This window comes from Aquarana catesbeiana, linkage group LG04 (assembly GCF_042186555.1).
Source record: "Aquarana catesbeiana isolate 2022-GZ linkage group LG04, ASM4218655v1, whole genome shotgun sequence".
Lineage (NCBI taxonomy): Eukaryota > Metazoa > Chordata > Amphibia > Anura > Ranidae > Aquarana > Aquarana catesbeiana.
The window spans coordinates 111,997,138-112,573,853 of NC_133327.1; the positions used below are offsets into that span (position 1 = coordinate 111,997,138).

The window sequence follows — 576,716 nt, forward strand, 5'->3', positions numbered from 1 at the left end:
TAAGTGTTTTACTTGTTGCGCAAATGAACATATTAATACGGAATCACACTATGGGCCCAATTATTATCATTTCATGACACAAAGCCACTGCCCGAATGCAAGCACATTTTTAGCAGCACTTATTTCACTCAGTGGATATGATTTTCAAATGTTTGATATAAACTGATGGACTTTTTTCATTGAATTTATGAGCATTAAGCATCACTAATGCATATTTGCTGTGTATTACAATTTGATTGATTTGTGCACATTAGCACTTATTTGGATGTGTTTTTTTTAAGTTTTAATTTTCAGTAAGCATATGATATATTAATTAATGCACAATTGCTACATTATAGCACTTTGATTGATTTAATGCACTTTACTTATTTTTGTTGTTGATTAATTTCACGTTTTTGGTATATACTGTGGCACACCAGATTATACCTCACACTAGCAGCGCCAATTCCACTTAACCCCAATATATATTTTCATTCAGTTGGCCATCTACCTGCTGGTGGCCGATTGTAGTGGCGGCAGCAGCTATTACTACCTAATCTAGTCCATAGAGCGGAACTTTATTTCCTTTCTTTAAAATAATACCTAGCAATCTTGTCTGGAAGATCCTCGTTCGGACAATTCTAGTTATAGAGTCCTTCTGTCCCAATTATACGTCTGCATTTTTACAGGGTCACACAGGCATCTGAAGATGCACAAGTGACTATTTTTACACACATTACACAGGCATGATCCACTGCTGTCACAATAAGGAAACTTGTTCTGAAAAATGCCATTCAGCCATTGGTACGATGCATGCATACAGAAAGGAAGTGTCTGCAAAAGGGGGCGCAGGGAATCTTCAGCACTATAGTGCAACAGAGTATGAAAATATGATGAAAACAATATTTTAAATTACAAAAAAGGCAATAGTATAAGACACACAGTGCTTTAGCAAACTAGATATCATTCAGTTAGGGTTTACATTAAAAAAAAAAAAAAAAAAATATATATATAAATATGTATAAATATACGTATAATATATATGTATAAATATACATACACACACACACAGACAATGACTTTGAAATTACACCAATATGTAAAAAGGCTTTAAGAGAAGTGGTTTAGATTTAATAAGCATTAAAAACACATAACATGCAGGCAAAGCATCTTGTAAATTAAAATTGACTTTATTTTGTGATTTGGTATTAAATACCTTTTGGATTCTGTATAGTATACTAAATTTCTGAAACTGAGAAGTATGACATGAAATACTTGAACATTGCTGTATAAATTAAACATCTGGCCTTGCTATATGGTAAAATACAAGACTAAAAGATGAATTTACTATTAGAACAGAACAGAGACATCTTCAACTATCATGACTGGTGAGTGGTACTAGGAGCACTTCTCTAAAAATGATTTACAGCATCTAAGGCACTGTTGGTAGACGGTCTCAAAGTCTTCATCGCTGCCCTGGAAACAGAGGGAGATCAAGAGGATTACATACAAAAAAAAAAAAAAAAAAAAAAAAAAAAAAAGAAGGTTCAGGTTAGTTATCACTGTTCACAATTTGTTTTGTCAACTATACAACATGTGGCAACATAGACAATTCACCATATGTAGGCAAAATCTACGATGCATTTTGAAGGACATGCAGTGGGAGAACACAATCGTTGCATACTTGTTGAAGGTCAATAAAAACAAAAAAACAAAAAAAAAACAAACCATACAAAACACACTGAACACAGAAGACATAGAACTTGCTTAAAATCTGAACTACAACCGTTGTTAGAAAGGAGGTCAGAAACAGCAGCCTCTTTCTTTTATGCTAGGTTTTCTTGAGATATTCAATAGATGTGATGGTGGTGGGGGTGGGTACTTCACTTTTTCCATATTTTATGTTACAGCCTTACTCCAATATGGATTAAATTATTTTCCTAACAAAATCCATAAATACCCCATAATGACAAAATTAAAAGTTTGTTTGAAATCTATCTATATACACAGATTTCAAACAAACTTTTAATTTTGTCAATATATATATATATATATATATATATATATATATATATATATATATATATATATATATATATATATATATATATATATATTTATATATATTTATTTCACAGCCTTTGCTGAAGCACCTTTGGCACCAATTGCAGCCTCAAGTCTTTTTGAGTATTATGATCAGATCTCTCCATAGTTGTTCAAATTGGGTTCAAGTCTGGGCTCTGGCTGAGCCACTCAAGGACATTCACAGAGTTATCCCATAGCCACTCCTTTGTTATCTAAATTTCTTTCATTAACCGATGATGGAGGCCACTGTGCTCATTGGGACCTTCAATGCTGCAGACATTTTTCTGTACCCTTCCTCAGATCTGTGCCTCAATATAATCCTGTCTTGGTGGTCTACAGACAATTCCTTGGACTTTGTGGCTTGGTTTGTGCTCTGACATGCACTGTTAACTGTGTGGGCCCTTATATAGACAAGCATGTGCCTTTCCAAATCATGTCCAATCAACTGAATTTACCACAAGTGGACTCCAATCAAGTTGTAGAAACATCTCAAGGATGATCAGTGGAAACAGGATGTGCCTGAGCTCAATTTTGAGTGTCATGGCAAAGGCTGTGAATACTTATGTACAAGTGTTTTTTTTATTTTTAATAAATTTGCAAAGATTTCAAACAAAAAACTTCTTTCATGTTGTCATTATGAGGTATTGCTTGTAGAATTTTGAGGAAAATAATGAATTTAATCCATTTTGGAATGAGGCTGTAACATAACAAAATGTGGGAAAAAGTGAAGCACTGTGAATACTTTCCGGGTGCACTGTAGGTAGACTGGGCACAGCTGATGACAATACTTGAGATAACACTGGTAACTGGCAAAACAGATATGCTTTTGACTGTATATTTAACAGCCCAAAAGTGAAAAAATAAGAAAAGTCAATTTTTAGGATATACATACACCTAAAAATATGCCGAAAAGTGTTCAAGCTGACTGCAATATTCTAATGTAATTGAATGCCTTGGGAACCTGAAATCCTGACATCAGAGGGAGAAATATATAAATAAAAAAAAGGTGCCTACGCTTCTATTTCGAGATGCTGAGGGTAAATTACCCCAGTGGGAATACAGACAGCTTTAAAAATGTGAGAGGTTCTAACCCTACACCAATAAAAAAAAAAAAAAAAAAAAAAAAAGAATTGCCTTATAAGTTGAGTGTTAATATGTATTCAGCAATTTCAGGGGTGTAAATATAATCACAAAAGATCTACGGGATCACCATCGGTGACCATATTTATGCATATTTCTCTCCAAGCCTTTGTAGTGCAATTTGAAAAAGTACTATGGTGCTACCTTCAACAGTAGCATGCTCAAGTATTTGAAAATTACAATAATTATAACTCCTCCCAATCACAAGGCTATATAAAAAACACTCTTGACCGTAGCAAAGCTTCAGTGCTCCTTGCATCAGGCAAACCGTAAATCAAGACAATTTTGGTTTTGTGCATTTTTGTCATTCAAACAGAGCTAGCGAAAGGGTTTAACACACTTACATAATATGGATCTTCAATAATGAGCCGCTTCTGTGGATCATAGCTTCCAAGAAGTTCAATTTTAGCTTTGCAGTTCTGTACTTGACCACATTTACGTTTCAGATCTCTGAAGACGAAACAGAAGCAAAATATGAAAAACAAACTGGCTGTAATGGTGTTCAACAACAATTACTTGAAAAACAGTCTGCTAAATTCTTTTTCCCTAAAAATGAAGGGGCAGGACAAATGGTAAACAAAAACGGACATGTTTTATGTAGCCTCACCAAACTGACATAACAGGATATGATATCAGTAACAGCTAACTTTAGAAAAGGAAGGGCAGATTCATATAGTCTATAAAGCAAACGTATACGTGCCATGCAATCAAAAATGAAATATATACCAATAATGAGATCCTGTGTATATATAAAACATACAAAACCTAATATAGCATATACATAAAAGTCTTATATACAGTGTCAGAATAAAACCACAACCCAGTGGACTTATTTCTTCTTGGTGAAACAGTCTCTGTCATTTCAATCCAATCTCTATTATCCTTAATCAAGCACCCGTGCTCCACCACCAATTGTGCAGAGTGCCCTCACCTTCTTATTAGGGCCCACATCACAAAGGTCTATAATGCTGAAGGACACTTCTAATGCACTCAAACAATCCAGGTCTCATTCCCTCTTCCCCATATGGCTTCTCTAGAGATCCAAGTATATACCCCTTCATATGACATCCTGGACTTTGAGTGGAGATATCTGAATGATGCCTGCAGCTACAAGCATCATTCAGATAACTTCTTTTTCTGCCGGTGATTCCATGCACTGTAAAAACAATCATAGCTGCCACTTTGAAAATCATAGCAGGTTCAGACGCTTGATTGTTTTTACAGGCAGGAGGGAACATTTACCCCCCCCCCCCGGCCTGTGCAAATCGGCGAGGCGCAACTTTATAAATTCACGTCCAGCCTCAGCAGTTGTAAACACTGCTGTTGCCTTGGCTGGGAAGCCTAGATAGTTTTTTTCCTCTTTTTGATTTTAGGCTTCCCAGCCTAGAGGCAAGATCTGGGGACTTATACACCCCAGATAAATCGCTGTAAAGAGGACCTGTCATGCCCTATTCCTATTACAAGTGATGTTTACATTCCTTGTAATAGGAATAAAAGTGATAAAAAAAAAAAAAAAGTAAAGCACCCCCTTGCAGAAGCGAATGCATACATACGTTGCACGCGCATATGTAAGCAGCGTTCAAACACCACATGTAAGGTAACGCCGCGAACAATAGAGTGAGAGCAATAATTCTAGCCCTAGACCTCCTCTAACTCTAAACAGGTAACCTGTAAAATTTTTTAAAAGCGTCGCCTATTGAGATTTATAAGTTCTGAAATTTGGTGCCATTCCACGAGTGTGCACAATTTTAAAGCGTGACATGTTGGGTATCTATTTACTCGTCTTCACATCTGTTACATGCAAAAAAAAAAAATTGGGTTAACCTTAGCATTTTTTTTTTTCCAGTTCATGAAAGTTTTTTTTTCCAAAAAAAAAAACCCATTGAAAATGCTGTGCGACATAAAAAGTTGCAACAACCACCATTTTATTCCCTATGGTCTCTGCTAAAAAAACAAAAAAAATAACATAAAATGTTTGGGGGTTCCGAGTAATTTTCTAGCAAAAAAATATGATTTTTACATGAAGGAGAGAAGTGTCAGAATTGGCCTAGGTGGCAAGTGGTTAAGGCAGGGGTCCTCAAACTACGGCCCGCCAAAATCTTTTACCCGGCCCGCCCTGTCGTTCGGGCAACTGGAGTCCCCACAATGCACATCCCGCCCAGGGTGATCCATTCCGCGTAGACCCCGCCCCATAGGGGGAAACAGGACCAATCTCAGGCACTGTCCAGGGTGGGGGGTGAAGAGACAGAGCCCGCAAGGGTGATCACAAGGATAATCCTGGCGGCTGCCTGTTGAAAACGGTTAGTCTCCCGGCGCTCCTCTCTCTAATCCCCTTGCATTGCAGGGGCCGGCTGCACTCCAGAGGGGCCAGCTGGGCTCCGGAGGGGGCGCCTGCGTGGCTGGGCACTGGTCTGAATCTGACTTCAGCTGCATGAATTAAAATGCATGAATAGTGTTTAATCTGCATTAGGCACATGGGACTATTCATTCTTATTGATATTAAAAGCGGAGGTCCGCCCACCGCTGCAAAAATTAAAAAAAAGTCAGCAGCTACACATGCTGCTGGCTTTTAATAATAGGAAACTTACCTGTCCTGGAGTCCAGCAATGTCGGCACCGCAGCTGTTTCCATTAGCTGTCGGGTGCATGCCGCTGGCATTGCGGGTAAGGGAACCCAGCAGTGTAGTCTTACAGCTTCATGCCGGGAACCCTACTGCGCATGTGCGAGGCTCCACTTCTCTCTCTCCTACTGGCCCAGCAAAAGGGGAGGAGGAGGGAGCCGAGCGGTGACATCAATATCCATGGCTGTGGGTTCGGGAAGTGGGAACAGGATACCTGTCATAGACAGGTCCCCCCCCCCCCCAAAAAGGTGCCCGGGGGGGGGCTAGACGGACGGACATTTTTTGGGTAAACTCCACTTTAGCACTTAAACTGCTACAAGAAAGATTTTTTTTGAAGAAAATGTATTACAAAGCAAAGGAGAGAACAGTAATCGCTGCAGAAGATACTAAGCTAAGCAGGGCAATAACTTCTCTGCAGGATGTGGAAACTTTGCAAGAAGATCTGAACAAATTAATGGGGTGGGCAACTACATGCAAATGAGGTTTAATGTAGAAAAACGTAAAATAATGCATTTGGGTGGCAAAAATATGAATGCAATCTAAACACTGGGGGGAGAATCTCCGGGGGAATCTAGGATGGAAAAGGACCTGGCATTGCATGATAGGCTCAGCAATAACATGCAATGCCAAGCTGCTGCTAACAAAGCAAACAGAATGCTGGCATGCATAAAAAAAAAAAAAAAAAAAGGATTAACTCCAGGGATAAAGCGATAATTCACCCACTCTACAAGACTCTGGTCCGACCACACCTGGAATATGCTGTCCAGTTCTGGGCACCAGTCCTCAGGAAGGATGTACTGGAAATGGAGCGAGTACAAAGAAGGGCAACAAAGCTAATAAAAGGGTCTGGAGGACATTAGTTATGAAGAAAGGTTGCGAGCACTGAATGTATTCTCTCTGAAAAAGAGGAGATGCTTGAGAGGGGATATGATTTTAATTTGCAAATACCATACTGGTGATCCCACAATAGGGCTAAAACTTTTTCGCAGAAGGGAGTTTAACAAAACACGTGGCCACTCATTAACATTATAAGAAAAAGAGGTTTAACATTAAACTACGCAGAGGGTTCTTTACTGTAAGAGGAGTGACAAGGATGTGGAATTCCCTTCCACAGTTGGTGGTCTCAGCGGGGGGCATCGATAGTTTAAAAAACTACTATACAAGCACCTGAGCGACCACAACATACAGGGATATACAATGTAATACTGACATATAATCACACACATATTTTGGACTTGATGGACTGGTGTCTTTTTTCAACCTCATCTACTATGTAACTATGCAATACTGAAAACAATTATGCCAAACTTTTGGAGTGCTTAAAAGAGGAACTGAACTCTGGAAGCCGTCCAAAAAAACAAAAAAAAGGCAGGTAGAGGAAAAGCCTAGTCAGCAGCATTACCTCTGGGCTCTCTGCAGCGGATCTTTCCCCATTACACACTTACCATGCCTTGTTATACACCATTGCTGTGTGGAGGCAGCAATCTTGGTAGAGGCATGGCTTTTGCTTCCTGAAGTCAGACTACAGGAAGAAGAGCAGTGGACAGTACAGCACTGACATCACCAAATCTCCCGAGACCTGTAGTCAGACACAGCAATATGTTGGATCTTACACTGCAGATAAGCAGCTAGAGGAAACAGCTGCTTGAGGCTGAAAAATTAGTCTAAAAGAAGCAGTGGCCGAAAGACAGATGCACAGCCAACCGGCATCTAGACAATGGAGAGAAATTTCCTTTTAATGAACTGGAGCTAAAAGGGACAGAAAAACAATGTCCTGGTTGAGGTGAAAGGTAGAAACTACCTTAGGCCAGTAGTCCTAGGACTCAAATCACCTTGTCCCTATGCAAAATCAAAGGGTTTCTAGCGGGAAAGGGCCACCAGTTCTGACACTCAACTCGAAGAGGTGATGGCTACAAGAAACACCACCTTGTGGGTGAAAAACAGAGAGGAATACATCTAACAGGTTTGAATGACAGTTTGTAAAGTGCAGAGAGAACTAGATTTAGCTCCCATGGAGTCACATGGGAACAGACGGGGGAAGTTATACATTATAACCCTTCTACAAACGTCTTAAAGAGTGAGAAGCCAACATTCTCCGAAACAGAAATCTGATCCTTGATACTTCTGACAGCCAAAAGACAAATTCAGATCCAGCTCTAGGAAGAGGAGGATTTGTCCAACAGAGAAACTCCTGGAATAGAACACCTGAGACTAGCTCTTAGTGAAGTATGCCTTCTATGTCCAATGATAGACCTTGTGGATAGAAGACTTCCTACCTTTTAGCATCACAGGTATCACAGACTTAGAGCTGTCCCATCCCTCAGAATCTAGGCTTCAATGGTCAAGCTGTGCCAGTGACTGAAGTAAGTTGAAAAAATTATTTATATTGATCAGAAGTTGGAGAAGACTCATGATGACCAAGTTGCCTGAACAAACAGTGTCTCCAGGGCTGTTTCTGAACCTTGAGAGGCTAGCATTCGTCATGAGAATCTTTCAAAAGATGGAAAGGAAGAACTTGTGAGTCCAGAGCCAAAAAAGAGAGTGATAAACTGGTCAACAGTGACAAACTAATTGCTTTGTAAAGAGACCAAGTCAATTTGTCCCATAATAGATATCACAGTCTTAGAGCTGTCCCATCCCTCAGAACCTGGGATGCAACAGACATGCCAGTGACTGAAGCAGGGTGACAAAATGAGTGCTTTGGACAGTGCCCGTGGAACGTCTGCCAGGACTCTTACCACATAAGCCTGACATCTGCCCGGGCCAATAGACAGCAATAGGGGTCACCAAATTGACCTTCATCTTGATCCTGCGAAGCAGATGAGGAAGACGTTTCAGAAAGAGGGCATAGATCAGGGTGTACCGATTCCACCTTTTCAGTTTGTTGTTGAGCACTCCAGCACAGGTCCAGGAGCTTCCTGCCGACTGTCTATGTCTGGAATGTACACTGAGAAAAAAAATGGAATGTGAAGATCTGCCCAGGACAGGATTTGCTCTAGCTCTGTTGCCTTAGTAAGACCTCTGATTCTTTCTGGATAATTGACACGCTATGCCACTAAATTCATATTGGATGATCCTCAAGATGGATGGTGAAAAACGCTGTAGAGATAGCGCTATCCACTGCAGTTCTGGAATATTGATCAGAAATTGGAGAGAAGACTCTCACGATGCACAGGCAGGGTGTCCAGGGCTCCTGCTGAACCTTGAGAGGCTAGCATTCGTTGAGGATCTTCCAAAATATAAAAAAGGAAGATCTTCTGACTGTAGAGCCAAAAAGAGAAGGACAGACTGGTCATCAGTGACAAGCTAGCTGCTTTCTCCACAATAAACAGAATGTTGTGTTAAAGAGGTCTAAAGTAAAACCGTCAAAAGTGGCTATCAACAGGACTAGGATTATCATGCAAAAGTGGAGAGTAGGATCTCTAGAGAACTGAAGAGTTTGAACCCGAGGCCGAAGAGTCTGAAATTTCAATTGTGAAAAGAAGTACACTGGTCTGAGCTGTGTCCAGGACAAGACCCAGATAATCCAATCAATTAGTAGGTTCCAGTGACAATTTATGAAGGTTCAGGGTCCATCCAAACTGCTGTAACATCCTGACAGTTAACATGTTGAATGACAGAGCCCACTTCAATTGTTACCTCAACAGGAGTTCCAACTACACATCTCACAATGGGGATGCCACAAGAGCACAGCAGAGCCATTACTGGAACCAGCACTTTCCAGAGGGCTTGATGGGGATCTGCTAATCTGTATGTTGACAGAGAAAATGTTGGAGGTGAGAATCTGGGGTAGGGAAAGGAAATATAACTACAGTTTGTAGTCCTGAGGTAAGAGCTGTCCATGCATCCGCAAAGGTTGCCAAATATTTCCCTCTTTACGGAAAGTGGGGACACACCTTCATGCTGAGGAAGGCTTGTCTGAGGATTTGGCAGACTGAGTGCCAGGCCCTAGGGGTGGACTTGGAGTCAACCTTGGGGGGAGGTAAAGGGAGTGGAGAAACAAAAAGGGATGTTTCTCAACAGTCAAAGAGGGAGATGACATCTGTTTATTAAAGTGGAGTTCCACCCACTTTTACAACTCTTCAGCATCCCTTACTAAACTGTGCACTGTAAACGAATTGGATATTTTTTATTTTTTTTTCTCAGCACCTACTGTATATCTGCTGTATTCATTTTTCACTTCCTCCTCCCTGGCCGCGGCCCATCGCATCATTTCTGGGAGGGGGCGGAAACTTCCTCTGAAACTGCCATTGCTATGGAAACCTGACCTGAAACCTATTACACTGCTTGTGCTGCACTGAGCATGTGCGAGATCTGCAAGGATGAGATCCAGGAAGAAATACAGTCTGGCTTCAGATGCCCACACTTAAGATGGCCACGGCCTGCTGTAAGTTTATAAAATAACAAACTACTGCTATAAACTAACAAAACAGACCTTAGTTTACAGACTAACTTTACTAGAATACATTAAGCTTGTGTATTATAGGGGTATTTTTATTTAAAAAGTATAATTTCGCCCGGAACACCAATTTAAGCTTCTTCAGAAAATGCTAGATGCTCTTGCCACCTACAGCATTAAATATTGACAATATTATCAATAGCCAGTCCAAAGAGACATTGTCCCTTGCAGGCTCTGTGGACTAAACACTTTTATGTATACATACAGACATAAAAGACAGGCGGGCGCGGAAAATTATACTAGAGGTTCAAGCAAACAGTAACAACTGAAGTTTAATGCTATAGCCATTTGCAAGCATTCCATAAGCAAGGAACCAATCACAGCAGTGGTTAGATCCCTTAAGAGATTTTGATCAGACATGGTTTGATAAATTAACCACTTGATGACTGCCTTACGCATATATACTGCGGCAAGGCGGCTCGGCTGCTCAAACCGACATACCTGTACGGCGGTGTGCATGTGGCACTGCGGGCGTGCGATCACGGTGAAGAGAGGCAGAACAGGGATCTGCCTATATAAACAAGGCGGATCCCCATTCTAACGGGGAGGAGAGAGGGATCAGCTGTTCCTAGTGATCAGGAACAGTGATCTCTCTCTACTCCCAGTCAGTCCGTCCCCTTAACGGTTAGAAACACCTCCCTAGGGAACACTTAACCCCTTGATCACCCCCTAGTGTAACCCCCTTCCCTTGACATTTTACAGCGATAAGTGCATTTTTATAGCACCGATTACTGTATTCGTGTCACTAGTCACCAAAGGGTGTCACTTGTCAGATTTGTCCGCCGCAGTGTTGCAGACCTGCTAAAAAACACAGATTCCTGCCATTACTAGTAAAAGCAATAAAAAATAAATTAATTAAAAATTCCCTAAATCTTTTCCCTATTTTGTAGACGCTATAACAACTTTTGCTCAAACCAATCAATATATGCTTATTGCGATTTTTTACCAAAAATATGTAGCAGAATATACATTGGCCTAAACTGATGAACAAAATTTGTTTTTTTTTTTTTTGGATATGTATTATAAACACAAATTAAAAAATAGTTTCCTTCTTCAAATTGGTCAGTTTTTTTCTTTATAGCGCAAAAAATAAAAACCGCAGAGGTGATCAAATACCACCAATACTCTCCCCCCCCCCCAACTTACACACTCTAAATGTACAACCCATCAACCGATTACCACCCACCTAATCTCAATTTCAACCTATAGCTCTGCCCATTCACTCTCACGACTACTTTTTCTCTCATTAGGACCTACTGAGTATTGTTTACGATTGACACTTAAACCTCTCTTTACCACACAGTTTCTAAAAAACTCCTCTCTAGCCCTAAACCAACTCTTCTCCCCCTACCCTTTCTACACAACCCCCCTCATACTCACAACCCAGTGATAGCCCTCTTCTTAGCCATATACAAGAATATATCTAGACAGACAACCATACCCACAATGACTCCACTACATCTAAACTCTAAACTAGCGAACATTAAAATTAGTTTCCCTCAATGCAAAAGCAACAAAATCTACCAGAAAAAAAAAAAATGGATCACAACTACTACTATAAATGCGCAAAATTAACGCAGATATAATCCTTCTCCAGGAAACACATTTCAGGTCCAATAATATCCCTAAACTCACAAAGACTTCCGAAAGGCTTACCATGCAATCAACATGTTAGCCAAAATGAAAGGAGTTTCCATCCTAATATCCAAACGCCTCCCCATAGAAATATCAGATTCCCTAATCGATGAAGAAGGATGCTACATATGTATCAAAGGTTCTGTATGGGGAAGACCAATAATCGTAGCAAACATCTACAGCCCCAACTCCACCCAAGTTAGTTTTTTCCCCTGACATATCAATGATCCTAACATCCTTCCAATCGGACATTCTAATACTGGGAGGAGATTTTAACATAGCCCTAAACCCACTCGAAGACACATCCTCAGGAACTTCTTCTCCACCCTACAGAGCCCTCCGCCAATTTAAGATTCAACTACAAGACTTACTCTAATGCCCTGTACACACGAGCGGACTTTGACCAGACTGGTCAGACGGACTGAATCCAGCAGACAATCCGACCGTGTGTGGGCTTCATCGGACCTTCAGCGGACTGTTTGTCGAAAATCTGACGGACTTTAGATTTGGAAAATGTTTCAAATCTTTACGTCGGGACTCCGCCGGACTCAGTTGCTATTGAAAAATCCGCTCGTCTGTATGCTAGTCCGACGGATGAAAACCGACGCTAGTGCAACTATAGGCTACTGGTTATGAACTTCCTTATTTTGGTCCGGTTGTACGTCATCACGTACGAATCCGTCGGACTTTGGTGTGATCGGGTGTAGGCAAGTCCATTCGTTCGAAAATCCATCAGAAGTACGTCGAAAAGACTGTCGGACCTTTGTTGCCGAAAAATCCGCCCATGTGTATAGGGCATTACACGATTCCTACCCTGCACCCTAGAGTAAGAGTTTATACCTTCTATTCTCCACCCCCAACCATTACTCCAGAACAAAATAACTCTTTATCACGCAAAAAGACCTCCCACTACTCTCTAAAACAACTATCAAACCCATGTTCATCTCCGATCACTGCAAAATAACACTTTCAGAACAATTACAATTCACCAAAACCTTGAAACTAGACACGTCACTACTCACCGACCCTACCCGCACCTCCACAAATCAATAAACACATTCCCGACTTCTTTGAAACAAATAATATCCCTGGCACAAACCCCCTGACCCAATGGGAAGCACACAAATGTGTTATTAGGGGTACACTCCTGAAAAAGGCAGCCATCCGTAAACGGGCCAAACAGGAGTTTATTAACGCTCTGCTGAGGCAAATACAGAACCTTGAACAGACCCACAAACTAACCAAAGCCGACGCACCCAAACAGAATTAGAACAAATGCGCTCGCCTAAGAGGGCTTTCACACTGCAGCACCGTGTCCTTAGCTCGGCTCATTTTTGCGGTGCTTTAGTGGCGTTTGTCGACTGCTATCGGGGCGGTTTTTACCAAAAAAAAAAAAAAGAAAAGCGCTTTGGAAGCTCTGCCCATTCAGTGCAATGGACAAGGGTGTTTTGAGAACGCTAAATTCAGCGATCCCAAGCTGCCCCAAAGATGCTGCTTGCAGGACTTTTCCCTAACGTCCCGCAAGCGCATCGCCCCAGTGTGAAAGCACACTGCACAAAATGCGAGGCAGTTTTCAGGCGCTTTTTAGTAGCTATTTCAAGTGTTAAAACGCCTGAAACTGCCTCAGTGTGAAAGGGGTCTAAGGGAAGAACTTGGGAGGAAAGTATAGTCCAAAACCAATCCCCCAGAAAATAGCACACAAAATAAATGGCCCCTTAACAATTGAATAATTTAAAAACAGCCGATAAACAAATGAAAGCTGGAAAAAGCCCAGGCCCTGACGGCTTTTGCATGACTTATTATAAAACTTTTACAGAATTACTAATGGACCCCTTTTTAGGAGCATTTAACCAGTTGTCACAAACCAAACATCCCACCTAACAGTTTGCTAGAAGCCCACATCTCTGTCATCCCAAAAGCTGGAAAAGACCATGAAGTGATTTCTAACTACCGCCCCATCTCACTCCTTAATACAGACTTAATTTTTTTGTTACAAAAAAACTTGGCCAACCGCCTTCACCCCTTGCTCACAAAAATTAACAATAGATCAATAGGATTCATCCCAGGCAGAGAGGCTAGGGTTAATACACTAAAAGCATTAAAACATCCACCATTGGCTCACCAAATGCAAACTCCCAGGCTTTTTCCTATCCATCCCACAGCGAAAGTATGTGTAAATGGCTTCCTGTCAAACGCCTTCTCCATCAAAAACGACACACGCCAAGGCTGCCCCCTATCCCCACTGCTGTTTATTCTAACTCTTGAACCCTATGTCGGCTATGCGAAAACACAGACATACGAGGAACAGTGGCAAACAAACATTTCAAGTTCCCACATGCCTATCCAAACTCTCTTCAAAAAACTCAGTCACTCCTTATGACCAGCACAGAAGATCTTAAAAAATTGAATAAATCACATTTTTCTTGGCTCGGCAGAGTGACAATGATTAAAATGAACATCCTACCTCGTATACTTTATCTCCTCCAAACATTACCCATCAAGCTACTGAACACTTTCATACAATCTTTCAAAAAAAGCCTGTAGAACCTTTCTATGGAACCAAAGCCGCCCTAGAATTAGATACACACAACTAATAAAACCCAAAACCAAAAATGAGGGACAGGCCTACCCGACATTCAGTACTACTACTGGTCCTGCAACGCATCGTAGACTGGCACATTTACCACTAGATAAAGGACTGGGTAGTATTGGAGAACTCTTTTTCTGTCCACCCCATAGGCAGCGTCCCATGGATCCATAGCAATCTTATGCCAAAGGACCTAACAGAACACCCCACCATTGGTCCTTCTCTACAATGTTTCACCAAAACTTGCCGCAAACTCAACCTTTCCAAGATTCCGGGCCCTCTATCACCATTACTAATGAATCCAGAATTCCCTCTAGGGATGACCTCTCACCCACTCACAAACAACCAACCAGACCTCCTCTAAGATGGTAGGTTATATTCCCAGGAAAACATGAAGACACACGGGACCGACTTACATTTAAGCACTCTGGGATACATGCAAATCAAGCATTACATAAACTCTATCCAACGCACAACTGATCTGTCCAAAGCCTTTACCTTTTAACCCCTTTAGAAAAAAAAAAAAAAACACTATGTTTAAGTCACACACATCAACGTCATGTCATTTCAACCTTACACAACATGCTGTGGGAAAACGCTCAGACCAACGATGGGAAAGCCTGTAAAGCCTGGGCTCAAGATCTTTCACATAAACCTAACAAACACTAACTGGGAAAAAAATATATCACCACGTTCATAAGGGATCCATTAATGTTTCTATCCAAGAGAACAATTATAAAATCTTATCCCGCCGGTATCACACCCCCTCTATTCTACGCAGGCTCAACCCCTCCATTTTAGACCAATGCTTGAGATGTCAACAAACAAGTGACCTACTACACATTTGGTGGGAATGCCCACTAATCCAATCCTTTTGGAAAATGGTTCATGAACGAATCAAAAAAATAACCACATGCTCTCTAGACTTTACACCTGAGCAAATCCTACTTCATCATCATGTCTCAAGAGACACACCATACCACAAATCTCTAGCCATGATGTTAGTCAACGCAGCTAAACAGTGCATTACCAAACTGTGGGGCACTCCCAAAAACCCCTTTGTCAGAATGGTACAAACTCATAGATAAAATAGTTGGGATGGAAGAACTAATTTCAATCTCACAAAACTCCCCTCTCAAATTCTCTGCTACATGGGCCTGTTGGACACTTCCAGTTCTCCAAGGAATACCATCAAACATTGAGCCTCACTTTATCAAATCAGACTTAATCATTCAGCTCATCATTTTCTCAGTGTAGCCCCTATCATCATTCCTTACAAGTCCCTCATCCTAGGACACAGAGTAAACTATCTGTTGCCAAGCTCTATCAATACCTCCCAAACTTGCTACTCTGCTGAAAACTTAATATTCACCTACTTGAATCTCATTCACACTCTTGGGTACACATTCAGATAAATAAATGTAAGTGCTCCAGTCGCGTAAGGTCTCTTAAACATCTCACCTTCCCCTCTACACCAGCCTCTTAGTCTTTTTGTCCACCCTCACCCTCCAATATAAGATCAGATCTTAATGTAATTTGTGTGCTGGTTACACACATTCACACATAAGCAAAGCACTCCACAGCAAGAGCAACCCTTCAAAAATTACACCAGACAAATTAAAGTTCCTACCTGAAACAACCTCTTCTAGGTAATAAGTCATAGAACAAACTACTTATAACACCCTTGACAGTCATACTTTGTTCTCTATTGAAACATCACTGTTGTATGGACACGTTTTCAAAACCACTATGCATTTGTTCTTGGTGAAATCAACCAAATGTTTATTACCTATTATTCACGGTCTAATTGTTTTGTTGTAACCTGATATTGTTATTGTCATATACGCTCCTAGGACATTAGCAAAAAAACTTGACATGCTGGTGGTAGGAGGGGTTATTTGTTTGATCGGGTTAGATCCTCCTGTAGGCGCAGTATAACGTGAAAGTTGGGATGAGAAAGAAATCCTTCTGAAATGTTACAAAAAAATGTGACTAGGCCCCTAAGCAATCTCCTAAGGTATTTTTCCAATATTAACGACATGCCGCCCGCCATATAGCAAAATGACGGCGGCAAAGTGGTTTCGATATCCTGACCGGACGTCGCCAGGATATCAAGCCGCGGCGATCGTTGTTGCGGTGTGTCAGTCTGACACACTGCAACACCGATCTAGGTAAAGAGTCTGACGGAGACTCTTTACCACGTGATCAGCCATGTCCAATCACAGCTAATCACAGTGTAAACAGGAAGAGCCGTTGACTGTCTTTACCTCACTCGAGTCTGTCAGACGCGAGTAGAGGCGATCGGCTGCTCCTCTGACAGGGGGGGTCTGTGCTGATTGATTACCAGTGCAGCCCCCATGGAGGATGCCCACACTGGACCACCAGGGATGCCAATCAGTGCCCACAATGGATACCAATCAGTGCCCACAATGGATGCCTGTGCCCACAATGGGCATCACTGATTGGTAGGCATTGTTTGGCACTGATTGGCATCCATCAGTACCATCTATTAGTGTACATCAGTGCCCATCCATGCCACCTATCAGTGCCACCTCATCGGTGCCCATCTGTGCAGTCTTATCAGTGCCCATCTGTGCAGCCTTATCAGTGAAGGAGAAAGCTTACTTATTTACAAAGTTTTGTAACAGGAACAAGAAAAAAAAAATTAAATTTTTTTTTCAAAATTTTTGGTCTTTTTTTTTTTCTTATTTGTTTAGCAGAAAATAAAAATCACAGGAGGTGATCAAATACCACCAAAAGAAAGCTCTATTTGTGTGAGCAAAATGATAAAAATTTAGTTTGGGTACAGTGTTGTATGACCGTGCAATTGTCATTCAAAGTGCGACAGCGCTGAAAGCTGAAAATTGGTCTGGGCAGGAAGGTGTATAAGTTCCCTGTATTGAAGTGGTTAATAAGAGCCCTTGCACACTGGGGTGGGGGGCGGCGTCGGCGGTAAAATGCCGCTATTATTAGCGGCGTTTTACCGTCGGTATGCGGCCGCTAGCGGGGCGGTTTTACCCCCGCTAGCGGCCGAGAAAGGGTTAAATACCACTGCAAAGCGCCTCTGCAGAAGCGCTTTGCCGGCGGTATAGCCGCGCCGTCCCATTGATTTCAATAGGCAGGAGCGGTAAAGGAGCGGTATACACACCGCTCCTTCACCGCTCCGAAGATGCTGCTAGCAGGACTTTTTTTACCGTCCTGCCAGCGCATCGCTCCAGTGTGCAAGCCCTCGGGGCTTGCACACTGGAATGAAAGCAGCGGCACTTTCGGGGCGGTTTGCAGGCGCTATTATTAGCGCAATAGCGCCTGCAAACCGCCCCAGTGTGCAAGGGCTCTCACAGAAACCAAGCCTAGAATAAACGAAACACTGAAACAAAAACAGACAACGAGAAGTGGATGCGACTCACTAACCTTAGATTACTTTCATCCATGCATAAAATATAATCATAGGACATGAAATCTTCCTTTGTGACCTGAAATTAAAGCCATACTTGGTTATTATTGCACTTATACATCACAAATACCCAAGTCACAGTTTTAGAAAAAAATAAATATATAATAATAACAATAATAATAAACATTTCAGACTTCCCTCTTCCACCCAGAGCCTGTTTGAACAACTTCAGGTCTCCATACACCATAAGCTCTCTCTCAGATCAACCCTCACCATTGTGATTGCTAAACTGATTGACCTACAGCTACCTCTATACTGGGAAAGGTTGAAAAGTGGAGGTTTAATCGGCAAGACAGAATACATCCCAAAAAGTATGTGTACACAATACTAAATCTGCAATACTTTAGCAGCTACACTCAGGTTAATCTCATGGCTTGCAAATATTGAGTGTGCTTGGGCAGTGAAAGAACTTATTGAAGCAAAATAAAGTACAATGAAAGCACATAATAGGCACTGAGGCCATTTACTAAAAGGAAATGAGAATCGACATGCAATAAATTGCGTGAATATTTACTTCAATCATCCAATCATGTAAAAAGCAAATTCCCATTTACCTTTTTAACTCTTTGGCGCCAGCCGCATGCAAAAATGGAGCCTCTCGGTCACTGGGCCTTGGTGCCAAGAGGCTGCATATTTGCGTGCATTAGTTTAAACAGCGATGTGCCGAGAGTCACACCCTGCGTGCTCCCAGCACAGATACCCATGGCCAACGGAAAGCTTTTCGATCATGTGACCGCTGTGACAGCCAATCACAGCGGTCACATGACCTTAAGACCCGCCTCCCTGTATGTAAAGCCCCTTAAGGGTGCCAGCTCCAAGGGGTTAAGGAATAACTAAAGTGGGGGGGGATAAAACACCTGTCAGTTTTTATTGCTGTCTGTGTCCCAGTTAGGGAAATTCACCCTTTCTATATGTCCTGTTTACATTATTATTAAAAAAGTGAAAGTAAAAGAAAATAATCTAATCTAATCTAATTTTGGGTTGTTCCCAGAGAAGTAATAGAAGGGAAATCCTCCAATAGGGACACTAGTTCTGGTGACCCGGGGGTTCCCAAGAGATTCCTTTATTGTGAAAGGATTTCCTCTCACTTCATGCTTTGGCTATGGAACAGGAAGTCGAGGCGAAAAAAAAAAAAAAAAAAAAGGGGGGGGGGGGGGGCGGCCCAAAAACCTTAGTTAGACTTACCGGTAACGGTATTTCTACGAGTCTTTCAGGACGGCACCTAGTGAGTGCAGCTCCACCCACTTCCCCAGGAAACACTGCAGTCATTTCTTTAAAGCCTGGACACTTCCACCGTGGCCTCAGTCATTATTGAACACTTCCAGCAATGCTGAAATTATATAAGCAGAACATAGGAAGAACACCATATTAACATTCATAAATAAGGGAGGGTCATTGGCACTGTCCTGAAAGACTCGTAGAAATACAGTTACCGGTAAGTCTAACTAAGGTTTTCTCACCTCGTCTTTCAGGACAGCACCTGGAGATAAGCGAGTACTTACTCTTAGGGTGAGACCACCACCTGAAGGACCTTCCTGCCAAACAATTGCTCTGCTGCCGTGAGCAGATCCATCCTATTGTGACAAGTGAAGGCGGAAAAACTCGTCCATGTGGCCGCCTTGCAGATTCACCCTGGTGAAGCTCCAGCTCGTTCCACCCAGGGCGTTGCTACAGCCCGAGTTGAATGGGCAACTACCCCTGCGGGAGGTTCTAGCCATCCGAAGCCACTTTCCAATCGTGCTTTTAGAACCTCCGTAACCCTTACGCGCCCCCGAAAACAGAACCAAACGCATCTCTTTACTTCCAGGACTATGAAATTCTCTTGCTTTAGGGCATGTTGGAAAAAACAGACAGAACGTTGGAAGAACTATTTCTCGGGATCTGCGAAAAACGGACGCGACCTTCGGCGAAACCCCAGGACGGTCCTCAGCACTACCCGGTCAAAAAAGGCTCAATGATAGATAATGCCTGTAGTTCGCTGACCCTTCTAGCCGAGATGACTGCTACCAGCAGTGTTAGTTTTAATGACCAATATTTAATTGTGGCTTCTTCTGGTGGTTCAAAATTACTGATAAATCCCATTTGGGGAAAATCTTAAATGGAACCGTCCTAGCCCTAGCTAGTGCCTTAAAAAAACCTGATGATCAAAGGGTCTAGTGATATCCTTCTTTCTAGAAAAACTGACAGTGCAGCTGCCTGAACTTAACTAAACTAAAGCTTTCGGACAAACCCTTTCTCCTCAGGATTTGCTCCTCAGAATCCAGGCTGCCAGCCTGAGATGACCTACATTAAGATGCAGAAGGGGGCCCCGAGTCAGCAGGTCCCTCTGAACAGGAAGCAACCAGCGGGGCTCTACCGCTAGTTTTAGTAGGATTGAAAACCAAGCTCTCTTGGGCCAATACGAAGCTACTACAATCAGGATCGTATTCTCTTCGTGTAGTTTCCTGGGCACTAAAGGGATCATTTGCACAGGGGGAAAGGCGCAACACAAGCGGAAGGTCCAACGTTGAGCTAGTGCATCCAGACCAGCCGCTTGGTCCTGCCTGTTCAAGGAAAAAGTAGACTGGTACTTTTGCATTTGCTTGGGGAACACCCCATCTGCCTACTATCCTCTGAAAAACCTCCGTACTTAGACTCCATTCTGATTCTAGCACCCTTCTTTTCTGCTTAAGAAGTCTGCTATCTGGTTTAGGCTGCCATTCAGATGTTTTGCTGTTAAGGATGCCAAGTTGTCTTCTGCCCAAGTCAGAATCTGTAAGGCCAAGGCTAGAAGACACCTGCTGCTTGTGCCCCCTTGCCTTGAGATGAATGCCATCGCTGTGGCGTTGTCCGACAAAACCTGAATGTGTTGGTCCCTGATTATCTGTAAATACGCATCTCTGAGATCTATAGAGGCTAGAAAACACCACGTAGGAAGAAGTTTCCTCATTGAATATATTGTGTCCATATGGAATTTTTTGTATCGGATGGACCTGTTCAAGATCTTCAAATTCAGTACTACCTGAACTTTCCCGGCGGCTTTTTTACTAGAAAAACCATGTGAATAGCACCCTAGTCCTTCCTCTTCCCGGGGCACTGGGATGATTACCTTCTGTTAAAGGAACTCCTGCAAGAGTGCTGTCATTGCCACAGATTTTCTTGATCTTTGGGGGCCGACGTCACATAAAACCGAGATGGTGGGTTTTCCTGAGAACTCCAGCGCGTAGCCCTCGGAGATAATTTTGAGGACAAAAACGGACTGGATGTCGCCCCCTCCCACTGTGGGAAAATGGACTGCAGCCCTCCTTCCACAGTCGGGAGACCGTCACTGGGTCTTTGCGGGTTGGCTGGGGGGGGTGAAACACCCCAGTCCTCCCTCGACCCCTCTGGGAACGCCAAGGTTTCTTCTGTCCCATTTCGTTTGCGTCCCGGGTCTGGTGAAAAGGACAAAATATTTTTCTTAGTTTGCGGTGCGACTTTTTTTGGCTGGAAATGCTTTTTTTTATCTGCCGTTTTGTCCAGGACAGCGTCAAGGTCAGGGCCCAACACCAGATCCCCTTCAAAGGGTAGGCCACACAGCTTCGATTTAGAGGCTGAATCGCCCGACCAGGTCTTTACCCACAAAGCTCTTTTAGCTGAATTAAAGCTGAAGATCTTGCGACATCCTCACTGACTCAGCCGAGGCATCTGCCATGTAACCTACTGCCTTTTGTAAGACTGGCAGAGTATCCAGCAAATCTCTGTGAGAGGTCCCTGCCTCAATATGGCCTTTTAGTTGTTCCAACCAGTGTTCTAAATTCCTGGCTACTACTGTTGACGCCATTGCCAGCTTGAGATTGTTAAAAAAAGCTTGGGATTTTACGCTAGTCAAAGAAACAGCCCTCTTGTCCATAGTGTCCTTCAAGACCACCATGTCCTCAAAAGCTAAGTCGATGTTTTCCGATACTTGCGAGAAAACTGTCTCTAAGTTTAGGTATCCTATTCCAAACTTGCGAGTGATCTTCTTTAAAAGGAAATCTCCTTTTAAGATACCTGGAAAAAAGGGGGCCCTCTCTGGGTCTTTCCACTCCCTTTTTACAGCCTCTGTCAACACCTTAAGCACCAGGAACACCCGATGCTTGATCTCATCCATACCCTGATACATTTTGTCGTGCAGGGACAATTGGGTCTTATCCTCCTTGATATTTAGTATGGTATTTATGGCCTTTAAAAAGGTTGTCTACCTCTTCCAAAGACAACCCGTAATGGAAGGAAGATGGCGCTTTTTCCTCAACTCCCCCCTCGTCTGACCCTGAAGACATACTTTTCTCGTCCAACTCTGATTCACTAACCACTCTCAGGAGCTACAGAGGACGTGTGAGGGCAGGGTGAAGAACCCTCTGTTGATTGTGCCACCGGACGTTTGTCTAGATAGGAGTGGAAGGACTGAAAGGGGTCTTCCAGCTCCTTCTGGAATGAAGCGAGCATCTCACTAGGTTGGGCAGAGGGTGCTTTAGTAGAAGACTCCTCCCTGACCAAATCTGCTATGCAGGAACTGCACAAAGGCTTGGCCCAAGACTCCCTAACATCTCTCAAGACTCCCTTACATGAGGCACATCGTTTCTTGGGGGGAAACATGCTTAGTCTTTTAACTTTTGCCTGAAAATACACCAGACAAAAACATACCATTAACAACATTTGTAGATTAGGGATCTGCTGAGGAGGAGATCCAAACAACAGTCAGTGAAAAAACAAAACCATATCCCACAATATCACTGCTGTACAAAAAAAACAAAAAAAAACAAAACAACACACACACACACACACACACACTTCCCAGAAAAGTCACCTGAGGAGTGTGAGGCAGGCTCCCTTGTCCCCCCAGGGGATGCATAGCATAGGTTAACAGAGGCCACTGCCTCTCCGACCTGGGTCTGGGTGGTGCTTGTGGCTCCTGCTCCCGCCACCAGTTCCTTTGGCTTCATCTCTCCCAGGGTTCCAGCAGACGTCTGGCAGCCTTTTCATTTAAAATTTTCACGGTCACGCTGCGAGGACCGGAAATGCACCCGCCAAGGCTGCCTCCCCCTTCTGCGCTCAAACGGACGCAACCGGAAGCCACTGCGCGCCACCAGAAGTCCTGCCCTGTCTGGCAGTGATGTCACCTGCCACTCGGGATCTGGAAGAGAATGCAAGCTGGAAGCCAGAGATGCCGCACTGCCTAGCGCAGCCCCGTACTCCGCCCGCGCCCCCCCCCCCCCCAGTCTGTTGGCGCGAGACCCTTCGCCGGGCTCAATAAAGTGAAAGGCACCAGAACACCCCCCACCCATCGGGGGGGGTGTTGGGCTGGCTAGCTGACAAGCAGAAAAACACCAGGTATGCCCAAACCCTTCTCCACCTGGAGAGATCGCAGCACACCCTTGCAGTGCTTCTACCATGGCTGGAAGAAACACTACAACGGAGGCCATGGTGGAAGTGTCCAGGCTTTAAAGAAATTACTGCAGTGTTTCCTGGGAAGTGGGTGGAGCTGCGCTCTAGGTGCTTTCCTGAAAAACGAGGTGAGAAAATAAACCTTACAGGGCTTATAACCCCTCCCTTACTCATTTCATGTACATTAGGGGTAGGCAACCGTGCATTGTGAGTGCGTCTGTGCGTGCAAATCCAGGAAGCGAACAGGCAGCAGCTTCAGCTGCCCACAGTTAAAATGGCTGCAGCCAGACTTAGTGGAGAGAGTTTTCTGCAGCATATTTGGCAAGTACAGAATCACAGTATATATAAAATATGCAAAGTGGTTGGAGGGGAGCTTCAGAATGGCAAAGATGTTTTATTACAAATTATGTATGCGGACTGCAGTTCCTCTTGAAAGAGGTGGAGATCTACCCGAACAACATGGGAGAAGTCAAAGAGCAGCGGGCACAGTGTCTCCTCCTCACACCCGATTTAACCCTGCAATTGCCGTACGACCATGTCACAATTATGTGCATTGCACGGCAATCATGGTTTTAAATCGGGCGGTTCATCAAACCGGCAGGATATAATAGAAGTCTATGGATAAGCACAGAAAACCCGTAGGTACACTGCATTGCACCCACGGTGTGGGTAAACATCAGTGGGAAGGCAGCTCTATACTATTATGCCCAGTGTACTGCTTCACATGGACCAGATGATCTCTTTCCTACTGCTGGCACCACTCTGGAGACGGCTAGCTGGGATAAGAGATGGAGTGCAGTTGGCATCACTCTGCATGGAACAGTTGCCAGCACTACAAAGGAGGCATCGGCTTATGCGTCTCTTGCTACCTACTACAGCTCCAACTTTACAAGTAGTCCCTCTGCATTGCACGCTGTCTGCACAGGGATGGTGGGTCAGCAAGCCCAACCTGTGGTCTCCAGGTACATAGCGATCTACGGAATTCGGTATTCAAAAAGGTCACAGGAATTTTCTTTTTACATGACTGGATAATTGAAGTGGATAGTCACACAATTTCACAACTTTGGCCGGCCATACATGGTTCAAATCCTTGACCAGTTTAGCAGGAACCGGCCGAGATTCGAACCAGTAATAGGCAGGCTGACTGTATCAAGTACCAATGTATAGATTGATCAACTTGGGTATAACCAGCCTGCTGGATTCTCTTGTGATTGCCTTCTCCCGTGAGGGGATGAGCGGGGGAAGCCCCCGCCTAGAGAAGACAATTACCGATTCCCCTGTCAACACTGCATGTGGGGCTTAAAACTATATTTCATGCTTCTGATGCGGTTTAAAGTGTTCTAAAGGCAAGTATTCTCCCATAACAAACATTCAGCTTCCTGCTGTCAATTGTGTAGTGAAGATTTAAAACCACTGTAAATAATGGGATTGGTTATTACACCCAGAACACATCTCATGGCGAGATTATGAAGAAAAATGAAGGAACAGTAGACCCTGCCCAGTGACAGAAACCAGAAATGTGGAATAGACAATCATGAAACGTTGGTGAAAAGTCTGTAATGCCAGAAACTCAAAACAAAATGCACTGTCCTATACCTGCCGTGCTCTATGCGATGTTTCAGTATCGTGGCTTTTTAAGCACTTTATTGCCCTTGAATCTGGGGAGCAATTCACGTTCCAGTGAGAGGTGGCAGCGCTGTCTATGGACCACTGCAACACAAAACATAATGGATAGGATTCAATAACAGATGAAATGGAGATACATTACCTGCCTGGCTGTGTGACTCATGGAAACATCGTGCTTCCTCATACAGCTCTGGCCCCGATAATCAGGCGGGTTTCCTATTTCATAAGTAGATGTGGCTGCGCTGTCTATTTTCCACTAGAACAGAAAGACACATGGTCTATTGCTTATAAACCCTTAAAAAAAATATATAGCTTTACAGGACAAATACAGATCTACAGGAGAGGCTAAAATCATGCAGAATTCAGAGACAAAGAAGAAACCAAAAAGTCATTATTGGCCCTATTCAGTTTCTACAGCATCAGCAAATAAAACTTCTTATGTATCACACCCCTTGAAAGAATTGTTATCAAGTCATTATGAATGGTCCAATTCCCAAATAAAAACATAGCTTGTTGCATCCAGTGGAAAACTTATCAAAAACAAGAAGGCTATTAAGTCATTAGTCTTAAGGCCCATACACACGATCGGACTTTTTGACAACAAACATGCAAATGAGCTGTTTGAGCAACATCCGACCGTGTGTACGCTCCATCGGGCAAACTTTTTCTGTTTCCATCGGACTTTTGTTGGCTGTGCGAACGCACAAACTTTCCGGCAACAAAAGTCCGATGGAGCAAAGTCCGATCGTGTGTACACAAAACCATCGGACTTTTGTACAAACTACAGTATGCAGCCGCGAGAATGTTTCCAGCGCGATCCCATCACGCTGGTTCTCGGCGACATGGTACTGTACATCTCGCTCTGGCTACAATAGGAAAAACACATTTTCCTATTGCGGCGACCGTGAGAGGGAAATCCCCTCGGGGGGCATACCAGGCCCTTAGGTCTGGTATGGATTTTAAGGGGAACCCCCTACGCCGAAAAAACAGCGTGGGGGTCCCCCCCAAATCCACACCAGATCCTTATCTGAGCATGCAGCCCGGCCGATCAGGAAAGGGGGTGGGGATGAGCGAGCGCCCCCCCCTCCCCTCCTGAACCATACCAGGCCGCATGCCCTCAACATGGGGGTGGGTGCTTTGGGGGAGGGGGGCGCCCTGCACCTTGTCCATGTTGACGAGGACAAGGGCCTCTTCCCGACAACCCTGGCCGTTGGTTGTCGGGGTCTGCGGACGAGGGGCTTATCGGAATCCGGGAGCCCCCTTTAATAAGGGGGCCCCTAGATCCAGGCTCCCCACCCTATGTGAATGAGTATGGGGTACATCGTACCCCTAACCATTCACCTAGGGAAAAAAGGGTCAATAAAAAAAAAAAAAAAAAAAAAAAAAAAAAAAAACACACTACACAGGTTTTTAAAGTAATTTATTAGGCAGTTCCAGGGGTCTTCTTCCGACATTTGGGGGTCTCTCCGGCCTCTTCTCCCGGTGTCCGGTTCTTCTCCGCTCTCTCCGGCCTCTTCTCCCGATGTCCGGTTCTTCTGCCGGGCTCCTCCGCTATCTTCTGCTCTTTTGCCGCTCTTTTGCTAGCGGTGGCACAGTCTTCTGTGTCGTCTTCTTCCCTCTTCTTCCGATGTTGACACGACGCTCTCTCCCGCTGTAATGCTGTGTGAGCGCCTCGCAATGACTTATATTAGGCATGGGGCGTGGTCACCGGGTGATGTCATCCGGTAACCCTGCCCCCTTATGACATCACAGTCCCGGGGCCCCCCCGCCCACAGACCCCGACAACCAAAGGCCAGGGTTGTCGGGAAGAGGCCCTTGTCCTCAACATGGGGACAAGTTGCTTTGGGGTGGGGGGCCCGCATGGCGCCCCCCCTCCCCCAAAGCACCCACCCCCTATGTTGAGGGCATGCGGCCTGGTACGGTTCAGGAGGGGGGGGGGGCGCTCGCTCGTCCCCACCCCCTTTCCTGACCGGCCTGCGCGCTCGGATAAGGATCTTGTATGGATTTTGGGGGGGACCCCCACGACGCTTTTTCTGTGTAGGGCATTCCCCTTAAGATCCATACCAGACCTAAGGGCCCCTGGAGGGGAACCCATGCCAGTTATTTAAAATTTGGCGTGGAGTTCCCCCTCATGATTCATACCAAACACAGTGCCTGGCATTGGCGGGGATCCAAGTCGGATCCCCGCACCAGTGTGAGCCCAGCTCGCAAGGGGTCAATCTCGCCGATAAAAGTGGTGAAATCGACACAATATCAGGCAATACAGAAGTTGACCAAATGATGGTGGTAAAGAGCTGAAAAACCATGTGATATGGTGAAAGTTGGCTGAAAAAAGTTTTTCTTACAGGTAAGCCAAAAATCCAAAGTACACATTGCTTGTGAGTACATTACAGAACACCAAGCAGCCCATTAATCCTTGCTAATAGGGTTATGCGCCATTTACTGGTGACTGGATGTTGGCAAAAAAAAAAAAAAATAGACAGGAAGTCGCCTCCTATATAAAACTCTTTCCTGCAGACAAGCCAACAGGCACCATAAACCACAAAATAGGAAAATGCCTCACACAGCGGGCTGCAAAAAACACTGACCAAAATGTTCGGTGTACTGGAACTCTACCAACCATGGTAACACATTGTAAGCCGAAGACCAACTAGCGATGCAACCTATCATTTTGCACCTCGAGGTACAAAGAGAAGTTCAATTGCTGAATGTGGCAGTCAACTATAGGAAAGCAGGCTAACAGGGTGAACCACATCCAAGTGTGGAGAGCTTTGTCCTCTGGCACCTGGAAGTTTAGGACAAGACGAAAGAAAATATAAAGTCCCGATTAAGAAGGCTAGAAGCCCCCTTAGTGGGGGAAAAAAAGAAACAAAACGAAAACGAAAAAAAACCAAAAAACACACAATGGCTGAGGTCAAAACCACCCTACCATGCTTGAGTTTCAGGAATGGCTCAAGCCTACTGTCCACTAAAAACGGGTCTGCACTCGAACAAGAGAAGGCACTGCACTCCCATGATCCATAGGAAAAATATGGCCAAAAAAAACTTTGCCTATACTTCTCCTTTAAAGCTAGTGACAGGAAGGAAGGAAGAAAGATCAAGCCCTGTAAAAGAAGGGAGATCCGGAAGGACCCAAGCACTATCCACTGACATGCTCCCAATATTCGTTCTCCTGGGCCAAGCCAGGGCATTTAGAATCTCCAGCATTCCTTCCATGCAAATCCTGCAATGTAGCTGTGGAAAATGAGTGGCTTAGGGAAGGCATAAAATTAGGAAGAACTGAATTGACTGAGGTCATAATGTCATCCACACAGCGCTTTAGCGTCGCTGGTTCTAGGGCAAAAAAAAAAAAAAAAAAAAAAAAAAAGAAGTCCATTTATGCATTGAACTTGGGTGCCCAAAGACTCCCTTTCTGCATACACAACTGGCGGCAGGGCTCCTTGAACACCTCCAGGTGGAGAGCCCACTCCTCTAGCTACAACTGTTTTGCGGCTGAGGAAGTACGCCTGCCAACTTTCCATTTCTGGGATTAGCACTATTGACAGGGTGGGAACATGAAGCTCTGCCAAAGACAGAATGAATTCTACTTCCCCCTGAGCAGCCGAAATCGAATGCCTCCATAATGATTTATGTATGCCAAGACAGTGGCGTCCACTGACTGAACCCTTACCAGGAGACCCTGCAGCTGTGTCGCTTAATGCAGAACCAATTGCCAACAGTCTGATAAAAAGAGATAGATTAAAGTGATACTAAATTCTCTTTTTAAAAAAAAACAAACAAACAAACATGTCATACTTACCTGCCCCTCCCTCCTGTTGAGTACCCCCAAAGCAAGCAGCTTGCTATGGGGGCACCCGAGCCGAGCCACAGCTCCATGTGTCCATTCAGACACAGAGCTGTGGCACAGCCCCTCCTTCTCTCCTCATTGGATAACTGACAGCAGCGGGAGCCAATGACACCGCGCTGCTGTCTCAGCCAATGAGATGGGGAGTCCTGGGCAGCGGAGACACTACTGAAACCTCGCTGGATCTAGATGGGGCTCGGGTAAGTATTAGGGGGGGCTGCTGCACACAGATGTTTTTTTTTCCCTTAAAACGCATAGAATGCATTAAGAAAAAAAACAAACAAAAAAAAAAATCTCCTTTTGGAAACCAAGTGTCCTGCACCTAAAGGTGATAAACTCTACCAGTTCAGAGACCAGAGATTGCTGGGTTGTAAGGACATTGGAAACTTAAACGACTTCATCCTCCAGTCCCATGCCAACCAGAACATTCCCCCGCCGAGGCCTGGAATGAAAACTTACAAAGGGTACCACCTCTAACAAGGCAACCAACCTGGAGACCCTCGTGCAGAGGTGACTCAAGGGATTTCTCAGCTTCCTGAGAGAAGCCACCGGATACTTCAGAGTGCATTTCTCCAGACGGAGAATCACTCTTGCCTGGCCTTATCCGGACTCAAATTCTTTGGGGAGGGAGAGGGAGAACCCAGCCAAATCTCCCCAGACCGTGCAACATTAAACCGGTAGATGAGCAGATTGCTTTCACAGAAGCAATCTTCCAGGTACTATAGAACATGCATCCTCTGGATCTGTGGATCTGTAGAGGGCCCAGAAGCCAGGAGTTTGGAAAAATATTGTGGGGGCTGGGGCCAGGCTGAAAACCAGGGTGACAAATTAAAAAAAACAACAACTTCCACCGCATGCTGTAGACCTCTCTAGTGAGGAGGAAGATCGGGCCATACAGGTAGGAATCTTTTAAGCCCCGATTCCAAAATCTACACCTGGAAAAACCTGCTGAGTTTTTTTTTTTTGTTTTTTTTTTTTTATACAGGAAAGGGACGAACATTGCCATTCGGTTCTGGAACCAGAAGAGGCCTGACTAAAACCTGCAGAAAACTCCAAAATTACAGCTTTTAGCCACAAGCTATTATGCAGCGGACCCATCAACTGCTATCTCCCCCTGTTAATTCCTTGCAAAAACCCAAACATTCCAACACTCCCATGAGCAGGGAACAGCCCTTCATTGGGAAGACGCCTTGGAGTTCAATTTAATTGGCTTGGGGGGCTTAGGATTTGGACTTTCAACTTCACAGCCAAGACCTGAGAGCAGCAATAAGGAAAGACGAAAAAGGAAGAGAGCAGCAGATCCTGGAATTTTGAGCCTACCCTTCCTTTGAAGTGATACAAGAGGGCTCTAACTGCCTGAAAATTTTTCAGGATACTGATCCGTCAGACCCAAACATACATTCCATATAAAAAGGGAAAATTTGCCAACAGCATCTTGCAAGGCAATTCTGCAACGCATATGAAAGTCAGCAAGGCTACCAAAGTACTTACTAGTCCAGCCACGGGACCACCTTTCCTGGGGAGAAGGCCAATTTTTTAAAATCATTCTTTAATTTAAAGATGTTAGGATTTTACATAGAATGCAAATGACAAAACAAGTCCAGTAAACATAGTGGACTATGCGAAGACCCACATAAGTAATCACAGAAGGCAGTGTTTTAGGGATTAGCCCAGAAGGAAGAGAAGGCAACATAATGTATGTGCTAAATCCTGGCAAATGAAGCCCAAAAGATGTTGAGCGGGTCAAAATATGAATTTTATCTCAGTTTGCAAAATATTAAACGTGGATAGATTGTCAAGTTAAAACAAGACCTTTAAACAGGTGAGGTAAAAATGGGTTTTGGTGTTCTATATTTAACTAACAGCCTTCCAATAAAGCCGGGGAAAGAGATAAGGAGAGAAAAAGAAAAGGGAACGGTGGGAAGGAAGGGCAGAAGGGGGGGGGGGGGGGTAAGGGAAACTGTGCCAAGCAGGGGGAAAATGTAGGCCTGTAAGGGGCAGATAGCATCTGAGTAATAGAAGTTCCACCACTGAAATCATGCATTGCAGATTTTTTCAGTGGTCCCTTGAGAGAGCTGGTTAAGTTCTCCAGATGATCAATTTCCTGAATTAGACGGAACAATTGTTGTAAGGTGGGAGGCGAGGGGATTTATAGGGTTGAGATGCAAGAGCATGCCACGATGACCAGATGAATAAGGACAGACTTTTTATAGATTTTAAGAGGAATATCGTTATGGTGAAGTAGAAAGAAGCTTGGGTCCTTAGGCATACAGCGGTCAGTGAACTTTTGGGTCATCGCATGTACCTTAGTCTATAAATCATGCAGATGAGGACAGGACCAGAAAATGTGTAAGAGGTCTGCTTGAGAAGCATTGCATAAATCCAGGATTGATATATGGGAGCGTAAAGGCTTATGGGTATGAGACCAATTTATATCCAGATTCCTGGTAACAGTTACTGATAGATGAATGGAACCACAATATTAGCAATTTGGACTTGGCCTGGGGTGTAAGCTCGATATTAAGGTCATGTTCCCATTGATCCAAGAACCTGGGTGTAGTTGCTGCTATTTCTGACATTAGGAGTTTGTACAAGAATGAAAGGGCATAAAGGAAAAGGCTTTCCGACTGACATGCTCTCTCGCAGAGTGAAAATGGGCATTCATGAAGTTGAGCTTTGAGAGGGAGCGTAGAAAATGGAAATGTTGAAGGAGCCTAAAAGGTCCTAATGAGGTGAAGGGGGGGGGGGGGGGGTCAATTGACATTTACTGGCAGTTATCCAAGATCACTTTTGCAGAAGTCCAATCTTCACCCATCATGGTGAGCCAAGTCCAGAGGGCCTTCAGGGAATGGATGCCCCATGATAGCGCTCACCACCCTGGACCTTTATACCCTCTACTGGAAAACATTTTGGACACATATCAATGTGCAGGGTTCCGTAAATGCAGGGTCCAGTGCAGATCAAAAACATTACAGGCAGTGCCTGCATTGCGTTAATTTTTTGTCTGGTGCAGGGTCCACGTACCATTCTTTTGAGCGATTATGGCTATAGTAATGGATCTGGATAGCACCAGTCTGCTGGTTCTGTTGAAACCATTGAGAATCTCATAGAATCTTGCAGAGAGCTGCCCAGCAGGGAACAACACCTTTGAAAACCCTGAAGTAGTGCCTATTTTTGCCAGTGTCCAATCACCTGTAGGTGGTGCAAAACTCTATTAGCAAGGAATAATAGGCTGCTCTGTGTCCCATGATGTACAATAAAGAAAGGACTACATCCACAGGTTCCCAAAACTATCAAAAAGTTCTGTGTGTTACCTCTCAGAAACACAAGTTAAATTTAGCCTTTACAATCACTTTATAAACCTGTTTTTTTTTTTCTTACCTACTCTGTGCAATGGATTTGCACAGAGCAGTCCCAATCCTCTTCTTGCAGTTTTACAAACACTTATGTCTTAAGTGCTGTTATCAATAAAAACAAGTATTCATAAGTTGCTTCTGAGACACCCCATGGTTCATTGACAAGCGCTTCTATGCTGCATCCACCCGTTTCAAGTTGTTTTTGCATTCCCTGCATTAGGGCAGAAACAGCTCTGACACAAAACAAAAGTTCCAGAAACTCTCCAGAGCCTCCCAAATGAGATTTACTGCCTGAAATATATATTCATCTGTCACGGCTTGAAGTTAGAAAAATGTGTGTATAATCTCTGTGTAAAGTTTTTTTTTTTTTCAAGCTACCATAAGAGGTACAAGTACACACTCAGATCACCTTTGATTTAACATACATAAATTCAATAGACAGGCGGTAGCCATGGATGCAATATAATCAAATGCTTAGGAAAGTATTTACAGTTGAGGCTCAAATCTCCATTGATAAGACAATATTTGCAGTTCCCACCATGAATTATATTCACTTGAAGGTGTTGCAGCATTATAAAATTCACAAAAAAAGGATAAATATAGATATTCAAGTTGACACAAAGTAAGCCACATTTATAAAAACTGGAGCAAAATATTATAGCGGTGTTCTCTACTCAATAGTCTAATAGAGAAGTAATGCTCTTCCATGATTACCTTTGGCTGCAGAAAGCACACAGCATAATAACATAACCAAACAGCTAAAGCAATATAAAAACTGGACATCATATTTTGTAATTTTTTTCCACGTTTGAGATGCATTTTTTAGAGAGACAAAAGCACAACTTTTTCCTGGGATGCTGTGTAAAATATACATAAGAGAATGAAAATGATCTGCAAACCTCATAAACCCATATTTTATTCACAAAATAAAATGTTAATTTTGAAATGAATGGCAGCACATCAGCAGCAACATCTCAAAAATTTTGGGACAGGGCAGAAGAGAATATTTAGCAACAGGTCAGTAACACGATTGGGTATAAAAAGGGCATCTTAGAGTCAGAGTGTCTCACAAGTAAAGATGGGCAGAGGTTCGCCATTCTGTGAAAAACTGCATCTAAAAATTGTCGAACAATTTCAGAATAATGTTCATCAATGTAAAATTGCAAAGACTGTAAAAAGATCATCTACAGTACATAATATAATCAAACGACTCAGAGAACCTGAAGAAATCTCTGTACACAATGGACAAGGCCAAAATGCAATATTGTATGCTTGTAATCTTCGGGCCTTCAGACCTCGCTACATTAAAATAGATAGACGTGATTCTGTGATGGACATCACTGCATGGGCGAAGGAATACTTCTAAAAATCACTGTCTATGAACACATGTTTAACCCCTTCCCGCCGACCGTACGCAGATATGCGTACTCGGCTTTCCGGGGTTATACCGGGATGATGCCCACAGCTGCAGGCATCATCCTGGTACCGTTGTTTACAGCGGGCGATTGGCTACCCGTGTATAACAACCGATGCGGCTAAAAGCCGCTCGGCTGTTATACCGGAGGAGCGGGAGGGGACATCCCCCCCCTCCCGCCGCTGTTCCTGGGCCTCCCGTGCGATCGGGAGGCCCGGTGTCCGTTCGGCTGCCTTCGGCTGCTGGGGGCGGACTGGAACGAAGCTGCGAGCGGCTTCGTTCCAGCCTTCTTGTTGTAAACGCGGAAGCGACGTCATGACGTCACTTCCCGTTTACTCAGCTGCCAATGGCGCCGAATTTAAAAAAGTACACAGTATTCAGAATCGCCGTTTTCGGCGATCTGAATACTTTGAAGTGTAAAGGAGGGATCGGGGGTCTTTTAGACCCCCGATCCCTCCATAAAGAGTACCTGTCACCACATATTACTGTCACAAGGGATGTTTACATTGCTTGTGACAGCAATAAAAGTAAAAAAAAAAAAAAAAAAAAAAAATTTTAAACACAGTTTATAAAGTACAATAATAAATAAAATAAATAAAAAAAAAAAATTTTTTAAAGTGCCCCTGTCCCCGCCAGCTCACGCAGCGAAGAAAACGCATACGGAAGTCGCGCCCGCATATGTAAACGGTGTTCAAACCACACATGTGAGGTATCGCCGCGATCGTCAGAGCGAGAGCAATAATTCTAGCCCTAGACCTCCTCTGTAGCTCAAACCTGGTAACCGTAAAAAAATTTTTAAAGCGTCGCCTATGGAAATTCAAAGGTACCGTAGTTCGTCGCCATTCCACGAGTGCGTGCAATTATAAAGGGTGACATGTTTGGTATCTATTTACTCGGCGTAACATCATCTTTCACATTATACAAAAAAATTGGGGTAACTTTACTGTTTGGATTTTTTAAAATTCATGAAAGTGTCACTTTTCCAAAAATTTGCGTTTAAAACACCGCTGCACAAATACCGTGTGATAAAAAATATTGCAACAATCGCCATTTTATTCTCTAGATTCTCTGCTAAAAAAATATATATAATGTTTGGGGGTTTTAAGTAATTTTCTAGCAAAAAATACGGATTTTAACTTGAAAACACCAAATTTCAAAAATAGGCTTAGTCATGAAAGGGATTTATAGAGTGTTGTTAAAAAGAAGAGGGGATGCTGCACGGTGGTACACATGGCCCTGCCTCAGCTTTCCTAAAAAAGGGTATTAATTTGAAAATGATCTTATTTTTTCTTAAAACAATACATTATCTCAATTTAAACTGGTTCTAAAGCCTTAAGTATTTTTTTTTACCTTAATGCATCCTAAGCATTAAAGTGGATGTAAACCCAAATTTTTTTTTTTTTTTTTTTTTATCATACTGTAGAGTATAAGATTTCCTATCATTTGAGCCCAGTCTTGCCAGTTGCCACACAAAGTTAATCCATCTCTGAGCAATCCTCTTTTATTGTTCAGTGAGACAATTCTTGACAAACTGAGAAAAACTGTCAAATTCTCCCCCTTGCTGTGAGTGACAGGTGATTTACATATCTCGTGCACTAGCCTAAGACATGCATTATTTTTTAATTCCCACCACCACTCCTTTCTTCAGCAGCTCTGCAAGGATTGGCTGTTCCACATCTCAGCATGATTTGGCATGCTGAAGTCATGTGGTTACTTTCCTGTCTTTTCACTGGATATTAGAGATCATAGCAGAAGTTCAGTGTAAGAAACACACAGGAGAACATGCATATTGACAAGGGGAGTGTAGAGGTGGGCAGGGAGTCTACTGACATCACGACTCCACCCACCGAGCTCCAGACAACAGATCCACCCACAGAATCTGCAGTTTTTTGGGTCTCATAACAGACAGAGGGGAGACATTTGACAGGTAAAAATACATTCAGGAGGCATGTATATCCTTATAGATAACCCCTATGGCAGTAGTTTAGAAAGGATGATATTGGGTTTACATCCACTTTAAAAAGGTAAAAAAAAACCTTCTCTGCTGCAGAGATGCAGGATCCCCCAGCCCCCCCCCCCCCCATCCTTACCTGAGCCCTAAACAATCCAGCGATGTGCACAGGAGCTCCGGCTCTTACTGCCGTCTCCCTCCTCATTGGGCAGATTGATAGCAGCGGAAGGCATTGGCTCCCGCTTCTGTCAATCAACTTGAGTGACGAGAGAGTAGGAAGCGGAGACAAGCTCCACTGTGTGTCAATAGATGCAGCAAAGGCCCTCGATGGCGAGCACACACACACACACAAGTGCCCCCATGAGAAGCAGTTTCCCGTGGGGGCACTGGACAGAGAATTCAGGAGTGCTGGCAGGGGCCTGAGAAGAAGAGGTTTGGGGCCACTCTGTACAATTCCGTTGCACAGAGCAGGTAAGTTTAGAGATGTTTGTTACATAAAAATAAAAAATATCCTTTACAATCGCTTTAAATATTTGCTTCAGATGCTCTAGCATGAAGAAAATATGGATTTATGAGATTGCAAATATTGCATTCTGTTTTTATGTAGATTTTACACATTTAAAATGCTAAATTAACAAAATGTGTGTCTTTCTCCATTAAATCATACAAAATCCCAAAAATCCAGGCAGTCTAAGATCTGTGAGTTGTCAGGCTAATAAATGAAACACTCAGCCAGAATGTTTGATTTCTTAATTTTTGAGTGGGGATGGGTTAAAACTTCTGTCAGGTTTTTCCAGTTGTCTAAATTCCTAATGGTTTCCACATACTTTCTGTCCTGGTGACCTGTCACTGCACAGGAAATCTCCCCATCAGGGAAACAGGCAGGAATAAAACCTGACAGAGGTTCAAAACCTTCCATAGTCTACTTAGGCTCCATTCACACTTGTGGGACATTGGAGTGCACCTTTGGATGGGTATGACTTGAATGCGACTTTGGCTTTGACCACTGATAATGGAAAACTGTTGCACAATTATTCCATGTAAAACATACAGGTGTGATTTTCATGAGACTTTTGAGAGTTAGCATTGAAGTTTATGGTCTGCAAGTCACATGAAAGTTGGACCAAAGTGGTGCATGAACTACTTTGAAGTCGCATAGATATGAACAGTACTCATTGGAAAACAGTGTGTAACTTGTCATGCAACTTTGATGTTCAAAGTAACACAAGTGTGAATGGAGTCTAAAATAAAGTGTGATTTCTATCATCCTCACTCATGTCCTGATGATCAGTATCTTTTCAATGTGAAATAAGAGGAGATTTTGCAGACAGACACAAATAGCAGCAAATCTATCCCGACTATCAAAAACAAACATTTATAAGACAAAATGTTTATAAAGCTATTACTCACCTCGTGTGATACACCTTCATCAGATACCAACTTCCGGAACACCGCTTCAGCTATTGGGGACCGGCAAATGTTACCTAAAGTGAATCAATCAGTTTTATCAGTGTTTCAGAATTAAAATAAAACCCAGCTTGAAGCTTACTTTTCACGTACACACTGGGGTAGATTTACTAAAGCTCTGAGTAGATTTACACAGAATCTGGTGCAGCTGTGCATGGTAGCCAATCAGCTTCTAACTTGTTCAATTAAGCTTTGGCAATAAAACAGGGAAGTTGATTGGTTTCTATGCAGAAGTGAGCCCGATTTTGTAATCCCCAGCTTTAGTAAATAAACCCCACTGTGTATTAGTCTAGTTCAGTTAGATAATTAAGCATTGCAAATGAATATTTTCACAGGCAGCTAGCAATTTGAGTTATTGGCTCCTTTTAGAGCTCCTCCACTAGATTGCAATCCTCTTCTAGGTTGAATTAAAGCCAGAGCCATTTATCCACAACCTGTGATCCCAGGCAGTCATGACACCTCTTGGGAGTGTGTCATCATGTTGGCCTGGGCCAGTACTGATGCAGTGAACGGCACTCGCATGACAGCCTTTCAGTGCAGGATTAAAGCTGAACACTGGGCACAAAAACTTTTATTTGAATACATTTATCAACAGCCAAGAGAGGATATAATTCCAATTTGTGTGCACCAAATACCCTTGCACACCCAGATATTACCTTGTAAAAGTAGCAGTGACATCATCACTGTGCTGTACATAGCCTGAGCAGAGCTTGGGGGGGGGGGGGGGGGGGTCCATCAGACTTTTGGCTCGTGCCAACTAACAGGAGGGGGTGGAGACAAGACCTGTCACCCTGTACAAGGAGAGAGTGCAGTAGTGACTGGTCTTTATTACAGGAAATGCACAAAAACCACCAAGACTCAGGGAAGAACACTTTCGGGTTGTCCCCAGAAAAGTATTAGAGGGGAAATCTTCCAATGGGGACACTAGTTCTGGTGACATGGGGGTCCCCAAGGATTTACAGGGATTTCTTCTCACTTCCTGTTTGGCTAAGTGAAGGGAAATCTCCGCAATGGTATACAGATGGCGAAAAAATAAATAAATGATGGGTTATAGCGCTCCCTTGCTCTACCAAAACAAAAAAAAAAAAAAGTTTTGCCTATAGTTCTACTTTAGGCTCTATACACTGCAGATGCTAACAAGATGAGGAAGGCCGGTGACCAAGCAGAAGACTGCTGCATTAGAGATACATGTACTTTTTATTTTTTCAAAAATGCGCGTGTTGGGTTGGTTAGGAACAAGGTTTTCAGACAATAGACAATTCCTCAACACCGCTCTGTTACAAACAGTTTATATTTATTCAAAGCACAAACATGATTGGGTTTGTCTCTATATTTAAAAATCATTGTAAATCTTTGCTCAGATTAGTGGTAGTAAAGGTTTTTAATATTTACAGAAATATTGTAAAAAGTAGGAATTGTTTTTCTTCCCCCAGAAAATTACTACAAATATAGATCCATACACACATCTACAACATACCAATTTCATCAAGTGCAGCATATAGAGCAGAAGGTACCACACACACACACACAATTAATTTATTATGACATACCTCATATGACCCAACTAAATGAGATTTCCTATTTAAAGTAAAAACACCCACACAGCATAATTAACACCTCTGGGGAGCTCCGTTTCAGGTAATATACAAACTTACTAACAATGAGGGGGAAGGCAGCTGTGGATAATGTACTAAATCATACACTCATCCATTAGCTGCATTTGGAGCCCAAACTCCTTGAACTTTTGGATAATTAAAAGAAAATGGTTTTGCATCCTTTGGGATAAAGATTTTTATCACACATTCTAACTTGTGTCCTGCACTTTGGTGAGTGGGCAGCTCAGGGTTTCTTAAAGTGGAGGTCCGCTGAAAAAAAAAAAAAGTAAAAGCCAGGAGCTACAAATACTGCAGCTACTGACTTTTACTATATGGACACTTACCTGTCCAGGGAGCCCGTGATGTCGGCAGCCGAAGCCGACCTGTCCTTCGGCTCTCGGCTGCTGCCGCCGCCATCCTCGGTAAGGGAATAAGGAAGTGAAGCCGTGCGGCTTCACTTTCTGGTTCCCTACTGCTCATGCGCGAGTCACGCTGCGCGTCCCCACAGGTCCCTGCTGTGTTCTGTGTCTAACAGAATACAGCGGGGGAGGCGTCGGAAGTGGCATAGGTCACCGCAAGCGCCACGGTGAGCTATGCCAGGAAGTGGGAGCAAATACCTGTATTAGACAGGTATCTGCTCCCTCCTCCCCCCTGAAATGTGCCAAATGTGACACCGGAGGGGGGGAGGATTGCAAAAAGTGGAAGTTCCATTTTTGGGTCCACTTTTAGCCTTACATCACTGATGACAACATGCAGCAATAAATCAGTTTGGCAGGTTCAATGTTACATAGGAGTTCTAGAGTGGCTCCTGGTAAACTGTTGGGCATAGAACCACTCAGCACTGCACATAAAAGTAACAAATTGGTTCCATGTTTCGAACGCATCCTTAAAAGTCAGATTTTCTCACCTGTCTCCCGCCCCCCCTTAGAATTTAACCTCATTTGTTGAATCGAATATGTACATCTACATGCTTTAGAGCTAATATGATCTATACAATTGTATTGTGCAAAACCCAATTAAAAAAAAAAAAAAAAAAAAAATCAGATTTTAACCACTTTCAGAAGATGGTTTAATTGTGCGCAGACGCCGTCACAACAGCTGATCGTAAAATCAGCTGTTGTGCTGTTCTGTACAGCACATGCGCCATTCATCCCAGGCACTTCTCGATAGCGAGCACTTCAACACAACACCGGCTAATACAAAAAAAAACGATCACTCAACTCGCAAGTCTTCTCTGAGCAGAGAGTGGCGATTGTCAGCCACCGCTCTGCCCTTCCAGTGTTCACTGAAGTGCCAAGGTAAGGAGAGGGCAGGAACAGCTGGCTCAGACTCTGGGTAGATCCTAACATTATGGTCGGGATCCTTCCAGAGTAAGTGCACTCCTATGACCCAGAAGACAAGTGTAGCCAAAAAATCTTTGGTCATACTTCTCTTAAAGTGATTGTAAACAATCACCTTGTAAAACAGCCCATTCAGTTTAAAACAGAAATGAAAGGATAGATAATAGAGAGAGATATATAGATATAGATATAGATAGACACACACGAGTATAAGCCGAGTTTTTCAGCACTTTTTTTGTGCTGAAAGTGCCCCCCTCGGCTTATACTCGAGTCAAGCACTTTTCTGCAGCAGAAAATGACATTTTTCGAACCGACTTTGGGACCCCATATCTCAAAGCATATCCAAAGGCCCCAAAGTCGGTTCGGAAAATGTCATTCTCTTCTGCAGAAAAGTGCTTGACATTTTTTGAACCAACTTTGGGGCCCCGTATCTCGAGGCCACTTGGTTCTAGGAACCCTTTGGTTTGGCTATGTTGTAGTGCCTTTTCCACTGGGTTTGCACACCAAATTTGGAGTTCCTAGTACCAAGTGGCCCCGAGATACAGGGCCCCAAAGTCGGTCAACTGTGGCCATCTGCAACAATGTCATTTCAGGACGCTTTGGGTCTAGAGACCCCAAATTTTGGCTGCAGCTAGAGGGCATCTAGAAACCCTTAACTACCGAGTTTGAAGTTCAGGGGACCTATGGCTGCAAATGGGCATTGTTGACCCTCTTTTCCACTTACAGTAGATGCGCATATCTCACCCTATACTCAACACGTTTTCCCAGTTTTTTGTGGTAAAATTAGGTGCCCCAGCATATTTTATTTATATATATATAGATATAGATATATATATATATCTATATATAGATATATATATATATCTATATCTATATATATATATATCTATATATCTATATATCTATATATCTATATATCTATATATCTATATATCTATATATCTATATCTATCTATATCTATCTATCTATCTATCTATCTATCTATATATGTTTCCCTTATTATAAAAATACCCTTTTTCACTTTTTTTTTTTATAAGTGATCACATTCCCTCTGTGAATGGCTGTGCAAGTGGTTGGGGGGGGGGGGGGGGTGTCAGGACAAGTCTGATCATTGGAGAACAAGCTGAGTTCCCAGCATAGCTAGAGAACTGACCACATTGTGCTTTCCCGATTAGTGTGGTCAGTTTTTAATAGGAAAGCAGAGGGACTGGCAGGAACACCAGGGATTTCACACAAATGAAGTATACAAAGAACAGGATACTTTCTCATGCAAGTACATGGTACAGCAGGCACACAATAAGAATACGAAGTGTTGGGGTAACAAACACTAAATTAGTTCCATGAATGCTGCTCCAGGATTTCTGTTTCAGGGTGGCTCTTTTCTCTAGGGCCATATCGCCCTACACTATGTGTGTCAACTAAAACACACAGCCCTGTAGCCTAGGATGCGAAGGCACTAAGCTTTTAGACTGACTCCAAACTTTCAGGGAAGCAGCACAGAAAGCAGAAGCTGAAAGCATTGAAAGTGGTAAACTGCAGGTGCTGAGGTTGGAATATTAACGCGGGAATATTTATTTTGTTATGCTCAATGTGATAAGCTGAAAATCACCAGGGAGTTAATACTACCTGTAACGAAATGTCCCACACTCCACTTGAGTGCTTTCGTCATAAACCGATTCTTCCCAGTCTGAATATAGATATCAGATATTCCAACCGCGAACAATCACAACAAGACAATACTCGTTTGGTTGCTGTACATGGACTGTTTATTGAAAACACAGGTAATACTCTGGACAATCCCTCCACCTTTGCATTCCGGGCAGGGTAGACTGTTCAATCAGGCGTGAGAGCTGTTGGAGGAATTCGCCCCCACCAATCTCGCAGCTAATCTACATACACATCCCATAAGATCCAAGGCAGACAGACACAATAAAATATTGGAATACAGCCACACCCCAAACGACCCAGCAAAGAGTACACAACAAAACAAGACAATATACCAACTAGAGCTGGGCGATTTTCTCAAAAAAAATAAATAAATAAATAAATAAAAAAATCACAGATTCACGATTCAAAATTTTTTTTTTTTTTTTGATGGACACCGCGCTGGTCCTCAGGAGCTGCAGGCAGGAGTTTTTAGGTGAGGCCACGGCTTCGGCCTAGTCCGCGGAGTCCGGCCTCGCAGACTAGGCCGAAGCCGTGGCCTCGCCTAAAAACTCCTGCCCGCAGCCACTCAGGACCGACGCAGTGTCAGCACCGGTCCTGGTGAAAAAAAAAAAATCAATCAATTTGCTGAAAATTTGAATCAATTTGACCTCTCAACTCGATTCAAATCGATTTTTTCCCCAGCCCTAATACCAACCACCTCAAGCTGACAGAGACCATCATGGCCTCCTTAACCCCTTGCCCACTGGGCACTTAAACCCCCTGCCTAACTAGACCAATTTTCAGCTTTCAGTGCTCTCACAATTTGAATGACAATTACGCAGTCATGCAACACTGTACCTAAATGAAATTTTTGTCCTTTTTTCACACAAAATAGAGATTTCTTTTGGTGGTATTTAATCACCTCTGGGTTTATTTTTTGAGCTATAAAAGAAAAAAAGACCGAAAATTCGGTAAAAAAAAAAAAAAAAATGCATTTTTCTTCGTTTCGGTTATAAAATTTTGCAAAATTAGTAATTTTTTTTCATAAAATTTTGGCCAAAATTTATACTGCTACATATGGTAAAAATAACCCAAATCAGTGAATATTATTTGGTCTTTGTGAAAGTTATAGAGTCTACAAGCTATGGTGCCAATCTCTGAAAATTGATCACACCTGATGTACTGACGGCCTATCTCATTTCTTGAGACTAAGACCCCATTCACACAGGGGCAACACGACTTGCAGGTCGCCTCAGCGAGGCGACCTGCAAACGACTGCCCGGGCGACTTGCAAAACGACTTCTGTATAGAAGTCTATGCAAGTCGCCCCAAGTCGCCCCCGAAATCGTACAGGAACCTTTTTCTAAGTCGGAGCGACTTGCGTCGCTCCCCTTAGAACGGTTCCATAGCACAGAACGGGAGGCGACTTGTCAGGCGTCTAGGTCGCCTGACAAGTCGTCCCTGTGTGAATGGGCTCTAACAAGCCAAGAAAGTACAAATACTCCCCAAATGACCCCTTTTTGGACATTCCAAGTTATTTAGTAAGAGGCATGGTGAGTTTTTTGAAGTTGTAATTTTTTCCCATAATTCTTTGCAAAAATCAAGATATTTTCTTCTTTTTTTCCACAAAATTGTTATATTAGCAGGTTATTTCTCACACACAGCATATGCATAGTACAAATTACACCCCAAAACACATTCTACTACTCCTCCCGAGTACGGCGATACCACGTGTGACACTTTTACACAGCGTGGTCACATACAGAGGCCCAACATGCAGGGAGCACCTTCAGGTGTTCTTGGAGCATAAATTACACATATAATTTCTTGACTACCTCTTACATTTTTGAAGGTCCTGTAGCACCAGGACAATGGAAATCCCCCTAAAATGACCCCATTTTGGAAAGAAAACAACCCAACGTATATTCTATGAGGCATAATGAGTCTTTTGAACAAGTCATTTTTTTTCTACAAGTTTCTGGTAAATATGTAAAAATGCTTTGTTTTTTTAGTTTTTTTTTTTTTTTTTTTTACACAAAGTGGTCCATTTATACAATATTTCTAACACATAGCATGTACATACCAAAAATTACACCCCAAAATAGATTCTCCTACTTCTCCCAAATACGGCGATACCACATGTGAGACTTTTACACAGCCTGGCCACATAGAGAGGCCCAACATGCAGGGAGCGCCATCAGGCGTTCTAGGGGCATAAATGTCAAATCTAATTTGACTACCTATTACACTTTTGTAAGGCACTGTAGTAGCACTGATGGGCACTGTAGTGGCATGGATGAGCACGAATGGGGATGGCTGAGCATGGCCGAGCACGGATGGGATGGCTGGGTATGGCTAAGTACGGATGGGGGTGGATGGGATGGCTGAGCATGGATGGATGGACGGGGATGGCTGAGCATGGATGGATGGACGAGTATTGCTGAGTATGGATGGACGAGTATTGCTGATTAAGGATGAATGGCTGGCTGAGCGTGGATGGAAGGCTGGCTGAGCGTGGATGGAAGGCTCGCTGAGCGTGGATGGAAGGCTCGCTGAGCGTGGATGGAAGGCTCGCTGGCTAAGCATGGATGGAGTGGGCACAAATCAGTGCTGTGGTTGCTGTGGTCATAGTTGGTAGGCAAGAGGCTAGCATTCAGGCCCCTCCAAAAGCCTCTATCCCGGGTGAGTCTGTCACACTACCTAAATGTTCTTATAGTTGCACCTGTCAGACAAGTATATTGTAAAGTGGTGCCATTGACAGTGGTTAATTATCAGAACACGCGCAAATTTAGAAAACACTGCTTAGGCTCCATGCAGACTAGCGTTTTTTTTTTTTTGTTTTTTTTTTTAAAGCTTAAAAAAATGCTGGAAAAAATGCTGGTAATAGCTTTTTGCAGTAGCGTTTTATTAGCATTTTTGCAGTAAAAAGGAAAAAAAAAAAAAAAAAAAAAAAAAAAAGCTTAAAAAAAGACTATTAGTAGCGTTTCTGCTGGAAAAACACTTCAAGAAACTCTACAAAAACTATTTTTTTTCTGCTTCTAGGACTCTAAAGCTCAAAAAATGCTAATAGCCTGAAGTAGTGTGCATGGACACCTAGGATAACACTACAGTATTTAGCTTCTAGGAGCAGATATAAAATTCTAATAACTAGGGATGCACTGAAATTTCGGCAGCCAAAAGTGGTGTTTTTGGCGTATTGCCGAAAGAAAAAAAAAAAAGTTGATAATTGAGCATAGGCAGTAGCGGTGGCCACGTCGCTGGGTGCCGCCCATTGCAGGGTATCATCCTGGCGGCTCAAGGTCCTGTCCTCCGATTCCTTTCCTTCCTCCCCCTTTCCTTGCACAGTGGCGATCTCCCTGTGTCAGGGAGCTGAATTGCCCAGGCCACAGTAACAACGTCCTGCCTCCTGTGATAGATGGCTAACTGATCCAATTCCCAGGACACTGAATCAGTGTTACATGATCAGAGGAGGCGGGACATTGTTACTGCGGCCCGGGCAATTCAAATCCAGCTCCGTGACACAGCGGGAGATCGCTGCTCTGATCCAGGCACAGGAGGCTGTATTTGATGGACACTGATGAGGCTGCATTGATCTCTTGTATCATGTCTGCAGTCTCTGACCATTAGTACAGTGACAGTGCATTTTTTTAAGCACTTATCAGTGTATTAGTGTCACTTGTCCCCAAAAAGTGTCAAAAGGTGTCAGATTTGTCCATTGCAATAAGTCCCACTATAAGTCGCTAATCACCACCATTAATAAATAAATCCCATAGTTTGTAGACACAATTAATTTTGCGCAAACCAATCACTATATGCTTATTGGGATATTCTTTCCCAAAAATACAAAGCAGAATACATATTGGCCTAAATTGATGAAGGCATTTGATTTTTTTTACTTTTTTTTATTATTCGATCTGTTTTATAGCAGAGAGCAATAAATAGTTCTTTTTTCAGAATTGTCGTTCTTTTTTTGTTTATAGTGCAATAATTAAACAGCAGAGGTGATTGAATACCACCAAAAGAGAGCTCTATTTATGGGAAAAAAGGACGTAAATGTTGTTTGGGTACAGCGTGGCACGACCGCGCAATTATAAGTTAAAGTAACAGTGCCTTATCACTAAAAATGGCCTGGTCATGAAGGGGGGGTAACAGACATATCAAGTCTCCTGCGAGCCGCGGGAGCCTCCCACATTTGGCTGCGGGCTCCCGGACACCCACAAGTGCAGGGCGATCTCCCTGCTGTGCCGGTCACTCAGCCACAAACAGACAGAGCAGCCCGAACGGCTGAATGTAGTATGGCGGCTCTGTCTGTGGCTGAGTGACAGGCTGATGTAAGGTGCTGCGAGGCGGGGGGGGGGGGGGGGGGCAGCCCATACTGCTGTCCCCAGTCTGCTTTTGCTGCTGCATGGGCACTTTTTTTTTCATCCGGTCAGATGGGGGTGGACGGATGCAGTGGTGTTCTGAAGGGGCGGGGGGTGCAGGCTGCATCCAGGTGACACTTGTGGGCAGCGGCATCGCACGATCTGCACACCCCACTGATCTGTGTCTCTCCCTCCCCAAAATTTTTCCCTGGCTCTCGGCTCAGATCGGTACCCTGCTTCTCCAGCCCTCTGCACTGCAGCTCCTCCCACACTACTGTACACACACAGCATAGATGAGGGAGTGCGTGGAGGGACACGCCGCTATGCATATCCCGCATACTGTTCTGAAGTCTGAACAGTGTACTGTATTTTTACATGGACAAATGCTGGGGGCGCTATGGGAGGGGAGACTACTAGCACAAGTGGAGAGGGGGGTTCTGCACTGAGGGGGTTTATGCTGATGGGGGGGGGGGGGGGGGGAGTCTGCACTTAGGGGGGTCTATGCTGAGGGAGGGGGATTTGCACGGGGGGGGTCTATACTGATGGAGGGGGTGTATATGCTGAGGGGGTCTATGCTGGTGGATAGAGGTCTGCACTTAGGGGGGGGGGTCTATGCTGGAGGGGGGGTCTGCACTTAGGGGGGTCTATGTTGATGATGGTGGGGTGGCTGCACTGGCAGACATCGCAAGTCTCCCGGAAGGGCGGGAGACTCCCACATTTCTGCTGCGGCTCCCGCACACCCACAAGCAAGTCCCAATCTCCCGGAATGATCGGTGCGGCGGGGATCAGCTGCGATCACGATCTCCTTTGTATAGATTCTTTTTAGCTGACAGCGGCTTCTCCTCTCCCTCCCGCGGCTAAAAAGCTATACAGGGAGATCGGTGATCACAGCTGTCCCTCCATCTGATCATCCCCAGCTGCTCTGTGTACTCCTCTCCCGACCCCATCCGTGTCCTCCGACCCCCCCCCCCATCCCCCGCAGCCGGCTCCCCTCCTCTCCCACCAGCTGTGGGGGGAACTACTAATAGGACACAGTGAGCGAGATCGCTCCTGTGTCCTGTGATTACTGAGCAGAGTAAACTGTGTTTACTCTGCTCAGTTTATGAATGGGCAGGAGCCTCTGTCTCCTGTTCATTCATCTTTAGTGCTGAGAAAAGGACTGTGTCCTCAGTCCCTTTGTCTGTCTCAAAGGGGAGATGTCAGGGTTCTGTTTAGACCCCTGACATCTCACCAAAGCCCCCCAAAAAATATATAAAAAAAAAAAAAAAAAAAAAATATATTGTAAAAAAAAAAATAAAATAAACTACTGACACCACTCTACCCTGCCCTACCAACACTGTCCCCTGCCCCAACCCCCTCCTACCAAAAAGTATTGTGAAAAAAAATGAATTACATTGTAAAAAATCAATTATTAAAAATAAAAAAACGAAGCACCACCTCCCTGAAATTAGTTTTTGCAGGTTGGGATGTCTGGGATAAAATCTTCCAGAGGGCAAGTAGCTAGCAAAGGAAAAAAAAAATAGATTTGTAGATGTACGTGAGAAGTGTCAGCATTGCCCTGAGCAGCTAGTAGTTCCATCCCTTCCCTACTACATGTACATCTCAATACAAATATGAAGCTGAAGTTAGCTCCTTATTCGGCCAGCTTCTTATTCAGGTTGGATCTTTATTCACAAAAGTGATTTTTTACTAAACAATCATCTGCAATGTTTATAATAAAATCATGAACTTTAACAACAATTCTATCTCCCTAAATGCCATGTATTTAAAGGGGTAATTCTAATGATGCACCGAATGGGTTTTTTGATGCCAAAACCGATACCGAAAATAAATCTTCCTTGATCCCGAAACAGCACCAATACCGAAAGTGACTGTTTTAAAAAAATATTTTTATACAGGAGAGGGCCAGAGACTGCAGACATTCTACAGGAGAGGGTCAGAGACTGCAGACATTCTACAGGAGAGGGTCAGAGACTGCAGACATACTACAGGAGATGGTCAGAGACTGCAGACATACTACAGGAGATGGTCAGAGACTGCAGACATACTACAGGAGATGGTCAGAGACTGCAGACATACTACAGGAGATGGTCAGAGACTGCAGACATACTACAGGAGATCAATGCAGCCTCACAAGTGCCCATCATATGCTGCCTGCCAGTGCCCAGCAACCTGCCAGTGCCCAGCAACCTGCCAGTGTCCATCATTTGCAGCCTGCCTGTGCCTCACCAGTGCCCAGCAGCCTACCAGTGCCTGTCATTTGCAGCCTGCCTGTGCCTCACCAGTGCATATAAAAACATACACATATAAAAACACACATGCATACAAACATATAGACAGCCTTTTTAAAAATTGGCAGCTGCAGCTCTGTCCCTTCAATCTCCATGCCTGGTACTGCACTGTAGGGGGAAGCAGAGAGCACAGCACACACTGCTAGACACCTCTCCCTTACTTTCACTTTCAGAGTAAACAGCGTGACCGAGCTCCTGCACAGCCGATTTACACATTGCCTGAGATTCCATATGCAGCCACCGCTCGGGGAGAGAGGGACATTACACAGAGACCCCACAGGCCGCCTGCAGCATGGACGAGGAGGGAGGGGAGGAGAGCGTATGAACAGGCGCTCAAGAATGACACCCCAGTGATGGGCGGCACCAGGGGCGGGGCCCCGCCCCATTTTTGGCAAGAATTCTCTTTCGGCTTTTTGCTGAAAGGGCCATTTTCGGCCGATAGGATTCTGTGCATCCCTAGGTAATTCTGAATAAATATCTGAAAACCATCTTGGCTCACCCAAATTGCACATGTTTTATACTCATTGGGCATCCTACTACAGGCATACCCCACTTTTAAGTACCGTATATACTCGAGTATAAGTCGACCCGAATATAAGCCGAGGCACCTAATTTTACCACAAAAAAAACTGGGAAAACTTATTGACTCGAGAGCCTAGGGTGAGAAATGCGCACTACTGTACACATGCTACTGTAAGTGGAAAAGAGAGTCAACAATGCCCATTTGCAGCCTCACTGTGCCCATTTGCAGCCATAGGTCCCCCGAGCTTCAAACTCGGTAGTTAAGGGTTCATAGATGTCCCCTAGCTGCAGCCAAAATTTGGGTTCTCTGGACTCAAAGGGTCCCGAAATGACATTGCTGCAGATGGACACAGTTGGCCGACTTTGGGGCCCCATATCTCTGGGCCACTTAGTGCTAAGCACCCCAAACTTGGTGTGCAAACCCAGTGGAACTAGCACCACAATATATCCAGCTGTGGTTCCTAGCACCAAGTGGCCCTGAGATACAGGGCCCCAAATTCGGTTTAGAAAATGTCAAGCACTTTTCTGCAGCAGAGAATGACATTTCTAAAACCAACTTAGGGGCCCCGTATCTCCAGGCTACTTGGTGCTAGGAACCCCAGCTCTGAATATGTTGTTGTCCACTGGGTTTGCACACCAAATTTGGGGTTCCTAGCACCAAGGGGCCCCGAGATACGGGGCCCCAAAGTCTGTCTGGAAAATGAAATTTTTTGCTGCAGAAAAGTGCTTGACTCGAGTATAAACCGAGGGGGGCACTTTCAGCACAAAAAAAAATGTGCTGAAAAACTCGACTTATACTCGAGTATATATGGTACACAATGGGGTTTATTTACTAAAGCTGGAAAGTGCAAAATCAGGCTCACTTCTGCATAAAAACCAATGAGCTTCTAACCTCAGCTTGTTCAATTAAGCTTGGGTAATAAAACCTGGAAGCTCATTGGTTTCTATGCAGAAGTGAGCCTGATTTTGCACTTTCCAGCTTTAGTAAATAAACCCCATTGTGTACTTAAAACTGGGGTATGCCTGTATTAGTTAAAGTTCAATTTGGCCCGAGCCAAGTGATATAAATCATAAAATATGGCACCAAACATGGCACCATGACAGCCATGCATTTCAATGGGAAATTCTGAGTAAGAAACCAAGATATTCCTATATGAAAACCATCTTGGCTCACCCAAATTCCACTTGTTTTAAACTAATTGGGCATCCTACTGTATAGAAAAGTTCAATTTGGCCCGAGCCAAGTGATGGAAATCATAAAACATGGCAGCAAACTTGTCACCCATGCATTTCAATGGGAAATTCCAAATAAGAAGCCAAGCTATTCCTATATGAAATCCATCTTGGCTCACCCAAATTCCACTTGTTTTATATTCATTGGGCATCTCTCTCTCTCTCTATATTGGTTTCTTATTCAGAATTTCCATTGAAATGCATGGCTGTCAAGGTGCCGTATTTTATTGTTTAGATCACTTGGCTCGGGCCAGATTGAACTTTTCTATATAGTAGGATGCCTAATGAGTATAAAACAAGTGGAATTTGGGTGAGCCAAGATGGATTTCAGATATTTATTCAGAATTACCCCTTTAAATACATGGCATTTAGAGAGATAGAATTGTTGTTAAAGTTGATGATTTTATTATAAACATTGCAGATGATTGTTTAGTAAATAATCACTTTTGTGAGGATCCAACCTGAATAAGAAGTTGGCCGAATAAGGAGCTAACTTCTGCATTCGAATAAGAAGACAACTTCAGCTTCATAATACAAATCGTATATCTCTCCTCCTTCTTCTTCTCTCATACAACTTTGTGGGTTGCTGACTGGTCCCCACAGGGCACAGCACTGAGTACACGGCTGGTGGAAGGAGACACCTCTCCCAGCATGCCTTGCAGCACCCCCGTCCCTCCTCCAACTCCTCACCGCATGGAGCTGGCTACTCTGCACTCACCTAAACACACAAACAGAACCGACTTGCTCCCAGCAGTCGCCATGACTTGTTCTCCAATGATCTTCCGGTCGTCTCGGTGCCGCTTCCGCCCTCACTGCGACATCGGGCACTCCGCGGAAGTGCGTCACTTTACGACACTTAGGTGACCAGGAGGATCACCTGACTAAAGACTAGAACACGTGACCGAGGCGGAGGAAGGGGGCGGCCCCAGGCTGTGGGGTGGGCGGGGTTGTGTATATGATGGGCGGTGGCGGGGGGTGACAGGTGCAGTGCCCTCCTCCTGCTCACCTGGGTGCAGCGGCAGTGTATGAGGAAGCAGCAGTGAGTACACTGCCAGGAGGGGGACGGCACAGCTACAAGTGAGTACCACACGTCTAATATTATCTAATGGGGGCTCAGAGGAAACCATGGTGTTCTATGTGGCCAGGTGAGGTGCTTACAAATGCAGCATGTCTGTGTACACTACCACAGGGGGGCACCGCGTGCTGCCTTGTATAACCCTAGTGGAGTGTCACTTTGTGACTTTTCAATAAAGTTGAATAAAAGTAAACAGTGCGATGAGTTGCATCTCCGCTCTCATTGCCCCTACACAACATACAGCCATGTTCATTCTGAGGGGCTGCTGTGAATGAAACCTGAGCGTATACAGACCAGAAACCGCTGTCCATGGCAATCTCCTATTATTATTATATGGCACTGACACCTTCTACAGCACTGTACTGTGAATACGGATGGAGATAAAAGGTGGTCTGTAACCACTTCAGCTCTGGAAGGTTTTACCCCCCCTTTATGACCAGGCTATTTTTTGCTATGCTGCACTACTTTAACTACTTGCCGCCTGCGCTATAGCTGAAAGACGGTTACAGCGTGGGCCTTAATTGCCGGGAGGGCATCCATGGACGTCCTCCCGAGCAAACGATGTCCTTGTGGTCACCGAGTCTATGAGACTCAGCTGATCATAGATCCGAGTAGGTGGTCGATCCCGGCCCCTTACCACGTGATCAGCTGTCAGCCAATGACAGCTGATCACGTGATGTAAACAGAAGCGCGGTAATCTTTTTTTTTTTTTTCCTCACGCGGTCAGCCCATCAGTGATTATCAGTGCCGCCTCATCAGTGCTTAGTGCCACCTATCAGTGCCCTTTAGTGCCGCCTTATCAGTGCCTATCGGTGCAGCCTCATCAACACACATCAGTGAAGGAGAAAAATTACCTGTTTTCAAAAATTTATAACAAACTATGAAACAGTTTTGTGTTTTTTTTTCAAAATTTTCAGTCCTTTTTTGTTTTATTTAGCAAAAAATAAAAAAACCCAGCACCAATTAAATACCACCAAAAGAAAGCTCTATCTGTGTGAAAAAAATGCTACAAATTTTATATGGGTACAGTGTAGCATGACCACGCAATTGTCATTCAAATAGTGACAGCGCTGAAAGCTGAAAATTGGTCTGGGCAGGAAGGGGGTTTAAGTGCCCAGTAAGCAAGTGGTTAACTGGCAATTGCGTGGTCATGCAACAATGTACCCAAATGAAATGTATATACATTTCTTTCACAGACATAGCTTTATTTTGGTGGTATTTGATAACCACTGGGTTTTTTTTTCTGCGATATAAATGAAAAAAGACTGAAAATTAAAAAAAAAAAAAAAAAAAAAAAAAATATATATATATATATATATATATATATATATATTTTACGTTCTGCTATTAACCTTCCCGCCGAGCGTTCGCAGATGTGTGTACTCGGCTTCCGGGGGTTATACCGGGACACCCCCCCCTCCCGCCGCTCTTACTGGGCCTCCCGTTCCGTTGGGAAGCCCGATGAACAATCCGCCGCCTCCGGTGGCTAGTGACAGTCATATATATATATATTTTTTACGTTCTGCTATTAACCTTCCCGCCGAGCGTTCGCAGATGTGTGTACTCGGCTTCCGGGGGTTATACCGGGACACCCCCCCCCTCCCGCCGCTCTTACTGGGCCTCCCGTTCCGTTGGGAAGCCCGATGAACAATCCGCCGCCTCCGGTGGCTAGTGACAGTCTGGAACGAAGCCGTAAGCGGCTTCGTTCCAGCCTTCTAATTGTAAACATGAAAGCGACGTCATGACGTCACTTCCTGTTTACTCGGCTGCCAATGGCGCCGGCTTTAAAAAAATGTACAGTATTCAGAATCGCTGAAAACGGCAATCTGAATACTTTGAAGTGCAAAGGAGGGATTGGAGGTCTTTTAGACCCCCGATCCCTCCATAAAGAGTACCTGTCACCACCTATTACTGTCACAAGGGATGTTTACATCCCTTGTGACAGCAATAAAAGTGACCAAAAAAAAAAAAAAAAAAACACAGTTTATTAATATAAAAATAATTAATAAAAAAAAATGTAAAGCGCCCTTGTCCCCGCGAGCTCGCGCAGCATAGAAAACGCATACGGAAGTTGCGCCCGCATATGTAAACGCTGTTCAAATCACACATGTGAGGTATCGCCGTGATCCTCTGAGCGAGAGCAATAATTCTAGCACTAGACCTCATCTGTAACTCTAACCTGGTAACCGTAAAAAAAATTTAAAGCATCGCCTATAGAGATTTTTAGGTACCGCAGTTTGTCGCCTTTCCACGAGTGCGTGCAGTTATAAAGCTTGACATGTTTGGTATCTATTTACTCGGCGTAATATCATCTTTCACATTATACAAAAAAATTGGCCAACTTTACTGTTTGTTTTTTTTTAATTCATGAAAGTGTCCCTAAAACACCGCTGCACAAATACCGTGTGATATACAATATTGCAACAATCGCCATTTTATTCTCTAGATTCTCTGCTAAAAATATATATATATATATATATATATATATATATATATATATATATGTTTGGGGGCTCTAAGTAATTTTCTAGCAAAAAATACAGATTTTAACTTATAAACACCGAATGTCAAAAATAGGCTTAGTCATGAAAGGGTTAAACATGTCCAATTAAAAAAAAAAAAAAATCACATGTCTTCATAAGTTTTGGCCAAAAAATCACAATAAGTGTATATTGATTGGTATGCGTGAAAGTTATAGCATCTACAAACTATGGAATATATACTGTTTTTTTTTACATTTTTTTTTTAATACTACTAATGGCAGCATTCAGTGACACTAACTGACACTGGGGGGAACTGTCTAAGGGCTCACACCATACGTGCATGGAAACTGATGGGAAAACCGACATCAGTTTCCATGCGCTTCAGTTATGTGCCCTCTTCACACCAATGTTGATTTTACAACCTGCACGTGATACCAGTGTTGTGGTATGAAGCAAGCACATAGGAAACCTGCAACGTGCAGAAAAACTGACATCTCTGCACCATAGTGTGAAAGAAGCCTAACTGCCACTGACATCATAAGTGACATACAGTGATAATACTATACACTGTCACTGACACTGGCTGGGAAGACGTTAACATCTAGGGCAATCAAGGGGTTAAATATGTGTCTTACTATGTTTAAAGTGTGCTATGTTTGCTAATTCATCTCTAAGTTTCTCATCCCTGGTTTGCAGGGATGAGAAACACAGATTTTGTTCCCTGTGCCTAGAGCTCTGTTTTGAATGTCAACAGAGCTCTGAAATGTGAATGTAAACAGCCAATCATCAGGTCCTGGCCGCTAATCATTGGTCAGGACTTGCTGATAGGGTCCCACAGTGTACAATCACAGCAGGTGCCTTCGGGGGGGGGGGGTTACCCTATACCCAGAAGTAGCCACTCATCCACAGTACATTGCATGCAGGGGGGCCACTGAGTGGTTAAAGTCCAATAAAGAAAAAAGCATCCAAGAGGTGCTGGGACTTGGATGTGTCTTCATACATAGCAGTGATAGGACAAAAACATTTGGAGAGCTCACTGGCTTAGGTTAGGCTGCTCACAACAGACAGGACTCCCCTCCACTGAGCACCCGGCAGGTTACCAGAAAAACAAAAGTGCATAAAAGAAAGGAGCGCCACGCCAAAAGATAAAGAATTAATTTATTGGTATTGTACTAAAAAAAAAAAAAAAAAAAAAAAGTTTCAAGGGTCAAAGGAACTCCCTCTTCATCAGGACTTCTGGTAAAATTAAAACCTTGAATGGACTCGAAATTGGGCTTTCCTGTGTAGCAGTATTTAAATCTTGATTGCTCATGCAGATACTGCTGACCAGGATATAAATAATCAATTTGCGCAATCCAATACTATATCAATGAAATTAATTTTAAAAGTTACTAGCCAACACCCTTAAGTGATTCAAACCTTAGTGAGCTAATATATACAATGGAATGATGTAGCGCAACTTACAAATAATAACCACCATATAATAAAAGTGCAAAAAATGTGTACAAAAAAAAAAATCTATATATACAATCCAATGTATATCCCAAAATATCGAAGTAGGAAACATTAAAGTGCAAACAATTGTGCAAAAATATATGTATATACAAAAAATAGTCCAATGTATATCCAAAAATATCAAAGGAAAAGAAAACGATATCCAATTTGATTCCACTCCAATCACCAATGTGACATGTAATTTGTGACGGACTCCGGACACCCTGTTGGATATTTCCGCTAGGAAGCTGCTTCCCAAGTCCTGGAACATGAGACCAATGGATCTGGCTATAGAAACCCCAAGGACCAGACAACACCAATCTTGGAGTACACCAGAAAATGAACTGCTTTATTTTTAGAAAAACACTGAATTTATACAGCAAACCATCAGATAAGGGCTACTCCCATTGTCTCAGACAAAGGTCACCTTACACAGTAGAGTTAGTCCTATTATCATAACAATGACCTCCTTAGACTGTCCGGCTCTACAGACTGACTTGCATAAGAAGCCACAAGCAATTAGTGACCAGCTCTGGATAACTTAAGAACACATTATAACACAGAGTTCCCCAGGCCATGGTTCTTCTGTAGCCCAAAGTCCAAGACAATACTCCCCCCTGTTCCATAGTCCGGCAGACCCAGCTAGATCCAATACGGGTCAGCTTGGGGATGTTCCGGGAGCTATAGTACAATCAAAGGTTAGTTTGCAATAAAAGTCCATCTGCGTTGCCATTTTGTCGACCTGGCTTGTACTGCACAGTAAAGTTGTAGGGCTGCAGGGCAAGACTCCATCTCAAGAAGCGTCCGTTGTCCCCGGATACTTAATTTAACCAGATCAAAGGGTTGTGGTCCGTGAGCACCATGAAGGATCGTCCATAGAGATACGGCTGAAGTTTTTTCAAGGCCCACACCAGCGCCAAACATTCTTTTTCTATGGCTGCATACCCCACCTCCCGGGGTAGTAGCTTGCGACTGATGTAGGCAACAGGGTGCTCACTGCCGTCGGCTCCCACTTGGCTTAGCAACTGCTCCCAAACTGAAGGTAGAAGCATCTGTATGTACACAAAAATGTTTGTTTGGGTCAGAAGCAGCCAAAACTGGGGCAGAAACCAAAGCATTTTTCAGGTGCTGGAAAGCATTTTCACATTCTGGGGACCACAGGACCTGGCGGGGAAGATTCTTTCTGGTCAAGTCAGTCAGGGGTTTAGCTATCGTGCTATAGTCAGGAACAAACCTCCTATAGTATGCAGTGCCTAGGAAAGCCAAGACCTGGGTTTTCGTCCGGGGGTTGGGTCAGTTGGCAACAGCCTCCACTTTAGCTGGTTCAGGACGCTGTTGCCCACAGCCTACCCGATGCCCGAGGCACTGAACCTCTGACATCCCTATGCTACATTTCTCTGGCTTTAATGTTAGTCCCGCAGTCCTGATGTGGTCTAACACAGTACCCAGTTGGAGTAGATGTTCCTTCCAGGTATTGCTGTAGATCGCAATGTCATCCAGGTATGCACAGGCATAATCCTGAAGGCCATCAAGGAGTTGATCTACCATCCTCTGGAACGTCACTGGAGCATTTTTCATTCCAAATGGCATGACCTTAGACTGGTACAAGCCAAAGGGGGTGATGAATGCTGGCTACGAAACAGATTCCGGGTCCAGAGGAATCTGCCAGTACCGTTTGCATAGGTCAAGGGTAGTTAGATTGCATCGCCCGAGGTAATTTACTAACAGTTAATCGACCTGGGGCACGGGGTAGGCGTCAGTCGTTGTGCAGTCGTTTAGACGGCGGTAATCTACGCAGAAGCGGGTAGTACAATCCCGCTTTGGAACTAACACTACTAGGGATGCCCAGGGGCTGTTGGAGGGCTCGATGACTCCTAAATCGAGCATGTCCGTTATCTCCTGCCTCATACTTTCTCTCACTGACTCAGGTACCTGGTAAGCTGCCTGCAGTCAACTGAGTCCCTTGGTCTGAGATAATCTCCTGAGGAAAACCCACCCTGGCAAAGATTCGGAGCAGGGCCTCCACTACTGTCTCTGCATGGATGTTTGTCAGAGGAACTGCCTCCGGGTAACGATTAGCATAATCCACCACTGTCAAGATATATCTCTTCCCAGAGGGACTGGGTCGGGGTAATGGTCCTACCAGGTCTACGGCTATCCGGTTAAAGGGCTCAGCTATGATCAGTAGGGGGTACAAGACCAAAAGCCCTTGACGGTAGACAAAGCAGCAGAACTAGCCAACCAGTATATTGATACCCGGAGATCTCACCAACCGGAGAGCCTCGCGGCATCTCCAGACCACTGCCAGCACCTGCCCTTATCCAACCATCCACCCAGCAGTCAGTCAGCCTCCCTGCAATGGCCTGACCAGCTATACCCATCAAGAAGACCGGGCCTCGCTGTTATGTAATCAAATGGGACACCAACGAGCTAACTGTCCTCGAAATGTCAACATCACTTCATTGAACCATGCTGTCCCTGGCCCAGCCCAAGCGGCTGCTCATTACCTGGAAGCCGCCCCACCATCTACCTTAACTGACTGGGGTGAAGAGGAATTTGGGCTACTCCATGAGGTGAACCCGATACAAGCTGCAGCCCAAAGTCCGTAACATAATGCAAAGTGTGAATCCTCCACCTTTGAAGATGAGCCTCTCACTGCCATGACCCCTACATTACCAGTAGGTCTCACCACATGTTTTTCCCTCTCTGGGGATGAAGACAAACTACTGCTGCTTCAAACGTTTCTTACTCAGATGGATGGATGGATTATTAGATTTCCAATCCCCACAGCATACATGCAAGAAGGAAAAACACACAGATCTAGTGCTCTCTGTTTAAAACTTCACATGTATTTAGAAAAAGGTATAGTATTGCATTTCCAAAAATGGCACTATAGGCAGTGCTAAGCATGGATTGCCTCTGTCATATACAATCACAGGATCCTTCGATGCAGAGATGATCACGGGATGGCACCCTCCTGCAATCATGATTGGACACAGCTGGTCAAATGGTAAAGTGCCACTGCGATTGGCTCTTTACCCCGATTTGTGATCAGCTGTGTCCAAAGGATCACAGATCCCAGATCACTGCTGATGCGTGCCGCGGGGGGGGGGGAACGTGAGGGAAGCACGATCACGGGAGGACGTCAATAGAAGCTCTCCTGAAAATGTGCAACTGTGTTGTAGCCATAATTTGGCTATAGTGCGGTCATAAAGAGGTTAAGGCAAGGTTCATACCGCTGTGATTAGATTTTTGATCTGACTTCATTCTGGAATCGCACCAAAGTTAGCACAGGACCCTTTTCCAAAACTGCACTGTGCTGAGCTGCATTGGTGTGAACAGGCACTGTTGAATACAATGTGATTTCCATTGTCATGCAATTCTGCACAACTCAAGTCGCAGCTAAAATCACACTAGTGTGACCCAAACTTTAGACCGACTTGTAATCTTGAGTGTAACAAGTTGAAGTAGAAATAGAAATAGTAGAAATGATGGGAAAAATCTGGGAGCCGTTCATAAGTTTACTGGCTGATGTATCTCTAAAGTGAAAGTCTGGGGACAGTGTTTAGAAAATGCTGATGGTATTTGACACAGTTCAAATGTTATGTGACACAAGAGACCACATGTCAATTGTCCCTGTTTGAATGTTGATTGTTCAGTTATACAATGGGGTTTATTTACTAAAGGCAAATCCACTTTGCACTGCAAGTGCACTTGGAAGTAAAGTCGCTGTAGATCTGAGGGGAACATGCAAGGAAAATAAAAAACAGCATTTTTGCTTGTACGTGATTGGATGATAAAATCAGCAGAGCTTCCCCTCATTTCAGATCTTCCCCTCAGATCTACAAGGACTGTGCTTCCAAGTGCACTTGTAGTGCAGAGTGGTAAATAAAGGTAAATCCTGTGGAATTACCTTTAGTAAATCAACCCAGATGTCTCCTAGTTGTAAGTCGTAGGCTGGATTTACACTTCACTGTTGTTGTGTGTAGCATTGACATGCTTGGTAAAGGGTGCAGTCTAAGCAGCCCATTCATTTTGAGAAGACTGCCAATGCACAGAAACAGACCAAAAACAAATATACAGCACTTTTTCTGACTGCAATACATGTGCATTGGAACTGCATTGCCTTTGTATGTTAGGGGGCTACTCTAAATAAATGACATTGCAATGCACTAACGCACAGAGCATGTGAGTTATTGCAACACACCCAGTCACAAAGGTGTATTGCAGCCCTTAAAGTAAAGGGGAGTGTATATAATATAAACAGGTTACAGTTACATAAAAGGCAATAACCTATATACAGAATGCCTGAGATGGGTTACACATAAAGGGCACTTTCACACTGAGCTGCGCCAGGCTTCGGTGGCAAAGCGCTGCTATTTTTAGCGGCGCTTTTCGGCTGCTAGCGGGGCGCTTTTAACCCCCACTAGCGGCCGTAAAATGGGTTAAAAGCGCGCTGCAGCGGCGCTGCCCATTGATTTCAATGGACAGGGGCGCTTGAGGAGCGCCTCAAAGAAGCTGCTTGCAGGACTTTTTTGAGCGTCCTGCCAGCATAGCACCCCAGTGTGAAAGCCCTCGGGCTTTCACACTGGAGTGACAGGAGAGGTGCTTTGCAGGCGCTATTTTTATCGCTATAGCACCTGTAAAGCGCCTCAGTGTGAAAGTGGCCTAACTGAGCACTGCCTTAACCAGTTTTTTGCCTGTTTTGGCATTTTTTGCATATGTTTAAAAATACATTTTTTGCCTAAAGTTTGCATAAAATACCCAAAACATATATTTTATGAAAGCAGAGACTCTAGAGAATACAATTGAGGTAGTTCCATTTTTTTTATGTTACACGATCCTACTGCTAAGATTAATTTTAGGGCACACAAATGCAATAAAGTGTGGTAAAATATGGAAAACGAGGTTGCACCAAGTAAATAGATACCCAACATATCAATCCTTAAATTCACGTGCACCTCTGAAATGGCAACAAACTTTAGTACCCTATATTTTCTGTAGGCGACGCTTTAAAACCCCCCTATAGGTAATCAGTTTAGCATTACAGAAGAGGTCTAGTGCTAGAAATATTGCTCTCACTCTGGCATGTGGGGCAATATGTAGTGATAGTGTGTTTTGCAATCAACGTTTTCAGGTGTTACATAGTAAGTCAGGTTGAAATCAGCATGCAAATCAAATCGCATGCCAAATCAGCCCAATGTGAACGTGGGCTTAAATGGTAAAATCAGCCTTTAATGATGTGTGTGATAGTAAAACCAGTTTTGGTGTAGAAATTCAGGATATTCCTGTTGTTACAAAAACAAGTAATTGACCTGAAAGTACACACAGAACGCTAACAGCTTTTCCCACATTAATTGGTTTTAATACATTAGTCCCTTTGACCCTATTAAGACACACTTCCTCTCTTTTGTGCAAAAATAATGAAAATATATTATGAAAATAAGCAGCATTGCCAGTATTTCTGCACAAATAAAAGAGAATAAAATAAAAAAAAAAAAATGTGGTTTACGTGGCCGTATTTTGCTACTCATACACGTGGCAATTTTTAATCAAGAACTTTCAATGCTAGGGGAATCACAGATAAACAATTAACCACTTGCCTACTGGGGCAATATTTTAATTTTAACATACATGTTAAAATTTTCATTATTTTTTTTTTGCTAAAAAATTAGTTAAAACCCACAAACCTTTTATATTTATGAAAGCAGAGGCACTGGGGAAAAAATGGTGGCTTTTTAATTTTTTTATGTCTTACAATATTTGCACGTTCCTTTATCAAATGCATTTATTTATTTATTTCAAGATAAAATACACTTTAATTAATTTTAGTGCACACAAACACAACATAATGCCAATTTTTTTAGTAAAACATAAAATATGATGTTGCTTCGAGTATATAGATACCAAACGTATCAAGGTTTAAAATTGTGAATACCTGTAAAATGGCAAATTGTTCATAGGGGACACTTTAAAAGACTTTACAGGTTATTAGTCTATGAGTATGAATTAAATGTGGACTATGGCACTGGAATTATTGATGTCACTCTGACATTTGTGGAAATACCTTCCATGTGTGGTACAATTACCATTTACATATGCGTGCAGGACCCATGTTTGCATTTGCCTCTGAGCACGGTGGAACAGGGGTGTTTTTTTTTACTATATATTTTTTTTTTATCTTATTCTTTTTTTTTTCACTAAACTTTAATGCTGAACAAGCCCCCCCTGTGATAGCTTTGGGCTGTGACGACACTCTTTATGGAGACATCGTAAGTCTATTAGACCGCTGATCCCTCCAAGCATCTGATCAAACAGAGGACAATTTGATCAGATGCTTCCCTTGCTGTATTGGCCAGAGAAACAACTCTGAAACCAAATGTGCTGATGTTCCTCCAACACCTCTGCGCATAGTTGACCCAACTACTTACAGCAGTGTAAGACTTCCTATTGTAACATTAGAGCCCAGGGACAGTGGTCGGGGAGGGGGGCTGTGGACCTCTTCTGAGCACTGTAAAAGTGATTGGGCACCTCTAAAGCCACTCAGGTCAATTTTACTGGAACGCCAATTGCCATCTAAAAAAAAGATGATACCAGGATTACAGCTGCAGTCTGTAAATATATATACGGCTTCTGGGAAGCAAGTGGTTAATCTACTGACCACTAGTTTGATCAACCACCATGATTGAGCTGATTGTTATTTTGTAAGTGATGTGTATTCACAGAGAAATTGGAATTTGAAGCTACACTGAAGTGATACTAAAGTCTGTTTTTTTTTTTTTATTAAAAATAACAAACATGTTATACTTACCTGCTCTGTGAAATGGTGTTGCACAGAGCAGCCGAGATCTTCTTCTTTTCAGATCCCTTTTTGGTGCTCCTTGCCCCTCTCTCCTGTTGAGTGCCCCCACAGCAAGCAGCTTGCTTTGGGGCACCCGAACCGAGCTACAGCTCCCTGTGTCCATGCAGACACAGAGCCACGCCCCTGCCCCACCCCTTTTCTCTCCTCATTGGGTCACTGACTTTAATAGACAGCAGCGGGAACCAATGGCATCACGCTGCTGTCTCAGCCAATGATGAGGGGAGTCCTGGACATCCGGGTCTCTCGTGCAACATACCTTGATATACCCCAGTGGTACAGGTCTCTTTGTGCCCCTTCCTATCCGGATATCAAACACTGATTTTCTCCAAGGTCTGGCATGTTATCCTTTCTTATACAACTCTTTTGATTAAGGTGTCTTATGTGTTTATGGGAATGTTTGGTACTGGTATTGAGGCAGCATTGCCCTTTATGCTGCATTCTATTCAATTCCTTTATGTTCCTGTATTAAGTTTTTGAATTTTTGTAAATTTTCTGAAAAAACTATAGAACCAGAAAATCTCATAGAAAGCGTTTGGACTTTGCTACCTCGTTTGACCAACATAAATTTAGTTTCATCTCTTTGTGGTTAATAAAAAGACACTGTTTTATGTCTTTGATTGCTTTACAGTTTTAACAAAAAAGTTTAACCGAAAGTTCAATTACATTGTCATGTGTATGGCCAGCTTGGATACACAGGTTGATCTTCCCTCTCAAACCTGTGTCATTTACAGGGTAAAATAATAATGGCAAACCATATGGTCATAGGCATGCACACGGGTGTGCTGGGTGTGCCTGGGTATTCCCCCTGCTGCCTAACCTCTCCCGCCCCCTGCAGTGCTGTCATCTTCCCTCCTCTCCTCTCCTGCCGGCTGCAGGGAATGTTTCAGGATGGAGGGGCTGGTAACTATATAATTTACCAGCTCCTTCGTTTTCTAAACAGGAAGAGGCTCAGCACAGAATACTTCCCATTCCCATTCATTTTGCAGTGCAGCAGAGGCTGCAGAGAAAGGGATTGGGGCATCTCTGTCCTCAATCCTATTCTTTTTTTCTCAAAAGTGAGACATCAGTGGTCTGTTTAGACCCCTGATATTTCACCAAAGCCTCCAAACAGGCTCCTAATAAGAAATAAGCGCCCCTTGTGATAAAGTTCAGTGAAAAAAAAGAATAAGATCAAAAAAAAAAAAAACACCCCTGTCCCCACGTGCTCAGACGCAAATGCAAACATAGGTCCCGCACGCATATGTAAATGGTAATTGCACCACACATTGAAGGTATTGCCACGAATGTCAGAGTGACAGCATTAATTCCAGAGCCATAGCCCACATTTAGCTCATACTCGTAGACTTAAAACCTGTAAAGTCTTTTAAAATGTCCCCTATGGACAATTTTAGGTACTGTAGCTTGTTACCATTTCACAGGTTTTTGCAATTTTAAACCTTGATATGTTTGGTATCTATATACTCGAAACAACATCATATTTTATGTTTTACTAAAAAAATTGTCATTATGTTGTGTTTGTGTGCACTAAAGTTCATTAACCTCCCTGGTGGTATTCCCGAGTCTGGCTTGGGGTGGTATTTCAGAACCAAAAGCGGTAATCCCGAGCCAGACTCGGGATCCCATCGCAGGATCCAGGAAGAGCTTACTTACCTTGTCCCCTGGATCCTGCAAAGTCTCCCCGCAGTGTGAGCGGCTTGTCCTCCGCTCGATTCATCACGGAGCCGGTTCCGTTCCCTGCGAGCGTTGCGATGCACGGGGACGGAGAACGGCGCCAAATTCAAAAAGTGAAAAACACACAATACATACAGTATACTGTAATCCACATCCCTTTTGTCCCTAGTGGTTTCTCCAGTGCCCTGCATGCAGTTTTATATTATAAAAACTGTTCTTTCTGCCTAGAAACTGGAGTTTGTCCATTGCAGCCAAAACCGTCCCTTTACATCAAACGTGGTTTTAGACCAGCTAGAAAACAGCGATAATAAATTAGAATCACTTGCAGAATTGAGTGATAGTGATTTGTGGGGAGATCTGTCATCAAACACTGAAAGTAATGACAGCGACAATTCTGCAACTGAGCAAATATCAGTGTTTTTGATTTTATTACATTATTGAATAATTTTTATTATTATTATTTGGTATAATTATTTATAGTTATTTATTATATTATAATTTATGATTTCGTGTTTCAAACATTATCATACCCGAGATGTCTACTAGACTCTTGTTTGGACAGATTTAAGTGTGTTATTCCTAAGAATTACAGGCCTACAATATAAAACACCAAATTTCCATGCAAAATAATTGTACCGCTTTCAGCATCAAAAATCTGAAATAATCATATCGCCAGGGAGGTTAGAGTGTAATTGTTCCTGAAAATTTGCATTTGATAAAGGAATGCGCAAATATTGTAAGACATAAAAAAATGAAAAAAGACATGTTCCCATGTGCCTCTGCTTTTATAAAATATATAAGGTTTGTGGGTTCCAAGTAATTTTCTAGCAAAAAAAAAAATAATAATAAAGATTTTAACATGTATGTGAAAAATAACAAAAATGCCCCAGTAGGCAAGTGGTTAATTAGTTTCTACTGATTACGTTCAAGTTTATCTGTGATTCCCCTTGCCACATGTATGACTAGCAAAATACGGCCAAGTAAACTACAATTTTTTGTGATCAAACTAAGATAATTGCTGTGTGTATACACACTTCAGTATTATTTTATCTTTCATCTACAGCAGCCTGCCACCACAAGCTTTATCTGTTTCACAAATTAAAGCACCCAGACATTTAAAATTCAGTGGAACTAGAATTAAGTGTGTTTCAGTGCTAGGTGTGGCCTAGCGGTGGAAGTACACTGTCTGTCTTCAAGCGCTAAGATCTCCTGGCTGTCATACACATGGGGCGGCATGCTAGTGTGGCTTTGTTACCGGCAGAGGAGGCACTCGGAAGTTCTGTGCCTCTGTCCTGTCTATGTCTTGAGTTCAAAGAAAAGAACGCCACTCCATGTGAGCAATCACTGCAGTCTGTCTTCAAGCGCTAAGATCTCCTGGCTGTCATACACATGGGGCGGCATGCTAGTGTAGCTTTGTTACCGGCAGAGGAGGCACTCGGAAGTTCTGTGCCTCTGTCCTGTCTATGTCTTGAGTTCAAAGAAAAGAACGCCACTCCAGGTGAGCAGTCACTGCAGTTCGGATGCGCTGGGTGCAAGCCACGGCTCGCCACCGATGATCAATGAGAAAAAAAAGAAGGCCACACAACAACAGGAACAATCCAACATGATTTATTCCAAGAAAAGTCAAATGACAGCCACCAAGACAATGACACTGGACCCAGGAGGTGACGCATTTCATACCGTCAAGAGTGCTTCTTCAAACGAAGAAGCACTGTCTGTTGATGGCATGAAATGCGTTACCTCCTGGGTCCTGTGTCATTGTCTTGGTGGCTGTCATTTGACTTTTCTTGGAATAAATCACGTTGGATTGTTCCTGTTGTTGTGTGGCCTTCTTTTCTTTCTCATATGTCTATGTCTTACCATGTGTATTTTTGCGAGTAGTTCTTTATTTCAATAAAGTGTATGTTTTATTTACGGAATTACACTATTGGGTTCCCCCTTTTTTATTGTATACCGTCCTGATGAAACCTTTGGTGGAAGAGGACTTGGCAGAATAAAGAGCAACCTTTTGCTGTCTTATGAGTGGTGGCCACTGGAATACTGGAATAGTGGAGTGAACACATATATCACCACACCTAAGCACTTTTAAAATAAAAGTTTATTTAATTAACTTTAATTAAATTGTGTATCACAAGGATTGCATTATAAGCATATAACAATATTGTTTTTAATTATATGTATTAATTGATTATTAATCTGATGCATTTTACTTGGCTTATATTATGGTATGTATGGCTTCCTTTGCATAGGTTTTGCACATTTCCTTGATCATTTTGAAGCGCTGCAATTTATATTAGTTTTATTTTTTTTTTGTTTCTAGCAGTGTTTGTTGTAGCTCTCATTACAAAAGGTGCCATTTATATGGGTGGCAATACAGAGAAAACTTGCCTTGTTGTGTGTGTGTATGTTGTCTTCTGTATTGGACAAGACACTGAGGATTATATACTAAAGGAGTTGAGAATATTCACACAATAATTGTAACACTCTGGTATTACATGTGCAATCTAGCGCCCGCATATGAAAACCACACATGTGAGGTATAGCCACGATCGGTAGAGTGAGAGCAATAATTCTAGCCCTAGACCTCCTCTGTAACGCAAAACATGCAACCTGTAGAATTTTTTAAATGTCACCTATGGAGATTTTTAAGGGTAAAAGTTTGTCGCCATTCCACGAGCGGGCACAATTTTGAAGCTGTTGGGTATCAATTTACTCGGCGTAACATTATCTTTCACAATATAAAAAAAAATTGGGCTAACTTTACTGTTGTCTTATTTTTTAATTCAAAAAAGCATATTTAAAAAAAAAAAAGTGCGCTTGTAAGACCGCTGCGCAAATACGGTGTGACAGAAAGTATTGCAACAACCGCCATTTTATTCTCTAGGGTGTTAGAAAAAAAATGTATAATGTTTGGGGGTTCGAAGTAATTTTCTAGCAAAAAAAAAAGTTTTTAACTTGTAAACAACACATCTAAAAAAGAGGCCCGGTCCTTAACTACTTCCCACCTGACCAATGTACATAAACAGCCGGGCTGGCACTCTCTCCTTCTGAGTGGACGTTCAGAAAGAGGGGGATCGTGCGCGCTCGGGGTCGCACATCGGCGTGATTACGATGCGCTTGTGTCACCCAGACACGGCGCATCGTCGATCAGCAGGAGGGCTCTGTGATTGGCCCTCCTGATCATCACATGTATAATCACAGCCATCATGTGATGTAAACACAGAGCCGGTTGCTAGGCAATTGGCTCTCCTCTCATAGTTTACATAGTAAGGTTGAATAAAGACACAAGTCCATCCAGTTCAACCTGAGTGAGCGTGGGTGCGTGTCTACAATTACCCCTATTTATTTAAGGTACCCATATAGCGCCATCAATTTACACAGCGCTCCACACATACATCGCACACTCACATCAGTACCTACCCTCAAGGAGCCCACAATCCAATGTCCCCAACTCACATTCATATACTAGGGCCAATTTTGGACAGAAGCCAATTAACCTACCAGCATGTCTTTGGAGTGTGGGAGGAAACCGGAGTACCCGGAGGAAACCCACGCAGGCACAGGGGAACATGCAAACTCCAGGCAGGTAATGTCATGCACATGCAAACTCACACAGAAGTTGTCGGTGAGGAGAGGAGAGGGGATCGCTGCAGCCGGCTGGTGATCAGTGAGTATGAGCTGTTTTTTACAGCTTTTTACTCACTGATCACCAACCTAGTGTCACCACACAATGTAATACACACACGTCCACACACAATGTCCCCAAAACACATGTCCCCAAAACACATATCCCCAAAACACATGTCCCCAAATAATAAAAACATCTGTCCTCCACATATGTCCCACTAAAATCACGTCCCAATGATGATCTGCACACATATGTCTGTGATCTCCTGCGCACATCTGTACATGATCATTTGCGTACATCTGTCCGTGATCACACAAAATAATTATTATATACTTAACGGAAATTTTTTTACCAAAAACATGTAACAGAATACATTTTGGCTTAAATTTATGACAAAATTCGATTTTTATTGAATTTCTTTTAAAATAGAAAGAGGAAAATATTGTTTTTTTTTCAAATTTCCACTCTTTTTTCGCTTATATCGCAAAAAAATAAAAAACGGAGTCGTGGATAAATACCACCAAAAGAAAGCTCTATTTATGCGAACAAAATGATAAAAATTTCATTTGGGTACAGCGTAGCATGACCGCGCAATTGTCATTGAAAGTGTGAGAGCGCTGAAAGCTGAAAATTGGTCTGGGAAGGAAGGGGGCGAAAGTGCCCAGTATTGATGTGGTTGAGGGGGTCATTTACTATAGCGCCAAAAAAATTATCCTGCAGTACCAAAAAATAGCTCCCAAAAAAAGCCAGAAAGACTTCAACTCTTAGAAACTCAGCGCTAATGCAAATGGAAAGCAGCGCTATTGCCGGCAATAATGCCTGTCAGATCACATATGCTGGAATAGTGGAAGTCAATGGGGCTCGAACCTGCAAAATCCAAAGTTCTCACTGAAGGCTTATATGCAAGTTCTTTGCCATAAAAAGTGTTTGGGGACCTGGGTCCTGCCCCAGGGGACATGTATCAATGCAAAAAAAAAGTTTTAAAAACGGCCGTTTTTTTCGGGAGCAGTGATTTTAATAATGCTGAGAGTGAAACAATAAAAATATAATATTCCTTTAAATTTCGCACCTGGGGGGTGTCTATAGTATGCCTGTAAAGGGGCGCATGTTTCCTGTGTTTAGAACATTCTGACAGCAAAATGACATTTCAAAGGAAAAAAAAGTAATTGAAAAGTACTAGCGCTAGTGCCGGCTATTAACCACTTCAGCCCCGGAAGGTTTTACCCCCTTCCTGACCAGAGCACTTTTTACAATTCGGCACTGCTAATTGCGCGGTCATGCAATGCTGTACCCAAACGAAATTTGCGTCCTTTTCTTCCCGCAAATAGAGCTTTCTTTTGATGGTATTTGATCACCTCTGCCGTTTTTATTTTTTGCGCTATACACGGAAAAAGACCGAAAATTTTGAAAAAAAATGATATTTTCTACTTTTTGTTCTAAAAAAAATCCAATAAACTAAATTTTAGTCATACATTTAGGCCAAAATGTATTCGGCCACATGTCTTTGGTAGAAAAAATGTCAATAAGTGTATATTTATTGGTTTGCGCAAAAGTTATAGCGCCTACAAACTAGGGTACATTTTCTGGAATTTACACAGCCTTTAATTTATGACTGCCTATGTCGTTTCTTGAGGTGCTAAAATGGCAGGGCAGTACAAAACCCCCACAAATGACCCCATTTTGGAAAGTAGACACCCCAAGGAATTTGCTGAGAGGCATGTTGAGCCCATTGAATATTCATTTTTTTTGTCCCAAGTGATTGAATAATGACAAAAAAAAAAAAAATTACAAAAAGTTGTCACTAAATGATATATTGCTCACACAGGCCATGGGCATATGTGGAATTGCACCCCAAAATACATTTAGCTGCTTCTCCTGAGTATGGAGATACCACATGTGTGGGACTTTTTGGGAGCCTAGCCGCGTACGGGGCCCCCGAAAACCAATCACTGCCTTCAGGATTTCTAAGGGCGTACATTTTTGATTTTACTCCTCACTACCTATCACAGTTTTGAAGGCCATAAAATGCCCAGATGGCATAAAACCCCCCCAAATGACCCCATTTTGGAAAGTAGACACCCCAAGCTATTTGCTTTGAGGCATGTTGAGTCCATGGAATGTTTTATATTTTGACACAAGTTGCGGGAAAGTGACAAATTTTTTTTTTTTTTTGCACAAAGTTGTCACTAAATGATATATTGCTCACACAGGCCATGGGCATATGTGGAATTGCACCCCAAAATACATTTAGCTGCTTCTCCTGAGTATGGGGATACCACATGTGTGGGACTTTTTGGGAGCCTAGCCGCGTACGGGGCCCCAAAAACCAATCAGTGCCTTCAGGATTTCTAAGGGCGTACATTTTTGATTTTACTCCTCACTACCTATCACAGTTTCGGAGGCCATGGAATGCCCAGGTGGCACAACCCCCCCCCCAAATGACCCCATTTTGGAAAGTAGACACCCCAAGCTATTTGCTGAGAGGCATGGTGAGTATTTTGCAGCTCTCATTTGTTTTTGAAAATAAAGAAAGACGAGAAAAAAAAATTTTTTTTTTCTTTTTTCAATTTTCAAAACTTTGTGACAAAAAGTGAGGTCTGCAAAATACTCACTATACCTCTCATCAAATAGCTTGGGGTGTCTACTTTCCAAAATGGGGTCATTTGGGGGGGTTTTTTGCCACCTGGGCATTCCATGGCCTCCGAGACTGTGATAGGCAGTGAAGAGTGAAATCAAAAATTTACGGCCTTAGAAAGCCTGAAGGCGGTGCTTGGTTTTTGGGGTCCCGTACGCGGCTAGGCTCCCAAAAAGTCTCACACATGTGGTATCCCCGTACTCAGGAGAAGCAACAGAATGTATTTTGGGGTGTAATTTCACATATTCCCATGGCATGTTTGAGCAATATATCATTTAGTGACAACTTTGCGCAAAAAAAAATAAAAAAAATAAAAAATTGTCTCTTTCCCGCAACTTGTGTCACAATATAAAATATTCCATGGACTTGACATGCCTCTCAGCAAATAGCTTGGGGTGTCTACTTTCCAAAATGGGGTCATTTGGGGGGGTTTTGAACTGTCCTGGCATTTTATGCACAACATCTAGAAGCTTATGTCACACATCACACACTCTTCTAACCACTTGAAGACAAAGCCCTTTCTGACACTTTTTAATTACATAAAAAAATATTTTTTTTTTGCAAGAAAATTACTTTGAACCCCCAAACATTATATATTTTTTTAAAGCAAATGCCCTACAGATTAAAATGGTGGGTGTTTCATTTTTTTTTTTCACACAGTATTTGCGCAGCGATTTTTCAAACGCATTTTTTGGGGAAAAAACACACTTTTTTAAATTTTAATGCACTAAAACACACTATATTGCCCAAATGTTTGATGAAATAAAAAAGATGATCTTAGGCCGAGTACATGGATACCAAACATGACATGCTTTAAAATTGCGCACAAACGTGCAGTGGTGACAAACTAAATACATTTTTAAAAGCCTTTAAAAGCCTTTACAGTTTACCACTTTAGATTTACAGAGGAGGTCTACTGCTAAAATTACTGCCCTCGATCTGACGTTCGCGGTGATACCTCACATGCATGGTGCAATTGCTGTTTACATTTGACGCCAGACCGACGCTTGCGTTCGCCTTAGCGCGAGAGCAGGGGGGACAGGGGTGCTTTTTTTTTTTTTTTTTTTTTTTTTTTCTTTATTATTATTATTTTTTTATCTTATTTTTAAACTGTTCCTTTCATTTTTTTTTTTTTTAAATCATTTTTATTGTTATCTCAGGGAATGTAAATATCCCCTATCATAGCAATAGGTAGTGACAGGTACTCTTTTTTGCAAAAATTGGGGTCTATTAGACCCTAGATTTCTCCTCTGCCCTCAAAGCATCTGACCACACCAAGATCGGTGTGATAAAATGCTTTCCCAATTTCCCAATGGCACTGTTTACATCCGGCGAAATCTAAGTCATAAATAGCTTCCGGTTTCTTAGGCCATAGAGATGTTTGGAGCCACTCTGGTCTCTGATCAGCTCTATGGTCAGCTGGCTGAATCACCGGCTGCATTCTCAGGTTCCCTGTTGAGACAGGAGAGCCAGAGAAAAACACGGAAGACGTTGGGGGGGGGGCATTCCCTCCCACTGCTTGTAAAAGCAGTCTAGAGGCTAATTAGCTGCTAGGATTGCTTTTACATGAAAGCCAATCGCTGGCTGAAAAGAATGATACCAAGATGATACCTAAACCTGCAGGCATCATTCTGGTATAACCACTCAAAGTCGTGAATGGCGTACCTGAAGACAAAAAAATGGTTAACAATAAAGCACAGTAAACGGTAAGGTATAAAAAATTGCATATCTGAAAAGCAAACATGATAAAACATAACAACAATAAAACATTGCAGAATAGAATACAGTAAAAAAGAGCAGAACAATAGAGAGAGAATAGAGAGAGAGAACAATAAAACGACAACTATTTTTTTTTTATTTTATATTTTTGTTTGTGTTTTTTTTTTTTTTTTTTTACACTTTTTTTTGTAACTAACTTTTATAACTGTAACCGGTTCCAGGTTCGGGTCTCTCAAAATGCGATGGCATCTTGGGAGACCCTGTGAAAGTGTGCCTAGTCTGTGCAATGCTGTACCCTACGCTAATACTCAACTAGTGAATGGTAGTGTTCAAAACATTCACCAATGCAAAGACCAGGATTGTCAGGACAGGAGGGACAATAATAGCGGGTGTCACGCCTATATCTGCGTTTGCTGCAGACACGACATCTTTTTTGGGGGGGGGTTCGTTGGGTAGGGGTACTCGGGAGGACATAAAGAAAATGCCTCTCATGCAGCCGACTGCATTTGGTTGGGGATGTGAATGGGGGAAGTACGGGCGCTGCAGAAGCGGTGGGTTCCCAATTAGGATTGGCGAATGCAGCAGGAAGGGCACTATGGACACGACGGGCCTGTGTTTGTCTTCTTGGTGGCAGCGGGACACTACTTGTGCTTGCCACCTCACCAGCTTGAACTGCATTTATGGGACTCGCCACGTCACCAAGTGTTACTGCAGTGCTGGTTTGACTACGACCGGGGTGTACTAGGGCGCTGGTGCTTGCCAGTTCACCAAAACACTACCAAAAAAACTGTTAGAGATTGCAGGGATCAGGCCTGACTCTGCGAACGCTGCAGTTATGCGTTTAGTGTTTTGTAAGTGTCAGTGATCGATCGATACTGCACTTGGGTGGGCTGGGCTGGGCTGGGCTGGGCAGAGGGGCAAAACGCAGGTGCTAGCAGGTATCTGGGCTGATCCCGCTAACACTGCGTTTGTGGGAACCCTAAACTGCTGGGGACGCTAGTATAGATCTGATCAGATCAGATATTGATCCGATCAGATACTATACCACTAAGGGAGGTGTACGGTGTGTGCGTGGGTGTTAGCGGTACTGGCGCTAACCTGATGCTGCCTGGGGCTGGCGCTTGCCAGTTCACCAAAACGCTACCAAAAAAACTGTTAGCGATCGCAGGGATCAGGCCTGACTCTGCGAACGCTGCAGTTATGCGTTTAGTGTTTTGTAAGTGTCAGTGATCGATCGATACTGCACTTGGGTGGGCTGGGCCGGGCGGAGGGGAAGAACGCAGGTGCTAGCGGGTATCTGGGCTGATCCCGCTAACACTGCGTTTTTGGGAACCCTAAACTGCTGGGGACACTAGTATAGATCTGATCGGATCAGATATTGATCCGTACAGATACTATACCACTAAGGGAGGCGTATGCTGCGTGCGTGGGTGTTAGCGGTACTGGCGCTAATCTGACGCTGCCTGGGGCGACGCATATCACCGCCGGGCGATCAGGGGGCTAAACCTTTATTAGGTAATAAACGGCGGGTCCCCTGACACTATAAAAAATAAACGAACTAACCAGCGTCACCCGTAACAGTTATACGGTGATCAGTGGTGAAAGGGTTAACTAGGGGGCAATCAAGGGGTTAAAACATTTATTAGGTAGTATATGGGGGTCCCTGTCACTATAAAACGCTGACGGCGAACGTAAATATTTACGCTCCTAACTAGCGTCACCAGCGACACTAATACAGCGATCAGAAAAATGATCGCTTAGTGACACTGGTGACAGGGGGTGATCAAGGGGTTAAAACTTTATTAGGGGGGGTTAGGGGGGTATCCTAGACCTAAAGGGGGGTAATATTCACTGCCCTAACACTGTAACTGTCACAAACTGACACCATGCAGTAATCAGAAAAAAAAAAAAAAAAAATACTGCTTGCTGTCAGTTTGTGACAGGGGGGGGGTGATTGGGGGGGGATCGGGGGGCGATCGGGGGTGTAAAGTATGCCTGGCATGTTCTACTGTGTGTGTTTGTGTTGTGTGCACTTACATGTCATCTCCCCTCGGCGCTGGAACGGAAACTGCCGAGCCGAGGAGAGATGACATCACATCCTCTGCCTGTGTGAAACTACACACAGGCAGGGGAGGATTCCGATTGGCTGGGAGCGATCGCGAGGGGGGGGCCACGATCGGATGGTCTCCCCCTCGCCTCCCGACGCTCCCAGTCAAATGCCGACCGCCGCTGGCACCGGGGGGGGGTCCGATCGGACCCCCCGCCCGCGGGAGGCAGATCACGTACAGGTACGTGATTCTGCCTGCCCGTGCCATTCTGCCGACGTATATATACGTTAGGCGGTCGGCAAGTGGTTAATGAATTGTCGGTCCCGACAATACTCATAAAAGTTCATTGATAAAAACGGCCTGGGATCCCCCACAGTGCATTACCAGGCCCTTTGGGTCTGGTATGAGTATTAAGGCGAACCCCGAACCAAAATAAAAAAAAAAAATGGCGTGGGGGTCCCCACAAATTCCATACCAGGCCCTTCAGGTCTGCTATGGATATTAAGGCGAACCCCACGTCAAAATTTTTTAAAAAATGGTGTGGGGGTCCCCCTCAAAATCCATACCAGACCCAGAATCCAAATCCATACCAGAATCCTTCCTCGTCCCGGGATACGGAGAAAGACGCCGCCACAACACGGGCCGCCTCCATGGGAGGAGCCCGCTGAATGACACTAGAACTGCCGTGACAGTTCTTAAAAAGCTGAGGGCGGGGCCACCCATGACGGGCACGGGTGACCATGACCCCTCTGACGCAACGGGGAAACACCGCGGGGTTACCAGTGACATGTACGGGTGACCCCGCCCCCCTCTGACTCCACGGAACCCCTCGTAGCATCAGAGTGGGGCGGGGTCACCTGGGTTTCCCCCACAGGCCTAGTAATGGACTGTGGGGGAATCCCAGGCCGTTTTTATCAATTAACTTTTATGTGTATTGTCGGGACCGAAAATTCATTACTAGCCGGTGTCTTGCCAAGAAAGTTCCCCCCGGCGGAAAAGGAAGGGTGGTAGGCGTGCTGACGTCATCGCGGTGTATTGTGTACTGGTGGGCGGGTATCTGCGAGCCGGCCGGCATTCTTTTATGAGCGTTTTTTACTCCTGTTTGATGTAAGTGCAATACTTCCTTTTAATAATAAATGATGTATGCGGATTCACACTTTGGAGAGTCTCTCTTTTTGTCCCTGTAATGCGGATCGCTGGTCCATTCTGTGAGTCCCATTCCTCTGGAATGTCCTTATTACCAACATGTCATCCACTGCTGGCGCTGGTCTGATGTCAGGATATTGATCTCCATTTACAGGCTTGCTATTCCTTGCCTTCTGGTAAGCGTGCATTTTTTAAGGTGGAGGTTCACTGTCACTGGTATTTTCATTCATCATCTTTCTCTGCACAAAAAGGATTGTTTATCAAGATTCACTTCACAGAATGTTATTTCTTTATGGGACATTTTTTTTAATGGTATCCCCTTTTATGTGGGGATTTACTACCATATTTCACGGCACATAGATTGTCACACTATGTTTGTTTAAATTTTTTTTTGCAGCGCAGCCTTCCTTTTCTTTTCCTATGTACTGTGTTTGCATATATCGTGCAAAATTGAGCTACAGCTTTTTATTTTATTGTAGTTTATTTTATTTTGTTTAGTTATTAGCGCTGTATTTCTCCACTGTTATATGTTGTATTTACCATTCTCAGGGCAATCTGGTTTGGTCATGTGATTGGCCCCCTTTGGTAGCTTCAGGGTAGAGGAGGGACAGCCAACAACAGATGCCCCATACCACACAGGAATTCCAGGAATTCCTGTTGTCAGAGATCTCTCCTTTCTCCTGAAGCCGGCCTTTGGGGAAATCATGCGCCCTGAAAATAGGTAAGTGTTATGCATCTTTCTTCTTCAGGCAGGTCAGAATAGCAGTTAGAAGGGGGTGGGAGCAGTTTTAGGCTTAGTTATAGTTAGCGAGTGGAATTCCATTTTAATGGCATTTTCATTTCTATCTTGTTATTTTTGGCTAGAGTTCTGCTTTAAACAACATAGTGGTGACACCTGCCTGAGGAAAGCATGTTGTCTTTATCCATCCCTCATACTCCACTTCGCTCAGTACTGCTTCTCCGAAGTTTCAGTGAGAGACAGCCTGGATGGAGATAGCTGCTACTTCATGTTCTTTTTAAGAAACATATATTGTATTCACCTATTACATGTTTGTTTGAAAATTGTCCTAAAAAAATAGAGTTTCCTTTTAAAATAATGAAGGCAGGATGAACTAAATGCAAAGGCAATTTATAGCTCTATGAATTTGCTGTGCAGATATCAAATATAGCAAACAGGATCCCTCCTGTACCCCAAGAAGGGTAGGAATTTTTTAGTATTTTCTGAAAGTTAACATTTAAACATTATGTAATGTCCTTAGTTTATCAGTTTATCTATCCCCCCAAAATCCCCACAATCGGTATACAGTCCTGTTTTTTTTTTTTTTAACTGTGTTACCTGCAAAAATAATTAACCAGAAAATTCCTATAGAATGCAAAAGATGTTTTCTTTATCGTACATCACGGGACACAGAGCCTCAGTAATTACTGTCTAGGTTATATAGGCACCTTTAGGTGATGGATACTGGCACACCCTAAACAGGAAGTTCAGTTCCCCATATAACCCCTCCCCTTATCAGGAGTACCTCAGTTTTTTCGCTAGTGTCTTAGGTGTTGGTCAAGTAAAGATGTGCTGTGCTGAGTTCCGCTGGAATATTCCATACTAGGGCAAGCCATGCATGTGTCTTTTCCAGGCCAAATTGAATGGTACCCGGGCCTCGTGTCCGAAGAAACGAGGTTTTGCCTGTAACTCTTCTCTTTTTAGAGAGCTGGACCCCGAGATCCAGTATTTGTTTTTTTCAGCCAAATTCCTGGTGGGGTGCTTTTTACAGGCCCAGGGCTGTGGATCCCCCGATAGAAAAAGGAGGCCCCAGTCCTTGAAGATTTTCTAAATGGAGACCACCGTGAGAGGTGAAGATTGGGTCTGTTAACACAGAACCCTGCATCTGGATAAGGTAAGGGAGATTCCTGAAGAATTTTTCTCATTCTCGTGGGCTTTTCTCCTTTAAAGTAAATGTTTGCTATGCCTATAGTCACAACCGGGGGGCTGTCAAGAGCACGTACCTGTTCCATGCTTCTCAGTCTCGCCTCTGTGTTTCAGGCTGCATGCTTCTCCGGCCCAAAGCTCCAGGAAAAATCGTGGGAAAGGGGGGTTTTCTTCTCCAGGAATGTCCCCCCACATGGATAGCTTCCTCCAGGCAGGGGGAGCATGATGCTAGATGGCGGTGTGCTGCGCCGCTCCCCCCGCCATTACAGCAGTCCTCCTTCGGCAGCTTCCTCCTCTCCTCCTCCCTCAGTCCTCCTCCATGCGGTCAGGCAGGATCAGAGCCCGCCTCACGCGGGAAATCGCTCTATTTTAAAATAGATGGGGGGATGAGGTGGGTGGTCGGAGGAAGGAGGGGGCAGGGCTTAGCGGCGTTGGCGCGAATTGAGCTTCCACAACGCGGGCTGCATAGCTTTAAAATGCACCTTTTTCAGGTGCATACAGCTAGGAGGGACACAGAGCGGATGGGGGGCATGTGAGTTGGTGACACAGGCATTTCCCAGGCACATTTACTTTAAGCATCAGGCTGAGCTTAATAGCAGCGGCAATTGCTGGACTATTGCTCAGCAGTGGGTGCATTTTTTTGGTGGTACCTCTGCGTTGTGCTCAGCACTATGATCAGAGGAGGTGGGTTAAATGCAGCAAAGATCAAGGGCGCAAAGGGGTCGCCCTCAGGTCCTAAGGACCCTCCCTCTGCAACACCATCCCGTACTAAGGAGGCTGGTCAGAGTGAGCCATCGGGGTCATCAGGGACTGCAATTGCTTCCGACACTTCAGCCCCTGTCTCTATAACTTAGCAGGTTTTCTCCTCAGCTATGAGTGGCTTAGAGGAAAGATTAGCGGCTTTAATCGCATCTTCACAGAATGGAAGAAAACGCATTAGTTCCCCTTCTACCACCCAGGCTCCCCAAATGAAGGAACTGTGGGAGGGGGAAGATGAATCCCCCTCAGGGGACCGTGAAGGGGCTGATGATTCCTCTTCCCAGGAGTAAAGTGGGGAAGGATCTTCTTCAACTTCACATGCTGAGAAGTTGCTGGTACATTTTCTTACTTAAATGGTCCGCTCCACATTTAGGCTACCTTTAATGGAGATGGTTGAAGAGCCCACTTCCTGTTTGGGTTCACTAAAGCCTCCTCAAGCCTTGCGTGTCCATTCATTGCTAGAAAAGCTTATGCATTCTTAGTGGGATCACCCAAATAAGCACTTTTTCCTTCCTAAAAGGTTTTCAACACTTTATCTTATGGAGGAAAAATTTACTAAGATGTGGAGTATACCAGCAATTGACAGTGCTATATCCTTTGTGAATAAAAATTTGACTTGTCTGGTTGACAATGTGCAAATGCTTAGGGATCCAACTGATAAAAAATTGGAATTCCTGTTAAAAAACATATTTTCCCTGGCAGGTTCAGTGGCTCAACCTGCAGTGGTGGCAATTGGGGTATGTCAGTCCTTAAGAGACCAGTTGAAACAGGTACTCAAGGTGGTCCCTAAACAGCAGGCCCAGGAATTAGATGAGCTGCCAGCAGCTTTGTACTTTGAAATTGACGCAATTAGAGATTCTATTCTTCAAACCTCTCGGCTTACACTTGGGTTGGTACATATGTGTAGAATCTTATGGTTGAAAGGTTGGTCAGCCGAAGCGCCATGCAAAAAGCTCCTGGCTGGTTTTCCTTTCCGTGGTGAAAAGCTGTTTGGGGAGGATTTGGACAAATATATCCAAAGAATATCAAGTGGGAAAAGTACCCTTTTGCCAGTTAAGAAAAAGAGTAAACGCCCCTCATTTAAATGGGCTCTTTCTCCAGTGCCAGGGGCATCAGCCTGCAGGCAGTCGTGACTGCCTCCACCGTCAGGTTCAAGAGGTAAACCTCAGGGTCAATCCCAGGGGCAAAAGAGGTCCTGGGGAAAGAAACCCGCAAGACAGAACGCTAAAGCCTCTTTATGAAGGGCCCCCCCCCCGCTCACTCGAGTGGGGGGAAGACCTGCAGTTCTCAAAGGTCTGGCAGGAAGAATTTCAGGACAGATGGTTAGTCTCCACAATAGCTACTGCACCCCGGGTGTTTACAAAACTTCTGGCCCTTCCTCTGGCCAAATTAAGGACTCAAGGTATAACATAGACCGGTCGGTAGTCTGCTTGGATCAAAGTGTAGTCACCACAATCAACCACCTGGAATACCTAGGTTGGGTCATCAACCTAGAAAAATCTTCTTTAAGGCTCGGTTCACACTGGAACCCGCTCTGGATCGCACAGGAGCGCTGTGCGTCCCTGTTTCAGGGATGAATCTATGCCTGAATTCGGCCCTGAAACTGAGTCAAAGACGCACAGCGTTTCTGTGCAGTGCGCTCCGCAGCTGCAACAGAGATATGTGAACCGGCTCCATAGGGAGCCAGTCACATTCTCCTGCTATGCGAATTAGATGTGGGGAAACCCGCATCTAATTCACATAGGTGTGAACCCGGCCTAAAGCTAGTAAGAAGATTAGAGTACTTGGGTCTGGTCATAGATACAGCCCAAAAGAAGGTGTTTTTACCCCAGAAAAAGATCAGTGCCATAAAGGAGCTGGTCCAAGGGGTCAGGGCAAAGAAAGGTCCTTCCATTCACCTTTGTATGAGGTTATTGGGCAAGATGGTGGCTTCATTCGAAGCAGTTCACTATGCTCAGTTTCATTCGAGACTGCTACAAAACAGTATCCTATCGGTCTGGAACAAAAAGATTCAGGCACTAGATTTTCCAATGCGTTTGTCACCAAAAGTGCGCCAGAGCCTCAGTTGGTGGAGGATATTCGAGAATCTGCAGAAGGGGAAATCTTTCTTACTGGTTACCTGGAAGGTGGTACCAAAAGATGCTAGCCTGTCAGATTGGGGAGCAGTCCTGGAAGAAGCATCTGTCCAAGGGAAATGGTCCAGAACCAAAAAGACCTTGCCCATCAACATTTTAGAGAATCGGGCAGCGCGTCTAGCCCTAAAGGCCTGGACATTCAGGTTGCAGAACTCTCCTGTCAGGATTCAGTCTGAAAATGCCACAGCAGTTGCTTATATCAATCACCAAGGGGGCATCAGAAGACAGGCAGCACAGGCAGAGGTAAACCATATCCTAACCTGGGCAGAAAAACATGTGCCGTGCATTTCGGCAATCCTCATTCCAGGGGTAGAGAACTGGCAGGCAGACTACCTAAGTCGCCAGCAGTTGTTCCCAGGGAATGGTCCCTTCACCCCGACATCTTCCTGGCTATATGCCAACGAAGGGGGATCCCGGATGTAGATCTGTTTGCATCCAGGTTCAACAACAAAGTCAACAACTTTGTGTCAAAAACAAGGGATCCACTCGTATGCGGAACAGATGCGTTGGTGACTCCGTGTGATCAGTTCTCACTGATTTATGCATTCCCTTCTATTCTGCTGCTACCACGACTTCGAAGAAGTCGGTGGTTCTTGTGGCCCCAGCATGGCCCAGAAGATCTTGGTATGCAGAAATAGTACAGATGGTGGTAGGGGCTCCAGGGCCCCTACCACCACATCCAGACCTGCTATCGCAGGGACCAGTATTCCCTCCTACTTTACAAACGCTAAATTTAAACACACATTTTGGCTATTGAAACCCACATTCTAAAGAATCGTGGGCTTTCAGGCTCAGTGATACCTACCTGGATTAATGCAAGGAAAGCAGCTTCCAGAGTCATTTATTTTAGAGTCTGGAAGGCATATGTTTCTTGGTGTGAATCCAGGGGTTGGCATCCTAGGAAGTATGTCATAGGTAGAATTCTTGTCTTTCTGCAAATAAGGCTAGAGATGAAGCTGGCCTTGAGTACTATCAAGGGCCAGGTCTCGGACTTATTAGTGTTGTTTCAACGTCCACTGGCTTCGCATTCTTTGATCCAAAGCTTTATACAGGGGGTAACGCAGCTTAATCCTCCGATTAAAGCACCCCTGAACCCTTGGAACTTAAATTCAGTTCTATCAGCATTACAGAAACAGCTTTTTTAGCTGATACGACAAGTTCCTTTGGTCCTTTTGACAAGGAAACTAGTTTTTCTGGCAGTCATTTCTTCTGCAAGAAGGGTATCAGAGTTGGTGGCTCTTTCTTGTAAAGAACCATATTTAATCGTTCACAAGGATAGAGTGGTATTGCATTCTCATCCTAGCTTTCTGCCAAAGGTTGATCCTTGAACCCTTCTTATGCAAAATAAGGAGGAATGGAGGGATTAATGGGATCCGTATTGGGGCAGTTGAGCATAAGGTATCGGCCTATGCGGACGACCTTTTATTTTATTTATCTAAACCACAGGAATCTTTAAAGGAATTGATGGGGGAAATAGAGAGGTTTGGAGCTCTATCTAATTTTAAGATAAACCCTGAAAAATCAATCCTGATGCCAAGCCATGTCCCCCCCAAGATTAGGAAGGCCATACAAGATGGCTTCCCTTTTATTTGGAACACGGACTCTCTGAGATATTTGGGGATAAATATAACAGCAAACTTAAAGAATTTATATGAGCTCAATTATGGCACACGGTTAGTAAATATACAGAGAGAGATCTGAAAAGCTGGAAAGGTCATTTGATGACCTGGTTTGGAAGAGTGAATGTAATAAAAATGAATGTCCTACCGAGAATTATCTATATATTATACACCATCCCTATAACACTCCCACAAGCTTTTTTTAGGCAGATAAGAAGGGCCCTTACGAAATTTGTATGGGGAGATAGACATCCAAGAATATCATATGATATACTTAGGAGACATAAAGAGGAGGGAGGGCTAGGATTACCAGACTTAAATTTGTATTATAAAGCTATGGCGCTAGTCTGAATTTTGAACTGGCGCCATGACTCTGCAAATATGATATGGGTAAATCTGAAAAAAACAATAGCTGGTAGAGATCTAGAAGGGGCACCCTGGATTCCAACTGCGAATAGGGGATTGTCAGAATGGACATCGCCTATAACCAAAACAACATTATCAGTATGGGATAGGGTAAACGCCCAAGGTAAAATTGCACCTAGGATTTCCCCACTGGCTCCACTTGAGGGATTCCCTTGGTTTCAACCAGGGGAGGATAAGAGGAACTTAGAAGGGTGGGGAAGAGAAGGAGGGGTAACCTGTGCGAGGATAGCACCATCAGGCAAATTGATCCCTTTAAAGGATTTGGTAGAGGAATGGGGGGATATTCTGATATCTACGTGGAGATACTTCCAAATTACAGATTTTTATAATAAAAGGAAGTCTCTGATTAGACCTCTGAACACCCTCACAGTTTTTGAATCCTGGAACCTGAAAATCCCAGAAGCAAAACATCTATTGTCTAAGATGTATAAATTAATACTTAACATCAATAGTACTACAATTCCCTATTTTATCAAGGAGTGGGAGAGAGAAATAGGAGGGAGGTTCTCAACTTTACAGGTAAAGAGATTGTTCAAAACAACTCATAGCTCCTTAATAAGCTCACATACTCAGGAGATGGCATATAAATTCCTGGCCAGATGGTACCGTACCCCTGCCCGCATATCACAAATGCTCCCAAAGGGAGAAGCTCGTTGTTGGAGGGGATGTGAGGAGAGAGGCACATATCTCCACATATGGTGGACGTGCCCGAAAATTAAAAAATTTTGGGAGGCGGTGGCCCCTTGGATCAGGAAGATGACGGTAAAACATATAGAATTTTCAGTATTGCACTTCCTGTTCCATGGGATGCCATCGCCGAACAAAATATACAAAAAGAGTATCACCCCCCATTTGTTGAATGCGGCAAAGGCACTGGTGCCAAGGTACTGGAAAAATAGTAGATGCCCAACAATGTTAGAATGGAAAAAAGAAGTAGATAAAATAATGGAAGCGGAAGAGTGGGTATACAGGATTAAGGATAGACAAGAGGAATTTGAGGAGACATGGAAAATTTGGAAACAACAATCAGCCGAGATAGTATAAACCGGAAGAAAGTAACTGGAGAGAACAGGGTCGCTCTGATTAAAAAGTGAGAAAAAGGAACAAAGATATTAGAGGGGGATGCCCGGGATGAGAATGGGGAAGGGGGATTGAGGCAAGGCATGGACTTGCCCTTGTCTTGGAGACTGGAGGAGAGTAGGGGGAGGGGAGGGGTTTGAGTTAGGGGTGTTTTTTTTTTTTTTTGCTCTGCTTTCTTGGAACTCTCTCCTTCTTGTCTTTTTTTTTTTTTTTTTTTTTTTTTTTTTTTTGCTATGCCCGAGTTTGACTATGATATTCACATAAAAGGAGGGGAGTGAACACTTGTGGGGGGTGAATTGATACATTGGGAATGGGGGAAAGGAAAGGAAAATTTGGAATGTTGAAAGAGTGTGAACACAAGGAAAAGGAATGAAAATAGAATCACAGGGGTAGCTAAAGAAGGATTGGGCTTTTAAAGCTATGAGCAATGGTAGATGTGGGGTGTGTACCTTTTTTTTTTTTTTTTTTTTTTTTTTTTTTTGTTATTGTTCCACTTGTAGAACACTAGGAGATTTGGTAAAAGTGAAATATGTGAACACATGGATTTGGATTGTAGATAATTCAAGGGGGTGAATGTTTTGGGTGGAGGTGATGAGAGGGGGGGGGGGGACTAAAGGAAAAGCATATGTATATTTAAATAAGTATACATTGTATACACTTAATGTTTTTTTTTTTTTTGTTTTTTATAGGGGGGGGAGGGAAATACCCAACAGAGTGTATGTTTATATATTATGTAGGTAGGATGAAAAGCTTTGTAATGTATTTAAGATTGGAATGTGATGAAAATTTAATAAAATATTAATTATAAAAAAAAAAAAAAAAAATCCCTGTAATTATTACAAAGCTGAATTAATTTGTATCTCTTATATCTGCCTAGAGTTCTGCTTTAGCTGTTTTCTAAATTTCTGGTAGCAGAGGGCTTTGGCAATTTACTATAATCTAATATACGATATTAGCTTAATGATGGCTTTCTTTTTTAAGTCACCCACAGCTATTTTAGGAATAAACCTTAACTTATTCAATTAAATAATGTCGAATAGTGTATATACCGCATGCAACATGTAGGTGTGCAGAGGGTACATTCGCAAATATGTATTATAAAATATTTATATTCATTGTGGTTTGCCTGAATTTCAGCCAAAAAAACATATTTCTCTCTTTTTTTAGTTATATGCAAATGGTACCAAGCTGACGCACTTGTCTTACAAACTTCAAATTAAGCAGTTAGTTAATGTTTCTCTCATAGACTTCCTTTTTGCTCAATACCTTCTCTTCCCATCAGCAGCCGACACTGGAAATCAGACCTATTCCCAGCTGAGCAGTCACTAATCACTATATTCGCAAGCTATCAATTCAGCAAATCCTCTGGACAGAAATTATTTCTGTATTGCTTACTACTCTATCTTTTTCCTGCACGTCCTCTGAATACATAATACACAATTGTATTTATTAAAACCTGGTAACAGTAGGCAGATCTCCTAATGGGAGAAAACATGCTGGACAGTTGTAACTTGTAAGTAGATGTCTGTAATTATGTTTACTTAGCTCTTGTACATCTGTGCACCAAGTTTATTTGTACAACAAAAATTCTATATACAAAAAAATATATAAATCAACTTTTTCTAAAAATATAGTCTTACGAGACAAAAAAAGACCTATTAGAAGTTTCCATTAAAGTGTATGTAAAGCCACAACATTTCTTTTTCTTTAGGGCTCTTTCACATGCCGCTGGGGGGGTGGAACTGTACAAAACAGGCGCCTGAACCACTGTTTTATCGCTGCCCACCCAAATCCAAACATTGCAGCCTGGCAGGGCCATACACATGTGGTGGTTGCTGAATTTTTTCTCAGGCTGCAGAGTTTGACTGGCGGCACCACCTGTCAGACTTGTCTGTTGAGATCAATGGGGCTTCACAGTAATGTAAAATTAAACAGATCACTTTTCAGAGTGCAGTAAGTTTACTGCCTGTCTGAAAGAAGTCTTATGCCCTGTACACACGATTGGACTTTCCGACAACAAAACCGTGGCTTTTTGTTTGAAGGATGTTTGCTCCAACTTGTCTTGCATACACACGGTCACACAAATGTTGGCCAACAATTACGAACGTAGTGATGTACAAGACGCACGTGATATCTCCATTACAAGCGCTAGTTATATCTCCGGCTCGTACTTGTTTTCCGAGCATGCATGGACTTTTATCCGATGGACTTGTACACACGATTGGAAAGTCCGACAATAACCATTTGTTGGCGGAAAATTTGAGAGCCTGCTAGCCAACATTTGTTGGCGGAAAGTCCGACAACAAATGTTCAATGGAGCATACACACGGTCGGACTTTCCGCCAACAAGCTCACTTCCAACATTTGTTGTCGGAAAATCCGATCGTGTGTATGGGGCATTAGAGTTTAAGATAGAGTAGGAAAGATTTGAGAGCTAAGAGAGAGTTGTAGAGATTCGATTTTGCTGCTATAATTGTCCCTCTTGTAGAGATTCACCCCTCTATTTGTTCTGGTGACCACTATCACTAAGACAGAAAATGGGGAGAAATCCCAAATTTGTCACCAGAGAACAAGGGGAGGGTAAATCATGCTATTGGGATTTCCCCTCATTTGCTGCCGTGTCTCTAGGGTATAGGTATAGGGAAATCTCCCCAGTGGGACATAGACAAAAAAAAAAAACCCACAAATAAGTCAGTAGTGGTGATAACCCTTCCGTACTATATCCAAATACTAAAATAAAGTTTATGATGTGTGTTTTGCATTAAGGCAGCTAATTCGTTTGAATGGGCTGTCAAACCATTTTTAGCAATGCAGCACACAAAACGGTAAAGCATTGAGGTGTACATGTTAGCTGATCCCTGCAATGGCCTTAATTGCTCAGTTCTCAGTGTAGAGCCAGTGGGGGACAGATGCAGCTCGGATCATGCTGCAGCCATCTAGGCAGTGCTATGTTTTGGCCTAGGCCGACAAGGCCCAGGCCTAGGGTGACAGTTTGCGGGGGGCAGCAAAAAAGCCACCCCCTGCATGAAAAAACCCCCTCCATCTCCTCCTGTCTCCTGCACAAATACAGTCCCCGGGCGGCCGCCGGCCTATGGGGGGGACTGGGTAGTGACTGACACCAGTTATGGGGTGTACTCGGCTGGGGGGGGACTGGTGCCTCCAAAAAATGACAAAGTTACTGGCAAAGGCAGTCTCAGCTCCCCTCAGCTCGGGCGGGCTTGGCTGTGCTTGGGCGGGGTCTCAGCTTCCCTTGGCTCGGCTGTGCTCGGGTAGGGGGGCGGTTTCAGCTCCACTCGGCTCAGGCGGGCTTGGCTGTGCTTGGGCGAGGTCTCAGCTCCCCTCGGCTCGGCTGTGCTCGGGTAGGGGGTGGTCTCAGCTCCACTCGGCTGAGGCGGGCTTGGCTGTGCTTGGGTGGGGGGGCGGTCTCAGCTTTGCAGGTGCTTTGGCAGCGTTTTGCAATTGATTTCAATGGCAGGGGCAGTTTAGGAGTGCTAAATACAGTGCTCCCGCAACGCCCTAAAGATGCTGCTTCCAGGACATTTTTTGCCGTCCTGCAAGCGCACCGCCCCTGTGTGAAAGCACTTGGGCTCTCACATTGGGGCTACAGGAGAGGCATCTTTCAGGTGCTTTACAGGTGCTATTTTTAGCCCAAAAGCGCTTGAAAAACGCCCTAATGTGAAAGGGGTGTAAGAGTTTAATATCACTTTGCATCTACAACAACCTTTTAACCTGCCCATAGAGAAAATTTGAGCGTCTCTTGATGTGTGAAAGAGGAGCTTCTTTGGCTAAATTATTTTGTTAAGGCAGTAGGTCTGAAGATGTCCCATAGACAGGGACGTATCTACTGTGAGGCGTTGGCCTTGGGCAGCATTTTTCACCTGTCCTTTCAGTGGTTGTACCAGGATAATACCTGCAGATGCATGCATCACCCTGTTATTATTTTTTAGAGCAGGCGGTTGGCTGTCTTGCAATAGCAATCAGAACGGCTTACTAGCCACTCGATTGCTATTACAAGCAGCAGGAGGGAACGCCCCCCCCCCCTTCCGCCACCTTCAGTGGCCTTCTCGGACTGTCCCTTCCCACCTGCTTTTATCAGCTGTTCGTAAACAGTAAACCGAAAGCTATGACATCACTTCTGGTTTACTCGGAAACCATTGGTGCCAGTTTTTACACATTTAAAGCATTAAAAAACACAGACATTGGTGTTTTGAATACTTTTAAGTGTAGAGGAGGATTTTGGGCTCTTTTAGACCCCACATCTATTCATAAAGAGCACATGCCCCAAGTCTATCGCTGTCACCAGGATGTTTACATTCCTGGTGACAGCAATAAAAGTGATAAAGAAAAATTAAAGCAACAGTGTAAAAATAAAGTAATATATAAAGTAATTCTATATATGACACTTGAACAAACAATGTTTCTTTTCATACATCAGGGGACACAGAACCAGTAGTTACTATGTGAGTTATAGGCCACCTTCAGGTGATGGACATTGTCACGCCCTAAGAGAAAAAGTGCACTCCCTATATAACCCCTCCCATTACTGGGAGTACCTCAGTTTTTTCGCCAGTGTCTAGGTGTTGGTCACGGAGTAAAGATGTGCTGAGCTGAGCTCCTCTGGAGCAATCCCTGCTCGGGCTAGCTATGCAGACGGATCCATTGAATGGTACCTGGGCCTCGTGTCTGAAGAAACAAGGTTTTTGCCTGTGAATGTTTCTCTTTTGAGAGCTGGACCCCGGAATCCAGTACTTTTTGGTATTAAAGAGGAAGTAAGCCCTGATGGGTTTACTTCCTCTTTGTTTCCCTGCAAAGGTAAAGCATAATGGGCTACTATGCAACGCACAGCCACCAGTGCATCAGCGTCACGTTTTTCCGCGCCCAACGGAGGATACCCACACTTTGGCGGTATCCCCATCTGTTGGGCGCAGTGTGTCATCCAGGCGATGGGTGGGGATCGCGAGTGCGTGCCGCTGTGGTGGCAGGCGCGCTGCGGTTCCTCCCCTTTCCACCAGACGCATGACATTAGGGGCGGAGGATGTGGCGGATGTCCGGGTATTTAGGCGGGGGGTGCTGGCATGGCAAACTTTCTTTCCATTGTGTCCCTTTAACACACAGGCGGGAGGTTCAACTACACCGGTAGGCACCTTTGATACACCTTCAATACCTACATATTTAATTTAATTGTATTTATTCCCATATGCACACCCTGTGGTTTTTGATTCACATCCCAACACATATCTTTTTCATTCTCTCTCTCTTTTTCCTGTTTTTTTCATTATACCCTCAGTCCACTTGTTTTTTTTACTTGTTTTTACTTCCCATTTCACTTTGTTGCATCTCTTCACTCCCCTACTTCTCCCTCCTTTTTTTTTTTTTTTTCCTTTTTTTTTCCTCTTTACTACTTTTCCATTTTGCTTTCCTCCACTTTACTCCATACCCTCTCTCCTCCCATGCAATACAGGACACCTTTGGATACTTTGTACTAAGTACATGTTCTTTACACTCTTATGATATTGCCATTTCAGTTACCTCAGACTTTTTCTGTAGGATACTTTTGAACCCTGTGCAACAATGTATATTATCTCATACTCTCAAGACATCTCCATTCCAGTTATTCTAATTTACATACATACTTACACTCATATATTCCATACAGTGAGTACGCCCTGCAAGACCTATGGGACCTTTCCAATTTTTGCCATTTTTTGCGTCTGGCCTCGGTCCTCCTTGCTGTGTTCTCCGTCCCTTCAGCTCCCGGGGGAGATGCCCTCTGCCGACCCCTGTTTGGGTTCAGTCTTTGAAGCCTATCGTCTGACAAGTAAATATGGGATGATTGGTTCAGGCTTCTTGCTCTTGTCCAATCATAACTTATACTGTAATATATACTTTGTCTTGACAGACATCAGATATGCACATCAGCCCCTGATGAAGCGAGGAAAGCTCGCGAAACGCGTTGGGTTAGAGATGTATCATGTATATCTGTATTACTTGTGATATTACAGTATTATGGCTATGTTCAAAGGATTATATGCTATGTTGCTGTTTTATGAATTTGTCACCCATGCTCATGTCTTATGTTGGATGATGTTGTTACCATTCAATAAATCTTTTCTATACTTGTTCACCTTTTTGATCATCATGAACACCTCATTTAAAGTCCCAGGGACGACTGCCGTTTTTCAGTGTCCCATTATGTGTCACTTACCTGACACAGGAGCCTGCGATGTCACCACTGTCCCCTCTCCTACGGAGCGTCCATCTTCTTTCAGGGTATCGTAGCTCCGGCACTGTGATTGGCCGGAGCCGCGATGACGTCACTCCCACGCATGTACACGGGAGCAACCACTAACGGCATATCGCTGTTTGCAGCGGCATGCTTGGTGTGCCTGCGCGCCACTGTCTATGGCGCATGCGCCGTAGACAGCGGTGCCTGTCTTTTTGCAAATATCTCCTAAACCATGTAGGTTTAAGAGATATTTCTTGGACCTACAGGTAAGCCTTAATCTGCCAGTGGCGCTATTGCAGGTCCAGGATTGTGGGTTTCCTCGAGGATCCCCAGCTCTTGAAGGTTTACCGGAAGCCACCATGAAGGGTGAAGATTGGGTTTGTTGATTTACCACAGAAAACCCTGTGGCGGGAAGGTAAGTGGAGTTTTTCTAAGAAATTTTTAAAATTTTCTTATGAATGGTCTCCTTTAAAGTAAATGTTGTTATGCCTAAGTGTCACCACTGGGGGCTGTATGGAGCTTTTCATGCTTTGCTCAGAGATTACGCTGTGTCACAGAAGCAGCAGACTCTTTTTCTCCAGCCAGCAGGCAGACCTCCGGTAAGTTTGGGGGGGTTTTTGCTTCCTCCAGACACCCCTACCTGGGCTGAACTCTTCCCCTATTCGTGAGGCTGAGTATAAGGGAGAACTAAAAACAATCGGCAATGCCGTTTTCTTTCACCGCCCCTACACGGAGCAGCTTCCAGGTCTCCTTCACGCCATCCCTCCCTCACACACAAGCCGATCCCGTCAGATCGGAGGCCCGTGCTTGTGCAGGAAAACTCTTTTTGAAAGAGAACGGAGGGGGGGCGTGATGCAAGGTGGGGGCGTGATGCAAGGTGGGGGTGAGGCTTAGCGCGGCCTTGGTGTCCTCCAACGCGGGAATGTTTTTGAAAAAAAAAAAAAACTCCATTTGTGCTGGCTGCAAAATTGTCGCAGAGACATGAGAGCAAAGGGAGCATGAAAGAGGTTTTGGTGACATGGGCATTTCCTGCTTAGCACATTTACTATTTGCATGAGGCTGAGCATCAATAGCAGCGGCAGTGGCTGGACTATTGCTCAAGCAGTTAGTACCTCTGCTTTGTGCATAGGGCTAAGGTTAGAAGGGGGGTTAAAACACCCCCAAAATAGAGCTAAAAGGGTCACCCTCAAGCTCTGGAAAGCCTACTCATCTCTACAAATGGCATCCTCCCCTGAGAGGGAGTGGCTGGTCAGAATGAGCATCTGGGCCATTAAATGTTTGCAACTGTTCAACACTGCAGCCCCTGTGCATTTTACCAAAAGATCTTTTTTCCCTCAGCCATGATGGGTTTAAAAAAAAAAAAAGTTTAGCGACTTTAATCGCACAGATTCCCTTCCATTGCCCAGGACCCTCAAACTGAGGAACGAATCCCCTCAGGGAACTGTGGTGAGGCTGATGACTCCTCTTCTGAGGTGTCAAATGTGGGAGAATCATCTGGTTTCAATCTTAAGATTGATGGTGCAATTTCTTGCTGTATGGTCCGCTACACATTTATGCTCCCTTAACTGAGTGTTTGGGTTCGCTAAAGCCTCCTCAAACTGTGCATGCCTTTTCATGTCCATTTATTGTTGGAAAAGCTTTTTTGTATCTGAGAGGATCTCCCAGATAAACATTATTTTTCCTCCTAAAAAAGTTTTTTACACTTTATCCTATGGTGGAGGAAATTCACTAAGTAGAGTATACCAGCAATTAATGCTGCTATATCCTCTGTGAATAAGAGCTTTTGTTCGGAAGACAATGCTTAAATGCTTAGGCATTCAACGGATAAAATGTTGGAATTCCTGTTAAAAAAAAAAAACACTTTTTTCTCTGGCAGATTGAGCAGCCTGCACTGAGAGTAATTGCTTAATCATTGTGTGGCCAGTTTAACAGGTGTTCAGGTATCCTGCTCAGCAGGCCCAGGATCTGGCAGCTTTATGTTTGCAATAATTGCTTTGTGAGTTTCTATTGTAGAACCTCCACAAGGTTCTCATGCAGGTGCTTGCTTATAAACTAGCCAAACGCACAACTGCTGAGATGCCTACGGCCACATCACCCTGAAAGCTCCTGATCTCGTCTGATCTCAGAGGCTCAGCAGGGTCAGGCCTGGTATGGGAGACCGCCTGGGAATACCAGGTGCTATACACGGTTCTGTGCACATTGTTGCTAACACAAACAGCAAAACTCATGAGTGCGGGATTGCACATCAGCAGAGGATAAACTTCCTTTCACCATGCAGAAGCTCCTGGCTAGTCTTCGTTTTGCGGTGAAACAGCTATTTGAGAATGTTTGGATAATGCATCCAAAGAAATTCTAGTGGGAAAAGTACCCCCTTTTGCCATTTAAGTAAAGGAGTAAATATATTTTTATTTTTAAAGCTCCTCGTTTTGTGCCAGGGGCATCAGCCTCCAGGCAGTCATGATGGCTTCCACCGTCAGGTTCAAAAGGTAATCCTCAGAATTAACCCCAGGGACAAAAGAGGTCTTGGGGCAGGAAACCTACAAGACACTGAAGCCTCCTTATGAGGAGGTGCCCCGCTTGCTCAATAGAGGGAATTCTTCTGCAGTGCTCAAGGATCTGACAGGAAGACGAATAGGGGACTTCCTCAATAGCTCCAAGGTACAAGCTGGAGTTCCAAGAGTTCCCATCTCCTCATTTTTTCTCAGATCAAAACGTTCCTAAGGATCCAGAGAAAAAGAAGTCTTTCTCTCAAGCATTGGACCATTTTTTTTTGGCAAAAGGGGTCATGGTGGTTCCCATGTAAGAGCAGAGGTTGGGGTTTGGTTAAATCCAAATGGACAGTCTGGATCTCAAAGTTCTAAACTTTTTTTTTTTCGCATGGAGTCTATCCGATCAGTATTCTCCTTCCTACAAGGGGGAGAACTTCTGGCGTTAATCGACATCAAGGATGCTTATCTCCATGTGCCGATCTTCCCTGCTCACCAGAAATTTCTACACTTCGAGGTAGAAAATCTTCATTTCCAGTTTGTAGCTCTACCTTTTTGGGCTAGCTACTGCACCTGGAGTGTTTATAAAGATCCTGGCTCCTCCTTTAGCCAGGTTAAGGGCTCAAAGTATAATGAAACTAGCCTACTTAGATGATCTACTCTTGATAGATCAATCGGTAGCCCGTTTAAACCAAAGTCTGGTCACCGCAGTCAGCTACCTGGACTACTTTAGGTTGGATCCTCAACCTAGAAAAATCCTCCTTAACCACTTAACAACCGGCCCATAGCCAAATGACGGCTGCAGGGCGGTTGCTTAACTCTGGGAGGACGTCATATGACGTCCTCCCGGAATTCCCCTCACGCGCGCCCCCTGGGGGGCGCACCCAAGCACATCCGTCCTTTGGACCCGGCGCATCACGGATCCCGGTAAATGGCCGCTGATCGCGGCCGTTTACCATGTAATCGCGCCGTCAAATGACGGCGCGATCACATGTAAACAGACCGGCGTCATCTGATGACGCCGGTTCCTCTCCTCCCCTCCTGTGTACCGATCGGTACACTGTGGAGGAGAGGGGGATGGATGGATGGCTGCAGCGCTGTGGGCTGGATGTGTAGTGCCCACAGCGCTGCACAGAGACATCCATCCATCCATGCTCAGCCATCCCTTCTGCTGTGCAATACTCTGCAAAGCCCCTATAATACTCTGCAAAGCCCCACATTACTCTGCAATACCCCCATAATACTCTGCAAAGCCCCACATTACTCTGCAATACCCCCACAATACTCTGCAAAGCCCCGCATTACCCTGCCATACCCCGCATTACCCTGCCATACCCCGCCATACCCTGCCATACTCCGCCATACCCCGCCATACTCTGCCATACCCCGCCATACTCCGCCATACTCCGCCATACCCCACCATACTCCGCCATACCCCGCCATACTCCGCCATACCCCGCCATACTCCGCAATACCCCGCCATACCCCGCAATACCCCGCCATACCCCGCAATACCCCGCCATACTCCGCAATACCCCGCCATACTCCGCAATACCCCGCCATACTCCACAATACCCCGCCATACCCAGCCATACCCTGCCATGCTGAGCCATGCTCGGCTGTACTCGGCCCCTGTATGTGGCCAAGCTGTGGAAGTCTCACACATGTGGTATCGCCGTACTCAGGAGGAGTAGGAGAATCTATTTCGGGGTGTCATTTTTGGTATGTACATGTAATGTGGTAGAAATATTGTATAAATGGACAACTTTGTGTTAAAAAAAAAATGTGTTTTAACCACTTCCCGCCCGCCGGCCGTCATACAACGTCCTTGACTTTGTGCGGGGATATCTGAATGATGCCTGCAGCTACAGGCATCATTCAGATATCAGCTTTTTCAGCCGGCGATTCCCTACACCATAAGAACGATCATAGCGGCTGTTCCACTGCTTGATCGTTCTTACAGGAGGCGAGAAGGGATGTCCCCCCCTCCCGCGCTTCTACCGACTCACAGCTACGATCGAAGCCAGGATCGTTTTTTTTTTTTATTTCAGGCTTCCCAGCCTAGAGGTGAGATGTGGGGTCTTATTGACCCCATATCTCACTGTAAAGAGGACCTGTCATGCCATATTCCTATTACAAGGATGTTTACATTCCTTGTAATAGGAATAAAAGTGGTCAAAAATTTTTTTTTTTGGAAAAAAGCATCAAACTAAAATAAATAAAGTAAAATGAACAATAAAAAAAATAAAAATTTTAAAGCGCCCCTGTCCCTGTGTGCTCGCATGCAGAAGCGAACGCATACGTAAGTCCCTCCCACATATGAAAACGGTGTTCAAACCACACACGTGAGGTATCGCTGCGATCGTTAGAGCGAGAGCAATAGTTTTGGCCCTAGACCTCCTCTGTAACTCAAAACATGTAACCAGGAAAAAATTTTAAAGCGTCGCCTATGGGGATTTTTGAGTAGCAAAGTTTGGCGCCATTCCACAAGCGCGTGCAATTTTGAAGGGTGACATGTTGGGTATCTATTTACTCGGCGTAACTTCATCTTTCACATTATGCAAAAACATTGGGCTAACTTTACTGTTTTGGTTTTTGTAAAGCACAAAACTGTTTTTTTTCCAAAAAAAACGCGTTAAAAAAATTGCTGCGCAAATACCGTGCGAGATAAAAAGTTGCAACGACCGCCATTGTATTCTCTAGGGTCTTTGCTAAAAAAACATATATATATAATGTTTTGGGGTTCTAAGTAATTTTCTAGCTAATAAATGATGATTTTTACATGTAGGAGTGAAATGTCAGAATTGGCCTGGGTGCTCCAGAACGCCTGAAGGTGCTCCCCTGCATGTTGGGCCTCTGTATGTGGCCACGCTGTGTAAAAGTCTCACACATGTGGTATCGCCGTACTCGGGAGTATTAGCAGAATGTGTTTTGGGGTGTAATTTGTGGTATGCATATGCGGTCTGTGAGAAATACCCTGCTAATATGACAATTTTGTGGAAAAAAAAAAAAAGTAAAAAAAAAACCTTGATTTTGCAAAGAATTGTAGGAAAAAATGACAACTTCAAAAAACTCACCATGCATCTTTCTAAATACCTTGGAATGTCTTCTTTCCAAAAAGGGGTCATTTGGGGGGTATTTGTACTTTTCTGGCATGTTAGGGTCTCAAGAAATTAGATAGGCCGTTAGTACTTCAGGTGTGATCAATTTTCAGATATTCGCACCATAGCTTTTGGACTCTATAACTTTCAAAAAGACCAAATAATATCCACCGATTTGGGTTATTTTTACCAAAGATATGTAGCGGTATAAATTTTGGCCAAAATATATGAAGAAAAATTACTAATTTGCAAAATATTATAACAGAAATGAAGAAAAATGTATTTTTTTACAGATTTTTCGGTCTTTTTTCTTTTACGGCGCAAAAAATAAAGAACCCAGCGGTGATTAAATACCACCAAAAGAAAGCTCTATTTGTGTGAAAAAAAGGACAAAAATTTCATAAAGATACAGTGTTGCATGACTGAGTAATTGTCATTCAAAATGTGAGAGCACCAAAAGCTGAAAATTGGTCTGGTTAGGAAGGGGGTTTAAGTGCCCAGTTGTCAAGTGGTTAAAACCATCAAGGAGATTGCAGTACTTAGGGCTGATCATAGATACAGTCCTGAAAAGGGTATTTTTGCCCCAGGAAAGAATCGGTTCCTTAAAGGAACTGATTCGGTTGGTCAAAACAAAGTAGAATCCTTCTATTCATCTTTGCATGAGTTTATTGGGAAAAATGGTGGCTTCTTTCGAGGCCGTTCCTTATGCGCAGGTCATTCAAGACTGCTGCAAAACAGTATCCTGTCAACTTGGAACAAGTAGGTCCAAACTCTGGACTTCCCAATGCGTTTATCCGCCAAAGTGCGTCAGAGCCTCAATTGATGGTTAATATCCAAAAATCTTCAAAAAGAAAAATAATTTCTACCGGTTACCTGAAAAATAGTAACAATAGATGCCAGCCTTTTGGGCTGGGGAGCAGTCCTGGAAGAAGAGTCCAAGAGAAGTGGTCCAAATCAGAGTTGACCTTGCCCATCAATATTATAGAGATTCGGGCAGTATGCCTGACCCTAAAGGCCTGGATGCTCAGACTACGGAATTATCCTGTCAGGATCCAATCCGACAATGCCACAGATGTGGCTTATATCAATCACCAAGGGGACACGAGAAGTCGTGTGGCCCGGAGAGAGGTGAATCATATTCCGTCTTGGGCAGAAAACAACATCCCTTGCCTATCAACAGTTTTCATTCCAGGGATGGGGAATTGGCAGGCGGACTACTTGAGTTGCCAACAATTGTTCCCAGGGGAATGGTCCTTTCACCCCGACATCTTTCTGTCAATATGCCAAAAATGGGGAGTTCCGGACGTGGATCTGTTTGCGTCCAGGTTCAACAACAAGATCGACAACTTTATGTCAAGGACAAGAGATCCGATGGCATACGGAACAGATGCCTTGGTCTTTCCATGGGATCAGTTTTCACTGATCTATGCGTTCCCTCATCTTCCGCATCTCCTACGCAGGATCAAGCAAGAGCGAAAGGAGGTGATTCTGGTGGCCCAAGGGATCTTGGTTTGCCGAGATCATAAGGATGACGGTAGGGGACCCTTGGACCCTGCCCCTGTGGCCAGACCTTCTCTCGCAAGGTCCGGTATTCCATCCTACCTTACAAACGCTAAATTTAACGGTTTCGCTATTGAGACCCACATTCTAAAGGACTGTGGGCTGTCAGCCTCAGTCGTTTCTACCTTGGTTAATGCTAGGAAGCTGGCCTCCAGAATCATATATTATAGAGTCTGGAAGGCATATGTCTCCTGGTGTGAATCCAGGGGTTGGCACTCCAGGAAATATATCATAGTTAGGATCCTTGAGTTCCTACAGATGGGATCAGTAATGAAGCTGGCCTTGAGCACTATCAAGGGCCAGGTGTCGGCCTTATCAGTGTTTTTTCAACGACCACTTGCTTCACACTCTCTGGTTCGTAACCTTATCCAGGGGGTAGCGCGGATTAATCCCCCAGTTAGGTCATCCCTGAACCCTTCGGACTTAAATTTAGTCCTGTCGGCATTACAAAAACAGCCTTTTGAACCGATTCAAGATATTCCCTTGATCCTCTTGACAAGGGAAATAGTTTTCTTGGTTGCCATATCTTCTGCAAGGAAAGTATCAGAGTTGGCTGCTCTTTCCTGTAAAGAGCCATATTTGATTATTCGTAAGGATAAGGTTGTATTGCGGCCTCATCCTAATTTTCTACTGAAGGTAGTGTCAGGTTTTCATTTAAACCAGGATATTATTCTGCCTTCATTTTTTCCAGAACCTCGTTCTGTGGAAGAAAAGTCACTACATTCTCTTGATGTGGTGAGAGCGGTCAAGGTCTATTTAAAAGCGACTGCTCAGATTCGTAAAACAGATGTTTTGTTTGTGTTGCCAGATGGTCCTAAAAGAAGACAGGCGGCGTTGAAATCTACCATCTCTAAATGGATTAATCAAGTGATTGTTCAAGCTTATGGTTTAAAGAGGAAAATTCCTCCTTTTCATATTAAAGAGCACTCCACCAGGGCTGTTAGTGCTTCTTGGGCAGTGCATTACCAAGCCTCCATGGCTCAGATCTGCAAGGCCGCAACTTGGTCTGAAATCCATACATTTACCATATTTTATCAAGTATATGTAAAAGGTCATGAGGATATCGCATTTGGGTGCAGTGTACTGAAGGCTGCAATATGAGTCCTCTAGTCTCTTGGTGCCCTACTTTTTTTGTGTCTCCCTCCCTTCAGTTGGCATTGCTATGGGACATCCCACATGATAACTACTATGGGTCTGTGTCCCCTAATGTATGAAAAGAAAATAGGATTTTTAAAACAGCTTACCTGTAAAATTCTTTTCTTTGAAGTACATCAGGGGACACAGAGGTCCCTCCCTTCTTGGTATACACGTGTATTGCTTTGCTACAAAACTGAGGTACTCCCAGTAGTGGAGGGGGTTATATAGGGAGTGCACTTTTTGTTTTAGGGCATGCCAGTGTCCATCACCTGAAGGTGGCCTATAAACCACATAGTAACTACTATGGCTCTGTGACCCCTGATGTACTTCAAAGAAAATGATTTTACAGGTAAGCTGTTTTAAAAATCCTATTTTTAGGATCTGATGAGGAAGTTGCAGCTGTTCACTGTGAATTGCTGCAGCTTCCCCATCAGACCCTGAGACAAGAACGGTATACCGTGGCTGGAGTGGAACAAATTTAGATGGTGGGGGCACCCAATTTTAGTCTTGCCTAGGGCAGCACAAAACCAAAATACACCACTGCATCTAGGTCAGTATGTATGTTTGTTTGTTTTTTTTGATCACATACTTTTTTTAAAGTGCAACTCAAAATGAGGTAAAAATAAAAAAGCAGTTCTGGCTTCTGTTTAGACCAGGGATCTTGGATTGACATTCACAGGGGTCCAGTTTGTAAAATTTGCTTATGGCAGAGGTCAGAATCTCATGTTTGAGCTATAACACGTCGCAGCCCCTTTTACATCACAGTCCCCCCTATACATCAGTGTCTTCAACCCCCACTTAACATCATGCCCCCCCTTTAACATCACATCTCCCCCTTCACATCAGTGTCCACATTCCCCCTTACATGAAAAACCCCCTTTACATTACAGTGCCTCCTTTAAAGAAGTCCAACAGTGTCCTCAGTTCCCCTTCACATCACAGTACCCCCTTTACACATCACAATGTCCCTTTATACATCACAGTGTCCCCTTTACACATAACAGTGTCCCTTGCAGTCATAGTCCCCTCTCCTACTTTACATTACAGTCCCCCTGTCATCATTCAGCCTCCCATGCACAGTCCTACTAGGGAAAAATCTAAACATAGCAGCTGGATGTTCTCTCTCTCTCTGGCCTCCCGCACGGCCGCCGCTATCATCTTCACAGCAAGCGGGGGGTGGGAGGTGCTGCATATTGGGACAGAGGGCGGTAACCAACTTATTTTATTAACAAGCAGTTGATTACCGAATTCTGCCATTGAGTCCAGATGTGCAGCACCTCCCGCCCCGCCTGCTGTAAAGATGATATTGATGGACAGGCAGGAAACCAGCGAGAGAGAACACCCATGCACAGCCGCAATCCGGACAGGACTGTCACTCAGTCCGTTTCCAGAACACGGTCCACCATTTAATGAACTTTGGTGTAGACTTAAGACATCCTGTGACTTGCACTTGCATACATTGACGCACAGTGTCATTATTACCATTCTTCATCATTACAGAATGGCTGGTGGCGTAGAAAAGAGGACCTTTTTTGTCAAATGACTGGGTTGAAAACATCTACTTTACAAACAAGCCTTCCTCTGTAATGAAAAACTGTCGTGTTTCTTGACAAATTCAGCAAGTCCAAAATGTTTAATTTAGTTTCCAATTGTTGAAACTGTATTCCCTAATGAAGTTCCTATATTTGTACTAAAACTGAAATTTACATATTTACTCATATACTGTACAGAAACAATAAGTCCATCTGTATTTTATTTGCAGTGAATAATCCTATTCCTTCCAACCTGAAGTCTGAAGCAAAAAAAGCAGCAAAAATTTTAAGAGAATTCACAGAAATTAGTTCTAGAACGGGACCAGATAAAATTATCCCAGGTACAATTGTGATTTTATATTTATTTAGCTGTTTGGTGTTGTTCCATTTCCATTTCAGATATTCAGCTGTGTTGGCAGTGTCTCTATAAAGAGTACTTGTGACCTGCCATGCTATCACATAAGGGGCTTGTTGGCGGCCTTGTGATGGCAATAAAAAAAAAAATGTATTATAAAAATAAATAGAAGTAATAAAAAAAAAAAAAATCATGCATACCTGTCACCACCTTACAGACCTCATATTAGAAGAATGCAGCGTAGGGTGAGCACATATATGTAAACACCAATGCTCCTCACATTATTGCGAATATCAGCATGAGAGCATAATTCATGGTTAACTTTAAACTGAAAACCTGTGAAGGCTTTTAAAGCATTGCCTATGAAGAGTTTTGGATACCATTGTTTTTTTGTTATTCAAGGGGTGTGCACAATTTGAAGATGTCTGGTATCTATTTAATCTATGCAGCACACTCTTTTATTTTTTACCAAATAATTTACTGTGCATCCAAAAAGTATTTACAGTGCTTTATTTTTTCCACATTTTGTTATGTTACAGCCTTATTCCAAGATGGATTAAATTCATTATTTCTCTCAAAATTCTGCAAACAATACCCCATGATGACATTGTGAAAGAAGTTTATTTGAAATCTTTGCAAATTTCTTAAAAATTAAAAAACTAAAACAATCCCATGTACATAATAAGTATGGTATTCACAGCCTTTGCTCAATACAGTGTTAAAGCACATCTGGCACCAATTACGGCCTCAAGTCTTTTTGAGTATGATGCAACAAGCTTGGCGCACCTATTTTTGAACAATTTCTCCCATTCTTCTTTGTAGGACCTCTCAAGCACCATCAGGTTGGATGGAGAGTGTTGGTGCACATCCATTTTCAGATGTCTCCAGATATGTTCAATCGGGTTCAAGTCTAGGCTTTGGCTGGCCCACTCAAGGATGCTCACAGAGTTGTCCCATAGCCACTCTTTTGTTATCTTGGCTGTGTGTTTAGGGTTGTTGTCCTGTTGGAAGATTAACCTTTGCCCCAGTCTGAGGTCCAGAGTGCTCTGGAGCAGGTTTTGATCATGGATTTCTCTGTACATTGCTGCATTCATCTTTTCCTTGATCCTGACTAGTCTTCCAGTTCCTGCCTCTGAAAAACATCCCCACAGCATGATGCTTCCACCACCATGCTTCGCTGTATTGGGATGGTATTGGCCAGGTGATAAGCGGTGCCTGATTTACTCCAGACATGACGCTTGCCATTAAGGCCAAAGAGTTCAATCTTTGGTTCATTAGATCAGAGAATTTTGTTTCTCATGGTCTAAGAGTCCTTCAGGTGCCTTTTGGCAAACTCCAGGCGGCTGTCATGTGCCTTTTACTGAGGAGGGGCTTCTGTCTGGCCACTCTACCATACAGGCCTGATTGGTGGAGTGCTGCAGAGATGTTGGTTCTTCTGGAAGGTTATCCTCTCTCCACACACAAATGCTGGAGTTCTGTTATGCCCCGTACACACGATCGGATTTTCCAACAACAAAACCGTGGATTTTTTTCTGAAGGATGTTGGCTCAAACTTGTCTTGCATGCACACAGTCACACAAATTTTGTTGGAATTTCCGAACGTCAAGAACGCAGTGAGGTACAATACGTACGATGGGACTATAAAAAGCAAGTTCAATAGCCAGTGCGCCACCCTTTGGGCTCCTTCTGCTATCTCTTCTGTTTATCTCATGTTAGTGGAAGTTTGGTGAGAGACGATTCGCGCTTTTCAGTTCGTTTCTGCTTTTCAGTTTGTGCTTGTGGGTTCGTATCTGTTCTTCAGTGCGTGTTGTCAGTTCGTTACTGTCTTTCAGTGCGTTCTATTTAATAGTTTGCTTCTGTTTTTCAGTGCGTTCTTGTCTGCTCCTTTCGTTTCTGATTTTTAGATCGTTCTTCTCAGGTTTTTTCTGATTTTCAGTGCATTCTGTTAGTTCGTTCTGACCAGCCGACCGTTTTCAAGCCATGTTGCAGGTACGTACTCTTCGTAAAGTTTGTGCTGTGCTTGGGCTCGGTGTTGGAGTTCTTGCTTTGACTCAAGTCCAGTCCACGAACAGAGCGAGGAGGAGTTCATGGACGAAGAATTGGTTGCTCTAGCATGACCAATTCTTGCACATGCCTTTGTTGTGGGAGATCCAGGAGAATAATCCTGATGATTTCAGGAATTATCTCCAGATGACGGACCCCATTTTTCACCATCTGTTGGCTTTGCTGTCCCCTTATATTATGAAGCAGGACACCTGCATGTGGCAAGCCATCACTCCCGAGCAGAGGCTCGTCGCTACCTTGCGGTACTTGGCGACGGGGAAAAGTCTCCTGGATATCAAGTTTACGATTGGAATCTCCCCCCAGGCTCTGGGAATCATTATTCCAGAGACCTGTTCTGCTATAATTCAGGTCCTGCAGAAGGACTATATTAAGGTAAGTTTTATCCTTTAACATCACATTCTATGTATTTAATGTTTGCTAATGTATTGTATTTATTTCATCATTCCTTAATTACCATGACTGTAATATGCTGTGAATGTCCTTTTTGTCCTCATGCATGCTGTAAGCTTTTAATGCTCCTTTTTTTTCCCTTCATGCATATCTGCCTTCACTAACCTCCCCAGCATGCTATCCTGGGCCTACACACCTAACCTAGTCACTTAACAATGTATTTTGTCAGCTCCATTGTAGTGCTTACCCTAAACACCCCCTAAAATGTGTCCAAATGTTTTATTGTTGTCCTTAAATTCAGGCAGAGTGCAAGAGGTTTTTTTTTTTTTTCTGGGCCCAAACTCATTTGGAACCCTCCCTCCCCCAACCGCTAAGTCAAGATACCAATCCTCTATCTGCTGACTTTGCCAAACCCATATACACTATACTTACCTCTTTTGTGTTCATATTTATGGATGGATTCACCAAAGCATGTAGTGCAAGGGCCTGCCGACATGCTTGACCAGACATATGTTGACCTGCCATGCAGTTCGTTGGCAAGCGTATTTAAAAGACCCACACCAAAGAACAAAGAGGACCTCTCCTTGCTCCTCATCAGCTGAGATCTCCAACCCCACTATACCTTCAGTCCTCTCTGAGACCTGCACTGAGAGGAATGAAGGTGTAGAATTAGGTGTGTCACAGCCAAGTACTTGTGGGCAATCTGCTTTCGGTACACCGACGTCAGATTGTACCAGGCACATTTCCCTGCCCCAGCTGCTGCACCGCTGAAAGAAGTTCACTCCCAGCCATCCACATGCCCAGCGGTTGAATGCTAGCTTGGCAAAATTGCTAGCACTTCAACTGCTGCCTTTTCAGTTGGTAGACTCTGTCCCCTTCCGTGAGTTTGTGGAATGTGCGGTTCCTCAGTGGCAGGTACCCAAACGCCACTTTTTCTCACGGAAGGCGATTCTGGCTCTCTACCGGCAAGTGGAAGGCAATGTCTTGACCTCACTGGACAGGGTGGTCAGCGGTAAGCTGCATATAACCGCTGGCTCATGGTCCAGCAGGCATAGACAGGGACGTTACCTAAGTTTCACCGCGCATTGGGTGACTCTACTGGCAGCTGGGAAGGATGCAGGACAAGGTGCAGTAGTGTTGGAGGTTGTTCCGCCACCACGCTTCCAAAATGCCACTACTAATGATTGTGACACACCTCTCTCCTCCACCCCCTCCTCTTCTTCTTCCCCCATGGCCTCTTCCTGTGCTTTGTCCTCGGAACCAGCGGTGCTTCGTAGCCGTTCAAGGGGCTACGCAAGTATGCAGGCCAAAAGATGCCATGCGGTGCTTTAGCTGGTGTGCTTGGGGGACAGGAGCCACACTGCGGCAGAGGTTCTGTCAGCTCTGCAGGGGCAGGTTCAGAGGTGGTTGATGCCACGCCAACTTAAGGCAGGAATGGTGGTTTGCGACAATGGCACCAACCTCCTCTCTGCTCTCCGACAGGGACAAATGACCCATGTGCCCTGTTTGGCTCACGTCCTTAACTTGGTGGTGCAGCGGTTCTTGGGCAGGTAACCGGGCTTACAGGATGTCCTGAGGCAGGCCAGGAAAGTCTGTGTGCATTTCCGCCGGTCATATAATGCCAGTGCTCAGCTGGCAGACCTCCAAAAGGAGTTTAACCTGCCCAAGAACCGCCTAATCTGTGACATACCCACCAGGTGGAACTCAGCTTTGGCCATGCTGCAGCGGCTGCACGCGCAGCAGAGGGCCATCAATGAGTACCTGTGCGACTATGGCACCAGGACAGGGTCAGGGGAGCTTGTTTTTTTTTCCCCACGCCAGTGGGCCATGATCAGGGATGCATGCACTGTCCTGTCACCATTTGAGGAGGCCACGAGGATGGTGAGCAGTGACAGTGCATGCATCAGTGACACTGTCCCCCTTGTCCACCTGTTGGAGCACACGCTGTGTGCAATAATGGACAGGGCACTTGAGGCTGAACAGAGGCAGGAAGAGGAGGACTTCCTTAGCTCTCAAAGCCCCCTTTATCCAGACAGTGTTCCTGCGTGCCCACCGATCACACAGGAAGAGGACGAGGAGGAGGAGGATTGTGTCAGTATGGAGGTGGAGCCTGGCACTCAGCATCAGCAGCAGTCTTTAAGGGATCAGTCCCAAGAAACACATGGACTTGTACGTGGCTGGGAGGAGGTGGCTGCGGACCATGTCGTCCTTAGTGACCCAGAGGACTCCGGACCGAATGCCTCAGCAAACCTACGCTGCATGGCCGCCCTGATCCGGCAAAGCCTGCGTAAGGATCCTCGTATTCGTGGTATCAAGGAGAAGGACCAATACTGGCTGGCAACCCTCCTTGATCCACATTACAAGGGTAAGGTTGCGGACCTTATCTTGCCATCGCAGAGGGAGCAGAGGATGAAACATCTTCGGGAGGCCTTGCAGAAAGGTCTGTGCAATGTGTTCCCAGAGACTGGGAGGTTACAAACTCCTGTTTCTGGCCAACGTGTTACTGAGGCTTCAGTCAGTCAAAGAAGGAGCGGTGGACAAGGTGGCCATCTGACCGATGCGTTCAGACAATTTTTTGGTCTGCAGCCCCAAGGTATGATCGGTTCCAGCAACCATCACCAGCGTCTGTTTTACATGGTTCAGGAATACTTAGGGGCAAGATCTGACTTGGACACCTTTCCCACCGAAAATCCTCTGGGTTACTGGGTCTTGAGGATGGATCACTGGCCAGAGATTGCACAGTATGCAATTGAGCTACTGGCCTGTCCTGCATCCAGCGTTCTTTCGGAACGCACATTCAGTGCTGCTGGAGGCTTTGTAACCGATCACAGGGTGCGTCTGTCCACCCACTCAGTCGATCGACTGACCTTCACAAAAATGAATCAGTCTTGGATCACCACCAGCTACCAAGCACCTGATGCTGATGTAACCGAATAATTTTTTTTGAAATCTCAGATCCCTTCAAAGACTGCCTATGCTGATGCTGAGTGACTATCCTGAGTAATTATCCTCTTCCTCCTCAATGATCACGCTGATAGCTTGTAAGAACATTTTTGGTTCTGGGCGCCACCACCAGTGCCTAAAGCCCAATTTTTAAGCTCCTGTTTAACAGGGGCGTGTAATTACAATTTTTGATGCAATACTTTGCAGCAGGGCTCGTTTCTGCATTCCAACTAGAGTATCTGTGAGGGTTTGCAGTGTTGTGGCACTGCACCAGTGCCTAAGGCCCAATTTTTCTGCCCCTGTTCAACAGGGGCATGTAATTACAATTCTTGATCTAATATTTCACAGCAGGGCCCGTTTCTGCGCCCACCAAGAGCGAGTGAGGACTTACAGTGTTGTGGCACTAGCACCACCACCACCAAAGGCCCAATTTTTCTGCCCCTGTTCAACAGGGGCATGTAATTACAATTCTTGATCTATTATTTCACAGCAGGGCCCTGTGAGGGCTTACAGTGTTGTGGCCACAACAACACCTAAGGCCCAAATTTCTGCTGAGTATATAGGGTAGGCCCCTACTTTCAAACATCCAACTTACAAACGACTCCTACTTGCAAACGGAAGGAGACAACAGGAAGTGAGATTAAATCTACCCCTAGGAAGGGAAATTCTCTCCTGTAAGAGTTAATATGGGAAAAACGTTTCTCCTTTCCACTGATGCTTTATCACCAATCCTTGTTTCACGAAAAAACCCAAATTTTCAAAAAACATTTGTCATTGGGGCAAAAAATGAGGTGAAATCTTCTGAAGAGGAGCACAGACAGCAAAACAAATGTCACAGGGGTGATAACCCTTCCCTATGTTTTCCAAAAAGCTTAAAATAGATTTTTTGGCTGGAGCTAAACACGTTAAAAATGTTCAAAATTACAGACTCTACTTAACAACAAACCTACAGTCCCTGTTTTGTTTGCACCGCCTGTATACTGCTGTTCAGAGTATATAGGGCCTGGTGGCCCCACGCCTTTCCTTTTTTTAATTTAGGTGCGGGGTTCCCCTTAATATCCATACAAGACCCAAAGGGCCTGGTAATGGACTGGGGGGTACCCATGCTGTTTGTCTCACTGATTTTCATCCATATTGCCAGGACCCGACATTACATTAAAGCCGCAAGCAGTTTTAAATGACTTTTTTTTCCTTTAAAAATGACATTTTGTGCAGGGACTGTTCTAAGCACGGGAAACACGCGCCACTTTACAGGCATACTATAGACACCCCCCCAGGTACGATATTTAAAGGAATATTTCACTTTTTTTTTTTTAACTTTAAGCATCATTAAAATCACTGCTCCTGAAAAAACGTCCGTTTTTAAAAGTTTTTTTTGCATTGATACATGTCCCCTGGGGCAGGACCCGGGTCCCCAAACCCTTTTTAGGACAATACCCTGCACATTAGCCTTTAAAATGAGCACTTTTGATTTCGAACGTTCGAGTCCCATAGACGTCAATGGGGTTCTAACGTTCGTGCAAATTTTCGGTCCGTTCGCAGGTTCTGGTGCGAACCGAATCGGGGGGTGTTCGGCTCATCCCTACTTAGCACACAGATATTTGAGGCAAGAAATAGGAATGTGAAACATTGCTTGGAAGTGTCGTATAATTGTCTGTTTTGGCAGAGTTCCCAGCTGAAAACATGTTTTTTTTCCCTTTTCTAAAGCTGGAATACTTACCTTTTTTTTATTAAAGTTTCACACATGAAGAGACCCCTAGTATCCACTGGAGCACCTGTGTGGGACACCCTAAAAAGGGTGTTCTGGTTTCCCACACTAGTGCTCCTGCGTTCAGATATGTAAACAGCTGCTGAATGTCCTCTCCTTACACCGAATCTAGTTTGCATTTCATTCTAGTTACAAACCCATCTAGACAACAATGTACTAAACTTATTTTAATACAAATAGGCATGAACAAATGTAGTTAACCTGCATCTGACAAGAACGTCGTATTAGTGGGCGAACGAACGATGTTTACTACGAAAGATTACTGTGCCCACGAACCTGAAACTTGCCATTTTAAAACAACAGTAAAGAAATGTACATGGAGCAGCACTAAAGTAATAATAATAATAGGAACACACAACAAATACTTACTTTTTTGCAGCACTTTCTTGATCCTTCTGTACTGATCTTGCTCCCTCAATTTCAGGTCTGACCAGCATTTCCTCAATTGCTCCTTGTAACGTCATACCCCAAAATTCCTGTGCAGACTTCTCACAACTTTAGTCATGATCTTGGCCTTTCTCACATTTTGGTTGCTGTACAGTCCATACTTCCCATTATAGTCGGCCCTCTTCAAGATGTCCACCATCTCTACAAAGGACATATTTGAGGCCTTATATCTCCTCCTGGATCGGGAACTGCCTTGCTCCGGGCTTTCTTCGTCCTCCTCATTGCTGCTATTATCACGCACCTGCTGTCTCTCTGCTATGTGCTCTTCCACTGCACTGAAAGAGAAGGGGCAGGGAATACACTAGAAAGAAGGTCAGGGGCAGAGTTTCAGGCATGTGCAGTGTATATAAAGCATAACATGCGTGCATCGTACGTACAATCTGTGAGCGGTGGACAGAGTAGCGTAAGCGCTGATCGTGCAAACGAAGGTACAATTTTAACTTGGGGCATCAGTGGTTAGTGACCTATACTGCTTTGGAGATTGAGGCCTATATTGGGACAAGATTAGGAGAGTTTAGCTTGACATTAGGGTTTGTCTTGTGTTGTGTCTTGCAGAGAAAATGGATAAATTTACTGACCCAGACTTCCTGCCAAACTTCATAGATATGTACAGGGAGCTGCCATGTCTCTGGCAAGTCAAACACAGATAATACTCCAACAAGCTAAAGAGAAAGGCAACGCTGGAGAAACTGTTTGGAATTGGTGAAGCCGGTGACTCCTACGGCAGACATCACCTATTTGAAGGCCAAAGGAGCACGTATAATAGGGAGCGCAAAAAGGTCCAGGATTCCATGAGATCAGGAGCAGCAGCAGATGATGTTTATGTCCCCAGGCTCTGGTACTACGACAGACTGCATTTTTTGTCAGACCAGAGTGAACCCAGGCCATCACTATTTCCACTTCCTTACACACTTCCTTCCACATCAGATGAGGCTTCAGAAGTCCAACCTGGGCCTTCCACCCAGGAAGAAGATGTGGAGGAGCCCAGCTAGAACCAGGTATAGCATTGTTCAACATATTTCTAGTCAAAAATTGAATGATGTTAACTAGATGTTATTATTGATTACTAATTTCTTATTTAACAAAGTGGTTTACATATCAATAGACAATAGTAGCCAAAAATGATTGGGACAAGAATGAATAATGCTGGGGTCAGAATGATAGTCTTTGCTATTTGTTAACATTCAATTTGCAACAGTCATGAGCTCAAAATTGTGTGTGATTGATGACCAAAAAACTAAAACTAAGTCCCATTTTCATACACAGGAAAGTCTCAGCCAGGAGGAGGCTGTGGAAAGTGACAGCCAGGAGGTGGCTGTGGAAAGTGGCAGCCAGGAAGTGGCCGTGCCCAGCAGCCTGACCAAATCCCAGGTTCCTCCCCTCCGCCTTCCAACAAAAAGGACCAGGAAGGCGAAGAACCTGGAGGAGTCAGCGGCTGTTTTGATTTGGCAGGCTGCTGTGGTCTTCACAACAACCCCTGGTGGCCCCGAGTCCTATGGCTGTCTGACAGACAGTAAACTGGAACAAATGCAGGAGGGCCAACGTTTCATCTGTGAGAAGGTAATAATTCAGGCCCTAAACAAGGGGATGAGGGACCAACTCACAACTAAAATCCACCTGTGTGAGTTGGACCATATTACTCCTCCACCACCTCCAGCAACACCTCCAACAACACAACCACCCAACCCACGACAGCAGCCTGGAAGAAAGCATGGAAGGAAGTGTTGAGACTGATGGCCTGGGTTTGGTGTGGTCTGGCAAAAGACGCAGGCTGTTGTAAGACCACAGCATGTGGACATATATGTCATCTGCTGCTGCTGCTCCCGATCTCTTGGAGTCCTGGACTGTATTGTGCTCCCTATTAAATGGACTCCTCAGGTTACCAATTTGGCCTGTCAAATAATTGATGTCTGCCCTGGGGTACAAAGGCTTCACCAATTCCAACTGTTTCTCCAGCGTTGGAATGTTCGTTAGGACCCCTAATAAATTAAAATTTTGTGTTTGGACAAATACTTGGCTATGTGTTTTACTTCAGAAAGGACAGTTTGTTTGTGAGTCAAATTAACAAGGGACACCAACACCAACCAACCTATTTGAGGTAAAAAAATACAAGATAATAATGGTATTGTGGTAATTTGACGCACAAAACGACAAAAAAATATTATGGAGATCACTAGAAAGAAAAAAAAAAAGAAATATATTTTATTCTGGAGATCTGGAGAAATTTTTACAAAAAAAAGGAGATCACTATAAAAAATAAAAAAAGATTATTTCGGAGATCTTGATAAAAAAACCTACAAAACAAAGATTATTCATGAGATCACGAGAAATACTAAAAAATCAGTTTGTCAGAACTCTGTGTGAATATCAGCAGCAAAGCAACTTCATTATTCTAGCATTATAAAGAAGAAGAGAATGCGCTGCATTGAAAGATTTAAAAATTTGCTGCGTGACGAATGTGCTATCTCCATTACGAACGCTAGTTTTACAAGACTGAGCGCTTCCGTCTCCTACTTGATTCCGAGCATGCGTGGACTTTTGTGCATCGGACTTGTTTACACATGATCAGACTTTCCTTTGTTGTCGGAAAATTTGAGAACCTGCTCTCAAACATTTGTGTGCGGAAATTCCGACAGCAAATGTTCGATGGAGCATACACACGGTCGAACTTTCTGACAACAAGCTCACAACGAACATTTCCCCGTTGGAAATTCCGATCGTGTGTACACAGCATTAGAGTGACCATCGGGTTTTTGGTCAACACCCTGACGAAGGCCCTTCTCCTCTGATCACTCAGTTTGGCTCGGTGGCCCATTCTAGAAAGAGTTCTGTTGGTTTCAAACGTCTTCCATTTACCGATGATGGTTAGCCACTATGTTCATTGAGAACTTCAGTGCTGCAGAAATGTTTCTGTACCCTTCCCCAGATCTGTGCCTCAATACAATCTTGTCTCAGAGGTCTACAGACAATTCCTTGGACTTCATGGTCTGGTTTGTGCTCTGACATGCACTGTTAATTGTGGAACCTTATATAGACAGGTGTGTACCTTTCCAAATCAACTGACTTTACCACAGGTGGACTCCAATCAAGTTGTAGAAACATCTCAAGGATGATCAGTGGAAATGGGATGCACCTGAGCTCAATTTTGAGTGCCATGGCAAAGGCTGTGAATACTTATGTACATGGGATTTTTTCGTTTTTCATTTTTAGAAAATTTGCAAAGATTTCAAACAAACTTATTTCACGTTGTTATTATGGAGTATTATTTGTAGAATTTTGAGGAAAATAATGAATGTAATACACTAAGGAATAAGGCTGTAACATAACAAAATGTGGAGAAAGTGAAGCGCTGTGAATACTTTCCAGATGCACCGTATATATTATTGTGTTTGCACTAAAAAAAATTCTGAACAGATGCTTTTGATAAATAACTACACAAATATGCAAAAGTACATCTCTTCCCATGCCAGCTACCAACAGCCCAGCCAAATCCAGAGCAAAAAAACACTACTTAATTTCAACAAGTGCCTGTACACATGGTACTGTAGTACAGACGCTATCAGAGAACATGTGGAGCCCATTGACAGTTTCCTAACTACTGGACAGCCTGTGCTTGAAACTACATTAAGGCTGGGTTCATACTTGTGCAAATTGGATGTGGGTTTCCCAGCATCCAAGTCACATGACAGAAGATTGTTACTAGCTCTCTAAGGAGCTGGTTCACACATCTCCGTGGCGGCTGTGGAGCGAATTGCATTGGGGTCCTGTGCATCTTTGGCCCCATTTAAGGTCAGGATTTAGGCAAAAATTCAGGCCTGATTTGTCCCTGAAACGGAGAACAGGGACGCATCGGACCCCTGCCGTGAGCCGCATGCGAATACAGTGTGAATCCAGCCTAAAGGGCATGCTTGTTTCATTGAGGGCAATTTACATAAAGATATAGTGATTTTTATGCAACAAACTAAGGCTGATATCAAAGCATTTGGAGATAGAGTGGACCATCTAGAGTCTAAGATGGGAGAATGTGCAAAAGCCCATAATGCAATGGTAGATGTACACAATGACATAGAAGATGATATGCAGAAAATTAGATTAAGGAATTGAAGGACAGATCTCAAAGAAATAAGATTAAATTCAGAGAAATTCCCGAATGCGTCCCAGCAGCTGATCTTAGGCGATATATCCAGCAGATGAATGTGCAACTCTTGCTTTCTGTTTACAAGCAAGAAATTGTTGTGGATAGGGCTCACAAGCTACCCAAACTAATCTATCTCCCAGAAAAAATTACCAAGGAATGTGCTCACAAAAATACATTTCTATAAATTCAAAGAACAACTTATGCAAACTGTGGGACACGGTGAACCTCCACCTGATCCCTATGTGGGTATAACTCTTTTTGCAGATTTGTTCCAGGCTACAACCTTAGCCCGAAAAAAGCTTCTCCCTATTACTAAAATACTCCAGAATCATAAATTGATGTATAGGTGGATGTTATCCTCTGAAACTTGTTATTGCCAGAGAGGTCCTTAGGGACAATGTTCTTGTCTTTGGGCATCAACAAGGCCTTTGACACCTTGTCACGGCCATACTTAAAGCAGGTGCTCCACCATTATGGTTTTGGCACCTCTTTCTTGAGTTGGGTATCAGCAGTCTATGACTCTCCCCAGGCCAAAATCAAATACTATGGCTTTGAGTCGCCTCTTTTCCCCATTAAAAGAGGAACCCAACAAGGGTGCCCAACTCTCCCCACTTTTATTTATCCTGGCACTGGAACCCTTGGCGGAGGTGATCCAAACCCATCCAGACATAACAGGGGTAGAAGTAGTGGGTACCCCACACAAAATATCGTTGTTCACGGACGATATATTACTGTCCATAACTAAACCTAAAATCGCCCTCCCCAATTTACTTTCTCCCTAAAACACCTTTGCGACGTTCTCGGGCCTATCCGTCAACCCTGCCAAATCTAAAGCTATGTCGATTAATCTCCCACGCTCAGAGCTGGCATCCCTACAAACTGGATTCTCTTTTCAGTGGTTGACATCATTGCCCTACATGGGGATTCGGCTTACTCCATTGTATGCAGGACTTTATCAGACCAATTTTCCTCCAATGTTTGGGAAGCTAGCGGCTATACTCTCCTCCTGGTCCCATCTTCTGTTGTCCTGATTCGGTAGAATAGCTACTGTGCTTATGACCTACCTCCCAAAACTGCTATACCTTTTTCGGGTTCTGCCAGTCTAGGTCCCTTCCCATATTCTGCGCATACACCAATCCAAGATCCTGCAGTTTGTCTGGGGCTCCAGGAGACCCAGAATTAATAATCGGGTTTTGTACGCCCGTAAGATCAACGGTGGCCTCTCGGTTCCTAACTTACAAGCTTAATATACTGCAGCAGGCATAGCCCCACTGTTCACCCCCATGAGCAACATCAAATGCTATTATGGGCCACTATTGATTTAATGGACTCTCACCCAACACCGATAGCCTCCCTTCCCTGGCTCCCATGAGCACACCGCCCGAACACGATTGGACCGTCTGACACACTCCCTTTGGCTGTGGGACTTGGTCAAGTACTCGGCGGGCCTGATTTCTCCTTACCTTTCCCTAATTCGCCTCCTTCACTGTCCATTATTCCCACCAGGACGCGATAACCCTCAACAGTTCTCTTGGTGGACTGCGAATAGTTTTATAGATATTCACTCCTTGTTCACCCCTACTAGGATAGTTTAATTTACAGCCCTATATTCCTCACATGATATCCCCATCCAAAAGCACTACAGCTACCTACAGCTTCAACACTTGCTCCAATATCTAATAAAGTTTCATCACGTCCCCAATCTTCTGGTCTAATTTCTTTAATCTATGCAGCCATAATTGGTTCCAAAACCCCCATTGAGACCCTATCACCTCCAGTGAGAGGCAGAGCTTGAGAAAGTTCCAGCTGGACCCGGAAGACTAGCAGATCATGACTATTGCACTATCCAAATGCTCCAGGAATGTTCGCTTCTTGGAAAATGCTTATAAAGTATTTTACAGATGGTATTACACGCCGGCCAGATTGGCTAGCTTTATGCCATCCTATTCCCCCTTATGTTTCTGTGGGTGCTCTCAAAAGAGCACAATGGCACACATCTGGTGGACGTGTCCAAAGGTGTGCAGATTGTCTGTCAGGGTCTATACATTCCTTCGCAATCTATTCCACAGTAATCTAAAGAGGAAGCCAATCATAGAACTGCTTCATCTGGAACGCCAGTTGGCATTGCTCCTTTTTACTGCAACTAAAATGACCATAGCAAGGGCTTGGAAGACACTGACTCTCAGTTTTGAAGCTGTTAAAAATTGTGTAAATGACATCATGGTAAATGAATAATTGATAGCCATATTATCAGACACCCATGATAAGTTCCTCCGGGTTTGTCAACCTTGGGTGTCTCATAACCACCCTTTTAGATTCGACCCAACGCTTCTTTCACTCTAGTATGTCTCTGCCCCCTCCCCCCCGCCCCCGGACCCCCTCTTTTTCTGTTCTGCATCCCTATTCTACCACTTCTCATCTCCTCCTCCTTTCCTCCTTTTTTCTCCCCACTCCTCTTTGTACTTCTCAGATCCTCCAGGCTTAGTCCTGGATGTGATGGTTACATGGTAAAAAGCATTTCTTTCTTCTTTCTTTTTTGTTTTTTGACATATAAATAGATTATCCTTTAAGAAAATATAGGTTTTGTATATTCCTCCTGATAATCGCTTCACTTATGATTCTGTAAGACTGTTATTACTTAAATCGGGTGCATCATCTTGCCAAATCCCAAGGTCCCATAAGATGACAATAACCCAGTACTGGTTATACGTATTCGCCCTCGGCCTTCAGAGGCCTGAATAATTCACTGCGACTCTTTTTGAAGTTTTCTGTATTCTTTTTTTTGTTCCATGCTATGACCATAAATGCTACTGTATTGTTATGTTGTACTGGACTTTAATAAAACCCTTTGTACAAGCGAAAAATGCAAGGCAAATGAATAGCAAAGGTGCCAAGCAGAGGACCCCCTGTGTCTTCAGTGTGCAGAGGGGAAGCCACTCGCAACAGGACCCAAAATATCGCGGCTCTCTTGCGGCTACTATAATGATTTAAAGCAACCCCGTAAGGTATCATACCTTATATACTTACAGTATATTGAGCCAAACTGCAGTGTAATATAATTTCTGAAATTCAACTTTATAGCTCAATTAAACTTTCAGTTTAAATGTGGAATGTTCCTTGCTAAAGAACATTGTTTTTTATCAAGTTGTTCTGGGTAAAGTTACATTTTAAAATCCTTGGAATGTACATTGATTACCGAGGGGGGGTGTTTTTTTTTCTTAACAAAAGTGGAGTTACTCTTTAAAGTTGCTTCTTTCTTTTCTTTTTTTGCTAGAAAATTACTTAGACCCCCCAACAATGATATATTTTATGAATGCAGAGGCCCTGGAAAATTGAATGGTGGCAGTCGCAATCTTTTTATGTCACACAATATTTGTGCTGCTGTTTATCAAACCCATATTGCCCCCTAATGAAGATACGGAATACCCCTTTTATCGACACGTATTGGGGAAGGGGACAGGACAAAACGCTAGACAGATAACCTACCGGGAAAGATCAGCACACCACCCCGGTATCGACCGCCGTATCCCGCTCATTATTGCTATTTTAGAGTGGCGCCCTGTAGCGCCATGACATTGTGAATACCCATTGTGGGGATTTTATTTTGGTTTTAATTGATGTTTTTACATACTGCACCATGAAGTCCTTTCTGTGTTAATATACCGAGGTAAAAGTGGCACTACTTTGATGAACAGAGGCACAAATGAAATCAACCCAGGATCCTGCATATACTACTGAACCCTTATGCCGCGTACACACGGTCGGACTTTCCGGCATACTTGGTCCGGCGGACCAGAGTGTGCCGGACAATCCGCCCGTGTGTGGGCGGCGGCGGACTTTTCCGGCGGACTTCTTCCCAAAAGCCCGCCGGACCTAGATTTTAAACATGTTTGAAATCTTTCCGTCGGACTCAGTTTCGGGCGGAAAGTCCGCTCGTGTGTGTGCTGGTCCGACGGAAAGCCCGCTCGTGTGTAGGCTGGTCCGACAGACCAAATACGACACGAGGGGATGGTATTGCATCTCGCGCTCGCTGCAATAGGAAAAACAAATCTTCCTATTGCGGCGAGCGCGGGGCATACCAGGCCCTTAGGTCTGGTATGGATTATAAAGGGGAACCCCGCTACGCCGAAAAAACGGCGTGGGGTCCCCCTAAAATCCATACCAGACCCCGATCCGAGCACGCAGCCTGGCCGGTCAGGAAAGGGGGTGGGGACGAGCGAGCGCCCCCCCCCCCCTCCTGAACCGTACCAGGCCGCATGCCCTCAACATGGGGGGTGGGTGCTTTGGGGGAGGGGGGCGCCCTGCGCCCCCCCCCCCCAAAGCACCTTGTCCCCATGTTGATGAGGACAAGGGCCTCTTCCCGACAACCCTGGCCGTTGGTTGTCGGGGTCTGCGGGCGGGGGCTTATCGGAATCTGGGAGCCCCCTTTAATAAGGGGGCCCCCAGATCCCGGCCCCCCACCCTATGTAAATGAGTATGGGGTACATGGTACCCCTACCCATTTACCTAGGAAAAAAGTGTAAGTAATAAAACACACTACACAGGTTTTTAAAATATTTTATTAAACAGCTCCGGGGGGGGGATCTTCCTCCGGCTTCGGGGGTCTTCTTCCGGCTTCGGGGGTCCCTCCGCTTCATCTTCTCCCGGCGTCCGGTTGGTTCTTCTCCGCTCTCCGGCCTCTTCTCCCGGTGTCGCAGGTCTTCGGCCGGCCCCTCCGCTCTCTTCATGTAGCTCTATTGCGAGCGGAGGTCCGGACTTCTGGGCTTCTGGGCTTCTTGGCTTCTCTTCTCTTCCCCCAGATGTTGACACGACGCTCTCTCCGGCTGGACTGGTCTCTGAGGGCTGCGTTGTGACTTATATAGGCGGAGACCCCGCCCCCATATGATGTCACAGTCCTTGGGCATGCTGGGACTGTGACGTTTTAGGGGGCGTGGTCGACCACGCCCCCTAAAACGTCACAGTCCCAGCATGCCCAGGGACTGTGACATCATATGGGGGCGGGGTCTCCGCCTATATAAGTCACAACGCAGCCCTCAGAGACCAGTCCAGCCGGAGAGAGCGTCGTGTCAACATCTGGGGGAAGAGAAGAGAAGCCAAGAAGCCCAGAAGCCCAGAAGTCCGGACCTCCGCTCGCAATAGAGCTACATGAAGAGAGCGGAGGGGCCGGCCGAAGACCTGCGACACCGGGAGAAGAGGCCGGAGAGCGGAGAAGAACCAACCGGACGCCGGGAGAAGATGAAGCGGAGGGACCCCCGAAGCCGGAAGAAGACCCCCGAAGCCGGAGGAAGATCCCCCCCCGGAGCTGTTTAATAAAATATTTTAAAAACCTGTGTAGTGTGTTTTATTACTTACACTTTTTTCCTAGGTAAATGGGTAGGGGTACCATGTACCCCATACTCATTTACATAGGGTGGGGGGCCGGGATCTGGGGGCCCCCTTATTAAAGGGGGCTCCCAGATTCCGATAAGCCCCCGCCCGCAGACCCCGACAACCAACGGCCAGGGTTGTCGGGAAGAGGCCCTTGTCCTCATCAACATGGGGACAAGGTGCTTTGGGGGGGGGGGGCGCAGGGCGCCCCCCTCCCCCAAAGCACCCACCCCCCATGTTGAGGGCATGCGGCCTGGTACGGTTCAGGAGGGGGGGGGGGCGCTCGCTCGTCCCCACCCCCTTTCCTGACCGGCCAGGCTGCGTGCTCGGATCGGGGTCTGGTATGGATTTTAGGGGGACCCCACGCCGTTTTTTCGGCGTAGCGGGGTTCCCCTTTATAATCCATACCAGACCTAAGGGCCTGGTATGCCCCGCGACGGGGCTAGCAAGGTGTCAATCTCGCCGATAAAAGCGGCAAGATTGACATCCTTTTCTAGTCCCGTCGCACCTGAGTCACGTTCAAAATGAACGGACTTGTCCGTGTGTGGGCAAGTCCGTTCATTCTGAAAGTCCGCCGGAACTCCGGCGAAAGTCCGTCGGAAAGACGGGCGGACTTAGCCCGCCGGAAAGTCCCGGCGTGTGTGGGCAAGTCCGTCCGTTTTAAAGTCCGGCGCACCTGGCGGACAAAGTCCGTCGGAAAGTGTGCCGGACCAAGTAGGATAGAAAGTCCGCTCGTGTGTACGCGGCATTAGTGTTTCTAATGCCCCGTACACACGGTCGGACTTTGTTCGGGCATTCCGACAACAAAATCCTAGGATTTCTTCCGACGGATGTTGGCTCAAACTTGTTTTGCGTACACACGGTCGCACAAAGTTGTCGGAATTTCCAATCGCCAACAACGCGGTGACGTCAACCACATACGACGAGACTAGAAAAGGCCAGTTCAGAACCAAGCGCGGCACCCTTTGGGCTCCTTTTGCTAATCTCGTGTTAGTAAAAGTTTGGTGAGAGACGATTCACGCTTTTTCAGACTCATGGCTTTCAGATCATTTTCTGCGGTTCAGTTTGTGCTTGTGGGTTTGTATCTGCTGTTCAGTGCATGCAAGTAAGTTCCGCGTGACTTATAGTCATTGTGTTCTTGTTCGTTCGTTACTGTTTTTCAGGTCGCTCTTCACAGGCCTTGCTGTTCTTCAGTGCGTTCTGTTACTTTGTTCTGAGCAGCCGACCGTTTTCTAGCCATGTTGCGTATACGTACTCCTCGTAGAGTTCGTGCTGTGTGGGGGCTTGGTGTTGGGGTCCTGACCTTGACACAAGTCCAGTCCATGAACAGGGTGGGGAGGAGTTCATGGACCAAGAATTGGTTGCTTCAGCGTGACCAGTTCTCTCATATGCCTTTGCTCCGTGAGATCCGTGAGAATAATCCTGATGATTTCAGGAACTTTCTCAGGATGACGGACCCCGTATTTCACCATCTGCTGGCTTTGCTGACCCCCTATATCAGCAGGCAGGATACCTGCATGAGGCAAGCCATCACTGCGGAGCAGAGGCTCGTCGCTACCCTGCGGTACTTGGCGACAGGGAGAAGTCTGCAGGACTTGAAGTTCTCGACAGGCATCTCACCCCAGGCTCTGGGTATCATTATACCGGAGACCTGTTCTGCCATCATACAGGTCCTGCAGAAGGAGTATATGAAGGTAAGATTTTTTCCTTTAATATCACATTTTATTGTATTGAATGTTTGATAATATATTGTATTTCTTTCCTTTTCTATTGTATTTCATGATTGTAATATGCTGTGAATGTCCCCTTTGTCCTCACACATGCTGGATTTTTATGTAATTATTTTTTTAGTCCTTCATACAGATTTGTCTTCAATAACCTCCCCAGCATTCTCTCCTGCCCTATATTCACCTCATGTAGTCACTTAACAATGTATTTTGTCAGCTCCATAGTAGTGCTTTACCCCAAACACACCCTAAAATGATTTTAAATATGATTTGTGCTTTAAATTCAGGCAGAGGGCCAGAGGCTTTTTTTTGTGGTGTCCCCAAATCATTTTTAGTAACCCTCCCTCCCCCCAACTGCTAAGTCAGCTGATCCCAATTCTCTATCTATCCTCAATCATCTATCTGCTGACTTTGCCAAACCTATACACACTATACCCATCTATTTTGTGCTCAGATGTATGGATGAATTCCCCAAAGCATGTAGTGCAAGGGCCTGCCTGTATACTTTCAAATGGTACTGTTTAAAGTTTTTGTATCCTATTATTATCTTGACAGGTAATAGCAGAATGTCCAAATGTCCTCAAATGTGTACAGTGTGTATTTATATCTTTGTATTATGACACTTCTTACCTGTCCAGTGGGCTGCCAATAGTGTAACTAAGGAGGGGCTGTTCCAAGTAATACCCTGTATTTAGGCATTCATCTCTCAATGAAGTGGAGAGGGTTACCTGTCCAAGATTCCCCCCCCCATAATGTTAAAAATGGCCCATGAGGGGGGGGAGGGGGAATATGATAGGTGTACCTTATACTTTGGTGTTGTTAAATTCCCCTTAATAAATGCTATCTGGAGGTTGGCCAAAAGAATGTTTCTGTCCAATCTGCTTGCCATGTTTATGTGCAAAAATACTAATTTTTTTTTGTTTTCCTCAACAGTTTCCTTCCACGCCACAGGAATGGCAGACTGTGGCCTCCCACTTTGCCCAGCGGTGGGACTTTCCTAACTGCAGTGGGGCAATTGATGGGAAACACGTCCACATCGTCCCACCACCCAACTCGGGGTCATACTATTTCAACTATAAGGGGTTCAATAGTATTGTGATGTTGGCGGTGGTGTCGGCTAATTATGACTTCTTGTATGTGGACGTGGGGAAGAATGGCCGGATGTCCGATGGTGGAGTCATCGCCCAGACGGAGTTCTACAGGCGTCTCCAGAATGGCAGCTTGGACTTGCCACCTCCAGAGGACAATGTGGAAGGACTCCCATTCGTCTTCTTTGCGGATGAAGCATTTGCGCTGGGGGACCATCTTATGCAGCCATTCCCGATGAGGACCCTCACCCCGGAAAGGAGGGTTTTTAATTACCAGCTGGCCAGAGCCAGAAGAGTGGTGGAGAACACATTTGGAATCATGGCCAGCCGGTTCCGCCTATTTCTGACACCCATCCATATGGCGGAGTATAAACTTAATCATATAATCCTGGCGTGCTGTGTTCTACATAACTTTTTACGCCAACATTCTGCCAACTATGCTGGCTCAATTGGGCCTGAGGCTGGAATTCTACATGATACAACCCTGACGGCGCTTGAAAGTGGCCGTCCTGGCTTGCCCTCCCTGAGTGCCCGTGATGTCCGGTTAAGATACCTTGAGTTCTTTGCGGGTAGGGGGGCCATCAATATGCCAGACAATTTGTGAAGCATTTATCAAATAAAAAAAAAAAGCTAATCTTTGGTGACATTTACTGCTTGTGTTTGTTTTAGCTGACCCTGACAGCAATGTGGGGAGTCCTGAAAATGGCGTGATTGTGTAACCTTTTATACAAAGCACTGTTGGGTGTTATTTACTAAAGGCGTAGACACTTTGCACTACAAGTGCACTTGAAACTGCACTGAAACTGCACTTGTAGTGCAAAGAGGATTTGCCCTTAGGAAATAACCCCCATTTTCACAGAAAACAGCAATTACATCACCACAAAAGTGTTGTAGCGTTCAGACAATAATCCACACATTCTTGATTAACAAACTTTTTAATACCTGCACAAACACATGTGCATTTAGAAAAGGTTTTTAAAACAAACCAACATGTTTGTTGTATAACAAATAGAAATGTCCATTTACGATAAAACAGGCCTGTGTAAAACCAACAAGAAAGACAAAAATCTTGAACTTACAAAGTTCACATATGGTAAAACTTGAAGGCAATATCAGACATGAGTATTTTGGAACTGTGTTTGATAATGCGTTCAGATGGGGTGAAGTCACCCCTTGAAAAGCCAAATTTGGAAGATGCACACCAATTTACGAATGTCAACATGTGCTAGCTGCCATCATGGGGGATCAAGGGACGTGTTTTGGGGGAGCAACCCCTTCCTCACCGCTACTTTATTATTGAGGAAGGGGTTGCACCCCCAAAATGCGTCCATTGATCTCCCGTGATGGCAGATAGCACATGTTGGCACACTGTGTGCATCCTCCAAGTTCGGCTTTTCGAAACATTGCTAAAAAATGTTTAAGATTGTAGCACACAAAAAAAAAAAGTGATTTTGTGGGGTTTTAAATTCGCCCCAAAACATCAATGATGTTATTATTTTTTTGAATAACATCATTGATTTTTTTCTTGAGGTTTTCCAATTCTAAATTACACACCATGATCTCCCCGATCAGGATCTGGGCACTTTCTGATGTGAAAGGATCTCGATCCACAACATCACAATCACCTAAAAAGAGAGAAACCAAACAAAAACAGGTATCAAAAATCTGCCGGCATCCATCTCTTACCTGAGTCTGTGGTCGCAGACACTCACCTGTTGTGGTGCCAATTTCCACCACATCTTCTTCCTCCTCCTGCTCAGCTTGAGTTGGGGGTATTTCCCCTTCTTCCAGAGGTGGGGGGGTCTGTGGTCTGCTCGGATGAGGGGTGTCCTCCGAGTCTTTTCTCCCCTATGTAAAACAAAAATGGTATAATTAGCACACAGATATTTGATGACAGAACTATAAATAGGAAACATTGCTTGGAAGTGGGGTACAATTGTCTATTTGGGCAGAGTTCCAAGATGTAGCATTTTTATTGTCCTTTGTCAAGCTTCAATACTTTACCTGTCTTGTACAAGCTTCACAGATGAAGACCCCCCTATAGTATACACTGGAGCACCTGTGTGGGGCACCTAATAACAAGGGTGTTCTTGTGTCCCACACTAGTGCTCCAGCGTCCAGATGTGAAAACAGCTGCTGAGTGTCCTCTCTTTACACAGAATTTAGTTTGCATTTCATTCTAGTAACAAACCCATCTACACAACCAAATATTTTTCATACAAGTAGGCCCTAAAAAATGTAGGAAAATGCATATGGCCTAAACAATGGTGTTTTAGAGGCCGAAAGAAAAATGTTTGATACGAACGAATAATGGGCCCATGAACATTAAAGTTGCCATTTTAAACTGTACAACAATTAAGAAAAGCATATGGAGCAGCACGAACGTAATAAAGACAAAAAGAATAGGAACACAGCACAACTACTTACTTTTTTGCAGCACTCTCCGGATCTTTCGGTACTGCTCGGGCTCTCTTAATTTCAGGTCCGACCACCGCTTCCTGAGCTGATCTTTCGATCGTCGTACCCCGAAATTCCGGTGCAGACTTTTGACCACTTTCGCCATGATCTTGGCCTTTCTGATATTGGGGTTGGGGTAAGGCCCATACTTTCCATCATAGTCGGCCTTCTTCAGGATGTTGACCATCTCCAACATCTCCCCAAAGGACATATTTGTGGCCTTAAATCTTCTCCTTCTTGATCGGGATGTGTCCGGATCCGGGCTTTCCTCCTCCTCCTCGTTCCTGTAATTAGCACGCACCTGCTGTGTATACGCCATGTGCTCTTCCCCCACTGCGCAGAACGAAAAGGGGCGGGGAATAGACTAGAAAGAACGTCAGGGGCGGGTGGAGTTACACGCATGCGCAGTGTGTATAAAGCGTACCACACGTGCGTATTACGTACGATCTGTGAGCGGAGGAAGGAGCATTGGAGGCGCCAATCGTAAGAACGAAGGTAAGAGACATACTTGTGCCTATACTGCTTCTACATTGAGGCCTATATTGTAACAAGATTAGGAGAGTTTGGCCTGACATTAGGGTTTGTCTTGTGTTGTGTCTTGCATTGAAAATGGATATCTTTCAAGATACTGACTTCATGGCAATATTCATTGACATGTTCAGGGAGCTGCCTTGTCTGTGGGAGATCAACCACCCACATTATCGGAACCAAACAAAGAGGAAGGCAGCGCTGGATCAATTGTTGGAAATTGTGAAGCAGGTGATCCCCACGGCAGAGATCACATATTTGAAGATCCTAATTGGTGGCCTGAGGAGCACATATGTAAGGGAGCGCCAGAAAGTCCAGGATTCGCAGAGATCCGGAGCAGAAGATGACATCTATGTCCCCAGGATGTGGTACTATGACAGGCTGCATTTTCTGGCAGGTCAGACTGAACCCAGGTCATCACTCTCCAGTCTTCCTTCCACACTTCCCTTCCCTCCAGCTGAGGCTTCTGACGCCCAACCTGGGCCTTCCAGACAGCAACATGTGGAGGAGCCCAGATTGAGCCAGGTATAGCATTCCTCTAAATATTTCTGCTTGTCCAATCAATGATGTTAACTAGATGTTAGTTTGGAGTACTAATTTATGATTGTGATTGATGATGCAAAAACTAAAACCATGTCCCTTTTTCATACACAGGGAAGTCTCAGCCAGGAGGTGGCCGGGCCGAGCAGGCTGCCTGATCTGCAGGTCCCTCCCCTACACCTGGAAAGAGAAAGTTGCAGGAGGAGGAGTACCCTGGAGGAGGCTGCCATAGGCCTCTTTTGGAAGGCTACAGAGGCCCTGGGAGCACCACACACCATGGAGGATGACTTCGCTACCATCATTGCCTGTAAAATGCAGAGGATGGAGGAGGGACAACAACTCATGTGTGAGTCCTTAATGTTGGAGGCTCTCAATAAGGGCCCATATAACATCTGATACACACCTTTGTGACCTCACACATGGTCCTCCTCCTCCTCCTGCAGGTCCTCCTCCTCCTCTTCCTTCTCCTCCAGGTCCTACTAGTCCTCCTCCTCCTCCAGGTCCTACTCCTCCTCCTGCCACATCTCCAACAGCAGAGCCACAGCGTGGAAGGAAGCGTAGAAGGAAGACCAGAGAGTGATGACCCTGGATCCAGTCTGGTCTGGCAAAAGATGCAGCCTCTTGTGGTACCACAGCCTGGGGACACAGATGTCATCTGCTGCTTTCCGTATCTCTGGGACTTCTGGACCAGACTGCACTCCCTTACATGTGGACTCCTCAGGCCACTAATTTTGATGTTCAAGAATTGAGGTCTGCCCTGGGGGTCAAAGGCTTCGCTAATTTCTGCTGTTTATCCAGCGTTGCCTCCCTCTTTGTTTGGTTCTGAGCCCTTAATAAAGGAATTTTGGTTTGAATTATACTTGCCTATGTGTGTTTTACTTTAAAAAGGACAGTTTGTTTGTGAGGATTCAGGTACATTTCAAATATACAATGTGAAATTAACAAGGGACACCAACACCAAACAATCTCCTTGAGCTTCAATAATAAAAGATATCAATGGTGTTGTGGTAACTTGACACACAAAACACACACACAAATATTCTGGAGTAAAACTAAAAATAACATTAAACAAAGATCAGCCTTTGAAAAAATACAAACATAAAATTTAAAATAAAAATGGCTTTAAAAAAAAAAATTTAAAAAAATTATTTATGTCAGATGTGACAAATAACAATATATTCAGGTAATCCCAATAAAAAAAAAGAAATAAGTTTGTGAGAAGTGTGTGTGAATATGAGCAGCAAAACTACTTAATTCTTCTCACATTATAAAGAAGAAGAGAGTGCGCTGTATTAAACCATTTTTAACATTGCAGCGTAACGAAAGTGCCGTATCCATTGCGAACGCTAATTTTACCAGACCGAGCTGTTCCGTGTCGGAATTTCTTCTGAGCATGCGTGGCACTTTGTGCATCGGAACAGGCCACACACGGTCGGAATTGACGCGATCGGATTTTGTTGTCGGAAAATTTTATAGCATGCACTCAAACTTTGTGTGTCGGAAAATCTGATGGAAAATGTGCGATGGAGCCCACATAGGGTCGGAATTTCCGACAACACGCTCCGCTCGGACATTTTCAATCGGAAAATCCGACCGTGTGTACGGGGCATAAGGCATAATTTGACCAAGCCTAACAGCAAGGTCACACGCTCTAAGGTGAGCGGTTATCACCTAGGGGGGAGCACCTGTGTGTGGACACAGCATTTTAGCTTTTATTCACTGAAACGCATGGATGATTTTTGGAATGCTTATGGACTATTAGTTTGATTATTGCACAACGCACTGCAGCACTGAATCGCATGGATGGTTTTTTGGAACACTTATTTACCGTTATTTGAACATTGGACAAGCACACTGGAGCACTTTACATTTGAATTTATGGTCAGCTATACACATTCACTGTGATGTTTATTACACATTTTAAGGATCGTGATTATCCTTTTGGACGCTATATGTATATCTAACAATTTTAAGAGTGTGCACATTATCACTTTATCTACAATATTGCATGGACTACACAGTATAATAATATTTTTATGTCATATATCACATATACTTGTATTTTTTATAGCGCATCGTTTTAGTTTGATCATTTGCATGGTATATGAGACATGTGTAATGCTAGCAGCTGATCATCTATAAGAAGCATTAGTTTGGGGACCTTATTTGGTCTGCCAGTAAGTGGAGGCTCATAGGACTATATATATTATAATTTTGAGCATATTTTCAGGATAAAATACATTAAACTGAATTTTAATGCATGCAAACAATATAATTTCCAATTTTTGGTAAAATATTAAAGATGGGGTTGTGTTAAATACAAATATACCAAATATGCCTTACATATTGTGCACGTACATGAAATGTTGAAAAACGGCAGTACCCAAAATTGTCCATAGGCAGTGCTTTAAAAGCCCTTACAAATTATCAGTTTAGACATATTGTGAATTATGGCCCCAGAATTATTGCTCTCACTCTGACGTTTATGGCAATTCTTCACATGTAACTCAATTGCTGTTTACCTAAACGTGTGCACCCTTGGTTCAAGTTTGTATTTTCATGTATGCATAAGGCAATAGGGGTGCTCTAACATTTTTCTTCATTTTTATTTTATTTTTAACACTTTTTTTTTGTGTTTAAGTTTATTTTTATCACACGGGGGCAAACAAGCCCTTCTGTCTAGTGCAGCTAATGAAACACAGATGGACTGTAGTCGGGGAATAACAGCTCTGAAATCAGAAGAGACACAATGTGCTCATCTTTTCAGGCTTTATTACATGCAGAGGAAATTGAGGAACAGATGTTCCTTGATCTCCTCCCACTCTCACTGTTGGGACAATTGATTGCAAACTTGGCTTCCTTGCAGGAAAGAGCTAGCCTGGGGACCACTGTGGCCAGTGGCCCCTTTCACAACTGTAAAAATGATTGGGCAGCTATACAGCCACCCAGATCACTTTTACTAAACAGATGATCGCTGACTGAAAGAAATAATGAACATTTCTAACAATACATAAATTACCAATAACCACAAAATATCAATATTTTTCAAATATCACTGATACTGTGACAATACTTCTTATTTTCTGTCACCATTTTAATTTGCACATGCAAATGTTTCATTAAGGCGTGTAGTCTGGTTGGCCCTCAATGAATATATCCCATCTAGTCTTCCTCCACAAAATGGAATTATCAGTGGCTACCACTAGGATTTTTATGAACATAAATGAACGCTACAAAATCAATAGCAGAGGTGTCAAACATATGGCGGAGACCAACGTGTCTACTTACTGGGGTAGAGAGTTTGCTGTTTTCAAACAAGTAAATATAATCATGAATCATGAATTTAGTATCATCCATCCATGTATCCTACCCAGCATATATATATATATATATATTTATATATATATATATATATATATATATATATAACATTCACATCAAACTCAAGGCAGGTAATGCTGTGGTTGGTATTCGAACCGACAACAATACTTGTGCCACCAGCTGAAGTACTAACCACTTAGTCATTGTGCTGCCCAACAATTTTTTTTATGTTTGGCAAATTGTGGAAAAAGATGTATAAAAAATGTAGATTGGAACCCAAAAGGGTTAGACTGATCATCTACTAATCGCCTTGGGTTAAACCACTGCTGCATTGCTGACCCCCAGCCACTGCAGGTACAGTATTAGGCACTGTAGTTCCTCTCACAAGTTAATAGGGAGATACTACCATGTGTGTTGAGAGAAGCAGGTATTCATACACATGGAAATGTGGAATACCTGCAGTGGTTAGGGAGCAGCAACACAGTGGCATTCAACACACGGGCCACCAAAATTATGTAATTATGACCATGGAGTGGCAGAGTAACTTAAATATCATCTTATGTAGGACTATGCAGAATATGTTATATTTAGTGCTGTAATATTCCATATTGTGGAGTGGCATATCAGATATTACGATGTAATTTTAATTTTGTATCTGAAGACTTGGAAAAAAAAGAGAGATAAAATAAAAAAGCCAAACATTATCTGACTACTAAGGTACCAGAGATATTTAAAAGGAATCTTTCCTATGAGAATCACGGAGGCTGCCATTGCCAACTTCTCATTCCTCTCAAATGCAAACTGCTTGGCTATCAGGCTACATTGCTATCCCAGAACACCTAAGCCAATTAGGAGTTTTGACTTTACCCTGTTCATCCTGATATGTGTAGATGCCCCGGGTTAAAAGAGAAGTATGGGATTAAAAACTCACTTAGGTGGTTGCAGCATCGCTCCAATGCTACAGCTGTCCCCCGCCACCTCTAAGACCGAGAACTGAGAGATCAAAGACCACAGATCGCTCGGTTCTCTCTCTTCAGTTTGCAGAGAGCTGGTGACTTGCAGTCACCACTCTGTGCAGTACCTTTCCAGGGCTAACTGGAGCGTCATGCTGTGGAGTGGGCGGGAGCAGCTGGCTGAGGCAGCAGCCAGTCAGGAATCTGGGCGGATCTCGACATTACAAGACAAGCAGTTATCAGTTTCAGATGAAGATCAGCAATGGCTGATATATCAATGGCAATGTATCAAAATTGCAATAGCAACCTTATATCTCAGTCGAGAAAGGGTTACTTTAACATCTCAGCGGGGACCTTTAAAATTCTGTTCAAGCAGCAATGTGTCCTATTCTGTGACATTTGTACAGAGATAAAATGAAGAATACTACAGGGCTGAAAATGAATGTTCATCACACATCACATTTAATTATACCACTTGCTGGTGTATGATACTTCCATAGTGCCTATCAATATCTGATCAATGATGATCTGATATAAAATGGACAGAGGCGTTTATTGCACACATGTGGTATAGATATTTGTTTAGTCCGCTTTTCCGATTGTCCTAATTTATTCACTCTATCTGCTTTAAATCTCTTTTGTCTTTGTACTCCTGTACAGCTCATGTCATTGCCAAAGCACAAGGCCTTGCCATTCTGTCTGTCATAAAAGCCGGCTTTTTGGTGTCTGCTCGAGGAGGAAGTGGAATAGTCTTAGCACGCCTTCCAGATGGAAGTAAGTCATTTGTAGTTGCCAAAATTGACATAATTACACCTTCATGCTAAATGGGCTTTAGGTCTTACTTTACTTACCATTACTAATAAACTGAAAACATATTGTAAAAATTGCACACTTCTTTTATAAAATACATTTATATAAATCTTATTCTGAATGGGAATGTGCTGTTTATGCCTCAATATAGTCTGCTTTGTTTCCCAGATTAAGTTGAGCTCCTAAGCAAAAAGTTACATACAGTATATGGGAGCTGTGTTACCTACCAGATGATTTGTATTTCTGTCAATCCAGAATTATACAGTTCTGCCAGATGGTGACTTGAGTTTTGTCTATTGCATTTTATCAAGACAGCAAGGTCACTTTCCTCTGCCTAGCCAATAGATTAGGAGCAGGATTTGGAAAATAATTTCTCTGCTCTCTCCTGCATCATCTTCCTTATTATCATATGTTTACTGCTGCACATCTGATTGGTTCCTAATTCTGCCCCTCCCTCTTCCAGTTTGATTGCTGTTGTACTGTGTATTACAAAAGGCTGATAGCAAAACAAATTCAGGCACTTAAAGTGATTGTAAAGTCTTGTTTTTTTTTTCCTATAAAAATAACAAACATCGTTACATAGTAGGTGAGGTTGAAAAAAGACACAAATCCATCAAGTTCAACCTATGTGTGTGACTATAAGTCAGTATTACATTGTGTATCCCTGTATGTTGCAGTTGTTCAGGTGCTTATCTAATAGTTTTTTGAAACTATCGATGCCCCCCGCTGAAACCACCGCCTGTGGAAGGGAGTTCCACATCCTTGCCGCTCTTACAGTAAAGAACCCTCTACGCGGTTTAAGGTTAAACACTTCAATTTTTAATGAGTGGCCACATGTCTTATTAAACTCCCTTCTGCAAAAAAGTTTTATCCCTATTGTGGGGTCAACAGTATGATATTTGTAAATTGAAATCATATCCCTTCTCAAGCGTCTCTTCTCCAGAGAGAATAAGTTCAGTGCTCGCAACCTTTCTTCATAACTAATATCCTCCTTTATTAGCTTTGTTGCCCTTCTTTCTGCTCACTCCATTTGCAGTACATCCTTCCTGAGGACTGGTGCCCAGAACTGGACAGCATACTCCAGGTGAGGCCGGACCAAAGTCCTAATCCCCTTTTTAATGCATGCCAATATTCTGTTTGCTTTGTTAGCAGCAGCGTGGCATTCCATGCAATTGCTGAGCCTATCATCTACTAGGCCCCCCAGGTCCTTTTCCATCCTAGACTCCCCCAGAGGTTCACCACCTAGTGAGTAGATTGCATTCATATTTTTGCCACCCAAATGCATTATTTTACATTTTACATTTTTCTACATTAAACCTCATTTGCCATGTAGTTTCCCACCCCATTAATTTGTTCAAATCTTCTTGCAAGGTTTCCACATCTTGTGGAGAAGTTATTGACCTTCTCAGCTTAGTGTTGTCTACAAATACAGGGATTGAATTGTTTACCCCATCCTCCAGGTCGTTCATGAACAAATTAAACAAGATTGGTCACAGGACAGAACCCTGGGGGACCCCACTTCCCACCCCTGACCATTCCGAGTATTCCCCATTTATCACCACCCTCTGAACTCGCCCTATATAACATATTCTGCGGAGTATATGCACAGTACCTTGCAGGCAGTTTTCCAACCATGTACTCACCCTATGGTCCATGCCAATGAACCTTACTTTGTACAGTAAACGTTTATGGGGAACCATGTCAAATGCTTTTGCAAAATCCAGATACACCACGTCTACGGGCCTTCCTTTATCTAGATGGCATCTCACCTCCTCATAGAAGGTTAATAGATTGGTTTGGCAAAAACGATTCTTCATGAATCCATGCTGATTACTGCTAATGATACCATTTTCATTACTAAAATCTTGTATATACTGTAGTCCCTTACCATCCCCTCCAAGAGCTTGCATACTATCGATGTTAGGCTAACTGGTCTGTAATTCCCAGGGATGTATTTTGGCCCTTTTTTAAATATTGGTGCTACATTGGCTTTTCTCCAATCAGCTGGTACCATTCCAGTCAGTAGACTGTCAGTAAAAATTAGGAACAATGGTCTGGTAATTACTTGACTGAGTTCCCTAAGTACCCTCGGGTGCAAGCCATCTGGTCCTGGTGATTTATTAATGTTAAGTTTCCCAAGTCTATTTCTAATTCTGCCCTCTGTTAGCCATGAGGGTCCTTCCTGTGATGTGTCATGTGGACAAACACTGCAGTTTTAGCTACTGAAGCCCCCTGATTCCCACGTGAAGACTAGGGATTGGCTGAATGGACCCCTGTTCGGTTCATACCAGGTCTTTCGAACACCGTGAAAGTTTGGACCCGAATAACAAACCCCATTAAAGTCAATGGGACCCGAACGTCAAAAATCTAAAGAGCCCATTTTGAAGGCTTATATGCAAGTAATTGGGCATACAATGATTATAGGGGTCCGGGTCCTGCCCTGGGGGACATGTATAAATAAATAAAAAAGTTTGTGAAAAATGTAATTTTTAAATGAGCAGTGATTTTTTGATTTTTAAAGTGAAAGCATAAAAATGAAAAATTCCTTCCAATATAGTGCCTGGGGAGGTCCTCTTAGTCTACCTGTAAAGTGGCAGATCTGTACCATGTGTAGAATTTGCTTCAGCAATAATTGCATTTATAAAGCCCAAAAAAATGACATTTTCCCAACAGCTGGGTAGCCAGTGTGTATGATGGGGCCACAATGTAGTGCACTGGGAACAAGATTAGAGTTTTTTGGATACATTCTGGTGTCACTTTGACTTTGGATAGAAGTAACGGGTGCAGAAAAATTGGTCTTTGGGCATTAGTAGCGCCTTCCCACCGTAACCCTATAGAGGTACTCTTGATGAAAGTAAGAATTGGCCTTGCTGTAAAAAATTGCAATGATATGCACTTGTCAAACAGGTGCAGAAAAATTGGTCTTTGGGTGTTGGTGGCTCCTTCCCAACTATCACGTACCTGGTAGAAGAGCCTGAATGGACGAGTAAGGCCTCCCTTACCACTCTGACTCAGAGCCCCTGATAGTGTAAACAGAAGGCGCCAGAGTGCAGAGTTGCACAAGCGCCAAGAAGTCTTTGCTGGCAGCAGTTGGCTTGTCCAAGTGGGGCTGGTGAAGTCACAGGAAGGCTTCAGCATGAAGACCAACAGGCAGGCAGCTGGTGCAGATGACAGCAACAAGTAGAAAGGTCAGGTGGGCAGGGTCATACACAGCTGGCAGAATCGGATACAGGGTTCAGGCAGGATCGAGGCCAGGAGACAAGCCAGGTCAAGCTGGATCAGTAGTGCAGGTGCCGAGGAGAAGACAGGAGATTAGTCACAGGACAAGCTGAGGTCAGTACAGGTGGAGTTCAAGGGATGGTCAAGACAAGCCGGATGGATAACAGGGATCAAGATGCAGGTTCACAGGAAACAGGATACATAGAAGCTGAAGACAAGGCAGCACTGGGGCTAGGTACTGGCTGGGTTTAAATAGGCTCACTTGGCGCCAGCATCAGTCATGGGTGCGCGCAAGCGCCGGCATGCATGAAGGTGTGCAACGGCTTCTGTTTTCGCTCCAGTTCACGCATGCGCACTTCTATGTGCCATAGCCCGATTCCTATGAGCACTAGGACTGCACATTCTTCTGCGCCTCAGGGTTCTTCTGGGGAGATGAATTTGTCTGCTGGCGGGTGCATCCTGACACCACCGTAACCCTATAGAGGTACTCTTTATGAAAGCAAGAATTGGTCTTGCTGTAAAAAATTGCAATGATATGCACCTGTCAAACAGCTGCAGAAAAATTACTCTTTGAGTGTCGGGGGCGCCTTCCCACCGTAACCCTATAGAGCTGCTCTTTATGAAGGCAAAAAAAATTGCAATGATATACACCTGTCAAACAGGTGCTGAAAAATTGGTCTTTGGGTGTTAATTGTGCCCATGAAACCTATACCAAAAACATTCTTCCAGATGAAATGATTAAACACCCTCAAAGCTAGGCAACCTCGAAGTCCTGCAGAGATTCCACATCCCAAAAAGACTTAATCGGTGACACCGGCATCAGGGGCTTCATAGCTGGTAATCCAGGACTGATTCATTTTTATAAAAGTTAGACGGTCCACGGAGTTTGTGGACAGATGCGTTCTATGATCAGTAACAAAACCTCCTGCAGCACTGAATGCCCGTTCTGAAAGCATGCAGGATGCAGAGCAGCCCAACAACTCAATAGCATACTGGGCAAGTTCTGGCCAGTGGTCTATTATCATGACCCAGTAAGTCAGTGGGTTGTCAGCTGGAAAGCTCTCCATCTCTATTTTGGGCCCAAGGTAATCATCCACCATGTGATGCAGACGCTGCTGATGGGATGTGGAAGCTGACAGCCTTGGACGGCGAGGACTAAAAAAATTCTGAAATGCCTCACTTAGGTGGACGCCTTCTCCAACGCTCCTCTCTTGGCCAACAGAAGACTCAAAACTATGTTTTTCACGACACTGTAACCTACTGGAGTCAGGAAAAAATGTTGAATAAAATCCCCTTCAACGTGTCCTCAATAGATTTTATCTTCTGCACTCTCTGTGGGGACGGGATGAGTTCTGAGACCTTCCCTTTATAACAGTGGTCAAGGAGGGTTGCCAACCAGTAATCATCCTTCTCCTTTGCGCCACATATTCTTGGGTCTTTTTGCAGGCTTTGAAGCATGAGGTTGCCCATGCGCCTCAAATTTGCAGAGGCTTGAGAAGCAGACTCCTCGGTGTCACTCAGGATGACAACATCTAGAACTTCCTCCTCCCAGCCACGTACTACTCCCAAGGGTCCTGGGGTTTGAAAGCCATTGCTTACAGATTGACAAATGTCTTCCTCTTCCTCGAAGCCTATGAAAATGCTAGAAACCTCCTCCTCATCCTCCTCCCCTCTCTCCTGTGTGTTCTGTGACATAGGAATGATGGTGCCTGCATAAAGTGGGCCTTGAGAGGAAAGGAAGTCCTCCTCTTCCTCCTGCTGCTCTGCCTCCAGTGCCCTGTCCATAATGACACGCAGAGTCGGCTCCAGCAGGAACACAACAGGGATTGTGTTACTGATGCATGCACTGTCTCAGCTCACTAACCTTGTGGCCACATCAAATGGTGACAATACAGTGCATGCATCCTTAATGATCAGCTATTGGCGTGGGGAAAAAAGCCAAGGTGGCCTGAGCCTGTCATCGTGCCGTACTTGCACAAGTACTCGTTGATGGCCCTTTGCTGCATGCATAGCCGCTGCAGCATTGCCAAAGTCGAGTTCCACCTGGTGGGCATGTCACAAATCAGGCAGTTTACGGGCAGGTGGATTTCCTGCTGAATTTCAGCCAACCGAGCACTGGCTGTGAATGACCACCTGAAAAGGCACAGACTCTCCTGGACAGCTTTAGCATAACTTGCAACCCTGGGTACGTATTTAAGAAACGCTGCACCACCAAATTGAGGACACGTGCAAGGCATGGCACATGTGTCAATTTTCCCTGTCTAAGGGCGGACAGGAGGTTTGACCCATTATCGCACACCACCATTCCTGGCTCCAGCTGGCATGGTGTAAACCACCTCTGGGCTTGTCCCTGCAGAGCTGCAAGAATCTCTGCTCCGGTGTGGTTCCTGTCCTCTAAATACACCAGCTGGAAGCACTGCATGGCAGCTTTTAGCCTGACTCTGGGAATAGCCCTTTGAACACTTAGGGGGTACCTGATGTTTATAGGACAGTTATGCAGAGGAGGGCATGGAGGTGGAGGGGGTAGAGCTCACAGGTCTGGCATCATCACCACCAGCTGTATGGAGACGTGGGGGCACAACAAGCTGCAGCACCGAGCCCTGTCCTGCATTCTTTCGAGTTTCAAGCAGCATTACCCAGTGTGCTGTGAACAAAATATATCATCCCTGCTCATGCTTGCTGGACCAAGTGTCAGCAGTAAGGTGGATTTTATGGCTGACTGCCTTGCCCAATGATTCCAGAACATTTCCTTCCACGCAATGGTAGAGAGATGGAACAGCCTTACGTGAAAAGTAGTAGCGACTGGGAACCTGCCATTGTGGTACAGCACATTGTGCAAATTCACGGGAGGGGGCAGAGACCACCAGGCTGAAAGGCAGAAGTTGGAGAGCCAACAGCTTTGACAAGCTTGCAATTAGACGCTGGGCATGTGGGTGGAAGGGACTGTATTTTTTTTCTGCTGCAACAGATGGGGCAGAGAAATTTGCCAGATACAGTCTACAGCTGGTGGTGTGCTGCTGGCAAATGTACTGCTAGGACCTGGGACACCCTGTGCTAGACCATCATCCCTGTCAGTGGAGGGTGCTGAAAGGTAATGACTCGGTATAGCAGGGGCAGAATGAAGTGGGTAAGGAGGGGGAGGGACAGATTTGTGCCCCTTTTGTGTGGCTTTTAGGTGCTCTTGCCAACGGAGTGGTTGGACATTAAATACCTTCTTAAGCATGTGGTACCCAAATGGCTGGTGTTTTTGCCACGTTGGATGTGCCTGAGACACAGTTTGCAGATAGCAACCGTGCGATCTGTTGCAGATGTGCTAAAAAATGCCCAGACAGCTGAGTTTTGGGGAGTGGGCCGGGAGATAACAGCTGCAGAATGTGATGGAATAGGGTGGCTGCTCTCTACTCTTTCTTGATGTCGGCCTACTTGGGGTTGTGCTGCCTCACCTTCAGGTTCCTCCTTTTGCTCTATCTGACACCCAAATCGCATCAGTGACCTCTTCATCATCATCATTTCCTCCATCTTTATCATCATTACCACTGGAGACAACTTGGCAATACGCTGAGGCTGTGGGAACTTGAATGCCAATTTGTCTACCAGTGTTCTCCCCTCTCTCTAGGCTCATGTTCCTGTCATCCTCAACCTCAGGACTAACATCTGAATCCAGTAATGGCTGGGCATCATCAAGGAGCAAGTGGCTGATGCTGTGGTCAAATAATTTTATGGGCAAACTCACTAAACAGAGGAAATGATGCCCTGCCTGAGGATTGACCACCATGTCCACCTTTGCCTGTGGACACATTTGTTGCTGGCCCCCTTACAGTGCCAAGGGAACGTCTGCCTCTCCCTGTTGTCCTCCCAGACATTATTGGAAGGGAGGGGGCGGTGCTTATAAGAAAATGTAAAGAAGAAGTGGAAATCTGTACGTAGATGCACTTTAATAAATGTAAAGTGGTGTTTGGTGCACTTTAATTTGAGTACTCACACTACACAGACACACTTCACAGATACACTATAATATACTGCAATATAATGCGCCAAACTTTCAGTGACGCACAGAGCTATATGGTGTTAAACAGGCAGTAATGCACAAAAAACTATATGACATTAAACTGGCAGTAACGCACACAGAACTATATGGCATTAAACTGGCAGTAACACACAAAAAACTATATGGCATTAAACTGGCAGTAACGCACACAGAACTATATGGCGTTAAACTGGCAGTAACGTACACAAAACTATATGGCGTTAAACTGGCAGTAACGAACACAGAACTATATGGCGTTAAACTGGCAGTAACACACACAAAACTATATGGTGTTAAACTGGCAGTAACGCACACAGAACTATATGGCGTTAAACTGGCAGTAACACACACAAAAGTATATAAGGTTAAACTGGCAGTAATGCACACAAAACTATATGGCGTTAAATTGGCAGTAACGCGCATAAAACTATATGGCGTTAAACTAGCAGTAATGCACACAGAACTATATGGCGTTAAACTGGCAGTAACGCACACAGAAGTAAATAGCGTTAAACTTGCAGTAATGCACAAAACTATATGGCGTTAAACTAGCAGTAATGCACACATAACTATATAACGTTAAACTGGCAGTAACACACACAGAACTATATGGCGTTAAACTGGCAGTAACGCACACAAAACTATATGGTGTTAAACTGGCAGTAACGCACACAGAACTATATGGCGTTAAACTGGCAGTAGCACACACAAAAGTATATGGCGTTAAACTGGCAGTAACGCACACAGAACTATATGGTGTTAAACTGGCAGTAACGCACACAAAACTATATGGCGTTAAATTGGCAGTAACACGCAAAAAACTATATGGCGTTAAACTGGCAGTAACGCACACAGAAGTAAATGGCGTTAAACTAGCAGTAACGCACACAGAACTATATAACGTTAAACTGGCAGTAACGCACACAGAACTTTATGGCGTTAAACCGGCAGTAACGCACACAGAAGTAAATGGCGTTAAACTGGCAGTAACGCACACAGAAGTAAACGGCATTAAAGTGGCAGTAATGCAATCAAATAGACGGTGTTCAACAGTCACTACACTGACCCTATCTGAACTGTCCCTACTCTAGCTATACACTAATGTAAAGATTACTGACACAATCTCACTACACTACACTGAAACTATCTGAGCTATCCCTACTCTACACTAAAGTATGTATAAATGACATGATCTCACTACACTACAGTGAAACTATCTGAGCTGCCCCTCTTCTAGCTGTACACTATGCAAAGCTGAATGATGGTCCTCCTCGCTACACTCACACTATCCCTAGACTGACACTAAACTAATATTCTACACTGACAATTGAAGCAAAATAGCACAGTATAGCACACTAACTAATAGCACTGAACAGAGCCCTGTTCTATCTCTGTCAATGCCGAAATCACACACTCCAAAGACATGCTGGCAGGTTAATAGGCTTCTGTCCAAAAGTGGCCCTAGTATATGAATGTGAGTTGGGGACCTTGGATTGTGGGCTCCTTGAGGGTAGGGACTGATGTGAGTGTGCGATGTATGTGTGGAGCGCTGCGTAAATTGACAGCACTATATGGGTACCTTAAATAAATAGGGATAATTGTAGACATGGTGTCTTTATTCAACCTTATTAACTATGTAACTATATAAAGTCATGATGACAGTGTCCAATCATGACTCTGACAGTACTCTGTGCCCTGATTGGCTGAAGCTTTCACTGCTTCAGCCAATCAGGGCTTGCAATGCACCCGTTTGTTCGGATATTCGCCGAACGTCCGAACAACGAAAGTTCAGCCCGAACTTATGCTTGGGCCAAACCGTTCACCCATCCCTAGTGAAGACCGAGGAGAATAAATTCAATAACTTCGCCATCTCCCCATCCTTTGTAACCGGATGTCCTTCCTCATTCTTTATGGGGCCAATATGGTCTGTTCTCCCTTTTTTACTGTTTATATACTTAAAGAATTTCTTGGGATTTGTTTTGCTTTCCTCCGCTATGTGTCTTTTGTGTTCTATCTTAGCTGCCCTAATTGCACCCTTACATATCTTGTTGCATTCTTTGTAAAGTCTGAATGCTGATGATGATCTCTCAGCCTTGTATTTTTTGAAGGCCTTCTCCTTTGCTTTTATATGCATTTTTACATTGGAGCCATCCAGGACTTTTGTTCGCTCTTTTAAATTTATTTCCCAATGGGATGCACTGGCTAATGCCCTTATTTTATATGCTCTTAAAGAAAACCCATCTTTCCTCCGTGTTATTTGTTTCTAAGATTTTATCCCAATTTATATCTTCTAGCAAGGTTCATAGTTTAGGGAAGTTGGCTGTTTTGAAATTCAGTGTCTTTGTGTTCCCCTTGTGTTTCCTATTTGTGTGATTTATACTGAAGCCAATTGACCTATGATCACTGTTTCCTAAATTGCCCCATAAATCCACATTCGAGATCAGGTCTGTATTGTTGGTAATCAGTAGATTTGGTAACGCCTTGTTTCTAGTTGGTGCGTCTACCATCTGACCTATGAAATTGTCCTGCAAGACATTTAGGACCTGGTGAGCCTTAGACGAATGCATGGGTTCCCTCCGCCCAGTCTATGTCTAGATAATTAAAATCCCCCATTATGATAACACTTCTCATTCTTGCTGCTAATCCAAATTTGATAGAAGGTCCGTCTCCCCCTCCTCCCTCAGGTTAGGGGGCCTATAGCATATTCCCGGTATTATCTTCCCCTTCGCTTCATCCCTTTCAAGCTCTACCCATAAGGGTTCCACTTCCTCCCTAGCTCCCTTATTGATGTCATCTTTCACATTCACTTGTACATTAATCTTGATATACAGGCATACCCCTCCCCCCTTTTTACCCTTTCAATCCCTGCGATAAAGGGAATACCCTTGAATGGTTGCCAGCCAATCATGAGAGCTGTTGAACCAGGTCTCTGAAATTCCCACAAAATCCAAATCCTCCTCGTTCAACAGTATCTCTAGTTCACTCATCTTGTCTGACAGGCTCCTGGCATTGGTGAACATGCCGGTTGCATACTGTCCACTTATTTGATGTTCCAAGATTGCAAATAAGAATAGGTTGACAAGTCCATAGGGGTGACAGGCAGACCTGACCTGAATGGTTGTGTGAAAGGGGCCTAAATCATATGAAGGATAAGAGCTGGCAAATGAATAACCGACAAAAATATATATATTTTTTTGGGATGTTTATGTGCTGCTCAAAGTTTAATGATCTGCCAGCTGACAATCAACATTACAAAAAGTTCTTATAATAATTTAAAATGTATAACAAAATAAAAACCATAATCATTGTGCAGCACTGCTGAGTAGGATGCACAGCTTGTATATGTAATAATACTAAATATACCTATTTTAATGTGCATACAGAGAGCCATAATATTATGACCACCTACCTAACTTTCAGTTGGTCATCCTTTTGCCGCTAAAATTGCTCTGACCCATTAAGTCATGGACTCCAAAGTAACATCCTCATGAATGGCAGGACCCAAGGTTTCCCATAAGAACATTGCCCAGAGCATCACACTGCCTCCAGTGGCTTGCCTTCTTCCCATAGTGCATCCTGGTGCCATCTCTTCCCCAAGTAAGTGACTCACATGCACCCGGCCTTCCACGTGATGCAAAACAAAATGTGATTCATTGTACCAGCCCACCTTCTTCCATAGCTCTGTGGTCAAGTTCTGTTGCTCTAGTGCACAGTGTTTTTGGGTGTGAACAAGGGTCAGCATGGGCACCCTAACTGATCTGCAGCAATTGAGCCCCATACCCAACAAACTGTGGTCTGACACCTACCAGCAACAACTTTTTCAGCAATTTGAGGTATAGTATCGCTTCTTTTGGATCGCACTACACAAGCCAGACTTCACTCCCTTCTTGCATCACTGAGCCTTGGTCGCCCATGACCCTTTCGCCAGTTTTCCTTATTTGGACCACTTTTCGTAGGTTCTGACCACTGCAAACTGAAAACATCCTACAAGGGCTGCAGTTTTGGAGTTGCTCTGACCCAGTCATCACATTTTGGCCCATGTCAAAGTCATTCAGATTCTTACACATTGCCCAATTTTTCCTGCTTTCAACACATAAACTTCATGAACAACATGTTCACTTGATGCCCGATATATCCCATCCACTTTCAGATGCCATTGTAATGAGATAATCAATGTTATTCACTTCGATCGGTATACATATAAACAACATGAATCCAGATTGAAAAAACAATTTACATTAATCTGATCACATTCAGATTAGTTGTTAAAAATGTATAAAGATTATACTATATTTACTTTAAGAACACAATAAATGAAATGTTTTCCCAAACAGCTCCACTGATATCTCAAGAATTAGTGCAGGCATAAGAAAACTAAATTCTTGATGACTGCTGTATGCAGGTTGATGAAAAGTTGCTTTAACCTCCTTAGCGGTATTCCCAAGTGTGGCTCGGGCTGAATCTTCAGTACCAAAAGCGGTAACCCCGAGCCACACTCGGGATCGTACTGCAGGATCCAGGCAAAGTTACTTACCTTGTCCCCAGGATCCTGCGATGTCTCCCCGCTGTGTGTGCGAGCCGTGTCTCTGCTCGATTCATCACAGTGTCGAGCTCCGTTCCCTGCGAGCGTTGCGCCGCACGGGGACGGAGCACGGTGCCAAATTCAAATAGTTAAAAACACAATACACATACAGTACAGATTACATTTCTGTATCAAATTATTTCACATACCTTTTGTCCCTAGTGATTTGTCCAGTGCCCTGCATGTTTTTTTATATTATAAATACTGTTCTTTCTGCCTGGAAACTGGAGATTGTCCATAGCAACCAAAAAGTGTCCCTTTACATCAAAAGCGGTTTTAGAAAACAGCGATAATAAATTAGAATCACTTGCAGAGTTGAGAGATAGTGATTCGTGGGGAGATCCGTCATCAAACACTGACCGTAATGACAGCGACAATTCTGCGACTGAGCAAATTTTAGTGTTTTTGATTTGATTACATTATTGAATAATTTTTATTATTGTTATATTATTATTTGTTATAATTATTTATAGTTATTTGTTATATTATAATTTATGATTTCCTGTTTCAAACTTTATCATACCCAGGATGTCTACTAGACTCTTGTTTGGACAGATTTAAATGTGTTATTCCTAAGAATTACAGGCCTACAATATAAAACTCCAAATTTCCATGCAAAACATTGTATCGCTTTGATCATCAAAAATCTGACATAATCATACCGCCAAGGAGGTTAAAGGAAACATAAAAAGAAAAAACACATAGGCTTCCATTGCTGACATCTTTAAAAATGCTATTTGCCTCAGGGACTCAAAAAGTATTCAAATGCCTGTAAAGTTTCTTGTATACACCACCAAGGTCATGCAATAGCCAGTGCTAGTAGTTGTTCACATTCAGCTGGACCTGTTTCACCACTCAGCCAAGTACCTTCCTTAGTTTAAATGAGTGTTGGGAACATACACCACATTTATGTTCATATGAGCAACTCACGCACTTTAATTGATTCCCAGTAGTATCCTGAAATGTGTCAAGATAGATGTTGACTGTCTAAAATCATGACAGGAGGTGTGAAACGTGATGTGAAAAACTCTGTGTAAATGATGGTTCTATTTAAATGCCTGAAATTAATACATTTGAAAACACCCTGTTTTCATTGACATAATAATATCCCCATGGTACCTTTAAATCTGTAACATGTGTTAATGGTTTGAATTACATGGCTAAAAGTGTGAGTTGCTGTCAAGTTGCTGGGTAAAGATGTTAAAATGGCATTATATGAGAGTTCCTGAGGTAATTTTTTTCTAGAATGTAGTTTAAAGGCTAAGTTCACCATTAAGGAAAAAATAATAAATGCACATATATTTCCAGAAAAAAAAAATTCATTTATTATTTTTTATTATTGCATGTACAATGTCAGGCTCCTGCAGACACGTCCTCCAGCTTTCAAAGTTGGAGGAAGTGTCAATGGACTACAAGGGCGCAGATCAGCACACTCATAGTCCATTGAGAAATACAAGTTCATCTGCCACGGTCAGGGCTGGCGCCAGCATTAGGGTGCCAGGATGGGGTGGGGGTTGCGGTGAAATCAGAATCCCCAGCTATTTGCTGGAGATTCAGATTTTTAACCATGCTGCAGATGTGTTTTTAATATATATATAGATATATATATATATCTATATATATATATCTATATATATAGATATATATATATACTATATTATACTATACTGGCCAGAAATGTGTGTACTTTTGTAAAGCCAACTGTCGGGGCTTTCAATGTGGAAGTGATACAACCTGATCACTTCCACAACCGCTGTGATGTGCACCCCCCTCCCTGCCATGTTTTCCAGGCTCCACTGTCCCACCTGCGGGCCTGGTGGGGTCATGGTGGGTGTCACTGGAAAGGGTGGAGGGGGAGCTTAATGGACATCTGACCACTTAGCCTCCCTCCTGTGTACAGATCAGGAAGTGAGCCATTAGATGTAATTTCCTGGTCCTGAGCTGTCAATCACCGGGATCAGTGCCTGGTGAAGTAACACATTCTTTGTGCTATCAGCATCAGTGGAGTAAAGAGGAGACATCCAGGTTCTAATAGACCCTGGATGTCTAATAAAGAGTACCTGCCACCTATATGCTATCACATAAGTGGCCATTGGTCCCCTATGTGATAGCAATAAAGTATTGTAAAAAAAAAAATAATAATAATAAAAAAAAAAGTTTTAAACGTCAGAAAAAACATTTTTTTTTTAGAGCCCACACATACAAAAACACACAAGTTAGGGCGCCTACGTAGAAAAACGGCAAATTCCCAACACATATTATATAGCACTACGCATGCCGGGGTGAGAGCAATCATTTTAGCACCAGACCTCAGCGTAACTCTAAGACCCCTTTCACACTGAGCCGTCCTGGGCGTCAGCGGTAAAGCGACGCTATTTTTAGCGCCGCTTTACTGCCATTTTAGTGGTGCTATTCGGCCGCTAGCGGGGGGTTAACCCCCCGCTAGCGGCCGAAAAGGGGTTAAAGGGGTTAAATCCACCAGCAAAACTCCGCCGGAGCAGCGCTTTGCCGGCGGTATTGCAGCGCTGCCCCATTGATTTCAATGGGGAGCAGCGGTGGAGGAGCGGTGAGTTCAGGGCTTTCACACTGGGGGGGATAGAGCAGCTGTTTTAGGGCGGTTTGCAGGCACTATTTTTAACGCGCCTGCAAAACGCCCCCAGTGTGAAAGGGGTCTAAACAGATGACTGCTTATGAAAAAATATAGGGCACTGAAGTTTTTCACAGCGCATGCAATTATAAGGTTTGACATGTTGAGTATCTATTTACTTGGCACAACCCTAATCTTTTATATTTTACCAAGAAAATTGGGTAATAGTTTGCATCTACGTATCTGCCCAAAAATTAACTTTAGTGTATTTCTTACTTACATTTTGTGTTTCATAAATCGTTGCAGTAATATCATGTAGCACAAAAAATTGGAACTTCCAACATTTTATTCTCTAGAGTGTCTTTTTCAGGAAATATATAATGTTTTCGGAATTTTAAGTAATCTTTAGGCCTAAATAGATTTTTAAAACATGTAAACAAAAAATTTAAAAAAGAATTCCGGGACTCAAGTGGTTAAAATACCTGTCTTCCATTCCCTAACACTGTGCCCTCTCTTCTACCAGTTGCAGCTTGGAAGTTTTAGCTTGTCTCACTTGTCTGCTACCTGTAGCCAGTGAGAGGAAGCAGGGAACAAGGGGGTGGTGGGAGGACAGTGGGGAAAGGGGGAGAGTGGCAAAATACACCTTCATCTGTGTAGACAAAAATCCTTGCACTGACCCTGGCAGATGGGACTTGTAGTATATTTATTCACAGATCTCAGTGAATGAATGATATGGCCATGTGGGCGCATATTTTAAACGTGACAAAGGCTGTGAGGGAGAGGAACCCCTGTCCGCTGTCACAGGTGAGGAGGGGGAGGTGCTGGAGAATGTTACATGTTACGCCTTGCATATGGGTTCCAAATGTGAACTTATCCTTTAAACCTTTTATTTTAAATATAATTTCCTCTGAAGAACTATGTTGCTTGTCTTGATTCAGATTTGACTAACTCAATCTCTGTTTACACTAGGATGGTCTGCTCCTTCTGCTATTGGCATAGCAGGACTTGGTGGGGGGTTTGAAATTGGAATAGAAGTAAGTACCAAAGTGGCCACATAATGACTTTAAAATTAATTAAGATGTTATAAAAAAATGTACACTTATTTGTAATGTTTTTCTTTAAAATTGAATCTGTTAAAAGCACTTTATGCTACCAAATCTTGTGTTTACAGTCATCCCCCAATAGATTTTTTTGAATCTTTAAAATATTCCACCATGTGAGTAATGGGCCAAGTTGTGCAATATCAGCACATGAACTTCAAGGCACTTCATAGATAGTGACAGGAGGATGACTGGAGACTTCACTAATACTTACAGGAGTATGACTGAGGACCCCAATGATGGTGACAGGAGGATGACTGTAGACTCCAGTGATGGTGACAGGAGGATGCGTGGAGACTCCAGTGATGGTAACAGGAGGATGAATAGAGACTCCACTGATGATGACAGGTGGATGAATGGAGGCTTCAGTAATGGTTATAGGTGGATAACTGGATACTCCAGTGATGGTTATAGGTGAATGACTGGAGACTCCAGTGGTGGTTATGGGTGGATGACTGTAGATTCCAGTGATGGTGACAGGAGGATGACTGGTGACTCCAGTGATGGTGACAGTAGGATGACTGGTGACTCCAGTGATGGTGACAGGAGGATGACTGGGGACTCCAGTGTTGGTGACAGGAGTATGTCTGGAAACTCCAGTGCTACTGACAGGGGGATGACTGGTTCCTCCTGATGCCTACAATTCAATGGTTATATGAGTTTAATGCAGGTTTCCCCAAAATGTATTGATATGTGAGCATTTGAGAAGATTTGTAGAACAGTGGGCATCTAAAATGAAGGTGGCATGGATGATTTTTTTTCAGACATATCAGTAGTGCCAAAAAATGTTAGTCCTTTGTTTAGCCAAAGACATCAACTAATGTAACACTACCTGCAGACTTATATCAATAATCAGTACTTCCTTTTCTGTACTGTATTGTTTTTTCTTTGCTTAAAAATTATTTTAGCTATTTTAGCCATGTGTAGTGGCTCATTTATGTTCCTTGTAACAGAGTGTGACTTACTCTCTGTCCCTAACATCACATTTGTGACAAACACGGTGAGTGGAATGATAAATTTCCCTTGGCGTGTCATATATTGTATTGTAAGAAAGTTAAATATCCTCTGTCTGATTTGTTTAAGGCTTAATGTGAGGCATATGCAGAAGGCAGATTAAATTCCAGGGCAACTGTGTTTAATTTCACAAAACATACCTAAAGTAAAATGTGGCCACATGAAATAGATCAGGCCTTCTGGTGGATAACCAGTTTTCTCTTGGATAGATGATAGTGGACACTTCTGAATTTTGTGCACAGAGTATAAATCATGCAGAGATACAGTGTATGTGACAGCTGGCAAAACATATACCACCCTTTACTATTAGCAGGCCACTAAAAATGTAAGAGTTCTAGTGATGTGGCAGGGTTTCAATATTCCCACTTTGTACCACAGATGACAGCATAAAGTAAATTGTCACAAACTGAATCAATTCAGCTGGCGTAAATGCTTAAAACATGTTTAAGTGGAAGTTGCCTTCAGTGAAAACTTCCTGCCAAAATTATCAATAGATCCACAAATATTGGGTGGACAGCTGAAATTATTTACAAATCTCAACTTTTCCTGTAAAAGATGAGCTTGACTCCCCCCTCCCTGTTTATCCTTCAAATGTGAAATACTGCTTCACTGACCAATAGAGAGGCTTAAGATGACACCAGCTCTGGGAAAGCAAGGTAAGGAAATCTTACCCAATGGGACATAGACTTCTATAAAAACCGGACAGAGATTCTAACCCTTCTTCATTTTGTCCTGTATTTTCTCTCCCTTGTTCATGCACAGAAATGTTTTATTCCATACAGTGTGTCAGTAAATATCAGTGTGTCACATGATGTCTTCCACTCATCTGCTGAGCCCCCTATGCTCAGTAGTTGATAGTGGTGGATGGTGATTGGAAGGCCAGGCAAGCAGAGCCCCCACAGTAAGCAAGAACACTTCACCGAAATGCCATCCTTACCCAATGTCATGAGCTCAGAAGCCTCATCTCCGAAAAATAACAGATCACCTTGGCAACAGCAGAACACTGAGCACAAAGCTCCTCCATGTCTGCCATATTGACAAAACTCCTTCCTGCTGAACGCAACAAATGAAATGCCTCTATCCATGCTAAATGCGTGGAAGGACAAATCGCTTCTATTGGCTATTGTATTCTAACAACTGCAGAGGTTTTCTCACCTCTTTATTCTTATTCCTCCACTTTCCTCCAGCCCCACTTTTTCTCTCCTCCAGCCCAATGGCTGGTCATTTTTTTCACTTTCACACACTGGCACAGTAATTCAATCTTGCAATACGATTGCCACTAATTTCCTATACATTTCTCTGAATAATGGATGGTCCAAACCTGTTTGCAGAAGCTTGTCCCACTTCCCTTCCTGTCTCACACCCACCCCTCCCCCTCCATCCCGGTCAACCCCACCTACCCACCCCCCCCTTCCCCCCACCATCACCACTCCTTCCTCACCTTTTCACTTTCCCATCCCCCCTATTTCCTTCCCCTTTCCTTCACAATTTTCCCATCCTCCCCCCCTCCTCTCCCCTCCCCCCCCCCCACTTTTTTTTTTTTTTTTTTTCCCCTGCTCAGTTAGGGACCTACCCATAGACCTTAACATATTTTGGTTTATTTTAATAGTTAACATATTCCTTCTTTATTTTCTTTTTACCATTGTGGGAACAAACAATCCCAGTTACTTTCTTGCTTCCAATCTAGTATTATTGTTACTTGAATACAGGTGCGGTGCAGGCCCTCTCCTCCCCCGGTTGTCCAGGGGCGGTTTCTGTGTGATCCCTTGTAAGGTGAGTTGATTCGATACTTGCTCTCTGGAGGGTTGGTGGACCGTCTGAAGGGGATAAGGAGAGGGGATAACTCCTCTATACCACGGCCAACTATCAGAAGCGACTTGATTGGTAACTATCTAACATACAGCGATGTCTATGCACACACATAAATGCAATGTATTTATTTTTCGATTATTTTTTAATGTTATTTTTATTTGTCATGTCGATCTGTGTTGCTTTCAAAGATTGTGATATACGTTTACATTTTCACAGCTGTTAATCACCTGTCCTCTGAAGATGACCCATTAGGGTCAAAACGCGTCAGGACATCAATAGTAAATCTGATCTTGTTTCCTTGGATGTACTGTACTATACATTGTTGCCGGCTTTTTAATAACGTTTTGTACCACAGTTCATGTCTTGACTTTTAATGTCAGAAGTCAAAAACATCTTTTAACCTTTGTACCAATAAAATTAATTTGACCATTTCACTATCTCTTCGGAATTTTATACCATTGGCTGCATTAAAGCCCCGCCCAGGGGGGTTCTTCATTCTTCATATGCATCGTATGGGGTGCGCAGCCCTCTTATTCTTATTTCTCTGAGTGTCCCCTGTTTTCCTTAACTGCAGCTGTAAGAATACCCAAACAGTGCCTGCATGTGATTGGATCCAGGCCCTGTTCGGCCTACAAATTTTCACCTGACTCCATTAACCAAAGTCAATTGAACAGTCCAATTTTGTTGAGTCAGGCGGTGCCAAAAGAAACATCCATGGCTCAAATTTTGTGCGATTTAGCAGTAATCAGCCAAAATTCAACTTGTGTATGGCAGTCTTTAGCCTGAAAGTAAAAAAAAAACGAATGCAGCCACCACATCTAAGTATTAAAGTGGTTGTAAACCCATTACAACCACTTTAACCTACAGGTAAGCCTAGATTAAGGCTTACCTGTAGGTGCAGGAAATATCTCCCAAACCTAAAAGGTTTAGGAGATATTTGCAGAAATAGTGGCACCGATGTCTACGGCGCATGCGCCGTAGATATCGGGCGCAGGTGCACTGAGCGTGCCGTTTTTAACGGCGATCGTGCCGTTAGTGACGGCACCAGCGCGCATGCGGGAGAGTGACGTCCGATACCCGGAAGTCACTCCGGGATAGATGGCAGCGTCGGAGGAGGTGAATGTGGGCCAATGCGAGGGCTTCGATCTGAGGTAAGTAATTCATAATGAGCTAGTATGCCATGCATACTAGCTCATTATGCCTTTGTCTTGCAGGGTGTATTTTTTTTTTCAGAGGCTTTACTTCCTCTTTAATAAGCTGCAATATTGTATACATTTAAAATTTGATTCCTTTAGTTATCTGCTAAAGGAGAAGTAGGAGTAGGAGTAGTAGCACCCTTTTGGCCCTACATCTGCTGTAGGTCACAAGAGTGCACATCATTCTGCACTCCTGTAATCTGTATTCAGCTGAGAGCGGGCGAAAGTCGGCTAACATCACTCAGTTGGTCCAGGCTCTAGATAGATCATGACTTTAATGTCGGGATCCACCCAAATCTCCGACTGGCAGCTGGCTCGGCCTCTCAGCATGCTGCTGAGAGCCTGAGCCATCTACTCCCTCCCCCTGCACAGCCCAGCACTCCAGTGAGTGCTGGAGGGGCAGAGCAGATAGCGAGTGACTGACAGTTACCACTCTCTGCTCACTGAAGACCGAGAACTAAGCGAACAGTGGTTTTTGATCTCTTAGTGCTTTGTCTTAGAGGCAGCGGGATCAATGCTACAATCACCTAGGTAAGTATGTATGTTTGCTTTTTTATTTTTGCAAAATCTTTATTTACACAGAGATATAAGAACAAAATAGTTAAAGCTTTCGAAAAAATAAAGGCCATCATGCCTTATGCTAATGCTTAGGGATCCAACTGATAAAAAATTGGAATTCCTGTTAAAAAACATTTTCTCCTTGGCAGGTTCAGTGGCTCAACTTGCAGTGGTGGCAATTGGGGTATGTCAATCCTTGAGAGACCATTTAAAACAGGTGCTCAAGGTGTTCCCTGAACAGCAGGCCCAGGATTTAGCTGAGCTGCCAGCGGCTTTGTGTTTTGCTATTGACGCAATCAGAGATTCTATTCTTCAGACCTCTCGCCTTACGCTTGGGTTGGTGCATATGCGTAGAATCTTATGGTTGAAAAATTGGTCAGCTGAAGTGCCATGCAAAAAGCTCCTGACTGGGTTTCCTTTCCGCGGTGAAAGGCTGGGGCTGATTTGGGGCTGATTTGGATACATATATCCAAAAGATATCAAGTGGGAAAAGAACCCTTTTGCCAGTTAAGAAAAGTAGTAAACGTCCCTCATTTAAACGGGCTCTTTCTCCAGTGCCAGGGGCATCAGCCTCCAGGCAGTCGCGACGGCCTACACCGTCAGGTTCAAGAGGTAAACCTCAGGGTCAACCCCAGGGACAAAAGAAGTCCTGGGCAAGGAAACCTGCAAGACAGACACTAAAGCCACTTTATGAAGGGGCACCCCCGCTCGTTCGAGTGGGGGGAAGACTTCTGCATTTCTCAAGAGTCTGGCAGGAAGAATTTCGAGACAGATGGGTGGTCTCCACAATAGCTCTAGGTTACAAACTAGAGTTCAGAGAACTCCCATCTCCTTGTTTCCTCAGGTCAAATGTTCCTAAAGATCCAGAGAAAAAGAAGTCTATCTTTCAACCGTTAGACCGACTTTTGTCGCAAAAGTGATCATGGTGGTCCCCATGGAAGAGCAGGGGTTTGGGTTTTATTCAAACCTTTTCACGGTGCCAAAACCAAACGGAGATGTCAGACCCAATCTAGATCTCCGGTTCCTGAAGATCCGCTCTTTTTGCATGGAATCAATCCGATCAGTAGTCTCCATCCTACAAGCTTCTGGCGTCAGTCGACATCAAGGATGCATACCTGCATGTGCCTATTTTCCCCGCTCATCAAAAATATCTGCGTTTCGAAGTAGAAAAACTTCACTTTCAGTTTGTAGCCTTGCCTTTCGGTCTAGCTACTGCACCTCGGGTGTTTACAAAACTTTTGGCCCTTCCTCTGGCCAGATTAAGGATTCAAGGTATAACAATTATAGCTTACCTAGACAACCTGCTCTTGATAGACCGGTCAGTAGCGCGCTTAGACCAAAGTATGGTCACCACAGTCAACTACCTGGAATACCTAGGTTGGGTCCTCAACCTAGAGAAATCTTCTTTAAAGCTAGTAAGAAGATTAGAGTACTTGGGTCCGGTTATAGATACAGCCCAGAAGAGGGTGTTTTTACCCCAGGCAAAGATCAGCGCCATAAAGGAGCTGGTTCAGGTGGTCAGGGCAAAGAAGGGTCCTTCTATTTGCCTTTGTATGAGGTTGTTGGGGAAGATGGTGGCTTCTTTCGATGCGGTTCCCTATGCTCAGTTTCATTCAAGACTGCTGCAAAAGAGTATCCTGTCTGCCTGGAACAAGAAGGTCCAAGCATATTTTCCGATGCATTTGTCGCCAAAAGTGTGCCAGAGCCTCAGTTGGTGGATGATCTGCAGAAGGGGAAATCCTTCTTACCAGTTACCTGGAAGGTGGTAACAACAGATGCCAGCCTTTCGGGTTGGGGAGCAGTCCTGGAAGAAGCATCTGTCCAAGGAGAATGGTCCAGAACCCGAAAGGACCTTGCCCATCAACATTGTAGAGATTCGGGCAGCTCACCTAGCCCTAAAGGCCTGGACATTCAGGTTGCGGAATTCTCCTGTCAGGATTCAATCCGGCAATGCCACAGCAGTGGCTTATATCAATCACCAAGGGGGCACCAGAAGTCATGCAGCCCAGGGAGAGGTAAACCATATCCTAACCTGGGCAGAAAAGCATGTGCCGTGCATAACGGCAATCTTCATTCCAGGGGTAGAGAACTGGAAGGCGGACTACTTAAGTCGCCAGCAGTTGTTCCCGAGGGAATGGTCCCTTCACCCCGACATCTTCCTGGCTATATGCCAAAGATGGGGGATCCCGGACATAGATCTGTTTGCGTCCCGGTTCAACAAAAAAGTCGACAACTTTGTGTCGAGAACAAGGGATCCACTCGCATGCGGAACAGATGCGTTGGTGACCCTGTGGGGTCAGTTCTCACTGATTTATGCATTCCCTCCTATTCTGCTGTTACCTCGATTTCTTCACAGGATCAAGCAGGAAAGGAAGTCGGTAGTTCTTGTAGCCCCAGCGTGGCCCAGAAGATCTTGGTATGCAGAAATAGTAAAGATGGCGGTAGGGGCCCCATGGACCCTACCACCACGTCCAGACCTTCTATTGCAGGGACCAGTATTCCATCCTATCTTACAAACGCTAACTTTAATGGTTTGGCTATTGAAACACACATTCTGAAGAATCGTGAACTTTCAGGCTCAGTGATATCTACTTTGATTAATGCAAGGAAGCCAGCTTCCAGAGTCATTTATTATAGAGTCTGGAAGGCATAGGTTTCCTGGTGTGAATCCAGGGGTTGGCATCCTAGAAAGTATGTTATAGGTAGAATCCTTGCCTTTCTGCAAATGGGGTTAGAGATGAAGCTGGCCTTGAGTACCATCACAGGCCAGGTCTCGGCCTTATCGATTTTATTTCAACGACCACTTGTTTCGCATTCCTTGGTCCGAAGCTTTATACAGGAGGTAAAACGGATTAATCCACAGGTTAGAGCACCCATGAACCCTTGGGTCTTGAATTTAGTTCTGACGGCGTTACAGAAACAGCCTTTTGAGCCGATATGACATATTCCCTTGTTCCTGTTGACAAGAAATCTGTTTTTTCTGGTAGCCATATCTTCTGCAAGAAGGGTATCAGAATTGGCTGTTCTTTCTTGTAAAGAGTCATATTTAATCATTCACAAGGATAGAGTAGTGTTGCCTCCTCATCCTAGCTTTCTGCCAAAGGTAGTTTCACGTTTTCATCTAAACCAGGATATTGTTCTACCTTAATTTTTTCCAGAACCCTGTTCTACGGAAGAAAAGTCACTACATTCTCTGGATGTAGTGAGAGCAGTCAAAATCTATTTGAAGGCGACTGCTCAGATTCGGAAAACAGATGTTTTGTTTGTGTTGCCTGAAGGTCCTAGAAAAGGACAGGCAGCGTCAAAATCTACTATTGCTAAATGGATTTGGCAAGTAATTATTCAAGCTTATGGTTTGAAGAGGAAAGTTCCACCTTTTCAAATCAAAGCGCACTCCACCAGGGCTGTTAGTGCTTCATGGGCAGTGCATCATCAAGCCTCCATGGCTCAAATCTGCAAGGCCGCAACTTGGTCTTCAGTCCATACATTTCCCAGATTCTATCAGGTGGATGTAAGAAGACATGAGGATATCGCCTTTGGGCGCAGTGTGCTTCAGGCAGCAGTAGAGGGCCCTCAGGTCTGATTGCACCCTACTTTTGTTTGTGTCTCCCTCCCCTCAGATAGCATTGCTCTGGGACATCCCATACAGTAATTGCTGTGGCTCTGTGTCCTGTGATGTACGATAAAGAAAATAGGATTTTTATAACAGCTTACCTGTAAAATCCTTTTTTACATCACGGGATACAGAGGTCCCTCTCCTCTTTCTGGTTACACTTGTATTACTTTGCTACAAAACTGAGGTACTCCCAGTAAGGGGAGGGGTTATATGGGGAGTTGAACTTCCTGTCTAGGGTGTGCCAGTGTCCATCACCTGAAGGTGCCATATAACCCATACAGTAATTACTATGGCTCTGTGTCCCGTGATGTACTCCAAGAAAAGAATTTTACAGGTAAGCTCCTATAAAAATCCTATTATTGCAGCTTACCAATCATTAATGTTGTGGTTGCATTAGTTTTCTATTTTTTAGGCTTCTTTCCCTCTGTTTTCACCTGGTGATTTGGCCAGTAACACACCTCCTGTTTTAGGGCACCTACACTCTGGATGAATTAGCAATAGAGACACCTTTGTACAGTAGCATGGGGAGCTGGGTGTTAGATGGACTAGCAGATATAGAGACACTAACAAATCAAAGCCAATCTCCAGCTAACAATTGATAAGCAGTTACATCAACAGTTTTTTCTTTTGGGATAAAGGTTTTACCTATATAAATAAAAGCTGACGATTGCTAACACCCCTGCCAATGGTAAATGGGTTGTCTCAGCCCGCTAACTGCTACATCTGCACGACAGCTTGTTCTGTTTAAAAACAACAGACTTGCTGGCAGGATCGCCAGGTGAAAATAAAAGATCTGTAAGAGATGCTAAGCTGCAATAAAATAAATGTTTGCTTTTGGATTTAATACCACTTTTAATTAAAAAATGTCCCTCATGGTAGCTCCAATGTCAATCACAATGTCTTCTGCTGCAGCTGACCGCTGAAAATAAAAAAACACTGCTCCTCCAATGCTGGCTCCAGCCATTCTGTCAGTATGGCCATCAGGTGATGTCAACTGGAGACCCCACCCCCTTGTGAAGTCTCACATCCCCATGTCAGGGCATGTGGCTGGCCTGGTATGGTTCAGGAGGGGGTGGGGCACTCTCCCCCCCCCCTTTACTGGCCTGCCTAAACATTTTTGTCAAAGTTGGATCAAAATTGGATCCCGTTCATTAAGGTTGCTTGGAAGTCGGATCAATGTTACACAGAATTTACAGGGCAAAGTCGGATCGACAGTTGCATGACTTTCATGTCGTACCAGTGTGAACCAGGCCTTAATGTAGGTGGCTATTACCTTACTCTTGTTATCTATTAAACAACTGCTCCACCCAATTGTAATCATGTTATAAGTAGAGCCTGGTGGGCTAAGTCAGCGCCCGGTATTGTATATGCCATGGAAGCAGCTAGGTCTCAAATTTAAAATTTCTTGTGTACTGTTACTATCCACCTAAGAGAAGTGTGTTTTTTTTTATAATATAAAATACATTAGGCAAGAAGAGTGGGAACCCTTTATAGAAGTCACAAGGTGTGCATACACAAGAACTGAGGCATTGGGATCTTACCAATAGATTCCCCAAGGCATATAAGAAATTGGTGAAACATATTCATAAGGGCAGAAATAGTCAGCAGAGAGCACCACATCCCATGGCTAATATGTATAGAAGCACAAAGTGCTGAGGGAGGGGGTTTGGAGAAAACACCCCAGGGACTTTTAAGGTGCTTTCAAGTATATGGTAGACATCAAAATAGATAAGTCTGTGCAGTGTTAATTTTGTTAAAAAAAATATATAATTTTTATTTGAAACTAATTTTAAAACCAAAATGTCCCTACAAATGAGACATCATCATATAAAAGTGATACAAACACATCAATAATTTGACCCATTCATGGGCACATAGAAGCAGAGCCACTCAAATACGTAACAATTTGCCGCTCGACATGTTTCGCTCTAAATACGAGCTTCCTCAGGAGTTTGTGGCAAAAATTGTGGTGAGCTCTAAATAGTGAATAGAAAAACAAATATAAGACATTGTATACATTAATCAATACTGCAAAATGCTAAACCAATAAGGTTCAATGAAGTATTGAATTATACATGTACAGACTAATGATAATATATTGTAGAACAAGATACCGTATATAAAGGGAGAACATGATATCACATTAATATTACTAATCTTACCAGGTTGTCGTGTTCAAATAATGTATTAAAATTGAATAGAGTGATTCGCTACAGCATTTTCATATTACTGGCTCTCCTACACTGGGTTCTCTTGTCTTGATATGGCCACAGAGGGATATAAAGTTTTGTATAATCCTTTAAACAGTAAAATTATAAAAATTAGCAAAATAAATAGACCAGGGTATTTGAATTATCCGATAATTCAAAAGAGAGTTTATTACCTTGGATAGAATCAAAGGATAATTACTTGAGGTGAAAAACACCTCCCAGCAAATAATGAAGACAATACCAATGATACGTCTATATGGATAGTAGAGCCCTGGTATATGATGTTAGGGATTAGGCAGGGAAAGAAGTCTTTTGCATGCAGAAGCTTCTAATGACAGCAATGAGAGTAATAAAAGAGCCCTTGATTAGTAAGGCTTAGTGAGCGAAGCTAATGTCAGACCATGACATGGCTGCAGATAACACACTTACTTGTATATGTCAGGAGGCCGATATGTTTGGGAGCAATGCACACACTCCCTGTGGTATGGTGCCTGTCACGGGACGGTGTGCGGTATAAGCCGCCTTTATATACCCTCCATCCCGGCGGCGTCTGACCTCACTGCCGGGATGTGGACGCGTGTTGAGAATGCCAGAGCCACGGCTGATTGGACAAATGTAGCGGTGTCATAGCTTGACGCTCGCTGCGTACATAGTGGATAATGCGCATGCGCGCAATATTATTGTATTGAAAAGCCTAAAGACGCCAACGGCGCCATCTTGGAAAGGGGCAGATAGATAATAAACATGGCAATGTCCATGTTACAGCATTGTGTATATTGAAGAGTCGTTAGGCCTGAAAATATATTAAGTAAAAGAGTCTATAAGAACTAAAATTAAGCACAAAAATTAATTTTTTAATGTATATAAAGATCCACCTTCCAATTGCTTAACTATGGGCTTTACATGAATTTGGAGTGGGAATAGTGCTACCCCAATATGCCGCAGACAGGACTAAAATCTCTAGGGCTCCCAATGGAGAAGTGATTGATTGTTCACTTGTCCGACTGGGTGACCTGGGCATCCATGTGGACCAAAATAGACAAAAGTAGCCATAGATGAGAAGCCAGATTAATGAATTTTGTTGAATTAATACATATATGTGAACATGTTATTAAAATAAGGACAACCTGTAGAAATTATGAACATTCGCTCAGTGGGGAATTGTTACATGGGGAATCTAAATACCTTATTTATCGGCGTATAACACGCGCCGGCGTATAACACGCACCCCAAGTTTAGGAGAGAATTTTAAGGAAAAAAACTTTTAGGAGGGAAGTTTAAGGAAAAGAAACTTACATTAAAATGCCCATCAATGCAGCCTCATCAGTGTTCATCTGCAGCCTTGTTAGTGTCATTGCAGCCTTTTCAGTGTCAGTGCAGCCTTGTCAGTGCAGCTTTGCCCCAGTGCAGTCTTGTCAGTGCAGCTTTGCCCCAGTGCAGTCTTGTCAGTGCAGTCTTGTCAGTGCAGCCTTGCCTCAGTGCAGCCTTGTCCCCAGTGCAGCCTTTTCTCCAGTGCAGCCTTTTCCCCAGTGCAGCCTTTTCCCCAGTGCAGCCTTGCCTCAGTGCAGCCTTGCCTCAGTGCAGCCTTGTCCCCAGTGCAGCCTTGTCCCCAGTGCAGCCTTGTCCCCAGTGCAGCCTTGTCCCCAGTGCAACCTTGCCTCAGTGCAGCCTTGTCCCCAGTGCAGCCTTGTCCCCAGTGCAGCCATGTCCCCAGTGTCCATGCCTACCGCCTGCCGCCGCCGACATACACATGCTAGTAGTTTTAAATATGGCGCCGCGGAGTTCGGAGGGACTTGGCGCCTGCGGAACTGAACAAACGCCGCCGAGATACACATAGTCGAGTGTATTCGGCTCTTTCCGGCGCCGCTCACAGTCCCGCCCAGTCCCGCCCTATGATGGACATAACACAGGTCCAATGGCGGGACTGGGCGTGACTGTGAGCGGCGCCGGAAAGAGCCGAATACACTCGACTATGTGTATCTCGGCTCTGTGATTTCGGCGGCGCTCGTTCAGCACCGCCGAGTCCCTCCGAACTCCGCGGCGCCATATTTAAAACTACTTGCTATGTGAATGTCGGCGGCGATCGCCGCCGATAGCTCACAATTAGCGGGGATCGGCGTATAACATGATTTTAAGGGGAAAAAAGTGCGTGTTATACGCCGATAAATTCGGTATTCATACAATTAAACCAGAGAGTATACCCGCCCTGTGTATATACATTACAAGAGAAAAGAAAAAAGAAAAACGTAAAACGAAAAAAGAAAGAAAAATGACATGATGTTTGAAAATGGAAAAAAATGGAAAAAAAATACAATTTATAAAAAGTGTTTACAGCTAAATGCATCATTCATGCCTGGATGTTTCAAGGCTGACAGTTCGTTTATCCAACGTGCTTCCTTCTGAAGGAGTGGTTTGTCATAGTCTCCTTCCCTGTCACCGGGGGGTATGTGTTCTAAGGCAAAAAAATGCAGACAGTTGCTATTAAAATTATGTTGTAGGCCAACATGGCGACTAATGGGGGTTTCCATTCTCTTTTTTTGTATTAAGGAAACATGATCCCTTATATGGCAAAAGAAGGGTCACTTTGTCTTGCCAATATAAAACATTTGGCATTCACATAGCATAATGTAGACGATGCCTACAGATTGACATGTTACTGCAAATTTGGGTTTAAAGAGGCGGCCATTCAGCAACAGTAAGCTTCGTGCCGCCAATATATACCTTCAGAAGTTGCATTGATGTCAAGGTTTGCTACCCTTATTAGCCTCAGTGATAGTTCTTGTGTGGCTTTCATAGTGACTGTGTACCAAGGAATCCCTCAGGAAACGAGATCGCCTGAAGGTAATCTCCGGGTAGGGTTTTAAATGCTTTGCCACCTTTTTATCCCCCATCAACAGATACCAATATCTTTTTAGAATTTCTCGTATCTGCTGGTGTTGGCTTGAAAAGCTAGTAATAAGCCGAACACCAGGACTGGCTCTTTTTGATTTCGAGTTGTATATAAGGGAAGCCCTATTATGCGTTTTTTTTGCTGTAGCCGCAAGACAAGAGAACCCAGTGTAGGAGAGCCAGTAATATGAAAATGCTGTAGCGAATCACTCTATTCAATTTTAATACATTATTTGAATACGACAACCTGGTAAGATTAGTAATATTAATGTGATATCATGTTCTCCCTTTATATATCTTGTTCTACAATATATTATCATTAGTCTGTACATGTATAATTCACTACTTCATTGAACCTTATTGGTTTAGCATTTTGCAGTATTGATTAATGTATACAATGTCTTATATTTGTTTTTCTATTCGCTATTAAGAGCTCACCACAGTTTTTTTGCCACAAACTCCTGAAGAAGCCCGTATTTAGAGCGAAACATGTCGAGTGGCAAATTGTTACGTATTTGAGTGGCTCTGCTTCTATGTGCCCATGAATGGGTCAAATTATTGATGTGTTTGTATCACTTTTATATGATGATGTCTCATTTGTAGGGACATTTTGGTTTTAAAATTAATTTCAAATAAAAATTATATATTTTTTTAACAAAATTAACACTGTACAGACTTATCTATTTTGATGTCTACCATATATTTGAAAGCACCTTAAAAGTCCCTGGGGTGTTTGCTCCAAACCCCCTCCCTCAGCACTTTGTGCTTCTATACATAAGAAATTGGTGGTTTCATTTTAAAAGATCTACCAAAGAACAAAATATCAGTTTAGGGTGGAAATACCCTATAAATAAGAAGGATAAGTAAGAGGCCATGCCCAAAACAGCCAATCACATTTGAACCCCATTTTTTCAATTTGGATGTGAATATGTAAGGAACGTAAGGGAAGCTGTGGTCAATGTGAGTACAATCTTCATTTTAACTCTCTAATACTTTTGAGAATAACTGTTACAGAGTGAAAATTGGAGCAACAGGGTGGGACTTTACATGAGGATATAGGGGCCGTTCAAAACCCCTCCTCCATCCCTATTGAATAGTGGAGTAGGGGGAGAGCAGATGTGGGACTTTATACAAGGCACATGGGAGCAGAGGCATGAGTTGGGTAAAAAATGCAATTTATTAATAAGGGAAAATAATTTTTACAAAATTCATACAATACATAATTAAGCATGAATCGTACATAAATAGTTTTACAAAAGTTCATACAATACATAATTAGGCACTTGGCTCTGCATATGTTGGCACTCAGCTCTAAGGTATGAAATATTAAAGATGTAGTCAAAAAAGTAATCAAAATTAACGCATTAAAAAGGACAAATGTAAACAAGTAAATACATGTAAATAGGAACGTTATATGCATATGGGTTCATATAGTGTACACCTAACGGTAGATAGAAGCTCTACGTCGTTACGTCGTTTCGGGGCCTTAAAGCCACTCATCAGGAGTGATACCGAGGTGGTACCTATGAGTTGGGGAAATAGCAGTGATGAATGGTATGAATATGCAAAAGGGGTAAGATATAAGTAATGAATATCATGATGTTGATTGTAACTCTGAACTCACAGTGATGTCTGCGCAGAGGCGACGCGGCCCAGGGTGCCATGCCAACCATAGTTGCCCGGGCCCGAAGCTGAGGGGGCATAGTCCGACAGGCGAGACCGACCCAACGAACCCCCCAGGTGGGGTCAAAGTGTGAGGACAGACGTGTGGATGGGGGGTGATCCCTTGATGAGGGAGGATTGGCACTGGGTGTCTGTGTAACAAAATAAACATGGATAGTAAGTGTGAAGTGAATGGAATAAAAAACTGGGACAGAGTGGGGTGTGGGGTAAAGGTGAAATAGTGTGAAAAGAGACAAGGAGGGGGGAGGGGAAAGAAAAGAGGGGGAAGGGAAGATATAGGGAAGAAAGAGGGGGGAAAAGAAAAGAGTGTAGAGGAGAAGGAAGGGAAATAAAGGAAAAGAAAGAAGGAGGGAAAAAAAGGGGGTACAGAGGGGGACTGGAAGCCGGGACAGGAGGTGGCAAGGACTAGGGGGGAAGGGTAAGGCGGGGGAACAAGATGAAAGAAGGGGAAAACACAGAGGAAGAAAGAGGAAATACATGGTGAAAAGAATGAAAGGGAGAGAGACAGAGAGGGAAAAGGGGGGTGAGTGTTACAAGTGCGGAGAAAACATACCTGTGCCGATGCGAGTAGGGGCGTGAATGCCGACTGTGAGATGTGCAGATAGAAGGTGAGGGCGAGGAACACAGAGGAAGGGACCACAGCCTGGGGGGACGATGTCGCGGCGAACGCCGCCAGAGAAGGCCCCCAACGTCAGGCACCAGCAGCCCAGAGAGCCGGGGGGAGAGCCCCAGACCCTTACGGCTGGACACAGAATCTGGCCAGCCGCGGGGCGGCCCCCCGGACTCATCGAGCACTGGAGAGTGGAATGTCCAAACACCAGCTGATAAGGCGCCACGCAGGACGCCGAACAGCTGGTGCGGGAGGCGTGACGTCGACGCGCAGTGGGGGAGACCCCGCCCACCTCCTCCCAAGGAGGGAGGGGAAAACCACAGTGCACGTCACAGCTTCGGGGAGGGACAAAACGGGCCAGCGGGGACAAACAGAGGACCCCGTCGAAGACACGCATACACGCTGGGAGCACGAAGGAATAAACTGTGACGCCAGAAAAATCCTGGCACAGTATAAATGACTCGAACTGGGGCAGTCAATATGTGGAAACAGAATCTGATATGTCATGCTGGGGTAAACTGGGCGGTAAAAATGAGAATTAGACTTGAGATAAATGGAAATATCAGGGGATATTTGGAGGAAATATAAAATGCTCAATGTGGCGCCCATGTGCCTCCATCCCTAATTATATGATGAAAATTGGAGCAACAGGGTGGGACTTTACATGAGGATATAGGGGCCGTTCAAAACCCCTCCTCCATCCCTATTGAATAGTGGAGTAGGGGGAGAGCAGATGTGGGACTTTATACAAGGCACATGGGAGCAGAGGCATGAGTTGGGTAAAAAATGCAATTTATTAATAAGGGAAAATAATTTTTACAAAATTCATACAATACATAATTAAGCATGAATCGTACATAAATAGTTTTACAAAAGTTCATACAATACATAATTAGGCACTTGGCTCTGCATATGTTGGCACTCAGCTCTAAGGTATGAAATATTAAAGATGTAGTCAAAAAAGTAATCAAAATTAACGCATTAAAAAGGACAAATGTAAACAAGTAAATACATGTAAATAGGAACGTTATATGCATATGGGTTCATATAGTGTACACCTAACGGTAGATAGAAGCTCTACGTCGTTACGTCGTTTCGGGGCCTTAAAGCCACTCATCAGGAGCGATACCGAGCATTTTATATTTCCTCCAAATATCCCCTGATATTTCCATTTATCTCAAGTCTAATTCTCATTTTTACCGCCCAGTTTACCCCAGCATGACATATTAGATTCTGTTTCCACATATTGACTGCCCCGGTTCGAGTCATTTATACTGTGCCAGGATTTTTCTGGCGTCACAGTTTATTCCTTCGTGCTCCCAGCGTGTATGCGTGTCTTCGACGGGGTCCTCTGTTTGTCCCCGCTGGCCCGTTTTGTCCCTCCCCGAAGCTGTGACGCGCACTGTGGTTTTCCCCTCCCTCCTTGGGAGGAGGTGGGCGGGGTCTCCCCCACTGCGCGTCGACTTCACGCCTCCCGCACCAGCTGTTCGGCGTCCTGCGTGGCGCCTTATCAGCTGGTGTTTGGACATTCCACTCTCCAGTGCTCGATGAGTCCGGGGGGCCGCCCCACGGCTGGCCAGATTCTGTGTCCAGCCGTAAGGGTCTGGGGCTCTCCCCCCAGCTCTCTGGGCTGCTGGTGCCTGACGTTGGGGGCCTTCTCTGGCGGCGTTCGCCGCGACATCGTCCCCCCAGGCTGTGGTCCCTTCCTCTGTGTTCCTCGCTCTCACCTTCTATCTGCACATCTCACAGTCGGCATTCACGCCCCTACTCGCATCGGCACAGGTATGTTTTCTCCGCACTTGTAACACTCACCCCCCTTTTCCCTCTCTGTCTCTCTCCCTTTCATTCTTTTCTCTGTGTTTTCCCCTTCTTTCATCTCGTTCCCCCGCCTTACCCTTCCCCCCTAGTCCTTGCCACCTCCTGTCCCGGCTTCCAGTCCCCCTCTGTACCCCCTTTTTTTCCCTCCTTCTTTCTTTTCCTTTATTTCCCTTCCTTCTCCTCTACACTCTTTTCTTTTCCCCCCTCTTTCTTCCCTATATCTTCCCTTCCCCCTCTTTTCTTTCCCCTCCCCCCTCCTTGTCTCTTTTCACACTATTTCACCTTTACCCCACACCCCACTCTGTCCCAGTTTTTTATTCCATTCACTTCACACTTACTATCCATGTTTATTTTGTTACACAGACACCCAGTGCCAATCCTCCCTCATCAAGGGATCACCCCCATCCACACGTCTGTCCTCACACTTTGACTCCACCTGGGGGGTTCGTTGGGTCGGTCTCGCCTGTCGGACTATGCCTCCTCAGCTTCGGGCCTGGGCAACTATGGTTGGCGTGGCACCCTGGGCCGCGTCGCCTCTGCGCAGACATCACTGTGAGTTCAGAGTTACAATCAACATCATGATATTCATTACTTATCTTACCCCTTTTGCATATTCATACCATTCATCACTGCTATTTCCCCAACTCATAGGTACCACCTCGGTATCGCTCCTGATGAGTGGCTTTAAGGCCCCGAAACGACGTAACGACGTAGAGCTTCTATCTACCGTTAGATGTACACTATATGAACCCATATGCATATAACGTTCCTATTTACATGTATTTACTTGTTTACATTTGTCCTTTTTAATGCGTTAATTTTGATTACTTTTTTGACTACATCTTTAATATTTCATACCTTAGAGCTGAGTGCCAACATATGCAGAGCCAAGTGCCTAATTATGTATTGTATGAACTTTTGTAAAACTATTTATGTACGATTCATGCTTAATTATGTATTGTATGAATTTTGTAAAAATTATTTTCCCTTATTAATAAATTGCATTTTTTACCCAACTCATGCCTCTGCTCCCATGTGCCTTGTATAAAGTCCCACATCTGCTCTCCCCCTACTCAACTGTTACAGAGCTCATTTCTTGTGTTTGCAGTACTGTCTGACATTTTGTCTTGCGTGGAAGCACAGATGTAAAAACCAATGTATAATAAAAAAAAAAAAAAATGTGCCGGAAATGAAGCCAATTGATCTTTTGATACATATCACACGAGCCTCTAATCATTGAATGGAAATCCAGGTGGGGTTGATTGGAGTAAATCTCTTCCATGGTACCACAGACAGACTCCTGGCTGAGTAACTTGAATTAGACATCTGCTGCTGGAAACACACGGGAGCAGTGCACTTATCTTTTTTAATTTCCCTAGGAGCGACAAACTTCTTCTTCAGCATACTTCACGGACATTGAATTGTCACCTTGTTATTTCTCCCATGTTTATTTGGTCTCTAGAGTGGTAACTATCCATTATTTCTATAAGGGGTAGTCTACATGGGGGTTCCTCTTTCATCTAGTGTTCTCGCGCACATTTTTTCCATATCTTATGCCACTCACTGTGCTCTCAGGATATAGCTTTTTAAATAATATATCTGTTATTAGTATTAAGTGCTATTTTTTGACATCTGGAAGTCATTACTGCGCCGCGTAAAAAAAAGAGCAATAGAAGGCCTGAAATACTTTCTGGAGAAAATGCTGCTGCTGGCATTCTCTAATGCCTTGTACACACGATGAGATTATCAGACGAACGATCGTCCGTTTTGTTTTTTTTTTTTGCATGCTAATCTCAGATTGAACCTGAAGCATTTTCTAAAGTCATGAAAATTCTTGTACGACAGAATAAAAATTTGTAAGTGATGTAATGCATTGTTTTGTTTTAGTATTGCATTTTCGAACGACAACTGTGCTGATTAAACGAAAGTCGTACGATCTGGCATCGTCTGAAATTTTTTTTAATGCATGTCCGATCGGATAATATCGGATGAACTATCATGATCGGCTCTAGAAAGCTCTGTACTAACGATCCGTTTCAAAAGCGTTATTTTTCATGCAATTTTCTGATCGTGTGCATGGGGCTTAAGTCTGGCCATGTCACCAAAAGCCAAACACTTTCTTATATGCTTCAGACATGTAACCGGGGCTGGAGATAGCCTGGGGCAATATTCTCCTTAGAAAAGGTGACTTTTTTATGCCTTTTGCTATGCTTTGTTATCCATTCCAGCAAGGTTGTTATTAGCCTTGCTGGGATAGCCCTTAAATCCTATCTGTTGGCAGCATGCTGTAGAGAAGGTCTATCTTCAGAGACATGCTAAGTAAGATTATAGGTCTACAATTAGCAAAGCGCATGCTCCCTGCTAATTGGAAAGTTTCTGCTCTGACTCAACATGAAGCTTGTTGGATCTCTGCAGAGAGACCACCGCTGCTACACAGAGAGTAAGGGTCCTACTCTTACACATTATGGCAGGGGGCAGGCTTTTCTACTTAAGCTGTGGCTGCTTTCTAAAGACTTTGTAAGATTTTGAACACCTTTTTTTTTTTATACACGTGGAATATATTTAATAAATATAAAATATATTATAACTCATTATATGTATAGAGGATTTGGAAAAAAAGGTATTCTATTATATATAAATGTGATTACCGGTAGTTGCTGTAATTGTAAATCTTTCATAAGCAACATTGCACAGTTACTGTAATTTAAAACTCAATTTCTGTATCATGTATTAAGAGGCACACGGTCAGTAGTAATTCATACACAATTGGGTTATACAGCCACCCTCAGGAGGAAAGCAAAAAAAGCTGTTGCCTAGCCAGGTTTAACTCTTCCACTCTCTTCATGCTTTAGATGGGGTAATCCTCACCAGCATGAGCATGTTGGGGGCCATACCTAAACCTTACCGAACTGAAGATGGTGGAGCCTGCCTGTAATTTGAACTTTAGGCACTGGGCTCTGATTGTGGCACATCCCATTCTTTCAGCTACTGCTAGTTAGCCATAGAGTGTGTTACAGGTCCAGAGCTGTGGCATAGCCTCTGGTGTAACCCGGGCTCTGAGGACTTCTAGGTAAATACGCCCAAGAATTGAGCTCTACTTGTGGTGCTTTCTAGTCCCCTATGTATTGTGTAAGCTGAAGAGTGCTCTGTATTTCAATTTGGAGAGGAATGCGCTGGGGATTGTACGGGTAGGGGTAAAGAGTATAGGGATAGCTGAAGAAGTACCAAAGTATATAAAAAATATACAAATTTTATTAAAGTACAAAATGCAATATACAAGTAACACACCTAAAAACAATAGATAGGACACATAGTACATATACAGTTGCTAGTTTTTGGAACACACAAAGATTCCAATCATGGAGTCACAAGGGAAGTGTGATCACAAAAGATCCCAACAAGTGCTGTACAGAGATACATATTCATCCAATAATACAGAAAATATATATATGTAGTTAGAAATGGATATAACCACTCCAAAAAATTGATGAAAAAATGATCAGACCGAGGAGAATATGTATAGAAAATTGGAAAAGAGATTATAAATCTTTATCGAAGCCTCCAGAGGAGAAGCCTGGTAAGAAGGGCTTCAGATTGACGGCTTTGTTAAGGCCTGGCGTTAAGTGCTCTGTATTTCCCACACCGTGGTAAGTCTCTGAGAGCTTTCTGCTCCTATGCATGCTGAATATTCAAAACTATTACTTCTGCTACTATTAAGTGCTACCATTTTCCCTTTGTTCTGTTGATCTTACAGAGAGGGATAACATGCTCTACACATTCTGTTCCCACCTCTTTCAGTGTAAGGCAGAATTTCCCTCCAATTGCAAGGGACATGTGGTTTTCACCTCAGTTACTCCTTGCTACCACCTTCAGCAACCCAGTCACCTCTGTCCATTGACCTCCCCTGCTCTCAGTAGCTGCTTTGTGATGTTTTAAATTAAAACAGTAATAAACCCAAAATAAAAAAATGTATACATTTTCAGCTTACCAATATCCTTAGATGTGGTGGCTACATTCATTTTTTTTTTTTTTTTTAGGCTTTTTCCCTCTGTTTTTACCTAGTGATCTGGTTAGTAACACACCTCCTGTATTAGAGTGCCTCAATTAACAAAATCTAAATTAAATGAACAGAAGAGAAATCCGAATCAAATCAATATTTGGTGTGACAACCCTTTGCCTTCAAAACAACTTCAATCCTTCTAGGCACACTTGTACACAGTTTTTGATCGAACTCGGCAGGTAGATTGTTCCATACATTTTGGAGAACTAACCACAGATAATCTGTGGATATAGTCCACCTCAAATCCTTCTGTCTCTTCATGTAATCCCAGACATACTCGTTAATGTTGAGATCACGGCTCTGCCGGAGCAAAACCATCACTTTTAGGACTCCTTGTTCTTCTTTACATTGAAGAATGTTCTTAATGACATTGGCTGCATGTTTAAGGTTGTTGTCTGCTGCAAAATAAATTTGGGGCCATTCACGCACCTCCCTAAAATTATGGCATGATGGATAAGTATCTGCCTATATTTCTCAGCATTGAAGACACCATTGATCTTGACCAAATCTCCAACTCCATTTGCAGCCATGCAGCCCCAAGCTTGCAAGGAACCTCCACCATGCTTCACTGTTGCCTACAGAGACTCATTATTGTACCGCTCTCCAGCCCTTTGGGGAATAAACTGTCTTTTGCTATAGCCAAGTATTTCAAATTTTGACTCCTCAGTCCAGAGAACTTGCTGTGATTTTTCTACACCCCAGTTCCTGTTTTCATGCATAGGACATGGAAACAAGGCTATACGACTCAACTATGCACAAAAAATGGGGTGCAAAAAAATGGCAGCAGGTGCTCTGGCCATTCATTTACTTACATCTACATTTAGAGTACTGGGTTTGATGGTAACTTCGTTCAGGACATTTTTGTATGCTCACTTCCGCTTTAGACTCCTACAACTCAACATTCTGTCTAAGTGGGAAAAGAAGGTGCAATCTCTGGGCAAATTGATATGCCTGGTTATCTCTGGCCTGGTGGCTCAGGAATTCAACTCTAGAGCAAGGGAAATCCCTTATTCTGTTATCTTAGAAGATACTTACAATGGATGTCAGCCTGATAGACTTAGAAGGAGTCCTAGATGTCTTCTCAGTGCAGGGGACTTTCAGGTGATTTGGTTGTCCCTAAATCACTGGACCTCTTGACTCCAGGGCCATCCGATCTGGATATGGCAAGAGAAGCAGAGGAAATTCTATCTTGGGCAGGAAATCTCGTTCCAGCGCTGTCCACCATTTAGATTCCAGGCAGTTGGTAAGCAGATTATCTCAGACAGCAATGCTTAGATTCATGAGAATGGTCTTTTAACAGGAGGTCTTTTAGAACTTCTGTTACAGGTGGGGGTGCCAGATGTGGACCTACTGGCTTCTGGGTTCAGCACCATACCGCTCAGATTTATCTTCAGATGGGGAGATCAAGTAGCAGAGGCTAGTACTGGGACCAAAACAACCTGATCTCAGCATTTCCTCCTCTAAAACTCCTTCCTCATCCCCTCCAATAGATCGTGATAGCATCTAATTGGCCTAGTCAAATGTGGTAATCCATCTTCCAAAGGCCATGGTACAATCTTGCTCCATTGTCGCTGGCTTTGACCAATAGAGGAAATTACCAAATAAATATAACCAATGGTCTAGAATTGTGTTAAATTGTTTTTCTTGTTTTGAACATATATGTACTTCCTATGATCATCATCTCCAGCTAATGACCATAATGTGGTATTTTACAAATACCCATAATGGAGGAACATTCATTTAGAAGAAAAAATAGCCTAAAGAAACAAATGTGCATGCAGATTTACTGGAGGAATGGCTATGCAAATGTTTTATAAATAGACTCCCTAAGACACGTGATTCATGTTACTTTATAACTGTAACATGTTCCAGTGTTTTTCTTTTTCATTTTTTACAAACTCTTTTCAACAGTGGCGACCGCTCATTAGGGGCGCCACCCCCCAATCAATGCGCTTAGCCCCTAATCTACATGCAGGGCGCTGGACGCATGGATTCCATTTTCGTGATTAGAGCTGGAGGCTCTAATTGTCTTTTAAAAAGGGTGGGCTCGGGGTGCAGAGTACTGTGCCCTGAGTCCACCCTGTTTTGTGACATTCGCTAATGTCTTCCTGTTTCTCCTCCCGGCCAATCAGGAAACGGTCCTGAGACCCCATTGGCCGGGAGTCCAAAGACCCTATTAGCTGGGAGGAGAAGCAAAGGACGGGACACGGAGGAGACGGAGGGGGGAAGCCGCCACCACAGCCGTGACCTGGGGTAAGTGCAGGGCTGATGGGGGGCCTGACAGGCCAGGGGTCGAGCGAGCCAGGGGGGATGTGGGTATGGTGGGCGGGCTGGAGCGACAGGCGGGATGTCTGTGGTCAGGTCTGTCTCTGCCCCCCCAACCAGCCACCAGTGCTTTTCAATAAACCTAGTTATTCTCGAAGACAACCATTTAGCATTAGCATGTGTGAGAAAAGAGATAATCTTGAAAAATAGTGTAGTCCCCATATCTAAGAACTGGTAAGCTGAAATATATAACCTCTTCATTTTTTTTTATTTAGATAGACTTTTTAATCTGTTATGCATGAATGAGGATCACAGAGTCACGGAGCAGACTGAAAAGAACAGTCTGTTAAAAGATTAAATGTACATACTGTAAAAAGCAATGATTTTTTCCCCCTTGCATTTAAAGGGCACTTGTGGGGATATAAATATGGTGGTTGCCTTTGCTGACTTTTGCTGATCATTTTTTAAATGTTTTACTTATATGTATTTTTGATTCTGACCTGAAACAACTATGCAGCATGTAAAGACTAAAATGTTTGAACTTATTTTTCCATGCTTGTTCTAGGGCAGTCAACTAATTAGAGAAGTCAGGATCAAGAGGATCAAGTGATTCTAAAGGGCTGCATTTTTTTCTGCAAATAACAAACATACTTACCTGCTCTTTGCAATGCACAGAGCAGCCTCAATACTCTTCTTTTTGGGTCCTCCGCCAGCGATCCTGGCTCTTCCTCCCTCCTGAGTGCCCACAATAGCAGGCTAACTGCTGAGCCGCGCTCCTGTGAATGGACATTGTCTATTCACACATACAGCACAGCTCGGTCCCGCTGCCCACTCTCTCCTCATTGGCTCACTGACTTATTGACAGCAGCAGGAGCCAACGAGGAGAGAGCCGCTGCGCTCATGTATCGAGATGGAGTTTAGGTAATGGGGAGGGGGGGGACTGATGAGGCAGTTGCACCCAGAAGGGTTTTTTTGCCTTAATGCATAAAATGTATTAAAGTGGTAGTAAACCGCATCAAAAAAAAAAAAAAAAACAGGGCCCGGGCAGTTTAAGTCATAATGTGCTTGTATGCATCGCATACTAGCACATCATAACAAACTTACAGTGAATATAAAAAGTCTACACACCCCTGTTAAAATGTAGGTCATTCCAGAATTTTTTCCACCTACAATGTGACCTATAAACTGTACAACTCAGTTGAACAACAAACTGAAATCTTTTAGGTGGAGGGAAGTAAAAATAAAATAATATGGTTGCATAAATGAGCACCTTTTGATTGTATTAAAGCACTCAGTCTTTTTGGGTATCTATCAGCATTGCACATCTTGACTTGGCAATATTTGTCCTCTCTTCTTTTCAAAAACATTCCAAATCTGTCAATTGCGAGGGCATCTCCTGGGCACAGCCCTCATCAGATCACCCCACAAATTTTTAATCGGATTCAGGTCTGGGCTCTGGCTGGGCCATTCCAAAACGTTAAAGTGAATGTAAACCCACTATCATCATTTCTAAATTACTTCCATAGTGCTGATCTATAAGGATATACCTGCCCCCTGCATGTATCCTTACCTGTCAAATATCTCCCCTTTAGCTGTTTGGAGCCCTGCAATACTCCGGATTCTGTGGGCAGGTCTGTTGTCCAGGGCTCGGTGGGTGGAATTGTGATCTCAGTAGACTCCTTGCCCACCTCTACACATCCCTTGGCCAGGCATTGATATTTCTTACACTGAACTTCTGCTGGTCTCGGGGATTATGCCCCTTGATCACTAACATCCAGTCGAAACCCAGGAAAGTCACCACATGACTTCAGCATGCCCAATCATGCTGAGGTGTGGAGCAGCCAATCCTGGAAAAGCTGGAGAACAAAGGAGGGGGATGTAAAGTACGCAGACTGCCTCTCTCACACTTCTGCATGAGATAAGGAAATCACCTGTCACTCACAGCAAGGGGGAAGAAACTGATGCCTATTTCTCTGTGTGTCTGTTTTTATCTTACTGAAGAAAGATAAGAGGATTGATCAGAGGTTGCAAGACTGGATACAGATGAAATGACATCCCCTGCTGTAACAGATATGAGTCCTAATTTAAAAAATATTTTTGGGGTTTACATCCACTTTAATCTTCTTCTGGTGAAGCCATTCCTTTGTTGATTTGGATGTATGTTTTGGGTCATTCTAATGCTGAAAGGTGAAGTTCCCCTTCACGTTCAGCTTTCTAGCAGAAGCCTGAAGGTTTTGTGCCAATATAGACTGGCATTTGGAACTGTTCATAATTCCCTCTACCTTGACTAAGGCCCCTGTTCCAACTGAAGAATAACAGCCCCAAAGCATGATACTGCCCCCACCATGCTTCACTGTGAGTATGGTGTTCTTTTGGTGATGTGCAGTGTTGTTTTTGCACCAAACATTTCTTTTGGAATTATAGCCAAAAAAGTTCAACCTTGGTTTCATCAGACCATAACATATTTTCCCACATGCTTTTGGGAGACTTCAGATGTGTTTTTGCTAAATTTAGCCAGGGCTTGGATGTTTTTCTACGTAAGAAAAGGCTTCTGTCTTACCACTCTACCCCACAGCCCAGACATATGAAGAACATGGGAGATTGTTGTCACAGATATTCCTGCAGCCCCTTTATTGTTGCTGTAGGCCTCTTGGCAGCCTCCCTGACCAATTTCCTACTTGTCTTCATCAATTTTGGAGGGTCGTCCAGATCTTGGTAATGTCAATGTTGTGCCATATTTTTTCCACTTGATGATGACGGTCTTCACTGTGATCCATGGGATATCTAATGCCTTGGAAGTTCTTTTGTACCTTTCTCCTGACTGATACCTTTTAACAGTGAGATCTCTCTTTGGAAGCTCTCTGCGGACCATGGCTTTTGCTGTAGGAAGCGTCTAAGAAAAAGTCAGGAAAGACCTACTAGAACAGCTGAACTTTATTTGGGGTTAATCAGAGGCACTCTTAATTATGGCAGGTGTGTACTGACTCATATTTAACATGAGTTTGAATGTGATTGCTTAACTCTGAACACAGCTGCAACCCCAGTTATAAGAGGGTGTGCACACTTATGCAACCACATTATTTTAGTTTTTTTTACTTCCCCTCCCTAAAAGATTTCAGTTTGTTTTTCAATTGAGTACAGTTTATAGATCACATTAAAGGTGGAAAAAGTCCTGAAATGATTTATCTTTGTCTCATTTTTTTACATCACAGAAACCTGACATTTTAACAGGGGTGTATAGACTTTTTATAGCCGCTGTACCTGAAAACAAAGCCTTTCCAGCGGCACGCTATCGCTGCTGAAGGCGCTTCCATCCACACCTGGTCTTCTTTTCCGGGTTTGCGGGCTTCAGCTACTTGATTGGCCGAGCCTGTGATGACGAGTCGCTGTTTACTGTACGACTCTGAAGAAATGGCACGGTCATGCCATTCCTTCAGAGCGCATGTGGTGGTGACATCACCGGCTGTATCAAAAGTAAATATTTCCTAAACTGTGCACGTTTAGGAGATATTTACAGTATCTATAGGTAATCCTTATTATAGGCTTACCTATAGGTAAAAATCATTCATAGGAGTTTACTTCCACTTCCTGATTCACACCGATACATTTTTAGTGCTTTTTGCATTTTGCAGATTTGCACTACAGTTCATTTAACATAGTTTCCTATAGAACACGTTCTGTAGTGTAAATCTGCAAAATGCAAACAGCATAAAAAATGCATAGGTGTGAAACAGGCCTAAAGGATAAATGCACTTATTCCTTTTGTCCCCTTTCCCATGATCTAGCCTAACCCACCCTCCATATAGCACAAGGCTGCATGGAACTTGGAGCTTTTAACGCTGCAAATAATTATTCAGTATGTCCAGAGTGACTTTTTATTGCACTGTAAAATGAATTAAGACACCAAGGGGTCTATTTTTAAAAAGAATTCTCAGTGAATGCCTTAGCATTCGCACAGCTGTCACAAATAATCCCTGTAAGTGCCTAACATGTATTTCCTATGACCATCTGCTTTGCCTAGTGGCCATAATGTGGTATATTCCTGTTTGTGGTATTTCATGAAAATACTGCGTCATAGTCACTAGATGTAACTGACAATCATAGAAAATACACATATTTGGGAGGATTACCGGCAGTCCACAGGTTACAAACAAGATGGGGTCTGTAGGTTTGTTCTTAAGTTGAATCGGTTTGTAAGTCGGAAAAGGTACATTTTTGTAGGTAACATAAAATTTTTGTAGGCTACACTTTAACAGGTAAAGTGTAGCTCCAGCCAAAAAAACAATTTTTAAGCTTTTTGGATAATATAGGGAAGGGTTAACACCCCTGTAACGTTTGTTTTTCTGTCTGTGCCCCTGTTCAGAAGATTTCTTCTCACTTTCTGTCCCAATGACAATTGGATTTTGAACATTTTGGGTTGTTGCGGAACAAAGCCTTGGTGATAAAGCATCAGTAGAGGTAGCTTTTCCCCATGATAACTTTTATAGGAGAGAATTTCCCTTCCTGGGGGTAGATTTCCTCTCACTTCCTGTTGCCTTTCTTCGTTTGTAAGTAGGAGTCGTTTGTAAGCCGGATGTTTGTAAGTAGGGGACCGCCTGTATTTGCTCTGAACACCTCTGCAAATGTTGAGGCATTTCTACGAAGATGTTTTTTTTTTATAAATAGACTCCTAAGCAATTTTTATTTCCTTTTAACAGACTCTTGCCTATAAGCCTGAAATAGAACTAAACAAGAATGGGTACCCCACTCTGTTAGAATATTGCATCCTTATGTTTTTTATGGAGAGATATGTGTTGTTATCAAGTTCTATTTTCTCCTTGTCAGGACTGTGTTAGCCCAGCATGTGGCTGTAACATCTCCATAGGGGCTGATTTTTCTCTTTCTGAACTCAGGGCAAATTATTTATGTTCTCTCCAGGCTACTAGGGCAGGCTAAACTATCGGTTGACAAAGCCTTTAGTTTTCTTTCTCATAACCCTGACAGTTCCTTTTTATATGAGTTTTTGAGTGTCTGTTATACACACTGAGTTCATGTAGGAGATGGGAAAGCCTTACAGCCTGACCTTTTTGCTCTGGTAAGATAAAAAATAAAAAAAGTATCACGGACAGTACTCAATTTTCTCTGCTCTGGTAAGATAAGAGTACAAGTAAAGATACACCATCAAGTAGTCCATGATAGGTAAGGTTGTATAATAACCATTTAAGAGTGGTGATGTTGATTATTACAAATGACTATTGGAGACCACTTCTTTTTAAAGTTCTACTGGTTAAAAACAGCAGGTAGGTAGAATTTGTTGACAGGTTCACTTTACTGTATGAATAGTTCTTTCATCACATCTATATTAAATATGACCCCTTAAATATAGGCATATCCAAGCTTGTTTTGAATCCACAGAGAACATAATGTGCATATCAAATGCTATATGTTATTCAAAGCCGATCATGTATCCAAAGATAACACAGAAATGAATTGTATATGTTTAGTTAGCTGTCTCTATTTGACAATATAAATTAATTCAGGGAGTGTTATGTGCGGAAATTCAGGGTGAATTATCTAATGCTCTCAGAAGATTGATAACATACTACTAGCATGGGTGGCCAGGAACAAGGGAAGTCAATTTCCTTTTTTAAATAATTGTGTGTATTTAAGTTTTTCATTGAGTGTCTAATGAGAATTTCAGTTCACTACTGGAATTACTAGATGTGTGTTAAATAATGTGCATGAAATAAAACCTGACTTCTGGATAGTACTAGATTAGGTCTGCAGAGCAGCCTTGTCTTATAAGACACAGACCACATTACTATACCCTTATAAGTCTACTAAAACCATTATATTTATGTAATACCACTTCTGCCATCTTCGTATAAAAATAAAGAACAAGTTTAAAGTATTCCAGTAACCACCTATCAGTTTGCAGGTTGCTTATATGATTAAAATGCTAAAAATTAGTACTTAGTATTGCTGCCTTTGGTACACTTAATAGCTATGACTTTTTACGTGAGGAACCCCAAACTTTTCTTCCAACTCCAACACTTCTGGGGAGTGTCAGAGGCTTTCTTAGCCTCTCCCAAGTCCTGATGTCACCACTTTCTAATCAGTGGCTGTAAAGCCTGTAACACTGTCATGACAGCAGTGAATGAGCAGAGATTTATCAGCAGAAATCATTACTGTTGCTGGCAATGTGCAGGCTCATTCCCACGCACACACACACATCTGTAATGACAACCAGTGACAATGTTGAGTGAACAGATTGTGGTGCTCAGCACAGAGAGAAAAAAACTCTGTGCACCGCTGCTACTAGGAGTGACAGAACAGGAAAAGAGAAGAAATGTTTTCAAAGTGAAGAAAATCAACTCTTAAGCCTTATACGCGTGGTCAGATTATTGGACAAATTTTCGTCAGTTTTTTGTTTGATGCTGGTCTCAAATCGAAAATCAAAAAATCAAAATCAGAAAATTTTCAGACGACAGAATTCAACGTCAGAAGTGACGTAATGTGTTGAATTCTTTTGTATGCGTTCTTTCATTTCTGAGCATGCCTAGTCTTGCTCTTCAGATTTTTTTTTTTTGTCAGAAAACCGTACTAATGAAAAGAAAATCAGATGTTGTGGTCACATCAGATAAAGTTTTCAAGCCTACACATCCAGTTTTTGTCTGCCGAAAATTTTTAATCGGCTGTCAAAAGCAGCATACTAATGGATAGAAAATCAGCAGATCGTTCATCGGACAAAATTTATCTTCAGATTTTCTGACCGTGTGTACAGGCCTTTAAGCACCATACGCACTATTAGATTTTCTGCAGATTTTTGTCTTCAGATATACCAAAACCATATAATATGAGGTCAAACCTTAAGAGTTTCAAGTTGTATGCAATCAGGCAGGCCCTTGTACTACATGGTTTTGGTAAATCTGAAGACAAAAATCTGCAGAAAATCTAATAGTGTGTAAAGGGTCTTAGTTGCCACCAGAACATCGTCATTGGAAGATACTGTATACTGTCTTCCAATCTGGCGATAACTCAACATTTTGAATTTTCCCTCACTTCCCCAAAGACAGTGGTCAAAAGGATAAATAAAGAAGGCAAACTTCCTCAGCAGGGACCTAGACAGCGATAAAAGAATGCACTACAGAACAACATACTCAAAAGAGGAACTGGGAACATTTAGACTTCGCTAGTCAGATGAAGGAAAACGTCAAACAAGCTTAATAGCTCTGGCAAGTTGGCACCCACACAGCAAGACTTCCCTTGATTGGCATTAGCTGAAACTATAGAAAAGAAAAAGGAGCACCAGACCAAAAACCAGATGAAAGAGTACAAAATCATTTTATTTGTTGGTAATAAAAAGTCACTGTTAGAAGTTTTTTCACCTTAATGCATAGGATGCATTAAGGTGAAAAAACACGAGGGTTTACAGCCCCTTTCAGCTTGTTTAACCATCTCAATACAGTGCACTTTCACCCCCTTCCTGCCCAAGCCATTTTTCAGCTTTCAGCTCTGTACACTTTGAATGACAATTGCGTGGTTATGCAACACTGTACCCAAATGAAATTTTTATTATTTTTTCCCCACAAATAGAGCTTTCTTTTAGTGGTATTTGACCTCTGCGGTTTTTATTTTTTGCGCTATAAACAAAAGAATAGTGACAAGTTTAAAAAAACACAATATTTGTAACTTTTTGCTATAATAAATATCCAATTTATTATTTTTTTAAACACATTTTTTCCCTTAGTTTAGGTCGATATGTATTCTTCTACATATTTTTGGTAAAAAACAATCGCAATAAGCGTATATTGATTGGTTTGCGCAAAAGTTATAGCGTCTACAAAATAGGGGATACATTTATAGCATTTTTATAATTTTTTTTTTCTATTAGTAATGGCGGCGATCTGCGATTTTTATTGTGACTGCAATATTGTGGCAGACATATCAGACACTTTTGACACATTTTTGGGACTATTCACATTTATACAGCGATCCGTGCTATAAAAATGCACTGATTACTGTATAAATGTGACTGGCAGGGAAGGGGTTAACACTGGGGGGTGATCGAGGGGTTAATTATGTTCCTAGGGTGTGTTTCTAACTGAAGGGGGAGGGGACTCACAAGGGGAGGAGACCGATTGATGTTGCTCTATACTGAGAACACACATCGGTCTCCTCTCTTCTGACAGGACGTGGACAGATCCACGGTCCTGCCGTGTTACCAGGCAATCGGGCACGCGCATCGGGTGCCCAGTGACACGGCGGCAATCACGCACCCCCTGGTGGGCTGGGAAGGCGAGGGCATCATAAGACGCCCTCCCAGAACGAGAGCCGTGCCGCCTGGCCGCCATATGACAGCCAGCGGGCGGCAAGCGGTTAATTAAAGTAGAACTAAGGTCAAATATTAAAAATCAATATGTGCTAAAAGTAAATAGGATGTAAAGTATGTCTGCCTTTGTTTGTAATCTGAATGCAAGTAGATAGAGAAATTTACCTGCTCCCCCTCCAGCTTGTCAGCTTCCTTTTATTGTAGAGACAGCAAAGCTTCCTCATTTTCCAAATCTTTCCATTGTCCCCTTTTGCGTTATGCCGTTGTTAAGAGACTACAGCATGGTGGTGTGACATCATTAGGGGTTGTTGCTTCCTTTCCTTAGAAAGCACCAGTGTGCCAATCAACCTAAAAGACACACCAGGGCTCCGCCCACTCTTGTCACATTGAGTCTTCCTATGCCCTGCCCATGTCTCGTCTATGCCACTGTCCACTGCCGAATGAATCATGGGAACTGTAGTTCCCTGTGGGAGACACAGAGTGAAAGGCAATGACATGCTAGCTCTGCAAGACTCCTCCCAGCATCACTATCTGAATCCAGTGGCACAGGCTCAGAGGGCAGGTTACAGTAAGTAATTAAAGGTATATGCTGAAGTCATCATTATTTTATTTATTACATTTAATTTATGTAATTTTCATGAACTTTGGTAATGATTCACAAAAAATGAATAGGCTGCCTGTAGTTGTACTTTAAAGAGGAACTGTAGTCTGCTCACATAATTTGTAATAAAACACATCTTTGCCATTCTGAAGCTTCCATCCAACCTCTTTGCAAATTGTTTTATATATACTGTGATTCTGCACTTGCCAAATATGCTACAGAAATCTCCCTCCACTAAGTCTGGCTGCAGCCATTTTAACTGTGGGCAGCTGAAGCTGCTGTCTGTTCACTTCCTGGATTTACACAGACACACAGAGGCACACCTCCAGTTCTGTAGCCCTGCAACTCTCATTGGCCCTCTTATGACTCACCTCCCCCCCCCTTCCTGGTAAACCCGCACGAGAGTTAGAGAGAGCTGTGCATGATGTCATAAGCCTAGGCTTTTTTCCAGACAAAAAACAGGAAGTGGGCTGTATAAGGTATTTACTGGCAGAAAAAAAAATGTATTACTATCCAAAGTTAAAACAACGAGGACAGAAGATTTAATAGATGGAAAGTTGAAAAAATGACTGAAGGTCCGCTTTAAGCTTTGACAAAAAACCTGGAAGCTGATTAGTTTCTATGCAGAGCTGCACCCAATTTTGCACTCTCCAGTTAGTAAATCAACCCCAAAGTATAAATTGTATCCATCCCGCCTTAACTAGTTACCGCCCGCCCACCGTCAAATGACGGCAGAGCGATGGGGTTCTCGTTCTGGGACACCGTCATTTGACGGTGTTCCAGAATGGCCGCTCTCGCGCGCCCGCGGGGGCCGTGTTGCTAGGACACGGCGCGACCCTGATCTCTTTAAAGAGCGGCATCCACGGCTCTTTAACCATGTGATCAGCTGTGTCCAATCACAGCCGGTCACATGTAAACACGGAGATGCAGGTAATCGGCGCTCCTTGCCTCACACTGACAGAGTGTGAGGAGAGCCAATCAGCGGCATCTCCTCACGGGGACAACTAGGTATGTAATCAGGGCACTGATCATCAGTGCCCTGATTACAATTAAGTGCCCACCAGTGTCACCAATCAGTGCCCACCAGTGCCAGCAATTAGTGCCCACCAGTGCCAGCAGTCAGTGCCCACCACTGCCCAAAAGTGCCACCAATCAGTGCCCAGTAGTGATGCAAGTCAGTGCTAGCTATCAGTGCCGCCTATCTGTGCTGCCCATCAGTGTCGCCCATCAGTGCCACCCATCAGTACCGCCTATCCGTGCCGCCTATCAATGCCCACCAGTTTCGCCTATCAGTGCCCACTAGTGCCACCTAACAGTGCTCATCAGTGCCACATATCAATGCCACCTATCAGTGCCCATAAGTGTGGCATATTAGTGCCTCCTCATCAATGCCACCTAATCAGTGCCCATAAGTGCCGCCTCATGAATGCCCACCAGTTCAGCCTATCAGTGCCGCCTCATCAGCGCACATCAGCGACGGAAAAAAAAAAATTACGTAGTTACAAAAAAAAAAAATCTAAATTTTTGGTCTCTTTTTTTTTTTAGTAAAAAATAAAAAACCCAGCAGTGATTAAATACCACCAAAAGAAAGCTTTATTTGTGTGAAGAAAATGATAAAAAAATTTGTTTGGATACAGTATAGCATGACCGCGCAATTGTCATTCAAAGTGTGAGTGCTGAAAGCTGAAAAATGGCTTGGGCAGGAAGAGGGTGTAAGTGCCCTGTAAGCAGGTGGTTAAAGGGTATATAAACCTTAGCTATGAACTGATCCAATTGGGTCCTTTTACCTGTTTTTGTAGTAAATACATGTGATCTTGCCAAAAATCTTGTGAACTGATAACTTCCTGCACTCTCTGCCTAATTACATTGTTCCCAGCTATCTTTGAGGACTACAGAACCACTATTCTCTATGTTGTGAGGTTCTGTAGTCCTATCTTGACTTTGGATGCGCTTTAAGTCATGCTTGACCCTGGGCTTGTTTGGTGCCATAGATCCGCAGATGTGTCAGTGTAGCCCCTGTGTCCCAATTGACAACAATGGGACTGCCTGTATGGGGATTCACAGAACACCAGTGCATCGTTGTGCAGGTAAACAAGGCCCTTACTTTGGGCACAGAATGATACACTCCGTGTGAATGAGACCTTAGAAAAAAAGTTCACCATATACTGTATGTAACCGCAGTAGAGGTTGTATGGAATTTGACTTGCTCACTTTTTGAGAAAAGTAGTGAGCCAATCATTCAAGTAGGAAATGTGAAATCTAGGGGAGTTTGGCAGATAAATACACCAGATTGCTATAATGTCTGAAAGGAACTGTTCAGGACTGCTAATTAAAACAGAATTGTAGTTTTTAAATTTTATTTCTCTTACAAAATATATTTAATATACTGTATATATGTTTTGTTATTATATTAGCAAAAGTGGAGTTTGCAGTAACATGTATGTAAACCCTAACAATGAAAATTTGCCCCCTTTGTTCTGTTAATTATACCATTATAATCATTTTGTTATATCTGTATATAAAGCACACTTAAAAAAAAAATCAAACAGTTTATGTACAGTATACTCTGCTTGAGTTATCTAATAGCAGTGTTATCAGACCAATCCAGTTCTATCTATGTACTATTATTATTATTATTTTACAGGATTTATATAGCACCGACAGTTTATGCAGTGCTTTACAACATTAGGGCAGACAGTACAATTACAATACAGGGGGGAATCAGAGGGCCCTGCTCGTTAGAGCTTACAATCTAGGAGGGAGGGTCAAGTTATACAAAAGGGTAATAGCTGTGGGGGATGAGCTAATGGAGAAAATAGTGCAGTTGTTAGATGGAGGCAGGATAGGCTTCTCTGAAGAGGAAAGTTTTCAGGGATCACCTAAAAGTAGATAAATTTGGAGACAGTCTGACAAATTGTGGTTGTAAATTCCAGAGGATGGGCGAGGCTCGGGAGAAGTCCTGGAGTCGGATATGGGAGGAGGTGATGAGGGAGCTAGAGAGCAGGAGGTCTTGGGAGGAACGGAGAGGGCGATTAGGTTGGTATTTTGAGACTAGGTTAGTGATGTAGCTGGGGGCAGAGTTGTGGATGGCTTTGTAACTTAATGTTAGTATTTTGAATTTAATTTGTTGGGCAAGTGGCAGCCAATGGAGGGATTGGCAGAGAGGGGTAGCAGACACTGTGCGGTTTGTAAGGTGGATGAATCTGGCAGCAGCATTCATGATGGACTGAAGGGGGGATAGTTTATTTAAAGGTAAGCCAATGAGGAGGGGAGTTGCAGTAGTCAAGGCAAGAGATAACCAGGGAGTGAATCAGGAGCTTTGTGGTTTCCTTGGTTAGAAAGGGACGTAGTTTGGAGATGTTGCGGAGGTTGAGGCGGCAATCTTTGGAAAGTGATTAGATGTGGGGCCGAAAGGAGAGTTCAGAATCCAGGATAACACCTAGCATGCTGATATGTGGGGATGGTTGGATAGTTGTGCCATTGCTCTTGACAGATAAGTCAGGGAAAGAGGCATGTGGGGGAGGAAATATAAGCTCGGTTTTGGACAAGTTGAGTTTGAGGAAGTGGTGTGACATCCATACAGATATGTCTGTTAGTAAGTTAGTGATGCGTGAGGAGACTGATGGAGTGAGTTGAGGGGTGGAGAGATAAATTTGTGTGTCGTCAGCGTAGAAATGATATTGAAAGCCGTGAGAGGCAGCTGACCCAGGGAAGTAGATTGAAAATAAAAGAGGTCCAAGAACAGAACCTTGGGTGACCCCAATGGAGAAGGGAAGAGGAGTGGAGGAAGTAGAATTGTAAGTGACACTGAAGGTGCGTTGGGATAGGTAAGATGAGAGCCACTGAAGAGCACAGTCACAGAGACCAAGGGAGTAAAGTTTTTTGAGGAGGAGGGGGTGGTCAACCGTATCAAAGGCAGCTGAAAGGTCCAGAAGTAGGAGTACAGAATAGTGTCAATTGGTTTTTGCAGTTAGTAGGTCATTTGTGAGTTTTAAAAGAGCAGTTTCTGTGGAGTGTTGTGGGCGAAATCCAGATTGAAGGGGATCAAGAAGGTTATTCTTAATGAGGTGGTCACTCAGTTGGTTGTAAACCAGGAATTCAAGGAGTTTAGAGGAAAGGGGGAGCAAGGAAATGGGGCATAAGTTGTTAGGATTGGTAGGGTCCAAAGACGGCTTTTTAAGTATGGGGGTGACCAGTGCATGTTTATACCACAGAACACTATGTACTACAAAACACATCCACTTGATGTTATGGAAATTAATGAAAATATATCAATAATTATTAGGTAGAAAAAAAAAACTGAAACTTCACTTAATGACTGGTAAGCTACAATGGTTTTACATATACTTTTATGCTAGATTCATATTTTTCCAGTGCGTCACTGCACACACTTTAAAATGCCTTAAAGTAAGCCCGTTTATTTTATAGGCTGCCAGCACACAACAATGCAGGTTTTAAAGGACTTCTACTTTTTTTTTTTTTAATGTATCGAAGCTGTGAATCAAGCCTAAAATGTGATTTGAAGCAGTTTATTGCACAAAAAACAGAAAAGCCAGAGCCTCCGATTGCGGTGATAAGGTCACTGATTCTGACAGGGATCTAAATGACACTTGATGTTATGTCAGTCCTTATAAATCACTTGCATCGATGATTCTGCCAATCATATCCCATCGAGTTACACTTGGAGTTACGCTTGGAACAAATCAGTTGCACCCAGTATTTGTCTGTTTGTCTGTTGAGTAATGCATGTGTTCAGTCATTAGCTTGCAAAAAAAAATAATATTTTCAGTTGTGTTCATTAGTGGCCTTTTATTATATACTGATATGCCATCCCTTGCTAATACTGTTATGTGGGCATGTTGCCGTAGGTCATACTGACCCAGACAGAAAAAAGGCATCGCTGTACACAGCTCTTTTCCATGCAGATATCTAATTGACATCTGCCATATACAAGGTCGCCGGTTCTCTGCATTGGTATGGACTCAGAGTTACATCCCACTCTGGGATCAAGCCACTGCATCATGCAAACAGTTAATTGTTCTATGACTGGCTGATGTTTTGACTGGTCACCCATCTTCTCATTATAAATGTTCACAGTCAGTATAGTTATTGCCTAAAAAATCCTGTATGGTAACAAAAAACACAAAAAAATCGTCAAGTGCTAACCCATGGAACATGACAGAAGACTTGAATTAATTCATGGGATATTGACTGAGCCCAGTGCAGCTAACCAAAATAAATCTTGGAAATGTAACTTGTAGGGAGTTCGAGAAGGGTCAGCGCTCAATGGGTAAAAAAGAAAATGCCAATTCAATGGCATCCCAAAGTAAAATAAACCAACATTTATTTAGGATACCATAAAACTTGTGAAAAAGTTCCAATCATAGCTTTGTTAAAAAGCCATGCAGTACCACTGGAGACCACTGGGGATGTGAGGAGCTGCCGACATCCAGGATTGCCGACCGTGGAGCATGGGGGCCAATAGCCATGCTGTGCAAGATGGATCCAGAGGGGTGTGCAGACCACTGGCCGGAGAAGGAATGGTGGATTACGCAAATTACGGGATGGTGCTTGGCCACTGTCAACCAGGAATGATCTGTAGACTCAGCGTCACTGACACTGGAAGTAAGGAGGGCAGATCAGCCGTCTCTACTTGCTCCAGCTATAATTTTCATCATTCTATTTTTATTCTGTACCATGTATTTTGCTAAACATGAATTGTGCTTATACGATGAATTTCTGAATAAACGTTATAATACATTTTCTATTTTTGTAATTTTATTTTGTGATATGCCTCATTTAAAGTTCCATGACCATGTATCTACTCGCTCAACTCAGAGTCGGGAGCCGCACTAGGATGCGGGATGGTTTTGAAGCCGCCGTCAGCTCGTGGGAGCTTGAGTCCCGCATCACTACTGATGGTCATGATGGCCAGTACCCTCCACATGTCCAGTGTCAGTGACAGCAGGTCTACAGATCATTCCCGGTTGACAGCGGCCAAGCACCATCCTGCAGTTTGCGGCTCCCTGCGCCAATCCACCATTCCTTCTCTGGCCAGTGGTCTACACACCCCTCTGTATCCATCCTGTACAGCACGGCTATTGGCGCCCCCTTGCTCCACAGTCAGCAATCCTGAATGTCGCCAGCTCCTCACATCCCCGGTGGTCTCCAGTGGTACTGTATGACTTTTTAACAAAACTATGATTGGAACTTCTTCACAAGTTTTATTGTATCCTAAATAAATGTTGGTTTGGGATCCCATTGAATTGGCATATTCTTTTTAACCCGTTGAGCGCTAACCCTTCTCGAACTCCCTAAAAAAATCCTGAATATTCTAGAATGTTTCTAAATATTTGATCAAATCAAAATATTGACATATTAATTAATAAACAAATATTAGGTACTATTTATTGTCACACTTCCACCTTGTAACAAACTTGTACCTTGTCAGCAAATACTTGTCATATGGTTGGATTAGTCTGTGTTTAAACTTAAAAAGCCACTAAGATGGAGTAATTGGTTTTTTTTTATGTATCTTTACAACAGGTGTCTGATTTAGTTGTCATCTTAAATCACAAAAGAGCAGTAGAAGCTTTTGCCAAAGGTGGCAACCTCACCCTCGGAGGGAATTTCACAGTGGCCATAGGACCTTTAGGAAGGTAAAGAGGATAAATTACTAAATAAAAGCCTGGGACCTATTTCTATTTTGGGAATAAAAATAGCTTTGATTAGCTTATATTTTCAGATATTCCAAAATAAACTAATGTTTTTTTCCTGAAGGGTCCATTAGCCATGTAAATCACTTTTGGTGAAAGTTTGTTATTTTACAGATTTTGTATCTTTGTTATAAAAAAAAGAGTTGATGGTTTTATAATAGGGAATTTTGCCAGCTGAAACCCTTTCAGATGGCCACCTTTTTTACAATTTGTCTGTATGTATTTGAAATAAATTACATTCATAATGAGAGCCATTGGAATGGTTCCCCCCCTACTTTTTTTTTTTTACTAAAAAAAAAAAAATCACTTTTCTTAAAAGCAGCTTTATTCAAAATTGTCCACTTCACTGTTTTTCCAGAAGGCCAGACATCTGTGCGATTCCATAAGAATGTTGTGAAAAAAGATTAGCATTCAGGTTTCTAAAATTGATCTATGAGGAAATGACATGCACATTTTATTATACCACCTGTTTATAAATAGGCCCCATGATGTTCAGATTATGGTTGAGTGTCAAGAGGCAGTAACTGTTCTGCTTAGGCACTTCTCTGGACTTTTAAAGCTAACACATTTGCACTCATATCACTGAAGCTTGTAATGGAAGATGCAGATTTAGAAGGACTACACTAGTGCAGAGTTCTCATACAACCGCTTTATTGTCTATTACTTAGTACATATGAAACTTACATTTCCGATTTTACCACAAAGGTACATATGTTTTGTAATTCACAGCCACTACCCTGTTTTCCTAGGGCTATGACACTAAATAATTCCCAGTGTCAAGACTGAAGTGGCCCCATTAGAGTACTGGAAAATCAACTACTGTCTAATGCCCTGTACACACGGACGGACATTGATCGGTCATTCCAACAACAAAATCCATGGATTTTTTCCAACGGATGTTGGCTCAAACTTGTCTTGCATACACACGGTTGCACAAAGTTGTTGTAAAATCCGATTGTTCTGAACGCGGTGACGTAAAACACGTACGTCAGGACTATAAACGGGGCAGTAACCAATAGCTTTTGTCTCTTAATTTATTCTGAACATGCGTGGCACTTTGTGCGTCGGATTTGTGTACACACGATTGGAATTTCCGACAACGGATTTTGTTGTCGGAAAATTTTATAGCAAGCTCTCAACCTTTGTGTGTCGGAAATTCCTATGGAAAATGTGTGATGGAGCCTACACAGCAACAACAAGGTCCTATTACACATTTTCCATCGGAAAATCCTATTGTGTGTACAGGGCATAAGACTCAACAACCTTTCGTCCTCTGTCCAAGGTGAACCTGAAAATGCAGATACAATCAATCAAATATTGTAATTCTACTCCTGCCTTGGCAAGCAATGGCCCTAAAGTGAGGTTTAATTAGATTTCCTGGACAGAATGGTACTGAATTTGCTCATAATACAAACATGCACATTTACAGTGCCTTGAAAAGGTTTTCACCCCCTTGGCATTTTTCGTGTTTTGTTGCCTCACAACCTAGAATTAACATGGATTGTTTGATGATTTGCATAATTTAATTTACAGAACATACCCACAACTTTGAATCTTTGAATATGTTTTATATTCACCCTCTAAAGTCAATACTTTGTAGAGCCACCTTTTGCGGCTATCACAGCTCCAAGTCGCTTTGGATAAGTCTCTATGAGCTTGTGACATCTTACCACTGGGATTTTTGCCCATTCCTCCTTGCAATACTGCTCCAGCTCCTTCAAGTTGGATGGTTTGCGCTTGTGAACATCTTTAAGTCTGACCACAGATTTTCTATTGGATTGAGGTCTGGGCTTTGACTAGCCCATTCCAACACATTTACATGTTTTCCCTTAAACCAATCAAGTGTTGCTTTAGCAGTGTGTTTGGGGTGATTGTCCTGCTGGAAGGTGAACCTTTGTCCTAGCCTTAAATCACACACAGAGTGGTACAGGTTGTGCGCAAGAATATTCCTGTATTTAGCACCATCCATCTTTCCCTCAACTCTGACCAGTTTCGCAGTCCCGACTGCTGAAAAACATCCCCACAGCATGATGCTGCCGCCATCATTTATCACTGTGGGGATGGTGTTCTTTGGGTGATGTGATATGTTGGGTTTGCGCCAGACATAGCATTTTCTTTCTTTCTCAGAGCACCTCCCTCCATAGATTTTGGGAGTCTCCAACATGCCTTTTCGCAAACTCAAAACATGCCATTTTGTTTTTTGCTGAAAGTAATGGCTTTCTTCTGGTCACTCTGCCATAATGCCCAACTCTATGGAGCGTACGGCTTATTGTCGTCCTATGTACATATACTCCAATCTCTGCTGTGGAACTCTGCAGCTCCTCCAGGGTTACCTTAGGTCTCTGTTCTGCCTCTCTGATTAATGCCCTCCTTGCCCGATACGTGAGTTTTGGTGTGGTGTGGTCTTGGCAGGTTTGCTGTTGTGCCATGTTCTTTCCATTATGATAGATTTGATGGTGCACCTAGGGATCATCAGAGATTTGGATATTTTTTATAACCTAACCCTGACTTGTACTTCTCAACAACATTGTCCCTTACTTGTTTGGAGAGTTCCTTGGTCTTCGTGGCAGTGTTTGGTTAGTGGTGCCTCTTGCTTTCGGTGTTGCAGCCTCCGGGGCCTTTCAAAAAGCTGTGTATATGTAATGACAGATCATGTGACACTTGGATTGAACACAGGTGGACATCACTTCACTAATTATGTGACTTCTGAAGGTAATTGGTTGAACCAGAGCTTTTTTGGGCTTCATAACAAAGGGGGTGAATACATGCGCACATGCCTATTATAATTATTTCTGAAAAATAGTTTTATGTATATATTTTTCTAATTTTACTTCGCCAACTTAGACTATTGTGTTCTGATCCATCACATCTAAACATTGAACTAAGGCTGTAATGTAACAAAATAGGTAAAAAGCCAAGGGGGGTGAATACTTTTGCAAGGCACTGTATATCCTGTTGCTTCTAAATTAGAACATTCAGAAGGTATCAACCATTGTGTTAATTCAAAATAATCTCAGAGGGTAGGCCAGAATGTTCCTACCTTGTTAGGTAAATGGTAATCTTTTGTACACACCTTGAAATGTTTATTTTTGTAACTTTTTTATATACATCAGAATATCCTATGATATGGCTAGACATAGGAATAGGCAGCTGTCTAGCATGTAGCTATGACCTTGTTCGGCCTCTCCCTGCAGTAACCCCTCTTGCCAGAGCCTGTATGAAGTGATCAAACAAATGCCCCACCAGACATCTTAATTTAGTCACTGCCCAAATGCTTCCCCCCCTAGTGTAGCTTCCTTTCATGCACCAAGGTCAGTTACTTGTCCTTTACACTGGGGAGGAGGTTTGGCAAAGAAGGGAAACGGGTAATTAACTGTTAGGTAATTGGTAAAACATGCTTGTAGGAGAGATGGATGATCTTTGGACTAGAGACACACAAAGGCACCCTTTGACAACACTAAAATACAACTTGCCTTACTCTTACATTCATAGATATATAAACAGATATCTTGTCTCTTGGCTTTTTAATAGGAACACACAGGTGTTAAGAGTCTTGTTTTTTCCCACATATTTCCCCTAGGCCCTGAATGGTGGGCTGAAAATATTCAGAAGGGCATTGTTTATTGTATTTTAGAAGTCTTTCTTTTTTATCTTCAGAGTTCCTTATAAATTTGTGTGAATTCCTCTGACATGGCAGAATGTCCAGCATGGGTCATGAATATTTTGCTGTCTTCCTGTTTAACAAAGCTACCGGGTTTTCCATACTGATTACTGTTTCAGGAATTTGGAAGGAGATGTTGCTATTCGAAGTTCTGCAGCAGTGTACACATACTGTAAGTCCAGGGGACTGTTTGCTGGAATATCTTTGGAAGGGTCTGGTTTGATTGAAAGGAAGGAAACCAATCGCAAGTAAGTTTGCCAACAACCTGCAGCCAAATTTTTTTTTTTTTTTTTTATTTCAGGTACTTATATTGCGCTGTCAATATACATTGTACATTCACATCAGCCCCTACCCTCAAGGAGCTTACAATCTAAGGTCCTTAACTCACATTCATACATACTAGGGACAATTTAGACAGGATCCAATTAACCTACCAGCATGTCTTTGGAGTGAGGGAGGAAACCGGAGTACCCGGAGGAAACCCACACAGGCACAGGGAGAACATGCAAACTCCAGGCAGGTAGTGTCATGGTTGTGATTCGAACCAGCGACCCTTCTTACTGCTAGGCGAAAGTGCTATCCACTACACTACTGTGCCACCCATTAGACAAATTAGCTTTTTCCCCTTTAATATGCCATTATTAGTGTCCAGTTCATAAGTATATGTAAACCCTCACCCTGTAAAAGAACCCATTCAGTTTAAAAGATAAGGTCACCTTTTAGAACATGTTACATGTTCCACCCCTATTTTAGTTCCAGTAGCTGCAGCCTCTCCCACATTTTTTTCCTGCAAAAATATGTGCATTTATTATTTTTTCCCAAAAGGTTAACGTATCCAAAATAGAAATAAAAGGCAAAGCATTTGTATCTCTCTCTCTCTCTCTCTCTCTCTCTCTCTCTCTCTCTCTCTCTTTCTCTCTCTCTCTATATATATATATCTATATATATAGATATATCTATATATATAGATATATCTATATCTATATATATAGATATATCTATATATATAGATATATATCTATCTATAGATAGATATATATCTATAGATAGATATATATCTATCTATAGATATATCTATATATATAGATATATATATATATATATATATATATCTATATATATAGATATGTATATATATATATGTGTGAAAGAAAAAAAATATTATAAATACCTTTTTTATAAGTGATTGCATTCCTTCTGTTCTCAGCTGCATAAGGAGTTCAGAGAGCGGGAGGAGGAAAAACAGCAGCACACTGGTCTTCCCAGTGAATGGCCTTGTGGGTAAGGGGGGCGTCAGGACAAGTTGGGAGGAGAGCAGACTGAGTTCTCAGCACAGCTAGGGGACTGACCACACTGGGATGGATGTGCTCTAATGTCTAGTGGGGTCAGTTTTTTTATAGGAAAGCTGAGGGACTGGCAGGAACATCAGGGATTTCACACAAAGGAAGCAATACAATAGGATAACTTTTCATATAAGTAGGTGGTACAATAGGCACATATCGGGAACATGAAATGCTGGGCTTACATATTCTTTAATTTGAAAGACTAAAGTGTTTAGATCAGTATTTCTCTCAAAAAAGATTTAGATCCGTGCTTCTGACTCCTGTCTGCCCTTGGCACTCATATGGGATTAGACAAGACAGGGTCTGTTATTTTCTGGTTTGAAATGAAAATTTCCCAGCATATCATAAGCTTTACCTTATTGTATCACAGCTCTATACTAGATGAGGAAGGAAGCCAGGAGACTGCAGGTGCAGGGTGGTGACTAAAGCCTCTGAATGTCACGAGCTGGCTGTATTCAAACTATCCTTTCTGCTGCTAAAGATATTTTACCCTTATTTTGCCAGAGGCGCTAAATAGTCTCCCAGTTTTAGTCCTATATAATGCTTTATCAGTGCACTTTTTCTTGAAAAATAAAAAATATGTTCATGAAAGTCTATTAATTAACTGAATTCTACATGCCCCCCTTGTTTATGTAAGCGTCGCTACAATCTCTTGCTCTACCCCAAGATATAATACATAGCTACATGCAAACACATTCAGCCCTATGGGAATTGTAGTAATATGTAGAGTGGAGCATGTGACCAGAAATAATGGCACTGCTCACTCTTCACTAGAAGCTATGAGGTGCATCAGTGGAGGATAGGGTGTAAGTGCAATAAGCCTGAAGACTATAGTAAGAATCATTAAAAAAAAAACAGCCATAGTATACTTAATATTTTAGAACAATTGATGTAAATAAATGAAGTTTAGTTTACTGTCACTTTAAACTCTTTACCCGCTTTTTCTGTGAGAGGCTGTGCCAGGTGAATGTGAACTAAAGTGTTCTGTTGCTGGTGCTGAAGGCAGAAGCAGGGTATTGTTAGCTCTGCTTGCCTTATCCCTTTGCTGAAAGTGAAAATTTCACAGGGATCTTTGATTTCCAGCTGTGGATCCCCACAGTAGGGGAGCAAGACAGCAGAAAGAACACAATTTATGGAGATGGCTACAAAACTTAAATAGTATATAAAAGCTATATGTATTTTTAAGTATTTTTGGCATGTCTCACTGTATACAGCTTCCTTAAAGTGGTAGTAAACGCCTTTCTGCTACTTTTACCTACAGGTAAGCTCATAATAAATCTTACCAGTAGGTAAAATGAATATCTCCTAAATGTGCACCGTTTAGGAGATATTCCAGTGAGTAGCAGCCCGTAACGTCACCGGCGCATGTGCGCTGAATAGATGGCATGCTCATGCCGTCCCTTCAGAGCTCTGTGCCGTGGCCATGACTCCCATTGGCATACGCTGGAGTGACATCATCGGTGCTATTACGTTCAAAGGGCCAGAGCCCACAAACCCAGAAGTAAGACTTGAAGATGGAAGCCTTGTCATCGAAGACAGCTCGCCGCTGGAGGGCTTCGTTTTTTCAAGGTAAGTCTCTCAACTTTTTTTTTTGGAAGAAGTTTACTACCGCTTGAAGTAAACTTGTATTGTGAATCTGTTGCAAAGTTTCTTACATGGAGATCATGTCAGTAATAGCCTACAATACATACTTCTTCAGTTGGTCATTGGGTTATTAGCAGGTCTGCAAAAACCTCCTGCAGACCATGTTAGGTTGCCAAATGGACAACTGAAGGAGAGCCCAAGGCAAGCTGACAGTGCTGCTACTTTTTTTGAGACGATGGCTTAGTGTTGTCAGCCTGCAACAGGAAGTGTGCTGTATCCTACCTGGCAGAATGTTCAGATAAGAAACTTTGCAACATATAGTACATCCAGAAAGTATTAGGAGCTCTTCACTTTTTCCACATTTTATGTTACAGCCTTATTCTAAAATGGATTAAATTCATTATTTTCCTCAAAATTCTACAAACAATACCCCATAATGACAACGTGAAAGAAGTTTGTTAGAAATTTTTGCAAATTTATTAAAAATAAAAAAAAAAAATCACATTTTGGCACCAATTACAGCCTGAGTATGATGCTATAAGCTTGACACACCTATTTGTGGGCAGTTTCTCCCATTCTTCTTTGCAGGACCTCTCAAGCTCCATCAGGTTGAATGGGGAGCGTTGGTGCACAGCCATTCTCAAATCTCTCCAGAGATGTTCAATTGTGTTCAAGTCTCGGCTCTGGCTGGGCCACTCAAGGACATTCACAGAGTTGACCCGTAGCCACTCCTTTGTTATCTTGGCTGTGTGCTTAGGGTTATTGTCCAGTTGGAAGATGAACCTTCGCTCCAGTCTGAGGTCCAGAGCGCTCTTGAGCAGGTTTTCATTAAGGATGTCTCTGTACATTGCTGTATTCATCTTTCTCTCTATCCTCGCTAGTTTCCCAATTCCTGCCAATGAAAAACATCCCCACAGCATGATGCTGCCACCACAATGCTTCACTGTAGGGATGGTATCAGCTAGGTGATGAGCGGTGCTTGGTTTCCTCCAGACATGACGCTTGCCATTCAGGCTAAAGAGTTCAATCTTTGTTTCATCAGACCAGAGAATTTTCCTTCTCATAATCTGAGAGTCCCTCAGGTGCCTTTTGACAAACTCCATGCAAGATGTCAAGTTCCTTTTAATGGGGAGTGACTTCTGTCTGGCAACTCTACCATACATGCCTGATTTATGGAGTGCTGCAGAGTTGTTCTTCTGGAAGGTTCTTCTCTCTCCACAGAGAAACACTGGAGCTCTGTCACAGTGACCATCGTATTCTTGGTCACCTACCTGACTAAGGCTCTTCTCCCCCGATCACTCAGTTTGGCCGGGTGGCCCGCTCTAGGAAGAGTCCTGGTGGTTCCAAGCGTCTTCATTTTCGGATGATGGAGGCCATTGTGCTCATTGAGACCTTCAATGATGCAGAAATGTTTCTGTACCCTTCCCCAGATCTGTGCCTCGATACAATCCTGTCTCAGAGGTCTACAGACAATTCCTTGGATGTCATGGCTTGGTTTGAGCTCTGACATGCACTGTTAATAATGAATACAGCTGTAACATAACAACATGTGGAAAAAGTGGAGCTCTGTGAATACTTTCCGAATGCACTGTATATACAGAAATTATGTAAAAAGCTCTATACAATGAGATATGATGCAAGAATTATGACAAATAAATTTTGGGTTTACACTTTCTTCCCATGATGGTTTGCATTAAATGATTAACAACTGCAATAATACAAGTGTAATGTAAGTCTGATTGTTAAAATTCTAATGACAAGTATCTCTGTCCTTTGGCAAGATATCTTTCTCTAAACACCTGGTGTTTGATAAATTAAAATGTCAGTACATAAAACCAGAGTTATTTTCCCATAGTCACCAATTAGATTCAGATTGCAGAGCAAGAATATCACAAAACTAATATTAATTTAGTAAATAAAGGAACTTAAACCCTCTGGGTCTGCCTACAACCAAGAGAGGCATCTTCTTAGAACTGGTGTAGTGTACCAGCCCCCAGGACAGTATGAGGATTATGATAACTTTTTGAGTGATGAGATTGCTCAAATGAAAGAGAAGAGAGAGGTTTTAATTATGGGCGACTTCAACATGCAGGACATTGACTGGAGTTTTCAAACTGTGCCTGCAAGCAGAAGCAGAAATGTGTTGGAGGAGTTTAAAGGGGTTTCTCTATAAAGTTTTAAATTTCAAAATGCTTATCTAAAAATGTATATAATCGTTAGTGTAAAACAGTCGGAGTCAGTACCATCCTGGAGGCAACTTGATTATGTGTCAGGCAAATTCATAAGAGAAACACTATGGTTTACTGTAGTAAGAAGATGTAAGTAGTTTACTAAAGAATACAAAATATGTATATAGGAGGTACAAGGAAACAGAAAATATAGCTGACAGAAAAGTATATAAAAAAAACAGATATTATTAAATCTGTTTGTAAGTTTGGTGTGTATGTCTTTTTACTGATGACACAAAGGGGTGCGATAGGTTTGATATCCCTGGAGTGTGTGTAACATGAAACATGATTCAGCATTTATAAAAGATTGGTGAAAACTGTTGTGCAACATTTCTAAAGGCAAAAAAAAATGCAATTTGATAAAAGAATCCTCTGAAAGAGTAAAATATTGGGGGTACAGAAGTGGCCAAAACTAGTGAGGAAAAAAAATTGAGGGATGATTATTCAGATGTGCAAATTGAGCAAACCATGAGGCCTGGCATTAAGCGAATAGAATTCTGGGGTGTATTATGGGAAGAATCATCAGGAGGACGAGGTAAAGGTTCCCCTTTATAGATCTTTAGTTGGACCTTATTTAGATCTTTAGTTGGACCTCATTTAAAAAATCTGTTTAGTTCTAGAGACCTCACCTAAAAAAAGATAAGACAGAGCAGGTCCAGAGACAGTCATCAAAAAGGTGAAAGGTCAAAGAGGTAAAACATATCAGGAGAGACTGGAAAAACATAATACGTATGTTAAAGTGGAGTTCGGCCGAAAAAAAAATTAAAAGTCAGCAGCTACAAATGCTGCAGCTGCTGACTTTTAATAATCGGACACTTACCTGTCTCAGGGTCCAGCGATGCGGGGGAAGCCCCACTCGTCTCCCCCTTCTCTCTGTGGCACCGGCATTGTCCCTGTGGGCGCCCGGCTGTGGCTTCACAGCCGGGCACGCACTGCGCATGAGCGCGCTGCACGCTGTGACTAGCCAGGCAATCATCTGGGACCTGTGAGGTGTCCCAGATGATTACTGAGAGGGAAGGGGGAGAAGTGAACTTCCTTCTGGCGCGCCGTGCCCCGGGAGGAAGTGGGTGCTGCAACCCTCTAAGGGTTTCCGCTCGCCCCCCCCCCCAAAAAAAAATGTGGCATGTCAGGGGGTCACCTTCCCTTTAAAGCGGAAGTTCCATTTTTGGGTGGAACTCCGCTTTAAGAAAAGAAGAGAAAGGTGGATGTGACTGAAACCTGTAAATAAGATTCAGGACGACAGCTTTTTCAATAAGAATCAATGAAGAACACTAGGACATGTACTCAGACTAGCAGGAGGAAAGTTCAAAACTATAAAGTATTATTTTACTGAGATAGTAATATATTTTTTTAATTTTTTTTTTAAATAATTTTATTATTATAACATGATATTTTTTATAACAAAAATAAATATTTTACAAAAGTAGTCAATGCCTGAAGCAAACTTCCAGTAAAGGTAATGAGTCAATCAACAGTATGTTTATTTTAAAATGTGTAGGACAAATAAGGATTTATACTCAGGCAAAGAGGTTGTTAAAGAGAATAAAAAGACTTGAAGGACCACTTTGTCTTTTTAGGCTTCCATCCTTCTATGTTTCTATGTTTGAAACCAGTTGTTGGCTGTGTAAAAGTGTAGCCCAACACTACCCCCACTCTGCAGATATGTTTATTTGCAGTTTTTAAGCTGCTGTACATGATATTATCAATAATTGTTACTTATATTAAAAAGTGGGCACAGTGACCATTGTCCCCTGGACTGAACGTGATGGAAAGTCCACAATGTTATAATTGTCACTTGAGCTGGAGGTGAGCCAAATGTTCCAATGAGGACAACTGATCCATGGCAGCTGTATAAGAGGGTATTTTCTCTTACTGTAGGGAAATTTCTTCTCAAGACTTGTTGTGTTCCCAAGACAGAAACTGAAGGGGAAATCTCCTTAATAGGACTAGTTGTAACCCATTCTTTACACTATAAAAAAAAATGCACAGACCTAACTATTTTTTTAGTTTCTCACTTTGGTACCAACTGTAATGTATAGTTTCATTGACAGTTGGATTGCTTGTGTTGGCTGTTGAATTAGGAATTGGTGAGGTGTTTTTTTGGTGATGTGGCCAAAAAGTTCAATCTTGGTCTCATCAAACCACAACACCTTTTTCCCACATGCTTTTGGCAGACTTGATGTGTGGCTTTTCCAAAATATAACCGGGCTTGGATGATTGTTTCTAGTAAGAAAAAGCTTCCATCTTGCCACCTTACCTCACAGCCCAGACATATAAAGAATACGGGAGATTGTTGCCACATGTAGTATACAACCAGTACTTGACAAAAAATTTCCTGCAAGTCCTGTAATGTTGATAGGTTTCTTTTTGTTTTTCATCAATTTTAGAGAAATGTCCAGGTCTTGGTAATGTAAATGTTATGCCATATTTTCTGCACTTATTGATGACTGTTTTTACTGTATTCCATGGTACTGTATATGCCTTGGAAGTTTTTTGTACCTTTCTCTTGACTGATACCATCCAACAATGAGATCCCTTTGATGGTTTGTAAGCTTTGGTCCACTTGCATGGTCCTCTCTTTGGCTTTCGGGACCGACATGCGGGAATTAAATCGTGCGAGTTCAGCTGAACTTGCACGATTTCATTCCCGCATGTCGGTACCGAATTTGGGGATGATTTCAGTGACATCTGTGTGGGTTGCTGCACAGATATCAATGGAAATTGCACCCGAAGTCACAAAAAGTAGTACAGAAACTACTTTTGGTAATCGGGGCGGCGTTGCACCGTTTCGGACGGTGCCATTGCTGGCAATTGCCACTGATTTGGCATGCGATTTATCATGCCAAATCGCTCCAACGTGAACCTAGGCTAAATGTCACAAATATCCTACTAGAACAGCTGAACTTTATATTGGCTTAATCAGAGTTACTTCCATTGATGGCAGGTGTGTACTGAGTAGTATGTAACAGTGAACGTGATTGGTTTATTCTGAACACAGCCACTTCCCTAATATAAGAGAGTAAATACATGTTTTCCCTTGTAGAGCTTCTTTTTTTAACGTGGCTCTTTACTGCATCTGAGTACCACAAACCAAAAACAATTTAACAATTTAATTCATTTTTAATATTCAAAGCAACCCTCCCCTTCCCCCCATCCATCCATGTCTCTTTGCTTTATTTCGTTGAGAAATAACTTTGAAAAACAACCTCCTAGCATTTCTGGATGTGGCCATCTTGAGTAAGGGCAAATGATTCTTGTAGCATTTACTTCCTGGAATCCATCTACCCTTAGCTCAAGCATGCATGCAGGAGAATGTTCTTAGCTGAGAAAACCCCATCCTCCTCTCTTGAAGACTCCTGGGATATATGCCATTATTTGCCTAGGCAAGAAACCAAGAAGTAACAGAAGACGTGTAAAAAAAAAAAAAAAAGTTTAAAACAAGTAAATATGACATACTTTCCTATCTACTTATTAATGGTAGCATCATGAGGATTAAAAATAATCAATGTTGATTGGGAGAGTGAAGTTCCACTTTAAATTTACTTGTATTGTAAACAAAGTAGAAACTTGGCTTGAAAAGACACCTCAATCAGTTTACATGATAGATCCCAGACTATGGCACATAGGGCTCTGTTAGGTAAGAGCCTCAGGTCTCACCAGGGTGACAAAGTTATTAGATTTTGGAAATGGTGTGGAATCACATTTTAATAAGTCCCAGATGTTGTCATTTATCATTATGCTTTCTCCAGGTATTTTCAGCACAGTACAAATTTTAGATATCACACTGTTTCAGCATAAAAATACCACACACTCTTGGATGGTCCAAAAATGCAGATCTGCTAATAATTTACTTGATTTCACAGCTATCACATTTTTCAAATTCTTTGTGTCTACTTTCTTTTGAAAATGTTCTTTTTGCAGCCACGGTACTATAGTTGTGTTTTATTGTAGATTTTACTGTCAGGAGGACATTCGGGCCTTTGAGATATTGTTTGGTGAGATTCCGCGCCCTTCACAGGCTGAAGAGCTTTATGAGATTCTGGACACCTTCACAGAAAAATATGAAAATGAAGGACAGAGTGTTAACATGAGGAAAATGGCCAGAGAGCAAAAGAAGGTACACTCTGAATAGGGCATCAAAACTTATTATCTGTCTGAAACATTCTTGCTGTGTGCTCTTTGCTTTCTCATTCATATTTACAGTGAACACTCTGCAAATTGTTGCATGCTTGAAGTGACAATAAACAATATCCCTATGCCCCAATAATGATCTATACACATCCACTATTTAATGGCCCTGTCATCTATTTTTCATGAAATTATTTCTCACTGTGTTTTTCTGCCACCTTGTAACAGCCTCCATGAGTTCCCCAACCTCTCCTTGTTCCCCTTACTTCCATTTGTTTGGAACGAGCAATGCTCTGCTCTATACGCTCTACAAATCCCATAGTCTCTACTTCATCTCGGGGGTGAGCATCAGAGGGTGGCTATGTTCCTACATACAGTGAGACCATGGAGAACAAACAAAGCCACCGTATAACAGTCAGATTTCCCATTACTTCTTGTGACAACTCTAGAATTTTGTATTTTCCATCACTTTCGGTCTTATAGTCAATGATCAATTAAAATATGACAAAGAATTTAACCCTTCTATCCAAAGCTAGAAAAAAAAGTTTTGTCTTTACTTCCACTTTAAAGTGGTTCTAAAAACAAAATTTGTTTTACATTAATGAATTCCCTGCATTATAATTTTCTGTCCTCCCCCTTCCCTGTGTGAAGGGGAAGAGTGGGGAGAAGAGATGCGGTGCTGTGCAGGGCTGAATCTCTTCTCACCTCTCTTCCTCTTCACATAGGGACTCGGGCAGCATCAGGAGCCATTGACTTCTGCTGCTGTCAATCAAATGCAGTAAAGAGGAAGCAGGGGGCAAGGCTAAGCCCCGCTGTGTGTGCGTGGCTCCATAGACACACACAGCTCAGGAGCGAGCAAGCACTGTGTGCCCCCATATGAAGTGCCTTACTGCCGTACTGTGGAGGCAAGAAAAGAAGAGGAAAAGCCAAGACCGCCGGTGGTGGACCCCCAGAAGACGAGGTTTGGGGCCACTTTGTGCAAAACCATTGCACAGAGCAGCTGAGTATAACATGTTTATTATTTTAATGAAAAAAAAAAAACTTTAGTAACACTTTAAATATACAGATGCCTATCCATTCCTGCAGTTTACAAAGCTAGGTCAGATAGTGCAGTCATGTTGGTGCCCTGACTTTTCTCTACTGTGGGTTAGCAACACATATTGGTCACCTCCCCATCCCCACTTTGTTACTAGACAGTGAGGGAGCAACAGCAGATTGATGTGGTTATCCCTGTCTCCTCTCCTCCTGACAGCTTGTTTCTTAAAACATTTTTACACTGCAGCACACCTGATTGACTCCTAGCACTGCCCCTTCCTCTCACAAACGACTTCTATACAGAGGATTACAGGGTGCCAATTCCAAATCAGACACAGGTTTTAGTTGAATATATCAAATGCAGTTACTGTGTGACTGACAAATGCTTATGAAAGTGAATGCAATGTTATTCAGAGAAGATTGTTCCTGGTTTAGCCTATATGCAGCCTGTGAATAGGAGTATGGTTCTGTACCAGTATAGGAGCCGGTGGGGGGCCCCTTTGCAGGGTGGACACTGTTTCCAGGCCTCTCCATTTGGGCCCTATTCATGGCCCATTTGTAGCCGTATTTTTGGTGTTCCCCTAGTTTGGGCATCAATGTGTGCATATCTATTGAGGGTGGTTTGGCCACCTCCTTCCCTGCTTCCATTTATCCCCTGTGGTGCAGTTATCCGTCATTTTCAGGGGGCGTACCGTAATGTATGTCAGCTGATCATTTGGGCTGAAATAATTGGAACAAGAGGATTTATTATAAGGGTCTTTCTTTACTTTTGTGAGTAGATTAATTATATGCCTACCTTATTTTTTATGGACCATGGGTCTTTGATCCCTTTGTGTGACATGTTCTGGTCTTCAGTCAACATCAATGTAGCCTTCTTATGTTAGCTGCTTTTCTACTGAAGAAGCAAAATATGGGAAACATGTTGAGCTTTATATAAAATGATGCTGGAGCCCTATATTAGTTTTGACTCATAGTCTGCAAATCAACAAGACCAGTATACACTTTAAAGCGGAGTTCCACCTAAAAGTGGAACTTCTGCTCATTCGTCTCCTCTCCCCCTCCAGAGCCATAGTTGGCACCTTTCGGGGGGAGGGGGGACAGGATACCTGTCTTTGACAGGTATCCTGTTTCCGCTTCCGGGAGTCCGGGCCACGGTCCGTGCTATCACCGCGGGGCTTCCTCCTCCTCTCCCTGTCGCCGGGCCAATAGGAGAGAGGAGCAGGGCCTCGCACATGCGCAGTAGGGTTCCCGGCTTGAAGCTGTAAGGCTACACTGCCGGGTACCCTTACCCGCCATGGCGGAGGCAGCACTCGACAGCTGATGAAAACATCAGCAGCGGTGCCGACATCGCTGGACTCCAGGACAGGTAAGTGCCTATCATTAAAAGCCAGCAGCTGCAGTGTGTGTAGCTGCTGGCTTTTCATTTTTTTTTTTTTTTTTGGGCGGAACACCGCTTTAATGTAATACATTCTACAATTTGGTCTACCGCCTTTAGCTGTATATGGTGTATAATGCTACTTTGTTTTTAACTTTCTGTTGTGCATCAATAAAGTTTTATATTTAATTTTATCCTATCTGGTGTGGTTGTACCTATAAAGTCAATGAACTGCGATTCATAGACTGCACCTAGAGGTCCGGCTGCACCTAGAGTATGCTGTCCAGTTCTGGGCACCAGTCCTCAGGAAGGATGTACTGGAAATGGAGCGAGTACAAAGAAGGGCAACAAAGCTAATAAAGGGTCTGGAGGATATTAGTAATGAGGAAAGGTTGCGAGCACTGAACTTATTCTCTCTGGAGAATCCATTGTGCCTTCCAATGGCCCCCTGTCCTTTTTGTTTCCAAATATCTGTACCAGTATAGGCAATCAAATACATGATGTGGTATGATGGAGCACACCCATAGTGCTGCATACAGGTGTTCTTGTAGGACACTGCATTGCCATTCTTTTTACCTGCTGTTTTCAGTGCAGACACTGTATGTGAACAAAGAAAGAGGAGTGGTTACATGTAAGGGCAACAATTTGAAGTGTATGTAAACCCTCACCTTGTAAAACAACCCATTCAGTTTAGAATGGAAATGAAAGTCAAAACATTTGTGTATAGATATACAAAATAAAAAAAACATAAACACTTTTTTCCTCCTTTTTTATAAGTGATCACATTCTTTCTGTTCTCAGTTGCATAAGAACTGGGGGGAGGAGAAACAGTAGCACACTAATCTTCCTAGTGAATGACTATGCAGGGAGGGTGTGTCAGGAATCTAATCTTCCTAGTGAATGACTATGCAGGGAAGGTGTGTCAGGACAAGTCTGATTATTGGATGAGAGCAGGCTGAGTTCCGAGCACAGATTGAAAACTGACCATGGTGTGTTCTCCTGCTTAGTGTGGTCAGTTTTTAATAGGAAAGCAGAGGGACTGGCAGGAGCACACGGGATTTCACACAAAGGAAGCAATACAAAGAGAACAGGATATTTTTTCTTACAAGTACATGCAGGCACATATCACGAATATGAAATTTTATATATTCTTTCATTTTTTTCTGCCAGCTGGATGTCTGAGGGCTCCAAATACGTTTTCATGATGAGGATTATCATTTTTCCAAAGTTAAAATTCAGTTATTTTAGTGGCCATTTAACATATAAATGTATAAATAATAGATTCCATTCTATTCTCTTATGGTTCATTTCATTCTTCAAATTCCAATAACAATTTCCATCCTTGTATTTCACGATGCAAGTAATCAGTGCTATCTGTGGTTGTCTCACAGTTAAATGTATTAGCAAGTTCACCCTCTTTCGGGTAAGAGGATATATGTTAAAAGCCAATAAGGCATATTCACATCTGTTTTAGTGGAACTCTGGCTGTGCCTTTGTATTTTTTTTTTGTTTTTTTTTTTGTTAAAGATGCTTTCTCACAATTGCCTAACATGATTCATATTCCTTCATTTTGGACTAGTGCTAACTTTCCTAAGCATGGCTATAATAGATGTTATTGGGAGAGATGAAGATGTGATTGCTTCTTTGATGTGATAAGTATCTTGGATATCAATGTGGGAATAAGGTCAGCTATGCATATTTGTGTGAGCAAATAGCCAAAGTAAATAATATACAGACTTTTAGCTTTTCAGGTTGAGATACACTTGGTTGTGAGAAACAGATAAATGAAGATGGCATTCAGAAGCCATATATGGCATAGCTATTGTCTAAGGAGGCAACTATCAAAGCTTTTGAGATAGAAATAGTCTCCTCTTATGGTACTTATAGAAATACAAAGACTGATTTTATCCAGATCAGCTCATAATCATTATGTCTGTGGTATCATACCCCGCAGGAGATAGTTCTCAAGGGAATAGTTGAGTAGACAGCAGAAACCTTTTTTATTTGATGACTGTTGTTTCCCAGATTAAAAGATAGACATCTGCAAACTCTCTGTCTAGGTTAACAAACACACATGCTTAGTTGATGTTAATGTACATGGCCATACATTACTGGTATTCAGAAACCACGTTGGCATGTCCTCCCATTATCATTTGACACTTAAAGCTACTCCGGGCAGAGATGAAAGGCACAATTTAATTCAGCTCTGTATTAATTAGATGTATTTTTTAAAGCAGAACTTCCATCAAAATGAACAAAATAAAAAGAAATAGCTCATTAAAAGAAAACAAATATTCAAATTCAATCCAGAGATTTCTACTGCAGTACTTTTTTTTCTACTGCGTTATGTCCCCATTCTGATGGCCAGCATTATTCACTCTGTTTCCTGCCTGTGACTGAACAGTGAAAGGAGAAGTGGTACAGTGACAAGCTCACCTCTCATTCACTCTGCTTTCTCCTCCTAACAGCATAGTTTGTTTCAGTACATGAACTGATTGGCTACTTGTGCTGCTTCTTCTGACACTCCAGGACTGCTGTATAGGTGCTGCAAGACTGATACCAGGTCACATTCAGGTACTTATACTGCTTGCATTTCAAAATACATTTAGTGCTGTAATAATGATTACAGAACTACATTAGTTTCTGACTTTTATATCTGCCTAGATTTCAGCTTTAAGTACGAGCGGTGTAAGTAACTAAGTTTAACTTGGTATTAGCTGTTTTGTAGTCTACTGTACAGCAGAGCTTGGTTTCAGCATACGTAGCTATTTAGGTGTTCTGTAGTGCAAGGATCATGCTGATAGGAGGACAGAGTAGAATTATAGAGAAACTGTATACGTATGATGCCTCTCCTTTCTCTGTCCAGTCACAGACTGAGGGTGAGAAGAAGACCTGTAAGTGAATGTCAAACTGCAGCAGAGAAAGATCAGGTCCTCTTCCCCTGTCAGGCAGCACTGTTCTGTGTGGCAGAGCTGTGCAAATGTTAAGATTGGGTGGACAGAAATACAAACCTTCTTCTCATATATGTGTAAATTCTAGTGTGTGATACTAGTAGTGAGAGTAGGAAAAACAAAAAGCTGGCTCTGGGTTATACCTGGGCCATTAAATCTGGTCAGGGTTACTAGAGGCCAGGGCTGAGTGACTCATCCTGGCAGGTCTCTGGTGCCCCCCCCCCCCCCCGTATCTAGAAGGTTGGAGAACCTTCTTGAACTAGAGCATAGAGGTGAGAAGGAGCTGCACTGCATATTTATAGATCTTTAGCCAATCCCCAGGAGTGGGCCTGGCAGGGAACTAAGGAAGCCCATAAATAGACATGCCAGCATGGGGAGTCAGCAAGTGGAAGATGAAGAAGCAGTGCTAAGGAGAGGCTGCCGGTGGCCCTTGAGGCCCCCTGCTGGGAAGGGGTTTTACCTTGGGCTGGAGCTTGGAAATCTGGCCTGGAAGAGTCCCACCACAGGAGGCAGTTGCCGGAGAGGCAGCAGAGAGAGCAAATAGAGACCGTGAGTAGATCAGCACGGTTCAGGGACAAGACTAGTGGAGAGACTGTCAGCTGTAACAGTGCTCATTTGAAGATATCGGTGTGCCAAGTCTTCATTCACCTTGCCCTAGGGGAATCTTCGTGTCCGTGTGCCAGTCTGGAGGACTGAGGGAAGCAAGCAGCCAGGTGGGCTGGTATTTTCCACAGTGGTGGAACTGGGCTCAGTGTCTACAGGGAAGCAGAAGGAAAAGCTGTTTACTCCACATGTGCTACTCTATCTAAAAAGGGGTGGGAAGTTCCTAGCCTGTAATGGGCTGTTTCTCAATTAACAAAGAGACTGTTAATTACCATGGAGTGATCAGCAGGTGCAGTACATAGAGGAACCAAGTGTGTGCAGGAGGAAGGAAGAAGAGAATTCTTTGTAAATAGGGAGGAACTTGTCCCTTGTTCTGTATTCTGGATGTTTTTTCAAGTTGGGCATCCCATAATTCCCTACCCCATCCAAGTTATCATCCCCCTAATAAAACAACAACAACAAATAGTGCTACATATGTATTTTATCTGTATAATTGATTGTTTGCCTGGAGTTCAGATTTACAGTTTTCTACTATAGATTAGCACATCAACTTTCATAATAATATAATTTTGTCCGTTTGGCTCTGCCCTAAGTAGACAGAATTAGTGCCAATTTAGTCTTGGGAGAGTCTATCAGCCAGAGTTATTTCTGAGGTCAGCCTTGAAAATTGCTTTCAATACAATGTCTATTGGTCACTTGAAACTTACTGACTGTAAATTAAGTCCTCTTGCAATTTATCTTGAGTTTTTGGTATTGTGCTACTCTAGAGTTGAGCAGAACCTTTAGAAGAGCTGTAGACAGGTCTACAGCCTAGACAGGTCTACAGCCTTTTGCCAGTCAATGTGTGTTGTGTAAGAGCCCTTTCACACTGGGGCGGTGGGGGCGGTGTGGGGGGTAGCAGTAAAGCACCGCTAGTTTTAGCAGCGCTTTACCACTGTTATAGCAAATACAAGGAGATTTCCAAGCCCAAACTTACCAACCAGCCTCCCATTGTGGAGAACCAGAAATCAGGGTTAGGGACTACAGAAAACAGGGTTCCTTTGACGAGGCCTGTAGTTTATGCATGTATTTGCAAATGTGTGCAGACTAAACCCCTGTTCTTAATGCATATTGTTAGACAGGTCAATGCGGTTGGTTGGTAAGTTTGAGCTTGGAAATCTCCTTGTATTTGTTTGAATTGTGTGGTTACTAATAGGAAGAAAATCCATCCATAAAATATCGAAGTGAAGGTTTGACTTCAGAATACATCCTACCACAGGTTTTATAAATGGAACCTTGACTGTGTAATATGCTTTCTCCACCCTACACATAGCTTTGTTCTATGGTAATTATTTCTTTACTTTTAAGGCCAAAGAAATACCAGCAAAGTCAACCAGACCACATTCTTACCAAGCTGGAAACACAGAACACAGAAGCACAGAAGGTAAGGAAAAACGAGTGCATAGATTTAATACAAAATGTGTGCATTGAGGTTGTAGGGGGTTCAGGTTTGCTGTGCTGGTAAATGACCACACTACTGACCACACTATTTCACTAAAGCAAAGATCCCCATCTGGGGTACCCACATATATCAGGCGCGTCAGTGCGGCCACGACACTATTTAAAGATTGACAAGTCCGCCGTCCAATTATATATTCCCCTGAAGCAGATACGATATCTCTGTATCGACACTAGTTGGGGAGGGGGTCAGGATGGCACGACAAGACATCTTGTAAGCTAAGGAGGATGCTCGAATCATCCCGATACCACCCTGGTATAATCTGCTACATATTCATCATAGAATGATGCACTGACGCACCCGATATATGTGAGATGGGGATCTTTGCTTTAGTGAAATAAATTGTTTAAAATGTCATTGCACTATTGAGTTTTTCCTTTCACATATCCTGGATAACTATGCTGAGGAACCCAGGAGCCTGACATGCTAAAGAGCCCAGAGGTGGTTCACATGCGTGCTTTGACTTAGCTTAATCGCAAAGTCGCGTGCTTCAAGGTGCATGCCAAGCTATGCCAAGAACTGCTCTGGGCTGCTGGAGCTGAAAACAGACAAATAGATACCTAACATTTCACGCATTAAAATTGCATACGCCTGTGGAATGGCAACAAACTACTGTACCTAAAAATCTCCATAGTTGATGCTTTAAAAGCCTTTGCAGGTTACTAGTTTAACGTTACACAGGAGGTCTGGTGCTAGAATTATTACTCTCGCTATAACGTTTGCGGCAATACCTCACATGTGTGGTGCTATCACCATTTACATATGCATGAGCAACTGACGTATGTATTTGCCTTTTCACGTGAGCGGGGTGGTTTACAGTTTTTTATTTTATTACTTATTTATTTATTTTTACACTGTGTCTATTTTCTTTTTCATATATCATGGGACACAGAGTCAGGCTAATATTCATTACCTGCTGGGTTATACTTCATCTCTAGGTGAATGGACACTGGTAGACCAAAGGTTTTTAGACAGGAAGTGAACCCCTCCCATACAGGAAGCACTTCAGTTTTTTACCAGTGTCTGCAAGGTAGATGGCACGGTTTGTTTGAGCTCTCTGAGCTCCTGGTCTCTAGTCCCACAAACGGCTCTTAAATGAATCAAGGGATCGACCGATCTGATCCATTTGACACAGGCTTTATATGCTTAGATAAATGGTACCCGAGCCTCGCAAAGAAGACTCAAGATTCTGCAATGTTTTGCCTGTAATGCGGCCCCTGGGTGCTGGACCCTGCAAAGTGGAATCCTGGACACCACAGCGCTAAGGCATTCCTGCAGGGTGCTGTACAGGTCCAAGGGAGTGGACCCTAAACATGAAAAGGTTACCCAGTTCTTGAAGGTCTTCAAGTGACAGGAACCCGTCGTGATGGGTGAAGTTTGGGCTGTTAGTTTCTAAGCTGCCCTGCGCCTGGATGGATAAGTGAAACCCCTTTAATTATTGTGGGGTGTCCCAGTGATTGTAACAATCAGTAAAGCTAGCTAGAGGATGGACACCTGTGTGCGGTGACCATACGGAGGAGTTTTGGGCTATCTGTGGGTGTTTGCAAAGTGTACTTTTTTGCTTGTGTCTGGCTGTTTTTTACCTGTATGATGGTGCACGACGGTGCGCCATTTCGCCTTGGTTCAACATGCCGCTGTGCTCAGCAGTTGTTTGTTTTGGTGGCCATGGTGCACATGCATTCACAGAAGTGCCGCTGGACTTAGCAGTTTGTTTGGCGGCCATAGCGCACATGCATTTGCAAAAGTGCCGCTGGACTTAGCAGTTTGTTTGGTGGCCATGGTGCACACGGCTTCGCCGCACATGTGCAGTAGTCTTTATCTGGGCGCACGAAGATTCACGTCATATGCGAATACAGCCACGCCCATTCGCCGGGACCATGCATGCACGGAACGTTCCGGCGCACAGCCAGCTTATTTAAGCTGTATATGCCAAGCATGGTGCTTCCAGAAGGCAGCTGTGGGACACAGAGCAGACCCTGAATAGGCACTTGCAGCGGTTCATTTCTCCTTACCCGGGTCACGTGAGTCACCAAGTGTTGCTTGGCAGGGTAAGGTGCTTAGCAGGATTGTTGCATAGGGGCTTGGTGAGCCCTATGAAAGGGTCTCTCTTCTGAGGTGTTTTAATACCACAGCCAAGTACTCTCATTTTGTGGCTAGTAAATGTCTTAAAAAAAAAAAGGAGTGGGACTAACACTATAGGGAATGGCACACCTATGTTGTTAGTAGTTCCTGATGAACCTAGTCGTATCCCTAGTGTTGTATCCCCTGAAGAACCAGAGGCTTCCGGGCAATCTGAGCTGCTGCGCCTATCTGGTATTGTGCCTGTAGTCAAAGCTGCTACTTCCCCCTTTATCACCAAGGATGAACTCTCCTCGGCCCTAGCCGGGTTAGAGCACAGGATTGCTGGCAGGATTGCCTCCATCCTGAAATAGTGGGAAGAAGCGTGACAGATCCCCCTCCCTGGAGCCTCCTAGTTTGGAGCAGGAATAGGTAGAGAATGGGGAAGAGCTAAAAGCACAGAATTCTGTGGAGGGCCTGGTGGATGAGTCTGCTTCCGAGCAATCTGGACAAAAAAATATCCAGTTGATGTCTGCCTCTCAGCTGCAGATGCTTTTCATCCTGACTCTGACCGAAATGGTTCGTTCTACATTTCAGTTGCCTCTTGCAGAGGTGACTAAGCCCCCCTGGTCCTCTTGGGATCCCTGAGGCCTCCTCAGGCTGCACAGGCTTTCCCCCTACACCCCCTGCTGGAAAATGCTGTGTATGCTGATTGGGAACATCCTGACAGGATTTTGTTCCTCTTAAGAGGTTTTCCCTTTTTATAGCCCATGGATGGAAAGTTTGTTAAAAAGGGAGCATGCCAGCTGTAGATGAGGCAGTCTCTTCCTTAAACAACTTAACTTGTCCAGTAGATAACACACAGGGCTAGAAAGAACCTGTTGACAAGAAATTGGAGTCATTATTAAAGGCTTCCTTTTCTTTGGCCAGTTCAGCTATTCAGCCAGCTGTTGCAGCAATTGGTATCTGCCAGTCCGTAAAGGATCGGGTCATACGGTCTGAAAGGCCTAACCAGGAGGATGGTCTGCCTGAAAATAAGACAGATATTCCTCGAGCGCTGTGTTTTGCTGTTGACGCCTTAAAAGGTTTCAATACAGCAGGTTTCTCATTTGGCTCTCTTGTCTGTACATATGCACAGACTTTTGTGGCTTGAAAACTGGTCAGCCGAGCTTCCTTGTGAAAAGTTATTGGCAGGTTTCCCTTTTCATGGAGAACATTTATTTGGTGATCATTTAGACAAATATATCCAAATGATTTCCGGAGGGAAGAGTTCTCTACTTTCTGTGAAGAAAAGCATCAGGCATCCCTCGTCTAAAACTTCAGGGGCTACTTCCTCAAATGTCTCAGCGCCAAGGCAGTTCCGCCGCCAACAGAGCGCTAGGGCCAGGGGCAAGCCACAAGGCCAGGGCCAGAAAAAGGCCTGGGTCCAAAATTCTTCTAAACCCAGCACCAAGCCCTCCTTTTGAGGGGACGCTCCCACTCCATTGGGTGGGGGGAAGGCTGCTGCACTTTGCAGACATTTGGAGAATGATAATTCAGGATGAGTGGGTCACCCCAATTATATCCTGCGGTTTCCATCTGGAGTTGCCCCTGAGAGGTTTTTAAGATCCAGCATTACCTCGGATCCTCCAAAAAGAGACTTATTGTTTCAGGCACTACATCATTTAGCGCATCAAGGAGTGATGGATCCTGTATCCGAAAGAGCGAACCTGTTTTATGGTTTAGAAACCAAACAGGGTCACAAGATCCCTGAACCAGTATCTACTAATCCAGTCTTTTTAGATGGAGTCTGTCTGCTCAATTGTAGCCTCGCTCCAGATGGAAGACTTTTTAGCCTCCATCAATATAAAAGATGTGTATTTACACATATCTATCTTTCAGCCTCATCAAAGGTTCCTGCCATTTGCAGTAGAGGAATCTCATTTTCTGTTTTTGACTCTACCCTTCAGGCTTGCTTCAGCTCCCCAGGTGTTCACAAAGGTTCTAGCATCAGTACTGGGTCTTTGAAGGGCCCAAGGATCCTGGTGCTTGGGTATCTGGAGGACCTCCTGCTCAGAGATCACTCATTACAGGCTATAGAACATAGCATAACATGCACAGTGTGGTATTTGAAAAGCTTAGGCTGGATCAGAAATAACGAAAAGTCAGCCTTGAAACCAGCTCAAGGTCTAAAGTATTTAGGTCCGATCCTAGATACGGTCCAAGCAAGAGTATTCTTGCAACCTGCAAGGATTGTGCCCTGAAGAATCAGGTGCGTCAGATAAGGGGCACCAGACAACCCTCCATTTGGCTCTGTATGAGTCTTCTAGGGAGGATGGTATCCTCCTTCGAGGTGGTGCCCTATGCCCAGTTCCATTCCAGGCCTCTACAACAAGACATCTTGTTGGCTTGGAACAGAAGAGTTCAAGCTCTGGATTATCCAATGTTCTTGTTAAAGGACTGTGGCATCTCGGGACCAGTGGTGTCTACCCTAGTGAATGCTAGAAAAGCTGTCACTAGGAAGATCTATCATAAGGTCTGTAAGACTTATATTGCTTGGTGTGAAGCCAAAAAATGGCATCCTCGGAAATACGTGATTGGGAGATTTCTCTTTTCTACAGTCAGCTGTGGAAATCAAATTGGCTTTGAGTACAATCAGAGGTCAAGTTTTGGCCCTATCAGTATTTTTCCAAAGGCCTTTAGCCTCCCATTCACTGATCCGAACCTTTATGCAGGGGGAAACTTGCTTGCTGCCCCCATTGGGTCACCTATGTGTCCTTGGGACTTGAACTTGGTGCTGTCTGTGTTACAGAAACAGCCATTTGAACCTATCAAGGAAATTCCATTAGACTTGCTGTCACGCAAGCTAGCCTTCCTGATGGCTATCACCTTGGCTAGAAGGGAGTCTGAGTTGGCGGCCCTTTCATGCAGGGAACCGTACTTGATCCTTCACCACGACAGGGTCGTGTTACAACCTGTTCCATCCTTTTTGCCAAAAGTGGTGTCGGCCTTTCATTTAAATCAGGACATTATTTTGCCTTCTTTTTTCTCTCAGCCTCGTTCGGCGGAAAAAAAGACGACTGCAATCCTTTGACATTGTCTGGGCAGTCAAGGTTAATTTGTCTAGATCTGGAGAGATCCGAGGATCAGACTCCTTTTTTGTTTTATCAAAAGGACCCGAGAAAGGGCAGGCAGCTTTCAAAACTTCCATTGCCAATTGGGTCCGTCAATTGGTCATTCAGGCCTACTGTCTGAAACGTAAAGCTCCTCCCTTTAGGGTGAGAGCTCATTCTACCAGGGGTGTAGGAACCTCCTGGGCTTTTCGCCATCAGGTATCTGCGGCTCAGATTTGTAAGGCTGCTACCTGGTCTTCAGTGCATACATTCACAAAATGTTATCAAGTGGATGTTCGAGCAGCCGAGGATTCGGCTTTCGGCCACAGTGTACTGTGGGCTGCCGTATAAGTTCTGTTGGCTATTGTTTGGCAGGGTGTCTCCCTCCCCTCAAGGCTATTGCTCTGGGACATCCCAGCAGGTAATGAATATTAGCCTGACTCTGTGTCCCATGATGTATGAAGAAGAAAATAGGATTTTTTTGTCATACTTACCTATAAAATCCTTTTCTTTGAGTACATCATGGAACACAGAGATCCCTCCCCTCTTTTTTGAGGATTCGGTGCTTGCTACAAAACTGAAGTACTTCCTGTATGGGAGGGGTTATATAGGGGATAACTTTCTGTCTAAAGACCTTTGATCTACCAGTGTCTTTTCACCTGGAGATGAAGTATATGCCAGCAGGTAATGAATATTAGCCTGACTGTGTCCCATGATGTACTTAAAGAAAAGGATTTTACAGGTAAGTATGCCGAAAAAATCCTAATTTTTTTGTTTATTGCTATCATCAACATCCAATGTGATAGCATGGACAGTGACACATTCTCTTTACTGAGATGTCTGGGGTCTCTCCAGATCTCTCATCTGCCCTTAAAAACATCTGATCAAACCAAGATTGGTGTGGTAAGATGCTTTCACAAGCCAGTAACCGCTTGTGTACATCTGAGCAAAACTGAAAGGTACAAAATCCCCGTTGCTTCCGGTTTCTTAGACCAGAGAAATGATCGGAGAACTTCCGGTCCTCGGTCATCTCTAGGTAGAACAGGAGAGCCTGGAAAGGTACCAAAAGCAGGTGAGGGAGTAGCTCTTCCACCACATGTAAAAGTGATCCAGTGTTTTTTAGCCTCTTGGATCACTTTTACATTGTGAAGCCTCTCCAGCTGAAAAAAATTATACAGGGGGCATGACTGCAGCTGCAGCCATGGCCCCGGTATAACTACTTTAACCCAAGGATGTACAGGTACATCCTATGGGCGGGAAATAGTTAATAGTCCACCTCAGATTTTGACCTACTGTAGCCCAAAGGCTTGTTTTTGAAGCCAGGGGCTCTTTTTTTAGGGGAAACCCCTAGCCTCCAGTGACTTTGTGATCTGAGTGAAAAGCAGATGCTTTGCAATTCAGTGATATGGACTTCAATGGAACAATATGGAATGGAAATCAGTTTTGCAGCTGGAAACACTGTAGTTCAAAACATCAGTACCAAGCTTTCTGGAGCTCACATTTAAAAGTTAGGTAATTTCAAAATGAAAATAACCAATTAAGTACATTTTCTAATTATTTTGTCTTGGCTTTAAAACCATAAATGGAGCACACAACTGTGTGTGGCCACTAGGTAGTAGAGATGCTTTAATGCGAGCATTTATATTTATTTTACGAATGAGTGGGTTATTTTATGGGTGAGAATTTAGGCTATTGTAGGGCAGTATTTATGTATCATATGTAGGATATTTGTCAGTGACAACTGTCTATGCCATATTCTTTTCCCCTTTTCTTTTTTGCACTTGTAGATAATTTTTTAAGATTAGTATTAATCTAATAAATTCAGCACGTTAAGTATTTTGTTAATTTATTTTTATTCAGGATTTTAAACTTATTATGTTTCTTTTTTTCAGCTATGAGGCCTAAGCAGAGAAGCTATCCTGATCTCTCCAGTTATAACATGAATGAACGTAAGTACATATATTCTGAATCAAGCTGTGCTTAGTCATAGGTGTGCACAGCTGTTGCATTAGGGTGTGCACCCCAAAGCTCTAACACACTTGCGTGTGTGTGTATAAATATATAGGGCAGTAGGGTAATGGACAGCATCGGTAGAGCAGTGGACTATGTCAATAGTTTATTTTTGTATTACATTTTATTTTTATTATTGTTTTTTACAATCTTTTTAGGGGCCCCATTGGGGCTTTGGTGAAATATCAGGGGTCTAAATAGGCCCCTGATGTTTCACTTTTGAGACAAAGAAAGGGACCGGGGACAGAGATTCCCCAGTCCATTTCTCTGCAGCCAAGCAGCAGGGGGAATCTGCCCAGCACAGGGTGATTAGGGTGTGCCCAGGCACACCTGGCACACCCTGTGCGCACGCCTATGTGCTTAGTGTTTCTTTATCTCTACAGTACTAGAAAGGTTGTCTGAAACATAGGTATATCAATGAATATTATGCATGCCATCAAGACTACAAACTAGCTAATGGTTCATTTTTTGTTCTATTAATTTGTGTTCCTATGCTAAAAAAAAGAATGAGGTTGCTGTTTGCTGTAACAATGGCATCGCTGAATAAAACTTTGGACCCATTTATTGGGAGACCCATGGTGTGCTGGTGACATTCCTCATTCTGATTGCTCACGGTTCCATCCAGTGGTCAATTCAGCACCCACTTAGACATACAGCCACTTTCACAGGAACATGTTAGTTGGTAATAGTGCGTTGGAACTTGCTAAATAAAGACTTTCATCTTGCAGTATGTATTCCTGTATGGCTATTTCTAGCAAGGTTAAGACATACTTTGAAGCATTGAAGTGTTTAATTTGCACGCCACCTTCAAACAGAATTCATTTAAGAGCAATTGAAACCAATATGTAAAATCAATGTTAACTCCTCCTCCAGAACTTTTAGAAAGGCCATGGACCCATTGCTGGGTAGCTGTCTTTTCTGTAGAATAGGAAGGGTTTGTTTGAACCAGGACTGAGGTAATTTATTTTTTAAAAATCAGATCTATGTATAACTACACGCTAGAAGAGCAGAGCAAAAGTTGGGAATCTCCAGCTTGTAGAATTTCAGAGCATTCCCAGAGCAAGGAGTGAACTATCAATCACAGGGTTACTGTACTCTACTCAAGCAATGTCAGGATTAAAAGAAAGAGTTAATCCTTGAAGAAGAGCTCTAATTAAATATACTGCATGTCACAGCAATGGTATAATTTTTCTAAAGAAGAAAATGGAACATTTTGCTAGCAAAAATAACCATTGAGCTTCATTTAAAGTGGTTCTAAACCACAGACATAAAATCTGAACAAAGAACATATTTCTATAGTCTTTGTCCCTGTGTGCTGTGTGAAGGGTTTGTGTCCCTTCCATCCAATCAGTTTGCAGAGCTCTTGTAAAGTCTGGAAATACAGCTCTCCACCCCCTGCCTTGTGAGTCTGTGAAAAATCCTTGACAAATTGCTGGAAATACACAGGTACAACTTATATAGGAGGGTTTGCTTCACCTCTGTGTATCACTAATAGGCTAATAGGCTAATCACTTCACCAGTTACACTATAGGTAAGAGCTTACAATCACTTTAAGTTACACTTTGTTATGATCAGCCAAAAAAAGCCTGCTGAGAATCTGGCTCTGCTGCAAGCCAGAGGAACCATTTCTTCCATGTTTCCTCCTCCTGTCCTCTCTCATTTAGACTGTACACTGTCATTTTCTGTCAAATCACAGAATTACAAATAACACAGAAAGGGTCTGCACTGCGCCCGACATTAAGACTACACATAGAACATAATGTCTACTGCATAGGCAGCAGGTTTTACATAATCCATCATACCTGGGTCAGTATAACAAATGGTACAAGCCCTCAGGGTTAGAAGGAAGATGAAGGTAAATTCTGGAACTTGTGTGATCCCTTTGAAAGGTGATAAATACCTGTATGTTCTAGGCTTACAGATTGCCTGTTATGTGTGCATGAAAAAAATAAATCTATGCTAGGTCAGCTTTTATCAGCAACATAGATAAATGGATCCCTGTTAACGTAGTGTTTCTTCTTTTTCAATTCCTATAAAGTTCTGTAACACCAACCACACTAACTGCATTCAACAGAAATAGAACCATACTGTCTTGATTATGCCATGTGTGGGGCCTAACAACAAATGCAGGAAGTATTTAATAGCTAGTAAACTTAAAACACAAGTGATTGGAGGCCCTATTAATAAACTTTTATAGCTATTCCATTAAATGTTTACATACCTTGAAATATATTGCTTGCTTTTAACATATGCCATGTAGCTGGATAAGGTTGTTATATATCACTGGCCAAGGGGAAAATGTCTGCATTGTGCTGTTCAGTAGGATTATAACACAGGAGGTAAACCTGTGAGAAAACATCTCACATAATGACTCCAGCTTTAAATATTTATCTCCAGTACTTCACATGGTTTGTAAATGTTTGCAATTATTTGAGATGGTGCTTTCTATAAACCCTTCTTGGATGTAAATATACTTCTTTTACATTGTTGTATAAAAGGATTTGTTACAGGCTTGGAACTTGAAAATAGGATGATAGCATTATATTTCCTCATGAACTACAGTATCTCACAAAATTGAGTACACCCCTCACATTTTTGTAAATATTTTATTATACCTTTTCATGTGACAACACTGAAGAAATGACACTTTGCTACAATGTAATGTAGTGAGAGTACAGCTTGTATAACAGTGTAAATTTGCTGTCCCCTCAAAATAACTCAACACACAGCCATTAATGTCTAAACCGCTGGCAACAAAAGTGAGTAGACCCCTAAGTGAAAATGTCCAAATTGGGCCCAAATTGTCAATATTTTGTGTGGTCACCATTATATTTCAGCACTGCCTTAATTAGCCCTCTTGGGCATGGAGTTCACCAGAGCTTCACAGGTTGCCACTGGAGTCCTCTTCCACTCCTCCATGACAACATCACAAAGCTGGTGGATGTTAGAGACCTTGCGCTCCTCCACCTTCTGTTTGAGGATGCCCCACAGATGTTCAATAGGGTTTAGGTCTGGAGACATGCTTGGCCAGTCCATCACCTTTACTCTCAGCTTCTTTAGCAAGGCAGTAGTCGTCTCGGAGGTGTTTGGGGTCGTTATCATAATAGAATACTGCCCTGTTACCCAGTCTCCGAGGGGAGGGGATCATGCTTTGCTTCAGTATGTCACAGTACATGTTGGCATTCATGGTTCCCTCAATGAACTGTAGCTCCCCAGTGCCAGCAGCACTCATGCAGCCCCAGACCATGACACTCCCACCACCCCCACCTCTCTAACCTCAACAGCAATGCTGGCAGCACTCAAATGTCTATTTCCCAAAGACAACCTCTGGATTTGACGCTGAGCACGTGCACTCAACTTCTTTGGCCGACCATGGCAAGGCCTGTTTTAAGTGGAACCTGTCCTGTTAAACAGCTGTAAGGTCTTGGCCACCGTGCTGCAGCTCAGTTTCAGGGTCTTGGCAATCTTCTTATAGCCTAGGTCATCTCTATGTAGAGCAAAAATATTTTTTTTTCAGATCCTCAGAGAGTTCTTTGCCATTAGGTGCCATTTTAACCTTTTAGTGACCAGAGAGAGTGAGAGCGATAACACCAAATTTAACACACCTGCTCCCCATTCACACCTGGGACCTTGTAACACTAACTAGTCACATGACACTGGGGAGGGAAAATGGCTAATTGGGCCCAATTTGGACATTTTCACTTAGGGGTGTACTCACTTTTGTTGCCAGTGGTTTAGACATTAATGGCTGTGTGTTAAGTTATTTTGAGGGGACAGCAAGTTTACACTGTTATACAAGCTGTACACTCACTACTTTACATTGTAGCTAAGTGTAATTTCTTCAGTGTTGTCACATGAAAAGATGTAATAAAATATTTACAAAAATGTGAGGGGTGTACTCACTTTTGTGAGATACTGTATAACAAAAAGGACAGAGAATGTATATCTATAGGAAGTCACCATGAATGTAAGTGCAGATGAACAGTTGATTAGGCAAAATACAGAACATGTCCTGCTAGCTATTGTTTGCCCCTTGATAAGCCTTTGGGATTGATTGACTAAAGCTGAGGAATGAAAAATCTGGTGCAGCTGTTAATGGTAGCTAGTCAGCTTCTAACTTCAGCTTGTTCACTTGAGTTTTGACAATAAACAAAAATGGAAGCTGTTTGGTTTCTATGCAGGGCTGCACCAGATTTTGCGCACTCCAGTTTTAACCAGTTACGGATGCCCACCGTCGTTATACGTCTGTACTTTGAAGGAGGATATCGTTGTTATGGCAGCAGCTAGCTGCCATAACCCCAGTATCCTCATCTTTAGCAGGCGTTCCGCTACAAGATAAAAGTGGTCTCTGTGTCGGATTCGCCGCAAGATCCCTTTTATCGGCAGCAGGAGAGGGGCCCCCCTTCCCGCCGCTTACCAGAGCCATCGGCAGCGGCGGAGGTGATCGCGTCCTGACGTTAGCTGTGCATGGAGACGAGTGAAGGTAAGATGGCCCCCACCCGTCTCCATACAAATGCTGGGCGGAAGCCCACAGCTCTTAAAGGGACATTTTTTTTAAATGACAATGTATTTTTTTTTTATTGCATTTTAGTCTACATATGAGATCTGAGGTCTTTTTGACCCCAGATCCCATATTTAAGAGGTCCTGTCATGCTTTTTTCTATTACAAGGGATGTTTACATTCCTTGTAAAAGGAATAAAAATGACTTTTTTTTTTTTTAAACAGTGTAAAAATAAAAAGGTAAAATAAATAATAAAAAAATATATATATATTTTTTTTTAAACGCGCCCCGTCCTGACGAGCTGGCGTGCAGAAACAAACGCATACGTGAGTATCGCACGCATATGAAAAAGGTGTTCAAACCACACATGTGAGGTATAGCCGCGATCGGTAGAGCGAGAGCAATAATTCTAGCCCTAGATCTCCTCTGTAACTTAAAACATACAACCTGTAGAATTTTTTTAAATGTCGCCTATGGAGATTTTTAAGGGTAAAAGTTTGACGCCATTCCAATTTTGAAGTGTGACATGTTGGGTATCAATTTACTCGGCGTAACATTATCTTTTACAATATCAAAAAAATTGGGCTAACTTTACTGTTGTCTTATTTTTTAATTCAAAAAAGTGTATTTTTTAAAAAAAAAGTGCGCTTGTAAGACCGCTGCGCAAATACGGTGTGACAGAAAGTATTGCAACAACTGCCATTTTATTCTCTAGGGTGTTAGAAAAAAATGTATAATGTTTGGGGGTTCTATGTAATTTTCAAGCAAAAAAAACTGTTTTTAACTTGTAAACAACAAATCTCAGAAAGAGGCTCGGTCCTTAAGTGGTTAATAAGTCAGCCTATTGTCTGGTCTGCTCCTCATTCCACCAACCCCCGCACCCCCTCCTTCCACTTTATTAGTTAACTGAAGGCTCAGCTGCTTGAAATACTATGTGCTACTTTCCAATATCAATCATAAAAAATGAATAAAAAATCCCACTTTCCAAAGCGATCATGCATATCAAATGGTACAAATTACAATTCCTCTACACAATAACTGCTGCTTTAAGGTTAATCCATCTAATCAAATACTTATGTCTTAAAGAGAATCTTTAAAGCATTAGCAGTGCTCCCTCAGTGTAAAAACAGTGTGTGTGTGTGTATAAATTCAATGTCTGTCAGATCCCAGTATAATCTCACATTATCTCTTAAACATCCTCTAACGATTGATATCACACTTATCAGGACACTCGTCCTGGCATTGCATGTATTACAAGAAGACAAAACAACACTCCATAGCATAATCTTGTATGATAATTATTAGTAAAAAGCCATCCCCCGTTAAAAACACACTTATAAACGTTAGGTGTATAACAGCATAAATCTCAATATATCAACACTTGAATCTCTGCCTGCTATTTAAGTTTGCCTCTCACCACTCATTGGTACCAATGCGATTGTGGTCCCAGTATGACACGTTTCGTCATACAACTTCATCTGACATTTCCAGATTGATGCTGTTATGCACCTAACGTTTGTTAAGTGTGTATGGCCAACTTTAGTGGGGTATGCAACTTATTCTGTAATACTTCTCTCTCCTGTAGATAAGCGTGAAAGGTCACACACTTTTAACCGCCTCCCGCCTGGCCCATCTCAAAATGGAGTCCGAACGGGAGACCTATTGTTTTGGGTGGGCATCCTTCCCAGAACATGCCTCGCGATCTGTCACCCGCTGCCTATACTGGACACAGTGGATGACTGATCAGAGTACCGGCCTGCTGCTGGTACCGTATGATTACTGTGGCAAATCACAGCAGATCATATGACAGTTGTAAACAAGGAATGGCTTTGATTCATGCCATTCATTGTGTACAGTTGTTTTGCTAGCTGTTATTAATCATTGTGATCACATGGTACACAGGGCCAATCACAGCCCATCTGTACCATGTGATTAGCTGTGGCCAATCACAGCTAATCACAACAACAACACACTGAATGAATCTATTTCATTCAGTAAAACTGCTTGCTTATATCAGTGAAATACAGTGCTATAAGCAATCATAGTGTGTAAAAAAGAAAAGTCCTGATCACCATAATTAACTTGACTTGACTAGAGCAGTACAGTATTACTATGGTAATACTGTATTGCTCTAGTCAAGTCAAGTTAATTATGTCCCTGCTCACCGTCACACCAGTTATATGTACTGCACTGGTGACCTTATGTAAAATGTGAAAAAAAAATATTTTTTTTAAATTTCTTCATTTTCCAAAATATAACAACTTCAAAAAACACTCCATGCCTTTTACTAAATACCTTGGACTGTCTACTTTCCAAAAAGGGGTCATTTCGGGGTATTTGTACTGTTCTGGCATTTTCAGGCCTCAAGAAAATGAGATAGGCCGTCAGTACATCAGGATAGATCACATTTCAGATACCATAGTTTGTGGACTCTATTACTTTCCTACAGACTAAATAATATGCACTGATTTGGGTTTTTTTCACCAAAGAAATGTAGCATGATACATTTGGCCTAAATTTATTAGGAAAGGTTATTTATTTGCAAAATTTTATAACAGAAAGGAAGAAAAACTTGTTTTTTGTTCAAAATGTTTGAACATTAGCAAAAAAAAATAATAATAAAAACTCCAGTGGTGATTAAATAACACCAAAAGAAAGCTCTATTTGTGTGAAAAAAATGATAAAAATTTCACTTGAATACATGGATACAGTGTTGTACGACCGCTCAATTGTCATTCAAAATGTGACATCGCTAAAAGCTGAACGTTGGCCCAAGGCAGGAAAGGGGTAAAAGTGTATGGTACTGAAGTGGTTAACGTGTCTCTGTGGTGCAGTTATTTACACCGGCCACAGTACAACCAGGAAAATGGGTTGGGGGCTAAGCATGAGGTTGTGGATTTCAGCACAATTCTAGCAATGTCCCTTGACATTTCATATTTCCTTGGGTTGAAAAAAAAACATATGTCCATCACATTGAACCTTACAAAATGTATCTTAAGACACAAGCTATTCCAGATGAATGAAAAATACCTTCCTGGCTCCCATATTGGCGGTCAGATAAAAGTGTTTCACAGCTGAATATTAAATCTCTTTTTAAGTACAAAGGATGCCCTGCTGTGACTTTCAAGTAAATAGCTTTTCACCGACTTTTTACATATGTTGTATTTCTATTTTTATAAGGCAAACATTTTCATTCCTGATCATCTTAAGGGTGTATAGATTTTGTTGATTTAGTATTTGCTAATACTGCCTAAAATTTTTATAAGGTATTTGCCTATTTCACAAACTTCAGGGCATCCTTTATTATGAGCTGCTGATCAAAACTGAACTGAAAATACAAGATCGGTTTATGTGGTAATGTTTTAAGGCGAAAATTTGACATAGGTAAAATCTCTCTTGTGCCCTTATGTCTTTTAATGAAATAAACGGTTTTTAGCATTTGGAGTTGTAGACTGACATTGCATGTTTTTCTTGAATCTCATAGCCACTAAAGTGGATAAACTAACAATAGTGGAAATTTACAGGCAGCATGTGGTGCAGGTATTTGCCTGCTCTTGTCTTTATATCGCCGTCAGTGAGCATCTCTAGTCTCTGGAAGTCTATGGTGATAGGCTGTACCGACACCATCAGCAGGAAGATTTCAGCCACGGGCTTTTAACATTGCAGCAGGTTGTGGCTATGATTTTAAGGTAAGTATTCTTTAGGGGCATGGGAGGATGGGTAGCTTTAGGCTGGAGGTGGGAAGGTGCACTTGCTGTGAAAATATACATATCCTTTTAACCACTTGCTTACTGGGCACTTATACCCCCTTCCTGCCCAGGTCAATTTTCAGCTTTCAGCGCTCTCATACTTTGAATGACAATTGCGCGGCCATGCAACACTGTAGCCATATGACATTTTGATTATTTTTGTTGGGTAGTATTTAATCGCCACTGTTTTTTTTTTTTTTTTTTTTTTTTTTTTGCTAAACATAGAAAAAAATACAGAAAATTTAGAAAAAAAACAGTTTTTCATATTTTGTTTTAACATTTTGCAAACAGGTAATTTTTTTCCTTCACTGATGTCCACTAATGAGGCTGCACTGAGGGGCACTGATAGGTGGCACTGATAGGTTGTACTGATTGGCATTGATGAGGTGGCACTGGTGGGCACTGATCAGGAGGCACTGATGAGGCTGCACTGAAGGGTGGTATGGATAGGTGGCACTGATCTGCACTGATAGGTGGGACTGATGGGCACTGATAGGCGGCACTGGTAGGCAGAACTTATGATGAGGCACTGATTGGCAGCACGGGTGGGCACTGATAGATGGCACAAATGGGCACTGATACGTGGCACTGGTGTGCATTGATAGGTGGCACTGGTGGGCGCTGTTAGATGGCACTGATTAGCAGCACATGCGGGCGCTAAGGGGACCAATGTGCCTCTAATCCCTCTAACAAGTCGTGGCTTTTTTTCAGCATAAAGAAGAAAAAAAACTATAACCGGCATCTGTTTATTTCCATGATCAGCTGTCATTGGCTGACAGCTGATCACATGGTAAAGGGCCTGCTGTGATTGGCCCTTTAGCCGATCTATGATCAGCCGAGTCTCACGGACTCTGCGATCACAGAGCGCGCAGTCTATGGACATCCGCAATTTAAGCCCACGCTGTAGCCGTCTTTCGGTTATAGCGTGGGGGGCAAGTGGTTAAAGTGGTTGTAAACCCTCTTATATAACCAGTGAAGGGAATAGCCTCAGATGATACACAGAGATGAAACAAATCCTCCTTCATAAGTTTTACTTGTTTATCTGCAGTCTTCTCTTGTCTAAATCCCTTCAAAAGAGCACAATTGTGATAAAACCCTTCTGCATCTGTGAGGAGTACAGAGGAGAGGGTGGAGAACTGCAGTTACAGCTCTTATACACTGTGTGGGAGCTGATAGGAGGAAAGGGACACCCCCCTATCCCCTCCACATAGGCAGAGGAACGAAGGTACATGCAGAGCTGTATCCTGAATAGACAAGCTGCGTGCTTATCTCCCTCCCCGACACAAATGTTATCTCATGTGTCAGGAAAACTTTTCAGAAGTGACTCATACTGATAGCAAAAGAATGAAGCACCAGAGAGAAATGACACCTAAGGCCTGTACATATGATCAGAAAATCAAATGAAAAATGCCACTTTTGAATCGGTCATATGATAATCCGATGGTTAACACAAAGCTTTCAAGAGCCGATCATGACAGTCCGTCTCAAATTATCCAAAGGGACTAACACAAAAAATGTTCTCGTACGATACCAGATTGTATGAGTTTTGTTTTTATCAATACAGCCTTTGTCTGAAAATACAATACATGACATCATTCCTGAATTTTTATTCTGTCGTAGGGGAATTTTTGTAGCTTTAGTAACCTCTTCATTTTCGATATGGAGAGTAGAATGCAAAAAAAAAAACAGACAATCATTGGTCCGATAATCTCATCTTGTGTACGAGGCATTAGAGCTTTGGAGAGAGACAAGTAAACACTACAGATAGATAGATATCTGTACTTTGTTCAGATTTCATGACACGACTTTACAACCACTTTAATGTACACATTAGGGAGTCTATTTTATTAATTTTGTTCTCACAAGCATTACACAACTTTTACCCAGGACTCACACATTTTTACAATCAAATCGAGTTAGACAAATGTGTGAATTTTGGGTAAAAGTGTGAATCCAGTGTGAAAACATTTATAGAACCATAGGTTTTTGTAAGGGTCTGTAGCAAATGCTATAGCAAAGTCTGGATACACTACATCCAGAGCCACCCTCTCTGCCAAAGTTTCCTTTTACTTTCTTCAAAGTAAAAAATTCCTAGTCAATAGCTCTCTTAAATTGAAAACTCGCTGAGCTGACTCGCAATCAGTTTCAATTACTTTTACAGCTTGTCACAGTTGCCAAACAAACTATCGCCAAAGTGTGGAAGTCTCCAACTTTGGTTTTGGCCAAAGCTAAGCACAGAATGAATAAGGCCCTCATCCATGCTAAAATGGAAGCCATAGAAAACGATAAGATCCGCAAATTCAAGAAAATATGGCAACCATGGGTTAAGCATTGCTTACCCCCAGACTTTGACAACTCTCTTTTAATGCCTTGGTAATCGTGTTGGTCTTTTGTCCCGCTTCACTATCTCCTGTACTAGAACTGCACTACCATTCCGGGGAGCTTTCTTCTTCCTGCACCTGTACTCTTCTCTCTCTACCCTCCTGGGCGTGATTTATCGTTTGAGGTCTTCCTCTATCCACCCATTTCCACCTGCTTCCACACTCCCCCCCACTACCTCTCCCTTTCTCCCTCTTCTTTCCGATCCTTCACATTCATGATATTCATACAGATCACTGTCTCTATCATAGATACAGTTTGTTCCCATGCTTGAATGCAACCACCTACGTCAGCCCCCTCTGTGCATACTTAAAGTGATAATAATACCAAATCAATCATCTGACAATCCTGTCCATCATTTATCCTTTGTGTTTGCCTGTCATTTCAGTATTGTTTTGTTTGGTTGCCCATCTGCTCCAATGTATATTCTTTTTGAGATGGTCTCCCTCACTTCAATGTATTTCTATGTCCTATGTTAAAACCAATAAAATCTGTGACAAGAAAAATTCCTAGTCATGTGCTAGAGTATTGTAGATACCTACAGTCTGATCAAATTTACTGAATATTTAGAATTTTCTTTGTCACGCTTGTATGACTCCAAAGTTGTGCAACTTTGGTGCAACTTTGATGCCACTTTGACACAATTTTGAATGGGTGTGACTTGGATATGACTTGCTGTGTGCCTGCAAAGTCAGACACACTGTTGCACCACTGTTGCATGTAAAAGTACTTTGAAGTCCCTCTGACTTTAAGTCACACACAGATGAATGGTTGTCATTGGAAACATGAGGTACGACTTGTCATGCGACTTTGATGTCCAAAGTCGTATGACAAGTCGCACAAGTATAAAAGGGGATGTAACAGAGGGTTAACACAGGTGCATTGTCTTAATGCACACATAATAAACATGTATTGTTGTGCATTTTGTGTGGATTGCATTAACAAGATAATTCATTTTGAGTGTTTGCAACTGTTTACTGTGCTGCATTACAACACGTATGCTGCAGTGTGTTATGTTATTATGTTGGGGTGCTTTTCAAGATGAATGGCACTGCAACGCGCCACACTGCAATATCATTGAGCTTGATTTACAAAAACTGGAGCGTGCAAAATCTAGTGCAGCTCTGCATGGAAACCAATCACCTTCCAGATTGTTTTGTCAAAGCTTTACAGAACGAGTTGAAGTTAGAAGCTGATTGGCTACGATGCACATCTGCACCAGATTTTGCACTCCAGTTTTAGTAAATCAACCCCCATGTGGTGTTTTCAGTAAAACATGTGTTAGTGTCTTACCACAACATACCAGCCTTTTTAAGTTTTGTATTTCATCCTCAAAGCTGAAAAAAATCAAAATCAGCAATTCTGCTCACCCTACTCCCCTTCCCAGCCATGACCACCATCTAGACTTTTAATCTCTAATGTCAACACAGAGCAGATGCTCTGGAAGTGTGAAAGAGGGTGGGTTGAGCTGCTGAGCAACTTGATTGACTGTATTGCTTCTGCTGTGAACTGTGAGAATTAATAATTCAAAAGTGCCTGCAGCTACAGGTCACATTACTTGAGCCTTCTCCACTGGTAACAGATGGTAGGTGAATGGTCACTAAATAAAATTACCATGATAAATAGGCAAGAGTGTATACCCCAATAAGGCAAAGGTTCATTCAGGCAGCATTCAGGCTGAGGGTCTAGCAGGCAGATTTAAACTTGTGTTCTGACACAGGCAGAAGGCAGTATTTAAAGTGTTACTAAACCTAAAAATGTTTTTTACCTTAATACATTGTTTGCATTAAAGGAGTTTTAAACCTTTTGTAGTGCACCAGCCCCCCAGAGCCCCCCGTTTACTAACTTGAGTGCGATTGTTCCTGCGTCGGGGGCGAGAACACCTCCAGCCAGTGTCTCGGGTCCTGATGGGATAGATTGATAGTAGCGCAGCCATTGGCTCCCGCTGCTGTCAATCAAATCCAATGATGTGGGGGGCAGAGCCGAGTCCTGCTGTCTGTATCAATGGACGCAGCAGCATTATATGGGAGTGCACCCACATGTGTGCCCCGAGGGAGAGCGCTTCTCCGACTGGGCACTCGAGAAGAGGAGGAGCCAGGAGCGCCACTCAGGGACCCTAGAAGAGGAGAATCAGTGCCACTCTGTGCAAAACTGCACAGAGGAGGTAAGTATGATATGTCTGTTTAAAAAAAAAAAAAATTACATATCCTTTAAGGTAAAAAAACGTTTCAGTGTCCCTGTGCTCCCCCTTCCCTTGTGTGAAGGAGAAGAGAGGGAAGAAGAGATCAGCCCTGTGCTCTTGCTGCTGTCAGTCAGATGCAGTGAGGAGGAAGTAGGGGGCGGGCCGAGGTCCATAGACACACAGGTCGAGAGCATGGGGACTAAGCTCTCCCCATAGCCAGCGGCTGGCTATGGTAGTCCCTCAAAAGAAGAGGAGGAGCCAAGATCGCAGCTGGGGACCCGAGAAGAGGAAGATTGGGGCCACTCTGTGAAATACCACTGCACAGAGCAGGTAAGTATAACATGTTTGTTATTTTAATTAAAAAAAGTTTTGACTTTAGTAACACTTTAATTAAAGGCATAACACATGCAAAGACTTAAAGTGGTCCTAAAGTCAGAAGGTTTTTCATCTTAATGCATTCTATGCATTAAGATAAAAAACCTTATGTGCGCAGCTCCCCCCTCAGCACCCCCCCCATACTTACCCGAGCCCCATCTCGATCCAGCGATGTTGCACGAGAGTCTCGAATGTCTCCCTTCTCATTGGCTGAGACAGCAGGATGCCATGGGCTAGCACTGCTGTCAATCAAACTCAGTGAGCCAATGAGGAGAGAAAGGAGGCAGGGCTGAGCCGCGACTCTGTGTCTGAATAGAACAAAAGATTACAGCGCACACATACAAAAATGACATTTAAATTGTGCAAGGCTATTTAAAACACCTCAACATATTCAGTAAATAAGCAAAAATATGGGGATCTGGTCACACCATATGGCCATATAGCGCTTAAGCCCACTACTGCGTCAAAGTACCCCATTATCAGTGTGTCCTATACTATTGATAGAATGAAAGATCCTGCTTCTCATCCATGGGAGAAATACACTCCTCTTTATGGGAGAACTAATGGACTCCTCTTATAACACAGGTGGACACTAATTGGAGGTAATGGCAGGGGAATGGGGTGCTCCAGCCCAAGGGATCATGGTCTTATAGCTCCACCATCTTTAATGTAATGCATTTTTATTGCATGCCCCCTAAGTCTTTGTCCGTGTCTGAATAGACATGCAGAGCAGGGGCTCTGCTGCTTGCTCTGGGGGTACTCTACAGGAGGGAGGGTCCAGGAGGGTCGGCGGGGGACCCATGCAGAGGAGGATCAGGGCCGCTCTGTGGAAAACCACTGCACAGAGCGGGTAAGTATAACATATTTGCTGTTTTTAAACATAAAAACAAGACTTTAATATAACTTTAAGGTAAGTATCAAACAGGTAAATGTCAATAAACAGACAATAAAGATAGAGGTCAAGAGGCACCAGGTAGTAAAACTATGGGAAAGCAACAGAAAGAAAAATCCAAAACTCAGTGGGGGAAAGTTGAAACCCAGACCAGTTATACATTGTATAGAGGCTAGGTTGCAGAAAATGCTACAAAATATGCCATTAATCCTGAAGAGGAGGAAAATTCAGAGACTGCAAAAAATCAGTGATGTGAGAGCAAAGTTTCAGAACGAGAGACAGATGTAGGCTAACAGGTAGCACTGAAAAGACCAGGAAGTGATACAGATTGAATTTACACCGGCTTTCCTTCATAAATCAGTGCCAGCTGTCAGTTGTGGTATTATTTTCTGTCATTTAATGCTGTATGTAGTACCTTAAAAGACCCTCTGATATTTTTCTAACCATTGAATTTACACATCTGTACTTACTTAGTGAAGACCTCTATCCATTGATAAATATACAGTATATACCACATTTGTCTTGTGCCAGTCCTCTGGTACTATGGCACAGGGGCGGATCCAGAGTCTAGTCTCGGGAGGGGCACTGCCAGAAAATATATATTTTTGGGGTACATTTATCGGGGAAATGGCTGGTGTTGGCGCTTCAATCATCACGGCACCATGGTTGTTATGGTGTCAGGATGATTGAAGCACATTATTACTATAATTACATTGTTATAAAAAAATTAAATAGTTTAACTCACCATAATGCAGAATCAGTGGGAGCCCCGAGTGTGTCACTTGCCACGTCACCTGTCACTAGATGCAGATTGTCACTTGCCACGTCGCCTGTCACCAGATGCAGATTGTCACTTGCCACGTCGCCTGCCACGTTGCAGATTGTCATTTGCCATGTCACTTGCCACGTCGCCTGCCACTGTGCGGATTGTCACTTGCCACATCGCCTGCCACGTTGCGGATTGTCACTTGCCACGTCGCCTGTCACCAGATGCAGATTGTCACTTGCCACATCGCCTGCCACGTTGTGGATTGTCACTTGCCATGTCACTTGCCACGTCGCTTGCCACATGTTGCGGATTGTCACTTGCCACGTCACCTGTCACCAGATGCAGATTGTCACTTGCCACGTCGCCTGTCACCAGATGCAGATTGTCACTTGCCACGTCGCCTGTCACCAGATGCAGATTGTCACTTGCCACGTTGCGGATTGTCACTTGCCATGTCACTTGCCACGTCGCCTGCCACATGTTGCGGATTGTCACTTGCCACGTCGCCTGTCACTTGCCACCTGCTAAGGTGGTCTCTTGTGTCCCAGAGACAGGCAGCAGAGAGATGATGTAATCTCTCTGCTGCCGCAGCTGCCTGCACGGAGGGGGGGAAGTTGAACTGCAGGGATGCAGGGCGGGCGCCGGGCGGGCGCCGGGCGGTGAGAGATGATGTCATCTCTCTGCTCCCCCGCCCGCCGGCTCCCTGATTGGCCAGCAGGCAGCAGCCCGCCCACAAACACATTGAGCGGCGGCTCTCCCTCGCCTATGGAGCCGCCCGGCGGCTCCCTCACTTACGGAGCCACCCAGCGGCTCCCTCAGTCACGGAGCCACCCAGCGGCTCCCTCAGTCACCGAGCCGCCCAGCGGCTCCCTCAGTCACCGAGCCGCCCAGCGGCTCCCTCAGTCACCGAGCCGCCCAGCGGCTCCCTCAGTCACCGAGCCGCCCAGCGGCTCTCTCAGTCACCGAGCCGCCCAGCGGCTCCCTCAGTCACCGAGCCGCCCAGCGGCTCCCTCAGTCACCGAGCCGCCCAGCGGCTCTCTCAGTCACGGAGCCGCCCAGCGGCTCCCTCAGTCACTGACCTGCCCAGCGGCTCTCTCAGTCACGGAGCCGCCCGGCTCCTCTTTCACTCACGGAGCCGCCCGGTGGCTCTCTCACACACCCTGCTCTCACAGTCACCTGCATTTCTCGGAGGGGGCAATTGCCCCGTTGCCCCCCCCCTGGATCCGCCCCTGCTATGGCAGTTATTAAAGAATAACAAAGCGATTAGAATGAATTCAGCAGAGCTGTTTGAAGGCTTGTAGATGTAAGTCATCTGGTGTTTTTATTCACAATTTATTTTTACAATTTATTTTTTTGCCAATACACATGATGCATTTGTATTTGTAACAGTAGCGCTGTCATATTGTAAATTATTGTGATCGTGTACCCATGTACAAACAGGTAGAAAACTATGAGGAGCTGTTAATTAATTGAATGTTTTAGTGTAAATCTAGTGTAAAGAAATTTATTAAACTGAAATGCTCCGATGTAATAAAAACCATCCAGCCACATAGGTCTTCACAATGTTTTCTCCAGCCTGTATTTCATTCAGGGGTGCAACCCTCTTAATTACACCTACACCTTTGCCAGTTTAATTATATTATTTTCACTGCTCCTACTTCTCTTATATACTAAAACATCACTTGGCATGGATATTTCTGGAATTATTTCTGTGAAAATGTTAGTTGCATCAGTATAATCATAAAAAATGATCATGCTTAGGAGAAAATGGCAACCTTTCTCGTAAACTATGAAATTGTCGAAAGGGAAAGTGCACTGATATGGTTGTAACCTATTTTGCTCCAAAACTTAGAAGCTTGCACTTGATCTTCTTTAGTATTAAAGAATAACAGCAGCAAAAATATAGGTAGCTGAAGGAAATGTGATTATGGATTCTACTCCATGTATGATATACGGTTGTGATGCTGGTGACCAAGCAGAATAGTGTACATCTTACGACAGTGATATAACATTGGTTGTTTTGTTTGTTTTTTTATAGTGGCTTAAACAGAAAATTCAGTGCATTTTTCCAGAATCATCGCATGTACTTCCTACTTGTCCTACGTATTTTAGTGTTTTAAGCATTAGGCAAGGCAGTAGGCCAACCCTTTGTTCACTTGTAGGTGTTTAGGGTCAACAAAGGTCTTATATACTTTAATGACATGCACTTGTAGACCTGACATGTAAATATGGCATCTATTTAGAAGTAGTTTTTCCATTTGATTTTGATTTGAAGCCTCCCTGTTTGTGTATAGTACACTAGTGAAGTCACGTCAACGACTCTTTACAAGCTGACTAGAGCTACCAGCTCTGGTAGATAAAGCCCAACAAACCAAAGCCCTATATTCATGGTAGAGTGACACTAAAGACGATTTGTAAGTCAAACATTCATTTTCAGGCCTGAAATGTAAAAACATTTTTTGCTGAGAAGTCTCCTCTACTGTTAGGGAGAGTTGTTGGTGTTTGCAAAGCTTCAGTTCCTAAAGCAGCACAGGTAAATGACCTCTGTTAATTCTGTTAGAAAGATTAGCCATGCTGCTGTACCACTCAAGTAAAGTGCTACCACTAAATACATTGTAGCATTTATATACTGTTTATGTGTGTGTGTGTGTGTGTGTGTATGTATATATATAAATATATATATATATATATATACATACATTATCTCACAAAAGTGAGTACACCCCTCACATTTTTGTAAATATTTGATTATATCTTTTCATGTGATGACAACACTGAAGAAATTACACTTTGCTACAATGTAAAGCAGTGAGAGTGTACAGCTTGTATAAATTTGCTGTCCCCTCAAAATAACTCAACACACAACCATCAATGTCTAAACTGCTGGCAACAAAAGTCAGTACACCCCTAAGTGAAAAAGTCCAAATTGGTCCCAAAGTGTCAATATTTTGTGTGGCCATCATTATTTTCCAGCACTGCCTTAACCCTCTTGGGCATGGAGTTCACCAGAGCTTCACAGGTTGCCACTGGAGTCCTCTTCCACTCCTCCATGACGACATCATAGAGCTGGTGGATGTTAGAGACCTTGCACTCCTCCACCTTCCATTTGAGGATGCTCAATAGGGTTTAGGTCTGGAGATATGCTTGGCCAGTCCATCACCTTTACCCTCAGCTTCTTTAGCAAGGCAGTGGTCATCTTGGAGGTGTGTTTGGGGTCGTTATCATGTTGGAATACTGCCCTGTTGCCCAGCCTCCGAAGGGAGGGGGATCATGCTCTGCTTCAGTATGTCACAATACATGTTGGCATTCATGGTTCCCTCAATAAACTGTAGCTCCCCAGTGCCAGCAGCACTCATGCAGCCCCAGAGCATGACACTCCCACCACCATACTTGACTGTAGGCAAGACACACTTGTCTTTGTACTCCTCACCTGGTTGCTTGACACCATCTGAACCAAATAAGTTTATCTTTGTCTCATTAGACCCCAAGACATGGTTCCAGTAATCCATAGTAGGCTTGTCTTCAGCAAACTGTGGGCTTTCCTGTGCATCATCTTTAGAAGAGGCTTCCTTCTAGGACGACAGCCATGCAGATTTGATCCAGTGTGCGGCGAATGGTCTGAGCACTGACAAGCTGACCCCCCACCCCTTCAACCTCTGCAGAAATGCTGGCAGCACTCATACATCTATTTCCCAAAGACAACCTCCTGGATATGACGCTGAGCATGTGCACTCAACTTCTTTGGTCAACCATGGCGAGGCCTGTTCTGAGTAGATCCTGTTCTGTTAAACCGATGTATGGTCTTGGCCACTGTGCTACAGCTTAGTTTCAGGGTCTTGGCAATTTTCTTATAGCCTAGGCCATCTATATGTAGAGCAACAACTCTTTTTTTCAAATCCTCAGAGAGTTCTTTGCCATGAGGTGCCATGTTGAACTTCCAGTGACCAGTATGAGAGAGTGAGAGCAATAACACCAAATTTAACACACCCGCTCCTCATTCACACCTGAGACCTCGTAACACTAAGGAGTCACATGACTCCAGGGAGGGAAAATGGCTAATTGGGCCAAATTTGGACATTTTCACTTAGGGGCGTACTCACTTTTGTTGCCAGCGGTTTAGACATTAATGGCCGTGTGTTGTTATTTTGAGGGGACAGCAAATTTACACTGTTATACAAGCTGTACACTCACTACTTGTAGCAAAGTGTAATTTCTTCAGTGTTGTCACATGAAAAGATATAATAAAATGTGAGGGGTGTACTCACTTTTGTGAGATACGGTATATACATGTATGTGCAATTCTATCTGTTATTCAATAAATTTTACATATGTCACCACGTGGGGCTCCCTTCTCTCACTTATCTAATGTGAAAAACAAGTGATCTTAAAGGCAATCCAAGGGGCAAAGTGGTGTTACACTACAGAGCTGAATGAATATATATGGAGGCATTAACAGCTGTTCATTCCTGGTCCTGAGTACTATGCTCAGTCTCACTCACTTGCTAACACAAAGAGTCAAAATGATCTAGTCAGAGAGGTGTGAATGTGGTCTGTCTCTCTTGGAGGATTTGGAACACTTTTCTGTTTGAAGCACTATTGCATTTCACTATTTATTTTTTTGGAGTGATCACGAAGCACAGACATTTCCCAGTTTGTTTTATTATGTGTCAAATGTAGACAGCGCTGTTATTTTAGTTTTTGTCTGGCAGGAAATGCATTTTAAGAGCTTAATGGCCCAGTTTTATTTAGGAAGAAAGTAAAAGTTCCAAAACAAATCAAAAGGTTATCTTTGCAGGGGTGTTCAACATTCCTCTTTCAATGCTACACATTACATAATGCTCCCTTTAGTCTTCTGGCTTACTCTTGCAGCACTGTTGTTCTGAACTCAGGCTTAGGCCCTCATCTCTTCCTTCAGACCGTCTCACAGCACCAATGTGCTCACATGTATACTCTGCATACCTCTCGCCCACATCTTGACCTCTGACCAGGAGAACTCCTGTTTCCCGGATGGAGCCCTAAATCAAGGCAAGGCCCTTGATTAAAAGCCTATGCACACCTGCACCATCAGGTTGCTGGTCCCAGTAAAATATGGACACAAGGTTAGAGGCTTTATCTTTCCCAAAACTCTTTGAAATCTCCGGACTCCAGAACCCAGTCCAGGAGTTACCAATCCCAGAGAAAAAAACAATTTTTTCCATTCATAATAGACATTCTGGAGCCCCTCAACCTGCATCCATGAGAACCCTGTGTGAACAACCCTTGTAATACAGTGGCAGGGTACAGCACTGTCACAATATACAGTATATACTGTGTATGTCTGTGTGTGTATATATACACACAAAGTGTGTGTGTGTGGCATGGGATAAGTGTGATGGTGTCACAATTAGCACAGTGATGTCCACGTACAAGCCACAGTGATGACACCTGGATATACTGTAGCTGGCTGCATTTACCCAAGATCCTAGACAGAATAATAAGAGATAATGTAAATCTATACATAAGCTGTAGCCACACATTTAACAGACATCTAAAGGCATCCTCATAAAATATTTATCATTGTGATAATCCTAAACTGATTTTCTCTCCAGCCTTTTCTGCAGCTCAGCATCTGACATGTGTTTATAAATAAAGTAAATATGTCAATCCATCTGGTGGTCCCCTTCTGGCTTTTCTTGTTACATCACTACCTTGAAATAAAAGCAGAATAAGTACTTATGAGGGAGTCCTCTGCAGAGATTATCACTGTGCATAATGCGTTTGCAGTTGTTTCTAGTTATGAATTGGGGAGAGAGGATTTTCCATTTTGAATCAGATGAATATGATTTCTAATATGATTTAAAGGGCCAACCCAGTTAGGACGGGACAATGTTTTCTGTAGAGGTTTCTGTAGAAGTGGGTGTGATACTTCTGCCAGTGTTCCATGCACTGGGCGTATGTCCGTATGTGTTTGTCATTTCCCATATTAAAACACAAAGAATGACGGTTTAGGGTGATGGCTACAGACCTTTTGCCATTAAAAGTCAGCAGTTGCAGCTCCCATATTCTATCCCACAGGTTCACTTAAAGTGTTAGTTTACCTTTACATTTTTTCTGTAAAGGTGAACTAACCCTTTATATTTTTAATTTGCATAGATTTGCTCTTAAAGCAGTTGTAAACCGATGGACAAATTTTTATTTTTTTTGTACCCGCAATGTAAGGGCATAATGTGCTAGTATGCATCGCATACTAGCACATTATGTTAAATACACCTGAAAACAAAGCTCTTCCAGCACCAAGAAGCCAGCGCTGCAGGGGCTCTCATCTTCACCCATCTTGCTTGTGGGTTAAGGTGTTCTTCTGTCTTGCTTCCGGGTTCTGTAACTGGCCGGAACCTCGATGACGTCACTCCCGTGCATGCGTGCGGAGCTGCCATTCACGGCACAGGGTTCTGCAGAAATGGCATGGCACCTTGAGAGCGCATGCGCCAGTGATGTCAATGGCTGCATGTAAATGAAATATCTCCTAAACGGTACACATTTAGGAGATATTTACCTATAGGTAAGCCTTATTATAGACTTACCTATAGGTAAAAGCAGAAGATGGAAGTTTACTTCCACTTTAACCCTAACCAGATTGGAAATTTCTGGCCACCTTTGCAGAAGGTGATAGGAATGTTTGATTGCTTTATTGATAACTTCAAGATGTAGAAACAGCTTAAAGCCCAATGTTAGCTGATCCAAAAAATAAAAAAATAGAAGTTAGTGTGGCTTAAAGTGTTACTAAAACCACAACAGTTAAATCAGTCTGTATATGCAGTAAAGCATGCTTGTTATACTCACTGTGGAACCTAAGGGGTTAATCCTCTGCATTCTGTAAAAAGGCTGCTTGACCCTGCCTTCTCCAATCCTCCCCTTCTTCTCCAATCCCCAATCCCTCTTCTGATAGAACAGAGCCTTTGGAGTTACTATGCACATGCTCAGTTTGGTGTGTATTGTTAGAGAGTTTTTTTTCTTGGAAGGGTGCATATGATCACCACAGGGCTAATGAGCATTGTCCAGACAGAAGGGGTCTTGCAGCCTTATAGGACAGTCAGAGTAGAATGAAAACTCCTACAAGCTTTAACCAGACACTAACAGAAGTCACAAGACTGCTATATACTGCTGTTGAGAAAAGGTATTTAGCAGTTTTTATTTACTAAAATAATTGCATTTCCATGCTCTGTATACTGTGGGGGACCAGATATAGTGAATGCAGGGTCTTGGGTTTAGTAACACTTTAAAATAACAAGTGATAATTGTCTGATGCCGCGTACACACGAGCAGATTTTCCGTCGGAAAAAACTTTGATGGTTTTTCCGACAGAATTCTGCTCAAGCTTGCCTTGCATACACACGGACCCTCAAAAGTTCTCTGAACTTTCGACCGCCAAGAACATGGTGACGTACAATACTACGACGAGCCGAGAAAATGAAGTTCAATGCTTCTGAGCATGCGTCGAATTGTTTCCAAGCATGCGTAGGTATTTTGCACGTTAGAATTTGTACAGACGATCGCATTTTCGGATAGGAACTTTTTCCGACCGAAAAATTGAGAACCTGCTCCCAATCTTTTGCTGGCAGGAATTCCGCCAGCAAAAGTCCGATGGAGCATACACACGGTCGCATTTTTCGACCAAAAGCTCTCATCAGTCTTTTGCTGGCCGAATTTCCGATCGTGTGTATGCGGCATTACTGTTTGTTGTTATTTTAAAGCCACCTTTATATCAATTCCTATACTTAACAGGAGACTGTAACTAAAGAACAGATATCCTCTCTGTGAGATCAGTGGTCTCGCTACAGCAGTCTGCTATGCCCCCTCTTGTAATGACTACTGTTCTGCATTCTACAATGCTTATGCCCCCTGCTGGTTGCAGCACTGTATCTCTGACTCTGCTGTGGAAAGACTGCTGCTCTTTAGCTGCATCCTAGTGCTATGCATAAGAGTTTATTCTTGGGCTGTGGCAGCTTTACAAAAACAACATTTTCAAATTGGCAAAATAACTATGAGAGAGGAGTCGTTTGGATGCAAAGTTAGATTTATAATCTAACCATACGTATTTACTCTTCATTCACACGGCTGAAAAAATGTACTGATGTTATTACGCCAGTGTTTTCTAGGAGAAAAGTTATTGCGTAATGATCAGTAAAATATTTGCGTATAGATGTATTTAAGCGCATAAAGACGTGTATGCGTACATAATTTGTTTTTATGATACTTTATTTTTCATCTTTGTTTTGAACTCATTTAGGTGCTTGCAAACACGTATACATGCATTTATACACGTAAGTGCATAAAGCACTTGTTTTTATATGCAGATTTTTTTTTTCTGTGTTACGGATCTGAAAGAAGCTCGTGTTTACACACCTGTGTGAATGGCTCCATTGAAAACAATGCAGCTGTATTCAAATCAGTAATTAACCACTAAACAACCACACATACAATGCGGCAGGGCGGCCGCTCTGCGCCAGATGTAAACAAGGCAGATTGTCATTCTGTCAGAGTGGAAGGTATTGATCCTGTGTTTCTGCAGAGCAGGGACAGAGGATCTTTGCCCTCCCCTAGTCATAGCCCCCCCCCCCCCGTGAGTAAGCACAACCTAGGCACGTAGTTAACCCTTTGATCGCCTCTGATGTTAACCCCTTCCCAGCCGGTATCATTAGTACAGTGACAGTGCATATTCTTTAGCACTGATCACTGTATTAGTGCCACTGGTCTCCAAAAAGTGTCAGTTAGGTGTCCGATTTGTCCGCCGTAATATCACAGTTCCACAATAAGATGCTGATCACCACCATTACTAGTAATAAAAAAAATATCCCATAGTTTGTAAATGTTATAACATTTGTACATACCAATCAATATACGCTTATTGGGATTCTTTTTACCAAAAATATGTAACAGAATACATATTGGCCTAAATTGATGAAGAAATTTGATTTAAAAAAAAATTTATTGGGTGTGTTTTATAGCAGAAAGTAAAAAATATAGTTTTATTTGTTTGCTTTATAGCACAAGAAATAAAAACCGCAGAAGTGATTAAATACCACCAAAAAAAGCTCTTTGTGAGGAAAAAAAGACATCAGTTTTATTTGGGTACAGCGTCGCAGGACTGTGAAATTGTCAGTTAAAGTAATGCAGTGCCGTAACGCAAAAAATGGCCTGGTCATAAAGGGGGTAAACCTTCTGAAGCTGAAGTGGTTAAAAACACCTTGTATATGTGTTTTTTTAGGGCCATGTGAATGAGGCTTAAGTTAGTACAAATGTAGTACAAATCAGTCACATAGTTTTTTTTTTTTTTTAAAGTTTTTGTGCTCATTTAGATTAGTGTAAAGTTATTTCATAGTTTAATATGTTTCTCTCTTTAGACCTGTGTCTCATAAAACTTAATAGTATGGAAAACTATTTAGGTCTAATTATCATTTTAACTTTTATAATATTACTACCACCAAGTTCTTCAGTTATTATTTCATACTCAGGGTCCTTTCCCTTTGCAAACATAAATTATAATTGTTAGGGGATAGCTAAACTCTCCACAGGGAACATCCACACTTTTAATAAAAATAGTTTTTTTTTTTTCCATTTGTTAGCTCATACTAAGACACCTTTCTCCAACTAAGTTTCATGGTATTAGGTATAAATAGTTCTTACAATGAATTTATAATGTAGATTTTTTAAAGATGTTGCAGATAAAAATGCATAATGCACAACTTTATCCAAACCTTTTTTTTAGCTTTAGATAGATCGATTAAGATTTAGAACTTTTGTCAAGTTTTTATTCCTGTCTTGTGGTCCTATTGGTGATATCAGGACAAGGATCGAGAGGGCGCACGTATGACTGGTACAATTAGCTATGTATTTTTTATATTATATAAATATACTTGTATTTCTGTCTCTGCCCCTATCAGTGGGTTATTATAGCACTTACTGCTGTTTTGATACTCTTGTCACTGAAACAGGAAGTGAGGGTAAACCCCCCCAATGGGGAAACTGATAGTAATTAGAACCTCAATTCTGCAAAAAGTCAGGACGCTGTTTAAAATCGACATAAAAAACAGAATGCAATGCTTTACACATCTTGTAAACCTATATTTTATTCACAGTAGAAAATAGAATGCATATCAAATGTTTAAACTGAGAAAATCTACTATTTGAAGAAAAATATAAGGTAACTTTTGAAATTGATGGCAGCAACATGTCCCAAAAAAGTTGAGACTGGGGAAAAAATAGCTGGCAAAGTAAGTGGTACTAACAAGGAATAGCTGGAAGATCATTTTGCAACTAATTGGGTTAATTGGCAACAGGTCAGTAACATGGTTGGGTATAAAAAGAGCATCTTAGAGAGTCAGAGTTGTGTAACATGGATAATCCGCGCTACCTCAAAAATGGTGCTAATGAGCCCAAATATATAAAATATATATTGTATAATGAAAAACTTGTAACGGTGCTGCAACTAAAAAACTGGAATATTCAGCTCAAAAATGTGTGTAAGATGATATTAAATGCACAACCGAAAATATACTAACACATAAGTGCAAAATCAACAAACAAATATGTGCAAAATCAACAAACAAATATGTACAAAAACGATATATCCTCAACATGCATGGTTTGACATATATCAATTAATGAATAGAGAAAGTTGGAAACTCCATAGGGGCTTCATAGTGCAGTAGGTTTAAAATCAGAGGTTCCTTTATTCCATATGATGGACAACTTACATCTTAAGAAGCAAAAGCAGAAAATTTAAACGAAAAACACAGGAAGGTATGTTTTAAAAGGCACCATTTGTGCTGTTACATGCTGCAGGAGGGACACAAGAGCAAGGTGGCATATAAGAGGTTTGGTCAGGTATTCCTTTTGACGCATTAACTACTACATCAGGCTGAGCATTAATAGCAGCGGCAGGGCTGGACTATTACTCAAGCAGTGGATGCATTCCTTCTGGTAGTACCTCTGCTTTGTGCATCGGGCTATGGTCGGAAAGAGGGTGAAAAACACCTCAAAAAAGGGCTCTAGAAGGACTGCTACAGTCACACGGAAGCCTAGAACCATCTCAAAAAAGATGATATCCTCCCCTGAGAGTAATATGGCTGGTCAGAGTAAGCCATCAGGAGGGGCAAGTGTTGCAGCTACTTATAACACTACAGCCCCTGTGTATATTACTAAGGAGGTTTTTTCTTCAACCGTTTTAAGCTTGGAGCAAAAAATTGATGCTTTAATTGCATCCCAGAGTGGGACTAAGCGCAGCAGGTCCCTGTCCATTGCTCAGGACCCTCTTGCTGAGGAACAAGGAGCGAGAGATGACAAATTTCTTTCAAAGGACCAGGAAGAGGCTGAAGTCTCCTCTTCCGAAGAACCTGATACAGAAATGTCAGGTTCGCAGGAAAGATTGTTGGTACAGTCTCTCACTGAATTGGTCCGCTCCACATTTTTACTGCCAATAACGCAGTCAGTTGATGAGCCCACTTCTAGTTTGTGTTCACTAAAGCCTCCCCAATCTATTCATTCCTTTCCTATCCACTCATAGCTATGGAAGGTAATGTATTCTGAGTGGGAGCACCCAGATAAACAGTTTTTTCCTCCGAAAAAGTTTTCAATATTTTATCCTATGGAGGAAGAGTTTTATAAGAAATGGGGAATTCCAGCAATTGACGCTGCTATATCCTCTGTAAATAAAAACCTGACTTGCCCAGTAGACAATGCTCATATACTAAAGGATCCAACGGATAAGAAGTTGGAGTTCCTTTTTAAAAACTATATTTCGCTCGCAGGTTCAGTCGCTCAACCTACGCTGGCAGCGATCGGAGTATCTCAGTCCTTAAAGGACCAGTTTATAGAGGTACTCAAAGTTATTCCTGATCAGCAACAGTAGACGCTATGAAAGATTTTATTCTCCAGGCCTCATGGCTCATGCTAGGGCTGGTACATGTGCGTAAAAGCCTATGGTTGAAAAATTGGTCAGCCGAGGTGCCATACATAAAGCTCTTGGCCAGTTTCCCTTTTCATGGTGAACGGTTGTTTGGAGACGATCTGGATAAATATATCCAAAGAATTTCTAATGGGAAAAGTTCCCTTTTACCAATTAAGAAGAAGTTTAAGCATTTTTCTTTTAAACGTGCTTCTTCCCCAGTGCCGTGGGCATCAGCCTCCAGGCAGTCACGACAGCCTCCACCGTCAGGTTCAAGAGGTAAATCTCAGGGTCAGTCCCAGGGCCAAAAAAGGGCCTGGGGGAAGAAACCCACAAAACAGAATACTAAAGCCTCCCTATGAAGTGGTGCCCCTGCTCGCTCGAATGGGGGGAAGGCTTCTACAGTTTTCAAAGGTCTGGCAGGAACAATGTCAAGACAGATGGGTGGCTTCCTCAATTTCTCTAAGTTACAAACTAGAGTTCCGAGAGTTCCCGTCTCCTCGTTTTCTCAGATCAAACGTTCCCAGAGATCCAGTGAAAAAGAAGTCTCTCTTTCTGGCTTTGGATCATCTCTTGTCTCAAAGAGTGATATCGGTGGTCCCATTGGAAGAGCAAGATTTGGGGTTTTATTCAAACCTGTTCGTGGTTCCAAAACCAAACAGGGGTGTCAGACCCATTTTAGATCTCAAAGATCTAAACTGGTTTTTGAATATCCGTTCTTTTCGCATGGAGTCAATCCGATCAGTAGTCTCCATCCTACAAGGGAGAGAACTTCTGGCGTCAATCGACATCAAGGATGCTTATCTCCATGTGCTGATTTTCCCCGCTCACCAGAAATTTCTGCGCTTCGAGGTGGAAAATCTTCATTTCCAGTTTGTAGCTCTGCCTTTCGGGCTAGCTACTGCACCTCGAGTGTTTACAAAGATCCTGGCTCCTCCTGTAGCCAGGTTAAAGGCTCAAGGTTTAATGATACTAGCCTACTTAGACGATCTACTCTTGATAGATCACTCGGTAGCCTGCTTAAACCAAACTTTGGTCACCACAGTCAGCTACCTGGAATACCTAGGTTGGATTCTCAACCTAGAGAAATCCTCCTTAAAACTATCAAGGAGATTGCAATACTTGGGGCTGATCATAGATACAGCTCAGAAGAGAGTGTTTTTGCCCCAGGAAAGGATCAGTTCCATAAAGGTACTGATTCAGTTGGTCAAAATCCTTCTATTTGACTTTGCATGAAATTGTTGGGAAAGATAGTGGCTTCTTTTGAGACTATTCCTTATGCACAGTTTCAAGCAAGACTGCTGCAAACCAGTATCCTTTCAACTTGGAACAAGAAGGTCCAAGCTCTGGACTTTGCGTTTATCCCCCAATGTGCTCCAGAGCCTCAGTTGGTGGTTGATATCCAAGAATCTTCAAAAAGGGAAATCCTTTCTGCCAGTTACCTGGAAGGTGGTAACAGATGCCAGCTATCTGGGCTGGGGAGCAGTCCTGGAAGAAGCGTCTGTCCAAGGGAAATGGTCCAAATCAGAGATGACCTTGCCCATCAATATTCTAGAGATTCGGGCAGTACGCCTGGCCCTGGAGGTCTAGACGCTCAGACTACAGAATTGTCCTGTCAGAATCCAATCCAACAATGCCACAGCGATGGCCTATATCAATCACCAAGGGGGCACGAGAAGTCGTGCGCCCAGAAAGAGGTGAATCATATTCTTTCTTGGGCAAAAAACAACATTCCTTGCCTATCAGCAATTTTCATTCCAGGGATAGAGAATTGGCAGGCGGACTACTTGAGTCGCCAACAATTGTTCCCGGGAGAATGTTCCCTTCATCCCGACATCTTTCTGTCAATATGTCAAAAATGGGGAGTTCCGGACGTGGATCTGTATGCGTGCAGGTTCAACAACAAGATCGACAACTTTGTGTCAAGGACAAGGGATCCGATGGCATACGGAACAGATGCTTTGGTCTTCCCGTGGGATCAGTTTTCACTGATCTATGCATTCCCTCCTGTTCTGCTGCTTCCGCATCTTCTTCGCAGGATCAAGCAAGAAGGGAAGGAGGTGATTCTGGTGACCCCAGCGTGGCCCAGAAGATCTTGGTTTGCCAAGATCATAAAGATTGCAGTAGCTGGCCTTGAGTACTATCAAGGGTCAGGTGTTTGCCTTATTGGTATTTTTTCAACAACCACTTGCTTCACACTCTCTGGTTCGTAACTTTATTCAGGGGGTAACGCGGATTAATCCCCCAGTTAGGTCACCCCTGAACCCTTGGGACTTAAATTTAGTCCTGTCTGCATTACAAAAACAGCCTTTTGAGCCAATTCGAGATATTCCCTTGGTCCTCTTGACGAGAAAAATTATTTTCTTGGTTGCCATATCTTCTGCAAGAAGAGTATCAGAGTTGGCTGCTCTTTCTTGTAAAGAGGCATATTTGATTATTCATAAGGGTAAGGTTGTCTTGCGGCCTCATCCTAATTTCCTACCAAAGGTAGTGTCAAGTTTTCATTTAAACCAGGATATTGTTCTGCCTTCATTTTTTCCAGAACCTCGCTCTGTGGAAGAAAAGTCACTACATTCTCTTGATGTGGTGAGAGCAGTCAAGGTCTATTTGAAAGTGACCGCTCAGATTCATAAAACAGATGTTTTCTTTGTGTTGCCAGACGGTCCTAATAGAGGACAGGCAGCGTCAAAATCTACAACTCCTAAATGGATTCGTCAAGTGATTGTTCAAGCTTATGGTTTAAAGAGGAAAATTCCTCCTTTTCATAGTAAAGCGCACTTCACCAGGGCTGTTAGTGCTTCTTGGGCAGTGCATCACCAAGCCTCCATGGCTCAGATCTGCAAGGCCGCAAGTTGGTCTTCAGTCCATACATTTACCAGATTCTATCAAGTAGATGTAAAAGGTCATGAGGATATCGCCATTGGGCGCAGTGTACTGCAGGCTGCAGTATAAGTCCTCTAGTCTCTTAGTGCCCTACTTTTGTTGTGTCTCCCTCCCTTCAATTGGAATTGCTATGGGACATCCCACATAGTAACTACTATGGCTCTGTGTTCCATGCTGTACGATAAGAAAATAAGATTTTTATAACAGCTTACCTGTAAAATCCTTTTCTTTGAAGTACATCACGGGACACAGAGGTCCCTCCCTTTTTGTAAGCACATGTATTGCTTTGCTACAAAACTGAGGTACTCCCAGCAGTGGGAGGGGTTATATATGGAGTGCACTTTTTGTCTTAGGGCGTGCCAGTGTCCATCACCTGAAGGTGGCCTATAACCCACATAGTAACTACTATGGCTCTGTGTCCCGTGATGTACTTCAGAGAAAAGGCTTTTACAGGTAAGCTGTTATAAAAATCCTATTATTGTACTTCAGATTTGCTGGACGCCCAGAAGCAGGGGGAGGTTATTTAGAAATTATTTCTGTGATCTAGGGTGAGAGCCAGTAGCTGTTCCGCGATAGGTGTTCTCACCCTTTATCTTTCTAGAAGTAGACCTCCCTTTGTCCGCAGAGCCACCGGGTCTATAGTTGCCTCTAGGTAGCCTCCGTCCTCGGAGTATGGCCAGGAGACCAGTATTATTCGCTGTGTCCTTCGAACTACTGTTCTCATCATTGGATCTAATAGTCCAATTGAGGACCTTTCCCAGTTTGAAATCTGCAATATTGCACTCAAGTTTCTTCAACCTTAGGGTGTCAAAATCCCCATGTGTGAAACTTCTGTAAATTAGCCTGTATAGTTTTAATTAGACTTTGGCAGGATGACTGCATACATTGTCTCTTTGATGAGCTCCATCTACTCCAGGGAGCATCTTATGGACATAAACAGCCATTGGTGATTGGGGTCTTAGGCCTCTAGGGGTAAGCTTGAGCCCAACGTATCGTTTAAGGACCTCAGTGTCCCACCACTGCATACTTTTGTACTTCATTATGTCTCCCAACCTATAAAAAGATTTAAGCAGATGTTTACTGATGTCGGTAGTGGTACCTGATGTCAAATATGAGGGCGATGGTTCGGGGCCAGCAACAGACAAATCTTCTGGATTTTGTGCCATAAGTTCAGATGCTTTCTTATCCAGATCACTCTATCTGGGTTCTCTATTGTGCTCACTAAACAGTAACCCTAATGACTGCATAAGCAAAACCACCTGAAGTGGGAATTTCAAAAGCAATTTAACCCTTGTATGACAACAGGGGATGAAGCCTGAGGAGCTGCCATGTAACCCAAAAGTACACTAAAAACCAATCAAAATAAGCCTCACACCAACTAGACGTTCAGCTCACAGTGCTCAAACTTTAAGCTCTGGGACTTGTTACTAGTAGAATCCTTTCTGTAACATTCTTGCCCAGCCTTGAATATGGCTGTAGATGAGAGAAGACTGTCCTGGAATGAAAGTGGGGCTGAGATTGCTGAGCTCTTTTCAGAAAATGCTATATGCCTGGCTGTCTTCCTAGAACTCTTGCATTAATACTTTGAATCATGCACTGCGAACAAGTGCACAGATAAGGACTTCTGATTTTTCACTGACTGGCGTGATCCTAATGCTTGTTCCAGATTGTTGATTAAGTATTAAAACTAATGAGCCAACAACACAGCCAGTTAAATTAAATTTTCAAATGCAGACCAGCCGTGGAAGTTCCTATAATTCTGTTATGAAAGGACTCATTTATTATTACAGCCCCTCATACTTAAAATGTGATTGTGTTTTCTGAGGGAGAAAAGTGTTGCATATTGATGGTTTTTATGATGACAATACCATGCACATACAGTATATGTGGTATGTGGTTGGGAACAAAACCAGATGGGTAGGACTTCTTTTGGATTTCCGAACACAAAAAATGTTTTCCCTGTGCTCACATAAGCCTAGCTACCATTATACTGTACTCTCCCCATGTTCTTCCTTCCGTCAGATGTTGTAAAATACAAAAAAGCTTGTGAATTGCCAAATGTTCACCAGACAGCTCTTAATGTGTATCACATCCATGAAGTACATCACACAACCAAACTTCACAACATAGCTTTTAGCAGTCTGCTTATACAATGTTGATACGTAATGTGACGGTATGTGAGGTGAGATACACGGTAATAGGTACATTTCACCTCGCATTCGTTCCATTGTAAGGGACTGAACCGGAATCCGGAACGTTTTTTCCAGCCTCTGTGGCAGGCTGGGTTCCGGTCCGGATGTTCAGGTCCACTGGAGTCCAGAGTCAGCTGGACTTTAAATATCCAGGAAGAGAGCACAGCAGGTCTCTCTGGTTTTTGAGACTCAGGAAGGAACCTGAGTGAGAGGAGCTCTGGGAGTTGGACTAAAAGGTTTGCTTTTCCGCATGTTTTGTGGGTGACGGGGACCAGTCCTGCACTGTATAGAGAGGAGACTATTTGTTTAGTTAGCGCCGGACAGCAAGGATTTAATTTACTGTTTGTTTGTTTTCTATTTTGCAAACCTCCTGCAAATAAACCTGGCATCCGCCAGATTTTTAAGAAAGTGCCCGTTTGCTGACTGTCGTTCAGAAAAAGTTGATCCCACAAGCTAATTCTCCACACGTGGTGGATTCAGCGGGCAATTTCTGAAGATGGAGGAAATGATAAAGGCCCTGCTACAGGCCAATGCAGCTCAGCAGGAAACCACCTGCCAAGTCACAGAGGCCGCTGCAGCACAACAGGCAGTCGCTGCAGCACAACATGCCGCCCAGCAGGAGATGAACCGGCAAGTCGCAGAGGCCGCTGCAGCACAAAAGGCGGCCCAGCAGGAGATGAATTGGCAAGTCGCAGCTCAACAGGCGGTCGCTGCAGCACAACAGGCAAGCCAGCAGGAGATGAACCGGCAGTTCGCAGAGGCTCTAGGGGAACTGAAAAAGGGGTCCCCACCTCCTGTGCCAGTGGAACCAAAGCTGGTACGTGCCTCCTACCACCTACAGAAAATGACACCTGCTGATGATGTCGAGGCATACCTTGCAACTTTTGAGAGAGTCACTGTCCACGAGGGATGGCCAAAAGAGCAGTGGGTGGGTCTGTTGGCCCCATTTCTAACAGGAGAACCCCAAAAGGCCTATTTTGATCTAGAACCAGATAAGGTCCAGGACTATGAGTCTCTAAAGACAGAGATACTCGCAGACTTGGGTGTCACCATGGCAGTCTGGGCCCAGCGCGTGCATCAGTGGTCCTACTCCAGCAACAAGCCACCCCGTTCACAAATGTTTGACCTGGTACACCTCACCAGGAAGTGGTTGCAGCCAGAGACCTTGACAAGACCTCAGATCGTGGAGCGTGTGGTAATGGACCGGTATCTGCATATGCTCCCTGCTGCCCTGAGGAAGTGGGTCGGACAGGGGAACCCCAAAACTGCAACCCAGTTGGTGGACCTAGTGGAGAGGTACACTGCCACTAAGGCATTGGTGAACCCATCTATGTCCCACTACGGTGTCTCTAGGGGTGCAAGATCGCCCAGCGGTTCTGTTAAGTCTGTTCCAGGGTTCAAGAGCATGGGGAAGGTGGATAAGACTGTTGTTACAGCTGATGAGACTGTCGGTTCTAGACCTGAAAACTGGCCAAAGAAGCCAGGAAGGTCTTTGGGGCCATTAAGAGGACTGGGGGTAGGCCACATACGGTGTTTTCGTTGCCATGCATTAGGGCATATTGCTGCAAACTGTCCTATAGATGAAGAACCTATGCTTTTATGAAAAGACGTAGCATTCAGCCTAGACCCTTAAAATGGGCATTTTCTTTTGGCTGCCCTTCTTTTGACTTTACAGTATCCATTGTGCATCTTCCCAGACTTGTCTGAGTTCCTCACATCCTGAGATCTCTGGTTTCTACTATGGTAGGAGTCTATCCTTGGGAATGAAATCCCACTAGGATTCCTTCCCACAGGGGAGTCCTGATTTCCCAAATGTGGTTATGGTCTTGTAGTGATTGGCACTTTTCAACCCTGTCCCTCTCTCAAGGGAACTCTTGGCCCACAATGTCAACAGGGAACAGTCCCTACTGCTCCTTTTGCTTGTAAGGACCTGACCCTGCAGCATCTTCTGGCCACTCTAAGGACATCCACTGTGGACCTTTTGACCTCTTCTTTATGTTTAGCAGACTTCTTCTCACTTTCCCCTTTCAGGACTAGTGAGATTCTTCGGGAATGTCCTTCTAATATAGTCTCTCAGTCTCTTTCAGACTGTTCTTTATTAGGGAGTTTCGACTCTGGACAAGTGACCAAGTTTGTCTCTTAAGACTGAGAAGTTGCAGGCGGTATTTGCCAGTTACTGTTTTGGGTTGACATGGTTCCATCCCCCCCACCTTGAGCAGACTCCTCTAAGAGCATATCCTCATACCTGGCCCTTGAGTCTGGTTTTCTGGAACATTCCCTGAGTTGCCAGGGAGTCTTCTGTGGTTTGGTGTTTTGACCTGAAAGTCTCCTTAGTTGTCTTCCTTTTCTCTGTCCAAAAATCAAGTGGAAATTTCTAGTAGTAGCACCAGGATTTTACCCTTCGCCCCCCGAGAATGCAACTTTCTTCAGCAGTAGGTTTATTGATTCTTGGAATCATACATTTGGTAACCAGTTAGACAGGTTTACAGTGGAGTCTGTCACACCTCAGGAACACCCCAGGTGTTTTGTTGGAAAATCCCTTTTTTGTTCTTCTGAACCTGGTATTCTTGTACCACTATCTTGGTTTACGGTGTGCCTTCATTTATGCCCTACTCCTTGTGCAGATAACATAATCACCCTACTACCTCTTTTGGAAATACTTGGAATACTTTGTTTTTCACCCCTTTAGATGGATAGTTTGTTGGTCCTTGAGGCCCATGGTTTCTTCAGGTAGCCATTATCATAAACCCTTAGTGGTGTTCCTCTGTCCTGGTCTGGTTCACCAGGTTGATTCTTGGTATGCTTCCCTTGGTCAGAGCAGTTCCCCCATTTTGCATGGCCATTTCAACATCTAGTTTTATTTGGAAATTGATTCCTTCAGATACTTTCTTGTGGAATGGTTCCTATGTTTGTTGGCTGTTATCCACCTCTCAGTTGGACTGCTTTTGGACATGCAGACTGTTTCAGAATTGATGTGTTCCTCAATGGGTGATAAATTAAATAAGATTTTTGTACTTACCATAAACATCTTTTTCTTGAAGTTCACTGAGGGACTCAGGTCTTGGCCCTCTATGTTTATTGGCCCTATGTAATGATTGCTCACAAAAATGAGGCATGCGAAGTAGAGGAAGGGGGCTGGCTTGCAAAGTTTTTTTCTGTTTGCCAGTGTCCCTAAGGTACGTAGGAGACAGTATAACCCAAAGTTTTCAGAATTTCTGTGTCCCTCAATGAACTTCAAGAAAATAAGTGAAAACATTTTATTTCATATATTCTGCAACCCATAGACAAAATTAAAAAACATGCCTTTTTCTTTGATCTATGTTATAATTATAATTTGTCGTGTTTAAAATTACACTAAAAATATGATTTTGGTACAAAGCCCCGCAAAGTTTTTTACAAATGTATTCTTTTTAATATAGTACTTTACAAATTAACAAACAAAACAAATAGAAATGGAAAACAAGTTCAAATATTAATGATTAGAAAAACAGAAATAAGCCAAATCAGAAGGATAATAATAGCTAAGGGGAGAAAGGGGAAGATTTACGAGTAAATAGGGCTGATTATGGTAAACTAAGGGCTAAAAAGTTAAATAGGAACAAATTGTGTTTTAATTGTCAAGTTGCTTTAACTACAACATGCAGATCAACGTTGTGTGGGTAGCACAATGGCTAAGTGGCTAGCACTTCCGCTTAGTAGCACTAGGGTCGTTGGTTTGAATCCCAACCATGGCACTACCTGCTTGGAGTTTGCATGTCCTGCCTGTGTCTGTGTGGGCTTTCTTCAGGAACTCCGGTATCCTACTACACAACAAAGACATGCTGGTAGATTAATTGGCTCCTGTCTAAATTGGCCCTAGTATGTGTATGTATGAATGTGCGTCAGGGACCTTAGATTGTAAGCTCCTTGAGAGCAGGGACTGATAGGACTGTAATATATATATGTGTAAAGCGCTACGTAAATTGACAGATGAATCCGCAGATGAATCAAACAGAGTATATTGCATTTTTAAACACTGTGTGAGAACGTCAATTTTTTGACAGCAGCTGCTGTATTTACACAGCAATTCTGGGCTGTCATATTGACTGGTAGGGGAGTGGCAAATAGTTGGATGACAGGGCATACTACCTGTGTGCTTTGATTACGTTTTTTGGGCATGTGTAGCACATCCATTGTCCACAACTGGTTAATGGTGCCTGTTGGGGTCAGTGAGGACAATATATATCAGTGTACTGTCATAGCAAGTCTAGCATAGTATTTGTCATTTCTCTTCACAGATGTCTTCACGCTAATATTTCAAGTGACACAGCTGCTGATATCAATAGGAAGAGAAATGTCAGGAGGAATAAGCAATGTAACTGAGAGATTTGTAAAGCATCCAAAGTGAAGATAATATCTTTTGTTTTCATCGTTAATGTGATATATAATCTAGCAAAACACACACTTGTGCACAGTAGTTCTATACAGTAAAAAATCTCTGTAATAACACAGTTCTGCTGAAAGCACTCTTTTTCTGCATGTTTTGGACAGCTGTGCTAGGTATCAAGAGAACTGATTTCTTTGTTTCTCATGATACTATTTCTTTGAGTATTCTTGGTTTCATTATGTATACTAATATCATCATTATCACATAGTTCTTATTAAAAAAAATATTCATATCCTTGGAAGTTTTAATATTTGTCGCAGAACACAGTGGGTTTATTTTTTTTCATTTACACCAATCAACAGAAATAAACTGTTTCATGTCAAAGTTAAAAAAGAAGCTCTCCAAAGTGATTTAAATTATGTACAATGACAACGCACAAAATAACTGACTTCAGTTTGCTGGTGTTCAGTTGTTAGTTTGAAATGGAAAAATTCAGCAGAACATACTAACAGAACACGGCTCATGTGTAAGTTAAAGTCTACAGGCTTGGAAATATCAGTTTGTAAATGGATAGAAAACTGGCTAAAAGACAGAATTCAGAGAGTAGTGGTTAATGATTCTTACTCTGAATGGTCTATTGTTATCTGGTGTACCCCAAGGTTCAGTGCTGGGACCCTTACTCTTTAATATCTTTATAAATTATATTGGGTCTGGGATCAAAAGTAACAATTTTGTCTTTGCAGATGACACCAAGCTATGCAGTGGAATAACGTCCTTACAGGATGTCTCCAATTTACTAGCTGACCTCAATGCACTGTCTGATTGGGCGTCTATGTGGCAGATGAGGTTTAATGTTGAGAAATGTAAAGTTATGCACTTGGGGGCTAAGAATATGCATGCATCATACATACTAGGGGGAGTACAACTGGGGGAATCCGTAGTGGAGAAGGATCTGGGGGTTTTGGTAGATCATAAGCTCAATAATAGCATGCAATGCCAAGCTGCGGTTTCCAAAGCGAGCAAAGTCCTTTCTTGTATTAAGAGAGGTATGGACTCCAGAGAGAGAGATATCATTTTGCCCCTGTTCAAATCATTAGTAAGACTTCATCTGGAATATGCAGTTCAGTTTTGGGCACCAGTTCTCAAAAAGGATATCGGGGAACTGGAGAAAGTGCAGAGAAGGGCAACCAAACTGATAAGAGGCATGGGGGAGCTCAGCTATGAGGAAAGATTAGAGGAACTGAATGTATTCACTCTCGAGAAGAGGAGATTAAGGGGGGATATGATCAACATGTTCAAATATTTAAGGGGTCCATATAGTGAACTTGGTGTTGAATTATTCACTTTACGGTCAACACAGAGGACAAGGGGGCACTTTTTACGACTGTAGCAAAAGAGATTTCATCTCCAATACAGAAAGGTTTCTTCACAGTAAGAGCTGTGAAAATGTGGAATAGACTCCCGCCAGAGATGATTCTGGCCAGCTCAGTAGATTGCTTTAAGAAAGGCCTGGATACTTTCCTAAATGTACATAATATAACTGGGTACTAGCATTTATAGGTAAAGTTGATCCAGGGAAAATCCAATTGCCTCTTGGGGGATCAGGAAGGAATTTTTTCCCCTGCTGTAGCAAATAGGAGCATGCTCTGCTGGGGTTTTTTGCCTTCCTCTGGATCAACTGTGGGTATAGAATTGGGTATATTGGATTGTAAGATATTTTTTTTTGTTTTTTTGGGGGTTTTTTTTATGGTTGAACTGGATGGACTTTTTTCAACCTGACTAACTATGTAACTATATACTAATCCGGATCTCCCCAGCTTAGGTTCTCTCTTGCTTCTTCTGGACTTTCCAACGTTTTCCCTGACCAGCTATAAAATATATTTCCCAGAGTTTGCTCTGTATCTGCCCTGGAGTCTCTTAGCCAAATGATGGTGCTTAGTTAACTGAGCCTTGCAGTATACAGTATATAATATGTTCAGACCACCTCAATTGTCTTTCTTCGATGAAGCAGCTGTGCAACACTATTGTGTTTCCAGATTCCCAATGGTTCTCCTGCTTGTATCTATAACCTTAGGATTTTGGCCCTTATCTTTGGCTCTTGGCAACATGTAAGGACAAGAACAGAGACATTGATAAATCACAATTTCCAAAAATTGTAGTTGATGCTTCCTTGCCATAGATTGGTGCAGTCTGCACAAAATGCAGCCCAGTGTTCTGACCACCTGTTTTGTTTTTTTTGTGTTTTTTTTTTAGTTATAAACAACTTTACTAGACAAAATGATGGCCTACTGAAGGCCTTATTTTTAGTTGGACTACTGGGTTACGCGTAGGGATAGCAGAGCCCAAGACTGCATACTATTGTCAAATTTACATATTTCTGAAAATCAAATGCATCCAAACACATCTCAAGAGTTGCTGAGATGTGTTTATGTTATAACCTAATAGGACAATAGGTCTACATATTAGATGCCTAACAGAAACTTGTTTTCCTTAGGCTTCATTTGGTCAAGTAGCCCTCTTTCATTAGCAGCATACAATCAATGAAAAGTGTCCTATATGAGTTTACTTAAAATGCTTAACAATATTGTATTCAGGCCATCAAATTGAAAAAAAAAGTCATTTGTAAACTGTTTAGATTTAGGGCAGAGCAGGTTTTAGGACATCAAATATTGTGATACCTATAGAGATTGTTTCCATTACTCATTAGACCAGGAGTTTCAAAGTCAATTTCATTGTGGGCAACATTAGCAATGCGGTTGCTGTTTATGTTGTATGTGTAAGACTATATAAATGTACCTGCTCTTTATCATATTAAATAATTGCCTCTGCACTTGATTATTACTGATTTTAGTAACAAGTTAAGACTTAAGCTGTGAAGGGCAGGTGCAGACCGGCACAGAGCCCACTCACACTCTTGTAGCAGATGATGCAAGTCTAAGAAGGAGTATCACACACTGCTGGTATCATCCACAAGAAATTTTAGTGGAAACTGCTGAACATGGTGTTCTGTCTGAGCAGTCTCCAAAGAAGTTTCTTGTGGAAGATACCAGCGGTGTCCGACCGTCCTTTTCAACTGGCATAGAAATGTCCAGAGCACCCCATCCCCCATTACATCAGATGTCAAGAACCCCACCATCAGAAGTCTTCTACCCTCAATTGCATCACAGTGCACCCCCCCCCTTTACGTTCTGCTGCTACCAGGAAGAAGCTGGGGCAAAGCTGGGAAGCAAAAAATGCATGGTCTTAAGGAGGACCATAGGAGGGCTGGAGTCAGCTGCCAGAGTCTGCAGAATGCTAAGACCAGGAGAGGTGGAGATGAGGGTGTTGCTGCAGCTGCACGAAGAGAAGCAAAATCTGTAGGAGGAGTTCTGTCCTCTTCTCTGCTACCGACTGCTGAGACAAAGGGGGCACCTCAGCTGTAGGAGAGGTGCGTGGGCCACATGACATGGCCTGGTCGGTAAAATTCGGCCCACGGGCCTTGTATTTGACATGTGCAGTAGATTGATTCGGTATCACTATACCTAGTTTGATCCAAGGGTAGCCATGAAAGTGAATACTAAGACTATGGGGTTATTTACTAAAACTGGAGAGTGCAAAATCTGGTGCATAGAAACCAATCAGCTTCCAGATTTTATTGCCAGAGCTTAATAGAACAAGCTAAAATTAGAAGCTGATTGCCTGTTATGCACAGCTGCACAAGATTTTGAGTGCACAAGTTTTAGTAAATCTCCCCCTGTAACTTATAACACCAACTAAATGTGCAAGCTATGAGAGGGAGATCCAAGTGTTATTCCATAGAGGGGGTTAGATTAAAAAAAAATCTCTATTATACTACAAAGTGCTTTTGACTGGGATTTTAGGCACATGCGTGTATGGTGGCATATTTCTCCTCACGAAGGAGTTAATCAAAGTCCTGTGTCACAATTGATAAAATCTTATCTAGTGTTAAGCTGCATTAATCCTTGTTTAAATATAGAATGGACAGAATGTTTCCTTCCTGTCCCTGCCTGGGAAGACCACTCTAAAAAGCTAATCTGGATTATCTTTAGTCAGGATGGGGAAACCCCTTTTAAGGGCATTATGCTTGAAAGCATTTTTTACTTAAATGTTAGGATTGATGACACTTAGCTTTAGGGTCAAAAACAATTTCGAGCTGTTGTCTTCATTTCCCCACAGCCTGATATTTGTTAAAGCAGTCCTCGAATCATATATACAGTACTGTGCAAAGGTTTTAGGTAAAGTAAGAATGGTTTAAAAATATATATATATTGTTTATTGTTATCGGTTTACAAAATGCAAAGTGAGCGAATAAAATAAAAATCTAAATCAGATCAATATTTGGTGTGTGACAGCCTTTTGGCTTCAAACCAGTATCAATTCTTACACTTGCACACTTTGTATACTTACATAAGGTCAGGGATTTTGTAGGATTAGAGTCAGGTGTATAAATACCCAATTATAACAAGCAGGTGCTAATGATCATCAGTTTCATATGTAGGTTGAAGCACAGTTATTAACTGAAACAGCAACAGCTGTGTAGGAGGCTTAAAACTGGGTGAGGAACAGCCAAACTCTGCTACTAAGGCAAGGTTGTGGAAGACAGTTTAATGTCACAGGTTATACACCATGGCAAGACTGAGCACAGCAACAAGGCAAGAGGTAGTAATACTGCATCAGCAAGGTTTCCCCAGGGAAAGATTTTAGAGCAGACTGGGGTTTCAATATGTGATGTTCAAGCTCTTTTGAAGAAGCACAAAGAAACGGGCAAAGTTGAGGACCATAGAAGCAGTGGTCGGCCAAGGAAACGTAAAGTGATTGTAAACAATCACCTTGTAAAACAACCTATTCAGTTTAAGATAGGAATGAAAAGCAAAACATTTTTGTATAGATATAAAAAAATATTATATATACCTTTTTTCCCTTTTTTTTTTATAAGTGATCACATTCCCTCTGTTTCCTCTGTTCTCAGCTGCATAAGAGCTGGGAGGAGGAGAAGCAGCAGCAGCACATTAAGCTTCCCAGTGAATGGTTGTGTATAGGGGGCATGTCAGGACCAATATGATCATTGGAAGTGAGTACACTTAGTTCCCAGCATTGATAGAAAACTGACCATGGTGTATTCTCCTGATTAGTGTGGTCAGTTTTTAATAGGAAAGCAAGGGAACTAGCAGGAACATCAGGGATTTCACACAAAGGAAGCAATACAAAGAGGATAGGATACTTTCTTATACAAGTACATGGTACAGCAGGCACATATAAGGGATATGAAGTGTTGGGGTAACAAACGTTTTAATGCACCAAAAGTAAGACACATAATGCTTCCTTCCCTTCGACAATGGAAGATGTCCAGCGGTGCCATCAGCACAGAACTGGTGGAAACCAGTGGGACTCAGATATACCCATCTACAGAAGTCTGGCTAGAAGTTGCCTTCATGGAAGAATCGTGGCCAAAAAGCTATACCTCCAGCATGAAAACAAGGCTAAGTGACTTAATTATGCACGAAAACAATGGGACTGGGTTGAAGCAGGTACTCTGGACTGATGAATCAAAATGTGAAATATTTGGCTGTAGCAGGAGGCAGTTTGTTTGCCAAAGGCTGGAGAGCGGTACAATAATGAGTGTAGGCAACAGTGAAGCATAGTATAAGTTCCTTGCAAGTTTGGGCTGCATTTCTGTCACTAAAGTTGGAGATTGGGTCAGAATCAATGGTGTCCTCAATGCTGAGAAATACGGGTGCATACATATCCATCATACCATACCATCAGGGAGGTAGGTGATTGGCCTCAAATTTATTCTGCATTAGGACAACGACCCCAAACATAAAGCCAATGTCATTAAGAACTTTCTTCAGTGTAAAGAAACGTAAACATGAAGAGACAGAAAATTTGGGACAGCTTACATCCCTAGAAAATCTTTGGTTAGTTCTCCCAGATGTTTGGAACTAGGAATGAGCCGAACACCCCCCGGACATGCGAACAGGCAAAAAATTTGTTCGAACACGCAAACACCCTTAAAGTCTATGGGACACGAATGTGAAAAATCAAAAGTGCTAATTTCAAAGGCTTATATGCAATTTATTGCCATAAAAAGTGTTTGGGGACCCGGGTCCTGCCCCAGGGGATAAGTATCAATGCAAAAAAAAAGTTTTAAAAACGGCAGTTTTTTCAGGAGCGGTAATTTTAATAATGCTTAAAGTGAAACAATAACAATGAAATATTCCTTTAAATATCGTGTCTGGGGGGTGTCCTTAGTATGCCTGTAAAGTAGCACATTTTTCCCATGTTTAGAACAATACCACAGCAAAATTACATTTCTAAAGGAAAAAATGTAATTTAAAACTACTCGCTGCTGTAATGTATTGTCGGGATGCCTTTGGGGCATCCGCGGTCTGGAGTCTGTACCTATCATTAGCACGTCACAAAGCCTCCTGGACTTCTGGCTCCAGATCCTGCCCAAGTGGAAAGAAGACCACGGAGATGCTCCTCTAATGCAGGAATACTCTGCGGAACAAACGAGTCAGGCAACATGGAAGGTTGGAAACCATAGTTTGCCATAAACGGGGACAATCGGGAAGCAGAATTCAAGGCACTATTGTGAGCAAACTCCGCCCACTGTAAGAGGTCTGACCAGTTGTTATGATGGTCAGAAATATAGCAAGGTAGGATTTGCTCCAAGGACTCATTGGCTCATTCTGTGGCCCCATTAGACTGCCTGTGATACACAGAGGAGAAAGCAAGGTGAATTTCCAACTGTGCACAAAAGACTCGCCAGAACTGGGACACAAACTGACTACCCCTGTCCGAGACAATCACTTTGGGTAGCCCATGTAAGTGAAAGATCTCCTGAGCAAAAATGGAAGCCAGTTCCTTAAAAGTGGGCAACTTCTTAAGTGGAATACAATGGGACATTTTCGAGAACCGGTCAACTATGATAAGGATAACTTTGTTGCCATGGGAGTTGGGTAACTCCACAATGAAATCCATAGACAGGTGGGTCCAGGGCCTCTCTCCATTGGATATGGGTTGTAGGAGGCCCACTGGAAGGTGTAGTGGAGTCTTACTCTGAGCATACACGGAACAGGCAGCTACAAAGGAGGTTACATCAGCACGTAGACTAGGCCACCAGAATTGTTGGGAAGTGGCCCAAAAGAGTTGATTCTTTCAAGGGTGGCCAGCAGCCTTGGGAGAATGGTAAGTCTGAAGCACGGCAGTACGGAGACTCTCTGGGACAAAGCAGCGGTCACAAGGTTTCTCAGGAGGAGCATGGACCTGAGCGGCAAGAATTTTGTCACCCAAAGGAGAAGTGAGACTGGTGCGAACCGTAGCCAGAATACGATCAGGAGGAATCACAGGAACTGGAACCGACTCCATCTTGGAAGTGGAAGAAAATTGTCATGACAAAGCGTCAGCCCTTACATTCTTAGTAAGAATGAGACAATGTAATTGAAACTAGATGAGAAAAGAGCCCATCGTGCCTTCTGGGAGAGAGGAGTTTAGCCTCAGACAAGAATGTGAGATTCTTATTGTTAGTAAGAATGAGAACCGGCACAGTGGTCCCTTTGAGGAGATGTCTCCATTCTTTCACGACTAAAATGATTGCAAACAGCTCTCTGTCTCCAATCTCATAATTACACTCCGCAGGTGACAATTTTTTGGAAAAGTAGCCACAAGGATGCATAGCGCTCTGAGGTAGGACATTGAGACAGAAGGGTGCCAACTCCAGTCTCAGAAGCATCAACCTCAAGGATAAAAAGTAATGTAGGATCAGGATGTGCCAACACAGGAGCAGAAACAAAGGGAGCCTTGAGACTCTCAAAGGCCTTAATGGACTCCGGAGACCAACTCTATGGGTTACCGTCCTTTCTGGTCATGTCAGTCAGGGGCTTGACCAGAGACGAGAAGTTACAAATAAACTTCCAATAATAGTTGGCAAAGCCAACTATTGGCTTTGCCAAGGACGTAAACCCACTGGTTGGGGCCACTGTAGGACTGCTGAAAGTTTCTCTGGGTCCATCGAAAAACCAGCAGTGGAAATGACATAACCCAGGAATTTAACCTGTTCTCGATGGAATTCGCACAATTTACAATAGAGATTGTTCTCTCTTAGTTTCTAAAGCACACAACAGACATCTGTGTGGTGGCTCTCCACTTGGAAAATATGAGGATATCGTCGAGCTAAACCACCACACATAACTGCAACAAATCTCGGAGGACATCGTTAATAAATTCCTGGAAAACTGCCGGGGCGTTACAAAGGCCAAAAGGCATTACGAGGTACTCATAATGGCCTGTTCTGGTATTAAATTCAGTTTTACACTCGTCGCCCTCCTTAATCCTCATGAGATTGTATGCCCCTCTCAACTCTAGGTTTGTGAAAACCGTTGCTCCCTTGAGGCGGTCAAATCAACGGAATCAGATAGGCATTCTTAATCGTGAAACGATTGAGACCCCTATAATCAATACAAGTTCTCAGTTCACCACTCTTTTTCTTCACAAAGAAGAAACCAGCACCAGCAGGAGACTAGGATTTGCGGATGCAACCTCAAGAAAGTGCATCTTCAGCATACTTATTCATGGCCCTATCCTCCAAGACTGACAAAGGGTTAACTCAGACACGACGGGGATTCCAGGTGAGCCGTGCGACTCAGGAGCGTTTGTAACACCATGGCAAACTGACCCATGCAGTGATCCTGCTCATCCAATCTGGAAATATTACCAACAAGTGGATTGACTGCATCTTCTGAATTCATGGCCTTCACCTACTGTCAGAAACTATGAATCAGACTGAGACAGAAGTACAGTTAAATCACACTTGTTTAATAATAATAATAAAAAGGTAAACAGAGTAAACATCAGGAAGCCAGAGATGAGTGTAATAGAACAGCAAACAGCAAACAGGATCTGGAGCCAAAAGGAATTACAGCCAAGCAAGTCTTTAACAGAAACACAGGAGAGCGTCTCTAGAGTTGTGACCAAGGCTAATGGCAGAGATCAACTGGGCTGGATGGCTTAAGTAGGCAGAACTGATGAGCAGGATATCATCACCAGGTGAGTCACTGTGGAGAGAAAGGAGCTGGCAATTAGCTGACAGCTGAGTGGCCAGCTTTGAGAAGGAAGGGCTGAGCCCAGCCCTGGCAGTGAGCCTATCAATGGAGTCTGTGGACAGGCGCACTCTTTGATCCGTTACAAACCTTCCAGCAGCACTGAATGTGCGTTCAGAAAGCACGGGCAGGACAGGCCAGTAGCTCAATTGCATATTGAGCTAGTTCTGGCCAGTGGTCCATCCTCAAGACCCAGTAACCCAGTGGATGCTCTGTTGGAAAGGTCTCCAAGTCTGCTCTTGCCCCTAGATATTCCTGCACCATGTAATGCAGACGCTGGTGATGGTTGCTTAAACCGATCAGACCTTGGCGCTGAGGACTGAAAATTGTTTAAAGGTATCGGTCAGCCGGGCCACCTTCTCCACCGCTCTTCCTTTGACTAAACGAAGCTTCAGCAACATGTTGTCCAGCACCTGGAAATTGCAACCTCCCAGGGTCTGGAAATGCGTTGCACAAACCTTTCACTCAAGGCCTCCTGAAGATGTTTCATCCTCTGCTCCCTCTGTGAAGGCAGGATGAGTTCTTCAACCTTACCCTTGTAATGTGGATCAAGAAGGGTTGTCAACCAGTAATGATCCCTCTCCTTGATACCACAAATCCTAGGGTCCTTTCGCAGGCTTTGCAGAATCAGGGAGGCCTTGCAGCGTAAGTTTGCAGAGGCATTCGATTCTGAGTCCTCTGGGTCACGAAGGATCACATTATCCATAACTACCTCCTCCCAGCCACGTACAACTCCTTAGGTTTCTGGGGACTGAAAACCATCCCTTGAAGACTGCTGCTGAGTGTTATCCTCTACATCCATGCTGACACAATCCTCCTCCTCTTCTTCCTGTGTGTTTGGCGGGCCCGCAGGATTGCTATCTGGATAAAGGGTGCCTTGAGAGAAAGGAAGTCCTCCTCTTCCTCCCGCTGTTCTGCCCCAAGTGCCCTCTCCATGATTCCACAAAGCTTGTGCTCCAACAGAAAGACTAGAGGGACAGTGTCACTGATGCATGCATTGTCACTGCTCACCATCCTTGTGGCCTCCTCAAATGGTAACAGGACATTGCATGCACCCTTGATCAGTAACCACTGGCATGGCGAAAAGAAGCCAAGCTCCCCTGACGCTGTCCTGGTGCCATACTCGCACAGGTACTCATTGATGGCCCAATGCTGCTGCTGCAGCATTGCCAATGTTGAGTTCCACCTGGTGGGCAGGTTGCATTCCCTTTGAATGTCAGCCAGCCGAGCACTGGCATTGTATGACCGGCGGAAATGACCACAGACTTTTCTGGTCTGCCTCTGGAGATCCTGTAAGCCTGGGTACCTGCTCAAAAACCGCTGCACCACCAAATTCAGCACGTGTGCCAAACATGGAACATGAGTCAAGTGTCCCTGTCGGAGGGTGGAGAGAAGGTTGGTGCCATTGTTGCATACAACCATTCCTGGCTGAAGCTGACTCCTGTCCCCTAGGCAGACAAACTCAAGCACCGCATGGCATCTTTTAGCCTGACTACTTGTGTAGCCCCTTGAACACTTACAGAGCACCGCTGGATCAGAGGACACATCTGCAGAAGAGGCCATAGAGGAAGAAGAAGAGGAGGGGGTGGAGGAGAGAGCTGTGGCAGAATCACCACTAGCATTTTGGAGGCGTGGTGGCGGAACAAGCTCCAACAACACCGAACCCTGTCCTGCATCCATTCCAGCTGCCAGCAGAGTTACCCAGTGCGCTGTCAAGGAAAGGTAACGTCCCTGCCCATATCTGCTGGACTATGAGTCAGTGGTAATATGCACCTTACTGCTGACCACCCTGTCCAACAAGACCAAAATATTGTCTTCCACATGCCTGTAGATAGCCGGAATGGCCCTCCGTGAAAAGAAATGGCGTTTTGGTACTTGCCACTGAGGTACAGCACATTCCACAAATTCACAAAAGGGGGCAAAGTCTACCAGCTGAAAAGGCAGGAGTTGCAGGGCTAGCAATTTAGCCAAGCTAGTATTTATACGCTGAGCATGTGGATGGCTGGGACCAAATTTCTTTTTACGGTTCAGCAACTGGGGTAGGGAAATTTGCCTGCTAAAATCAGATGGTGGTGTTCTGCTAGCAGATTAGCTGCAAGTACTTGGGACACCCATTGCTATACCTTCATTCCTCTCAGTGCAGGTTTTTGAGAGGACTGGAGGTATAGTAGGGTTGGAGATCCCAGATGAGAAACAAGGAGAAGTCGTCTTTTTCTTTAATGTGGGTCTTTCAAGTGCTGTTGCCAATGGACTGCATGGCAAGTCGTCATATGTCTGGTCAAGCATGTGGTGCCCAAGCGGCTGCTGTTCTGGCCGCAAATGATCCGCTTCAGACATAGGTTGCAAACAGCAACGGTGCGATCTGCACACGTGTCGAAAAAAGCCCACACCAAGGAACTTTTAAAAGTCAGCGGGGAGTCAGCAGCGCCCTGCACCTGCGGAGCTCTGTGGTTTGATGCAATATGGTGGCTGCCCTTAAGCTGCCCCCTAGAGGACATCCTGCCTCGTTGAAGTTGTGCCTCCTCCTTCTCCTCCTCTCTTCTCTCAGGCACCCAAGTACAGTCAGTGACCTCATCATCCCCTCCCTCCTTGTCACTGGAGCAAACTTGGCAGTATGCTGCAGTTGAGGGAACATGACTGACAGTTTCTTGTCCTTCTTGGGCACCCCCTCTCTCTAGGCTTACGTTACTCTCTTCCTCAACCTGGGAACCAACATCGGAGCCTTCAAATCGCTGCGCATCCTCCAGCAGCATGTACCCAGCACTGTGGTCGAATAATTCTAGAGACTCCTCCGTGCATGATGGTGGGGCAAGAGAAAGGAGTGACTGTGGACAAGGAGCCGGTGGAATAGGTCGCTTTGGCAGCTGCGTTGGAAGGCAAACTACTCTGAGCCTGGGTGACAGAGGATGAGGAGAATGAGGATGGCTTTGCTATCCACTCCAACTCTTCTGCATGTTCTGACTCAATAACATGGCCAGCAGCAGAAAAAAAGGAAAGCGTGCCCCACGGCCAACTGCAGAGGATGCACCATGTCCACGACCAGCACTGTTGACTGCAGACACAGAGGCTGCTTGCCCTCTTTTAGTGGCCTGTGAGCGTCTGCCTCTCCTTGGTGGCCTTCCGGACATGATGTATATTTTGTTTTACAACACCACACTACATTGTATTAGATACTGTGTACACCGCCTGCACTGTATTAGCAACTGTACTATGGCTGCACTATATTGTGTACTATGTACACCAACAGAAGTGTAGTAGAAACTGTACACACTGTATTAGATACTGTGTACACCGCCTACACTGTATTAGCAACTGTACTATGGCTGCACTATATTGTGTACTATGTACACCAACAGAAGTGTCGTAGAAACTGTACACACTGTATTAGATACTGTTTACACCGCCTGCACTGTATTAGAAACTGTACTTTGGCTGCACTGTATTGTGTACTGTGTACACCACCAGAAGTGTAGTAGAAACTGTACACACTGTATTAGATCATGTGTACAGCGCCTGCACTGTATTAGCAACTGTATTACAGCTGCACTGTATTGTGTACTGTGTACACCACCAGAAGTGTTGTAGAAACTGTACACATTGAATTAGATACTGTGTACACCACCTGCACTGTATTGGCAACTGCACTACGGCTGCACTGTGTTGTGTACTGTGTACACCACCAGAAGTGTAGTAGAAACTGTACACACTGTATTAGATACTGTGTACACCGCCTGCCCTGTTTTAGAAACTGTACAGTGGCTGCACTGTATTTTATACTGTGTATACCAACAGAGGTGTAGTAGACACTGTACACACTGTATTAGATACTGTTTACACCGCCTGAAGTGTATTAGAAACAGTACACCACAGAATGCACTGTAGATATAGGTTACACTGGATGCAGAAGAGTATGTGTATGTATACATATATATATATATATATATATATATATACACACACACTAGACTGACTGTATATATTTTTTTTTCTTTAAATACACTGCCACTAACTGAACAACCTGCCTGCTTAATCTAAATCAAGCTATCTCTCTGTTCACACCAACAACACTACACACGGCTGCCTGTAAGCAGCCTTATATAGTGTGGGGCGTGGACTTAGTCCCCCTGAGCCATGATTGGCCAAGGCAGGGAGCCTTTGGCCAATTATGGCTCTCTTAGCAGAGGGTGCTATGATTGTCCAAAGCATGCAGGTCAGGTGCATGCTTTGGCCAATCATCATACAGCAATGCACTGCGAACTTGCAGTGCATTATGGGGCGTTCCGCGGCGCTCGAATTTGCCGTGAACTCCCCATAATATTCACTCTTTGGCAAACACCCAATGTTCTACTCGAACATATGTTCGACCCGAACATCAAGCTCATCCCTATTTGAAACAACCTAACTGCAGAGTTCATTCAGAAACTGTATGCAAGTGTACCTAGAAGAATTGATGCTGTTTTGAAGGCAAAAGGTGGTCACACCAAATATTGGTTTGGTTTGGATTTCTCTTCTGTTCATTTACTTTCTATTTTGTTAATTGATAAAAATAAACTAATAACATTGCTATTTCTAAAAGCATTCTTAACCGTTTCAGCCCCGGAAGATTTTACCCCCTTCCTGACCAGAGCACTTTTTGAGATTCGTCACTGCTTCGCTTTAACTGACAATTGCGCGGTCGTGCGACGTTGCACCCAAACAAAATTGACGTCCTTTTTTTCCCACAAATAGAGATTTCTTTTTGTGGCATTTGATCACCTCTGTGATTTTTATTTTTTGCACTATAAACAAAAAAAGAGCGAAAATTTTGAAAAAAAATTCAATATTTTTTACTTTTTGCTATAATAAATATCCCACAAAAATATATAAAAAAATGTTTTTTTCCTCAGCTTAGGCCGATATGTATTCTTCTACATATTTTTCGTAAAAAAAAATACAATCAGCGTATATTGATTGGTTTGCGCAAAAGTTATAGCGTCTACAAAATAGGGGATAGTTTTATGGCATTTTTATTATTAATTTTTTTTACTAGTAATGGCAGCGATCTGCGATTTTTATCAGGACTGAGATATTTTGGCGGACACGTCGGACAAGTTTGACACATTTTTGGGACCATTGGCATTTATACAGTGATCAGTGCTATAAAAATGCATTGATTACTGTAAAAATGACACTGGCAGGGAAGGGGTTAACACTAGGGGGCGATCAAGGGGTTAATTGTGTTCCCTAGTGTGTGTTCTAACTAAAGGGGAGGGGACTGTGTAGGGGAGATGACAGATCGCTGTTCATACAGAGTCACTTCTCCCCTCAGAGAATCGGAAACTGTGTGTTTACACACACAGATCCCGGTTCTCCGTGTGCCACGAGTGATAGCGGGTAGCCCGGCGGTGATCGTGATCGCATTGGCTCCGTGGGTGAGCAGGGGACGCACACGCGCCACTAGTGGCCGCAGGGCGAAGTGACGTTACATAAGTACAACTGCGGCTGCTGGTCGGCAAGTGGTTAAATAAAGAAGAAGAGCATGTGCGCTGCATTTCGAGATTTCATAATTTGCCACATCACAAATGTTAATTCTCTGTTACGAGCGCTAGTTTACAAGACCGACCGTTTCCGGCTCGTCCTTGCTTCCGAGCATGCGTGTTTGTACTTTAAATTTTAAAGCCTGCCATCCAACATTTGTCTGCGGAAAATCAGACAATTGTCCGATGGAGCATACGAATGGTCGGATTTTCCGCCAACAGCCTGTCATCACATATTTCCCATCGGAAAATCCGATCGGCTTAATGCCCCGTACACACGAGCGGAAAAGTGCCCCGTACACACGAGCGGAAAAGTCCGATGATAGCTTTTGGTCGGAACTTGCGACCGTATGTATGCTCCATCTGACTTTTGCTGGCGGAATTCCAGCCAGCAAAAGATTGAGAGCAGGTTCTCTATTTTTCAGTCAGAAAAAGTTCCTATCCGAAAATGCGTTCGTCTGTATGCAATTCGGACGCACAAAACATCACGCATGTTCAGAATCAAGTACGAGACAGAAGCACTCGGTCTGGTAAAACTGGCGTTTGTAATGGAGATAGCACATTCGTCACTCTGTAAATTTTTGGATCTTTTAATGGAGCGCATTCTTTTGTTCTTTATAATGCTAGAAGAATGAATTTGTTTTGCTGCTGATATTCACACAGAATTCCGACAAACTTATTTCTTTATTATTTCTCATGATCTCCTGAATAATCTTTTTTGTTTTTAAATCTCCAGATCTCCATAATAATGTTTAGAAATATTTTTTATAATCATCTTCTTTTTTTCTTTTTTTTTAATCAAGATCTCCTGTTTTTTTTTTATTATTTTTATTTTTTTTTCTAGTGATCTCCATATTTTTTTTTTGTATGTGTCAAGTTTCCACAACAACATTATTATCTTGTATTTTTAAAGCTCAAGGAGGTTGGTTGTTGTCCCTTGTTAATTTGACATTGTATTTTTGAAATGTACCTGCCTACTCACAAACAAGTTGTCCTTTTTGAATAAAAACACATAGCCAAGTATTTTCATATAAAAAAATCTCCATTTATTCTGGCTCCTAACAAAATAAAGAGGAAGGCAATGCTGGAGAAACTGCTTGAATTTGCGAAGCCTTTGTACCCCAGGGCACACATCAAGTCTTTGTAAATAAAAATTAGTCTGAGAAGTCCATTTAATAGGGAGCACAATCTGGTCCAGGACTCCTAGAGATCAGGAACAGCAGCAGATGACATATATGTCCCCAGGCTGTGGTACTACCACAGCCTGCGTCTTCTGTCAGACAAGACTCAACCCAAGCCATCACTTTCATGTCTTCCTTGCAGCCTTTCCTCCACGCTTCCCTGCAGCTTTCCCTGCAGCCTTCCTTGGAGGCTGTGGCTCTGGAGGTGGACTTGTGGCAGGAGGAGGAGGAGGAGGAGGATGGGCGAGCGCACATAAGTAAATGTTATCACTAGTTTGGCCCCTTAACCCCTCCTGAAGGGCCTGAAAAATAATCTTCTCACACATGAGGCGTTGGCCCGCCTCCATTTGCTGAAATTTTGCAGCTAAATAGCAGCCACAGGCCTCTTCAGCATCGGGGGGGGGTGTTTTCAGGGCCGCATTAGCATCCTTAATGAGGCCCAGTGCTGTCTTCTCCACGTTACTCCCCTTCCTGGCCGGAGGGGAGGCACCTGGGATTGGGTGAGGCTACTGGGCCTGGCCACCTCCAAGCTGACACCCCGCTTCCTCCTGACTGACACTTACCCCCGCCTCCTCCTGTCTGCCACATTCCAGAGCCTCGTCCTGGCTGAGGTCTTCTGCCCCGTACACACGGTCGGACATTGATCGGACATTCCGACAACAAAATCCTAGGATTTTTTCCGACGGATGTTGGCTCAAACTTGTTTTGCGTACACACGGTCGCACAAAGTTGTCGGAATTTCCGATCGCCAAGAACGCGGTCACGTACACCACGTATGACGAGACTATAAAAGGCCATTTTAGAACCAAGCGCGGCACCCTTTGGGCTACTTTTGCTAATCTCGTGTTAGTAAAAGTTTGGTGAGAGACGATTTGCGCTTTTTCAGACTCATGGTTTTCAGATCGTTTTTTGCTGTTCAGTTTGTGCTTGTGGGTTTGTATCTGCTCTTCAGTGCGTGCAGTGAGTTCGTATTTGATTATTCATTGCGTTCTTGTCCGCTCGTTGCTGTTTCACAGGCCTTGCTGTTCTTCAGTGCGTTCTGTTACCTCGTTCTGAACAGCCAACCGTTTTCTAGCCATGTTGCGTATACGTACTCCTCGTAGAGTTCATGCTCTGCGGGGGCTTGGTGTTGGGGTCCTGACCTTGACACAAGTCCAGTCCATGAACAGGGTGGAGAGGAGTTCATGGACCAAGAATTGGTTGCTTCAGCGTGACCAGTTCTGTCATATGCCTTTGCTCCGTGAGATCCGTGAGAATAATCCTGATGATTTCAGGAACTTTCTCTGGATGACAGACCCCGTTTTTCTCCGTTTGTTGGCTTTGCTGACCCCCTATATCAGCAGGCAGGATACCTGCATGAGGCAAGCCATCACTCAGGAGCAGAGGTTAGTCGCCACCCTGCGGTAATTGGCGACGGGGAGAAGCCTGCAGGACTTGAAGTTCTCGACAGGCATCTCCCCCCAGGCTCTTGGTATCATTATCCCAGAGACCTGTTCTGCCATCATTCAGGTCCTGCAGAAGGAGTATATTAAGGTAAGATTTTTATCCTTTAATATCAAATTTTAGTGTATTTAATGTTTGATAATATATTGTATTTCTTTCTTCATTCCCTAATTACCATGATTGTAATATGCTGTGAATGTCCCCTTTGTTCTCATGCATGATGGATTTTTATGTAATTATTTTTGTTGTCCTTCATACATATTTGCCTTCACTAACCTCCCCAGCATGGTCTCCTGGCCCTATATTCACCTCATGTAGTCACTTAACAATGTATTTTATCAGCTCCATAGTAGTGCTTTACCCCAAACACCCACTAAAATGTTTAGAAATGTGATTTGTGCTTTAAATTTATGCAGCGTGCCAGAGGCTTTTTTTGGGTGTCCCAAAATCATTTGGAACCCTCCCTCCCCCCAACTGCTAAGTCAGCTGATAACAATTCTCTATCTATCCTCAATCATCTATCTGCTGACTTTTCCAAACCCATACACACTATACCCATCTCTTTTGTGCTCAGATTTATGGATGAATTCCCCAAAGCATGTAGTGCAAGGGCCTGCCTGTATACTTTAAAATGGTACTGTTTCAAGTTTTTGTATCCTATTATTATCTTGATAGGTAATAGCAGAATGTCCAAATGTGCTCAAATGTGTACAGTGTGTATTTATATCTTTGTATTATGACACTTCTTACCTGTCCAGTGGGCTGCCAATAGTGTAACTAAGGAGGGGCTGTTTAAAGTAATACCCATTATTTAGGCATTCATATCTCAGTGTAGTGGAGAGGGTTACCTGTCCCAGAGTCCCCCCCCCCCAATAATGTTAGAAATGGCCCAGGAGAGGGGGTGGGGAATCTGATAAGTGTACCTTATACTTTGGTCTTAAAAAATTCCCTCATAAAAATGTTAGCTTGATGTTGGGCAAGAATGTTTGTGTCTAATCTGCTTTCCTTGTTTATGTGCAAAATGACTAATTTTTGATTTTGTTTTGACTCCACAGTTTCATTCCACACCACAGGAATGGCAGACCGTGGCCTCCCACTTTGCCCAACGGTGGGACTTTCCTAACTGCGGAGGGGCAATTGATGGGAAACACGTCCACATCGTCCCACCACCCAACTCGGGGTCGTACTATTACAACTACAAGGGGTTCAATAGTACTGTGATGTTGGCGGTGGTGTCGGCTAATTATGAGTTCCTGTATGTGGACGTGGGGAAGAATGGCCGGATGTCCGATGGCGGAGTCATCGCCCAGACAGAGTTTTACAGGCGTCTCCAGAATGGCAGCTTGGACTTGCCACCTCCAGAAGACAATGTGGAAGGACTCCCATTCGTCTTCGTTGCGGATGAAGCATTTGCGCTGGGGGACCATCTTATGCGGTCATTCCCGATGAGGACCCTCACCCCGGACCAGAGGGTTTTTAATTACCGGCTGGCCAGAGCCAGAAGAGTGGTGGAGAACACGTTTGGAATCATGGCCAGCCGGTTCCGCCTATTTCTTACACCCATACATATGGCGGAGTACAAACTGAATCACATTATCCTGGCGTGCTGTGTTCTACACAACTTTTTACGGAAACATTCTGCCAACTATGCTGGCTCAGTTGGGCCTGAGGCCGGAATTCCTAATGAACCAACCCTGACGACGCTTGAAAGTGGCCGTCCTGGCTTGCCCTCCCTGAGTGCCCGTGATGTCCGGCTAAGATACCTTGATTTCTTTGCGGGTAGGGGGCCATCAATATGCCAGACAACGTCTAAAACATTTTTTTAATAAAAAAAAAACAAGGTTTGGTGACATTTCCTGCTTGTGTTTGTTTTAGCTGACCCTGAGAGAAATATGGTGAGTCCTGAAATTGGCGTGATTGTGTAACCTTACAAAGCACTGTTGGGTGTTATTTCCTAAAGGCAAAGACACTTTGCACTACAAGTGCAGTTGAAACTGCACTTGTAGTGCAAAGTGGATTTGCCCTTAGGAAATAACACCCATTGTCACAGAAAACACCCATTACAGTACAACCAAAGTTTTGTAGCGTTGAGACAATAATCCACACAATCTTGATTAACAATCTTTTTAATACCAGCACAATCACATGTGCATTTAGAAAAGGTTTTTAAAGCAAACCAACATGTTTGTTGTATAACAATTTTTGGGGTCACATTAGAAAAATTATAAATGTCCATTTAAGATAAAACAGGCATGTTTCAAACCAACAAGAAAGACACAAATCTTGAACTTACAAAGTTCACATTTGGTAGAACTTGAAGGCAATATCAGACATGAGTATTTACAAACTGAGTTTGATATTGCGTTCAGATGGGGTGAAGTCACCCCAGGAAAAGCCAAATTTTGAAGATGCACACAAATTTAAGAATGTCAACATGTGCTAGCTGCCATCACGGGGGATCAAGGGACGTGTTTTGGGGGTGCAACCCCTTCCTCACAGCTACTTTATTATTGAGGAAGGGCTTGCACCCCCAAAACGCGTCCATTGATCTCCCGTGATGGCAGATAGCACATGTTGACACACTGTGTGCATCTTCAAAATTTGGCTTTTCTAATATTTTCAAAATAATTTTCTAACATTGTAGCACACCAAAAACAAAGGGATTTGGAGGGCTTTTAAACTCGCCCTAAAACATCAATGATGTTCTTATTTTTTTGAAGAACATCATTGATGTTTTTCTTGATGTTTTCCAATGCAACATTATACCCCATGATCTCCCCAATCAGGATCTGGGCACTTTCAGAGGTGAAAGGATCAGGATCCACAACATCACGATCACCTAAAAAGAGAGAAACAAAAAAAAAAACAGGTATTATAAATATGTCGGCATCCATCTCTTACCTGAGCCTGTGGTCGCAGACACTCACCTGTTGTGGTGACAATTTCCACCACGTCTTCCTCCTCCTGCTCTTCTTGTCTTTGGGGGATTTCACCTTCTTCCAGAGGTGGGGGGTCTGTGGTCTTCTCAGATGAGGGGTGTCCTCCGAGTCTTTTATCCCCTATGTAAAAAAAGAAAGGTATACTTAGCACACAGATATTTGATGGCATAACTATAAATATGAAACATTGCTTGGAAGTGGGGTACAATTGTCTATTTTGGCAGAGTTCCAAGATGTAGCATTTTTATTGTCCTTTGTCAAGCTTCAATACTTTACCTGTCTTGTACAAGCTTCACAGATGGAGACCCCCCTATAGTATACACTGGAGCACCTGTATGGGCCCCCTAATAAAAAGGGTGTTCTTGTGTCCCACACTAGTGCTCCAGCGTCCAGATGTGAAAACTGCTGCTGAGTGTCCTCTCCTTTCACAGAATCTAGTTGGCATTTCTTTCTAGTAACAAACACATCTACACCACCCAATTCTTTGCACACAAGTAGGCCCCAAAAAATTATGGCAATTGCATATGGCCAAACGAACTATGTTTGATACGAACGAATAATGTGCCCATGAACATGAAAGTTGCCATTTTAAACCGGATAACAGTTATTAAGAAAAGCACATGGAGCAGCACGAACTTAATAAACAGAAAGAATAGGAACACAGCACAACTACTTACTTTTTGCAGCACTCTCCAGATCTTTCTGTACTGCTCGTGTTCTCTTAATTTAAGGTCCGACCACCGCTTCCTGAGCTGATCTTTCGATCGTCGTACCCCGAAATTCCTGTGCAGACTCTTGACCACTTTTGCCATTATCTTGGCCTTTCTGACATTGGAGTTGGGGTAAAGTTCATACTTTCCATCATAGTCGGCCTTCTTCAGGATGTCGACCATCTCCAACATCTCCCCAAAGGACATATTTGATGCCTTATATCGTCTCTTCCGGGATCGGGACGTTTCAGGCTCCGGGCTTTCCTCCTCCTCCTTGTTGTTGCCATGTGCTCTTCCCCCACTGCGCCGAACGAGAAGGGGTGGGAAATAGACTAGGAAGAACGTCAGGAACGTATCACGCTTGCGTAGTACGTATGATCTGTGAGCGGGGGAAGGAGTAATGGAGGCGCCGATTGTGATTGCGAAGGCAAAATTTTACATTGGGCCTATACTGCTTCTAGATTGAGGCCTGTATTTGCACAAGTTTAGTAGACTTTAGGCTGACATTAGGGTTTGTCTTGTGTTGTGTCTTGCAGATAATAAAATGGATGGCTTCAATGACCACAAATTCCTCCCCCTGTTCATAGACAAGTACAGGGAGCTGCCCTGTCTGTGGCAGGTGAGACATCCACATTACAATAATAAACAAAAGAGGCAGGCAGCGCTGGAGAAACTGCTGGAGTTGGTGAAGCCAGTGGTCCCCGCAACAACCATCCCCTATTTAAAAACCAAAATTGGTGGCCTGAGGAGCACTTATCTAAGAGAGCGCAAGAAGGTCCAGGATTCCCAGAGATCCGGAGCTGGAGCAGATGACGTTTATGTCCCCAGGCTGTGGTACTATGAGAGACTTCGTTTTCTGTCAGACCACACTGAAGTCAGGGAATCCCTCTCTACTCTTCCTTCCACTTATCCTTCCAACCCAGCTGAGGCTTCCGATGTCCATCCTGGGACTTCCAGCCAGGAAGAAGTGTAGGAGCCCAGATGGAGTCAGGTATAGCATTCTTCTACAGATTTCTGAAATGATATGATGTTTACTAGATGTTATTATTGATCACTAATTGCTGATTGAAAAAAGTGTTTTACATATCAATAGAGTGTAGTGGGCAAAAAGATTTTGGACAAGACTGAAAAATGCTGGGCTCAGAATTATAGTCTGTTATATTTGTTAACATTCAATTTGCAACAGTCACGAGATGAAAATTGTGTGTGATTGATGAAGAAAAATCTAAAACTATGTCCCTTTTTCATACACAGGAAGACCTCAGCCAGGACGAGGCTGTGGAATGTGGCACACAGGAGGAGGCTGAGGAATGTGGCAGCCAGGAGGAGGCAGGGGTTAGTGGCAGCCAGGAGGAGGCGGGGCTAAGTGGCAGCCAAGAGAAGCCTGGGACCAGTCGCAGCCTGACCGAATCGCAGGTTCCTCCCCTCCACCTACAAAAGAGCGAGGAAGGCGACTCACATGCAGGAGTCTGCGCTCAGGCTCATTCAGGAGGCTTCTGCGTCCCTCAGAGCCTTACCCACTCCTGAAGAGGCCTTTGCCTGCATGGCTGCCACCAAACTGAAGGGCATGCAGGAGGGTCAACGCAAGCTATGTGAGGACCTTCTTTATAAAGTCCTAAGTAAGGGGGTTGTGGTGAACTAACACCCAATACCCACCTGAGTGAGTTGGACCATCCTCCTCCTCCTCCTGCTGCCACAACTCCACCACCACAGCCACAGCGTGGAAGGAAGACCAGAGAGTGATGGCCCTGGGTTCAGTCTGGTCTGGCCAAAGATGCAGCTTCTTGTATGACCACAGCCTGGGGACACAGATGTCATCTGCTGCTTTCCGGATCTCAGGGACTTATGGACCAGACTGCACTCCCTTAGATATGGACTCCTCGGGCCACCAATTTTGCAAGAAAATAGTTGATGTGTGCCCTGGGGGCCAAAGGCTTCACTCATTTCAGCTGTTTCTCCAGAGTTGCCTCCCTCTTTGTTTGGTTCTGAGCCATTAATAAAGGACATTTTTTTACAATTATACTTGCCTATGTGTGTTTTCCTTTTAAAAGGACAGTTTGTTTGTGAGGAGGCAGGTACATTTCTAATATACAATGTGAAATTAACAAGAGACACCAACACCAAACAATCTCATTGAGATTAAATAATACAAGATAATAATGGTGTTGTGGTAACTTGACACACAAAACACACACACAAATATTATGGAGTAAAACACACACCAAAAAATTTAAAAAATCAGACTTTTTAAAAATACAAACCACTAAACAAATACAAAAACAGCCTTGAAAAAAGAAAAAATATTTTTAAAAAATCCAAAAAATATTTGGTCAGATGTGACAAATGTAAATATATTGAGGGAATCACAATAAATAATAAAGAAATAAGTTTGTGAGAAGTCTGTGTGAATATGAGCAGCAAAACTACTTCATTCTTCTCACATTATAAAGAAGAAGAGAGTGCGCTGCATTAAACTATTTTTGACATTGCAGCGTGACGAAAGTGCTCTATCCATTCCGAACGCTAATTTTACCAGACCGAGCTGTTCCAGAATTTCTTCTGAGCATGCGTGGCACTTTGTTTTTATAGCCTGCACAGCAACGTACAGCAAAGTACAGCAACGTGGCGACTAGCCTCTGCTCCAGAGTGATGGCTTGCCGCATGCAGGTGTCCTGCTTCGTAATATAAGGGGACAGCAAAGCCAACAGACAGTGAAAAATGGGGTCCGTCATCCGGAGAAAATTCCTGAAATCATCAGGATTATTCTCCTCGATCTCACGCAGCAAAGGCATGTGAGAGAATTGGAGTAATTGGTCCATGAACTCCTCCCCACCCTGTTCATGGACTGGGCTTGGGTCAAAGCAAGAACTCCAACACCAAGTCCCCGCATAGCACGAAGTCTACGATGAGTACGTACCCGTAACATGGCTTCAAAACGGTCGGCTGGTCAGAACGAACTAACAGAACGCACTGAAGAACAGAAAGGCCTGTGAAGAGCGAGCTGAAAATCAGAAGCGAGCAGAGAAGAACGCACTGAAAAACAGATACGAACTGACTACATGCACTGAAAACCAGATACAAACCCACAAGCACAAACTGAAGTAACGGAATGAAAAGCACAAGGCTGAAAAGTGCAAATCGTCTCTCACCAAACTTCTACTTACACGAGATAAACACGAGATTAGAAGAAGGAGCCCAAAGGCTGGCGCACTGGGTATTGAACTTCCATTTTATAGTCCCGTCGTACGTGTTGTACGTCACCGCGTTCTTGACGGTTGGAATTTGGTGTGACCGTGTGTATGCAAGACAAGTTTAAGCGTAATCCCGTCGGAAAAAACATCCAAGGCTTTTCCGACGAAAATTCCGCTCGTGTGTACGCGGCATTACACTTAGGCTTAGGCCTCATGCACACTTGATCTCAAAAATGCTGCATTTGCGGGTGTTTGAGCTTTTTTTTCCTCTGCCTCTAAACTCCCCTCTATAGACGTTTACGACCACCAAAACTGATTTCTGACATCCAGGCAACACTGACAGTTTTTCTTATATTTGGTACAAAGGTGGCTTCACTGTATCGACATATCCAGTTTACATATACTTTCTGCTATATTTCTCAGATAGCACAAACTTGTTATTCTGACTTACTGTATGTCTACTAACCTCTTATTCCAGCTTTACTATTTTTCGTGGCTGCTTTAATACTAGCCATATGCAGTACCCACAGAAACAATGAGAATTTGTGTTTTATCCATTTGGGATACACAATGATAACAGATTGCTTGATATGGCTTACTGCCTTTTATCATTGTGCTTTGATTTTTTATAAAAGCAGACCTCTAGTTTCAAGTAAATGTTGCCTTGAAAATGCTTAACTTTACCCTGCAGTCCCGGGATTCTTCTACTTGTCAATGATGGTCAAGTGATCAGATGTGTATTAAATGCTTGAATTTGGTTGTGGGATCATGAGGTTTGGGGGGGCTGACTTTGGGGGTAGAGTCAGCCAGCAAGTCTACCTCTGATTTTTCTATTTAGCAGAAATGACATTCCTGAAGGTCAACATTTGGTCACTCACTCATCCATGTCTTTATGGACCTTACTTTGTGCACTGGTGTGCAGTCATGTTGGAACAGGAAGGGGCCATTCCCAAACTGTTCCACCAAAGTTGGGAGCATGAAATTGTTCAAAATGACTTGGTATGCTGGCGGCTTAAGAGTTCCCTTCACTGGAACTAAGGGGCCAAGCCCAACCCCTGAATAACAACCCCACATCATAATTCCTCCTCCACCAAATGATTTGGTCCAGTGCACAAAGCAAGATCCATAAAGACACGGATGAGTGAGTTTGGGGTGGAGAAACTTGGCTGGCCTGCACAGAGTCCTGGCCTCAACCCGATAGAACACCTTTGGGATGAATTAGAGCGGAGACTGCGAACCAGGCCTTCTTGTCCACTTCAGTGCCTGACCTCACAAATGCGCTTCTTGAAGAATGGTCAAACATTCCTAAACATTGTGGACAGCCGTCTCAGAAGAGTTGAAGCTGTTATAGCCGCAAAGGGTGGGCAAACTCAATATTGAACTCTACCAACTAAGACTGGGATGCCATTAAAGTTCATGTGCCTGTAAAGGCAGGCGTTCCAATACTTTTGGTAATATAGTGTATATTTCTGAGTGTTATCCATGTGGGAGCCAATTAACCACTTGCTCACGCCGATATGCATCGGCAAAGTGGCACATTCCCACGCATCGCGATCGCCTCTGGCCACCCACGCTGGAACGAGAGCTAGAACGGGGAGAGGAGACATATCTTTTGTTCCTACTAAGTAGGAACAGCAATATGTCTCCTCCCTCAGTCAGTCCCATCCCCATACAGTAAGAAACACTTACTAGGGAACACAGTTAACCCCTTGATCACCCCCTAGTGTTAACCCCTTCCCTGCCAGTGACATTTACACAGTAATCAGGGCATTTTTATAGCACTGATCACTGTATAAATGTCAGTGGTCCCAAAAATGTGTCAAAAGTGTCAGATCTGTCCACCACAATGTCACAGTATCACTAAAAATCGCAGATCACAGCCATTACTAGTAAAAAAAAAAATAATATACCATAAATCTTTCCCATAGTTTGTAGATGCTATAACTTTTGCACGAACCAATCAATATATGCTTATTGTGATTTTTTTTTTTTTTTTACCAAAAATATGTAAAAGAATATATATTGGCCTAAACTGATTAAATTAGTTTTTTTTTAAAACATTTTTGAGGATATTTATTAAAGCTCAAAAAATAAAAACCTCAGAGGTGATAAAATACCACCAAAAGAAAGTTCTATTTGTGGGGAAAAAAAGCACATCAATTTTGTTTGGGTACAGCGTTGCACGACCATGCAATTGTCAGTTAAAGTGACGCAGTGCTGTATCGCAAAAAAATGGTCTGGTCATTAAGCAGGCAAATCTTTCGGTCTGTAAGTGGTTAGGATGGGTCTTCAGTTCTGTACCACGACCTCCATAGGAATTTCAGCCCCTCTGACATACTAGGTTAAGTGTACAAAGCATGCAATGCCACAGAAAATCACTGAAAGTAATATCTGGCAACCATTAATAATACCGTGTACAAGAAAACAGGCACTGAAACAGTAAAGGCAAACTTAACCACTTCAATACAGGGCATTTTCATCCCCTTCCTGCCCAGACCAATTTTCAGCTTTCAGCGCTGTTACACTTTGAATGACAATTGCGCTGTCATGCGACACTGCACCCATATGAAATTTTGATAATTTTTTCCCCCACAAATAGAGCTTTCTTTTGGTGGTATTTGATCACCTCTGCGGTTTTTATTTTTTGTTCTATAAACCAAAAAACAGCGACAATTTTGAAAAAAACACATTATTTTTAATTTTTGCTATAATAAATATCCCATTAAAAAAAAAAAAAAAAAAACAATTTTTTTCCTCAGTTTAGGCCAATATGTATTCGTCTACATATTTTTGGTAAAAAAATCGCAATAAGCGTATATTGATTGGTTTGCGCCAAAAGTTATAGCATCTACAAAATAGGGGATACATTTATGGCATTTTTATTATTTTTTTTTTACTAGTAATGGCAGCGATCTGCGATTTTTATCGTGACTGCGATATTGCGGCGGACACTTCAGACACTTTTGACACTATTTTGGGACCATTCACATTTATACAGTGATCAGTGCTAAAAAAAATTCACTGATTACTGTGTAAATGTGACTGGAAGGGAAGGGGTTAATTATGTTTCCTAGGGAGTTATTCTAACTGTAGGGGGCGGGGACTCACAGGGAACACACCATCGATCTCCTCTCCTCTGACAGGACGTGGATCTGTGTGTCCACGGTCCTGCTGTGTTCACGAGCAATCGTGGGTGCCCAGCGGACATCACAGCCGCCGGGCATGCGCATTGGGTGCCTTGTGACGTGGCGCGTGCCCCCTAGAGGCTCAGGAAGTAAAAGACATCATATGATGGCGGCCCAGAGGGACAAAGGGTTCCTGCTGCCATCATATCACTATGCGCGATAGGGAAGTGGGTTAATATATTGTCACCCAATATGGTAGGTAAAGAGGCAAGCATGAAAATGGATTAACAAAGGATTAACAAAGGCAATAACACAATTTAGCATACAGAGAGATCAGTAATAAGAACTAGGCATACGCTGAAACTTGGGGGAGATTTACTAAAATTGGTGCACACAGCATCTGGTGCAGCGGTGCATATTAACAAATGAGGTTCTAGGTTTTATTGTAAAAGCTTAATTGAACAAGCCAAAGTTAGAAGCTGATTGGTTACTATGCACAGCTGCACCAGATTCTGTGTGTACCAGTTTCATCCCCCCCTTGATGTCTAGATCAGCATAAACAGTATCAAGGTCACCTAGAGTGCGGCAGTGGGCAGTGATAAAGCCTGATTTATCGAATACAGGTGACTATACTGTCAACATACATCAATAGCGACTATGCTAGACCGTAACTGACTGAATGTGCACTGTCTGTAAATATTAAAGAAAGAGGGGGAAGGGATCAAAAGGGATTTGCAGGATGGTTTTGTTGGAGGGGCAGTCCTTTGTGTTGCACTTCTAATGGCTATCATTGAGGCCCTGTTAAAAAAGTTTTAGTAAATCGTCATGCAGTATAGTTGTGGTAAGGATGCAGTCAAGGTGCGATATAGGTGTGGTACAAGTACAGTGTAGATGTGGGTCAAATTCAGTGACAGTTCAGTATAACTACTGAATTGTGTTGATGCGGGTGCAGTATAGGATTGGTAGAAGTGCTGTATAAGGCTGGTATAGATGCCGTATGGGTTGGGTGCACTTTGTGTACTGCTCTCAGTGGCTCAATCTCTGCTATCAGTGTCACTGTCAATAATGGGCAGATAGCCCTCCCACTAGTTTCCAGGATGCTGCTGTGGACGCTCGCTGTAGAACCCCCCCCCCCTTCAGTCTCTCCTTGAAAGCCTCTGGTGATAAACGGTGCAGGATCTGTGATGGTGGACGGAGCTGTGTTGCCCCAAGGTGTCCTCAGTCTTAGGCTTCCTACCCCACTGGCAGATGAATACTCAGAGCTGCTCTGCTCTCTCTCCTCGGCGCCAAGAGGAAGAACTTTCCCCTGGCAGTTTAAGGAAAATTCTCTCTCCAGTCCTCCTACTGTCCTTTGGGATCTGTAGTCCAAAGAGTCTGTGGGTCCCATTATATGGCTGTGATCCCAAACTGTAACTCCCAGGATTCTCAGTGCTCTGCATAGAAGTCTATGGGCTGGTTTTGCTTTAGCTCCTCCCCTGCTGGCCAGAGGAGAACAGTGCACCATAACATCCATATCTCAGTATAAAGTGAAAGTAAACTGTAAAGGGGGAAATGTTACAGCACTTTAACTTTCTGCAGAGAAAGATTGCAGCACTTCAATGTTTTACTGAAGACTTCAATTAATCCAGCAGCTATATTTTTCTATTGGTCTTGTTCCTCTAAATCGTTATGAAGGTACTCTTTATTGATATGGTGATTTATGAATGAATGAATAGTAATCAAATGGTTAACACTAGTAATGATGTCACTTCAAGATCCCAATATATTTCAGATAGATACTTTGTAACTATTGTCAGATGTATTTTACCTGAGGAAGGGCTGATGTAAACCTGAAGCTCTTGTAATATATGCACACATTATTTCCAGTCTGTTTCTCTGCTTAATAATTTTACTTTGTCCCAAGCATGTGCTGTATTGACAACAGTTATGATGTATATTTGGATGTGTTCTGCAAAATATTCTCTGAAGAATTACAAATAGACATTTAGTATGTAATAACCAAGAACATACAAGATTCCTGCAGATGTGCAGCATGCTGTTGCAACCCCCCCCCCCTGTTTCTACTATTATGTCCTTTTTTTGGTCCTTTAAATTACACAACTTTTGAACAGTCAAAACTAGTAGTTGCGTGGCGGAGTAAAGTCGCATCGTGCTGGAGCTCCATTCTGACCCACTGTGCACTCTGGACTTTCCTTGTCACCCGCTACACCAGAACATGCCCAAGGGTGTTAAGAAGCCTCTGGAGAATGTAGTACTCACTACATGGACCGGTTCGTGGAAGTCCACGGCCCCCGCTCCAACACGGCCCAAACGGCGCCGCCGCCCCAGCCGCAAATCGAGGCCCCGGCTTCGGCCTACACGGACCTGCAAACAGGCGCGCGGCCCCTCACACATCTTCTCAAGACTCCCAACGGTGACCAGTTATCCTTTCAGGATCCACCAGAAGCGGAAGCCTACGTGCGATCGTTACTCTCCAACAATCAACAGCACACCCCCTCCAAGGGCACCCCACTCAGCCGCTCCCTGGACCAACGGAGCCCACGTAAAGACTCTCCCAAACGCTTCAGATCCTCATTTCCTGACCAGCATCGCTTCACTCCTCGCTGAACTGTGACTCGCAACCGCCATCGCGGGCTACCCAATTTACGGACAGTACCCCAACCTGTCCCCTCTCAGGTTTTTTTTTTTACCTTCCTTCCACGGTATCACGTAATGTATAACGCTATATTGCTATGATTGGCTCTCAGTTTTAAGAGGCATTGTTTTTTTTTTTCCCTTTCTTATCTAGAACAATATTTGTTTGAAAACAGTTTTCTTATACGGTTATGTCCTCCTGGCTTCACTGTGTACGGCAACATGCATCCCCCCCCCCCCCTAACTTCTACTTTCTAACCTCAAGTGCATGCATAGACGCCTGTCACCCTTCCACGGGCCTTTCGGGCCCCACTCCGTAACTGTCCTGTTATGGGAGCTGACCTACACAGTGAACCCATGCGGAAAAAAGTGAAGTGCTTAGGCTTAATGGCTATGTTAGTCCCAATGTTACTTCCCCTCCATGGTTTACCCCCCCCTCCTTCTACCCCCTTCCACGGGGCCCAAACCATCTCCCCCACACATCCAATGTGACTCTTGATTATTATGAAAATGGCATGAAACCTGTCATAGCTGGTGTCTCAACCCATCATACACAAATTGATAAATTGACAATATCTGCTCATACCCCCCACAACCCCCCCCTAACATGAAAATAATTTCCTGGAACGTAAAGGGTCTCAGATCCCCTCAAAAAAGAATGAAAATTCTCAGGCATCTTAAACGGCTCAAAACAGATATAGCCCTACTCCAGGAATCACACCTGACAGCCTCAGACTTCCACCGCATGCAGAAGCTCTGGGTTGGAACTGTTCTAGGATCTGAGGCAGCAGGACGCAAAGCTGGCGTCCTCCTACTCATTCACAAAAATCTCCCCTGCTCAATTCTATCGACAAAAACTGACCACCAGGGCTGCCTGCTCACCACACATGTCAAAATAGGCTCCAAAGAGCTCATAATCACAAACGTCTACGCCCCTAACAGCCCCAATAAACAGTTCTACTCCGAGCTTTCCAGTTGGCTTCTAGAGAACACTCACCTCCCCCACCTGATCGGAGGGGACTTTAATGACACCCTTCATCCGATAGACGACAGATCCTCACCAAAAAGTCCAAACCCACGTTCCAACCCACCAGCCCCTTCCCTCTTCGCAAACACCATGGATTCTATCCATTTTCAGGACCTTTGGCGCCTATCCCACCCAACAGACAGGGAATTTACATTCTACTCCAACCCACACAAAATTTTCACAAGGATCGACTATTTCTTTGGTTCCGACAACTTAATCCCTCTCCTCCAGAACACCACTATACACGACATAACCATCTCCGACCACGCACCTATAGAAGTAACTCTCGACAATCTAAACCTACCCCCACATCCCAACATCTGGCGGTTTCCTTCTTTCCTCCATAATAACACTGACTTCCAACAATACATGTCCGATGCTTGGACGGAATACTCCTCCAACAATGCCCCCCACATACACGACCCTAACCTATTCTGGGACGCCGGTAAAGCCTACCTAAGAGGCCGTATCATCTCCTATGCAACCTCCTTTAAACGCAACACTCTGTCTAAATATAAAGCAGCCAGCTCACGCCTACACCAGGCACAACGAGCACTATATACCACAGACTCCCCAGCCAACCAATTGGAATGGCAGGCAGCTAAGAGGGACTTCGACACATGGGTAAACACCCTTGAACACACCAAACAGGCCCACTTAGAAGCCTCCTTCCATAAATTTGGTAACAAAGCGGGTAAACTCCTATCCAGACTATGCAAAGGCCCTTTCCGCCCTACCCACATTACATCACTCCGCGACAGCACAGGCACCCTTCAATCCACCCCACAAGCTATTACCAAAGTTATGCAACAATTTTACTCTACACTCTACGCCCCAGATCCCATAGATACACAAAAAGCACGCGCTTTTTTAGGAAAAATAAGCTTGCCCAAGATTTCCACACTACAGCTAGAAACCCTTAATGCCCCCATAACCCCCACTGAAATATCAACAACCATCCGCCACTTGACTCTCTCCAAGGCCCCAGGCCCGGACGGCTTCACTAGCGAATTTTATAAGACCCTTCAACCCCTTCTGGAACCCATCCTTCTCCAAGTATACCGGAATATCTGGTCAGGGGGTACGTACATACAGTCGGGGAACCAAGCTCTTATAAAATTACTATCAAAAAAGGACAAAGACCCCCAAGAACCAGGCTCATACAGGCCCATATCACTTCTCAACCTAGACGTGAAAATTCTCTCAAAAATTATAGCCACCAGGCTGGCTGACATTGTCCCTTCCTTAATTCACCCCGCTCAATCAGGATTCGTAAAAGGTAGAACCGCCACCCTCAATATTCGTAAAGTCATGATGGCCCTAGAACACGCACTCCATCACCCAAACACCAACCACGCCATTATTACATTAGACGCAGAAAAGGCCTTCGATAATGTTAGTTTCGACTGGCTTTCTATGACAATGTCAGAGATGGGATTCTCTGGCCCATTCCATCACCTCATCAATGCCATGTACACAGCCCCATCAGCAAAATTAGTGGTAGCAGGCCTCATATCAGAAGAATTTCGTCTTCACAAGGGCACCCGCCAAGGATGTCCTCTATCCCCACTCCTCTTTAACATCGCCCTAGAACCCCTGTCTAGATATTTAACACTAACAGCCCCCTTACATGGCATAAAAATAGGCACACATGATCTACGTACTTCTCTATTTGCAGATGACGTCCTCATATTCTCGGCCAACCCCCCCTCTGATATGATAACCATCAAAAAGGTGTTTGATGAATTTCGCTTGTGCTCCGGCCTACGCATTAACTACAGCAAAAGCGAAATCCTCCCCATAGGCACACACTCTGTTCCACAATGGGCCCATAAATCTATTTTCCCGGTCGCGAAATCTCATATCACATATTTAGGGATAAAAATAGGAAAGCTCCCCTCCTCATTATACCATCTAAATTACCCTCCTCTGCTGTCGAAAATATCTCAAGAATTAAATGCCTGGATGGACCTGCCCCTCTCGCTCTTGGGGAGATGTCACCTAATAAAAATGGTCAGTTTCGCAAGATTATTATACCCACTACAAACTATTCCGCTACTACTTCTTCACAAAGATGTATCTTCGCTCAACTCCTCCTTATCAAAATTCCTATGGCGAAACAAAAGACCACGCATAGCTCTAAAAAAACTACATCTTCCCAGGCGCGAAGGGGGCATCAGTTTACCGCACATTAGAATGTATAATATAGCATGCTTGCTTAGAACCAGCATAGACTGGATAACGCAATCCTCCCGCTACTCAAACTTCTCCCTGGAATCGGACATGGCCCATCCCTACTCGCTAGCAGGTCTCCTCCACTGCAGATGGAAGTCAGTCCCCCCCCCTCACCAACATAATCTACTGTTGAGAGACACAGCGGTGGCTTGGAGAGAAGCTAGGAAAATACTTAAGATATCCCCTTTCGTGTCATCTCATCTCCCGATTCAAGGAAATCCGGCCTTCCCACAGGGACTAGAACATAAACCTTTCAAAATATGGGAACGGAAAGGCCTAACAAAATTCTCCTCCCTTTGCAACATTCAGACGGGTCGACCACTGCCTTTTACCAACATTGCCGAAACCTTCGCTCTTCCCACCTCACATTCCTTCCATTATGGGCAATGCATCAGCTTCCTAAAGTAGACATGTACACAAGCAGAGAAAAGGTTTCCGACAAACATCATAGACCTAATGATATCAAACAACTCATACAAAACCTCGGACATTTACAAACCCCTCCTACTTAAATCATCTCCACCTCTTTCAACATCATCAATAACAAACTGGACTAAAGACTTCCCGGACTCTAACCTAGTGGAAAAAATCGTGCAAGGCCTCAACTCCGTACAAAAGCTTACACCCAATGAAGTTTGGAGAGAAACGCAATTGAAAATAGCCCACAGAGCTTATATGCCCTTTTCTCTGTCAAAGACGGACACTAGCAAAGCCTTTTGCCCACTATGCCACCTCCGGAAACCTACATTGGCCCACCGCTTCTGGGACTGCTCATACATCTCAACTTTTTGGGACCAAGTTCTTGCCTACATATTTGAAGTGACCCTATTAAAATTACCCAAAGACCCGCTACTCCTCATATTCGGCTACTGGGACCCACTACTCCTACCCTGGTCAAAATTCGCCAACAGCGATACAAGCCCCTCAGGAAACTTGAAAGTCAACGCCTCACACAAAGGGTGGTTCCTAACCTGTCTCCTAATCGCAAGAAGGAATATCTTAAAACATTGGATATCTCCACCCCACCCCAACATCGCCCAAGTCAAAAGAGAGCTTTTACATCTACTCATCAAAGACCGCATTAATACGGACTTCAAACAGAAAACCTCCTCAGACCGCTTCCACTCTAAATGGCACACCTTTATGCTCTCATCTCTCTCTCAAGAAGAAATAGCAAATATGAGCCAATCCACCTTCTCCTACCACGACTCCTTCCAGCAGCTGCGAAACAAGAAAATCCCCCCATAAGAGGTGACCCCCCCTGAACCATTCTAAATCATCCCGACCGCGGCGTGAACTACTCAACTCACATATCCAAGATCACCGTCAGTTCCACACGAAACATAAAGACTACCAGCTACCTTACTAGCAAAATGTCCGTAATATGGTACAATGTCTATGATCATTCGGATACTATACCCTCACTAATTGTCTCTCTCTCATTCATCTCAGGCCCCGACCCCCCCCCCCCCCTCCCACCCCTCCCCTGGTTTGAGTTCCTACCATACCTACAGGTATTTGATTGATATTAAATAAGTTGGTACTCGCAGAATTAGTATTGATTGGTTCCATCCAGGCTTCCACCACATTACTCTATTATTTACTAGGTTTGGGATCTGTCTAATCTTATCCATTTTACCACCCCTTTCACTCCTATACTCCTGAAAAATTATTGTCCCACCCTTCCTAGATCAGAGTTAATACCGAAATGTCTCCCATATCTGTGAATGTACAAGTATATCAAAATATCTGTATACATCAAAATATCTGTATACAACACTATATTTTATACCTTCTGTTATATGTTTGAAAAGCGAAATAAAAACTTTTTGAAAAAAAAAAAAAAAAAAGATGCACTTCACTCCCTGACCACGTGGGCAAACTCCTTAGAGACTGGCCTTACTTCCTTTGAGCAATGCTTGGCTCATTTAGAAGCTATAGTAACCTCACACAGACAGCACCTCTACGCCCTGAGTCTGCACCAGGATAATAGGAGCAGGAGAAACAACTTGGAATTGTGTGGTTTACCAGAGGTCACAAATGCCTGTGACTTCCCCTCCACTGTGACCACCATCTTGAATATAGTCTTAAAAAGAGACCCTGACACAGAATTTCAGCTGGATAGGGTGCATAGGATCAAGGGGCCAACTCCACAACTCAGGCTGCAGGATCCCATGTGTACCTAGGTACATTTTTACAGTATTAAAGAGGAAATTCTCTGTAGAGCATGGGACCTGGGACCTGTGGACTTGATGGCTCCCCTTGAAATTCTCCTGGGCTTATCAGAAGGACACTGCAGATGCACCGCTATCTAAAACTGCAGCTGGATAAGATACAGGAGGCGGGTGCAACATACCATTGGGGCTATCTGTTCCACCTGATCTTCTGCAAGGGCAATCAATCACACTCCAAACTCCACTCAACTGCCAGATCTATTTACCATGCTGGGGATCCCTGATATCTCGGACTGGACCACCTTGAAGTTGTCACAGACATCCCCTTTACAACCTCAGAGAATTCGCTCATCCTCAGCACAATGTAACACCCAGCAGAGAACATGACTGGATCCCCTGTACAGGGAACTGTGAGCATCTAGTGCCTACTTTGCCTACTGAACATGTGAAGGCTTCTGGTAACAACTTTTCGTTTCTAAGTTTCAGTTGTTCACATTGACACTTACCTTGATCTTTATAGGCCCTGTCAGCCGATTGTTGTTGACAAGAAAGATCCAGTCTTAAGAAATGTCCTCTGCAGACATTTGCCATTAAATATCCATCCCTGCCTCAGCAGGATGTTGGGAATACTTTTCCATGACCTGCTGTGGTCATCCTACAACTCCTCCATCCCACACAGACTCTGCCTCAGCTGCCTTTTTAGGTGTTTTTCCTACCATTTTTGTTTATGTCCACCTTGCTTGGTAGTCTCATCCACGTGACTCCTGCATCCTTTGGGCCTAGCTACCAGCTTGATCTGTGCTGCCCAGCTAGGCTGTAAAATTAGTGAGTGAGGAAGGACGTATTGCTAGTATCACAACCATGATGGTCCATTTCACTTCCTTAATCATCACTCAGGCTATTTAGGCCTTCTAAGCTTCGCTGCTATAGCCACTGAGGGGTGCTAGTGGTGGGAGAATGTGTCTACCCATCTCCAGTTGGGGTGCAATTTCTCACCTATGCTTTCCCTCCCCACTTACCACCCACCGGTGCTAACATCAGTTTATGTTGTTATATGACGTCACATTGTTCTTTTAAGTATTTTGGCCTATCTATAAGACAGGAGACTGCTGGGAGAAAATCTGTGGGTGTCATTTATACACACCCTTGCATATAATTACCGAGGGCTGAACCTCCAGGTTCTTGCTTCTATGGTTGGAAAATGAGCTGTGTCTGACACACGCTTGATATGATATCACCCATAGATTTTCTGGTGACAGCATCTCTGGATACAGTCATTCTTAGTGGGATAGAGCCTCTGTACCTCTGTAGTCACGTTCTAATTCCTCACGTAGGATCCTTGCCTCCCCAGGATCACCCCTCTGCAAACAACTTCCCTGAGGGGTCGACAGAGGAAGGAGGACACACTTTAGAGCCAAGCTTGATTTAGTAACTAAAAGCTTAGTCTTTTGTTTATCACTTTTTGTGCTCTTTCTCTACGTTTCAGATTCTTCTCTTTTACCCCCCCCCCCTTTTATCTTTTTGCTTGCACTACTCCATTAAAGACGATTCATCCCCTGATGTCTGCTGGGAAACCAACACTTTCAGGATTGTCAATCCCTTACTTGTAATGCACTTGCAGCATTGATGATCTTTACATCATTGACACGTCCTATAAGTGTCTGCATGCCTTGTAGAGGTCTTTAAGCCACCACCAGGGTTATTGATCTTTGCCTTGCATCCATGCATTAACAGCTAGTCTTCATAAGAAAGTCATGTGATATCATCATGGAATCTGGTGCAGATTGCTAGAGCCTGTGTGGCCTCCATATCAGTTTGGACCAGTTCAAACTCTTTCAAGCACTTTAATTGAGCCTAGGACAGCCATGTAATCTGCTGGGAAAAGATTGAGCGTTTGTCCATTAAAGGGAAATTCTAAGTCAGTGGATTAAAAGTAATGAGGTTGATGTTTTAGTGATCTGCAAGTTTTGGAGTGTGGTGTTGTGACTGTAATAGGTAAATTGCATTCTTCTCTTTTCCTCCATTAATCTGAGGGGCTGCTAGACATACATGATCCTGTATCATTTTCTGGATATATCAGCTTTGTCTCCATCTGATAAGTTTCAGTAGGCAAATCAGACATCCACCATGGAATACTGCATGCAAGAGTTTCTCTTTAAATATTTTTTTATACATTTACATCTGAATACCTTCACTTTTTAGCTGTGTAACTATTTAAATGTTCTTTTTATAAACTGAAATCTACGGTGGAATGTCTGAAATTTTAAACCTAGTGAAAGAATAACGATTCTGGATATTGTGACGTCTCTTTTGTTTCAAATGCTCCGTCTTTCAGGCAAAATTCCAGTTGCAGAGAAATGAATCATAGTTCTGATGCAGGTCTATTGCACACAATACTAACATCTTTAACTAAAAAAAAAAATGACGAGGATTTCAGCTATACAGCCCATTGTAACCAAATCCTTACTTAATTATCTTCTCAAGTCTTCAGTGAAAACATCCATAACTCCCGGGGGGTATAGCACAGAGATTATGTGTTGGTGATGTTCTTCTATTGAAATCAGAGAGGAGCTGTATGGGGAAAGCTCTCAATATATTACTTTGAACTAAAAATATTCAAAGAAGGCAAAATCACTTATAAGACATTTACATCTTCTATTAAACCAAACCATAGATGGCAGCTGTTTACAGCATTTGCCTGAAGTATAAAAATCTCAATCTATAACTACTTTTTTTATAGAAGTGACTGATTCTTAAGTCATTGTGTCCTGGGTTTGGTCATTTGGATACAACCACCAAAGTGCCCAAAAAACACCTGCACTATTAGGAGTCACTAGACTTACCATCCACTTACACTGAATTTGACGAAATGTGCACACTTCTTTTCTAGCATTCATCTACAAACAAAACTATCTTGTCCAGTATCCTCTTCCCCTTTTCCCATAATAAGATAGCCAGTGCTCCATTTTCTGAGAACAAAATACACTGGAGTCCTTAGATGCGGACACCGTAACCCTGAAAGTTCAGTCAACATGAACCCTTTAGTGATTGAAATCTAAATTATGCAAAGTAGCTGTAATTGCTTTGTATAGATCTCTGATTTGTAATTGAAATGCCAAATTTACATCATCTTTAAAGTGGAACGTAGTTCTCTCTCTCAATCAATGCTTCGAATGCTTCCTGGTTTCTGGCTTAGGGCAAAATGATGTGATACAACCCAGGAGACTTCATGGATATCATTTTTCTTTCATCGCGAAGAAGGACTTTCTCAGTTCAGTGTACCCTCCTGCCTGCGTGCCTAATCTAAGGGCAGATGGATTCCAGCCCTTACTCAAGATGGCTGCCGCTAGAACTGCTAGGGAGGTGTTTTCATAGTGATTTCTCAAAAAATAAAGCAAGGAGACATTGATGGATGGGTGAGTTTTGGTTTGAATTTAAAAATTTAATTAAATAGTCTTTTCAGTTTGTAGTGCTCAGATTCAGTTAAGTCCCGCTTTAAGTTATTCCTGCTGTATGTATATGTGCATTTCACATGCATTTTAAAAATATTATTTTTTTCCACATGCTGCTAACCTAAAGTAAATCAACAAAGTGTGAAAATTGAAACTGATCATATGAGGAAAACCTGCAGAAATAGAGGTACCTTCAGTGAGATCAATATTTCTAAACAATCATTTGAGTCAGAATAATAGTCATCTGAATGTATATGCACATCTGAAATGTTACTGTATATTTGCATATTGGCCCAGCCTCTCTTTTTGTCCATTACTAAGATGGGTGACCTCATGACCAAAAAGGATGCTTGGGAAGAGGCAGGCCCAAGATGAGCTTTTACAAGAAATGTCTTGATTGGCTTAGAACTTAATTGGCCATTCTCCTGTTGTGGCATGCAGTTTTCACGATAATAAAAAAATGAGAACAATCAGCGCAAACGAAACTATATATAAGGTAAGTGCAAGCTGAACACATAAATCAAACTAAAAAACAAATTTAAGTGCAGCGCAAATGAAAGTAAGTAAAGTCCATATATTAAAGGAGAAATCCCTTGTGGTAAAGCCAATCCTTCTATGTGAAAACAGCGATCCTCTCCACTCACATACATGTAGAATGCTTACCAGATAAGGTGGACCTCTTAAATTACAGGAGGTCATACGAGCATGGGTTCCATACAAATTGGATGGACATGACACGGCCCCTCAGGTTATCCTCAATGGTTACCAACAGATACCTCTTCAGAGCAGCAGTGGAACAGGTGAGCTAGATGCAAACAGCATATCACAGACACTCTGGGGCAGCTGACTCATCTAGCTCACCTGTTACACTGCTGCACTGAAGAGGTATCTGTTGGTAACCATTGAGGATAACCTGAGGGGCCGTGTCATGTCCATCCAGTTTGTATGGAACCCATGCTCGTATGACCTCCTGTAATTTAAGAGGTCCACCCTATCTGGTAAGCATTCTACATGTATGTGAGTGGAGAGGATCGCTGTTTTCACATAGAAGGATTGGCTTTACCACAAGCAATTTCTCCTTTAATATATGGACTTTATTTACTTACTATCATTTGCGCTGCACTTAAATTTGTTTTTTAGTTATGCAGTTTTCACTGTTTATGATTTTTTTTATCATTTGCTCATTGAGAGCCTCAAAAATTCAAGATAGATCAGCATGAAAGTACAAACTTCTGGAATTGTTGATATCAATCTGGAATTCTGGTTTGCCGTTCACATCTGATATTGAACTGCACGTGCCTCTTATATATATTTACAGTATAAAAAGGTGTATAAAACCTTGTGGAACAGTTGAGGGTATGTCAGAGCGCTAATTAGTTCTTTTATGCTGAGTGCACCCAGTGTGCTCAGAAGGAGGCTTAAAGAGCAGTCCCTGCTTTTAGTTTATTATATTGTCTCCATAAGTGTGCACATGGCTGTTATACTTACATTTTCACATCTTTGGTGTTTATAAAAATGTATTCAAACTATTTCAGGAAAGAAGTATATGTGTGATAATGTTCTGATGCTGAACTGAATGTTTTCTTCTACTGAAATAATTTCTTTGTAAGAACACTTTCTCATGTGGTTAATAAAAGGAACAATAATCTACATAGGTTATATGTTGGTTTTAACATAGGTTAACATTGAGTATAATCTGGATATACATCAAGCCTCTTCTGTTAGTGTAAGGACTGCTGTGGACCAGTACTTATTTCGTTCAGTATTTTTATTTACTTTTTTTGGTTTGCTAAAGAAAACCCATACTAGAGAAACCTCTGACTTTAATACTTTGTATCACATTGAGCACAAGTTGGTTACTGGTTTACATGAATAATCCATGTCCATCAATTCCTCTACTCCAGTGATGGCGAACCTTGGCACCCCAGATGTTTTGGAACTACATTTCCCATGATGCTCATGCACTCTGCAGTGTAGTTGAGCATCATGGGAAATGTAGTTCCAAAACATCTGGAATGCCAAGGTTCGCCATCTGGAAAGGTGGCAACTCTAGCCACACGTCATTATGATAAAAAAAAAAGTATGACAAATGGGAAAGAGTTCTGCCAAAGAGGTTCAAGCTGTGGTTAGCTTGCTACACCTATTTGGAGCTGTTGCTGCCTGAGGTCCACACTTACATGCATTGTAGACAGCCTAGAAATGGGCAGTGAGGGCTAATTAGCTGCTTATGGCATCCATAAAGAGAATTCCCAGACATAGATTTTCAGTCAGTGATATGTGAGTATGTGGTGCCCCACCCCTCAACCTTCCCAGATCCCCTAGTTACAGTAACATTTCCTGGTCCTGCATACCTGAGCTGTGTCCTGGAGCCAGGTACTTATACATTCTAGCACCTTATCTCTGCTGACATTGTCATGTAGTTCGATCTGGTGCTTGACAGCATCTGTATTTTACCAGCACTGGGGTCACCAGTCAGAATGCAGTGCAACAGTGCAGAACAGAAATCCTTCAGCCAGGTACATTACCTATGCTGGGGAAGGGGTAGAATTTCTTTCCCCCCTGACACCAAAGCTGGAGGTAGAGGGGTGCCTCTCCACTAGAACCAGTGCTTGGTGGGTTTCCTTCTAATGCCAATGTTGGGGGCAGTTCAGTCTCTGAGTTTGTAGCTCTAATCTGGGAACACGTGAATGTTTGATGTTCCCGGATAATTCAATAGGGTTCTACCAAAAAAAAAAAAAAACCTTTCGGAGGCAGGCCACAAAATAATAGAAAATGGATAGCTGGAATCTCAAAAAAATGTTGCACTGACTCTTGGGGCTAAAGTATAAAAATGTTTGATCACCTGGGCACAAAACAGAAGGGGTTGAGCTGACTTTGGAGATGAAAGCCGTTTAGAAGTCAAGAGTATGTAAATTTGTGTTCATTACACGGTAACCTTTGATCACCACCATATATATATACATGTTTGACTGGGTTTCGTAACATCTTAACATATGAATATCATTGATTCTCAGTCCTCTGCCCCCTCTGTGAAATATTAAAATTACATGGTATGGATAAGCTGTAAAACTGTAGTGATGATTGATGAATTGCCATTATTAGTAGCAATCAGACGAGCCATTAATATGATTGAGTGAGCTAATAGGAACCATAAAACCATCTGTTGCATTGATGGTCCTCCGAAAACCTAACATGTAACATCCCTACAATTATCTGCAAATCCAAATGAGGAATTGATTTCTTTCTTTAACCTCTTCAGAACAATAAAATAGAAAAATAAAAGTCCTTTGAAAAAAAAAAAAAAAAAGCATATGTACTTATGATGTCAAGTCTCAGCTACTTTAGGTTACTTTCACACTGGGGCATTGTGGGCATCGGCGTTAAAGCGGCGCTATATTTAGTGCCGCTTTACCGTCGTTTTACCGGCGCTGTTCGGCCGCTAGCGGCCGAAAAAGGGTTAAAGGCTACCCACAAAGCGCCGCTGCAGCACCCCCCATTGTTTTCAGTGGGAAGGGGCGCTTTAGGAGTGGTGAATACACCGCTCCTATAGTGCTGAAAAGATACGGCTTGCAGGACTTTTTTGACCGACCTGCAAGTGCACTGCTCCAGTGTGAAAGCCCTCTGGCTTTCACACTGGAGACACAGGAGAGGCGCTTTATAGGCGCTATTTTTAGCCCTGTATCGCCTGTAAAGCGCCTTAGTGTGAAAGTAGCCTAAGTAGTAAATGTTTAAATCAGTGTAGCAATGCTAATCATGTAACAATGATCATCTTTGGTTACCCCTATAGTATAAAGAGAGATATTATCTGATTGTGTTCTTCTGGTAGACTGGGTTCCTGCTGTTGCACTGTGGTAATACTTGAAAAAGCATGTTTTGCACCTTGATGCATTGCGGTCCTATTAATTGTACTGTATTTTGTGGTGCACTTCATTACAAACAAAGTGCATGCACCTTTTTTGCTCAAAGGCAAACATTTATTATACTCATGCTGGCTCATGAACCACATCCATCCACAAATACAGAGCAATATATCCAAAAAGCCAACAGCAGTTTGAAGCTCAATAGTTCTGGCCAGCTCAGTAGATTGTTTTAAAAAAGAGCTGGATGCATTCCTAAATGCATAAAATATAACTGGGTATTAACATTTATAGGTAATAACACCAGGGATTGTTGATCCAGGGAATATCCGACTGCCAGGGGATCAGGAAGGATTTTTTTTCCTCCCACTGAAGCAAATTGGACCATGCTCCATATAACAGAAAATTGTTATTAAATACTTACCATATTTTTCCTTTCCTGGCCAATCCTGACGTCAGCACACAACGGGTTAACACCTCCTCTGGAGCCCCACATGACCACCTGTTCCTAGCTAAATAAAAGACAGCCCCTCTCCCAACTAAGGTGTTCGATAACCTAGTCTGCGACAGGCCACTAGGGAGGGACTCCTGTGCTGACGTGAGGATGGGCCAGGAAGGGAAAATTACGGTATTTGATAACAATTTTCTGTTTTCCTTGCCCATCTCACTTCAACACACAACGGGATATACCAAAAAACTATACAGAGAACCCCCTAAAGGGGCTTTAAAGCAGCCAAAAAAAATACAATATTGATGATTGGAAAAATTTCAATTTTATTAATAGAAAAAGTATATAAATAGCATATTCTAAAAATCATTAAAGATAGGTACTGACTAATCGAGTCATGACATGATCTGAGTATGGTACACCATTACAATAGGCAAAGCATACAATTAAACCAGGCACTAGATACAATGCATTGAATGGCGACTGAGGATGTTTTAAAAATAATTCTTAAAAGCGGTAGCAACAAATGTTGCCTGTGATACCATACATGTATGTGGGGCAACAGAAGTTGTATACGTTAATCCTGACGCGTTTTGACCCTTCCCGGGTCCTCTTCAGAGGATAGTTGCCCCCTATGAAAAAGGTCAACATGTATCAGACATAGTATCAAAATCAACAGTATCAGACTTATGTACATGCACCATCATATTACGGTTGTCTAAATCATATAGTTACCTATTGTAGAAATTATGACGTTTCCACATGCAGTTTGAGTATTGTAAGTTGTTATATATTTGTTTTTTATTTTTTGGTGGTACAGTTCCTCTTAGGCTACCCCGTCTCCCCCGTGTCAGAGCAGCCCCCAAGGGAGCGGGCGGTGGACCAAGTGTGTCTTGCGAGGGATCACATCTGACAACCCCCGTATGGGACGGGGAAGTCAAGGGAAAGAGGGGCAGCGAACAACCCGAAAGGCACCTAAGAGGGATATAGGTTAATTCCAGAAAAACAAATAGAAAGGTATAGAGTATTAAATATTGAAGAGCAAAAAATCACTAGATTACTCTACACAGATTGGAAAATTTCCCAACTATGGAAATTTATAAAGATCTTGAGTGGTAGGTACACGGGTGTGCAGAGGGCATAGCTAAAGAAAAAGGAAAAAAAAAAAAAAAAAATGGAAAAGGCAGTGAAAAAAGAGTGAAGAAAAGAGAAAAATAACCCAAACCAGTGTACGTGAAATAAGATGAATGAAAAATGGCATTGCCCTGCTGCCAATCGGTTCCCATGTACCATGAAAAATATAAGCCAAGGACAATAGGTAAAAGCACCGGGAAACCTCCAGTGAATAGGCAAGGAGGAAAGAATATGCTATTTATATACTTTTTCTATTAATAAAATTGAAATTTTTCCAATCATCAATATTGTATTTTTTTGGCTGCTTTAAAGCCCCTTTAGGGGGTTCTCTGTATAGTTTTTTGCATTTTTTGGGGTGTGCGGCCTACCTGTCTACACTCATGTGAGTGCCTTTGTTATTTGCAACGGGATATACCATAGCTGAATAAATGGGTGGGAGAGAACAAATTAAAAGAGACATTGACAATCAAAGAAAATCTGCTAAAGCCAAAAAGAATTGATCTCTCTTGTCCCAAACTTGCTAACCACACATTTAGTTTGTAAGGTTGAATGAAGGCCGCACAAGACCTTTAAGCTAGCCCTTACCTATATCTTCCAAGCAATCCTGGCATAACTGCCCCAAAGGCTGCCACCCCTCTAGTCAAATAAGCTTGCAATTGTTTTAGAGCAGAAAGGCCTACTTCCTGCATGCCAATCTAATCACCCTGGTAATCCAAGAGTGGATGACTCTCGAGGAGCTGATGGCTAAACGAAAAGATTGTCCACTTTCCTCTTTTGACCAAGTGCACTGTTAGTGACTTGACCATATGTAAGGAACTGAAGTCTTCCTGCTGTGCACTCAGTGACTCTTGTGTGAAAACTCAGAGAGACTACTTCCCAATTTTGCTGGAAACTGGATACCACTTTAAAATTAAACCTTGGAGATAGACATGGTATCCCTATCTCTGGTAAAAAAAAGAAAAGAAAAAAGACACCAAAGGGCCCTTGTAAGAAAGTCTTGCAATCTTCAACATCCTTTTGTCTTAAGTAGTTGCCATCAGAAGAACCAGTTTTACCGTGAGGTACTTTAATGGAAATGAAACTATTGGAGCAAAGGTGCTCTCAGATCCAAGCCTAAGTCCCACAGAGGGATCAAGGTTTTCCCTCAATGTCATATATAGATTGTCATCTGCAAGAAGCATCTGGTCACTGGCCTTTGCACCCATCTGCAGCCTGTGAAAGATAAAGTAGAGATCTGTACCTTAAATGTAGTTGTATGCCAGACCAACCTCTAGCGCTGACTGTGAAATGTCAAGGATATTGGAGCAGGGAACACAGGAGAACACAGGAGCTTTTGTTGAGCAAACAAAACAAAACTTCTTTCATATCCTCTGATATGTAGTTCCTATATGATCTTCTGGTCACCAAGGTCTGAACAAACTCAGATGAGAATCCCTGTACCTCTAGTCTAGCCTATTCCATAGCCAGGCTAATAAAAGTAGTCTCATTGGATTGGGGTGCTGTCACTGACCTTGCCATAAAAGATTTCATTTGACCAGAAACAGGTTTGGACCTGTTCTGTCCAAATTTTCAGAAGCACCTTTTATATTCAAGGATATCGGAGAGAGACAAAGATCAAACAGAAAATTCCATGGCACTGTGAACCTATTTTGTATGAAGGAGTCTTTGCATTGGTATCCTGTTGCAAATATTAGAAGCTGCGCGCTCAGTGAAGTCTCCCTGAGAGCTACTGCTGGAAAGCCCCATAGGGCCAATATTGGTTTGAGGCACTTGTTGAAAAAATATTCTGCCTAACCTAACCAATAGTTGATTTTGCTTCCCTGGCAAGAAGACCAACCTTAACTGACTGTAAGTGGTTCTCTGCCCCACAAAAAGTTTCTTTGCAAGATGTAACAGGAAAAGACTTTTGTTGTTCCCTTGTCAGGCAATGTAGGCTACTACTGCTTTGTTGTTAACCTTACTCAGGCCCCCTTGAAGATCCTAAAAGTCTTTCAATACAAGAAAATTCTTCCTTCCATACAAGATACTTGGGGAGTCTGCGCTCCACCATGCTTCAATGACCTTGCACTTGTTTCTTCAGATTGCGGACTACCCAGCAACAGAGACAGGATCATCCTATCTCCTGGGCTGAGAGGTATGCTCCAAAAGACTCAGTGGCGATTTCAGAAATCCCAAATTCCAGTTCTTGCTGAATTTGTATAGGCACAAAAGATTTTCTGATCCATAGACAGCCCAGCTCATAGACTAAAGAAGGCAAATTGAAACGCCCTCATGTGCAACCTGGCCCAAGCTACCACTACTGCCAGCAAAATCTTCAAAAAGATTCCTGGGGCTGTGCCAATTCTGTAAAAGGCAGACACCTGAACTAGAAGTGACATCTGGCCACCGCAAATCTCACACGCCTCTGGTGCTCAACATTGATTGGTACATGGAAGTATGAGTCAGCAGGTTGATTGATACCAACTGGTCCTCCTGCTGAACTGTCCCTGTGACTGTCTGCATGGACTCTATCTTGAACCTCTTGGTGTGTATGAACACATTCTATTCATTCAGACTGAAACGGGCCAGAAGGCTCCTGCCTTAGGTACTAGAAAAACTGGGGGGAAAAGCCCCCAGATGATTCTATGTTTTCGGCATCACTGGCATGATGACCTTGCAGCAGTATAAATTCTTACACCTAATTTTGCAAACATTTTCTCTTATGAGATCTGTTGGTCATACATTAAATTGATTCAATGGTCAACTTTGGAATTCTCCATTGTACTCCCACCTAACTGTCAAGGAAAGAAAACTGCACTATATGAGACTATATGCATGGTACTAATTCACTGCAAATGATGCAATGACCTTATCCTGTAAGGGACATATTAACTCCCTAGCGATAGGAGGATTCTAATACCTGGAGAAAATCAATTTACATCACAGTAATCAATCCGAAATGTATTATGCAAATAATTACGTGGTAAAATCATAAAAAGGCAAATGAAGATATTAATGTTCACAAAAATTGTCTGAACTGGTATTGTTGCTGGTCACTGAATGGTCATATTAAAGGGATGTCTCTCCTTCATAGATAATAGTGACTTCAAACAGGAAAACACCATAGGAAAAAGTGATATGGGATAGGAAAGTCCTTCCACCTGGAAAATAAATGCCTCTTACCAGCTGCTCAGATCTCGTTTTTAAGGAGATCAGTTCTGCTTTTAGGCTTATAACCCAGCCACAGTCTCTCTGTGTAACCGTCAAATGGCAACTCTCCTCCTCTCTGGTCTTTCCTGAATCTCTCCCAGTCAGCAGTTAACCCAATGGAAAGGAGAAAACTACCATTGTGTAAAACTGTAAAACGTCTTTATTAATAAAAAGTATTGCACTTACAGAATATGCGAAAAAGAATGGCATCTAGTAAAACATCCAAGTCGGCATTCCCACCTAACTGTCTTGTGGAACCACTGGTCTTTGATTGTTGTCCAAACCCTCCAGAAGGAGGCTACGATCATCAACTTCACTCAGGCTTCCTGGCCCCAACTGGAAGAGACTGGTTGGACGCGCCTTCAAAAGAAAAACTTTCCAGCCAGCTTAGCAACTTGCTCTGGACTTGATTTAATGTAAAAAGTAACTTTGAGGCACCTCCATTGTGACCTGTTAAATCTGAAGCCTGTCCTGCACCTTCTGAAGTTCAATAGGCTTGAGTGAAAGATGGCGGGTTCCTCTTATTAGTCTGTGGCCTCAGCCCAGACATTTCCTCCTGTCAGTCGCTTAATTGCGTTGTTCAGCGTTTGGTCAAACAATAACCTCCCATTATAGGAAATGTTGAAGGCTTGTGTAGAAGTTCCGCCTGCCCTCCAGTGGCTTAACCACAATGCTCTCATAGCAGTGACTGAGTGCGCCAGCGCTTGTGCTAGGTCTAAATCCTAAACCAAAAGTCAGTTGCCAGGTTCAATTCTTCCATAAACTGTGTCAAATCTTGCAGTTTCCAGTGTTGAATGTAATGCCATTTCTAAAGATTATATATTGAAGTTAACGCTATTGCTGGTTGACAGGTAAAACTAATGTCACTGTATATATTCTGTACAAGCCTGTTGGCCAGATCATCCCAATTTCTGCGTTCCAGATGTGTTTATGCATGAGTGTTTTTGATGCATTCTAATGCATTGTCAATGCGTTTTGCCACTTTCTAGATGTGTTCCATACAGAAACATTCTGCTTTGGCAACTGCACTAGAATGCGCTGCACTGGTGTGAACTAGGTAATTGGAATCAAAGTTAAACACTGTCCATGCGTTCTTGATGCAGAATAAAAACGCACTGGACTGCATATGGTGTGAACAAGTCCACTTTCTCATCCATAGGATCTCTGAAGGCAACTGTTGTAAAAAGGCAGACACTTGATGCGCCAGACACTAGAGGGCAGCATCCACCCCTGGAAGTGCAGTGCATAAACATACATCAGTCATCTTATATGGATAAAGCTTAGAGAACCTGTACTTTAAACTGGTCTTCTAATGATGTCTCTGCCATCGTTCATCAACGAGCGATTTACGCTCTATCATTATGGGTGTTGCTTGAGTGGATATTTGCAGCATACTTTCTGCTATAGCCGCCTTAATAGGGCTTAGAATTTTGCATGATAGAAGAAAGAAGAAAGAAGAAGCATTTAAATAAAGGAATTGTCAAAAACTGTCTCTTGTCATTTTTAACATTTTTGACAGTTTTTTAGTGAAATGGTAGGGGTACTTTTGTACCCCCTTACCATTTCACACAGGGGGGAGGGCTGGGATCTGGGGGTCCCCTTGTTAAAGGGGGCTTCCAGATTCCGATAAGCCCCCCTCCCGCAGACCCCCACAACCACCGGCCAGGGTTGTGGGGATGAGGCCCTTGTCCTCATCAACATGGGGACAAGGTGTTTTGGGGAGTTACCCCAAAGCACCCTCCCAATGTTGAGGGCATGTGGCCTGGTACGGTTCAGGAGGGGGGGGGCGCTCTCTCGTCCCCCCTCTTTTCCTGCGGCCTGCCAGGTTGCGTGCTTGGATAAGGGTCTGGTATGGATTTTGAGGGGGACCCCACGCCATTTTTTTTTTTTGGCCGAGGTTCCCCTTAATATCCATACCAGAACTGAAGGGCCTGGTATGGAATTTAGGGGGACCCCCCACGTCATTTTTTTTTTTTTAATTTTGGTTCGGGGTTCCCCTGTGGGGAATTCTCATGCAGTTTTTATCAATGAACTTCTATGTGTATTGTCGGATCGGCAATGCATTAATAGCCGCGAGTAGTTTTAAATGACTTTTTTTCCTTTGAAATGTCATTTTGCTGTCAGACTGTTCTAAACACAGGAAACATGCGCCCCTTTACAGGCATACTATAGACACCCCCCAGGTACGAAATTTAAAGGGATATTACACTTTTATTGTTTCACTTTAAGCATTATTAAAATCACTGCTCCCGAAAAAACGGCCGTTTTTAAAACTTTTTTTTGCATTGATCCATGTCCCCTGGGGCAGGATCCAGGTACCCAAACACTTTTTATGACAATGACTTGCATATAAGCCTTTAAAATTAGCACTTTTGATTATTCATGTTCGTGTCCCATAAACTTTAACTTTAACTTTTTTGCCTGTTCGCATGTTCTGGTGCGAACCGAACAGGGGGGTGTTCGGCTCATCCCTACTATGTAACTAGCTCTTGCCATTGCTAGATTGTGTGATCCATTAATGATGAGGTAACTATTACTTTCATAACATGTGCAGCGGTACAGTGCACAGACATTACTTAAAAATCATCTTTAGAAAGGGACATGAATGTTCGTTCCATATTAATAGATGTCAGTAAAGGTCCCAGCCTAAAAGCGATGTGTTGTATGATAAACTGTAATATGATAATTCGGCCAGTTATAACATATTAACATCTATCTTAAAGTTAGGCAGGCACCAAACAATAGAAGTCTACTGGTTCATTTAGATTAATAATCAATAGTATATATTTACATTGTATGAAATATATGTTATATATACAGTATCTCACAAAAGTGAGTACACCCGTCACATTTTTGTAAATATTTTATTATATCTTTTCATGTGACAACACTAAAGAAATTACACTTTTCTACAATGTAAAGTAGTTAGTGTACAGCTTGTATAACAGTGTAAATTTGCTTTCCCCTCAAAATAACTCAACACACAGCCATTAATGTCTAAACCGCTGGCAACAAAAGTGGCACTTTAGCACCATCTTGTGTGAGATGATAATGTTGTCACTTAGCTCTAATCATGTATATACAGCTTTTGGCTTCAGGACACAATTAGCCCAAATCAAAATATGAATCTTAACAGTAGACTTAACAATCTCACTGTATATAAATTAGTGAATAAGTACAATGACTGCAGCAAACTGTAATCAAAATCATAATTGGAAATAAAATGTCATGCAATCAAGTTATCAGTAATGTGTTGTACAGTCTTAGCCATAGATAGCAGTAAGAAAAGTAAACATGTAGGCAAAACCTTTTGTTGGTTAACTGAATATATTCTGGAGTGCAAGCTTGTGAAGAAACACATTTCTGCAGGTATAAAGTGCAATGGAGGAGCCTAGATGTGCTTGCACACACTTGTAACTGCCTACAACACCCTGCTGCTGATTGTGAAGACGTTCCTCTAATTTAGGTTTTCTGTTTTTGGTAACCATATGTTGTTTGGGTCTATAATAAAAATGAAGTCTAGAAGTGGCTGCCTACTTTATACTGTTATAATACATTTTAACATACCGTATTTATCGGCGTATAACATGCACTTTTTTTCTCCTTAAAATCAGGGGAAAATCGTGGGTGCGTGTTATACACTGATCCCTGCTGTCTCTGAGGGAAGAGGAGCGAGCACCGTTGAATTACAAGAGCCGCGATCTCCTGTGTACCCGGCGTTCTGTCACTCACAGCTACGTCTCCTGGCCCCACATTGGGCCACTGTTCTGTCTATCATATGAGCAGGGCCAGGAGGCATGGCTGTGAGTGACGGAGCACCGGGTACACAGGAGATCGCGGCTCTGTGTAATTCAGTGGTGCTTGCTCCTCCTCTTCCCTCAGAGACAGCAGGGATAATCCAACACTGGCGAGGCTGCAATGATGGGAAAGGTGAGGCTGCAGATGGGCACTGAACAGGCTGCATTGTTTGTCAATTTAATGGCTGCAGATGGGCATTGAGCAGGGTGCATTGATGGGCAATTTAGAGGCTGCAGATGGGCACTGAGCAGGCTGCATTGATGGGTAATTTAGAGGCTGCAGATGGGCACTGAGCAGGGTGCATTTATGAGCTGTGACCCTAATTTTGCTTCAAAGTTCTTTATTTAAAATGTAAGTTTTTTTCCTTAAACTTCCCTCCTAAAATTGGGGTGCATGTTATACACCAATAAATACGGTAGTTATTCTTATTATCAAGGTTGTTCTACAGAAAAAGAAGCATGCCACATTATGAAGCCTGTACTAATAGATGGAACTGAGAACAATAATGACTTTTCAGCTATATTACAGAAGTAATATTGGTACTGTCTATATTATCTTTTAGCATCCCATCTGATGTCTTCCTAACTTTTTAACCTTCTCTTGAAAAGAAATGGAATTTTATTAATATGACTGGTTTTGATTACTTTCCTCAAAATTTCACCTATGAGTCCCCTCTGTTAATATTAGAATTACTTCTTATGAGGTACATAATTGTCCCATCATGGCACCAAAATCTGATGCTTAAAAGGAACCAGTCATAATGGGGCTTATGCCGAAATCTGAAAATTTCATCTTATTCATTAAAATTGTACATGCAAACCTTTGCCAACAGTCTAAGGGCTCTTTCACTCTCACATTAAAGTTCGGTGCCCGCTCATGACTCAGTAGGCGGTTTTTACCACTGGTCTGAAATAGACCTTATGCCTGACCACACTGCACATGCAGCAGGTGACAAACCATGTGTGTAGTCAGGCAGTCAGCAGGGCAGCAACTTTCATATATCTGACCTTATGATTGGCTCAGCAGTGGCACCTCCCATATTTTTATATTTAAAAGTTTTAGCTAGATGCCCTTAAATTAAAGCTCCCCATTGTTTTTCTGTGTTGAAGTCCCATAGTCTGCCTACCTGCCTAGCTATTATGCAGCTTTGTCACTGCCCCTGCCAAACTGTTTCACAATACATATGATAGACCTATTGACTACCAGTAGCAGACATGTACCTGAATAATGAGTTTTGGATAGACTGACCCTTTAAATAAGCACGTTGCTACTTATGTGTGTCTAATACAGACTGTATAGTCTTTCACAAGATAGCACTGTAAAAAATGTTAAGATGTTTGCCAAGACACCTTTCTAGGGGAGGTTGCCTTTGTTCTCAGAGGTTGCACTCAGTTGTTTCTAAGATCACTGCTGTCAGTAAATGTCTACAAGCAAAAAACAAACAAACCAATTACTGTGCACACTTTCCAAGAACAGTTCACAAATTCCAAATTTAGAAACAAAAGCACTGTTAAGGCACTGATCAAACACCCCAGACATAGCGTAATGATTAATGGCATTCCCTGCATAGTCTGATCTTGTACTTTCACTGTAACAAAATGAAGCATAAACAATACATTTTGGCCAGAAGTAAATCTGCCAAGACAAACAGCAACAAGCTTTCAGTTTATATATGTGTAAATAGATTCTTATGCTAACAGATATTTAAAGGCATGCAGCTAATATTTTCATTGTGTATTATCATTATTATTATTCTTGTAAGAGTCTTAGGGTCAGCTTGTCTTACTGGGCCCATAGCACAGCAGCTCCTGTGACTTTTTTTTTTCTCTTTTTTGGAGCCAGGTTGGTAGCTTTAAGCCAAATCTGGTTTCATTCTCAGTACAGGCTTTGATGGACCAAATGAAATGTCATTTAACCTACAAGTATGTGTTTGGTTTGTGGCAGTAAATCTCATGATGAGATCATATAAACTTCATACAGATAGTGTACCAAGAGGGAATTGGACCCAGGACCCAAGCTCTACAAGAGCACTAACTACTATGGTACATGTGAACAAACACCATATACTAACCAAGAGAAGATAACGATTTTTAGGGCACCACACAGAGAAATTCTAATTTGTCTAAAAACATTCATTGTTTAATTAAATGCCCTTAAAATAGCTATATCTTATTTTCAATAAAACACAAGAACTCATTAAAAAGCATGGGGTCCTATTATTGTAATTTTAAATAATTTTGTACGCCATGTATACCATCTAACCTCATTGTAACTTCCTACACACATAACTAAAGTAAATCATAACTCAGGCATTATTGAAATTTCAGATATCTATGCGGATACAGGTTTTTCAGTGATATGGGGATGGTCTTGAACCAATGCGTTCAACTCAATACTGCTGTTTTTCAGGAGTCTCAGTGGAGTAGCCATCTATTATAACATACCAGATTACAATTACCATTTTACAACTGATCAAATATAGATTTCATCCATTTTAACATTAGTGATACTTCTTTGCAGATTTTTTAATCTGTACACATCCCGTGAAACAATTAAAATTTCAACCAATGTGCAATCATATAGCACCCCTCTTCCTTTGGTCAGGCACAGGAGCTTTCGGGATGGACCGTGTGTCCCTACCCCAAGACAGTAACAAAGAAGTTCTATAGTGATAGTGGATTGAACTATTAATCGATTATATGGAAGACACCACCTAGTATCAACTACCATATTTTAAGGGTAATTGAATAACAATAGCTTGTTATTGGTATCACCATATGTTGAGTAAAAATGCCATCTCCTTCCTTATAACAAAGAACATCACTGAGGTATATATAAATATACGGAATGTTTAAGTAGTGACAATAATCATATGAAAGTGTACCTTTCAAAATATATGTATAATACACAAACCTAAACTATTTTCATGTGGCCATGGTGGAGCTAGTAGAACCTGTTCCTCTGATTGGTGGTTTTTATTTTTTATTTTTTTCATCTCACTGTACTACTTGAAATCTGTTGAGCCCTCGTTCTGAGATTCATTTCAAGAAACCTAACTGGAATGCTACTATAATAATAATGAGTAATCTTAAGCTATTGAGGCATAAAAATGCACACTTAAAAATATAATCCATGTTGAGGTTGTGTAACTTCTGCAAGACTGTGTGAACATTTTTTTTCCCAATCTTTTAACTCAAAATGTGTGACATATTAAATATGTACACAATCCTCATAAACAGACCTCCTAAAAATGAAAGCAAAACTGTTTCCTAGTCATTGGTTGGAAATTCTGTATTTGTTGTTTTTTGGTAACTGGTCTCTAATGATTAGCTTCTAGGCTGACTATAATCCCAGCTGGATTGGGTATCATCTAAAATATGTGCTCTAGCACCTCATATAAAAATGGTCACTTATTGCCTGGACTTATGGTGTTTACATTCAGGTTGTTAAGACCAATTTTATTCCTTATGTGCACAGCAACCAGATTTCATTCTCCTGCTAAAATACATATTGAGTAGTGCATTCAAAAATCAACAAAAATAATTGCATACTTAAAAAGCCAATACAAACAATGATTTCAAATAGGTCATTATTTGTAATAATCATTATTAAAATCCAAAACCTAAAACCCTAAAAATCTTTTTTTAGAAATTTTCCCCATAATTTTTACCTTGTAAGCCTAAGATGTCCTCCCATGGCTATTTCATTCACTTTATGGAGGCAACCATGTTTGTTATTCAGGCTGGACTTCAAGTATGTCTGTATTTGTTCATTTCTATTACACAATGGTTGAAAGGATTAGTGATTTACAAAAAAAAAAGATACAATTGTTTTTGCTGTCTGCTCAGTACAAGGACACTGCATTTCTGGTTAGATCAACAAGTATCTTCTGTTTGTTGAAAATGTACTTAGCTTAAAAAGTGAAAATGAATGCAACCACTGCTGCAAAATCCTTGTGCACTGATACAGTATGTCTTCTCTGTTAGACATGTGCTGATACAGATACAATATATCCAGGTACAGATACATTATTTATCCTATGCTGTGAGCTGCTATTTTCCATTATTTTTTTTTATACTGAGTCTTATTGCAAATTAAAAGGTGGGCCACATACAATGGGTTACAGTACAGTATCCATTCAAGGTACATTGGGGACAAGATACAAAAAGGTAAAAAATTAAGTAGAGCTGTAACATGAATGTACAGAATAGGCACTGGACTGTTGATCAATGATACATAAAGAAACAACCAAATGGTTATTACACAGTAAGAAAAAAACGCAAGGCAACAGTCAAGTAAAAAAATAAAGATACTTGTGACGGGAGGGCCCGTGGAACTCAGAATCCCTTGGAAAGTAGGGCATGTCCTTGTTTCAGCTCCCCATATACCTCTTATGTCTAAGTCACCCTGTGCTATCCTGGCACAGGGTGAGTGAGAAAATATATCTTGGACTACTTAAAATGGGACAGTAATATTTGTCCACAATATCTCCCAGGATGTATGTAGAGACTATTATTGGTTTGTTTGATTCTGAACTCAACCTGTTAATTGAGTGAGCTGATCACATTAGCCTCCAGGACTGGCTAGGAGACGAACTGTTGATGACTAGGCTGAGGAGGGGGGGGATTGTTGTTTGTATTGTTAATCGTAATTAGCTCCTGCTATTGTGTTTATACTACTGTGTGAAGCTCGGTGCCCACAAGTCTGTGTCCTACAGGTCATGTCTCTGAGTCAACTGGTCTGGGTAAATATTTTAGTAAATTAGCTCATGTTAATTAGGTTAGCTTTGAGTCATCCTGCTGTATAAATTTGTGTGAGATCTCAAATAAAGAGTTAGTCCTGATGTACTCTAAGATTGGTGTTGTCTAGTTCTTGGGAGTTCCTATAGCCAGATCTATTGGACTCGGGTTCCAGAACTTAGGAAGTGGTATACTGACGGAAGCACTCAAGCGGAGTGAGGGACGTTTCGTGACAATACTGTTATACAATTTATACAATAAAGAAATGTTGAAAAAACTGATTATGTGGTATGCTTTTATAAGAGTGGGCAAGGTTATAACTGAAAAGTTTAACTCAAAATCAGTGAGTTATAAAGTGGGCACATCACAAGTGTCAGTAAGATTACCCCATATCCTATCAAATTTTAACAAAAGTTAGTTTTCTAAAGCAGTAAAGTTTGGTTAATTGGGTTTTTCCAAAGTTTAATGTTGATGGGGTCAGTATAAATACATTGGAGTACCACCGTTTTACTAACATAATACAGTACAATTCTTAAAAATTATAGCACTAATTTCTAGGTCTTCAGAAATATACCAAATATGCACCACCAAGGGTTACCTGAGTAGATCAAAATGTGAGGTAGAGAAGTCAGTAATTTGGGACCAAAATGATCTAACCCTTTCACAACTCCAAGTGTCCTTTTTATACATTTGAAAGAGTCACGAAGGGGTATAATATATTCTATGGAAGAATCTCAGCTGGATGAGTTTATCTCTGATTAATATAGTCGTATCACAACAGAACTCTGGAATATCATTCAGCCATTTGCCTTATTAGATATATATTAGAGACTTTAGTGGGTTTTGGTTTGTAGCAAACTCACTGTAGCAAACCCCCTAATATAGCAGAGTGCTATATTTTTTATGCATATTGATGTTACTTCGCTTTATGTATCTGTATCCCTGTGTGAATATTGTTGCCTGACTTGAACAATACAAATTGAAAAACATAGCAAGAGTGGTTATGTGCTTACTTATCTTTTTGCTAAAAAGTTCATTAGACAGTGTATTGCAGTGTATTGCCTAATAATTAGCATAGGTGCAGGCTGTGCAAGCCTGTTGTTCTAAAAATGATTGAATTGAATGATCACTTCCCTTGCTTTAAATGTGCAGTTTGTAACCCATAAGATCATGCGTAACACGTGAGCTTTTGGCCATTTGTTTCAGATTGGGCTGTCTAAGGCAGATATCTTGACACAATGAGGCTGATTTACTAAAGGATTTGATCATTTTCACTCTAAAAATTGTGTGAATATTCACTTCAGTCATCCAGTTATGAAAAGCAAAATCCTGTTATACCCTGTATACCCAATCTTGTGCAAATTTCTTTTTACATGTTTGGATAATTGAAGTAACTATTTTTTCAGTGAAGGTTCTCAACTCTTTTATTACATCAGTCTTAACCACTTTTGTCTTATTCACTGTTTTTAAACAGTACAGGAAAAATACAGTAGTTGTTTGTTCCAGTGGCACAAGCACTGATTAAATCCTAGGCTTTGAATGCTTCCACAATTCACTCCATAAGGGTGCTCTCCAGTGAATGTAAACACTATGCTTCTGAGTACAATACAAGACCTAGAGCTAAACTATTGCAGCTCTGTTCAGCTTCTCCCTACAGCAGTAGATCACAGCAATAGTGATCTATTGCTGGCTGGTTCCTGCTGAACTTGCGAGATTTTGATCCATGTATGACCGGCTTAAGTGGCCGAGGTATTCCCACCCTGTAGCGGCAGATATATGTGCCTCTTGAATCAGTGCTAATGCGGAGTGGGAAATGTCACTTATGATTGGTGGGGCACTGTGACAGGGGGATGAGGGCCCTCTCAAATTGGCTGTATGGAGCCCCATTATTTCTAACAGCAGCCCTGTCCCGTCCCTTAGTTCCATGCAGCTGCAGGATGAGGAATTCCATAATTTCAGCTTATTGGGCCAGTGGCCTGCTGTCAGACATTTTTTTGTGGGTTTGGGTCGAACTCCGTTCACCTTACAGAAAAATCTGTAAGGTGAACTTACACAGGTCCCCCTCCTCACCCCCCCCCCCCCCCAGGTCCCACTGACCTGGACCGCGACAATCTCCAGTTCTAAGCCCCTGTATATCTGCGGCAGGAGTCCAGGGCTTAGAAATCCTCTCTGCATCCTTGCAGCATCTTCTTAACTGACAGGACGGGCTATGCGGCTGCTGATTGATCGGCGCCGCCCATGTGACATTGCTGACCAATTAGAATGCTCCAAAATGTCCCTTCTTACAAGGGACATTTTGGACATTCAGCTCAGGGGATTTCTAAGCCCCGGACTCCTGGCGCGGATATACCGGGGCTTAGAACCGGAGATTGCCTTGGTCCAGGTCAGCGGGACTGGGGGGGGGCGAGGAGGGGGCCCTGTGTAAGTTCACCTTACAGATTTTTCGGTAAAGGTGAACCTACCCTTTAAGGCACAGGGGACATTTTAAAACCTCTCCTGAATGATTTAATTGGACAGATATTAACCGACGTTTAAAACCGTCCGTTTTACCGCGTTTGCATTTAGAAGCGTTTATTATTTTTTTCAAAAATGTATCTCCATTAAAAATGCCTGTAAACGAAACGCGAGTTACCGCGTTTACATGCATTAACAAGCTGTTACAGGCTTTTGGCGTTTCAAATGCTTCTGAACCTCCGTCCTGAACACATTTTTTTTGCTTTCCAAAAAATGCTTCTAAACTCAACTGCCTAGAAACGAAAATAAACGATCCTGTGTACATGTAAGGATAAGATAACATAGAAGAGAGGTCAGGGGCAGCTGAAAAAAAAATGCCCAACTTCTCCTAAACGTCTGTTTACCAGCAGCGGTGTACATGAGCCCTAACTCATCCCCACTGAACAGTGAAGAAGACAAAGTAAAAGTTCTGGCTGAATTCTGGCTTTGACCTTTTACACAGCCAGAAACATAAAGCCGTATTCAGTGTTCTAAAGCCAAAATGTGTTTTATTTTAATGCATTCCTTGGATTAAGATAAAAAACATTTTATGGCTTTCTGTCCTCTCCCCCTTCCCTGTGTGAAGCGTAATAGAGGGGAGAAGATATCCAGCGCTGTGCATAGCTGCATCTCTTCTTCCCTCTCTTTCACTTCACACAGTGGAAGAGAGGTTCCATTGGTTCCTGCTGCTGTCAATCAAATGCAGTGAGAAGGAAGTGAGGGGCGGGACTAAACCCCGCTGTGTATGTCTAGGGGGGCACACAAAGAAGTGAAGATGCCAAGAACACAGGGGGGGGACCCCAGAAGAGAGAGGTTCGGGGCCATTCTGTGCAAAAGCATTGCACAGACAAAGGGATTATACCATGTTTATTATTTTAATAAAAATTTAAAAATTATCTTTAGTAGCGCTTTAGAGAAAAGTCATTCATAGCAACTAATCATATTTCCATTTACCAAAGTCACAATGACCAAGAAATAACTTCTGTGGATTGTGGCAGTTAGCATGTTATTACTGCTTTTGCGCAGCAATAATAAAACCATTATAGAGTTATATAGTTAGGTTGAAAAAAGACACAAGTCCATCCAGTTCAACCAATAAATGGGGAAAAAAAAAAAGTTATACAAATTATGCACGCATTCAGAGTATGCGTGCTCCTTCCTCAGGCTGCGATCTTGGTCTGAAGAAGAAGCACGCATGCTCCGAATGTGCCTGCCAATCCCCCTGCTCCACTTCTGGTGACATCACAGCTGACAGAACAACTGCCCTACCGACCCAGAGCCCTGGAATCCACTAGAGCGACTAAGCTCTCCAACGGTATCCACCATTGACAGTAATCTGGCCCCAGAGATCATGGAGAGCCCCTACATACATGTATATACATGCCTATTCTATTACTTTGCTTGGGAGTTGCCATTTTTTATTTTTTAATAAACATTGGATTGTACATAGCTTACTGCACTAAGATAGTGCTGCTGTGTCTCCCTGCTTTCTTACTTCACAGAGCTGCTTCTTTCTGAGATTGGTGTCAGTGATACCATATGAACATTTTTATTGTGGACTTTAATCTCACGTTCATACAGCACCCCTTTTGATGCTGTTTGGGCATTGGGTTTAACCGCTTGAAGACCAGCCGCTGCAGTTGCACTGCGGCAGGCTGGCTCTCCTGGGCAAATTGCCATCATTGTACGTCGGCCGCATTAACAGCTCTAGGGAGTGCGCGATGCGTGAGCCGATGGGCGTGCCCGGTGGCTATGATGTTCGTCAGCCACCTGCGATTGCTCGACAGAGAGCCAGAATGGGGATCTGTCACTGAAAACCAACAGATCCCCATTCTGACAGGGGAGGAGAGACCGAGCTGCTGTTCCTAGTGATTAGGAACAGTGATCTCTCTCCTCCTCCAGTTAGTTCCACCCCCCCCACAGTTAGAAACACCTCCCAGGGAACACATTTAACCCCTTGATCGCCCCCTAGTGTTAACCCCTTCCCTGCCAGTGACATTTACACAGTAATCAGTGCATTTTTATAGCACTGATCACTGTATAAATGTCAATGGTCCCAAAAGTGTCCAATCTGCCTGCCGCAATGTCGCAGATCGCCACTATTACTAGTAAAAGAATAAAAATAAATTAAAATGCCATAAATTTATCCCCTATTTTGTAGACGCTATAACTTTTGCGCAAACCAATCAATATACGCTTTTGGTGCGATTTTTTTTTTTTTTTTACCAAAAATATGTAGAAGATTACATATTGGCCTAAACTGATAAAGAAATTATTATTATTTTTGTGGGATATTTATTATAGCAAAAAGTTACAAATATTGGGTATTTTTCAAAATTGTCACTCTTTTTTTGTTTATAGCACAAAAAAAAAAAAAAATACCGCAGTGGTGATCAAACACCACCAAAAGAAAGCTCTATTTGTGGGGAAAAAAGGACATCAATTTTGTTTGGGTACAGCGTCAATTGTCAGTTAAAGCGAAGCAGTGCCACATCACAAAAAATGGTCTTGTCATTAAGGGGGCAAATCCTTCTGGTCCTTAACCACTTAAGCCCCGGAAGATTTGGCTCATTTTTTGCAATACGGCACTGTGTTGCTTTAACTGACTTATGCAACGCTGTAGCCAAACAAAATTTACTTCCTTTTTTTTCCTCACAAATAGAGCATTTTTTTTTGGTGGTATTTGATCATCTCTTCAGATTTTTTGCGCTATAAACAAAAAAGAGCGACGATTTTGAAAAAAACCACAAGATTTTGTACTTTTTGCTATTAAAAATATCCCCAATTTTTTTTAAAAAGAAGCTAATTTTTTCCTCAGTTCAGGCCGATATGTATTCTTCTACATATTTTTGGAAATAAAAATCGCAATAGGCATATATTGATTTGTTTGCGCAAAAGTTATAGCATCTACAAAATAGGGGATAGATTTATGGTATTTTTATTATTATAATTTTTTTTACTAGTAATGGCGGTGATCTGCCATTTTTATCAGGACTACGACATTATGGCGGGCACATCGGACACTTTTGACACATTTTTGGGACGATCAGTATATAGCACAGTGATCAGTGCTATAAAAATGGCACTGATTACTGTATAAATGTCACTGGCAGGGAAGGGGTTAACACTAGGGGGCGATCAAGGGGTTAACTGTGTTCCCTAGTGTGTGTTCCCTAACTGTAGAGGGAGGGGACTGACTATAGGAGATGACAGATGGTGGTTCCTAGCTATTAGGAACTCAAGATAGCAGGCACGCGCTAGCGCGCACGTGCCTGCTATCCCGCTTGAAGGAGCAGACATACAGCTACGATGGCTCACGGGATAGTGCCGACCTGCCGCAGTATAATTACAACGGCTGGTTGGCAAGAGGTTAAGTGTTTAAAGTGTGTAAAGGTTTGTTTGTTTTTTAAAATAAATAACAAATATGTTATACTTACCTGCTCTGTGCAGCAGTTTTGCACTGTGCAGCCGTGATCTTCCTTTTCTGGGGTTCCCCCCGGCGGCGCTCCTGGCTCCTCCTCTTTATCGGATGCCCCCACAGAGAGCCGCTTTTTTTTCTGTCCATTGACATAGACAGCCCCACCCCTGGCTCCCGTGTCACTGGATTTGATTGACTTTGGACGCAGCTTTGATTGACATTGGACACAGCTCCAGCCACTGCCTCGGGTCCTCATTAGATAGACTGATAGCAGCAGGAGCCATTGGTTCCCGCTGCTATCAGTCTATCTAATGAGGACCCGAGACGCGGGTGGAGCTGCTAGGCTCGTTCTCGTCGCTGGAACGATCGGGTTCAGGTAAGAAAAAGGGGGGCTCTAGGGGGCAGCTGAAGCACAAAAGGTTTTTCACCTTCATCCATAGAATGTATTAAGGAGAAAAACCATGAGACTTTACAACTCCTTTAAACCCATTATATAATAGTGCTGTCCCCCTCTACATTCTAAAGCACTGCGTAAACTGTTGGCGCTATATAAATAGTGTATAATAATAATAATATGTATGTCTTTTTAATCTAATTTAGTATCATCTCCTTGCTGCTCCCCAAGTGCCACTTCACATCCTCATTATAATGTGCAAAATACAGTAACTCATAGCACTTGCAGTTGACTGAAATCTTACCAGGGAAGGGATCTTTTCTGATTGGTTTCCATAAAGTTCATCACTCCATTGCTTTTTGTTTACTGACTGTCCCAAATGATCTTACTCTCACTGACGGTGGAGGGTTTTGGATAAATAACTGTCTTTTAATGTAATCATGTAGCGTATTCCCACTGACCTTCACAGCTGTTTAGGGTGGTTCAGTTTATGACAACAATTTGATATATATTGACCTCATTTTTCTACATATACTCTTCCAAATTCTTTTGGCATCTGTAGCAGGAAAGGAAAGTCTGTGTGTAAGTGTGAAGAGATGTGCAAATGTGAACGCAAGCGTGAAAAGATGAGTAAATGTGTTCAGAGGTGTGTGTGAATGCTAGAAAGATTGTGCACTGAATAAAACTGTTCTACTGTTAAAATTCATAGTGTATGTGGCCCCAACCATTAGTAATGCCTTTAACTGTTTGTTTGTTGGTATTGATGCTTCACCTAAAATCCTTTCCTTGAATCAGAAAAGGGCTGGCGACTCGGATGCTCTTGAATAAAAGTCCTTTATTGGGTTACATGGATACATGGGTGCAGGCTACGCCAGCCCTTTTCTGATTCAAGTATTGCATTTTGGGGCCTGAACGTCCTGGCTAGAGCACCGGATCACAGTTCATAGAACATCATACTGGCAGTGGAGCTGGGGTATCATTTTGCTTCTCTAAAATCCTTTCCAGTTCATAAACTCTGAATTCCCCAAATGCCAGTGCATAATCTTTTGTAAATACCAAGCAGGCTCATACAAAAATATACTTGTCAGGTATGGCGCACTTGTTCCAAATTATCTGCAGCTGCTGTCAGGTGCAGGAGCAATCCCGTCTACTGATACATGAAAAACCGTCAATCAAACTGTGTTTCTGCAAAATCCATAAAGAACTAGCATTGGTATGTTTGCTGGAAGTCTTCTCAGAAAACAAGGTGGTACTTAATGTTCTAGTTCTGTTAATCTAGTAAAGATGCTGGCAAGAAGTAGTTTCATGTTGGGGGATTTGTGGAAGACTATTCTGCATCCTTCTGTTATATGATCACCTAATGTTAAGCTCGCTTGACCAATTTGCTTTCAGTGATGACGTTAGGCAGCAGATTCTGGTCAAGAATCCACCACATCTTGTGATTGGACAATAAAAGAGAAGCAACACACCTTGGATTTTATACCAGTACTCTCTTCTCCAGATAGCATGTTTGGACTATGTAACGTAATAGAACCCCAACTGACTGAGGACTTGGCTCCATCCCCTTTGTCTCAAATGTGAGCTTTTCACTTTGGGCCCCGGTTCACACTGCCGTGACTTTCGCATGACTTTGAATCCGACCTGCCTCCACGACTTCATCGCAGCTACAGTGGCGTCTCCAGCTTTCAAATTTAGGGGGGGCACATGGGGGGACAGGGACAAAAGTAGGGGGGCAACTATAAAATGCATATATATATATATATATATATATATATATATATATATATATATATATATATATATATATCCTGGGGCCCTTTACTACGACCCCACAATGGGCCCTTTCACATGTTCTGCAGTGAGCTCCCTTCCTACTGTATTGGGGTCCCCCAGGGTGGCAGAAAACAAGAGATATATGTCACCAGCATATCAAGAAAATAAAAGGATCCAAAGCAGTGGGAGAACTCTCAGGGTTGCAAAGGTTGTCTTGCCACCGGGCCCTGGTGTTCTGCCACTGTGGGGTTCCCCAGCCTCCTCTTGCTGTCCTGCCCCTGCTATTGACAGCGCTGGTCTGGCATCTCTTGGAATTTACAGGCTGGTCCTCCTGTCCTAAGAACAGGAGAAATCAGTCTGTTTTTTCAGTAACTGAGAGTCCTGGTGGAGTACTTCCTGCAACTCGCTCTTCTCCCTGCCAATGAGGATGCAGGTGAAGGAGCAGATCGGGCGGCCGTGGTTGTGTGAACGCTCGCATTATGCAGTGTCAGCGATCAGGGGAGGGGGGAGGGGCACATGGTGGGGCACAGCATAATATTGGGGGGGTCAGGGCCCCCTCTGGCCCCCCCCTAGGGTCGCCATTGCGCAGCTAGCATATGACTTCTTTAACAGAAGAAAATACAAGTCATATTGAAATCGGACAAAAAGTAGTGCAGGAACCCTTTTCTAAGTCAGAGCATCTCAAGTCGCTCCTATTAGAATGGTTCCATTGCCGCTAATGGACCACAACTTGTCATGCAACTTTGAACATTCAAGTCGCATGACAAATCACGGCAGTGTGAACCAGGACTTCACTGCACCTGAGCACCACAAACCAAAAACGCAGTTTAATTCATTTTTATTATTCAAAGCAAACTCACCCATCCACTTATGTCGCTATGCTTTATCTTGCTAAGAAATCCTGTTAAAATACGCTTAGCATTTCTGGCCATCTTGAGCAAGGGCAGATGACTCATGTTGCATTTACTTCCTGGGATCCATCTGCCCTTAGCTCAAGCATACAGACAGGAGGTTGTGCTTAGCTAAGAAAACCCCTCCTTCCCTTTGGAAGACTCCTGGAATGTATAACATCATTTGCCTAGGCATTGAAAGCAGGAAATGTACAAAAAAAAAAAAAGTTTAACTACTTCTGGACCACCCACTGCACATATAATGCAGCAGGGCGGCCTGGCTGCACAAAACAACGTACCTGTACGTTGTTCACAACTTCTGGGTCTGGGGTGCACGCGCACTCCGCCGGTGACCCGCTCCTGCTGTGATTGGACTCAGGGGGAGCTAATCAGCGGGTCTAGCGGCCACGATCGTTCGTAGGAGAGACAGAGTGGCAGTCTGCCTATGTAAACAAGGCAGACTGTCGTTCTGTCAGAGAGGGAGAGAGAGATCTTGTGTTCCTGCTAATCAGGAACACAGATGTCTCTCTTCCTGCAGTCATTCCATCCCCCACACAGTAAGAAAGCACACCCAGGGAACACACTTAACCCTTTGATTGCCCCTGATGTTAACCCCTTCCCCGCCAGTGTCATTTATACAGTGATAGTGCATTTTTTTAGCACTGATCACTGTATTGGTGTCACTGGTCCCCAAAAAGTGTCGCTTAGTGTCCGATTTGTCCACCACAATTACACAGTCCCGCTAAAAATCACTTATCACCATCATTACTATTAAAAATGAAAATGCCACAAAAATATCCCACAGTTTGTAGATGCGATAACTTTTGCGCAAACTAATCAATATACGCTTATTGGAATTTTTTTACCAAAAATATGTAGCAGGATACATATTGGTCTAAATTGATGAAGAAATTAGATTTTTTACATATTTTTATTGGGTATGTTTTATAGCAGTAAATATATAGAATATAGAATATATAGAAGTAAAAAATATTGTTTTTTTTTTTTTTTTTCAAAATTGTCTATTTTTTTTGTTTATAGCGCAAAAAATAAAAAGCAGAGGTGATCAAATACCACCAAAAGAAATCTTTATTTGTTGAAAAAAAGGACATCAATTTTGTTTGGGTACAACGTTGCACGACCGGGCAATTGCCAGTTAAAATAATGCAGTGCCGTATCACAAAAAATGGCCTGGTCATTAAGGGGGTAAAAACTTCTGGGGCTGAAGTGGTTAAACAAGTAAATATGATATACTTTCCTATCTATTTACCAATGCTAGCAGCATGAGTATTAAAGATAGTCAATGTTGACTGAGGGAGTGAAGTTATGCTTTAACTACTTGCCAACCAGCTGCCATTGTTATACGGTAATAGGTTGGCTCCCCTGCGCAAATCGCCATAGCTGTACGGCGGCTGCTTTAATTGATATAGAGGGCGTGCGTGCCGCCGGCACAAAGTAGAAGCCAATCGATCTTCAGAGTGCCAGAACGGGGATCTGTCACTGTAAACAGACAGATCCCCGTTCTGACAGGGGAGGAGAGAGAGATCTGCTGTTCCTAGTGATCAGGAACAGTGATCTCTCTCTACTCCCTGTCAGTACACTCCCCCCACAGTTAGAAACACCCCCCTAGGGAACACGTAACCCCTTGATCCCCCCTAGTGTTAACCCTTTCCCTGCCAGTGACATTAATACAGTAATCAGTGGCTATTTTTAGCTCTGATCGCTGTATAAATGTCAATGGTCCCGTCAAAAGTGTCAGATCTGTCCACCGCAATGTCACAGTCCCACTAAAAATCGCTGATCACTGCCATTACTAGTAAAAAAAATGCCACAAATACAGTGGCTTGCGAAAGTATTCGGCCCCCTTGAACTTTTCAACCTTTTGCCACATTTCAGGCTTCAAACATAAAGATATAAAATTTTATTTTTTTGTGAAGAATCACCAACAAGTGGGACACAATTGTGAAGTGGAACGAAATCTATTGGATATTTTAAACTTTTTTAGCAATTAAAAAACTGAAAAGTGGTGCGTGCAAAATTATTCGGCCCCTTTACTTTCAGTGCAGCAAACTCACTCCAGAAGTTCAGCGAGGATCTCTGAATGATCCAGTGTTGTCCTAAATGACTGATGGTGATAAATAGAATCCACCTGTGTGTAATCAAGTCTCTGTATAAATGCACCTGCTCTGTGATAGTCTCAGGGTTCTGTTGAAAGCGCAGAGAGCATCATGAAGACCAAGGAACACACCAGGCAGGTCCGTAATACTGTTGTGGAGAAGTTTAAAGCCGGATTTGGATACAAAAAGATTTCCCAAGCTTTAAACATCCCAAGGAGCACTGTGCAAGCGATCATTTTGAAATGGAAGGAGTATCAGACCACTGCAAATCTACCAAGACCTGGCTGTCCCTCTAAACTTTCAGCTCAGACAAGGAGAAGACTGATCAGAGATGCAGCCAAGAGGCCCATGATCACTCTGGATGAACTGCAGAGAACTACAGCTGAGGTGGGAGAGTCTGTCCATAGGACAACAATCAGTCGTACACTGCCCAAATCTGGCCTTTATGGAAGAGTGGCAAGAAGAAAGCCATTTCTCAAAGATATCCATAAAAAGTCTCGTCTAAGGTTTGCCACAAGCCACCTGGGAGACACACCAAACATGTGGAAGAAGGTGCTCTGGTCTGATGAAACCAAAATCAAACTTTTTGGCCACAATGCAAAACGATATGTTTGGCGTAAAAGCAACACAGCTCATCACACTCAACACACCATCCCCACTGTCAAACATGGTGGTGGCAGCATCATGGTTTGGGCCTGCTTTTCTTCAGCAGGGACAGGGAAGATGGTTAAAATTGAGGGGAAGATGGATGCAGTCAAATACAGGACCATTCTGGATGAAAACCTGTTGGAGTCTGCAAAAGACCTGAAACTGGGACGGAGATTTATCTTCCAACAAGACAATGATCCCAAACATACAGCAAAATCTACAAAGGAATGGTTCACAAATAAACGTATCCAGGTGTTAGAATGGCAAAGTCAAAGTCCAGACCTGAATCCAATCGAGAATCTGTGGAAAGAGCTGAAAACTGCTGTTCACAAACGTTCTCCATCCAACCTCACTGAGCTCAAGCTGTTTTGCAAAGAAGAATGGGCAAGAATTTCAGTCTCTCGATGTGCAAAACTGATAGAGACATACCCCAAGCGACTTGCAGCTGTAATCGCAGCAAAAGGTGGCTCTACAAAGTATTAACGCAAGGGGGCCGAATAATTTTGCACGCCCCACTTTTCATTTTTTTATTAGTTAAAAAAGTTTCAAAAATCCAAAAGATTTCGTTCCACTTCACAATTGTGTCCCACTTGTTGGTGATTCTTCACAAAAAATAAAAAAACTTTATATCTTTATGTTTGAAGCCTGAAATGTGGCAAAAGGTTGAAAAGTTCAAGGGGGCCGAATACTTTCGCAAGCCACTGTATATCCCCTATTTTGTAGACGCTATTACTTTTGCGCAAACCAATCAATATATGCTTATTGCGATTTTTTTTTATTTATTTTTTTTTACCAAAAATATGTAGAAGAATACATATTGGCCTAAACTGATGAAGAAATTAGTGTTTTTTTAAGTTTTTGGGGGATATTTATTATAGCAAAGATTAAAAAATATTGTTTTTTTTTTTTTTTTCAAAATTGTCGCTCTTTTTTTGTTGATAGCGAAAAAAAAACGCAGAGGTCATCAAATACTACCAAAAGAAAGCTCTATTTGTGGGAAAAAAGGACATCAATTTTGTTTGGGTACAGCATTGCATGACCGCGCAATTGTCAGTTAAGGTATTTACAGGACTAATTATTTTTTTAATGAATAAGCTCCTTGAGGGCAGGGACTGATGTGAAAGTACAATATATATCTAAAGCACTGCGTAAATTGATGGCGCTATATAAGTACCTGCAATAATAATGAATACCTAAAATAATTAATGCTTTTTATATGTGCTCAGAGTTCAGTGTAAACATTTAGATGATCTTGTCTCCAGATCTTTTAATTGTTTCTTATATCTCATGTTCCCTTAGGCAGCTCAAAAGGAGAAGGCATTACCGCCACTACAATCTACCCATTTGAAGGATTACAACCAGGAGACCTGACGTTCCAAGCTGGTGAAAAGATAACAATCGTGACAAAGACCGACTCTCAATACGACTGGTGGGAGGGCAGGTTGAAAGGAGAGCTGGGAATTTTCCCTGCTAATTATGTTATGTTAAATTAACTCTACAAAAAAAAAGCACAGATTTGGGCTACAAGGGTACTGGAAATGTTACATTGCACAAAATGGTTACAACAATATTAGAGTATATTTATATTTATGTGTATGTATATTCAGAGAGATTAAAGAAAGTGTAAAATATATTAAATTAAATGTTTATAAAATCCAAAGTATTTAAATAAAGTGAAAATTAAATATATGGTGGTTTTTTTTCACAAGCTAGTCCTTGTACAGTTCCCAATTCATCCTACATCATTACCAAAGGGAATGATCTCTACATGGCTAAAAAAGATGACCAGTCATATGGATAGAGTGGGGAAGTATTAGAACTTCGGTCAGGTTTTTATTGGTGTTTGAGTCTGCATTGAGATTTGCCTAAAGTACTACTAAACACACACTGTTTTATTTTCATTGACCCTTTTATATCTGTATGTGGATGATGGCACTGTAATTATTTAAAAAAAAAAAAAAAAAAACATCAACAGTTGTGCTCGTAAGTTTACATACCCTGGCAGAATTTATGATTTATTGGCCATTTTTCATAGAATATGAATGATACCACAAAAACTTTTCTTTCACTCTTGGTTAGTGTTTGGCTGAAGCCATTTATCAATAAACTGTGTTTACTCTTTTTAAATCATAATGACAACAGAAACCACCCAAATGACCCTGATCAAAAGTTTACATACCCTGATAAGATGCACACAAGTTGACACAAAGGGGTTTGAATGGCTATTAAAGGTAACCATCCTCACCTGTGATCTGTTTGCTTGTAATTAGTGTATGTGTATAAAAAGACTGTTTTCACACTGAGGCGCTTTACGGGCGCTATAGCGCTAAAAATAGCGCCTGTAAAGAGCTTCTCCTCTCACTTACCCGAGTGCTTTCACACTGGAGCAGAGTGCTTGCAGGACGGTAAAAAAACCTGCAAGCAGCATCTTTGCAGCGCTGTAGGAGCAGTGTATACACCGCTCCTAAAGCGCCCCTGCCCATTGAAATCAATGGGCAGCGCCACTGAACTGCCGGCAAAGCGCCACTGCAGCAGCGCTTTGCGGGCGGTTGTAACCCATTTTTGACCGCTAGCGGGGGTTAAAAGCACCCCCCTAGCACCCGAATAGTGCCGTTAAAATGACGGTAAAGCATCGCTAAAAATAGCGGCGCTTTACCGCCAACGCCCCAGTGTGTAAGCAACCAAAGGTTAATGAGTTTCTGAACTCCTGACAGACCCTGCATCTTTCATCCAGTGCTGCACTGACGTTTCTGGATTCTGAGTCATGGGGAAAGCAAAAGAATTGTCAACGAATCTGAGGGAAAAGGTAGGTGAACTGTATAAAACAGGAAAGGGATATAAAATGATCATGTATAAAAGACAATTAGCAGCACCTACCTAAAGTGTTATGTGCTATAAATAAACTATAACGTTTACTAATTAGTACTCCACAGCTGTACACTTCCAGTGAATTCACCTCACCATATAACATATAAAATAAAATGAAAAATATATAAGTGCAGCGCTATTAATCTATCATGTGAAATATCCAGTGATATCAAATTATATTCAAATAAATAAATAAATAAAATCAATCTATATAATAATGTGCGTATCGCCCAATAGATCAATAGCCCCGCCTGTTTCGAAAGCCGCCGAGAGCGGCCAAAAGCCGCCGAGATACACAGGACATCCGGCTCTGTATCTCGGCGGCGACATTTTTAAACTGAAAGGCTGCGATGACAAGGCAGCAATGACACTGGAGCAAGGCTACACTAACAAGTCTGCAAATGACACTGACAAGGCTTCACTGACACTGACAAGGCTGCAGATGGACACTGATAAGGCTGCATTGATGGGCATTTAAATGTAAGTTTTTTTCCTTAAACTTCCCTCCTAAAAGTTTTTTCCTTAAAATTCCCTCCTAAACTTGGGGCGCGTGTTATACGCTGATAAATACGGTAATTATCATTTTATCCATTTTTATTGCTTTTATTAATCGTGGACCCAGGACGAGTACCTGGGTCCATGATAATATATATTATCTACTTTTGTGAGTAGCCATTTGGCTGTTTTGTCTTGTCCAATTAAACAGAAGTTCTTTAATACTGCACTGAGTCTGGCGCACCTTGTCCTTTTCTATTTCTGTTTTATAGAGCTGTGCATATGTATAGAAGGTACGGCCCGAAAGTGACTCAAGCCCAGGGGCCCCCACCACCCTAAGCCCTGCCCTGGAGAAAGCCCAAACAGAGGGCAATATACGCGCGTATAGGGGAGGAACCGAGCCCGTGAGGTCACGCAGCCACAGTGGTGAGCAGGACTATACAGAGCTGGTTTTAACTGAATATCTTGTAAGTGTTTTTTAATTGGGGCAATTTAATAAATGTTGCAAAACGGAGAGCATTATGTATCCTCTATTTATTGTTGCATGAATGTGGAGCCATATCCTATCAGGATTACCGAGTAATAACGCTGGTGTGGAGGAAGAAGAGAAGCAGCGGGGCAGTATATATGAGAGATCATTCTTGTGATCCCCATGGGAGGCTACTGATTGGAAAGTGGATACAGAGTAGCTGGTCAGATGTGGAGGAGATGAGACCATACCTGAAAGAAAGAAAGAAAGGAATTGTTCTGAGTCTTTCTGACTGATGTATGAAGTGAGCAGGTATAACGGCTGGTGAAAGTGTGCACATAATCTGCTGAAGACACGATTTGCACAGTGGTGAATGATATATGAATTGAAAAGTCACAATAATTGAACACAGAAAAGTTTCAGCATATGAACTTTAATTGAACACATTATTATATAGATTTTATTTATTTATTTATTGGATATAAAAAGATATCCAAGGAATTGAGAATGCCAATCAGCAGTGTTCAAACGCTAATCAAGAAGTGGAAAATGAGATGTTCTGTTGAAACCAAACCACAGTCAGGTATACCAACTAAAATTTCAGCCACAACTGCCAGGAAAATCATTCAGGATGCAAAGAAAAGCCCACAAATAACTTCAGGTGAAATACAGGACTCTCTGGAAACATGTGGTGTGGCTGTTTCAAGATGAACAATAAGGAGGCACTTGTAGAAAGATGGGCTGCATGGTCGAGTCGCCAGAAGAAAGCCACAAAGTATCCCGCTTACAATACGCCAAACAGTATAGAGACAAGCCTCAAACCTTCTGGCACAAAGTCATTTGGAGTGATGAGACCAAAATTTAGCTTTTTGGACACAATCATAAACGCTACATGGACCAAGAGATGTCATCGCAAGATTTCATAATTACAATGACAAAGAGAAAATAAAGGCTAATTTGAAAAAAACTACCCAGTAAAGTTTGGAGAGGCAAATTTGCAGATCTTTCCGGATCTGGCAGCTGAGACGTTGGCCAGGAGAAGAACACTGAAACCACTTTTAGAACAGTTAAAAGCATACGATGTGCAATATTCTTGGGGCTTCCCAGCCTGCCTAACAGGACGTAAAGATGGCCGATCGGCCACCCTAAGATTTCCAGAAGAAACAGCAAAATTCTGCAATCGTTTAGAGGTGCCTCTAGTGGAAATTCCGGGTTGGTGGGTAAAGACTGGGGACATAGAAACCTCTGGGGAGCAGCAGGCTTGGAGGCCAGTATTTAAAATGAAAAAATCATAAGTGGAGAATTCATACGAGCTAATGAAATAAAATTAAGTAGGATTCTTTGAGCTAGGAGGGGTGGGGGTGGGGGGACAGATAGGCACGGGTACCCCACTGTTTTAGGGGGAGTATTGGGTCCAGGGTTGCCCAGTCCGAGCTCAACCTCAAGGGGGACAACCGAAGGGCCGGGAGGAGTTGGAGGGGCCACGGTTTTTTAGGTCATGGGATGGCCTAGTACCCTCACGGGGGAAGGGGAGGGATGGGGGAGAAGGGGGGGAGGACGGGGGGGAAGGAGGGAGAAGGTGGGTAGGGGAGGTGGGAATGGGCAGGAGTTGAAGTCCGGTAAGAATTTTCAACGAATAAATTTGTATTATAGGTCTCTCGGACACCACTCTGTTGCAGGGCTCAGGAAAGGTATCCCGAAGTATAGATGAGTAATATAAAAATAATATCATACAATGTACGTGGTTTGAACTCCCACATAAAGTGTGCCAACATCCTGCAGGAACTAAAATTTCTTGGAGCTGATGTGGTATTTCTTCAGGAAACGCACCTCCTCCTGGAGAGAAACCAAAAAATCTTCTCCAGGGAGTTTCCAGTTTGGTTGTATGGTGATTCACCTACACTACGCGCAAAAGGAGTAGCCATAGGGTTTGCCAGTGGAGTAAGGTTCGACTTACATCAGAGAAGGACAGACCCGGAGGGACGGTTCTTGTTTCTGAAAGGGAAACTAAATGGTATTGAATGCTCACTGGCGAACATATATGGCCCAAATAAAAATCCAAACAGATTTATGATCGCAAGGTTGGCCGAATTTATGGAATTCAAGGAAGTTTTAGCTATAATGGCTGGTGATTTCAATCTGTGCCTGGAGCCAGGAAAGGATAAATCGTCCCATGTACGGGGGACGAGTATGGTCTGAAATAATAGAGTGAGACAGAAACTGCATCAGTCTCAATTTGTGGATGTATGGAGGGCGCAGCATGCTAATAGTAGGGACTACACGTTCTACTCCCCCGTACATGGGACTTATTCTAGACTGGATTTTTTCCTGATCGAACATCGCTGGCTGGAGGCGGTTACCAGTTCGAACATTGGGGTAATGACCTTTTCTGACCACGTGCCTATAAGCTTAACAGTAAATACAGGACAAATCCATAAAAGAGCCCTAGTTGGAAGTTGAAAGAAAGAACTACTAAACGATAAAGAGATAGGTGATCTGGTATCAAAGGAATTAGAGTTCTACTTTAAAATTAATGAAACAGCTGAGGTTTCGGAGTCCATAGTATGGGAGGCCCACAAAGCCTATATTAGGGGGATTTTGATTAAGGCAGGCGCGGAAAAGAAGAGAAAGAGAAGGGAAGAAAAACTTGAAATAATGAACGAGATATCAGAACTTGAGCAATTGCATAAATTAGATGGGGGGAAGGAGGTGCTCTTAAGACTCCACAATAAAAGAGAGGCCATGAGAACTTTAATCGAACAAGAAACACATGTAACGTACAACCTACTAAAGAAAGAGAGATATGTGGGGGGAAACAAGCCGGGGAAGTATTTAGCAAAGACCCTAAAAAAAAAGAAGACCAATAACTACATTGAGAAAATCAAGACCTCAGACGGGGAGGTGAAATATAGAACTAGTGAAATCGCCAAAATCTTTCAAAACTATTATGAGGGACTATATTCCATCAATAATAAGATCTCAAGGAGTGATGCAGACAAAAAAAGGGAGAGAACCAAAGTTTTTTTTCAGGAGCTAGGACTTAAAAAAGATAGAAGAAGATAAATATAATCTACTAGAGGCCCCTATTACAGAGGAGGAAATAAAAAAAACACTGAGGGAGACGTCAGCAGGGAAAAGCCCTGGGCCGGATGGCTTCTCCGTAGGGTAGACTGGGGCTTTATGTTCTGTATGTTGAGGGAGATAGGAATTGGGCCAAACATGCTCAGATGGATAAAGGCGCTGTATGCCAGACCTTCAGCAAGGGTCAAAGTAAACAGAACACTATCTGAGCCGTTTGTTATGACTAACGGAACGAGACAGGGGTGCCCACTGTCCCCCCTTCTGTTCGTGCTAGCGCTTGAGCCCCTGTTAATAAGGATAAGGCAGAACCCGGATATTACGGAGTATTTGACGGAGACGATGACCATAAATTGGCTGCCTTTGCAGATGATATCCTTTTTTACATCACCAGACCTAGGATAACTCTCCTTAACCTGCTTAAAACTCTAAAAGAATATGGGGAAATATCAAACTTCAAGATTAACCCGGCCAAGTCTGAAATACTAGAAATAAATAAGATGGATAAAAAAGATCGTACGGTCCACAAGGAGTTTCCATTTGCGTGGGGAAAAAAGGAGATAAATTACCTTGGGGTAAAGATAACCGGGACTAGAGAGTCGCTCTTTCAGGTTAATTTTGTTCCTCTCCTCAATGAGGTCAAGGGGGAGTTGAACAGAATTACAAGAGGACAGCTGTCATGGGGGGGAAGAATTAACATCATTAGGATGGCAATAATACCAAAGATTTTATATAAAATGCAAATGCTCCCTATACCATTACCACAAGCATATCTCAAAAAACTGCACTCACTTTTTTTTAAATTTATTTGGAGGGGGAAAAAAAACGCATATAAAGTATGCAACACTGGTTAGAGATAAAGAGAAGGGGGGTTGGGGGGCACCAGACATAAGATGTTATCACGAGGCAATTATCTTATCAAGAATTATAGATTGGGCAAAAGGAAACAAGGAAAAGCGTTGGGTGAAAATGGACAACACGATTAGTAAAGTAGACATGAGTAAAGTAATTTGGATCCCTCCACCTTTTAGGAAACTTAGTTTTGAGGCACATATAATCACTAGACACACTTTAAAAGTATGGGACGAATTGCACAAAAGGGAGAAATGGGAGTATAACCCCCCTTTGATCCCTTTGAAGGACACAGAATTTTTTGCACCAGGTATGGAGATTTGGAGTGGGAGATGGATCTTGCAAGAAGGAGCACAGCTCAAGGATGTTATGGAGAAGGGCAAACTTTGTTCTTTTCGGGACTTAAAAAATAAAAGCGACCTTATGACCCTCAATAGATGACGATATTTTCTACTAAAACACTTTGTGGAAGCTCTCCCCCAACCTATTAGAAGGATGGATAACCTACAGCCGTTAGAGAAACTATGTGTCGGTAAGGTAGGGAAAAAGGGGATTTCTAAGATTTATAGGGTATTGACGGATCTGAAGGGTACAGACATTCCAGTATTTATCAAAAAATGGGAGACAGAATTAAATTCAAAACTCAAAAACGAGGAGGCTACAATTTTACTAAAGCGAGTCCATAATACTTCAGTAAACTATAAGGTGTCTGAGTTAAACTATAAATGTTTGTCAAGTTGGTACATTACCCCAGACAGAGCATCAAAGTACCAGAGCGAAACCTCACAATACTGCTGGAGGGGATGCAAAGAACTGGGTACAATGGCACACATCTGGTGGCAATGCGCAGAAATAAGGAAATACTGGGACGAGATAAGGAAAATTATCAGTGAGATAACCCAAATAGTAGTCCTGGACGATCCATGGGCATGCCTATTTCATGGATTCAGAATGCCAACCGAGTCATATCTGGGAACACTTATACCACAACTGTTGAACGTAGCAAAAAGCCTTATAGTAAGACACTGGCAGGAAAAAAATGGCCCAACATTACAAGAATGGTATGACAAAACAAATGAAACCCAGAACTTAGAATATTTGAGATACTTTGAAGAAGTTGAAATGGAGGAGTATGAGGAAAAATGGAAGGGCTGGCAAAAATTTAAAAGCTCAATAAGAGCAGTAGAGGTACTGGGGAGTTAATAGGTCTAGCTAATACAGTCCCCGTGTAGTTAGTCAGAGATTGGTAAGATGCAACAGGAGTGGTGTCCATTGGTGGTGTTGACCTAACTAGCCCGGAGGCCCTGGATGAAAGAAATAAAGGACTTCGAGGAGGTGGGGGGGTTAGGGGGGCGGAGGGGAGGGGAAGGGAAGGGGGCTTAAGATAAGGGAGGCTTTAGATATGATCTCCTTGGCACTGTTGACGAGGGATGCTGCGATGTTGCAGTAATGAAGATTAAATCTAAAGGATATCTGTAAAAACAGGGAAAAAAAAGCAATAAACGCCACTATGATGTGAGTAACGGGTTGGGAAAGTATTGAACGATAAAGTTGAAACTTATGCCCCCGAAAATGGACACTGATGTGGCACAAAGAAAAAAAAATAAAAAATAAAAAATAAAAATAAACGCTACATTTGGAGAGGAGTCAACAAGGCCTATGCTGAAAGGTACACCATTCCTACTATGAAACACGGAAGTGGATGGCTGATGTTTTGGGGATGTGTGAGCTACAAAGTCACAGGAAATTTGGTCAAAATTGATGGCAAGATGAATGCAGTATGTTATCAAAAAATATTGGAGGAACATTTGCATTCATCAGCCAGGAAGTGGCGCATGGGATGTACTTGGACATTCCAACATGACAATGACAAGGCCAAGTCGACCTGTCATTGGCTACAGCAGAATAAAGTGAAGGTTCTGGGGTGGCAATCTCAGTCTCCTGACCTCAATATCATTGAGCCACTCTGGGAAGATCTCAAACGTGCAGTTCATGCAAGACAGCCCAAGAATTTAAAGGAACTGGAGCCTTTTGCCAAGAGGAATGAGCAGCTTTACCATCTGAGAAGATAAAGAGCCTGAATCACAAAAGTCTTCAAGCTGTCATTGATGCTAAAGGGGGCAATACACGGTATTAAGAACTGGGGTATGTAAACTTTTGATCAGGGTCATTTGGGCAGTTTCTGTTGTCATTATGATTTGAAAGAGTAAACACAGTTGACTGATAATAAATGGCTTCAGCCAAACACTAAATATGAGTGAAAGGAAAGTTTTTGTGTTATTCATATTCTCTGAAAAATGGCCAAGAAATCATAAATTCTGCCAGGGTATGTAAACTTATGAGCACAGCTGTAAGTACTTTTTTCCTAATCGATATACAGCTGTCACATGACCCAGCTCTCTCCCAGCCTGTCTGTAGGTAAACATAAGCAGGAGGAGCTTCTAGTCCTCTGCTGCTGGTCACATGTTAAAAAAAACAACAGCCTTTGGAATACTGAGTAAAAATAAATACTTATTATCAATCAACTGTTTTAAATTGTCATGCAAATATATATTTGCAATCAAATCTTTATTATTTTATGGCAATAACATGGAGTGGGCAGGTTTCTGCCAGTCACAGGCTGTCACGCCCCTCCAGCCTGTGTCTTAGAATAAGAGGAAGGTGAAGCCTCCATCAATCTATATGTAATATCCAACACCCATTGTGTTTAGCTGGTTAGTGGGCATGGAGGAGGAGGGAGGGAGAGGTCTGCAATTTACCACTGTGTATACATCCCCATGTGTGACTTTATAGTCACATGCGCTGCTCAAATGTGATAGGATGGAAATGCTCAGCATAGAAACTCACTGAAAACTGAGCATGTGCAGAGCTGCCAATACTGCTCTGCAAAATCCCTTGCTGAATTGGGGACATGGACAGAAGGTGGAGACAGAGAACAGCAGGATCAACCAGTTTTTTTTGTAGAATACTGCAATGCAAAAAACAAATCTCATAGTGACTGAGTGAGTATGAACAGCATGTAATACACCATTTATTGAGAGTTTTTTATGATGTGGACTTAATTATTATTATTATATTATACAGGTTTTTTATAGAGGGGGGACAGTACAATTGCAATACAGTTCAATACAGAAGGAATAGGAGGGCCCTGCTCATGAAGCTTACAATCTAAAGGCTTGATGACATTTTAAGCCTCTTTACACTTGAGGTTGGGGGTCAGTAAAAACATTTAACTGAGCTACGTATTAACTGCTCCCCCTTAAGCCACAAAGGCAATAAAGGGGGTGTAGATAAGCTATGGCTGTGATGTTTTGCCTCATGGCACAGCAAAATGTATACCCGCCGTTGTAACCCATTTAACTGATACCAGTTGCGATCTATTGTCCTCATGACCTGTCATATGCCTTCTGAAGAGTGATCCAGTGCAAATCGCTTTTTAAGTGGAAAAACAAATGTTAATTTAAGCCCTTATTTCTTATTGTTTTACATGTAAAGGGATGGAAAATAAATATTTTCCAATGAGACTGCAGACAGCAATAAAAACCTGAAAGAGGTTCTATCCAGTCTTATCTAAAAATGAATAACAATATGGCTGGGGTTGTACTTTAGGGCAATGTTGTTTTTCATACAGAAAACGTACATAATTTTAGGTTTTCACTTCATCTGATTTTGGCTTACCATAGCTCAGTTTTTATGCTTCTAATAAAAAATATTAGTTCACTACGACAGAGCAGCTCCAGAACAAAAAAAATACATACCAAAAGTAGGTCTGCAAATTTCGTAATGTTTGCGATTTCCTCAGATTCCCCCGGCACCAGTTCTGTTAACCTATGTTGCAGCAACACCTCCGTTATAATAAAATGGACTACTGTACTCATGTTTTTTTCTTTCTTTTTACAAGCCTGTTGAGTATACGTTTGAATTCATTAAACAAGCACAGGTGTTTTTCATTGCTTGTTGATATTTCATGTTTGCTTTTTCTGACAACCTCCATTCAAATGTTGCCTTTTTTGCATCTGCCAAGTCAAAACTTCAAACGATTTACTAAACCTAACAACATTTTTATTAGTAATAACCAGGGATGAACAAAATGTAAAGTTTTTGTTTTTCCCCAAATTTTGTGAATGTCCAGAAATTTGATGGCATTTCATCATTTAGGAAAAATGAATTGGAGCCATTGAGGAAGGTGAAATTAGAAGATAAATTCACCTTTTCGGGCAGAATTTCACTTTTCATAATAAATAGAAGCGTTTTTAAATGCCATTTCTGGCCTAGCCATCCCAATGTGCTTTTTATCTCACTTACCTCATCCACAGGAGGTTTAAAATCTTGTAAGTTCATCTGAATTTTTAAAATGATTTTCAGATTCCATCACTTCCTGTAGGTCATCTCCCAGAAGCCTTCACTTCCTTGATGCATCACAGAAGAGGGTGTGATATGGTGTGTTCACCACTCTGGACCACACCTCCCTCATTACTATACCACCTTCTACCCACTTTCTATTCAATCTGATTGTACAATCTCTTTTAGATCTCCCATCAGCTATGTAGTACAAGGACCTGCCTGATTTGATACAAATTGAATGGATTGTTCAGGTGTGTCATCCTATTCCATGGTTCTGGTAAATCTAAAGGAAATTGTGCAGAGATTGTAGAATCAGATTACATGGTGTATGGCCATCTTTAAGTACATAGAAGGGAGTGGACGGAGACACTCAGTTGTCAGGCCTCATTTGCATCTCCACGTAGCTAAAACTCACAATCCCACATGCATTCTTTTTGGGTGTTTTGGAGCACTTTCACTCATCACACATAGGGAAGTCCATTCACTTGAATGGCCCTATGTACGACAATCGCCCCAGAGCTCTAGAACCTATTTTTGGAGCAGAGCATGATGCATTACCATAGTTTTTGGTGAGTTTGCTGCACTTGGGGAGCCTTTAACATGTAGTGACAACACAAACATGATGCATATTTGCAGTGTTTCTGAAACGCATGGCAAAGCATGCTTTTTCTGTGTGGTTTGCTATGCAATCAGAAACACACAGATGTGAATGGAGCCTCATTGTTCTTGTGTAAACACATCAATTTCACTTTCAGATCCCATTCACACCTAAAGTAGTGGAAGAGCATGTTTTTTTTGGCTTGTTTTTCCAGTGACACACATAGGGCAGCCTGTTGATGTCAATGGGCTGTGCTACATGTGGCAAAGTAGCTCATGGGTCATTTTGGCGTGGTGCGAGTTGCACATTTTTTACTGTGTGTTTTTCTATGTTTGTTACCCATTTTTTCATGTGCCAAAATGTGTGCTTCTATATGGTATGCCATTAATTAATGACACTGAGTGCAACTAGATAATTTTAGGTGTAAAATGTGGCCATAAACTATACTATCTGTACAATCTCTGTAGAGTCTCCTTTAGATTTACCAAAACTATTTAATAGGAGGACACACCATCTATCCAATCACTCTGTATCCAATCAGGCAGGCATTTGCACTACATCAGGGGGCCCCTGGGCTGCATGCAGCCCCAGGGAGTTTGGCATGCAACCTGAGCCCATTTGGAGAGCTGCTGGGGAGGCCAGGCAAATGTATGTGTGGAGTGATACCAGGGATGTTGTGCAAACACAGTTGATGGGTGAAGGGTGTGCGCTAATGAGGTCAGTTGGAGGTCAGTTGGTAAATTCCTTCCTGTGTCTTACTGGTTTCTCTGTCCCAAATCTACATATCAGCAAGTGATGAAGCTTTCTAAGAAATACAGCAAGGGATAAGGTAAGGTCTTGTTCTCAAAATCAAAGAACGCTTTTCTTTTTGTGCAACTGAGGTACATTAATGGTACATTGGTATGTAGGAGAGCTGGATTTTAGGAAAAAAAAAAACAGGTGAACTTCGCCTTTAAGGTTGACTGTAGGTTGTAGGGATTTTAGGGAGAGGAGACATGCAAGGTCTATTCTGCCCAAAAACTGCTTCCTCTTTTCACTAGTCATTATTTATTTTCTGTGTACACCACAGCTGCAAGATTCTGGCCAAAATGAGAATCACAATATTTTTGCTTAGAATAAAAAGTTCACGATTCTCGCAAAGTAAAATCATTCATATTTTACAAAAAAAGGGCTAACTTTACTGGTTATTTTTTTTTTTTTAATTCATTAAAGTAATTTTTTTTTTTAAATTGCATTTGAAAGACTGCTGCTCAAATACATTGCGCAAATACATTGTGACATAAAATATTGCAACAACCATTTTATTCTCTAGGGTGTCTATTTAAAAATATATATAATGTTTGGGGGTTCTAATAATTTTCTAGTAAAAATAAATGATTTTAACTTGAAACCAACAAATGTCAGAAAACGGTTTAGTGTTTAAGTGGTTAAACTTTTTTCACTTACACAAGAAGTCTATTCCATTGACAAATTGTTACAATGTTTATACTTAAGTTCAACTGATAAAGAATGTTTTGATTCTTGGCAGTCTCCCAGTTTTTTTCTTCCTTTCTTTTGATGGCTGTGGCTTCAGAAGAGCAGAGAGAATTCTTTGCATAGAAAGAATCGTGAAACACTTTAGCCAAGATCGCGATAACGATTCTTGACGATTAATCGTGCAGCTCCTAGTGTACACTGTATGGTACATCACTGTACACTCTCAACTCTGGGCCAAGTCCCGTGAATGATGCAACTCCTGTGCATATGCACAGTGTTTACAACATCAATGGACACCCAACAGGATAGTTGCAGGACCTACAAGAATTGAAAGCAGAGATGACGGTGGCGAATGCATTCGTGACAGATTCCTGTACCAGTCATCGCTGGAGGACACACATCGAAGTAGGTAGGTGTGCGTCATAATCTGCAAAAAAACACTTTCATGAATAATTAAAAAAAACAGTAAAGTTAGCCCAATTTTTCTGTATAATGTGACAGATGATGTTACAACGAATAAATAGATGCCTCACATGTCATGCTTTAAAATTGCGCACACTCGTAGTATGGCACCAAACTTCAGTACTTAAAAATCTCCATAGGTGACACTTTAACATTTTTTACAGGTTACATGTTTAGAGTTACAGAGGAGGTCTTTGGCTAGAACTATTGCTATTACTATTACCTCACATGTGTGGTTTGAACATCGTTTACATATGCGGGAGTGATCTACATATGCGTTCATTACTGCGTAAAGAGCTTGCGGGGACGGCGGCGTTTTCTTTTTTTTTTTATTGTTTATTTTATTTTTATTTTTATATTATTACACTTTCCCTTTAAAAAAAAGATCATTTTTATTCCTATTACAAGGAATGTGAACATCCATTGTAATAGGACTGGTGCATGACGGGTCCTCTTTATCTTTATGGAGAGAGGGGTTCTGTTGAATCCAAACCACGGTCAGGTATACCAACTAAAATTTCAGCCACAACTGCCAGGAAAATCATTCAGGATGCAAAGAAAAACCCACAAATAACTTCAGGTGAAATACAGGACTCTCTGAAAACATGTGGTGTGACTGTTTCAAGATGAACAATAAGGTGGCACTTGAAGAAAGATGGGCTGCATGGTCGAGTCGCCAGAAGAAAGCCATTACTATGCAAATGTCACAAAGTATCCCACTTACAATGCGCCAAACAGTACAGAGACAAGCCTCAAACCTTCTGGCAAGTCATTTGGAGTGATGAGACCAAAATTTTGATATTTGATCACAATCATAAATGCTACATTTTGAGAGGAGTCAACAAGGCCTATGCTGAAAGGTACACCATTCCTTCTGTGAAACACAGAGGTGAATTGATGGCAAGATGAATGCAGTATGTTATCAAAAAATACTGGAGGAACATTTGCATTCATCAGCCAGGAAGCTGCGCATGGGACATACTTGGACATTCCAATATGACAATGATCCAAAACACAAGGCCAAGTCGACCTGTCATTGGCTACAGCAGATTTAAGTGAAGGTTCTGGAGTGGCCACCTCAGTCTCCTGACCTCAATTGAGCCACTCTGGGGAGATCTCAAACGTGCAGTTCATGCAGGCTGGAAAGACTGAGATCAAAAAAAAAAAAAGAAGAAGGATCTCAGGCTTTCCTGCCGTGTCCCCTGCTCTGTTTGCTTCCGCCGGCCTGGACGTAATGTCATAACGTTGCGACCGGGCCTCCGAGACTCGGTTTTCTCTAAGGCTTCCTTCTGGCGCAGGCGGATTGCTTCTCCGGCTCGCCGATTGCCTGGGCGAGCCCAGAGAAGCACTGGAGGGCTGAACAGCCACTACGATTGTTCTTATGGTGTAGGGAATCGCTGGCTGAAAAAAAATTATATCTGAATGATGCCTGCAGCTGCAGGCATCATACAGATATCACCACTGAAAGCCGATGATGTCATATGACGGCCTGCGGTATGGAAGTGGTTAAACTGGGGGTGCATGCACGGAGTCTGAGGGAGAAGACATGTCTCCTTAGAGCTTTGCTCCAGGGACAGACACACCAGAGAACCACAGGTTCCAGCTGTAAAACAAACAATATACGATTGTGTCCTTAACTTTACAGGACCCTTTGGTACTGGTACCATGGTCCATAGGTGCCAGAAAATTAATTTTAAAGCCGTTTCTAAAAAGGAAGCCTCATCCAGGCCGTTATCCAAGATGGCGTCGGCTGCCCCCTCACAGTGCAGTACACAGCGCGGCCTCAAGCCTCTGATACACAGCTTAAAATAACAGGAATCTGTTGGTGAGTCAGACTCTGACACAGGGAGCTCAAAATCAGTAGTTCAATCTACTATGTTTAAACAATTTGAACGTATGTTTCAAAAAGCTCTTAAACAGACATCTGACCACATAACAGACAAGCTGACTAAAGAAATTAGAGAGCTGGGACAGAGAAGAGCCGAATTAGAAGTGCGGGTAGATGAGATTGAAAATCACACTCAACACTATACTGCTGAACTTGATAACCTTAAAGATGAAAATTTGTTGCTCCAGTCCCGTTTAGAGGACCAGGATAACAGGGACCGTCGTTCTAATTTGAGAATCAGGGGGATTTCTGAGTCTATCATGGACTTACAGGCTGCTATGATAGCCCTCTTCCAGGAACTGCAACCTGGCATTCCTGTTGAAAAGCTAGAGATGGACAGAGTACATAGAGCTCTAGTCCCACGCAAAACAAATGGTCCTCCCAGGGACATAATAGCTCAATTTCACTTCTTCCGTACTAAAGAGCAATTACTTTTAGCAGCCAGAGAAAATATTAATCTCAATTTTCAAGGGTACCCATATCAGCTCTTTGCAAACCTCTCTCCACTCACTGTTGCCAAGAGATGCACGCTCAAACCCCAATTGCAAGTACTTCTTAGCAATAAAATTACACGATGTCCGCCGGGCACACGCGATTGCCCGGTAACCGAGCAGGACCATGGATCTGTGTGTGTAAACACACAGATCCACGTCCTGTCAGATGGGAGGAGACCGATGGTGTGTTCCTTGCACAGAGGAACACCGATCAGTCTCCTCCCCCTGTGAATCCCCTCCCCCCACAGTTAGAATCACTCCTTAGGAACACATTTAACCCTACAGCACCCCCTCCTGGTTAACCCCTTCATTGCCAGTCACATTTATACAGTAATCAATGCATTTTTATAGCACGGATCGCTGTATAAATGTGAATGGTCCCAAAAATGTGTCAAAATTGTCCGACGTGTCTGCAGCAATATCGCAGTCACGATAAAAATCACAGATCACCGCCATTACTAGTAAAAAAAAAAAATAATAATAAAAATGCTATAAATCTATCCCCTATTTTGTAGACGCTATAACTTTTGCGCAAACCAATAAATATACGCTTATTGCGATATTTTTTACCAAAAATATGTAGAAGAATATGTATCGGCCTAAACTGAGGAAAAAATTTGTTTTAAAAAAAAAAAATTGGATATTTCTTATAGCAAAAAGTAAAAAATATAGTGTTTTTTTCAAACCTGTCACTCTTGTTTTGTTTATAGCGCAAGAAATAAAAATCGCAGGGGTGATGAAATACCACCAAAAGAAAGCTCTATTAGTGGGGAAAACATGATAAAAATTTCATTTGGGTACAGTGCTGTATGACCGCGCAATTGTTATTCAAAGTGTGACAGCGTTGAAAGCTGAAAATTGGCTTGGGCAGGAAGGGGGTGAAAATGCCCTGTATGGAAGTGGTTAAAGTTGTTTTGTTATTATTTTTGACACATTTTCTTTTTCTGGTTCTGAATGCACGATCACTTTTTGATTAGATATAGTGGTTCTCCGGTGCAGTTCTTCTATTTGGAACTTCTTGCAGCCCCTTACGTCACCACCAGATCCCCACTATGGTTATGTGAGACTCTGATGGTGGCATTGGAGCCTCTCGAGGATTTTTTAAATTTCCTTAGAGACACTCCTGTACCCTATTGATAGCCTATTACATGTTAACATTTCTTGCATCTACTAGGGTGTTTGTATTTTGTTTTTTCTCCTTCCGTCTCTCTCTACTTTGGATCTATTTGGATAAATCTCCGCCAACTGCTATTACAAATTCTAACAAATTATCCCTCCAACGCTTGCTAAATATCCATGGTTTGGTAGACTCTTGGAGAGAGCTTAACCCCACGAGTAGGCGCTTTACTCATTAATCATACCCACACAATTCATTTTCGTGTATAGACCACATTTTGATCCTAGTTAGTATGCTTCCAGAGATTATTTCCTCTAAAATTATTCCCTTTTCTTGGACTGATCATTGTGCAATTGTCACCACCATAGCTTCTCTGATACCCAGGTCACAAGATACAACTTGGTGTATCAATGATTCGACACTAACCCACCCATCCCATCGCTTAGAGCTAGAGGCAGCACTCACAGATTACTTTTCATTCAATGATACTGCAGATATTTCAGCCCTTACTCTGTGGGAAGCCCATAAAACTGTAATTCGTGGCAAACTTCTACAACAAGCTACATCTCTTAAAAGAGAACGTAAGATTTTATTTGCAAAGTTGGAAACTAATTTTAATGCAAGTCATTTGGCTTTTCAGTCTAATCCTAACGCTATTACAAATGCAAATTTATATAAAGCACGTCTTGATTTAGACCTATTCCTAACTGACTCAGCTGATAAAGTCTTACGTAAAAAATATCATATTCAATAACTTAAGGCTAACAAACCAGATACCCTAATGGCACGTATTCTTCGAAAAATACAACATACACAGACATCTATAAGACTGAAAACCTCTTGTGACGCCTACACGAGTAATCCAGGTAAAATATTAGATTTTTCATTCCAACCTGGCTAAATTGTACTCCCCTAACAGTGACTTTGACAAAACAAAGGCAGATGATCTGTTCTCTGGTATTAATCTTCCTACTTTAGAACAAACACAATGTGAGCTTCTTGAGAAACCTATTACAACTTTAGAAGTTCAAAACACCATCAAATCCTTGAAACTGCATAAGAGACCAGGTCCAGATGGATTTTCAGCAACTTACTTTAAACAATTCGAGTCTATTCTAACCCCAAACTTAACTAGAACTTTCAACTCTCTGTTGTCTGGAAATTCGTTCAGAACCGAAACCTTGTCCTCTATAATATCCATGCTTCCCAAACCTCGTTCAGATCTCACCTCCTGGACTGATTATCACCCCATTTCCCTCCTAAATTTGGATATCAAATTATTAGCCAAGATCATAGTGACACGATTAACCACTTGACCACTGGGCACTTAAACCCCCTTCCTAACCAGACCAATTTTCAGCTTTCGGTGCTCTCACATTTTGAATGACAATTACTCAGTCATACAACACTGTACCCATATGAAATTTTTGTCCTTTTTTTTCACACAAATAGAGCTTTCTTTTGGTGGTATTTAATCACCGCTGGGTTTTTTATTTTTTGAGCTATAAAAGAAAAAAGACTGAAAATTCTGTAAAAAAATTTATTTTCCTTTGTTTCTGTTATAAAATTTTGCAAATTAGTAATTTTTCTTCATAAATTTTGGCCAAAATGTATACTGCTACAAATCTTTGGTAAAAATAAGTACAAATTGGTGTATATTATTTGGTCTTTGTGAAAGTTGTAGAGTCCACAAGCTATGGTGCCAATATCTGAAAATGATCACACCTGAAGTACTGACTATTTCTTGAGACCTTAACATGCCAGAAAAGTACAAATACCTCCCAAGTGACCCCTTTTTGGAAAGAAGACATTCCAATGTATTTAGAAAGATGCATGGTGAGTTTTTTGAAGTTGTCATTTTTTCCCACAATTCTTTGCAAAATCAAGATTTTTTTTTCTTTTTTTTTTTCACAAAATTGTCATATTAGCAGGTTATTTCTCACACACAGCATGTGCATACCACAAATTACACCCCAAAACACATTCTGCTATTACTCCAGAGTATGGCGATACCACATGTGTGAGACTTTTACACAGCGTGGCCACATACAGAGGCCCAACATGCAGGGGAGCACCTTCAGGCGTTCTGGAGCACCCAGGCCAATTCTGACATTTCTCTCCTACATGTAAAAATCATCATTTATTTGCTAAAAAATTACATAGAACCCCAAAACATTATATGTTTTTTTTAGCAAAGACCCTAGAGAATACAATGGCGGTCATTGCAACTTTCTATCTCACACGGTATTTGCGCAGCAATTTTTCAATAGCGTTTTTTTTTTAAAAAAAACAGTTTTGTGCTTAAAAAAAAAACCAAAACTGTAAAGTTAGCCCAATGTTTTTACATAATGTGAAAGATGAAGTTACTCCAATTAAATAAATACCTAACATGTCACCCTTCAAAATTGCACATGCTCGTGGAATGGCGCCAAACTTCGCTACTTAAAAATCTCCATAGGCAACACTATAACATTTTTTACTGGTTATATGTTTTGAGTTACAGAGGAGGTCTAGTGCCAAAATTATTGCTCTTGCTCTAAGGTTTGCAGCGATACCTCACATGTGTGGTTTGAACACCATTTTCATATGTGGGCGGGACTTATGTATGTGCTCCCTTCTGCATGCGAGCACACCGGGACAGGAGCGCTTTAAAGAATTTTTTTTTTACTGTTCATTTTACTTTATTTATTTTAGTTTAACACTTTTTTCCAAAAAATTAATTTTTTGATCACTTTTATTCCTATTACAAGGAATGTAGACATCCCTTGTAATAGGAATATGGCATGACAGGTCCTCTTTACAGTGAGATATGGGGTCAATAGGAAGCCTGAAATTTAAAAAAAAAAAAAAAAAACGATCCTGGCTTCGATCGTAGCGGTGAGTCGGTAGAAGCACCAGAGGGCGGCGGGAGGGGGACTTCCCCTCTCGCCTCCCGTAAGAGCGACCAAGCAGCGAAATAGCCACTATGATCGTTCTTATGGTGTAGGGAATCGCCGTCTGAAAAAGCTGATTTCTGAATGATGCCTGTAGCTGCAGGCATCATTCAGATATCCCCCCACAAAGTCAAGGATGTCATATGACAGCGGGCGGGAAGTGATTAAAACGCATTTTTTTTCACACAAAGTTGTCCATTTATACAATATTTCTAACACATAGCATGTACATACCAAAAATGACACCCCAAAATAGATTCTCCTACTCCTTCTGAGTACGGCGATACCACATGTGTGAGACTTCCACAGCCTGGCCACATACAGAGGCTGAGTACAGCCGAGTATGGCTTAGCATGGCAGAGTATGGCCGAGTATGGCTGAGCATGGCTGCATATGGCTGAATATGGCAGGGTATTGCAGGGTATCGCCGAGTATGACTGGGTATGGCTGGGTATGGCAGAGTATGGCTGGGTATCACCGAGTATTGCAGAGTATGGCTGGATATTGCAGAGTATGGCTGGGTATTGCAGAGTATGGCTGGGTATTGCGGGGTATTGCAGAGTATTGCAGAGTATGGCAGGGTATTGTAGGGTATTGCACAGTATTGCAGGGTATTGCGGGGTATTGCAGAGTATTGCAGAGTGTGGCTGGGTATTGCGGGGTATTGCAGAGTATTGCAGGGTATTGCAAGGCATTGCAGAGTATTGCAGAGTATTGCAGGGTATTGCAGAGTATTGCAGGGTATTACAGAGTATGAAGGGATGGCTGAGCATGGATGGCTGGATGTGACTGCAATTGTCACAGAGCAGCGCTGTGGGCACTACAGATTCAGCCCACAGCGCTGCTGCCATCCGATCCCTCCCCCTCTCCTCTCACACTGTACCGATCGGTACACAGAGGGGAGAGAGGAACCGGCATTATGACATGACGGCGGTTTGTTTACAAGTGATCGCTCCGTCATTTGACGGAGCGATCATATGGTAAACAGCCGCGGATGTTCTCGGGTGCGCGTCCCAGGGGGCACGCGAGAGCGGGATTCTGGGAGGACGTTACTGTACGCCCTCCCAGAGCTTTGCAACCGCCCTGTAGCCGTCATTCGGCTATGGGCCGGTTGTTAAGTGGTTAAATGCGATTATAGATCGATTAATACATCGTGATCAAACAGGTTTCATGCCCATGAGACAGGCAGGCAACAATATAAGACGAGCCCTCTTACTGATCCATTCTGCTTTAAAAAGAAAAATCCCGGCCTGCCTTCTATCTTTAGATATTAGAAAAGCCTTTGATTCAGTTTCCTGGCCATACATGCAATATATACTTCAAAAATGGGGTTTTAAAAATCATTTTCTAACATGGGTTTCCTCTCTTTATGCCAATCCACAGGCATAAATTAAATACGCTGGTTATAAATCAGCAAAGATTGACATTGGGAAAGGTACATGACAAGGTTGTCTTTTATCCCCGTTGCTCTTTGCCTTACTTATAGAGCCCTTGGCACAATTGATCCGTTCTAATCCTAATGTCAAAGGCATAGAGTTGGGTGGATACAAACACAAATTATGTCTCTTTGCCGATGATATCCTTATTTTCTTAACTCATTCACATGTGTCTGCCCCTAACTTAATAGACCTATTAGATAAATTTACATCAGTTTCTGGACTTTTTGTTAACCATACTACATCAAACGCACTAAACGTTTCTTTAACACAAGCGGAACTTCTCCAAGCTAAGTCCTTATTACCATTTAACTGGGTACCACATCAACTTCCCTATTTTGGAATACAAATCACAAACTCATTAACAGATCTTTTTGCAACCAACTACTTACCATTACTAAAATTAATCACTGGTTTATTGAAACAATGGTCTTCTCTTTCCTTGTTTTGGCTTTGGCAGATTAATGCCATTAGGATGTCAAATTTAACCAAAAACCTCTGGCATTTCACTGAATTGCATGGATTTTTGAAGCACTTATGGACTATTTTGAATATTGCACAATACACTGCAGCACGTTATATTTTAATTTTCATTATATTTCACAGGTATATATATTCTTAATCTTGTATATATATATATATATATATATATATATATATATATATATATATATATATATATATATATATTTATATATAATATTTTTTTTGTGATTTTTTTCATAGGACTTTTGATCATATTCTCTTATATATATTATTGTTGCTACTGAGTTGTTCACGTATTTGCACATTATCAATTTAATAGCAATATTGCATGGATTGCACATTTTAGCAATTTATGCTATATGTTTCTTTGATAGCGCAGCGTATTTATATAGTTTAATTCAAATTATTCATTTACCTTGCCACATCAGCTAAACAAACTATAGCCAAAGCATGGAAATCTCAAACCTTGGTAGTTGCTGAAGCTAAACATAGGATGAACAGAGCCCTTACATTTGCCAAAATGACAGCTATAGAAAACAATAATATAGATAAATTCCGCAAGATTTGGCAACCATGGGTCAAACATTATTTACTGCCTGACTTTGACCAATCATTATTGTTACCTTAAAGTAAATAATGATCAGTGTAGCTTGATGATATATATGAAATATTAACAATAAGTGATAAATGATGTGCAAAATCGCTAAATGTGATTATGCAAATTGCTAATGATGCAGTGCAAAATAACTGAAGCAACAGTAGCCCTATGTTCAGTGTAGATGAATACTAAAGTGCCTATGTTGTAACTGTGCAAAACCGCATAATGATGCTGTGTAAAAATCGCTAAAAAACAACAATAAACGGTGCTGAACAAACCAATCTGAGTATGTGCACGTAGTGTTGTGCAAATGCAATAGTGATTCTGGGTATTAATATATTAATGTAAAAGCATAGTATATATTAAAGTGCCAATAGCCCTATGTTCAGTGTACATAAACATAGAATGACTATGTTGCAACTGTGCAAAAACGCATCATGCTGCTATGTAAAATCGCTGAGTATGTGCTAATCAGATAAGTTGCAGCTAGATCCAAAGTGTGTAAATGCACTTGAATGGTATAAAGTAAATGATGATCAGAGCAGTTTGATGATATATATGGAATATTTAACAATAAGCGATAAATGGTGTACAAAATCGCTAATTGCGATTATGTAAATAGATAAATAATGATGCTGTGCAAAAAAACTGAAGCAATAGTTGCCCTATGTTCAGTATAGATGAATACTAAAGTGCTTATGTTGTAACTGTGCAAAAACGCATAATGGTGCTGTGTAAGTATCGCTGAAAACAACTATAAACAGTGCTGAACAAACCAATAGCCCTATGTTTAGTGTACATAGAAATTGAATGACTATGTTGCAACTGTGCAAAAACGCATGATGCTGCTATGTAAAATCGCTGAAAGCAACAATAAGCAGTGATAAATAAAACAATCAGAGTGCGTGCACTAAGTGCTGTGCAAATGCAATAATGATCCTAGATATAAATGCCCTAATTCCAGTGTAACCACAAAATATGTAGAATAAAAAAATAATGATATATAATACCAATAAAATAATGCTTGTGCTAACAATTGTGACTATGTTTTGACAATTCCCAAAATCACACGGTTACCGCAATACAGATGCGAAAGTTCACTTTTTGAAAATGATAAAGTCTATGATAAATGAAAGTGCAAATAGTGCTCCAATGTGTTCTTCAAAACAGTCGTATATAATGCCGCGTACACACGAGCGGACTTTACGGCAGACTTGGTCCGGTGGCCCAGACTGTATGCTAGTCCAATGGACAAAAAACGACGCTAGGGCAGCTATTGGCTACTGTCAAAAAGAAGTAACTGCGCTATATGAGACCAAATACATGGTATTAATTCACTACAGGTACTGCAATGTCCTAAACAGGAGGATTCAAATGCCTAGAAAAAATCAATTTACTTTGCAGTAATGGATCTATAAAATATTGTGCAAATGATCACATCATAAAACCATAAGAAAGTACATGAAGAGGTTGTTGTTCTCCAGAAATGTCTGAGCTGGTATTATTGCTGATCACTCAATGGTCACATTATAGGAATGTCTCTCCTTCATATATAATAGTGACTTCAAACTGAAAAACACCATAAGAAAAAGTGATATGGGATAGGAAAGTCCTTCCACCTGGAAAATAATTGCCTCTTACCAGCTGCCCAGATCTCTTTTTTAAGGAGATCAATTCCGCTTTTAGGCTTATAACCCAGCCACAGTCTCTCAGTGAAACGATTACATGGCAACTCTCCTCCTCTCTGGTCCTTCCTGAATGTCTCTCAGTGAGCAGTTAACCCAATGAAAAGGAGAAAAAGTCCTTGAACTTCCAGCTATTACCTGAAGAATGACAGACAGGAGAGTAAGTCTTCTTGGTTATCGTGATTTCAGAGGTCTGGTTCTCCATACAGCGCTGCCAGGGGCTCCTATCCTCGGTCAGGGGCTCCTATCCTCAGTCAGGGGTTCCTATCCTCGGTCTCGAGTCTGGTCGAAAAGTCCGCTCGTCTGTATGCTAGTCCGACGGACAAAAACCAACGCTAAGGCAGCTATTGGCTACTGACTGTGAACTTCCTTATTTTAGTCCGGTCGTACGTCATCCCATATGAATCCGTCGGACTTTGGTTGATTGTGTGTAGGCAAGTCCTTTCATTGGAAAGTCCGTCGTAAAGTCCGTCGAAAAGTCCACCGGACCTAGTCCATCAAAAAGTCCACCCGTGTGTACGCGGCATTACTCTTCGTGTTTAACACTCAGTGTGTACTGGCCTCTTACCTCCATGGAAATGGTAAACAGCAATGGAGATGGGTGTGGCTGGAGATCTTTGCAGGGTGTTGTAATGGATATGCCTCTTAAACCATGGTGTGGTGGATGGTGGCTTATGCCGCGTACACACGAGCAGACTTTACAGCAGACTTGGTCCGGCAGACCGGACTTCGTCGGATAATTCGATCGTGTGTGGGCTCCAGCGGACTTTTTTTCCCCAAAAGTTCGACGGACCTAGAAATGAAACATGTTTCAAATCTTTCCAACGGACTCGAGTCCGGTCGAAAAGTTCGCTCGTCTGTATGCTAGTCCAACGGACAAAAACCAACGCTAGGGCAGCTATTGGCTACTGGCTGTGAACTTCCTTATTTTAGTCCGGTCATACGTCATCCGTCGGACTTTGGTTGATTGTGTGTAGGCAAGTCCGTTCATTTGAAAGTCCGTTGGAAAGTCCGTCGTAAAGTCCGTCGAAAAGTCCGCCCATGTGTACGCAGCATTACTCTTCGTGTGTAATACTCAGTGTGTACTGGCCTCTTATCTTCATGGAAATGGTAAACAGCAATGGAGATGGGTGTGGCTGGAGATCTTTGCAGGGTGTTGTAATGGATATCCCTCTTAAACCGTGGTGTGGTGGATGGTGGCTTATGCTGCGTACACACGAACGGACTTTACAGCAGACTTTCCGTACTCCGTCGGATAATTCAATCGTGTGTGGGCTCCAGCTGACTTTTTTTCCTCAAAAGTTCGACGGACCTAGAAATGAAACATGTTTCAAATCTTTCTAGCATACAGACTCGAGTCCGCTCGTCTGTATGCTAGTCCGACTGACAAAAACCGACGCTAGGGCAGCTATTGGCTACTGGCTATGAACTTCCTTATTTTAGTCCCGTCGTACGTCATCACGTATGAATCCGTCGGACTTTGGTTGATCGTGTGTAGGCAAGTCCGTTCATTCGAAAGTCCGTCGAAAAGTCCACCGGGCCTAGTCCATTGAAAAGTCCGCCCGTGTGTATGCGGCATTAGGATGTATTCATTTCCAGCAGATACATGCAAAGGATAAAGAAGAATCTCCCATAGTGTAATACTGAATAAGCTAATAAATTTATTTAAAGTCAAGTGGGTACTTACAACAGTGCAAAATAAAAACAGCAAGTTTGTAAATTGTGCGGCTTTACAGGTGCCTCTGTGCGTCACTTCCGGTTCTCGTGCGGTCCAGTTACTCCCTATGCATTGCGTCACCTCACGTAACTTCTTCAGGGGATCCTTTATCTCAATGTGCTGTTATCCAAAAAATATAAACCATTACAGTTCTTTGTATAGTCCACAAAACATATGTGTTAAGCCTCGTACACACGACCGGATTGTTGGCCAACAAAACCGTCGTCTTGCATACAAACAGCAAGGAATTGTCGGCCAACAAACACGAACGTACTGACGTACTACGTGGTTTTTCAGTTCTTTAGTGCCACCCTTTGGGCTCCTTCTGCTAATTTTGTGTTAGTAGAATTTTGGTGAGTGTTGATTCACGCTTTTCATTTTGTGCTTTTCATTTAGCGCTTTTCCTTTTGCGCTTTTCATTTCGTGCTTTTCAGTTCGTTTCTGAACGGCCGTTCGTCAACCAGACATGTTACGGAATCAGAGGAGATAACGTGTTATTTATTATTGGCCTTGGAGTTATTGCTTTGACATTATTTTTTTGGTTGAATAATGATTTGATTTGGTATATTTTCTATATTTTTGGCTGCATAGAATGCACTTTTTGGTTAAGTTCTATTGGCAGATAGCGTGTCTAATTTTATTTGTTTTCTTTTTTTAATGCACAATAAAAAAAATTGTGGAGAATAATACTTGGCTATGTGTTTAACTTCAAATGACAGTTTGGGAGTAGGCAGTTACATTTAAAAAAAACTATGTAAAATTAACAAGGGACACCAACATAGTTGTATCTTTGATCTTAAAAACTACGGATAATGGTTTTGTGGTATCACTAGAAAAAAAAAGCCTTTGAAAATGTGTTTGCAATAACTCCATCAGTATCACCAGCAAAGCAGCTTCATTATTGTCCCATTAGAGAAGAAGAGAATTGTGCGCTGCATTTTGAGATTTCATAATTTGCTGCTTCACGAATGTTAATTCTCCATTATGAACACTAGTTTACAAGACCGATCGCTTCTGGCTCGTCCTTGCTTCCAAGCATGCGTGTTTGTACTTTGGATTTTTGTCCGACGGACTTGTGTACACACGCTCGGAAAATCCGCCAACACACATTTGTCCACGGAAAATTTTAAAACCTGCTAGCCAACATTTGTTCGCGGAAAATCTGACAACAATTGTCCGATGGAGCATACAAATGGTCGTATTTTCCGCCAACAGCCTGTCATCACACATTTTTCGTCAGAAAATCCTATCGTGTGTACTGGGCTTTAGGGTGAGAAGAAAAATGCAGACCAACAAGTCCTAGTGAAAAAAGAGAGTAGTGTCCGTCCAGATCAACAGCAGGTGTAACACCTCCTGCTCCCCAAGAGATATTATAGTAAAGATATCTCCTTACCAGATATTTTGACTTTTAAGGCCACTACATGCATCAGTGCGTTATCACCCCTCACTTCAGGTGTAAACCAAATCCGCTGTTCTACTTGTTTCAGGAAACGCCAGTCCTACAGTATGTATAACGATCTCTCACAAACTGCAGGTTGGCACGGCTGTGCAAATCGCCGTAGCTGTACATCGCTCCTTTAAGATGTCACAGCAGGCGCGCACGCCCATCGCGTATCCCTGAAGCCGATGCGCGTGCCCAGCGGTGGCGATGATCGGCAGGGGCCCGCGATCGCCCATGACAGAGCAAGAGCCCAAATCCCGGTTCTCTCAGGGGAGAGGAGAGGGATTGTGTGTCCATACTAAGTATGAACACCGATCTCTCTCCTCCCCTAGTCAGTCCCATCCCCCCTACAGTTAGAACACACCTAGGGAACACAGTTAACCCCTAGTGTTAACCTCTTCCCTGCCAGTGATATTTATACAGTAATCAATGGCCATTTTTAGCTCTGATCGCTGTATAAATGTCAATGGTCCCAAAATAGTGTCAAAAGTGTCTGATCTGTCCACCGCAATGTCACAGTCCTGATAAAAATCACAGACTGACGCCATTACTAGTAAAAAATAATAAAAATGACATACATCTATCCCCTATTTTGTAGACGCTATAACTTTTGCGCAAACCAATCAATATACGCTTATTGTGATTTTTTTTTTTTTTTTACCAAAAATATGTAGAAGAATACATATCGGCCTAAACTGAGGAAAAAAAAAAAAAAAAATTGGGGATGTTTATTATAACAAAAACTACAAAACATTGGGGGTTATTTACGAAAGGCAAATCCACTTTGCACTACAAGTGCACTTGGAAGTGCAGTCTCTGTAAATCTGAGGGGTAGATCTAAAATGAGGGGAAGCTCTGCTGGTTTTATCATCCAATCATGTGCAAGCTAAAATGCTGTTTTTTATTTTCCTTGCATGTCCCCCTCAGATTTACAGCGACTGCACTTCCAAGTGCACTTGTAGTGCAAAGTGGATTTGCCTTTCGTAAATAACCCCCATTGTGTTTTTTTCAAAATTGTCGCTATTTTTTTGTTTATAGCGCAAACAATAAAAACTGTAGAGTTGATCAAATACCACCAAAAGAAAGCTCTATTTGTGAGGGAAAAAAGGACATAAATTTTGTTGCACGACCGCGCAATTGTCAGTTAAAACGACGCAGTGCCGAATCGCAAAAAATGGCCTGGCCAGGGAGGGGGCAAATCCTTCCGGGGCTTAAGTGGTTAAAAGCACAAGGGTTTATTAAAAGATCTACTTATAACAAGGAATATTAAAACAGGCATATCAGAATAAACATCAGTTGTACACTCTCCACGTGTGCTGAAAACGTCACTGCTATTCCTTGCTTTGCCAACGTACGTTTGGTTCAATTGAACATTTTTACTAAGACAGTAGGGGCAGTAGTAAGCATATATTTGCTTACTAAGGTAATGCAAATCTCATAATCCCACAATCTGAGTGTATAGTCTCTTTTAATGGTATCTGAAAAAAAAAATTTAAGTGCGGTGATTGCAGTTTGGTGTTAATTACCTTTATCTGAGTTTGAATAGGAAGGGGAAGTAAAATTATTAATGTATATAAATTATTGTTTATTAAATGAAAAAGTGGGTGATTTACTAAAGGATTACAGGCTGTTCACATTGCAAAGTGCATGGACACGTTGCAAACTGAATTTTATTGAATGATGTGAAACTGTATTCACTTTGAATACCCAATACTGTACAAAGAAATAATAAAAAAAAAAATTGAAAGAAAGTTTCAAGTTTCAATTACATGTTTGGTATTCAAAGTGAATGTAGCTTTACCTTATTCCCTAACATTTACTAGGTGGCCTCTGTTACTTTAAGGGGCCATATTTATGATTGTGTCATTCACCAAACATTCACTACAGGTGAATAAGTCCCTGTAATTTAAAAGTGCATGCACTATGTTTTATAACTATACTCCATTAACATCAGGCAGTCAGTGCAGGTAAAATATAAGCCCATGTTTAATTGATACAACAAAAATACATTTGGAATAGATCATACTCGTAAAAAAAAAGTGGAAAAACAATAAACCAGAGCTTTGTATTAAGAAAAGAAAGTGAAAATGTATTTTGAAAGCTTACTGTATTTACCAAATGTCAGATTCAGAAATAAAGTTAATAAAAATGAAGTGAAAAGTTGAGAACTTTTTACAGTTCTTTAGTAAGTGTGTGCATTCTGGAATAAATTGCACCTCTATTATGTATTATAATACTTTTCATTTATTTTTCTCTATCCTGAAATAAATCAATGTTCCATCTTTCTAAGTGCAAAGCAAACGGGAACATCTGTTAAAAAAAAAAAAAAAAAGAAAAGGTTATTAATAGTCTAATGTATTAACGGTCTCTTTATTTTGGTGTGATGTCAGGAACATATGAGTTGTTCTAAACTTAACAGCATTCTTAATGACGTCCTCCCAAGTGGCGTTTACTAACCAAAAACGTTTCTGTCATATGTCAACAAAGTTCAGCAACTGGGAAAGTCAGTGAAAAACCCTTATAATCAAACTTGTAAACTGTCTTGGGATATAATTAGGTTTGTTGACTGCTATCGACAACGGGTTTTTGTTTTATAATGCCTTCAATTATTTGAAGCAGGCTGAGGAAATTACATCTCAGTATGGTTTCTGAAACATATGAGTCACATGTTGGAACCTACCGCGAGCCAAGAATAAAGCAGATAAAATAACACGAGTTTGGATCATGTGCTCAAATTATAGATATTTTACCTAATAAGGGAAAACCATTACCAGAGTATCAGCAAGAACAGATCAATTCAAAGCAATTCTGCTGTTCACATTTTGGCCATAAATATCCTACAAAGAGATAATCCTCTCTCCTTGAAATGTAACATTTTTTTTTGCTTCTTTTTTGGAAATACACATTGAAGTGCAATATTTTTTTATGCAGGAAAACAAGGACATTTTTCAGAAACAAAGGTGCTGATATGCAAAAAAATAATTTTAACCACTTCAGCTCCGTAAAATTTTAACCCCTTCATGACCAGGCCTTTTTTTGCTATTTAGTATTGCGCTACTTTAACTGGCAATTGCGCAGTCATGCAATGCTGTACCCAAATGAAATTGATATAATTTTTTTCACACAAATAGAGCTTTTATTTGGTGGTATTTATTCACCACTGGGTTTTTTTTCTCTATGTTACGTAAATAAAAAAAAAAAATGTTGAAAAAAAAACTATTTTTTACTTCCTGCTATAATCCAAAAGAACAAAAATTAAAAAAAATCTAATTTCTTCTCCAATTTAGCCCAAAATGTATTCTGTTTCAAAAAAATCCCAATAAGTGTACTGTATAATGATTAGTTTGTGTGAAAGTTATAGTGTCTACACACTATGATATTTGTATGGGGGCTTTTATTTGTTTTATTTTTTTATACTTGTAATGGTCAGTGACTTATAGTGGGACTGTGATAGTGAAGCGGACAATCTGACACTAACTGATGCTGGCTGGGAGGTACACTAACTGACTGACACTGACATCACCAGTGACACTAATACAGTGATCACTGATAATACTGTACACTGTCTCTGTACTAATAACACTGGCTGGAAAGGTGTTAACATCTAAGGGTGATCAAAGGGTTAACTGTGTGCCTAACAATGTGTAATGTGTGCTGACTTTTACAAAATAGAAGCAGATCATTCCCTCTGTACAGAGCACTGTGTTGTTTGTCAACACAGGGCTCTGGGCTGTGATTGGACACATGCGATCAGCAGGTCCCAGCCATTAATCTTTAGCGGGGACCTGCTGACAAAATCCCACTGTGTCTAGTCACAGCAGGAGTCGGCCGGGGGGTGTGCATGCATGCACCCTAAACCCAGAGGAGGCCAGATACGTCAATGTGCCTGTATGGGCTGCCCATCCACAGTACATTGTAGGCAGGTGATCTGGAAGAGGCTAACACAAGGACCGCGAGGCATACAGCAAAATATGAACTAAATGATAAAATGAAGATATGGGAGCTGTTTTACCTGCCAAAGGATTTGAGTTTCTGTATTTCTCTGTACTTGCATTTCTGTCCATCTGTTTTGAGTTTTATGCAGTTCTGCCACACTACACAGTCCTGTTTGGCAGGAAAGGAGACATGCTCATTCTCTGCTGCAGTTCAGCAACACTTAAAAATCTGGTTCCTACCCCAGTCTGTGATTGGACAGTGAAAGGAAAGCAGCAGACTGATGAGCTTATCCTTCTACTATCCTGCTCTCACCTGCTATTAGTGTGTTTCTTGTTAGCCTATTGAACACAGCAATAAACCTGATTGGCTCGCTGTGCTGCTTTCCCAATCAGAGCCTTGTTGGTACATAGGCTGGTACCAAGTAAAATTCAGGTACTTACACTGCATTAAAAAAAAAAAATCATGAACTATTAGTGGATGCAGAGCTTCATTTACTTTATTTCAAATCTGGCTAGAGTTTAGCTTAAATCTCTATTTAATCATGCATATTGGATAAAGAAAAACGTATGATAAATGCAAGCAATGATTTACATAACATGCAACTAGTAGTTTAAAAAAAAAATCTATTCTTATATAGTACAAACTGCTTATTGAACATTATCAAAGTGGTAGTAAATTAAAAATCAATGGGTTCATATGAGTGGCAGCCTGGTGCTACCATTCTATATTTGGCCGCACTATTTTTATCAGACTTGATCAGAGCTGGACCCATTATGCAAGCTGCAGATTTTAAACAACCTTCTCCCCATTAAGGCCTGATTCACACCTATGCATTTCCTATGGAACACGTTCTGTAGTGCAAATCTGCAAAATGCAAAAAGCACTAAAGATGCAAAGGTGTGAATCAGGCTTTAGATCGCAGAACACAAGACCTGGTAGTCATAAGCCTCGTACACACGCTTCGATTTTCGGATGACCGAACATCTGTTTTTTGTGGCATGCTAGTCTCATGTCGAAAGTGAAGAGGTTACTCACAATAGGAAAATTTTTTGTACAACAGAATGCAATGGGGGTTATTTACTAAAGGAAAATCCACTTTGCACTGCAAGTGCACTAGGAAGTAAAATCGCTGTAGATCCGAGGGGGACATGCAAGGAAAATAAAAAACAGCATTTTAGCTTGCACATGATTAGATGATAAAATCAGCAGAGCTTCCACTCATTTCAGATCTACCCCTTAGATTTAGAGCGACTGCACTTCCAAGTGCACTTGCAGTGCAAAGTGGATTTGCCTTTTGTAAATAACCCCCATTGTCAGAAGTGATGTAATGTGTTGAATAGTTTTGTATGTATTCTTTTGTTTCTAAGCATGCGTAGCCTTGTTCTTACGATTTTTTTCATCCGAAAACCATGCTAATAAAATGAAAAATCAAATGTTGAGTTCACATCCAACAAAAATTTTATAGTCTGCACATCCAGCTTTTATCTGACGAAAAAAAGTGAAATCGGCTGTCGAAAAGCACCGTACTAACGATCCGAAAATCGTCAGACAGCTTGTTGTACAGATTTTTCCATCCAATTTTCGTATCATGTGTACGGGCTTTTACAGTCTAGACTTGTGTCCTGAGGTCTGAACGGGCAGTGGGTAGATTGAAATCTACAGCTGGAACACTGGATCCTGCTCTGATCATGTCTGCATGTTGTGCATATAAATTGTATTATAAAATTTATTAGATTGTCTGCCCAGCAGTTCCAGGAGTGATCATGTTAGTGTGGAATCATTCTACCCACTGACAGCAAAAATAGGGAGTTGTTCTGACCTCTGACACCAGAGCATTTATTTCCCCTCTTACTGAACATCGATGCCAGAACATTTCACTCTCCCACTAACTACATTTTTATTCCATCAAGTGATACCAACCCCAGAACATTTGGTCATTTCATTGACCTCAGGACTGTTTCCTCCTGCTGACCTCTCACTGATATTGAAGTATTTTTTTTCTCCCACTCACCATTCATGCGGAGTAAATTTTTCCTCCTACCCACCAGCAATATAAGTGGCATTGTATTACATAGTCCTGACCACTGCACTCTGAACAAGGTGGTGTACTTTACACAGTCCTAATTCTTGTCCTCAATGTGTTATGTTGTACATTACATACTCTTGACCTTTGCATGCTGTACAGCATGATATAGTTACATAGTGTTGATGTCCACACAACAGCCCATTCCCTGTTACATAGTTGCATAGAGACATGGTTAGTCTGGTTGAAAAAAGACACAAGTCCATCTAGTTTAACCAACACAAGTCCATCTAGTGTTGTACTGTTGACCACTGTCAACCAATGGTGCTGGTGCAGCAGATGAACGAGCCTTCCATTTCTTATAGGTAAGTTGCCACTGAAACCTTTGATATTTTTAAGGGTCTCTGTGTATTTAATGATTGACCACAAATGCAAGAAATGCCTGTTACATTGGTGGTTACTGGGGGAAAGAATGCCCCAGCAGTGTAAGAGGGATTATTCTTCCCGCTGACCACCGATGCAAAGGGCATATTTTCCACTGACCTGACCACCTATACTAGGAACTTTCTCATCTGTTGCCCATGTATTGTAACGATTGCCTGTTTTCTGCCTATATAACCGCCATGTAAAAGGTAAATACCTGTTTACTTATTTCATCTGCACATGATCGGGTCTCCACATCTTTAGCAAATTAGCCTCATTGCTTTCAGAAGGACATTCTTGGAAAAAATGATTGTTGTCATTCTTCTGTGTTACATCTTTGAAACCTTTGATCTTTATCTCTGCTTGGTACCAAACAATTTGTGAAAACTGTGTAATTATCAATACCCAAATTTCTTCTGAATTCTACTGAAGTCAGGCTTGTATGACTGAAACCCAATATGACATGATTATTTATGCTCATATTAAGAGAATTACATACTAAATGATTGAAAGCAATTCCAGATGTTCTCTCAACTTTGTAACCTTTCCTTCAATATATTTTGTTCATTTAGCCATAAACTCCTAATTCCTTCATATTTCCTCTTTTATTCCCAAAAAGTTTTATGTGTTTGACATCTGCTCTGCATCCCAGGTGAATTTGAAGTATTTCTCAATAATTATGTCAGAATCTTTTTTTTCAGTTTTGAAGTTCTTTAAGTACATAATAGTTGGTGAAATAAGTAACCAAATTTGGTGAGTAGGTGTAAAGTAATACAATACATGGGGACTTGAAGTGTGTCTAAGACCTGCCATTCACCCTTAATGGGAAGGCTGAATGTACCAAGTTGATCGATAGATCAACGTGGGTACAACCAGCCTGCTGAATTCTCTTGCAATATCGCTAGCAGCTGCTGTAGCCGCTAGCGACAATCACTGGCTTCCACCGGCAGGGACAGTCATGTATGGCTGGCCTAAAGAAGTTCTTCTAGTGACTCTTATAAAGATTTGGAATTACCAAATTATTATAGACTTCAGCAGGAACCGGCCAAGCTTCAAGCCATTATTGGACAGGCTGAATGTACCAAATTGATCAATCAACTTGGATACAACCAGCCTGCTTGTGATTATCGCAAGCGGCTGCTGTAGCTGCTAGCGATAATCACTGTCTTCTTAGGAGAAGACAATTGCTCAACAGGGGGGATTCTCCTATCAACAATGTCTGGGGAAATCGTGCAAATTTCTTTTCTGCAACCCATTGTTGCAGGAAAGAAATTCACACCATCTCTGGCCTGCCTAATGCCCCGTACACACTGTATGAAAATTGGCCGAAAAATCTTCCAATTTTTCTCACCATAGCTCAACGCTCATAACCATTTTTATTTGGTAGCACTCTGTTGTACGAATTTTCTCGCCTGATTTTGTGACGTCCAGACATTATATTGTAGATTATACTTTGTGATGTAATCTAGGTGTGACCCCATAGCCATGCCTTTTGCTCCATCTTGCTTCTGAAGTGATGTGCGTTCTCCATCTTTGGAAAATTCATATCTTTGCACCGTGGATTAACGTTTATTCGCTGCATTTTTCGTGGCGGTACGATTTTCAGGATGGACATGGAAACATCAGAGGTACTTACCATAGTTGGCCTTGGAGTGTTGGCTATTCACAGGCAGCTTAAAAAGAAGCGAAAGAGGAGAACCTGGTGCAAGAAATGGCTGGAGAACCGTGACCAGTTCTCACATATGACACTTCTGAGGGAATTACAGGAAAATAATCCTGACGACTTCAGGAATTTTTTAACACTGACCGACAACATTTTTAATATACTACTGAATACAGTGCAGCCATACATCATCAAGAAAAATACCATCCTATGAGAATCAATCACTGCGGAACAAAGATTGATCGCTACATTGCCTTATCTGGACACAGGCAGAAGTCTACAGGACTACAGGTCTACAGACCAATTAGGATAGATGGTCAAAAAAATCCAAAATAGCTAAATGCATATATGTGGCTCAGATGTGACTCATACATGGCAATGGCATGTATGAGCCACATCTGACACACATATTTGCATTTAGCTATTTCGGATTTTTTTTGACCATCTATCGTAATTGGTCTGTGGCGGGACTGTGGTGGCTGTTCTCATGGGGATCCTTGTGAGGGCCGGGCCGAGCCCAGATGGGGTTCATCCTTGTTCTCGATGGACAGGCAGCAGCACCTCTCCATGAAATTTTGATTGTAATATCTCTACCTTAAAACCGTGTACAATTTCAGTATCGAATGTATTTGCACTCTCTCCTATAATGCCTCTGAGGAAGGGATAATATTCCTGAAACATGTCAGGCCAAAGGAAAAAAATTTACACCTACTGGAATTTGTATTAGCTTTCTATAAGCATATTGTTCTGTTTGTTTATACAAATGTGTGATATAAATTATTGATATTTTTGTCAGTGAACACACGTGTTTTTAAATAATTTTTTTTGAATAAATAATATTTTATGATACTTGATTTCCTCATTGTTCGCCCATAAAGTCCCAGTGTACCAGGGGGTACTTATGTCCTTTTTAGGGTCTTAACTTAACAATGGTCCTTTAATAAAGTCCAAATATTGATTAATTCTGACCACACCCACAGTGTTGGCATGGCATTGTTATATTGTCACATAACATTTTTCTTGGGAGGTTGTGGTTCAAAAAACAATGACCAGCAGATGTGCTAACAACGCTATTTTTTGCATCACCTAAAATAGCAAACAAAATTAAATGCACACTTGGTGAAGTTATAATTGCATAGTATGCAATGCACATATATTTGCTTTGTGGACTGGATTACCCCAAATGAAGAAATTATGTGCAGCTACCTGTACTGCTGAGAAAGATGTCCGAGTCCACTTTTGATGTTTCATCAATTGCACACTGTTGCTGTGCTATCCGGACATGTTTTCTTACATGATCTTCTCTTGGCAAGATCTTCTTTAGTTTTCCTAAAAAAAAAAAAAAAAATATATATATATATATATATATATATATATATATATATATATATATATATACAGTAAGTTCCAACAATCAGAAAACAATGGTTTTTATTATTTTTTGTATTTTGCAAGAGACATGGCAGACAAATTTACCTCGCCTCCCTTCTTACCTCAATTTATTGACCAATATAGGCAAATGCCATGTTTATGGAGAGTAAAGTCCAAGGAGTACTCGGACCGAAATAAGAAACATGAGGCTCTATGCAAGCTATTGGAGATGTGCAAGACTATCTCTCCAAACGCTAACCTCACTTATGTACGGAACAAAATTGCAAATCTCTGTACTGTTTTCAAAAAAGTTTTAAACAAAATAAAGAAATCAGAAGGTTCTGGAGCTGCAGCAGAAGACATATATGTGCCCAGATGTTGGAAATATAGGGTTAATGGCGCTGCCCATCACCTGAAGAGTGATCCACCACACTGAATCACTCTTCCCAGGTGAGTGTGCAACAGGTGGGTATTATTCACTTCCGTCACCTGAAGAGTGGTCTTCCCAATGGATAACTACTTCCAGTGAGGGATTTAACAAAAAAGTAAATAGTGTTGTATCATTAAATATTTCTCGTGATTTATATAAGAAAATAATAGTAAAATATACGTGTACTGAGCTATATTGATGCCCTTATCCAGTCAGCTTTACTATCTGATTTTAACAAAAGTGCTTCATTCCTAGTCATATGTGATAACTTTGGTACACATGAATAGGGATTGGTTATATTTAAAAGAATATAAAAACGGACCCAAAAATGGTAACTTAAAGATAAAGGTAATAATAATACTAATGAAAGTCTAGTGAAAAATATTTTTCCGTTGAGTGTTCAAATTGTAAGGTCCAATCTTAACGAAATTTCCAGTGACTTTTGTGCTTTCCAAAATAGTTTGTGACTAAATTTGACCGCAGATGTGCAATAAATCAGGTGACATCCGTGCTCCCCTTCAGTTCCCCACTCACCAAATTCCTGCACCCCTGCAGGGTTAAACTGCATGTAGTGCGTGTAAAGGCAGCTACCGGAACGATCACCTCCTCCTTGGCTCAGCAGACACTGAGGTGTTCTGGATGTCTCAGTCCCTCCAGGGACTCACCTCCTCAGATGAAATGGATTTGCCGTAATCACCTCTACATTTCACTGTGGGACATCCTCATAGACTAAAGAAATGGCATTCATAGCGTAAATCCGAATGGTAGTTTATTTTAAAAAAGATTAAAAGCAAAAAACTTGACACAGCCAAGCATAACTGGCATATCCTGGTTGTAAACCATAAGCTCCGGACCAGTGTGCCTTCCACGGGCCGGAACTTTGCAACCGGAAGTGATGTGAGTGCGTACCAAGCTCCGGCTTACGCGTTTCATCATAGGACGTCATCTGAGGCTGTGCCATCTTGGTGCACCTCACGTCTAGTTATAGCAAGTGGTCTGCAGTGCCCACTCTCAAAAGGGGCGTATTTAAGGATTCAAAAGGACTGGTTACACAGGTTTCCGCTATACACCCTTAGCATGAGTTTCCTGCCACTACTAGCCTCCTCCCTTTGTATCACAAAGGGGAGTATTCTATTTAAACCATGTTCTCTATACCTGGGCTAGTCTCCCTCCATCCTATGTCGTATATACAGTGGTGACGGAAAGTATTCAGACCCCCTTAAATTTTTTACTCTTTGTTATATTGCAACCATTTGCTAAAATCATTTAAGTTCATTTTTTCCTCATTAATGTACACACAGCACCCCATATTGACAGAAAAACACAGAATTGTTGACATTTTTGCAGATTTATTAAAAAAGAAAAACTGAAATATCACATGGTCCTAAGTATTCAGACCCTTTGCTCAGTATTTAGTAGAAGCACCCTATTGATCTAATACAGCCATGAGTCTTTTTGGGAAAGATGCAACAAGTTTTTCACACCTGGATTTGGGGATCCTCTGCCATTCCTCCTTGCAGATCCTCTCCAGTTTTGTCAGGTTGGATGTTGGATGCTGTAAACATTGGTGGACAGCCATTTTTAGGTCTCTCCAGAGATGCTCAATTGGGTTTAAGTCAGGACTCTGGCTGGGCCATTCAAGAACAGTCACGGAGTTGTTGTGAAGCCATTCCTTCATTATTTTAGCTGTGGGCTTAGGGTCATTGTCTTGTTGGAAGGTAAACCTTCGGCCCAGTCTGAGGTCCTGAGCACTCTGGAGAATGTTTTCGTCCAGGATATGGCTGCATTCATCTTTCCCTCGATTGCAACCAGTCGTGCTGTCCCTGCAGCTGAAAAACACCCCCACAGCATGATGCTGCCACCACCATGCTTCACTGTTGGGACTGTATTGGACAGGTGATGAGCAGTGCCTGGTTTTCTCCACACATACCGCTTAGAATTAAGGCCAAAAAGTTCTATCTTGGTCTCATCAGACCAGAGAATCTTATTTTTTTCATCATCTTGGAGTCCTTCAGATGTTTTTTAGCAAACTCCATGTGGGCTTTCATGTGTCTTGCACTAAAGAGAGGCTTCCGTTGGGCCACTCTGCCATAAAGCCCCGACTGGTGGAGGGCTGCAGTGATGGTTAACTTTCTACAACTTTCTCCCATCTCCCGACTGCATCTCTGGAGCTCAGCCACAGTGATCTTTGGGTTCTTCTTTACCTCTCTCACCAAGGCTCTTCTCTCCCGATAGCTCAGTTTGGCTGGATGGCCAGCTCTAGGAAGGGTTCTGGTCGTCCCAAACATCTTCCATTTAAGGATTATGGAGGCCACTGTCCTCTTAGGAACCTTAAGTGCAGCAGAATTTTTTTGTAACCTTGGCCAGATCTGGGCCTTGCCACAATTCTGTCTCTGAGCTCTTCAGGCAGTTCCTTTGACCTCATGATTCTCATTTGCTCTGACATGCACTGTGAGCTGTAAGGTCTTTTATAGACAGGTGTGTGGCTTTCCTAATCAAGTCCAATCAGTATAATCAAACACAGCTGGACTCAAATGAATGTGTAGAACCATCTCAAGGATGATCAGAAATGGACAGCACCTGAGTTAAATATGAAGTGTCACAGCAAAGGGTCTAAATACTTAGGACCATGTGATATTTGAGTTTTTCTTTTTTAATAAATCTGCAAAAACGTCAACAATTCTGTGTTTTTCTGTCAATATGGGGTGCTGTGTGTACATTAATGAGGAAAAAAATGAACTTAAATGATTTTAGCAAATGGCTGCAATATAACAAAGAGTGAAAAATGTAAGGGGGTCTGAATACTTTCCGTCCCCACTGTATGTGCCCAGACTGTGGTATTTTGAAAGCTTGCACTTTCTGATGGATCATTGCAACTGCAGGATTTCATTGTCTACTCTGCCATCAACATCAACTGAGGCCTTGTCACCAGATCTGTGTGGAGAAGACCAGGACTCGCTAGGACTCGCACAAGAGCCAGTGACCCAGGAGCTCTTAGTGACAACGGTACTTGTCTACATTAACCTGTACATTAAATGTATAATTCTTAAATATAACTATATATAAGACATATTACATTAATTAATGTTTACTTGTGTCGTTTATTGTTATTATCGCTAGGAAAATGACACATTGATGGCCCTATCAAGATTGCCTGTGGCTAGACCTGGCAAAAGAAGGAATATGGAGGAAGCTGGTGCATCATTTTTAGTACAGGCTTCTGAATCAATGAAAAAAAAAAAAACATGATGAGTGTTACAGATTCGGAAAATTAACTGCTAATAAATTGCATATTATGTCTGAAGAGCAGAGACAAATGGTGGAGTACCTGTTGGTAGAGGTACTAAATAAAGGCATCAGAGGTGAGATTACTGGCAACACCTGCATTTCAGAACACCTAGCTCCTGTTCCAAATCCACCTCCACCACCACCAACACATTACCACAGGTCACATTGGCATCACCCTACACCTGATGGACCAAACCCATCATGGCCCCATGACTATCGCTACACAAATTTGTTGTTTTTTTTTTTGTTTCAATGTATTCTTTTCATTGTTGTTCATGTAGGCCTGTTAACCAGCATCTTCATTTTCATCTCCGTTTGAGATTACTATTGATTTTGTTCTATTTTTTGCCCTCTTTTGGGTTACATTATTTTTTTAAGAAAGAGAATAAAATAGAATATATAAGCAAGGTTATACATGCTCTGAAGAAACTCGGGTCACGAGTGAAATGTGTCAGAATGACGCCATCACACTCCCTGTAGCGAGGGCTCAGACCCACCCACTAGCGGACATCTTCCCTCTGCATTCCCCGGGAGATCTGAAAAAGACACTGAAGTGATCCAGCCGTAAGCGGGCTTTCTAAAGCAGGACATTAACGACACTGGACACCTCTGGGAGACCTGGAGGGGTAGACGGAGTTCCTTTTCCTATCCCCTGCGGTTCCTATTTTTGCCAGAAAGCAGAATGTCGGTTTCGCACTGATGCTGTGGACGTGGTGGACATCAGGAGAGCAGAGAGCTGTATCGATTTCACTTCCCGGCTGGGAGGGGTATATACATACACACGCTCACCTGCCCCCTAAAGATCCAATAGCCGTCCCCATCTGTTGCTGATAGCCTGGACAGTTATTATACACTTACATATTGAAGGAACCCAGAATACTCCTGCTCTGTCCATTTGTAACCTGCATTACCAGGAATCATGCTTTCACTCCAATACTAGATTTGCGAACTGTTTATCAATTTTCATCTGGTTTCACCAGGGCTAAATGTATGAACTACTGCCTAATATCATTATCTAATTTAGTTACGGATAGAACTAATTCTCTACATGTGGCATTTATGAAATACTGAGCGAACTGCTTTAAAACCACATCTACTTATGTCAAAATTGGGACCCTACTACATGAATTATTAATTAATGATATTGGTGAGGGATGTGTGTCTGAGTGAGGTGGCCATCTGTGTCATAAGGAAACGTTGTCTAATTTTATTGTATGTGGTGGAGGTGTGTCATATATACATTTACAAGTCATCAGTGTTATGTGGATTTTTTCAATAAAGACTTTATATTTTTGATAATTTTGCCTATTACTCTGTGAGGAATTACTTTGGGAAATTCTTCCACCCCCCCCCCCCCCACTTTTTTTTAAGGTTATACAGACATGTTGTATTGTATTTTATTGTATTGTCTTGTATAACATTCAGGGATGGAGTTCTCCAGGCTTTAGCAATAGTTTGGCTTGTAGCCAAAAAATAAAATATACTTTTTCTGTCAGGTCGCATATGTGGTTTATTTAATGAACATAATATATATAAATATATATATATACTGTATATATAGAGAGAGAGTGAGATATAGGGGGGTGTGTATATATGTATATATATATATATATATATATATATATATATATATATATATATATATATATATATATATATATATATAAATAACATACCTCTATCTATATAGAGAGAGATAGATGTGTATATGTATATATGTATGCATGTATAATGTTTTTGTACAAAGAGGGAAGTTCTGTTTATATTTGGATGACAATACAATTATGGTTACGGTTACTCCACTTATTTTATTTTGATATTCTTCCGAGTTGTCAGCAACTTCCGATCATGCGCAGACTTTCATATCAGTGTCTTATCTTAAGAATTGTGTACACATTGAACGAAAATCGGTTGTTCTGTTGACGGACGACAAAAGTTTTGTTGTTTCTCCCTCCATTTTTTTCCGTTCGCTGGATCGGAATCGGCGACTAGTGTATACCCCATATTAGGCTCCATTCACACCTAAGCGTAGTGTTTTTCGGCCATTTTTTTAAAAGCATTTTTGCAGCTTCTTACAAGCATTTTTAAAGTGTTTTAGAAGTGTATTGCAAACATTTACCACTTCAGGCGTTTTTGTTTGGCCAATAGAAAGCACTAGGGGGAGAAGAGGGAGAGAAAATTAGGGGTGGACGGTTGCTATGCGAGTTGGAAATGCTCGTAAAATGCTTAAGTCAGACCTCGAAGTTGCAGTTTATGGGGCCAAAAACGCTTGTAATTTGCCAAAAAGAAGCGCATGTACTTTTTTGAGCGACAGGTGTTTTGTTTCAGGTGATAGAACGCTCAGATGTGAACAGGAGTCATTGAAATGAATGGGATTTGGCTTGTTGAGTGTTTTAGAGCTACAAGCTTCAAGCAGAAAATCGGTCAGGTTGTGAACGAGGCCAAAGGCCCCTTTTACAGGGACTGTCCAAACAGGTATGTCTGTCAGTTTTTCAGGTGGACCTGATCGGACCCTCCTGTCTCTTCTATTTAGCGGCAGATGTTAGCGGACACATTTCTGACACCCGCAGCCATCCGATCCTGTCTGCCAAAAAACAGACAGTTGGTGGTCCTATTCCCCATCGTCTGGGGGATCAGATGGCATCAGATGGAAACGGAAATTGTTTGGCATACAAAGAAATGGATTTTATAGCCACACCCATACAAAAAATGTTTTAAAATGTATAATATTATAATATATAATATTAATATTATCTTTTATTTAAACATTGTTAAAAATAGCATGTACGTACATAATTAACTAAAATCCTGTGCTAATAATTAGCCTAAATAGCACTCATACCACCAATTATACCAACGTTGCCATATATGAAAATACAAAGTATCTTGAATTAAATATTAGATACTCCAATAGATTGATGCGGTTTGTGGTTGAGGTGTGTATTAGGCTACTCTACATGTTGCACGTAACAGCACTTCTTCAGGAGCTTCTAACATATATGAAAAACAGACAATAAGTTTAACATCCATTAAAACAAAATAAACAACAAATATAACTCGTAATTAGTATACCAATTGTCCATAAAGCACCATATGAGTAGTTAAAGCACATTGCGGCCCAGCTGCAAAGAAGCACAACCTGGTTGTGGGTACTTTTATAACATTGTACTACTAGTTTGAACTATTAAAAATTGCATAGGTATTATAGAATATATAATTTTGTAAAGGGTAACTTACAATACTGAGATTGCGATGATACCAAACATAAAAACAAAAAGCATAACACCAAGGTCCCATGGCATCTGGACAGGTGGTCAGTTTCTAAATTGCACCATAGAGGGAAGCGGGACTTTGTCTGTGTCCTATGCATTAAGATAAAATAACCTGTGTGCAGCAGCCCCCTCATGCTTACCCCATCTCGATCAAGCGATGCTGCACAAAAAGCTCAGCTTTCCAGGACTCCCCCTTCTCATTGGCTGAGAGAGCACCTGGCGCCAAAGGAACAAGATTTTGTTCAAAGGAACAAGATTTTGCAGGAGGAAGAAGAGGAAGCTGTAAATAGTGAGGAAGTTCTCCCTGGATCTGTTGGTGTTTGTCAAGTTGGGCATCCCATAATCCCTACCCCCCATCCAAGTTATCATCTCATAATAAAACAACAAAAACAAGCCAAAAAATGTTTTCTAAGCCTGGATGGAAGAAGGAAATGCTGTGCAGCAGTGGGGAACCCTGACATTTGCAACTCCTACCAGGGGGGATAGTGCTACATGGGAATTGATTTCTTGTTTAGGATACAGTCAATCTCCCTGGCATAAGCTTCATATTGCACAGTAAGGATGATGAAATCTTTAGACTACTGGAGTCCTACGCTGAATTAGTCTTTTGACAGTGGTGCCGGCGTTCTGCCGAGAAAGTTCTGCTCGGCGGATAAGGACCCCCCTCTACTGCGCAGGCTATTTTCCGGCGGAAATAGCCGAAGATGAATAGGGGAAAATCAGCTGTACACGGCGCCTGTAAGAGGGCCCCTCGCGGGCTCGCTTCGCTCGCCACACTTCGGGCACGGCCTCGATTCGCTCGGCTCTTTTTTATTCCCCCTCTAGGTCCACTTGGATGGTGGGGAAGGAACCTGGACCCAGGGCGCAGGCGCCGTGTACAGCTGATTGTAGATTTTGTGCTTCGGCTATCTCCGGCGCTGATAGTAGTTCGTATTGCGCAGGCGCTGCGCCTGCACAGTACAGGGGGGGAACTTATCCGCCGAGGGAACTTTCTCGGCAAGACACCGGCCTTTGCAGTCATAGTCACTTGCATGGGTGGCACATTTAAAGGAATGCTCTATATGGATGAGGCAAGTAATAGCTCGAACGAGTGCCTTCCAGGTTGAGCATTTTTTAAATCTGTAGGATTTAAGCTGACTTTCTGAAGTCACTGTCTGAAGTGTGGAGATCTCAGGGCGGATTTCAACATCTGAGCCTGGATCTATTAGCTCAATTGTGCCACTATCAGGATTGAAGTTTTATGCACTGCACAAGAATGCAGATCCTGTAAACCATGTTGTGTCCTTAGGGCTACATGCAGTGACAGCTCTTGTAGCGTGGTCTATAGAGTGGTTATAGTCAGTAGATACATGGGGGTTATTTGCGAAAGGCTAATCCAGAGCGGCTCACAGCAGGGGTCCAGTGTGCCCCTGTTTACTGTTTCAGGTCCGAGTTCGAACCTGAAACGTACCAGAAGACGCACAGAACTCCTGTGAAATTTGCTCTGCAGCCGTCCCGGAGCTGTGTGAACCAGTTCCATTGAGAGCTGGTCACAGTCTCCTGACATGCGAATTGGATGCGGTGTAAACTTGCATCCAATTCGCAATAGTGTGAACCCAGCCTCAATCATGGACAAGACACCTCTGCGAGTGAAAGGTTTTTCCTCTGTGCTTATTTGGAAGGTAAAGGAATCCGATTCAAGTCCCATAGCAAACCACAACTGCCCCTAAATCGAAGTCTCTTAGATCATTAGAGTGGTCTTGGAAAGGGAAAGCTTCCATTAGTTCTCTACTGTTAGAAGCAATCTTCTGAAGCCTGAGATTGGAGCAGGCTATCACTTGCTATGCACTTTTTAGGAAACTAATTGCAGTCTCAGTGAAAAGTAGATATTTTAAACAGTCCTCTGCGTAAAAGTATTTTTCTATGAATCGTCATGTGAGTCATGAGTGGAAATTCTGACTCCATGGATAGCAACTACAGGAGAAGGGCTGTTGCCAAAGATGTGTACTCTCATGTAGTACTCAGTTATGTCTTTGGAGGGGTCATTATCTACAAACCAAAGAAATCTCAAGAAATTGCTTTCTTTCTCTCTCAGACAAAGAAGCAATGGGTGTTGGGTGTTAGCTATGAAAGCAATAGAGTCTCTATTAAAGCATAAAGGCACCCCCAAAAGTTTGTTATTGAGGTCTGGATCTGTCAAGAGGACATTGTTTAGGGAGACACTTTTGAATTCGGCACTAGAGTCAAACACTACTCTGATCTGACCCGGCTTCCTGAGGTTGTATAAGCCAAAAATCGGTAGGTACCAGCACTCGTCGGCAGAATGGCACAGGCAGGCAGAATCACGTACCTGTACGTGATCTGCCTCCCGCGGGCGGGGGGTCCGATCGGACCCCCCCCCCGGTGCCAGCGGCGGTCGGCATTTGACTGGGAGCGTCGGGAGGCGAGGGGGAGACCATCCGATCGTGGCCCCCCCCTCGCGATCGCTCCCAGCCAATCGGAATCCTCCCCTGCCTGTGTGTAGTTTCACACAGGCAGAGGATGTGATGTCATCTCTCCTCGGCTTGGCAGTTTCCGTCCCAGCGCCGAGGAGAGAAGACATGTAAGTGCACAACACACACACACACACAGTAGAACATGCCAGGCATACTTTACACCCCCGATCCCCCCCCCCCGATCGCCCCCCGATCCCCCCCCAATCACCCCCCCCCCTGTCACAAACTGACAGCAAGCAGTATTTTTTTTTTTTTTTTCTGATTACTGCATGGTGTCAGTTTGTGACAGTTACAGTGTTAGGGCAGTGAGTATTACCCCCCTTTAGGTCTAGGATACCCCCCTAACCCCCCCTAATAAAGTTTTAACCCCTTGATCACCCCCTGTCACCAGTGTCACTAAGCGATCATTTTTCTGATCGCTGTATTAGTGTCGCTGGTGACGCTAGTTAGGAACGTAAATATTTAGGTTCGCCGTCAGCGTTTTATAGTGACAGGGACCCCCATATACTATCTAATAAATGTTTTAACCCCTTGATTGCCCCCTAGTTAACCCTTTCACCACTGATCACCGTATAACCGTTACGGGTGACGCTGGTTAGTTCGTTTATTTTTTATAGTGTCAGGGGACCCGCCGTTTATTACCGAATAAAGGTTTAGCCCCTGATCGCCCGGCGGTGATATGCGTCGCCCCAGGCAGCGTCAGATTAGCGCCAGTACCGCTAACACCCACGCACGCAGCATACGCCTCCCTTAGTGGTATAGTATCTGTACGGATCAATATCTGATCCGATCAGATCTATACTAGTGTCCCCAGCAGTTTAGGGTTCCCAAAAACGCAGTGTTAGCGGGATCAGCCCAGATACCCGCTAGCACCTGCGTTCTTCCCCTCCGCCCGGCCCAGCCCAAGTGCAGTATCGATCGATCACTGTCACTTACAAAACACTAAACGCATAACTGCAGCGTTCACAGAGTCAGGCCTGATCCCTGCGATCGCTAACAGTTTTCTTGGTAGCGTTTTGGTGAACTGGCAAGCACCAGCCCCTGGCAGCGTCAGGTTAGCGCCAGTACCGCTAACACCCACGCACGCACCATACACCTCCCTTAGTGGTATAGTATCTGATCGGATCAATATCTGATCAGATCTATACTAGCGTCCCCAGCAGTTTAGGGTTCCCACAAACGCAGTGTTAGCGGGATCAGCCCAGATACCTGCTAGCATCTGCGTTTTGCCCCTCCGCCCGGCCCAGCCCAGCCCACCCAAGTGCAGTATCGATCGATCACTGACACTTACAAAACACTAAACGCATAACTGCAGCGTTCGCAGAGTCAGGCCTGATCCCTGCGATCGCTAACAGTTTTTTTGGTAGCGTTTTGGTGAACTGGCAAGCACCAGCCCCAGGCAGCGTCAGGTTAGCGCCAGTACCGCTAACACCCACGCACGCACCGTACACCTCCCTTAGTGGTATAGTATCTGATCGGATCAATATCTGATCTGATCAGATCTATACTAGCGTCCCCAGCAGTTTAGGGTTCCCACAAACGCAGTGTTAGCGGGATCAGCCCAGATACCTGCTAGCACCTGCGTTTTGCCCCTCCGCCCAGCCCAGCCCAGCCCACCCAAGTGCAGTATCGATCGATCACTGACACTTACAAAACACTAAATGCATAACTGCAGCGTTCGCAGAGTCAGGCCTGATCCCTGCGATCGCTAACAGTTTTTTTGGTAGCGTTTTGGTGAACTGGCAAGCACCAGCAGCCTAGTACACCCCGGTCGTAGTCAAACCAGCACTGCAGTAACACTTGGTGACGTGGCGAGTCCCATAAGTGCAGTTCAAGCTGGTCAGGTGGCAAGCACAAGTAGTGTCCCGCTGCCACCAAGAAGACAAACACAGGCCCGTCGTGTCCATAGTGCCCTTCCTGCTGCATTCGCCAATCCTAATTGGGAACTCACCGCTTCTGCAGCGCCCGTACTTCCCCCATTCACATCCCCAACCAAATGCAGTCGGCTGCATGAGAGGCATTTTCTTTATGTCCTCCCGAGTACCCCTACCCAACTAACCCCCCCAAAAAAGATGTTGTGTCTGCAGCAAGCGCGGATATAGGCGTGAAACCCGCTATTATTGTCCCTCCTGTCCTGACAATCCTGGTCTTTGCATTGGTGAATGTTTTGAACGCTACCATTCACTAGTTGAGTATTAGCGTAGGGTACAGCATTGCACAGACTAGGCACACTTTCACAGGGTCTCCCAAGATGCCATCGCATTTTGAGAGACCCGAACCTGGAACCGGTTACAGTTATAAAAGTTAGTTACAAAAAAAAAAGTGTAAAAAAAAAAAAAAAAAACACAAACAAAAATATAAAATAAAAAAAAAATAGTTGTCGTTTTATTGTTCTCTCTCTCTCTATTCTCTCTCTATTGTTCTGCTCTTTTTTACTGTATTCTATTCTGCAATGTTTTATTGTTGTTATGTTTTATCATGCTTGCTTTTCAGATATGCAATTTTTTATACCTTACCGTTTACTGTGCTTTATTGTTAACCATTTTTTTGTCTTCAGGTACGCCATTCACGACTTTGAGTGGTTATACCAGAATGATGCCTGCAGGTTTAGGTATCATCTTGGTATCATTCTTTTCAGCCAGCGATTGGCTTTCATGTAAAAGCAATCCTAGCAGCTAATTAGCCTCTAGACTGCTTTTACAAGCAGTGGGAGGGAATGCCCCCCCCCCCAACGTCTTCCGTGTTTTTCTCTGGCTCTCCTGTCTCAACAGGGAACCTGAGAATGCAGCCGGTGATTCAGCCAGCTGACCATAGAGCTGATCAGAGACCAGAGTGGCTCCAAACATCTCTATGGCCTAAGAAACAGGAAGCTACGAGCATTTTATGACTTAGATTTCGCCGGATGTAAACAGCGCCATTGGGAAATTGGGAAAGCATTTTATCACACCGATCTTGGTGTGGTCAGATGCTTTGAGGGCAGAGGAGAAATCTAGGGTCTAATAGACCCCAATTTTTGCAAAAAAGAGTACCTGTCACTACCTATTGCTATGATAGGGGATATTTACATTCCCTGAGATAACAATAAAAATGATTTAAAAAAAAAAAAATGAAAGGAACAGTTTAAAAATAAGATAAAAAAATAATAATAATAAAGAAAAAAAAAAAAAAAAAAAAAAAAAAGCACCCCTGTCCCCCCTGCTCTCGCGCTAAGGCGAACGCAAGCGTCGGTCTGGCGTCAAATGTAAACAGCAATTGCACCATGCATGTGAGGTATCACCGCGAACGTCAGATCGAGGGCAGTAATTTTAGCAGTAGACCTCCTCTGTAAATCTAAAGTGGTAACCTGTAAAGGCTTTTAAAGGCTTTTAAAAATGTATTTAGTTTGTCGCCACTGCACGTTTGTGCGCAATTTTAAAGCATGTCATGTTTGGTATCCATGTACTCGGCCTAAGATCATCTTTTTTATTTCATCAAACATTTGGGCAATATAGTGTGTTTTAGTGCATTAAAATTTAAAAAAGTGTGTTTTTTCCCCAAAAAATGCGTTTGAAAAATCGCTGCGCAAATACTGTGTGAAAAAAAAAAATGAAACACCCACCATTTTAATCTGTAGGGCATTTGCTTTAAAAAAATATATAATGTTTGGGGGTTCAAAGTAATTTTCTTGCAAAAAAAATTTATTTTTTTATGTAATCAAAAAGTGTCAGAAAGGGCTTTGTCTTCAAGTGGTTAGAAGAGTGGGTGATGTGTGACATAAGCTTCTAGATGTTGTGCATAAAATGCCAGGACAGTTCAAAACCCCCCCAAATGACCCCATTTTGGAAAGTAGACACCCCAAGCTATTTGCTGAGAGGCATGTCGAGTCCATGGAGTATTTTATATTGTGACACAAGTTGCGGGAAAGAGACAATTTTTTATTTTTTTTATTTTTTTTTTGCGCAAAGTTGTCACTAAATGATATATTGCTCAAACATGCCATGGGAATATGTGAAATTACACCCCAAAATACATTCTGTTGCTTCTCCTGAGTACGGGGATACCACATGTATGAGACTTTTTGGGAGCCTAGCCGCGTACGGGACCCCGAAAACCAAGCACCGCCTTCAGGCTTTCTAAGGCCGTAAATTTTTTATTTCACTCTTCACTGCCTATCACAGTCTCGGAGGCCATGGAATGCCCAGGTGGCAAAACCCCCCCCCAAATGACCCCATTTTGGAAAGTAGACACCCCAAGCTATTTGATGAGAGGTATAGTGAGTATTTTGCAGACCTCACTTTTTGTCACAAAGTTTTGAAAATTGAAAAAAGAAAAAAAATATTTTTTTTTCTCGTCTTTCTTTATTTTCAAAAACAAATGAGAGCTGCAAAATACTCACCATGCCTCTCAGCAAATAGCTTGGGGTGTCTACTTTCCAAAATGGGGTCATTTGGGGGGGGTTTGTGCCACCTGGGCATTCCATGGCCTCCGAAACTGTGATAGGTAGTGAGGAGTAAAATCAAAAATGTACGCCCTTAGAAATCCTGAAGGCAGTGATTGGTTTTTGGGGCCCCGTACGTGGCTAGGCTCCCAAAAAGTCCCACACATGTGGTATCCCCGTACTCAGGAGAAGCAGCTAAATGTATTTTGGGGTGCAATTCCACATATGCCCATGGCCTGTGTGAGCAATATATCATTTAGTGACAACTTTGTGCAAAAAAAAAAAAAAAAAAAATTTGTCACTTTCCCGCAACTTGTGTCAAAATATAAAACATTCCATGGACTCAACATGCCTCAAAGCAAATAGCTTGGGGTGTCTACTTTCCAAAATGGGGTCATTTGGGGGGGTTTTATGCCATCTGGGCATTTTATGGCCTTCAAAACTGTGATAGGTAGTGAGGAGTAAAATCAAAAATGTACGCCCTTAGAAATCCTGAAGGCAGTGATTGGTTTTCGGGGCCCCGTACGCGGCTAGGCTCCCAAAAAGTCCCACACATGTGGTATCCCCATACTCAGGAGAAGCAGCTAAATGTATTTTGGGGTGCAATTCCACATATGCCCATGGCCTGTGTGAGCAATATATCATTTAGTGACAACTTTTTGTAATTTTTTATTTTTTTTTGTCATTATTCAATCACTTGGGACAAAAAAAATGAATATTCAATGGGCTCAACATGCCTCTCAGCAAATTCCTTGGGGTGTCTACTTTCCAAAATGGGGTCATTTGTGGGGGTTTTGTACTGCCCTGCCATTTTAGCACCTCAAGAAACGACATAGGCAGTCATAAATTAAAGGCTGTGTAAATTCCAGAAAATGTACCCTAGTTTGTAGGCGCTATAACTTTTGCGCAAACCAATAAATATACACTTATTGACATTTTTTCTACCAAAGACATGTGGCCGAATACATTTTGGCCTAAATGTATGACTAAAATTGAGTTTATTGGATTTTTTTTAGAACAAAAAGTAGAAAATATCATTTTTTTTCAAAATTTTCGGTCTTTTTCCGTGTATAGTGCAAAAAATAAAAACGGCAGAGGTGATCAAATACCATCAAAAGAAAGCTCTATTTGTGGGAAGAAAAGGACGCAAATTTCGTTTGGGTACAGCATTGCATGACCGCGCAATTAGCAGTTAAAGCGACGCAGTGCCGAATTGTAAAAAGTGCTCTGGTCAGGAAGGGGGTAAAACCTTCCGGGGCTGAAGTGGTTAAGAGTGGGAGCTATTTCTGCATAACTGTTCTCCATGAAATAAAAGAAGTGGTCTCTCATCTCAACATAGAAAAATACAATGAAATAACAAAGTTGCAGATGGCAATAAGTTCATGCTCACCAGCGAGGCTGGCTGTAGGTGATGTAAGTTTAGTCTGCCACTGAAGCACTGGAATGTGGAGGGGGCGAGAGCAGCTGGCTCAGGCTCTCACTGGTTCGCTGAGAGGCTGAGCTGGGTGCCAGTCCAGGCATGTGGGCAGATCCCGACTTCATTGTCACGATCTTGCCCAAGCCTGAACCGGCTGTGTGATGTCAGCCAACAGCGGGCTTCAACCCACTGTCTGCTGAAAATGGGTCACAGGACTGCTGAATGACCTGCACTCCTGTGATCCACAGGAGAGGTACAGCCAAACAACAAGGTTTGGCTGTACTTCTCCTTTAAAGCATGCTGAGCTAAGGAGGCCATTTCATTTTGAATTAGCCTTCAGCACACTTTAGTACAAAAAAATGAACATGATTTTCCCAAGTAACCTGCAGGCACACTTTGCAGCACCTTCACCATTTTATTCAACCCCCAGATTCCTGGAAGGTGCTCATGAATCCTTCTACCTGACCCCAGATTTTCATGCAGGCAGGAGGGTCTGTGAGCTGATGGTGGGGGATGACTTGGGAAGGTAGCTGGGACATGTTTTAATAGTAGAGGGTGTGATTGTATTCATTTATTTATTATCACCTCTTCAGAATGAAGCCTCATTTTTAAAACTGGGCAAGAGGAATAAAATGTTTTTTTATTTAACAAACTAAAGGCTTTTTTTTGGATTTAAAGAGATTGTTTTGGATCTTTGATTAATGAAAACCAGATTGCAGCTTGTACACACGGTCAAATCCATTGACATAATAGGTAATGTGAGAGGAATTGGTGCTGATATGCCCCGTACACACGGTCGGACTTTGTTCGGACATTCCGACAAAAAAATCCATGGATTTTTTCCTACAGATGTTGGCTCAAACTTGTCTTGCATACACACGGTCACACAAAGTTGTCGGAAAATCCAATCGTTCTAAACGCGGTGACGTAAAACACGTACGTCGGGACTATAAACGGGGCAGTGGCCAATAGCTTTCATCTCTTTATTTATTCTGAGTATGCGTGGCACTTTGTCCGTTGGATTTGTGTACACACGATCGGAATTTCCGACAACGGATTTTGTTGTCGGAAAATTTTATATCCTGCTCTCAAACTTTGTGTGTCGGAAAATCCAATGGAAAATGTGTGATGGAGCCCACACACGGTCGGAATGTCCGACAACAAGGTCCTATCACACATTTTCTGTCGGAAAATCCGACCGTGTGTATGGGGCAATAGTCTGCACATGAACAATGCAGGGTGTATGGCTCAAACCAGACATTATCATTGCTCTTTTACACACAAGTTGACTGGGGCTAGGAAGCTGCGACAGACTGGATTAACTCATGAATCAATTGCAAACTAATGCTACGAATATATGGGGTCAGCAGCAAATGTAATTCATGTAGGAAAAAGCTTGTCGAACTCATCTCCCATCAGTACTATTTTTTTTTTTTTTTTATTGATGCTGGAAGGGTTAAAAATGCTGTCTGCAATCATGTTGAGGTTTATCTGTCTGGTTTTAAATGCTGTATGTGCATTGAGGAAATTGATGGGTAAACAGATAGCAAAAAAATTCTGATGGAGGTTCTAAACCTTCCATGCTCTGCTAGAAAAAGTGTTAATATTTCTGTATTCATTGTGTCCCTATTGGAGGGTTTTCTCCTAACTTCCTGCTCTGACACCAATCAAAAAGACAGGAATTGAGGAAACATCTTCCAGCAATAAAAACATGTCAGGACTCTAAACATCCCTACCATTTTTTATTTATTTTTTTTAGTTTAAATCAAGTTTTGGCTTTATTTGAGCTTTAAAGCTTAGTAAATATAAAGGGCAATCAATATTAGTTAAAGCTCAACTAAGCTTTCAGTTTTTTTTTTTTAACAGAAAAGTTTTTATTTGTCTCCAGACGGAGAAATTTATGTATACAATAAAAAATACTGTGGTCATACATGGTAAACAAAGGTATATTACATAGGTTCATAATGGAAAAGAGGAAACATTACATGTAGACTTATGCATGTGGCATATATTTGATATAGTTACATCACTTGAATAAATTGTTCTTTCTTACAGTGTTATGTTGATTTATTGTTTACTCAGTTTACTTCCAAGGTATTATTCAGATTGGGGGGGAGGGGGGGGCGGGGCGGGAGAACAGGAGACTAGGCAAGGACCCAACAAGGAGGGGTGTTTTGGGAAGAAGGGGGGGCACCAAATCCACCATCTAAGTACTTCTGATATCATTGCTTGGTCCATTCCCCCCATATTTTTGCAAACTTCTTGGGACACTTACGATTCATACAAGTTTTAATCAGCTAAATGCTTTCAGCTGCATCCAACCAAAAGGCATACAAAACCTTAGTTTGTTTTCCTTAGAAAGCACCACTGCCTGAGTACAAAAGTCTTTCCCTGCCAGAATGCTGCATAGAAGGACCCTGCACTGTGGGTGGGGAAACAGTAGTTTCTCCATGAGGTTCGACATGCCAAAGCCAATGCTCCCTGTTGATTGGAAAGCTCTAGCTCTGAGTCAGCAGGGGGTGTGCTGGACTTCTGCAGAGAGACCCCTGCTTCCACACAGAGAACAAAGGTCCTTTCTGCATCTTCAAACAGGGGACAGGCTTTCCTACTCAGGATGTGGCTGCTTTGTAAAGAAAACACACTGTAAAACTTTGCATACCTTTTGTTTTGATGTATCTGGAATGTATTTAGCTGATTTAAACCAAAAGGTCAGTTGACCTTTAACCATACTAAAGCCTCGTACACACACTTAGATTTTCGGATGACTGAACATCCCTTTTTTGTGACATGCTAGTCTCATGTCGAAAATGAAGAGATTACTCAAAATATGAAAATTTTCAAATGACAGAATACAACGTCAGAAGTGACGTAATGTGTTGAATAGTATATTATGTATTGTTTAGTTTCTGAGCATGCGTAGTCTTGCTTTTCTGATTTTTTTCACCTGAAAGCTGTACCAGTGAAACTAAAATCAGACACTGAGTTTACATCCGACAAAAATGTTATAGTCTGCACTTCCAACTTCTGTCTGAAGAAAAAGCAAAATCGGCTGTCGAAAGCACCGTACTAACCATCCGGAAATCGCCATACAGCTCGTCATACAAATTTTTCCATCCGATTTTCATATCGTGTGTATAGGCCTTAAGATTCTGCAGATTGGGAGTCTAAAAATGCTTATAGGGACCAAGGGGTGATCAGACATACTGTACCCACACCCACAGTTTCTGCTGGTCACTCATGGTCCATACACACGATCAGAAAATCGTATGACAAATACTACTTTCAAAGCGATCGTATGATAATCTGATCATAGTAAACAGCTTTTAAGAGCCGACTATGAAAGTTACCCGATGGGACAAGTGCAAAAAATTTTCTCGTAGGATACCATATTGTATGATTTTTATTTAGTCAATACAGTGGTCATTCGAAAATACAATATAAATACACTCCAACACATTATATAACTTCCAAATTTTTATTCTGTCGTACGAGAATTTTTATCACTTTCGTAAACATAATTTTCGATATGAGACTAGCATGCAAAAAAAAAAAACGAACGATCGTTCGCCTCATAATCTCATCATGTGTACCAGACATTTTAATGCTTGGCAGAACATGTGTATCTCAATGTAGAAAGGGAAGGCAAGAGCCCGAAAAGTTTCATACTTACGCTGGGATCACCATTGAGATATTTCTATATCGCTATCATATCTCCTCTCAAGCTTCTCTTCTCTAAGGAGAATAAATTTAGCATTCATAATTGAGGTCCTCCATTCCCCATATTAATTTAGTTGCCCTTCTCTGGACTCTCTCCAGCTCCAGCACATCATTTTTTAGGATTGGCGACCAGAACTGGACGGAATACTCCAGATGCGGCTGAACCAGAGTTTTATAAATTGTTTTATCTCTGGAGTAAATTCCCTTTTTAATGCATGCTAACATTCTGCTGGCTTTGGTAGCCCCAGCTTGACACTTGATCAGCAATTTCCAAATATCACCCTCGTGCAAACTCACCAGAGCCACTTGCTGTCTAAATTATAGGACAGCAAAAATGCATTCACTGATCACTGGTGCATGTGATAATAAATGGATATGGTTGATCCTCCAGTCTCAATGCTAGGGCCATCAGGGGAACTGCTTATTTTCATCCAACCCAGAACAGAAGAATCACCAACGCCAGAAAAAAATACTCATAGTGTAGTATTTATTACAAATCATGGGTTTAAAATTATCTATAAAAACAACTATGATCCACAAAAATAGGTTGCTAGAGCATAAATGGGTAAGAATAAGCAACTTACATCAAAAAACGCCATACCAAAACATAAGGAATGGCGGTTGGACCCTGAGTGTATAGTTCAAGCAGTCCATATAAAGTACATGAAAGTCATAAGACAAGTAACAATTTACATAAGGTGCCGCCACACTGAAATTAGAATGACGGCAGGACCTCTGGCACGCGCATCGTCAGGAGCATGAGAACATCACATACTGTGTCCTCTTATATATGAAGCCCTCACAGGATATCGGGATTCCATTGACTAGGGACAGCTCAGGTGGCAGAATGCCACTTCCTATCTTAGTGCTATTTTAGTGTAGTTCGTGATGTAACTTCTGGTTTCAGTTTGTGGTCTGGGGCACCACTTCTGGTTCAAAGACATAATCGAATATAGCAGGAAACAGGAAGTGGTGCAGATGCCATGTTTAAGAAGACCAGGAAGAGAAAAAAGCCTATCAAAAGATTATAGAAGCCTTGTAACGGCGATATGAAAGGGCTTAAAAAAAAGAAAAATGGTAATGAATGGACATGCATAAACTAAATGTAAATAAATATTGACAAAAAATTATCAAGATGTATACAAAAATATATACAACCTGTATATATATTTTTTCTATCTAATAGTATCTAATCTTCTAACTAATAATTCATCCACACCTGGATTGTATATTGCACATAAGGACATTTTCTTCAGTTTGTGGTTTAATCACTTATCTATTTCAATAAAACACTGTTTCTGCACTTTCTTCACTCTTGATAGAGAGTAAACTGATATATTCTGTTAATGTTTTATTTTTAGCGCTGCATTTCACCTTTTTATATTTTGGCTATATGCTAACCATATGATAAACTTTCCATTGATTGTGGTTGCACAAACCTGACACTGTCATCGCTTGCTCTTTATTTATGCATAATTAAAAAATATGTTCACAGTGAAATTTTAAAATTAATCTTAAAGGGGGAGCTTTGACTATTAGTCTATTTTGGGACATAAAACTTGTATAGTTTTTTTACACTCAGAAAAATTATTAATATTGTGTTTTATGTGTGTATCTACAATATATATGTGTGTGTTTGTATAATCATGAATCGTGTACATAGACATACAAATGCGATGCAAATTTATTGATACATATTAAGGCCTCTTGCACACTTCAGCTTGAAAAAGCTCAGTACAGCTTTTTTTTTTTTTTTTTACTGATCTAAAATACAGCCCATTAATTGTAATGTGCCTATGCACACAGGCACAAGACTAAAATTGAAAAATCTGCATTTTTGGTCAGTAATTTACGCCTCATGCATGCAAATGACTATTTACATGCTGCAGAACAAGAGCATGAGAATAAGTGCATGAAAATGCACACAAAATTGCACGAATTTGCACAAACGCATATGCGTGAAAATGCTCGCAAATATGCGCAAATACATAAAAAAAAAAAGTCTGAAAGAGTAGTTGCTCAAACAGGAGTATCGTGTGCAAGAGGCCAAAAACATGCAGTTTGCAGCTCTTTATATGAGTGATGGACAGTTAGTAAGGCACCAAACTATCCTTCGGATCTTTTTTCTTTTTAATGAGCGTTGTATTTCTACAGCGTTTACACAGTTAATGCATATCATATTCCTGGATTGAGGTGAAATTGACAACTTATTTAAAATAAATGGGCTGCCTAATGCAATGCTCCATAATAGAGATGGGCCGAACACCCCCCGGTTCGGTTTGCGCCAGTACTTTTGAACATCGCAAAAGTTCGGAGCCGAACAAAGAAACCCCTTTGAAGTCTATGGGACCTGAACTGAAAAAATCATTTTGAAGGCTTATATGCAAGTTATTGAGCATACAAAGGGTATAGGGGTCTGGGTACTGCCCTGGGGGACATGTATCAATGAAAAAGTTTGTAAAAAAGATCATTTTCAAATGAGCAGTGATTTACTGATGCTTAAAGTGAAACAATAAAAATGACAAATTCCTTTAAATATAGTGCATGGGGATTTCCCTGAGTCTGTAAAGGGGCACATCTGTACCGTGTATAGAACCTGCTGCAGCAAAAATGACATTTATAAAGCAAACAAAAATGACATTTTCCCTGCATGCTTTCTTCATTTTATATACAATGGCTTGGGGAGCCAGTCTGTATGATGAGGCCACAATTTAGTGCACAAGATTAGAGATTTTTTTGAATAAATTCTGGTGTCTGTTTCGCCAACTTTGGATAGAAGTAACAGGTGTGGAAAAATTGGGCTTTGGGTGTTGGTGGTGCCTTCACACCGTAACGCTATAGATGTACTCTTGATGAAAGCAAGAAAAAATTGAAATGATTTCCCCCGGTCAAACAGGTGCAGAAAACTTGGTCTGTGGGTGTTGGTGGAGCCTTCATAAGTAACCTTCTAGAGGCACTCTTGGTGAAAGCAAGAATTGGCCTTGCTGTCAAAAATTTAAATTATATGCACCTGTCAAACAGGTGTGGAAAAATTGGTCCTTGGGTGTTATTTGTGCCCATGCAACCTATACCAAAAAATGTCTTATAGATAAAATCAATACCCACAAAGCTAGGCAGCTTAGACAGTCTTGCAGAGATTCCAGATCCAGAAAACACTTAATCGGCGACATCAGCATCAGGGGCTTGATAGATGCTGCTAATACAGGAATGGTTCATTTTGATAAATGTCAGCCGGTCAACAGGGTCTGTGGACAGACACGCTCTTTCATCTGTCACAAAACCTCTGGCAGTACTGAATGCCCATTCCAAAAACACACTGGATGCAGGCAGCCCAGCAGCTCAGTTGCATACTGGGTTCTGGCCAGTGGTCTATTCTCATGACCCAGTAACCCAATGGATCATCAACTGGAAAGCTCACTATGTCGGTTTTCACTCCTAGATAATCTCCCACCATATGATGTAGACTCTGCTGTTGGAATATGGAAGCTGACAGCCCTGGGCACCGAAGACTAAAAAAATTGAAATGCATCACTGAGGCAGCCCCCTTCTTCACTGCTCCTCACTTGACCAACAGAAGCCTCAAAACTAGCTTTTCCATGAGACTGTAACCTACAAGAGTCTAGAAAGGCAGTACATAAACTCCTCATTAAGGTGTCCTCAAGATATTTCAAACTCTGCTCCCTCTGTGGGGATGGGATGAGTTCTGAGACTTTCCCCCTGTAACGGTGGTCAAGGACAGTTGCCAACCAATAGTTATCCTTCTCCTTGATGCCATGAATTCTTGGGTCCTTTCGCAGGCTTTGATGAATGAGGGAGGCATGATTCTTCGTGGTGGCTGAGGACTACAGTATCTGCAACTGCCTCCTTCCAGCCATGTACTACTCCCAAGGGTTCTGGGGACGGAAAACCATCTCTTAAGGTTTGACGTATGTCTTCCTCTGCTTCAATGCCCCAAGACTGCCAGAATCCTCCTCCCCCTACTCCCTCTCCTCTTGTGTGTTCTGTGGCATCACAAGAATGGTGTCTGCAAAAAGCGTGCCTTGAGAGGAAATGAAGTCTCCTCTTCCTCCTGCTGCTCTGCCTTGAGTGCTCTGTCCATAATGCCACGCATAGTCTGCTCCAGCAGGAACACAATAGGGATTGTGTCACTGATGCATGCATTGTCATGGCTCACCATCCTTGCTGCCTCCTCAAATGGTGACAGTACAGGGTATGTATCTTTTATCAGCAGCCATTGGCATGGGGAAAAAAAGCTGAGCCACCTTGATCCTATCATTGTGCCATACTCACACAAGTACCTGTTGACAGAACTCTGCTGCATGTGCAGCCGCTGCAGCATTGCCAAAGTTGAGTTCCACCTAGTAGGCATGTCACAAATTAGGCGGTTTACGAGTAGATTAAATTTCCGCTGAATTTTAGCCAACCGAGCACTGGCTGTGTATGACCACCTGAAATGGCTACAGACTCTTCTGGCCTGCTTTTGCAGATCTTCCAACTCTGGGTACCTTGTTTAAGAAATGCTGCACCACCAAATTGAGGACATGTGCAGACATGGCACATGTGTCAACTTTCCCTGTCAAAGGGCGGGCAGGACGTTACTGCCATTATCGCGCACCACCATTCCTGGCTCAAGCTGGTGTGGTGTGAACCACCTCTGGGCCTGCCCCTGCAGAGCTGAAACAATCTCTGCTCCCGAGTGGCTCCTGTCCCCTAGACAGACCAGCTGAAGCACTGCATAGCAACTTTTAGCCTGACTCATTGAATAGCCCCTTGAAGGCTTAGGGGTACTGGTGGTTCATAGGACAATTCAGCAGAGGAGAGCATGGAGAAGGAAGAGAAGGGGGTGGAGCTGACAAATCTCACATCATCACCACTAGCTGTATAGAGACATGGAGGCAAAACAAGCTGCAGCACTGAGCCTTGTCCTGCATCCTTCCAAGTTGCAAAAAAAGTTACTCAGTGTGCTGTGAATGAAATATATCTTCCCTGACCATGCTTGCTGGACCACATGTCAGCACTAATGTGGACCTTGTGGCTGACTACCTTGCCCAATGATGCCACAACATTGCCTTCCACGTGATATTACAGAGCTGGAATGGCCTTATGTGCAAAGAAATAGCAACTGGGAACCTGCCTTTGTGGTACAGCACATTCTGCAAAGGGGGCAGAATCCACCAGATGGAAAGGCAGAAGTTGCAAAGCCAGTAGCTTGGACAAGCTGGAATTTAAGCATGTGGGTGGCAGTTTATTTGTCCAACAAGATGTGTTACCGGCGCAAAACTCAGTTTTAATAACCCATCAATCTAGTTTGCTGCAATCATGTGGGTCCACCCAAGAAATAGTGGAATGCAATTATAGTAAAAAGTGGATTGCGCTAACTTTTGTGTATAATAACCACCAAAAAGTGTGCAAATTGTGCAAAGTAAAAAATATTTCTATATTGATCCTATAATAAAGTGTTTTTCTCTGCCATCTATATTGGTATATTGATAGTTTTCTCTTTTTTGGCTTTATATCAAAAAACTTATCTTTCCCATATATTATTTCTGATCAAAATGTATCTAGGTGAAATATCTTATAGTGTTACCAATCACTGTATAAAGTGCTAGTGCTAACAAAATATAAAAAAATATAGGTATTTTTATATATATATATATATATATATATATATATATATATATATATATATATACATATATATATGTGAGAAATAAAATCATACAATGTGCCAATATTACTTCATTCATAGAATCCCCATATAAATGTATATATGTGCTGCACAGGGCAAAAAAATTTGCAGAAAATTTTTTTTTTGAAAAATGTCCCCAACATGTGCACCACAGTACACTAGATGTCCTCAGTGAGTGATCACTCCTGTGCAGTAATAACGTTTTTCTTCAATATAAAGTGCTCCAAATTCACCACTTATTGTGATTTCACCACCACCTGTTGCAATGGCCACTCACCAGATACGGTAAGAATATGCGCCATTGGTTCATTTAGGATAACCACTCCGTTTATGATGGGTCCAATTGCAGCCTGTTCAAGCAGTACAATAGTGTCTCTTGCTCTATATAGTGCTCACAAAAACATGTGGATAGCCATCATGGTTTAGTATGTAACTCTCATTTATTTAAAAAAATTTAAAAAACATAGTCAAACTCACATGTTTAGGTGCTCCTAAGCCGGCACCAAGCTAATACAGCAGTGTATGTGGAGAGCGGAGTCTTAATCTGTCGTAGTGTCTCCTCACAGCGGTGTGCGTTCCAAGCCTCACACCCGTATGATCGGACGTGGTAGGAAAGTCCCCAGCAGTCTCTACGCGTTTTGCAATAGGGTTTGTGTCATCAGGAAGCTGCTATATCTATGCCTGTCCTCTTATTTATACCTCCTTTAATTTTTTTATCCTTGTCAGCTTGTCAAACAATTGGAAACGGCCGTGACACAAAACGTGGTTTAGCTGCCATCTTGGATACTCAGGGCTATACAGGAAGTAGTACAGCCACCATATTTACTTACATGGTTACTGGAACCCAGGCCCGTTTTTCCCTTAATATGTATCTATTGTGGTAATTTGTCATAGATACAGCAGAAAGCCGCTGCATCCATGCCTAACCTATTATTTATAACCCCTTTAATTTTTTAAACCTTTGTAACGTGTCAAACAGTTGGAAACCGCCTTGACACGAAACAGGAAGTGGTTAAGCTGCCATCTTGGATCCTTGGTGCTATACCAGAAGTAGTGTAGCCACCATCTTGGTTACTGCGGGTGGCAGTGACTGTATTTTGTTTTATCGCTGTAGCAGCTGGGGCAGAGAAATTTGCCTGCTTTACTCAACAGCTGGTGGTGTGCTACAAGGACCTGTGACACCTTCGCTATACCATCATCCCTCTCAGTGGAGGCTGCTAAGAGGTAATGAGATATAGCAGGGGTAGACCTGAAAGGTGAGGAGTGAGGAGGAGCAGAATTGTGTCCATTTTGTGTGGCTTACAGGTGCTCTTGCCAATGGGCTGAGTGGTGGGAGGTCAAATGCCTTGTCAAGCATGTGGTACCCAAGAGGCTGGTGTTTTTGCCCAGCTTGATCTGCTTGAGGCAAAGTTTGCAAATTACAACAGTGTGATTGGCTGCACGTGCTAAAAAAGGCCCAGACAGCTGAGTTGTGGGAAGTGGGCTGGGAGATAACAGCTCCGCAATGTGATGAAATAGGGTAGCTGCTCTCTACTTTTCCATGATGGCTGCCTTGTTGGGGTTGTGCCTCACACTCGTTTTCCTCCTCTGCCCTATCTGGTACCCAAGTCACATCATCATCATCCCCTCCATCCTTATCATCACTAGAGCAAACTCAGCAATACGCTGCGGCTGGGGGAACATAAAGACCAATTTGTTGTTTACCAGTGTTCTCCCCTCTCTGTAGGCTCCTGTTCCCACTTTCCTCAACCTCAGAACCAACATAAGAATCAAGTAATGCCTGTGCATCATAGTCCAAACTTGAAAGGAAATCAACACTAAAAAACAATATAGTGAAAAATATAGATTTAAATGCACAGTCCAATGATAAGATCAGCAATATAAACTTATTGGTGAAAACACAGTAGTTCAGTGCAAAGATGTGCACAAAAAATTGATGGTAATTTGAAAAGTGAAGAGTTGATCCAGTACAGTGTTCCAGAATCATCCACTGCACCCCTGTGAAATGGTAACACTTGCTGCCGTTACAGCAGCAAACACGCACTCAGTGTCGTTCCGCCATCTTGTGGGGAAGGCTGTTCAGCAACTCGCACCATCCAGATGTAGCTGTAGTAAATAAAGCTCACTGGGAGTCAGGTGAAGTCTCCATAGTGTAATATTTATTGGATTTGTATGTTAAAAGAAAAAATAAAATGAATCAAAAAACATATGACAATGGGTGTCACTGCTGACCTGGTATCTGACAGTGGCCTGATGTCAGCACTAGTATCTCCTTCCCAATGCATTTCGTCCAATAGAACATTATCAAGGGGTGCATCGTCAAGGATCAAGTGGCTGACGCTGTGTTCAAATAATTCAGCTGACTCCTCTATCCATGATGCTGGGACTATGGCAGGAGTATCTGTGCACATAGAGGCAGAATAAGCTGCTCTGGTAGCTGCGGTGGACTGCACACTAGTCTCAGCTTGGGTGATCGAGGATGAGGAGGATGACGATGGTTTAGTAAGCCAGTCCACCACCTCTTCTGCATTCTGTGGACGAATAGCACAGGCAACATCACTAAACAGAGGAAATGGTGCCATGCCTGAGGACGGACCATGTCCACCTTTTGCCTGTGAATACAGACGCTCCTGGCCTCCTCACAGTGCCATGGGAATGTCTGCCTCTCCTTGTTGGTCTCCCAGACATGATGGGGGGGGGATTTATTACCGAAATGTAATAGAGACAGGGAAATGTGTACTTGGATGCACTTTAATCAATGGAAAGTGGTGTTTGGTGCACTTTAACTTGAGTACTCACAACACAGACACACTCCACTGACACACGACTATATACTGCAGTAAAAGTGCACTTACTCACTTCAATATACTGCAGTAAAACTGCACTGACGCACTTCAATATACTGCAGTAAAAATGCACTAACACACTTCAGATATACTGCATGTGACAGAACAACTTGGCACCCCAATTAGGTGCTTCCTTCCACAGCTAACAATGATCTTAACTAAACAATAAATTAATTAACCACTTCAGCCAGAAGGATTTACCCACTTCCTGACCAGGCCATTTTTTGCGATACGGCACTTTAACTGACAATTGCGCAGTCGTGCGATGCTGTACCCAAACAAAATTGACATCCTTTTTTTCCCCACAAATAGAGCTTTCTTTTGGTGGTATTTTATCACCTCTGCAGTTTTTATTTTTTGCGCGATAAACAAAAAAAGACCGACAATTTTGAAAAAAAAATATATATTTTTTACTTTCTGCTATAATACATATCCAAAAAAATTAATACAAATTATTCATCAGTTTAGGCTGGTTTGCGCAAAAGTTATCATGTCTATAAACTATGGGATAGATTGATAGATGGGATAGATTTAGGGACTTTTATTTTTTTAAATAGTTTTTACTGATAATGGCAGCGATCTGCAATTTTTAGCGTGACTGGGACATTGCGGTGGACAAATTTGACCCCAAATGACACTTTTTTGGGACCAGTGACATTATTACTAGGGATGAGCCAAACACCCCCTAGTTCGGTTCGCACCTGAACTTGTGAACAGGCAAAAAATTTGTGTGAACACCATTAAAGTCTATGGGAGACTAACATGAAAAAATCAAAAGTGCTCATTTTAAAGGCTTATATGCAAGTTATTGTCATAAAAAGTGTTTGGGGACCCGGGTCCTGCCCCAGGGTACATGTATCAATGCAAAAAAATTTTAAGAATGCTTAAAGTGAAACCATAAAAATTAAATATTCCTTTAAATATCGTGCCTGGGGGGTGTCCTTAGTATGCCTGTAAAGTAGCGCATCTTTCCTGTGTTTAGAACAGTACCACAGCAAAATGACATTTCTAAAAGAAAAAAGTCATTTAAAACTGCTCATGGCTGTAATGTATTGTTGGATCCCGGCAATATAGATAAAAATCATTGAAAAAACGGCATGGGTTCCCCCCAGTCCATTACCAGGGCCTTTGGGTCTGGTATGGATATTAAGGGGAACCCTGCGCCAAAGTTACAAAAAATGGCATAGGGCCCCCCAAAATCCATACCAGACTCTTATCCAAGCACGCAACCTGACAGGCCGCAGGAAAAGGGGGGGATGAGAGAGCACCCCCCTCCTGAACCATACCAGGCCACATGCCCTCAACATAGGGAGGATGCTTTGGGGTCTCCCCCAAAGCACCTTGTCCCCATGTTGATGAGGACAAGGGCCTCATCCCCACAACCCTTTCCCAGTGATTGTGGGGGTCTGCAGGCAGGGGGCTTATCAGAATCTGGATGCCCACTTTAAGAAGGGGACCCCCAGATTCCGACCCCCCCATGTGAATGGGTATCGGGTACATTGTATCCCTACACATTCACCAAAAAGTGTCAAAATGATAAAAATTACATGAGACAGTTTGGGACAAGTCCTTTATTTAAAAAAAAATGCCCACAACCATCGGGCAAGGGTTGTGGGGATGAGGTCCTTTTCCCCATCAACATGGCATCAAGGTGCTTTGGGGGGGACCCCAAAGCATCCTCCCCATGTTGAGGGCATGTGGCCTGGTATGGTTCAGGAGGGGGGTGCTCTCTCATACCCCCCTTTTTCCTGTGGCCTGCCAGGTTGCGTCCTCAGATAAGGGTCTGGTATGGATTTTGGGGGGACCCCCACGCAATTTTTTAAAAAAATTTGGCACAGGGTTCCCCTTAATATCCATACCAGACCCAAAGGGCCTGGTAATGGACTGGGGGGGAACCCATGCTGTTTTTTTCAATGATTTTTATCTGTATTGCCAGGATCCGGCAATACATTACAGCCACAAGCAGTTTTAAATGACATGTTTTCCTTTACAAATGTAATTTTGCTGATCTCATTCATATAACTGTGCGCACCCTATATCACATGAACGGACCGACGTACACCTATAGCGATTTGTGCTATCCAGCCACCTTGCCGCAGTATAACTGCGGCTGGTGGTCGGGAAGCGGTTAATTAGTAAGTTAATCAACATCCCACAATAATTTGGTAACAAGTTAAATTGGTCACCATATGAACACTAAAACCAGATATTTACCCAAAACATCACACAATGGTTTAGATAACGAGGTATAGCTGACTCATGGCTAATCCCATCATAGAGGATCCTCCAAGGGTTAGAAACAATAGGTGAATAGGAATTCACCAGGAACAAAGAGATGACCCCTGCCCCCACCTATAACTGGCCTTCACAGCAAGGCGCACATGGAAGGGCAAACGCATGAAAGACAAAACCAGAGAACATTCCCAGCTCAACTCAACCAGTCTGCTGACCAACTGAATTAAACTGTACAACAGTCTGCATCAAAAACAGAGGTTTAGTTAGCACGCATTTGCAAATGCATGCGTAAGCTGCAAGGCCTCCTCAGAGCATCCTGTGTATTGCTTGCAGTCCTAACACTACTGAATTTATGAGCGTCTTGTGCTATGTGCTGGGTGTCCAGTGTGCCCCTGTGCCATTAAGGAGGACTGGGCTACCTCCAGGCCCACGTGCCCCTCATCTATCCATTAGAATGCATGTGTTTCCACTGTGGAGATGCTCATAATTCAGTAATGTTAGGACTGCAAGCAATACACAGGGTGCCATGAAGAGGCCTTGCAGCTTACGCATGTGTTTGCAAATGCATGGTAACTAAACCCCTGTTTTTAACGCAGACTGTTGGACAGGTTAATTCGGTTAGTCAGCAGACAACACTGACCTAAAACACTGGCCTAAAAAAGGAAAAAAAGCCCTTTGCAGACATATTCCCTTTTAACAAAGCCTCAGTTTTGTAGCAAGCCACGGGAAACAGACAAGAAGGGGGGGATCTTTTGTGTCCTGTGATGTACTCCAAGAAAACGTTTGGACAGGAAAACAAAGAAAAACCCTAATTTCCTAATTGTACATGACAAGACACAGGGGATATTAATGACTACTTGGGATTTGCCAAAGTACTGAACAAGAGGGGTGGGAATAGGGTTGCCAATTTTTTTTTAAGGGGGAACGCTGTGGACCGTGGTGTAAAAAGAAACTCTGATTCTGCTCACCAAAGCCCCCACTTACATTAGAATTCCCAGCATCCCCCTTAAATCATGGTTCCCAAAGCCCCCCTTACATCTGAGTCCCCCTTACCTTAGCGTACTCATTAGCTGTGTTAGGAGCAACTTTTAAATAAGTTGCTTTAAGTTTATATTGCTTTGTCTAATTATTGCTTCTATAGGAATTAAGACACAGAGTCAGAAATCCGTGTATCAGTTCTTGAGCATAATGGACTGCTGCCTTTACTTCTTTCAAAGGCCTTTTATACAAACAATAGCATTAGCACAACCCCCCCACACAGGGCAAGGGTAAACAACAACAGGAGTCACCTGGGCTACGAACACAAGCTTCAACACCATGGCAATACAGTTACAAGAAAACAAAAGCAGCTTCAATTGAGTTCAACAGCCAAAAAGTTAAAAACAGATTTACATGTAGGCATCATATTAAGTGAGAACTCTAAATTAAATCCCTGACCTTATCAATTTCCCCCTTTGACATCATCCTCTCCTTCCCCCTGGGTCCTCATGAATAAGTTCTAGTCAGTTTTTCCCCAGAGTCCTTTCCCTGACCGCAAGTTGTCAGAGGGGTAGAACCCATCTCCCTAGGTATTACTAACATCTTAAATTCAAGAAGAGGAGTTTAGCAGGAGTGGGTGATGTCAATACACATTGATCAGTATGCCCTGTCTATTCTCCTAATTTTCCTATTTATTTTCCTGTATACACATATATTCGTGATTGTACCTGTGTCCTTTAACAGTGTAATTACCTACATCATAATACTTATTCATCTCATATCCTGAATCATTTGCTACTTTAGGATCATCTACAACCCATTTAAAATTTGTTGTTTCCTCTACCTCTATTACATTAATACCAGGAGTCCATGCATGTATTTGTAAAACAACAATCTGCAACAAACAATATGTAAGTAGATATTTCATCATGTTGTTTTCTCGGGTTGTTTCTTGCAGTGTGATGCGTGTATCCAGGTAGGCTTTCCTTCCAGCTTTACTGAAGTGGCTGTGGTCAGAAGCACTTGATAAGGACCTTCAAACCTTGGCTCCAATGTCTTTCTGGTGTGTTTCTTTACATATACATAATCCCCTGGTAGCAGCGTATGTGTACCTGTTATTGAATTAGGGTCTGGAAGAGAAGAATACACACTTTTGTGGATCTTAGTTAGACGTTGTTGTAATTGTATTACATATGCAGTCAAACTATCACATTGCAATTGCATACTCTGTGGAAAGTATAAACCTAATCTAGGTGCACTACCAAAAAGTATTTCGTATGGGGATAATCCCGTTTTCCCTGTAGGGGTGTACCTTATAGAGAATAAAGCCAAAGGCAAACATTCAGGCCATGGCTTGTTTAACTCCTGCATGGCTTTTTGTATTTTTAACTTTATTGTCCCATTTACTCTCTCCACCGATCCCGAACTCTGTGGGTGGTAAGGGGTGTGAAAACTTTGTTGAACCCCTAACATGGTCATTACATTCTGCATGATTTCTCCTGTAAAGTGTGTTCCCCTATCTGATTCTATGGTTTCAGGAAGACCAAACCTAGGTATTAACTCAGTGATCAGTTTCTTAGCTGTGGCTTTTGCTGTAGCTGTTTTTACTGGATAACTTTCAGGCCAACCTGAGAATAAATCGATACACACGAGAACAAATTCAAAGGGGCCGCTCTTGGGCATTTGTATGTAGTCAATTTGCAGTCTCTGGAAGGGGTATTGGGCCCGGACCTGGTGTTTTCGTGGGGTTTTTACTCTCTGTCCTGGATTATTCAGGAGACAGATTTGGCAGGCTGCACAGTAGTTTCTCGCAGTACTACTGAATCCAGGGGCGAGCCATCCTTGGTTCACAATCCTATACATGGAATTGGAACTGACGTGTGTGGGTAGGTGAACTGCTGCTGCCATTGCTGGGTACAGAGAGGCAGGCAGGCATATTTTGCCCCCTTCCCTCCATACATTGTCAAGGTCTGGTGCTGCTCCCATACTGACCCACTTATCTTTCTCGCTCTCCCCTGCTTGCTCCTGTAATTTACTCAGCTGCTGCCATGTTGGTTCTGGGATACTCACCTCTACCGCTGCTAAGGTCTCAGGGCTTCCTTCCCCTAGAGCTGCCTGTTTTGCAGTCAAATCTGCAAATGCATTTCCTTTTGCCTCAATTGTTTTTGCGCTCGTGTGTGCCGCTATTTTCATGATGGCCACTTTAACCTTTTGAAGATTGTTCAGGACTCTCTTAATCCCTTCTCCATGTTTTACAGGTGTACCTGCTGCTGTCAGATAACCTCTAGCCTTCCATATGTGGCCATAATCATGCGCTACGCCATAAGCGTAGGCAGAGTCAGTGTAAATATTCCCTTCTCGTCCTTTTAAGTATTCTAGGGCTTGTTCTAAAGCTTTTAATTCTGCCTCTTGTGCTGACATGTGGGCTGGTAAGGGCTGTGCGTCAATTACCTGTGTATCAGTCACTACGGCATAACCTGTGTGATATTTACCCTTGTCATCAGCAAACCTGCTACCATCTATGTACAAAGTGTGCTCAGCGTTTAAAATTGGTGTATCTGTAACATGTGGGAATCCCATTGTCTCCTGTTCCATGAGCTGAAAACAATCGTGTTCATTTACTTCCTCAAACAGAAGAGTGTCAGTGTCCTCATCTCCTTCCTTATTAGCACTATTATTCCCCCTTGCCAAATCTGATGACTGAAGAGGCAAAAAGGTAGCCAAATTTAAGGTTGTACAGCGCTGAAAAGTGACATTTGGAGGTAAAAGTAAAGTACACTGTAACCTTAATTGCCTAGCCATGGAAATGTGTTTGGGCTGAACTTGAGACAAGATTGCATGTATGTCATGTGTGGTATGCACTACAACTGGATTGTCTAGAACAATTTCTGATGACTTATCTATGATAATTGACACTGCAGCTACCGCCCGTACACAGGACGGTGAACCTCTGGACACTGGATCTAATGCTGCTGAAAAGTAAGCGATTGGTCTTTGTTTTACATGTGCCTGTGTCAGTACACCTGTGGCGTGTCCAGCGATCTCAGCAACGTATAGATTGAATTTCTTAGTATAATCCGGAATACCAATGGCCGGGGCAGAAATCAATAGCTTTTTCAAAGTGACAAACGACTCATAAGCTACTTCTGTAAGCACATACGGTACAATTTTCAAACAATCGTATAATGGCTGCATCAAAGCGCTAGCATGTGGTATCCATTGTCTACAATATGACACAATACCTAAAAACATACGCAATTGTTTGAAATTCCGTGGGGGTAACATTCCCTTTATCACTTGAACCCTCTCCTCAGTGAGATGTCTTGTACCCTGTGATATACAATGTCCCAAAAAGATAACCTTTTCCTGACACATTTGTAACTTTTTCCTATTAACCTTGCAACCTTTTTCTGCTAGAAATCGCAACAAATTAAGGGTGGTGGCCAAACAAGTTTCTTTGTCAGGGCAGCATAACAATAAATCATCCACATATTGCAGCAATACACAAGAATCTGGTGGTACCCATTCTCCCAACACCGTTTGCAATGCTTGCGAATACAAGGTAGGTGAGTGCGCCATACCCTGAGGTAGGCGTGTCCAGGTCAGTTGCCGATTTTTTATTGAAAATGCGAACCATAGTTGGCATTCTTCAGCAAGTGCGACAGAAAAGAAAGCATTTGCTAAATCTATAACCGTAAAGTACATACTAGTTGAGGGTATTTGTGACAGTAACGTATGTGGATTGGGTACTACAGGTGTCATTGGGGCTAGTATTTTGTTGATTGCTCTGAGGTCTTGGACCATCCTATACTTGACCGGACTACCGGCTATCGTTTTCTTTTTTACCGGGTACAAAGGAGTATTTGCCGGCGAATTTACTTCTTTTAAAACTCCACTTTTTAAGAAGGATTGGACCTGCATTTCAATGGCCGCCTCTTGGGGTGCACTGAGTGGATACTGTTTTTGTTGGGGTAGCACTGCTCCTGGAATCAGCTGTAGGGTAACCGGAGGTACGGGCAAAAGTCCAACATCAGCTGGATGCTTTTCCCATAGTTCTTCCGGAAGAGATGACAAGACCTGATCCAAATCTGGAGGTGATGGACCAGACAGTTCTGATTCCTCCTCCAGGTATTGTATCAGGTTACACATCTCCATGTGTTCTTGATCATCGTTTATAGCTAAGGTGACAGTACCATCTGGGTGATAGGTAATATTAGCTCCTATTTTCTGCAAAATGTCAGCTCCTAGCAAATTAGTGGGGGCTCCTCTAGATACCAGAAAACGTGAAAGGAACATATGGTTCCCTATTTTAACTTTTAAGGGTTTTGTGAGCGGCGCGTCGGCTAAAATGCCATCATATCCAGTTATCAATAAAGTGTCAGGTGATTCTTGCTCAGGGAGTAGTTCAGAATCAGAAAGTAACGAACGTGAAGTGCCTGTATCTATTAGACAAGAGATTTTCTTATTACCAACCGTTATAGTAGTCTTAAGCATCTTAGTTTTGGATCTTTCTAAAACTGGGGCGAGTCATGCTCGTGGACCATCTCCCTGCCGTCTGACTTCATCATTATTGTTGTCCCTAGACCAGTTCCTTCTCTGATTAACTTGGTAATCAGCACCCTCCTTTCCCTCATCTCTTATTCTCTTTCTGCAGTGGCGTCTGATGTGGCCAGTCTTGTTACAGTAATAACAAGTAAGGGGTTTGCGATAGGAACCTCTGCTTGGTTCTTGGGAATCTACAACCGTATTGATTGCCGGATGTTTTCGACTTTTGTTTTCTGCTAAATCTGCTTCTATACCTTGTGCCTTTTGTAACAACGACCCTCTATCTCTAATTGCCCTCCACTCTGGTGTGCAGGCTTTCAGTCTTTCACTTATCTGTGGAATTAATCCTTCCATAAACTGTCTGTTGAAGGTTCGGATTGTAATTGGCAGTGCTAAATCCATTCCTTCATCTGCCATCATACTTTCCATTGATAAGTAAAAGTCTGATACTGTCTGCCCTGGCAGTTGTTTCATGGGTGACGTGGATCCTCTCTCTTGCTGTTTTGCCTGACAAAAAGCTTCTAATCTTACAAGAAAGGGCGCTCGTGAGTCTATATGTCTAACATGTCCAGCTGCCAGATTGCCGTCTCCATCAGCTACTTCTGGCGGTCTATGTGGACCTATTTCTGTCATAAACTGATTGAACATAGTTAAAGTCATTTTATGTCTACACAAGTCTTCCCCGTCCTGCCAAGCCGCTCTATGTGTATTCATTAACTGAGTCACAAATCTACTAAAAGCAGCCGGCTTGGCTACTGGGTCTGGGGCATTCTGAATTAGAGCCATGAGTGTGTCTGCCGACCATGGTTTCCAGGTATGTACGGCCACATTGCGATTAACCACGGCTGGCGCATTTGGATGGTCTGGGTCCCCGTGTTGGAGATTTGGTAATGTTACCGTTCGTGTGGTGACGTGTACTGGGGCTAAAGGTTCTGGGTGAGGTTTTTGCGCCCCACAACGTACACATTCTTGTGCCCATTCGGGGTTTTGTGATCCACAAATCTGGCAAACCCATCCTCTACCCTCAAGTACAGGATATAACCCTGATTTGTGTGAATTTTTCTCTATATCAGTGTATGGGGGTGGGATGGTTGAAGTAATTTTATTTAAGCTTTCAACATTTTTTGTTCTTCTATCTTTCATGTCCCAACCATTACAATCTGGATTATATTTCCACCCCTCTTCTTTCGCTCTATTTGAAACCTTAATTAAGCATTGAATCTGACGCATCCATTGCTTCTCTAACACCTCCCCTTGTCTGTCCCTTTTTATCTCATTCCATACATCCGGGTCTAAACCCGCTGCTCCTTTCACCTTAAATTTACGAAGGACATCCTTTAAGTCCCGTGCTTCATCTTCCCCACAGATGTTTTTAATTATCTGTGGCACCGTGTAATGCGCTACAATTCCCTGACGGGGTTTTGTGTTCCTCTGGCCCATTCTGACAGTCCAGCCTAGGTGGCGTGTGGGACACTTAGTGTACAATATAAAACACTTAACCAAGTTACACTAGTTCCTCGTTGCCTTTTCCTCCTAGGATGCCAGAATACTAAAAACCTCTCCTAAATGAGATTCTTGAAACCGAATTACTTTATATGCTAGTCAACTGACAAAATATTGTGATCAGACTGACGACTACAACATATACAAGCATTCCTTGAAGTGACCAGGTATCCGACTAGATCTCCGGGCTTTATAGAGACCTCATTCCCCTCCCGTATCTGGGAATCCCTCTCATACACTCTTATCCCTGCTTTATGGAGCAGACAGGGCTTATACGTTCAACCCGTCTATGGTTTATGAGTTAGATGTGAGGTTAAGCATAAGCGTCAGACCCCAAAGCTCACAAGCCCTCAAGTTCCCAATCGTGTGAGGTAAGGTGCATTCTGTTGCTTAGTTCGGCAATCCCCTTCTAACTCATACCATCCTTGACAAGGCTCATTCACTTTCTCAACAAGACAGACAAGACAAACACAGATAACAAAAACAAACAAATAATTCCAGCAATATAAACTAAAATATGCAGTAATTCTAGACTCACCACTACAGAGGCTGGTGTTTTAAAACCAGGAGAACCGTAACTGACAGAACGGATAGGCACAAATCAGGGGAGCACAGAATATAAGAAAAATAAAGCTTTTTCTTACCTGGCCAGGTTTTGATCTGTGGTTCCCGGAATGCCTATTCCTTTTTGTTCCGTCAGCCGCGTTCGTCCACCTCTTGTAGTATCATCGGTGAGTCCCTGTTCGAGCGCCAAAATGTTAGGAGCAACTTTTAAATAAGTTGCTTTAAGTTTATATTGCTCTGTCTAATTATTGCTTCTATAGGAATTAAGACACAGAGTCAGAAATCCGTGTATCAGTTCTTGAGCATAATGGACTGCTGCCTTTACTTCTTTCAAAGGCCTTTTATACAAACAATAGCATTAGCACAACCCCCCCACACAGGGCAAGGGTAAACAACAACAGGAGTCACCTGGGCTACGAACACAAGCTTCAACACCATGGCAATACAGTTACAAGAAAACAAAAGCAGCTTCAATTGAGTTCAACAGCCAAAAAGTTAAAAACAGATTTACATGTAGGCATCATATTAAGTGAGAACTCTAAATTAAATCCCTGACCTTATCAGCTGGGAGGCAGGAGAGAGAAGGAAGGGAGGGGGCCTATGCACTTGGTGGTTGTGGTACTTGGTTAGTTGGGGAGCATAGGTGTGTGCAACTCAGGTAGCAGAGGGAATCTGTGCCACCCTTTCATTGTGAGGGGGCACCCTTTCATTGTGAGAATTTGCCCTCAGAAATAGAGGACTTGGGGGTCCAGCTCTTCTTAACGAATTAGGATGTAGGCTTTTGCTTAAAGCCTGATTGATTACAAAAATAACTCTTCTTGAAATCTGGAGATGTCACCAGTTCGTGACCTAATTTGCTTTCTGCTTTAGGGATAAGAGCCCTCACCCCCACCTCTCTGCATGGCTAGGACTTGCTGAGGGTTAAACAATTTGTGAACCCCAAAGAAAAGTGTCCACCCAGAGAGAAGTGTCAGCCTAGACCAGAACATCTATCTGGAAAGTATCTCCAGTAGACAAGTGTTCCAATACTTTCTACTCCCTGTTGAAGTAGCAGCAACTGTAACCATGCAGGGCTGAATGAAGAATGGTGCTAAATAAGATATCCATAGGACTCTTGTATTCCAGTTTAGTGTGACCAGTGCATAATCAGGAGCTTATACAATAATTACATATACTGTTTTTGGTAATCGGTAAAAATGGCATCCATACATGCGCACGCAATGATGTTGTCACACATGGGTACCACACTGGACCACACCTTTTGTGATAAACCACTGACATATTTTGCTCCTATGGGAGAAACTGGCCAAATCTCCCAAAGCATAGGAAAAATTGCCTGAGGGTCTGCCAAATGCTCCAACATTACACCCCACAGGGCGTTCAGGGACTCAATTCCCCTCCAAAGGGAGCACTGCCCTAGAACTGTATAGCACTCTACCAGCAAGGTAACTGGATACACTGTATGCCAAATATTGATGGCCGCAGGATCCAGATCTGACTGGCAGACATTACAGACCATGCCCACTCCTGTATATAGGGTCTGGGTACAGTCCCTCTTGGTCATTAAGCCATAGTGACGGATCTGGATGAAGCCCTCTGCTTCTTTATCAAGGGTGTTAAGAAGGACACTAGATAAAAAACTGAGGCTTAGGTAAGCTGAGAGAGGGGTTATGCCCTGGGATTCAGACATTTTTTGGCCAGTGTCCATTCACCTGAAGGTGGCAGCATAACCCAAGTATTAATGAATGTCAAGTCTTCTGTGTCCTGTGATATACAATGAAGAAAACGCTTCATCAGCTGTTTAACCACTTCAGCCCCTGACCATTTGGCTGCCTAAAAACCATAGGACTTTTTACAATTTGGCACTACGCTGCTTTAACTGGTAATTGCGCGGTCATGCAATGTTGTACCCAAACAAAATTTGTGTTCTTTGTTTCCCATAAATAGAGCTTTCTTTTTATGGTATTTGAATGCGATTTTTATTTTTTGCGACATAAATGGAAAAAGCCCGAAAATTTTGAATAAATATGATATTTTCTACTTTTTGTTATAAGAAAAATCCAATAAACTCAATTTTAGTCATACATTTAGGCCAAAATGTATTCAGCCACATGTTTTTGGTAGAAAAAATGTCAATAAACGTATATTTATTGGTTTGCGCAAAAGTTATAGCGTCTACAAACTAGGGTACATTTTCTGGAATTTACGCAGCTGTTAGTTTATGACTGCCTATCTCATTTCTTGAGGTGCTAAAATGGCAGAGCAGTACAAACCACCCCCAAATGACCCCATTTTGGAAAGTAGACACCCCAAGGAAATAGCTGAGAGGCATGTTGAGTCCATTGAATATTTCATTTTTTTGTCCCAAGTAATTGGAAAATGACGAAAAAAAAAAAATTTACAAAAAATTGTCACTAAATGATATATTGCTCACACATGCCATGGTTATATGTAGAATTACACCCCAAAATACATTCTCCTGCTTTTCCTGAGTACGGGCATACCACATGTGTGAAACTTTTTGGGAGCCTAGCCGCGTACGGGACCCCGAAAACCAAGCACAGTTTTCAGGCTTTCTAAGGGCGTGAATTTTTGATTTCACTCCACACTACCTATCACAATTTCGAAGGCCATAAAATGCCAAGATAGCACAACCCCCCCCCCAAAGGACCCCATTTTGGAAAGTAGACACCCCAAGCTATTTGCTGAGAGGCATGTTGAGTCCATGGAATATTTTATATTTTGCCACAAGTTGCGGGAAAATGACAAACTTTTTTTTTTTCACAAAGTTGTCACTAAATGCTATATTGCTCAAACATGCCATGGGCATATATGGAATTACACCCCAAAATACTTTCTGCTACTTCTCCTGAGTATGGGGATATCATATATGTGGGACTTTCTGGGAGCCTAGCCGCGTACGGGGCCCCGAAAACCAATCACCTCCTTCAGGATTTCTAATTTTTGATTTTACTCCTCACTACCTATCACAGTTTCGAAGGCCATAAAATGCCAAGGTAGAACAAAACCCCCCAAATGAGCTCATTTTGGAAAGTAGACACCTCAAGCTATTTGCTGAGAGGCATGGTGAGTATTTTTCAGCTCTCATTAGTTTTTAAAAAGGAAGAAAGAAAAGAACAATTTTTTTTTTCTTTTTTCAAATTTCAAAACTTTGTGACAAAAAGCGAGATTTGCTAAATACTCACCATACCTCTCAGCAAATAGCTTGGGGTGTCTACTTTCCAAAATGGGGTAATTTGGGGGGGGGGGGTTGTGCCATCTGGGCATTACATGGCCTAAAAAACTGTGATAGGCAGTGAGGAGTGAAATCAAAAATTTATACCCCTAGAAAGCCTGAAGGCGGTGCTTGATTTTCGGGGTCCTGTACGCGGCTAGGCTCGCAAAAAGTCTCACACATGTGGTATTCCCGTACTCAGGAGAAGCAACAGAATGTTTTTTGGGGTGTAATTTTACATATGCCTATGGCATGTTTGAGCAATATATCATTTAGTGACAACTTAGTGACAACAACAAAAAAAAAAAAAAAGAAAACATTTTCCAGAAACTTGTGGCAAAATATAAAATATTCCATGGACTCAACAAGCAAATAGCTTGAAGTGCCTTCTTTCCAAAATGGGGTCATTTGGGGGGTTTGTGCTATCTTGACATTTCATGGCTTCCGTAACTGTGTTAGGTAGTGAGGAAGTGAAATAGACTTGTGCACAACGTAAAATTTTGTTTAGTTTCGGTTCGTTGTCATTCGTAAAATACATAATTTCGTTCTGTTATATTCGTTATGTTACGTTAATTCGTTTTCGAATAATTCCTTATTTCTGTAGAGTCGATATTCGTTATACTGAATCTCGAATCATGTCGAATTCATTTGTTATATCCGCTATAATTTATTTTGTATTTGTTAAAATTCGATATTTATGTATGTATATATATTCGTGAAAATGATTCGTAGTTTAGAAAGTCGTTTGTTTTTATTGAATCTATTAACACACACAATGACAATATCTCTTCTCTTCTGCTCAAACACAATACAACACCCTTCTCACTCAGTTCTCAGGAATGCACTTTGCCAGTAATCCAACCTCCAGCACAAAATTAATCAGCTGATTGGACTGTAAGATTTACTTTGAGTTGACCTTTTGTTTCATTAGATCTTTAACGAATTACTGAATCACGTCAAATTCATTTGTTATATTCACTATAATTTCTTTCGATTTAGTTAAAATTCCTTATTTTTTTATCCGGACATTCGGATGCATCCGAATGCCCGAAAGATGCAAAATTCGGCCGAATTTCATTGCGTTACGAAACGGATTGCACGTGTCTAACGTGAAATCACCATTTTACGCCCTTAGAAAGCCTGAAGGCGGTGATTGGCTTTTGGGGTCCTATACACGGCTAGGCTCCCAAAAAGTCTCACACATGTGGTATCCCCATACTCAGGAGAAGCAGCAGAATGTATTTTGAGGTGTAATTCCACATATGCCCATGGCATGTTTAAGCAATTATTTAGTGACAACTTTGTGCAAAAAAAAAAAAATTGTCTTTTTCCCGCAACTTGTGTGAAAATATAAAATATTCCATGGACTCGACATGCCTCTTAGCATATAGCTTGGGGTGTCTACTTTCCAAAATGATGTCATTTGGGGGGGGTTTGAACTGTCCTAGCATTTTATGCACAACATTTAGAAGCGTATGTCGCACATCACCACTCTTCTAACCACTTGAAGACAAAGCCCTTTCTGACACTTTTTGTTTGCATGAAAAAATATTTTTTTTGCAAGAAAATTACTTTGAACCCCCAAACATTATATATTTTTTTAAAGCAAAGGCCCTACAGATTAAAATGGTGGGTTTTGCTTTTTTTTTTTTTCACACAGTATTTCCGCAGCGATTTTTTCAAACGCAATTTTTTAAAAAAAAAACACACCTTTTTTAATTTTAATGCACTAAAATACATTATATTGCCCAAATGTTTGATGAAATAAAAAAGATGATCTTAGGCCGAGTACATGGATACCAAACACAACATGCTTTAAAATTGCGCACAAACGTGCAGCCTTTAAAAGCCTTTACAGGTTACCACTTTAGATTTACATACATTTTTTTTTTTTATTGCTTTTTTTTTTCACACAGTACTTCCGCAGCGATTTTTCAAATGCAATTTTTTTTTTAAAAACACACTTTTTTAATTTTAATGCATTAAAATACATTATATTGCCCAAATGTTTGATGGAATAAAAAAGATGATCTTAGGCTGAGTACATGGATACCAAACACGACATGCTTTAAAATTGCGCACAAACGTGCAGCCTTTAAATGCCTTTACAGGTTACCACTTTAGATTTACATACATTTTTTTTTATTGCTTTTTTTTTAAATTTTTAAACTGTTCCTTTCATTTTTTTAAAATAATTTTTATTGTTATTTCAGGGAATGTAAATATCCCCTATGGTAGCAATAGGTAGTGAGAGGTACTCTTTTTTGAAAAAAATTGGGGTCTCTTCTCTCCTCTGCCCTTTAAAGCATCTGACCACACCATGATCGGTGTGATAAAATGCTTTCCCAATTTCCCAATGGCACTGTTTATATCCGGCGAAATCTAAGTCATGAAATGTTGATGATTGGAGCCATTCTGGTCTCTGATCAGCTCTATGGTTAGTTGGCAGAACCACCGACTGCGTTCTCAGGTTCCCTGTTGGGACAGGAGAGCCAGAGAAAACCATTGAAGACGGTGAGGGGGGGGGTCATTCCCTCCCACTGCTAGCAAAAGCAGTCTAGAGGCTAATTAGCCACTAGGATTGATTTTACATGAAAGCCGACCACTGGCTGAAAAGAATGATACCAAGATGATACCTGAACCCGCAGGCATCATTCTGGTATAACCACTCAAAGTCCAGCAACATACCAGTACGTTGCTGGTCCTTGTTGGGAATATATTGTAATCTTTTTTTTCATGCAGCCTGTGGGCCGAACGAAAAAAAAGAGATTGATCGGTGGGTATGCCCACCATTAGAATACCTCCCTTCATCCACCAACTTCTAATGATGGGCATACATGCACCATTTTGTTTTTAACTGTGGTGGTAAAATCACCTCCTACAGCGCTGGAGTCACAGCTTTATGTATCGTGGGAGCAAACGCTGTTGCTGTCAAGATAAATAAATCCACACTGCAACTGAATGGCGTACCTGCTAAGCAAATGATGGTTAACAATAAAACAAAGTAACATTACAGTATAACAGTAAGACATACCATACCTGCAAAGCAAATATAAAAAAATAGTAAAAAACAAAACATTTTTTAATGCAATCTGTGCCTAAAATATATATATATGCCGAAGCATGGGGGCATCCCCCCCAAAAGTTAGGAGTAAATCGCTCCTCCACCCCTGTTGCCCCATGCTTCGGCATATATGCTCTTTTTTTAAACTGTGGTGGTGAAATCACCTCCTACAGCGCTGGAGTCACGGCTTTGTGTATTGCAGGAGCAAACACTGTTGCTGTCAAGATAAATAAATCTGAGCTGCAGCTGAATGGCGTACCTGAAAACAAAAAAATGGTTAACAATAAAACACAGTAAACAGTAAACTATAAAAAAATTACATACCTGAAAAGCAAACATGATAAAACATAATAACAACAAAACATTGCAAAATAGAATACAGTAAAAAAGAGCAGAACAATAGAGAGAATAGAGAGAGAGAGAGAGAGAGAGAGAGAGAACAATAAAACAACTATTTTTTTTTTTTTTTTTTATAGTATATATTTTTTTGCCTTTTTATTTCTACTTTTTTTTTTTTTTTTTACACTTTTATTTGTAACTGTAACTGTAACGGTTCGGTTCCAGGTTCGGGTCTCTCAAAATGCGATGGCATCTTGGAAGACCCTGTGAAAGTGTGTCCTATTCTGTGCAGTGCTGTACCCTACGCTAAAACTCCACTAGTGTATGGTAGCGTTCAAAACATTCACCAATGCAAAGACCAGGATTGTCAGGACAGGAGGGACAATAATAGCGAGTGTCACACCTATATCCGCGCTTGCTACAGACACAACATCTTCTTTGGGGGGCTCGTTGGGTAGGGGTACTAGGGAGGACATACGTAAAATGCCTCTCATGCAGCCGGCTTACTGCATTTGGATTGGGAAGGTGAGGTGAAGCACCGTCTGGAAACAGAAGGGCTCTGACGATCTCTTCCTGGAATTTAAGGAAGGATCCAGTCCATTCTGAAGCTCTGTATAGCACATGAGCTTTCAGCAAAGCCAATTGAAATAAGTATACAAACACTTTTTTGTAGTCTGGCCTTACAGGCAAATAGGTACGTCGCCATCAACTGGTCGTTGAGGTCCACCCCTCCCATATTTTGGTTATATTCGTGGACACAGAGGGGTTTCTCCACAACACAAGTCACCGTAGGAATTTGGACCGTCGTGTCTGCGTGAAGGGAGGACAGAACAAAAACATTCTTATTATCCCTCCACTTCACAGCGAGCAAATTATTACATCTCAAGCAGACTCTCTCCCCCAGCCTAAGACGAGAATCTGCAAGCCTCTGGGGTAAGCCCAGGCGATTAGATTGCACGGTGCCACATGCGCCAATCTGATGATCAAACAAGTGACTAAAAAGTGGCACACTCGTGTAATAATTGTCCACATACAAATGGTACCCCTTTCTAAATAAGGGTGACACCAAGTCCCACACAATCTTGCCAGCGCTCCCTATGTAATCTGGGCAGTTCTCTGGCTCTACGTGACTCTCTTCCCTCATAAACCATAAAACTATATGTATAGCCTGCAGCCCTGTCACAGAGCTTATACATCTTGACCCCATATCTGGCACGCTTGCTGGGAAGATACTGTTTGAAAGACAAGCGGCCAGAAAATTTAATCAGGGACTCATTAATGCAGACAACTTGATCAGGAGTAAACAAGGCTGCAAAACATTCGTTGAAGTGGTTTACGAGGGGCCAAATTTTGTAGAGCCAATCATATCCAGGGTCTCCACGAGGACGACAGAGTTCATTGTCGCTGAAGTGCATGAACCGCAAGATTTGCTTGTATCATGCCCTGACCATGGAAGCAGAGAACATGGGTGTATGGTGAATTGGGTCAGTGGACCAATATGACCACAACTCACTCTTTTTAGTTACGCCCATGAGGAGGGATAGGCCTAGAAAGGTCTTAAATTCGGAAACCGTAATTGGTTTCCAATCTCTGGCAAGGGAGGACAGCTGGGGATTAGCGGCGATGAATTGACCAGCATACAAATTACTTTGGTTCACAATAGATGTATAGAGATCTTCTGTGAAAAACAGTGAATAAAAATCAAGTGACGTAAAATCAACTGTTTCCACCTGAATTCCGGGTTGGCCAGTGAATGGGGAAGTACGGGTGCTGCAGAAGTGGTGGGCATCCAATTAGGATTGGCATATTCTGCAGGAAGGACACTATGGGCACGACGGGCCTGTCTTTGTCTTCTTGGTGGCAGCGGGACACTACTTGTGCAGGGATCAGGCCCGACTCTGCAAACGCTGCAGTTATGTGTTTAGTGTTTTGTAAGTGACAGTGATCGATCGATACTGCACTTGGGTGGGCTGGGCTGGGCGGAGGGGCAAAACGCAGGTGCTAGGAGGTATCTGGACTGATCCCATTAACACTGAATTTTTGAGAACCCTAAACTGCTGGGGACGCTAGTATAGATCTGATCAGATCAGATATTGATCCGTTCAGACACTATACAAATAAGGGAGGTGTATGCTGCGTGCGTGGGTGTTAGCGCTACTGGCACTAATCTGACACTTCCTGGGGCGACGCAGACCCTAACTGACCCTAAAACCTAACTGATATCACCGGCCGGGTGATCAGGGGGTTAAACCTTCATTGGGTAAGAAACGGCGGGTGCCCTGATGCTATAAAAAATGAACTAACTAACCAGCCTTACCTGTAACACTTATACGGTGATCACTGGTGACAGGGGGTGAAAGGGTTAACTTGGGGGCAATCAGGGGGTTAAAACCTTTATTAGGTAGTATATGGGGGTACCTGACACTATAAAAACTTGATGGTGAACCTAAATAACTAACAGGCTAACTAGCATCACCCGCGACACTAATACGGTGATCAGAAAAAAGATCGCTTAGTGACACTGGCGATAGAGGGTGAAAGGGTTAACCTGGGGTTGATCAAGGGGTTAAACCTTTATTAGGGGGGGTTAGGGGAGTACCCTAGACCTAAAGGGGCCTACCACTAACAGCCCTAACACTTATAACAGTCACAAAATGACACCAATGCAGTAATCAGTAAAAAAATGAAAACCGCTATTGGTGTCACTGTGACGGAGGGTGATTTGTGTGCCTATGTGTACTGGTGTTAGTGTGCTGTTGGTATAACTCACAGTGATGACTTCTCTCCTCAGGCTCCGGTACGAAAAGGCTTCACGAGGAGAGATGACATCACTTCCTCTGCTTCTATTTACAGTTTCAGAAGCAGAGGAAGCTTCTCATTCGTCTGGAGCGATCGTGAGGGAGAGGCCACGAATCAGTGGCCTCCCCCTCAGGACGGATCGCTCCTGGATGCACGGGAGGGGAGTAACGTACTGGTACATTATTCTGCCTGCCCGTGCCATTCTGCCGACGTATATTGGCGTGAGGTGGTCTGCAAGTGGTTAAAACTCAATTATCCTTTCTACAAAACATTTAGCTTTATCCATATTGTGTGCTGTTACTAATACAAAAATGTTGACTTTTTATAAAAAGTCTGCAGATGAGCCCTTACCTCCACCTGTACCCAATGATTGATAGCCTGGTTTCATTCTATCTGTGCTGCTTGGAAGGCAAGTTGGCAGCACCCAACATGGGAATAAATGATTTACTAAAAGCAAATAGGCTGTTCACTTGTCAAGTGAAGTTGCATTTTGCAAGGGATTTTGCCCCAGAACTTAGTGAATGTGGTGAAGTTTCACCTTGTAAAGAATACCCAATCAAATACAGTACAACATATGAGACAAATAAAAAAAACTGCATTTTTTTTTGCATATGTGTAGCACCCTCCTAGTTAGAATGCTAGGTTTGGTAAGGCAAAAGTAGTTTTTTTTAGCTGTCTTGTAATTAGTGTGCGATTGATTTGGGCTTCTCTGGGTTCTACAGGCTGCAGGTTTGATTGTTTCCCCAAGTTTTCTGGAGATCTGGTGGGTGGGAGATTCAAACAGGCACCCTGAAAATCTATGAGGCTCCAGGCAATCCCTAAGGGCAAAGGATCTCAGTGACTGTTGCTTTTGTTAACACCTGCTGCACAGAAAATAAGGCTTTTCTGGCCTGGGACATTGCTACAGTGCTGTCCACTTCATTTCTTACTAGTAAGGAAACTGGGTCAAGAAGCTGCAACAAGGGATAATGTCCTCTTTATTCCTGTTGGTGTTTTTGAGTATCCCACAGATCCCTGAAGCCCACCCAAATAACCTGCAATAAACTTTAGAAAAGGGCAACTTCTAGACTGTTTATTGTGTCAAAAGTGTTAAAGCTGCTGTTGTCTGGCTGAGGTTGCACTAGCTGACGGGGGACCTGGGAAGCAAAACCAGCAGCCCTTGCGGGGGTAGCGCCACACATGATTTAGTGATGGAAGCCGGCAGTGGTTAAATTATTTAATATGTGGTAGAGATTATGTAACCACTGGCCAAGATAAAAATTGTTTTAACTAGTTTGGAACTTATAGGATACTGTTCTGTTCTGAAATTGAAAATGTTCAAACTGCCTATTATGAGTTTCTTTGTATCTGAATAAAAGCAGAGTATAGTTGCAATAAGGAATAGATGACATATCACAATTGGGGGGTTGATATTTGATATAGGTACTTTTTATCTCCAGGAATTGTCCTACAGTAATCATAACCACAGAAGCCCAGAGAGGAAAATGATGAGGATATCTGACATCAATACTTACAGAAAAGTAATACCTATGTGATGTATTTATTTTTGCAGAAAGAGCATGGTTTCTGAATGCAATCTAAGGATATGACAGTTTTGTTACAAATATTAAATTCCGTAAGCCAAATCCATTTCCTCGAGCAGATAATGAACACAAGATTACACACAATCTTCTCATAAAGGAGCATCCTGTCCTGAAGTTTGTACAAAAATATTGAAGGCTCTGTGTCCACATCAGTAATACTCTGTCACGTTATTGTGTAATATGTGCACAGCTTTTCCAGCCTCCTAACTGGCTAACTAAAATAATATTCCAGATTGTATCTGTGAGCAGGGAATTAGGATTCATCACAAACACAGCATAACAATGAACTACTGTCCCATTATGGCACCTGGTTATTGGAAGAAACTTCACTGACAGCAGTTTGAAGTAACTGAAATCATATGTATGCTATAAAAATTATACACATTTCTGGCTAAGTATACACATTTATGGTAAAAGAATTATATTTTCACATTTACCTCATGTAGCGGGAGCATGTATCCCATGGGTCCTGAGTCTTATGCCCCGTACGCATGAGCGGAATTTCCGTCTGAAAAATCTAGGATGGTTTTTCTGACGGAATTCCGCTCAAGCTTGGCTTGCATACACACAGTCACACAAAACTTCTCTGAACTTTCGACCGCCAAGAACGCAGTGACGTACAACACTACGACGAGCCGAGAAAATGAAGTTCAATGCGTAGGAATTTTGTGCGTCGGAATTGCTACAGATGATCGGAATTTCCAATAGGAACTTTTTCCATTGGAAAAATAGAGAACCTGCTCTCAATCTTTTGCTGGCGGAAATTCCACCAGCAAAAGTCCGATAGAGCATACACACGGTCGGAATTTCCGACCATAAGCTCACATCGGACTTTTGCTGGCGGAATTTCTGATCGTGTGTTCAGGGCATTAAAGTCCAATCCAAACTGTCCAGCCCCAATTTTTTTTTTTTTAGTTTTGATTTGGATAGTGGGGTGAAGGGTTAGAACCTGTCTGTTCTGCTGGCATTAGGCAGGAATAGAAGAAAAATCTCCAATGGCAACAAATACAGAAATATTTTTTTATAGAGTGGGGTAAGACTAGAAACTCTGTCAGTATTCTATTGCTGTATGTGTCTCTGTTGCAGATTTTTCCTTACTTCCTTACTTAAACTGTCAGAAGAAAAATAAGTGAGGGTTGAAATCTCACGGGGACCCAGATAACAGTAAAATCAGACAGACGTTCTAATTCTTCTACATTCTATTCAAAACAAAACAAAATATTTTGGCTGGACAAAGAAGTAGTAACAAGGATTAAAAGCCTTTAGTTTTTTTTTTTTTGCTGTCTGTTTCCAGGTGGGGAGGATTCCCTTCACTTTCTGTCCTGGAAACGGAACAGGAAAGCAAGAAGTAAGAAGAAATGTCTGCAAAGTGAGGGAATTCCCCTCTTAGAAAGTTGTCCCTGGAACAGCATACTTACCAACTGTTGACAGTTTGCTGGGACACCCCAACATTTTACTTTATTGTTCCACAAAGGCTGTGTCTAGGGATTACAGCGTACCTCCCAATCACTGGCAGAACTGCCACTATAGCATGCAGGCATGAGGTTCACCGCCTCTTTAGCTAAATCATGCATACCTCCCAAGATGGGAATGAGGGACACCTATCAGCAAAAGTATGCAGGCATAGAAAACACCCCTTGCCACGCCCCCTTAAAGGAGAATTGTATAAAAAAACAAGATTAGTTAAACCCACAAGTGCCTTTTTTACCAATACTTTTCCTTTATATTGGCTTCTGGAATTTACAAATGCAGCAATTTAAAAATTGGATGAAAGGTTTAGCACTGAGAAACACTTTTTGATAGATAAAAAGTGCATTTTATATACATCTATATAGATCAGACCAAAATGAGGGACAAATGAGGCGGAATGAGGGACAAAGGGACATTGCTCCAAATCAGGGACAGTCTCTCCAAATCAAGGACAGTTGGGAGCTATGAATCATGTCCAATTCAGACCATTATTGTCAACGTTGACAATACCAGGATCAATGCCTTACTGAGCAAATGTCCCTGCCAATCTGCACCTCTCAGGATAATGGCTAATATTCAGATCTGGGGTACTCAAAGACTCCAGCCACAGATGTAGTGACAGCTCAGATGACCACTAGGGTGACCACATTTCCAAACTGCCATTCAGGGACACCCCCTGCCCCCCTTCCCAAAAAAAGATGGGGGGGCTGGGGGAATGTAGTCTCAGGGTTGACTGGGAATTTGGCGGCAGGGGTGATTTGTCGGGTGAATGGCTGGTGTTGTACTACGTTGTAATATATAATGAAACTGCTCAACTCACCATAATGCAGAATCAGTGGGGACCCTGAGCTTGTCACTTGCCACATAATGCAGTGTGCCACTTGCCACAGTTGCCTGCCACTAGATGCAGCTTGTTACTTGCCACTGTCACCTGCCCCCAGATGCAGCCTGTCACTTGCCACCAGATGCAGCGTGTCACTTGCCACCAGATGCAGTGTGCCACTTGCCACCATTGCCTGCCACTAGATGCAGCTTGTTACTTGCCACTTTCACCTGCCCCCAGATGCAGCTTGTCACTTGCCACCATTGCCTGCCACCAGATGCAGCGTGTCACTTGCCACCAGATGCAGTGTGCCAATTGTAACCCATTGCCTGCCCCCAGATGCAGCGTTTCACTTGCCACCGTTGCCTGATGCCAGATGCAGTGTGCCACTTTCCACCCATAGCCTACTACCAGATGCAGTGTGCCACTTTTCACCCGTAGCCTGCCACCACATGCAGTGTGCCACTTGTCACCTATAGCCTGCCACCAGTCTGATACACCGGAGCCCCGGGAAAGTGAACACCCCTCCCGCTGCTGGCTGTTGATGTTACTTCTCCCATGAGGGGGCCGGGGGGGGTCACATCTTCAGCTTTGAGGGGTTCATGCTGGGACCTGTAGTCCTTCACTTTTGGGGGGTCACATCCCCCAAAAGTGAAGGACTACAAGTCCCAGCATGAACCCCTGATATCTAAGGATGTGATCCCCCACCCAAATTGAAGGACTGCAGGTCCCAGAGTGGATCCCTGAGAATTAAGGGTGTGACCCCAAAGATTTCACATGCTAATGCTGGGACCTGTAATTCTTCACTGATTAGGGGGGCATCACATCTTCAGTTCTGAGGGGTTCATTCTGGGACCTGTAGTCCTTCACTTTTGGGGGGAGTCACATCCCAGCATGAACCCTGTCCTGATATCTAAGGATGTGTCCTCCTTCCATCCCTCTGAGGGTGTCATTTCATCTGTCAGTGTCCTCTCCTCTTCTGCAGACCCCTTATCTGCAGACCCTCCTCTTATCAGTGCTAGCTTCAGGCTGACACACACTTTGAGCTCCTGTGAAGTGCTGACAGTTCAGCACAGAATGCTGGCTGCTGGGGGATAGCTGACTGAGGATTTTAACCCCGATCTGTCCATGGTGAGTGCTTTGGATTCACTTGCCTTTCTACAAAACTCATCTCTCCTTCGTGCACTTCTGCATGCTGCTGGCTGAACAATGCAGGGAGGAGGTGGGTGGAGCTAATCAGTAGGCATGGAGGAGGAAGTTAAATCTTCCCGCTGTGAAGGCTGGGGCTCTGTCTCTCTCCTCCTCATGACGTCACTGGTTGCTAGGTGTGAGGCGGGCAGTGGCAAGCAACCATTTGGGCACTGAGACAGCGACTCAGGTAAAAGGGGTCTCACCAGCTGGGGTCCACCACAGGCTGTCAGTGAGTGACAGCAGCGATGTGAGGGATATTTTAGAGGGCATCAGAAGGGTCCAGGGCCAGGGGGCAATTCCTGGACACTGTATTGTCCCGGAATGAGGGTGCCCAGGACCCGGGACAGACCTGATAATTGCGGGATTGTCCCAGGCAATCCGGGACACGTGGGCACCCTAATGACCACTGTTGTCACTTGTAAACAAAGAGCTGACAACAGAGAAAGGCTTCTCTTATTCGCTTCGTCTGATGGGTTTTGCATCAGCTGATGTAATCAGTCACAGTCCAGTGGAGGAAGCGAGTAGTAGAAACCTTCCTGTGTTGCTGGACCTTTATTTACATGTGACAGCTATGATCTATTGAGCTATCACTGCATCTGTGGCTGGAGTCTTTCAGTGCCCCAGATCTGAATATCAGCCATTATCCTGAGAGGTGCAGATTGGCAGGGAAATTTGCTCAGTGAGGCATTGGTCCTGGATAGGACTCTTTGAGGAAAGTAAAACAGCTAGAGCCCTTGACCCTTGAACCTATTTGGAGATATGCATATGTTCCATGTTGGTGGTGCTTCCATACCTAATGCCAGCTATAGCCTTTAGCCTTGAAATCATTTCCACCCATTGAGCACAACACAATTGCCCCTCTAACCCCCCCGTCCCCTGTCCCTGCCCCACACAAACACTGAGCAAAAATGCCTCTATGTCTCTCAACTGAGTGCCAGTACCCCCATCTCATCTCTAAGCACCAACACCCCCCCACACACACACACACACTCCACTAAGGATCAGTGCCCCCCTTCCCCTTTTACCCCCACTGAACACCAATGCCCCAGCTTTGCCCCCACTGAGTGTCAATACTTTTTTCTACTGAAAAGTTTTACCTTTTCCCTATCACTAACCACAGATGATGGGATTTTTTTCCATTGCACTGACCGCTGAAGTCGAACATTTTCCCATCATTTTCTGTTCCAGTGACAGTAGTCACAGGACAATGAGGAAGGTTGAATCTCCCTAGCAGGTGCACAGGCAGCTGGCACGGGTTCAAACTTTCCCATACTCAATCCAAAACTAAAATAAAAAAGTTTTTGGCTATACATACATTTTTATGGAAACCTGCATCAAAAGAAATATGGGGGCTGTAATTGCTGACCTGCTACTGAAAATGCTAGCTGGCTGCTATGCGAATCATTTGCCCTTTCTATTTTCCCAGTCACTGATCTGGAATTAGCATGCAACAAGTCTTTGCATATGCATGAAACATGTCAGAATAGAACTTGCTGGCTATTTTTTTAAAGGAAGAATACTATCCAGCATGTTGTATGGCATTCCTGTTGCTGGTACAATTGATTGCTTCAGTGTAGACAAGCCAAGTCAGCACCTGAGATGTGACTGTGGAATGTGGAGCCTGATCTTGTCTGGAGCGGCATGTGAAATATTTGACTAAGTCAAAACTCTCTGTTTGCATAATTTTCCCAAGTCATAGACTCATAAAGTAGTGAAGAATTGTATTATCATGAAAGCAAGATATGTAGAATTTTCAGAATGATGGGAGAGCAATATTAGCCTTCTTCTTTCATTTAACATAAAATATACTATTTTGGAATGTTTTCTGTTCAGCCAGGAAATATAAAATATTTGAGGACTAAAATGTAATTTAAAAAAATGATCGAACATCTAAAATATCGGTCATTTCACAAAAAAATTAAAGATTAATTTTAACTAATTATTCCAGGCATGGGTATTTTGTACAGTTACAGTGGACCAGCTTGGACTAATGTAATATACCATACCTGGCCGATGCCCCTGGAAGCTGCACTGTAAAAAATATTGTGCTGGGTCTAAAATTGAGGCAACTATTTGCATCAGCTTTTTAAGTACTGGCAACTAAACTTAGTTTTGTCTGACTCATTAGACTTTTCATGTTTTCAACTTTGTTGTTTTTAGTAAAGCCAACTCAATTTTTTCAGTTTATAGACCATAGTGTTTTAAATTAAGAATAAATACCTTAACTTGTCTGGAACTATATTTTTAAGTAAAGCCAACTCAATTTTTCCAGTTTCTAGACCATAGGTTTAAGTAAAGCCAACTCAATTTTTTCAGTTTCTAGACCATAGGTTTAACTAAAGCCAACACAATTTTTCCAGTTTCTAGACCATAGGTTTAAGTAACGCCAACTTAGTTTTTACAGTTTATAGACCATAGGTTTAAGTAAAGCCTAGTCAATATTTTCAGTTTATAGACCATAGGTTTAAGTTAGGAATACATACAGTATCTCACAATAGTTAGTCCCCCTCTCACATTTTTGTAAATATTTTATTATATCGTTTCATGTGACAACATTGAAGAAATGATACTTTGCTACAATGTAAAGTAGTGAGTGTACAGCTTGTATAACAGTGTAAATTTGCCGTCCCCTCAAAATAACTCAAGACACAGCCATTAATGTCTGAACCGCTGGCAACAAAATGGCCTTTATGGCATCACTGGGAACAGTCGATCCCTGTCATGTCACCTGTCAGAACGGAAAATCACCTTGTTTACAAAGGCAGTTCCCCGTTCTGCGTCTGTAATAGGCGATTGTGGGTTGCTGGTGGACATCGAGTTCACCCGACCCGCGGGCACGCTCCCACAGCGTGCACGAGCGCCCGCCCACTATTGCGCGTGCACAAGCCGCCGTACAGCTACCGCGATTTGTACAGGAGAGCCGACCTGCCGCCATATAACGACGGCGGCGGATCGGCAAGCAGTTAAAAGCATAAATCCCATAAGAAATACACATGGTTGGGGGAAATCAGAGATTCCAGTGAGAACCTCTACTCCATCAACAACTATCCCCAAGATGGAACTGTTTTCATCAGTAACTTTGTGGATAACAAAAATATTTAGGATCAAGGTAGATAGGACTTCTTGACATCCTCATCATCCAGATCCTGGGGAGACAAAAACAGTGTAATAAGATAAAGACCAGAACAGAATGTCACAGAGGGCGTAACAAGGTCCTTTATTTGCACCAGCAATTTAATATATTTATTTCATAAAATCCCTAAGATAGTTAAATAAATAATCATTACATGCTTACAGCATATCATTTCTTTAATATATATTTATATATATAATTAGCATGCATTTCTTATGCCCCATACACACGATCGGACATTGATCGGACATTCCGACAACAAAATCCATGGATTTTTTCCAACGGATGTTGGCTCAAACTTGTCTTGCATACACACAGTCACACAGTTGTCCGACTTTCCGAACGTCAAGAATGCGGTGACGTACAACACGTACAACGGACTAGAAAAGGGAAGTTCAATACCAAGTGCGCCACCCTTTGGGCTCCTTCTGCTAATCTCGTGTTAGTAGAAGTTTGGTGAGAGACGATTCGTGCTTTTCAGCCTCCGGCTTTTACGATCGCTACTGCTCTTCAGTTTGTGCTTGTGGGTTCGTATTTCTATTACGTATTTGATTTTCAGTTCGTTCTTGTCCACGTGTATCTGATTTTCAGCTCCAGCCTTTCTGTTTTTCAGTGCTTTCTGTTAGTTCGTTCTGACCAGCCGACCGTTTTGAAGCCATGAGGACCCTCACCCTGGACCAGAGGGTTTATAACTACCATCTGGCCAGAGCCAGAAGAGTGGTGGAGAACATTTTCGGGATAATGGCCAGCCGGTTCCACCTATTGTTTACGCCAATCAACATGGCGGAATATAAACCTAACCATATAATCCTTGCATGCTGCATTCTACATAACTAAGGAGAAATTCAATGAACTATGTGGCCTCAGTTGGGCCTGAGGCCGGACTTCAAGAAGAAATCCTGATGGCGCTTGAAGCTGGCCATCCTGGCTTGTCCCCCCAAAGTGCCCGCGAAGTAAGACAGAAGTATGTTGAGTACTTTGCAGGTAGGGGGGCCATTGGTATGCCAGAAACTGTTTAAGAAACATTTTATCAACAATTTTTAAACCTAAACTGAAATAAGATTTCCTTTGCCGCGTACACACGGGCAGAATTTCTGGCGGACTAAACTCTGACGGACTCTCTGTCATAGTTCCAACGGAGTTCCGACGGAGTTTCGCTGAAACGGACTTGCCTACACACGATCACACCAAAGTCCAACTGTCTAGAAGGCGATGACGTACAACAGGTCCGACAAGTCTATAAAACGGAAGTTCAATAGCTTGTGCGCCACCCTTTGGCCCCCTTCTGCTAATTACGTTTTTACCTTGTGTTTACGCTTTTCAGACTCGTGTTTTTCAGATCGTTTAACTGTTGTTCAGTTTGTGCTTGTGAGGTTTGTATCTGCTTTTCAGTGCATGTAGTCAGTTCACATTGATTTATTCAGTGTGTTCTTGTCAGCTCGTTGCTGATTTTCAGCTCGCTCTTCACAGGCCTTGCTGTTCTCTCACATGCCTTTGCTTCGTGAGATCCGTGAGAATAACCCTGAGATTTCAGGAACTTTCTCAAGGTGATGGACCCAGTTTTTCACTGTTTGTTGGCTTTGCTGACCGCTTATATCAGCAGGCAGGATACCTGCATGAGGCAAGCCATCACTCCGGAGCAGAGGCTAGTCGCCACGTTACGGTACTTGGCAACTGGGAGAAGCCTGCAGGACCTTATGTTCTCGACAGGCATCTCCCCCCAGGCTCTGGGGATCATTATCCCAGAGACCTGTTCTGCCATCATCCAGGTCCTGCAGAAGGACTATATTAAGGTAAGATTTATCCTTTAACATCACATTTTATTGTATTTAATGTTTGCTAATGTATTGTATTTCTTTACTCAATCCCTAATTACCATGATTGCAATATGCTGGGAATGTCCTCTTTGTCCTCATGCATGCTGTAATCTTTTAATGTTCCTTTTTTGTCCTGCATGCATATTTGCCTTCACTAACCTCCCCAGCATGATATGCTGGGCCCATATCCACCTAGTCTAGTCACTTAAAACAATGTATTTTGTCAGCTCCATTGTAGTGCTTTACCCTAAAATGTTTCCAAATGGTCCGTGTGTCCTTAAATTGATTTATAATCCCCCCACCCCTAAAATGTATCCAAATGGTCTGTGTGTCCTTAAATTGAGTTATAATTTCATGAATTTCTAGTTCATGAAAAGAAAAGCATTCGGAGTGGCTGGATTGCTTAAATTTTATCAATGGGCCATCAGAGGGGGTGTGGAATCTGATAAGTGGGCCTTATATTTTTAGTCTTTAAATAATACTTAAAATTAATGTTATACTGATGTTGGGCAAGAATGTTTTTTGGGTAATCTACTTGCAATGTCATGTGCAAAAGTACTTATATTTTTTTTCTTGTTTGACTCAGTTTCCTTCAACGCCACAGGAATGGCAGACTGTGGCATCCCATTTTGCCACCCGTTGGGACTTTCCCAACTGTGGAGGGGCTATAGATGGGAAACACGTCCACATCGTGCAATCACCCCATTCGGGGTCATACTATTTCAACTATAAGGGGTTTCATTGTGTTAATGTCGGTGGTGTCGTCACAATATGAATTTCTGTATGTGGACATGGGGAAGAATGGCTGGATGTCGGATGGAGGAGTCTTCGCCCAGACGGAGTTTTACCAGCGTCTCCAGAGTGGTGGCCTGGGATTGCCACTTGATGCAGATAACGTGGAAGGATTCCCCTTTGTCTTCATTGCAGATGAAGCCTTCGGTCTGGGTGAGCACCTGATGAGGTCATTCCCCCAAAGGTATATAAACAAGGCCTGGGGAATGCCCAGGAAAAAATTCCAAGCCTACTTACCACCAGCTCGCAGACAACCAAATTAACCTATCTAACAGTATGCGGTAAAAACAGGGGTTTAGTCCGCACGCATTTGCAAACGCATGCCTAAGCCACACAGCCTCGTCACGGCACCCTGATATCTGTGGTCCTAACACTAAAATATGAGTGTCCCCACAGTGGAGGCGCATGCATTCTGATGCATAAATGAGAGCAGGTGGACTGAAAGGCATCCCATCCCTTCTTAAAGGTACAGGAGCACACCAGACACCCAGCAAATAGCACATTCCCCCAAAGGACCCTCACCCTGGAGAGGAGGGTTTTTAACTTCCGGCTGGCCAGAGCGAGAAGAGTTGTGGAGAATGCCTTTGGGATAATGGCCAGCCGGTTCCGCCTGTTTAAGACTGCAATCCACATGGCGGACTACAAACTTTATCACATTGTCTTAGCATGCTGCATCCTGCACAATTTTTTTGCACAAAAATTCAAGAAATTATCTCGCATCACTTGGGCCTGAGGCATCCTCAGAAAATCCTCTGATGGGCCTGGATACTGGCCGTACTGGCTTGGCCCCCCAAAGCGCCCGTCAAGTTCGGGATAGATATGTTGATTTTTTTATGGGTAGGGGGGCCATTGCAATGCAAGACTATCTCTAATTTTTATTAATAAAAAAAAAATCTGATAAAATCACTGAATGGTTGCTAGAGATTACTACACATCATTACTCCTTGCTGATGGGTTGCTAGAGGTTACAGCACATCATCTCCTCATTGCCTGCACACCATGGACTGGGGAGGTGAGGGGACCCATTAATAGACAGAAAACTCCTAGGGATCCTAGGACTGCTGGGATCAGTGGCAGTGCTGGGGGGAGGGAAGGGTGTGATCAATGGCAAAGCTGATTTTTTTTTACCGACTACCAAGATAAAGAGGAGTTTCAACACTGACCACTAATGTAATAGGAGTTTACACTGACCACTAATGTAATAGAAGCATTCACAGTAACCACCAATGTAGGGAAGGATTTACCACCAATGTAAGGGGGACATTCACACTGGCCGCTAGTGTGAATGAAAGGATTCTACACCAAGCACCAATGTAATGAGAAGATTTACACTGACCACCAATGTGACTGAGACATTTAGCCTGCGTTCACATTTGTGTGTGTTGGAAACGCATGCAAAATCGCTTTACTGAAACCCCAGAAATGTGCTGCCTTTTAGCAGATACACAGCAGTGCCATTAATTGTTAATGACACCCTCACGCATCTGCTGACATGTGCCTTGGCATTGTGTGATTTTGAAAAAGGGTTTGATACTTTCTTCGGCATTTGTAGAACATAGAGCAGCCCATTGAAATAAATGGTCTGCCCTACACATAACCTGCATCTTTATCCACCCTGTCAGTATACCTTTGCATCCTAAAACCCATGCTAACCTCTGCACCCCAAACCACCCCCATCCTATCCACTCTAATCCCACTCCCCTTTAACTCTACCTGCCTCCTCTGCTCATCTTTGCACCCACCTTCCTTACCTCCATACATCGCCTCCTTGCTCACCTGTGCACCCCAAACTGTAATTCCTTCTCTGCCTACCTCTGCACACCCCACACTACCCTCTCCCCCACTAATTTGCTTACCTTTGCAGAACAGGATGATGGTAGGCTTAATGCCCACAGTTGTAGGCAGGACTTTCAAGCATGCCCCTTTACCTCCCCAGTGGGCAGCATTCAGTATAGGTGATGATGGATATGACCTCATGATATACATATGAATACCACCTCTATTTACATATGAATGCTGCCTGTTGTCAGAACCCATGAATCAGACTGAGACAGAAGTACAGTTTAATCACACTTGTTTAATAATAATAATAATACAAAGGTAAACAGAGTAAACGTATTCAAAACATAGCCGGAGTTCAGGAACCAGAACAGATAGTCAGACAAGCCAAAATGTCAGATACCCTTTTAAAAGAAGCCACAAACTCTGGGTAACTCAGGACAACAGTTTTTTTGTGTCTCCCATAGAGGGTTTGCCCAGGCCAAGGCTCTATCAGAGAGCAAAGATATCACAAAACCTACTTTGCTTCTGTCTGTGGGAAACGCCTGGGGCAGCATCTCAAAGTATATCTCAACCTGGTTGAGAAACCCTCTGCATTGGAACGGATCGCCTCAAATCGCTGGGGAAGCGGTAACCAGACATACCTCTTATAGAGGTAATACTAGAGGCGGGGGCCTGCACAGAGACTGGAGTAGCAGCAACACAGGTTGTACCAGAGCAACCACAGTGGGAGATTCCAGGTGAGCCGTGCAACTCAGGAGTGTTTGTAATGGCAAACTGTTCCATGCAGTGATCCTGCTCATCCAATCTGGAAAAAATATTACCAACAAGTGGATTGACTGCATCTTCTGAATTCATGGCCTTCGCCTACTATCAGAAACCATGAATCAGACTAAGACAGAAGTACAGTTAAACCACACTTGTTTAATAATAATAAAAAGGTAAACATAGTCAAAACATAGCCAGAGTTCAGGAACCGGAACGGATAGTCAGACAAGCCAAAACGTCAGGGAGCCAGAGATGAGCGTAGTAGAACAGCAAGCAGAATCTGGAGCCAGAAGGAATGTCAGCCAAGCAAGTCTTTACCAGAAACACAGGAGAGGATCTCTAGAGATGTGACCAAGGTGAAGGCAGAGATCATCTGGGCTGGATGGCTTAAGTAGGCAGGACTGATGAGCAGGATATCATCAACAGGTGAGTCACTGTGGAAAGAAAGGAGCTGGCCGACAGCTGAGCGGCCAGCTTTGAGAAAGAAAGGCTAAGCCCAGCCCTGACAGTACCCCCTCCTTAGTGACCCCTCCCCCTCGGAGGACCACCAGGTTTGAGGGGAAAACGTCTATGGAAATCACGGATGAGGACAGGGGCATGTACGCCCGAGGATGAGACCCAAGAGTGTTCCTCCGGACCGTACCCTTTCCAATGCACCAGGTACTGTAGGCGCCCACGGAACCTACGGGGGTTAACAATGGACTGTACTTCATACTCCTCATGGTTCTCAACCTGTACAGGGTGAGGACAAGGCGCCAAGGTGGTAAAGTGGTTGCAGACCAAAGGATTTAATAAGGAGACAGGAAATACATTCGAGATACGCATATTAGAAGGCAGGTCTAATGCGTAAGCCACTGGGTTAATCCGGCGAAGAATAGGTAAAGGCCCAATAAACTGAGGTGCGAACTTCAGAGAGGGAACATGAAGTCGGAGGTTGCGAGATGACAGCCAGACCCTGTTCCCAACCTGGTAGGAAGGCACAGGCAGGCGTCTGCGGTCAGCATGGAGTCTGTACCTATCATTAGCATGTCGCAAAGCCTCCTGGACTTGTGCCCAAGTGGAACGAAGACCACGGAGATGCTCCTCTAATGCAGGAATACTCTGCAGAACAAACAAGTCAGGCAACATGGAAGGTTGGAAACCACAGTTTGCCCTAAATGAGGACAATCAGGAAGCAGAATTCAAGGCACGCCCACAGTAAGAGGCCTGACCAGTTGTTATGATGGTCAGAAATATAGCAACGTAGGGATTTCTCAAAGGACTGACTGGCTCATTCTGTGGCCCCATTAGACTGCGGGTGATACACAGAGGAGAAAGAAAGCTGAATTCCCAACTGTGCACAAAAGGCTCACCAGAACCGGGACACAAACTGACTACCCTTGTCCGAGAAAATCACCTTGGGTAGCCCATGTAAGCGAAAGATCTCACAAGCAAAAATGGAAGACAGTTTCTTAGAAGTGGGCAACTTCTTAAGTGGAATAAAATGGGACATTTTCAAGAACCGGTCAACCACCATAAGGATAACTGTGTTGCCCTGGGAGTTGGGTAACTCCACAATGAAATACATAGACAGGTGGATCAAGGGCCTCTCTCCATTGGGTATGGGTTGTAGGAGGCCCACTGGAAGGTGTCGTGGAGTCTTACTCTGAGCACAGATGGAACAGGCAGCTATGAAGGCGGCTAAATCAGCATGTAGACTAGGCCACCAGAATTGTTGGGAAATGGCCCAAAAGAGTTGATTCTTCCCAGGGTGGCCAGTAGCCTTGGGAGAATGGTAAGTCTGGAGCACAGCAGTACGGAGACTCTCTGGGACAAAGCAGCAGTCACAAGGTTTCTCAGGAGAAACATGGACCTGAGCAGCAAGAATTTTGTCATCCAAAGGAGAAGTGAGACTGGTGCGAACCGTAGCCAGAATACAATCAGGAGGAATCACAGGAACCAGAACCAACTCCTTCTTAGAAGTGGAGGAAAATTGTCGTGACAAAGCATCAGCCCTTACATTCTTAGTACAAGGTAAGAATGAGACAATGTCATTGAAACTAGACAAGAAAAGAGCCCATCGTGCCCTTCTGGGAGAGAGGCGTTTAGCCTCAGACAAGAATGTGAGATTCTTATGGTCAGTAAGAATGCGAACCGGCACAGTGGTACCTTCGAGGCGATGTCTCCATTCTTTCAGGGCTAAAATGATCTCTAACAGCTCTCTGTCACCAATCTTGTAATTGCACTCTGCAGGTGACAATTTCTTGGAAAAGTAGCCACAAGGATGCATAGCGCTCTCAGAGGTAGGACGTTGAGACAGAAGGGTGCCAACTCTAGTTTCAGAAGCATCAACCTCAAGGATAAAAAGTAACGTAGGATCAGGATGTGCCAACACAGGAGCAGAAATAAAGGCAGCCATGAGACTCTCAAAGGCCGTAATGATGTTCTGCATGGAAACGCCACGACGGCTGTACAACCTCTCCATGCTGAACATTATCTCTCCAGCTGATTCTGGCCTCTCCCTTGGAGTCACCTGTTTATTCAACAGATTCTTGCGGTGCCTAAGGCTGCATCATCTGGATGGTCTTCACCTTTGGCTCTGAGGAGGTCTTATTTAAATGGCATCAAAAGGCCCTGGCTGGGTGTGTAGCCACAAGTGTTGCTCCCATTGAGCTGGTAAGCGGGCATTTTATTCGGATACAGGTGGTGGAAGACAAGATCTCACTCTTGGTGATGGATGGTGGCTTTATTGCATATGTATTGACAAGGATTCCAGACAATTTTTCACTTTATTCGACCTTATAATTTTCACTCTTTTGGACTCTTTTTGAATGGCACCTTTTGTTTGTACTATACGGGTGTATTTATTACAAATTTAGCATGACTCTATAGATCTTTATTTATGTAGCTCACCCCACGTAGGAGCCATTGCTGAATAGGGATCCCCCACCCTGCACAGTCAAGCACACCAAATCCTCACGGTATCCCAGAGTCAGGAAACAGTCCCGTGCTTGTTTTTTTTTTTAAATGTTTTATTGAGGGGATAAAATTTGAATAGGCAATAGGGAAATTATGAAATGCCCACTTGACTTGGACCAACTTGTTCAGGGACAACTTCTCTATATACAGTCTATATACACTCCTCTCTCTTCCTCCAGCACTCGCTTGCAGAAAAAGAACACAGACTCATCTGGACACTTTTAGCAGATCTGACAAAAGAGGTAATGGTCAGATCTTGTAGCAAAAGCCTTTGACAGGCATGGACCCCAGGCCCCTTGGGTTGTGTAGCAAAAGTCAATGTCCAGCTTCCATCCCTGTGGCTACTGATCCCAGCACCACCTCTTCAGGCACTTTCAGCCTGCCTGGCTGCAGCTGCCCCTTTCACTAGCCCTCCTGGCTACTTCCCACAGTCCTCCCAGACTGTCACACTCACCAGCCACCTAGCTGACTTCTCCTGGAGATCTTCTTGATGTGCTAGCTGGCTCCTGCTGTCCTCCCTTTTGCTCCCATGCCTCCTGGACAGGACTGCTCCATGTGTTGTAAGAGGATCCCTCCAGCACCCAAACCCCAGGCCTGAGGTCACCCCCCACCCTAGACTAGGGGGTTACACTTAAGGGCCACCGACAGCCTCATTAGCACTCCATCTCCATCTTCCACCTGACTACCCTTTGCTGGCATGAATCAGAGTTGATCAGGGTGCCCTCCCCTTGCCAGCCCATTTGGCCGGGGATTGGCTGGAGCCCTCATCAATACTCCAGGCAGCTCCTCCTAACCTCCCTCCCTTTCTTCTGGAAGCTTCTCCAAGGTTCCAGCAAGTAGGGGGAGGTACCAGAGTTGCTGCCTGATGAGTCATCCAGCCTCCCCGAGTCACTCACTCTGACCCAGTTTCAACACAGGCTTGGCTGCCAGCCAAGCCTAAATTTACTTCCACTATTAAAGTGTACACCCTGTACAACCACTTTAATAGTGTACAACCAGCCTATATATAAGGCTTACCTGCAGGTGCTGGAAATATCTCCTAAACCTCCACGGTTTAGGATATATTTACAATAATGCCGTGCGCCAATGTCTACAGCGCATCCGCACTTTAGAAAGGGCAGATCATGCTGTTTCTAAAGGGGTCATGCTGTGACTGGTAGCTCCCGCGCGCATGCGCGGGAATCACGACATGCGACTGCGGCCAGACGCAGGTTTCGGTTTCAGGTAAGTGACACATAATGGGCGACTATGCGATGCCCATTATGCTTTACATTTGCAGGGAAATAAAGAGGAAGTAAAACCCATCAGGGTTTACTTCCTCTTTAAAAACCTATTTACACTAGCACTCTACATTAGAGCGTGTTAGATTTACATAATGAGAGCGTAATTCAAAAGATTTTGGAGAACTTGTCCACATTTTGACATACAGTAACTCTCCATTTCTTTTGAACACTTTGGTGCGGGGTAGGCAACCTTTGAGAGGTGGTGATCTACCTGAACAACATGAAAGAAATCAAAGATCACTGAGGCTCAATTTTTTTTGTTTTTGTTTAAGAAATTAACTAGCAAGGCCTAACTAAATAGTAAGTTAAACGTAGAAAATTTATAATAGACAAATGTCACTGTAAAAATATAAACATACCCTACCTTAAAAGTGGACAGTGTCAGTCAATCTAGCAGTGGAGAGTGTCAGTAGGGCAGTGGATGCTGTCAGTTGGGCAGGTGACGGTGCCAGTTGGGCTGTGTCAGTAAAGCAGTGAACGTGTCAGTAGGGCAGAGGTTGGTGTCAGTAGGGCAGAGAATGAGGTCAGTAGAGTAGTGGACAGTGCCAGTAGTTTTTTATCTTAGTTTTTTAATTTTTACCATTTTATTTTATTTTATATTTTGTACAATTTTATTTTTTATTATTTTTAAAACAAATTTTTTAGCAGTCCTGTTGGGGAACTTTGGTGAAATATCAGGGGTCTCACTTTTGAGACAGAGAAAGGGACTGTGGACAGAAGTTCCCCAGTCCTTTTCTGTGCAGCCTCAGCTGCACTGGACAGTGAATAAATGGGAAGTGCACTGTGCTGAGAGGCTTTCTGTTCATTCACAAACTGAAGCATAGTAAACACAGTTTATTGTGCCTCAGTTATGAATGGACACAGAGCAATTGGTAGAAATCACTCACTGTGTTCATTTAAAAAAGGAAGGGGATGCTAAATTATATATTTACGGGCGCTTTCCCTGTTTCCTATCCTGAAACATTTCCTGCAGCAGCCAGTGCGACGGGGTAAAGCTGGCAGCACTGCGGGGTGGTGGACAAGGGAGCACACGGGGGGCCTGGGCAGCAGAAATAAGAGTAACCTGGACAGGAAGAGTGGCACAAGTGGCATATACAGGAACCAATCCCCTCCACTTCCTTCCTGCAGCCGCTGAATGTTGGTGGGAGGTAGAGGAGAAGCAAGCTTTCAGCGGCTGCAGGAAGGAAATGAAGGGTATTGGTTCCTGCATGTGGTAACCTGGCCACCCCTCCTGTTCAGGTGTAAAACCAAATGTGGCAGGGAGGCTTATATTATAGATAATTGATGCTTATATTATAGATAAACATACAGTACTTATTCATAAAAAGCCAATCTTTATACCTATAAAGCACTTGGTGAACTTGTCATATGTTGGTCTGTCTGTTTATGATTCTTGGTATAATAAATATAATTATGCTATGTACTTGTTTCTTGTCTACTTTTATTCATTTCTGTGCAACAATATCCCATGATTTGGATATTCTAACAGCTGGGAGACTATATTGGGATTCAAAACATAAAACTGTTTGGTGGTCTTTCTTTGGGTGAAATATATAAGGAAATTTGTACATTTTTATAGATATATTGATTTGTTGTTTATGAATTATCACTGTTTTTTTTTGGCATCTTTTTTGGGATATTGTGTTCACCTGGAAAATTGCAGCTGTTTTCACAGTATGATATATTTTGTATATTCAGTACATCTTTCTTTTACAAGTGTTTATTGAGATTTTCCAAATAAGAGCAAGATTGCAGAAAACAAAACGATGTGAAAAGTAATAGATGCCAATGATACAATAAGAAAGAAAAGAAATGGGCAATAGGCCTACAATTGCAAAGGCAGTAGAAAGCAAACGAGCAGTGCAACAACTACCGTCAATGAAACCGTCACAATCAGGATATGACAGCGTAATAGCAAAAAAAGGTGCTCAAGTACACGGAATCTGCACTTCATGTGTGATCAGAGCCACCCAAAACCCAGGGGAGAAGGAGGTCCAAGTTCTCCATACAAGCCAGCAAAAGGATGGGAGCCAGTGAAGGCCCCAAACCAAAAAACAACTGATAAGCGGGAGAAAAGTAGACTAATGCCGCGTACACACGAGCGGAATGTCCGACAGAAAAAGTCCGACGGAAGCTTTTCATCGTATATTCCGATCGTGTGCATGCCTCATCTGACTTTTTCCGTCGAAAATTCTGACGGACCTTTAAAGAGAACATGTTCTAAATATTTCTGACTGTATGCTGTTCTGACGTAACAAAAACGACGCATGCTCTGAAGCAAGTACGAGACGGAAGCTATTGGCTGTCGTACGTGTTGTACGTCACTGCGTTCTTGGCGGTCGGACTTTGGTGTGATCGTGTGTACACGAGACAGTTTCAGCGGAATTCCGTCGGAACTCCGTCGGAAAAACCTTTAGAGTTTATTCTGACGGGAAAACCGGTCGTGTGTACAGGGCATAAGAGAGAGAGAGGGGAAGAAAGGGGAAAAAAGGGGGACCCTACAGGATTGAATACTTTTTTATTTGTGATTATCACAGACATCCTAAATCTCATCTAATGCTCATGTTTCTTCAATGAATACCTCAGGTTAACACACAGCTATTGGGAGGCTGAGACAAAAAGGGCCCCGACTGCTATGACAGTGCTTCAGAATGTCTCCATTATTACTTCAGTATATAAATTAAATCAGAGTTAATGAGTACCATATACAACATTTCACCTCCCTCTTTACTGAACTCTTAGAGATTAAAAAATGCCAAATTCTGTAGTATCAGCAGTGCTCAATCCATTCCCCAAAGGTTTTGTTTCATAGAGTAGTGTGGATATTGTCTGATTTTTGTCCAGCCATTAGGATGACTTGTTTATAGCAGAGGAGCCAGAACATTTCTGACATAAAATTAAACTGTGAAAGATATAAACACAGTTATATATAGATACTAAGCTATCTACAGTGATAAAAATGCACTCATATTCAGGTTCTCACAAGCAGCAAGTCAGGTCCAGAGGAGGCAAAATATAATCTAACAGCAACTGTGGCCATGTTACCTTACATTGGGGAAGAAATTCCTTTCTGAGCCCATAAAGGCCATTAAATTAGTTTCTTGATAAACCCCTTTACAACAGCAGTATGCATATATGTGATGGCAGGAGGGGTGGACTTTAAAGTAGTATTAAATCCTCAACGTTTCTCGATGCATGACAATAGTCAAGATGAAGATTCCTGTTAGGGTTGCACCGATACCGGTATCAATATCAGTGCCAATACTAAGCATTTGCACAAGCTCCGTTACATCCAAAATGCATGGGCTCAAATCGCACTACAAAGAATTGCATGTGATTTGAACAGGAATGCGGCAAAATTCCTGTCCAAATCACATGCAGTTTTCCGCACTGTGCCTGTGTGAACCCAGGCTTGTCATCATGATTTTAGCCTGGGTTCGCACAGGAACAGTGCAGGAAACCACATACGATTTGAACAGGAATAGCACCACATTCCTGTTCAAATTGTATGCAATTCTTTGGAGTGCAAATTGAGCCCATACATTGTGTATTGGCTCAAATTGCACCGCAAAGTTATCAGTACTCGGTATCGGCGAGTACTTGTGTACAATTACCGGTACTCGCGGTATCGGTGCAACCCTGATTCCCATGAATTTCAAAAGTGCCCGTTCTCATCTGAGCATTGTGCTATTGTTTGTGGCACAAAAAGTACATCACAGTGCAGAGAAATCCTCTTCAAATGGCAAATGGGCAAAAATATTTACTATTGTATGGCATTCTCCAGGGTAGGCAGGCTTTCTGTGGACATGTACGCAGGAGGTTCTTGGTGTGAGATTTTTAGATTCACAAACAACAGATGAGGTACAAAGACTCCCCACACCTATTGATCCCTAACCTCTATCCTTAAAGTTCCACTCCACCCATTGCATAATGTAAGGGTAGATGAATCAACACACCAGTCCACCAGTATAAAATGAAAAAATAAAAAGTGAAGGGGAAAACCATAGTAAAGTCTAGGAAAGTTAAAGTGTATGGTACATTTTTACTCATCTATAGTGATTTTTAATGACCATTGTGATGCTAAAATTTACAAAGAACTCCAACTGAAACAAAAAAAAAAAAGAGCATATAGTTTAGCAGCATGTCCGGAAAGGCATATCCTTAGTAGTTAATACTAGTAAACCATGTGTCTGGGTACAATCCTTGGCTACTTCTTGCTGGACTGTCAACTCTGCTCATGCAGGAAGAGAACACAAAAAGTGTGACCTTATGTAATTGAATAGTTACATTGGTCCAGCTTGGACTAATGTAAGTAGGGTATATACTCGAGTATAAGCCGACCCGAATATAAGCAGAGGCATCTAATTTCACAAAAAAACTGGGAAAACGTATTGACTCGAGTATAAGCCTAGGGTGAGAAATGCGCAGCTACTGTAAGTGGAAAAGAGGGTCAACAATGCCCATTTGCAGCCTCACTGTGCCCATTTGCATACATCACTGTGCCCATTTGCAGCCATAGGTCCCCCGAACTTCAAACTCGGTAGTTAAGGGTTCCTAGATGCCCCCTAGCTGCAGCCAAAGCTGGAGTTCCTGGCACCAAGTGGCCCTGAGATACGGGGCCCCAAAGTCGGTTTGGAAAATGTCAAGCACTTTTCTGCAGCAGAGAATGAAATTTTCTGAACTGATTTTGGGGCCCTGTATCTCGGGGCCACTTGGTGTTAGGAACCCCAGCTTTGGATATGTTGTAGTGCTAGTTCAACTGGGTTTACACACCAGATTTGGGGTTCCTAGCACCAAATGGCCCCAAGATACAGGGCCCCAAAGTCAGTTAGTAAAATTTCATTCTCTGCTGCAGAAACGTGCTTGCCTTGAGTATAAGCCAAGGGGGGCATTTTCAGCACAAAAAATGTGCTGAAAAACTTGGCTTATACTCGAGTAAATACGGTACTCATATTTTACCTAGGGGACAGCTGTGGAAGTTGCTAATCACTGTAGTAGTCAATGCTGCTACAGTGATTGCTTTGATACCCTGGTTTCTGTGCCAAGCGGCTGCCCCACTGCACTCTGACCACAGGGGTAGCTCACTCCACACTGCCACCATTCACAGAATGCCTTGTATTTTTTTTCAAGCTGGACCAATGTAATTAAGCTCATACCTGGAGTTCAGCTGTAATGGTGCAAGAGATTGTATTCCTGCCCAGATATATTGGGATGTAGCATGCAATAAAATACACACTTTTTCAAATAAATGAAAATGGTAAGCATAACCAATAATGACTGAAGTAGAACTCCAGGCACAAAGACTTTTAGTTAAAGAACTGAAGGAATTTTTTAAAAACGTGCAAGCAGGTAGGCTATTTAACAAAGTACACATCAAAGAAGGTCAGGCGCCAATGAAAGTGTATATAGGCATACCCCAGTTTTAAGTACACAATGGGGTTTATTTACTAAAGCAGGAAAGTGCAAAATCAGGCTCACTTCTGCATAGAAACCAATGAGTTTCCAGGTTTTATTACCAAAGCTTAATTGAACAAGCTGGGGTTAGAAGCTCGTTGGTTTCTATGCAGAAGTGAGCCTGATTTTGCACTTTCCAGCTTTAGTAAATAAACCCCATTGTGTACTTAAAAGTGGAGTATGCCTGTACTCTCTTAGAGAAGGTTTAGGACAATTCACTGCCCATAGCTGCTGGAGAACACTCTTGGGTGGGGAGAAAAATATATAGAACATACAACTTCTCCTTAATCACTTAGCATATGAACTTTGTCCACAGTATCAAATTGATAAACCAATACAATAAAAAAAGAATGAGTAAAAACAATAATATGTCCTTAGGATTTATAATATACATGTGCACTGCCAAAAAACGTGTTCATTTTAATTTCATTCTTTTTTTGTTTTGTTTTTTTTTTCTTTCATTTTTCAGCTCATTTGTTATGATCGAAATTCGTTATTTCGAAAAAATTTGAAAATTTGAAAATTCAGAAATTTGAAAACTCGAAAATCTGAAAATAAGAAAGAAAATCAGAAAATTCGAAAGAGCGAAAATAAGAAAGAATGTCTGAATATTTAAAATATCCGAAAATCTTAAAATCCAAAATAATAACTAATCCTAAAGTTTTTATTATTGTTAATATTTATTATTATTAATTTGTTATGTTCCATTCGTTTAGATGCGGCATTCGTTATTTCAGATAATTCGTAACTTATAAATTTGTATTCATTATGTTCACTAACAGCCAAATTTGAAAGGAAAATCCAATACCTATAAATTAGTAGTTAATAACCCCTTCCCGCCGAGTGTACGCAGATGTGCATACTCGGCTTTCAGAGGTTATACTGGGATGATGCCCGCAGCTGCAGGCATCATCCCGGTACTGTTTTTTAGAGTCGGCGATCGGCTTTCCTGGTATAACAACCGATGCGGCTAAAAGCCACTCGGCAGTTATACCGGAGGAGCGGGAGGGGATGTCCCCCCCTTCCGACCTCCCGCTGCTCTTACCTGGCCTCCCATTCCAATGGGAGGCCTGATGACCAATCCGCCACCTCCGCCGGCTAGGGACAGACTGGAACAAAGCAGCGAGTGGCTTCGTTCCAGCCTCAAATAGTAAACACGGAAGCGACGTCATGACCTCACTTCCCGTTTACTCGGCTGCCAATGGTGCCGGTTTTAAAAATATATACAGTATTCAGAATCGCAGAAAATGGCGATCTGAATACTTTGAAGTGCAAAGGAGGGATCGGGGGTCTTTTAGACCCCCGATCCCTCCATAAAGTGTACCTGTTACCACCTATTACTGTCACAAGGGATGTTTACATTCCTTGTGACAGCAATAAAAGTGATCAAAATTAAAAAAAAAAAACAAAAAAAACCACAATTTATTAATATTAAAATAAATAAGAAAAAAAAAGTTTTTAAAGCGCCCCTCGTCCCCGTGAGCTCGCACAGCAAAGAAAACGCATACGGAAGTCGCACCCGCATATGTGAATGGTGTTGAAATCACACATGTGAGGTATCGCCAGAGCAAGAGCAATAATTCTAGCACTAAACCTCCTCTGTAATTCTAACCTGGTAACCGTAAAAAAAATTTAAAGCGTCGCCTATGGAGATTTTTAGGTACCGTAGTTTGTCGCCATTCCACGAGTGCGTGCAATTATAAAGCGTGACATGTTTGGTATCTATTTACTCGGTGTAACATCATCTTTCACATTATACAAAAAAATTGGGGTAACTTTACTGTTTGATTTTTTTTAAATTCATGAAAGTGTCCCTTTTCCCAAAAAGTTGCATTTAAAACACCGCTGCACAAATACCGTGTGATATAAAATATTGCAACAATCGCCATTTTATTCTCTAGATTCTCTGCTGAAATATATATATAATGTTTGGGGGCTCTAAGTAATTTTCTAGCAAAAAATACGGATTTTAACTTGTAAACACCAAATTTCAAAAATAGGCTTAGCCATGAAAGGGATAATAGTTATTATTAGTTAGTTATTATTTCAGATATTCGAATTTTCGGGTTTTCTAATTTTCAGATTTTCGTTCTTATTTTTGTATTTTTGTTCCAATGTTCGGATTTTCTAATTTTAGGATTTTCAAATTTCTGAATTTTTCTAATTTTCTAATTTTCCATTTTCGAACTTTCAAATTTTTGATTTCAGATTTTTGAATTTTCAAATTTATCGAATCTTCAAATATCCAAATTTTAGATTTTTGGATTTTCAAATTTTCGGATTTTCGAATTTCAGAAAAATTTGTTAAACGGGTTTTTGTTAATTTGAATATTTCCGAATGAGCTAATCTGTCGAATTTAGTTGAAAAACTAATTCGGAATGAAACAAATTGCACATGTCTCATTTATAATATAAAAGTTTATTGACCTGCAGGGTCTTGTAAAAGATCAACAGCCATATATGCATAAAAAATAACCCTGGTGAGTTCCATCAACATCAAACTGAAGAACCAGCTCCATAAGTTTAAATTAACTACCATTGGCTGTGTCAGCCTACTTGGCAGACAAGGAGATGTGACAGTCAATCCCGCCATTTAAAGTGCATGGATCTCACACTAGATGCTTGGAAAGGTGGCTCTCAGCTGGAAATACCCGCTGCGTCCATGGCCTCTGTGCAGGGGTACCAGGAAGGCTGTAGTGAAGCTGATTAGGAAAACAGCCATCAAGGCCAACAGCAACAGATGACGTGGCTGGCCAGCGCCGGAGGGAAACGGCAGCAAGAGGCTAAAAGAAGAACCAGCACACCAGGGCGTTAATTCATAACCATGACAATGCGATCCACTCGTCAGAGCCTTGTCAAGTCACGTGATAGTAAAGGACTATTTAAAGGGAAAGAGAGGGGGGCAGATCAAGAGGCAGAGACCTCTGACGAGGCTCTGACTAGTGAAACGCGTTGTCATGGCGATGAATTTATGCCCTTGTATGCTCCCCCATCTCCTCCACTCCATGCGGCTGGTTGACTTATATGTCGGCGATTGACATCATCTGGAGCCGCCCGCTCCAACGGCTGGTTCCTGCTTTAGTCTCTTGTGGCCGCTTCGCTCTGGCCGGCCACGTCATCTGTTGCTGCTGGCCTTGATGGACTTGTCTCTAATCAGCCTCACCACAGCCTTCCTGGTACCTATGCACAGGGGCCACAGATGGAATGGGCATTTCCAGCTGAGAGCCACCTTTCCAAGCATCTAGTGCGGGATCCATGCACTTGGACTTGGATGCATGCCGACCAGTCGCCGTCATTATACTATGGCAGGTTGGCACAGCTGCGCCAATCGCCCTAGGTGTATGTCAGCCCCTTGAAGAGCTCTAGGGGTACGTGCACCACCGGAGGCACGACGCTTGAGCCGATGCCACGTGGCCGGCGGCTGTAATGTCCACCGACGACCCACCATCGCTCCTCAGAGAGCCAGGACGGGGCTCTGTCAATGTAAACAGACAGATCCCCATTCTGTCAGGGAGGTAGAGAGAGATCTGCTGTTCCTAGTGATCAGGATCAGCGATCTCTATACCCTTTCAGTACACTCCCCCGACAGTTAGAAACATCTCCCTAGGGAACACTTAACCCCTTGATCGTCCCCTAATGTTAACCCCTTCCCTGCCAGTGACATTTATACTGTAATTAGTGGCTATTTTTAGCTCAGATCACTGTATAAATGTCAGTAGTCCCAAAAAAGTGTCAAAAGTGCTCGCAATGTCACAGTCCAGCTACAAATCACTGATCAGTGTTATTACTAGTAAAAAAAATAAATTATAATAAAAATGCCATAAATATATCCCCTATTTTTTAGACGCTATAACTTTTGGGCAAACAAATCAATATACGCTTATTGCGATTTTTTTTTTTTTTTTTACCAAAAATATGTAGAAGAATACATATTGCCCTAAACTGATGAAGACATTTTTGTTTTGGGATATTTATTATACCAAAAAAAAAAATATTGTTTTTTTTTTCAAAATTGACTTTTTTTTTCTTGGTTATAGCGCAAAAAATAAAAACCGCAGAGGTGATCAAATACCATCAAAAGAAAGCTCTTTTTGTAGGAAAAAAGCATTTATGACTGTTGATCTTTTACAAGCCCCTGCAGGTCAATAAACTTTTATATTATAAATCCTAGGGACATATTATTGTTTTTACTCATAGACATTCCTTTTTTATTATATTTTATCAATTTGATACCGTAGACAAAGTTCAGACCCTAAGCGCTTTAGGAGAAGTTGTGTGTTCTCTACCCACCTACCTGCCTCTTAGCCTTCTGTTGCATGTAAACTGAGCTGCACATGTGTAACTCAGTTTAAATCTCTGGCACTGTCCCTGGGTGCTGGTATGACTGACTATTGTGCATGTGCAGAAATTAAATCCTCCTACTCTGGCCAATGAAGATGCCCGAAAACACACAAAGCACACCAAGATTCAAATAAGAATGTATATCACTCTTATATTCAGATATCATTTGCCTATCCTGAAGTTCAGCTTTAAAGCCTAAGGTTAGACAAAATACAATAAAATAAATCTTTATTCTCTAATGCCCCCGACTACCACTGCCATCATAATCTTCCAGTGTTGGTTTTGTGGTTTGGTGTTGTGTTTTTATTAACTTTGACTTTTTTTTGGTGAATGAGTAGGGGTACTAAGTACCCCTACTCATTCATATGGGGGCAGGATCTGGACACCCCCTTAAACCTATCTGGGCTTCCAGATTCCCATTAGCCACCCCCGCATCCCCACAACCACCGGGCCAGGGTTGTGGGGAAGAAGCCCTTGTCCCCGTCAACATGGGGACAAAGTGTTTTGGGGGGGAGCCCTGCTGCCCCAAAGCACCTCCCATGTTGAAGGCATATAGCCTGGTATGGTTCAGGAGGGGGGGCATGCTCAGATAAGGGTCTGGTATGGATTTTGTTGTTTTTCGGCCTTTTTTATTGCCGGCAATTCTGTTTACATTCATCTGTCAGCGGGGAAGCCCCCTGACAGCTGATGAGTCATCGGTTGTTAAGCGCGCGGCAGCCGAGTTCCTGGCCCGCTCCCTAACAACCAGTTATACTTCACACAGAATTTGAATCAGTCAATCATTTTTCGATCGATCCGAATTGTTCTGAATTGTTCTGAAAATTTGGAGTTTGTTAGAAAATTAATAAATAAAACAAAACTTAACAAATTCTGAAAAGAATCAACAAAACTAAATTAGTAACATAACAAATCTATACGAAACAAAATAAATTTTCAGTTCTGCACATGTCTAGCAGCGGTACACCTGGGCTCCCTGCGGGAGGGGGAGGTGCAGGGGAGGTTCCCTGGTGATCCTCTGGAGCACGCCCCTTAGGATGCATTTATAAATGAAGCCCAGTGCTGGAACTCATTCTGGCATTCGGCTCTGGAACTCCAGCTGAATTTACAGGACACCAGGATTTACTTAAAAATACCAATCGGTTGTGCTTAAAAAGTAGTATACACTCAAAAAAAGCAGCTGACACTATATTGCTAGGTGCAATGATACAAGATAAAAAGAGACGTGTAGCGCTAAAAACCCACAAAATAAATAAAAAAGTTTGTCAATTTTAGGTTGAAGATGATCGAAACAAAAGTCCTCTGATAAATGAATCTGGATAAGGAACAATAGGAGAGCCATCACCAGCACCCAAAACTACTGACTCTTACCAAAAATAAACAATAATATAACTGTGCTAACCCAGTGAAAGAAAACAAAGCTGCTACACAAAAATATGACAAATATTCAAAAGTAGGATAGTGTAAACATGTAGCACTGAAACGTAACAAAAACATGTGTTGAAATAAATGTGATTCAATAACCTATGGGTAGGGATGAGCTTCGAGTTGGAGTCGAACTCATGTTCGACTCGAACATTGACTGTTCGCCTGTTCGCCGAACAGCGAACAATTTGGGGTGTTTGCGGCAAATTCGAAAGCCGCGGAACACCCTTTAAAAGTCTATGGGAGAAATCAAAAGTGCTCATTTTAAAGGCTTATATGCAAGTTATTGTCATAAAAAGTATTCGGGGACCTGGGTCCTGCCCCAGGGGACATGGATCAATGCAAAAAAAAGTTTTAAAAACGGCCGTTTTTTCGGGAGCAGTGATTTTAATAATGCTTAAAGTGAAACAATAAAAGTGTAATATTCCTTTAAATTTCGTACCTGGGGGGTGTCTATAGTATGCCTGTAAAGGGGTGCATGTTTCCCGTGTTTAGAACAGTCTGACAGCAAAATGACATTTCAAAGGAAAAAAAAGTCTTTTAAAACTACTCGCGGCTATTAATGAATTGCCGGTCCGACAATACACATAAAAGTTCATTGATAAAAACGAGGGGGAATAAGGGTCTGGTATGGATTTTTGGGGGGACCCCACGCAATTTTTTTTTTACATTTTGGCACGGGGTTCCCCTTAAAATCCATACCAGACCTGAAGGGTCTGGTATAGATTTTGAGGAGGACCCCACGCCATTTTTTTTTTTAATTTTGCCCGGGGTTCCCCTTAATATCCATACTAGACCTGAAGGGCCTGGTATGGAATTTAGGGGGACCCCATGTCATTCTTTTTTTTAATTTTGGTTCAGGGTTCCCCTGTGGGGAATTCCCATGCCGTTTTTATCAATTAACTTTTATGTGTATTGTATTGGCAATTCATTAATAGCTGCGAGTAGTTTTAAATGACTTTTTTTCCTTTGAAATGTAATTTTGCTGTCAGACTGTTCTAAACACGGGAAACATGTGCCCCTTTACAGGCATACTATAGACACCCCCCAGGTACAAAATTTAAAGGAATATTACACTTTTATTGTTTCACTTTAAGCATTATTAAAATCACTGCTCCCGAAAAAAAACAGCCGTTTTTAAAACTTTTTTTTGCATTGATCCATGTCCCCTGGGGCAGAAAACAGGTCCCCAAACACTTTTTATGACAATAACTTGCATATAAGCCTTTAAAATGAGCACTTTTGATTATCCATGTTCGTGTCCCATAGACTTTAACGGTGTTCGCGTGTTCGAACAAATTTTTTGCCTGTTCGCAAGTTCTGGTGCGAACCGAACAGGGGGGTGTTCTGCTCATCCCTACCTATGGGTAATGACCCACCATATTGTGGGTATAAATAACGTAAATAATAAAGTCCCACAATGCAATAAAAAGTGAAATCCAGTATAAGTGAAGAAGTCTTCTGGTATGTGATTCATCTACATGGAAATCTTGAAGTAGAAAAAGGTTAAACACTCCTACCAGAACAAGTGGATTCGGATGCCAGTGACACCGAATCAAACAGGTTTAGAGATCCAGATGGATGGCTGTCCTGGAAGGAGGTGGAGGTGCCGGATCTCAAAGGACATCACCCCTTGTCTGGAACAGCTGCAACGGTATCCACAGCCCAAAAGGAATCCTACGTTCAGTAGGGGGATCCAGATCTCATATCACATGAAAAATGTGGAAAGAAAAGAATAGAGTGCTCCAATCATGCAGATCAAAATGGTAGATTTATTGGAACAAAGCAATATACAAATATAAAAACGTGATCACAAAAGATAAAAATGTAAAACAAAGTGTAGGGAATGATGCGCCTTGCCCGACGCGTTTCGTCCAATTGGACTTCTACAGGGGCATCAAACCTTTCTCCTACACTGTATATATATATATATATATATATATATATATATATATATATATATAAACATTCTAATAGTTGTACAACCAATCGGGATCAATCATGGAATCTGGAAATGGCCTGACTGTGGATAGGACGAGAGGAGGTCAGCTGTTGTTCAACATTCTAAGTGACCAATGAGGAAAGGGCATAAAGGATTTTTACCAATAGCCTAATCTTTCATTGAGTACATGTGACAGTAAGTCCCATTTAGTGCGGCAAACACCGCATGGAAAAGCACGCGAAAATGAAGGCATAATGATGTGGCTATCCCCTCTCGCCAATCAGGGATCTTTAAATGCCACACGTGAATGGCGTAATGACGCGCCACGTACCAACCTAAACAAAGAACACATGACCGCGCCTACGGGCTCCGATCATGTGACTTGAGCCGTGCCAGTGACATAGCCCAGCAGCGTCCACCCCGGGGGCACATGACCGCGCTGTAACTAGGGCAACGCCGGTGACGTAGTCCCGCGGGACGTTACGACACGCATAACATGCCGCGAACGTCCACTCTGGGGACACGTGACCGTGCTGTGAGTTCAGATTGGGTGACACCGAGAATTCTAAACATAGGTGTCACCCAAACAAACCCATCAGTGCAACTGCCCATAGTCCGCAAGGATGCGCAGCCAAACGTCAGATTAGAACAAAGTCCAAAGTGACTGAATGTGCCACGCCATCCAACCGGAAAATGGGCAGCAAACACTGACATAAATGGGATGCCAACAAATATATGCATCACATATGATGGTACAGTGCAAAATATGACTAGAGGAAAAATGACATAGAATGAAACGTACATTAATACTCTCATATTATACTAGGTCCTACAGATAATAGCTAAGTACACCCAGTATTATGGACATATAAAATATAAAATTCAAATGGGGTAATAATAAATATTATAAATCAAAACATGAAAATAGTGATGGCAAAATGTAATTACAGGCTGTAAAAACCCTTTAATCTCTAACAGAGCAAATAATAAATTAACTTTAAGCTTGATTAATGAAAGAGTTGATGTCCCACTCAACATTCATCCCATAAGGCGAATAGGAATGCAACTCGTATATCCAATAAGTCTCAAGTCTCGATAAAGTCTCGATAAGTCTTTATATCTCAATAAATCTGTTTTTAAGGATCTGAGACTGGGCAAGAAAATCAACTGTTTGAGTGCAGTTCCGTCGCAGTCTGAGAAATTGGCTACGAGGAACTGACTTCAGCCACTGGACATGATGGCAACTGTCGACTGGAATGTACTCATTCCGGTCGCTAGGTTTGAAATAAGTTTTAAACTCAAAGTGTTGATTTACAACAGTGATATCTAAATCCAAAAAATGTATAGAAGTACCGCTAGCCTTGTAGGTTAGACATATGCCACGATCATTAGAGTTGAGGAAGAACATAAACTCTTCCAAGGATATAAGGTCACCCTTCCACAGGAGGAGGATGTCGTCTATGTAACAAACCCAAAGGCTAGTTACAGCGCGGTCACGTGCCCCCGGGATGAATGCTCACGGCGCGTTGTACGTGCCGTGACGTCCTACTGGGCTACGTCACTGGTGCGGCCCAAGTCACATGATCGGAGCACATAGGCGCGGTCATGTGTTCTTTGTTTAGGTTGGTACGTGGCGCGTCATCACGCCATTCACGTGTGGGATTTAGAGATCCCTGATTGGCGAGAGGGGCTAGCCACATCATTATGCCTTCATTTTCACGGGCTTTTCCATGTTTGCCACACTAAATGGGACTTACTGTCACATGTACTCAATGAAAGATTAGGCTATTGGTAAAAATCCTTTATGCCCTTTCCTCATTGGTCACTTAGAATGTTGAACAACATTGATCCCGATTGGTTGTACAACTAATAGAATGTTTATATATATATATATATATATATATATATATATATATATATATATATATATATATACAGTGTAGGAGAAAGGTTTGATGCCCCTGTAGAAGTCCAATTGGACGAAACGCGTCGGACAAGGCACATCATTCCCTACACTTTGTTATATATATTTATCTTTTGTGATCACGTTTTTATATTTGTATACTGGTTTGTTCCAATAAATCTATCCTTTTGATCTGCACGATTGGAGCACTCCATTCTTTTCTTTCCACATTACATTACAACACTATGACGAGCCGAGAAAATGAGGTTCAATGCTTCTGAGCATGCGTCGAATTGTTTCTGAGCATGCGTAGGAATTTTACGCGTCGGAATTGGTACAGATGATCGTAATTTCCAATCAAAACTTTTTCCAACCGAAAAATTGAGAACCTGTTCTCAATCTTATGCTGGCGGGAATTCAGCCAGCAAAAGTCTGATGGAGCATACACACGGTCGCATTTTCCGACCAAAAGCTCTCATCGGTCTTTTGCTGGCCGAATTTCCAATCGTGTGTATGGGGCATTCGAATAACATAGACTGCAATACCATAGTACATTCTATTCATTATTGATGAAGGAATTAATATCCCATTCAACATTCATTCCAAAGGGAGTGAAAGTTTGGGCTTGATATATCCACCTCCTTTCTAATATGTAAACCTCCCTGACCATATTACTACCCCTCCAATGGCAAGAAAACTTGTCATTTCCCAGAAAGGTGGAACCTTGAGGATTACAGTCATGCTTAAGGGCATAGTGCTTCGAAAGGCTAATCTTAGGGAAACCCCTCTTTATATTGGCAAAATGCTCCCCCAGTCTGGTCTGTAACATCCGTATAGTGCGCCCTATGTATTGAAGCCCACATGGGCACCGGACGACGTATACAACATTCTTAGTGGAGCATGTGATGAACGGTTTAATGGAAAATGTTTCTTGAGTTGAGGAAGACTGAAATGACTCAGTTCTCCTACTTCTATTGGCATTTAACTTACAAATCTGACATTTCCTACAAGGAAAGAAGCCCCCCATCTTCTGAAAGAAGGAAAGTTGTTTTGGAGGGTCCACCACATTAGGAGCCAACTGTAATTTCAAAGGGGGGACCCCTCTATATACCACACGAGGCATATCAGGTAGGTTTGATCCCAAAACCCTATCCCTTTTAAAAACCTTCCAATGTCTTTGCATGATTTGTTTAATTGCGTAGTGCTGGTTAGAGTAGGTGGTAACAAAAGAGAATTTGAAACTATCATCCTGAATTCTAGATTTGGGGATCAACAGATCTTCCCTATTTTTGTCGGTTGGAAACGCTGGTCGTTTCCACTTGCCTGACAGATCTTATAAACATGTGAGTGTAACAGCTTCTTTTACTGAATAAATTAAATTATTGGATGCCTATGCAATGAACGGTCTTCTTTCTCATATCTATGTGCTGGATGCTGGAGTTTACTCGTGGGATTCCTTTTTATGGAGGAGGCTTTGGAGGTCTTATTTGCTTTATTGAAAGAGGATTATTCTAACTCCCTGTGAAGTCGATCGATCTGTGAATTAGGATCGTTGGGGCCATAGCCTATACATTTACTGTGTGTACCCTACACACTGATGGTAAGAGTCAGTAGTTTTGGGTGCTTTTGGCGGCTCTCCTATTGTTCCTTATCCGGGTTGATTTGTCAGAGCACTTTTGTTTCGATCGTCTTCAACCTATCTAAAATACAAACTTTTTTATTTATTTTGTGTTTGTGTTTTTTTTTAGCACTACACCTCTCTTTGTACCAGGATTTACTTGCAAGTTCAGGACAGTCCTGGCAAATCCAGGAAGGTTGGGAGGTATGATAGAAGTTGTTGTTTATAGCTTCTGTAAATGGCAAAGCTGTGTGAAAAGGATGGGCATAGTCAGGCATTCTTGAGTGCCTATCAGATCTTCCTTGGCTTTATTAACCCTAACGCACCAGAAGATTGCAAAAAATCCATGTGCCAGCAGTACAAGGAACACATCAGATCAATAGTACGTCATGTCCCATGTGCTGATTTTGTTTTTGTTTTTTTATCTAAACTTAGGCTTTAACATTTTTCAAGTTTTTTCTAAAACTTTAAAAAAGAATATTATGTGGCTGTTTTAGATTAAAAAAAAAAAGTGATCACTGAAATTGTTGAATACTATAGTCATAATAGATTCTTGAACAGTATTTTATTTTTTCCCACACTGAAACTAGGTATGTGCTTTTTTGGAGTAAAAAAATAAGCAAGTGCTTAGTGTTTCACCCCAAATCCGTCTCTAGGGAAAAGAATGAAACTAAGTCAAACTCAAAGTCAGGTTCAATTTGTTTCCAAGCTGTCATCAGGTCAGCCAGTAGGGTTATCCTCTAGAGATCCTCTAGTGATCTAGAATGTATCCTTTCCATGGAACATTTATATTCTAATATAAACAAATAGATTAACTAACAGCACTATTTTATAGCTTTCATCCTCCTTTGTACAATGTACCGTTTTGAAATGGTCAGGCCACCTAAAACTGAATTTTTAGATATGGTAAGACTCTAGGATGGCTAGATCACAAGCTAGATTTTTTTTAAGCTGAGTTCACAAAGACACTATAAGAGGGCCATAGGTGTGCAGAGCCTATTGCATTAGGGTGTGCACCCCAAAGCTCAAATACACATCCCTGTGTGTGTGTATATTTATATACTGTATATATACATACATCACACTTCTATAAATAAATGTATTAAAATGGTGTCAGAATGGCAGTGGGATAATGGATGGTGTCAATCAGTAGTGCAATGGATATGTCAGTAGGACAGAGGTTGGTGTCAGTAGGACAGTGGATAATATCAGCATTTTTTTTTAAATTATTTTTTGCAATATTATTTTTTTTCACAATATTATTTTATTATTTTTTACAATACTATATTATAATTGTTTTAGAAACCATGTTGGGGGGCTTTTGTGAAATATCAGGGGATATAAACAGACCCCTGATGTCTCACTTTTGAGACAGAGAAAGCGACTGAGGACAGAGATTCCCCAGTCCCTTTCTCTCCAGCCCCAGCTGCACTGGCCCCTTCCCCCACTCTCCGTCCTGTAACATCCTCCGCCACAACCGCGGCAGGGGAAGCAAGTGGGGGGACCCAGGCAGCAGGGGGACTCTGCACCACACAGGGTGATTAGGGTGTGCCCAGGCACACCTGGCACACCCTGTGCGCAAGCGTATAAAGAGGGCACCTGTTAAACTTTCCAGCTCCTTCAAAGGCCCTCCAAATGCACCATGTTATGCCATGCCAATCTGAACACTGCAGGGAGCATTTGGACAGCATTCAACATTCAGAGGAGTAATGTAAAAACAGCCTGAATGCTGGCTGAAACAACACAGGCACTAGATAATTTTCCTCCATTGTCTGAGTGAATGTGGTCATTTGAGTAAGATGTCTTCTAAAATTCCCACTATTTTAATTTGTCATAATAGAAAATGAAAACTGACCAATACTCCTAAGGATGGTGACAGGGTATAAAAGCATGAGGAGTGGCATGGATGGCTGCAGTGTGTGCAGACACAGTGAGTGGTCAGAAGAAAGTCTGGATACTGCTGGGAATTGCTCAGACTTGTTCTTGTGCAGGAAGTTGGTGCACAGATCAAACACAGGAACCTGTAGTTGCAGGAAACAGAGTCATTGCCAAAACAAACAAGAGTTAACAACAGCCCTGCTGCAAAGGTACAAATTTGGAAAGCAGAAGCAAGGTAAGAATTCAAGCCAAGGTTGATGTTAGATCAGTGTTGCCAACCATCAGTATTTTTACTGGCAGCCAGTAAAAAATGGGCACTTTTCTCCTCTCAGTAAATGCCAGTGACAGGAAAAGGTTGGCAGAAAAAAATATAGTTACATAGTTTCATAGTAAGTCAGGTTGAAAAAAGACACAAGCCCATCTAGTTCAACTAATAAAAAAAAACAACAACAACCATACAATCCCATATACATAATTCTATACCCACAGTTGATCCAGAAGAAGAAAAAAAAAAACCCAGCAAAGCATGATCCAATTTACTCCAGCAGGGGAAAAAATTCCATCCTGATCCCCCGAGAGGCAATCAGATATTCCCTGGATCAACTTTACCTTTAAATGTTAGTATCCAGTTATATTATGTACACCTAGGAAAGAATTCAGGCCTTTTTTAAAGCAATCTACTGAACTGGCCAGAACCACCTCTGGAGGGAGTCTATTCCACATTTTTACAGCTCTAACTGTGAAGAAACCTTTCCGTATTTGGAGATGAAATCCAGTGGTAGCCGGTCCATAAGGAGCGCAGGGGTGCCACCTCCCTAATTTCCATGCACCGACCCCTAATCTCCATGCAGGGCGCCAGACGCATGGATTTCAATGGGTTTTTTTCTTTAAGAAGCAAATGATTAGAGCCTGAGGCTCTAAATGGCTTCCTCCGGCAATGGCAACGTCCCCTTCCCCCAGCAACCGGACCTTCCGGATGGACACTGAGTTGAGGCTGCACCGACTGCCCAGGGAGGAGGAGCACGAGGACCCCGCCATCTACCCCGAGCTACTGGACATGACTAACCGCACGGGGACCTTCCACAACTGGCTGCAACACACTGGGCTCAGCACCAAGCAACTGGCTGCTGGCTTATATACCGGTATTTACTGGGGGGACTGGGATCATACCCCACCATAGGCCCTATCGCGGGAGATTGACCAAACTATGGGGGGGTTTGTTTGCTGCCCCCCCCAAAATGGAGCACCAGCCGCCACTGATGAAATCTCTTTACCTCTAGACGTAAAGAGTGCTCCCTTGTCCTCTGTGATGTCCTTAAAGTGAATAACTCACTATATGGACACCTTATGTATTTGTACATGTTGATCATATCCCCCTGTAATCTCCTCTTCTCAAGAGAGAAAAAATTCAGTTCATCTAATCTTTCCTCATAGCTGAGCTCCTCCATGCCTCTGAACAGTTTGGTTGCCCTTCTCTGCACTTTCTCCAGTTCCCCAATATACTTTTTGAGAACTGGTGCCCAAAACTGAACTGTGTATTCCAGAAGAGATCTTACTAATGATTTGTACAGGGGCAAAATGATATCTCTCTCTCAGGAGTCCATACCTCTCCCTTTTACAAGAAAGGACTTTGCTCGCAGTTTGGCATTGCATGCTATTATTAAGCTTATGATCTACCAAAACCCCCAGCTCCTTCTCCACTACAGATCCCCCCAGTTGTACTCCCCCTAGCATGTATGATGCATGCATATTCTTAGCCCCAAGTGCATAACTTTACATTTATCAATATTAAAGCTCATTTGTCACATAGTTGTCCAATTAAATAGTGCATTGAGGTCAGCTTATAAGTTGGAGACATCCTGTAAGAATGTTATTCCACTGCATAGCTTGGTGTCATCTGCAAAGACTGAAATGGTACTTTTAAACCCAGACCCCACATAATTTATAAAGATATTAAAAAGTAAGGGTCTCAACACTGAACCTTGGAGTACACCACCTACAAAGTGATATTATCAAGCCTGTAGACTTTACCTTACACACAGCGCCACCCCCCTAATCCATGCTTCCGGCCCCCTAATCTACATGCGGGTCGCCGGACGCATGCATTCCAATGGGTTTTTTTAAGAAGCACGGAAAGCACCAGGAGGAGGAGACGCCACCCGCCACCCGGAGGAAGTGCTCCCCGCGACCTAGATATAATTGTGGGGCTGGGGACCGACCGGGGGGTGGATTGTTTGCCGCCCCCCCAAAAAATATTCCACCAGCCGCCACTGCTTACACATTAGCCATGCATGGGAAACTGTGTCAAACGCTTTTGCAAAATCCAAGTATACTACATCCACAGCCACCCCTCTGTCCAAGGTTTTACTTACCTCTTCATAAATAGAAATCAGGTTTGTTTGATAACTTCTGTCTTTCATGAATCCATACTGTCTGTTGCTTAAAATGTTTTTTTCCATGAAGAACTCATCTATGTGGTCTTTTATTAAACTCTCCAGTATTTTCCCGACTATAGAAGTTAAACTAAGAAGTCTATAGTTACTTGGTAAAGACTTTGATCCCTTTTTAAATATAGGCACCACATTGGCCCTAAGCCAGTCCAGCAGTACGATTCCAGTCATTAACGAGTCCCTAAAAATTAGAAACAGTGGCTTTGAAATGACAGAGCTCAATTCTTTTAGGATCCGTGGGTGGGTGACATCTGGTCCCGATGCTCTATCCACCTTTATTCTGTCTAAATATTTCTGGACCATATCACTTTTGAGCCGTTGTGGATCATTTGGGGCTCTGTCAATACCATTCCCATTATGGACATGAGCTCCAACATGTTCCTTTGTATACACAGAGCTGAAGAAAGTATTTAATAAATTTGCCTTCTCTTTGTCCCAAGTCACTCACTGTAGATTATTTTGTAAAGGGCCTACATGCTCAGACATGATCTTTTTTACTATTAATATATTTGAAGAATTTTTGGGGGTTAGTCCTACTATATTTTGCAATCTGTCGTTTGTTATGAATTTTTGCATCCTTGATTTCCTTTTTACATATTCTGTTATATTCTTTGTAACATTTAAACGATGATAGCGTTTCTTCATTTTTATATTTTTTAAAAGCTCTTTTCGTATTATTTATAGTTTTTTTAACTTTGGCCATGAGCCACATAGGTATTATTTTTAGCCTTTTAAACTTATTGCCCATGAGAATATACTTTGCAGTGAGTTTGCATACAGTCTTTTTGAAAAATTCCCATTTCTGTTCTGTATTCATCTATGCCAATATCCCCTCCTAGTCTAAGTCTTGTAGAGCAGCCCTCATCCTTGGAAAATGTGCTCTCTTAAAGTTAAGTGTTTTTATATTTCCCGTATGTGTTTGTTGCTTACAGCTAACATTAAATTAAATAATTTTATGGTCACTGCTACCCAGATGTTCTTTTATAAGGATATTGGTAATTAGCTCTGCATGGTTTGAGATTACCAGGTCCAGCAGAGCAGCTTTCCTAGTCGGGGCCTCAATAAACTGGACCATAAAATTGTCTTGTAATAGGTTTATACATTTAACTGCCCTTTAACTGCCCTTTAATTGCCCTTTAACTGTTCCAGCAGTGCCATTACTCCAGTCAATTTCCGGGTAGTTAAAATCCCCAATTATTATCACTGTCCCAGCCCTTTCTATCTGTGCAAGGAGCTGAGTCTTCACCTCCTCATTAACACTGGGAGGTCTAAATCAAACTCGAATGATACAAAAACCTTTTGTAGTACGCACACCCATGTACATTTCCACCCATAATGCTTCAGACTCATCACACTCTCCATCAACTAGGTTCTCTTTCACACTCACTTTGAGATCACTTCTCACATAGAGACAGACACCACCACCCCTCCATTTTACCCTGTCTTTCTGAAAGAGAGCATAGCCAGGGATATTAATAGCCCAGTCTTGTGAAGAATGAAGCCAAGATTCAGCAATGCCAATTAAATCATGGTGCTACTCATGCACCAGAGCTTCCAACTCACATATTTTGCTTGGCAGACTTCTGGCCTTGGTGAACAAACACTTTAATTCAATGTCACATTTTACACACTTATTTTGCAGATTTTTTATTTTAGTACAAATAGTACCATTTCGATTGGTTGTTTGTAACATGGGAACCTTCATATCACTTGCTATAGCCCTCCCCCCATCTTTTCCCATTCCACCCACCAGTAGTGGCTAACCCCTGTCTGATCTGTCAGCCCCATTATAATTGAATTCACCCTCCCCTCAATCCTAGTTTAAATACTTCTCCAGCCTTCCCATAAACCTCTACCCTAGCACAGCAGACCCCCTTCCATTTAGGTGCAAACCAACTTTAGCATATAGGTTGTACCCCAATGAAAAGTCAGCCCAGTGCTCTAAAAACCCAAATCCTTCCTTCTTACACCAGATCTTTAGCCATGCATTCAGTTCTCTTATCTCCCCAGTCTTCCCTGTGGTGCGCATGGCACAGGCAATATTTCAGATATCACCCTGGAGGTCCTTCCTTTTAACTTGCAGCCTAGTTCTTTAAATTGGTAGGGAAAAAAAGCACAAGCCCCCTGGAGCATGGGCAGAGTCACCATTGTGACCCCTGCATCCCCTGAAGCTCCATCAGTGATGTTCAGCTCAGTTTCTGCAGAGTGGATATGAGCAAGGGCAGCCAGGAGTAAATGTACTCCACTGTCCATTACACCCTCTGATCAGCTCCACCGAAACAGAAGAGGATGCACTGAAACATAAGAGGACAGATTCCCTTCTTTTTTTTTTTTTTTTGTGGACCTGATTGGACCCAGAAATAGGCAGGTGTAATGCCTGTTCATAGAGATGAATGTACCTGCCAGTCAGGTGAAAAACTGACAGGTGGACCTGATCAGAATGCCCATGTGAGAGGGGCTTAATTCTAAAATGAAATGTACCCTGGGGCAAAAGGTACAAAAAGGTCTGTCATCCACAAAGCAGTACAACTTCTTCCCCATTTTACAGATATGCATATGCAATCAGACAAGGCAGCAGTGAATAGCATGTGACCTATATGCTGTAATATAGTACAAAAGCGGACTGTCTACAAACTCATTAACCCCTTCATGACTGAGGGTAAAACAAATCCCAATGCCTGAATGCAATTTTGCAACTTTGACATGTGTTAGTAAAGCCATACATATCATTGCAACTACTTTGTGTATCCAGGTGAATTATACCTTGTTTTGTTCAGGACAATTTGGGTTTTCATTTGGTTGTAAATGGTAATGGATATCTTCCACTTTTTTTTCCTTTATTATCAAATGAATACTGGCCCAAAATAGTAAACAAATATATATATATTTTTAAATCTAGTTGTATTCTTCTTGCTACTACCATAACCTACCAAAGAACAATGCAAAATAAATTCTCCTACTCCTGAAGATTGCAGCAGTACTCTATATGTATATGTTATTTGTTGTTTGTACACACTGACCCTAACTGACACTAATACTAGAACAAAGGCCGGATGTCTGCACAAAGGCACCGCCCCCCTGTTGCAAGTATGTGAATGAAATGGGTATACTGACCCTGACTTCTGAACCCTATCTTTGAACCTAACCTTTGTTTCTGACCTTGACCTTTGACCATGACCTTGACCCTAACTCTAACGCTGGCACTGGCCTAGATCAGACGTTGATCTAGCTATTTTGTCATTGTTTTTTAACACATACACTTTTTTTTGTTCACCTTTTTCTCCTCTAACAAGGAGAGAAAGATACAGCGATCAGATGATTGGGAAGCAGGCTTTCCCATTTCCCAAGAGCGTGCTCCCAGACAAAGAAATGTATGCATATATATGCAGCCTTATGAAAGAAGACCCACTTCAGTGAGACAGCATATATGCAGCATATATGAGTACAGTCAAAGACAAGGGGTCAATCCCTTTACACAAGGGAGATATGCAGTGCAAAACCATACTTTTTATTTTCATTCCATTTACTCTATGCAAACAAGTACAGTGGGGACGGAAAGTATTCAGACCCCCTTAAATTTTTCACTCTTTGTTATATTGCAGCCATTTGCTAAAATATTTAAGTTCATTTTTTTTCCTCATTAGTGTACACACAGCACCCCATATTGACAGAAAAACACAGAATTGTTGACATTTTTGCAGATTTATTAAAAAATAAAAACTGAAATATCACATGGTCCTAAGTATTCAGACCCTTTGCTGTGGCACTCATATATTTAACTCAGGTGCTGTCCATTTCTTCTGATCATCCTTGAGATGGTTCTACACCTTCATTTGAGTCCAGCTGTGTTTGATTATACTGATTGGACTTGATTAGGAAAGCCACACACCTGTCTATATAAGACCTTACAGCTCACAGTGCATGTCAGAGCAAATGAGAATCATGAGGTCAAAGGAACTGCTTGAAGAGCTCAGAGACAGAATTGTGGCAAGGTACAGATCTGGCCAAGGTTACAACATTTCTGCTGCACTTAAGGTTCCTAAGAGCACAGTGGCCTCCATAATCCTTAAATGAAAGACGTTTGGGACGACCAGAACCCTTCCTAGAGCTGGCTGTCTGGCCAAACTGAGCTATCTGGGGAGAAAAGCCTTGGTGAGAGAAGTAAAGAAGAACCCAAAGATCACTGTGGCTGAGCTCCAGAGATGCAGTCGGGAGATGGGAGAAAGTTGTAGAAACAACCATCACTGCAGCCCTCCACCAGTCGGGTCTTTATGGCAGAGTGGCCCGACGGAAGCCTCTCCTCAGTGCAAGACACATGAAAGCCCACATGGAGTTTGCTAAAAAACACCTGAAGGACTCCAAGATGGTGAGAAATAAGATTCTCTGGTCTGATGAGACCAAGATAGAACTTTTTGGCCTTAATTCTAAGTGGTATGTGTGGAGAAAACCAGGCACTGCTCATCACCTGTCCAATACAGTCCCAACAGTGAAGCATGGTGGTAGCAGCATCATGCTGTGGGGGTGTTTTTCAGCTGCAGGGACAGGACGACTGGTTGCAATCGAGGGAAAGACGAATGCGGCCAAGTACAGGGATGAAAACCTTCTCCAGAGTGCTCAAGAACTCAGACTGGGCCGAAGGTTTACCTTCCAACAAGACAATGACCCTAAGCACACAGCTAAAATAACGAAGGAGTGGCTTCACAACAACTCCGTGACTGTTCTTGGGTGGCCCAGCCAGAGCCCTGACTTAAACCCAATTGAGCATCTCTGGATGGCAGAGGATCACCAAATCCAGGTGTGAAAAACATGTTGCATCTTTCCCAAAAAGACTCATGGCTGTATTAGATCAAAAGGGTGCTTCTACTAACTACTGAGCAAAGGGTCTGAATACTCAGGACCATGTGATATTTCAGTTTTTCTTTTTTAATAAATATGCAAAAATTGCAACAATTCTGTGTTTTTCTGTCAATATGGGGTGCTGTGTGTACACTAATGAGGAAAAAAATGAACTTAAATGATTTTAGCAAATGGCTGCAATATAACAAAGAGTGAAAAATTTAATGGGGTCTGAATACTTTCCGTCACCACTCTATTGCCTTCTATCTTCCACAAAGGAGTATGTATACCTTCTTCTATGGTTTACAGTATATATAGGCTTTCATAAGCTTAAATGTATTGTCTGCAAAGAGCCCAATTCAAGCAGGAGATATGTAGAGTAATCATGTATGTAAGGGATACCGAATGCAGGTATCCAGTGACAGCAGGGATGACCAGTTCAGTGTAGCTGTACTTAGGAAACTGGAGTAAGATTAGCATGTGTAAAGTGGGCACAATCTATCTAGGCCCTCTTGAATGGGATTGCAGCTGCCTCCCCCACTTTATTTCAGTCATGGATACCATTAAATTGGTACCTGTCAAACGTATGTGTGCTACCCCTTTACATTTTTCTGGTACACCTGTTGGAACGGTAAAGGTGTTCAAAAAGGTGTGTCAAAACCTTCTAGAAGACAGGGGGCTCGGTATATAAAGAACCCACAAGCCATGTGTTCTTGCAGTTGGTCAGTCTCAGTAAAAGAGCTACAACACATATCTGCCGACTGACTATGATGTTCCTGGTGCGGCGAATGCTGAATAAAGTGGGGAGCAGCAGTGGGAAAGACTGGCTGCGCCGTTGTCTGAAGCTTGCAGCCAAAGAGGACTCTTGGCATGAGCAAGTAGATGAAGCCCGCAATGCAACTCAGGAAGACTCTCCGGGCCAGCAACAGAAGGAGAGGAACTCTGAAGATGAGCAGAGCCAGCCCCACCAATTGCAGCACAGCCAGTCTCCAGAGTGCTTGAGGTCTACAGCGGCAGGTCAAGAGGCATCATCCTGGTGGGTTTCTGCACAGCCAGATGATATCAGCAAAAGAGAAGGGCCTAGCTGCCATGTGAGGAAGAGGAGGCGGGTCTTTTTGCCATCACTTATCAGGAGTGGAAACAGGTGGTTCCAGGTGAGGCAGTCTTATCAGATGATAACACGGATGAGGACAGGCGCAGGCTTCAAGCCTTCTGTATTTTTGCAAGTGTTTTTGGGGGAGAAACACCCAGAAAAATGTAGAGGCCTCTTCCAACATATGGAGAATGTTCTGAAGGCATATAAGAATTTGGGGGGCCTTGGATGATTTCATTATGAAAAATCTTTTCGGCAAAAATGATCAATCTATCACAATTTGAAGTGGAGTATGAAGGATGTCGGCCTCTGGTTTAATTTAATTTTACCACAAAAAAACTACTCCTGCTAAACAATTTGCTACACAAACTTTTGCACCCCCTTATAAAAAATGCTGTTGTTATGCATTTAATGAGAGCCAATGCAAATGGAATGCTTTTTGCAAAAATAAACAAGAGTGCTCCTTTTGCTCCAGTCCTCATCCAGTACAAAAATGTTTTAAGAGGCGGACATGTTGGCCCAGCTCCATCGTGAATACTATTCAAAAAGCTTGCACACCAGTGAGGCTGAAAAACATGCGCCTTGTTTGGTACTATTTCCAAACAAGGAGAATGTTCAGTTCCTAACTGATGGTTTTCACAATTTGGGTTTAAGCTGCCTGCTTTTTCTGGGAAAGGTTGTACCATAGTGAATAATTTAAAATCAGTAGACACTTTTCCTGATGTAGTCAGTGACAAGTTAGTGAAAGAAATTTCTGAATGTTGTATAGCAGGTCCCTTTAATTTTCCTCCATTTAATCTCCCCTTTAGGTGCAGTTCCTAAGAAAGAGTTTAATTAATTTAAACTCATTTACCAAGTCTCTTTTCCACCGGGCAGCTCACGCAATGATAAGATTTATCAATCCTTGTCTTCCATTTACTACTCTACTTTTGAAGAGGCATAAAATTCGAACTTTTGGTCCAAGTGCTTTATTGGCAAAAGCAGATATTAAATCTGCATTTAGACTTTTGCCAGTTGCCCCTGAAGCATTTAAGTATTTAGGAATTTTCTTCGAAGGTTGTTATTTTTATGACATGTGCCTACCATTGGGCTGTTCCTTATCCTGCTCATACTTCAAAATTTTTTCACAGTTCTTACATTGGATCATTAACTGTGAATCTGGCATGGAAAACATTCTTCATTAATTAGATGATTTTCAATTTATTGGCCCTCCTAACTCTCCTTGCTGTTTATATTTTTTGAGATTATTTCATATTATTACTGCTCATTTTGGAGTTCCATTAGTAAATGTAAAAACTAATTTTCCTTTTGAATCCCTCAAATTCCTAGGTGTTCACATTTATATCAAATATGGAATTCAAATTGCCTGTGGAGATAACTGATTAACCTAAATCTTTAAAATGTTGCCTTTTAAGAAAAAAAAAAGAATTGCTTAAAGAGCTCCAATCATTATTAGGATGTTAGTGTTCGCTTCTAGAATAATGCCAGCTAGTAGGATTTTTTCTAGGCGACTTTACTTGGCTACTGTAGGTTTAAAATCCCTCTTTTCCCATATTAGATTATTTTATGAACTAAAGGAGGATTTAATGATTTGGTCTAAATTTTTAGATGTTTATAATGGGAAGGCATTTGTTCGAGATGATTTTGTTTTGCCTCTAATTTTTAATTGTTTACAGATGCAGCTGGGTCAAAAGGTTTTGGGCCATATGGCGCACCCATTGTTGTTGCACCATGTGGCCTCAATCTTGGGTCATGAATAAGGCCACAACAAACATTGTTCTATTAAAACTGTTCCCAGTCACTGATTTTAAAAATCTCGGTACATTTTTTTTTTTAATAAACACACTATCATTCAGACAAATAATAAAGGAGTATGTTTTACTATTAACTGTCTTTAAAATCTAAGTTGATGATAAAACTTTTTGTTCTTTTTTGTCCAAAATTGAATATATGGGTCAAGGCACAGTTTGTAACTGGCAAGATGAATAATCGTGGAGATTCTTTATCTCAATTTCAGAGTGCCCATCTTTGAAACCTACATCTAAATGCTGAGCATAAGGGGTTTCCATGTACAGATCAGCTGTGGGAATTGATTTAAATTCTCGGGTATAAAAAATTTGATCACTCCTAAATGGGTTTCTTTTAATAATATGTTGGATTTTCAATTTGATTTCCCATCAAAAAATACATGTTAGCATTTCTTTGTTTTAAATGCAGCAAGGATTTTCTTATAATCATTTAATGAAAATTCTGTCTGAAATGTCTTTTTTCTTAACTTAATGGATTTTTTCGCCTTGTAATAGTTTTTCTTGGTTAGACAGACTGTTAAGGGATAGAAAAAATCAAATTTTTCTCATGATGACCAAAGACTCTTTTTTATTGCTATTTTGAAAAAAACATTGTCACTTTTTTGGTGTGTTTTTCTCAGTTTTAACCCATTCTTTTTCAAACAGCCTTTGTGGTAAACCTTTTTCAGTGCATCTTTGCGTAAATCTGAAATAGTACCTAGCAATAGGAAGGACAAGACAGGGCTTATGTTTGAACAAATTGTTCATACTGAATCGGGTGGTAGTTTATTTATTCAAAAAGCAAAAATGGATCAATCTGGTGGAAGTGTTTGGCTTAAATTATTTCCCTATCAGGATTTTAAGATCTGTCCGATTTTAGTGAATAAAAAATTCCCGGAGGTAAGGCCTAATTCTTTTGGAAATGTTTTCATTCATCAAGATATACCACCGCTTATGAAATTTTTGTTTGACTTGGCTACTGAGGCTGCTAGATTGGGCCTGAATGGAGCAATTAATAACAAATTAGGAAGATGGCAGTTGAAAAGATATTATGTTTATGAGCATCCCAACCTCTCTCTTTAATTTCTTTGGGTGGCAAGCAGCACAGATGGATTATCGGACAGCCTTTTATTTATTGGGTGAAAAAATGAGTGTCACAATAATGTTGGAATGTTTCTATGCATTTAAATGTTCACCATTTTGTGCAAGTGTGTTAAAGGTTTATAATGGTCTCAGCTGTATTTTCATCTTTCTAGGTTGTTCCTGGTTTGGCCTTCCCCTTTTATATTGATTGTGCATCTTGGGGGCAACGTCGTCGGTCAGGTCAAAACTTTAGACCTAATTTACTGTACATGAAAGCGAGAACCTTATCACTTTAAAATGTCTTCACCAAGTACAACCATTATATTTTCTCAAATCATGCTCCTCCTTTTCTGGTTATCCTCTCCTCGGCTTAAACCACTGGAGAAGATCAGAAAACAAGTTAACAGAGCTATTGAAAAAATGTATGCCCCCTTTTGAATGGCACTGCATCAAAGTGATCCCTCTTCTGGCCAGTCCTACACTGCCTTGTCACTGAAAATGCTAAGGTGGACACCATGCCAACATGGGGCAAAAAGGCCCAAGGTGGGGGAGAGCTACTAGGTTCAGATCTGGTCACTTACCTGCATTACAACAAAGAAAAGATATACCTGAGCTCAAATCTCAATAGCTTATACATGTATTTGAACAATCAGGTGCTAAAGGGGTGTGACCATATTTTAACACTAAAAATTCTGGATGGACCCTCTGCACACTGCTACACCCTTACCAGCAAACTATGCAATGAAAAACAGGGATATTTAGTTCACATATATTGCAATACATGTTTAAGCTGACCAACTGCTTCAAAGTAATCCCTCTTCTGGCCAGTCCTACACTGCCTTGCCACTGCAAATGCTAACGTGGACACCATCCCTGTTTTTCATTACATAATTTACTGGGAAGGGTGTAGCAATGTGCAGAAGGTCCATCCAGAATTTGTAGTGTTAAAATGTGGTCACATCCCTTTAGCACCTGATAGTTCAAATACATGTACAAGCTATTGGGATTTGAGCATAGGCATATCTTTTCTTTGTTGTAACGCAGGACGGTGACCAGATCTGAACCTAGTAGCTCTCGCCCACCTTGAGTCTTCATGCCCCATGTTGGCATGGTGTCCACCTTAGCATTTGCAGTGACAAGGCAGTGTAGGACTGGCCAGAGGAAGGATTACTTTGACTCTGTTGGTAAGCTTAAACATGTATTGCAATATATGTGAACTAAATGTCCCTGTTTTTCATTGCATAGTTTGCTGGGAAGGGTGTAGCAGTGTGCAGAGGGTCCATCCACAACTCACCAACCAGTCTGCTTACCAACCAAATTAACCTGTTCAACAGTCTGCGTTGAAAACAGGGGTTTAGTTAGCACACATTTGCAAATGCATGCGTAAACAGGGCATGACCAAGACTGGAACTAGGAACATGGGAAGCAGTGATTGGGTAACCAGATACTAGATGCAAAACACAGGACAGGGCAGGGATCGGGATAAGAATGCAGGTATATGGCTAACAGGCAAACACTGAAGCACTAATGCAAATCAAGGGTTATATACCTTCCCAGACACTCACTATCGGTCACCAGAACTGCACCCTTCAGCTCTGGGAACCACAGTGCTACCAGCAGGTGATCCAGGTCCTGACAATGCATTTAATTCTGAACTCAAATGGACTCTGAATAACAGGTGCTGCTGACTGGCCTCCATAAAAGGATGAACTTTATTCCCCACTTTACAGCCATACATGTGCATCAGACAGAGCAGCAGTGAAGAGCAAGTGACATATACAGTATGCTGTAATATAGTTCCATAGTGGACTGTCTATAAGCTTGTTAAGCCCTTTCTGCAGAGAAGACACGCAGTATAAAATAATACATTTTTTCTCCATTCCATACTGAGCAAACAGGTTTTACCATCTATTTTCAACAAAGGAGGCTCCTGATGAAGGCATTACAATGAATGACATCATCACGCACACACAAGGCTGTCTGTGGAAATCCTCTGACGTTTTTTGATGGTAATCAGTGAGAATCCAATACTTGTTCCCCCTACATATCATAATCTATTTGGGGCATACCCAGCAGCTATATCTTGATGCTTGTAAGAGTGTAGTGCTTTTCACACACACATTACTACTCACAGATGCGCTGACGTGTGAGTGCACATCGGTTACTGGTCAGAGTCTATCTGTATGCTGGCGGATGCTCACAAGTAGGGAGGAGCCCACGGTTCGAGTCGAACATAAGTTCGACTCGAACATCGGGTGTTCATTTGTTCTAAAACGAACCGAACATATGGGGCGTTCGCGGAAAATTTGATCACCGCAGAACCCCCCATAATGCACTGCGAGATCGCAGTGCATTGCTGTATGATGATTGGCCAAAGCATGCACCTGACCTGCATGCTTTGGCCAATCACAGCGCTTTTTAACAGGGGCATGTAATTACAATTATTGATATAATATTTCACAGCAGGGCCCATTCCTGCACCCAATAACTGTGAGGGCTTACAGTGTTCTGGTACCACCAACACCTAAGCCCCAGTTTTCTGCAGAGTATATAGGGCAGGCTGTATAGTATGTATACTGCTGTTCAGAGTATATAGTGCCTGGGGGCCTAGGGGACCCCCATGCCATTTAAAAAAAAAATTTGGTGCGGGTTTCCCCTTAATAACCAGACCTGAAGGGCCTGGTATGGATTGGGGGGGGACATCCATGCCATTTGTTTTGGGGGTATTTTTGGTATTTTTATCTATATTGCCAGGTTCCGACAATACATTACAGCCGGGAGCAGTTTTAAATGACATTTTTTCCTTTAGAAATGTAATTTTGCTGTGGCACTGTTATAAACATGGGAAAGATGCGCTACTTTACAGGCATACTAAGGACACCCCCAGGCACGGTATTTAAAGGATTATTTCATTTTTATTGTTTCACTTTAAGCATTATTAAAATCAATACAGCCATTTTTAAAACTTTTTTTTTGCATTGATACATGTTTCCTGGAGTAGGACCCGGGTCCCCAAACACTTTTTATGGTAATAACTTGCAAATAAACCCTTAAAATTAGGACTTTTGATTTTTTTGAGTCCCATAGACTTTAACAGTGTTCGCGTGTTCAAGCAAATTTTTTGCCTGTTAGTATGTTCTGCTGAGAACTTAGCCGGGGTGTGTTTGGCTCATCCCTACTCACAAGTATTAGCTGTACAAATATTGGCTTCCTGACAATGAGCTAAGATGAAATTGTCAGTTTTGTGCTATGATGACATCCGGGAGTCTGGCTGGGGAGATTCTTTTGCATTTTTGGTGGTGGTTGGTGAGATTCTAAGTTTTGTTCCCCCCCATATACCATTATCTTTTTGGAGGCTATGCAAAAGTTTTGTTTATTACTTGTGAAACTATGCATGTCATCTACCTTCTAGCCTGCCCTCGTGGGTTGCAGTATGTGGGTAGAACCATGAGAAAGTTGTGAGTTAGACTTCAAAAACATATGAATAGGATTAAAAAGGGTTAAAGCACCACAGCTTGTCCAACCACTTTAGACTCCACCATTGGAGGGATCTGAGTGGTTTAACATTCTGTGGTATAGATAAAGTTGAAAGCAATTGGAGAGGAGGAAACCTTAAAGTGGAGTTCCACCCACTTTTACAACTCTTCAGTATCCCTCACTAAACTGTGCACTTTTTCTCATTCTGGGTGTTTACTCAAACCACATGAGTTAAGATGGATAAATCAGTCTTATGGTATGAAGATTTAAAGGAGTTGTAAAGGCAGAAGGTTTTTTTATCTTAATGCATTCTTTGCATTAAGAAAAAAAAAACCTTCTGTGTGTAGCAGCCTCCCCAGCACTCCCCATTTACTTACCTGAGCTCCTTCTCTCTCCAGCAATATCCACAATCCCCTCAGCCATCTAGTACACTCCTCCTGATTGGCTGAGACAGAACAGTGGTGCTATTGGCTCCCCCGGCTGTCATTCAAAGTCAGTCAGCCAATCAGGGGAGAGAGAAGACGAGGCCAGGTCAGGGCTCTGTGTATGAATGAATATACGGAGTTCTGACTTGGCTTGGGTGACCCCTGTAGCAAGCTGCTAGCTAGGGGGCACTCAAAGGAGGGAGGGGCTAGGAGCAACAAAGAGGGACCCGAGAAGAGGAGGATTCAGGGTGGTGTGTGCAAAACCAACTGCATAGAGCAGGTAAGTATAACATGGAAAGAATAATAAAATAGATCTTGCGAGCCAACAATGGAACAGTACTATAAAAGTGAGCGCGTATCGTAACCAAGCTGCAAACGCTAAACACGTTTCATATTCGTGTAGGTACACTCATGAATTAAAATAAAATTGCATTTGCGGTAGGAAAAAAAAATATATATATATAAAAATTATTTATATGTATATATATATTAATATAAAGTGCTTAACTATCAAAAGGGAATATATTTAGAAATCTATTATAATCCGTGTAACATTAATGTTGTGATACAACTCATAAGGTGCAACATGTGAAAAATATTAAAATACAGGTGCAAATTTAGGATAAAATGTCCACTCCTTCACCAGATTGATTAATAAAAACCATAAACGTTCATCAAAATTAAAATCTCTAGTGCATAAATCCAGTGTTCATATAAAGTGCTTTTCATCATGCTCCTTAAAACCAGTGTAGAACTTATAGCATGCTTCAGTGCTCTTCCAGTGTTCCCCAAACGTCTATGCGCTCACCTCAGAGCGTGTGACACAGTACTTATACTATGCCAAAACATGCTTGGGAGCCACTCCTGGGCTCTAACGATATACAGGTGATGAAATCCAACTCCCTCAATCAGTAGTATTCCAGATCATGGATAAAAGAGTAAAAGCTCCATAGGGTAATATTGTAAGGACTTTATTAAAAATAAATATCCCCTTCATAGGGGTACTCACATAATATAGGTGCGTGAGTGCACCATCCTATTCAGGGCTCTGTATAATGAACCAAATCGTTGGTACGGCGTGCGGTGCGGTGTGTCTATCTCGTCTCACTACCTCTGCTGACAGCTCCGTCCTGGCTCCGTCCTGGCCAGGACGGAGCTGTCAGCAGAGGTAGTGAGACGAGATAGACACACCGCACCGCACGCCGTACCAACGATTTGGTTCATTATACAGAGCCCTGAATAGGATGGTGCACTCACGCACCTATATTATGTGAGTACCCCTATGAAGGGGATATTTATTTTTAATAAACTCCTTACAATATTACCCTATGGAGCTTTTTCTCTTTTATCCATGATCTGGAATACTACTGATTGAGGGAGTTGGATTTCATCACCTGTATATCGTTAGAGCCCAGGAGTGGCTCCCAAGCGTGTTTTGGCATAGTATAAGTACAGTGTCACACGCTCTGAGGTGAGCGCATAGACTTTTGGGGAACACTGGAAGAGCACTGAAGCATGCTATAAGTTCTGCACTGGTTTTAAGGAGCATGATGAAAAGCACTTTATATGAACACTGGATTTATGCACTAGAGATTTTAATTTTGATGAACGTTTATGGTTTTTATTAATCAATCTGGTGAAGGAGTGGACATTTTATCCTAAATTTGCACCTGTATTTTAATATTTTTCACATGTTGCACCTTATGAGTTGTATCACAACATTAATGTTACACGGATTATAATAGATTTCTGAATATATTCCCTTTTGATAGTTAAGCACTTTATATTAATATATATATACAGGTAAGTATAACATGTTTGTTATTTAAAAAAAAAAAAAGAACTTTTACAATCACTTTAAAGGTCGGGACATATATAGTCGGTCAGACAGGTTGGAAGATATCTAATAATCGACAGGAGTCTAGATATCACTGTATGCACTATTTGATCTTCTTATCATTTGGGGGTCATCATTGTCTGGTGTATGTGATTCTAATGAGGTGTGGCATATATGGTTATTATCACTTTAAGAAGAAATTGAGCATGTCAAGGCAAATATGCAATTCATATGCACACTTTATGATTCATAAGGACATTTTTTATTTACAGGTTCTCTTTTTCCATTATTCATTCCACATTTATTTTTAGAAAGCACTGCTTATTGTATGGTTTATTTAATGTTTGATATGTTGTTTAGGTAGCAGCTTTTGGGTGTTTTCTTATTACTTTGATTCTTGGGTGCAGTATTATCATGTTTATATTTTGTACTACAGTGTATGTCCAGGCAAGGGCTGTGTTTTCCCATACGGAAATGCACAGGTGTTCCTTACATCCCGTGCTGGTAGTCCCATTCATGTAATTTGGGAAGCAGTGGCTGAACGGAAACAATTGCTTCTCCCAATTTGAGATTCGTGCAGGTGCACGACCCTGCATGCAAACAGTGTGCATTGGGTAATGTGCATCTGCATAGATTCTAATTTGGAATCAGCTGCTGTATCCACGCAGCTGCTGCATCCCAATTGACATGAATGGGACTGCCTACACCGGGATACGGATGCATGGAACAGCTGTGCATTCCCATGTGGGTAAACACAGCTCTCGCACAGGTTACGCTGTAGTACACCTGCTTCAAAGAAGGCCTTATAGCCAGTCATAGGTAAAACATACATGAACATCTAAGAGTATAAAGATCTAAAATAAGGATCTATTTGCAAACGCTCAATTCACTGGATGAGTTATTTTAATGTCTATATTCAACTCATAATGAGTTTATCTTAATTTTTTAATCACAGACGTACAGTAAGGGGGTTATTTACGAAAGGCAAATCCACTTTGCACTACAAGTGCACTTGGAAGTGCAGTCGCTCTAAATCTAAGGGGTAGATCTGAAATGAGTGCAAGCTCTGCTGATTTTATCATCCAATCATGTGCAAGCTAAAATGCTATTTTTTATTTTCCTTGCATGTCCCCCTCAGATCTACAGTGACTGCACTTGAAAGTGCACTTGTAGTGCAAAGTGGATTTGCCTTTCGTAAATAACCCCCTAAGTATCACTGTTGAATGAATGTGGGGGTAATTAACATAGAGTGCGCAAGCATAAAGCCTGCCCAACTATTTTGAATAGAGTAAAGGAGTATAATAAAGGAGTATAATACTCCTATGCTGACTAACCTGTGTAACAAAGTTGTACATACTTACCTATTTTCAGCCTATGAGCAGTGGTTGTAAGGGAGAGGAGGAAGCACCGATAATGAATGGGCTATAGGAGCCTATGGGGTTGATTTACTAAAGGCAAATATACTGTTGCTCCAGAGCTTAGTAAATGAGGTAAAGCTTCACTTTGCAAAGAATACCCAATTACATGCAAGAAAAATAAAACAGCATTTTTGCTAGTACGTGATTTGCCGCCTCATCACTTTAAACCCAAACACATATTAATTACACAGGTTCTCTGTGGCTGATTAAGGTGGTAATTAAACTCAATTGGTGCCTTATCTGCATTTAATTAGCCTCAGAACCTGCGTAATTCAAAGGTGTTTGGGTTTAAAGGGATGAGGTGGCAACCCTAATGTGATTGGAGGATGGAAGTTAGCAGAGCTTCTGCTCATTTAGTAAGCTCTGGAGCAAAGTGCTTTTGCAGAGTGCAACTGTCCTTTGCAAAGTGCACAGTCTATTTGCCTTTAGTAAATCAACCACTATGGGTGATGTCACCTCTCCTAGGCACCTCAGCCATGGTTGAGCACTCTCACCTCTTTCCTTGAAGCTACTGCTGGCTGACACAGGGGATCACGTTAAGGACTGGGACAGGCTGAAAATAGTATGTTGTGCATCTTTCTTACACAGGTTGGTCAGCATAGGTGTTGAGGAGGGGGGGAGCATTTTAATGATTAGTAAGCATTAGCCTGGAATTCACCTTTAAAGTGACCCTGTGCTTTGGTCATAACGAATGATCAACTCATCTCTGTCACACTGCTGGTGGCACTGCTTCTTGTTTTAACATTTTATTTTCCTGTACTAGTCAGTGCCATGTATGACACAGCCTAACAGCGCTGCCTGTCTATTCATAATAGTAAAAGATATTTCGGAGCTGCAGGGCCTTATAATTCATCCACCGGGGCCGGTTGCTGGTTCCTGGTTGAGAAAGGCTGCAGTTGGATCCTTAGCTTTCTGTATATCATCATGCATATATGATAATTATTATTATTATGATAATGTGTATGGGGGGGTTATTAGAGAAATATTTGTCTCTAAAGAATCCCAGATTGGAATTGGACATCTGTATTTAATAAATAGATAAATAGTTTCAACGTACGGTAAAACAAGAAGCATATTAACTGTGCTGGATCGTATTGCACAGGGGCAAATTAACATATGAAAGGTCAAGCACAGATGTTCATACAAGCAAATTACCTTACTCTTTTTCTTGAAGATGATATCTCTTTTAGCTGACTTACATATTTGTCAAACAGACAATGCCTTTTAAGCTGTGCATGCAAGCAAGTGATTATTCTATATAGAGTACAAGAGCAGATGGACATTGCTGCTTTAAAGAATTCTGCCAAGTACTGGGTATGTCTAAAGTTGTTCAGAATCCCCATTGTAATATTTCAACACTTTATTTAGCATTGTTTTCATTAATGTCTATGCCAGGGGAACATACCTATCACACTGGCATACTTTTGGTCCCTAAAACAGATATGTAAGTAATATATGGTAACAACATGCAAAGTCAATGTAGATGGATTTTGAAGACATGTTCACCTTCCAGTCCATGCTACAAGAAAATGGTGCTATGGTTGTCTTTACGCATGCAAATCTGTTGCTGGTGAGAACTTGCCAGTAACAGAGGATCACTTTGAAGGACACAGCTGGCTAACCAGCTTGTGTGTGTTGCTTCCTTGCCATTGCCAGCTGGATTTGCTTGTTTGTTAAAAATCCCACCTAGCATTATGACTTTTCCTGATGGCAAGGCTTCTGTATACTCTGTACATAAGACTTGTCTGTTTGGAGATGTATGTCGATATGTCAGTTGTTTATTCCTCTGCTCAACTGTTAGAGGAGAAGTAGGGCCAAAGCTCTTTTGGCCCTACTTCTCCTGTGGATTGTAGGAGTGTACTTCGTTCTGCACTCCTGTGACCCATAGTTAACTGTGGGCTATAGTCCGCTGTCGGCTGACGTCACTGAGCCGGTCCAGACTCTGCAGGGAACCCGAAAATAAAATGTTGGGATTCGCCCAGGTGCCTGACTAGCAGCTGGCTCGGCCTCTCAATGTGCCACTGGGAGCCTGAGCCAGTCACCCCCTGCACAGCCCAGAGCTCCAGTGAGCACTAGAGGGGCAGAGGACAGAGCGGTGACTGGCCGTCACCGCTCTGTGCTCAGAACAAAGCTTTGAACTGAGCACTCAGTGGCCTTTGATTGTTAAGTTCTCAGTGTAGATGCTACATCCACCTAGGTGAGTATGAATGTTTTAGTTTTTTATTTTGAATCCCACATTCTATTTTAAATAAACAATTTATAAAAAAGGAGGGGGCTGGGGAGTAATGCTTTCCACTATTAACCCTGTCTATACTGTGCTGGTAGATATTCATTATCAGTTAAAGTGATTATAAAGACAGATAAAATAAAAAAGACGTTAAACCTATCCCAGATAGCAAGGATAACATGCCACAAATTTGTGGCAGTGTTAAATTGTAAGTCTTGTTAACTTGCTGCACGTTTTCACTGGCAAGTTGTACACTTACAGAGCACTTGAAGCACAAGTTCTAGTTGACACTTTTCCAATTTGCAGCAAATTTGCGTGTCAAGTGTCTAGTAAGAGCAAAGTTGCAGTGGTGAGTCCACAGCAAAAGCTCTGCAAACCTACAGCATGACAATTCAGTCACAGTGACCCCTGTGGTGGGATGACTATTGCACAACATAACAGAACCAGAACTTGCAGCAGACTTATGCCATGTACACACGAGCAGAATTTCCGTCCGAAAAATCTTGGATGGTTTTTCCGACGGAATTCCGCTCAAGCTTGCCTTGCATACACATGGTCACACAAAAGTTCTCTGAACTTTCGACCGTCAAGAACGCGCTGACGTACAACACTACAACGAGCCGAGAAAACAGTTCAATGCTTCCGAGCATGTGTCGAATTGTTTCTGAGCATGCGTGATTTTTTGCGCGTCCGAATTGCATAGACGATCGCATTTTTGGATAGGAACTTTTCCCGACTGAAGAATAGAGAACCTGCTCTCAATCTTTGGCTGGCTGGAATTCCACCAGCAAAAGACTGATGGAGCATACATACGGTCGCATTTTACGACAGAAAACTCTCATCTGACTTTTGCTGGCAGCATTTCCGATCGTATGTACGCAGCATTACAGAATGTTTGCAAAGAAAGTTGATCTGGAGTCATGCAATGCAGACTTGCTGCAATTGTGCAACAAACTTGTGAAGCCTGGCAAGTCTAGCAATAGTTTTCAAACTATTTTTAATTTTTAAACTTGCAGCACAATTGCTTGCTATCTGGGATGTTATTGTACAGTGCGGCCCTTTACCTCCTCTTCTGGAATTCCCTGTCAACGCTGTCTGTTCCTACTTTCCTGCGGGTGGCACCTCAGCAAGCCATTTCCATAGACACATACAGTGCGGCTTGGCCACGCCTCCGCTTTCTTCTCACAGGATTTCACTCCCACTGCTCTCAGAGTCTCCTGTGAGACTAAAATGTGTCACAGTAGACGGGACAGTGCTGGATCAATGGAGGAGTCAGGTAAGTGTTTAGTGGGTGGGGCATAGCAAGTAGTGCAATATCTTTTATTGCAGGAAATGCATTAAAGCAAAAAAACAGGTAGACTTTGGAACCAATTTAACTAGATTTGAACAATGTCTGTCCTAACAAAGGGTTACAGATCTCAAGGCTTGGGTAGTGCATTGTATGTTAAAGAGTATATAAACCTGACATTTTATATTCCTGATATGTGCCTGCTGTGCCCTGTACTTGTAAAAAAAATTTTGTGTTCTCTTTGTATTGCTTCCTTTATGTGAAACCTCTGGCATTCTTGACAGTCTCTCTGCTCTCATATTACAAACTCAGTTTTCTAGCTATGCTGGAAATTTTGTGTGCGCTTGTCAGAAACCATGAATCAGACCGAGACAGAAGTGCAGTAAAAATCACACTAGTTTAATAATAATAGTAAAAGGTAAACAGAGCAAACGTAGTCAAAACATAGCGAGAGTTCGGTAACCGGAAGGGATAGTCAGACAAGCCAGGACGTCAGGGAGCCAGGAATCAGCGTACTTCAGGACAAGCCAGGAAATCAAGAAACCAGAGAATCAGCATAGTGGAACAGCAAGAAGAATCAGGAACCAGAAGGGATGTCAGCCAAGCAAGTCTTTCACAGGTACACAGGAGAGAGTCTCTGTTATGTTGACCAGGCGAAGGCAGAGAGGATCTGGACTGAACAGCTTAAGTAGCCAGCAGGACTGATGAGCAGGATATCATCACCAGGTGAGTCACTGTGGAAAGATTAGAGCTGGCAATTAACCGACAGCTAAGCGACCTGCTCTGACAAGGAAGGACTGAGCCCAGCCCTGACAGTACCCCCTCCTCAATGACCCTTCCCCCTCGGAGGACCACCAGGTTTGAGGGGAAAACGTCTATGGAAAGCACGGAGGAGGACAAGGGCATGTACACCCGAGGATGAGACCCAAGAGCATTCCTCCTGACCGTACCCTTTCCAATGAACCAGGTACTATACACGCCCATGAAACCTACGTGAGTCAACAATGGACTGTACTTCATACTCCTCATGGTTCTCAACCTGCACTGGGTGAGGATGTGGCACCGAGGTGGAGAAGCGGTTGCAGACCAAAGGTTTTAATAAGGAGGTATGAAATACATACATTTGAGCTACACATATTAGAAGGAAGGTCTAAAGTGTAAGCCACTCGGTTATTCCTGTGGAGAATACGGAAAGGTCCAAGAAACCAAGGTGCCAACTTTAGTGCGGGAACATGGAGTCGGAGGTTGCGAGATGACAGCCAGACCCTGTCCCCAACCTGGTAGAGAGGCACAGGTAGGCGTCTGCGGTCAGCATGGAGTCTGTACCTATCATTGGCATGTCGCAAGGACTCCTGGACTTGTACCCAAGTGGAACGAAGACCAAGGACATGCTCCTCTAATGCAGGAATGCTCTGAGGAGCAAATGAGTCAGGCAACATGGATGGTTGGAAACCATAGTTTGCCATAAACGGGGACAATAGGGAAGCAGAATTAATGGCACTATTGTGAGCTAACTCCGCCCAAGGTAAGATGTCTGACCAGTTTTTATGATGGTCAGAAATATAGCAATGTAGAAACTGCTCCAAAGAATGGTTGGCTCATTCTGCAGCCCCATTAGACTGTGGGTGATATGCAGAGGAGAAAGCAAGCTGAATTCCCAACTGTGCACAAAAGGCTTAGCAGAATCGGGACACAAACTGACTTCCCCTGTCCGAGACAATCACCTTAGGTAGCCCATGTAAGCGAAAGATCTCCCAAGCAAAAATGGAAGCCAGTTCCTTAGATGTGGGCAACTTCTTAAGTGGAATGCAATGAGACATTTTCAAGAACCGATCAACCACCATAAGGATAACTGTGTTGCCCTGAGAGTTGGGTAACTACACAATGAAATCCATGGACAGATGGCTACAAGACCTCTCTCCATTGGGTATGGGTTGTAGGAGGCCCACTGGAAGATGTTGTGTCTTACTCTGAGCACACATGGAACAAGCAGCAAGGAAGGTGGTTACATCAGCACGTAGACTAGGCCACCAGAATTGTGAAGAAATGACCCAAAAGCACAGCAGTACGGAGACTCTCGGGGACAAAGCAGCGGTCACAAGGTTTCTCAGGGGGAGCATGGATCTAAGCGACAAGAATCTTGTCACCCAAATGAGAAGTGAGACTGGTGCAAACCAGGAACTGATTCCAACTTGGAAGTGGAGAAAAATTGTTGCGACAAAGCAGTAGCCCTTACATTCTTAGTACCGGGTAAGAATGAGACTGTAATTGAAGCTTGACTAGAAAAGAGACCATTGCACCCTTCTGGGAGAGAGGTGTTTAGCTTCAGACAAGAATGTGAGATTCTTATGGTCAGTAAGAATGAGAACCGGCACAGTGGTACCTTCAAGGAGATGCCTCCATTCCTTAAGGGCTAAAATGAGCGCCAACAACTCTCTGTCCCCAATCTTGTAATTGTACTCTGTGAATGACAATTTCTTGGAAAAGTAGCCACACAGATGCATAGTGTTCTCAGAGGTAGGATGTTGACACAGAAGGACGCCAACTCCAGTCTCAGCAGCATCAACTGCAAGGATAAAGGGTTACGTAGGATCAGGATGTGCCAACACAGGAGCAGAAACAAGGCTCCCAAAGGCCTTAATGCAGTCCGGAGACAAACTCTGTGGGTTACCGTCCTTTCTGGTCATATCAGTCAGGTGTTTGACCAGGGACGAGAAGTTACGACTAAACTTCCGATAATAATTTGCAAAGTCAAGAAAATGTTCCAGAGTATGTATACCCACGGGTCGGGGCCACTGTAGGTCTGAAGAATTTTCTCTGGGTTCATCGAAAAACCAGCAGTGAAAATTACATAACCCAGGAATTAAACCTGTTCGCGATGGAACTTGCACTTCTCCAATTTACAATATAGATTGTTTTCTCTCAGCTCCTGAAGCACACGACAGACATCTGCGTGGTGGCTTTCTAGGGACTTGGAAAATATGAGGATATCATTGAGATAAACCACCACACATAGCTGCAACAAATCTCGGAGGACATCATTGATAAATTCCTGGAAAACTGTTGGGGCATTGCAAAGGCCAAATGGCATTACGAGGTACTCAAAATGGCCTGTTCTGGTATTAAACGCAGTTTTCCATTCATCACCTTCCTTGATCCTCAAGAGACTGTATGCCCCGCTCATATCAAGCTTCCTAAAAAACTGTTGCTCCCTTGAGGCGATCAAATAACTCCGTAATCAACGGAATTGGATAAGCATTATTGATCGTGAAATGATTGAGACCTCTATAATCAATCGAAGGTCTCAGTTCACCACTCTTCTTCCTCACAAAGAAAAAACCAGCACTAGCAGGAGACGAGAATTTGTGGATGAATCCTCGACAAAGTGCGTCTGCAACATACTCCTCCATGGCCTTATCCTCCAAGACCGACAAAGGGTAAACCCGGCACCAGGTTGAAAGTCAATTGCGCAATCATATGGCCGGTGTAGAGGCAAACTACCGGCTTGATCTTTGTCAAAGACATCGCTAAAATCGCGGTACTCCTCCGGCAGGGAGGAGAGTGAAGAGGTGCACAGGACCTTAGCCACCTTCTGAAAACATGTCTTGCTGCATTGTGGCGACCAGGAAAAAACCTCAGCGCAGAGCCATTCAAAAGAGGGGTTGTGCCTCTGTAACCAAGGATAACCAATAACCACCGGAAACTTAGGTGAGGAAATGACTTGGAATTGGATTATCTCATGGTGAAGAGCCCCTACGGTCATGGACAACAAAACAGTTTCATGAGTCACATGGGCAGGCTGTAGAGATCTCCCATCAAGAGCCTCAATGGCAAGTGGAGTGGCACGAAGCTGCAGCGGAATCGAGTGCTTAGATACAAAGGCAGCATTAATGAACAGGCCTGCAGCCCCAGAGTTGATTAGAGCCTGTATCTCGATGAATGACTCAGACCAAGAAAGGATAACTGGGATCAGGGGCTTATCCTTCTGGACAACTAGGGACGAAACAACGCCACCTAAGGTCTGTCCGCTACAGGACCTCAAGGTTCGGGCATTCCCAGGACGGGGTGGGACTACAAGGCTTGGAGACAAATGTACAGGAGGCTTCCCCTTAAAAGAGAGTCTTTCTCTGAGTCTGGAGTCTGAGGATGGCAAACATGATCAACTTCTCCAGCTAAGTGGATATATTTCAGGCTGCTATCTCATCTTTGATGGTATCCGAGAGACCATGAGAAAAAGCAGCCACGAGAGCCTCATTGTTCCAAGCAACCTCTGCTGCCAAAGTACGGAATTCAATGGCGACATCGGCAACAGTTCTTGGACTCTGATGGACATGAGGCACTTGGCAGCAGGAGTGAAGTGTGCGGGAACGTCAAATACCCTTTTAAAGGAAGCCACAAACTCTGGGTAACTCAGGACAACAGGTTTTTGCATCTCCCATAGAGGGTTTGCCCAGGCCAAGGCTCTCTTCGAAAGCAAAGATATCACGAAACCTACTTTGCTTCTGTCCGTGGGAAACGCCTGGGGCAGCATCTCAAAGTATATCTCATCCTGGTTGAGAAACCCTCTGCATTGGACTGGATCGCCCCCAAATTGCTGGGGAAGCGGAGTGGAACCAGACATGCCTCTTATAGAGGTAATACTCGAGGCAGGTGTCTGCACAGAGCAGCAGCAGGGAAGGTCTGCAACACAGGTTGTACCGGAGAAGCCACAGTGGGAGATTCCAGGTGAGCCATGCAATTTAGGAGCGTCTGTAATGCCATGGCAAACTGATCCATGTGGTGATCCTGCTCATCCAATCTGGAAAAAATATTACCAACAAGTGGATTGACTGCAATTTCTGAATTCATGGCCTTTGCCTACGGTCAGAAACCATGAATCAGACAGAGATAGAAGTGCAGTAAAAAACACACAAGTTTAATAATAATAGTAAAAGGTAAACAGAGCAAACGTAGTCAAAACACAGCCAGAGTTTGGCAACCGGAATGGATAGTCAGACAAGCCAGGATGTCGGGGAGCCAGAGCCGACTCTTCTTTTTTTCCCCACGCCAATAGCTGCTAATAAAGGATGCATGCACTGTACTGAGGAGGCCACAAGGATGGTGAGCCATGATAACACCACAGAACACAGGGGAGATGGAGGAGGAGGAGGAGAAGGTGGATTCCGGCAGTTTTGGAGGCATTGAAGCAGAGGAAGACATATGTCAAACATTACGAGATGGTTTTCCATCCCCAGAACCCTTGGGAGTAGTACGTGGCTGGGAGAAGGCAGTTCCAGATACTGTAATCCTCAGTGCTCCAGAGGAGTCTGCTTCTCATGCCTTCACAAACTTGTGGTGCACGGGCTCCCTCATTCTTCAAAGCCTGCGAAAGGACCCAAGAATATGTGGCATAAAGGAGAAGGATCACTATTGGTTGGCAACCCTCCTCAACCCGCCATTACAAGCGGAAAGTGTCAGAACTTATCCTGTCCCCGAAGAGGGTGCAGAAGATGAAATCTCTTGAGGACACCTTTTAAAGAGAAGTTTATCTAATGCTTGTACCCTACTTGGGTAGGTTACAGTGTCATAAGCGGCGGAGAAAGCGGCTGCCTAAGTGATGCATTTCACAATTTTTTTAGTCCTCATCGCCCAGGGCTGTTAGCTTCCGCATCCCATCGGCAGCGTCTGCATGATATGGTGGATGATTATCTGGGGGCGAAAACAGATATGGTGAGTATTCCAGTTGATGATCCACTGGGTACTGGGTCATGAGAATAGACCACTGGCCAGAACTTGCCCAGTATGCAATTGAGCTGCTGGGCTGTCCTGCATCCAGTGTGCTTTCCGAATGGGCATTTAGTGCTGCTGGAGGTTTTTTTTACTGATAATAGAGCGTGGCGGTCCACAGACTCCTCTGACATTTATTAAAATGAATCATTCCTTGATTACCAGCAGCTATGAAGCCCCTGTTGCCGATGTCACTGATTAAGTGTTTTTGGATGTGGATTTCATCTGGAAGAATTTTTTTGGTGTAGGTTTCATGGGCACAATTAACACCCAAAGACCAATTTTCTGCACCTGTTTGACATGTGCATATCATTTCAATTTTTGACAGCAAGGCAATTCTTGCTTTCATCACGAGTACCTCTATAGGGTTATGGTGTAAAGGCACCTCCGACACCCAAAGACCAATTTTTCCGCACCTGTTTGACAGGTGCATATAATAAAAATTTTTGACAGCAAGGCAAATTCTTGCTTTCATCAATAGTACCTCTATAGGGTTACAGTGTGAAGGCACCGTCGACACACAAAGACCAATATTTTGGCCCTGTTTAGCATATCATTGCAGTTTTTGACAGCAAGGCCAATTCTTTCTTTCATCAAGAGTACCTCTATAGGGTTACAGTGTGAAAAAACCACAGACAACCAAAGACCAATTTTTCCGCATCTGTTTGACAGGTGCATATCATTTAAATTTTTGACAGCAAGGCAATTTTGCTTTCATTAAGGGTACCTCTATAGGTTTACAGTGTGAAGGCACCTCCAACACTCAAGACCAAATTTTTCTGCACCTGTTACTTCTTGTCCAGTTTGGGTCCTATAGACTTCAATGGGGTTCGTTATTCAGTTCCAAACTTTTGCGATGTTCTAAAGTTCTGGTGCGAACCGAACAGGGAGTCGTTTGGCCCATCCCTATTTGTAACTAGGGGACTGCCTGTACTAGCCAGAGAAGCCTTGTCTGTGTAATTTTTTTACTAGGTCTTGGTCTTCCCCAAGGTAAAAACCTAGTCCTACCAAATGTTTCTGCCCTTAGGAGCCATTTAGGCACTCTTTTAGACCATCATGTTAGCAGGTGGTATGAATTATACCTGAGGTCAGGGTCTAATTAACAAAATTAACTAATGTATAACCAATGTGCAAACCAATATATAGGAATAAATCCTCACAAGGTGCTCTCACACTGCATAAATTAAATAAAGAAAAATAATGTGGTGCATATTCAGTATAAACAATAAAAACTAAACTGTAAAGTGCAATGTTAAAAAGTGCAATATTCAAAAATGCAGTGATCAGAAGAAATTCATAAAAAATCTTGTATATAACTGTTAAAAAAATTCCAAAAGTGAAAGGTGCATGAAAGTGATGGTAAGTACATCAAAAACAAAATGTTCAATCAAAAAGTGAAAAAAAGTTATTTTTCAAGAATTATATATACAGCGCTTGTGCAAGTAAACAGGAAACATCCAATTCATCCAAAGTGTTGTCACCATCTGCTCAATAGTGTCCAATCAAGGGTAGTGAATAGAAAATATAAAGTGCTTTATGCAAAAAAGATTAGAGGATATCCAATTCATCCTAGTGTCACCATCTGCTGTGTACCAATAGTTTGCCCCAGCCTCTCACCTCATACAGAGACCCCCACGGGTCTAGTCAAGCCTCTTGTATAAATGGGACACTGATTCCCCCGCAGACAGTTGATTTCCAGAGGTATCCACAGACCACTCTTGTATAGTGATCACTTCCGTTGCTCATCAAGTATAGTTTACATGAAATGAGCGAAGGTTGGCTCCATAGTGCAGTAATCCAAAAACGTTTTATATTAAAACATACGTGGTAAATCACAGTTTAAAATGATACAAACAGCGTCACAAACAACAAAGGGTATGGAGTTGGGTGTAGCAATGGCGGTTTAAATAACAAATCCGCTGTCATGGTAACTGATAACATCTATACATTTGCTATTCTTCTCTACATAATTCATCTAGACTGAACATAATATGTACAGATACTCCCAAATACTAAGAATAAGAATGTATGAAACAGAAACGATTTATAATAAAATAGATTAAAAACATCCTATTTAAGTGGATAATTAAATGTATATAAGCGCCATCTAGTGGCTGAAAAATGGGCTCTCTGATAAGGAATCAACGGATGAGTGGTTTCATTTCTTTAATGATAAAGGTCTTGAACTATTGGATCTTCTAATAAAAAGAAAACAAAATAAGATCAGGCTGCTAGATAGATCCATCTCTGAATTAAAAGTCAGTTTGGAACCTTTGAAGGAATTACCCGAATTTATTGTACTTTCTAAACAATTAAACAGAGACATGGAACAGAAAGATAAAGAAACAGCTGCGAGGAAGAAAAGGAAATATCAAAGAGATGTGAAAGATTATGAAGATGACCTTATATTTAAATGGCAGAATAAAATAGAAGAAACTACGACAAAATCAAACAATAGTTCTCCAGAAAAAGAAGTGAGAATAAAGGAAGATCTTAATGGAGTAAGAAAAGTAATGGCTCATCAGGCCACGAATGATACTCATGGAAATTACAACACTTACAATACTCCAAATCAGAAACAGAAGTGGAATGGTAATAACAACTGGAAAAAAAAGTTTTTGAAAGAATAATTGGCAAAACAATTATAATAATCCTAATTATCAACCTAGACCCTACCAACAGAACCCCTATGGTAGAAGATCTCCTACGCCACCATGGAGAGATTATGGGACACAGGATAGAAATTACCAGCAGGCTGAGAGGAGAAGAGATGATAGACATTACTATCATGATGAAAGAAGAGTGAGATCAATACAAAGAAACTATTATGCAGTACCAACACAAAATAGGTTTGAACATTTAAGAAGAAATGATGAAGGAGTAAGATCACCAAGATACCATCAGGAAAGACAATATCAAGATAAAACCCCCATCGTTTTTTAGAGATGAGATGCTGAGACTCTCCAAGGCGTCATCATCAGGAGACTGGATCTCAAAGATCAGACAGGCTCTGGAAGTTAGGAAGAAAGGGAAAAAAGGAGGAAGAGAGAAACCCGGATCCACAGAGAGGTTGAGACAGGGAAGAGCGATCAAGAAGGACACCGAGAAAAACTCCAGAAAACAGATCTGGAAGAAACTAAAATCGAGGCGAGGATGTAGAGCAGGAGTCAAAAAACAAAACAAAAAGAGAATAGTAGGAGAGGGTATTATAAATATCAGTGGGATAGAACTAACTAAAGATGAGAATAAGGTGCTTGACAAAGGCCTAAAATTTGCTCCGAAACAGAATCTAAATAAATTGAATGCTTATGTTGATATTAATAAATTTGCCCGGAGTCTGCATATTAAGAAGTATATGTTAAGTAAACCCAGTGAGGGGATAACAAGAAGAAATAGTGATGTGAATGAAATTGTGTGTAGTAACCTTAGAAATAAATCTCTTTTTAATCTTCCAATTGGAAATAATGATCATATAGAAGTATTTCGAAAAACGGTTCTAAAGGATCTGCAGCATCTAAAAGTCAAAAGAATTTATGATCCGTGTGGTATTAAGAGTTACATTAAAAAACTTGAGGCAAGGAAGGAGGTTGTAATAAGGCCAATAAGGGAGGGGCTATAGTGATACAGTCCAAAGAAGCGTATAAAGAAGAACTAAACCGGCAACTATGTGATGAAAATGCATATCAGAAGCTACTCAGTAATCCGATGCTAAGATATAAAAAGGAACTAGCTAAAGTGGTACAAAAAGGTCTTGTGACAGACCTATTGAATAAGAAAGAAGGAAGATATCTCCAGCCCAATACATGCAGGATCCCCATAATATATACCCTGCCCACGATCCTCAAAGGCAAAGTGAACCCACCGGGGAGACCCATTGTCAATGGGATACATTTGGTGGGAGCAAGGATTGGAGAGTACTGGTTGCTGCAGCTGGTAGTGAGAAAAACCAAATCATACCTTAGAGATACCAAACATCTAATACAGCTACTTGACAATATTAGCCTCAGTGATGGTCCAGTATATCTAAGCAACAGCCGATGTGATGTCACTATACTTAATTATTGATCATGACGAAGCCACACAAGCAACAAAATGGGCCTTAAGAGAGCTGAGTGACCTGAAGTGTGAACAAAGAAGATTTATTGGTAATTGCCTTAAGTATAGTTTGGATCATAACTATTTTTGGTACGACAAGACCTTTTATAGACAGATACGGGGGATAGCAATGGGCGCTAAATATGCGCCAAGTGTGGCTAACCTCTATATGGCTGAATGGGAGGAGGAAGCATTGTATAAGAAGAAACCACATCACTTATTATTGTTTAAAAGATTAATTGACAATATTATTATTATTTGGGCTGAAGATAGAGATAGCTTGACTGACTTCTGCTTCCATTTGAATAATAACAACAAGAATATTAAGCTTACCTGGGAGGTGAGTGAAGAAAAAATAAATTTCCTAGATTTGGAGATAATGAAGGTAGGAGAAGGACTGGTAACCAAAACATATTTCAAACCAGTCGACAAACAGTTATCTTCCATTGGACAGCTGCCATTTCGCTCCCTGGCTTGACAATATACTGAAAGGCCAACTACTTAGATTGAGAAGAAACTGTATGGAAAAAGATGATTTTCTCAAACAAGCTGATCTGATTGATAAAAGGTTTATACAAAAGGTTTACCATCATGGAATGATTGAACAAAAGATAAAAGATATTGTCCTCCTGATTAGAGAAAAATTGATTCAGGATTCAGTTAAAAATGCTGAATATAAAAGTATTGTACCACTAGTTATGGATTTTAATATTCAACATAAGCAGATAGAAAAGATTTGCAAAAAGTATTGGAATATTATAAAAGCTGATTGACATCTGGGTAATTTCTTTCCAGAGAAACCCAGATTTACATATCGGAGAGCTCCGACATTGAGAGACCGAATTGCAAAAAATGTACTGGATCCTCCAGCTAGAAGAACTTTCTCCTTTTTTGAAGGCAAGGGGTATTATCCGTGCAAAACCGGCTATACATGCAGACATACCAAAGAAAGCAAAAAGAAGAAACTAAGCTTTAAATCTACAGTAACAGCTAAAGAGTTTTTGCGGATTTTTGCATTATGGATCCTATTGTGCAAGAGATTGATGAAGCAATCCTACTTATCATCTTGCAGGGGATTCATAGAAGGAGACAGTTGGAGGAGGATAGAAGCAGTAGACAGCGTGGCTTCTGGACCCATCAACTGATATCCCAGCGGCTGTCAGTGGGGTACTTCACCCAGATGTAAGCAGAACTGCGCATACACCTGGAAAAGTTTTACAACTTTACTAGGATGTCTGTGACGCTGTTTGATGAGCTCTTGGAGAGACTCCAGCCACGATTGACCAGGATGGACACTGTCATGCGTCGCTCTGTGTCACCGGAGGAACGGCTGTTAGTGACACTGAGGTAAGTGAAATAAGTACTCATATGGGATAGGGTTGGGGGGTAAGGGTTAGGTTTTGGAGAATCGGAATAGTGGTAGGGTTTATGGGTTATGAGCTAGGGTTTAGGGAATAGTGGGTTGGGTTTAGGGGTAGGGTTTAGGCAATAGAAGTTTGGGGAATAGTGGGTTGGGGTTAGGGGTAGTACTTTTTATTTGTATGCTGTTTTCATTAACTTTAAAATTTTTATGTTAGGTCCCTTGCCACTGGACAAAGTTTTGTGTCCCTTCACCATTAATTCCTCCTTGGTGTCGCAACTGTCTCTGCAGTAACAAGGTCAACATGTGTTGCAATTTGGGAGGAGCTACACGACTCAGTCATGCCGGAGCCGACCGAAGAAATCTGTGAGTCTGTTGTGGATGGATTTCGGGAAAAAACACAATTTCCTAATTGCATGCCTCCCCACTCCAGATCATCTTATTTTAATTATAAGAAATGTTTTTCCGTGGTACTCCTGGCATTGACTAATGCCCATCTAAAATTCCTTGCCGTAGATGGGGGAGCTTACGGCAGCCAAGGGGACTCCCGCACATTCAGAGAGTCTTCATTCGGACGTCGTCTGCATGAGGGACGCCTCAACATACCAGCCAGTAGGCCTCTACCCTGCACTGATGAACCAAGTTTGCCGTTGGTGATGGTTGCGGATGAGGCTTTTGGATTGGCCGAAAACCTTATGAGGCCATATAGTGGATATGGACTCAGCCATGAACAAAGAATTTTCAATTATAGGCTTGAGTGCGCGTTTGGTGTCTTGACTGCCAAATGGAGGGTTTTGCTGTTCTCCATGCAACTGGATGTGGAGAATGCAATCAAGGTGGTCCTGACATGCTGCGTGCTACATAATCTTCAGAGGAACAATGATAGGAGCAATGTGGAACTGGAGCCCAGCAACCCAACACATCGTGTTCAGTTCATGGACTTGCGGTCAACGGCACGGGTCATGACAATACACAACCAATTTGTCCAATATTTTGTATCTCCTAATGGAGAGGTGTCATGGCAAGATGATCATATTTAAAAAACAATGTTGACATTGAATAAATCAGCATGGATTTGTTCTTTTTAATAAAACACGTCATATTCACGTTACTGCCCTTTGTGTCCATGTTTCTTCTTTTGTTCCTCGAGTCCATTACATTCTGCGTGAGGTAAACACATGCTAGGCCTATTAGGGTTCAGCATGCGTTTGTCTCAAGCAGAGTGCAATGTGCTCTTTTCAATCTGCTTGGGATAAATGCATGCTAGGCCTTAGGGCTCAGCATGCGTTTGTCTCAAGCAGAGTGCAAATGACTGCTGTTGTGCATCATATAATAAATTAAAACAGACAGAATTTGTCAAGCAAAAAAAGTTTTATTGACCAGAAAAATAATTACAACTGGTGATAGGTTTGCTGGGATGCCTGGTCACCTTGGGGATGTGGGGATTGGGGACGGGGGAAGGAATGGGGATGGCGCCTATGCATATGAAATGGCAGTGTAAATTCTTCGTAGGAGGGTGGGGGGTACAGTAGGGTCTGGGGCATGGTGGGTGGTGGCTGGCGGAGAGGAGGGGGCTGATACAGAGAGGGGTGTGCTTGCACTGCTGAGGTCCCGGGGGCCATTGGGGGATCCTGAGATACAGTGTATAGGTCGACAGAAGGTGGAGGTGGCACACCACTGTATTTTAACTGTCTGTATTGAACACAGGATGGTGTTCAATTGATCCATGCACTGTATCTCAAGGTCTCCACCCATGTCCTCCATTAAGTTGTACATATGTCGGCAGAAGCAAGCGCACTTGTTGCTTGGGTCAAGGAAGGCATCAAAGCTGCGCATCTCCTGACGCACTTCCTGCAGCAGTGCAAGCACCCTGGTCTCAGTCTTAGAAACAAACTCGCACACCCTCTGCCGCTGGTTACGCCCACGCCCAGGGCCACGGACCCTCCACGACCATGCACCTCCCCATGTTGGCTGGCGCTGGATTCCCGCAAAAGAAAAAAATATATAAATTGGCAGGCATATAGGTAGATAGACAGACAGACATAGGCAGGCTGACATAATGGATGGACAGTTACCGCATGTGTTGTCTCCTCAGCAAGGCTTTCAACACTGTTGTCACGGGGAGATGTGTGGGCTGAGCTGTCCGTGGCACTGGTGGTGGGTCTGTCCACTGCCTGAACTTCCCCTGCCTTCCTCTCTTCTCTCGCCAGTATTGGATATTGTCCTACAAAGAATAGAATTAAATAGTTGACATTATACAAAGAAAATGCATATTGCCTGCACAGGGTTAATTAAATGCACAGAGTTAACTTACTCTCTGGTGCTGCTGATCATGGCTTGCCTTACGAAGGCCAGGTTTTGGTGGTAGACATGCGGCTTCCTTTTGGGAGCTGGGGCTCCGGATCGGACTGATTTTTCCTCTTCAGTGAGGTCCCTCCTCACACGATCGCGGAGTGATTTCCACCACCGCTGAAGGACTTTGTCTAAGAATAGTGGACAAGAATAGAAAAGTGGAAAGGAAGAGGTTAATGATGCATTATACATTTATTACATTACAGAACAAACAGATCATGCATTCCATGAACATAGACTTACTTGTTTGTTTTTGGGTACCATGTGACATATCTTTCCACTCTGGGGTGAGAGATGCGCTTATCTCCATCCACAATTGATTCTTTAAAATGTGGTCTCCATGCTGTGGGTGAGCAAGGTCCCACAGCTCGGGATGGGCCTCCACAGCTGTAATGAGAGCTGGTTGTGACACAGAGCTGGCCATTCCTGGTCCTCCTCTTTCTATTTCCCATAATCCCCCTGGTGTGCAAGGGACTTTTGGGTAATTACAGACAGGAATTTCCTGTTTTTCCTTGCATACAGTGACCAATCACATAATAAACATTTTTACAGCTTAAAGTGGAGTTCCACCGACTTTTACAACTCTTCAGCATCCCTCACTAAACTGTGCACTGTAAACGAATTGGATATTTTTTCATTTTTTTTTCTCAGCACTTACTGTATATCTGCTGTATTCATTTTTCACTTCCTCCTCCCTGGCCGCGGCCCATCGCATCATTTCCTGTTTGCAATGCCTTCTGGGAAGGGGAGGCAACTTCCTCTGACACTGCCGTTGCTATGGAAACCTGACCTGAAACCTATTACACTGCTTGTGCTGCACTCAGCATGTGCGAGATCTGCAAGGATGAAATCCAGGAAGAAATACAGTCTGGCTTCAGATGCCCAGACTTAAGATGGCCACGGCCTGCTGTAAGTTTATAAAATAACAAACTACTGCTATAAACTAACAAAACAGACCTTAGTTTACAGACTAACTTTACTAGAATACATTAAGCTTGTGTATTATAGGGGTATTTTTATTTAAAAAGTATAATTTCGGCCGGAACACCACTTTAAGAATGCTGATGCTAAAAAATGTTGGTATATCGCTAATGCGCGTTTTTGAGGTTTTTTCGGCATCAGCGTCAAAACAGCTCTAGCGCTGGAGCCTCTGAAGGCGCTGGTCCTTGGTTTTTTTTTTGGAGCTTATAAACGACCATGCCTGTTACAGCTCAAAAATGCCATGGTGTGTATGAGCCCATTGAATAACATGGAGTGGCGTTCATAAGCAGCAAAAAAAGCTCAAAAAAGCCGCTGTTAAAACGTCCGTGTGTATGAGGCCTAATGCCTTGTACACACGTTCCGAATATCGTACGACCGATCGTACGACCGTTCCCGTAAGTAGAAATTGAATAGCTAAATAAAGTCACGAAAATTCTCGTACGACAGACAAAAAAAAAAAATCAGAAGTGATGTCATGTGTTGTAATGTATTTGTATGGTATTTTAGGATGACGACTATACTGACTAAACGAAAATCGCACGATCTGGAATCGTACGAGGAAAATTTTTGTGTATGTCCGATCGAATAATATCGGATGAACGGTCATGATTGGCTGTCGAAAGTAGTGTACACACGACCTGAATATCGTACGATCCTTCCTCGGATGACCGTTTTCGTACGATTTTCGGATTGCGTGTACGGGCCATTAGTGTGCTCATCAGATGTCTTTTTATGGATGGGTGTCAATTTTATTTCAGCCACTAGATGGCGTTTATATACATTTAATTATCCACTTAAATAGGATGTTTTTATCTATTTTATTATGAGTCATTTCTGTTTCATACATTCTTATTCTTAGTATTTGGGAGTATCTGTACGTATTATGTTCAGTCTAGATGAATTATGTAGAGAAGAATAGCAAATGTATAGATGTTATCAGTTACCATGACAGCGGACTTTGTTAGTTAAACCGGCATCGCTACACCCAACTCCATACCCTTTGATGAAGTCACGTGTTCAGTAACGCAACGTGTCAGAGAGGAGCCAGGTGTCATCACTTCCGGTCGCGGCCGAGACCGGAAGTCCTATAGTTTGTGCCGCTGTTTGTATCGTTTTAAACGGTGAATTACTACGTATATTTATAATAAAACATTTTTGGATTATTGCACTATGGAGCCCACCTTCTCCCACTTCATGCAAACTATACTTGATGAGCTACGGAAGTGATCCCTATACAAGAGCGGTCTGTGGATACCTCTGGAAATCAGCTGTCTTCGGGGGAATCAGTCCCATTTATAAAAGAGGCTTAACTAGACTGGTGGGGGTCTCTGTATGAGGTGAGAGGCTGGGGTAAACTATTGGTACACAGCGGATGGTGACACTAGGATGAATTGGATGTCCTCTAATCTTTTTTGCACAAAGCACTTTATATTTTCTATTCACTACCCTTGATTGGACACTATTGAGCGGATGGTGACAACACTTTGGATGAATTGGATGTTTCCTGTTTACTTGCACAAGCACTTTATATATAATTCTTGAGAAATAACTTTTTTTCACTTTTTGATTGGACATTTTGTTTTTCATGTACTTACGATTACTTTGATACACCTTGCACTTTTGGAATTTTTTTCAACAGTTATATACAAGATTTTTTATGACTTTCTTCTGATCATTGCATTTTTGAATATTGTACTTTTGAACATTGCACTTTATAGTTTAGTTATTGTTGTTTATACTGAATATGTTCCACATTATTTTTCTTTATACAATTAACAAAATTAGGTTTCAGAGAGTCAAGGATAATCTGGCTAAGAAAGGTAAGGGCAGGTATTTTGCATTGTCTTCTTCTAAAGAGACCCCGTCATCAGATCCTACCTTATGAACTCAATCTACCAGTGTAATTTGGTTTCTCCCAACCCCTGTACCTAATATTTTTCCTTGATGGCTAAAAGTGGCTCAGCTGTTATCCTAAAGGAGTGGGAGGGGCAGGGCAGGGCCAGATTAAGAACATCATGGGCCTGGAGCTGAGGATAAATGGTGGGGCTTTTTATTAAAAAAAAAATTAAAAATGCAAACAATTTATCATTATAACAAATTATTAGAGAGAGGGAGGATGAGAGAGAGAGAAAGGGGATGAGAGAGGGGTGAGGGGTAAGGAAGGGAGGATGAGAGAGAGGGGGGATGAGAGAGAGAGGATGCGAATGAGCAACACAGCCTGGCCAAGGCAAGTGACCGAAGGCACAGAACCCAGAAGGAAGACAGGGTGAAGATGGAACAAAAGTTTGCCCATTCTAGAGCTGGTAACATCGAGGATATTCAATATAATTTTAAAGAACTGTTTTGTGTGTAAGAGGCATAGGGGAGGTGTATGGATGGTATAAGAGTGGGAAGTATGTGCAGGTGAGGGAGAGGAATGTGGAGGGTATAACAGTGAGCACTATGTACAAGAGAGGAGTGTGGAGGGTATGACAGTGGACAGTATGTACAGGAGAGGAATGTGGAGGGTATTATGAGGGCGGTATGTACAGGCGAGGAGTGTGGAGAGAAAGATAGTTGGTAGTATGTACGGGAGAGGAGTGTGGAGGGTATGACAGTGGGCAGTATGTACAGGAGAGGAATGTGGAGTGTATGACATTGGGCAGTATGTACAGGAGAGGAGTGTGAAGGGTATGACCATGGGCAGTATGTACAGGAGAGTAGTGTGGAGGGCATGACAGTGAGCAGTATGTACAGGAGAGGAATGTGAAGGGTATGACAGTGAGCAGTATGTTCAGGAGAGGAGTGTGGAGGGTATGACAGTGAGCAGTATGTACAGGAGAGGAGTGTGGAGGGTATGACAGTGGGCACTATGTATAGGAGAGAAGTGTGGAGCGTATGCCAGTGGGCACTTTGTACAGGTGAGGAGGTTGAAGGAATCTGGGAAGGAAAAATGTAAAGGTTTATAAAAGGATGTTTAGGGACTGCGTGGTGGTTAAGCGGGCCATACGTGAATTGAAATGAAGCCAATTAAGCAGAGACCAGCCATAGTCAATCTATGTATGGGCTAGCTGGTTGTACACAAGTCAATCTATTAATTGACTTGCGTACAACCAGCCTTTCAGGTTCACCGGCTGGGGGGAGTAACTGGGAGTGATATCTTTTGGAGTAGGGTCTGTCATCTGCAGGTTGGGAAATGGTTACCTGTGATATAAATTGAAGGGAGGTGGCTAACATGGAAAGTGGCTGGGGAGTGACCTGGTTGGTGGTGAGTGTGAAATGGATGATGTGCTTTAAGTTTCTTTCAAATTTGCAGTAATGCTTACTGCCCTCTGAAAAGTGATCTGTGGTGTATTACTTTTCAATGAGTGGTATAGCAGCAGCTGACAGGCGTTCATGAGGTGCTACTGCCGCCTCCTTTTTTTTTTTACATTGCTGAATGGCAGTTTTACATTGTTGGACTACGCTGCTACTCCGAGCGAGTTTGACAGGCGGTGCTGCTTGTCAAACTCTGCAGGCTCCAAGCTATCTATTGAGCTCAGTGCCTCTGACAAGAAGTAAGGAGTGGCATTGTGAGCTCATCCTCTCAGTCTGCTGCAAACAGGGTGTGCCAGTTGTATTTAAACTGGCTGCTCCGTATGTAGCTTCTGACAGGCTGCGCAAGGACCCCCGTATCTCCAGAACCATAGGTGATAGATGCCCCACCAGTAGTGGGGTAGACCCCCTAAATTTGGGCTATATGTGACCCCTGGTCACAGAGCCACAACCCTCGAAGTCAATCGTTTTTTGTTTTTTAAATGGGCCTATCTTAAGGTAAGAGGCCAGGAGCTGCAGCTCCAATAGCCCCTTTGTTAATCCGCCCCTGGGGAGGGGACGTCTTCCGCCGCTCTTCCCGGGCCTCACATCCCACCGGGAGAACCAATCCACGGTCTGGCACTTTCACCGGCTAGGCTGAGACTGGACAAAGCTGCAAATGGCTTCGACCTAGTCTCCTATGTAAAAACATGGAAGCAACGTCACAACATCATATCCGGTTTACTTGGCTGCCAATGGCGCCAATTTTTTAAAAAAATGACAGTATTCAGAAGAATCGCCGTTTTTGGCAATCTGGCAAGTGCAAAGGAGGGATTTGGGGTCTTTTAGACCCCTGATCCCTCCATAAACAGTACCTGTCAACACCTATTATTGTCACAAGGGATGTTTACATTCCTTGTCACAGCAATAAAAATGATAAGATTTTTGTTTTTTAAAGGAACAATGTAAAACAAGAAAAATAAATAACTAAGAAAAAAAATATTTTTTTAAAGCGCCCCCGTTCCCGCATGCTCGCGCAGCAAAGAAAACGCATGCGTAAGTTGCGCCCGCATATGTAAACGCTGTTCAAATCACATGCGATCGTCAGAGTGAGAGCAATAATTCTAGCATAAGACCTCCTCTGTAACTCTAACCTGGTAACCGTTATATTTTTCTTAAGTGTCGCCTATGGAGATTTTTAGGTATCATAGTTTGTCGCCATTCCACAAGTGTGCACAATTTCAAAGCATGACATGTTAGGTATCTATTTACTCGGCGTAACATCCTCTTTCACAGTATACAAGAAAATGTGGCTAACTTTACGGATTCATTTTTTTTTAGTTCATGAAAGTGTCTTTTTTTCCAAAAAATTGTGCTTGAAAGACCACTGCGCAAATACCGCGTGACATAAAATATTGCAATGATCGCCATTTTATTCTCTAGGGTCTCTGCTAATATATATATATATATATATATATATATATACATATATATATATATATATATATATACAGTATCTCACAAAAGTGAGTACACCCCTCACAATTTTGTAAATATTTTATTATAACTTTGCATGTGAAAAACACTGAAGAAATCACACTTTGCTACAATGTAAAGTCATGACTGTACACCTTGTATAACAGTGTAAATTTGTTGTCCCATCAAATTAACTCAACACACAGCCATAAATGTCTAAACCGCTGGCAACAAAAGTGAGTACACCCCTAAGTAAAAATGTCCAAAATGAGCCCAATTCGCCATTTTCCCTATCTGTAACTCATTAGTGTTACAAGGTCTCAGGTGTGAATGGGGAGCAGGTGTCTTAAATTTGGTGTTATCGCTCTCACTCTGTCATACTGGTCACTGGAAGTTCAACATGGCACCTCATGGTAAAAAACTCTCTGAGGATCTGAAAAAAAGAATCCGGCACTTTCACCGGCTAGGCTGAGACTGGACGAAGCTGGAAACGGCTTCGACCTAGTCTCCTATGTAAAAACATGGAAGCAACGTCACAACATCATATCCGGTTTACTTGGCTGCCAATGGCACCGATTTTAAAAAAAAATGACAGTATTCAGAAGAATCGCCGTTTTTGGCAATCTGAATACTTTAAAGTGCAAAGGAGGGATTTGGGGTCTTTTAGACCCCTGATCCCTCCATAAAGAGTACCTGTCACCGCCTATTATTGTCACAAGGGATGTTTACATTCCTTGTGACAGCAATAAAAGTGATCAGATTTTTGTTTTTTAAAGGGACAATGTAAAACAAGAAAAATAAATAAATAAGAAAAAAAATATTTTTTTTAAAGCGCCCCCGTTCCCGCATGCTCGCGCAGCAAAGAAAACGCATGCATAAGTTGCGCCCGCATATGTAAACGGTGTTCAAATCACATGCGATCATCAGAGTGAGAGCAATAATTCTAGCATAAGACCTCCTCTGTAACTCTAACCTGGTAACCATTAAATTTTTTTAGAGTGTCACCTATGGAGATTTTTAGGTACCATAGTTTGCCGCCATTCCACAAGTGTGCGCAATTTCAAAGCATGACATGTTAGGTATCTATTTACTCGGTGTAACATTATCTTTCACAGTCTACAAGAAAATTTGGCTAACTTTACGGATTCATTTTTTTTATAGTTCATGAAAGTTTCTTTTTTTCCAAAAAATTGTGTTTGAAAGACCACTGCGCAAAATATCGCGTGACATAAAATATTGCAATGATCGCCATTTTATTCTCTAGGGTCTCTGCTAATATATATATATATATATATATATATATATATATATATATATATATACAGTATCTCACAAAAGTGAGTACACCCCTCACAATTTTGTAAATATTTTATTATAACTTTGCATGTGAAAAACACTGAAGAAATCACACTTTGCTACAATGTAAAGTCGTGAGTGTACAACTTGTATAACAGTGTAAATTTGTTGTCCCATCAAATTAACTCAACACACAGCCATTAATGTCTAAACCGCTGGCAACAAAAGTGAGTACACCCCTAAGTAAAAATTTCCAAAATGAGCCCAATTCGCCATTTTCCCTATCTGTAACTCATTAGTGTTACAAGGTCTCAGGTGTGAATGGGGAGCAGATGTGTTAAATTTGGTGTTATTGCTCTCACTCTGTCATACTGGTCACTGGAAGTTCAACATGGCACCTCATGGTAAAAAACTCTGAGGATCTGAAAAAAAGAATTGTTGCTCTACATAAAGATGGCCTAGGCTATGAGAAGATTGCCAAGGCCCTGAAACTGAGCTGCAGCATGGTGGCCAAGACCATACATCGGTTTAACAGGACAGGTTCCACTTAGAACAGGCCTCGCCATGTCGACTAAAGAAGTTGATTGCACATGCTCAGCGTCATAACAAGAGGTTGTCTTTGGGAAATAGACGTATGAGTGTTGCCAGGATTGCTGCAGAGGTTGAAGATATGGGGGGGTGTCAGCCTGTCAGTGCTTAGACCATACGCCGCACACTGCATCAAATTGGTCTGCATGGCTGTCGTCCCAGAAGGAAGCCTCTTCTAAAGATAATGCACAAGAAAGCCCGCAAACAGTTTGCTGAAGACAAGCAGACTAAGGACATGGATTACTGGAACCATGTCCTGTGGTCTGATGAGACCAAGATAAACGTGTTTGGTTCAGATGGTGTCAAGCGTGTGTGGCAGCAACCAGGTGAGGAGTACAAAGACAAGTGTGTCTTGCCTACAGTCAAGCATGGTGGTGGGAGTGTCATGGTCTGGGGTTGCATAAGTTCTGCCGGCACTGGGGAGCTACAGTTCATTGAGGGAACCATGAATGCCAACATGTACTGTGACATACTGAAGCAGAGCATGATCCTCTCCCTTTGGAGACTGGGCCGCAGGGCAGTATACCAACATGATAATGACCCCAAACACACCTCCAAGACGACCACTGCCTTGCTAAAGAAGCTGAGGGTAAAGGTGATGGACTGGCCAAGCATGTCCCCAGACCTAAACCCTTTTGAGCATCTGTGGGGCATCCTCAAACGGAAGGTCTCTAACATCCACCAGCTCTGTGATGTCATCATGGAGGAGTGGAAGAGGACTCCAGTGGCAACCTGTGAAGCTCTGGTGAACTCAAGAGGGTTAAGGCTGGAAATTAATGGTGGACACACAAAATATTGACATGTTGGGCCCAATTTGGACATTTTCACTTATGGGTGTACTAACTTTTGTTACCAGTGGTTTAGACATTAATGGTTGTGTGTTGAGTTATTTTGAGGGGACAGCAAATTTACAATGTTATACAAGCTGTACACTCACTACTTTACATTGTAGCAAAGTGTTATTTCTTCAGTGTTGTCACATGAAAAGATATAATAAAATATTTTATATATATATATATATATATATATATATATATATATATATATATATATATATATATATATATATATATATAATGTTTGGGGGTTTCTAAGTAATTTTCTAGCAAAAAAATACGGATTTTAACTTGTAAGCAACAAATGTCAGAAATAGGCTTAGGCATGAAAGGGTTAAGGGGGACTCAGAAAAACAAACAACACAGTGTTAGGAGCTAACTCCACCTTTCTAATCATGTTTTCATGTCACATCCATAGCTAGGGAGTAAAATGAAACATGGTCTGCATGTACAGCCCCCTAAACTCAAACTGCCCCCACCTTAACATACAGAATCCAGGGGTGCTTCTCCCACCAACACCTGCTAGGTTTAGAATCAGTGTTGTTGCGTGTGGCTCTGCCTCTGCAGTCATGTCATTTATTCATTCACAGAGAGTTGTGAATAAAATAAACTACAAATCCGATCTTCCACCGTGGCAAAGGAACTGTAGTTCTCATATGAAGTCAGCACGCTTGTAGTCCATTGATACTTCTTTGGCCCCATAGCTAACGGTATGTACCTTGGTATGGGCCTGAGCTGGAGGAACAGTCTGCAGGAGCCAGAGCATTATACCCATGACCAACTGATTATGTTTGCAATGCTTTTCAGACTCAAATGCAAAAAGAAAATATATGCACATTTTTGCTTTTTGCAATATGAGTGCATTTATTTTAGTTCTCAATGGAACACGAGTGTGGTTAAATCCATGGACTTTTAGTCAATTGATCTTTTTCCAGTTCTGTAGCTTAAGGTCTATAACTTTGTATGGACCTGAGCTGGAGGAATAGTCTTTATGAATTAGCGCATTGCATTCATGATCCACTGTTTGTGGTTGCAATGCTTTGCAGACTCAAATCCAGAAAAAAAATGCAAATTTTTGCTTTAATTAATAAAAACATATTGTTAACTGTGCATCCTAGTAATCAAATGTTCAATCAGAGTATCCAAAAAAGTATACTTTACAAAGAAGGTCAGTATCACGCATTTCACCTATCTTGAGGCTTCTTCAGGATCCTTTTGATGATTGATGACAGATCAAGAGTTCGGCTATCAAGAAAATCAAACAGAAGGCTAGTTTCTACTAAAAAGTATCTATTCAATATGGAATATAAAGATGCTACTCTGTATTTTGTACCTGTGTGGTAGTATTATATAACAGATACAAAAAACTTAGGGAAAATGCATCAGCTGATTTAGGTAGATTGATGTTTTATGAGATATCGTGTGAAGAGTCAGTAGTCACCAGCGCTAACATTGGACCACAAAATCCCTTTGGATTTAATTCCCCAAGGTCGCAAAATGGTGGGCACTTCAAATATCCTCACTCAATCATAATATTCTTTCCCTTTGGGATACATGAGAAATGTCCTCTATTTGCACATTCATTTTTTATTCTGCCAATGGTCTCACTTTAACTTGAAAAGAAAAGAAACTCTTGGAAAATCAGCTTGTGTTTTATACATCTAATGGGATACATAATATTCTCTCTCTTCTTGTTGTTTATACTTTTAAATCAAAGCTCTCTCCTTTCAGTGGTTATTAATGACCACTTTGCGCTTTATTTAAAGTAAGCTTGTCAGCTATGGTCAGCAATAACAGCGAAGACAAATCATGGCCAGAGTGATATTGTTTCTATAACAGCTCACATCTGATCTGAGGTCTTTTTTTGGCAGCTTCCTATATAAACCATTGCAGCTGAATTGTTTTTTATCCTCAGCTTCCATCTAGTACTCCATGGTTAGGCAAGTGCAGACATGAATGTGTTATTTCATTTCTTTTTTTTAATTCAGGCTAATAAATTTAATATGCTGCCGCTTCAGCATGTACTGGAGGTTTATCAAGTATGATGCTTGGCTAAAGGCATGCTATGATGCAGAAGCCTAGTGAAATAGGTTGATTTCATTGTATTTTAAAGTTTCAAAGTACAGCCCTGGCCAAATGTTTCGAGAGTGACACAAATAATAATTTTCACAAAGTCTGCTGCCTCAATTTTTATGATGGCAATTTGCATATATTCTAGAATGTTAAGAAAGAGTGATCAGATGAGTTTCAATTAATTGCAAAGTTCCTCTTTGCCATGAAAATGAACTTAATCCCAAAAAAAAAAACATTTCCACTGCATTTCAGCCCTGCCACAAAAGGACCAGCTGACATCATGTCAGTGATCCTCTTGTTAGCACAGGTGTCAGTGTTGACGAGGATAAGGCTGGAAATGGTGGTGGGTGGTGCATGAAATCATTGTTCTTCCTCTGTTAACCATCCTGAGACCATTCAAGTGTGGGGTTGCTTCTCAGCCAAGGGAGTGGGCTCACTCACAATTTTGCCTAAGAACACAGCCATGAACAAAGAATGGTACAAAAACATCCTCCAAGAGCAACTTCTCCCAACCAAGAACAGTTTGGTGAGGAACAATGCCTTTTCCAGCATGATGGAGCACCTTGCCATAAGGCAAAAGTGATAACTAAGTGGCTTAGGGAAAAAAAACATTGAAATTTTGGGTCCATGGCCAGGAGACTCCCCAGACCTTAATCCCATTGAGAAGTTGAGGTCAATCCTCAAGAGGCCCGTGAACAAAAAAAATACCCCACAAATTCTGACAAACTCCAAGCATTATATATGAAAGAATGGGCTGCCATCAGTCAGGATGTGGCACAGAAGTTGATTGACAGCATGCCAGGGTGCAATGCAGAGGTCTTGAAAAATAAGGGTCAACACTACAAATATTGGCTCATTGCCTAAACTTAATGTAATTGTCAATTGTCACTTATGAAATGCTTGTAATTATACTTCAGTGTATCATAGCAACATCTGACAAAAACATCTAAAAACACTGAAGCAGAAGACTTTGTGAAAATTATTATTTTGTCACTCTCAAAACTTTTGGCCAGGGCTGTAGATGTAAGTTCTTTAAAACAATGTTAGTGGTTAAAGACCAACTCTGGTCAAAACAGCTTTTAAGATTTGGATATAAGGGATACGATTTAGGGTTATAATTGCTGCATGTGTCATTGTTGGGGTGATTTTGCTTTAGTTCCTATCCTGCAGCAACCCAATCATATCCTCACATACAGGGTGTCACCAGGACAGAAAGTGAGGTGAAATCTGCATACCAGGCACAAAGACAGCAATAAAAAGGTCTTACAGGCCAAGTTCACTTTTTCCAGAAAATAGTCTTTGCAGTCAAGGGGCCCCAGCAGGTATTAAAGAACTGTGCAGCTTTTTAAAATATATATGTATAACAGTATGTATATACAGGTATAACAATATAGTTAAAGTGATTGTAAAGACTCTTTTTTTTAAAAAAAAGCAAAATAACAAACATGTTATACTTACCTGCACTGTGCAGTGGCTTTGGACAGGGCAGCCCGGATCCTCCTCTTCTCTGGTCCCTCTTCGGCGCTCCTGGCTCCTCCCTCCTGGTGGGCCTGAGCCGAGCCAAAGCTCCCTGTGTCCATTCAGACACAGAGCCGCGGCCCGGCCCCCCCTTTCTCTTCTCATTGGCTGACTGACTTTGATTGATAGCAGCATGAGCCAATGGCACCGCACTGCTGTCTCAGCCAATGAGGTGGGGAGTACCAGGCAGTCGAGATATTCCTACAACATCTCTGGATGTAGAGGGGGCTCAGGTAAGTATTAGGGGGGCTGCTGTACACAGAAGGCTTTTAATCTTGAAGTGATTGTAAAGTCTCATTTTTTTTCCCTATAAAAATAACAAATATGTTATACTTACCTGCTCTGTTGCCGTGGTTTTGCACAGAGCAGCCCCGATCCTCCTCTTCTCTGATCCCTCTTCTGTGATCCTGGCCCCTTCCTCCTGTTCAGTGCCCCCACAGCAAGCAGCTTGTTAAGGGGGCACCCGAGCCGAGTCACAGCTCCCTGTGTCCATTCAGACACTGACCCCCGGCCCCACCCCCACTTTCCCCTGATTGGCTAGCTGACTTTGACAGCAGTGGCAGCCAATGGCGCCCCTGCTGTGTCTCAGCCAGTCAGGAGGGAGAATCTTGGATGGCTGAGACACTCGTGGACATTGCTGGACAGAGAAGGACCTCTGGACATCGCTGGACAGAGAAGGACCTCTGCACATCGCTGGACGGAGAAGTGTTAGGGGGGCTGAGGGGGTGAGCTGCACACAGATAGCTTTTTACCTTAATGCATAGATTATTAACATACAGAATTATAATTAGACTTGGGAAACTTAACATAAATTACCAGGACCACATTGCTTGCACCCAAGGGTACTTAGGGAACTCAGTCAAGTAATTGCCTGACCATTGTTCCTAATATTTACTGACAGTCTACTGACTAGAATGGTACCAGCTGGTTGGAGAAAAGCAAATATAGAACCAATATTTAAAAAGGGCCCAAAATACATCCCTGGGAATTACAGACCAGTTAGCCTAACACCAATAGTATGTAAACTCCTGGAGGGGATGGATAATATATACAAGATTTTAGTAATGAGAACGGTATCATTAGCAGTAGGGATGAGCTTCGTGTTCGAGTCGAACCCATGTTCGACTCGAACATCGGCTGTTCGATCGTTCGCCGAATTGCGAACGTTATGGGCCGTTCGCGCTAAATTCGTGTGGCGCGTCACGGCCCATAATTCACTGCGGCATCGCAGTGCATTGCTGGCTGATGATTGGCCAAGCATGCACTATGACCCGCATGCTTGGCCAATCACAGCGCCGTCAGTAGAGAGAGCTGTAATTGGCCAAAGCCAGGGTGGCTTTGGCCAATTATGGCTCAGGGGATTTAGTACACACCCCACACTATATAAGGCCGCCTGCACGGCGGCCCTGTGTAGTGTGTGTTCCGGTGTGCTGAGAGATAGAGAGAGAGAGAGACAGTGTCATTTGATTTGAGTTAGATAGATTAGGCAGAACAGTCAGTCAGTTAGCTGCACTTACAGTGTATTGTGTATATATATGCATCCCAGGTGTTGCATATATATATATACACTGTATTCAGTTTAGCTAGATCCGTTCCTGTTATCTTCTATCTAGACTATTTACATTTAATGCAGTGCGTCCTGCTCACAGTGTTCAGCTAGATCCGTTCCTGCTATTTACATTTAGTGCAGTGCGTCCTGCTCACAGTGTTCAGCTAGATCCGTTCCTGTTATCTTCTATCTAGACTATTTACATTTAATGCAGTGCGTCCTGCTCACAGTGTTCAGCTAGATCCGTTCCTGCTATTTACATTTAGTGCAGTGCGTCCTGCTCACAGTGTTCAGCTAGATCCGTTCCTGTTATCTTCTAGACTATTTACATTTAGTGCAGTGCGTCCTGCTCACAGTGTTCAGCTAGATCCGTTCCTGCTATTTACATTTAGTGCAGTGCGTCCTGCTCACAGTGTTCAGCTAGATCCGTTCCTGTTATTTACATTTAGTGCAGTGCGTCCTGCTCACAGTGTTCAGCTAGATCCGTTCCTGCTATTTACATTTAGTGCAGTGCGTCCTGCTCACAGTGTTCAGCTAGATCCGTTCCTGCTATTTACATTTAGTGCAGTGCGTCCTGCTCACAGTGTTCAGCTAGATCCGTTCCTGCTATTTACATTTAGTGCAGTGCGTCCTGCTCACAGTGTTCAGCTAGATCCGTTCCTGTTATTTACATTTAGTGCAGTGCGTCCTGCTCACAGTGTTCAGCTAGATCCGTTCCTGCTATTTACATTTAGTGCAGTGCGTCCTGCTCACAGTGTTCAGCTAGATCCGTTCCTGCTATTTACATTTAGTGCAGTGCGTCCTGCTCACAGTGTTCAGCTAGATCCGTTCCTGCTATTTACATTTAGTGCAGTGCGTCCTGCTCACAGTGTTCAGCTAGATCCGTTCCTGTTATCTTCTAGACTATTTACATTTAGTGCAGTGCGTCCTGCTCACAGTGTTCAGCTAGATCCGTTCCTGCAATTTACATTTAGTGCAGTGCGTCCTGCTCACAGTGTTCAGCTAGATCCGTTCCTGCTATTTACATTTAGTGCAGTGCGTCCTGCTCACAGTGTTCAGCTAGATCCGTTCCTGCTATTTACATTTAGTGCAGTGCATCCTGCTCACAGTGTTCAGCTAGATCCGTTCCTGTTATTTACATTTAGTGCAGTGCGTCCTGCTCACAGTGTTCAGCTAGATCCGTTCCTGCTATTTACATTTAGTGCAGTGCGTCCTGCTCACAGTGTTCAGCTAGATCCGTTCCTGCTATTTACATTTAGTGCAGTGCGTCCTGCTCACAGTGTTCAGCTAGATCCGTTCCTGCTATTTACATTTAGTGCAGTGCGTCCTGCTCACAGTGTTCAGCTAGATCCGTTCCTGTTATCTTCCTACTGACAGGCAGGCTTGTCTGGTTACAGTATATAAAGCTACCTGAAGAAAATTACAGGTGTTCTATTTGATCCTATTAGTACCACGGTCAGGCAGCTAGACTATTTACATTTAGTACAGTGCGTCCTGCTCACAGTGTACAGCTAGATCCGTTCCTGTTATCTTCCTACTGACAGGCAGGCTTGTCTGGTTACAGTATATAAAGCTACCTGAAGAAAATTACAGGTGTTCTATTTGATCCTATTAGTACCACGGTCAGGCAGCTAGACTATTTACATTTAGTACAGTGCGTCCTGCTCACAGTGTTCAGCTAGATCCGTTCCTGTTATCTTCCTACTGACAGGCAGGCTTGTCTGGTTACAGTATATAAAGCTACTTGAAGAAAATTACAGGTGTTCTATCCCAGCTTAGTGCAGCTACAGGCCATTAGTATGTCTGGAAGGCCAAGAAGGAGAGGCAGACAGTCACAAGCCAATAAGAGAGGGCAAGCAGGCTCTGTGTCTAGTGCTGGTCGTGGAGACGGTGCATCCTCATCAGCACGTGGCCATGGGACACGCTTGGCCTTTTTTTCGGCAGCTGGCCGTGTTGAGCCGCAACATGCGGAAGACTTGGTCGAGTGGATGACCAAGCCGTCCTCATCCTCCTCATCCTCTCTCACCCATGCCCAGGGTGCTTTGTCTGGCAAAGCAGCGGCCTCTTCCCTCAGCTCAATGTCATCAGTGACTCCTTCCCTAGCTCCACCATGTCCTCATGAGGATTCCCTCGAACTGTTTGACCACAGTGTTGGGTACATGCTCCAGGAGGATGCCCAGCGTTTGGAAGGCTCTGATGACGATACTGAGCTCGATGAAGGCAGTAACATGAGCACGGACAGAGGGGGTGCCCAAGAAGGACAGCAATCTGGCAGTCATGCTCCCCCTGCTGCAGCATACTGCCAGGTTTGCTCCAGTGATGAGGAGGGAGGGGATGATGAGGTCACTGACTCAACGTGGGTGCCTGATAGGAGAGAGGAGGAGGAGGAGGAGGAGGAGGAGGAGGAGGAGGAGGAGGCGGCGGCACATCACCAACGAGGCAGGATGCCCTCCAGGGGCCAGCCTAAGGGCAGCACATTGACTGCATCACACCCCAAAGCTCCACATGTGCAGGGCGCTGCAGTCTCTGCGCGTTATTCAAAAAGTTCTTTGGTGTGGGCCTTTTTTGAGACGAGTGCATCAGATCGCACCGCTGCTATTTGCAACATATGTCTCAAGCGTATCTCGCGTGGCCAAAACATCTCCCGCTTGGGTACCACATGCTTGACCAGACATATGTTGACCTGCCATGCAGTTCGTTGGCAAGCGTATCTAAAAGACCCACACCAAAGAACAAAGAGGATCTCTCCTTGCTCCTCATCAGCTGAGATTTCCAACCCCACTAGACCTTCAGTCCTCTCTGAGACCTGCAGTGAGAGGAATGAAGGTGTAGAATTAGGTGTGTCACAGCCAAGTACTTGTGGGCAATCTGCTTTTGGTACACCGACGTCAGATTGTACCAGGCAAATTTCCCTGCCCCAGCTGCTGCACCGCCGAAAGAAGTTTGCTCCCAGCCATCCACATGCCCAGCGGTTGAATGCTAGCTTGGCAAAATTGCTAGCACTTCAACTGCTGCCTTTTCAGTTGGTAGACTCTGCCCCCTTCCGTGAGTTTGTGGAATGTGCGGTTCCTCAGTGGCAGGTACCCAAACGCCACTTTTTCTCACGGAAGGCGATTCCGGCTCTCTACCGGCATGTGGAAGGCAATGTCCATGCCTCGCTGGACAGGGCGGTCAGCGGTAAGGTGCATATTACCGCTGACTCATGGTCCAGCAGGCATGGACAGGGACGTTACCTAAGTTTCACGGCGCATTGGGTGACTCTGCTGGCAGCTGGGAAGGATGCAGGACAAGGTGCAGTAGTGTTGGAGGTTGTTCCGCCACCACGCCTCCAAAATGCTGATTGTGACACACCTCTCTCCTCCACCCCCTCCTCTTCTTCTTCCTCTATGGCCTCTTCCTCGGAACCAGCGGTGCTCCGTAGGCGTTCAAGGGGCTACGCAAGTACGCAGGCCAAAAGATGCCATGCGGTGCTTGAGCTGGTGTGCTTGGGGGACAGGAGCCACACTGGGGCAGAGGTTTTGTCAGCTCTGCAGGGGCAGGTTCAGAGGTGGTTGACGCCACGCCAACTTAAGGCAGGAATGGTGGTTTGCGACAATGGCACCAACCTCCTCTCTGCCCTCCGACAGGGACAAATGACCCATGTGCCCTGTTTGGCTCACGTCCTTAACTTGGTGGTGCAGCGGTTCTTGGGCAGGTACCCGGGCTTACAGGATGTCCTGAGGCAGGCCAGGAAAGTCTGTGTGCATTTCCGCCGGTCATATAATGCCAGTGCTCGGCTGACGGACCTCCAAAAGGAGTTTAACCTGCCCAAGAACCGCCTAATCTGTGACATGCCCACCAGGTGGAACTCAACGTTGGCCATGCTGCAGCGGCTGCACACGCAGCAGAGGGCCATCAATGAGTACCTGTGCGACTATGGCACCAGGACAGGGTCAGGGGAGCTTGGTTTTTTTTCCCCACGCCAGTGGGCCATGATCAGGGATGCATGCACTGTCCTGTCACCATTCGAGGAGGCCACGAGGATGGTGAGCAGTGACAGTGCATGCATCAGTGACACTGTCCCCCTTGTCCACCTGTTGGAGCACACGCTGCGTGGAATAATGGACAGGGCACTTGAGGCAGAACAGAGGCAGGAAGAGGAGGACTTCCTTAGCTCTCAAGGCCCCCTTTATCCAGACAGTGTTCCTGCGTGCCCGCCGATCACACAGGAAGAGGACGAGGAGGAAGAGGAGGAGGAGGAAGATTGTGTCAGTATGGAGGTGGAGCCTGGCACTCAGCATCAGCAGCAGTCTTTAAGGGATCAGTCCCAAGAAACACATGGACTTGTACGTGGCTGGGAGGAGGTGGCTGCGGACCATGTCGTTCTTAGTGACCCAGAGGACTCCGGACCGAATGCCTCAGCAAACCTACGCTGCATGGCCTCCCTGATCCTGCAAAGCCTGCGTAAGGATCCTCGTATTCGTGGTATCAAGGAGAAGGACCAATACTGGCTGGCAACCCTCCTTGATCCACGTTACAAGGGTAAGGTTGCGGACCTTATCTTGCCATCGCAGAGGGAGCAGAGGATGAAACATCTTCGGGAGGCCTTGCAGAAAGGTCTGTGCAACGCGTTCCCAGAGACTGGGAGGTTACAAACTCCTGTTTCTGGACAACGTGTTGCTGAGGCTTCGGTCAGTCAAAGAAGGAGCGGTGGAGAAGGTGGCCGTCTGACCGATGCGTTCAGACAATTTTTTGGTCCGCAGCCCCAAGGTATGATCGGTTCCAGCAACCATCGCCAGCGTCTGTTTTATATGGTGCAGGAATACCTAGGGGCAAGATCAGACTTGGACACCTTTCCCACCGAAAATCCTCTGGGTTACTGGGTCTTGAGGATGGATCACTGGCCAGAGCTTGCACAGTATGCAATTGAGCTACTGGCCTGTCCTGCATCCAGCGTTCTTTCGGAACGCACATTCAGTGCTGCTGGAGGCGTGGTAACCGATCACAGGGTGCGTCTGTCCACCGACTCGGTCGATCGGCTGACCTTCATAAAAATGAATGAGTCTTGGATCACCACCAGCTACCAAGCACCTGATGCTGATGTAACCGAATAATTTTTTTTGAAATCTCAGATCCCTTCAAAGACTGCCTATGCTGATGCTGAGTGACTATCCCTGAGTAATTATCCTCTTCCTCCTCAATCATCACGCTGATAGCTTGTAAGAACATTTTTGGTTCTGGGCGCCACCACCAGTGCCTAAGGCCCAATTTTTCAGCCCCTGTTTAACAGGGGCGTGTAATTACAATTTTTGATGTAATACTTTGCAGCAGGGCTCGTTCCTGCATTCCAACTAGAGTGTCTGTGAGGGGTTGCAGTGTTGTGGCACCAGCACCAGTGCCTAAGGCCCAATTTTTCTGCCCCTGTCTAACAGGGGCGTGTAATTACAATTTTTGATGCAATACTTTGCAGCAGGGCTCGTTCCTGCGTTCCAACTAGAGTGTCTGTGAGGGGTTGCAGTGTTGTGGCACCAGCACCAGTGCCTAAGGCCCAATTTTTCTGCCCCTGTCTAACAGGGGCGTGTAATTACAATTTTTGAAGCAATACTTTGCAGCAGGGCTCGTTCCTGCGTTCCAACTAGAGTGTCTGTGAGGGGTTGCAGTGTTGTGGCACCAGCACCAGTGCCTAAGGCCCAATTTTTCTGCCCCTGTCTAACAGGGGCGTGTAATTACAATTTTTGAAGCAATACTTTGCAGCAGGGCTCATTCCTGCGTTCCAACTAGAGTGTCTGTGAGGGGTTGCAGTGTTGTGGCACCAGCACCAGTGCCTAAGGCCTAATTTTTCAGCTCCTGTTCAACAGGGGCATGTAATTACAATTCTTGATCTAATATTTCACAGCAGGGCCCTGTGAGGGCTTACAGTGTTGTGGCCACAGCAATACCTAAGGCCCAAATTTCTGCTGAGTATATAGGGCAGGACCCTACTTTCAAACATCTAACTTACAAATGACTCCTACTTGCAAACGGAAGGAGACAACAGGAAGTGAGATGAAATCTACCCCTAGGAAGGGAAATTCTCTCCTGTAAGAGTTAATATGGGAAAACAATTTCTCCTTTCCACTGATGCTTTCCAATCCTTGTTCCACAAAAAAACCCAAATTTTCAAAAAACATTTTTCATTGGGACAAAAAAGTGAGGTGAAATCTTCTGAAGAGGAGGAAAGACAGCAAAACAAATGTCACAGGGGTGATAACCCTTCCCTATGTTTTCCAAAAAGCTTAGAAAAGATTTTTTGGCTGGAGCTAAACACGTTAAAAATGTTCAAAATTACAAACAGATTCTACTTAACAACAAACCTACAGTCCCTGTCTTGTTTGCACTGCTGTTCAGAGTATATAGGGCCTGGTGGCCCCACACCTTTCCTTATTTTAATTTGGGTGCGGGGTTCCCCTTAATATCCATACAAGACCCAAAGGGCCTGGTAATGGACTGGGGGGTACCCATGCCGTTTGTCTCACTGATTTTCATCCATATTGCCATGACCCGACATGACATTAAACCCGCAAGCAGTTTTAAATGAGATTTTTTCCTTTAAAAATGACATTTGGTGCAGGGACTGTTCTAAACATGGGAAACACGCGTCACTTTACAGGCATACTATAGACAACCCCCAGGTACGATATTTAAAGGAATATTTCACTTTTTTTTTTTTACTTTAAGCATCATTAAAATCACTGCTCCCGAAAAAACGGCCGTTTTTAAAAGTTTTTTTTGCATTGATACATGTCCCCTGGGGTAGGACCCGGGTCCCCAAACCCTTTTTAGGACAATACCATGCAAATTAGCCTTTAAAATGAGCACTTTTGATTTCGAACGTTCGAGTCCCATAGACGTCAATGGGGTTCTAACGTTCGTGCGAACTTTCGGTCCGTTCGCGGGTTCTGGTGCGAACCGAACCGGGGGGTGTTCGGCTCATCCCTAATTAGCAGTAATCAGCATGGATTCATGAAGAATCCTTCTTGCCAAACCAATATATTAACCTTCTATGAGGAGGTGAGTTGCGATCTAGATAAAGGAAGGCCTGTAGACGTGGTGTATATGGATTTTTCAAAAGCATTTGACACAGTTCCCCATAAACGTTTACTGTACAAAATAAGGTCCGTTGGCATGGACCATAGGGTGAGTACATGGATTGAAAACTGGCTACAAGGGCGAGTTCAGAGGGTGGTGATAAATGGGGAGTACTCAGAATGGTCAGGGGTGGGTAGTGGGGTCCCCCAGGGTTCTGTGCTGGGACCAATCCTGTTTAATATGTTCATAAACAACCTGGAGAATGGGATAAACAGTTCAATCTCTGTATTTGCGGATGATACTAAGCTAAGCTGGGAAATAACTTCTCCACAGGATGTGGAAACCTTGCAAAAAGATCTGAACAAATTAATGGGGTGGGCGACTACATGGCAAATGAGGTTCAATGTAGAAAAAAGTAAAATAATGCATTTACGTGGCAAAAATATGAATGCAATCTATACACTGGGGGGAGAACCTCTGGGGGAATCTAGGATGGAAAAGGACCTGGGGGTCCTAGTAGATGATAGGCTCATCAATGGCATGCAATGCTAAGCTGCTGCTAACAAAGCAAACTGAATATTGGCATGTATTTAAAAGGGTATTAATTTCAGAGATAAAACGATAATTCTCCCGCTCTACAAGGCTCTGGTCCGGCCGCACCTGGAGTATGCTGTCCAGTTCTGGGCACCAGTCCTCAGGAAGAATGTACTGGAAATGGAGCGAGTACAAAGAAGGGCAACAAAGCTAAAAAAGGGTCTGGAGGAGTTAGTATTAGTTATGAGGAAAGGTTGCAAGCACTGAACTTATTCTCTCTGGGGAAGAGACGCTTGAGAGGGGATATGATTTCAATTTACATATACCATACTGGTGACCCCACAATAGGGATAAAACTTTTTTTGCGGAAGGGAGTTTACCAAGACACATGGCCACTCATTAAAATTAGAAGAAAAGAGGTTTAACCTTAAACTACCTAGAGGGTTCTTTACTGTAAGAGCGGCAAGGATGTGGAATTCCCTTCCACAGGCGGTGGTCTCAGCGGGGGCATCGATAGTTTCATGAAATTATTAGATAATCACCTGAATGACCGCAATATACAGGGATATACAAGGTAATACTGACACATAATCACACACATAGGTTGGACTTGATGGACTTGAGTCTTTTTTCAACCTCACCTACTATGTAACTATATTAAGATAAAAAATCTTCTGCCTTTACAACCACCTTAATGCTAATTTGCTGGAACCCTTATTATAAAAGCATCAAGGATTCAAGCTTATGGCTTCAGCTGCAGCCAGAAAATCAGCTACCATAACTGATCGGCACCACTCCAAGTCCGCAGTAACAATTTTTTTTTCAGAAACCGCAGTATCAATTTACACTGAGTATTCAGGTGCTGGCAGAAACAGAGCACATCTCGCTCCAATGTGCAATATAACATACAAATCCTGCCGCACATTGTTGTGAGGGCAATAATTCTAGGTATAATTCCACTAGTCCATCATTCACCATTAACTTTACACAGATATTCTGTAAAGGCTTTTAACTGCTTGCTGACCCGCCACAGTACATTCACTGTGGCAGGTCGGCTCGTACAGACACAATCACGTACCTGTACGTTGCTGCTCTCTTCTGGGTCCACTCGCACATGTGCATGCAGACCTGGAAAACGGTGCTGTTATTCACTGTAGCACAAGCCAATGGTTTATGACCAGCACCCGCTGAGCGAATGAGGGCAACAATTCAACATTAACGCTACACAGATCCTATAAACAGAACCTGTAAACAATGTTAGGCACACATTTAACCCCTTAATCGCCCTAGATGTTAACCCCCTCCCAGCCAGTGTCTTAGTACAGTGACTGCAGCGTCAGTTATTGTAAGAGTGATCACCTCCATTTCTAGCATAGTTTGTTTGTTTTTTTTAAATAAAAATTAAAGTATCTATACCATAGTTTGTAGACGCTAACTTAAATTTCACGCAAACAATCAATATACGCTTGTTGGATTTTTTTTTTTAATCCAAAAACTTGTAGCAGAATACATTTTGGCCAAAATAAAAACATTTTTATTAGATATCTTCTATCACAGAAAGTAGAAATTGTATTTTTATTTCAAAATTTTGGGACTTTTTTGTATTTAATCGCAAAAAAAATTAAAAACCCAGAGGTGATCAAATACCACAAAAAGAAAGCTCAATTTGTGTGAAAAGATGATGATTATTATTAATATATAGCGCCAACAGTTTGTGCAGCACATGAGGGCAGACAGTCCAGTTACAAAACAATTCAATACAGGAGAAATCAGAGGGCCCTGCATGTTAGAGCTTACATGACCAGAAATGCTGTACCCATACGACCAGTTAAAATAGTGCAGTGCTAAATAGCAATAAAATGGCCTGGTCATGAAGGGGGCAAAATCTCCTGGAGCTCATGGTGTTAACTTGTCAACTATGAAAAATCTAGGTACGTAGTTTGTTGACATTTCACAGTAAGTTTTGACATGTTTGGTATCTATTCTTCAGTGTATCTGTATCTATTTGATATCTATATACACAATACAACATCATCTTTTAAATTTTACCAAAAAAGTTAGTATTATATTGTGTTTGTGTGTACTAAATTTCATCTTAGCGTATGTTTCCTAAAAACTTGCGTTTGATAAATGCTGCGCAAATATCATGTAATATTAAAAATTCCACCAACCACTATTTTATTCTCCAGGGCCTCTGCTTTCAAAAAATATATATTAAGGATTCTAAATAATTTTCTAGGAAAAAATGCGGATTTTAGCAAATGCATGAAAAAAAAAATTGCCCCGGGCAGCAAGTTGTTAAAGTATATATGCGTAAATCCAATCACTAAAATCTCATATAAGATACAACCCAGTAGCAGCCTGTCCATTAGGGGTGTCTTGTATGCCCCCCCCCCCAAAAAAAAAAAAATACAGCACCAGCCGTCGCTGATACAATCAAAAGTAATTTTCATTTTCAAATTTGCCATTTCCATTAAATAATACCTGGAGATCCTGCCATGAAGGTCCATGTTTAGGCACATCCTGTGACAACCCTCCTTCCCCTTCTGCTAGTTGTTCTTCTGTGTAGTCATCCTGACACATGCCCTCTCAATAGAGACTACAAGTGGCCGTGTTGATACACATGATGCAGGCATGGTCCAATGGTGTGCAGCCATGCACAGGCTGGCTGACTTTGGTGAGGAGGTACCTGCATGACAAGTAAAGAGGAGTAGTTTAATAGGACTAGTCATCCACAGACAAGCAAGGAGCAAGGAGTAAGCTAAGAATTTTTCACTTCTATTGCCCTAGACTTTACAAGCTTATTAGAGCCTTATTATTAACCACTTGACAACTGGGCACTTAAACACCCTTTCTAACCAGACCAATTTTCAGCTTTCAGTGCTCTCACACTTTGAATGACAAGTACTCATACAACACTGTACCCATATGGAATGTTTTTCCTTTTTTCACACAAATGGAGCTTTCTTTTGGTGGCATTTAATCACCGCTGGGTTTTTTATTTTTTGAGCTATAAATGAAAAAAAAACGAAAAATTCTGTAAAAAAATAAATTTTTCTTTGTTTCTGTTTTGAAATTTTGCAAATTAAGAATTTTTCTTCATAAATTGTGGCCAAATGGTATACTGTTACATATCTTTGGTAAAAATAATCCAAATCAGTGTATATTATTTGGTCTGTGTGAAAGTTATAGAGTCCACAAGCTATGGTGCCAATCACTGAAAAATGATCAAACCTGATGCACTGACAGCCTAGCTCATTTCTTGAGACCCTAACAAGCCAGGAAAGTACAAATACTCCCCAAATTACCCCTTTAGGAAAGTAGACATTCCACGGTATTTAGAAAGAGGCATGGTGAGTTTTTTGAAGTTGTAATTTTATCCCACATTTCATTGCAAAATCAAGATTTTTTTCCTTTTTTTTCATCACAAAAGTGTCATATTATCAGGTTATTTCTCACACACAGCATATGCATACCACAAATTACACCCCAAAATACATTCTACTACTCCTCCTGAGTATGGTGATACTACATTTGTGAGACTTTTACACATCATGGCCGCATACAGAGGCCCAACATGCAGGGAGCACCTTCAGGCGTTCTAGGAGCATAAATTAATTTCTTGACTACCTCTTGCAATTTTGAAAGCCCTGAAGCACCAGGACAATGGAAATGCCCAAAAAAATTACCCTATTTTGGAAAGAAAACAACCCAACGTATAATCTATGAGGCATATTGCGTCTTTTGAACATGTCATTTTTTTCTACAAGTTTTTGGAAAATGTGGAAAGAAAATGAAAACGCATTTTTTTTCACACAAAGTTGTCCATTTATACAATATTTCTAACACATAGCATGTACATACCAAAAATTATACCCCAAAAATAGATTCTCTTACTCCTCCTGAGTACGGCAATACCATATGTGTGGGACTTTTACACAGCCTTGTCACATACAGAGGCCCAACATGCAGGGAGCACCACCAGGCGTTCTAGGGGCATACATTTCAAATCTAATTTGACTACCTATTACACTTTGAGGCACTGTAGGCACTGTAGTGGCATGGATGCGAACTGATGTGGCGTTGATAAGCCATGGATGGCAATGGCTAAGCATGGTTGAGCCATGAATGTGGATGGCTGAGTATGGCTGAGTATGGATGGGATGGCCGAGTATGGCTGGGTGGGTATGGCTGAGTGTGGATGGGATGGCTGGGTATGGATGGGATGGCTGGGTATGCATGAGTATGGCTGGGTGGGTATGGCTGAGCATGGTTGGGTGGGTATGGCTGAGTATGGATGGATGGATGGATGAGTATTTCTAAGTATGAATGAGTATAGGTGGCTGAGCATAGATGGATGGATGAGTATTTCTGAGTATGGATTGATGCATGGATGGATGGATGAGTATTGCTGAGTATGGATGGATGCGTATTGCTGAGCACGGATGAGTATTGCTGAGTATGGATAGATGCGTATTGCTGAGCATGGATGAGTATTGCTGAGTATGGATGGATGTATGGATGGATGGATGAGTATAGCTGAGTATGGATGAGTATTGCTGAGTATGGATGGATGGATGAGTATTGCTGAGTATGGATGGCTGAGCATGGATGGATGGATGAGTATTGCTGAGCATGGATGGATGGATGAGTATTTCTGAGCATGGATGGGATGGATGAGTATTTCTGAGCATGGATGGATGAATAGATGAGTATTTCTGAGCATGGATGGGATGGATGAATGAGTATTTCTGAGCATAGATGGGATGGATGGATGGATGAGTATTTCTGAGCATGGATGGGATGGATGGATGAGTATTTCTGAGCATGGATGGGATGGATGGATGGATGAGTATTTCTGAACATGGATGGGATGGATGAATAGATGAGTATTTCTGAGCATGGATGGGATGAATGAATGAGTATTTCTGAGCATGGATGGGATGGATGGATGGATGAGTATTTCTGAGCATGGATGGGATGGATGGATGGATGAGTATTTCTGGGCATGGATGGGATGGATGAGTATTTCTGAGCATGGATGGATGAATAGATGAGTATTTCTGAGCATGGATGGGATGGATGAATGAGTATTTCTGAGCATGGATGGGATGGATGGATGGATGAGTATTTCTGAGCATGAATGGATGGATGAGTATTTCTGGGCATGGATGGGATGGATGAATAGATGAGTATTTCTGAGCATGGATGGGATGGATGAATGAGTATTTCTGAGCATGGATGGGATGGATGGATGGATGAGTATTTCTGAGCATGGATGGGATAGATGGATGAGTATTTCTGAGCATGGATGGGATGGATGGGATGAGTATTTCTGAGAATGGATGGGATGGATGGATGAGTATTTCTGAGCATGGATGGGATGAGTATTTCTGAGCATGGATGGGGTGGATGGATAAGTGCTGGAATGGGCACAGATAAGCGCTGTGGGCAGTACATATCCAGCCCACAGCGCTGCAGCACTTGATCTCTCCCCTCTCACTGTACCAATAGGTACGTGGAGGGGAGAGAGGAACCGGACGTAAAGCTGGTTTGTTTACAAGTGATTGTTTCGTCATTTGACAGAGCGATCACGTGGTAAACGACTGCTGTCAGCGGCCATTTACCGTGATCCGTGATGCACCGGGTCCTCAGGGGGGCGCGCAGGAGCAAGATTTTATGAGGACGTCCATGGAATAAGCTGATCGCGCTGCTTTCAGCTATGGCCTTGTCGGCATGTGGTTAAATAAGGTCAGCTGAAGTGGCTGCCTCAGGCGGCACTAATGGAAGCTGACTGACCAGCTGCATCCTAGCAACCAATGATACTTTACAGCCCTGCCCCAAGCATCCTAGCAACCCATGGGGTTGTATGGCCTTGCCACCAGAACCCTAGAAACCTGTGCTGCCTTCATCTTAGCAACAAATGGCATGTGTACACCCCCTGCCGCTGCCTCTGCAAGCCAAAGGGAGTAGCAGTTGGAGAGCAGTAAAGGTGTTGCTCTAAGACAGGGTTTTACCACTACCCCCAACAGCTAATGTGACAAGCCTTTATTGTGTTGCCTCTACCTTTTGAAATCTGAACTCTGCTGTACAGGAATTACAAGAGTCTATTACTAAGTCAGAATCGGGTATTTACACTAATGCTTTAAATAAAAAAGAGTTAATGAATACAGAACTGCATATATATCACAAAACTGTTTTAAATTGGCATACAAATATATATTTGAAACCAAATCTTTATTATTTTGTGGAAATAACATGTTGTGGATGGATTTCTGCCAGTCACAGGCTGAGTCACACCCATCCAGTCTGTGTCTTAGAATAGGAAGGGGAGAAGCCACCATTAATCTACATGTAATATCCCGCCCCCATTGTGTTTAGCTGGTTAGTGGGCATGGAGGAGGAGGGCAGAAGTGGGCTGTTCCCACGCACATATGTGACTCTATAGCCACATGGGCTGCTCAGATGTGATAGGGAGGAAATGCTCAGCATGGAAACTCACTGAAAACTGAGCATCTGCAGAGTTGCCACCACAGATGCAGAATCCCTAGCTGAATTGGGGACATGGACAGAAGGAGGAGATAGAGAACATCAGGATCAACCAGTTTTTTTGCAGAATACAGAAAATGAATCTCATAGTGACTGAATAAGTATGAACAGCATGTAATACACCATTTATTGATAGTTTTTATGATGTGGATTTAGTGACACTTTAAATAAAATTTTGACAAAGTCAGCTGTCTGCTTCTGTCACATTGACCTTGTAGTGTGGATTTTCTACTCTTTGACAGGGTTTCTTAACCAGTTCCCGACCGGCTCGCGTACATATACGAGGGCAGAATGGCTCCCCTTCGTGAAACCCCGTACAGGTACGGGGTTCCTTTAAGAGCCCCCAGAGGGTGTATGTTGCACGGCAGGGGACCCGATGCGCATGGCCGGCGGTCACAATCAAGCACCAGCATGGGGATTTGTGTGTTTAAACACACAAATCCCTGTGCTGTCAGAGGAGAGGAGACGTTGTTAGTTCCTCCTATGTAGGAACAGCAAAATGTCTCCTCTCCTACTCAGTCCTATCCCCATACAGTTAGAAACACTCATGAGGGAACACATTTAACCCCTTGATTGCCCCCTTGTGTTAACTCCTTCCCTACCAGTGTCATTTACAAAGTAATCAGTGCATTTTTATAGCACTGATCGCTGTCTAAATGTCAGTGGTCCCAAAAATAAGTGTCAAAAGTGTCCGATCTGTCCGCTGCAATGTTGCAATACTGCTAAAAATTGCAGATCACTGCTATTACTAGTAAAAAAATATATATTAATAAAAATGCCATAAATCTTTCCCATAGTTTGTAGACGCTATAACTTTTGCGCAAACCAATCAATATACACTTATTGCGTTTTTTTTGGGGGTTTTTTTACCAAAAATATGTAGAAGAATATATATTGGCCTAAACTGATGAAAAAAATAGTTTTTTTAAAAACATTTTTGGTCATATTTATTATAGCAAAAAGTAAATATTTGTTATTATTATTGTTTTTTTTTTCAAAATTGTCGCTTTTTGTGTATAGTGCAAAAAATAAAAACCGCAGAGGCAATAAAATAGCACCAAAAGAAAGCTCTATTTGTGGGAAAAAAATTAAATTAAATTAAATTAAATTAAAATTAAATAAATTAACACAAATTCAATACATAATAATAAATGTACATTGAAAATACAGCTTAGAGAGTAAGCACGCATATAATCACACCTTGATTTATATATGAATGTTTAAAGAATAACCGTACAAACTGTATGGTTCTTGGGATAATCTCATATCCAAAATGTTTAAAAAATGTGTTGCAGCTGTTGGCCCAAGAGGCCCCCGACCCGATAAGGTAGATCAATACATCACCACAAGGTGGCAGGCCCAATGGCAGCAGGGAGGGGAAAATGAACAAGGTCCCACACAAAGGACAACCCGGTATGGCCCTCCGAAGTAGACCCCTTACTGTAGATTTATAAGGAGAAAAGAGAAAAAGAGGGATAGTTATTGAGCTGGTACATAAGGCTCTTATCGACCATAACAACACCCAACACAATATATGAGTAACTCCTGGGTCCTATCTAACCAGCGATATTGAGTATATATGTATATATAACAGTCATATGTATAGCTGGATGGCAGGGAGGGAGACAAAAATGGTTCATTGAGAGAAAAACCCACAATGAAAAAGAGGGGGGGGATAAAGGGGGGGTTACCTATTGTCAGTGACATATTGGAATCCTAGGTCCTATATTAATAGAGCACTAGAAAAAATACCCCAACAGAAATGTATCAAACCATGCATCTAAGCATATGAATTTGTGAAAATAACATTAAGTGAATGGTATCTACCTTGCTAAAAGGACACCAAGGAGAGGGGTGGAGAGGAAGAGATGACCAGAAACGAGGACCTGCCGGTTAAAACCTGTGCAGACAGGTGTGCCAAGGGACTTGACAGGGCCCGGGGTCAATCAGCCAATTGATCTACAATGAAGTCCCATAGACAAATACAATAGGGTTATTTGAGTAAGCCTGGTGGCTAACCAGGGGACAGTGCCCAGGACAGAAACCTGGGCGCAACCCCCCTGGATATAGCAAACTGAAACAATAAGCACCATACTCCAAAATGGTTACCTGGTCCGTATGGGAACACAGTATGGCAGGTCCTCACCTTGGTCCACCCACACAGCTACAAGCATCAGCAAGAGGGTGAAGGGGTTTAAAATGCACGGATGACTAGCGGTCAGCCAATCAATCCGTGCATATAATCGGAGGGGCGGGGCTTACCGGGGCGTCCCCCGAGACGGCGGCGCACAGACGGCGCCTCACAACACACCAGGGGGTGTGGATGGTGACGCACTGTGTCGAGAAGGACGCAGTGACGTCACGCCCTGGATCTCCCTGGTAAGCAGGGGAACCTGTGTGTGCCGGCTGTGCCGCCACGCGTCGTGCGAAGCATAGGTCACGTGGCCCGGAGGGAATCCGGACACGTGACACCATGTAAACAAAAGGCCGCCCATGCCAGAAGAGCAACGAGCGGCCCCCGTGTGCCGAGTGTGGGATCCAAGAACCAGTGGACCTGATGTGATGATGCAGGAGCACCCCACCACGTATGGGGCGAAAAAGGCCGACCAAGGGACATATAGCCATAGGGGAACACAATTGTATAGGAAAAGTAATCATGTTTTGAACAGTAAAGAAAATAAAAGGATCATAATGATACAATAAAAAATATATACAAAATTGCCAAAAAATGGGGAGGGAAGAAGGGAGGAGGAGGAGAGGGAAAGGGGAGAAGGAATAGAAGCATAATCATTGGGGGAATAAACAGTGTGTATACATCATATCCACAATCTGCGCATGATATATTTCGACTGGGATGGTCCCTGCATGTTCCAGGCATTGACTTGCATTGCTAATTTCCAGCTGCTGTCTAATATACCAGGCTTATGGCCCATGCACACGATTCACAAATCGTACAAAAACAAAAAAGCTTTCAAAGAGATCATACGATAATCAGATCGTTAGTACACAGCTTTTGATAGCTGATCACAACAGTTCATCCAATATTATCTGATGGGACAACCACAAAATTTTTTCTCTTACAATACCAGATCATATGATTTTGTTCAATCAGTACAGTTGTCATCCGAAAATGCAATACAAATACACTACAACACATTACAACACTTCCGAATTCTTTTCCTGTTGTACGAGAATTTTTGTAACTTTGGTAACCTATTCAATTTCTATGAAAATGAGAAAAATTCTGGACAGCTTCACTCCAAAAAATAGCCTTTATTTGTCAAGAAAAATAAAAAATAAATGCCATAGCAGAACGCACAGAAGAGCTGACGCATTTCATCATAGCTGTGATTAAGTACTGTTCGATAGTGTGAAACGCGTCAGTTTTTCTTAATGAATAAAGGCTACTTTTTGGAGTGCGGCTGTCCAGAATTTTTCTCATTTTCATTGCTATATGCATTGCCAGCACCTGTGGCTTCTAAACTAGAGGAGAGGTTCATTTCAATTTGATCTACCTGGAGCGGTGATATCCCTTTCCCTATTCAATTTCTACCTGCGACTAGCAAGCGAAAAAAGTCGGATGATCTGTCGTCTGATTTTCAGATCGTGTGTACAGGGCATTACTCATATGGAATCTAGACAATTAGCATATTTTGTACAGTTCTAACATTCTGAACCTATTTATCTGTGTTATGCAAAAAACACATTCTGACCCATGTTATTTTACTAAGTGAAGTTTTAGTGTACTCATAATTAATTTTCTTTTAAAAAGTTGTTTTTTGCAGGGCCTTTATCAGAAATAATAAACAAATTATGACCCTTATTCAAAAATGATAAAGTGACATCCTCTGTGGGTAGTATTAATAATTGTCAGAAACTTCTTCAGGTTCAACACTTCTGGTATAAATGGATAAATTCTGCAAGGCAGGTTGCTTTCCACAGTGGATCAAGAGACCTTTTTAAATACAGTCTTTGGCTCGAGTACAATGTAAATGAAATTTAATTTTATGGAGATCGCTTAAGTACAGTTAAATAAATAAATTCTAAAAATATTTATTTTTGCTGAAAAGCTCACGTACATCTGTATTTGCCTCCCGAAAAATATTCTTAGCCCTGTGCGCTATACAAGTTCAGGGGAACTATTGGGAGAGCGTGTGATTGCAAATGAATTTATACAGCTTCTGCTATGTGTGTCCTGACCTTGTACACAATAATTAATGTCAAATATGTCATTAATGCTTATTGATTTCACAGTAATAATCAGGAGAAAAGAAGGATCTAAGCCAAGAAACGGAATGCTTTGGGAAAACATTCTTCAGTTTCCTGCATTGTATGCAGTAAAATAAGATTTCTTACAGTCAGGTCCATAAATATTGGGACATCGATACAATTTTAATCTTTTTGGCTCTATACACCACCACAATGGATTTGAAATGAAACAAACAAGTTTAACTGCAGACTTTTGAGCTTGCCACATCTTACCACTGGGATTTTTGCCCATTCCTCCTTGCAAAACTGCTCCAGCTCCTTCAAGTTGGATGGTTTGCGCTTGTGAACAGCAATCTTTAAGTCTGACCACAGATTTTCTATTGGATTGAGGTCTGGGCTTTGACTAGGCCATTCCAACACATTTGCATGTTTTCCCTTAAACCACTCAAGTGTTGCTTTAGCAGTGTGTTTGGGGTCATTGTCCTGCTGGAAGGTGAACCTCCGTCCTAGCCTCAAATCACACACAGAGTGGTACAGGTTTTGCTCAAGAAAGCACCATTTCCCTCAACTCTGACCAGTTTCCCTTTCCTGACTGCTGAAAAACATCCCCGCAGCACAATGCTGCCACCACCATGTTTCACTGTGGGGATGGTGTTCTTTGGGCGATGTGATGTGTTGGGTTTGTGCCAATAATAGCATTTTCTTTGATGGCCAAAAAGTTAAATTTTAGTCTTATCAGACCAGAGCACCTTCCTCTATACATTTTGGGAGTCTCTCACATGCCTTTTCGCAAACTCAAAACGTGCCATTTTGTTTTTTACTGAAAGTAATGGCTTTCTTCTGGCCACTCTGCCATAAAGCCCAACTCTATGGAGCATACAGCTTATTGTCGTCCTATGTACAGACACTCCAGTCTCTGGTGTGGAACTCTGCAGCTCCTCCTGGGTTACCTTATGTCTCTGTCCTGCCTCTCTGATGAATGCCCTCCTTGCCAGGTCTGTGAGTTTTGGTGTGCGGCCGTCTCTTGCAGGTTTGCTGTTGTGCCATGTTCTTTCCATTTGGTTATGACAGATTTGATGGTGCTCCTAGGGATCATCATAGATCTGGATATTTTTTTATAACCTAACCCTGACTTGTACTTCTCAACAATATTGTGCCTTACTTGTTTGGAGAGTTCCTTGGTCTTCATGGCAGTGTTTGGTTAGTGGTGCCTCTTGCTTAGGTGTTTCAGCCTCTGGGGCCTTTCAAAAAGGTGTGTATATGTAATGACAGATCATGTGACACTTAATAAAAAACAAACAAGGAGTGACCCCATTGGACCCAACCAGATTGTGTCATACACGTGCCTCCATCCCCATATATATATGTAGAAAGAGAAAGGAAAGGGATTTGGGACTTTAAATGAGGCATGTGTATGTACATAATAAAACGAAGGGTATCTAGTTATAAATAGGCTACATGTCGTGGTTCCCGCCGGGAAAAGCATGTAAACATAGGATTATTAGTTTAAATTCATAACTCCAATCAATTGAATGCAATTAATAAATACAGTACACAATGTGATATATAAAATGTATCATATAAATAAAATATAATACATGATTTCCACAGAGGAGGACATAATAAATAATAATAATCATAATCATATTGACATATTTAATGTTAATAGTTAATAAACATGATTGGTACAGGCAAGGGCAATTAGTAAATTAATTAGATACAAATACAGGTCCAATAATTATAATCGTCATGATAAATGTAAACATACAATAGAATTAAAAGAATTCATGATTTTAAGACAAGCTTGGCTTGACATCCTTGAATCAAAACTCGACGCGTTAGCCCATATATATATAGTTGGCCTCATGTCTGGTGGTGTGTCGTGGCTGCCCGGCCCGCCTCCCAGCTGCTTTCATCCATGGCTCCCTCTCTGGTTCCCCTTGGGTTTCTGGGGAAGGGGAGTTTGCCCCCGCCTCAACCCCGCCTCTATAACTAGATACCCTTCATTTTATTATGTACATACAAATGCCTCATTTAAAGTCCCAAAACCCTTTCATTTGACACTTAGATTGCACACAGGTGGACATCATTTCACTAATTATGTGACTTCTGAAGGTAATTGGTTGCACCAGAGCTTTTTATGGGTTTCATAATAAAGGGGGTGAATACATATGCACATGCCAATTATCAGTTTTTATTTCTGAAAAATAGTTTTATGTATATATTTTTCTAATTTTACTTCACCAACTTAGACTATTGTGTTCCGATCCATCACATATAATTCAGATTTAAAAAAAACATTAAACTAAAGGCTGTAATGTAACAAAATAGGTAAAAAGCCAAGGGGGGTGAATACTTTTGCAAGGCACTGTAGTAGAACTAGATGAGGGTGAGCTTCCCTAAGCACCAAAAGGCCACTTATCTAAAACTTAACCTTTATTATATGTCATAATAGGTATGTACATGACCATAACAGGTATCCCTATAGGGAGAGGTCAATGCCACTATATATGAACCAAAGTTCTATCTCTTCGTGTAACATTTACATCTGCCAAGTTAATCGGTAAAATTTCTCTTGATATACACGTATAGACAATATGAGGGTTATTATTCCCTCTTACATTCAATATAAAGGCTCCAGGCTAATTAGAGGATATGTAAACATAAGGTAAACTCACCAACACTAACCGGTATGAAGAGATGGCGGTCTGTCTCTACTCCCAATGTATTAGCCACATATAAAAATGAGATGAACAAGAAAAAGAGAAAGTCTACCAGTAAATACTGTCTTACTGAAGATATGGGCTATCTGGCCTCTGCCCTATGAAAATATCTATCTCACAGATATGTAATATGGGTACACTCATCAATGCAGACACAAAACACCACTAATGGACAAGCTCCGTATATCACCATATCCACAAAAAAGCTTCTCTAATAATCAAGACTGCATTGACACAAGGCATATCTCACCCCACAAAAATGAAAAAGCGGGGGGGGGGGGGGGGGGGGGCGGCGTAACATTTCAAGACATAAATTAAAACATATGAACTTAAGTGAAAATAAAGTAAGAAGGTGCTCCCAATATAAATTCACCCACACCTAACATGTTTCACTCTTCAAATAGAGCTTCCTCAGAGGTAAGAAAGTAAAAGAAAATGAAGGAAATAAGCAACCAAGAGTAGCTGACTGTCACATGGTGAAAAGGAAAAAAAAGTGACACAGGCTTCATGTAAACACTGCCTACTTTGATCGCCAACTGCTGGAAAATGCAAAATGTAGTTTTGCTGCGGTTTGCATTTTCTCGCGGCCAGCGGTCAAAACTTTCCTATCCTGAATGCAATTCTTCTGTATTCAGGAGAGGGAGGTTGAAGCTCCCCTAACCGCAGCACCTACTAAACCCTCGTAAAAGCCTATGTGTACATTAACGCAAATAGGCTTTTATGGAGTTGAGTTTAGGGGCTTTGGCAAAAAAAACTTTTTAAATGTACATGAAGCCTAAGCCAAGTTCAGCTTGGCAAGGATTACTGTATGCCCAACACCTTCTTGTGGCTGTAGGGAAAAATCACATTTGTTGGAAACAAAGGGATGCCAGGTTTCATCCTATTTTGTATCACTAAGAGCTCCCTGTTACAACGTGCAAGGGAGGAGAACACACAGACATGCCGCATGTTCCTTTTTTTTTTTTTTTTTTAGCATATTTGGAAGCGTCAGAGCTATATAGACCACAAACCCAGTAAATGATTTAACCCTGAGAGAGCTGTTAAAAACTGCACTCAATTTTTTTAAGGGGCGGTTTAAAGTGGATGTAAACCCTCACATATACCCAGTGAAGTGAACAGACCCAGATGATATACGGGGATGAAACAAATCTCCCTAAATACGTTTTAAATGTATATCTGCTGTCTGTAGGCACTCCGATAATCTATTTATAGCAGCCTCCCACACACAAACTTCAGGCTGCTTTTATCTCCCATCTCAGGGAACTTGTCAGAAGTTATCAGACTGATAACAGAGCTACTGGACAGAAAAAAAAAGGGACTCAGTGCTTTGGGGAGAGATAAGACAACACTACAGATATATGTGCCCAGCTCAAATTTCATGAATTGGGTTTACATCCACTTTAAATATAAATGTAGCAATAACTCTCGGTGGAGCTGCTGGTTTAAGAGGGCTTGTTACCTTCACTCTCCTTCCCTTTGATTCACTGGCACCGGGTCTAGGGTTCCGTTGAGTTTACCTCTGGACGACACACGCACCAACACTTGAGTACGTTTTCAATGCTTTATTAAACCATCAACAAAGGAAGTAGCAGGAAAGAGGAAAACTCAAATACCTTTTTAGTAAGATTCTTGACAAATGTCCCTGGGGTTGAATATTTCAGTACAATGCACTCCCTTGGTGGAACACACTCCTTGCACGTCTGGATAGGCCTCTCTCACTAACCTAGCAGCCAGTATGTAGCACGAACAAAAGTCTCTGCCACAGACTTATTTGGGATAAAACCGTACGATCCTCTGCCACAGGATGTATTGGTTTTCTTGCGGTGAATGTCAGTGACAGTGCTTGAACCTTTAAGCCAACCCGGCAACACTATGCTGTATGATTACTTTAGGATACGTCCTCCAACCGAGTCACCAGGCCCCTCTCCAGACCAGCACGCTGCATGATCCTTCCATGACGGGTCTTCCCCTGGGATCTTCTCGGTTGTCCAGCTTCCTCCCTTTGGATAGACAGCTCAGGACCATTCCTCAGCCGCTGTGGTAGGCCCAAGACAAGCTTCTGGGCCCACCCCTGTGCCGCAGCAACGTGGGCCTCCGGAACGGAGGACCACGAGATAGCTCTCTAACCCATACCTGTCGGCCAGGAGGGTCAGCAGGTGGCTGTAAAATGAACCCCAAAATATGGCGTCTGTCCCATAAATACCCTCACCCAGAATGCAACATAGAGGACCACCTCCACCGAGTTGTCTCCGGCACAGAAGAGCATCCATACGCTTAGACATGTTGCCTTTCCAACACCAGCCAGCGGTAACAGCGACACCCACGGCTCAGTATGGAAACACACGCAATGTCAGCCAAGCTGAAACAGAGGCAAATCTAACCTTCCTAACGAACAAGTTACTAAATTTACCTATTAGATGGTAGATCGCAAATCTACCAGCGCTACATACTCCCCCCACTATAGTAGACGTTGTCCCCAACGTTTGTCCAAAACACAACGACAGTAACTCCCAAGCCTGGGAGTAGGTATTTGAGCTTTTAATAACTTGGATAGACAAAGAGAGAATGAAAGACAGTGGAAAGATATTCTAAAACTTACATCTATAAAACATTATGTTCACATCCGCAAACAAAACCATCCTATGACTGTTCATAACCTCACTATCTATTTAGCTGAAAAGCCTCCCAGCTTGATAGGAGATCCAATAATTCCTGAAAAGGAAAACTTATTAAACACACACATATATACTGTACAATATCAGGAGCAAAGCCTAATTTTTATAGAAAATGAGTCTCTTTTCACATCATCTAGTATCAAAAAAAAAGAAAAAATCTTAAGGAGTCCATCCCTGTATACGATCTTTAAATGGAAAAGTCCAGCTAGCGAAGAGTCTTTGAATTTGAAGACGTCAAGATGAACATTATATTTTGATCACGAAGATCCCTATACCCCGACACTAACTAACTAACCCAAAGTTCTTTTGTCCAGAGTCACCAATAAAACCGGGGATCTGGCAATGTCAGTGGTTTTCCCGTTTTATCCACTGTGGTAATGAAATAGACAACGTCATCTTTTCCAGGCCTGCAGATGACCACTTTGTCAGCATAGATGTGCCAACCGAAGTTCCAGGGCATAAAACATCCACTAAAGCGTTCATCCATTTTAACAGAACATCCAGTCTTTCGGAAAGGCTTTGGCACAGACAAATAGTCCCAAACAGCTTCACTGTACCAAAGTTCCCGGTTAAGTTCAATCACTTGCATTATATCCTGAGGCACATAAGAGAACTCCAAACCATACTCTGCAGCTACACGCTTGTTTAACATCCTCTGCAAACATGCAAGTTTGGGCAAAGATCTGTCCTTCCCCATACCAGACGGCACACAGGAATCCAATGATTTGCTCACCATAGACCCAGCCTGTGTCTGTAATGAACTAGTAACTTTCGATAAAGTCTCGGTAGCAGTACTGTACGGCTCCACACAGGGCGACGTCTTCCCAGAACTCAGGGCTGTCCATTCAGGGAAGGTCATAGCAGAGGCGACATCTTCACCTTGTGACCACAACAGCTCTTGTGACATAGTCTCAAATAAGTCATCATCACCGGAAAGATCCGGCATGGATTCTATTTCCGAATCTCCCAACTCTTCCGCTGGCAGATATTTATCTACAGTCCCAGATACATTCCCCATCAGTGGCTTACCCGTTCCTGACGTGGACTTTGGTAGCTCCGGTTCAGGTAACCTCTGGGGTAGGCCTCGACCACGGCCGCGGGAAGCCTTCACATATCCCACCTTCCTTTGAGCAGGTACAACAGGAGTAGGTGTAGTGGACGCAGAAATCACAGTAATGTCCCCTGATGAGACAACAGCAGTAGTGTCTCTCTCCGGAATATTGTCAGTAACAACAGGCAAAGTGATGGCCTGCCGTTCTCTCTCTGTAGTAGTAGCTGCTTCTACTGTAGCTATATATGTTGCCCAATCCATTCCATAAGCACGGGGCGACGTGGTAGGTTGCTCCACTACAAACAAATACTTTCCACATTGCGGACATCGGCCAAATGGACGAAGATGTAAGGCCAGTCCCTCACATCGGTGGCAGATCATGCCCAGTCCCTCAATATCTCCTGAGGTGTACAGAACAAACCTCCCCTGCGGCTTCAACTGAACTCCGGTATCCGTAAGCAGGGCTCCGGTCCACACAGTATTCAACACAGTGTTTGCAGGGAACATTCAGGGTCCCATAATTGGCTGCATCGCCGGAAAAGGCATGGCCACACTCTGATCTTCTCAGCATGATCACGAGGCCTCTCTCTTCCTCTGGCGCCAAACACATACACGCGTCCCATGTGGTATCAAGTAGGGTAGGCTCCTCCCACTTCTTCTTCTGATCACGTAGTTCCTGGGCCTTCACTGGCGCCCGCCGTCTACGCACTCAGAAATAAAGTCCTGCAGTTTAACCCCTTCTCTTCCTGTAAGATTTTTTTTTTTTTCAAAATCCAGTTCTCACTATAAACAATGAAACACTTCTCTGGGTTGCGAGAATTGACGGTCAACAAATCCCGGACGACGCCCCCACATGTAGCAATAACTCTCAGTGGAGCTGCTGGTTTAAGCGGGCTTGTTACCTTCACTCTCCTTCCCTTTGTTTCACCGACACCGGGTCTAGGGTTCCGTTGAGTACGTTTTCAAAGCATTATTAAACCATCAACGAAGGAAGTAGCAGGAAAGAGGCAGAAGGAGAACTGCAGAGGAAAACTCAAATACCTTTTTAGTAAGATTCTTGACAAATGTCCCTGGGGTTCAATATTTCAGTACAATGCACTCCCTTGGTGGAACACACTCCTTGCACGCCTGGATAGGCCTCCCTCACTAGCCTAGCAGCCAGAACGTAGCACGAACAAAAGTCTCTGCCACAGACTTATTTGGGATAAACCCGTACGATCCTCTGCCACAGGATGTATTGTTTTTTTTGCGGTGAATGTCAGTCACAGTGCTTGAACCTTTAAGCCAACCCGGCAACACTATGCTGTATGATTACTTTAGGATACGTCCTCCAACCGAGTCACCAGGCCCCTCTCCAGACCAGCACGCTGCATGATCCTTCCATGACTGGTCCTCCCCTGGGATCTTCTCGGTTGTCCAGCTTCCTCCCTTTGGATAGACAGCTCAGGACCATTCCTCGGCCACTGTGGTAGGCCCCAGACAAGCTTCTGGGCCCACCCCTGCGCCGCAGCAACGTGGGCCTCCGGAATGGAGGACCACGAGATAGCTCTCTGACGCATACCTGTCGGCCAGGAGGGCCAGCAGGTGACTGTAAAACGAACCCCAAAATATGGCGTCTGTCCCTCAAATACCCTTGCCCAGAATGCAACTCGGAGGACCACCTCCACCGAGTTGTCTCCGGGACAGATGAGCATCCATACGCTTAGACATGTTGCCTTTCCAACACCAGCCAGCGGTAACAGCGACACCCACGGCTCAGTATGGAAACACACGCAACGAACACATGCAACGTCAGCCAAGCTGAAACAGAGGCAAATCTAACCTTCCTAACGAACAAGTTACTAAGTTTACCTATCAGATGGTAGATCGCAAATCTACCAGCGCTACATAAACAATGTATTTAATTTCCTCTTTTAAACCCTTCTTTCTGACTTTCACCACTTTTTATTTTTTAACATTATCTGTTTTATAATAAGGATTAAATGTTATAATAAGGATCCATGTTCCAGGGCTGTACTTTGCATCCTCTTGCATCATAAGCCATTGCTCCTTCCATGGAATAAATGGCATTGTTATGCAACCTGCTTCCCTTGAGCCCATCATATCAATGACATAACTCCTGGAGTGTGTCATTATGCAGCTGGGCTCACAGTACTGTGCTACCTAAAACAATATTTACACATCACAGCATATAGCTGTGCTATCCAGTATTGGAAGCCACCCACACTAATGCCAAAGAAGAATGACAGTATGTCAAGTGATGAAGACATCTGGAATTATGTAGCCAAAACTTGTTTGAGTTTTGGATTATGTAGCAATCTGTCATGTTGTGTTTTTTTGCTCTCTTTGCATTATTTGGAAAATGACCCTTCACTTCTTGTCCCAAAGACTCAAAAACTCCACAGGAAGTTAGAGGAAATCTCCCAAGGGAGGGGATTTGTCCTCATTGGAAGAATTCCCCTAACTTTTTTTTCCTGGGGACAGCTCTTTTGTTATAGATTTTCCATCACTTTCCCAATGACCGTGGTCACAGACTGGAGACACAGACAGCAATAAAAACCTGACAGAGGGTCTAACCCGTCCCCAGTCTATATAAAAAAAGATAAGTGTTGCCAAAAATACCCTTTAAGGTATGTGTACTGAGTTCTGACAGAAGATCTGAGGAGGGTTGTCTGAGGAGAGTGAGAAGAGCGGTCTGAGGTACCAGCTTTTGATTGAGGGGAGAGACACACGCTGACACCAAGGACTGTGTGACCCAACAGAGGGAGAGAAAGCCACATTTCTCTTGAGACTACCGGGAAGAGTTACCATGAGGAGAGGGGACAGGAGAGGTGAGGTGACAGGACTGTGTGGTGGAACTCCACCTAAGAGAGAGAGAGAGAGAGAGAGACACACACTGTCTACCAGCATCTGAGAGAGAGAGACACACTTTTCCCGAGACTGCTGCCAAGAGACTGAGGATAAAGGAGCCAGGAACAGTGTCACCCACACCGTCCTCCACCGTTCTGCCCAGGGACCCTGCTCAGCAACTCATTGCCATCTAGCCCAGCGGAGACAACCCACACACTGCTTCAGGGATCACAAGACCCATCCAGGTGTCCTGTTGGCCATTATCCGATCACCCTGCCAGTTCAGCTAGCAGCCATCCTGATTGGCTGACAACTGGTGATCCAGTGCCTTACAGAATTGCCAGGAGCCTGAACCACCATTTGGGACTTCCGTTGTGTCATCACCCAGAAGATTGGTGAGTGGGTGTAAACCCAACATCTTTTTTAGCACAGTACAGACACTGCATGCAGACACCTATTCCCCTTTCTACTGTCAAAGGATGCTTGTTTGGAGCTGACACTTTTAGCCAGTCTGTTCTTACAAACCACTACCTAACGGGATTTCCTAGAAGATTACTGTCTCACTTTTGGTTGATAAAACCTACTCTCTTTACAAAGGGCCCCAATGTTTTCTAGCAGAAGACACTAGTACCCTTCAACTCAGGACCTGTAATTTTACAGAACTGTGCTTACTCTGCCTGTTAACCCATTTCTTCTTTTTGTATTGTTACTTTCAAAGGAGTTTGTGGTCCAGAAGGAGCTGAGAATTTGATAGACCTTCTCTCCTCACTCTCAGAGCTTGTGCAATTGACATATAGATTATTATGCTCTGTTTTCTATATTTACTGTTGCTAAAATATTAAAGATTGTCATTTCTTTTGTATTGATACTCTGCATCAAGGTTCAACAGTGCTGTAAGTTTCCAAGTATTATTTTAATGATAATATATTCAGATCATTTATCACTACCAGTTGTGTCTGTTTGTTTCTGGTATCAATCTACAGCCAGGATATTGGCATTTTCTTTACTTGCATTCTTGAAAGTGTTTGCAGAAATGTTATATCTAACCAGGTGTGCCAGAGGGGCTGAGGCCATTATTGGAGCTAAGACATAGAACAGAGAACCCAAAATCACCAAGCGCCTCCTTCGGGGGTGGCGCTACACATACATATAAAATAAGGGGTAAGGGGTGAAGGATTGGGGGGGAGGGAAGGATTATAAAAGTGAAGATATCTTTAAGTCTACCCAGTTCTGCTGGGTTAGTATCTAAACAAAAATGTGTTTTAATTTTGTATAGAGAGAATATGGTTACAAGTTTTACTTTACATCTGTGTCCCATTGGAGAGATTTCCTATCCTCTAAACACAACTAAAGTAAAAAGAGATCCCTCACCAGTTAGTGAAATGCCCTCTTAAATAGTTGTCACGACAAAAAGTGTCTCCATTGGAATATTTTGCCTCTATTTCTGTTTCGATGACAACTCAATAGTTACACTGTTCTCTCACTTTCAGTCTTACTGACAGTGATAACCCAGACAAATAGAAAGAGAGTAACTTTTCCCTAATGGAGGCACATTTTGCAAGGTTTTGGATTTATATTCACTTTATAAATATGAACAATAGATTTCTGTGATAAAAGTAACTGTCTTTAGTGAAAAATAACGTCTTTCTCCAGCAGCTGCTCTTGCTTTTATTTCCAAGGAAGCATCATTGTCTTCCCTGTCTTCATATATCAGCAGGATGATGTTACTCTCTCATATCTACTCTTTCCATAACACATATCCTTCACATTTCCCATTTGTTCTTATTTAATCTTCCTAAATTTACCTTCAATCCAACTTTTTCTGATTCTTGCTCTGTTTTCACTTAGAAAGTTCTATTTTCATCCTGCTCCAACAATATCTTCATTATACACTATGCAACACACTAAACTCAATGCTGCCTTTAAAGAGGAAGTAAACCCTGGTGGGTTTTACTTCCTCTTTATTTCCCTGCAAAGGTAAAGCATAATGGGCTACTATGCATCGCATAGTAGCCCATTATGTGTCACTTACCTGAAACTGAAGCCCGCGATGTCTCAGTTGTCCCCACGAGCAGGAAGCGTCCATCTTCGCCCCTCTTTCTTCCGGGGGCCACGAACTCTGGCTCTGTGACTAGCCGGAGTCATGTAACGACGCCCCCACGCATGCGCGCGGGAGCCGCCAGTCACGGCATGACTACGGTATACTCTGTAGTCATCGGCGCTTGGCTTTTTAGTAAATATTTCCTAGACCGTGGAGGTTTAGGAGATATTTCAAGCACCTGCAGGTAAGCCTTAATATAGGCTTACCTGTAGGTAAAAGTGGTTGTACAGGGTGTACAACCACTTTAAAGAGCCTCTGTCAGCCAGGGTTCTGTGGAAGCCTAGGGTTCCTCAAGAGATTACCAGGGGTTCCTTGATCTATGGCTGATTGACCTTGCTTCTGGGAGTGTCTGCATAATTCTGGGTCCAACACCACTTGGCAGAGAAAGCTGCATGAAACCAATTATCTTTTTACCTGTCTGTAAGGGGAAGATTTTCCCTACTGACCACCAATGTAGCAGACATCCTTCCCACTGACCCCTGATAAAATTAATTTTAGCTGGGGTTCTCTAGGGACTTGAAAGTAATTTTAACAAAGACATACAAATTTCCCTCGGGACTTTGAAGGCATTATATGGTCCAAGCACACATTTTTCTTAAATAAACTGTAGTACCAACTTTATTTACATTACATATAAAAACAATTATAAAATTACATTTGGGCTGATGCTTGTATATCTTTGTTGTACCAGAATAAAGCCCAGTACACTCAACTTCTCTCAACAGAAACCAGTCAACATTCAGCCCGTGTATATGTCAGCTAACCCGACAGAAGCCGTCTTCTGTTGAAGGGGCATGCCCTAAAAACATCTGCCGATCGGCATCCAATCAGCGCTCTCAGTCAATGGCTGCAAGAACTGACTGTGTGTTCTGGTGTGGGGGGGGGGCAGTCCCCCTGCCAGAATACACTGGTTAGTTCTTGCAGCTATTGGCTGAGAGCGCTGATCGGATGCCAATCGACAGATGTTTTTAGGACATGCCCCTTCAACAGAGGCCAGACGTTTGAACGGCTTCTGTCGGATAGGCTGCCGTACACCACACCTACGGGTTTTTTTTGTATACCCAGCATAAGGGATGATGATAATTTAACAGATTGAGCGTTCCACGCATCACATATTAAAAAGGAATTTCAAGGGTTAATCTAGGGTAAAAATTTTGAGAAATTACATTCTCTAGTGCACTTGTTGACTTGGATAATGGACAAATTGTCCTCTTGGTTCAGTCGTTTCGTGATAGCAAATACTTCAGTTGGAGTACAGTACCTTTATGTATAAGTTACCTTTGTGTCTTGAAGACTCATTTCAACCAATGTTATCAATTTCTTTGGAATTCCTATTTCCTGTAAACGTTGACCCTCTTTTCATGGATGACCTAGTCATATGCTTGTTTGATCTGCACAAGTATAATATGAAGGTCTACATTCCATTCCATAGATTTTTTACAATATTCAATATCTGCAGCAGCTTCAAAAACCTTGTTACAGCCAAATGATGTGATTTTCTCACAGACAAAGCCCCAACCCTTCCTGTAAGCATAGAGATTGCTGCTGTCTTATTTACCTTCTACATATTTGTAGTGGTTGACCACAATGATAGGCTGTCTCACTGGGTAATAGGAGTGTGCGGAAGCATGGCAGGTCAAAGTTTTGTCTATTATAATGGCCCTACATTCAACCAAAAAAACAAGGTTACAGAGTACTGAAGCCACATAACTCAGGTTGGACCGGATGGATCACTGTCTTCATTCAACCTTACCGACTATGTGTCTATGTAAAGGACTAAAGGAAACCATTTCCTTTAATTTGGTCAGTCTTGGTTGAAAGATTCTTTTCTCCTAGCCCATTTTAACGTTCTGTTACATAATTTTTCTTCCTGCAATTGATTTCTTATTGTCTCCTTCACACCTGTTTAGATCCTCTACTTGTTGGTTTGAATTTTTCTAGATTTCTTCTTGTTTGTCTAATCAGCATTTTCTGTTTCTGTTTTACCCCACCATCACTAATTTACATTTTTAATTTGTAGAAGCAACCCATCATTTTTTTTATTGCCATCTGTGTCCTATTAGGGAATTCTCCCTGCACTTCCTGTCTCATAGCCAAAACAGAAATATGAGGAAATTCCTGGTTGTCTCTAAGGTCATAAGAACTAATGTCCCCATTGGAAGATTGCTCTTCTATTCCTTTCTTTGCTTTCACTGTCAATGATAAAGGTAAACAGAACAAATAGAGAGGGTGAATCTCCTCAACTGGGGCCACAGACAGCAATAAAAACTGTCAGGAGAAATACTCTCTCTCCACTCTATCCAAAACTATGCCTTTAGTTATACTTTAAGTTCTCCCTTTCTGCCTTTCTTTCGATTTGATTGCTGGCTCTGCAATTGCTTTCCTAATTTAATACATCAATTAAAATAAAATTAAGCTATAAAATTACCAGTTTGGACTAAAAGAGACTTATAAAATTGTGTCTAGAAACATATTTCACTTGGGTTTCTAGATAGGATGTTGATAGCATGTATGACATTTTTTTCTTCAAAGGACCTCAAATTAACATCCAAATAACATCACTTCTCATATACAGCATTACTGAAATGTTAACATGTATCTTAAAGTATTGCTTATCCTGCTTTATATGAAGTTTAATAGTAAATAAAAACATTTACATATATATTTCTATATTCAAATGAGGGTTTTTTTTAACTCACTGCAATTTTGCAAGATATGTGCGACAAAAAATAGATCTAAACCACTTTAACTAATCCTCAGAAACGTCTGTGGGTTACGTGGGAAAATGATTTGAGAATGTTAATAATGTTTACATTGACCAACATTCCATTCCCTTTCCATGGCTGAAAAGAGCATTCATAGTTCCCATAATAAAGGTATGACCATATCAGGTATTGGAGACTTAAAGCAAAACTAAACTCTCTCAATCAACATTAACTGTATTTAATCCTTATACTGTTAGCATTAAATAAGAAGGTATATTACATTAACTTGTTTTAATTTCTTTTTACATTTCTTCAGGTGTTTCCTGGTTTCTGGCCAAGGCCAAAATGATGTCCTACATCCCAGGAGCCTCCATGGGCATTTTTTTTTCTTTTATCTGAACGTGAGGAGGAGGGGATTGCTCAGCTAAGCACACCCTCCTGCCTGCATGCCTGAGCTGAGGGCAGATGGATTCCAGGAAGTAAATGCTACATGACAAACCTGCCCTTACTCAAGATGGCCTTTGCTAGAAATGCTAGAGGTATGTTTTCACAAAGAGATTTCTCAACAAAATAAACCAGGGAGACATGGATGTATGAGTTTGCTTTAAATATTAAAAATTCATCAAAGAGGTTTTTTTTCTTCCCTTGTAATGATATCTGATCTTGTGCAGTGTCTATGCATTCTAATCCATGTACAGTCTACATTAGGTGAAATATAGGGGTTGTTTTACTAAAGGCAAAAAGACTATGCACTTTGCAAAGTTCAGTTGGCCTCTGCAAGTACAGTTGCTCTAGAGCAGTGATGGCGAACCTTGGCATCCCAGATGTTTTGGAACTACATTTCCCATGATGCTCATGCACTCTGCAATGTAGTTGAGCATCATGGGAAATGTAGTTCCAAAACATCTGGGGTGCCAAGGTTCACCATCACTGCTCTAGAGCTTAGTAAATGAGGTAAGTCTTCACTTTACAAAGAGTACTCAATCACGTGCAAGGAAGAAAAAAAAATGCATTTTTGCTTGAACATGATTGGATGATGGATGTCAGTAGCGCTTCTGCTCAATTACTAAGCTCTGGAGCAAGTGCACTTGCAGAGTGCAACTGCACTTTGCAAAGTGCACAGTCTTGCCTTTAGTAAATCAACCCCTAATGTCCCACACAGTAGACATTCAATTAGCGCTATTCCCAGAACCTTGCTGTTCTAAACAAGGGAAAACTGCGCCACTTCACAAGCATACTATAGACACCCCCCAGGCACAATATTTAAAGGAATATTTCATTTTTATTGTTTCACTTTAAGCATTATTAAAATCAATGCCCCTGAAAAAACGGCCGTTTTTAAAACTTTTTTTTGCATTGATACATGTGCCCTGGGGCAGGACCCAGGTCCCCAAACACTTTTTATGACAATAACTAGCATATAAGCCTTTAAAATAAGCACTTTTGATTTTTCATGTTAGTGTCCCATAGACTTTAACAGTGTTCCGGCGGCTTTCGAATTTGCCCCGAACACCGCATATTGTTCGGTGTTCGCCGAACATCCAAACAACCAAAGTTCGGCCCGAACTTATGCTCGGGCCGAACCGTTTGCCCATCCCTAGTAACTAAATAAAAAGCTCATAATAACTTCCCGCCCTGCTTTCAGCACAACTCACACCACTCAAGTGAGTCAGGCCATAGGTTTGCAAAAGACTGGTATTGGGCTGGTAAAACACATGGAAATCTGCCATCTTTACAGAGTTGCAGAATATCTAAAAACTGAATGTGATTGGAAGAGAAAGAATGGACACAACCTTACACTGAGGCATTGCTCCATCAATAACCAAGCTCCAATACTTTGTAGTAGCCAAGTAGATGTTTAGGATGTGCTATAGTGTCTGGATTAGAAAACCCGCAGGACAGAAGTTTTTGGCGGGTATGACATTTCACACATATGGAGTTCAACTGTATATTTAGCTGTTAGTCTACATTCACATTTGAATAGTTTCCAGGCATTTAAAATGGAATAAAAAGTGATTAATTGCTATTTGGCTCTCTAGCATTTAATGGTATTTTCATGTGAAAACATTTCTTTTAGATGACAGACTTGGAGTCTTAAATTCTGCTCATTTGTCAATATGTCTATTATTCCTCTGGGATGCTACATATAAATATCTGGAAATTGAAATATTCTATTTCAGGTAAGCCTGGCATTTATTTATTTGGTATTAGTCTCAGAACGTGTGTTAGATATGCCTTCTCTACACTTTCCTACTTTCCCAGATTAATTTAGGATCACTTCCTTTTCAAAAATGTACATACTAGTGAATTCTTGTAGATTGCTGCATAAGTTAAGTTCTGTGTGCCAATGGGAAAAAAAACCCTGGATCGGTGGTAACAGTCTTGTGTGTGGAGTTCATTTCTAGCTATTAAAAGCTCCACAATGATGCTTCATTCAATGAGCTGTGTGGGAAGGAGTCATAGGGGGTTATTTACGAAAGGCAAATCCACTTTGCACTACAAGTGCAAACTACAATTGCAAAGTGCACTTGGAAGTGCAGTCGCTGTAAATCTGAGGGGTAGATCTGAAATGAGGGGAAGCTCTGCTGATTTTATTATCCAATCATGTGCAAGCTAAAATGCTGTTTTTTATGTTCCTTGCATGTCTCCCTTGGAATTGGAAGTGCAGTCGCTGTAAATCTGAGGGGTAGATCTGAAATTAGGGGAAGCTCTGCTGATTTTATTATCCAATCATGTGCAAGCTAAAATGCTGTTTTTTATGTTCCTTGCATGTCTCCCTTGGATCTACAGCGACTGCACTTCCAAGTGCACTTTCAGTGCAATTTCAAGTGCACTTTGCACTCGTAGTTTACACTTGTAGTACAAAGTGGATTTGCCTTTAGTAAATAACCTCCATTGTCCAGTCTGGATGAAAGCTTGGATAATGGCTCCCATATTGGTTGCTGCATTTGATACCCTTGTTACTTCATAGCATTTATACTTTCAGGCCACCCACAAATGTGAAAATCTTGAGTATCTTTGAATATGCATATCCTAGAAAGCAACAACATTCCCAACTTGTGCTAAATTCAATTAGCACAACATCAATTTATCAAAACAGAGATTTAAATTGGAAAATCCTTTTGCATCAATTTTCCATGTTCTGTAGTTGGTTTGAATTTCTTTTTCATCCAATAAATGGCCTCAGTTATTTATATATAACTGCTCATTCTTCAGCCCTGAAGATAATTGTCAAAATGCTTTAGGAGAAATCCAACTTACAAATATTGGTGAACAAGAGCTTAAGTCCGGTGGTAGCAAAAAAGATTTGCACTAATTGTAGACTTGGAGCTCTATATTAGTTTGATGAGTTAAAACTGCTCAAAGGTAGAAGCAGACCTGGTTCTCAGTCCCCCTGGGGTCACACCAATCCATTTGTCCTGTCCACTTCTTGTAGGCAGGTGCAGTCTATTTTCCTAAATTAAAAAAATATAAAACAGTGCATCACTAATAGCATAAATTAGGAAATTCATATAAGTGCAAAAAAATTTGACTTTTGAGTTCTCTCAAATATGAAACAGTGTAATGATACAAGAAACATAGCAACATTCGTGTAAATGATAAAACACAAAAATAGTGAATAGCTATACCATGAACAAGTGAATAACGCACATGTTCACATGATAAGTGAACTGAAAAAAGTGTCAGTCCAAAATAAAAATTTAGAGACCAATCAAGCGTATATTTTAAATGGTCGAAAATAATAATTAAAAATATGATGAATAAATCCCAGGGATAAAGGATCACCACAGTGAAGGGATCTGCCACCAATGGGATATGAGGGGGTTAGCGGAACATATGGACCCAATTAGCTTATACCAAATGGGTCAATACAGGCAGTGGTGTTTACACCTGGTAAGAAATCGCCACTCCACTCGTCACCAGAAGAACTGTAAACAGCTGGAAGAATTGCCAACCCCCACCGCGACCAATGCAGCAAAGTTACAAACTGCTATACAGGACCGTCAAGGTCAATTTCAGAGGTGGAATCTTCTCACCATAACGCTATTAGCACATGAATCCAAGGAGGGAAGATAGAAGACTGGACATAGTGTAAAACCATAAGCAGGAGTTTTATTGAAAAATATAAAACACTCACATTTCAGCAGAGATGAAAGCGCATATTGAGCAATTCTTTGTGGACAGTGGACATGATGTAATGGCATAAACAGAACAGTAGACCCGACGTGTTTCCTCTCAGACATCATCTGGGGTGTCAAACTGCCTCTGCCATTGCGTTTTTATAGGAAATATGACTCCAAAGTGGATAACCAGCCTGTGACATGACATGCATACGTTCCAAATTAACTTCCTGGATCCTGGCAAGATGGAACAGGTGCATGCAGGTCAAGCCTCACTCTGATACTGAGGTAAGACTAAGCGCTCTAACCACATCATGTATGCGGGTCAAACCTCACCATGAAATCGAGGCAAAAAACATCAAGCAAGAGGTCATATATTTGGATTAAAGCGGAAGTAAACCCGTCCAAAAAACAGGTACCTTTCCGGCACGTGGCAGAAATGTAACACTCCCATTGGTTGTGCTCTCCCAAACTGTCAAACCATCCAATGGCTGGTGTCAGAACTGATCACATGTGCAGCATCATGGCACTTGTAGATTAAACAGAGGCCAAGATGGCCGCTTCCTTGGCTGAAAACGATAGGAGGGTTTACTTCCACTTTAAGCCTCATTATGATATCGGGGCAGACAAACCACTGCCGCTATGTCATAGCCAATCATAAAGCTGTAACAAAGGCAGAGCATATATGTGATTCAAACCTTGTTTTTACCATATTGGTCACATAACTCAGCTATATTATCTCTATAAAGGAGATGTTAATTCCACAGGACTTGGGTCAAATTGAATCTCAGTAGGTTATTAAAAGCGGGTCAATAATCCAAAATAAATTGTGAAAAATATAAATGATCATTAAAAATTATACAAATACAGACATCAAAATTTTAAATGAAGAGTGAACTTAGACAATGTATATAGAAAACCCCCAGAACCATGTATAATATTAATATATAATTGAGAATAACAAACAGTCTATTTTCTTCACTGCAGGTTGTGCTCATCCACAGCGGCAATGCAGGTGGAAGAGGAAGGTCTCTTTGAACACAGAGAGGCAGCATCCTAATGGATGCTGGCATCCCACATGACTTTGGTGGCCATCTTGGGTCAGGAAGAGTCTATTTAAGACTAGCCTTAGTTGCCACCTGTGTGTGTGGTTCTTGCCAGGCCGGTCACATTTGGCGAAATTTATCTGATGGTTTGACTATCCGTTCCGGTTCCTGAACTCTGGCTATGTTTTGACTTCGTTTGTTCTTTTTACTTTTATTATTAAACAAGTGTGATTTAACTGTACTTCTGTCTTGGTCTGATTTCATAGTTCGGCAGAGCCCGGCGGCAAATTCAAAAAATTTAAAAATCATAATACATACAGTACAGTGTAATCTTACAGATTACAATACTGTATGAAATTATTTCACATCCCTTTTGTCCCTAGTGGTTTGTCCAGTGCCCTGCATGCAGTTTTATATGATATATACTGTTCTTTCTGCCTGGAAACTGAGATTGTCCATAGCAACCAAAAAGTGGCCCTTTACGTCAAAAGTGGTTTTAGACCAGCTAGAAAACAGCGATAATAAATTAGAACACTTGCATAATTGAATCGTGGGGAAATTTTATTATTATTATATTATTATTTTTTATAATTATTTATATTTATTTATTATATTATCATTTATGATTTTGTGTTTCAAACTTTATCATACCCGGGATATCTACTAGACTCTTGTTTTGACAGATTTAAGCGTTTTATTGCCAAGAATTACAGGCCTACAATATAAAATGCCAAATTTCAATGCAAAATAATTGTACCGCTTTGAGACACAAAAATCTGACATAATCATACCACCAGGGAGGCTACAAGGGTATTTGACATTCCTGCATGATCCGTTTCTGCTGCCAAGTGCCTCATGTCCGTCAAACAGAGAACGAGAACTGTTATCAACTACGCCATTGAATTCCATACTCTGGCAGCAGAGGTTGCTTGGAACAATGAGGCCCACGTGGTTGCTTTTTCTCATGGTCTCTCGGATTCTATCAAGGATGAGATAGCAGCCTGAGATATTCCCACCGAGCTGGAGAAGATGATCAGGTTTGCGATCCTCATTGACTCCAGACTCAGAGAAAGACTCTCTTTTATGGAGCGCTTGTGGAAGCTTTGAGCTTTGCAGTCCTACCCGTGCCTCCCTCACCTCCCATGCCTGCAGGTACCGAGTCGGTCAGTGAAGATGAACCCCTGCACTTGGGCTTCATGCGTCTCTCTGCGGATGAGAGAACCTTTAGGAGGAGGGAGAGATTGTGCCTTTATTGTGGCAGGTCACTTTTTGAAGTCTTGTCCTACCCGTCCAGGGAACGCCCGAACCTTGAGGTCCTGTCACGGACAGACCTTAGGTGGCGTTGTTTAATTCCCAGTTATCCAGAAGGATAAGCCCCTGGTTTCAATTATCCTTTCTTGGGCTGAGTCATCCATCGAGATACAGGCTCTAATCGACTCTGAGGCTGCAGGCCTGTTCATTGATGCTGCCTTTGTATCGAAGCACTCGATTCCGCTGCAGCTGTGTGACACTCCACTTGCCATTGAGGATCTTGACGGGAGACCCTTACAGCCTGCACATGTGACTCATGAGACGGTTCCGTTGTTCATGGCCGTAGGGGCTCTTCACCATGACCTCACCTCACCTAAGTGTCCGCTGGTTATTGGTTATCCTTGGTTACAGAGGCCCAACCCCTCTTTTGATTGGTGGCTCCGTGCTGGAGGTTCTCTCCTGGTCGCCACAATGCAGTAAGACATGCTTCCAGAAGGTAGCCAAGGTCCTGTGCACTTCTTCACTCTCCTCACTGCCGGAGGAGTATTGTAGCGATGTCTTTGACAAAGGTCAAGCCGGTAGTTTGCCTCCACACTGGCCGTATGATTGCGCAATTGACCTTCAACCTGGTGCCATCCCCCCTAGTGGCCGGGTTTACGCTTTGTAGGTCTTGGAGGATATGGCCATAGAGGAGTATGTTGCAGACGCACTTTCTCGAGGTTTCATCCACAAATCCTCGTCCCCTGCTGGTGCTGGTTTCTTCTTTGTGAAGAAGAAGAGTGGTGAACTGAGACCTTGTATTGATTATAGGAGTCTCAATCGTTTCACGATTAAGAATGCCTATCCGATTCCGTTATTTGACCCCCTCAAGAGAGCAACGGTTTTCACAAAGCTTGATTTGAGAGGGGCATACAATCTTGTGAGGATTAAGGAGGGTGACGAGTGGAAAACTGCGTTTAATACCAGAACAGGCCATTATGAGTACCTCTTAATGCCTTTTGGCCTTTGTAACGCCCAGGCAGCTTTCTAGGAATTCATTAACAATGTCCTCCGAGATTTGTTGCAGCTACCTGTGGTGGTTTATCTTGATGATATCCTCATATTTTCCAAGTCCCTGGAGACCCACCACACAGATGTCTGTAGTGTGCTTCAGAAACTAAGAGAGAACAATCTTTATTGTAAATTGGAGAAGTGTGAGTTCCATCGTGAACAGGTTAAATTCCTGGGTTATGTCACTTCCACTGCTGTTTTTTCGATGGACCCAGAGAAACTTTCAGCAGTTCTACAGTGGCCCCGACCCATGGGTTTACGTCCTCTGCAGCGTTTCCTGGGCTTTGTCAACTATTATTGGAAGTTTATTCGTAACTTCTCATCTCTGGTCAAGCCCCTGACAGATGTGACCAGAAAGGACGGTAACCCACAGAGTTGGTCTCCGGAGTCTGTTAAGGTCTTTGAGACTGATGACAGAGAGCTGTTGGCGATCATTTTAGCGCTGAAAGAATGGAGACATCTCCTCGAAGGTACCACTGTGCCGGTTCTCATTCTTACTGACCATAAGAATCTCACATTCTTGTCTAAGGCTAAATGCCTCTCTTCAACATCACAGAGACGCTCTCCTGCATTCCTGTTAAAAGACTTGCTTGGCTGACATCCCTTCTGGCTTCAGATCGTGCTCGCTGTTTTACTATGCTTATCTCTGGCTCCCGCACTCAACCCAATTTTTAACTAGTCAGCATCTAATTGATGTAAATTGTAGTGAAGGTAGGTTAAGTTGTAAAGGCCTGGTAATCTATAGCTATACTCTGATTATGTAAATACTGTGATTACAAAGCAATTGCGTTACCCGTTAAAAATTTGTCACAGACAATATGACAGAGTCCATTTAACTTATTTTTCAAATTTGATATCTATTGTATTCTAACTGAAAACCTTCATTATCATTAATAACCCCTACGTGATATATTTCCAAATCCCTTAACAAAATAAAGGATTCAAATCCAGCCCAGAATCTGTCTCATTATCCTTGGATGAGATTTGTGTTAGTTGATATCTAGTGATATACTGTACATCTCTACAGACTTCTGCTTTTGGCACCCTTGGCTTCTTTACACTTAGCTGTCTGTCTGACTGGAACAATCTATCTTTAGCATGGGCTGACTATGTACTTCCATGTATCACCTGCGATAATCAGAATAAATAGTGTTTGTAACATCAAGCATTAGTATAAAAAGGCTGGCCAAAAAATCTCTGTGACCGATTTGTTCCCTTCTCCTGAAAGAAAAAAACACTGATCCTTTCACACAGGTGCTTTGAGTTTAGAGTGGGACTCGGATTTGTAAAAAATATATATATATTTCTGCCTCAACCTCATGCCAGCAAAACCTCGGGTCAACTCCACCCCTTGACCCTGTATAGGACATCTCTGAATAGACAGATAAAAGACAGGCAGTACCTGGTGCAGATGTCCTTATTCTGTCTTTGCTCCAGACATTCATGATTTTCTGCCTGCCACGAGTCCCTGTGGTGGAAGGTCCCTTGTTGGGGATAAATCCCTCTGATAGCTGCTCTCCTTGTGCTGAAGTAGGGCACAGGCTAAATACCTTAAGTTGCCTCTAGCGATCATCATTCTCCTTCTCCTCAGGCTTCCCACTCCAAGGCAAAGTCAATACACCACCACATTCAGTGCAGCCATTCGGCAGACTCTGCAGGTCTATCTTCTAGGCATCGTCGACCACCCACCGATCATGGGCCGGCTGCTTCGGCAGATATAGTTGCCAATACTTGTTGAGCTTGGGGTGCAGTACCATTACTGTCTAAATGCCTCTGTTAATTGTGCTTCAAGGAGGCTTCCCAAACAAGCCAGATGGTCAATGGAAGACATCAAATTGTTAAAGAGCAGTGAAAGAAGGGGTAAAGGCTCTGTTACCAGGCCCTTCTGGTGCAAGACGAGCTAATCGCCAAAGAAGAAGGGAAGAAGACTCTCCTGAACCTGGAGCTATAGGTTCTGACTCAGAGGTGGACTCAGAGTTCGGCCAGGATGTCTTAGACAGTGGCGGCCCATGCACTGTGGGTGCACGGGCACTGCCCCCCCATCCCCGCTGTCACCTCCCTATCTATGCGCCCGTCCCCTTTCAGGACACCGGATGCATGGACTCCTATGGTGGGGGCAGGAGGGGGTGTATTTTTTGAAGCACCTGATTAGAGCCAGAGGCTCTAATAGGCTTCAAAAAAGGGTGGGCAGAGAGTGCGCCCTGAGCCCACCCAATTGTGTGACCATAGCGAATTAATATTCGCTATTTTCACACTGCATTGCCTCCCCACCAATCTGGAGGCAGGTCAGTGAGAGCGGGGTGTTCCGGGAGGGATACTGGCAGCATTTGATGGGCACACTGGCAGCATGTGAAGGGCACACTGGCAGCATATGATGAGCAGACTGGCAGCATTTGATGGGCACACTGGCAGCTTATGATGGGCACACTGGCAGCATATGATGAGCAGACTGGCAGCATTTGATGGGCACACTGGCAGCATATGATGGGCACACTGGTAGCGTTTGATGGCACACTGGCAGCGTTTGATGGCACAGTGGCAGCATTTGATGGCACAGTGGCAGCATTTGATGGCACAGGGGCAGCGTTTGATGGGCACAGTACACACTGTATTAGATACTGTGTACACCACCAGAAAAGTAGTAGAAACTGTACACACTGTATTAGATGCTGTGTACACCGCCTGCACTGTATTAGAAACTGTACTAAGGCTGCACTGTAATGTGTACTGTGTACACCACCAGAAGTGTAGTAGAAACTGTACAGACTGTATTAGATACTGTGTACACCGCCTGCACTGTATTAGAAACTATACTAAGGCTGCACTGTATTGTGTACTGTGTACACCACCAGAATTGTATTTTCTATTTTATATATATATATATATACATACATATACACACAATATATATAGTGCTACACATAAATGAGTACACAGATTTGTCGGGAAAACCTTAACATTTCTTTCAAAATCAATATTTTCTATGGGACACTATACTAAAAAATACTCCCACAAATGCATCCCATTGATTGCAACCAAGTTTTGTTAACTTGTACGCACAAAAAAGTACTTTTCCTAACAAATTCATTCAAGACCATGTTGCAAAAATGACTACACCCCAATAAAAGTTTTAGGAGCAAAGCTAACTTTTAGACAACAAAATCCCAATTAACAAGCATTCAACTACAGGTGAGTCCAATTAATCATTAAACGGGTGTGCAGCAGTCAACCCCTTCCCATTTCATGCTGTCAGCAATGGTACAACATGGAAAAGAAATGTCACAAGGCCTGTCGCCTGACAAAGAAAATAATTTCTTATCACAAGAAAGGTGAAGGCTACAAGAAGATCAGCAAAGCTTTACTTATCAGTCAGAATTCTGTAGCAAAAGCGATACAAAAATGTTAGAAATATGGAACTTCAACCATGTCACAGAAACGTCCAGGCCCTCCACAGAAATTAACACTTCGACAGGAGCGTCTTCTGATGAGAAAGGTTGAAAAAAATCCCCATGCAAGTACACTGCCGTTAGCTAAAGATGTGGTAAGCCAAACCGGGGTAATTGTTTCCCGTGACACAATACAGCATACACTGCAGAGGAATGGCATGCATGGGTGTTGTCCACGAAGGAAGCCTCTCCTAAAGCCCATGTACAAAAAAGCCTAGAATTTGCCAGGGCCCATGCTGAAAAATAAGAAGATTACTTGGACTCTGTACTCTGAAGTGATGAGACCAAGATAAATGTTTTTGGAACCAACTTCAAAACTGTATGACGTTGCAAAGGTGAGGAGTACAAAGAAAAATACATGGTGCCTACACTGAAACATGGTGATGTCAGTCTGTGGGGCTGCATGAGTGCTTCTTGTGTCAGGGAGCTGCATTTCATTGATGGTATCATGAATTCATAGATGTACTGCTCTATATTGAAAGAAGATGCTATTATCACTCCGTGCCCTTGGTCACTGTGCACTTTTCCAACATGACAATGATCCAAAACACACATCTAAGGCCACTGTTGCATTTCTGAAGAACAGGGTGAAAGTGATTCAGTGGCCAAGTATGTCTCCTGATCTGAACCCAATCGAACACCTATGGGGAATTCTGAAGAGACAAGGTGAGTATCACTCTCCTTTCAGCATCCATGCTCTAAAAAAGGTCGTTCATGAAAAATGGAAAAAGATAGATGTTGCAATATGTCGCAAACTTGTTTATTCCATGTAACTATGTAACTAGAAGACTTGGTGCTGTCCTTACAAATCATGGAGGTCATAGAAAATACTAGATGTAGTAGTTTTTGTTGTGGGGTATATTCATTTTTGCATTAACTAATTTAAGTAAAATATAAGATTTTGTAATCTAAGTTATATTATTAACCTTACTTTCATGCAATGAGCTAAACAAATATTCTGTAACACTCAGTTTTCACAAAATTCTGGAAATTGTTCTTGTGTTCATTGATACATTAATTTACATTGATTACAATCTTACTTTTCAAAAGGGGTGCACTCATTTATGCTGAGCACTGTATATGACACGCACTGCGTGTCCGTGAGTTGGTGCTTTCTAGACCCAGGGTGTTGCAGTTCCCCGTTCGTAGGTTTTTGTCGACCGTTCCACGCTCGCCGTCACAGGTAGGACTTGTTGTTACCGTTCCTACCGAATTGTTAGTTATCATGTTCCCCTCCATAAACCGCCCCTACGGCTTCATAGGTCTTACTATGTCATTCGCATCTATTCGTACTTACTGCCTAGCTCTGTTCCTCATTCGAGCCCAGTCGCCGCTGCAACGTAATGACTCATGGTAACCCTCCGATCGGCACCATTCGTATCTAGCCGATACAAACCATAAGAATAGCACGTAAAGTCACTTATGAATCAGGTTGCATCACCGGCGCATGGTTCCGAACCTGCGTCCCACACACCACACCTCCTACTAAACCCCCACTCCACCTACTGACCCCCTACACTTCCTATGGAACACTCACTTCACCTAACTGACACCCAACACCTCCTACTGGATACCAAGCACTCACCAAACAGCCGATCCGAATCTAGTCGCAGCATCGGCTCTATGATTCGGATCCTCGGCAAAACAAGCCCCTTCAACCACCATCACCGTCAGTCAATCCGAGTCTAGTCATATCATCGGCGCAATGATTCGGATCCTCAGCAATACAAACTTCAAACTATCAGATCCATTTAACACTTCTTTCTACCGGTTCGTACCGGATTAGTTTTATACATTTATAACCAATTCGTATCATCATCGTATCAATCGAGTCATCTTGCTTTACAAACCGATTCGTAGCAGACATCTACGTTCAAACCATTGTCTACCATGTTCCCCATTTCGTAAAACTGACGTCACCTCATGTTGTAAGTCCCTTGCCTCATTTTTACTGCTTCGTAGTAATTGCACCATATCATTCGTCTGTATTCGTATTGTTGGGATTCGTACCTCATTCGAGCCCAGTCACAACTCAAGGCAGCCCACTGCTTGGGACTATTCGTTTCTAGCTGCCTAGCAGGCACGAACGTTACAAATCATGTAAACCACTCACACTACATCCGCTTCCGAATCAAATCGCATCAGTGGCATATGTCCCAAATCCTTTTGCCCAAAAATACCACACCTCCTACAACACCCCCAGACTCGGGGTGATCCTTTATCTCACGCCTCTTATGCCCTGTACACATGAGCGGACTTTTCGACCGGATTGGTCCGACGGAACAATGGGATTCATCGGACCTGCAGCGGACCTTTTCTGTCGAAAATGTGATGGACCTTAGATTTAGAACATGTTTCAAATCTTTCTGATGGACTCGAGTCCGGTCGAAAAATCCGTTCGCCTGTATGCTAGTCCGACGGACGAAAACCGACGCTAGGGCAGCTATTGGCTACTGGCTATAAACTTCCTTATTCTAGTCCGGTCGTAGGTCATCACGGTCGAATCCGTCGGACTTTGGTGTGATTGTGTGTAGACAAGTCCGATTCGATGGAAGTCCGTCAAAGTCCAACGTGATTCAGTCCGTCGAAAGTCCGGTCATGTGTACACAGCATTTCAAATCTTTACATCGGAACTCAGTCGGAACTTCCTATCGAAAAATCTGCTCGTCTGTATGCTAGTCCGACAGACGAAAACTGACGCTAGGGCAACTATTGGCTACTGGCTATGAACTTCCTTATTTTAGTCCGGTCGTACGTCATCACGTATGAATCTGTTGGACTTTGGTGTGATCGTGTGTAGGCAAGTCCGTTCGTTCAAAAGTCCTTCGGAAGTCCCTCAAAAGTCCGTTGGAAAGACTTCGGACCTTTGTTGCCGAAAAGTCCGCCCGTGTGTACAGGGCATTAGTGTTTCTCTCCCAGGTACAAGACCCTGACTAAATCCTTAAATTAGATGAGCCAGCAATAGCGGATCTGCCCATGTGGGGCGAATTTCTTACGAACTGGAATGGCATGACAATGTTCTTTTCGTCAGCATCTCCCTCTTCACCTCAGGTAGTCAGGAACGCCGCAGCCTCCACAGGTCCTCGCGGTAATTTTTGTCCATCTTTGGTTTGCAGGGCCATGGCCATCAGAAATCCTCTTGATTCCCGGGTTCAGTTAGTCCTCCTCTTTGTTCGAACTCTACCCCATTGTTGCACCAGCTCAAGTCTGGGGCAGCAACTGGGCAGGACAAACAGTGACGTTTGCCACAGACAACCAAGCCACAGCCAGTATTATAGTTAAAAGCAGGCCCAAATCGCTGGCCATCATGGCCTTCCTGCGCAGGCTGGTGCAACTATCCCCACAGCACCAATTTAATGTCCTCTGCGTCTACATCCCAGACAAATGCAATACTCTGGCTGACTCACTACCTGTTTTAATTTTGCGTCATTCTTTTCGCAGGAACCTGGAACCCACCCGACCTTGTCTCTTGTCCCACATTGGTCGTAGTTAACCTCGGATTGAAACATCACCTTCACGATGCTACCTGCCTTATTAATCTATCATTATTTCACAACACCCTGAAGGCCTACTGTACTGCCTGGAAGATCTATGACAGGTTCCTAGCCTCAAACCCCAGGGCAATATCAGGAGATCTCCATCACATCCTGGCCTTCATATCATGCTGCCACACACAGTTGGCACTGTCACACAATACCATTAGACTTTACTTAGCTGGCATCCAGCATTTCATCTCCTTACAAGATCCTACCAAACCATCTTTGTTCTCCGCCCATGTGGTCAAGATCATCCTGCGCGGTATTCACAGGCAACAACCCCAAATCATTAGTAAATGCCTACCTTTGACCAGCGCCATATTCCGAGACATGTTTACCATCCTGTCACGTTCCCCTTTGGGTTAATTTCCAGCCTGGTCATTCAAGCAGCCATCTACCTGGCTTTCTACGGCTTCTTGCGCCCCAGTGAATTCACAGTCACTGTCCCAGTAGTAAGATGCTACATAGACGCCACCTGACACGTCACCAGAGTTACTTCATCCCTCACCTCATGGTGTCCAAAACACAACAGTCTGGTCCCAGGGCAGATATCAAACTTTCCAGACTTGCAAGGCCTGGTGCCCCGTGGCCATTCTAGATCAGTTATTAGCTCATCTGTCCAACCTCTCGGAGGACAGCCTCTAAGTAGCAACCAGTTCACTAGACATGTCAGGATTCTTTTGTGCAACTTAGGCCTTTTTCTAGAAATTCTTTCGCATTGGAGTAGCATCAGCGGCCTCACGGAACGGGGTCCCGGACCACGTCATCAAAAATATGGGCAGGTGGAAATCCATTTGCTTCGCTTGATACATCCCCAATCCACAAGCAGAAAGGTCACGAGCCTTCAGCAAGCTTGCCCTGTAGTATGTTAGTAAACTTAAATAACTAGCTACCTAACCGAGTCTCTGGGCATACCGTCCAGCAGACCAGGGCTTACTGTCCAGCAGACCAGGGCACACTTCAGGTCTACTTTATGTTGTTAGGCTTGTAACGTGTTTATGTGGTTCATATCTCTCCGGACAGAGGGCTCCGACCATAAATATATATATATATATATAAATATATATATATATATATATATATATATATATATACACAGTATGTGGTTATCCAATCTATCCACTCCAAAAAGTAGTGTATTGTAGCTTGCCTTTCATTGGATGTAGCAACTGCATTATTTTTCAAGTTTGTATTCCTTTATTTTCACATGATGGTCAGCCAGTAACACATCTCCTCCTGTTTTAGGGGGCTACATTCACTCCTCCTCTGCATCTATGGAGGAGCAACATAACCACCCTTGGAGAGCAGCATTGCCAGTCAGGGAAGAAGGTGGTGTTGAATGGACTATTAAATTTAGATGGACTTTAAATTATTGACTAACAATGTAAAGCCCAACTTTTGCTAACAATTTGTAAGCAGTTACAGCAATAGTTTTTTCCTTTTTGGATAAAGGCTTTATCAAAAACTAAACAGATCTAAACCCCAAGAAATACCACCTCTACCTTCCAGCAACTGGGGGGGTTACATGCCTCACTGGGCACTGTCATCTTCTTTACGGTTACTTCTGGGTGCCAGGTTTTTGACCTCTTCGTTGGACGATGGAGAAATGACATATCTGACACAGTGTGTTGGGATGAATGATTCCCACGCATGCACAGGGGTGATCCCACACTGGCCAATCAAGATGGCCAAAGAGCGGCACCCGGAAGAAGCTGTGTAGAAGATGCTGGTAAGGGACCTCGAGGGTGTCCAGATGAGCAGAGTTGCAGCTGGGTGCTGCTGCCTGCTGTGTGATCTTCCCCCACCCACCCTCTATTCTCCTAACAGTGGCAGTGAGCTAGTGAGCGATACACAGAGAGCTGAATGCAGCTGGGTTTTTTCTCCTTTGTCACAGTGGGCTGTGTGTGTTGAGATCCCCCACCTGCTCCCCAAATCTAAGGGACTAAAACCATTGACGAGGAGCTAATAGGACCTGTTGCTGCACTGTTCACCCATATTAGAGAGAGGGGACAGGCCTGCATCTGTGTCTGTCAGAGCTGGCTTCAGAGACTGAGTTTGAAAGAGAGAGTCACTGGGGTTGATTTACTAAAGGCAAATAGACTATGCACTTTGCAAAGTGCAGTTGCCCTCTCCAAGTGCAGTTGCTCCAGAGCTTAGTAAATGAGGTAAGGCTTCAGTTTGCAAAGAGTACCCAATCACGTGCAAGGAAAATAAAAAATACTGCATATTTGCTTGCACATGATTGGATGATGGAAGTCCGCAGAGCTTCTTCTCATTTACTAAGCTCTGGAGCAACTGCTCTTGCAGAGTGCAACTGCACTTTGCAAAGTGCACAGTCTATTTGCCTTTAGTAAATTCACCTCACTGTATCTTCGGGATTGCAGTTGAGAGACTGTGGCCTGTGTAAAGAAGTAGGACCCATTGTCTGGAACCTGCTGATTGCCAAGCCATTGGAACCAGACTAGTCATCTGCCAGGAAGTGGTAGGCTGAAGTACCGAAACTCCCTCCACACACTGTTAGCCCATATAGAGACTGCTCCTACTTAGTAGCCTATCTCCAATTATCCACCCACACTCTTAAAAAGGACAGTGCACCACCTAAAGAAGCTCCCCACTGGAAGACGGCCAATGTTAATTACTAGGTGCAAGATACTTTCTACCACCTTTAGGGGTATCCCACATTAGAAATGCGTATGCCCATCCACTATTGGGGTTGTATGCACAAGGTGTCCACCAGGACACTTTCTATCCTTCTGAATTGGTTGATGCTGTTTAGTTTAATCTAATCTTGCTATAGCTTTTTTGAGTGCCAGTTAGTGGGTCATTGACCAAATTGCCCTTAAAGTAGTTTTATATAAAAACCTTCTGGGTGCAGCTCCACCCCAGCCCCCCTTATACTTACCTAAGCCCAATCTCGATCCAGCGATGTGCATTAGAGCAGCGGCTCTCCCAGCTCTCTCTTCATTGGCTCACAGAAGCGGGAGCCATTGGCTCACAGAAGCGGGAGCCATTGGCTCACAGAAGCCGGAGCCATTGGCTCCCGCTGCTGTCAATCACAGCCAGTGAGCCAATGAGGAGAGTCCAGGAGATGTCCATTCACAGGAGTGTGTTGTCAATCAGAGCCAGTGACAATGAAACTGAGAGCGGAGCCAATGTCTTATGGACAAGCAGGGCTCGGGGAGTGAGCACGCACAAGTGCCTCTATAGCAAGCGACTTGCTATGGGGGCTGTCAGCAGGAGGGAGTAGCCAGGAGCGCAAGCAATTGACCCCAGAAGTGTAGGATTGGGGTTGCTCTGTACAAAACCATTACACAAAGCAGGTAAGTATGACATGTTTGCTATTTTAAAACAAAAAAAAATTGAACCTTTAATATTACTTTGAGGAAAATAAACTGTTCACTTTGAAAGGAAATTTACCCTTAGCCTTGTGAATGAGGTGAAGTTCTGTTGACTTCCATATCATCCAATCATGTGCAAGAAAAAACACTGTTCATTTTATTTTCCTTGCACATGATTTGGGCATTCTTTAACCACTTCCCGCCCGCCATATAGCAGAATGACAGACACAAAGTGGTTAAGTTCTCCTGAATGGGCGTCATATGACGTCAAGCAGGATAAGCCGCTCGCGCGTGCCCACGAAGGCGCGCAGCGTGGCATTTGGTAGTGCGTTGTGTCACTCTGACAAGAAAAGAGCATATGATGTAGGCTCTTTACCATGGGATCAGCTGTGTCCCATCACAGCTCATTACATGGTAACCAGGAAGTGCCGTTCAAGGCGCGAGTATAGGAGAGCCGATCAGCGTCTCTCCTGACAGGGGGGGGTCTGTGCTGATAATCAGCGCATTGATTATCAGTGCAGACCCAGCCGGGATGCCCACTAGAGCCCACCAGTGATGCCCACTAGAGCCCACCAGGGATGCCCATAAGTGCCCATTAGGGATGCCTATTAATACCCACCAGTGCTGCCTATGAGTGCTTATAGGTGCTGCTTATCAGTGCTGTCTATCAGTGCCCATCAGTGCCACCTCATTAGTGCCCATCAGTGCTGCCTCATCAGTGCCGCCTCATAAGTGCTCATCAGTGAATGAGAAAACATACTTATTTACAAAATTTTATAACAGAAATGAAGAAAAACTTTTTTTTTTCAAAATTTTTGGTCTTTCTTTGATTAGCAAAACATAAAAAACCCAGTGGTGATCAAATACCACCAAAAGAAAGCTCTATTTGTGGGAACAAAATGATACAAAATTTTGTTTGGGTACAGTGTTGCATTACCGAGCAATTGTCATTCAAAATGTGACAGCGCTGAAAGCTGAAAGTTGGCCTAGGCAGGAAGGGAGTGAAAGTGCCCTGTATTGAATGACAAATTTTAATCACATTTTCAAGTGCTTAGATACCCTTAGTAAATAATCCACTGGGTCACAATTAACATGTTGAATTAAAGCTCAGCTGTGCTATCACTACCGTTAGCATTGCTGTCTTTATTTTCAGTGGCTTCCCCCTGTCACAACTCATTAGGTTTGTCATAGGTCTATGTATAGTTGTACATACTCTCATGTTTATTGTTTGGGACAGTAGCTTTAAAATGGTTTTAAACCCTTGCAAATACCCAGTGAAGTAACTGGCCTCAGGTGATGCACAATTATTCTACAGTTGTATCTGTTTATCTGCAGTCTTCTTTTCTCTACGTCCATTCAAAGTGCAAAATCTATAAAGCTTGTCTGAGCACTCAAGTACGCACTATAGAGGGATGGGCTTTGTTCATATTTCATGTCTAAGGTTCACAATCACTTCAAGATACACTTGTTCTTGGAAGTGTTTGTGACCAAATACAGATATGGACCCTTCAAATTTAAATAAAATGTGTTCATGTGATGAATCTGCATATAATTATGCAGCATATGCTATAGTAAACGGGTAGAAGAATGTAGATCTTTTTGTTTTCTCATGTCTTTATAGAGAGCAAATCGTTTGCTAGATATATGAGAGGAAGACATATGTTTCACCTATCTATAGCTGCAGGGGTCCAGGTTGGAATAACGTTCTTATGCCTTAAATTATGGATTCGGTCATGTCAATCCTCTCATGATGACTTCAAACAGAGAATACAAATGCTAATAACTCAACCTTCATTCCTGAGATACATCTCTGCCAGGCAGCACAGAAAACATTGTTAGGACGTATACAGTAATTTACTACTGTGGTTAAAATACCGCTTGTTCTGATCTTCATGTGTGGAGACATTAAATAAACATCACACACAGAATTACTAGGAATTACACAAGATTTTTTTAAGAATAACTAAAATACGTATAATAAGAAATAATGGGATGGAAGATCTAAAGGTAATTCTGGATAATTCCTAAAAAATCTTACTATGTTCTGCATTCCAGTCATTTCTTCTGTATGTTTCAATTTTATATCTGTTGAACAATTTGGCTCTTTTTAAAAAGCATCTCCACTAAAAAAGGATCTTTTAATCTTCAAAGGAATGAGTCAAGGGTCAATTCTATATTGGATCTTTACTGCAAACTAGGAGATTTCCTTCAGCCAAAAAAACAGTTGTGACAAATTTAAGGTGTGTTCAAATGCTCCCACCTGGGTCATAAACAGCACTTAAGACCAAAAGAGGTTGATTTACTAAAGACAAATAGACTGTGCACTTTGCAAAGTGCATTTGCACTCTGCAAGAGCAGTTGCTCCAGAGCTTAGTAAATGAGCAGAAGCTCTGCTGACTTCTATCATCCAATCATGGGAAATAAAGAAACTGCATTTTTTCTTGCACATCTACGTGATTGGATATTCTTTGCAAAGTGACGCTTTACCTCATTTACTAACCTCTGGAGCAACTGTACTTGCAAAGTGCAACAGCACTTTGTATATTGCACAGTCTATTTGCAATTAATAAATCACCCCCTGAGGGTTATCACACGTGCCCTTACTCCAGCTAAACCATACTCATACTCGTATTGAGCTCTACACTTTAAAGTGATTGTAAAGCCTAAACATTACCCTAATGCAGTGGTTCTCAACTCCTGTCCTCAGAACCCACTAACAGGTCAGATTTTATGTATTAGCTTGGGGAGATGCAGACTAGAATACTGCAATCACTGAGCAAATGATATCACCTGTGACGTATTTCAGTTATCTTGCAAACCTGGCCTGTTGGTGGGCCCTGAGGAGAGGAGTTGAGAACCACTGCCCTAATGCATTCCTTGTATTAAGGTAAAAAATGTTTAGGTGTCAGCATCGCCCCCTCAGCCCCCCTTTACTCACCTAAGCCCTCATTCAATCCAGCACCGTACACGTCTGCAATTCTTCTCTCCCCTCACTTCTGGGTTTTGCTGGCTTTTTTTGGCTTTGCTGGGGCACTGGGAGCCATTGGCTCCCAGTGCTCTCAATCAAAGCCAGTGATGGTGGAGCGGGGGCGGGGCTGAATCTGTGTCAATGGAAGCAGCAGTGGGGCTTGGGTACAAGCACGTGCAAGTGCCCCCCATGGGAAGTGGCTTCTCATGGGGGGTACTGGACACAGGGGAGGGGCCAGGAGCGCCAGCGGGGGATGCAAAAAAGAGGAGGTTCGCGGCCGCTCTGTGTCACAGAGCAGGTAAGTATAGACATGTTTTTGTTTTGTTTGTTTTTTTATTTACCTCTTCAATCCCTTTAAAGTCCTTCCTTCCGTTGCAAGTTGATGAATCTTTTGCTAGGAGGAGGTAGTTACTGCTATTGACTAAAAGAACCATATTTGACGGGGGCACAGTGACCGTTCTAGGGATACCCAGAGGGTGTTTAACCCCATAAAAGGGAAGGTGTAACGTGACCTATTTTTTATATGGGTCAACATCTTCAGGTGAGAGGGTAAATTGGCAGGTGGTGGAACATATGGGATTCATTCACTGCAATTTTTATTTATTTTTTGATGGACTCACTTGCTGGACTTTACATTTTTTGTTTTTGTTTGATTTTATATCTTACATGGGTTGTTTAAAGGGGAGGGGTAGGGGTGGCGTGACAGAGCACTGTGTCAGGCTGGGGGGTGGGGAGGAAGCAAGATAGTTGTCCTAGGGCCACATAACATTTTTTCAAGGCCTATTTTCACAGATTTGATTAGAGTTAAAAGCTTAGTAGTTTTGTACTACCAATACTAGAAGGTAGTAGCCACATACCGGCCAGATCTTGGTACAGTGTTGTCCTAGGACCGGGCATAAAATAACAGCACTGGAGGTGGATTTTAGAGGGGAAAATTTCCCCATTTAATCTCCTGTTCTGTTTTGTTTTCTTGTGTTTTTTTTTTCCTCCCCCTCCTACTTAGTGTTTTTTAGCTTCATTGGATATCATTATAGGAAAGATCAGGTATAAGGGGAATCAAATGTATTGATTTATTGTATTTTGTGCTGTATATACACAGGAATGGAATGTTAAGCTATGGAAAGATTGTTCATTTAAGTTTTTTTGTCCTTGTTTAAAAAAAAAAGAAAAAGAAAAATAAAGAAGTAAAAAAAAAAAAAAAAGCTTGATAGTTTTGGGCATGGGCTTAAACTTGTGTTGGGGTGCAAAGGATTGGCAGCATAGGGAATAGCCTGTTCTTCAGTACAAAAAGTTAGCCACTGCCCGCACCTATAACCGGTCTTTGCAGCAAGGAGCATTGGAGGGCAACATATGTCAAAAAAAAGGCCACAGAAAAATCCAAGGAAAATTCCAAGCTCTACTTACTGACCAACCTGCGACCAACCAATTTGACTTGTCTAACAGTATGAGTTAAAGTAGTCTACACACATTTGCAAATATATGCGTAAGCTACAAGCCTCGGCAAGGCATCCAGTTACCTGTAGTCCCTACCTCTGACACATAGTGGAAGCACATGCATTCTGATGCATAAATAGAGGGCAGATGGGCTGTAGAGAGCCTACCCCTCCTTAAAGGTACCTGGGCACACTGAACACCTAGCACATGGGTGCCCCCACCTATAACCATCCGGTTATAGGTGGGGCAGTGGCTAACTTTTTGTACTGTTGATATATTGGTCAGGCAACGCACTGGCACCTTTGCAGCCATAGTGCTATGTGCTGGGTGTTCAGTGAGTCAAACTCTTTACCACTGGTGGGTTCTTAGAATGGTCAGCTTTTTTTCTCATTTATGCAACACCTGTATCCAAGAAGCAAAAAACTGTTGCTGTAACTGCTTAAAAAAACGTTACTTGGAGTTTGGCTTTAATTTGTTAGTCAAGCCCATCTAAATTTGCTAGTACATTTAATGCTATCCTTTCCTCACATTGACAATGCTGATATCCAAAGTTGTCTCTTTCAATGGAGTGGAGGAATACTAAGACAGGAATATTTAGGTCACCAGGTAAAACTAATGCCAGGCCCCAAATGTTCGGCAACCTAGGGCACCAAGGCACCTCAAGCTGATTTGCCCCCCCCCCCCATACAGAACCTCTAGTACAAAAAGGGGTTCAATTCCAGTTCAATCTGGTAGAGAATATTTTATGTTTTATTCATGTTTGATGATGTAATGTCTGCATGTTAATATTTTGTATGAATAAACTTTGGGGGGTGTAATATTACAATTTACTGTACTTGTATAATTCTTGGGAGGGACATTTAAAATTCCACTTTTTTGGTATTTTGATCTGTGAATATTAGAATGTGGTGCCCTTATTGTATGTCCTAGGCATCCTATATTTGTACATTGTTCAGTGAATTATTATCAATACCGGCACCATATTCTTCTTTAGACCTCTCAACCCTAATTAGTCAGTAGTTGCATTTATTATAGCTGGAACAAATGGAAGTATAGAGTTTGCAGAGAGTTAAGGTTAATGCAGGTGCATGTTAATTTCTGGACAGGGCATAAAACACTAGCACAGCAACAGCTTGTTCCTCCAGGACAAATTGGAAGCTTGGGGAGAAATTCACAGAAGGTGCCAAGTTTGCTGTAAGAGGACACAGATGTTCATGAAAACAGCAGTTTTGGACAGGAAGTCTATTTGTATTCACCTAGAGTAAAGTCAAAAGAGGTGATATGTGTTTTCAGTAAGTTTTGACACAAAATTACTTAAAGAGAAACTACAGAATATTTTCAGTGAGTATGAAGAGAATGAGTATGAGTATAAAGAGAATAAAAACAAAGAGTGCCTCCATCCCTAATTACTGGGCAACGAGGAAAGAAGGATAGGACTTTATATGAAGCATGCAACCAGGGAGATAGCACGACGAGACTGGGTCTGGCAAGTACCTAGTATATTAGAACCATGAACATTACATGAAAGCATTGTATAGCAACAATTAGCAATCAATATTTTATTTATATACGGAATATAATGATCATAATAATGATAATATTAACATGATAATATAATGACATAAGTAGTTCATACTGTAAACATTAAAAACAACCAAATTCATTGAGGCGTGTCTCCACAGTAAATACCGTATTTATTGGCGTATAACACGCACCCCAAGTTTAGGAGGGAATTTTAAGGAAAAAACTTTTTAAGGAAAAAGCTTACATTTAAATGCCCATCAATACAGCCTTATCAGCGTCCATCTGCATGATTGTCCAGTGTCATTTGCAGCCTTGTCAGTTTCATTTGCAGCCTTGTCAGTGTCATTTGCAGCCTTGCCAGTGTCATTTGCAGCCTTGCAGCCTTATCAATGTCCATCTGCAGCCTTGTCAGTGACATTTGCAGCCTTGCCCTGGCTGCAGTTAAACTGCAGTGACACGTCATTGTCACTGCAGTTTGAAAATGGCGCCGCCGAGATACACAGAGCCGGTCCTGTGTATCTCGGCTCCTATCGGCTCTTCTCGGCTCCTCTCGTAGTCCCGCCCAATGATGGACATAACACAGGTCCAATGGCGGGACTGGGCGTGACTGTGAGCGGAGCCGAGCGCCGCCCATATACATACATAGCTGACTGTACTCGGCTAGGTTCGGCAAGCTTCGCTCACAGTCACGCCAAGTCCCTGTGTTATGTCCATCATAGGGTGGGACTGGGCGTGACTGTGAGTGAAACTAGCTGAGCCTAGCCGAGTACACTCGGCTATGTATGTATATCGGCGGCCAGCGCTCACTCCGCTCACAATCAGAGGGGGTTCGACGTATAACACGCACCCACGACTTTCCCCTGATTTTAATGTAACCATAATCGGTAACCATAATGCGGTAACCATAATCTTGATCAATTGGTACAATCCAATTGGCATATAAAGTAAATTAATGGTAGTAATGCAGTATATATGCGAGGGCGCATCTATTGGCTCGATGCGTTTCACAGCTACTGCCACTCTTCAGGAGCAGATATGAGGTTGATGTCTATAAATATTAAAACATACTGTATTTTAATTGTAAAAAGATTGTAAAGTAAGCCTTTCTATAGGGAGAGGAGGGGAAAAATAATTTCCCAAAACTACTTACAGGTATGCTTATGAGTCTGGACGCAGGTGTGGAGGGCTGAAGGCTGACTGGAAGAACATTAGCCCTAGGAGCTAAGGTGGGAGCTCAGGAGCGATGAAAGTCCAGTAGGAGACAGTAGTCCCCGGGAATGAGCCCCACATAGGTTTTAGAAATTAGCATGATCCACATTGATGTAGCCATCTATAAAAAACTAACGTGAAAATAAACCCTCTTTTTATATTTTTTTAAAATAACAAACATGTCATACTTACCTCCACTGTGCAGCTCAATTTGCACAGTGTGGCCCCCGATCCTCGACTTCTGGCTCCTCCCTGCATCAGATAAATACCTAGGAGAAGAGATAGACACGAGTGCCGGATTTAGCCCTGCCCCCCCCCAGACGCCCACATCATTGGATTTGAGCCAATGGCTGCGCTGCTACCAATCTATCCAATCAAGAGCTGGGACCTCATGGAGAGAGGGAGAGCGTGTCCCCGCCAATGGAAATTCGGGGGCTCAGGTAAGTAAAACGGGGGGCTGGGGGCCAGTCACTGCCAGGTGTTTTTTCACCTTAATGCATAGGATGCATTAAGGTGAAAAAACACAAGGGTTTACAACCCCTTTAAGTCATTAAACAAAAGCTGGTTCTCTAGACGGGTAGGGGAAGGGTTAGGACTTAAGACAGGGAGACTGTTGAGACATAATCAATTACACAATGAAGTACCTTAACATTGTATCATTTTCATTTAGTCTGCAAACTGATAGACATGCACTGACTGTAAGGTCACACTGCAGGTCAGGATTGCTCGCAGACAAAGTGGCTGTGGTAGACCCTCAGGGGTGCCATAATTTCTTAATAGCACCCCCACGCATAGCAAAACACCTGTGTTTTTGCGTGCACTAAACTGTATGGTGCCACAGCACCATGCGACTTAATGCAGCATGATTTTGAAAAAAAGGGATCGCAAATTTGTTTACCCACGTTTCTTCAGGTAGGGCACGAAACACGGAGCACACAAGTGTGAACCTAAGCTGAAAGACGGAGAAAAGTGCCTTCACTGCTACTGTTATGGTACTCGCAGAATTTTTTCCAGGACTTCCGGAACTTCTGCTCTCGGGTAAAATACCAGGACTTCCAATGGTACTTGCAAAATCGTTGCCAGGACTTACAATGGTACTTGCAGAATCCCTGCCAAGATCTCCAATAGGTTTCCAAACCTGCCTAAATTAGATTGCTGGGAAGCTGTCAAAACTGACAGCCAATCATAGGCAGCGGACTCACTGCCATAGCAGCACGTTTTCAAATAACGTGTGTGTATGCAGCTGAGGGTGGGAAATGCCCCTGCTGCCCATCATTGGCTGTTGGATATGATAGCTTCCTGGCACGATAGCTCAGGTGCATTTGTCCTAATCTGCCTGAGCTCATCACTGATCTCCAAAGGTTCTCACAGAATCCCTGTCAGGATTTCCATAGTTCCCTGAATGCTGGATGCATCTTCTGACCAAAAAGGGTATTTAAGCTTCAGCCTTTGAAATGTTTAGTGCTGTCTGTTATCGCCATTATGGTTCAGTTCAAGGCAGGTTCGCAGAACATGACTAAAGTCTACAGCGGAGCTAAAGACAAAAATACTTAACTTAGTTCCAAAGGTCCGATGCCTACACTATACAATCTGATTGTATAAACTCCTTTAGGTCTACTATCAACTATGTAGTGAAAAACCTGGCTGACTGAATACAAACTGAATGGATTGCTTCAATGTAGACTCATATTACAGTTTTGGTGAATATTGTGGAGATTGAACAGAGATTGTACAATCAGATTGTACAGTGTATGACAAGCGTTAAACAAAATTCCAATTAGGGGACTAAGGATAGGTGGGGACATCTACTGGTGGAAAGTAAAAACTACATTATAAATCTCAGAGGGAAGAGACCAAGACTCCAGTACATGGCCCTTCGGAGGAGGAGACCAAGCCAACCAGTCGCAGGTTGTCAATCACATTACTGATGCATGGGACTAATACAGGAGTCTGTCTAGAGATTTGAGTAGTACTGTTTCGATTCAGCGAGACATATTATATGGTTGGCAGTAGTGGAGTTAGATCACAGGAGGTCGTTAATTGCAAGCTATATTAAAAGAGCTAAATATTGCTGATTTCCTATACAATAACAATATCCCGTCATGTTCCTGCAGTTTATGACAAATTTGGTGATCTGATTGTACTAGGCAAGATGCAATGGTAATATAGATGTCACGGAGTGTGCTAAAACTAAACACCAATTTTACAACTTTTCACAATACATTTCCTCTAAATAAATCTTACCAGCTGCAGGAAGCCATTTGGTCGATAAGCACTAACCCATTGAAAGCAGCTTTATTCCCCATTGGTCAATGACATTAAATATACTCTCTGATCTTTTATTGAAACAAGTCAAAGGTTCATAACTTAGGCAAACTTTTATTTATGTAACATTTTTAGTGATAATAAATAACCCCCATAAAAGCCATCTGGTATTTCATATACTTTGGCTGTGCAGCAGCTCTTCATTTCACAATCTGTATTCCAAATTAAGCCAGAGGAAGCCCGGGGGGGCACTTGTCAAACATTCTTGAGTGACAATTTGCTGAAAGATGTGGATATTTTATAGAAACACGTATTTATTTTAGACTAAAGTATGCACAGCAAACATAAAAAAAAAAGTTTTAGATCACCATGAACAATTTAGGAAGAAGGTAAATTAAGACGTTGCTGTCAGATTAACGATATAATTTAGAAAAAATGAATAAAATATGACATCATAAAATAGTGACTTTCTATAAACATATTGAAAGGTTTTACAGATATATTCACCACAACCAAGGGGGGACCTGTGTTCAGTTCAGGTACTGAAGAAGAAGACTATAGGATACATCCAAGATTTTGGTTGTGCAAAGTGATGCTCCATCATCTCAGGCCCTAAACTACAGAGCATGCTGACCCCGGAGATAACTGGGAGTTTGAAGTTACTGATAGACATGAGAGATTCGTTTTATTACGAATCAAATTTTGAAAGAAATTTTAGTAGCGAATTTCAACAAATCCGAAATACATTGTAATGAAAACATCAAATTCATTTGTATTCATTCGTTTTACTCGATTGACATGATGTGATAGTTTGGGTCTTTTAATGTTTGAAGCATCCAAAATAACGTAACGACATAACAAATTATCTGAGCTGATTTGGATCCATTTGATTTTATTCTACTGAGCATAGCATGAAAATTATAATAAGATTCTTTTTGTATTGGGGTTGAACTTGAGAATTAATTTGTATAATTTGTATGTGCACGGCCCAGCCAACAATGCCAGTTTGGAATAAGGAAATTAATTTAACTTAATAACATAACTAATTAGGGTTGTCCCGATACCGAGCATTTGCCCGAGTACTTGTACTCAGGCAAATGCTCCGATGCTGCACCCGATACCTTGACAGTCAGGGTGATCGGCGCTGAGGGGGAGTTACAAGCACCGATTACCCTATATAGATTTCAATAAAGCCTGACAGCCGTTTCTCCGCTTCTCTCTCCCCCCACCCCCGTTTTCAGCTGCTATAGTGAAATCTACACAGCGGTGATCAGTGCTTTTAACTGCCCCCAAAGCTGCACTGATCACCGCTGACTGTCCCTGTATCCTCATTCAGTCCCCCTCTGTTCTGCTGCTGTCCCCCTCCGTGCTGCTGTCCCCCTCCCTTCTCCTCCGTGTCCCCCTCCGTTCTGTCCCCCTCTGTTCTCCTCCGTTCTGTCCCCCTTCGTTCTCCTCCGTGTCCCCCTCCTTTCTGTCCCCCTCCATTCTGTCCCCCTCTGTTCTCCTCCGTTCTGTCCCCCTTCGTTCTCCTCCGTGTCCCCCTCCTTTCTGTCCCCCTCCATTCTCCTCCTTTCTGTCCCCCTCCTTTCTGTCTCCCTCCGTTCTCCTCCTTTCTGTCCCCCCCCGTTCTGTCTCCCTCCACTCTCGTCCTTTCTGTCTCCCTCCATTCTCCTCCGTGTCCCCCTCCTTTCTCCTCCGTGTCCCCCTCCTTTCTGTCCCCCTCCGTTCTCCTCCGTGTCCCCCTCCTTTCTGTCCCCCTCCGTTCTCCTCCGTGTCCCCCTCCTTTCTCCTCCGTGTCCCCCTCCTTTCTGTCCCCCTCCGTTCTCCTCCGTGTCCCCCTCCTTTCTGTCCCCCTCCGTTCTGTCCCCCTCTGTTCTCTTCCGTGTCCCCCTCCTTTCTGTCCCCCTACATTCTCCTCCTTTCTGTCCCCCTCCATTCTGTCTCCCTCCGTTCTCCTCCTTTCTGTCCCCCTCCGTTCTGTCTCCCTCCGTTCTCGTCCTTTCTGTCTCCCTCCATTTTCCTCCGTGTCACCCTCCTTTCTGTCCCCCTCCATTCTCCTCCGTGTCCCCCTCCTTTCTGTCCCCCTCTGTTCTCCTCCGTGTCCCCCTCCTTTCTGTCCCCCTCTGTTCTCCTCCGTGCCCCCCTCCTTTCTGTCCCCCTCCGTTCTCCTCCTTTCTGTCCCCCTCCGTTCTCCTCCGTGTCCCCCTCCTTTCTGTCCCCCTCCATTCTCCTCCTTTCTGTCCCCCTCCGTTCTCCTCCGTGTCCCCCTCCTTTCTGTCCCCCTCCGTTCTCCTCCGTGTCCCCCTCCTTTCTGTCCCCCTCCGTTCTCCTCCTTTCTGTCCCCCTCCGTTCTCCTCCTTTCTGTCCCCCTCTGTTCTCCTCCGTATCTCCCTCCTTTCTGTCCCCCTCCGTTCTCCTCCGTGTCCCCCTCCTTTCTGTCCCCCTCCGTTCTCCTCCATGTCCCCCTCCTTTCTGTCCCCCTCTGTTCTCCTCCATGTCTTCCTCCTTTCTGTCCCCCTCCGTTCTCCTCCGTGTCCCCCTCCTTTCTGTCCCCCTCCTTTCTGTCCCCCTCCGTTCTCCTCCGTGTCCCCCTCCTTTCTGTCCCCCTCTGTTCTCCTCCGTTCTGTCCCTTCATTCTCCTCCGTGTCCCCCTCCTTTCTGTCCCCCTCCATTCTCCTCCTTTCTGTCCCCCTCTATTCTGTCTCCCTCCGTTTTCCTCCTTTCTGTCCCCCTCCATTCTGCCTCCCTCCGTTCTCGTCCTTTCTGTCCCCCTCCTTTCTGTCTCCCTCCATTCTCCTCCGTGTCCCCCTCCTTTCTGTCCCCCTCCGTTCTCCTCCGTGTCCCCCTCCTTTCTGTCCCCCTCCGTTCTCCTCCTTTCTGTCCCCCTCCGTTCTCCTCCGTGTCCCCCTCCTTTCTGTCCCCCTCCGTTCTCCTCCATGTCCCCCTCCTTTCTGTCCCCCTCTGTTCTCCTCCATGTCTTCCTCCTTTCTGTCCCCCTCCGTTCTCCTCCGTGTCCCCCTCCTTTCTGTCCCCCTCCTTTCTGTCCCCCTCCGTTCTCCTCCGTGTCCCCCTCCTTTCTGTCCCCCTCCGTTCTGTCCCCCTCTGTTCTCCTCCGTTCTGTCCCTTCATTCTCCTCCGTGTCCCCCTCCTTTCTGTCCCCCTCCATTCTCCTCCTTTCTGTCCCCCTCTATTCTGTCTCCCTCCGTTTTCCTCCTTTCTGTCCCCCTCCATTCTGCCTCCCTCCGTTCTCGTCCTTTCTGTCCCCCTCCATTCTGCCTCCCTCCGTTCTCCTCCGTGTCCCCCTCCTTTCTGTCCCCCTCCGTTCTCCTCCGTGTCCCCCTCCTTTCTGTCCCCCTCCGTTCTCCTCCTTTCTGTCCCCCTCTGTTCTCCTCCGTATCCCCCTCCTTTCTGTCCACCTCCGTTCTCCTCCGTGTCCCCCTCCTTTCTGTCCCCCTCCGTGTCCCCCTCCTTTCTGTCCCCCTCCGTTCTCTTCCGTGTCCCCCTCCTTTCTGTCCCCCTCCGTTCTCCTCCTTTCTGTCCCCCCCCCCGTTCTCCTCCGTGTCCCCCTCCTTTCTGTCCCCCTCCGTTCTCCTCCATGTCCCCCTCCTTTCTGTCCCCCTCTGTTCTCCTCCTTTCTGTCCCCCTCTGTTCTCCTCCGTATCCCCCTCCTTTCTGTCCCCCTCCTTTCTGTCCCTCTCCGTTCTCCTCCGTTTCCCCCTCCTTTCTGTCCCCCTCCGTTCTCCTCCGTGTCCCCCTCCTTTCTGTCCTCCTCCTTGTCCCCCTCCTTTCTGTCCCCCTACGTTCTCCTCTGTGTCCCCCTCCTTTCTGTCCCCCTACGTTCTCCTCTGTGTCCCCCTCGATCTTTCAGAATGGAGAGCGGAGATAGGAGCCAGTAAATCTGTCTCCTTCCTTTTGCGAATGAACAGTCAGTGATAACTGACTCTGTCCATTCACATAACTGAAACATCGTAACCTGTGATTATGATGTCTCAGTTTATGAATGGAGAGGAGACTTTCCAACGGACTTTCCGAATGAACGGATTTGCCTACACGTGATCAACCAAAGTCCGATGGATTCGTACGTGATGACGTACACCGGACTAAAACAAGGAAGTTCATAGACAGTAGCCAATAGCTGCCCTAGCGTCGTTTTTTGTCCGTCGGCAGGGCTTTTTTTCAGGGGGAACTTGGTGGAACTCAGTCTGGTTTCTTTGTTTACAAGTGACAGCTCTGCACTCTGTATGTAATGCAATCCTGGTGTTTAATGCCCTTTTAAGACCCTCCTACTGTTTTCGTGAAATTTGACTGAACACACCCACTATTTGATGGGATTTGGAGGGTGTGTGTAGGGGGAGAGGATTTGTGGGGCCGTGGTTAAGTTCCAGCAACTATTGTTTAAGAAAAAAAGCCCTGTCCATCGGACTAGCATATAGACGAGCGGACTTTTCGACCAGACTCAAGTCCATTGGAAAGATTTGAAACATGTTTAATTTCTAGGTTTCTAGGAACTTTTGGGAAAAAAAAGTTCGCCGGAGCCCACACACAATCGAATTATCCGACTGACTCCGGTCCGCCGGACCAAGTCTGCTGTAAAGTCCGCTCGTGTGTACGCAGCATAATTAACACTAGAGACTCACCAGGGCACATATGCATTCACAGGTGGTGTGTAGGGATTCCTGGTATTAGCGTTTTTATCTCCAAATGATGAAACATTGACTGTCAGGAGCTCGGAATTAGACACTTGAACACCAAGGGATGATTGTAACTTTAAAGCACAATAGCTTTTTTGCCCTGGTTCACACTGAATGCGACTTTGAAATTGTGCTACTTCACTTGATTGACTAGTTGCAGGTCAGTGCAATTTCAGGTGTGACTTGCCTGACATCTGTGTGACTTCATGTACAGATGTCTATGCAAGTCGCACCTGAAATCGCAAACACTTAGTGCTGGAATCTTTTTTCAACTTGGTGCAGCACTGCAAAGTTGGAGTTGCACTGATTTGAACGGTTCCATTGACAACAATAGAGTGCGGCTTGTCATGCGATTTGGAACAGTCAAATCGCATGACAAGTCGCACCGGTGTGAACAGGGAGCTTTAAATACTGTTTGCATGAGTGCATTGCAACAAAGAAACAATCATTGGTGTCTGCTGATAGTAAAAACTACGAATCAGACAGGTATGTAAAGAGGTGCCTTTCTTGTCTGCAGATACAATACTAATGTAGACAGGCTGAATGTAAGAAGAGCAAAGTTTAGCTAGGTGGTGGCAACTCTATAAGCACTGTAAAAGAATATGGTATTTCTCTGAATAAATATACATATATATATATATATATATATATATATATATATATATATATATATATATATATATATATATATATATATACAGTGGGGTCGGAAAGTATTCCGACCCCCTTAAATTTTTTACTCTGTTATATTGCAGCCATTTGCTAAATATTTTTTTTTCCTCATATTTGCTAATATTTTTTTTTCCTCATTAATGTACACACAGCACCCCATATTGACAGAAAAACACAGAATTGTTGACATTTTTGGTGATTTATTAAAAAAGAAAAACTAAAATATGACATGATTCTAAGTATTCAGACCCTTTGCTGTGACACTCATATATTTTACTCAGGTGCTGTCCATTTCTTCTGATCATCCTTGAGATGGTTCTACACCTTCATTTGAGTCCAGCTGTGTTTGATTATACTGATTTGACTTGATTAGGAAAGCCACACACCTGTCTATATAAGACCTTACAGCTCACAGTGCATGTCAGAGCAAATGAGAATCATGAGGTCAAAGGAACTGCCTGAAGAGCTCAGAGACAGAATTGTGGCAAGGCACAGATCTGGCCAAGGTTACAAAAAAATTTCTGCTGCACTTAAGGTTCCTAAGAGCACAGTGGCCTCCATAATCCTTAAATGGAAGATGTTTGGGACGACCAGAACCCTTCCTAGAGCTGGCCGTTCGACCAAACTGAGCTATCGGGGGAGAAGAGCCTTGGTGAGAGAGGTAAAGAAGAACCCAAAGATCACTGTGGATGAAAGCTCCAGAGATGCAGTCGGGAGATGGGAGAAAGTTGTAGAAAGTCAACCATCACTGCAGCCCTCCACCAGTCAGGGCTTTATGGCAGAGTGGCCCGATGGAAGCCTCTCCTCAGTGCAAGACACATGAAAGCCCGCATGGAGTTTGCTAAAGAACACCTGAAGGACTCCAAGATGGTGAGAAATAAGATTCTCTGGTCTGATGAGACCAAGATAGAACTTTTTGACCTTAAATCTAAGCAGTATGTGTGAAGAAAACCAGGCACTGCTCATCACCTGTCCAATACAGTCCCCACAGTGAAGCATGGTGGTGGCAACATCATGCTGTGGGGGTGTTTTTCAGCTGCAGGGACAGGACGACTGGTTGCAATCAAGGGAAAGATGAATGCGGCCACGTACAGGGATGTCCTGGACGAAAACCTTCTCCAGAGTGCTCAGGACCTCAGACTGGGCCGAAGGTTTACCTTCCAACAACACAATGACCCTAAGCACACAGCTAAATAACGAAGGAGTGGCTTCACAACAACTCAGTGACTGTTCTTGAATGACCCAGCCAGAGCCCTGACTTAAACCCAATTGAGCATCTCTGGAGAGACCTAAAAATGGCTGTCCATCAACATTTACCATCCAACCTGACAGAACTGGAGAGGATTTGCAAGGAGGAATGGCAGAGGATCCCCAAATTCAGGTGTGAAAAACTTGTTGCATCTTTCCCAAAAAGACTCATAGCTGTATTAGATCAAAAGGGTGCTTCTACTAAATACTGAGCAAAGGGTCTGAATACTTAGGACCATGTGATATTTCAGTTTTTTATTTTTTAATAAATCTGCAAAAATGTCAACAATTCTGTCAATATGGGGTGCTGTGTGTACATTAATGAGGAAAAAAATTAACTTAAATGATTTTAGCAAATGGCTGCAATATAACAGTGAAAAATTTAAGGGGGTCTGAGCACTTTCTGTCCCCACAGTATATATATATATATATATTGTAATGTTTGGGGGACCAGCTAGATCGCAGGACACAGGCTTTTCACTCAAAAGGAGATTTATTGAACTTAAATAGCTTTACAGCAGCAAAAACAAAAGAAAAAGGTTTTAGTCTCACCGACTTGCAAAGTCCAGAACTGCTATCGCAGTTAAACAGTCCTTAATTTCTGTTGCAGCTAGCTTCCCCTGGCAGGAGACTTCCAGGCAGGACACTGCTATTCACTTTTGTTGCTGCACAACAAACACCATCCACCATCCACATTCTCCTTTACACTCCTCCACACCCTCTCCAACTTCCTGTCTTGTTTTAAACCCACTTCCTCTGACAGGTGAGTTAACCCTTTTTGTTCCCTTAAAGGGACCACAGTCCAAACAGAGGGGAAACATAGCGTCCTTCCAGGACCCAGCCACGGCGTCCTGTACATATCCCCCCCCTGTGCCCCAACGCCATGGAGGTGGAGGCAACAGTGGAGCTCAAACAATGGACTCGGGAGAGGGCATCTGCATTTTGATGCAGTCTCCCGGGCCTATGCTCCACTACAAATTTAAATTCCTGGAGTGCCAGGAACCACCGAGTAACCCTGGCATTATTCCCTTTACCCTGTCTCAACCATGTTAAAGGGGCATGGTCAGAAATCAGCCTAAACTTCCTCCCCAAAAGGTAATATCTGAGGGATTCCAGAGCCCACTTAATGGCCAGACACTCTCGTTCAATTATAGCGTAGTTTTTTTCCGCTGGTGTTAACTTCCTACTGAGGAAGACTACCGGGTGCTCCTCTCCATTAATAACCTGTGACAACACCGCTCCCAATCCTACATCAGAAGCATCAGTTTGGACAACAAACTCTTTTGAAAAATTGGGTGCTACCAGGACAGGGTGTTGGCACAGTGCCGACTTGAGCTCCAAAAAGGCCTTCTCAGCGTCTGCATTCCACTCCACCATGACCGATTTCCGACCCTTAGTCAGATCGGTCAATGGAGCCGCCAACGTGGCAAAGTTGGGTACAAACCTCCTGTAGTATCCCACCATGCCCAAGAATGCACGTACCTGCTTTTTTGTGAGGGGACGGGGCCAACTCTGTATAGCCTCTACCTTGCTGACCTGAGGTTTCACCACCCCTCTACCCACGATATAGCCCAGGTATTTCACCTCCTCCATTCCCAAAGCACATTTTTCAGGGTTTATTGTAAACCCCTCCTTCCAAAGAGAGTCCAGCACTGCCTGGACTTTGGGCAAGTGTGATTCCCAGTCTCTGCTAAAAATGACTATGTCGTCCAAGTACACTGAGGCATATTTCTGGTGAGGTCGTAAAATCCTATCCATTGCTCGCTGGAATGTGGCTGGAGCAGTTTGCAATCCAAAAGGCATCCTTTTGTACTGAAAACTCCCCTCTGGGGTAGAAAAAGCAGTTTTCTCTCTAGCAGCCTTAGTCAACGGGATTTGCCAATATCCCTTGGTAAGGTCTAATGTAGTGATATACCTGGCTGGACCTAGTCTCTCAATAAGCTCATCTACCCGGGGCATGGGGTAGGCATCAAACCGTGAAACTTCATTAAGTTTCCGAAAATCATTGCAGAATCGCAGAGTCCCGTTGGGCTTCGGTACCAACACAATCGGGCTCGACCACTCACTCTGCGATTCCTCAATAATCTCCAGGTCTAACATCTTCTTCACTTCCTCTGAAACAGCCTTCCTTTGGGCCTCTGGGATGCGGTAGGGCCGGACAAAAACTTTGACTCCTGGTTCCGTGATGATATCATGCTCTATGGTACTCGTGAGCCCTGGCAAGTCTGAAAATTTTTCTTTATTTCTCTGCAAGAACTCCTTTGCCTGCTGGCTTTGGGTTTTAGACAGGGTATTTGCTACTTGGACACTCTCCACCCCAACCCGAGGCTCCAATCTTGCACTAGCCAGGGAGGTCACTGGTTCCCTCTCTGTCCAGGGCTTTAACAAGTTTACATGATATATTTGATAGGGTTTCCTCTTACCCGGTTGGTGGATTTTATAATTCACCTCTCCCACTTTTTCTACAACTTCAAAGGGGCCTTGCCACCTGGCTAAGAATTTACTTTCCACAGTGGGAATCAACACCGCTACTCGATCCCCCACTTGGAAATTCCTTATTTTAGCAGCCCTATTATAGACTCGTCGTTGAGCCTCCTGAGCTTTTTGTAAATGTTCCTTGACTAGTGGCAACACAGTTCGGATCCTCTCCTGCATTTGGGAAACATATTCAAGAACACTCTTATGCTGACTAGGTTCACTTTCCCATTCCTCCTTAACAAAATCCAGTAGTCCGCGAGGTCTCCGCCCATATACCAACTCGAAGGGCGAAAACCCAGTGGAGAAAATTAAAAGTAGGTGGGACTTTATATGAGCCGTGACCATCCAGTACACCGGTCTCCATCCCTAAATATTATTGAAAAGAAGAGGGTTTTTATCCCAGTGTCCACACACCTTTTCCTTTTCCCTACTCCTTATTTTCTAGCTTTGCTCTACGCTCTACCCTATTAACACCATCTCTTCTATTGTGTTTTTCACCAGTTTCTTGGGTTCACCCCCATTACCTCGGTTATGGTAAGGTGACCCCCTTCCAACATGGTCGTTCACCTTTCCACCTGGCCTGCATATTGGTCTTGTTTGTTACCTCAGCTCCCGGGGGGATGAATTTTCACCTCAGAATATCTACGGTTTTTATCAACAATATCATTATCTATCCTCTTGTACACTATAGGTAAGAGTTGTTAGGACTACTGTTTTATGCTCCTTCTCTTCCTACTATAATCAATTACCATTGATTATTGATTCATTGTTTATCATAGGTACTCCCAATATATAGTTGCTCCTGATGAGTGGAAACGATCCACGAAACGCGTCGAGCTTTTTCACGATTGGATGCTATGCCACAATAACCATGATTCCAATATGGGTTTGATTTGTTTAAATCATCAAAAAATATATTGGTTAATATTATATAGTTACTCTGGAGTGTACTGTTGGTTCATTATCAATTATATGTAACAATGCTATTGTATTATGAATTTTATTGTGCTATGATTGTATCATGCCTTTTAATTCTGCTAATTACATATTTATCTACTATTAATGTTATCCACTCTACTACCTCCTCTCATGTTGCCAATAAATTATTCTTACCATTTTGATTGATTTAATCTACCTCAGTGTCTTGTTTCATATGAAAACCCAGTGGAGGCCTGGGGCACTTCCCGGATAGCAAACAGGAGAGCTGGTAACAGACAGTCCCAGTCTTTCCCATCCCTTTGTACAACTCTCTTAAGCATAGATTTAAGGGTCTTATTAAAGCGTTCCACTAACCCATCCGTTTGGGGATGGTAGACCGATGTGCGCAGCTGTTTAATCCGGAAGAGCTTACACACGTCGGCCATAACTCTCGACATAAACGGGGTGCCCTGGTCCGTTAGTATTTCCTTGGTAAAACCAGTCCGTGTAAACAACTGGAATAATTCCCGGGCAATAGCCTTAGAGGAGGTATTTCGCAGGGGTAGCGCCTCAGGATATCGGGTGGCATAGTCGAGAATCACCAGTATGTAGGAGTGACCTCGAGCCGACTTCACCAAGGGACCTACTATATCCATGGCTATCCTTTCAAATGGGACCTCAATTATGGGCAGAGGGACCAAAGGATTCCGGAAGTGGGTCACCGGAGCGGTCAACTGACAGGTGGGACAAGAGGTACAGTATCTCCTTACCTCTGCTTTCAGACCTGGCCAGTAAAACCGGTCGGTGATCCGTGCCTCCGTCTTTTCAACTCCCAGGTGTCCCCCTAAAACATCATCATGGGCCAGGTCCAGGACCTTGCGTCTATACTGTTGGGGTACCAATAATTGCTCTACCACATTTTCTCTCACTTTGGTAACCCGATAAAGCAATTCATTACATATTGCAAAGTGTGGCCACCGCTCATTCGCACCTGGCTCTTGGGGAACCCCATTTAATACTACCACCTGTTCCCGTGCATGGGCCAAAGTGGGGTCCTGCATCTGGGCAGTACCAAATGCCCCCTGCGGAACACCCAAATCCGGCAGGGCAGGGGTAACGGCCACTTCCTCATCCTCTTCCCCCAGCATTACCTGAAGTGGGAAAGGTTCCCCCCCCTCTTCAGTGTTCAGGTAGGTCTGTGAACCACACATTTTGACACCCTTAATAACATCAGCACTACTTTCATCACCATTAACCAAATCATTAGCATTTTCAAGAACATTCGGCATTTCAGGGTTATTTCTCTCAACCGCAGGAACAGAGGGACTAGTTTCTCCCCAGTCCCTGGACCGTTCAGGTAGTTCTCCTTGTCCCCACAGTTTTGCAAATAACGGACAGTCTCGTCCTATGATAACATCATGTACCAAGTTTTTTACCACCCCCACCTCTTGAGTACCAGTGCCACATGCTGCGGAGATGGTCACCGAGATGAGAGGGTACTCTCTAGTGTCCCCGTGAATGCACACCACCCGTAAAGTTTTTCTTACCGGACCGATCTTCCCAATCACTCTAGGATGGATCAGGGTTACCATGCTTCCGGAGTCCAGCAAAGCCCGGGCAGGGAGGTGGTTCACTTGGACTTCACACTCGAATTTCTCTTCTCCAAGATCGATATGTGTTGTACATGCTTTATGGGCATAAAAAGACCCCCTCCGAAGAACCCCGCATTCCATGGGCTCCTCTTGCAGTGGGCAGTGGGCCCGGGTATGGCCCCAGGAATGACATCGCCAACATTGTACATCCCCTCCTCTCCGAACAGGAACAGGTCGCTGAGAAGGTATCGGGAGTGACTCTTGACCTTCTGGGGTGTTGGTTCCAGGGCTCCGGGGAACGTCCTTTCGAAGGGCAGCAGTCGAACGAATAGGCCGTGGCAGACTGGGTCCTTGGCGCTTGGTAGGGCCAAGCAGATCCTCCACCACTGTGTATCGTTCTACCATCTCGACAAGGAGGTTCACTGTTTTGGGGTCTCCATGGCTGACCCACCGTTGAAGGTCGTCTGGCAGTGACCTTAGGTATCGGTCCAGCACGACCCGCTCCACGATTTGGAGGCCAGACAACATTTCGGGCTGCAGCCATTTTTTTACCAGTTGCACCAGGTCATGCATTTGAGACCGTGGTGGACGATCTGGACGATACTTCCATTGGTGCACTCGTTGGGCCCGAACAGCTGTAGTTACCCCCAAACGAGCCAATATTTCTGCCTTTAATTTTTGATAGTCTTTAGCGTGATCTGGTGGCAGGTCGAAGTAGGCTTTTTGCGGATCTCCGGTTAGGAAAGGAGCAATTAGGCCGGCCCACTGGTCCTGGGGCCACCCTTCTCTCTCTGCCGTCCTCTCAAATGTAGCAAGAAATGCCTCTACATCATCACTCAGGGACAATTTCTGCAAAAAATGGCTTGCCCTCACGGTCACCTGGTTGCCAGGGGCAACAGCCGCTTGCTCACGGCCCTGAGAAAGCTGCTGCACTACTTCTTTTAAGGCAGTCACTTGAGCCTGCATAACCTCTTGCTGGGTCGCTTGCTGGGCTGCCAACTGGGCCACCAACAGGCGAGTGTTTTCTTGCTGTACCTCATGGCGAGTCTGCGCTTGTATATTAGCCAAGGACAGCTGTTTAATTAGCTCCTCCATTGCTTCAGCTTTCAGGGTTTGTGCGGCTTTAACCCAGGACATAAATCCACTGTACTGTCCCTTTAAATGTCAGTTTTAAGTCCAATACACAAAAAAAAAAAAAAAAAAACAGCAAGAAAAATGCCTGTTACTCTGTCCTGCCCGCATTCGAGCACCACTTGTAATGTTTGGGGGACCAGCTAGATCGCAGGACACAGGCTTTTCACTCAAAAGGAGATTTATTGAACTTAAATAGCTTTACAGCAGCAAAAACAAAAGAAAAAGGTTTTAGTCTCACCGACTTGCAAAGTCCAGAACTGCTATCGCAGTTAAACAGTCCTTAATTTCTGTTGCAGCTAGCTTCCCCTGGCAGGAGACTTCCAGGCAGGACACTGCTATTCACTTTTGTTGCTGCACAACAAACACCATCCACCATCCACATTCTCCTTTACACTCCTCCACACCCTCTCCAACTTCCTGTCTTGTTTTAAACCCACTTCCTCTGACAGGTGAGTTAACCCTTTTTGTTCCCTTAAAGGGACCACAGTCCAAACAGAGGGGAAACATAGCGTCCTTCCAGGACCCAGCCACGGCGTCCTGTACAATATATATATATATATATATATATATATATATATATATATATATATATATATATATATACAGTATCTCACAAAAGTAAGTATGCCCCTCACATTTTTGTAAATATTTTATTATAACTTTTCATGTGACAACACTGAAATGACACTTTGCTACAATGTAATGTAGTGAGTGTACAGCTTGTATAACAGTGTAAATTTGCTGTCCCCTCAAAATAACTTAACACACAGCCATTAATGTCTAAACCGCTGGCAACAAAAGTGAGTACACTCCTAAGTGAAAATGTCCAAATTGGGCCCAAAGTGTCAATATTTTGTGTGGCCACCATTATTTTCCAGAACTGCCTTAACCCTCTTGGGTATGGAGTTCACCAGAGTCCTCTTCCACTCCTCCCTGACGACATCACAGGGCTGGTGGATGTTAGAGACCTTGCACTTCTCCACCTTCCTTTTGAGGATGCCCCACAGATACTTAATAGGGTTTAGGTCTGGAGACATGCTTGGCCAGTCCATCACCTTTACCCTCAGCTTCTTTAGCAAGGCAATGGTCCTTTTGGAGGTGTGTTTGGGGTCATTAACATGTTGGAATACTGCCCTGCGGCCCAGTCTCCGAAGGGAGGGGATCATGCTCTGCTTCAGTATGTCACAGTACATGTTGGCATTCATGGTTCCCTCAATGAACTGTAGCTCCCCAATTTTCCAGCAGCACTCATTCAGTCCCAGACCATGACACTCCCACCAACATGCTTGACTGTAGGCAAGACACACTTGTCTTTGTACTCACCTGGTTGCCGCCACACACGCTTGACACCATCTTAACGAAATACCCAAATACGTTTCTCTTGGTCTCAGACCACAGGACATGGTTCCAGTAATCCAGTAATGTCTTCAGCAAACTGTGGGCTTTCTTTTGCATCATCTTTAGAAGAGGCTTCCTTCTGGGAAGAGAGCCATGCAGACCAATTTGATACAGTGTGTGACGTATGTTCTGAGCACTGACAGGCTGACCCCCCACCCCTTCAACCTCTGCAGCAATCCTGGCAAAGTCAACCTCTGGATAGGACTCCGAGCACGTGCATTTAGCTTCTTTGGTCGACCATGGCGAGGCCTGTCCTGAGTGGAATCTGTTCTGTTAAATCGCTGTATGGTCTTGGCCACCATGCTGCAGCTCAGTTTCAGGTTCTTGTCATTCTTCTTATAGCCTAGGCCATCTTTATGTAGACCAACAATTCTTTTTTTCAGATCCTCAGAGAGTTCTGTGCCATGAGGTGCCATGTTGAACTTCCAGTGATCAGTATGAGAGAGTGAGAGCGATAACACCTGCTCCCCATTCACACCTGAGACATTGGTGGTTATTTACGAAAGGCAAATCCACTTTGCACTACAAGTGCAAACTACAAGTGCAAAGTGCACTTGGAAGTGCAGTCGCTGTAGATCCGAGAGGGACATGCATGGAAAATAAAAAACAGCATTTTAGCTTGCGCATGATTGGATAATAAAATCAGCAGAGCTTCCCCTCATTTCAGATCTACCCCTCAGATTTACAGCGACTGCACTTCCAAGTGTACTTTCAGTGCAATTTCAAGTGCACTTTGCGCTTGTAGTTTGCACTTGTAGTCTAAAGTTGTATTGCCTTTCGTAATTAACCCCCTTGTAACACTAACGAGTCACATGACACCGGGGAGGCAAAATGACTAATTGGGCCCAATTTGGACATTTTCACTTAGGGGTGTACTCACTTTTGTTGCCAGGGGTTTAAACATTAATGGCTATGTATTGAGTTATTTTGAGGGAACAGCAAATTTAAACTGTTATACAAGCTGTACACTCACTACTTTACATTGTAGTAAAGTGTAATTTCTTCAGTGTTGTCACATGAAAAGATATAATAAAATATTTACAAAAATGTGAGGGGTGTACTCACTTTTGTGAGATACTGTATATATAGTACATTACATACATAACACATTTTGTCTAAGCCCCTGAATGCACCTCAATAAAGCCTCAATGTCCATGTATACATAGGTTTTTAGAGGAATTTAGGAGCTGCAACATTTAGAGGCAGTCAAAGCTCCTTCTCCTGAATGCAGAAGAATCGCATTCAGTCAGGAGAGAAGCTTTTGGGCAAAAAAACCCCCAAACGCACACCTAAATGTGCCTAAACAACTAGGCACGTTTAGCACTTGAGCATTTATTCATTTTAATGGCCAGAATAAATTACAATTCTGTCCAATAAAATAAATAAGAGCCCAAATGCCAAACACAGCTAAATGCACCTAAACGCGATTGAAAAACGTCAATTTTCTAACGAGAAACAGCCTTTACAATAAACCAGTGTGCATGAGGCCTTGGAAATTTGCCTGCTTGAGAAAAAATTTCCCTCCTGCTCCTTTAAATTTTCTCGTCACTGCAGTCAAAAACGATTGCTGATTTGACCCCAGTAATGAATAGAAAACCGAACAAACATTCTTAACTTGATACTAAACCCTCCTATCCTTTCAAACCATCCTACAGCCAAGGAAGCTGCCATTTTAGCCTGCAAATGTGATCGTTATGACGCCAACCACTTGATGGCTGACAGTTCGGTTGAGAGCACAAGTAGCTGTGACAGTTATCGTTCACAGCATGCCTTGAATGTAACTCTTTTGGAAAACTGAATTAGGAGGAGCTCAGCAGTAGAAATCCCATAAAAACATGGTTTCTATTGCTGAGCTCTTCTAGGTTATTCAGTTACCTGCTGTCATCCTTATCCAGCGGCATTAATATTTTCCTTGTCACTGACCCAGAACAAGTGAAGCAGAGCGTGAGTTCTGAATTCAATCTACGTTTACCTGCAGCATGCTTTTTCCAGGTCAGTTGTTAAAAAAAAGTACTGAAGCGATTAACCACTTGCCGACCGCCTCCTGTAGATATACGTCGGCAGAATGTCACAGCTGCGCAAAGTAACTTACCTGTATGTTACTTTGAATTTGCAGCCGTGCGTGCGCCTGCCGCGAGCTCCGTGAGTCGGGTCGTGGGTCCTGCGGACTCGATCGCCCCAGGGATACCTGCGAACGCCTCACGGAGAGGACGAACAGGGAGATGCTGATGTAAACAGCATCTCCCCGTTCTGCCTAGTGACAGTGTCACTGATCTCTGCTCCCTGATCTCTGATCAGTTACGTGTCACACACAGCCCATCCCCCTACAGTTAGAACACATCCCTAGAACTGACTTAACCCCTCCCCGCCCCTAGTGGTTAACCCCTACACTGCCAGTGTCATTTACACAGGAATCAGTGCATTTTTATAGCACTGATTGCTGTATAAATGACAATGGTCCCAAAAATTTGTCAAAAATGTCCGACATGTCCGCCATAATGTCGCAGTCACAATAAAAATCCCTGATCGCCACCATTACTAGTTAAAAAAAAATATATTATTAAAAATGCCATAAAACTATCCCCTATTTTGTAAACGCTATAACTTTTGCACAAACCAATCAATAAACGCTTATTGCGATTTTTTTTTTTTTTTTTACCAAAAATATGTAGAAGAATACATATCGGCCTAAACTGAGGAAAAAAACTGTTTCTTTTAATATATTTTTGAGGAGTATTTATTATAGCAAAATGTAAAAAATAATGCATTTTTTTCAAAATTGTCGCTCTTATTTTGTTTATAGCGCAAAAAATAAAAATCGCAGAGGCGATCAAATACCACCAAAAGAAAGCTCTATTTGTAGGGAAAAAAGAACGTCAATTTTGTTTGGGAGCCAGGTTGTATGACCGTGCAATTGTTAATTAAAATGACGCAGTGCCGAATCGCAAAAAACGCACTGGTCAGGAAGGGGGTAAATCCTTCCGGGGCTGAAGTGAAGTGGTTAAGAGAGCATGACCGTTAACCAGGCAACTAGAATTTTCAGAAGAGCATCAGCAATGGCGGCCTTCATATTTACTTTAACCCAGGTTTCCTTAAAAAAAAGTGAAATTTCAGCAGATTTCAACAGCAGTCCTTCAAGGCTTCAGGGTTACACCCATTATAGTGAACCCTGATTGCAAATTAGAAAAGCCCATGAGGAATATCATTGTAATAAATCAATTCCCCTTTAATAAATCCGTTCCCTTTGGAGGTGCAGTTTTATTAGTGCTTGTGAAATCCTGCTTCTATTCGATATTTTTGGGTTTGTTTTGCTTTTACTTACTGCAAATGTAAGTCTTGTATTTACACACTAGATGGCGATGTAACCCAGGGAAACGCACACAAAATGGATTTATTGAAAAGCTAATAGCTAAACAATATAAGCCTTACTATATTGTACATCATTTCCTGTTGTTATCCCCAACTTATATGTGTGGTAATGGTTTCCTTACTGATCTCTGTAAATTCTTATAAAATATTGCCTTGTGGTACAAAGAAACTTAGTAAGAGCTCACTGAAAAAATATTACAGTATATACACGGATCTTCATCTACAATGTATGGTTATCAGAATTAGAAGAATAACAGGAAGGCATTGCTGTGTGGGATAATTTTAAATTTCCTATGTAATTACTAAAGAAAGGTCCAGAGATTTATGAGAGAATTCATTAGAAAAAATAAAGCAGTAATATGGGGCTCAAGGACATAACTGAATGCCTTTCAGTCAGAGTTCTTTTAATATATATTTAAGGGTATAACTTGGGTTGCAGAAAAGTTGAATTATGTCGCTCACAGCTGGACAGTACTAGATTATTACAAATTATAGCGGAGTTCCATCCAAAAATGGAACTTCTGCTTTAAGTGATGGTGACCCCCCTGACATACCACATTTGGCATGTCATTTTTTTTTTGGGGGGGGGGGGGGGCGCGGATACCCTATTTCTAGAGGCATCCTGCTCCCACTTCCTCCCGGGGGGGCTCAGCGGCACCAGAAGGAAGATCACCTCTCTCCCCTCCCTCCCTGCAATCTTCTGGGACACGTCACAGGTCCCAGAAGATAGCCTGGCCATTCACAGCGTGCAGCGCCGCACAGTGCGTGACCGGCTGTGCGGCCACAGCCGGGCGCCCACAGTAAGAATGCCGGCGCTGTGGAGAGGAGGGGGAGAGGAGCGGGGCTTCGTACGCCCGTATCACTGGACCGTGGGACAGGTGAGTGTCTGGTTATTAAAAGTCAGCAGCTACACTTTTTGTAGCTTCTGACTTTTTTTTTTTTTTCGGCTGAACTCCGCTTTAACAGCCTTAAATCTTTAGCTAATCTTACAGTCAATTCTTTTACATAACAAATTTGATTCCCCTCTATAGATCTTTAGTGAGACCTCATTTACAATACTGTGTCCAGTTCTGGAGATCTCACTTACAAAACTGATAAGATAGAACGAGTCCAGAGACGGGTAACAAAAATGGTGAAAGGTTTGGGGGATAAAACATATCGAGAGCGACTTCAGGAATTACAGTCTGGAGGAAAGAAGGGAAAGAGGAGACATAATTAAAACCTTTAAATACATCAAAGGAGTGAATAAGGTTCAGGAGGGCAGTTTTTTTCTATACAAAGCCAAGATCAAGAACACGCGGACATGGCCTTAACCACTTGTCTTCTGGGCATTTTCACCCCCTTCCTGCCTAGACCAATTTTCAGCTTTCAGCGCTGCAACACTTTGAATGACAATTGCATGGTCATGCAAAACTCTACCCAAATAAATTGTTATCATATTTATCACCCAAATAAAGCTTTCTTTTGTTGGTATTTAACCACTTCAGCCCCAAAAGAATTTACCCCCTTCCTGACCAGAGCACTTTTTGCGATTCAGCACTGCGTCGCTTTAACTGACAATTGTGCGGTCGTGTGACATGGCTCCCAAACAAAATTGACGTCCTTTTTCCCCCACAAATAGAGCTTTCTTTTGGTGGTATTTGATCACCTCTGCGGTTTTTATTTTTTGAGCTATAAACCAAAAAATAGCGACAATTTTGAAGAAAAACGCATTATTTTTTTACTTTTTGCTATAATAAATATCCCCAAAAAATATTTAAAAAAACATTTTTTTTCCCTCAGTTTAGGCCCATACGTATTCTTCTACATATTTTTGGTAAAAAAAAATCACAATAAGCGTTTATTTGAATGGTTTGCGCAAAAGTTATAGCATTTACAAAATAAGGGATAAGTTTTACGGCATTTTTATTATAGATTTGGGGGGCACATCCTAAAAAATGCATTAAAGATTTTTTCTGTCTGTATGGTCTTATGGCAGCACCATCTTTGATGCATTTTTAGGGTGTGCCCCACCCCCCCAAATCTTTGTTTGTCGATTGTTTGGATACTGACCAAATCCCTTTGGGCTGGAGCACACCCCCCCCCCCCCCCCCCCCCCCCCCCATCGTTGCCTCTTATTAGTGTCCACCTGTGTTATAGGAGGAGTCCTTTAGTTCTCCCATATAGAGAAGTGTATTTCTCCCATGGTTCAGAGAAGCAAGATCTTCCATTCTATGGATAGAGTAGGACCCACTGATAATGGGGTACTATGATGTAGTAGTGGGCTTAGCACTATATGGCCATATGGTGTAACTAAATCCCCATATTTTCTGAATATGTTCAGGTGTTTTTTTTGTGTCCTAGGACACGGCGCGGCCACATTCTCCACGCTGCGTGCCACCGCGGACGTACGAGAACGGTGGTCATGGGGCGCCATCGTATGACGTAGTCCCTAAACAAGAGTGCAATCACCTCCCACCCTCTGTATAGTAAAATGACGGTGGGCGGGCAGTGGTTAAACTAGCAGGAGGACAGTTCATAACTAATCTTAGAAAGTATTATTTTACTGAAAGGGTAGTTGACGCTTGGAATAGACTTCCAGCAGAGGTAGTGAGTCAATCAACAGTAAGTGGATTCAAACATGCCTGGGAGAAACATGGATCTATACTAAAAAAAAAAAAAAAAACATATAACAAAAACATGCATAAATGAAAAAAATAATGGGGCTAGCTCAATGGACCACTTGGTCTTTTTTCTGCCATCACTCTTGTGTGTTTCTATGTTTCTGTGATGGAGATTGTTTCATTTTATATGTGATATCTTTGCTATGATGAGCTGAGATATAAGGATCTAGTGCCTGTGTGGAGGAGAGTGACATCTAGTGACCATCTGCAATGCTACAGCTTGCCATTGCCTTTTGATCTGCTTAGTTATAAAAGCTTGGTTTAACCACTTCAATACCAGGCACTTTCATTCCTTCCTGCCCAGGCCAATTTTCTTTAGTGAAAATAACCCAAATCAGTGTATATTATTTAGTCTGTAGGAAAATTATAGAGTCCACAAACTATGGTATATACACAGTATCTGAAAATTGATCAATCTTGATGTACTGATGGGCTATCATTTCTTGAGGACCAAAAACATTAGGACAGTACAGATATCCCCCAAATGACCCCTTTTTGGAAAGTAGACAGTCCAAGGTATTTAGTAAGAGGCATGACAAGTTTTTTTGAAGTTGTAACTTTTTGTCATAATTTTTTGGATTATGTTCCTACATATTGTCACCAGAGCAGTACAGCATTATCATATAATTGGTGTGTCAGTGACCAGGGGCACTAAATGGTGACAGCATGTAAAAAAAACAAAAATTGTAATAATTTAAAAAAACAAACAAAAAAAAAATATATATATATATATATTTACATTTTTTTTCTTTTGATATTACATACTGTTACCAGACCATTACAGTGTTACCATAGTAACACTGTACTACTCTGGGAAGGTGATTAGGATTTTTTTTATCACTGAATATCACTGCTATAAACATACATTTTTACTGAATGGAATCGATTCATTCAATGTGTACTATTGTGATTGGCCACAGCAAATAACATGGTACAGATGGGCTATGATTGGTCCTGTCTGTACCATGTGATCATTGTTAGATTTACAAAGAAGGTCTAGCATTAGAATTCAGTGGCGGTGCGTCCATAATGGCGCAGGAGCGCCACCCCTCTCCTGTCACTCTCTAATCACCATAGATAGATTCATGAATTGCATGAATCTATCTGTGGTTGCTGCTGACACCCCCTTTTCGGTCACTGGGCACCTGAATTACAGCAGTGGGGGTGTTTTTTGGAAGCACCTGATTAGAGCCGTAGGCTCTAATAGGCGTCCAAAAAAGTGAGAAGCGGGCGCAACGCCGTGCGTTCCTTGTCACTCAGCTCAATGCTAGCAAAGCCGAAGGAATTCGCTTTGCTAACATTGACCTGCCTATCAGCCAATCAGGTTGCCGGGTCTGTTACTGGTCGCCTGATTGGCTGAAACATCAGGCGCTATGATTGGATGCCTATCAGGCGTCCAATCATAGGAGAGGACGGGAGGAGAGGAGGACAAGAGAAGACGCATGGAGGGGAGAAGATGCATGGAGTCGAGAAGACGCATGGAGGGGAGAAGACGCATGGAAGACACTGCTTGCCGTCACTCGCTGCCTCACCGAGACAGGGTAAGTGCTGGGCAGATGGCGAGGGGGCAGGGGGGATCACAGTGGCAGCATTTGATGACACAGTGGCAGCATTGGATGGCACAGTGGGAGCATTTGATGGCACAGTGGCAGCATTGGGAGCATTTGATGGCACAGTGGCAGCGTTTGATGGGCACAGTGGCTGCAATTGATGAGCACAGTGGCTACGTTTGATGGCACAGTGGCTGCATTTGATGGCACAGTGGCACCGTTTGATGGGTACAGTTACAGTGGCTGCATTTGATGGCACAGTGGCCGTATTTGATGGCACAGTGGCTGCGTTTGATGGCACAGTGGCCGTATTTGATGGCACAGTGGCTGCGTTTGATGGCACAGTGGCACCGTTTGATGGGCACAGTTACAGTGGCTGCGTTTGATGGCACAGTAGCTGCATTTGATGGCACAGTGGCGGTATTTGATGGCACAGTGAGGCTGCAATTGATGTTTGTTTTTTAGAATTTTTCAATTTGTTTGTGCCCCCCCCAGAAAAAAAAATTTTTGAGAACCAGCCGCCACTGCTAGAATTACTGCTCTCCCAATAACATTTGAGGTGATACCTCACATGTGTGGTGTGAACATCGTTTACTATGCGTGCACGACCTACATATACATTCGCTTCTGTGCGTGAGCACGGGGGGAGACAAGGGCTCTTTAACATTTTTTTAATTTTAATTAATTAATTTATTTTTTATTATTTTTACACTTAATTTTTATTTTTTTATCACTTTTATTGCTGTCACAAGGAATGTAAACATTCCTTGCGACTGTAATAGTCAGTAACAGTACTCCTTAAGGAGAGATCTGGAGTCTATTAGACCCCAGATGTCTCCTCTGTCTTTAAAAGCATCTGCCCACACCAAGATCAGTATGATCACATGCTTTCACAATTTAAAAATGGCGCTGCTTAGATCTGCGAAACGGCCCTTCCGGCCCATTCAGCAGGGATCAGGCAAATTTTGATCGATGCATGGGTAGGTTAGTTGTACAGAAGTCTATCTACCGATCGACTTCTGTGCAACCAGCCTGTTGGAAAATTTCCAAATGATCAGTGCTGTTGGCTATAGCTGGCAGAGCTGATCAGTGTATTCTGACGGCAGAGCAGTCTTCCTGCTGTCAAAATACAATAGCAACGAGGGAGGTTCCCCCATCCACATAGAGGGTATGGATAGGGGAATCAAGTCATTTTTTTCATTGGGCTGCCTTAAGCCCCGTACACTGGGGCCAAATGTTGGGGGACATTGGCCAGTTCAATAAAAACTTGCCGACATTCAGTCTGACAGAAGCCAATGTTTGAGAGCACTGACTGGAGTGTTCTGGTGGGGGGCCGTCGCCCTGTCAAAACACAAAAGAACAGCAGGAGATATCGCTGTACTAGCGTTGGATCGTTAGTACAGCAGCTTTGACTGGAGCTGTCAGGTTTTTTTTTTTCGTTCAACCCAATGGTGTGTACTAGGCTTTACTCTCGTTCCTTCTTGAGGCCTGGTTAATCTTCAGTGGTTTGTCTGTCTTTCTTTGACCTTATTAACATAGGTATGGGTGTGTCATTACGTTCACATGTTGGCTGAGGTGTGTGTATGTTCATAGCATACCAGCAAGTGTTCTTCTCCCTTCATGTCAGAGTAATCTTTCTACTGTCAGGTTGGCCCTTAACAAGGCTGGGGTGATTCAATTACTCATGTTCAGGAATGCTAGGGAGAGGCAATCCTGCAATGTTTGGACTAGGCTGGCAGGCAGATTGTTTTACAGAGCCATCCTAACTTATTGATTCTTCCCAGCGAGATACATTAATGAATGATTATGTGGAACTAATGAGGTGATGTTATATTACAGACACTTCATTGTGTGCGAGGGGGGAATGGCTTCTGGGCCTACAGCAGCTCAGGTTGTTTATAAAGATGATGTGATTTATTAGAACACTTCACACTGCACCTGTTGGGCTCCTATACAAGATGGTTTCAGCTCCCTGTAAAGGGATACGCCAGGAAGGTATGCTACGGAAAAGAGTAATATGCCCTAAAAAACAGTCTGGCTTATGTAAAACACCTATTAGAGGGCATGGTCACCCTGTACTTATATTTCAGATTTTCAGTTGACGAACAAATCAATCACATACAGGCTGATCATATTTCATGGAGACTTCAGTGCTGAGATATTCCTAATAGGATTCCCAGGGCCATGCAATGCAAAGATGAATGATGATATCATTCCATTGTGTAGCATGGACAAATAATTAGGAAATGTAAACTTCATTGCAGCCCTGAAAAATGAGGTGAAGTCTAAACTACTCCTCCCCATGTCTGAGCCTATAAAGGAATAAAAAGGTAATTGATTAAACCTTTTCTCCTACAGTGCCTTGCAAAAGTATTCACCCCCTTGGCATTTTTCGTGTTTTGTTGCCTCACAACCTGGAATTAACATGGATTGTTTGAGGATTTGCATCATTTCATTTACAGAACATGCCCACAACTTTGAAGATTTTTTTTTTATTATTGTGAAGCAAACAACAACTAGGACAAAATAACAGAAAAGGTCAATGTGCATAACTAGTCACTTTTCTAAAGTCAATACTTTGTAGAGCCACCTTTTGCAGCTATCACAACTCCAAGTCGCTTTGGATAAGTCTCTGAGCTTGCCACATCTTACCACTGGGATTTTTGCCCATTCCTCCTTGCAAAACTGCTCCAGCTCCTTCAAGTTGGATGGTTTGCGCTTGTGAACAGCAATCTTTAAGTCTGACCACAGATTTTCTATAGGATTGAGGTCTGGGCTTTGACTAGGCAATTCCAACATATTTACATGTTTCCCCTTAAACCACTCAAGTGTTGCTTTAGCAGTGTGTTCGGGGTCATTGTCCTGCTGGAAGGTGAACCTCCGTCCTAGCCTCAAATCACACACAGAGTGGTACAGGTTTTGCTCAATAATCTCCCTGTATTTAGCACCATCCATCTTTCCCTCAACTCTGACCAGTTTCCCAGTCCCGATTGCTGTAAAACATCCCCACAGCATGATGTTGCCACCACCATGTTTCACTGTGGGGATGGTGTTCTTTGGGTGATGTGATGTGTTGGGTTTGCTCCAGACATAGTGTTTTCTTTGATGGCCAAAAAGTTCAATTTTAGTCTCATCAGACCAGAGCACCTGCTCATTCCTCCAGATGAAGCCACGTGGGAGGTGGTGAAACTAGTTTGAGTTTCCAGGGGTCCTATATGTGAGTCTTTAGTCAAACTGTTGCAATCGAAGGACCTGTACATGAATGGAAAATGGAGATCCGATGAGGAAAGACACGAGTGGATGAGCTGAAGCTGTTCTTGAGGTTTAGAACAATCTAATAATACAAGCGCAAACAGAGGCGGCTCTAGGCTTTGTGAGGTCTTAGGCGAAACTTACACATGAGGCCCCAATCACACCCATAATGGGGAAAAAAATTCAAGCAATAAAAATATCTGCAACAAGATGTAAGATCTAGCACACAGTTCATCTGCACCACTTCCAGAGCACCCTCCTCCCCCACCAGACATATGCAACCAATAAAACATCTCCCAGCAAGGTGGCAAGCCCTCTAAGAATTTCCCGTGTCTTGGGAGAATTGGGAGGGGATGTCACTGAGTCATTCCACATCCACAGAGGAAGTAGAGTGGGGGGATCCAAGCACAGCACAGGGAGAGAGGGGGGAGAGAGAGAGAGGGGGGTGGAGGGAGGGGGAGGGAGGGAAGGGGGGAGAGAGAGAGAGCATGCCTTGTAGAGATGACACCTGGAGCCAGATGCTGTCATCCAGCCACTGTCGCCACCTAGAGGCCTCTACTGTCCCACTCCCCGCACCTGCTGCCACCGGACCACGATGCTCCGTGATGACGCCGTGACATCAGTGATTGGTCACTGGCAAATTAGGCGGGCGCGAGGCCCCTGTAAGTGTGAGGCCTTAGACGACCGCCTAATTTGCCTAATTGGAGAGCCGCCTCTGAGCGCAAGTAAATTGGCTTTCCTTGTCTCCATTAGGATGGCGGTCCTCCACCAGCGAAGTGTGAGCTCGGGTCAGATTATGCAAATGGGATGGATACTTCTCTGGGTGCTTGTGAGTGGAAAGATGAAGCACCGTCACCTAAAAAGGAGAGGTCCTTAGGACTGTCACCTAGCACGAGCTGGAAAGATGAAGTCACCTTGTCAGCAATGTTAGCAAAGAGATGTAGGTGGGTATCGGATTAGATGAAGCTGCTGTGGACACTGAGCACCAATGTGCCACCCACCCCCTTCATCACACTTATGGTTGTGCATGGTAAATAAATATTATATTGAACTGCTTTACAACATATTCCATGGAGGCTCAGGGTTTATAATGTACTGCTTGTCTCATTCTGCAGTTTTATATTGTATTTACCAAGGTTGTCATGCTTGTTATACTTAAATATAATGTATGCGAATGCCCGGTCATACAACATTTCTGGGAGGGAGCGGTCCGGGAAATTAACTTAACTGGAGGTCTCTCAATGGGGCTGGACCCATTGGTCCTGCTCCTGGGCGTTTGTGACAGAGTGGCATCGGGCGCACACAGACAGCTGTTTGTGTTCTATACTACTTTCTATGCCAGGAAAGTTATCCTGGAAGAAACCAGACCACCCCAGGGTCTCCCAATGGAAGGCTCTCATTGACTCCGTCCTTCCCATATATAAACTTACCTATATGAGTCGAAAATGCCCCCAAAAATTTGACAAAATCTGGGGTAGCTAAGTAAAGGGCTAGATCACTTCTAGGGAGGAAGTACTCACTGGCGGTGATATTCCCCCCCCCCCCCCCGTCCTTCCCCACCCCCCTGTCCTTCCCCACCCCCCTCTCCTCTCCTATCTTTTCTCCTGCCCCCCCCCCTGTAACCTTAACCTCTTAGATTTGACTTGTTCAATGGTTCCCTGTATGGCTACTCGGGTCTCCTCCCCCCGTCCTTCCCTGCCCCACATCCTAACCCATCCCTCGAGTATCAGATACCGGCAATGATTGATTAATAACCAGCTTTTATATAAAGTACCCGTTAAGTGAACACATATTTATCTATGTAAATATGACTGTATACCGACTTGACTCTATGTAATGGATATAACTGAGAGTTTGATTGTACACGGTTTATTGTTTGAGTTCTGAAAATGTACAATGCACTGTTGTATTGTACCTCTTACTTCTCCTTATGGAGACAAATAAAAACTTATCTGTTAAAAAAAAATATATATAATGTATGCTTTTCATACTCAACACTGTAATGGATGTTATATACCGTTTGAAGTCTGGCAATAACAGTTCTTTAAAAAAATATTATATATAATAATAATAATATAGTATTAATATATGGTAATATAATTAATTTGGTAGTAGTATATGAACATATCTTGTATTCTTCAATACCCTCCTACTTCCTTTTATTAATTGAAATAATCATAAAAATTAAAGATAGTTACCAATCAATATAATCTGTAAAACTGATATTTTACTACGCAGTTGATCAGTAATTAGAATCTGGAATATTTCCATGGAGGAATCTGCATAATCTGAGAATGTCCTAGTACTCAGGGGCAGTCAACATTTGTGCAGATGCTTTTAGATAGTACCATTGATTTGTTAGAAGATAACATATCTTACATTCCATGTCAATGTAGTAATCACTGAGTGTAACTGTGGTCCACATTGCAGTGACTGGCACTAAGAATCACTAATGACTGAAAGACTCCATAGCAACGCAAATCTGTGTCTGGCTTCCTAGCTGAAATATGTAGGGAAGTGTCACTATCTAATATTCCCAAGATTTCTCAATTCTCTAAAAATAACTTGACTGAAAATGATAAGCTGTCATAGTCACTGTAAATAACTGCCAAATGAATGTATTAAAATGCAGAGAATTATGGTCAGTGTTTTGCCAACCGTCAGTATTTTTACTGGCACTTTTCTCCTGTCAGTAAATGCCAGGGACAGGAAAAGGTTGCCAGTAAAAAAAATATGGGTGTGGCGCTCGGTTCGGAACTGCTTATGCACAGTTCTGGTCCGGAGTCAGCTTAGACTATCCAAGTGCCTACTATGGTGTGTTTGGGAGGCGGGTCTGGCGAAGGCGGTGCCTGAGCGTGTTGTGTGATGTCATGGTGCAAGGGAACCGAGTGGAGAGAGCCTGTCATTGTGACTCAGGAGGGACGTGTCGCTGAAATGTCATCATCCTCTGTGCTGCTGCACACTGCTGTCAGTGTCACTGTGAGAGTCAATTTCATGTGTGTGTGCCTGACCATCCTAATTTCTTGCCCTCCTGTCCCTGAGCTACTTACTTACTATATCGAAAATAAAATAAGAAAGATGTTTTTTGCCTTAATATCTACCTTAAATCACATTGCTAATTGCATATTGTGTTTGCTTGTAGCCTAAATACTGACATTTGAGCTTAAAACTGTAATTTTTTAACTTTTGGAAAATGCCCGTAAAAATTTGGTTGTGCTAGAAAATTTTGGGTGTTGTGTCAGTAAATTTCAATCTGATAGGTTGGCAACTCTGATTACGTTACACAATAATGATCAAGTTAATGGTATAAGATATGGGCAGCTTGTCTTTGCTTTGGTGACTAGTTATGATAAATGAAGTCTTATCCTACCAATGTAAGAGGACACTTCTCCACTTACCACCAATGTAAGTGGACACTTCTTCGCTGACCACTAATCTAAAGGGACACTTCTCCACTGACCACCAATGTAAGGGGACACTACTCCTTTGACCACCAGTGTAAGGGACACTACTCCTTTGACCACCAGTGTAAGAGGCACTTCTCCACTGACCACCAATGTAAGGGGGCACTTCTTCGCTGACCATTAATCTAAAGGGACACTTCTCCATTGACCACCAATGTAAGAACAGTTCTCCACTGACCACCAATGTAAGGTGACACTACTCCTTTGACCATCACTGTAAGAGACTCTTCTTCACTGATCGCCAATGTAAGGGGATACTTCTACGCTGATCACCAGTGTAAGGGAACTATTCTCCACTGACCACCAATGTAAGGAGACACTTCTCCACAGACCACCAATGTAGAGGGACACTTCTTAACTGACCTCTAATGTAAGGGGCCACTTCTCCACAAACCACCAATATAAAGGGGCGCTTCTCCACTGACCACCAATGTAAGAGGACACTTCTCCATAGAACACGGAGGAATTAAAAAATGACCTGTTTTGGGTGTCAAATATGTTAGGTTTGCCACATTTGTTAGTAAATTATTATTATATCCTCATAATACTAATAACGCAAATGAACTGTGATTAGGTTATTTTTACCAGGGTTCTCTGAGACCCAAAAATTATCTTATGGGTTCCGCCATATAAATGGTTGAGAAAGGTTACACGGCCTATAGTGTGTATTTTGTATGAAAATCTATAACACTTACCACTAGATGGCTCTGCTCTCCACAACAATTGCATAGCTTATTTTAAATAAATTTGTTACAAAGTTTATCGCCAAGCACTAGGGGCCCATTCCCACACAGTGGGGTTGATTTACTAAAGGCAACTAGACTGTGCACTTTGCAAAGTGCAGTTGCACTCTGCAGGTGCAATTGCTCCAAAGCTTAGTAAATGAGGTAAAGCTTCACTTTGCAAAGAACACCCAATCACATGCAAAGGAAAATAAAAAAACAGCATATTTGCTTGCACGTGATTAGATGATGGAAGTCAGCAGAGCTTCTGCTCATTTAAGCTCTGGAGCAACTGCTCTTGTAGAGTGCAACTGCACTTTGCAAAGTGCACAGTCAATTTGCCTTTAGTAAATCAACCCTTTTATGTCAACACACAACAACACATGATGCATGTGTTGGTATTTGGCTGTGTGACTCATTTTTATTGACACTCCAACACACTAAAGAAACACACCTTTGTTGCATTGCTCCACAACACAGAGTAATGCACCATCATGTGTTGTGGTGCACCGCCTAGGAAAAAATGGTGCATGCCCAATTTTAGGATTGTTATGGTGCGTTGGCAGCCAATTCAACTGGCATGTTAACCAGTGAAAGTAACATTGGCTGTATTATTATATGCCACTGCTGTATTGTGTTGGAGGGCACTGCAGATTTACTTTTTGTCAAGCATATGGAGCTTAAAGTGGAATTCCATTAAAATTCTAATTAAGGCTAAATCTACTCCCACCCCCATTCTAAGACCGAAAGAACGAAAAACTATTCAACCTATGAGTTTAATGAATCGATTACATTCGGATTATTTTACTTTTCATATTTTCTATTATAATTTAATTATTAACTATTATTATAGTTTTTAATATTTATTATTAATATGTATTCTTTATTATTATAAACTATTAAATATTAGGTAAATAGCTGAAGTCGGTAATTCTTCTATTTAGGTCTCTGTGCCATAGCAGCTAATTTGGGATAGATTAGATTTTAATTTTTATTGGAATTTCCTTTCAAATTTGGCTAAAGTAACTGTTAGTGAACGTAATGAATATGAATGCATCCCAAGCTATACAAATTATCCGAAGTAGCGAATCCCGCATCTAAACGAATGAAACGGTATGAATACAAATGCATCCGAAGTTACAATGATTTGAAGTAACAATTGCTGATCATAACGTATGATCCGATAAACAAAGAAAAAAAACAGAATGGAACGAAAATTAAACTAAACAAATTTTCCGGTAGTGCACATGTCTATCTTGTGCACTGTACATAGTGCACTCCTGAACCCTGCACCCTGTACGTAACACACTCCTGAACCCTGCACCCTATACATAGGGCATTCCAGGAGTCTTGCACCCTTGCAGCCTGTACATAGCAAACTTCTGAGTCCTGTACCCTGTACATATTGCACTCCTGAGTCTTGTGCCCTGTATGTAGTGTACTCCTGAAACCTGCACTCTGTACATAACACACGCCTGAACCCTGCACCCTAATCATAGGGCACTCCTGAACCTTGCACCCTGTACATAGCGCACTCCTATGCTCTGCACTCTGTACATAGTGCACGCCTGAACCCTGTGCCCTATACAGAACATACTTCTGGGCCCTGCACACTGTACGTATCATACTCATGAGTCCTGCGCCCTGTACATATTGCACTCTTGAACCCTGCAACCTGTACATAGTGCACACCTGAGCCTTGCGCCCTGTACATGACGCACTCCTGAACCCTGCTCTCCTGAGCCTTGCACTCTGTACTTAACGCACTCCTGAGCCTTGCACCCTGTACATAGCACACTCCTGAACCCTGCACTCTGTATGTAATGCACTCCTGACCCTTGCACTTTGTATGTAGTGTACATCTGATCTATGTGCAAAATGCACTCATGGTACTATATATAAGACCCTTTGATGCAGTGTGCTCTCCCCCCGTGGGGTCTTATGGTGGGGGCAGGGTTGAGTTCCTGCACCTATTCTCTGAGAAAAATAGCCCTGGATACTTGATTGGCCTCTGTGGAAGCTGTAAATCATTGTAGTAGCCTGATGTATTTTTCTCAATGAATGCAATGAGTTCTTCAATTGGATGAGCTGGAAAGGAGGAGCAGTGGGGTTTCAATCTCTACCCAGTCAAATCAGATTATGATTTGCATTAATTGAGAAAAAATACAATATGGACTTTGAATGGTGACTTTGTCTTTCATAAGATTCCTCGGAAGTCTGACCATACCAGTGGGTGTAAATACCATCTTATGTCTGTAATCAACTTTGGAGCAGTATTAGTTTACTGGGCATACATGTAAGTTATACTATATGTACATCTTCAAGTAATGGATAAGCACTGCATCTTGGGTCTTCTTTATTACATCAATCAGCTTGTACAAGCACATGCTTTTGGTACAAGGCTCAGTTTACTATGTAATAACAATATTTGTGATGATGACCATTATTTTCAACAATGGCAGTCACAAATATTTTTAAAGTTTTTTGTCTGTTTTTTCAAATAAAGAGGGTGTAGCTCTCCAACTAGGAAACAGACAGCAAAAATATTTTCATTCTCTACTAAAAACTAAAGGGAACATTTTGTGGTTTACGTAATAACTCCTATCTCTTATCACATGATCTACCTCTGCGGCATCTGTTCTTGGCCTGAACAACAGGTTGGAGAGCATTTGCTACAATTACAGTTGTCATGTCCCTGATTTGGCATTGCCCTAGCCTGATTGTATTGCCCCTAAGTTCCAGTAACCTTGACCCCAGGCTTGTTTACTGACATTACACCTAATCTGCCTGCTCTTGCCATTGGCCTGAACTTTAACCTTGTTTCAGCTCAAATGTAGCTCCTCACTGCCATTCTGTCAGTTGCCAGATGAACGAGAGTTCCAACCAGGCTGTGGTGTAGAGAAGTGCAAGCAAATTGCAATTACCAACAAGAACAACTATGATTTGTAAAAAAATAAAAATAAAAAAAATCACACCACCTAAAACTGATAATTTGGTATTCATTAACTGTGCCAGCATGTAGATGTACCCACTTTATTTGTGTATGTCTCCATGGGGTTGATTTACTAAAGGCAAATCCACTTTGCACTACAAGTGCACTTGGAAGTGCAGTCGCTTTAGATCTGAGGGGAAGTTCTGAAATGAGGGGAAGCTCTGCTGATTTTATCACCCAATCATGTACAAGCAAAGATGCTGTTTTTTATTCTCCTTGCATGTCCCCCTCAGATCTACAGTGACTGCACTTCCAAGTGCACTTGTAGTGCAAAGTGAATTTGCCTTTAGTAAATAACCCCCCCTATCTCTAAAGGCAACATCTCTGCATCTGAATTTCCAGCTTGTAAAAATCATTCGAATGGATCTCTCTCTCCTCAATTTGTTTACATTATTGTAAGGCCAACAGGAGGTATGAGACGCTTCTTGGTGTAACAGAAGGAGTGAGCGGCCATGGCAGGAAAACATTTTACTGGGAGGTCTCTCCGCTGTACTTCTTAAGTAATAGAGTATGATGTGGAGGATGATTAAGCCTAATTCTATCCACACATCCTTAAAAAACTTGCAAATACTTTAATGAAAAAAGTATATGTTTAAAGTGTGTATCAAAGCATAATGTGAAATAAAAAATATTTGGGGCATATGCGCAGAGCTCTCCAAGATGGCGGTGTGACCTGTGAGCTCCACACCAACCTCGCGGAATCTGCCAGCCACATCGCCCATGAGACGCGACTTAGGAGTGGAGCAGCTGCTGGTACATCAGGGCAGCATGCCCAATTCATTCATAGCCGGAGGATCCAACCATATGTAGGCAGGTGCCATTTCCACCACACTTTGCTGCAGCCCACCTACACTTGGCATAGTCGGCAGGATATGTCCCTTGCAGTGGTTGCGGGAGGAGGATAGGGCTCCAGCATGGCTCCACTGGGATTGACTTCAGCTTTAATACAGAAGTTCAATGGCTCTAACATACCCTTGGCAGAGTGGGAGGAGAGACTGGAAAGTGTTGTGTACCTGTATCAGATTCCTGCCTTACTGGCTATTAGGGATGAGCTTCGTGTTCGAGTCGAACCCATGTTCGACTCGAACATCGGCTGTTCGATCGTTCGCCGAATTGCGAACGTTAT

At 42.7% G+C, this 576,716-nt stretch overlaps 2 protein-coding genes across 5 annotated transcripts; one reads left to right on the forward strand and one right to left on the reverse strand.

Annotated features, from left to right (window-relative positions):
- Positions 1-1,148: 1,148 nt before the first annotated feature.
- Positions 1,149-50,900, reverse strand: ACP1 (acid phosphatase 1). 2 transcript variants are annotated; one of them, XM_073625464.1, is made up of 6 exons: positions 50,711-50,900; positions 36,946-37,019; positions 24,941-25,054; positions 17,917-17,978; positions 3,549-3,654; positions 1,149-1,455 (listed from the first exon to the last, which is right to left on the reverse strand). In XM_073625464.1, the coding sequence occupies exons 1-6, from the start codon at positions 50,751-50,753 to the stop codon at positions 1,378-1,380; spliced, it is 477 nt and encodes a 158-aa protein (XP_073481565.1). In that variant the 5' UTR covers positions 50,754-50,900; the 3' UTR covers positions 1,149-1,377. The 2 variants fall into 2 exon arrangements, with proteins under 2 accessions (XP_073481565.1, XP_073481564.1); XM_073625463.1 differs by lacking the exon at positions 24,941-25,054 and adding an exon at positions 25,113-25,226.
- A 9-nt stretch (positions 50,901-50,909) lies between these two features.
- SH3YL1 (SH3 and SYLF domain containing 1) lies at positions 50,910-315,599 on the forward strand. 3 transcript variants are annotated; one of them, XM_073625460.1, is made up of 11 exons: positions 50,910-51,069; positions 98,969-99,079; positions 127,485-127,598; positions 143,019-143,083; positions 182,339-182,451; positions 186,289-186,417; positions 195,276-195,441; positions 202,764-202,839; positions 209,957-210,013; positions 285,142-285,201; positions 315,212-315,599. In XM_073625460.1, coding segments are annotated over exons 1-11 (1,086 nt in total). In that variant the 5' UTR covers positions 50,910-51,068; the 3' UTR covers positions 315,406-315,599. The 3 variants fall into 3 exon arrangements, with proteins under 3 accessions (XP_073481561.1, XP_073481562.1, XP_073481563.1); XM_073625461.1 differs by lacking the exon at positions 285,142-285,201; XM_073625462.1 differs by lacking the exons at positions 285,142-285,201; positions 315,212-315,599 and adding an exon at positions 246,198-246,322.
- The last annotated feature ends 261,117 nt before the right edge of the window (positions 315,600-576,716 follow it).

Excerpts from the sequence above, each read along its gene's own strand:
- ACP1 (XM_073625464.1), bottom strand. The coding sequence starts at position 50,753 with ATGGCGACTGCTGGGAGCAAGTCGGTTCTGTTTGTGTGTTTAG. Across the intron at positions 37,020-50,710 it reads GGTTCTGTTTGTGTGTTTAG|GTAACATTTGCCGGTCCCCA; the intron begins GTGAGTGCAGAG and ends GATTCACTTTAG. Across the intron at positions 3,655-17,916 it reads ATGGATGAAAGTAATCTAAG|AGATCTGAAACGTAAATGTG; the intron begins GTTAGTGAGTCG and ends TTTCGTCTTCAG.
- SH3YL1 (XM_073625460.1), top strand. Across the intron at positions 182,452-186,288 it reads GCCATAGGACCTTTAGGAAG|GAATTTGGAAGGAGATGTTG; the intron begins GTAAAGAGGATA and ends TTACTGTTTCAG. Across the intron at positions 202,840-209,956 it reads AGAACACAGAAGCACAGAAG|CTATGAGGCCTAAGCAGAGA; the intron begins GTAAGGAAAAAC and ends TCTTTTTTTCAG.